The sequence below is a fragment of the Oratosquilla oratoria genome, chromosome 25 (genome assembly GCF_046742065.1).
Source record: "Oratosquilla oratoria isolate Oo_2021 chromosome 25, ASM4674206v1, whole genome shotgun sequence".
Taxonomy (NCBI): Eukaryota; Metazoa; Arthropoda; class Malacostraca; order Stomatopoda; family Squillidae; genus Oratosquilla; species Oratosquilla oratoria.
The window spans coordinates 305,001-797,500 of NC_134801.1; the positions used below are offsets into that span (position 1 = coordinate 305,001).

Genomic DNA, 492,500 nt, shown 5'->3' on the forward strand with positions numbered 1-492,500 from the left:
CTTTTTCCAATCTTCTGGAACTTTTCCTTCTTTCAATGAACTGCTTATTAGACTATGCATTTTGTCTGTTAGTTCATTCCTGCATTTTCTCAAAATCCAGTTTGCCATTTCATCTGGTCCATGCGATTTTCTGACATCGAGATTACTCAAGTGATTCATTATTTCATTCCTTGTTACTTCTATCTCTTTCATAGGAGGGACTTTCTCCTCCCACTCGATATCTCTAGATTGTATGTTCTCCCTTGTAAACACCGATTTAAAATGCTTGTTCATAATATTTGCCATTTCTATTTCCTCTGTGTATTCAACTCCTTCTTGTCGTAGTTTCTCTAATTCTTGTTTGCTTTTCAGTTTGTTGTTTATAAGTCTGTAAAATAGTATTAGTTGATCTTTACATTTTCCTATGACATCTTTTTCGCATTTTCTCTTTTCTTCTCTGCACACTTGTACATATTCATTTCTATAACTAGTACATATTTTCCATTTTTCAGGTCTTTTGTCTTTCTTCCATTTTATCCCTTCTGTTTTTAACTCCCTACATCTTTTGTTGTACCAACACTTTACATATCCTTTTTCTTGTTTTTGTCTTGGAACATACTTTTCCACTCCTTTATCATTTTTTGTCAAAATATTCCATTTCTCTTCTACTGTTGTTTCCTCATTGTGTATCCTTTCCCAGTCTGCTTTTTTTTTTTTTAAAGAATTCTCTTATTTTATAAAAAAAAAAAAAATCCATACAGCAATCTTCCCTTTCTATACTGTTCGTTTTTTTCTTGTATTTTTCCTCATTTAGTTCCAGTTCAACCAATATGTGGTCACTTTTAATTGGTGTCCTATATTCAATCTTGTCCACTATTTCGGGTTCTGGTGTGATTATTAGGTCCGGTCTCGATGGTTCTTCCTCTTTTCTATACCTAGTATTCTCTTGTATCAATTGTATGTTCTATGATCATATCAAGTAGTACATTTTCCCATAGGTCATCTCTACCCTTCACTGTCACCTCTTCCCAGCAGATTTCTTTACAATTAAAGTCACCCATTATAATTATTCTTCCTTCATCTTCCATTATCTTATTTAGTGATATCCTTGTGTCTTCTAACATATTTTTGTGTTCTTTCTCTTCCCACAAAGACGTTTTAGGAGGCACATAATTTACTACAAACATCCTGCTCTTCCCATCCCTGTCCTCCACTCCCATCATAATCATCCATATGTGACATTCCTCACATTTATATCCTTCTTAGTCAGGATCATAACTCCACCCCCTTGTTTTACCTCTCTGTTTCTAATCCAATAATTATATGCACCATGTCCTACACTGTTGGGTGGTAGTGGACCTTTCAATTTTGTCTCTACAATTCCCATTGTGTATGGTTCTTTTTCCTTCAGGTAATCATTCAGTCCGTTCAAGCCTGTTATTAAACCATCTATGTTTGTGTGACACACTTTTAATTTTCTGCTACTTCCATCGTCTTTTCTGTTTCCTTTCCGTTTTTTTTTTCTGCTATGAACCATTTCCTCACTTTCATATCCACTACTCTCCAATAGAATTTCTCTTTTTCTGATTCTGTTCTTTTCTCGTTTTTTTTTTTTTTTAGCTTGTCTTTTTGATTTCTCATCCTCTCTTTCCTCTTTATTCATTTCTCTTTTTATCTATACCTGTTTATATTGATCACTTTTTGCTAGTTTCCCTGTTTTTGCTAAGATATTCTCTGTTGTCGTTTGTGACCTGAAATTAGCCTTAATTGGTCTGGTCTTATCTTTATTGCATTTCCCTATTCTATATATATTTCTTCAATTTATTTCCCTGTTTTTGTTCCTCTTGAACTACTTCCAATATATTGTTTACCTTTTCCTTCTCTTTCAATCTTGTGGTCCTATTTGGATTATGCTTCTCTTCCATCCCTAATATAATTATACATTTCTTTTTGTCCGCTAAGTCTCTTACTATATTCTCCTTCTTTCTCATCACTTTAATAACTGTGTACTTAGTTTGTTCTTTCATCTGTTGTGTCACTATTGCTCTAAATACAATTTTGTTGTTCTCTTGTACTTTTCTCCAACCCTGTGCTTCTTTTGCTATGGACTCTTTATTCTTTTTATTATCTTTCTTTAATTCCTCATCCTCATCTTTTACCTCTTTAAACTGTCTTTTCAATTCTTCTATTTCTTTAGTTTGGTTTTGATTCTCCTTCTTTACTTCTTCCAGTTTATTAACTCTTTGGTTAACTAGTGTTAATTGGTTCCCATGCTTCGTTCATTGTTTTTAGTTTCTCCTCTAGATTTACTAGTCGGGAGAGGTTGTCATCTCCTCCCTCACTAAATCCATAAAAGCAGTTATCTTCTCTTTCCATTCAGCTGCTATTATCTATATTTCTGCCTTTGACACCTCTGCTACCTTGTTGTATCTCGTCTGTGTGTTCTGCACAACTTTTGTTGACACCCTTCTAACGTCCGGGGCCCGTTCGTCCCCTTCCTCATTTCCTTCCATGTTCCTCAGTAATCCCTCCCTTCCTCCTTTTTCTTCACCTTCCCACTACTCCACGAGCTTTTCCCTTCCATACTAATACAACAAAGGTACTCCCTCGTTGTTGAGATCGACAAAATTTGAATTTTTCCTGGAGTTCTAAACTTCGCTGTCACTTCGACCGACGTGTGTGCATTTACCAAGTTGTACTTTACGGGAAGAGGAGCTATGCTCGTGGTGTACCGTCTTCATATCTCATTTTATCTAGACTGTTTTTAAATTCATGTATTGTTTTTGCACACACCACTTTCTCATCTAACTTGTTCTAAATGTCTATTTCTCTGTGGGGAAAGCTGTTCTTTTTCAGATCTCTTCTATAACTGTCTTTCTTGAATTTCTTTCCGTGCCCTCTTTTATTTCTATCCCATTTTATTCGATCCTCTCTATCAATAGTTTCTATGCCTTTCATGATTCTATAAATAGTTATCAAGTCTCCTCTCTCTCTTCTTTGCTCTAATGTCTGTAGCTTAAGTTTTGCTAGCCTCTCTTCATATGATAGTTATGAGAGTGTTGGTAATGATTTTTTTTATGATTTTATGAAATTTTTTGGCTCGAAGGCCAAGCACCGGAGCCGGTAGGCCATTCAGCGCATATTTATCTCATATAGATAAAAATTCAAGTAAAACAGTAAAAACAATGAACATTCACAAAAACACATCACAACATACACTCACAAGCACTCATATGCACAAGCTTAATTTTCATCAAATAAACCGATGTCTCTCAAAAACTTTACAACATTCTTCACATGAGCTTCCTCCCCTAAAATTTGTTTAAAAGATGAATTTGTTAAAAAATTTGCCCTGAATTAAAATGTGTTTTATTGTAAAAACTACTTGGTAAGTGGGACATTGGGGGACCAGCCTTTCTGCTCCACTTGCCATAAAAAAATTATGGATAATGTAGGAATGGCCAATTCTCAATCTTGTTAGAACAATACTTGACCTTCTGTCCAAAGAAGGATTACAAAGGATTACAAAGGCGGAGCATGCCGACAGGAGACCTTTTGATCCATATCTAGGTCGGATGCGAAAAAAAAAATCATATTAATAATAAAATCATAAATAAAAACTATGATAATGTAAATAACAAATAAAATACATAAATAAATGCATAGGTATAGTTAGATAATAAACAAACAGGTAAATAGTAAATAATAATAAATTGACATATAACTAATAATAAATAAAAATCAGACAGACAAATGATAACAAAACAAAAACAAATAATATAAGATAAATTATAATCATTACACTATCTTACTTAGGTATTTATCTAAATGATTCTTAAAGCTTTGAACTGAACTACATTGCACTACCTGTGCAGGAAGTTTATTCCATTCATTAACTACACGGTTGGCAAAGTTGTTTCTACCTACTTCCAAATTGAATCTATTTCCGGACAGTTTGAGACCATTGTTTCTTGTCTGATTCTCATTCAATGTAAAAATTTGGTCACTTTTGATGTTGTCAATTCCCTTTAGAATGTTAAAGACCTGTATCAAGTCACCTCTGAGTCTACGCTTTTTTAGGGAAAACAGATTCATGTTTTAGTCGATTTTCGTATGATTTATTTTTGATATTTGGAATCAGTTTTGTGGATCGCCGTTGTACTCTTTCCAATCTGTCAATGTCTTTAATGAGATTCGGTGACCATACGGAAACAGCATATTCCAAATGTGGACGAACTAACGATTTATATAGCTTGTTAATGAGTGATGGACTTTTGAAATCAAAAGATCGCGCAATCAGTCCTAGAATCTTATTTGCTTTCTCAGAGGCTGAAATACACTGCTTGGATGATTTGAGGTCGTTACTGATAATTACGCCGAGATCTTTTTCACTATCCACTTTTGTTAACGAATTTCCAAATAACTTGTAATCGTACTTACTGTTATTTTTACCTATGTGCATTACCTTGCATTTACTTGTGTTAAATTTCATTAGCCACTTTTCAGACCATTGCTGTAATTTATCTAAATCTTCTTGAATATCTAATTGGTTTGAGTGATCATTTGCCACTCCGCACAGTTTTGTATCATCAGCAAATTTGGAAACAGTAGATTTTAGTCCATGGTCTATATCATTTATATATACTATGAATAGAAGTGGCCCAAGAACGGAACCCTGAGGAACTCCACTTGCAACACTTTTCCATCCAGAAGTTTGTCCATTTAAAACAACTCTCTGTTTTCGATCATTCAACCAATTACTAGTCCAACCTAATAGGCTACCACTTATTCCATGCAAAGCTAATTTAGTAAGTAGTCTTTCGTGTGGGACGGTATCAAAAGCTTTTGCAAAGTCTAGATATACTAAATCTATATTGTTTCTTTTGTCATAATTCGAGATATCTGTGTTGTAGAATTCGAGTAAGTTAGTCACGCAAGAACGTTTCCGTCTGAAACCATGCTGGCTATCATTTATCAAACGGTTACTTTCTAAATGATGTTCCATAGCATCTCTGATGATAGTTTCCATTATTTTTCCTACAATTGAAGTCAAACTTATAGGCCTATAGTTATTTGGTTTCTTTTTGTCACCTTTTTTGAATATGGGAGTAACGTTAGCTAGCTTCCATTCTCTTGGGACATCTCCGGATATGATGGATTTCTTGAAAATAATTTCTAATGGAACAACAATCTCATTTTTCATTTCCTTTAAGATTCTTGGGTGCCAACCGTCAGGCCCTGGTGTTTTATTAACTTTGAGTTTGTCTATACACCTTTTAATTTTTTCTTTTGTTATATTTACCGTACCGAGTAGGTTTACCCTAGACTTTTCACAGGTTTCAGTTTGGAATTCACCTTGAGGTGTTTCGTTTACGAATACCGAGCTAAAATAATTGTTTAAGATATTACACATTCCTTCATTTGAATATTCAAGTTGACCGTCAGCAGATAATAGTGGACCAATGTGATTCCGAACAACCTTTTTATCTCTAATGTAACTATAGAATTCTTTGGGATTCTCTTTGGATTTCTCAGCGATGTTCATTTCGTATTGTCGTTTTCTTTTTCTTATTGTCTTTTTTAAATCTCTCTGTATTGATACATAACTTTCATAGTCATTAGATACACCCGAGCACTTATATTTCTTATAAGCCTGTCTCTTTTTAGCAATACTTTTTTCAGTTTCTTTGTCGAGCCACTTTGGGCGAGCCTGATTTGGGGGACGTCTGTCCTTAAAAGGAATGTAAGTTTTAATCATCTTAGTGAGCGTATTTTGAAATATTTCCCACATCTGATCTACAGGTCTTTCGTTTAATTTTGCCTCCCAATCTGTAAGCTGAAGCTCCTATGAACTGAGCTTTACTGAAATCGGGTATTTTAGAAACACAAGTATCTATTCTAAAATTGTTTAGGAGTTTGAATCTAACTAGGTTGTGATCGCTATTTGCAACAGATTCACCGACTTCTACATCAGTTACCATGCTTTCGCGGCTAGTGATCAAAAGATCGAGTAAGTTTCCATATCTTGTGGGCTCTTTTACATGCTGAATTAAGTAATTGTCACCAAGAAAATCAAACAAGCGACTACCTATATGGCCATGTTCAAGGGTCATCCAATCAATGTCAGTAAAATTGAAATCACCCATTATCAATAAATCCCGGTCGCAGAAACTAGACAGTTCTTGAAATAACAGTTTGTCGTCTGCTAATGATAATGTCTTTGGCCTATATATTGCACCTATATTAATTTTTTGTCCATTTGTTTGGGTTAACTCAACCCACAAACTATCATATGCATCCTGTTTCACTTTCTCTAAAACACAAGCATGAACATTGTTTTTAACGTGCAATAAAACACCCCCACCTTTTTTGTGGTTTCTATCCTGATGAAAGTGTTTAAATCCCGCAATATTAAATTCAGCTTCGAACTCTGTACCATTTAACCATGTCTCAGTTATTCCTATCATATCGAGATTTTCGCTTTTGACATACGCCTGTATTTCTTGAAATTTGTTTCTAATACTACGAGCATTAAAGTACATGGTTTTAAGAAACTCGTGATTATTTCTTTTTGACACATTTTTAATTTCAATATCATATCTTACATTATCATTTTGTTTTTCATTTATACCTTGCTCTATATTATTATTTGGTCCTTCATTGACGTTCAATGCCTCATTAACATTTCTCCTATCAAAATTAACATTTCCCCCATCACGGACATCTGGTCGATCACGGTCATCCGATCTCTTTTGTACATTTTGTCCGCCTACGTCACCGTGATTCACGCCGGCCTCCCGTCGTTCAGAGACATTATGTCCGGCATCCCTTTCTAAAGTTATATTTTGTCCTCCAGTGACATTATATCCTACCGTGATATTTTTTCCTCCATTATAATTACATCCCATCGTGATCTTTTGTCTTCCACTGTCATTACATCCTATCATGATATTTTGGACACTTCCAAGGGTTCACCAAGGGGTGAATCTCTTTTAACTTGTAACTACCGTCCAGCCTTGTCCATTGTTCTTGCCATTTTTCCATTGTATAACGATGAATTACTTGTTTGAAGTCTGCATGTGGGATCTTTTGGTCTGTTATATGGTTGAGCCTAGTGGCGGCTTTGGCTGCAGCATCGGCCTGTTCATTTCCAGTGATACCCACATGGGACGGCACCCAGCAAAAGTTTACTTTTATTTTCTTTCTGTTGTTAATGAGAATCAACCAGTCCTTAATTTCTTGGATTAAAAAGTGACGAGGTAATAATGTATTTAGAGAGGATACAATGCTCATGGAGTCTGTGAAAATAACGACGTTCTTATTACATGGAACAGAATTAAAAACAAATTTGAGGGCGTTGCTGACTGCCAGCAGTTCAGCAGTAAAAACAGAGCTAAAATGAGGCAACTTTCTCTTTAAAACTGTGCTATCAGATATAGCAGCACGACCAACACTATCTTGGGATTTTGATCCATCTGCATAAATGAAAATTGAATCGTGTGTTGGCAAGGTGTGTAGTATAAAATTATCTTATTTTGTATTGTTTTATTATTTATATTAATTGTGTGTACATTATATATTGTTTTATTATTTATTGTGATTGTGTGTGTACATTATATAATTGTAATATTATTAGATATCGCAAATGCGATGCACGTCTTTCCCGCGCAAGCTTGAGCTTGGCGCGTCAGTATTGAAGTCAGCCTTGTAGCGCGTGCACGTATTTGTTGTCAGTGTATAACCAAATATATTAAACGCGGTACAAGTGAACTAGTATTCTTTAGCCACCCGAGTGATTTTTTTTTTTTTTTTTTTTTTTTTTAATGGAACGTCTGCACAGACTAAAATTACAGCGCTGGACTTTCGCCGATCCCATGTGTGCATGTTAGGGTCCGTTCTTTTTTTTTTCATTTTCATTTCACAGGCTACAGGATTTGTTTAGTTGTGAGACGTAATAGTGCTTTCTCACTTTGAACCAGTGACTTTTTATTTACACACACACACACACACACACACACACACACACACACACACACACACACACACACAAAAAAAAAAAAAAAAAAAAAAACGACGTTTCCCCCGAGAATCTTCGTGACCGGCCTTCTTTTGGACTGATATCGCTGCCTGCTTTGGCGGGACGGTCGTCTCAAGTCACTTCGTGACTTGCAGTTTAAATTGCTCCGTGGATGAGGATGGATTCGTGTTTGGAGTCCAAGAAATTCTCGGTCGGCGTCCCAGCCGGTCCTTGTGTATTGCCGGCGTATTGCTCCGCGTCCGCGGACATTGGCTACATTATTACTTACCAGTTTTGTATATATTTTGCCTTCGACATACCTGTATTGTCCTTTTTTTAGATTTTGTGGATATATTGGTCTTGGGCGGCCATTTGTATGACGTCACTCCTTGTTTACCTTTTGAAATGTAACTCCCTTAGTGAAATCTTGTGTACATTTACGTATCAGTGCATATATATATTTTTTACGTAAATTTTCCGTCGGTCATGAAATTCTCTGGTCAAGATCCTCATTATAGGGCGGCTGATTTTATCCGCCAATGTGAGGACGCCATTGTCCATTCAAATGTTTCGACGGGGCCTGAAAAGATCTCCTTTGTGAGGTCCCAGATTGTGCCAAATTCTCTAGCATCGGAGTTACTTTCGGCGTCGTGTTTAGATCCCAAATCTCTGGACAATAATTATGACACCTTTAGGTCTAACTTCCTTAAACTTTTTTCAGATACCCCTGGTGGTGGTTCGTTCCATTGGTGCTTCAAACTGGCTGATACTCTCGTATCCCGACTGGGCACTCTTGATTATAGACGGGCGCAAGCTCAGGCCAATGTACTTGTTGTTGACGCTTTAGAGTCCCTTTCACATTCAGATTGGGTAGATAATGGCAATATCACTTTAGACAGATTTCGTATTATTTTAGAATTTGTCTACATTTTTTTTTTTTTTTTTTGTGCCTTCTGAGAGAAGAGCTGCATCTTCTCTCATGTATAAGCCTGATGAGACTCTATTGTCTTTTGCGACACAGCTTTCCCGTAAACTAGGGGAAGTACCGTCTAGTTCCTTGTGTATTAGCAATGCTCATCAACATGGCCATGTCCCTTGTTCTCCTCAGTCCTCTCAGTCTACAGTTCCTACTCATAGTTCCCCTCAATCTACAGTTACCCCCCCTCCCCTGTTATGTACCTTTTGTAACAGGTCTGGTCATTCGAGCGACTTTTGTTACCGCGGTAGGCGCCAGGTACACAAGACAAGACTGTCCCCTGTTCGCAGGAGTGTACCCGTTTCTTCTAATCTGTCGCATGACCTTTCAAGAGTAGAACCTCCAGGTAGACCCAGTTATTGCCATATCCATGGTCATTGTAAACACTCGACTGATCAATGTTTCAAGGTTTTGAAACTTAGGGATGAGACTTCTCACCAGCCTCGTCAATCCCATTTTCCCCAGCGCGTGTTTCACAACCCAAAGAGTTGACCAGCAATGTTCGGTCTCAAATAATTCCCTTTGTGGCTGTTGAGTCTTCTCAATTACTTACCTTTCAATTTCTTACTAGGGTTACGCCTCTTTCTGTCACTGTAGATACTGGTGCAGAATGTAGTCTCTTAAGTAGAAATACTTATTTTGCTCTACGGGAATTGTATAATCTCCCTTTTGTAATAATTTGCATTCTGTGCAAGGTTCTCCCTTGCTTGTTCTTGGATCTGTTTGTCTTCCCTTACAGTTTCACTCGCATGTTACAGTCTTCAATGTCACTTTTGTTGTTGTCTCTGGCATTGCCCTTAAGTGTGATTGTCTCTTGGGTATTAATGCTCTTACAGCTCATGGCATAGATATTTCTTCTAGTCGCTGTGTAGTGACTTTCTGCAATTTTGATATCTCTGCATCGGATAGGCCAGTTTCTCTTTGTGATTCTCCTGTGCTTGATCAGTCCGCACATGTGCCTGTCCCAATTTCTAAGCGCTCTAACCCTGTTGCTCATTGTGCTGCTGTTGTTATCGGAGAGCATCTTATTGAACCTTCAAGTTGTGTTCGAGTTCCGGTGCGCGTCTCAGGTGCCCCGATAGGGTCTGACGTTCTGTCTTTGCCTGACTCTATTCGTATTCGTCGGCTTGCCCTAGAAGGAACTCTCTCCACTATTCGCGAGGATCATGTTACCACGGCGATGGTAACCAATGTCACGGGTGCTCCTATTCCTCTCTCTCCTGGAAATCACTTAGGCTCCTTAAAGGTGGTACACGTTGCTGCTTTCCAGGATTCGCCTATTATAGCAGCTTCTGTACTACAGTCTCCTCCAACACGTGACCCTGCTCACTTAGCTTCTGAACTTGCCACATTTGTAGGCGAGATTGATTTTCCTGAGGAGACGCCTCGTCTCCTAGACCTGTTAGTTACCCACCGTCAGGCTTTGGCTTTACCAGGTGATCCGTTAGGGGTTACGACCGTGTGGTTCATAGAATTGATCTTCAGCCAGGCACTCGTCCTGTTTACATCCCCTCTTACAGGCTACCTCACTCTCGTCGGCTTATAGCCCAGTCCTTGGTTGACGATTTATTGAGTGATGGTGTTGTACAGGAGTCCCACTCAGAGTGGAACTCGCCTCTTCTCCTGGTGCCTAAGAAAGATGGATCTTTTCGTCCTGTTGTTTACAGGAAAGTCAATGAGGTCACTCTTCCAGATAATTATCCTCTGCCTATCTTAAGCGAGCTTCTTCAGTCCATTGGCACTAGTAATACGGTGCTCACCACCTTAGATTTAAAAGTAGGTTTTTGGCATATAGCCCTGGAGGAGAAGTCTCGTAAAATCACGGCCTTCTCGACTCCCAGTGGGCACTATGAATGGCTTCGTTGCCCCATGGGTTTGCGGGATGCTCCTTTGACTTGTCAGCGTTTAGTTAACTCCATTTTTCATGGCTTAGTTGGGAATAGACTTTTTGTTTACCTGGATGATTTGATTCTAGTTTCCAAAGATGTGGAAAGCCACTTTTCTAATTTGTCCATGGTCTTGCAACGTTTTGCTGAAGCTGGGTTGAAACCCAACTTACCCAAATGTTCCTTTTTCAAGGCTAGTATCCAGTTCCTAGGTCATGTTGTAGACAAACATGGTATCCATACCACAGGTGAAAAGATCAAGGCAGTCAAGGACTTCCCTATACCAAAGTCAGTTGAAAATGTACGTTCCTTCCTTGGACTTGCAGGATATTATCGTGCATTCATTAAAGACTTTGCTTCAATTGCTTCCCCTCTCACTCGCCTTCTCAAGAAGGACTCTTCCTTCCAGTGGCGTGATGTCCACCAGACAAGTTTTGATTCCTTGAAGCTTGCTCTTACTGAAGCACCTGTGTTGGCTTTCCCTGATTATAGTATCCCCTTTACCATTTATACAGATGCTTCTGGTACAGATATTGGAGCTGTACTCATGCAACAAGTAGTTGGATGTAGACCTCATGTTATTGTATATGCTAGTCGTATTCTTAATAAGCCTGAGTCCCGTTACTCTGTTACTCATTTAGAGGACCTGGCAGTGGTGTGGGCTTTAAAGCACTTCCGTGATATAATTTTTGGATATCCTATTACAGTCTAAACGGACAACACTGTTGTCACTCAGCTTTTTAAGGGCAAGAATCTGTCAGGCCGCCTAGCCAGATGGTTACTCACGATCGAGGAATTCAATCCAACCCTTAAGCATATCCCCGGGCGTGCGAACCACGTTGCTGATGCACTTTCACGGAATATCCCTGTTGCTGCTGTTACCGTGATTCATAAATTTTCCCTGCAGGATCTGGCCAAAGCTCAGCGTGAAGACCCTGTTTGGTCTGCTGTCATTTATGCTTTGGAGTCTGGTGATGATTCCACCTTACCAGCTTTACCAGTACCTCTGTCCCAATTTTCCTTGCAGGACAAGGTTCTCCTTCGTAATGTGGAAGTGTTTGAGCAAGATGTGGCACAGCTAGTGATCCCTGAGTCTCTAGTTCTCGTTGTTTTGTCCCTTGCTCATGATGCCCCTCAGGCTGGTCACCCAGGTCGTGACAAAACTCTGGCTATGGCACGGAAGAAGTATTATTAGCCTAAAATGCGACTAGACATTACCTCTCATGTAGCCCGGTGTAGTTCTTGTGCCCAGAACAAAGGTTCTACGAGCACTGCTCCCATCTTAGAGTACCCTACTCCTTCTCGCCCTTTTCAGACTGTGGCTATAGACCTTTTGCAACAGCCTCGTAGCACGCAGGGCTCTGTGTATGTCCTTGTGTGCGTGGATCACTTTAGTCGTTTTGTGGTCTTAGCTCCCTTACGTAACAAATCTGCACCAGTTGTAGCACATGCTTTAGTTTCCCATGTGTTGTGTCCATACACCACTCCTTCGGTGTTCCTTAGTGATAATGGGACTGAATTTAGGAACGAGGTTTTGGCAGGTATTTGCGAACGTTATGGTATCAAACAGACGTTCGTGACTGCTTATCATCCAGCGTCCAATGGTCTTGTTGAGAGGACGAACAGGAAATTTTTAGAGATCCTACGTCACCTTCCTAGTAATTTTCATGAGTCTTGGGAGGCTTCCCCATGTTAGTGCTTGTATCAATAGCACCATTAATGTTTCCACGGGCAAAACGCCTCATTATGTTATCTTTGGAGTTGAGAAACGGCTCCCATATGATGTGCATGACAGCCCTGCTCGTCCCCTCTACAATTTAGATGACTATAGTAAACTACAGAGTCATGTGCTGCATGCCATTTATAATTCTGTTAGAGATAAACTGGATGTTTTAAAGGCCAACATGTTGAAACAACAACATGCTCGTGCAAAACCTGTGACCATCGGTGTTGGTGATCATGTTTTCAAAAGCATGCCTGATCGCCAGTCAAAATTGAATTGTAAATTTGAGGGCCCCCTTTTGGTGACTGAACGCCTATACCCTAACAAGTTCAGGATTTTTTACCCCTCTACAGGCCTTAGCGAGATTTCACACTCTGATAGGCTCAAGAAGACTCAAGTGCCTATCCCTGCCTTTACTCGGCCTCCTCCAGGGCCCCCTGTAAGAACTATGCCTCATTATTATGACCTTAGGTCAAGGGGTCCTGTAATTACCTAAACTTTCATTGTGTAGTGTTATGTATCCTTGTGATGTCTCCCATTTTTTGTGTGTGTGTCCTTTTCTTGGTTAAGTGTACATATTGTTTAGCTCTTTAAGTGTACTATCTTGTATTGTATCTTGTCGTGTTTAGATATTAAGTATCATGTCCCGGACGTCCGGCAATTGCTGTATTTGTATTTTTGTTAACTGGCGCCAGTCTTATGTTCCTTTTTGTGTTTGTATGTATTGTCTTTATGTAATCATTTATGTATGTGTTTAATGTATTGGGTGTGCTATTGTATCCATTTTTCCCACACTTTTGTCTGCCACTGTTGCGTACGTGGTATGTGTGTGGTTTGTCCTTGTATATTTTGGATTCTCCTTGCCTCGGTCGGCTTTTTCTTGTTTGGTCGGTGAGGTCACCGAGTGGTGCGGGCCGAGCGATGTGTTGGCATGGTGTGTAGTTTAAAATTATCTTATGTTGTATGGTTTTATTATTTATTGTGATTGTGTGTGTACATTATATATTGTTTTATTATCTATTGTAATTGTGTGTGTACATTATATAATTGTAATATTATTAGATATTGCAAATGCGATGCACGTCTTTCCTGCGCAAGCTAGAGCTTGGCGCGTCAGTATTGAAGTCAGCCTTGTAGCGCGTGCACGCATTTGTTCAGTGTATAACCAAATATATTAAACGCGGTACAAGTGAACTAGTATTCTTTAGCCACCCGATACAATCAGCATGTACTGATAAATGTTCTAAAAATTCGCTTTTTAGCTCTACAGTAGTTCTATTTTTCTTGTTTTTAAGAGGACATATTACAGTGGGGCATCGGTTCCAAGGAGGGAATTTGGGAGGCGTGATCTCAGCAATTGTAGTAGGAACAAGTCCTACCTTCTCTGTCCCAGCTTCACATCTCACTTCTAAAGGTTTCGGCAGAGTACTTTTCCTTGGAGCTCTGTCTACCGGCTGCTTTACATATTTGAAGTTTAGATTCTGTTTTGATGTCAAGACACGAGATATATATCTAAGGCTTAATTCCTCCCTGCGAATACAGGGAGGAACTCCTGCATCCACATACAAGCTATCCACTAGAGATGTTCTACAGGCTCCCGAACAGATCAGCAAAGCCATATTGTGGACTATATCAAGCTTCTTTAATGAAGTTTTACATGCCGATCCATAAATTTGACATCCATAATCCATTTTGCTAAGGCACAATGTTTGGTAAAGCCTTATTAAAGTTATACGATCTGCTCCCCAGTTGAAACGAGACACTACCTTTAGTATATTAAGTCGCTGTTTAACAGAGTATACAACCTCGTTTATGTGATGAGTGAATGTCAACCTTTTGTCCAAAAACAGACCCAAGTATTTTACTTGATCTTCATATGGTAATATAACACCCTCTAAGAATAGTGTTGGTATCTTTTCCTTGCGTCTTAGTCTGGAAAACCTTATGGTTTTTGTTTTTTCAGCAGAGAATCTGAAGCCCCTGCTATTAGCTCATGCTGTTGCCAAGTTAATAACCTCTTGAATCTTTTGGCCTGTTTCTAATGTTGTCGATTTGCTGCACACAATAGCGAAGTTATCAGCATAAGCCAATCCATGAACTCCTGCGGGAACTTGTTCTAACAAACTATTAATGGCTATGCTGAAGAGTGTAGGACTCAGAACACTTCCTTGGGGAATCCCTTCCTCTTGAAGATATGCAGAAGAGAAAGAAGAGCCCACTCTGACTTTTAGATAACGGTCAGACAAGAAATCCTTTAAACAATTGAACATATTACCCCCCGATACCCCACTCTGCAACTTGCTTCAGAATGCCTCCCCGCCAGGTAGTATCGTAGGCATTTTTCAAGTCAAAAAACACAGCGATGCTCGAGTTCTCAATTGCAAAGTCATTCTGAATCTCACGAGTGATAAAAAGTAGGGGGTCCAGGGTGCACTTATTTCTTCTAAATCCAAACTGTCTCTTGGATAGGAGATTTTTAGATTCCAAAAACCAAACTAAACGCATATTAACCATTCTTTCATAGATCTTACAAATGCAGCTAGTGAGAGCAATAGGTCTGTAACTTTGTGGGTCATGAGAGTCTTTTCCTGCCTTTAAGATTCCTATGATAATTGAAGTCTTCCAAGATTTAGGAAGATCCAGAAGACCAAAATTTGTTCAGCACATTTAAAAGGAATTTCTTCGACGATATGGATAAGTGACCAACCATGGAATAAAGAATGTCATCCTCTCCAGGAGAGGTTGGGGAGGATAAAGATAAAGCATTATCCATTTCATCCAAGGTGAAAAGAAGATTATATGCCTCCGAGTTCGTATTGGTTGGAGGAACAATCGTGATCTTGGCTCTAATTCTTCTGAAATCATGTGAATAATGTAGTGGACTTGAAATATCAGCATAATGTCTTCCAAAAACCTCTGCTACTTCTCTTGTATCTGATATAATAGTCATTTATCTTCAGAATGGGTAAAGGAGATGGAGTAATCTTTCCTTGTAATTTTCGAATCCTATTCCATACTAAGGTAGGGGAAGAGTCATATTTCAATTCGCTAATATATCTAATGAAGGATTCCCTCCTTGCTTTCTTGAAGATTTTCTTCTGCTTTGCTCGAGCTCTTCTGTACCTTATCTTATTGACTAAACAAGGATATCTCCGATATCTCTTATAGCAAGTTCTTGTAATCTTTCTGCTTAAAGCACATTCATCGTTCCACCAGGGGACTACTGGGCGTTGAGGTTTACCAGCTGTCCTAGGAATGGAAGAGAAAGCACCAGAAAGTATGATGTCTACCAGATAATCATATGCATCAGAGTTACTACAAAAATCACTAGTCTTATGATTAATCTCTGTGGATCTCCTAAATAATTCCCAATTAGCCTCTCCTGTCTTCCATTTAGGTAAGCAAGAGGAGGGAGTGTTCTTTAAATATTTGATATGGATAGGCCAGTGGTCGCTACCATGTAGATCTTCATCTATTGACCAACTGTAGTCTAATCTTAAGGATGAACAAATAGTTAGGTCTATTGCAGAACTTGAGTTGTGAAAGACATCAAACCTAGTTTTGGAACAGTCATTCATCAAAATGACATCGTTATTATCAATAAATTCTTCAATTACATTACCCCAGGGGTCACACCTTGATTCACCCCATAGAGGATGCTTGGCGTTTAAGTCACCCATAGAAATAAAAGGCTGAGGAAGCTCGTCAACCAAAGATTGTAGGTCATTTAACTCAAACTGACGGAGGTGCTTATAAATGTCTACGAGTCGATCTTCCAGTTCGGGTTCCAAATATAAAGAACATAAAGTGATCCATTAGTGGTAAAGATTTGTACTGCACAAGCCTGCAACACCGAATGTAGCTGGACACTTCTGTGGTTTACACATTTCTTAACAATGATACCAGTACCTCCATGGGCACTGCCCCCAATCATAGGAGGAGATCTGTAAAATCTATAATTAAGTCCATTAGGGAATAAATCGCCAAGCATAGTTTCTTGGAGACAAATAGCAGACACATCATGTTCTTTAAAGAGAATCCGAACCTGCTCTCGATGAGAATTAAAACCTTGAATATTCCATTGAATTATGGACATTATACTGTTTTTTTTTTCTTTTTCTTTCTTTTTTGGATCTACTGGTCTGGGAAGAGAGGGTCTACAAAATGGGTTCTTTTCTAATTTATTTGCTTTCGCGGGTGGCATCCTCCTCTCTGACAATGGTCCGACCGACGATGTAGAGTCTGGGTTATTAGTTCCTTTCTTAGATTGCTTATCACGACTTGGGGAAGAGGATGGAGATGAGGGTGGACTGTGGAGTCTTTTAATGCGCACAGCTTCAGAATCCATACCTTTGTTTCTGTGCGCCTCAACTGAGTGAGGCACATCAGTCCGTGATCCCTTTATTGGGGACCCCCCCAAGTTTGGAAGGTTGACTGATTGAGAGGAGGCTTTATTAGAGGAACCCTGTGGGGTTTCAGCAATGGGAACTTTAGGTACCCCTCTAGATGGGGCAGGAGACATTCCCTCAACTGGGGATGGGAGAACCTCCGCAGAGGAGGGTTGAGGAGTACTACAATTTCCAAGTTGTGGAGCAGAACGATTAGGTCTAGTAGTGACTCTTTCATGTTGAGGCTTGGGTTCAGCATTTGGTTGATCCTCATTGCTTCTGTGCACCTCTACTGAGTGAGGCACACTAGTCAGCAATCCCTCTACTGGGGAGTCCCCCAGGTCTGGAAGAGAGATTGCCTGAGAGGAGGCTTCATTAGAAGCCTGTGAGGTTTCTACAATAGAAACCTTAGGTGCCCCTCCAGATGGGGCAGGGGACACCCCTTCAACAAGGGGTGAGGAAACCTCCGCACAGGAGGGTTCAGAAGTATTAGAAATTCCTAGTTAAGAAGAAAGGTTAGATTTCATAGTAACAATTTTACACTGAGGCTTGGGTTCAGTGTTAACAGAAGAATTCATATTGGCATTTTTATTTCTATTGGGTTCTACAGTTGGCTGATCCACTTTACTATTTGTTTTAACAACATCACTGTATCTTTTGGAATTACTTAATAGTCTTTTAGCATGTCCTACACTTATATGTTCTGCATGAGCTTTTAGTAGTATTTCCTGTTCCTTCTTATAAATTACACAGTTCTTATCTCTGGCATCATGCTCTTCTTTACAATATATACAAACTGTTGGGCGGGAACAATCCCTATGTTCAGGCTGAGCACATATCAAACATAGTTTGTCCCTTGCACATCTGCGGGAAGGATGGCCAAAACCATAGCAGTTAAAGCACTGAAGGGGACGGGGCTTAAACTGCTTCACATAAACTATCTCTTTTTCTATCTCTACATAATGAGGTAGATCTTCACCAGAAAAACTTAGGATAATCATAGAAGAACGAGGGATTTTAGCAACCTTCCAAACATTAGTTGGGCACATTTCTAAAATTTCTTCTTCCTCAAAGTCATACAGAAAAATTACCCCTTTGGCATAACTAAAGGTATAGTGGGGTTTAAGATCCTTAATGTCGGATTTCTGTTTCAAGTTAAGCACCATGGCAGCTTGTTCATAAGACTTTACATGAATTAAGAAGGAATTTCTTCCAAATCGTGATACCTGCGAGTTAGTCAAATTACCAGAGCCAAGGTGACTCTTCAAGAATCTTCTAAACTCGAACAAGTTAGCACGTTCCTTTGCAAGAGTGATAATAAGCCACTTAGCTGGATTGGGAGGCCTCTGCACACTTTCCTTCCTTTCCTCTACCGGGTTTTCTGGATAAAAGATATCCAAGTTAGGTGGCACTCTAGCAACAAGTTGGGCCGAAGATTCATTTTCATTGCAATTATTATAATCTAAGCAGGCAGCAGCTGTATCCTGATTAGAAAGAAATGAGATCCAGACTAGCCAAGATTAAAGTTGTCAGTTAGTTTAACCCTCTCTTTAATTTGTCCAAATTTAGTGTTTATCTAAATGAGTCTCTTATCAAGAGACATATTTTAGATGTAAGATTCTATGACTATTAGGGGCAGTATTTGAGCTATTTATTGGTTTCTGGGTATCTAAAGATGTTTTCATCACTTCAGAATCCATTCTAATTGTAAGTTTCTGGGCTACAGAATTATCTGTCAATAAAGTCTTAGTATTTTTACCAAAGTCCTTTCTCAAGCCGGAGTCATCAACTGGGGTTTTTACTTTTGCCGAGTCAATAGCGTCAACATTAGGATTGGCAATATTAGGAGAGGGATCGGGGGGTTTAGGAGGATCAGGTAGTGGTGGAGGTTTAGAATATTCAGTTTGAACAGCCGCCATGATCGTGTATATTTATGAGGCCACACCATATATTAGGAAAGAAAGATAAATGCATAGAAGATACTGCAGTTGCCTGATGCCTCAAGCAATAAAAGAAAAGTCTCTGCAGAGTCGGGAAGTTCCAGAAACGACTATTTACACATGCAGGGCCTCGGAGGTGAGTTAGAGACTTTGTCAACCCGGGGTTTGTCCTCTTTTGTTTTGTCCCATTTACAAAGGATTACGAAGAATTACAAAGGCGGAGCATGCCGACAGGAGACCTTTTGGTCCATATCTAGGTCGGATGCGAAAAAAAATCATAATAATAATAGAATAATTATAAAAAAACTATAATAATGTATGCAACAAACAAAATACATAAATGCATAGGTATAGTTGAATAACAAACAAACAGGCAAACAGTAAATAATAATAAATTGACACATAACTAATCATAAATGAAAATCAAACAGACAAATGATAACAAAACAAAAACAAATATAAAATAAATTATAATCATTACAGTATCTTGCTTAGGTGTATATCTAAATGAGTCTTAAAGCTTCGAACTGAACTACATTGTACTACCTGGGTCCGGCGTAGTCACTCTGCATGTGTACTGGATAGGAAGAAAGGAAGTCGGCAGCCTAGTACCTACCTCACAAACATGCATTCCCCAGTCGGTGGCCTTTCGGCCCTCGCAGGAAGTAGTGACCTCGCGGTTTACATCCCCACTTGACTGGGTTCAGACATGTAGCTTGGGAGGCACCAAGATACTACCTTCCTTAATAAGTATTAGAGAAAGATGGTGAAAAAGGAGAGTAGGGTAGCAAATATGAAGGATAGGGATAGAGGAATTCACAAAGGAAAAGGGTGAGGGACCCCCTATCTATTCACTACCCCCCCCCCCCCAAAAAAAAAAAAAAAAATTATTGGCTCAGTTTTCGTCTGGTAGCTTAGGGCTGACCTCTCCAGTATGGTTGCACCTGGCTGGCACAGCTCAGCCCGTCCTTGCTACACGGAAGCCCCCCCCCCCCACTACATCAAAGTACTGGGCCTCGGGGGGGGGGGGTCTGAGAGTGTTGGTGCCAATTTCGTAATTGCTCTGTGTTCTTTCAAGTTTTGTTATACATTTTTTGTACTTGACCACGTCGTCGCTGCATATTCCAATCTCGGTCTTATCAGTGACTAGTATTTTCTTCACCTTTTCATCGTCCAGGTATGTAAATGCCACTTTGATTGTTCTTATTAAATTACAAGTTTCTCCAAAAAGTTTGTTTATATGTTTCTCAAGGGACATACTATTTATAATAACGACTCCCAGATCCTTCTCATTTTTTTTTTATTATTATTATTTCTTCTCCCAATTTATATGATCCCACTATTTTTTTCTTCTTCCAAATTACATACTACAGTTCTTAATACTGAATTCCATCTCCCACTTCCTACTCCATTCCCATACTTTATTGAGATCAATCTGTAGCGACTCACAGTCTTCTACAGTGTTCACTTTTTTCAACAGTTTTGCATCGTCCGCAAAGAAGCTCATATAACTTTCAATTCCTTTATCCATATCATTAATATATATAGCAAACATTATTGGGGCCAGAACTGTTCCTTGTGGAACACCACTTATCACTTCATCCCAATTAGAGTGTTTGTCTCTTTTCACTACTCTCATTTTTCTTTCATGCAAGAAGTCTTCCATCCACTTCATCAGTTTGTCCTGTATTCCTCCTGCAGTTTCTAATTTCTTAAGCAACTTCTTATGTGGCACCTTAAAAGCTTTTTTCAGATCATATGCACAATCAGCCCATCCATCTCTTTCTTGAATAGAAACATATAAAGTTTGTGACGCATGATCGTCCTTGTCTAAATCCAAATCGCCTTGGATTTAGTACGTTGTTTTTTCCAAATTCTTTCACAAATTTTTGCTATCGTACTTGTTAGAGAGACCGGTCTATAGTTAGTAGGGGCTTCTTTGTTTCCCCCTTTATATATTGGTACTATATTTGCTCTTTCCCAATCTTTTGGAACTTTTTCTTCTTTCAAGGAACTGCTTATTAGGCTATGTATTTTGTCTGTTAGTTCATTCCTGCATTCTCTCAAAATCCAGTTTGCTATTTCATCTGGTCCATGCGATTTTCTGACATCGAGATTAGTAAAAGTGTTTCATTATTTCATTCCTTGATACTTTTATCTCTTTTATAGGGAGGACTTTCTCCTCCCATTCGATATCTCTAGGTTGTATGTTCTCCCTTTTAAACACCGATTTAAAATACTTGTTCATAATTTCTGGCCATTTTTATTTCCTCTGTGTATTCAACTCCTTGTCATAGTTTCTCTATTTCTTGTTTGTTTACAAATCTGTAAAATAGTTTTGGTTGATCTTTACATTTTTCTTCGACATCTTTTTCGTATTTTCTCTTTTCTTCTCTGCACACTTGTACATATTCATTTCTATAACTGGTATATATTTTCCATTATTTAGGTCTTTTGTCTTTTTTCCATTTTATCCAAGTTTTATCTCTTTTGTCTTTTAACTCCGTACATCTTTTGTTGTACCAGCACTTTACATATTCTTTTTCTTGCTTTTTTTCTTGGGACATACTTTTCCACTACTTTATAATTTGTTGTCAAAATATCCCATTTCTCTTCTACTGTTTTTCCTCATTTAGTTCCAGTTCAACCAATATGTGGTCACTTTTACTTATTAGTGTCCTATATTCAATCTTATCCACTATTTCAGGTTCTGATATGATTATTATGTCCAATTTCGATGGTTCTTCCTCTTTTCTATACCTAGTATTCTCTTGAATCCATTGCGTCACTGTATGTTCTATAATCATATCAAGTAGTACATTTCCCCATAGGTCGTCCCTACCTTCACTGTCATCTCTTCCCAGCAGATTTCTTTACAATTAAAGTCACCCATTATAACTATTCTTCCTTCATCTTCCATTATCTTATTTAGTGTTATCCTTGTGTCTTCTAACATGTTTTTGTGTTCTTTCTCTTCCCACGAGGCCGTTTTAGGAGACACCTAATTTACTACAAACTTCCTGCTCTTTCCATCCTTGTCTTCCATTTCCATCATAATTCTCTATTCTTTCCATATGTGACATTCCTCACATTTATATCCTTCTTAGTCAGGAACATAACTCCACCCCCTTGTTTTACATGTTTCTATTCCAATAATTATATGCACCATGTCCTACACTGTTGGGTGGTAGTGGACCTTTCAATTTTGTCTCTACAATTCCCATTATGCTTGGCCGTTTTTCCTTCAGGTAGTCATTCAGTTAGCTCAAGCCTGTTATTAAGCCATCTATATTTGTGTAGGACATTTTTAATATTCTACTTCCATTGTGTTTTCTGTTTCCCTTCTGTTTTTCTCTGCTATGAACCATTTCCTCACTTTCATATCCACTACTCTCCAATAGAATTTCTCTCTTTCTGACTCTGTTCTTTTCTCGTTTTTTTCTTAGCTTCGTCTTTTTGTTTTATACTCCTCTCCTGTTTATTCATTTCTCTTTTTATCCATACTTGTTTATATTGTTCACTGTCTGCTAGTTTCCGTTTTTGCCAAAATATTCTCTGTTGTTTGTGACCTGAATTTAACCTCAATTGGTCTGGTCTTATCTGTATTGTATTTCCCTAGCCTATATATTTCTTCTATTTGTTTCCCTGTTTCTTGTTTATCTTCTTGAACTACTTCTAATATCTTATCTTTTTCCTTTTCTTCCTTTATTCTTGTAGTCCTATTTAGATTGTACTTCTCTTCCATCCCTAATTATACATTTCTTTTTACTTCTAATATTTTATTAACTTTTCCTTTTTGTCCTTTATTCTTGTAGTCCTATTTAGATTATACTTCTCTTCCATCCCTAATATAATTTGCATTTCTTTTTATCCGCTAAGTCTCTTACTATATTCTCCTTCTCCCTCATCACTTTAATAACTGTGTCCTTAGTTGGTTCTTTCATCTTCTGTTCCATTATACCTCTAAATTCCATTTTATCGTTCTCTTGTACTTTTTTCCAACCACTTAACTCTTTTGCTATGGACTATTTTCTTTATCATTACTCTTCAATTCTTTATTCTCATCCTTTACTTAACTATCTTTTTAATTCTGTTTCTTTAGTTCGGTTATGATTCTCCTTCTTTAGTTCTTTCAGCTTATCAACTCTTTGAGTAATTGACTTTATTTGGTTAAACTTAGCTTCCCAATTTTCATTCATTTCTTTTAGTTTCTCTAGATTTACTAGTCGGGGAGGTTGTCATTTGCTCCCTCATTAAATCCATGGGAATAGTTATCTTCACCTTCCATTGTACTGCTCTTATCTATATTTCTAATTTTTACTAATCCCATCGACTTCACCACTATCGTCAGGCCGTCTCTTGTTTACATACCCCTTCCTCATTTCCTTCTATTTTCCTCAGTAATCCCTCCCCTTCTTTTTCTTCACCTTCCCACTACAGCACGAGCTTTCCCCTTCCCTATTGATACAACACAGGTACTTCCTTGTTATGATCCTCGAAGTTTAAAGTTATCGCCGCTACATGGGATGTGATTTATCGCATCCCATGTAGCGGCTGTCCCCTAGCATACATCGGTGAATTAGGTCGAGGGATTGAAAAAAAAAAACTAAGCGAACATAAAAATGATTTAAGAGCACACAGGACATCTCAATTTATGTTGCCTGAATTTAATTTGAAATTAGTTATTATTTTACAATGTTATGTATATAATTAATGATTTAGGGGTGTTTTGTAGGATACGGTAATAGAATTTACGGATATATAGTACAGTAACAACTTACGTTCATTTTCAACTTACGTTCGGCCGTTCGGAACGTAACTAAAACGTAAGTTGAGGAGCGTCTGTATATATTATATATATATTATATCATGGCTTGGCTTCGCGAACGAAGATTTAAGAAGTTTGTCCACGTCGTCGACCGCAGGCACGCTCATGGCTGACCAGACCGATGCGGGAAAGGCAGGTACGTGACCAGTGTCTGCATGGGAATGTAGTGTCCGGTGTGGCGGTGAAGGAGGCACGGACCTTCCTCCTCTGGCGCTTGTCTTTGAGTGTATATCTCCTGTCGTCTTCAAATTGGGTGACAGCTTGATGGATCATGTGGCGCCAGGCATCACGGTCTTCAGCTTGGTCTGACCAACACTGGTGGTCAATATGGCATGCGGTGAGGGATTTCTTGAGGCAGTCCTTGTATCGTTTCTTGGGGGCTCCTCTCTCTCGATGACCGGTGGAGAGTTCGCCATACAGGACAATCTTTGGTAGGCGATGGTCTTCCATTCTTGAGACATGCCCAGCCCATCGGAGCTGGTATTTCAGTAGCATGGCTTCGATGCTGGGGGTCTCTGCCCGCTCCAGAACTTCGACATTTGTGACGAAGTCCCTCCAGTGGATGTTGAGGATGGTGCGGAGGCAGCGCTGTTGGAAGCGCTCGAGGAGACGGATATGGCTGCGGTAGGTGACCCAGGTCTCAGAGCCGTAGAGAAGAGTGGTGAGAACAACGGCCCTGTAAACGCGGATCTTTGTCTTGCTCTTCAGGTTTTTGTTGTTCCAGACTCGTTTGTACAGTTTGCCAAAAGAGCTGTTGGCCTTAGAAAGTCTGTTGTCGATTTCTTTATCAATCCTTGCATCGGATGAGATGGTGCAGCCCAGATAAGTAAAGTGCTGTGTTGATTTCAGCTCCGTATCGCCAATGGTTATATGAGGCTGGTGGTAGTTGATTTGTGGGGCAGGCTGATGAAGGACCTCCGTCTTTTTTAGGCTGACCTCGAGGCCGAAGAGCCGCGAGGCGTCTGCAAAGCAAGACGTGATGTGCTGCAGGGCTCGTTCTGTGTGGGCGACGAGGGCAGCATCGTCCGCAAAGAGAAGGTCCTGAATCAGTCTCTCCTGTGTCTTAGTGTGGGCTTGGAGGCGCCGTAGGTTAAAGAGGCTGCCATCCAGGCGGTACCTGACGTACACCCCATCCTCATCATCCAGGTCTTCTGCAGCTTGCTTGAGCATCATACTGAAGATGCTGAAAAGAGTTGGTGCCAAGACGCAACCCTGCTTCACGCCGTTGGAGATGGGAAAGGGCTCCGATAGGTCACCGTTTAGTCTGATCTGGCCGCGCTGATTTTCATGCAGCTGGATCACCATCTGTAGGAATTTGGGGGGACAACCAAGGCGTTCCAAGATGAGCCACAGCCCTGTCCTGCTCACCGTATCGAATGCTTTTGTAAGGTCGACAAAAGTAGCATAGAGTCCCTTGTTTTGTTCACGGCACTTCTCCTGGAGTTGGCGGAGAACAAACACCATGTCCGTCGTGCCTCTCTTGGCTCTGAAGCCGCACTGGCTCTCGGGGAGGTTTTCTTCGGCAATGGATGGGACGAGCCTGTTGAGAACTCTGGCAAGTATTTTGCCAGCGATGGAGAGTAGGGTGATTCCCCGGTAGTTGGAGCAGTCAGACTTTTCACCCTTGTTCTTGTACAGGGTTATGATGATAGCATCGCGAAGGTCTTGTGGCAGCTTGCCCTGCTCCCAGCAGCTAACAAGAAGTTCGTGGAGCTTGTCGTGGAGTGTCGGACCTCCATGCTTCCAGATTTCTGGTGGGATGCCGTCAACTCCTGCTGCTTTGCGACTCTTGAGTTGTTCTATGGCTTCGATTGTCTCCTCTAGGGTGGGTGGTACGTCAAGCTCCTCTTTGGGTGGAAGTTGAGGAACACGTTGGATGGCAGTGTCCTGGACGGTGCGATCTGCACTAAAGAGGGTTTGGAAGTGCTCGGACCATCGAGTAAGGATGAAGGTCTTATCGGTGAGGAGGTCCTGTCCATCTGAACTGCGTAGAGGACTCTGAACCTGGTAGGTGGGACCATACACTGCTTTCAGAGCCTCGTAGAAACCCCCGTAGTCTCCAAGGTCGGCACACAGCTGGGCTCTCCGCGCCAGGCTGTCCCACCACTCATCTTGTATCTCTCTGAGTTTGCGCTGTAGGGTGCTGCATGCGCGTCGAAAGGAGGCCTTCTTCACAGGACAGGTTGGTTGAGCGAGGTGGGCCTGATGAGCTGCCCGCTTCTTTGCTAGTAAGTCCTGGATCTCCTTGTCATTTTCATCAAACCAGTCCTTGTTTTTCTTCTTTGTGTGCCCAAGAACTTCTTCAGATGTCTTCAGGATGGCCGATTTCAGGTTCTCCCACAGGGTGTCTGGAGTGGGGTCAGTGCAGGAAGATACATCGAACTTTTCCTGTAGGTCTGCTTGGAATTTGGCTTTCACCTCCTCCCGGCACAGGCTGTCGATGTTGAGTTTCTTTACGGGGTTGCCTTTCTTCTTGGGTTTGGGCTTGAACTGCAGTTTGAGCTTGCAGCGGACGAGACGATGGTCAGTGTGGCACTCCGCGCTGGGCATCACTCTTGTGTGTAACACATCTTTCAGGTCCCTTTGACGCAAAAGCACATAGTCAAGTAGGTGCCAATGTTTGGACCGAGGATGCATCCAAGTTGTTTTCAAGCGGTCTTTCTGTTGGAAGACTGTGTTGGTAATGGCGAGTTGGTGCTCTGTGCAGAACTCGAGCAGGAGGCGCCCGTTGTCGTTACAGTTGCCAACGCCGTGTCTTCCAAGGACTCCTTTCCAGGCTTCGGAGTCCCTCCCAACTCTAGCGTTGAAGTCGCCAAGGATCAGGACCTTGTCGTCTGCAGGGGTGTTGTTCAAAAGTCTACGCAGATCGGAATAGAAGCTGTCTTTGTCCGCAGGATCTGCCAGTAGAGTTGGGGCGTAGACACTGAAGAGCGTGAGGTGTTGTTTGCTTTCCAGTGGTAGGCGCATGGACATGATGCGGTCTGAGTGGCCGGTGGGTAGTGTTTCCAGTTTGGAGGCGATGGCGTTCCTCACCATAAGCCCAACGCCCGACAGGTGCCTTTCAGTTGATGATGATGGTTTCCCGGACCAGAAGAGGGTGTAGCCAGCGCCGTGTTCTTTGAGGCTGCCCTCGTCAGTGAAGCGGACCTCGCTGAGGGCTGCTATGTCAATATATTATATAATATATATATATATACAATATATATATATTATATATATACTATATATATATCATATATATATACATATATATATGTATATGTGTGTGTGTGCATTAATTCACAACACGTGATTATAATTTGAAGAAAAAAAAGTGAAATAAGAAACTTAGTCCGAACGTTTTCGTCTATTTCAGACATCTTCAAGGAATACAAAGTAACAGAGACATAGATGAATATATATACATAAAGTAATAGACAAGGTAGGGAATATGGGAAGGTCATGCAAGATACTCCATTACCAGGTCGGGAAATGTTTTCATTAATGGACATTAGATCATGTATGACATTACATCTCCTCAGGCCTGGTGACACATGGAGAATATTCTACATTTTTCTTAGTAATAAAGTCATTAAGTTTGTTCAAACCTAAACTAAATTAATATTATGATCAAAGGTGTGCTTAATATGACAGGATTCAATAATATTTCTTTATACGAGTAATAAGAAAATACAAGAAATTATTTTCTTTGAGTTATCCCAGTCAATAGGATGTTTATGATCTCTTACATGTACTAAAATGCCATTAGATATTTGCCCACTTCTTACACTATACTTGTGTTGATTGATCCTTTTAGGTCTTTGCCAGTTTGGCCAATATAAAATTTGTTACACTGAAGGCACGGGATTGAGTAAACACAACCCTTATTTACATTAGGTGAACCTTTAATTAACTTACTTTTTGTGGTATTGTAAGAGACCGGTAGAGGTAGACATTTAGGTAGATCGAGGGGTAGGTGAAACGATATGTAAACTTTATTCAGTTATGATACAATGGCCGACGGCAAGTTGCTGAATTGCTTATTATAGCTTACCGTCTTGTATTTGTAAACATGGGTTGGAGTGGCGATCAAAGGTGCTGATGTGACTAAAATGTAAACACAGAGCTCATTCTGCTTGCGACAAATTGCTTGCGTAAACAATATTGCTTGAGACAGTATAACAGTATTTTTGATTGGAGAAAAAGGTGGAGAAAAATTATTGGTGCATGGAGGTAAAGTCATGCCCTAAAAGGGTGGCATTTATTTGTAACGTTCAAATCGTGACGTCGGAGCAGATTTGGCTTGGTGGGTGTAAATAGATCCCTGGGGGAATCCCTTGGTGTAACTTGAATAACCAAGTGTAACTGATAGTGAAGAAAAGAGAAAAGAAAAATACATTTAATTCACCTTCGAACTGATTAATGGAACTGGACTAAAAATTACACTACGAGAGTGGCATGGGGCCTACAGATGAAAAAGTGACTTACTGAAGTGTTAGTAGCAGTGAATCTAACAGTATTATTGTTTTTGAATACCAAGTTGATATTGAATTGTTTAATTATTTTAGGCAGTCCAACTAATTTCTTACTGTAAGGAAGAATCAGAAGGCTCTTTTTGCAACATACTTTTCTTTCTTGTGAGGAATTATGGAACGATTTGTATGTCTTTTTTTTTCTAAATCTGAGGCTATATTATGTATTTTCCTCACCTCATCATCCAAAAATTCGGGGCTACATATCCTATAAGGTCGGAGAAACATGGAACTGAAAACAGAATTTTCTGTTTTTGATGAGCCGAGTAAAACTGGGCAGGTAATAGGACATTAGTTGGTTTCCTAAAAAACGTCATACTTAAATTGTCTAACACTACAATGAAAAAATATTCAAAAGTGGTAATTTATCCTCTATCAATTTCACTACTGAAAAATTTTCTGTGAGACATTGATGCTGATTTCAGATCAGATGTCTAAAATTCTCCATCACGTCCAGATTTTCTGTAACTGATAGCCATTTTTTACATTTTTTCCCACTAAGCTACTTTTCCATGTGAAGTTTTATTTAGGCATACTTATATAATTATGTTAACATGGGTGTCCTTCCTCCTTTTTTCTGGAAATTTCAAATTTCGTCTTAAAAATTCATTAATAAAATCATACTAATATTAAAGTCCCGAAAACAAAGTATTGCTGCAATAATTAGAAAAATCTATTATTCACAACTGAAATAAGCTATTTCTTGGCGCAAAGATTAAAATCATACTTGTTTTCAGGTGTTAATGAATCTCGTATTATCTTTTCAAATTTGTTATTGTGCATTATATATGCATAAATTTCAGATTTTTATAAATTCTGAGCGATTTCGACCTATTTTGAAGTCCTAGATGTTCCTTTCAACTTCATTACTACTGTGTATAATGTGTATGGTTAATTGCTGTGAGTTGCTCTTGCTGCTGCTGTTTCCTTCCGTTGCCGTGGAAGATATTTTGAACATGCCCAACAGGACACCATCGTACCCTGAACAGTACCACTCTGGTGACCTCATCTGAACCTACACCGTCCTGCCCTGCACCCTTCTAATGATCTCACCTGAATCAAATCAACCAACCGACCTAACAAACCAAATATAGACGTGCTGCGACATTTGCTCATAGGACGGTTTCTCACACCGTCCTACCTTGCACAGTACCCCTCTGGTGACCTCACCTGAACCCACACCGTCCTGCCCTGCACAGCACCTTTCTGATGACCTCACCTAAATCAATTCGAATGACCTTACATACCAAATGCAGACGTGCCGCATCATTTGCTTACACCAATGCAACAAATGCTCACAAATGGGAACAGGAATAATATGATGTAGATGTGGCATGATTTGGTGGGCCAACATTTCTGGCCAACTGGGAATGTTAGTTCATCTGTTGCTGCAGTTGTGATCATTTGTCCTGGAGCATTTGACGTGGAATCGTGTGTCATGTGTGCATATGTATGCATGTCTTTATACGTATGTAGCTTCTGTGAACGCTGTTTGTTTGCCCAAATTGTATATCTGCACCTTGTATCTGTGCGAATTGTGGATGCATGTATGTCTTTATATATCTGATTCTTATATCTATATAAATTGTAAATATTGGCTGCTCCCACTGGATACAATTAATGTTGCTACTGATATCTTTGTGATTAAATTTCCTTTTCTGTGAAACATGTTGTAAATGCTTTAATGCTTGTATATAAACTATTAGGGGAGAGCATTTTATAAGCTATTGCTTCCACTCTCTCCTTTTCAACAAATTTATATTTAAATGTATGTATATATGTACATCTTCAACATGAAAATGTAATGCGATATTTTGTTGAATAAACTGTTAATTGAACTGAATTGAAATTGACAGTGAATTTCCACTAGCGGAGTTACCATCCCTGCACCCAACCATCCACTCACAGCGCATTGTTATGGCAAAAGGATATTCCTGTTCTTAACCCATTAAACTCCCATGACAAGATGTCTTTTCATTTGGTCAAATAAAACAAAAAATTATAAAACACCAAAATGTTTGATCCAACACCAGAAAAATATGACGTCAGTCCTCGCTGCGAGCGAAGCGAGGACTGACGTCATATTTTTCTGGTGTTGGATCAAACATTTTGGTGTTTTATAATTTTTTTTTATTTGACCAAATGACAAGACATCTTGTCATCGGAGCTTAATGGGTTAAGTGAAAATATGGTGTTTTCTCTTCATTCTTCGTTCATAGGATGACGAGTTCTCCTTCTGCAGGAACCAACAGTAATCTCCCATCATATTTGGATTAAAATTACATTGATATCTGCTTTCCATAACAGAGATCTGCTGGCAGAAGCGTTCACCAAACTGGTCACTTACAGCACCAAGATTGGCCGGGAAGAAGTCAAGATGTGAATGTAAATAATGAATTTTCAGACATTCTGCATACCATTTGTTCTTAAGATTTCAGTATGACCTCTATGACTTCACAATGGATTTCAGCTTTATGGTTTCCAAGAAAATTTCTCACAACTTCAACAAACGATGTCCATACATTCGGTTCCATCTCATATTGAGTTTTCAGTCATTCTGCATACCATTTGTTCATAAGATTTCAGCATGTTCTCTATGAGTTCACAATGGTTTTCAGCTTTATGGTTTCCAAGAAAAATCCAGCAAACGATGTCCATGCACTCAGTTCCATCTCATTTAGGCTAGATGAAAACGATGAGTCACGGATGAAAATGTGGATCTGTGGCCCTGTGAAAACTCCAGCTTCTAGCTTAGCATATGTCAATATTCCTCTGAATTTATCCTTTGAATATTGGAAACCACTACCTTGATGATCCATACCCTTTACAAGATTCTTCATAAGGCCAGGTTTAATGTAAAGTGATGGAAGATGTACTTTCTGAGCGTCAATAAGGGCTGGATGCTTCACATTGTGTTTACCAACAACATGCTCAGTTCTAGATGGCCAATCATGTTTTTTTTTTTTGTTTTTTTTTGTAGTGGTTCTTGTCATCTCTACTGTTCCATAGGCACAAAAAGAACATATACTTCGTGTAGCCCAATTGCAACCCAAGAAGTAATTATACAACTTTAAGGTCGCCACAAATATTACATGTGTGCTCCTTATATTTGATAACCCTTAGCAGCAGTTCCATGGATTCATAAGTTTCATTAAGGCCAGTGCCATGTGCTACAGGTATTGAAGATTTTTCATTGCATTGTGTAGTAAGACAGCTTTAATGTTAGCTTTTCACAGGTTTCAGTTTGGAGTTCACTTTTGAGGTGTTTCGTTTAAGAATACTGAGCTAAAATAATTGTTTAAAATATCACACATTCCTTCATTTGAATAATCAAGTTGGCCGTCAGCTGATAATAGTGGACCAATGTGATTTCCAATAAGTTTTATCTCTAATGTAACTGTAGAATTCTTTGGGATTCTCTTTGGATTTATCAGCGATATTCATTTCGTATTGTCGCTTTCATTTTATATTGTCTTTTTTTAATCTCTCTGTATTAATACATAACTTTGATAACCCTTATATGTACCCGAGTACTTGTATTTCTCACAAGCCTGTCTCTTTTTAACAATTCTTTTTTTTTTTTTTTTTGAAACACAAGTATCTATTCTATTTTTTTTGTTTTTTTAGTAGTTTGAATCCAAGTTGCAACCGCTATTTGCAATAATTTCACCGACTTCTACATCGGTTATCATGCTTTCGCAGCTAGTAATCAATAGATCAAGTAAGTTTCTATGTATTGTGGGCTCTTTTACATGCTGAACTAAGTAACTGTCACCGAGAAAATCAATCAAGCGACTACCTATATGGCCATGTTCAAGGCTCATCCAATCAATGTCAGTATAATGGAAATCACCCATTATCAATAAGTCCCGGTTGCAGAAACTGGACAGTTCTTGAAACAACAGTTTGTCGTCTGCTAATCATAAAGTCTTTGTCCTGTATATTACACCTACATTAACTTTTTGTCTATTTGTTTGGGTTAATTCTACCCACGAACTATCATATGAATCCTGTTTCACTTTCTCTAAAAAACAAGCATGGACATTGTTTTTAACGTACAACAGAACACCCCCACCTTTCTTGTGGTTTCTTTCCTGATGAAAGTGTTTAAACCCCGCAATATTAAATTCATCTTCAAACTACCATTTAACCATGTCTCGTTTTTTCCCTATCATATCGAGATTTTCGCTTTTGACATACGCTTGTATTTCTTGGAATTTGTTCCTAATACTACGAGCATTAAATTACATGCCTTACATTATAATTTTGTTCTTTATTGACACCTTGCTTTATATTGATATTTGTTACTTCATTGACATTCAATGCCTCGTTAACATTTCCCCCATCACGGACATCTGGTCGCTCACGGTCATCCGATCTCTTTTGTACACTTTGCCCCCCTACGTCACCGCGTTTCACACCGGCCTCCCGTCGTTCATTGACATTTTGTCCGGCCTCCCTTCCTAAAATTATATTTTGTCCTCCACTGACATTATATCCTATCATGATATTTTGTTATCCACTACCATTACATCTCATCATGATCTTTTGTCCTCCACTGTCATTACATCCCATCGTGGTATTTTGTCCTTCATGGACATTCTGCCTGGCATCCCTTCCTAAAATTATATCCATGATATTTTGTCCACTATCATTACATCCCATTGTGATATTTTGTCCACTATCATTACATCCTATCATGATATTTTGTCCTCCACTATCATTCCATCCCATCATATTTTGTCCTTTGACATTACATCCTAATGTAATATTTCGTCCTCTGCCAACATTATATCCTAAAATTATATTTTGTCCTATACTGGCATATTGTACTACATTATTGCTATACTCTAATCTGTTTTCCCCAGTACACTCTATCGTGGCAGAAACAATGGTTATTCTCCTGTGAGTAAAATGATGAAAACTGCAGATGGCGTTGACTGAAATGAGAAACTTTGGTGTTAGGCTGGAGATTCCATTCTTGAAGTCTGGAATGAAGCAACATTGGTTTTTCTTTTGGTAATTCCAAATCACACACCAAGTCATTTAGTTCCTCGACTTAACAGATGTAGGGAACTATCTGCTCCTAGAATATATACACCATATTTCTCTGTTTCTATATCACTAGTAGAATCTTCAGAAGAACTGCTGTCATTGTTGCTGGTGGAAGTGGTGGCGGGTTTGCTTCATCATGTGGTACTGGTTTCATTGCTGACTCACAGTTTGGGTACTTGATCTTTGATTTATTTTACTTAGAGAAACCAGCAATCTTTGTCAAACAAAAATAACAATCATTGACAAGCTTTTTTTGGTTCACGCTAAACCATGGGGACTTAGAACGGCATAGTTTTTCTTTTACCATCTACCCAAGCTATAAACATTGCATTGCACGGTGCACAGCAAATTTGTGGTGCCTGGTCAATGTCTTGGTCTCCTAATTTACAATCAATATAGTACTTATAGGCAAGTTTAAGTTCTGTTGCTATGTTTCTACATTGTTGCTTAGGTGTATATCGTCCATGGACATAGAAGTTGTTCAGGTGATTTACACAACCATGTCTATTTAATGCCATTTGAGGTACCATGTAATATCTGAAAAAAATAATAAAGCAATTGTTTGAATGTAAAATACACTTCAGTACAAAATAAATGCTACAAAAATACAACTACCCCAGCCTGATTACTTGCTTAACAGCAGAGAGTTTCAACAAACATCCTACTTACCTGTTAGCAACTAGCTAGTGAATGACCAGTGGTCCGTTAGTATTTTTTTGACTCAATGTTGCCAACTAGGAGTAAATTTCATTTTTCAAATTTGTTAGATGGACTTTATCCAGGTCTTTCTGTAGTAATTCAGTCTTCCTCTGTACTTAGTATTTTTGCATCTGCAAAGTAGTTCATATAATATTCTACAGTTTCATTCATGTCATATATATGGCAAACATTATTGAAGCCAATACAGAACCTTGTGGGACTCCACTTATCATTTCCTCCCAGGTTGAGTTTTTGTCTCTTAGTACCACCCTCATTTTTCTCCCGTTCAAGAAATCTTCCATCCATTTCAATAACTTTCCTTGTACTCCACTTATTGTTTCAATTCTTCTTAGTAGCTTTTATGTGTGGTACTTTATCAAATACCTTTTGTAGATCTAGGAAAGCACATCCGTCCCTTTCTTGCATTTTTTTTATTTGGCCTCGAGTAAAAGCAAATCAAGTTTGTGGCACATGATCTTCCTTGTCTAAATCCAAATTGTTTTGGATTAAGTATATTATTTCCTTTCAGATATTTAACCCATTAACTTTTCATAACTTTTCACATATTTTTCCTATTGTGCTTGTAAGGGAGATCGGTCTATAGTTAGTTGGATTTTCTTTGTCCCCTCCTTTATATATTGGTAAAATATTTGCATTTTACCAATCTTGTGGTATCTTTCCTTCATTGAGTGAGTAATCAATCTTATATATTTTGTCCGTTAGTTCATCTATACATTCTTTTAATGTCCAATTTGCAATTCCATATGATTTTCTGACGTCAAGGTTTTTTATTTGGTTCCTTATTTCCTTCTGTGTCACAGTTATTTCTTTTATTGGTGGGATCTTTCTGTATTTCCTCGCAATTTTTTGTACTTTCAATTGTGAATACAGATTTAAAATGTTTGTTCATAATTTCAACCATTTCTACATCTTCTATATATCTACTATTCCCATGGCAGTTTTACTATTTCTTGTTTATCCTTTAGTTTACCATTCACATACCTGTAGAATAATTTAGGTTGGTCTTTGCATTTTTCTATTATATCTTTTTCATAGTTTCTCTTTTCTTCCCTGCATATTTTTACATGTTCATTTCTTAGTTTGGTATACATTTGCCACTTACTCATTTTATTCCATCTTTTCCAAGCTTTGTCTCTATCTTTGGCCTCACATAATTTTTTGTTGTACCAGCACTTAATGTACACCCTTTCTTGCTTTTGCTTTGGTATGTATTTGTCTATTCCCTCATTATAAATTTCTTTTAACATGTTCCATTTCTCTTCCATCTTTGTTCACTTAAGATTTATATTCTGAAAGAATTTTCCAAGTTTCTCAAAATCCATCTTATTGTACACTTGTCTTCCTTTTCTGTTTCTCATTTCTTTTCAAATCAATTAGTTCCTTTAGTTTGAACCCTATTAGTATGTGGTCACTTTTCCTGACTGATGTCTTGTATTCCATTTTATCCATGATTTCAGGCTCTGACATATTAAATCTAGTCTCGACGGTTCCTCATTGTTTCTAAATCTGGTATTTTCCTTTACCCATTGAGTCATTGTGTATTCAATTGTTACATACAGTAGTATATTTCCCCAAAGTTCTTCACCTTTCACTATCATTTCTTCCCAACATATTTCTTTTGAGTTAAAGTCACCCATAATTACTATGTTTCCTCCTTTCAGTAAATCAATTAATGCATTCTTTGTGGTTTCCAACATTTTGGAATGATCACTCTCTGTCCAAGACTGTGTTTTTGGGGGCACATATATTACTTTTTTTCCCCCTTTTCATATCACTTTCAACTTTTATCATATTCAATTCCACATTATTTTTTTCCTTCTGTTATCTTCATCACATTTAAGCCTTAGTCAAAAATATGACTCCTTCACCCTGTTTCTCCTTTAAATTTTTCATCCAATGGTTGTATAGACCTTGTCCCACAGTATTTGGAGGTAATAGACCTTTTCATTTCATCTCCACAATTCCCATTATGTCAGGTTTCTCTTCCAGTTAGTCATTTAATTTGTTTAGTCCTGAAATCATGCTATGTTGGAATATATCTTTAATTTTTTCCTTTCTCCTTTTTTATTATGTTTCCTTTCTTATATACCATTTTATCAGTTTCAGGTACTCTCGTGTTTTTTTTTGTTTTTTTTTTTGCTTCACTTGTCTTTTCTTTTTCCTCATCGCTCATTTTTTTCTATACAATTTTGTAATTTTCACTATTTGCCAGCTTTGCTGTCTTTGATAGTACTTCTATCATTTGAGACCTTAGTTTGATTTTTAGTGGCTTATATTGTTTTTCTTTAGAGTACTGCCCCATCCTATGTACCTCTTCTCTTTGTCCATTACCTATCCCTCCTCTTGTATCTCTTTCAGAATTTATTTTGCAATTTCTCTTCTTTTTCTCTTTGGTATCTAGGTATATTATGTTTTTATTTAATACCATTAACTACAATGCACTTTTTTATCCACCGTCTCTCATCTAATTTTCTTTTTCCTTAATTAATTTAATTACCATTTCTTTAGCATTTTCTTCCACGTGTACTATTTCTTTAAAAGTTATTTTCTTGTTCTACTTTCCATTGATTTTTTTTTTTTTTTCTCTCTCTTGGAGATCTCTCTCTTTGTGGTAAGTTGGTTTTGGTGCGTACTCCTGGGCTCGCCACTGTCCACAAGGCTGCCATTGTCAGGCACCATGCCTTCCGTGGGCCATCCTTTTTGCAGGTTTTCCAAGTGTCATCAAGGGTTAGCTTTGCTCCAGATGAGGTCACGTGATTGTGATTGTGGCCCTAGGAGGTGATTGGACAGTGCCCATAGGCAGGGAGCCCTCTGGCATCCGAGGTGGCCTGGCCCGAGAGAGAGCCACTTAGGTCTATGCAGGTAACGAAGCCAGTCACGGCATGCGTTGCTCCATCAAAATGTAAGCACATCTTGTCACATCTCGCTCTCCCGTAGTCTGCCTCCAAAAACATATCCGCAGTTTACACAATAAAGTAGAGCCAACACGCAACAGTGTTTTTGTCATTCTCACACCTGCTCGTGCTACAGACTACCATATCTTTAATTGTTTCTCTAACTTTCTCAGTCACCGCTTATATTTGTTCTTTCACTTCTTTTTTCAAAGGCTCATTTTTGTTTTATCTTCATTTTTCATTCTTTCATTTTCACTTCTGACAATGCTTAATTCCTCTTTTAGATCCTTAAGCTCCTTGTTAATCTCATCATTAGCTCTTCGTAGTTGGTTTACCTCTCTGTACATTGCCTTGAATTCGGCTTTCAGATCCATTAGTTTCTCTATCAAATCAGCAATATCCCAATTTTTTAGGACATTTTTATACCTAGATTCTCTTTCTAATTCTAAACCTCTACCTAATATTCTACTTTCTTTTATAAACCCTGAAAATGCATTCTTATCAACCTTTGTGTAGACTTGTGTTAAACAAGATTTCTTAGGTATTACCCCCCAGCAGTGATTCCACTCTGCTTATGTCTAAACATCTCTTCGTTGGTTCACTTTTTTATCTTTCTCCATAATCATTCTCCATTTTGTGTATTTATCACTACTGCTGACATTCTACTTTATCCTTTTGGTCAATTGATAAACATAACTCACTTCACCATACATAAATACAACTAGATTGTTTCCTTCGAGCTTATCAAAAAAATGCTGTAATCAGAGCTCTTTTCTAGCTGTCCATTCCCACCTGTGGCTCGTGCTCGTGTGCATGTATCCAAGTATGCATGTATGAATATAGACACTTTTGCATGCAATCTATGTATCCATGCATCCAAGTATGCATATATGTATATATACATGGATGAATGGATATATGTATGCATTTATTCATTTATTTACCAATTCATGTATATGCATGCATTTACCTAGTTGTATCTTATAGGAAGGGGAGCTACGCTTATCATGTCCCATCTCTGTATCTCACCATATCAAATTTGCTCTTAAATTCTTGTATTGTTTTTGCACACACTATTGTTTTGTCTAATATCTTCCATACATTCACCAATCTGTGTTGAAATCTGTTCCGTTTCAGGTCTCTTCTATAACTATCCTTCTTGATCTTCCTTTCATGTCCTCTTGTGTTTCTCTTATCCCAATTTAGTAAGTCTTCTCTATCAAGGATTTCCATACCTCTCATAATTCTGTAGATGGTCAGCAAGTCACTTCTTTCTCTTCTTTGTGATTTGTGATTCATGAAATTTTTGGCTTGAAGGCCAAGCACCGGAGCTGGTAGGCCATTCAACGCATTTTCTCTTCTTTGTTACAGTATTTAATTCTAGTTTTGACAATCTTTCTTCATATAACAGTTTTGATAGTGTTGGGGCCATCTTCATAGTTGTTCTCTGGATTCTCTCAACCTTCCTTATATTCTTTTTAGTATTGGGTAACCATAGTGTCACTGCATACTACAAGTTTGACCTTATCAGTATGACTAGTATTTTCTTTACCATTTCTTCACCCACGTAAGTAAAAGCCACTTTTATTTATTTTAGTAAGTTATAGGTTTCAACAATTTTGTTTATGTGTCAGGGGACATATCTTCTGTGATGATTACTCCAAGGTCTTTTTCAGATTCCACTTTCTTTACTTTTTCATCAATTTTATATTGTCCTGATATCCTTTTTTTTTTTTTTTTTTTTTTTACCTTTTTCCAAATTCCATTATGCTACATTTCTTAATGTTGAAGTCTACTTACCATTTCTGACTCATATCTCATATCTCTCTAGAGTCAGTCTGTTTCAGTACTCACTTTCCTTAACAATTTTGCATCATATGCAAAGAAACTCATGTAACATTCCACACCCTCATCCATGTCATTCACATAAATAGCAAACATTATTGGAGACAATATTGATCCTTGTGAAACTTCACTAATTATCTCTTGCCAAGTAGAACTCTTATCTCTGAGCACTACTCTCATTTTTTTTCTGTGCAAAAAGTCCTCCATCCATTTCAGTAGTTTACCTTGTATTCCTCCTATGGTTTCTAGTTTTCTTAATAGTCTTTTGTGTGGGACTTTCTCAAAAGTTTTTTGTAGATCTAGGAAAGCACAATCAGCCCATCCATCCCTTTCCTGTATGTATATGTGCATGACTGTATGAATGTATGTGCAACTGCCAGAACTTATAACTGGTACAGCATTCATCTTTATGGGCCAGCTCAGACAGGTAATACCAGTCTTGCCTCAAAAAGTGACCTAAACAAAGTAGTGGCTTAAGGGAGCGTCTCCAGTGATCATTCAAAAATTTCTGGTACATGAGCCAATTTTAGGTAAACAGTTCAAAAGATTCTCTATGGTGGTGGCAACACTCATACAAAGTTATACAACTGTATTTCATTTCTATTTTTTAATACAGCATAAAATAGATCAAATATTGGCAACCTCTGGCAACCCCATGCATAAAAAAAACATTCTGTATATTGAAATAGTGTCAACATTTCTATAGTTATTTCGTTTTTTGCTGCAGAATTGTGTTTATGGAGATATTTGGCAACTCCTACCACCAGCATACCCCACAAAGACAGTGGACAACGCATCAGTACTCTTGAAAAGGTCAAAGCAAGGTGATGTCACTCCTGGCACTAACTGTATGCAACAATTTTGATTCCTTGTCCTGTATTGTTGCTGTGATCATGGAAAATTAACAAGAAACAAGAGAGTGAAGCGGCAGAATGTAGAGAGGCCCGTGAGTGCCTGAAGTAGAAACAAGAAGGAAAAAGAAAGAGGAGAAAAGTAAACAGCTGCACCCAGCACTCCACAAGCATCTACTAGCCACGCCCACCTTACACCTCCTCCAGCCACACCACACCCCTCACACCTCATCAGTAAAGAGGAAATAGGAGATTTGCTATACATTACAACCATCAAACAAGTGGTCACAATTTAGTCACAAAAATTTAAAGCCATCCTGTAAAGTTTATGTTTTTCTTTTGTAATATCTTCAGTTGTTCTTTATGGATTTTTGTAATTTTTGTTTCATTTGAAAAAAAAACACCATGCTCTTTATTTTCCACAGAAAAAAAAAAAAAAAAATTATTCTTTTTTATTTATGAAACCTGAATTTTGTAGCATTTTTTAATTAATCAGATAAACAAATTCATAAAAAATCAGAGGGATTAGTTTGATCAAATGTATTCAATAATATTTGTTCCCCAAACTCTAAGCTTCCATTTCATACCAAGTTGAATGATGTGGAAGGATTTTCCATTAAGTAATTAGAGCTTCACTAGAGCTCACTATATCTTATATATATATGGAACACAAAACCCTGAGGAATTATACACTAATGTAAGGGGTAATTATACCCAAGTTCATTAAATACATATTTGATCATTTAATTTCACCTACTCTATAAAGTGATGCAACACTCCCTTAAGGGGGGCTGATCAAAAGATGAAAATCTTTATTAATTGAGTTATTGCACAGAAATGTATGCCAGGAGTTAGGGACACCATATACATCTTTCCTAACCCAAAAAAACTAATCTGCAACCCTTTCATGTTTTGCCCCCCCCATCTCCCTTTCAAAAAAATTGATAATTTTGAAATGGCTACTCCTCCTATAATAATTGCTCTACATGAATGAAATTAATATGGTGGAAGGACCTCATCCACAGAGAAATTTTAGTTAAAATTATTAGTTTGTGGAATTTTAATTTTTATATTTTTTCCACCCCGTCCCCCTTCAATTAGGGGATTTTTTTTTTTTGGCAAAAAAAAAAAAGTTCTATTTCATCAATCAGGCAGATTTAGACATATGTGTGAGTTTTCATTGAAATTGATTAAGATGTTATGGAGGAGTAGAAGTTTGAAGGTATAAAACTTAGATTTTGAGATATGGGCCGTCAAAGTTTTTACTAACTTTGAACCCCTACCTACTAATATAAATAAGGAATATCATGGCATTTCATTGTTTAGTTTTTTTAGGCTTGAATGTTGATAATATTTAGAATAAAATTTATTCATATTCAGTCATACCATATATGTTGATGTCCAGTCATATAATCTTCTGTCTTCTGGCTCCAGGTCCCCACCTGCATTTTAGGCAGGTTATTACATTAGGGTGTCATAGTTGCCAACACTACTCATTGTTGCCAGGTTTTCAGTTGAATGTTTCAGCATATTCTTTTACACTTTTCTTTGTTTTTTTCACAGTTTTGGGTTTCTTCTTCCTCAGACTCATCAACTGTCTTTGATCTTCCTGCATCGTTAGGGAGTGGTCAAGGGATGCAGAGCCTAATTTCAGGGTTTTCAATAAACTTGCCTGCTGATACCCAAAATTGTGATCCATAATTGTTGCTTGGCACAAAAACTGCAGTCTTGATGCCCCAGCAAACTTGGTCTTTTGAGCTCTCTTTGTCACAGTCTCCACTCGTTCCTCATCACGCAGCTTCCTCAGTCTTGTCCCCATCCTCTTCTGTACATGATTGATACATTCTAATTTGTTGACCTTGATGTTTTCGTAGGGGCTACGGTCATTGTTCAGTGCACAAACTGCATTGTAGGTGCTGGAATCCCCATCTCCAACAAAATTGACGTATCGCAATCCTAGAGACTCAGACCGTGCAAACATTCTTGTAGCTCCTTGTTCCATTTCTCCATGCTGGGGTCTATATATAACCTCTGGTACAGAGACAGAGTTGCCAGAAGTCACTAGCAATAGCACTCAATCATTACAAATTATTGTTATTTATTGCAATAATATATATATTGTACTGACCAATACGTATCATAGGGCCGAGATGGGGTCGAGTTGGGGGTTTATTTGCCATAACTATGAAAATAAGGCGAATTTTGATTAAATACTTCGCATACAGACTGTCGATTGCCATACGCAGATGTAGAATTTTTTTTCCCAGTTTTTAATTTTTTCCCCCAATTTTCATCGATTCTTGACCAGCCGGTCCCCTTAAAAGAGGTAATTGACGCCTGCAGTATTTGAAAAATGGGTGAAGATCCATATCAATTATTAACCCAACAGCAACTATAATGTGAACATTAAGTTGTATTATGTATTGTACATTAAATGCATCTTATTTAATTATTCCCTGTGTTCAAAATAAAGACTGGTAAGTGAACTAAGCAATGAAGTAAATACAAACCTCATATTAGAATATGATATTCATAAATTTCTTCTTAGCATAGAATAAAAAAGATTACCTTTGTCTCATAAAAAACACGGTTACGAAAAGTACATCCATACATATACCAGTCTTTTTCTCCCTTACAAGGGAGGTAGCCAAAAAACAAAGATATAAATTTCATTCACACCCATTCCTTCCCCACATACTCCACTCCCATTCTCCCCCCTCTCTCCCTCTTATGTTGGCTCCTGGATGACAGGTCATCCCTGCATCTTACCCACTGCCTTGGGTCAGAAGCAGTGTCACAAGATACAGCACATCCACAGCAAGGCCATTTCATTAAATTGGCAATCTCCCTCTCCGTCCCCTCATGCAGAAAAAGAGAAGACAGGGAGAAATCCCCTCAGGATATTTAACTGCACGGGAATTGTATTTCCTACAAACTATACAATCCTTCAAAATGCTTAAAACAGCTTGTCTGGCCTTAAGGATCCAGAATCCATGTATGCAAAGGAAATTAAGTGTGGCTTGTAGTCCCATGTGCATAACTTGGCAATGTGCAAAGAAAATATTAAGTTTTGTCAAGTGATGAGATTTTGACAAAAAAAGGGGATTGACAACCTCATATTTGAGCTCAATGTTCTAGTCAATTCTGCCCTTGGACCTTATCAAACCATTCTTGTCCAAGAACAAGTTCATTTGACTTACTAAAGGAGGTATGTCATCGATATTGGAGTTTTGAAGATGAGTCAATTCAACAGGGAAGGAATCCCTTTGCATTATTCCCATCAAATAATTAGAAGATGCCTTAACTGGGTCAGCATTAGACTTCTTAAACAAAAAGACAGCCTTAAAAATCAAAGAAGTGTGATGCAAAAGTTTGCTGTAAGAAGAAACCTTTTAACATCAATTAGAGGAGGAGCGTCAACTTGGACAACAGCCGCATTGACAATGTCTCCCTTGATGCTGGAGGGAATACATCCCAAGTGACCCTTCAGCCAAGCATGAGGTGGCAATAATAACCATTCTGGTCCATAAACCCACCAATTGAATTTTTCCTTAAACACCTTAGCACTACAAGGTTTAGTTAGGAAATCAGCCACATTATGTTCAGAAGGAACATAAGTAAAGGAAATTGGAGTATGCTTGTCCTTGAAAATTTCTAAAAGATTGGAAATTTCCTTCAGTCTATTATTGACAAATATATTCTTCCTTGGAGCCTTGTTGGTCAGGATTCAAGAAAGGGCAACTTGACTATCAACAAGGAGCACTACAGATTCAACCAGTGGGGCACACACCAGTCCTTCCTCAAAAATAGTTTTGAGGCACCTTACATTGGCCTGCGAAGTTTCAAAGGTAAAGCATCTGATAACTGATTCTAGGGTAATTTGCTATGCAGAATCTAAAAATCACACATTTTGTTCAATCAGGTCACGTTTTTGAGATACAAGGCGGTAAAAATAATTAAAAACGCCATTTAGTGCTATTTATTCCCTTTAATTTTGGAAAAAAATTCTTGACAAAAGAAATAATGTTTTCTTGCATAGTTCAGAAGATAAAGAGGATATATTACAGAAAATCTAATCATGGATGAAGGGCCTTTTCAGTGACTTTCTCCTGTGTTGGGCAGCCACCACGTCTCGTTTCAAACACCAACAGTAGTCTGCAAGAAAGTTCACATACCACTGGCCTTGGTAGCGTTCTTCCATGACACGAATATCCTGGTGGAAATGTTCTCCCTGTTCCTCACTGAAGTCACCACAGTTCTGAGGGAAATAGTCTAAGTGGGACCGTAGAAAGTGCATTTTGACTGACATGCGAGCCCCTAATTTTTTATAGCTGTTCAAGAGCTCATTGAATTCTTTCTCGTATTCTGCACTTCGGTTATTTCCTAGAAAGTTTCTTATCACTGACTTAAGCGACCACCAAACGGACAGCTCAGCTGCATTCAGTGCATCGTCAAACATTGAGTCCTTCATAAGTTCCCTTATCTGAGGCCCATCAAAGATGCCAGCCTTAAGCTTTTCCAGACTTATCCGAGGAAACTTCTGCTGAAGAAAAGTAAATCCCATGCCGTCCTTGTCCATTGCCTTCACAAAGTTCTTCATCAGTCCCAGTTTGATATGTAAAGGTGGGAGTAAGACCTTGTTTGGTTCAACAAGAGAACGAGCCTGAACATTGTGTGAACCAGGTTCCAAACGTTGTTGTGGTGGCCATTCTTGTCTGACAAAATGTTGATCATCAGCCCGACTATCCCACAAACACAAAAAGCATGGATACTTTGTGTACCCACCCTGTAGTCCCAAAACCAATCCAACTACCTTAAGATCTCCACAGATCAACCAACCATGGTCATTGTAGTTCAGAGCAGACAGTAGCTGATCCATGTTGTCATGAGTTTCTTTCATTTGCACCGAATGACCGATTGGAATTGAAGAGTATTTATTTCCGTTGTGAAGGAGGACTGCCTTGAGACTTCTGCTGGAAGAGTCGATGAACAGTCTCCATTCAGTAGCAACATAGCCCAGCCCCATTGATTGAATCAAACCAGCAATGTTGTTGCAGTAAACTAATGACGAGTCCTTCTGGATTGTGAAGAACTGTCTAAATTCTCTTTCACGCTCTCGGTACCAAAAGAATGTTGTCTCAGGTGCTAGCAAATTTTTCTCACGAAGACGAGAACCCAGAAGCTGTGCTGATTCCTTTGATAGGTTTAGATCCCATGTCAGGTCATTGAGATCTGCTTGTGTTAGAGGCACTGGCCGGTCATTCTCTTCTGGCATGTATTCTCCACCCTCTGCCCTGTCTAGTGCGTTATCAGATTCCGATTCAGAGCTAGATTCCATTGCAACATCTGGCTCGGGAACGGGCAGGCCTGGACCATGAGGGACTGGTCGTATGGCAGACGGAACATTAGGATACTGAATACAATGCTTGTTCTTGCGGTTGACTCCTTTAAGATTAGTCATGCAGAAATAGCAGTCTGACACATGATCTTTACCCTCTCTCCAAACCATTGGAACAGCAAATGGCATACTCTTCCTTTTTTTATTTCTCCAATCACGCAAGTTCTCGACACATGTTTTGCAGCTAACATGGGGTGCAAATGGCTTGTCCTGGTCCCCAAGCTTAACTCCAAAGTAAGCATGATATGCCTTCTTCACAAAATCAGTTATATTTGCTAGTCGACGAGGAAGAATCACATTACCACATATGTAGCAGAACCTATCAGGATGATTTGTGCATTTGCGTTCCATTTTCTGTCAATCTAAGATACGTGTCCAAAATAGAAACACAAGAAGCACAGATTCTTGTAAAAAGCACAGATTCTTATAAAATCAGTCACATTGATTGGAGATTACACTTTTCTAAACCATTTTCAGTTTCAGTGTTGTCAATGCAGTTTCAGTTTCAGTTTCCTGAAAGTAAACAAAAACATCATTAGGTTTCAGTATCAGTTTCGGGGTGCTACAGTATAATTTTTATGCAAAAAGAAATAAGAATAGGCTATACCTGCAGCCTCGTTTTCCTTATACTGTACTTAGTACTATACAAGGCCCAAAAGTCATACTTCTCATATCTCAAAAACTAGACCTGATCCAAGGAAACGGATGGCATTTTTTAATTCAGCGCACCAAAAAACCTATAAATCACTTGAAAAACCTTCGACCTTTAAAAAAACAAAATTAAACGCATGCCAGTGTTATTGATAGTAAAGCCGCCATAAGTTCCAAAGAAGGTAACATTCTTTGTTAAATAGGAACCACCTTGACCTTGGCAAATAGAAGAGCCATAAGACTCCCCTAATTCTCTTCTTCCTTTCCCCACATAGATGGCACATCCATAGGCTTCCTTAGAAGCATCAGCAAAAACAAATAATTTAATGGGAGATTCAGAGCAGAAAGTTTTCCTTTTAAAGGATAAGTCATTAACCTCCTTAAAGTTTTCACATAACTTTTTCCATCTTGCAAGCAACTCACTATCCAATTTCCAATCCCAATCCACCATTTTTAGGCACATCTCTCTAATGAGAATTTTTCCTTGTAACAACACAAGAGAAAAAAGACCTAATGGATCAAATATAGAAGCCAAAACTTTAAGGGAAACATCCTTGATTCTCAAGGTATCATAATTCTTATTATATATCCCAACACCTTTACCTCTTCCTTATTGCAAATGACTTCTTGTTCAAGAGCTTTAAGAACAGAAGTCTTATTGCAAGTCCACTCGCTGAGAGGTATATCTCCATTAAGCATGATCTCATCAATTCTCTCGACCAAGGCAGGGAGGGAACTAAATTCATTAGTAGTGTAGACCAGATTGTCTACATAGAATTTATCTTTAATTAAAGAGGCAGTTGTTGTTGTTGTTGTCGTTCCCTAGACTGTCTGTCCGAGCAGTCCCGTCTCCCCAAGGAAGGCCACAGCCGAAACTGGGTTTTCCCACAAATCCTTTATAGAGTGTATGTTGTGTTGTTTGCGTGCATGATTGTGTATAATGCAGTCTTCCATTATGTGTTGTATGGTATGGGGTGAAGTGTTACATCCTGGGCAGCTGTTCACAACACGGTCGTCCAGCCTCTTCTGGTAGCTTAGAAGTGCTGGGTGGTGACCGCATCGCAGTCTGGCCAAGTGGACTCTGTCCTTACGTGGGAGAGAGGATTCAGAAGGGTGGATATCAGGGGGTCTGGCATGCAGCAGTGTGTTGTCTTTCAGTGTGTTAATGGAGCGGTGAGTGATATGATTATGAATATGTTTCCGGAGGCTGGTATTTGGTGGTTGTGGAGGAAGAGAAGAGAGTATCTGTGTGTAATAAAGGTCTATGGGTGTAGTTTTAATGTTTCTTGGTGTGTGTGGGTGTTCTGCTATGTAGTGTAGCGGGTGTGATGTGTTTGTGGTGGCTGCAGCAAGTGTTTGTGTGCCTCTCATGTCGAGGTGGTCCTTGACTTTGAGGACTTTTGTTTCATGGTGTAAATGGTCTGTAGGTGATGTATTTGTGCAGCCTGTAATTGTTTTTAGGGCTTTGTTTTGTATGATTTGAAGGGTGTTGTGGTGTGTCTCACTGAGATTAGGAGCCCATGCAGGACTCGCATAATTCATCACTGAGCGTATGCATTGTTTGTATATTGTTATATTAGTTTCTTTGTTTTGTCCAAATGTTGTTCCAGTGATTGACTTAAGTGCGTTAAGTCTAGGTGTGCATTTGTTTTTTATGTTTGTGAGGTGTTGTTTGAAAGACATGGATGTATCGTATGTTACACCAAGAATTTTCGGTGTGTTTGTGTGTGGTATTAGAGTGTTGTTGATGTAGAGATGAGGTATGTATTTGTGTTCTTTTGTCCAGTTGGTGAGAAGTGTTGCTGTAGATTTGGTTGGAGCTATTTTGAGTCTGTTTGTGATGAACCATGTGTTGAGTGTGTCAAGGTAAGGCTGGATTATTTCTGCAGCTTTGTCTGTGTTACGATGTGTGCATGTGATTGTTATGTCGTCTGCGTAGGAAGAGATTTGTATTTCTGAGGTGTCTGGCGTGGGTAAGTCATGCATGTATAGATTAAACAATGTGGGGGATAGAACTGAGCCCTGTGGTACTCCGTTCTTAATGTTTCTGATGTGCGATGATTGGCCATTATATGACACATGAGCATTCCTGCCTGCCAGATAATTGGCCAGCCATCTTTTGGTGTTATTGTGCATGTCTGTGTTATATATTTTATTTGTTAGGTTGTGGCGGGGGATAGCATCAAAAGCTTTACCAATGTCCAATGTTATAAGAAGTGTTCTGTGGTGGGGCCTATCTGAATTGATGCCATCTAAAATTCTTTGTGTGAGGTTTGTCAGAAGAGTGTTTGTGGAGTGTAGTGGCCTAAAACCGTGTTGTGAGTCAGCAAGGGGAATATATGGTGTGACAAGTTTAAGTATTAGGCGTTCAATGACTTTAGAGGGGGTGCAGAGAAGTGTGATTGGGCGGTGCGATGTTGGGATTGTTGGGTCTTTGTTCGGTTTTGGAATGGTGATTATTTTACCATGCTTCCAGATGTCGGGTATAGTGTTGTGTGAATAGCTGTAGTTTGCAATGTTTGTGAGTGCGTGTATACCTTGTGGTCCAATGTGTTTTAGGTGGATGTTGCTTATGTTATCAGGGCCACAGGCAGTTAGTTTGTCTGGTTGCATAAAAAGATCATGTTGGATAATGAAGTTCAATATGAAGGGAAAGCAAATGAAACAAAAAATTATAGTATTATATCTGTAAGGAATATACTGGTCGTTAATCCTCCTAGAGAAACAGAACCTATTATGATCACCCTAATCCTTCAAATGGATCTGCAAGAAGGCTTTCATAACATCAGCCAAAATGATATAATTGTTGGTTCTGAAGTACAACAAAGAAAGAGGAGGTTATTCATCAAATCAACTCCCGGGAAAGCAGCTTCATTTATGGAAGGAGTTTTTCCTATTTTGAGTGAACAGTTGAAAACAGGTCTTATTTTAGAGGTGGCAAGATAATCATTCTTGAGCAGTTTATGTGGTATAAAAATTTGGCCAGGGACTCTTTTAGTAACTGGTTCAATAATACCCAAGGCCTCTTGCTGGTCAAACACAGCTTCATACTCCTCCCTAAGACCCTTTTGCTCAAGTTTGTCATAGATCCTTTGTGCCACTGCCAATGCTATCTTAAGATTTGAGGGAACAAGGTCCACCAAATCCCTTTTCCATGGGATCTTTACATAATAGTGTCCATCTTTGAAGGAAATGGACTGTCTAAATTTATCAATTTCTAAAGCATCAATATCAGGGGTTTGTTCTTCTTTACTGCCAATGGATTCTAAAGAATAAAAATTATCAAGACCATATTCTACATTAGAGTTAACAAAGACTTCCTGCAAAGGATCAAATTGTAAACTTACAGGTTTTAGGCAGAAATTAACCTTTTGGGAGAAAAGTATTTAACAGTCCTTTTAGACTGAGTAAAGGAAGTTTCTTTCTCAGGTTTCTTTAGAGAAATTCCATTGGCCTTAAAGGAAGAATCATAAAAAACAAGAGAATCCCCATGATATTCCTCCAAACAATTTAATGAATCTACTCCAAGGTCTGAATCTGGATTTATCCTCAAAGGTTTCTCCTTAGATTTGAAGCTATCAAAATTTTGCACTTCATTAGAGGACAATTCAGGAACCCCCTTTGATCATTCTCTTTAAGTAGAAAGGTTTCTCACTAGGAGGGATATATTGTGCCCCAGTTCCATATGGAATGAAACCAGCAAGTTTAATAACTTTGCAAGATGGGCTACCATACAAGGGGGCTCTCTCAATAAAAAATTCTTGGAAATTTTGCAAAATGTCATTTCCAATGATGCCTAAAACCTTTAGTTGATCTCCCTTCAACTTGGGAAAACTAGGGGAAACATAAAATTCATGATGGTTCATACTTTGGAGTATAGAGGATAATGAAGGAATTTGTATGGATAAGTTGAATCCTTCAATTGCAAAAAACAAATTAAACAGATTCATCCCGGAAGGGAGTTTTAAGTTTGCAGTATAATTAAAACCTCTTTTATTCATTAGAGGTAAACCAAATGAAGAAACCAACTTTTCCATATGAGGACTTAAACAAGGTCCAACTCTGTCCTCTACCAATTCCTTGTTAATGATAGAAAACTTGGCTCCAGTGTCTAATAAAAAGATACATTGGGTAGTTCTCTGGCCTCTGCTTACAGGAAGGGAAACCAAAGGAACAATTGAATCAGATAACAAATGGAAATTATATATTTTCCCTTCGGAAATAGGTAACTTATTAGCCATAGGACACATGGCTCCATGGTGCTTGGGTTTGTTACATACAAAACATTTATAAGGCAGACCGGCCTTTAACCCGGGACATTCCAAAGAACCATGTCCATGATTCAAACATCTGTTACAGAGTCCTAATTGAGCTGCTCTAGTTTTCCTGTTTTCAAGGAAAATATAGGAAGAACACTTTGAACTGGCATGGTTGGAAGCGGTGCAAAATCATCTGTTACCAGACTTCTTAATGGGATCGGGATTGACTTTAAAGGAGTGACCAACTCCCTTGCTAGAATCAGATTTTTTCAAGGAATTTTCCTTGAAAGCAAAGGAGCTGGTAGTATCACTTCGTCTGGGTTTGACACTAAGATCATCAGATCCCATTTTAAGTCTAACTAAAACAGACTGGTAAACTTCTTTGAGTTGATTAAAATTGGGGTTATTAGAATTAATCACCCGAGACAATTCAATTAAGAAAAATTTAGGTAATTTATTTAAAATTAATTTACTGATCAAAAGGAGGCCCTAGGTTCCAGCCTTAGTAAAGTCAAGTCCTATCCCCTTAAGGTCTTGTAGTTTGGAATCCACAGACCTAATGTAACCTTCTAGGTCCTTCAACTTTGAGACCTCAGGTGCATTAATAATTGAAATCAACACCTTGTCCATAATTTCTTCTTTATCAAAGAACTCATCAAGAAGGAACGCAGTGTCATAATTTGAATCATCCACTGATAAATTTTCCATTAAATGAAAGGCCTCCCTTCTGAGATATTCCTTTAAATAAATAAATTTCTGACTATTAGTCAGATTAGGGATGCCAGCAATGGCATTCTGAAAACCCTTTTTGAAATTAAAACAGGCAAAGGGATTGAGTGAATTGTTCTCAAAATGTTGAAGAACAATTGGAGGGAGAGGAAGTTTTACAGAATTAACTTCAGTGGACTTGCTAGATTCAGTAACCTTAGAGTAGGTACGCGCGGCGCCAATGTCGACCATGTACTGTTTACATCGCCATTTTTTGCGGCCCATTTGCTTTTGTTTAGGTTGGTTTGAATGCTTGCCGCGTTCGATGCATGCGCAAGATATTCAAATTACCTTGTTGTTTTGCAAGTGCATGCCCAATTCTTGAAATAGAAACAATTTTTCAGCGATTTAAACAGAAATTTGGTTATCAAACTTGGCAACATAGTTTTTCAAGTAAAAATATTAAGGTATGGCATCAATACAGATTATTTTAATTTACATAAACATGTTTATCAACCTATTTTCTTCTGGCAATGAGAAGCTTAAGATTGTTGATCACTTGATGTTTGAGCTTAGGGTCATCACATGTAGGCATATAGTCATGCGGGAAACCATGCGCGGCGCCCTATTGCCATCTTTTGCGCCCCGTTGGATTTTTTTTTTTTTTTTGCTTAGTTTGAATGCTTGGAGCCTTCAGCACATTCGCAGGGTATTAAAATTATCTTGTTGTTAAACAAGTTTATGCCCAGTTCTTCAAAACTTTACTAATTCTTGCTGATTTCAACGCAATTTTTTATATTAGCCTTGGCAAATAAGTTTTCCGAGTAAAAGTGTAAAGGCAAGAAACTAAATCATATAATATTTAATGTAATAATGTTGTTTATTAGCCTCTATTCTACCGGATATGAGCAACTTTGAAATTGTTAGTAATAGCGCAGTTGTGCAATCTAAGTTTCTTGAATCTTAGATGCCTATTCGACATATCGTTGCCATGGCAACATGATAGGTGTCAGTAAGAACGGTGTAAGAGGAAAGTCCTGCATTGTTTTTGACATGCTCAGGATATTTTTGGACCCATAAAACCTCTATATGCCAAGTTGCATGTCAGTTGGGCCAGGGGTTTGTATTTTATTGATTATTTCTAAATTGACAACAGTTGCCATGGCAACGTGATAGATGTTAGTAGGAATGTGTATCAGAAGAAGGTCCTGCAATGTTATTGACATGCTCAGGTGTTTTATTGACCCATAAAACCTATTTATGCCAAGTTGCATGTCAGTTGGGCCAGGGGTTTGGATTTTAGTTATGATAATCTGAAAATTGACAACTTCATGGTTGCCATGAAAAGGCAAATATGGTATGATGGAGATGTCTTGTATTGTTTTTGACATACTCATGTGATTTGTTGATCCTTAAAACCCAAGTATTCCGAATTTTAATAAAATTGGACCAGTGGTTTAGTTAATGTGTATTTCTTTACCGAAATCTTTACAAACGACCACCCTTAATTCTAACATTTTGCTATGGTGAAGTCCAGCCAAAAATGCGAGCTAAAAAAATAATTAAAAAAAAATCGTATCTCACTTATTTTTCGAGGTATTTCAACAATTTAAAAAGCATTTTGTTTCTAATAAAATTGCCTTTCATGTGCAACAATAATTTAAGAGTTAAAAAAAAAAATAAAAATTTTGTGCCAGTACCTTAGACAGACAGACAGACTTTATTTGGCAATAAATCAATGTACACGAAGTGCAAATAATGACAAGAACACATAGTTCGAAATAATAAATGTAAATTGCCGAGGATAACACAAAAAGCATTAACGCTTATTTCCATTGTGGTCCTCATATCAGGTAATTTTTCTACATTAAGTCACACGGACAAACATACATAGGGGGTTGAGGGGACCAGAGACACTCATGAGTAATACCAGTCAGTACACATATGACACATAAACATTGTTATAGATATGCTAATATTACTGAAATGTTTGTACACATAGGAACATTGAGTCCGAATATTTGAGCACCATCCAAAAGGAACCTTGCATTCAGCAAAGGAACAACAAAATAATGTTAAACTGTAACAAAACAGTATGAGTGAGTACTATATCGGAGTAGTACCATTAATAATATATTGCATTTTTCTACATCTGTATCAACATGTATGAGTGAGTACTATATCAGAGTAGGACCATTACTCATATACTACAATATTCAACATCTGTAACAACATGTAGTTATAGTGAATCCTACACTGCAGCTAGGGTTACCTATTAATTAAATCTAACATTTTACCTGAATCTCAGGACGGAGTGGGCAATTACTATGAGTAGTACATTATAACCTGAAGCACCAGAGGTAGGGTACAGGGGACCAGTACTCGAATGAGTAAAACAACAAGGAGAATGAGGAAAGAGGTCAGATCATAACTGTTCTCGGAACCTACCTGAGGCATATGCCATATTATGACTGGCAAAACAAAGGTGGAAACCAATTTGTAAACATCAATCATTGTTATGCTTAACTAAACTTCTGAAAAAAGGGGGGGAGGGGAGGTCAGAAACAGTTATGAGTGAACGCAGATATGGATGGTATTACTCATGGATTCAGGTATCCCTCACTAAGCTAGTAGTACACAAAATCAAGGCTGTTCTCTGTCCATAGCTGAGACATATAGTAACCCTTGACTTTTTTCTTGAAGGTAACCTTGCTATTTGTCTTCTTAATGGACACAGGTAGTGAGTTCCATAGTTGAGCACCTGTGAAGTGAAAACTGTTTTTGGTGAAGGGACCTGCATGAGGTACGATAAGAGACTCTTGACTGTTCCGGGTTCGGTTCTCAGCCGATAATGTAAAATTACAGCTCACATATGAGGGAGCAGAATTATGAATGACATTGTAAACCTGGTTTAGTTTCAGCTGCTGGACACGATATTTTACTGGTAACATTCCTACCTTGCTAAATTCTTCAATACCAATATCACTACGTTGAGGTAGGTTTAGTATGAATCTAATTATCTTATTCTGTGTAACCTGTAGCCGGTACTGGTTTTTTCTGCTCAGACTACTGTACCAAGAGCTACAAGCGTAATCGAAGTGATGTTGTAACAGGGCTGAGACCAGGAGCTTCTTTGTTTCCAGATCAAAATTTCTGGCTTTTCTGTACAAAAATTTGACTTTATGTGAACACTTGGAAACAATCTTATCTGTTATAGCATTCCCTGAGAGGGACTGATCTAAGGGTATTCCAAGATAGGTTACTTCTTGTTTTGACTCTAAGACATTAACCCCACATCTGACCTGTACATCGCTGCGTTTCCTGAGGTTGGGTTTGGATGCGAAGACAATACTTTCCGTTTTACCGAGGTGTAAGGACAGCCTATTATCTATGAGCCAGTCCTGGACCGATGACAGTTCGACACTCAGTTTCTCCTCTACTTCAACCGGGTCCCTACCTGAGACAATTAGAGCGGAGTCGTCTGCAAATAGCAGTAACTTACAGTTCACCGCACCTGGCATGTCGTTAATATAGATCAGGAACAGCAGCGGTCCTAGAATTGAACCTTGTGGTACACCACAAGTTATCTCTCTGTCATCTGAGCGGGCTTCATTTACCTGTACTAGTTGATTGCGACCTGTAAGGTAGGACTTGAACCAGCCAATATTCGCCACGCCTAATGCCTGAATTTTTTTTAATAGAATATCATGGTCCACTGTATCAAATGCCTTAAACTCAAGTCTCCGTTCCTTATAAGGAGACAATTCTACAAGAATGGACAGGCGGTAAGCCCTGGATCTATCCATATCCTCGTCCTTTTCTTCTTTGAGGAGCAAGTCGCAAAATTAATGTCCTCGTCTAAATCTTGTATTTTTGAGGAAACATTCGATCTGAGACATCATGGTGTCAAGGACGGTAATTGAGAGCGAGTCCAATTGTGAATTTTTTAGAGCCTTTAAATCCTTAGAGATAAGACCCCTTTTATGGGCTCTTTGTCTTTGGAGCCTTTTCAAGTCCTCAGACTCAGAGAAAGGCTTTTCGTTGCTAGTGATCTTGAAACAGCAAACCAAACAAACTTGTCACCAAGTTCACAATTGTATGACTTTCGTACAGAAAACTGTCTTAATGATAAACCAATAAGACGGAAATTTCATGAAGTTAATTTTAACACACCAGTTTTTAAACAGAAAAGAGCAGACAAATCAAGGGAAACCATGATAAGTAACAACAGAGGCCACCAAGATCTGGTAAATTTCCCCCAAAGAAAACAAGGGCCTCAAACGAGGAAATAAGCAGTCCGAATAAATTCAGTACGAAAAAACATCAGGAAACCGGACCTTATAACCACCTATCGTAACTTTAAATAATAAAATTGCATGTTGGGAAAAAGGATTGTGGTACTCCCCAAGGTAGGCGTAGCTCCTCTTGGGGATCGGTGCCACCTGCGTAGAGCCGGTAGCTAGGGGTAGATGCTGCCGTTTGGCCCCCAACTCTTGGGGTTGGGGGGGTGGTCCCACGACGTAGACCACATATTCCCCTTGCTGACTCACAACACGGTTTTAGGCCACTACACTCCACAAACACTCTTCTGACAAACCTCACACAAAGAATTTTAGATGGCATCAATTCAGATAGGCCCCACCAAAGAACACTTCTTATAACATTAGACATTAGTAAAGCTTTTGATGCTATCCCCCGCCACAACCTAACAAATAAAATATATAACACAGACATGCACAATAACACCAAAAGATGGCTGGCCAATTATCTGGCAGGTAGGAATGCTTAAGTGTCATATAATGGCCAATCATCGCACATCAGAAACATTAAGAACGGAGTACCACAGGGCTCAGTTCTATCCCCCACACTATTTAATCTATACATGCATGACTTACCCACGCCAGACACCTCAGAAATACAAATCTCTTCCTACGCAGACGACATAACAATCACATGCACACACCGTAACACAGACAAAGCTGCAGAAATAATCCAGCCATACCTTGACACACTCAACACATGGTTCATCACAAACAGACTCAAAATAGCTCCAACCAAATCTACAGCAACACTTCTCACCAACTGGACAAAAGAACACAAATACATACCTCATCTCTACATCAACAACACTCTAATACCACACACAAACACACCGAAAATTCTTGGTGTAACATACGATACATCCATGTCTTTCAAACAACACATCACAAACATAAAAAACAAAAGCACACCCAGACTTAACGCACTTAAGTCAATCACTGGAACAACATTTGGACAAAACAAAGAAACTAATATAACAATATACAAACAATGCATACGCTCAGTGTTGAATTATGCGAGTCCTGCATGGGCTCCTAATCTCAGTGAGACACACCACAACACCCTTCAAATCATACAAAACAAAGCCCTAAAAACAATTACAGGCTGCACAAATACAACACCTACAGACCATTTACACCATGAAACAAAAGTCCTCAAAGTCAAGGACCACCTCGACATGAGAGGCACACAAACACTTGCCGCAGCCACCACAAACACATTACACCTGCTACACTACATAGCAGAACACCCACACACACCAAGAAACATTAAAACAACACCCAAAGACCTTTATCACGCACAGATACTCTCTTCTCTTCCTCCACCACCAAATACCAGCCTCCAGAAACATATTCATAATCATATCACTCACCGCTCCATTAACACACTGAAAGACAACACACTGCTGCATGCCAGACCCCCTGATATCCACCCTTCTGAATCCTCTCTCCCACGAAAGGACAGAGTCCACTTGGCCAGACTGCGGTGCGGTCACCACCCAGCACTTCTAAGCTACCAGAAGAGGCTGGATGACCGCATTGTGAACAGCTGCCCAGGATGTAACACTTCACCCCATACCATACAACACATAATGGAAGACTGCATTATACACAATCATGCACGCAAACAACACAACATACGCTCTATAAAGGATTTGTGGGAAAACCCAGTTTCGGCTATGGCATTCCTTGGGGAGACGGGACTGCTCGGACAGACAGTCTAGGGAACGACAACAACAACAACTTTAAATAATATGGGGGGAATAATCTAGTCGAAATCAACTGCAAAAAATAATTAAAATTAAAATATTAAATTCTCAAATTTGAGAAATTTGACTCTACAGTAAGTTTGAAAGAATTAATCTCTCACAATTGTCTAAGAAAATTGAACCTATGGTAATTGTGATTCAATAAATACAAGAATGTCCGAGAACTTACTTGGTTGCGTTCTCAGACAATTGGTCTGAACTGATGTAGAATTTAAAGGCTTCTTATGAGAAGACGTAAGAAGGTCCCTTGCCATCAGGTTTCAAGATAGGAGTGTCCGGTTCCAGAGCTCTGGGTCTTCTTGAGTAGACTGACGAAAAGTAGCCATATACGGCGGGACTCTTCTGTGTTTGAAAACTCAAAGCCACGGGTTAACTTTAACCTTAAGTAAATTCTCAAAGCTCCTGATTTTAAACAAAAATTGCCTTAAAGATTCAATAAATATAAGGGAGGGGAGTTTAATTGTATTTTATTCAAAGTTACGATAGGTGTGGTTCGAAGATTCAGAAAAGGTTCCTGAACTGAAAGAAATTACCATAATGCTTTGAGGGAAATCACCGAACCAAGCAGGGAAAAAAATACTCTTTTTCTTTCCGGAGCCGTTTTTAATTTTCTTTTTTTTTATAAATTTCACCAGAGCCATTTTTTTAAATTACCAGAGCCATTTGTTTTTTACTTCCAGAGCCATGTTTTTGCAGGTTCGATTTCCTTCAAACTATTGGAAGGCTAACTCATTACTCATGTCGGAGCGAGTTTGCATATGTACAGTGTACGTATGCATGCGGTGATGTGGGTATGCATGCGGTGATGTGGTTATGGTGCATTGTACATGTAGTCAGCGCGTTGATTGGGCAGCTAGCTGCATGCAACCAATGAACTTCCCTGCATACAGGTACCATGCAATTCAAAACTAGCAACATTATGTAGCACGATAGCCGTGTAGAGTCTAGTCAACATGTACTAGTATACGCGCGCATGCAGCTGATACAAAGCTAGGCTAGGTAAGCCATTGAACTCTAGTAGCTATACCGCGAACACATAATTATGTACGTACATCAACAAATTAAAGTTGATTGATGCGTTGCGTTTATGATATCGATTGATAATACAATGATTGATCACGGGTAAGTTGTGTTGGCTCTGATACTTTCATCAATGGTGATGGGATTCAGGGATTGCCAAATGATGGATAATGCATGAAAAACGTTGAATCTTGCAGCAGGAGCGATTTTTTTTTTTTTTTTTGGGGGGGGATCGTTCCCGCTATTGGATTTGCAAGAGCGACATTGGAACTTTCCCGAGCGAAATCGCTCGTTGCTCCCGTCTATTTTTTTTTTTTTCGCTGGAACCAAGGTAAACATTACGATACCCAAACAACAATTACCACACTGTTCCAGACCCACAGATGATTTCTTATTTAAACCTTTGTAATAAAATTTTAAGCATAAAATACATAAAAACTATACATACATATACCAAGGCTTTTTCCCCCTTACAAGGGAGGTAGCCAAAAAGGAAAAGGCATAAAATCATTTCCACCATTCCATCCCTGAATACACTCCACACCCCTCCACCCTCCCTCTTATCTTAGCACCTCCTGGATGACAGGTCATCCCTACACCTTGTCCACTGTCCTGGGTCAGAAGCAGTGTCGCAAGACACAGTACATCCACAACAAGGCTGCTTCATTAAATCGGCGACCCCCCCTCTCCGTCCCATGCATAAAAGGAGAAGACGGGGAGAAATCCCTTCGGGCTGCGTCAAATTTTGCTCACACATACTACCTCACCCCCCGTCCCCCCGCCCATTTCACCTCATGCAATCACAACATCATCCATATACAACCATTCTCCATTCACCCCTGTCTTCTGTCCTTCCTCAACAGACATTCCCCTCTTCCCCAAAGCCCCCTTCACCCCATCCATCCACCTTATCCTAGGACGTCCCCTCATGTTCACTGTTCACTCCCTCCACATCTGCCTTCCATACCTCCTTTACTAGTCTTTCTTCACTCATTCTTTCCATGTGTCCAAACCATCCTAATACTCTTTCATCAACCCTATCTCCCAACTCCCTTTCCACCCCCATTCTTCTCCTCACCTCCTCATTTCTCACTCTATCTAGCCTAGTAACCTCCATCATACTTCTCAGACACCTCATCTCAAACACATTCAAACTCCTTCTCTCTTCCTCTCTTATGTTCCATGTTTCTGCCCCATACAGCGCTGTTGGCACAATCACTCCTTCAGTCTCCTCTTAGCATCCATTCCCAAATGTCTATTCCTCATTACACTCTTCAATCCACCAAGGCATTTACTCACTTCTCTCAATCTACATTCTACCTCCACCTTCACTCCACCTTTTCCTGCCACATTTGCACCCAAGTTTCTAAAACTATCCACTTCCTCCAGTTGCTCTCCCTTAATGGTCACTTCCAGTCTACTGCCACTTTCACCCCTTGTACATCTCATCACCTTACGATTACCCACATTTATCTTTAGCTTTCTTCTATCACATACTCTCCCAAACTCTGTCACCAACTTCCTCAATCCTTCCTCCGATCCTGCCACAAGCGCAGTGTCGTCAGCAAACAACAGCTGACTCACCTCCCACTTTTCTCCATTTTCTTTAACCATCTCCAATCCCTGACCTATCACCCTTGCATTTACCTCTCGCACTACCCCATCCATGTATAAGTTGAACAGCAAGGGTGACATAACGCATCCTTGATGAAGTCCCACCTTTACCTCGAACCACTCACTCTCTCCATTTCTAATCCTGACACAAGCTCTACTACTCTCATAAAAACTCTTGACAGCTCCTAGAAGCTTTCCTCCTATCCCATATATCTGCATAACCTCCCACAGTGCCTTTCTGTCTACCCTATCGTAAGCCTTTTCCAGATCCATAAAAGCCCAAAAAACATCCTTACCCTCTCCTATAGCTTTCTCACATATCTGTCTTACCACAAAGATCTGATCTACACAACCTCTACCCATCCTAAATCCACACTGTTCCTCACCAATTACTCCCTCTCCTAATCCTCTCAATCAAGATCCTCCCATAAGCCTTCCCAACTACACATAACAAGCTAATCCCTCTGAAACTACTACATTCACACTTGTCCCATTTCCCTTGTAAAGTGGAACTATACAGGCACTCCTCCAGTCCTCTGGCACTCTACCCTCTCTCCAGCAAACATTAAATAACCTCACCAGCCAGTCCACCATCACTGTACCTCCTTTTTTAGACATTCTGCATGGCATCCATCCAGACCAGGTGCCTTACCTGCTTTCATCATCTAACAACTGCCTTCACTTCATCCTTCCTTATTTCTCCTCCATTTTCCTCACTCATCACTCTCATTTTCTTAGCATTTCCCACTGCAACTATCTTTCCCTCCCTATCCTCCTTCACATTTAGCAACTCCCTAAAATATTCTGCCCATCTTCCCCTTACTGCCTTCTCTTCCATTATTATCTCTCCATCTGCACCTTTTACCTTTTCTTCTCTACTTGATTCGCCTCCTCTTCCTCTCTTAATTTCTTTCCAAAACATCTTTTCATTACAGTACTTTCAAAATTTGTTTTATTACTTTCAAAATTTGTTTTTCATAGTTTTTATACTTTTGAAAGTATAAAAACTATGAAAAACAATAAATATACAGTACTGTACATGAAATAAATAAAAATTTAACTGCACTTTACCTGTACTGAGGTGAGCTGATGGCATAAGTGGAATGTGGAGAGGAGGAGTGATGTTGATGTTACTGTTTGGAAGGGGACACCTTCCACATAAACATCAGGTAACATCTCTTCAGGTGTTTTCTCTCTTTCTGGTGTTCTTCCATTTTCTGTCTTTTTGCACTAGAAGAATCTTGGGATTCTTTCTTTAAAAACCTGTCCAATGTTGTCTGCCTTTGACGATTTCTCAGAATTTTTCTAAAATGGTCAATAACATTGTCATTGAACAAATTGATGCTCCTGTTGACCATAGCAGTGTTAGGATGCCATTTTTCCACCACTCTCTGTGTTTTCTCCCAGTGATAACACGGTTCTTTAATTTCTGCAGTGGAAATGCTTCCCTTACTACCGTACTTTCCTCCTCTGAAGAAAGCTCTTCAACCACTTCTTGCTGCTCCCTGTGCAGTTCTTGGAGTTCTTCAGTTGTCAGCTCATTTCTGTGGTCATTGACCAACTCCTCCACATCATCACTATCTACATCCAATCCCATGGACTTCCCCAGGGACACAATATCATCCACCACTACAGGCTCCGTGTGAAAGCCTTCAAAGTCACTGGCTGCCACACAGTCTTGCCACAGATTCTTCCAGGCAGAGTTCAGTGTCCTGAAAGAAATTTCTCCCCAAGCTTTGTCAATTATCCTCAAGCAATGAAGGATATTGAAATGGTTCTTCCAAAAGTCCCTGAGGGTTAGTTCAGTGTCAGAGGTCACTTCAAAGCACCTTTGAAAAAGTGCTTTTGTGTAAAGCTTATTGAGGTTTGAAATGATCTGCTGATCCATGGGTTGGGTTAGAGGAATGGTATTAAAGGGCAAAAACTTCACTTGGATGAAGCTGTATTCACCCACCAGATCTTCCTCCAAGCCTGGAGGGTGAGCAGGAGCATTGTCCATTACCAAAAGGGCCTTGAATGGTAAATTTTTCTGCTCTGGATATTTTTTCACACTCAGGGCAAACACTTCACACATCCACTCAGTGAAGAACTGCCTTGTTACCCAAGCCTTACTATTAGCCCTCCACATTACACTGAGTTTACTTTTTATAACATTACTTTTCTTGAACACTCTTGGGTTTTCTGAGTGGTAGACAAGAAAATGTTTAATTTTGAGGTCCCCACTAGCATTAGCACACAACAAGAGTGTATGCCTGTCTTTCATAGGCTTGTGTCCTGGCAATGATTTCTCCTCTTTTGTGATGTAGGTCCTCTTAGGCATCTTCTTCCAGAAGAGGCCAATTTCGTCACAATTAAAAACTTGGTGAGGAGTAAATCCCTCACTCTCTACAAAGTTGGTAAATTCCCCAACAAACTTTTCAGCAGCATCTTTGTTTGCACTGGCAGCCTCCCCACACCTAACAACACTGTGAATGCCACTTCGCTTCTTAAATCGATCAATCCACCCCCTACTTGCTTTAAATTCATCACTTTGTGCACTGGTTCCAGGGCTGTCTCGCTTAGGTCATCATGCAACTGCTTTGCTTTTTCACAAATTATTGTTTCAGAAATGCTGTAACCCACAAGTCATTTTTTGTTAATCCAAACTAAAAGTTTTTCCACTTCTTCAATTATAATTATAGGTGACCTGTTCACAGCAAGAATGGTCACTCCTTTTGCCACATTAGCCTCTTTTATTATGTCTTCATTTTTCAGTATGACAATATGATTGATTTTGCCATGCCATACTGAGGTGCCAGGTCAGAGATACTAGTTCCACTTTCAAACTTTGCAGAATTCTTTTTTAAATTCAATTGTCGTTCTCACTGCTTTCCTTTTAGGCTTGGTTGAATCAATAATCTTTTTTGGACCCATGGCTGAACTATTTCTAATAAAGATAACAAAAAATAGCAATAAAGTAGCAAAGTTTCACAAAGCTTGTGTGGATGACGCGTAGCGTACAGAAGCTAGCACGAGACTGAGCTGAAGCAACCGCATGGCGTAGCCAGTAACAAGGTGACGTTGTCCGAATCGCGGAGCAAGCATATGAATGACAAGTTGAATTTTACTTGAACAAGTTGGACGAATAACGAGTTGTACGAGTAGAGAGGCAGACGAATGGCAGGGTTCCACTGTAATAAAAGTAAATGACAGGCATTACAGCACCTTGCTTAGGTGTTTATCTAAACGAATCTTAAAGCTTCAAACTGAATTACATTGCACTGCCTCTTCAGGAAGTTTTTTCTATTCATTAACTACATGGTTAGCGAAGTTCTTTCTAACCACTTCCAAATTAAATCTAGTTCCTGACAGTTTGAGACAATTATTTCTTGTCCGATTCTCATTCAGTGTGAAAATTTGGTAATTTCTGATATTGTCAATTCCCTTTAGAATCTAAGACCTGTATCAAGCCACCTCTGAGTCTACTTTTTTATCCATTAGATATGCCCAAGAAAATTCAGCCAAGTTTCAACATGTCAGCAATATAATAATGTACTTTGAAAACTTAAATGTGAAAGAAGGTAAGGAAAATAAAATGTCAATTCTGTGGAAAGGTGGAATGAAAAATTAGTATATATTTATAAAGTACAAGTAATATGAAGCCAAAGAAAAAATGGGAAAGTCCTGTTTCTTTGCTTCTATCTCGAGTGCTTAGCACTGAAATATTTAATTCCATTTTGGTTTGAAGCTCTTGCATACTTTGTCAGGATTGCGCTCACTGGGACCTTATCGCCAGCCAGGTCTCTGTAAAAGAACAATTATAAATAATCAAAATACTTTACCCAAGAGTATGAAATATATACAAGTTATTGTTTACACATACATACCAAAGCCCTTATAACTGACATCAGCCAAGACAAAGGCCCCACCCACTAGATACACATTAAAACTTATTTAATACCCTCCCATCTCAGCACCTTGTTTATTATGTCATATCTGCCCTCTGACACATTGCTTGGGTCAATGAGAATGCAGCAAGACACAGTGCTTCTAGAGAAGGATCCAACAGCTAGAGCCAATTTATTTTGATTGCTTTTTTATATGGCAACATTCCTCTTATCCACTCAAAATTTTATAAAGCAGATAATATGAAAATCACTTTGGCCACATTCTTTCATCCATTCATCACTTTCTTCTGCACTTTCTCTACCTTCCACCATAGATTCCCCGTGCATTCTTGGTTTTTACACTCTTTTCGTTAGCCTTTTCTTGTTCATTTTTTCTATATGCCCAAATCATCTCAGCACTTTCATCTATACCTCCACAGTGTCTCACTTTCCATTCTTGTAATACCTATTTCTCAAATACATTCACTCTTCTTTTCTGCCTCCCTAGTATTCTTTAAAATGTCCAAATATTTTTTATAAATTTTGCAAGCCTTCTCTGAACTACAATTCTCACAAAATGTATACTTTTTCATAAGTACCAATTACCCTCTTGAACGATGAAACACTTCACTCATTTTTGCTGACCATGACCTTTTATATCTCAAGTATCTCCTCAACAGGCAAATCAGCAGACAATGAGGTTCCTCATGGAACACATATTATGGAAGGATTGAAAACCTAAATTTATGTCATGCATGAGGTTAGAACTGTATTGAGGATTTAACAAGGGACCCCAATCATCAACATAATATTCATAAGATTAAATTACATATATTTACCTAACTGTTGTATACAGGGAAGGAGCAATGCTTGTTGGGTCCCATCTCCTATTCTCTAATTTTCTAACATACTTTGACTCAAATTCATGTATGGTTCCCAATTATCATATTTATATTTGAACTCATGTATTATTTTAACTTGGGCTATATCACCTTCAAAGCTATTCCACACATTTATATATCTATATGAAAAACTGTATTTCTTCACGTCCTTTCGATATGTAGTCTTTCTTAATTTACTTCCATGACCTCTTAAAGACCTCCCATCTTTAATTAGATCTCTTCTATTAATGCAATCTATCCCCTTTAGTGACCTGGTCACTGTAATCATGTCACCTCTTTATGAACATAAGAACATAAATTGGCAGTCTTTCCTCATATGGTATATCTACCAGGCTGGAGACCATTTTGGTTGCTGCCGTTCGTATTCTCTCAATCTTTCTTATATTCTTCATGCTGTGTGGGGACCATATTACTGACACATATTGAGGTCTTGGATGTATTTACCTTGTTGTATCTTACAGGAAGGGGAGCTATGCTCATGGTGTCCTGCCTTTGTATCTCACAGTGTCTAGTTTGCTCAAATTCTTGTATGGCTTTTCCACACACTATTGTTTCATCCAGTTTGTTCCAAGTGTCCACTCTGTGTGGAAAACTTTTTTTTTTTGCCAGATCTCTTCTATAACTATCCTTTTTGAGTTTTCTTCTTTGTCCGCTCATGTTTCTCTTGTCCCAATTTAGTAAATCCTCTCTGTTAAGTATTTCTGTGCCATTTGTGATTCTGTAGATTGTCAGTAGGTCACTTATCTATCAAGTATTTCCATACGTTTCATGATTCTGTAGATGGTCAGTAGGTCCCCGCTCTCTCTTCTTTGTTCCAAAGTCAGTAACTTCAATTTAGCCAGTATCTTCATATGACAAGTTTGAAAGTGATGGGGCCATTTTCATAGTTGCTCTCTGGATTCTTTCAATTTTCTTTATATTCTTTTTGGTAATGTGTGACCATAATGTTGCAGCATACTCCAGTCTGGCCTTATTAGTGTGACTAATATTTTTTAAAAATTTCTTCACCTATATAGGTAAATGCCACTTTCATTGATCTTAGCAAGTTATATGACTCTCAAACAATTTTGTTTGTTTATCAGAGGACAAGTCATTTGAGATAATTACTCCCAGGTCTTTTTCAGATCCCACTTTATTTACTTTGTTCCAATTTTAAAGTCCTGATATTTTTTTTTTTTTTTACTTTTTCCAAACTCCACTATTATACATTTCTTAATGTTGAATCCACTTCCCATTTCTGACTCCATTCCCAAACCCTGTTCAGATCTCTCACAATCCATTTCAACACTTTCTTCAACAGTTTAGTGTCATCTGCAAAGAAGCTCATGTAACATTCCACATCATCATACATGTCATTCACATAAATAGCGAACATTATTGGAGCCAATACAGATCCCTGCAGAACTCCACTAATCACCTCCCAACCTGAACACTTTTCTCTGAGTACTACTCTCATCTTCCTACCATGCAGGAAATCCTCCATCCAGTTTAGTTGGTTGCCTTGTATCCCTGTTTTCCATTTTTTTTTTTTTTTTTTTTTTTTTATAATTTTTTGTGTGGCATTTTGTTGAAGGCTTTTTGTAGGTCTAGGAAAGCATAATGAACCCATTCAGCCCTTTCTTATATCTATTAGTCCTGAGTAAAAACAGATTAAAGTTGTGGTACATGATCTTCCCTGTCTAAATACAAAATGTCTCAAGTTTATTATTTTGTTTTCTTCCAGGTGTTTTACCCATCTCTTCATAATTTTCTCACAAATTTTGGCTACAGTGCTTGTTAGAGAGGCCAGTCTGTAATTAGTTGGTTCTTCCTTGTTTCCTCCTATAATATGTACAATGTTGGCATTTTTCCAGTTCTTTGCTATTTTTCCTTCTTTGAGTGAGCAAATTATTATGTTGTATATTTTGTCCATTAGTTCTTCTTTGCATTCTTTTAGTATCCAGTTTGCAATTCCGTCTGGGCTGTTCAATTTCCTAATGTCAAGGTTCGATAATTGACCCATTATTTATTTTTGTGTTATCATTATTTCCCTCATGGGGGGAGATTGCACTTCACTTCATTCGTCCCAATGCTGTACTTTTTCTCTGGTGAAAACAGACTTGAAGTGATCTTCTGTGTATTCTGTATTTCCTTGGCATAGTTTCACCATTTCCTGTTTATTTTTAAGTTTACCATTCACATATCTACAGAATAGTTTGGGTTGATCTTTACATTTTTCTATGATATATATATATATATATTTTTTTTTTCTGTCTGCACACCTTTACATATTCATTTCTATAGTTTATATATATTTGCCACTTTCCACTTTTTTTTTTCATCTTTACCAAGCTTTGTCTCTTCTTTCACCTCACTGCATCTTCAGTGTTTCTATGAGTTTTTTCATCTCTTTATCCCTATAATTGAATACCACTTTAATCTTCTGCAATAGTCCATGTCTCTCTCCCACAATCCTGCTGATATGTCTGTCAGGTGACAGGTTCTCTTTTGTCAACACTCCAGATGCAACCACCACACAGAGGACACAGAACACCTCACACTCCAAGATAAACCAAAGGTGGGAGAACAACAGTTCTTCAGGTTTCCAAAGAAATCCAGGAGAAATAGTTAGATATAACAATGCATTAAGGCATCACGAAGTAAACAAATTATTGGAAGAAATCATAGATTTAAATTGGACTACCGAGCTGTACTTAGGGAATTGATTACTTTGCGTAAGAGTAACGCGCAATTAGAAAAATTAAATCACCTAAGGAGTGAAATTGACATGCTCTAACGAGAAGAATGAAAAAGGACAAAAATAAAAATGAAGAACTGAAAAAGGAGGTCAAAGAGCAATTACAGGTATTGACTGGAAAGGTGGAATAGTTAATTAAAGAAACAGACCTCCTTGAAATAAAAAAAATCAATGGAAACAAGAATAGGAAAATAAAAAAATATCCTTTAGAGAAATAGTACAAAAGCAGATGGAGGAAAATACAAAAGAAACAGTTATGAAAGGAATTAAAAAGGAAAATTGGGTGAGAGATACAGTAGACAAAGGTAAATGCATTATGGTCCATGGTATCCAAGAAAAACATATGTATAAATACCAGAGAAAAGAAGGAAAAGAAAATAGCTAAGGAAATTTTTAAATAAATTCAGGACGAAGGGCAAAATTTTGACAAAGAAATTGACGAGATTCACAGGATAGGCAAATATTCAAAAGAAAAACAACATAGACTTCTGAAAATCAAAATCAAAACTCAAATGATAGCTGAGGAGGTATTATCAAGAGTGGTTAAATTAACAAACAGCAAGAAATTCAAACATATATAGATAAAAAAAGGAAATGAGTGATGAGGAAAAAGAGAAAGACAAGGCTCTCAGAATTGAAGGCAAGGATAGAAATGAGAAAAGAACAGAGATGGAAAAAGAAATAGTTTTTTTTGAAGAATACTGGACCTGAGACTGAAACTTTTTTACATCAGAAAAATGGAAACTTAAACCAAAAGAGAGAAAATATGAAAACAAAAGTGGCATACACAAATATGGATGGTATGATCTCTGGAATTAATTAACTAAAAGACTATCTGGAAATAGAGAAACCTGACATTATGGGAATTGTGGAGATGAAATTGAAAGGCCCTCTACCAACAAGAATGGTGGACAAGGTCTATACAACCACTGGGCAAAAAATAGAACAGATAAACAGGGAGGTGTAATGATATTGACCAAAAAGGGTCTAAATGTGACAAAGATAAATGAAGGTAAATATGTGGAATTAATTATGATAAAAGTTATAAATAAGAATATGAAAAGTAGAAAATTTGTGGCAGTGTATGTGCCACCAAAAAACACAGGCTTGGTCTGATAGTGATTATTCTAAATTACTGGAAGACACAATGAACATGCTAAATGAGTTACTGAAAGAGGGTGGTAACATAGTAATTATAGGTGATTTTAATGCAAAGGATATAATCTGGGAAGAAATGATAGTAAAAGGAGGTGAAGAACTTTGGAGCAACATTCTGCTGGATATGACCATTGAATATACCTTAACACAATGGGTTAAGGAAAATACTAGATATAGAAACAATGAGGAACCATCGAAACTAGACTTAATATTAACTTCTGAACCAGGTATTGTGAAGAAAATGGAGTATAAAACACCAATTGGAAAGAGTGACCATATACTACTAGATTTTGAATTAAAAGAACAAAACAATGTAAGAAGGAATGACAAACATAAAGAAGGAAGATTAATGTACAATAAAATGGATTTTGTAAAACTAAGAACATTTTTCCAAAACACAGACTGGGATAAAGTCTCCACAGAAGAAACAAAGATGGAAGACAAATGGAACATAATTGATAGGTATGTACCAAAGAAGCAAAAAGAGAATTATATGGTGTTGGTACAACAAAAGATGCAGTGAGGCTAAATACAGAAGAGAAAAGGCTGGAAAAGATGGAAAAGATACAAAAAAACATCCAAATGGCAAACATATATAAAACTTAGGAACAAATATGTGAATATACACAGGAAAGAAAAAAACTATGAAAAAGATTTTATAGACAAATGTAAGGATCAAACTAAACTCTTTTACAGATATGTAAATGATCAATTAAAAGACAAACATGAAATTGTAAAACTGCGTGAAGGAGATGAAGAATATATAGACAACACAGAAATGGCTGAAGTTATGATCAGACATTTCAGGTCTGTTTTTACAATTGAGAACTCACAAATTTGGGAAGATGGACAACGAGAAAGATCCCCTAAAATGAAAGAAATAAAGTTAACACAGAAAGAAATAAGAGACCAAATAAAAAAACCTAGATGTTAGGAAATCGCATAGACCAGATGGAATTGCTAACTGGATACTGAAAGAGTGTATAGACGAACTGATGGACAAATTATACAAGATAATAGACTTTTCACTCAAAGAAGGAAAGGTATTGCAAGATTGGAAAGATGCATGCATAGTACCAATATACAAAGGAGGAAACAAAGATCATACAAACTTCAGACCAGTATCCCTTACAAGCACAGTAGCAAAAATATGCGAAAAAGCTATCAGAAACAAATGGATCAAACACTTGGAAGAGAATAAAATATTAAACCCTAAAAAATTTGGCTTTAGAAATGGAAGATCGTGTACCACATTTACTCTAGATTAATTGTGATAATACAAGAAAGAGATGGCTGGGCAGACTGTGCCTTCTTGGATTTGCAGTAGACTTTTGATAAAGTACCACATAAAGTTAATAAGAATAATTTAAATAATAGAAGGAATACAAGGTAAGCTACTGGAATGGATGAAGGATTTCTTAAATGGGAGAAAAATTAGTGGTACTTAGAGACAAAAATTCGAATTGGGAAGATTGAAAAGTGGCGTTCCATAAGTCTCTGTACTGGCTCCTTTAATGTTTGCCATATATATAAATGATATGGATGAGGGAGTGAGGTGTTACATGAACTTCTTTGCTGATGATGTCAAATTACTCAAAAGAGTAAGCACAGAAGATTGCAGATTGCTACAAGAAGACCTGGACAAAATATGGGAATGGAGTCAGAGGTGTGAAGTGAACTTTAACATTAAGAAATGTAGTATAATAGAATTTGGAAAAAGCAAAAATAGAATATCGGGTCAATATGGTAACAAGGAAGTCAAAAAAGCTGACTCAGAAAGGGACCTAGGAGTGATTATCTCAAGTGACTTGACACCTGATAAACATGTCAATAAATTAGTTGGAGAGACTTTTAACTTATTAAGATCAATGAAAGCGGCCTTCAACTACATGAATGAAGAAATACATACATACATACACCAAAGGTTTTTTTCCCCCTTACATGGGGGGCAGCCAAAAAAGAAAAAGGCATAGAAACCACTCCCACCCATTCCATCCCCTACATATTCCACTCCCCTCCACCCTCCTCCCTCCCTCTCATCTTGGTACCTCCTGGATGACGGGACATCCCTGCATCTGGGTCAGAAGCAGTGTCACAAGACACAACAAGGCTGCTTCATTAATTCGGTGACCCCCCTCTCCATCCTCTCATGCAGAAAAGGAGAAGATGGGGAGAAATCCCTTCAGGCTGCATCAAATTATTTCTCATACATACTTCCTCACCCCCCATCCCCCACCCACTCCCCCTCACGCATCATGGCATCATCCATACACAACCCTTCTCCATTCACCCCTATCTTCTGTTCTCTCCCGTCCTTCCTCCACAGACATTCCTCTCTTTTGTAATGCCCCTTTCACCCCATCCATCCATCTCATCCTGAGACACCCCCTCATATTCACTCCTTCCAACTCTGCCTTCCACACCTCTTTTACTAATCTTTCTTCATTCATTCTTTCCATGTGTCCAAACCATCCTAATACTCTTTTATCAACCCTATCTCCCAATTCTCTTTCCACCTCTGTTCTCCTCACCTCCTCATTTCTCACTCTATCCATCCTAGTAACCCCTATCATACTTCTCAGACATTTCATCTCAAACACATTCAAACTCCTTCTCTCTTCCTCTCTTATGTTCCATGTTTCTACCCCATACAGTGCTGTTAGCACAATCACTCCTTCATATAACCTCCTCTTAGCATCCATTCCCAGATGTCTATTTCTCATTACGCTTTTCAATCCACCAAGGCATTTAACCCCTTCCATACGGTGCCGCTCACGTAGGCGTCATGAGGAGCAAGTGGATTCGCGACGCTGCCATATCGGCGTCTTGATTATATTTATTGTAGTCGCCCCTGTGTTTTTACATTCTCCCTAATCTGCTCTTAATCCCATTCTCTGTGGTTTTCAAAATTCACGGGTGAAAGAGAGAACGATCGATATAAGCCGTGACTATATTTTATGATGCAAATATTATTACGACACGTCATACGCCTGGCATTGGCTGCTGCCCATGAGATTTAAGTCCCGTAGTGAAGTGGTTAATCACTTCTCTCAATCTACATTCTACCTCCAACCCCACTCCTCCCTTTCCTCCCACATTCGCACCCAAGTATCTAAACTATCCACTTCCTCCAGTCTCTCTCCCTTAATGCTCACTTCCATCCTGCTGTCACTCCCCTTGTACATCTCATCACCTTACTTTTGCCCACATTTATCTTCTGGTAAAAAAAAATAGTGGTTGCACTAATAAGACCTAAACTAGAGTATGCTGTAACACTATGGGCACCTAGCACAAAAATAAACATAAGAAAATTTGAAAGAATTCAAAGAGCAGCGACAAAAATGGCACCTACACTATCAAATATGACATACCAACAAAGATTGGAGAAATTACATCTATCAACACTGGAACAAAGAAGAGAAAGAGATGATTTACAGAATTATGAAAAGGATGGAAATTCTTGATAGAGACCACTTACTAAAATGGGACAGAAGAGAAACATGAGGACACGAAAAGAAGCTAAAGAAGGACAATTACAGAAGAGATTTGAAGAAAGAAAAAAAAAAAAAAAAAAAAAAAAAAAAAAAAATTCCCACACGGGGAAACAGTGAGTGCCAAAACTATACAAGATTTTAAGAGTAAACTGGATCCAGAGAGATACGAAATCAGGTCACTACGAGCATAGCTCTCGTCCTGTAAAATACAACTACCGTATTTTCCGGCTTAAAATGCGCATCGGGTTATAATGCGCAGCCATGCACTTCGTTATCTCAGTACACAGATAGCGCGCACCGACGTATAACGCGCATGCCTGATCGCATTTGTCTATAACGCAGTTTTACCTCGGTATTTATATAATGTGAACGAGGTTACATGGAGAAGTATTTTTCATTGGCTAGAGCCACCGCTGGGAAATCTGTTGATTTGTCACTAAATTAAGTGTCAGTTTAGGCATCAATCAGGACACAACTAAGAAAAAGTCGGAACTACATGTACCGGTATATGACTTATGTTGTGCGTTGGTCCCTTATTACTTTGTAGCTTAAATAGTTTGTAGGAAATATGATCTAAAAAAAGTTTATTGAAAGTAAAATATACAGAAAAATTTCGGGATTTTTACAGAAAATTTTCATTTTATATCTTGAGGAAATAATTCGTCTTTACCATTTTTTACTTAATACTGAAACAAACTACAGACTGTTTCGTTTTAGCTTTGAACCGGCAATGAGTGGTAAAATAGGACAGTCTCATCGAGGTGACGTTTAGTTAATATAACTCCCGAAAGAGGGTGTTGTAGTCAGGTGTTTGACACGAGTTTATGAACAGCCGCAACGGAATTTGTACCATACCTAAAGTGAAGCAACAAAGCCAACATAAAAATTCAAACTAGGATGCTGTGAACATGGGCAAATATCATGAATATTGATCATGTTTCATGGTGTTTAGGCCTATCTAAACATGAAAAATAAGATTCGATAGATACCTACCTATACCATGTCACCATGGCTGTTCTTCTTGTTCTCACGGAACGTCACGGACAAGTGTGCCGTCCCGACTCTTTGACGGCCAACATCGTCACGTTGTTGTGAAAAAAATTACACACACAGCCGCAGAATTTTTATCGTAGGCCGTAGATAATGTGCACCACCGGATAACGCGCACCCCCCATTTTTAGGCCCTTCCAACGGAAAAAAGTCGCGCACTATACGCCGGAAAATACGGTCAGTAAAATACTACAATGCCCCCACACTATCAATCCCAAGAAAACCACACAATATCTTCCTGAGTGACTTGTGGACCCACTCAGAGGCAGTTACCAATTACCTGAAGGCCACAGGTCTTCTGCAGGGGAGACCAGAGGTAACAAATAGATTGACAGACATGAGTCCAAAGTTTCTTTCCAGAGATTACTGGGAGACCCTGAGGACCTTTCCCAGTCCCTGTGGAGCTGTGGGTTTCCAGTTGGTGAAACTCAAGGCAACAGTTATCATTTAGTGACATCAGACTCATGATAACATAACAAATGACAATGCAGTGTAAGCAGTCAGCCACATGACTGTGATTGCAGATTAATCTAAACTACTAATGACAATAATGAATAAAAGATCAACAACAACAAAATACAGATCCTGACAAAGTCTAAAGCTGAAGACAAAATTGACAAATAAAATTTAAACCTTACACCACAGGTATGTTTGGTGTATATAATAAATTTCTTGCAGGGTTTTCAGCAAAGTGTAGGCAGGCAAGGAAAAAAATCACATTCTACACCACAGGGATGTTTTGTTTACATCATGAGCTCCCGTCTGGGGGTTTCAGCAAAATCTAATACATCCATGCAACAATACATTCAACAATACAGAGACAACTTATTAAAGTGGGACAGAAGAGAAACAAGAGGACATAAAAAGAAACTAAAGAAAGACAGCTACAGAGGAGACCTGAAAAAGAGTAGCTTCCAACATAGAGTGATTGATGTGTAGAACAAACTGAATGGAGAAACAGTGAATGCCAAAACTATACATGATCTTAAGAATAAACTGGATATGGAGAGATATGAAAATGGGTCACTACGAGCATAGCTCTCATCCTGTAAAATACAACTAGGTAAATACTCGCATCACATAACAAGCACTCCAGACACTTTACAAACCATACAAAATAAAACACTGAATAATAATCATTGTTCTTAATGTTATATTTTGAGGTTTTAGTGTTTCACCTTATAAATAGATATACCACTCCAATAGAACACCTCCACAGAAACCAAAATCTTCCCCAAAGAATATCACATAAAAATGATTGGTACACTGTTCTATGCAAGAGCCTTTAACCCTATTCATTTATTATACCACAAAAGCACAATCATCTGAATGCAACATATAAATTATATCAGCAGCATAATCATACATCTACTTTTCATATACATCACACAACACCTCCAAACAAAAAATACATTCATATGTGGATCACAAATCAAGCACTCCAAGACCAATTACCAAACACCCTTCTTCACTGAACCCCTCCAGATGGTGGCCCCACAGAAAAATCCTTCCCAAGAGAAGCAAGAACCAGACTTGCACAGCTGTTCAGGTCACCATCCAGCATTAAGACAATACCAACAGAATAGGGCTGGCCACAGAAACAAATTGTCCAAGATGCAACCATTACACAGAAGACACAGAACATCTCATATTATACTTCCCCACCTTAGCCATACTCAAACAATACTTCTTCCTTGAGTGACTTGTGTGCCAGTTAGGTGGCTGTTGCCATTTTCCTGGAAACTATGGGTCTCCTGTATTTATCTATTTGTATTATATGGGAAGGGAGCTATGCTCGTAGTGACCCATCTTTGTATCTTTCAGCATCAAGTTTGTTCTTAAATTCATGAATAGTATTTGCACACACTGACCTTATCTAATTTATTCCAGAAATCCACCACTCTGTGTGGGAAGCTATTCTTTTTCAGATCTCTTCTATAATTATCCTTTTTGAGTTTCTTTTCATGTCCTCTTGTTTTTCTTTTGTCCAATTTAACAAATCATCTCTATCTAGGATTTCCATCCCTTTCATGATTCTATAGTTAGTAGATCTCCTCTTTCTCTTCTTTCTTCCAGAATTGGTTGTTCCAATTTGGACAATGTTTGTATGTCAATTTGGAGAGTGTTGGTGCCATCTTTGTCGTTGCTCTTTGTATTCTTTCTAATTTCTATATATTCTTTTTATTACTGGGTGTCTATAGTGTCACAGAATACTCCAATTTTGGTCTTATCAAGTAACTAACATTTTCTTTACCATTTCCTCATCCAAATAGTCAAAAGCCACTTTCATTGACCTTAATAAGTTGAAGGATTCTCTATTTTATTGATATGTTTGTCTAGTGACATGTCTTTGCTGATAATTACTACTAGGTCCCTTTCTGAGCTCACTTTTTTGACTTCTTCACCAATTTTATAATTCCTCGATTTTCTACTTTTACTTTTTCCAAATTCCATTATACTACACTTCTTGATATTAAAGTTCACTTTCCACTTTTGACTCCATTTCCAGGGCTGCATCAAAATATTTCTCATAAATACTCCCTCAACCCCCATCCCTCACCCACTCCCCCTCATGCATCACAGCATCATCCATATACAACCATTCTCCATTCACCCCTATCTTTTTACCCCACCCATCCATCTCAACCTAGGTCAACCCCTCATATTCACTCCTTTCACCTCTACCTTCCACACCTCTTTTACTAATCTTTCTTCACTCATTCTTTCCATGTGTCCAAACCATCCTAATACTCTTTCATCAACCCTATCTCCCAACTCCCTTACCACCCCTGTTCTCCTCCTCACCTCCTCATTTCTCACTCTATCTAGCCTAGTGACCCCTATCATACTTCTCAGACACCTCATCTAAAACACATTCAAACTCCTTCTCTCTTCCTCTCTATGTTCCATGTTTCTGCCCCGTAGAGTGCTGTCGGTACAATCACTCCTTCATACAGTCTCCTCTTAGCATCCATTACCAAATGTCTATTTCTCATTGCACTTTTTAATCCACCAAGGCATTTACTCACTTCTCTCAATCTACATTCTACCTCCACCCCCACTCCTCACTTTCCTGCCACATTCACATCCAAGTATCTAAAACTATCCACTTCCTCCAGTCTCTCTCCTATAATACAACCACTCCTCGTTTAACGACAACAATTGGGACCAGCGCGCCGTCGTTAACCAAATTGGTCGTTAAGCGAAAGTGTATACATATACGTACATGTACTGTATGTACAATGTCCAGCAATACATGTATCTTTATTTTCGTGTATTTCTCCTCTTAGCATCCATTACCAAATGTCTATTTCTCATTGCACTTTTTAATCCACCAAGGCATTTACTCACTTCTCTCAATCTACATTCTACCTCCACCCCCACTCCTCACTTTCCTGCCACATTCACATCCAAGTATCTAAAACTATCCACTTCCTCCAGTCTCTCTCCTATAATACAACCACTCCTCGTTTAACAACGACAATTGGGACCAGCGCGCCGTCGTTAACCAAATTGGTCGTTAAGCGAAAGTGTATACATATACGTACATGTACTGTATGTACAATGTCCAGCAATACATGTATCTTTATTTTCGTGTATTTCCCTCTTTTATACAGTACATTAAAGCTTTATTTACTGTTTATTTACGATGGTTATGTTCCCGAAATTACCGTATATGACCAAATCCACGTATGCTGACATTCCATATTGAATACTGGGGTATTTTTTTAGTTTCGACCATGGGCGCAATATAGCAATAGAAAATTATTAATTTTGTAAATTAAAATGTATCAACATAATATGTAATTTTGTGGGCAGAAATGAAAGTAAAAAATATCATGCTACAAGAAAATATGCTAATGAACGAAGTCGGTACCATAGGATTGGGACGCCATCTTGTCGTCTACCAACGGCTCTCACGTCGACAACAACGAGGACGAGCCGGATGACATTTAATTTGCAGGTAATGATTTATCAAACACAGATTAGGTTAGTTTAGTTTAGGTTAGGCGAATTTATCATCCTTTCATTTCCTCGACATCGGCATCTATCATAACAAACATGGTGTACCATTCATCCGACATGATTTCGTTACTTACGAAATTTGTTTTAGCACCTTTTTTTTTTATTTCCGCTCACAAAATTGCATATTACATTGATACATTATAATTTCCAAAATTAATAATTAATTTTCTATTGCTATATTGCGCCCTTGGTCGAAACTAAAAATTTACCACTACCGGTATATATTGTACCCCAGGTAGTTTTTCCAGCTTGCAGGATGGTAATGTAGACCTAAGCTTCAGAACACTTTACCTCACAGCTAATATCCACCGTACAAGTTCATTTATAACATCATACAAATTTGCCTCAGCCAACTTAATTATCGTACACGACGTCGTAACTTCGGGAGATTTAAGTTAAACGAATATTGGTCTGTCATAAAGCCCGTCGTTACTTCGAGTTGTCGTTAACCGAGTAGGTCGTTAAACGAGGAGTGGGTGTACTCACTTCCTATCTGCTGCCACTCTCTCCCCTTGTACATCTTATCACCTTACTTTTACCCACATTTATCTTCAGCTTCCTTCTTTCACACACCTTCTCAAACTCTGTCACTAACTTCCTCAATCCCTCCTCTGATACTGCTACAAGTGCAGTATCGTCAGCAAACAACAACTGGATTATCTCCCACTATTCTCCATCTTCTTTAACCATCTCCAATCTCTCACCCACTACCCTTGCATTCACCTCTCACATCACCCCATCCATGTATAAACTGAACAGGCAGGGCGACATAACACATCCTTGACGAAGTCCTACCTTTACCTCAAACTACCCACTCTTTCCATTTCTAATCCTAACACAAGCTATACTACTCTTATAAAAACTCTTGACTGCTCTTAACAGCTTTCCTCCTATCCCATATATTTGCAATACCTCCCACAGTGCCTTCCTGTCTACCCTGTCATAAGCCTTTTCCAGGTCCATAAAAGCCCAAAAAACATCCTTACCTTTTCCTATAGCTTTCTCACATATCTGTCTTACCACAAAATTCTAATCTACACAACCCCTACCTGTCCTAAATCCACACTGTTCCTCACCAATTAATCCCTCTGTTCCTCTCCTAATCCTCTCAATCAAGATCCTCCCATAAGCTTTCCCAACTACACTTAGCAAACTGATCCCTCTGAAACTACTACACTCACACTTGTCCCCCTTTCCCTTGTAAAGTGGAACTATAAAGGCACCTCCAGTCCTCTTGCACTCTACCCTCTTAAACAAACATTAAATATACTCACCACCATCACTGTAACTCCTTTTTTCAGACATTCTGCTTTGCATCTATCCAGACCAGGTGCCTTACCTGGTTTCATCATCTTAACAGCTGCTTTCACTCTATCTTTCTTTATTTGCCTTCTATTTTCCTCACTCATTATGGTCATTTTCTTAGTGCTTCCCACTGCAACTACCTTTCCCTCCCTATCCTCCTTCACATTTAGCAACTCCCTAAAATACTCTGCCCACCTTTCTCTCACTGTCTTCTCTTCCATTATCATCTCTTGATCTGCATCTTTTACTTTTTCTTCTCTACTTGATTCGCCTCCTCTTCCTCTTTTAATTTCTTTCCAAATTTTTTTTTCTATTACTTCAAAAAATTTATGTCATACCCTTATCCCATTTCACATCTGCTCTCCTCTTTGCCTCCTTTATCTTATGCTTTACTTCTCTTCTCTTTACTTTGTACCTCTTATATGAGTCCCTCATTCTAATTTGTAACTAATCTATGAAAGTCTACTTCTCTTCTACACCCTTCTTTGCTTTCTCATCCCACTACTCACTACCCTTCCTTCAATTTCCTCCAATCCTCTTTGTTCCACACACCATCTTTGCACACCTTATGACTCTCTACTTGAACCATTTCCAGTCCTCCACTCCTAGTTCTACTCTATCCTTCACTCCCACCCACTCCTTTCTCAGCTTCTTTATGTTTGTGATGTGTTGTTTGAATGACATGGATGTATCATATGTTACACCAAGAATGTTTGGTGTATTTACCTAGTTATATTTTACAGGAAGGAGAGCTACACTCATGGTGTCCCGCCTTTGTATTTTGCAGTGTCAAGTTTGCTCTTAAATTCATGAATGGTTTTTAAACACACTATTTTTTCGTCCAGTTTGTTCCAAGTGTCCACCACTCTATGTGGAAAACTGTTCTTCAGATCTCTTCTATAACTATGTTTTTTGAGTTTCTTTACATGTCCTCTTGTGTTTCTCTTGTCCCAATTTAACAAGTTCTCTCTATCAAGTATTTCTGTGCCCTTCATGATTCTATAGATGGTCAGTAGGTCGGCTCTCTCTCTTCTTTGCTCCAGAGTCAGTAACTCCAATTTAGCCAGCTCTCTGGATTCTTTCTTTTCTCTTTATATTCTTTTTGGTACTGGGTGACCACAATGTTGCCATATATTCTAATCTAGGCCTTATCAGTGGGACTAATATTTTTTTAATCCTTTCTTCATCCAAATATGCAAATGCCACTTTTATTGATCTTAGCAAGTTATAGGATTCTCTGACAATTTTGTTTATTTGTTTATCATAGGACAAGTTAAGATAATTACTCCCAGATCTTATTCAGATCCCACTTTCTTTACCTCCTTAGTTCCAATTTTATATTGTCCTGATATTCTATTTTTATTTTTTCCAAACTCCATTATGCTACACTTCTTAATATTGAAGTCCATTTCCCATTTCTGACTCTAGTTCCATACCATATTCAGGTCTTCCTGTAGTGATTCACAATCCATTTCGGTTTTTACTTTCCTTAACAATTTAGTGTCATCTGCAAAGAAGCTCATGTAACATTGCACATCATTATCCATGTCATTCACATAAATAGTACACATTATTGGAGCCAATACAGATCCTTGCGGAACTCTACTGATCACCTCTTTCCAATCTAATGTTTTTCTGAGTACTACTCTCATCTTTCTACCAATCAGGAAGTCCTCCATCCATTTTAGTAGGTTCCCTTGTAACCCTCCTATATGTTCCCGTTTTTTAAATAATTTTTTGTGTAGTATCTTGTCGAAAGCTTTTTAAGTCCAGGAAAGCACAATCAGCCCATCCATCCCTTTCTTGCACTATGTCTATTAGTCTTGAGTAAAAACATTAACTTTGTGGTACATGATCTTCCTTGTCTGAACCCAAATTGTCTTAGGTTTATTATATAATTTTCTTCCAGGTGTTTTACCCATCTATTTTTAATAATTTTCTCACAACTTTTGGCTATCATGCTTGTTAATAAGACCGGTCTATAGTTAGTTAGTTCTTCCTTGTTTCCTCTTTTACATAATGGTAAAATGTTAGCATTTTTCCAGTGTGTGTGTGTGGTATTAATGTTGTTGATATAGAGATGAGGTATGTATTTGTGTTCTTTTGTCCAATTGGTGAGAGGTATTGCTGTAGATTTGGCTGGGGCTATTTTGAGTCTGTTTGTATTGAACCCTGTGCTGAGTGTATCAAGGTATGGCTGTGTTATTTCTGCGGCTTTGTCTGTGTTACGATGTGTACAAGTGATAATGTTGTCTGCATAGGAAGAGATTTGTATTTCTGAGGTGTCTGTTGAGGGAATATCATGCATGTATAGATTAAAGAGTGTGGGGGATAGGACAGAGTCCTGTGGTACTCCATTCTTAATGTTTCTGGTGTGCAATGATTGGCCATTATATGACACATAAGCATTCCTGCCTGCCAGATACTTGGCCAGCCATCTTTTAGTGTTATTAGGCATGTCTGTGTTATATATTTTGTTTGTTAGATTGTGGCAGGGAATAGCATAAAAAGCTTTACTAATGTCTAATGTTATGAGAAGTGTTCTGTGATGGGGCCTATCTGAATTGATGCCATCTAATATTCTTTGCATGAGGTTTATTAGAAGAGTGTTTGTGGAGTGTAGTGGCCTAAAACCGTGTTGTGATTCAGCAAGGGGAATATGTGGTGTGATGAGTTGAAGTATGAGGCATTCAGTGACTTCAGAGGGGGTGCAGAGAAGTGTGATTGGGTGGTGTGATATTGGGATTGTTGGGTCTTTATTGGGTTTTGGGATTGTGATTATTTTCCCATGCTTCCAGATATCTGGTATAGTGTTGTGTATAGCTGTAGTTTGCAATGTTTGTGAGTGCGTGTATACCTTGTGGTCCAATGTGTTTTAGGTGGATGTTACTTATGTTGTCAGTGCCACAGGCAGATGAGTGCTTGAGGTTATGTATCATGTGTTTTGTCTGACTGTCTCTGAAGGGTGTATAGTCTGAGTCTGTGGGAAAGTCTTTCTTGTGGTCCAATGTGTTTTAGGTGGATGTTACTTATGTTGTCAGGGCCACAGGCTGATGAGTGCTTGAGGTTATGTATTATGTGTTTTGTCTGACTGTCTATGAAGGGTGTATAGTCTGAGTCTGTGGGAAAGTCTTTCTTAAGTCAAATGGTGCATCAGTCGTCAAGGTGAGAAGTGAGATGGCTTGTCTGTGCAAAATGATTGAGTGGGTTTGATTGTTGTCTGTTTGAGGGTAAATTATCTGTAGTTGTGGTTATTGCTGCATGAGAGCATGTTGTGTTACTGTTGGATAGTGTAATGCTGTTGAGTGTTTTGTACAATTTGCTGGTGTTTGTTTTGTGATCAAAAGTATTGACAAACTTTTGCCAATTTTAAGTTTTTTGTTCATGTATTTTATTGGTAATCTCTGTGTATAGTGTTTGTATTTGGTCTGCTATGTTTTGAGGGATAGGTGTGGGGGTATTGTGTTTAAGTGTATCTCACTGTCTGATGAGGCCTCGGATTTCTGGTGTGAAATTGGAGTTCTGTGATTTTCTGTTGCCTCTAGGCCTAGGGATATATCTATTGTCTGCATTGTGTATGATTGTATTAAAAGTGTGTACAGCATTGTTTATGTTTGTGATTGGTGTACTATTAAATGTCTCAAAATGTTCTGTCTCTTCAATAAAAGCTTCCCAGTTTAGTCTTGTAATTGGTGTATTTGTGTCTGTGGCCAACTGGGGTGCATCTTGTTTTGGTGGTGATGATAACTGGAAGGTGGTCCGATCCAAGGGATCTGACCACTCTCCATGAAGTTGTTGGGGTTAGGCAGGGGGAGCAGAAGGTGATATCAGGAGAGGAGGGGGTATAGAGGACTCAGTGTGGGATGTAAGATTATGTGTGTTGTTCATGATGGTGAGTCAAGTTGAGTCTACATATCAAGCCCTCTGTCCGTGTCAGGGTTGTTGACATACCAGGCTGACGACTTGGCATTGAAGTCACCACCCATGATAAGGTTAGTGATTGTGGCTATTTGATTAAGATGAAGCCTGAAGGTGTTTGGAACTGTGGGAGATGATTGGGGGGGATGTATATGTTAACTATTGTCAGTGTTGATTTGTTGCCTGAATGGATTTCTGTAGTGTTATCTGTGGTAGGGAGGAGGATTTTGGTTGTGGTGCTTGTGTCCACAAAACAGATGGATTGGTGGATCAGGGTGATGAGTCCACTGCCATTGTGAAATGATAGTGTTTTGTGTGTCTTAGTTTTGTTTCTTGCATGATGGCAATGTGTATGTTGTGTTGTTTGAGGAAGTGTACAAGTTCATGCTTTTTTGTGTTGATGCTATCAATGTTGTGTTGTAATATGCTGATGCTGTGTGTTCTGTATGCATTGTATTTTGCCATCTGGGGTTGGGGTGTTGATAGGGAAGGTATAGGGTCTGGGTTAGGGGGAGGGAGAAGTGTGATTGGGGACAAAGGAGGGGAAGGATTGATTGAGGACAAGGGCAGGGGGAGACTGGGTGTGGGTAAGGGTGCAGGCTGTGGTTGGGAAGATGGGAGTTAGGTTACTGGAGGGCAGGTAGAACATGTCCAAGTGTTTGTGTATTTGTTTGTGTTTGCAAATGTTGTAAAAGTGAAGTGGGCCCAGTTTTTGCATATGTTGCACTGAACTGAGCCTTTTGTCTGTCTGCTCAAGGTGATGGGTTTGGAGCATGTTATTTGGAGCAAGTTGGGCACGTGTATTTTGTGGTGGGCCCAGGATTGCTCTCTGCATCTCCGGCTAACAGTAGAAGAAGAGGCGAGCACCGGAAGAAAACTCCTCAGTGCAGAAAAAATATAACAATGCATGTCATGAAAGGATTATGGTACTCGTCCAGGTGACCAAAGCCCCTCCTGGAGATAGGTGCCACCAGCATAGCACCAGTGGCCAGGGATGTTTGCTGCAGTTTGGCCCCCAAATTCTTGGGATTGGGGGGTGGTCTCACGACGAAGACGCTGCAGCACCAGGACCTCGGCTCCATTGTTGTCTTTCTGTCTGGCCATACAGTATCTACCATCTTGAGTCTAACCTGGACTATCTCACCTACATCATTTCTGAGGAGGATGTCTATTCCTTTCATTGGAAGTTCCATTACTCCTACCTCAACGCTCGCTGTCTTATCACCTATTTCAATTATTACCTTAAATATGGGAGCTAATGTAATCATTCCTCCAGCTAATCCCATGGTGAACTGACTTATGTATTTACCTAGTTGCATTTTACGGGAAGGGGAGCTATGCTCATGGTGACCTGTTTTTGTATCTCGCAAGATCAAGTTTTTTCTTAAATTCTTGTATGGTGTTTCCACACACTATTTTTTTGTCCAATATATCTATCACTGTATGGGAAGCTGTTCTTTTTCAGGTCTCTTCTGTAGCTGTCCTTTTTGAATTTCATTGCATGTCCTCTTGTTTTTAAACCTCTGTCCCACTTTAATAAGTCCTATCAAGGTGTTCCTTTCCTTTCATAATTCTGTAGATGGTTAGTAGGTCCCCTTATTCTCTTCTTTGTTCCAGGGTCAGCAATTCCAGTTCAGCCAGTCTTTGTTCATATGTCAGGTTTGAAAGTGTTGGGGCCATCTTTGTTGTTACTCTTTGTATTTCTAATTTTCTTATATTCTTTTTTGTACTGGGTGACCATATCAGTACTGCATATTCCTGTTTTGGCCTTATCAGTTTGTAATATTTTTCTTTATCATTTCCTTATCCAGGTATTTAAAAGCCACCTTCATTGATCTCAACAAATTGTATGTTTCTCTATTTTATTTATATGTTTATCTGGCAACATGTCCTAGGTCCTTTTCAGGATTTACTTTACTTTTTTTTCATCAACTTTATACTGTCCTGATATTCTATTCTTGCTTTTCCCAAATTCAATTATACTGCATTTCTTGATGTTGAATTCTACTTCCCATCTCTTGCTCCACTCTGAGACTTTGTTCAGATCGCTCTGTAACAACTCACTGTCTATTTTGGAGCTTATTCCCTTTAACAACTTTGCGTCATCCGCAAAGAAGTTCATGTAACATTCAATACTTTTGTCCATGTCATTTACATATATAGCATTATCGGAACTAGTACTAACCCCTGTGGGATGCTACTACTCATTCCTTCCCATCTTGAATATTTGTCTCTGAGTACTACTCTCATTTTTCTTCCATGTAGGAAATCCTCCATCCAATTCAATAGTTTTCCATGAATGCCTCCTATTGTTTCCAGTTTATATAGCAATTTTCTGTGTGGTACCTTATTAAATGCCTTTTGTAAGTCCAGGAAGGCACAGTCTGTCTAGCCATCCCTTTCTTGCAATATATCTATCAATCTTGAATAGAAACAAATCAAATTAGTGGTACATGATCTTCCCTGTCTGAATCCAAATTGCCTCGGGTTCAGTAAATTGTCCTTATTTTCTAATGCTGGTATCACATCTGGCCTCACAATGGTGCAGGATGCCCTTGTGTCTCACAGAGCCTTGATCGCATATTTCCTTTCACTCCCTTCTAATCCTATCTTGGCATTCTTCACATAAGGTAGCCACTCTTGGCTGACTCCTGTTTTTTCTGTCTTGTCTAACCTATTTCCATCTACACAGCAATTGATATCTTCCTTTGTCTTGCTGTCATCCTTTTCTTGTCTCCTCTCTTGTGTGTCCCCTTTGCTTCCATTTCCCTTGGGGCAGTTTTCCACCCCATGACTGTAGGCTCCACAGGTGTAACATCTACTCTGATTCACATCCTTCCTGTTTCCTTCTACACCCATTATTTCCTGCCTAGTTTGCTTGTTTCCCATTTCCTACCTATACCTTTGTTCACCAAGCCTAGCATAACAATCTTGAGTTGTGCCCAAATCCACATCTGAAACATTGGACTGGTTTTCTCCAACTATCCCCTACATCTGGCCTCACATTTCTCTGGCTCAGAATCGCCTCTATTCTTACACCTCTGAGTTTGTATCATGCCTTTCTTCCTACATTTGCTTGTTCTTAGCGCAAAGTAATAACACCTCACATTTCTGCGTGATTACATATAGCATAGTTTCATTGCGCAGTGACTCAAGGAATTGTTCAACTGCTATCACTTCCAATGCCATCTCAAGATTGACCACATTTTCTGCATACATCCATTTGTCTAGGTCACCCCTCACATTCCTTGCTAGATCCATATATCCATGACCAATACCCTTCCTAACTTCCATGAATTTCTTTCTGAAATACTCTGGGGTAATCTCATATGCCTTTAATATTTTGCTCTTAATCTGATCATTATCATATATACCATCTCTATCAAACACTGTATACACACTTAAGGCTTTTGGGGTTAGGCTAGATCTTATCATTGCTGACCAGAGGTCTCTTTTCCATCCTGCTTGTTTTGCTATGTCTTCAAATGTAGAAAAGAACAATTCTGGATCCCTTTCAGCAAATTCGGGGATAAAATGACTCACTTTTATGATACTATCCACTACACTTTCCTCACTATTTACCCCAGTTGACCATTGCACAGGCTGTCCTACTCTAACCCTATTTGTTTCCCTTTGACCCTATTTGTCCCTCATCTAGGACAGACCTCACTGCGTGTTTCAACTCTAGGTTCCCTACTTATTCTAATTCCACTCATATTATCTACTATGTCATAATATCTACCTCTTTCCCATGGAAGTCTTTCATTTTCAATCCTAACTTCCTCCATATATCTCTTATCCTTGGCAATCCTTTATCCTATTTTCTCTCTTGTCATCCTCCCTACTATGATATCTGCCCCTTACCTGTGGGAATTCCTCAAAGTCTTGCAATTCTGCTCCCTGTCTCCAATTTCTTCATCTATTCTGCTCTCACCCCTACCGTCTCTAACTCCTATCATCTCTTACACCACAATATCTCTCACTCCTATTGTCTCTCACATCATACTATTCCTCTCTCCTAGTGTCTCTCACATCACAATATCTCTCACTCCTATCATCTCTTAGATCATTTCTCTCTCCTATCATCTCTCACATCACAATATCTCTCACTCCTATCATCTCTTACATCATAAATATCTCTCTCCTATTCTCACATCACAATACCTCTCACTTCTATCATCTCTTACATCATAATATTTCTCTCTCCTATTGTTTCTAACATCACAATATCTCCCTCCTACCTGTGAGAATCCCTTGAAGTCATAACTATTTTCAGTGCTGCTTGAACTATTTGAACAAGAAATTCGCTATTTTATTTGAAGGCCAATCGTATTTTAAACACAAGTATGGTGGACACTGTATGTAAACAACAAATATGGAGGATGCACCTTTGTTTCTATTATTGATGATGATTTGAATTCACTCAGCAACCTAACTTCTCTACTCCCCACCCCCCCTAAATTTCCTCTCAAGTATTTTGCACACACCAATTATTTCATCCAGTGAAAAAGAAAATTTATCCTAGACAAAAGGCCCCCATTAATATATCATGACTTTTAGAATGATCACCCCTTTTATGGGTTTTTCTTCTTCAACATGGATGTAAATAAGAATATGAGGTGCAAACTAATTCAATTTATATAATATAAAAGTATAAGTTTCTTACAAAAAGATCCAAAGGTGAGAACAGGACACAACCAAGAGTCAGAAAGCCAATGCCCGCATCTTATTTTATACCATGACTGCACAACATCAGTGCCAAGGACAGGTGCCAATGTGTGCCTGTATAAGCCTATTCTATCCCTATTTGCCTGGCTTCACACAATCCTTCTACTTCTTTATTTGTGTGTGAAGAAGGCTTACAAATTTTCAATCATTACCTATCTAGACTAATGGGAGAACATAAACACATACAGGCACTCCTCGTTTAACGACGACAATTGGGACCAGCACGCCGTCGTTAACCGAAAGTGTATACATATACATACATGTACTGTATGTACAATGTCCAGCAATACATGTATCTTTATTTTCGTGTATTTCCCTCTTTTATACAGTACTGTACATTAAAGCTTTATTTACTGTTTATTTACGGTGGTTATGTTCCCGAAATTACCGTATATGACCAAATCCGCGTATGCTGACATTCCATATTGAATACCGGGATATTTTTTTAGTTTCGACCATGGGCGCAATATAGCAATAGAAAATTAATTATTAATTTTGTAAATTAAAATGTATCAACGTAATATGCAATTTTGTGGGCGGAAATGAAAGTAAAAAATACCATGCTACAAGAAAATATGCTAATGAACGAAGTCAGTAGCATAGGATTGGGACGCCATCTTGTCGTCTGCCAACGTCTCTCACGACGACGACAACGAGGACGAGCCGGATGACATTTAATTTGCAGGTAATGATTTATCAAACACAGGTCAGGTTAGTTTAGTTTAGGTTAGACAAATTCATCATCCTTTTATTTCTTCGACATCGGCATCTATCATAACAAACATGGTGTACCATTCGTCCGACATGACTTCGTTACTTACGAAATTAGTTTTAGCACCTTTTTTTCCGCTCACAAAATTGCATATTACTTTGATACATTATAATTTACAAAATTAATAATTAATTTTCTATTGCGCCCTTGGTCGAAACAAAAAATTTACCACTACTGGTATATACTGTACCCCAGGTAGTTTTTGCAGCTTGCAGGATGGTAATGTAGACCTAAGCTTCAGAACACTTTACCTCACAGCTAATATCCACCGTACAAGTTCAATTATAACATCATACAAATTTGCCTCAGCCAACTTAATTATCGTACATGACGTCGTAACTTCGGGAGATTTACGTTAAACGTCTGTCATAAAGCCCGTCGTAACTCCACGTCGTCGCTAACCGAGTAGGTCGTTAAACGAGGAGTACCTGTATGTGAGGATACTACTTCATAACATCAATTTGTTTACATGCCCTCTGACTTCTGAGGAAGGCCTCAATTTTGCACTCCTCCACCATTTGCACAGCAAGGCTCCTTCAACTGCCTTGAGTATTTATATAAGGTACAGACAATTTATATAAAATCTTTTCGAATCTAAGTTAGCCCACTAATTGGTTGAATCCCACATCAATGGTCATCCCATTTAGGACAACAAGCAATATGGCTCTTGCTAGAATGTAGCTTGTGGCACCATTATTGGCATCTCCTTTGTGTCAGTGATGTGTTATGGAACATGACACTATGTACTTGAAAAAGCTATAATAAGGAAAACACCATGCCAATAAAGGCTCTGTCCTCACTTGGTGTTTATTTCCATAGACTTGTCAGCAACTGCAATTTTCATACAACTTAGGTATACAGTAAAATGACTATACTTGTATTTGAAAAATATCCAGGTACTTAGACTTGGACTTAAGTACAATCCCCTGTACTCGGACCCAACTCTGCTTGAAGCTATCAAAAAGGTCATTAACGCTGAGTATACTGTGTAACTACAAATGTATACAGGGAAACCTACTCCCAAAACTCACAACTATATATACATCTATCTGTATACCAAGGGCATCCATCTTACATGGGAGGTAGCCAGCCAAGGCATGCACCCACCCAAGTCCATTCCCATCCTTGTCTTCTGCCCACTGACCAAGTCAGAGACAATGCAGCAAGACCATTATATCCACAGAAAGGCCAGCTGCTTCATTTACATGGCTACAATCCTCCTCATCCATTCTTGCGAAAAGTAGGGAAAACAAGGAGAAATTGCTTTGGGCTCTATCAAATTACTGTCCAGTCAAAAATATTCTTCATTCACACTCAAATTCACTACATTCACCTCTGTTTTACACTCTTTGCTAATCTTTCCTCATTCATTCTTTACATATGGCCAAATTGTCCATATATTGAGCTTCCACACAATGCATACCATGTAACAATTAGGGTAGTCACTTAACAGGCTCAAGGTTGCTAGGACTCAAGTAGTGACTTCACCTATTAAGTGCCAACTGCATTCCAGTTTCAATCAATCAGGTCACTACCTCCATCAATAGAATGCAACCATAACCAAGCAGCCATGATCACATCACAATTAGCACAATGCCTGTACACAACTACGTCTTCAAATATCCTAATATGATTTCCCATTTAGCTCTTTAGTACATCTGTTCTATGGCTACTAATATGAATGGAGTTAAACATACTCAACATAGTACTTAATTTCATCCATGGTCCATTTCTCTCTGGCGTCAAACAGAAATGAAAACCGTTCCTGTATATCCTCTGGTAGATCATAAGCAGGGAAGTAACAGATAACCTCAGGAGTACATAACCTGTCTACCAAGGCTAACCCTCCTAACTGGCTCAAGTTTGTGGTCATTCCTGAAAAACAAAAACATGAACATATGACATTTTAAGAAGACAAGGTTCTAGATACAGGAGGAAATAGAAGGACGGGTAGTGAGTGGTGGGATGAGGAAGCAAAGAAGGTTGTAGAAGAGAAGCAAGCATTCATAGATTGGTTACAAAATAGGACAAGAGAATCATATGAGAGGTACAAAGAAAAGAGACCTTAGCTAGTGAACTCAGCTTGTTCCGAGACCTCAGCTAGTGAACTCAGTCTGACCCAAGACCTCAGCTAGTGAACTCTGTTCTGAGACCTCAGCTAGTGAACTCGTTTTGCTGCCGAGACACCATCTTGTGAATACCTCCTGTGAAGTTTATAACTTCCTGTAAACTTTATTACTTCCTGTTAAGTTTCCATCTTCGAATAGTGACAAGTGACTGTGTTGTCTTTCTTGTAATTGTAAATGTATAGAGTCATACAGTTACAGGTATAAGATACAGTGTAGTGTTCTAGTGATTTAGAATCAAAACAGTAGTCTGTTACTGTACTCCAAAGGTAGGAGTAATATAAGGTAAGCAGAGTAAGCTTTGTGCACTTAAGTTTATTGATTGCTTTTGTTTCTTTTGTTTTATATTTTCTCTTTGCCACTTGTATTGCAGAAGGAGTGAAATGGCTTCTGAAGGTTGTGTGAACCTGGAGGACTGTCTCAGAATGTGTAAGGAGAAAATTCCTCCCCACAACCCATAGAGTGTTCCACCTCTTCCACTGTCGTGAGCGAGTGGCACTCCATGGGGTCCCATTTGTTGAGCCAGTGTTTGGTTAACGGGTGCCCTGTGGAGCAACGCTAGCTCTAGCCAATCGTTTTGCTCTGCTGGAAGATGAGGTGGCTGAAAATCTTGGTGGTAGGGGACTCCATGGTGTGAGGCTATGATGACATCCTGCAGTGGAGGACTAAATGACGTTACAAGCTCGTACATCAACTGGACCATGGGATCGCCAATTGTACCCAGACCATCAGGAAGCAAAGGCTGATGGACATAGTTATGATTGTTCATACAGGTCATAATGATGTGGGTAGGGTCAGATTAGAGGAACTTGTTCAGAATTACAAGGTCCTTCTTCAGGAGATGAAGGAGCGTGGGAACTGCCATGTAGTCTGTGGGATCCTTCTGAGGATCTCCATTTTGTTCATGATATCTGGTTCAGAAGTTAATATTAAGTCTAGTTTCGATGGTTCCTCATTGTTTCTATATCTAGTATTTTCCTTAACCCATTGTGTTAAGATGTAGTCGATGGTCATATCCAGTAGAATGTTGCTCCAAAGTTCTTCTCCCCCTTTTACTATCATTTCTTCCCAGATTATATCCTTCGCATTAAAATCACCCATGATTACTATGTTACTACCCTCTTTCAGTAACTCGTTTAGAACATTCATTGTGTCTTCCAGTAATTTAGAATGATTGCTATCAGACCAAGCCTGTGTTTTTGGTGGTACATACACTGCTACATATTTTCTACTTTACATCTTTTTGTCTACAATTTTAATCATAATTAATTCTACATTACCTTTGCCTTCATTAATCTTTGTCACATTTAGACCCTTTTTGGTCAATATCATGACACCTCCCTACCTGTTCTATTTTTCACCCAGTGGTTGTATTGACCTTGTCCCACTATACTTGTCGATAGAGATCCTTTCAGTTTTGTCTCTACAATTCCCATAATGTAAGGTTTCTCTATTTCTATATAGTCATTTAGTCTATTAACTTCCAGAGATCATACCATTGATATTTGTGTATGCCACTTTTAGTTTCATATTTTCTTCTCCTTTTTGGTTTAAGTTTCCATTTTTTTGATGTACCATTTTTTCAGTCTCAAGTCCAGTACTCTAAAAAAAAACAAAAAAAACCCTATTTTTTTCCATCTCTGTTCTTTTCTCATTTCTATCCTTGGCTTCAATTCTGAGAGCTGTGTCTTTCTCTTTTTCATCACTCATTTCCTTTTTTATCCATGTTTGAATTTCTTGCTGTTTGCCAATTTAATCACTTTTAATACCTCCTCAGCTATCATTTGAGTTCTTAGTTTTATTTTCAGAGGTCTATGTTGTTTATCTTTTGAATATTTGCTTATCCTGTGGATCTCGTCAATTTACTTATCAAAAGTTTGCCCTTCATCCTGTATTTCTTTAAAAATTTCCTTATTTATTTCCTTCTCATTCTTTTCTCTCTGGTATTTATACATATCATGTTTTTCTTGGATACCTTGGACCACAATGCACTTACCTTTGTCAACTGTATCTCTCACCCACTTTTCCTTTTCATTACTTTCATAACTGTTTCTTTTGTATTTTCCTCCATCTAATTTTATACTATTTCTCTAAAAGAATTTTCTTTATTTTCCTGCTCTTGTTTCCATTGATTTTTTTTATTTCAATGAAGTCTGTTTCTTTAATTGACTCTTCCACCTTTCCGGTCACTACCTGTAATTGCTCTTTGACCTTTTTCAGTTCTTCATTTTTATTGTCCTCATTTTTCATTCTTTTGTTTTCTCTTTTGAGAATATCAATTTCGCTCTTTAGGTCACTTAATTCTCTAATCGTTTGCTCCTTACTCTTACGCAAAGTAATCAATTCCCTAAGTACGGCTCGGTAGTCCAATTTTAAATCTACGATTTCTTCCAATAATTCATTTACTTCGCAATTTCTTAATGCATTACTATATCTAACTTCTATATATCTAAGCTTTTACCTATTTCTCCTGTATTTCTTTGAAAACCTGAAAAACTGTTGTTCTCCCACCTTTGGTTTATCCTTGGAGTATCAATCAAACAAGTTTTTTGGGGGATGACACCTTTTGGACTTTCCACTTTACTTATATCTAGGCCTCTCTTCATTGGTTCGTTTAATATCCTTTCATCTTTTCCTTTCTCCATTGTGCCAAACTATACTTATTTCAAGAACTGGATTTTAATTTATTGGTCATACGAGAAACATAGCCTACACATACACACACGCAAGCCGTCAACACCTCTGTTGTCGCAGGGTCAAGAAGATAAACGACAAAAAAGGAAACCTGGTTTGCATTGCAGGGGAGGGGAGTAATCATGAGTGTCCAATATGATATCTCTGCAATGCTAGTCAATTGTATTAAGATGCAATTAAAAAAAATGAAAGATAACAACGAAAAATCTGACTTGAAAGCCAACCACAAACCAGAGCCATCTGCCGTCAGTTTGTTAAACCACGATGTAAACAAACACTGTCCCGCTCCAAGATCCACACGGGAGGACAACAAAGATGATTTTCCAGGATTTAGTAAGTATGAAAGCAAGAGCTTAAGTCGATTATTAGAGATATAGAGGGATATGAGCAAAAATAGGATACAGTGGGAGAAAAAATTAAAAAAAGAGGTGAACAATATATTACAAGAAATGACAGAAAAAATCGAAGTGAACTTAGGTGAGGAAAGCATCCAAAAAATTAAGAAGTTGAAGGAAAACATTGAAAATGAGGAAATTGCTTTCAAAGAAATAATCCAACAACAAATGCAGGATAATGCAAAGACACAATTATCCAAATGATTAATGAAAAAGCTAATTGGGTCAGAGATACAGTAGATAGGAAAAAATATATTGTGGTATATGGACTAAAAGAAAAACAGGGATTGGTGAGGTACATGAGAGAAAATGAAGAAAAAGAGACAGCAGTAGAAATCCTTAATGAAATTCAGGGGGGAAACCAAGTGCAGGCAAAGACCTGGACGAGACATATAGGATCGGTCGCTATTCTAAGGATAGAAATCGACCTCTAAAGATGAAATTAAGGTCACAGATAGAAGACACATTTGAAAAAGCAGGTAACTTGGCAGAGTGAAAAATACAATAAGATATGGATAAAAAGAGAAATGAATACTGAGGAATTAGAAAAAGAAAAGTCACTAAGAGAAGCAAAGGAAAAAAACTCGAAGAGAACGGAGACAGAAAGCAAGGGATTCCATTGGAGAGTAATCGGCATGAGACTGAGGAAATGGTACATCAGAGCGAACAAACCAAAGACAGAAAAAAAAAAAAAAAATGGAGAAAGGAAATTAAAAGTGGTCTATACTAACGTCAATGGATTAATTTAAGGACTGAATGAACTCAATGATTACCTGCTAGAAGAAAAACCAGACATAATGGGAATTGTAGAGACTAAACTAAGAGGTGAAATACCATCCATCGATATTGGATATGGACTATATAATTACTGGATAAAAAACAGGGACAAGAAACAGGGAGGTGGAATCATGTTCTTGGCCAAGAAAGACTTGAACATGACAAAAATTGTGGAGGGCAAAGGTAATGTTGAACTGATCATGATAAAAGTTGAAGACAAGAATATGAAAAGTAGAAAGTTTGTGGTGACCTATGTGCCCCCAAAAACAAACGCTTGGAAGGAGAACGAACATACAAAAATGCTAGAAGATACAAGGCAATTATTAAACGAGATACTAATGGGCAGGGGTAATCTGGTAATTAAGATCGACTTCAATTGCAAAGAAATTTGTTGGGAAAACATGACAGTGAGAGGAGACGACTTGTGGGGTAATGTACTGCTGGACATGACCATGGAATACACAATGACCCAATGGGTCAGTGAAAACACCAGATACAGAAACAATGAAGAGCCGTCGAAACTAGATTTAATATTTACAACAGAACCTGAAATTGTGGATAAAATCCATTACATGACACCAATTGGAAAGAGTGACCATATACTCATTGAAACCGAACTAAAGGAAGAAATAGACATGGAGAGAAATGAGAAGCATAGGAAAGGAAGATTGATGTACAACAAAACGGACTTTGCAAAACTAAAGAAATTCTTCCAGAATGCAAACTGGGAAAAATTCTACATGGAAGAGACAAAAGTGGAAGAGAAATGGAATATATTGATGGAAAATTACAATGAAGGGGTAAACAGGCATGTACCAAGACAGAAGCGAGAGTGTACATTAAATGTTGGTTCAACAAAAGATGCAGTGAGGCAAAAGACAGAAGGGACAGAGCTTGGAAAAGGTGGAGAAAAGATAAAAAACCTAAAAAATGGCATATTTATATAAACTATAGAAATGAGTATGTCAAAGTGAGATGAGATGAGTAAAGGAACCATGAAAAGGATATTATAGATAAATGCAAAGAGCAACCCAAACTATTCTTATCGATATGTGAATGGTAAACTTTAAAACAAACAGGAAATGGTGAAACTACACTAAGGGAATATAGAATACACAGAAGAATTAGAAATGGCCGAAATCATGAACAATCACTTTAAATCTGTCTTCACCAGAAAGTACATAATTGAGACGAAGGTAATAAAAAGCAATCTCCCCCCATGAGTGAGTTTACAACACAAAAAGAAATATCAGAACACCTATCAAACCTTGACATCAGAAAATCACATGGCCTGGATGGAATTGCAAATTGGATCCTAAAAGAATGCAAAGAAGAACTAACGGACAAATACATGACATAAAACATTGTTCACTCAAAGAAGGAAAGATACCTAAAGACTGGAAAAATGCTAACATTGTACCAATATATAAAGGAGGAAACAAAGAAGAACCTACCAACTATAGACCAGTATCACTAACAAGCAATATAGCCAAAACTTGTGAGAAAATCATAAAGAATAGATGGGTAAAACATCTGGAAGACAACATAATAAACCCAAGACAATTTGGGTTCAGACAAGGAAGATCATGCACCACAAACTTAATATGCTTCTACTCAAGAGTAATAGACATAGTGCAAGAAAGGAATGGATGGGCTGAATGTGCCTTCTTGGACTTACAAAAAGCTTTTGACAAAGTACCACACAGAAAACTACTAAAAAAAACTGGAACAAATAGGAGGAATACAAGGGAAACTACTAAAATGGATGGAGGACTTCCTGATTGGTAGAAAGATGAGAGTAGTGCTCAGAGAAAAATATTCAGATTGGAAAGAAGTGATCAGTGGAGTACCACAAGGATCTGTATTGGCACCAATAATGTTTGCTATTTATGTGAAAGATATGGATGAGGATGTGAAATGTTACATGAGCTTCTTTGCAGACGACACCAAACTGTTAAGGAAAGTAGAAACTGATAAGGACTGTGAAGCACTGCAGGAAGACCTAAATAAGGTATGGAACTGGAGTCAGAAATGGGAAGTGGACTTTAATACTAAGAAGTGTAGCATAATGGAGTTTGGAAAAAGCAAAAACAGAATATCAGGACAATATAAAATTGGAACCAAGGAGGTAAAGAAGGAAGGATCCAAAAAAGATTTGGGTGTAATTATCACAAACAACTTGTCCTATGACAAACAGATTAACAAAATTGTCAGGGAGTCTTACAACTTCCTAAGATCAATAAGTGGCATTTGCATACTTGGATGAGGACATGATAAAAAAAAAATATTGGTTACATTGATAATGCCTAGACTAGAATATGCAGCGACATTGTGATCACCCAGTACCAAAAAGAATATAAAGAAAATAGAAAGAATCCAGAGAGCAGCAACAAAAATGGCACCTGCAAACTTATCATATGAAGAGAGATTGGCTAAACTGGAGTTACCGATGCTGGAGCAAAGAAGAGAGATAGGTGACCTACTGACCATCTACAGAATCATGAAAGGCACAGAGATACTCGATAGAGAGGACTTACTAAACTGGGACAAGAGAAACACTAGAGGGCATGGAAAGAAATCAAGAAACATAGCTACAGAAGAGAACTGAAGAAAAACAGTTTTCCACATGGAGTAGTGGACACTTGGACCAAACTGGACAATGAAACAGTATGTGCAAAAACCATTCATGAGTTTAAAAGCAAACTAGACACTGCGAGATACAAAGGTGGGACACCACGAGCATAGCTCCCCTTCCTGCAAAATACAACTAGGTAAATACATCCCGCACAATGTATGCATGTGCCTGTATTCCCTAACACATGTGAGGGTGTATTAGTAAATGTTTGGCTACATTCTAAGTTGCATAGCAATTATATCACAATGTAAGTACTGGTAGAGATTCCTACAATGTGAGAACATGCTTAGATGAAGAGTTACTTGCACAGGAAAAAATGAGGGCATCAGTAAAATGAATATGTAATTTCTCAATTTCAAAACAAATTAAAACTCAGGCCCTAACTATGTGCAACAAAACAGTTATCATGCACTGAGAACATTACCTTCAGGAACACTCTGCTGCCAAATACTCAGGAATTCTTGCAAGTTAAATTTTTCAGCAGGCTTTAGAAGAACTTCAGCATATAGCCGACAAACTTTATTATCTATGAAGTTATAAAGGGCTTCTCCTATAAAAGTAAAAGAAAATATATTTCAATAACATTGTGCACATTCGGGAAAACCAAGGACAATCATCCACGGTGAGCTAAGATGATTTAAAAAAAAAAAAAAAAAAAAAACAGCTGGTGAGTCTAATTGGAATGCAAGTGTGCCTTAGCTAGGTTCCTCCCTTATAAGGGGGAAGGGGCCTTTGGTATATGGCTTGATAGATATGTGTGTGTGTGTGTGTGTGTATTTACCTAGTTGTATTTTACGGGAAGGGGAGCTATGCTCGTAGGGTCCCGTCTTCATATCTCATTTTATCTAAACTATTTTTAAATTCATGTATTGTTTTTGCACACACCACTTTCTCATCTAACTTGTTCCAACTGTCTATTACTCTGTGAGGAAAGCTGTTCTTTTTCAAATCTCTTCTATAGCTGTCTTTTTTTATTTTCTTTCCGTGTCCTCTAGTATTTCTGTCATCCCATTTTATCAGATTCTCTTTATCAGTAATTTCTATGCCATTCATGATTCTGTAAATAGCTATCAAATCTCCTCTCTCTCTTCTTTGCTCTAGTGTCTGTAGTTCAAGTTTTTCTAGTCTCTCTTCATATGATAGTTTCGAGAGTGTTGGTGCCAATTTTGTAATTGCTCTTTGTATTCTTTCAAGTTTTTTTATACATTTTTTTGTACTTGGTGACCATATCGTTGCTGCATATTCCAATTTTGGTCTTATCAGGGTGATTAGGATTTTCTTCACCATTTCTTCATCCAGGTATGTAAATGCAACTTTGATTGTTCTTATTAAATTATAAGTTTCTCCAAAAATCTTATTTATATGTTTCTCAGGTGACATATTATTCATAACAATGACTCCCAGGTCCTTCTCATTTTCTACTTTTTTTATTCCTTCTTCTCCCAATTTATATGCTCTTGTTATTCTGTTTTTGCTTTTTCCAAATTCCATTATACTACACTTTTTTGTATTGAACTCCATCTCCCACTTCCTACTCCATTCCTGTACTTTATTTAGATCTCTCTGTAGTGATTCACAATCTTCTTCAGTTTTCACTCTTTTCAGTAGTTTTGCATCATCTGCAAAGAAGCTCATATAGCTTTCAATTCCTTCATCCATATCATTAATATATATAGCAAACATTATTGGGGCCAGAACTGTTCCTTGCGGAACACCGCTTATTACTTCATCCCATTTTGAGTGCTGGTTTCTTATGACTACTCTCATTTTTCTTTCTTGCAAAAAGTCTTCCATCCAATTTAGTAGTTTTCCCTGTATTCCTCCTTCAGTTTCTAATTTCTTAAGCAACTTCTTATGTGGTACTTTGTCAAAAGCTTTCTTTAGGTCTAGAAATGCACAGTCCGCCCATCCATCTCTTTCTTGTATTATATCTATTAGCCTTGAATAGAAACATATTAAATTGGTGACGCATGATCGTCCTTGTCTGAATCCAAATTGCCTTAGATTTAACACTTTGTTTTTTTTTCTAAATATTTTACCCATCTACTTTTGATAATTCTTTCACAAATTTTTGCTATTGTACTTGTTAGAGAGACTGGTCTATAGTTGGTAGGTTCTTTATTTCCTCCTTTATATATAGGTACTATATTTGCTTTTTTCCAATCTTCTGGAACTTTACCTTCTTTCAAGGAACTATTTAGTATGCTATGTATTTTGTCTGCCAGTTCATTCCTGCATTCTTTCAGTATACAGTTTGCTATTTCATCTGGTCCATGCGATTTTCTGACATCAAGATTACTCAAGTGTGTTAATATTTCATTCTTTGTTACTTCTATTTCTTCCATAGGGGGGGACTTTCTCTTTCCATTCGTTCTCTTCAGGTTGTATGTTCTCCCTTGTAAACACTGATTTAAAATGTTTGTTCATAATTTCCGCCATTTCCATTTCCTCAGTGTATTCAATTCCCTCTTGTCTTAATTTCTCCAAGTCTTGTTTGTTTTTCAGTTTATTGTTTACAAATCTGTAGAATAGTTTTGGTTGATCTTTACACTTTTCTATGATATCTTTTTCATATTTTCTCTTTTCCTCTCTGCACGTTTGTACATATTCATTTCTATAACAGGTATATATTTTCCATTTTTCAGGTTTTCTGTCTTTTTTCCATCTGGTCCAGGCTTTGTCTCTTTTGTCTTTTAACTCCCTACAATTTTTGTTGTACCAGCATTTTACATATTCTTTTTCTTGTTTTTGTCTTGGGACATACTTTTCCACTCCTTTTTTGTAAATTTTTGTCAAAATATTCCATTTCTCTTCTACTGTTGTTTCTTCTTTGTATATTTCTTCCCAGTTTTCCTTTTGAAAGAATTCTCTTATTTTATCAAAGTTTGTTTTTTCATACATCATTCTTCCTTTTCTATATTGTTCATTTCTTTTCATATATTTTTCTTCATTAAGTTCCAGTTCAATCAATATGTGGTCACTTTTACTTATTGGTGTTTTATATTCAATCTTGTCCACTATTCTAGGTTCGGATGTAATTATTAGGTCTAGTCTCGATGGCTCTTCTTCATTTCTATACCAAGTGTTCTCCTGTATCCATTGTGTCATTGTATGGTCAGTAACCATCTCAAGTAGAGCGTTTCCCCATGAACCGTCTCCACCCTTTACTGTCATTTCTTCCCAGCAGATTTCTTTGCAATTAAAGTCGCCCATAACTATTTTTCCTCCCTCTTCCATTATCTTGTTTAATGTTATCTTTGTGTCCTCTAACATACTTTTATGTTCACTCTCTTCCCATGAGGCTGTTTTCGGGGGCACATAATTTATCACAAACTTTCTGCTCTTCTTATCTCTCTCTTCTACTTCCATCATTATCATCTCTACTGTATTCTTTCCATATGTGACACACTTCACGTTTATATCCTTCTTAGTCAGGAACATAACTCCACCCCCTTCCTTTTTCACTCTGTTTCTAATCCAATAATTATATGCATCATGTCCTACACTGTTGGGTGGTAGTGGACCTTTTAATTTTGTTTCTACAATTCCCATTATGTCTGGTTCTTTTTCTTTCAAATAATCATTCAGCTCATTTAATCCTGTTATTAATCCATCTATATTTGTGTAAGACACTCTTAGTTTTCTGCCACTTCCATTGTGTTCTCTGTTTCCCTTTTGTTTTTCTCTTGTATGTTGACTTTCTTTAGTTTCATATTCACTACTCTCCAATAGAATCTCTCTTTTTCTGACTCCGTTCTTATCTCGTTTTTTTCCTTAGCTTCAAGTCTTTTCTGTTTTTCTTCCTCTCTTTCCTCTTTATTCATTTCCCTTTTTATCCATACCTTTTTATATTGTTCACTTGTTGCTAGTTTCCCTGTTTTGGATAAGATATTCTCAGCCGTAGTTTGTGACCTGAATTTAATCTTAATTGGTCTGGTCTTGTCTGTACTATATTTCCTGAGCCTGAATTTCTCTTCGATTTGTTTCATTATTTCTGGTTCATCTTCCTGAACTAATTCTAGTAAATTTCTTACTTTTTCATTTTCCTCTTTGATTCTTGTGGTTCTATCTGGGTTATGTTTCTCTTCCATTCCTAATATAATTATACATTTCTTTCTGTCTGCTAAGTCTCTTACTATATTCTCCTTCTGTCTCATCACTTTAATAACTGAGTTTTCAGTTTGTTCATTCATTTGCTGTCTGATTATGTCAGTGAATGCAACTTTGCTATTTTCTTGGATTTTTTTCCAACCCTCCTTGTTCTCCTTATTATTCTCCTTTAAGACTTTATTCCCTTCTTTTACTTCTTTTAACTGATTTTTTAATTCTTCAATTTCCTTAGTTAAGTTTTTGTTCGCCTTCTCTAGTTCTTCCAATTTTTCAACCCTCCGTATAATGTTGTTAACATGACCGAACCTACGCTCCAAGTCCTCGATCATCTTATCGATCTTCCCTTCTAGTCTTGTTAGTCGGGGTGGGGTGGGGGGTTGTGTCCCCCCCCCCCACCCTCTTTAAATCCCTGGAAAATATTCTCATCACTTTCTACTGTATTGCAGCTATCTATACTTCTAATCTTTACATTTTTATTAGACATTTCATCGTCGCTCAGCTGGTCGGGGGGCCGTTTGTTTACCTTTCGCCTGTCTGCCTGGGCCAAGTCCTCTCCTTCCTCATTTCCTTCCATTTCCCTCAGCAATCCCTCCCCTTCTCTTTCCCTACTTTCCTACTACCCCACGAGCAATTTCCCCCCCACCCTGTAAATACAATAGGCACTTCTCTTTGCGTTGGAATCCACGAAACTTCAATTTTCTTCAGAACGTCTTCTAAGCCGTCCGTTCGTTGAAGTGTGTGTGTGTGTGTGTGTATATATATATATATATATATATATATAATATATATATATACACACGCACGCACACATTCGTCGGATGGACGGTGAAGATTCAAGTTCCAGAGAAAAAGTGAAATTTTCGTGGATCTCAACATCAAGGAAGTACCTTATTGTATTTACAGGGAAGGGGAAAGCTTGTGGTGTAGTGGGAAGGTGATAAAAAAGGAGAGGGATTACTGAGGGAAATGGAAGGAAATGAGGAAGGGGAGGACTTGGTCCAGGAGGCCAGGCGTCTTGTAAACAAGAGAAGGACCGATGATTATTTTGGTGATGAAGGGATTAACAAAAATGTAAAGATTAGAAATATAGATAAGAGCAGCACAATGGAAGGTGAGGATAATAATTTCCAGGGATTTAATGAGGGGGGGATACCAACCTCCCCCGATTAGCAAGACTAGAGGAAAAACTTGAGAAAATGACTAAACATTGGAAGAGTAGGTTCAGTAAAATGGCAGAGATTGCGCAGAGTTGACAAATTGGAAGAATTAGAGAAGGTGAACAAAAACTTAACTAAAGAAATAGAAGAATTAAAAAGACAGTTAAAAGTAAAAGATGAGAATGAGGTATTAAAGAACAAAGAGAATAAAGAGTCCATAGCAAAAGAAGCACAGGGTTGGAAAAAAATCCAAGAGAACAGTAAAGTTGCATTTACTGACATAATAAAACAGTAAATGAAAGAACAAACTCAAGACTCAATTATTGAAGTGATGAGACAGAAGGAGAATATAGTAAGAGACTTAAGAGATAATAAGAAATGTATGATTATATTAGGAATGGAAGAGAAGTATAATCTTAATAGAACCACAAGAATCAATGAGGAAAAAGAAAAAGTAAGCAGTTTACTAGAATTAGTTCAAGAAGATGAACCTGAAATCATGAAATAAATTGAAGAGATGTATAGACTCAGAAAATATAGTACAGATAAGACCAGACCAATTAAGATTAAATTCAGGTCACAACTGACAGCAGAGAATATCTTAGCAAAACCAGGGAAACTAGCAAACAGTGAACAATATAAAAAGGTATGTATAAAAAGAGAAACTAATGGAGAGGAAAGAGAGGAAAAAATGAAAAGACAAGAAGCTAAGGAAAAAAACGAGAACAGAACAGAGACAGAAAAAGAGAAATTCTATTGGAGAGTAGTTAATATGAAAGTGAGGAGATGGACCATACCAGAGAAAAACAAAAGGGAAACAGAAAAAATACAATGGAAGTAGCAGAAAATTAAGAGTGTTTTACACAAATATAGATGGATTAATAACAGGATTGAATGAACTGAATGATTATCTGACGGAAAAAGAACCGGACATAATGGGAATTGTAGAGACAAAATTAAAAGGTCCACTACCACCCAACAGTGTAGGACATGATGCATATAATTATTGGATTAGAAACAGAGAGACAAAACAAGGGGGTGGAGTTATGTTCCTGACTAAGTAAGATATAACTGTGAGGAGTGTCACATATGGAGAGAATAAAGTAGAGATGATTATGATCAAAGTGGAAGACAGAGATAAGAAGAACAGAAAGTTTGTGATAAATTATGTGCCTCCAAAAACAGCCTCGTGGGAAGAGAGTGAACATAAAAGTATGTTAGAACATATAAGGATAACACTGAATAAGATAATGGAAGATGGAAGAAGAATAGTTATGATGGGCGACTTTAATTGCAAAGAAGTCTCCTGGGAAGAGATGAGAGTAAAGGGTGGAGATGACTCATGGGGAAATGTTCTACTCGAGATGATTATTGACCATACAATGACACAATGGATACAAGAGAACACTAGATAAAGAAATGAAGAACCATCAAGACTAGACCTAATAATCACATCTGAACCTAAAATAGTGGAAAAGATTGAATATAAGACACCAATAAGTAAAAGTGACCACATATTGATTGAACTGGAACTGAGGAAAAATACATGAAAAGAAATGAACATTATAGAAAAGGAAGAATGATGTATGAAAAAACAAATTTTGATAACATAAGAGAATTCTTTCAAAAAGAAAACTGGGAAGAATATACAAAGAAGAAACAATGTTGGTCTTGCAATAAGGCCCAACATAGGAGGGTTCGTTTCAATAATGTAGGGAGTTAAAAGACAAAAGAGATAAAGCTTGGACCAAATTGAAGAAAAACAAAAGACCTGAAAAATGGAAAATATATACTTGTTATAGAAATGAATATGTACAAGCGTGCAGAGAGAAAAAGAGAAAATATGAAAAAGATGTCATAGAAAAATGTAAAGATCAACCAAAACTATTCTACAGATTTGTAAACAACAAACTGAAAAGCAAACAAGATTTATAGAAATTAAGACAAGGAGTTGAATACACAGAGGAAATAGAAATGGCAGAAATTATGAACAAGCATTTTAAATCAGTGTTTACAAGGGAGAACATACAACCTGGGAAGATCGAAAGGAAAGAGAAAGTCCCTCCTATGAAAGAAATAGAAATAACAAAGAATGAAATAATGAAACACTTGAGTAATTTTGATGTCAGAAAATCGCATGGACCAGATGAAATAGCAAACTGGATTTTGAAAGAATGCAGGAAGGAACTGGCAGACAAAATACATAGCATAATAAACAGTTCCTTGAAAGAAGGAAAAGTTCCAAAAGATTGGAAAAAAGCAAATATAGTACCCATATATAAAGGGGGAAATAAAGAAGACCCTACCAACTATAGACCAGTCTCTCTAACAAGTACAATAGCAAAAATTTGTGAAAGAATTATCAAAAGTAGATGGGTAAAATATTTTGAAAAAAAAAAAAAAAAAACATGCTAAATCCAAGGCAATTTGGATTCAGGCAAGGACGATCATGCGTCACCAATTTAATATGTTTCTATTCAAGGCTAATAGATATAATACAAGAAAGAGATGGATGGGCTGATTGTGCATTTCTAGACCTAAAAAAAGCTTTTGACAAAGTACCACATAAGAAGTTGCTTAAGAAATTAGAAACTGAAGGAGGAATACAGGGAAAACTACTAAATTGGATGGAAGACTTTTTGCAAGAAAGAAAAATGAGAGTAGTGATAAGAGACAAACACTCAAATTGGGATGAAGTAATAAGCGGTGTTCCACAAGGAACAGTTCTGGCCCCAATAATGTTTGCTATATATATTTATGATATGGATGAAGAAATTGAAAGTTATATGAGCTTCTTTGCAGATGATGCAAAACTATTAAAAAAAGTGAACACGGAAGAAGATTGTGAGTCACTACTGAGAGATCTAAATAAAGTATGGGAATGGAGCAGGAAGTGGGAGATGGAGTTCAACACTAAAAAGTGTAGTATAATGGAATTTGGAAACAGCAAAAACAGAATAACAGGATCATATAAATTGGGAGAAGAAGGAATAAAAAAAGTTGAAAATGAGAAGGACCTGGGAGTCATTGTTATGAATAATATGTCACCTAAGAAACATATAAATAAGATTTTTGGAGAAACTTAAAATTTAATAAGAACAATCAAAGTGGCATTTACATACCTGGATGAAGAAATGGTGAAGAAAATACTAATCACTTTCATAAGACCAAGATTGGAATATGCAGCAACGATGTGGTCACCAAGTACAAAAAAATGTATAACAAAACTTGAAAGAATACAAAGAGCAATTACAAAATTGGCCCCAACACTCTCAAAACTATCATATGAAGAGAGACTAGCAAAACTTGAGCTACAGACACTAGAGCAAAGAAGAGAGAGAGGAGATTTGATAGCTATTTACAGAATCATGAAAGGCATAGAAATTATTGATAGAGAGGATCTAATAAAATGGGATGATAGAAATACAAGAGGACACGGAAAGAAAATCAAGAAAGACAGCTATAGAAGAGATGTGAAAAAGAACAGCTTTCCTCACAGAGTAATAGACAGTTGGAACAAGTTAGATGAGAAAGTGGTGTGTGCAAAAACAATACATGAATTTAAAAATAGTTTAGATAAAATGAGATATGAAGACAGGACACCATGAGCATAGCTCCCCTTTCCGTAAAACACAACTAGGTAAATACATTCAAACCCCTCCCTCTCTTATGTTCCATGTTTCTGCCCATACAGTGCTGGTGGCACAATCACTCTTTCATACAATCTCCTCTTAGCATCCATTCCCAAATCTGATTCTCATTACACTTTTTAATCACCCAATCTATATTCTACCTCCACCTCCACTCCTCCCTTTCCTGCCACATTTGCATCCAAGTATCTAAAGCTATCGACTTCCTCCAGTTTTTCTTCCTTAATATTCACTCCCAATTTGCTGCCCTCCTCTCCCCTTGTATATCTCATCACCTTACTTTTACCCACATTTATCTTCCTTTTTGCACACCTTCCCAAACTCTGTCACTTCTTAATCCCTCCTCTCATCTTGCTTCAAGTGCAGTGTTGTCTGCAAACAACAGCTGGCTTATCTCCCATTTTTCTAGATTTTCTTTAACCATCTCTCATCCCCAGCTTATCACCCTTGCATTACCTCTTGCACCACCCTATGTATAAATTGAACAGCCAAAGCAACATAACACATCCCTGGCTAAGTCCCACCCTTGCCTCAAACCACTTACTCTCTCTATTTCTAATTCTAACAGTCTCTACTACATACACCAAAGGCTTTTTCCCCATTACACGGGAAGTAGCCAAAAAACAGTCTCTACTATGCTTGTAAAAATTCTTGACGAGGCTTAACAGCTTTCCTCCTATCCCATATATCTGCAATACCTTCCTACCTACCCTGTCATAAGTTCTTTTTTACTGTTGCAAAAATTCTTGACTGCCCTTAAAATTTTTCTCTCAATTCCATATAACTGCAATACCTCCCGCTGCTTTCCTGTCTCCTCTTTCATATGACTTCTCCAAATCCATTAAGAACCAAAAAAACATCTTCACCTTTTCTGAAAACCTTTTCAGAAATCTGTCTTATAACAAAAATCTGATTCACGCATCTACCTTTTTTTTTTAAACCCATGCTGCTCTTCACTAATTTTCCCCTCTGTTCCTCCTGTAATCCTCTAAATCAAAACCATTCAATAAGCCACTGCAACTAAACAAATTGATCACTCTAAAACTACAACCACATTTGTCCCCTTTTCCTTTGTAAAGTGGAACTATACTGGCACTCCTCCAGTTCTCCAGCATTCTTCCTACCCTTAGACACACATTAAACAGCCTCACTAGCCCACTATAAGTGCACCTCCCTTTTTCAGACATTCTGCATGGCATCCATCCAACCAAAGTGCCTTACCGGCTCTCATCATTTTTCAAAGTTCCTTGTACCTCATTTTTTCTTATATCTTTTCCACTTTCCTCTCCCATCACTGTCTTTATTTTAGCACCTCCCACTGCCACAATCAATTCCTATTCTCCTCCACATTCAACAGCTCTCTAAAATACTACCTATCCATTGCTACTGTCATGGCCATGTTCACGATACCCCGACCATGACAATATGTTGTAGCGAAGGAGCCCGGATCCAAAAGAAACAATGAGCCCCTTTGTGCGCAGGGACTCTATGGACAAGAAGTGCGCGCGAATGTGCCAGCGGAGGAGTACAAAATCGGTGACCTCGCCGATATCAGGTCAAGGGGCACGCACGCCAAAACCAGGCGGCGACATAGAGCCAACATATCTTTGGTCACATTACATTGTAGAATTAAGGTATCAGGTAGAAATTATTTTGTGAGCCCTCTCCACACAAGAATAAAGGAAATGGTGGAAGTGTGGAGTTGGGTAAATAGAAATAGGATAAATTAATTAAGTACATGTTGGCACCTGTGCTATGACGCTGGTGTCGTGCGGTCTGTGTATATAAGAAGGGGAGCAGTGGTCCTTACCCCACCCCCGCTCCTGCGCCGCACTCTGTTCTTGCTCAACATTGGTAAGAGATATATATATTTATACTTTTATACTGTGCTAGAAAATTTATTCCCGTTGCTTTTTCCATTGCTTTTCTTTATCCCCGTGAAGAGAAAGAATATCCAAAACGAGGCTACGTTTTGAATCTAATATTCTGGATTGAAGGAACTACTCGAATCCTAAGTCTCGATTCGATGTATCAACTCAAACACAGAGCCTAGATTCGTGACATATAAATGGGGGGCTCCTGTCCGGGATACTTTCACTTCACTGGATGAGAGAAACTGGTTCATAAAAGCACGCAGTTACAAAAAGAATACAAATTAATAATCATCAATCAGACCGCCGAGCAACTTGCACTTGTGATCGATCCTAAAAACGCATTTAATCTGGCTTCATTGTTTACATTCAGTTATTGTCTATAAAAATTTTTTATCACGATGTCCTACCCAAACACACCAGCAAGTTCTAGGAGTAGCCCCGGCTTTGAAGGATTCCCACAGGTGAGAGAGGGGGAAAGTGACGTAGAAAGCAGGAGAGGGAGATCTCACACTAGTGATATAGAATTCGAACAAAGTAGGAGCGAAAGAGACTTCGACCTGGGGGAAGATGAAAGTGAAAGCGTTAGATATTATTATAACGCAAGGAGCAGTTTCAGTGAGGGAGAGATAGAAGGCAACATACGTAGGAGACAAGAAACAGAAATTCGTTATTATGGGGAAATTCCCCAAATCAGAAATTATGACATAGAAGATAGAAGGAGTGAAATCAGATTAGGAAGTAGACCAACCAGTAGGGAAAATGAATACACCTATAGACAAAGGCCAGACACACCACAAGAAATAGGCAGACACTATTGTAGAGAGGAAGGTAGAGAGACGCCAAGAATGGGAAGATGTAGTATGGAATCAGATAGGGGTGGATACGATCAGTTCCCACAGGAAAGGGGCCAATACTACGACATGATAGACGACATGGACAGGTTCAGAATAAGTAGGGACCCTAGAGTTGAAGTGGGCAGTGAGCAATACCCTAGAAGACGAACAGAATCAGGGGGAGAAGCAAACAGGTGTCATATAGAACATCCTACTTACCAACAGGCGGGAACGAGTGACACAGGAAACATAATAGACAGCATCATCAAGGCAAATCACATTATTCCCAAATTTAATGAAGAAGACCCAGATCTATTCTTCTCATCATTCGAAGGTTTGGCCAAACAAATAGGATGGACAAGGGATGTCTGGCCGGTAATGATAAGATCTAGCCTACCCCCAAAAGACTTAGATGTGTATATTATGTTTGACTGTGAGGGCATTTATGAGTATGATCAGATTAAATATGAAATACTAAAAGTTTACGAAGTCACCCCAGAGTACTTTAGAAAAAAGTTCAGAGAGGGAGAAAGGGATGTCAGTCGTGGATTCATAAATATGGCTAGGAAGTTAAGGAGTAAATTTTCTAAATGGATGAGGGCAGAAAATGCGATAAGTGCAAAGGAAATTATGGAAGTAATGGTTAGGGAGCAATTTTTAAACTTACTTAGCAATGAAGCCAAATTATATGTGACCCAACAAAAATGTGAGACCCTAATGGAGGCGGCCAGTCGTGCCGAAAACTTCGCCCTGAGGATGGGTGAGACACAAAGTCAAAGAACAAGCACAGTACAAAATCAAAAAGATAAGAACAGAGGTGCGTTCACAGTTCCGGGTCCGGGCCAGAGGTATACAAGACCACAAGTAGGGGATAGCTGGAGAAAACCTCAGAGATGTCTCAGGTGCGGGAGATACGGGCATAGGACTCAAGATTGTTACACCAGACTCAGTGATCGGGCATACAGACAGGATATGGGAAATAGCCAGCCCAAGCAAGGGATAATGTGCGTTGAGAGAGATGAGGACGCATATATGAGGGACTCTTGTGAAAATCTCGGTCATGGGAAGGAAACTTGCTCAGGAAGGAAAGACAAAGGGAAAACACAAGTACAGGAAGACAGGACAGACGAAGTGGGGATCAACCCAAGGTGGTCAATGTATGTGAAGGATGCCAAGATGGGAATCGAGGGGAATAAAAAAAATTTTGCGGTAAAAGCACTGAGGGACACGGGAGCATGTCGCACCATCGTGAGACCAGATCTGATACCGGGTTTAGAACAGAGAAGCACAGGTAAATTCTCCATGATATTGGCAGGGGGAGTAATAGAATCAGCTCCTTTAATCAACATGATTTTGGAAATGGATGGACAGGTAGCAAAGGTCGAGGTAGGCTTAGCAAAGATACCGATAAAAGGAGTAGATGTCCTCTTAGGAAATGACGTAGGCGAAGCGGTTCCCATTAAACTAAAGACAGTCAGCGACCCCATACCCAGACAGACACATACACTTACTGACACAGCTGACATGGCCGATCCTGTGGCATTCATCACTAGAAGCCAGGCCAAGAGAGCACAAGAAGAGGAGGAACAAAGAAAAAGTGACCTAGCCCTCCTGCTTGGTGGAGACTCTGGGGACGAGACCAAAGATGAGGCGAAAGAAGAGACGATAGCGGACAAGAATGAAGAAGAAGACGTCCTTGCAGAGGAAGTCGTCAAGGGGATCGCTGTGGATGCAGAGCGACTCATCATACTCCAGAAAGAGGACCCTGAATTGGAGGCGGTGTGCCGAGCGGCAGAAGAGGAAGAGCAAGAAAAAGAAAAATATGATGAGAGAGAATTCATCATAGAAAAGGGAGTCCTCTTAAGAAGGTACAAGGCACCAGATAAGGTAGGGGGCGACGTTATTCTACAGATAGTCATCCCGCAGGTGATGAGGGAGCGTGTTGTGAAAATGGCACATGAGGCTACTTGTGCCCACCTCGGGACCACTAAGACAAAGCAGGCTATAGCAGCCCATTTCTTCTGGCCCCGAATGTCAGAGGATGTTAAAAAGGTGGTTAGGGAATGCATTGTGTGTCAAGTGACTGGTAAACCAAATGATACACCTAAGAGAGTACCCATGCATCAAGTTCCTATAATTGAGGAACCTTTCTCTAGGGTTGTCGTAGATTGTGTGGGCCCTCTCCCAAAAACTAAGTCAGGGAAACAATTCTTAATAACCATAATGTGTCAAGCTACTCGGTATGCTGAAGCGATACCTCTCTCCAACATTAAGGCCAGGACAATCACCAAGGCCCTAATGTCTTATTTCAGTAAGATGGGCATGCCTCAGGAGGTACAGAGTGACAGGGGCACCAATTTTTTAAGTAGGATATTCAGGGGAGCCCTAGAAGGCTTCAACATAAAACACATAATCGCTTCAGCATATCACCCCCAGAGCCACGGGAGTCTCGAAAGGTTCCACGGAACCTTAAAACGTATGATTAGAGCCTTTGTTTTAGAATTCCAAAAAGATTGGGATGAAGGCATAGACTTGTTACTCTATGCCTCCAGAATAACTGTCCATGATGGTTTAGGTTTTTCTCCATTTTACTTAATGTTTGGCAGGGCACCAAGAGAGCCCCTCGCTTCCCTGTATGACCAGCTATTGTCAAAAACTCCAGAAGGAGGTATCCAATATACTAAATTAGTAGGTAACAACTTCGAAAAGCTAAGAAGAATCAGACAGATAGCAAAGAAAAACCTTGAAGTAGCGCAGGGAAGTTATAAGAACCAATATGATAAGAAATCAGTTAGGAGGGAGTTAAAGGTAGGAGAATATGTGCTTGTACTGTCCCCTCAGAGAAACTCATTGCATCCAAAATATGAGGGACCATTTGAGGTGCTCGAAAGGAAAGGGGGTCACAACTATGTACTGAGAAATCCAATGAGAAGATCTGGGATACAGCAAGCACATATTAACCTCCTAAAGGAATTTAAAGGGGTAGTAGAAAAAGAGGCAATTGGTGCAATTGAGACAGGACAAACTGAGGGAAGTCTTGACTCAGGTATTGAAGATCTAACATTTTCTTATAATTTGGACAGATCAGATAACAATGAGGCATTGGAGGAATCCTTGTCGTCATTGGAGGGAGAGATGCGGGAAGAAGTTAGAGCACTACTCCGCGAGCACATCCAGGTATTTTCCCCATGCCCCAGCGTTACCCAAGCAATCCATCACGACGTCATACTAGAAGATGGTGCCAAACCAGTGAGACAAGCGCCATACAGATTGTCGCCCCAGAAGAAGAAAATCATGGAGGAAGAAGTTAAACAGCTCATGACCCAAGGATTAGTGGAGCCTAGTACTAGCCCCTGGGCCTCACCGGCCATATTGGTACCAAAACCCAGAGGTGAGTGGAGGCTGTGCGTGGATTACAGGCAAGTAAATGCGGTCACCCAGGCCGATCCTTATCCCCTCCCTAGAATTGATGACCTCATTGAGGAAGTTGCTACAGCCCACTTCCTTTCGAAGTTAGATTTGATGAAAGGGTATCACCAGATTCCCCTTACAAGTAGGGCCCGCGTGATACCTGCATTTGTCACACCCCATGGGCATTTCCAGTATACTGTCACCCCCTTCGGAATGAAAAATAGTGGCGCCTCATTCCAGCGCCTTGTGAATTGGCTTGTCGAGGGATTACCAGGTGTCAGAGCCTATTCGGACGACATCATTGTGTTTTCCGACACATGGGTTGATCACCTGTACAGGTTGCAGGGGTTGTTTGACAGATTAGCACAGGCCCACCTCACCGTGAACATGAAGAAGAGCTCATTTGGGAGAAGTTCCATTAAATACCTAGGACATCAAGTGGGCCAAAACAGCATCACACCATTGGAAGCCAAGATCAAGGATATAGTGGAGTTCCAGGTTCCGAAGACACGACGAGGCGTCAGAAGATTCCTTGGCATGCTGGGATTCTACCGCAGGTATTGTCCAAACCTCGCGGATGTGGCTGCTCCTTTAACCCGCATGCTCTCTTGTAATCCTTTCAGGTGGAATGAAGGCGCAAATGCAGCCATTGAGGAGTGCAAGAAACTTCTCTCTAGAGGTCCTGTCTTGATTGCCCCTGACTATGGTAAGACCTTTATTATCTTTTGCGACGCCAGCAAAGTAGCTGTAGGTGCCATGCTTGCGCAAGAGAAGGATGGCATCATGAGGCCCATCTCATTTATGTCTCAGGTTCTCAAGGACTACCAAACATGGTATTCTACCAATGAGAAGGAAGCTCTTGCCCTTGTATTAGCCCTTAAGAAATTCCATGTATTCTTAGATAGAAAAGTAGTTATCCTTAGTGATCATAATCCAATGAAATATATCATAGAAGGTAAAACTAAAAATGATAGGCTGGCTAGATGGGCGCTAGCTCTCCAAGGTTACAATTTAACAGTGAAATATATTCCAGGAAAGTCTAATGTGGTAGCTGATGCCTTATCACGTCCCGACATAAAATGCTCAGACCCCGTTTCACAGGCCTGAAAAAAATTTTCTGGCGAAAGGGGGATATATGTCATGGCCATGTTCACGATACCCCGACCATGACAATATGTTGTAGCGAAGGAGCCCGGATCCAAAAGAAACAATGAGCCCCTTTGTGCGCAGGGACTCTATGGACAAGAAGTGCGCGCGAATGTGCCAGCGGAGGAGTACAAAATCGGTGACCTCGCCGATATCAGGTCAAGGGGCACGCACGCCAAAACCAGGCGGCGACATAGAGCCAACATATCTTTGGTCACATTACATTGTAGAATTAAGGTATCAGGTAGAAATTATTTTGTGAGCCCTCTCCACACAAGAATAAAGGAAATGGTGGAAGTGTGGAGTTGGGTAAATAGAAATAGGATAAATTAATTAAGTACATGTGCTATGATGCTGGTGTCGTGCGGTCTGTGTATATAAGAAGGGGAGCAGTGGTCCTTACCCCCACCCCCGTTCCTGCGCCGCACTCTGTTCTTGCTCAACATTGGTAAGAGATATATATATTTATACTTTTATACTGTGCTAGAAAATCTATTCCCGTTGCTTTTTCCATTGCTTTTCTTTATCCCCGCAAAGAGAAAGAATATCCAAAACGAGGCTACGTTTTGAACCTAATATTCTGGATTGAAGGAACTACTCGAATCCTAAGTCTCGATTCGATGTATCAACTCAAACACAGAGCCTAGATTCGTGACACTACCTTCATTTTCATTAACATTTGTCAATCTTCACATTTACCTTTTCCTCTCTGACTCACCTTCCACCCTCTTTTGACTTCCTTCCAAAACATCTTTTTATTCTTTTCACAATTTTGTTATAATCCTACCCATTGTATACCTGCTCTTCTCTTTGCCTCCTTTATCTTGCATTTTACTTCTTTTACCTTTCATATACTTTCCGAGTCCTATTTTGCAACATATCCATAAATGCTTGCTTATTCTCTTCTACTACCATCACACCACTCGCTAACCTTCTTTTTATTCCCTCCTATCTTCCTTGTTCCACATACCATCTTTGCACACCTGTCACTTACTCTGAAGTAAACCCATTCCTCTTCTACTTCCACCTATAATCTATCCTTCACCACCTCCCACACTTCTCTCAGTTTTTCCTGGTATTTTTTCTCTTTTTCCTTCTCATTTAACTGTTTACTTGAAGTACCTCTCAACCTTCTGCCCCTTTTCCGCTTTCTCCATGTATACTCTACTCTCAACTTCCTTTCTACCAAAAATTCATCTGCCATTCCCCCACTCTCTCCCCTATAAACATGTACATCCAAAACTCTTCCAAGTCATCTTATCCTTCCTTTGGATACCACTACATCATTCATTAATGCCTTATGAACCATCTTTCCTGTATGTACTTACACTTGACTTTCTAAGAGTTTGCTATCATCAGCTCCTTTTCTAGACATATTTACACCAGCAATTCTCCACTATAATTTCTACATAGCACTCAAAACTTCCCTACCACACCATCTACTGGTTCTTCCCATACTCTAGCATTGAGATTTCTCAACACTATTACACTGACATTTCTCCCAAAATTCTCTAAGCACTCATTTTAGTCTATCCAAAAAGCCTTCCTTTCCTCTACACTCTTTTCTCTACCAAGCCCACATGCACTTACAAAAACCAATGTCTCCCGTCCCAGGTTCACTTTCACCCACATTAACCTTGAAGATATTTTCCTCCACTACATCCTTCACTTTCCTATCTCCTCACTAGCAAAGCTACCCTTTCCCTCCTTTGGCCCCTTCTCACTCCCAACACTCTCCACATTAAACTCCCAAATTCAAAATCATCCCTCCTATTCACTTGGTTTCACTTAATGCTAACACATCCATTTCCTTCTCACAAACAGACTACCTATCTCTCTTGCTACACTGTCTCTGACCCAGGGCAGTGGACAAGATGCACGGATAACCCGTCATCCACAAGGTGCCAAGATAAGAGGGAGGGTAGAGGGGAGTGGAGTGTATTAGGGATGGAATGGGTGGGAATGGTTTCTATGCCTTTTTCTTTTTGGCTACCTCCCTTGTAAGGGGGAAAAGCCTTTGGTATATGTATGTATATATATATACATATATGTGCGAAGATCTGGAGTCTGGGTTCCATGTTGAAAGGGGGAGAAGTGTAAACACCAGACTCAAAGTGGGAACTTTAATGCCCAATGTTTCAGTCCTAGTCCTAGGACTGTCTTCAGGGGTGTGAAAATATACAGTGCTCAAATGAGCTTGTTACACTGTCCGTGGTTGGAATTGGGAGAGGTATTCCGCACTGCCGAAGCTGTCCAGATCCCCCTCCTCTTTCAGTCGCTACGAGTACCGGACGACTGGACCACCTTACATACCCAATTGTGCATACATTTAATTTTACAAAGAATAAATACAATACAATAAAGTAAAATAGAATAAAATAAAATGCCACTTGTGCAACAATTGAAAGTACACTACGCACTTGCACACAAAGGAAATAAATTCAATACAATAAAATAAAATACAATAAAGTACAATAAAATGCAATGAAAATAAAATATAAAATCCCACTTGTGCAACAATTGAAAGTGCACTACACACTTGCACGCAAAGGAAATAAATTAAAACTTGCTCACCCACACTGTGACTTTTGTTCACCTTGTCCTCTCTCGCTCACGTACTTTAAAATGAGGCCACTTTATGTTGCATCTGTCTTTGTGTTTCTAGCGCCCAGGTATACTGAATCAAGTCTATGCACCTGTTTACGCTAACTTCTTTTGTCGTCCACGCTTCTAAGAATAATCTCCTTTTCTTTGAGTTGTCTCTATGTACCACTGTGGCTCCTTCCCAATCAATGTTGTGTTGTAATTTGTTCATGTGTTTACAGAGTGCTGAGGCTGCATCTTTCTGTTTAACTGCCCGCTTATGTTCTTCAACTCTAGTGGTGAGTTTTTTCTGTGTTTCTCCTATGTAATCTGCATCACAATCCAAACAGCCAATGTGGCACACTACACCCGCCTGCTGGGTGGGTGCTTCACTGTCCTTGACCCTGGTGAGGTTGTGATGCAGTGTTGTGTTGTTTATGTGCTACCTGTATGTTCTTGTCCCAGAGTATCCTGGCTGTTACCTCTGATGCACCTTTAATGTATGGAATTGTGACCCTGTGTCCTGTGTGAGGGGATTGTGTCCTGGTGCGTTGTGTCCTCCTCCATTTACGCACGGTCCGATTCAGATAACCATTGGCTCGGAAAATGTCACGTAGGTGCCTTTTCTCGGCCCTCACCGCATCTGTCGTGCAGCAGATCTTGTGTGCTCAGTTCCATAACATGCGGATTAGGCTTCACTTGTGGCAGTCCAGGTGGTAACTGTCATAGTCTAGAAGTCTGTGTGTGTGGGCTTTCTGTATATGCTGGTCCTGGAACGGAAGCACCCCATTAATTTCCAATTCCATGGAGAACTGGATGGCTGGTTCTAAGCTTTGTCTTGCATTACAGCAAAAATGTCATCAACATACCTCACCCATAATTTCAGAAGTTCTGACTCAAACTGCTGCATGACAACTTCAGCCACTACAACTGAAATAGGTGAGCCCATGGGAGTGCCTTTTCGTTGGTGGTATATGTGCTCCCTGAAGCAAAAGTAGTTTGAATCGAGGCACATAGAGATAAGCCCCATGAGCTTTGTTGAGGATAGTTTCTCGTTCTCTAGAAAACCTAAAGTATCTTCCATGGTTTTAGATAATGTCCTTTTGGCCAAGTCTTGAGGAATCGAGGTGAACATGGATTGGACATCAAAGGAAACCATGATGTCTACTTGGTCGAGTTTGACCCCTTTTATTCTATTGAGGAAGTCTTCTGAATTCAGCAGCATATGGGGAGAATTTGTCACTAGGGGTCCGAGACATTTGGAAAGATTTGCAGCCAAGTTATAAGTAGGGGATCCTCTGAAGGCTACGATGGTTCATAAAGGGATGTTGTCTTTGTGTATTTTTGGAAGTCCATAGAATTTTGGAATTATGGAATCCCCCGGTCTCATCTTTCTCCAGTCATCTTCGGTGATCAGACGTTATCTTTTAATTCCTTCAGTTCTCACTCTACTTTCATCTGTAATTTCTTTGTAGGGTCATGAAGAATGGTGGTGTACGTTTGGGGAGTCTTGTAGGAGCGACAAGGCTTTATGTTCGTATTCAGCCTTGTCCATCACAACCGTGGATCTGCCCTTGTCACTTGAAAGTATTGCTACAGAATGGTCTCTTTGTAGCCCTTCTAGAGCTTTCTTCTTTCTGGTGGTCAGGATTTGGTGGTTGTGGGTGGAACTCAGAGCGCCTACAATTTTTTATCTAGCTGCCTGTTTCACCTCCTCTGGGCCATCTATCAAGCTGATTCCTAGTTCTGCAGCAGCCAAGAACTCTGCCTTCTCATAATCTACAAAAGCTAAACACAAAGGTATATTGTATTCTGTTGTTTTCTCGATTAATTGGTTCTAATCTTTCTGTTTCATCTCTCCTGCTTTTAATCTGCATGGTCCTTCTTTTAATTAGGTCATTTGTAGCTTTGGAGTATTTGTTTTCAGTAATGTTTTTTGTACTTCCTACTTTCTCTGCTGATTCCCTAATGATATTCACTAAATTCAAATTAATATTTTCCACGCTGTCCTCATTAGTTCTTAGAGTTTCAAATCTATCTTTAATTTCTAACTAAAATTTCTTATTATTATCCTTAACCTTTGCAAGGCTGATTTTCTTTCTTAAAATTAGTTTATTTCTCTTGGCTCTGAAATTAAATTTAGCTGTGCAACCTACCATTCTATGGTCACTACCTATGTTGACTTTATTTATCACTGTAACATTGCTAACGCTTTTGCTCTCATCTCCTAATATGAAGTCTATTTCGTTCTTTGTTGTTCCATTTGGACTTCTCCACATCCATTTACGACCTACATGCTTTTGGAAGAAAGTGTTCATTATCCTCATGTTGTAGTTCTCTGCAAAATTTATTAACATCTCGCCTGTCATTTCTTTCACCTACTCCAAACTTCCCAATGCACTTCTCATCTCCCATCTTCTTCCTCACTTTAGCATTAAAGTCTCCTATTATCAACGTGTCCTTACATTTTCTTGATCCATTACCTGACTTAAATCATCATAGAACAACTCAATTTCATCGTCTGAACTCTGTGAAGTTGTTGTTGTTGTCGTTCCCTAGACTGTCTGTCCGAGCAGTCCCGTCTCCCCAAGGAATGCCACAGCCGAAACTGGGTTTTCCCACAAATTCTTTATAGAGTGTATGTTGTGTTGTTTGCGTGCATGATTGTGTATAATGCAGTCTTCCATTATGTGTTGTATGGTATGGGGTGTATGGGGTGAAGTGTTACATCCTGGGCAGCTGTTCACAATGAGGTCATCCAGCCTCTTCTGGTAGCTTAGAAGTGCTGGGTGGTGACTGCACCGCATGCAAAGTCATGCATGTATAGATTAAAGAGTGTGGGGGATAGAACTGAGCCCTGTGGTACTCCATTCTTAATGTTTCTGATGTGCGATGATTGGCCATTATATGACACATAAGCATTCCTACCTGCCAGATAATTGGCCAGCCATCTTTTGGTGTTATTGTGCATGTCTGTGTTATATATTTTATTTGTTAGGTTGTGGCGGGGGATAGCATCAAAAGCTTTACTAATGTCTAATGTTATAAGAAGTGTCCTGTGGTGGGGCCTATCTGAATTGATGCCATCTAAAATTCTTTGTGTGAGGTTTATCAGAAGTGTTTGTGCAGTGTAGTGGCCTAAAACTGTGTTGTGAGTCAGCAAGGGGAATATGTGGTGTGACAAGTTGAAGTATTAGGTGTTCAATGACTTTAGAGGGGGTGAAGAGAAGTGTGATTGGGAGGTGCAATGTTGGGATTGTTGGGTCTTTGTTTGGTTTTGGAATGGTGATTATTTTACCATGCTTCCAGATGTCGGGTATAGTGTTGTGTGAATAGCTGTAGTTTGCAATGTTTGTGAGTGAGTGTATACCTTGTGGTCCAATGTGTTTTAGGTGGATGTTACTTATGTTATCAGGGCCACAGGCAGATGAGCGCTTGAGATTATGTATTATGTGTTTTGTCTGACTGTCTATGAAGGGTGTATAGTCTGAGTCTGTGGGAAAGTCTTACTTACGTCGAATAGTGCGTCAGTCGTCAAGGTGAGAAGTGAGATGGCTTGTCTGTGCAAAATGATTTATGAGTGTGTTTGCTTGTTGTCTGTTTGAGGGTAGATTGTCTGTTGTTGTGATTATTGCTGCGTGAGAGCGTGTTGTGTTACTGTTGGATAGTGTAATGCTGTTGAGTGTTTTGTACAATTTGCTGGTGTTTGTTTTGTGATCAAGTTTATTGATAAAGTTTTGCCAATTTTGTGTTTTTTGTTCGTGTATTTTATTGGCAATCACAGTGTTTAGTGTTTGTATTTGGTCTGCTATGTTTTGAGGGATAGGTGTGGGGGTATTGTGTTTAAGCGTGTTTCGTTGTCTGATGAGGTCTTGGATTTCTGGTGTGAAGTTGGGGTTGTGTGATTTTCTGTTGTCTGCATTTTGTATGATTGTATTAAAAGTGTGCACAGCATTGTTTATGTTTATGATTGGTGTACTGTTAAGTGTTTCAAAATGTTGTTCTGGCTCCTCAGTAAAAGCTTCCCAGTTAGCTCTCTTGTAATTGGTGTATGTGTGTCTGTGGCCAACTAGGGTGCATCGTGTTTTGGTGGTGATGATGATTGGAAGGTGGTCAGAACCAAGGGTTCCGACCACTCTCCATGATGCTGTTGGGGTTAGGCAGGGGGAGCAGAAGGTGATATCAGGAGAGGAGGGAGTGTAGAGGGCTTGGTGTGGGATATGTGTATGATTATGTGTGTTGTTCATGATAGTCAATGAGTCAAACTGAGTCTGTATATCAAGCCCTCTGTCTGTGTCAGGGTTGTCGACATACCAGGCAGATGACTTGGCGTTGAAGTCACCACCTATGATCAGGTTGGGGATTGAGGCTAGTTGGCTAAATTGAGGCCTGAAGGTGTTTGGAACTGTGGAGGATGATTGGGGGGGAATGTACATGTTAACTATTGTCAGTGTTGATTTGTTGCCTGTGCGGATTCGAATGGATTGGATTTCTGTAGTGCTATCTGTGGTAGGGAGGACAATTTTGGTTGTGGCACTTGTGTCCACAAAACAGATGGAGTGGTGGATCAGAGTGATGAGTCCACCGCCATTGCCCTCGGTCTGGTCTTGTCTGGTGGTGGTGTAATTATGAAATGATGGTGTTTTGTGTGTCTTAGTTTTGTTTCTTGTATAATTGCAATGTGTATGTTGTGTTGTTTTTGAAAGTGTTCGAGTTCATGTTTATTTGTGTTAATACTGTCAATGTTGTCTTGTAATATGTTGATGTTGTGTGTTCTGTATGTGTTGTATGTTGCCGTTTGGGGTTGAGGTTGGGGTGTTAATGGGGAAGATATAGGATCTGGGTTAGAGGGGGGGAAAGGAGAGATTGGGGACAAAGGAAGGGGAGTACTGATTGGGGATAAGGGCAAAAGGAAATTGGGAGTGGGTAAGGGTGCTGGCTGTGGTTGGGGAGGTGGGAGTGGGGTTACTGGAGGGCAGGTAGAACATGTCCAAGTGTTTGTGTATTGGTTTGTGTCAGCAAGTGTTGTACAAGTGAGGTGGGCCCAGTTATTGCACATATTGCACTGAACTGAGCCCTTTGTCTGTCTGCTCGAAGTAATGGGTTTAGAGCATGTTGGGCATGTGTATCTTGTGGTGGGCCCAGGATTACTCTCTACATCTCCGGCTAAAAGTAGAAAAAGAGGGGTGATCACCGGAAAATCACCCCTCGGTGCAGAAAAAAACGTAACATTGCATGTTGAGAAAAAGGATTATGGTACTCCGAAAGGCAGTCGTAGCTCCTCTTGAGGGTCGGTGCCACCTGCGTAGAGCCGGTGGCCAGGGCTGGTTGCCGCCATTTGGCCCCCAACTCTTGGGGTTGGGGGGTGGTCCCACGACGTAGACGCTGCGGCTCCAGGACTCTGTGAAGTTGGTGCATAAACCTGAACTATTTTAAGAGTGCACCTTTGACACAGCCTAATCACAATCCATACTACCCTGTCTGACAAACTACTGAATTTGACTATGTTACCAGCAACCTCTCGGTTGATCAAGAACCCCACTTCACTGGATCTTTCTTTGTCCTTACCTCTATAGTAGAACAGGTGGTGACCATCTTGTGATTGTATCAGCTTTTCTTCCACTCTTTGGACTTCGCTCAATCCTATGATGTCCCACTTGATGTTGTCTAGTTCTTCCATTAAACTCTCCAGCCTGTGATCTTCTGAGAGACTTCTTATGTTGTATGTATAGATCTTCATTTTCTTCATGTTGTTTAATGTCCAAGACTTGGATCTGCTTGGACAGTGCTTACTCACATTCGGTGGCACATTGCTGGTAAGCACACAAGGCAATGTGGTTTGACCTTTAGATGATGATCCAACAGGAATGCCTGGTTTTGTTTTGATTGTGATATTCATATTTGCTATGAAGGGGGGTTGGCAGTAATCTCACCTCCATGCCAACTGGTTTCTGGTGAGATGTTTATCTGGTATCACCTTATTCATTATATTTGGTGAAGCCCTATATCTATAGGGTGCCCAATGGTCCACGCCATCATTATGACAGTACCCCATATATCTATGTAGAATTCCCCCCCATTTGCCATCAGGGATGTGCCAGTTAGCAGTGGGTCCTGCGATTGTGTGTGTGAGCTGCTCTTTGGTCTTTCTTACCAAACCTGTTCGATATGGGTGACCCTGCAATGATTTTCTCTCTATCGACTTAGCTTTTGTAGTCATTAAGATTCTCAAACCTATCCATCATGTCAAGGTGTCAACTCTCAGATAGGAGGACAAGATGCATATATATTCTTGTTTGCATATATATATATATATATATATACTGTATATATATATATATATATATATATATATATATATATATATATATGTATATACAGTAGACCCTCGTTTTACGCGGATTTTTTATGCGCGGTTTTGAATTTACGCGGATTTTTGGGAAGAAGATTTTTGGAGGAAGAAGAGGTTCGGGAACTGGTTCGTGGCCATGCAGTTGAGCTGTCTGAGGAGGAACTGGTGGAACTCGTCCAGTCGGCCAGTGAGGAGGAGGAGGAGGAGAAGGGCAATGTTGAAGAAGAAAGCCAGCCACAGGAAGGATTAACTTTGGACTCATTGGCAGCCTTGATACGACAGGCCTCCGCTCTCAAGGCTGCCATTTATGAGACTGACACATCCATGGTGAGGGCAATTGCGGCGCAGAATGGCATCGACAGTGTTATGGCGCCCTACAAAGCCGTTTTGCAGGACATGAAAAAGCGCCGAGTACAATTGCCCATCACCATGTTTTTACAGAAACGTGGTGGTCCAGCTAATTCTGATGCCAAGTCCGACTAGACTGCTACCTAGACTACTACCCCTTCTACATATATTCATTTCATGCACTGTTTTTTCTTGTTCTTTTGTTTGTATTGTATTGTTTTCCTATTTTTCTATTGTATTATTTTGTTCAATATGGCAATTCATTGTGGAAATAAAATTATTAGGGTTCTAATGATTGTTTTGGTATATCTCCTTCAGTGGTGGAATTTTACGCGGATTTTCGTTTTACGCGGGGGTTCCCAGTCCCTAACCCCCGCGTAAAACGAGGGTCTACTGTATATACATACATACATATACCAAGGTTTTTTCCCCCTTACAAGGGAGGTAGCCAAAAAGGAAAAGGCATAAAATCATTCCCACCCATTCCATCCCTGAATACACTCCACACCCCTCCACCCTCCCTCTTATCTTAGCACCTCCTGGATGACGGGTCATCCCTGCACCTTGTCCACTGCCCTGGGTCAGAAGCAGTGTCACAAGACACAGCACATCCACAGCAAGGCCGCTTCATTAAATCGGCGACCCCCCCTCTCCATCCCCCCATGCATAAAAGGAGAAGACGGGGAGAAATCCCTTCGGACTGCGTCAAATTTTGCTCACACATACTACCTCACCCCCATCCCCGCCCATTCCACCTCATGCATCACAACATCATCCACATACAACCATTTTCCATTCACCCGTCTTCTGTCCCCTCCCGTCCCTCCTCAACAGACACTCCCCTCCTCCCCAAAGTCCCCCTCACCCCAGGATGCCCCCATACTCACCCCCTCCACACCTCTTCCACCAGTCTTTCCCCACTCATCCCCTCCACGTGTCCAAACCATCCCAACACTCCCCCATCAACCCCACCTCCCAACTCCCTCTCCACCCCACTATTCTCCTCACCTCCCCATTTCTCACCCCACCCAGCCCAGCAACCCCCATCACACTTCTCAGACACCTCATCTCAAACACATTCAAACTTCTTCTCCCCTCCCCTCCCATGCTCGATGCTTCTGCCCCACACAATGCTGCCGGCACACCCACTCCCTCATACAGTCTCCCTCCAGCATCCATTCCTCACCACACCCTGCAATCCACCAAGGCACCCCCCCCCCTCCCAATCCACACTCCACCACCCGCCACACTCACACCCAAAAAACTATCCATTTCCTCCAGTCGCTCTCCCACAATGGTCATCCCCAGTCTACCGCCACCCCCACCCCCCATACATCCCATCACCCCACCCCTTCCCACATTTATCTTCAGCTCTCTTCATATATGTATATATATATATATATATATATATTTATATATTAAAGTGGGATAGCAGAAAAACAAGGGGACATGGAAAAAACTCAAAATGGACAGTTATAGAAGAGATCTGAAAAAAAAAAAAGTTTTTGACACTGTTGATGTCTGGAACAAATTGGCTGAAACAATAGTGTGTGCAAACACCATACAAGAATTTAAGAACAAACTAGATGTTGCAAGAAACAAAGACAGGTCACCATGAGCATAGCTACCCTTTCTGTATAATACAACTAGGTAAATACATAAACATATATATGCATATACACATGCATGCATGAACCATCGAACCATCAACAAGTGCTCCAGTAGGCTGCATCCAAAAGACGAAATTTCTCAATAGTGCAAGGAGAGCAGGAGGCCTGGGTTGTATTGAGTGGGAAGTGAAATGCTTGTGGTTGTCTGAGATGATCTAGTGCGGTGTTATTAGTGTCTACCAAGTGAAAATGGAAGGGAATCAGGGTGGAACAAGGAAAAATGGTGACAAGATCAAGCCAAATGTCGACACAAGCTCAGTCCTCTTGCTGCGTAAAACTGAAACTCCAAGGCAGTTCCAGATAATAAATGATGAACCTTTTTCTGGATTTGGTAAGTACATACATACATATACCAAGGCTTTTTCCCCCTTACAAGGGAGGTAGCCAAAAAGGAAAAGGCATAAAATCATTCCCACCCATTCCATCCCTGAATACACTCCACTCCCCTCCACCCTCCCTCTTATCTTAGCACCTCCTGGATGACGGGTCATCCCTGCACCTTGTCCACTGCCCTGGGTCAGAAGCAGTGTCGCAAGACACAGCACATCCACAGCAAGGCCGCTTCATGCAGAAAAGGAGATGGGGAGAAATCCCTTTGGGCTGCGTCAATTTATTTCTCACATACTCCCTCACCCCCCCATTCCCCACCCACTCCCCCTCATGCATAACAGCATCATCCATATACAACCATTCTCCATTCACCCCATCTTCTGTCCTCTTCCATCCTTCCTCAACAGACATTCCCCTTTCCCAATGCCCCTTTTACCCCATCCATCCATCTCATTCTAGGTTGTCCCCTCATGTTCACTCCTTTCACATCTTTTTACTAATCTTTCTACACTCATGCTTTCCATGTGTCCAAACCATCCCAATACTCTTTCATCCACCCTATCTACCAACTCCAATTCCAGCCCCATTCTCCTCTTCACCTCTTTATTTCTCACTCCATCTAGCCTAGTAACCCCCATCATACTTCTCAGGCACCTCATCTCAAACACATTCAAACTCTTCCTCTCTTATGTTCCATGTTTCTGCCCCGTACAGTGCTCTCAACACAATCACTCCTTCATACACTCTTCTCTTAGGATTCATTCCCAAATGTCTATTTCTCATTACACTTTTTAATCCACCAAGGCATTTACTTGCTTCTCTCAATCTACATTCTACCTCCACCTCCACTCTTCCCTTTCTTGCCACATTTGCACCCAAGTATCTAAAACTATCTAATTCCTCCAGTCTCTCTCCCTTAAGGGGGTACGCGACACCTGGGGGGGTGAATTTGGTCAAGATATGGCATTTTTCAAAAATGTGTTCAAAATGTTCGTATACCACTTAGAAATAAATCCCGACAAATAATTTTCCAGCCGCGCGCAATTTAAAGGTCCTGGGTGAGGTTTAAAAGGACAGATTTAAAGGTGCAACCCACACTAGAGGGAGGCGTGCCACTTAGGACCTTCAGGCGCAGCGAATAACGTTGAAATTTGATTGAATTTACACTCGCCCAGTGTATCAACGGCCAATACGATTGTGGAGGGGAAGGGAGAAGGTGGAGGGAGAATATTTCGCCAACTTTGTGCGAAACTAAGCATTAGTTCCCGGCTAGCTCTGAAAAGGGAAGTACGCATGTCTCATGAGCTCCCATTGCAATCTATTACTTTAGCTAGTACATATTACTCTTTAGTACAGTCATCATGGGTAGCAAAAAGAACAAAAGAACATCACAATGACAAAAAACAGCAGTTAAAGATGGCAAGCAGTCAAAGACGACTAAAGATCTCACCACCTCTCACTCCACCACCGGTGGCAGAGGTAAAGGACAACATTAGGCTAAACAATTCAAAGAGGAAGATTAAATCCAAAGAAGAAAGCAAGAGGAAAAAGATCAAGGCTATACAGGAAGAAGAAAGAAGAAGGGACATCATATGATGCTGGAGGGGGTGCCCTACCAACATAGATTGGCGAGGGGAATCTGATGAGGAAAGAGAAGGCGCCCACTACTGGAAAATAAACCTCTTTCCAATGATTTAGATACCCTGAAGACCCCCAGCAGAGAGGTTTCATATGAAGAAACCGCCAAAGGTGCAAAAAAGCAAATTATATGATGTTGTCGTCTGTGCGTCGTCACTACTGTGACATACTTATACTTTAGTTTTTCAATATTTAAAGTACTTATAATTAAAATATGTTGATAATTTTTACTGTACTTACTTATTATATAATAAGAATTAAGCCATGAAAAAATCAGTCAAATTGGTGAAACTATAAGCAAGTTACAGATATATTCATATTTCAAGTTGCCATATCTCCGTTCGATATTTTTCTACTTTTTTTAATCATAAAAAATCTATTATACATCAGATTTAGATGAAACTTACAGGGAATATTACTTTTAGTAACTGCTAGGGCCGATCCTTCCAATATTTTGAATAGGATGAAAGAGTTTGGAGTAATAATGGAAACAAGAGCAAAAAAATTGTATTTTTCACGATTTTTGCCAGACATTAAAATTGAAATGCCTGTATGCAAAAGTATAAAGGAAATTGTTCAATTACTCAATGACCGGCCCTAGGTGTGCCTACTGACTAATCATAGCCAAAAAATAAAACAAATTGGTCCACGAATAATCGTGCTGTGCACTTTTAAATGTCGCTACTGGTATACGTACATGTGTACATACATCATTCTGCTTCACCTAAAATGTAGGCAATATGGATACCTATTTACCTGAGAAGTTTCAGCTCTTTACTCTAAATATTTTAGAAAATGACCTCCAGGTGTCGCGTACCCCCTTAATACTCACTTCCAGTCTGCTGCCACTTTCTCCTCTTGTACATCTCATCACCTTACTTTTACCCAAATTTTCTTCAACTTCCTAATTTCACACACCTTCCCAAACTCTGTCACTAATTTCCTCAATCCCTCCTCTGATCCTGCTACAAGCACAGTGTTTGAGAAGTATGCTGGGGGTTATAAAGATGAACAGAGTGAGAAATAATATATCAGTGTTGGAATATAAAGGCAGCTGGCAGATAAGGTTTAGGGAAAAATACTGGGATGGTTTGGCCACATGGAAAGAATGAGGAGACAAACAAAAAGAGAGGAGTACATGGCTTGGGTGGATGGAGTGAACTTCAAGGGAAGACCGAGAATGAGATGGACGGATGGGAAGGGAGGGACCATTTAATAAAAGTCTGTTGAACAGGGAAAGGAGAGCATAAGATACATGTGTGAGGGGTGGTTGTGACTGGATGATAAACAGATACAGCCTAAAAGAATTTCTCCTTATCTTTTCTAACTAATGAGTGGATGAGGAAGGGTCATCATGCAATAAAGCAGTGATGATTAACCAGCTTCAGCTGCCAGGCACTGTTGAGGTGTTGTGTCTTGCTGCACTGCTTCTAACCCAGGTAGTGGATATGGGGCAGGGATGGCCCTTCATTCACAAGGAGCAAGGATAAATGGGTAAACAATTGAGTGTTGAAAGGTTGGTGAATGCCTTAACTGGCTATCTCCCTTATAAGGGGTAAGAGACCTTTTGGTATATAGGATACATAAAACTTGTGCAGTCAATATCCCATATGGGAACAGAATTGCAAGAAAACTGCAATCTAGTGTGAAAGTAAATAATCAAGATAGGCTATAGCTTCTCTGCTACTATGGGGATGCTGTGCAGCTCAGAATAACCTGACAAGACGGAAAAATAAATAAATAAATAAAAATAAATAAATAAAAAAGACAACCAGTATAGAGGGAATAACTTACCATTATCATTTTCAACATTTGTAGATGAAAGATAAAAATCAAAACACTGTGAAATAATAGTTCTTGGCTCTACATTATTCAAGAGACGTAAAACTGCATCTTTTGAGATGCAATCCAGAGCCCATGACTGTGTATCCACTAAATTGATGATGTGGGAAAAAACTTTGAACTTGTAGTCAAACTCCAAAATCTGCCAGAATCCTGAAATGGTTAAATAAAATCATGAGATCACTAGAATATATATACAATGAAAAATTTCAGCTTAAAAATACACTATACCTGTGTGGTGATCTAAGCTTAACCCCTTCAATACGGGCCAATATCTCATGGGCAGCATTAGCTGCCAGACGTGCGATGTTGTGTCATAATACTGTACTTGCATTATAAAAAATAAAGTTACTGCTGTATTGCTCGTTCTCTTTCACTCGTGAATTTTGATAACCATAGAAAATATGATGAAGCCAGCTTACAGAGTATGGGGGTCACACAGGTACAACTACTATATAATCAAGATGCCGACATCGGCATGCTCACATACCCACTTGCTCCTCATGACGCTTACGTAGGCGTCATCGTATCGAAGGGGTTAATGTAACTTTATATGTATAATTGCCTGATGGATTACACTACATTGTTGTGTCTACTGTTCTGTGCATATTAATCTGGTTAGAATGAGTATGTTTACTTATATTGTTTCTGTTTTGTTTTCAGACTGTATTGATGTTTTGTTAGTTGAATAAAGCCTAGAGAAAGGTTCTGACTCTTCTTTATGAATACCACAAGTTATTCAACTAACAACCTGTGTCTAATCTGAAGATGGATAAATTTCCAAGACCTCAATACCTGGATGTATCTCCCAACTTGCCTACCACTGCACAAGAATGGAATCACTGAAATCCATTGCAAGTCTTAATACTAAGAAGCTGGATACATTGATAAATTTTGTCTCCCCAACTGTATATGGTTACATTGCAGCTATCATTACACCTATTATTCACCTATAGATCTTCTCAAAGACCTCTATATCAAGCCCATAGATTAAGCTACAAAGATGGCCCCAGAACTAACAAAATTATCATAAGAAAGATTGTTAAAATTGGAGTTGCCAACTCTGGAACAAAGAGGAAACAAAGAAGAGAAAGAGGTGACTTGTTGACCATCTACAGAATTATGAAAGGCATGGAAGTTCTTGATAGAGAAGACTTATTAAATTGGGATAAGAAAAACACAAGAGGTCATGGAAAGAAGCTTAACCCCTTCCATACGGTGCCGCACACGTAGGCGTCATGGGGAGCGAGTGTATTCGCGAGGCTGCCATATCGGCGTCTTGATTATATTTATTGTAGTCGCCCCTGTGTTTTTACATTCTCTCAAATGTGCCCTGAATCCCATTCTCTGTGGTATTCAAAATTCGCGGGTGAAAGAGAGAACGATCGATATAAGCGGTGACTATATTTTATGATGCGAGTATCATTACGACACGTCTAAGTCCATGACGCCTACGTGTGCGGCACCGTATGGAAGGGGTTAAAAAGGACAATTATAGAAGAGACCTGAAAAAGAACAGAGTGGTGGTATGGAACAAATTCGATGAAAAACAGTGTGTGCAAAAACAATACTAAAATTTAAGAGCAAACTGGATATGGAGAGATACAAAGATGGGACACCATGAGCTTAGCTCCCCTTCTTGTAAGATACAACTAGGTAAATACTGCTTGGCCACCACCACTCTGGCTCCACTGAGCAAACGAGAAAAACAAATGACTGCAGCAAAACAAAATGGACAATTTACATAGCATGTTCCACACACACAATAGTATGATTACAAAAGGGTGGAAAAGAATTATTACAAAAGCACAACCCAATACATAATCATAACATACATAATTACATGACATAAGAACAATACAAAGGAATACATACACAAAACAAGAATATATATAAGAACTGTATACAACTCTGGGGTATTGGCTGCATGTTATTGTGGCAAAGTAACATGCAGTTGATACTTGGGTTTATATGGGGCTTCCCTACAGACCAGAGCCACACATCATTTTGTCTGTGATAGAGGAAGTCTCTGTTCATAGAGAAATTATGACACTTCTATTATACTGCGACCGTCCCTTCGTTATGCTGTCTCCCCACCCCTTGTTACTGTCCTGTACCATTTCTCTGAATATTCATTTCCATTTTCCACCTACCCTGCAGAGGGGGAAAAGAATGCTGCCACCAATTCTTCCCACCTGAGTCATACAGGGCGACAAAAAACAAGAGGGGATAGGGCTAGGAATCCTGCTACCTGTAGCCCCAAAGGGAACATTCCTAAAAAAAAGTAAAGGCATAAGAAAGTATAAGAGTTTTCCAACCAGTGCCCTAAGGTTTGGGTCTTTTAATGTGTGTGGATATGGTACAGATGAGAGTAAAAGGGAAGAGATAGGCAGTATGTTTGTGAGAAGAAAGATGGGTGTGTTGTCATTGAGTGAAACTAAGTTGAGAGGGAGGGATGAATGTGAGTTTGGGAGTGTAGTTGGGAGGTTCTCAGGAGTGAAGAGGGGATGAGGGAGAGAAGGGGTGGCTATACTAGTAAGTGAAAAAATAGCTAAGCATGTAGTGGAGTGGGAGGAAGTTCCTTTAAGGTTAATGTGGATGAAGGTGAAGCTGAGAAGGGGATATGGGTTTTTGTAAGTGCATATAGGCCTCGTAGTGAGAACAGTGTAGAGGAAAGGGTGGTTTTTTGGAAGGATATACATGAATGGAGGGGTTAGGGAGAAATGTCAATGTCGTGGTATTGGGAGGCCTTAATGCTAGGATAGGAAATGAACCAATAGACGGGGTGATTGGGAAGAATGGTGTTCCAGGAAAACATCGTACTGGAGTGTTGATGGTGGAGATGTCTCGAAAGAGAGCTGATGATAGCAAATTCAGTGTTTAGGAAGAAAATTAAGCATAAGTACATATGGGAGAGGATGGTGGATGGAAGGGTGGTAGAGCATTAATGGACTGTATAGTGATAACCAGGAGTATAGTAGGAAGAGTTAAGGATGTACATGTTCTAAGGGAAGAAACTGGGGGAATATCAGATCATATTTTAGTGGAAGCTAAGTTCAGAGTGGAGAATAGGTGGAGAAGGAGGAAAAGGGCAGAGGGTAGGGAGGTACTTAAAAGTGAACAGCTTAAATGAGAAAGAATAGGAGTACAAGAAGCTGAGAGAGGAGTGGGAAGGAGTGAAGGATACAGTAGAACTAAGAATGGAGGGGGAATGGGGTTGGTTCAAGGAGGGAGTCATAATGTAAGCAAAGATGGTTGTGAAACAAGAAGGATGGGAAGAAATAGAAGGAAGGGTAGTGAGTGGTGGGATGAGGAAGCAAAGAAGGGTGTAGAAGAGAAGAAGCAGGCTTTCATAGATTGGTTACAAATTAGGATGAGGGAATCATATGAGAGGTACAAAGTAAAGAGAAGTAAAGCATAAGATAAAGGAAGCAAAGAGGAGAGATGTGAAATGGGGTAAGAATATGACAGTAAATTTTGAAAGTAATAAAAAGATGTTTTGGAAAGAAATTAAAAGAGGAAGAGGAGGCAAATCAAGTAGAGAAGAAAAAGGTGTAGATGGAGAGATAATAATGGAAGAGAGGGCAGTGAGAGGAAGGTGGGCAGAGTATTTTACGGAGTTGCTAAATATGAAGGATAGGGAGGGAAAAGTAGTTGGAATGGGAAGTGCTAAGAAAATTACCATAATGAGTGAGGAAAATGGAGGAGAAATAAGGAAAGATGAAGTGGAAGCAGCTGTTAAGATGAGGAGAGCAGGTAAGGCACTTGGGTTGGATGTATGTTATGCAGAATGTCTGAAAAAAGGAAGTACAGTGATGGCGGACTGGCTGGTGAGGTTATTTAATGTTTATTTAAGAGAGGGTAGAATGCCAGAGAACTGGAGGAGTGCCTGTATAGTTCCACTTTACAAGTTAAAAGGGGACAAGTGTGAGTGTAGTAGTTTCAGAAAGATCAGTTTGTTAAATATAGTTGGGAAGGCTTATGGGAGGGTCTTGATTGACAGGAATAGGAGAGAAACACAGGGAGTAATCGGGGAGAAAAAGTGTGAGGTTTAGGACAGGCAGGGGTTGTGTAGATCAGATTTTTATGGTAAGACATATGTAAAAAAGCTATACGAAAAGGGCTTTTATGGATCTAGAAAAGGCTTATGACAGGGTAGACAGGAAGGCACTGTGGGAGGTATTGCAGATATATGGAATAGGAGGAAAGTTGTTAAGAGCAGTCAAGAGTTTTTATGATAGTAGAGCTTGTGTTAGGATTAGAAATGGAGAGAGTGAGTGGTTTGAGGTAAAAGTGGGACTTCATCTGGGATGTGTTATGTCACCCTGGCTGTTCAATTTATACATGGATGGGGTGGTGCAAGAGGTGAATGCAAGGGTAGGTCTTGTGGCTACCTCCCATGTAAGGGGGAAAAAGCCTTTGGTATATGTATGTATACAAGTACAAGAAATACACAAAAAACTAGCACCAGTTAAAATGAGAGAAAAAGACAGCAATTTCCGGATGTCTGGGACATGACACTTAAAGTCTAAACAAAAGTTACACATAAATACAAATCAATACATTTAGTAGATAAACAAGATATACACATACAAACAATACACTTACTAACTAAACAAGAGGGACACATATAAATCAATACTAACTATAGACTGGTCTCCCTTATAAGCACAATAGCAAAAATATGTGCAAAAATTATCAAAAGTAGATAGGTTAAACATCTGGAACAAAAAAAATTTACTGAATCCAAAACAATTTGGATTTTGACAAGGAAGATTATGTACAACAAACTTGATATGCTTCTACTTAAGACTAATAGAAATAATACAAGAAAGGGATGGATGGGCTGACTGTGCTTTTCTAGATCTACAAAAAGCATTTGATAAAGTACCACACAAAAAACTAACAAGAAAAATGGAATCAATAAGTGGCATTAAAGGAAACTTATTGGAATAGCTGGAAGACTTCTTGACTGAAAGGAAAATCAAGGTAGTAATTAGAGACAAATACTTGATCTAGGAAGAAATGATAAGTGGTGTCCCACAAGGTTCGGTATTGGCTCCAATCATGTTTGCCATATACAGTAATATTCCTTTTATCTGACCTTCGAACAACCGACTAGTCCAAACATCCAACTTTTTTCTTCAATGTCCCAAGTCGGATAAAAGGTTGAATTTGTCCAAACATCCGACTGTTGACTGTTTAGTTGCTGCTCTCGCTGCTACCAACTCATGATGCTCAGGTCGGCTGTTATTTTCATGTGTCTTTCAGTGTTTGTTTACGTTTGGCCTTTGGTGGTTATTTCTCTTCAACTCTGCTGTATTGTTTATTATGCTTTATTGTACCATAAATAAGTGAAAATGTCTAAAACCTATGAGATTTTTTTTTTTTTTTTTAGTGTATGTCCAAATATCTGACTTTTCCAAACATCCAATCTAGGGTAAGTCCCACCAAGGTTGGATAAAAGGAATTTTGCTGTATATAAATGACATGGATGAAGTGGTGGAATGTTATATGAACTTCTTCACAGATGATGCAAAAATACTCAATCTAGGGATGTGTTATGTCGCCCTGGTTGTTCAGTTTATAAATGGATGGGGTGGTGCGAGAGGTGAATGCAAGGGTAGTGGGTTAGGGAATGGAGATGGTTTAAGAAGTGGTCTTGCTCTGGATGTGCTGTGTCTTGTGGCACTGCTTCTGACCCAGGACAATGGACAAGATGCAGGGGTGACCTGTCATCCAGGAGGTGCCAAGCTAAGATGGAGGGAATAGAGTGGAGGGGAATGGAGTATGTAGGGGATGGAATGGGTGGGAATGATTTCTATGCCTTTGTTTTTTGGCTGCCTCCCATGTAAGGGGGAAAAAAGCCTTGGTATATGTATGTAGAAAGATCAGAAAGAGCAATGACAAAGATGGCACCAACACTCACCAAACTGACATACGAACAAAGATTGTCCAAATTGAAATTATCAACTCTGGAACAAAGAATATAAAGATGGGATCTACTGACTATAGAATCATGAAAGGAATTGAAATCCTAGAGAGGATTTATTAAAGTGGGACAATAGGAAAAGAAGAGGACATGAAAATAAACTCAAAAAGGATAATTTTAGATGAGATCTGAAAAAGAATAGCTTCCCACACAGAGTGGTGGATACTTGGAATAAATTAGATAAGACAACAGTGTGTGCAAACACTATTCAAGAATTTAAGAACAAACTTGATGCTGAAAGATACAAAGATGGGTCACTATGAGCATAGCTCCTTTCCCATATAATACAACTAGGTAAATACTTAATAGAGAAACATGAAACAAAGTACAGGTCAAGACTAACATGAATAATATAAGCAATGCACATATACAATTATGAAGACATAGGACCCCTTGAATGGAGAGTATAACTGTGAGGGGTAGATATAGAAGACATAGTATATATAGTGAGTCTTGGAGGAGGTTGGGTTAATGCACCAATTTGCTTAGTCCCTGGGAAGGATCAAAGACCCTGAATTTATTGAGATGAAACTTCAGTAACTAAAAGGGGACCTGTAAATTTACAATTACATTCAGATTGGTGGTCAGGGATGCTCTTATAAACATGATCACCAATACTGATGTTAACAGGCTTAACCCAGATATGCTGGCTTTTTTAACATTTTGGCTTTGGAGACATCAAGTTGATATCTTACAGAACAGTATACATTATGCAATGTATGATATTGGAGTTGACTAGACTATAGTCCTCAATATTGTAGAGGGGACGAGTAGAACTGTCAAGCACATCATAAGGGAGTCATCTTTCCACTCCATTGATGATGTAATCAGGCATCTTGCCTGTAGAAGCATTAATGTTGTTAATACAATCACTGACATGTGGAAGCTAATCCTCCCAAGAATCATGATGGCTACTAGCATTGTGCCTGAGTACTGTATATCCAAAATCTTCCTATTTGTAATCTTCAAATCCATTGGACGCAGGATGGTAAGCAGTCATGAATTTTTGCGTGATGCCATAACATTCACAAATGCTCACTAAAACCTCATTCCTAAATTCTGACCCACTGTCACTAAGGAGCACCAAAGTAGTGTATGGACAAAAAACATGAGAAAGTAAAGTATGGGCTACTACTGGAGCAGACTTGCTATGTAAGGGAGCCAATATTACAAAGCAACTAAAGTGGTCCACACACATAACCTTGAGTACTATGAGGCAGTTGTAAAAGGTCTATAGCCATAGTCTGAAAAGGGCGAGAAGGAGTAGGGTATTCTAACATGGGAGCATTGTGCATAGAACCTTTGTTCTGGGCACAAGATCTACACTGGGCTACATGAGAGGTAATGTCCAGTTGCATTTTTGGCCAATAATACTTCTTACATGCCATAGCCAGTTTTGTCATGACCTGGGTGACCAGCCTGAGGGGCATCATGAGCAATGGACAGAAAAACAGGAACTAAGGACTCAGGGATCACTAGCTGTACCACATCCTGCTCAAACACTTCCACATTATGAATGAGAACCTTGTCCTGCAAGGAAAATTGGGACAGGGGAACAAGTAGATCTTGTAAGGTGGTATCATCACCAGACTCCAAAGCATAACAGCAGACCAAACAGAGTCCTCACACTGAGCTTTGGCCAGACCCTTCAGAGAGAAGTTGTCAATTACTGTGACAGCAGCAACCAGGATATTACGTGAAAGTGCATCAGTGACATTGTTTGCACGCCCTGAAATATGCAAAAATAGTAGGGTATTCTAACATGGGAGCATTGTGCATAGAACCTTTGTTCTGGGCACAAGATCTACACTGGGCTACATGAGAGGTAATCTCCAGTTGCATTTTTGGCCAATAATACTTCTTACATGCCATAGCCAGTTTTGTCATGACCTGGGTGACCAGCCTGAGGGGCATCATGAGCAATGGACAGAAAAACAGGAACTAAGGACTCAGGGATCACTAGCTGTACCACATCCTGCTCAAACACTTCCACATTATGAATGAGAACCTTGTCCTGCAAGGAAAATTGGGACAGGGGAACAAGTAGATCTTGTAAGGTGGTATCATCACCAGACTCCAAAGCATAACAGCAGACCAAACTGAGTCCTCACACTGAGCTTTGGCCAGACCCTTCAGAGAGAAGTTGTCAATTACTGTGACAGCAGCAACCAGGATATTACGTGAAAGTGCATCAGTGACATTGTTTGTATGCCCTGAAATATGCAAAAATAGTAGGGTATTCTAACATGGGAGCATTGTGCATAGAACCTTTGTTCTGGGCACAAGATCTACACTGGGCTACATGAGAGGTAATGTCCAGTTGCATTTTTGGCCAATAATACTTCTTACATGCCATAGCCAGTTTTGTCATGACCTGGGTGACCAGCCTGAGGGGCATCATGAGCAATGGACAGAAAAACAGGAACTAAGGACTCAGGGATCACTAGCTGTACCACATCCTGCTCAAACACTTCCACATTATGAATGAGAACCTTGTCCTGCAAGGAAAATTGGGACAGGGGAACAAGTAGATCTTGTAAGGTGGTATCATCACCAGACTCCAAAGCATAACAGCAGACCAAACTGAGTCCTCACACTGAGCTTTGGCCAGACCCTTCAGAGAGAAGTTGTCAATTACTGTGACAGCAGCAACCAGGATATTACGAGAAAGTGCATCAGTGACATTGTTTGCATGCCCTGAAATATGCTCTAGGGCTGGGTTAAATTCTTCAATCATGAGAAACAACCTGGCTTGGCAGCCTGAAAGTCTTGCCCTTGAAAAGCTGAATGACAGCAGTGTGGTCCATGAAGACTGTAACAGGATATAAAAAATTATATCATGAAAGTGCTTTAAAGCCAACACCACTGCCAAGGCCTCCAAATGAGTAACAGAGTAATGAGACTCAGGTTTGTTAAGAATGAGACTAGCATATGCAAGACCATAGGGTCTACATCCATCTACTTGCTGCATAAGTGCAGCTCCAATACCTGTACCAGAAGCATCTGTACGAATAGTAAAAGGAAGGCTATAGTCTGGGAATGCCAACACAGGCGCTTCAGTAAGTGCAAGCTTCAAGGAATCAAAACTTTCCTGATGAACATCACACGACTGGAAGGAAGTGTCCTTCTTGAGGAGACATGTTAGAGGGGAAGCAATTGAAGCAAAAATCCTAATAAATACTCAATAGTACCCTGCCAGCCCAAGGAAGGAATGTATATGCTCAACTGACCTAGGTGTAGGGAAGTCCCTAACCACCTTGACCTTATCATCAGTGGTGTTAATACTATGTCTACAACAAGACCTAGGAATTGGATGCTAAACTTACGACAAGGCCTTTTGGGCAAATTGAGTTTCAATTCAGCATCAGCAAACCATTCCAAGACCATGAACAACTTGGCGAAGTGGCTCTCCACATCCTTGGAAACTAAGATTAAATCATCCAGGTAAACAAAAAGTCGGTTGCCTATTAGGCCATGAAAAATGGATTTAATCAAGTGTTGGCAAGTCAAGGGAGCATTCCTCAATCCCAAGGGGGTAACGAATCTGTCAAAACCCTGCTTTTAAGTCTAGGGTGGTGAACACTGTATTACCAGTTCCAATGGACTGGAGGTCACTTAATACAGGCAAAGGGTAATGGTCTGGAACAGTGACCTCATTAACTCACTTATTATCAATAACAGGACAAAAAGATCCATCCTTCTGAAGCACCAGGAGTGGCGAGTTCCACTCCGAGTTAGATTCTTGTACAACGCCTTCACGTAGCATGTCGTCAACCAAGGACTGTGCTATAAATCGATGAGAGGCAACCTGTAAGAGGGAATGTAAACAGGACGAGCACTTGGCTGAAGATCAATTCTATGAACCACACAATCTGTAACTCCTAACAGATCACCAGGCAAAACCAAATCCTGATGGTGGGTCACTAACAGTTCAATGAGATAAGGTGTCTCATCAGTAAAATCAATCTCACCTACAAACATTGCAAATTTGGAGGTCAAGTGAGCTGTGTCACTTGCTTTGGAGACTGTAGCACAGAAGCTGCAATGATAGATGAATCCTGGAAAGCATCAATATCAACTACTTCAAAAGAGCCTAAGTGACTGCCAGGATAGACAGCAATAGGAGCACCCATGATATTGGCTACCATAGCTGTGGTAACATGGTCCTCACAAATAGTGGAGAGAGTCCCTTCCAAATCAAGGTGATGAACACAGAGTCAGGCTGAGATAAAACATCAGACCCAATTGGAGCACCTGAAATGTGCACCAGAACTTGAACTGTATTTAAAGGTACAATACGATGCTCTCCTACAACAACAGCAGCACAAGAAAGAATAGGAGAGTTAAAGTGAGGAGGTCCTTTCAAAGGCAATTGTACAATCTGATCATGCACAGGAGGGGAGTAACAAATGGAAACTGGCCTATCTGGCCTTTTCTGTATTTCTCATTTCTTTCTATATTTCCTCCTTTAGATCTAACTCAAGTAGTATGTAGTCACTTTGCAATTGGTGTCTTGTATTTAATTTTGTCCACAATTTCAGGTTCTGACATAAATAACAAATCTAGTTTCAGTGGTTCTTCATTATTTCTAAATCTAGTGTTTTCTTTTACGCATTGTGTCATTGTATGTATAGTCAAGTAATATGTATCCCCACTGATCCTCTCCACTTATCACTATCATCTCTTCCCAATATATTTCTTTGCAATTAAAATCTCCCATAAGTACCACATTACTTCCATCTTTCAGCATCTTGTTTCATGAAGATCTCATACCATCTAACATTTTGGAATAATCTCTCTCTTCAAGATCCTGTTTTTGGGGCCACATAAATAATTGCAAACTTTCTGTTTTTCATGTCACTATCTTCGGCTCTTTTGTGATCATCACCCTGTTCTCTCCATACATAATTTTTGTCATATTTAAGTTTTTCTTAACCAGGAATATATTACTCCACCCTGTTTCTCCTTTCTATTTCTAAGCCAGTGATTATAAAATCCATGTCCAACACTGGTAATAGTGAACCCCTTAATTTTGTTTCCACAATTCCCATTACATCTGGTTTTTCTTCTGACAGGTAAACATCTAGTTTGCTTAATCCTGCGATTAATCCGTCTATATTGGTATAAACTAGTTTTAATTTTCTACTCCCTCCATCTTGTTCTCTGAACCCTTATTTTTCTTGAAAATACCATTTTTTTCAGTCTCATGTCTAACACACTCCAATAGAACTGTGTTTCTGTCTCCATTTTTTCTTTAGCTTCGCTTCTTAATGTCTTATCTCCTCTTTTCTCATCATTCGTATCTTTTTTTTTATCCATATACTTTTTTAGTGTTCACTTCTTGTTAATTTTCCTGTTTTTGCTAGAATTTCTTCTGCAATTTGTTTTCTTTAGGGGTCGACTTTCTCCTTCTGCATATTTACCCATTCTGTGTACTTCCTCTATTTCCTTTTCAATTTGCTCTTCATCTTGTCTACTTTTAGAACTTTCTTGATAATTCTCTTTTTTACCTCTCAGGGACCAATTCAGGTTATGCTTTTCTTTTAGACCATATACTACTACACATTTTTTTGTCTACTGTCTCTTACTAGATTTTCCTTTTTCTTTGATTACCTTGATGACTGCATCTTCGGCATTCTGCATTTGTTGATGAACTATTTCTTTAAAAATTACCTTATATTTTTCTTGGTCTTTCCTCCATTCATTCCTAAGTTGTTGTAAATCATTCTCTTGTGTTTTTTCCAGTTTTTAGGGCTATTGCCTTTATCTGTTCATTCACCTATTTCTTTATGGTTTCACTAATAGTGTTATCATTATTTTTCAACCTCTCATTTTCACATTTTAACTCTGCCTGTTCTTTTTTTAGTGCAATTGTCTTCTTTTATTTCAGTATTTACTTTTTAAGTCAGTCTGTTTATTTCTTGATTCGTCCTTCATAAATTGTTAGTATCTTGTTTCCATGATTTCTTTATAAGTCTCATCTCCCTCTCTATATCTATAATCCTACTAAAAAAGTCTTCTTTCATATCCACTAAATCCAGAATAATGTCCCTCATTACCACTGTCTAAGAGAAATCTTTTCATACCAACACACTGCCACCCTTGGGCTTCTCTGACCTGTCATTTTTTTCTTCCATTTTGCTTCAATACTCACTATTTATACTGTAATTTAACCATCTTGGGTATCCACTAGCACTCCCCTTCCCATTTAACACAACCTAGGCATCCTGCTAATATGACACTGTTGAGACATTCCACTTTTAACTTGTTTCTCTGGAGCTCAAATTTTACATGTTGTTAGTCTGGAGGTTTCGCTTATGTATGTATTTACCTACCTAGTTGTATCTTAACCCATTCAACTCCGATGACAAGATGTCTTGTCATTTGGTCAAATAAAACAAAAAATCATAATAAAACAACAAAATGTTTGATGATCAAACAGCACCAGAAAAATATGACGTCATCAGTCCTCCTCGAGGAGGACTGATGACGTCATATTTTTCTGGTGCTGTTTGATCATCAAACATTTTGTTGTTTTATTATGATTTTTTGTTTTATTTGACCAAATGACAAGACATCTTGTCATCGGAGTTGAATGGGTTAAGGGAAGCGGAGCTACACTCATGGTGTCCCATCTCTGTATCTTGCCATATCTAATTGCTCTTAAATTCTTGTATGTATGTATTTACCTAGTTATTATTATATGGGAAGGGGAGCTATGCTCGTGGTGACCTGTTCTTGTATCTCGCAAGATCAAGTTTGTTCTTAAATTCTTGTATTGTGTTTGCACACACTATTTCTTCACACAATTTGTGTGGGAAGCTGTTCTTTTTCAGGTCTCTTCTGTAGTTATCCTTCTTGAGTTTCATTGCATGTCCTCTTGTTTTTCCTTTGTCCCACTTTAACAAGTCCTCTCTATCAAGGCATTCTTTTCCTTTCATAATTCTGTAGAGGGTTAGTAGGTCCCCACATTCTCTTCTTTGTTCCAGGGTTGGCAATTCCAGTTCGACCAGTCCTTGTTCATATGTCAGGTTTGAAAGTGTTGGGACCAACTTTGTCGTTGCTCTTTGTATTCTTTCTAATTTTCTCATATTCTTTTTTGTACTGGGTAACCATATCAGAGCTGCATATGTTTTGGCCTTATCAGTGTTAGTAATGTTTTCTTGATCATTTCCTTATCCAGGTATTTAAAGGCCACTTTTATTGATCACAACAAATTGTATGTTTCCCTGACTAATTTATATGTTTATCTGGCGACATGTCTTTGGTGATGATTAGTCCTTGGTCCCTTTCAGAATTTACTTTCTTTACTTCTTTTCCATCAATCTTATACTGTCCTCTTATTCTCTTCTTGCTTTTTCCAAATTCAATTATACTGCACTTCTTGATGTTGAATTCTACCTCCCATCTCTTGCTCTACTCTGAGACTTTGTTCAGATCCCTCTGCAATACGTCACAGTCTGTGTGAAATCGTGATTGTGCAGTACGGATGTGAGAGAGAAAACAAAGAAGCAAACAGACACATCTCATACAGGTTGAGTGGCAGGCAGTGGGCGCATCAGTCAGAAGACAGTGGGGAGAAGCATGTCGCCTGGATGGAGTGTGGTTCCCTGCTAACTCTCCATTGCTTTTGAGTTGCTGAGCCTTTTCTGTAGTTCTTCTGTGCCCCTGCACATATATACACACATAAACAGTGCCCTGTATAGACAGTGTCATGTATTGGTGTTTATTTTCTACCAGCTTCTTTGTTTTTTCTACAGGTTTGTGTGATTCTGCAATGCCGAAGACATGCAAATGGAGTGACGAGTATTTCACACATGACTTCATTGCACTCCTGGAGGATCGTAGAGGACAAGAACACCAGGCGAAGCATTCAACTGCAGAATATGAACAGACTCCAAAGACTCTGCAGGCTAAGAGGGCTAAATATGACCAGAAAGGTACACTACCCCGACTTGTTTTCAAGCCAGTGCAGAAACCACTTCTACAAGCTTCCTATGAGGTGGAATACCAGTGTATTAGGATAAAGGCTTTGCATTCAGCCCCAGAAAACTTGATTAAGCCATGCACCATTCAGATGGTAGAACTGGTCCTGGGAACAGAGGCAGCCAAGAAGTTGAAGGATGTGCCTCTGTCTAATGATGTCATTGCAGAGATGAGCCGCAACATCTTGGACCAGACTGTACAGGAGGTTAAGGAGAGTTCTGTCTGCATTAGTCTGCAGTTGGATAAATCCACTGATGTTTCCAACATGAATCAGCTGATTGTGTATACCTGGTACATCAAGGATGGTGAAATTAAAGATGAATTCCTCTTCTGCGAGGCTTTGCAAACGATGACAAAAGCAGCAGATATATCCCAACTCATGGACGAATTCTTTGAGAAGCATCAGATCAAGTGGGAGAAGGTGGTCTCCGTCTGCACAGATGGTGCCCCAGCCATGATAGGGTATAGGTCTAGATTGTTCTAGACTGGTTCTAGATTGTTCTAGATTGGCTGTTCTGTTAAAGGAGAGGATACCAGATATCACCGTGAAGCACTGTGTCCACTGTCATACTTTGGTGGTAAAGATGTTGCCGCCTCACCTCAAAGAAGTTCTGTCTGTATTCAAGTTGTAAATTTCATCTGGAGTCATCCTTTAACTCATTAAACTCCGATGACAAGATTCTTGTCATTTGGTCAAATAAAACAAAAAATCATAAAACACCAAAATGTTTTATCAAACACCAGAAAAATATGACGTCAGTCCTCGCGCGAAGCGAGGACTGACGTCATATTTTTCTGGTGTTTGATCAAACATTTTGGTGTTTTATGATTTTTTGTTTTATTTGACCAAATGACAAGAATCTTGTCATCGGAGTTTAATGGGTTAAGGGGGTACACTACACCTGGGGGTCATTTTCTAAACTAATTAGAGTAAGGAGCTGAAACTTCTCAGGTAAATAGGTATCCATGTTGCCTACATTTTAGGTGAAACAGAATGATGTATGTACTCATGTATGTATACCAGTAGCAACATTTAAAAGTGCACAGCACCATAATATGAGGACCAATTTGTTTTATATTTTGGCTATGATTAGTCAGTAGGCACACCTTGGGCCGGTCATTGAGTAATTGAACAATTTCCTTTATACTTTTGCATACAGGTGTTTCAATTTTAATGTCTGGCAAAAATCGTGAAAAAAAAAAAAAAAAATTGGTCTTGTTCCCATTATTACTCCTAACTCTTTAATCCTATTCAAAATATTCAAATGACTGGCCCTAGCAGTTACTAAAAGTAATATTTCCTATAAGTTTCATCTAAATCTGATGTATTTTAGATTTTTCATTATAAAAAAAAGTAAAATACATTTATATATATATATATATATATATATATATATATCAAAAGGAAATATGGCGACTTGAAATAAAAATATATCTGTAACTTGCTTATAGTTTCACCAATTTGACTGATTTTTGCATGGCTTAATCCTTATTATATAATGGGTAAGTACAGTAAAAATAAAATATTTCAATTATAAGTACTTTAATGACTGAAAAACTAAAGTATATCCCAGTAGTGATGACGCACAGACGACACCATCATATAATTTGCTTTTCTGCACCTTTGTCGGTTTCTTCATACAAAACCTAACTGCTGGGGGTCTTCTGGGCATCTAAATCATCTTCTCACCACACTGGCATCTAACAAGCGAATTTATCCACTGCAAAAAACTGCTCTTCACAATCATAAATTCATGTTCATTCTCATCTCCCCTCTGTACAATTTCAGAACTAATATATAATTTTCTTGCTGCATTAGAGATGAGTGAAGTACTTCATAGCGTAGAGCTGGCCACAGGTGTCGAAAGAGGTGCAAGTGAGGGCAGTGGTGGAGTGAGAGGTGGTGAAGTCTTGGCTAGTTGTCTTTGACTGTTTGCCATCTTTATCTGTTGTTTTTTTGTCTTTGTGGATATTCTTTTATTCTTTTTGTTACCCATGATGACTGCACTAATGAGTAATATATACTAGCTAAGGTAATAAATTGCCAGGAGAGCTCATGAGACATGCATACTCCCCCTTTCAGAACTAGCAGGTACCTGATGTCTAGCTGAACTCAAGAGTTGCCAAGCAGCCAGCCTGGCTATCCCTCCACCTTCCTCCCTTCCCCTCCACCCTTGTACATGCCTCCCTCTAGTGTGGGTTGCGCCTTTATCTCCGTCCATTTAACCCCCCCCCCCAACCTTTAGATTGTGTGCGGCTGTAAAATTATTTGTCGGGATTTATTTCTAAATGGTATACAAACATTTTGAACCCAGTTTTGAAACATTTTATATCTTGACCAAATTCAACCCCCCCCCCCCAGGTGTTGCATACCCCTTTAAACCACAGTGTTCAAGTTATTTTGTGAGGAGATGGGAGATGAACATCAAGTTCTTCTTTTCCACACAGAAGTGCAGTGGCTCTCCCATGGAAAAATCCGGACTCGTACTGCTTAGCTGAATGATGAGATTGCAATATTTCTCAGAAAGTATCAGAGTAACTTCGCTGAAAAATTAAAATGAAATGTTCATTCTTTCTCTCTCCTATCTGGCAGACATTTTCAGCCATTTGAATGACCTTTACTTGTCCATGCAAGGCATGTTTGCTAGTAACATTCTTTTTTCAGAGAAGGTAGAGGCCTTCAAGAGGAAGCTTTCGCTCTAGAAGCATCGAATCCCAGAAGGGAATATGGGAAGCTTTCCTAGCCCTGAAGAGAAATTGGGGGGATAAGACAATCAGCCCCATGCTTGTAGAAAATGTTGTTGCTCACTTCCCACACCTTGAGACCACCATGGCAAAGTACTTTCCCAAGGATCAAACATTTCTAAAATGGATTCAGCAACCCTTCCTGGCAGACATGAGTGATGCTGACAACCTGAAAGAGCTTATTAATCTGCAGGTGAACCAGGGTTGTCACACAAAATTCTGTATGTTGGCACCGTCTGGTTTTTGGTATGATCAGCTGGTAGCGTACCCTGAACTGACAAAGGCAGCGCTGGAAAAGATCATCCCATTTCCAACAACCTACTTGTGTGAGAAGGCATTCTCCACCATACTTCTGATCAAAACAACCATCAAGAATTGCTTTAAAGGTGGGGTGATGAGATTAGATCTGGCCAACACAAAATCTCAATAAGAGAAACTAGTGTCAAATAAGCAACAGTAAAAGTAACAATAAGTGTATGTTTGATTACCCTATGTTATGGTAGTACTGTATTGTAATCATTGATCTGGCAACACTGTGTGGGGAGCATTTAAATGATAGCCATGTTGTTTTCCAGCTGTCAGTACTCAGCCAGTGTTCTCCCTGTAAAGGTATTAACAATTCTGTGTTTGTAGCATCAGTATTATATTGTTATGAGTTGTGATATGTGTATGTGTATAATATACTGTTGGAACATAAGAGAGGAAGAGAGGAGGAGTTTGAATGTGTTTGAGATGAGGTGTCTGAGAAGTATGATGGGGGTTACTAGGCTAGATAGGGTGAGAAATGAGGAGGTGAGGAGGAGAACAGGGGTGGAAAGGGAGTTGGGAGATAGGGTTGATGAAAGAGTATTAGGATGGTTTGGACACATGGAAAGAATGAGTGAAGAAAGACTAGTAAAAGAGGTATGGAAGGCAGATGTGGAGGGAGTGAACATGAGGGGATGTCCTAGGATGAGGTGGATGGATGGGGGTGAAGGGGGCTTTGGGGAAGAGGGGAATGTCTGTTAAGGAAGGACGGGAGAGGACAGAAGATAGGGGTGAATGGGGAATGGTTGTATATGGATGATGTTGTGATGCATGAGGTGGAATGGGTGGGGAGATGAGGGTGAGGTAGTATGTGTGAGCAAAATTTTGACGCAGCCCAAAGGGATTTCTCCCCATCTTCTCCTTTCATGCATGGGGGGATGGAGAGTGGGGGGGTCGCCGATTTAATGAAGCGGCCTTGCTGTGGATGTGCTGTGTCTTGCGACACTGCTTCTGACCCAGGCCAGTGAAAGGAATGGAAGTTTTAGACAGGAACGACCTATTAATGTGGGACAACGGTAAAACAAGAGGACACGGAAAAAAATTGAAAAAGGATAGTTATAGAAAAAACTTGAAAAGGAACAGTTTCCCACACAGAGCGATAAATACATGGAACAAATTAGACAACAAAACAGTATGTGCTAACACTATACAAGATTTTAAGATAAAACTTGATGCGGAGAGATACAAAGACGGGTCACCACGAGCATAGCTCCCCTCCCGTATATTACAACTAGGTAAATACAAGGTGCTAAGATAAGAGGGAGGGTGGAGGGGTGTGGAGTGTATTCAGGGATGGAATGGGTGGGAATGATTTTATGCCTTTTCCTTTTTGGCTACCTTCCTTGTAAGGGGGAAAAAGCCTTGGTATATGTATGTATGTATGTTTATGTCAGGTTTGTGTTTATATTTATGTTTTGTGCTTGATATTCCTATACAATTTCTTCTCTGTTTTCAGAGAATGGTATAGATTTTATGGTGAATAAAGCCAAGTAATAAGGTCAGTGTATTTTTCACAACAATTTATTCAACATAAAATTCCTATTGTGTAGCACTGGAGTTGATTCAAGGACTACTACACCACTGGTAAACAGAGGCTATAATATGGAACGCCTACCGTATTTTCCGGCTTATAATGCGCATCGGGTTATAATGCGCACCCATGCACTTCGTTATCTCAGTAGATAGCGTGCACCTACGTATAACGCGGATGCCCGAGCGCATTTGTCTGTAACGCAGTTTTACCTCGGTATTTATATCATGTGAACGAGGTTACATGGAGAAGTATTTTTCATTGGCTAGAGCCACCGCTGGGAAATCTGTTGATTTGTCACTAAATTAAGTGTCAGTTTAGGCATCAATCAGGACACAACTAAGAAAAAGTCGGAACTACATCCACTCCTCGTTTAACGACCTACTCGGTTAGCGACGACGCGGAGTTACGACGGGCTTTATGGCAGACCAATATTCGTTTAACGTAAATCTCCCGAAGTTACGACGTCGTGTACGATAATTAAGTTGGCTGAGGCAAATTTGTATGTTATAAAGGAACTTGTACGGTGGATATTAGCTGTGAGGTAAAGTGTTCTGAAGCTTAGGTCTACATTACCATCCTGCAAGCTGCACAAACTACCTGGGGTACAGTATATACTGGTATTGGTAAAATTTTAGTTTCAACCATGAGAGCAATATAGCAATAGAAAATTAATTATTAATTTTGTAAATTATAATGCATCAACGCAATATACAATTTTGTGAGCGGAAATAAAAAAAAGTGCGAAAACAGATTTCGTAAGTAACGAAGTCATGTCGGACGAATGGTACAGCATGTTTGTTATGATAGATGCCGATGTCGAAGAAATGAAAGGATGATAAATTCGTCTAACCTAAACTAAACTAACCTAACCTGTGTTTAATAAATCATCACCTGCAAATTAAATGTCATCCGGCTCGTCCTCGTTGTCGTCGTCGTGAGAGACGTTGGCGGGCTTTTCAACCACTCTCTCAGCTTGCGGGGAATACAAAGTTATTGCAGCTTGAAGGAATGCATGTATCTCCGCACCATACCATTCCTTCAAGAAAATATACCTGGCGAGGTAGTCGGAAGTACCGAAGCCGTCAATTGACAGACGAAAAGATGGCGTCCCGATCCTATGCTACTGACTACTATGCTACTGCTACTATGCTTGTTCTTTACTTCCATTTCCGCCCACAAAATTGCATATTACGTTGATACATTTTAATATACAAAATTAATAATTAGTTTTCTATTGTTATATTGCGCCCATGGTCGAAACTAAAAAAATACCCCGGTATTTAATATGGAATGTCAGCATACACGGATTTGGTCATATACGGTAATTTCAGGAACCTAACCATGGTAAACAAACAGTAAATAAAGCTTTAATGTACTGTATAAAAGAGGGAAAATAAACGAAAATAACGATACATGTATTGTTGGACATTGTACATACATTACATGTACGTATATGTATTCACTTTCGCTTAACGACCAATTCGGTTAACGACGGCGACGCTGGTCCCAATTGTCGCCGTTAAACGAGGAGTGGTTGTACATGTACCGGTATATGACTCATGTTGTGCGTTGGTCCCTTATTACTTTGTAGCTTAAATAGTTTTTTGAAAATATGACCTAAAACAAAATATTGAAAGTAAAATATACAGAAAAATCTCGGGATTTTTACAGAAAATGTTCATTTTATATCTTGAGGAAATATTTCGTCTTTACCATTTTTTTTTAATTTAATACTGAAACAAACTACAGACTGTTTCGTTTTAGCTTTGAACCTGCAATGACAGTGGTGAAATAGGAGTCTCTCATCGAGGTGACGTTTAGTTAATATAACTCCCGAAAGAGGGTGTTGTAGTCAGGTGTTTGACACGAGTTTGTGAACGGCCGCAACGGAATTTGTACCATACCTAAAGTGAAGCAACAAAGCCAACATTAAAATTCAAACAAAGATGCTGTGAACATGGGTAAATATCATGAATAATGATCATGTTTCATGGTGTTTAGGCCTATTTAAAGATGAAAAATAAGATTCGATAGATACCTACCTATACCAAATATTCATATACGGTAGCCCATGCTGGCGTATTCTTTCATGTCACCATGGCTGTTCTTCTTGTTCTCACGGAACGTCACGGAGAAGTGTGCCTCCCGACTTTGTGACGGCCAACATCGTCACGTTGTTGTGAAAAAAAATTACACACACAGCCGCAGAATTTTTATCGTAGGCCGTAGATAATGCGCACCGCCGGATAACGCGCACTCCCCATTTTTAGGCCCTTCCAACGGAAAAAAGTCGCGCACTATACGCCGGAAAATACGGTACGTTAAACCAGCGAGGCTAGATTGTGACCCATCCTTGTCAACAACTGCCTAGGTATGGAAACATTGGTTCAAGACTATTGAAAACTTCTTGAGTGCCCTTCCTCAAAAAAACATTGACAAACTGGGTTTACTTACCAACTTTGTGTCACCAAAAATCTGAGACAATTTCTGAATGCACCACCTATGATAGTGCTATCAAGTCACAGTTTGTCAAGCCCACAAATGAAGTTTTTGCATGCCACCACCTTGGAACTTGCTGCCAGCAGGCTGGTGAATCCTTAGATGAGTACCTTCAAGCTTTGAAAATTTTGAGTAAGGATTGTAATTTCCAGGCTGTAACAGTTGTTCAATATTGTGAAGAGTCCATCTGTGATGCCTTTATAAGTGGGCTGCAGTCACCAGCAATAAGGCAATGCCTCCTGGAGAATAAAACTCTGGATCTATCCACTATGTTTGATCAAGCAAGAGCTTTAGATTCAGCTCAAAGGAATTCTGAAATGTACAGTACTCAGCCATCTCAAGTGTTAAGTACCCTGTACTGCAACTCCTGACCCAAGTACCACCCGAGAAGTTACTGTTGAGCCTGCCCCTGTGGCTGCTGCTGTAGGTGCTAAGTGTTTCTTCTGTGGTCTTTCACGGCATTCCCACTCAAAGTGTCCTGCATGTGAAACAGTGTGCCATAAATGTCAGAAGAAAGGTCACTTTGCCAAAGTGTACAGAGCCAAACCATCAACAACAGCTAGTGCACATACAGACTCCATTAACTATGCAACACTAGCAACATTTACTTCTTGGGGATCGGTGCCACCTGCGTAGAGCTGGTGGCCAGGGCTGGTTGCCACCGTTTGGCCCCCAACTCTTGGGGTTGGGGGGGTGGTCCCACGACGTAGACGCTGCAGCTCCAGGACCTAAGCTACCAGAAGAGGCTGGATGACCGCATTGTGAACAGCTGCCCAGGATGTAACACTTCACCCCGTACCATACAACACATAATGGAAGACTGCATTATACACAATCATGCACGCAAACAACACAACATACACTCTATAAAGGATTTGTGGGAAAACCCAGTTTCGGCTGTGGCATTCCTTGGGGAGACAGGACTGCTCGGACAGACAGTCTAGGGAACGAAAACAACAACAACAACATTTACTTCTGCAGCTACCCCAAGTTCACTCTCAAAAGCAGTTGTAAAAGTCTTTTTCAATGGAGCAGAGGTGGATGGCCTTGTTGACAGTGGCAGCTCTGAAAGTTTCATTCACCCAGACCTAGTTAACCCCTTCATTCCGGGCCAAAATCTCGCGGGTAGCATTAGCTGCCAGACGTGCGATGTTGCGTCATAATACTCACATTATAAAAAATAAAGTTACCGCTGTATATTGCTCGTTCTCTTTCACCCATGAATTTTGATAACCATAGAAAATATGATGAATCCAGTTTACAGAGTATGGGGGTCACACAGGTACAACTACAATATATATAATCATGATGCTGACATCAGCATCCTCGCGTACCCACTTGCTCCTCATGACGCCTACGTAGGCGTCATCGTATCAAAGGGGTTAAGCACCACTCCTTGATTGTCCATCACTCATCAGGTGCAGTGTCTATGGCATCAACATCCCTCTCTACTCAGACATCAGGGTTTTGGCAAGTAGACCTCAGAGTCAATGGCCAGGATTATAAAGGTATGTGTTTAACAGTTTTGCCACAACTGTGCTCAGATGTGATTCTTGGTCAAGACTTCCAGAAGATGCATAATAGTGTTACTCTGAGGTATGGGGGAGATCTAAATCCTCTTGTCATTTATGGACTTAGTACCATAAAGGTGGACCCACCAAAGCTGTTTGCTAACCTTACAGCTGATTGCTGTCCTATATCAGAAAGGTCACGCTGCTATTCATATAAGGACCAATGTTTGTCGAGAAAGAAATTCAGAGATTGCTGAAGGAGGGTATAATTGAACCTAGTAATTCTCCCTGGCGCGCACAATTCATTGTTGTCAAAGATGCTCTCAAAAAGTGGTGACTGGCCATTGACTACTCATACATACATATACCAAAGGCTTTTTCCCCCTTACACGGGAGACCACTCAAGGGAGACTACTCACAGACCAATAAATTCACATTGCTTGATAGCTACCCTCTGTCTCATATCGATGATACAGTGAATAAAATTGCTCGGTACTGTGTTTTCCTTGTTTGTCGAGAAAGAAATTCAGAGATTGCTGAAGGAGGGTATAATTGAACCTAGTAATTCTCCCTGGCGCGCACAATTCATTGTTGTCAAAGATGCTCTCAAAAAGTGGTGACTGGCCATTGACTACTCATACATACATATACCAAAGGCTTTTTTTCCCTTACACGGGAGACCACTCAAGGGAGACTACTCACACACCAATTAATTCACATTGCTTGATAGCTACCCTCTGTCTCATATCGATGATACAGTGAATAAAATTGCTTGGTACCGTGTTTTCAGCACTATTGATTTACAAAGTGCCTATCATCAAGTTTCCATTGGGGAAGAAGATAAACCTTACACAGCATTTGAGGCTGGTGGTCGCCTGTACCAGTTTACTTGTATTCCTTTTGAGGTCACCTATGGGGTAGCCTGCTTCCAGCAGACCATGGATTTCTTTATTCAAGAGGAACAACTCACTGGAACTTATGCATACTCTGATGATGTGACCATTTGTGGCATGACACAGGAGCATGATGCTAACCTCATTAAGGGGACCGGCTGGTCAAGAATCGATGAAAATTGGAAGAAAAAAAATGAAAAACTGGGAAAAAATTTCTACATCTGCGTATGGCAATCGACAGTCTGTATGTGGAGTATTTCATCAAAATTCGCCTTAATTTCATAGTTATGGCAAATTAACCCCCTCCTCCCCCGAACTCGACCCCATCTTGGCCCTATGATACGCATTGGTCACTACAATATATATATTATTGCAATAAATAACAATAATTTGTAATGATTGAGTGCTATTGCTAGTGACTTCTGGCAACTCTGTCTCTGTACCAGAGGTTAAATATAGACCCCAGAATGGGTAGATGCCTCAGAAAGCGATAAACAGTAGACAAAAATTGAGTGATAAGCTCCACTGCAAGCCACCATCAATCCTTTTGTCATTTGACAAGCTGTTATACTATTTTTTAGATGCCACGTCCTCGCAAGCAAACCAAACACCTTCAGGAAGCTAGGAAAAGGCAAGAATTACAAAGTAAGCAAGCTATGACACCCTATTGTAATAACCTGCCTAAAATGCAGGTGGGGACCAGGAGCCAGAAGACAGAAGATTATATGACTGGACATCAACATATATGACTGAATATGAATAAATTTTATTCTAAATATTATCAACATTCAAGCCTAAAAAACTAAAAAAGGAAATGCTATATCCCTTATTTATATTAGTATGTAGGGGTTCAAAGTTAGTGAAAACTTTGATGGCCCGTATCTCAAAACCTAAGTTTTATACCTTCAAACTTCTACTCCTCCATAACATCTTAATCAATTTCAATGAAAATTACCACATAATATGTCTAAATCTGCCTGATTGATGAAATAGAACGTTTTTTTTTATATCTGAAAGGGTTAATTTTTGAAAAAAAAAAAAAATCCCCTATTTGAAGGGGGACGGGGTGGAAAAAAATATAAAAATTAAAATTCCACAAACTAATTACTTTAACTAAAATTTCTCTCTATTAGTTTGAAGGTCTGGATAAGGTCCTTCCACCATATTAATTTCATTCATGTAGAGCAATTATTATAGGAGGAGTAGCCATTTCAACATTATCAATTTTTTTGAAAGGGAGATGGGGGGGCAAAACATGAAAGGGTTGCAGATTAGTTTTTTTTGGGTTAGGAAAGATGTATATGGTGTCCCTAACTCCTGACATAAATTTCTGTGCAATAACCCAATTAATAAAGATTTTCATCTTTTGATCAGCCGGTCCCCTTAAGTTTCTGGAGGCTGCTAAGAAGAATAACATAAGTTACAATAAGGAAAAGTGTACATTTTCAACAAAATGGCTTAGCATTCTTGGTTATGTGGTAGAAGGTGGTGAAAAACATCCAGACCCTGAACAACTTCAACCCCTATGGGAATTGGCAGTGCCTCAAGACAAGAAGTCACTCCATCAAACCCTGGGCCTTTTTGCATACTACTCACAGTGGATATATGACTATTTGAGCAAAATCTACCCCCTGAGCACCACCACTGTATTCCCTGTGACCAAGGAAGCAGAAGCAGCCTTTAACACTCTCAAGCAGGACATTGAAAATTCAGTAGTTCAAGCAACTGATGAGTCACGGCCGTTTGAAGTAGAAACTGATGCTTCAGAAGTTGCCATTGCAGCAGTTCTCTCCCATGATGGACGTCCAGTAGACTTCTTTTCAAGAACACTGCGAGGACCTGAGAAGTGCTATGCTTCTATAGAAAAAGAAGCCCAGGCCATCATTGAAGCAGTTCGCCATTGGAGGCATTACCTGATGGGCAGGTGTTTCACTATAGGGACTGACCAACGATCTGTGAGGTTTATGTTTGACAAGCAGCATAAGAGTAAGATAAAGAATGATAAGACATTAAATTGGCGAATGGAACTATCTTGCTATGACTTTGAGATTATGTATCAACCTGGTCCAGAAAATATTTCCCCTGATATATTCTCTAGGTCCCACTGTGGGGAAGCATGTGATGGACAGGAATCACTAGTAACACTCCATAAGGCTTTGTGTCATCCTGGGGTCTGCTTGTACCATTTTGTTAAGTCTAAGAATATGCCCTACTCAGTGGAAGATGTGTGATGGGTGACCAGATCATGTAAAGTATGTGCAATAGTCAAATAAAAATTTCATCAGCCAGAAAGGACTCTTCTCATAAAAGCTACTCAACCTTTTGAGCGATTGAATATAAATTTCAAAGGACCTTTGCCCAGTACTGACAGAAATTTATATTTCCTTAACAATGTAGATGAATACTCTAGATTTTCTTTTGTGTTCCCTTGTACAAATATGACTACTTCGACTGTAATTAGCTGTCTTTTTCAGTTGTTTTCTATTTTTGGCATGCCTGCCTACATTCACTCAGACAGGGGATCATCTTTCCTGAGCAAAGAACTGCAAGAGTTTTTGATTAGTAAAGGAATTTCCTGGAGCAGAACCACAAGCTACAACCCCCAAGGAAATGGCTAAGTGGAGTGGTTTAATGGTACAATATGGAAAGCAATTACAATGGCTCTCAAGTCTCGTGGTCTACCTACTCAATGTTGGCAATCTGTTCAACCTGATGCTCTTAAATCCATTTGTTTGTTATTATGTACGACTACAAATGCTACCCCACACAAGAGGCTGCTGAACTATTCACATCGCTCCTCTACTGGAGCTTCAGTGCCCTCTTAGTTATGTCATCCTGGACCAGTTCTCCTAAAGTGTTATGTTCAGATGAGCAAGACACACCCTCTTGTTGAAGTGGAGCTCCTTCAGGCAAATCTGCATTATGCCCACATTCACAACCAAAGAGGTGAAGAGATTACAGTATCCAGTCGGCATTTGGCCCCAGTTGAGACCCCTGTTAATGAAGGATCCCAAGATACCCCTGTGGATGCTGCAGAAAATGTCTCTGCTTCTCCAAGGGAGCCAATTGACACTACTCCTACTGAAGCAGGTGACACGACTCCACATACTATTTTAACACCTCCTGGTCCTGCCCAACCTAGTGAGGAGGCTCCTGCGCTACAAAGGTCTGGTCATATATGTCGCCCACCTAACCGCTTGAATTTGTAATGACTGTACTAGATTTTTTTTTTTTTTTTTTTTTTTTTAGGTAGAGGGAGAATGTTATGGTAGTACTGTCTTATAATCATTGATCTGGCATCACTGTGTATTGTAATCATTGATCTGGCAATGCTGTGTATTGTAATCATTGATCTGGCAACACTGTCTGGAAAGCATTTCAATGACAGCCATGTTGTTTTCCAGCTGTCAGTATTCAGCCAGTGTTCTCCCTGTAAATGTGTGTATTAACAAATCTGTATGTTTGTAGCATCAGTATTATATTGTTATGAGTAGTTATATGTATATGGGTTATATATGTATACGTGTATAATACCGTATACTGTTGTGTTTATGTCAGGTTTGTGTGTTTATATTCCTATACCATTTCTTCTCTCTCTGTTTTCAGAGAATGTTATAGATTCTATGTTGAATAAAGCCTTGTAATAAGGTCAGTGTATTTTTCACAACACCCTATGGTGTATGTTTGAGTTTGCCCATGTTCTTTAACTTTTTTCTGTTTTTCTTGTTGCTTTTACCAACAGGACTGGGATCTTTATTGTTTTTGTTTTGGAGAATGAACAAAATAAAGGATCAAGCAGTACTACACTTTATTTTATCCTTGTAGTAACACAATGTTTGCCAAAGTTAGGGTGTGTTGGACTGCCTACACCTCAATACAGGGATGCTGAGGTCAGAAAAGGTTAAAATATGCTGTTGTAAATTGTTGCCATGTCCTTTCTAATAAGGTATTTGAAAAAAGGTACCTATTCCTGGACTCAGACTTTTGTTCAGCGGTCAAGACTATAGGACAAATGTATACATCTATCCTCATTATACAATGAAAATGATGTCTACAAAGGTATCAGTCATTCACAACATTTTTAGAATAAACATTTCTTAACAATCCTTAAGAACTTCTAACTATATGGCTCACAGTATTATCATGAACTTTAATGTGGGCAAAAAATACATCCACCCTGGTTTTGGCAGCACAGCATCTGGCTTGTGGTAGTCGAGAAACTGGGTCACTGAGTATAGCCACACTCCCCTTTAATATTTATTTTTATTTTTTGGCGGAAGCTGTTAAAGATATATCAGTTATACATACATATACCAAGGGCTTTTTCCCCCTTACATGGGGGGGATAGCCAATAAGAAAAAGGCATAGAAATCACTCCCACCCATTTCATTTCCCATATATTCCACTCCCCTCCACCCTCCCTCCTATCTTGGCACCTCCTGGATGACGGGTCATCCCTGCATCCTGTCCACTGCCCTGGGTCAGAAGCAGTGTCGCAAGACACAGCACATCCACAGCAAGGCCGCTTCATAAATTCGGCGACCCTCCCTCTCCGTCCCCTTATGCAGAAAAGGAGAAGACAGGGAGAAATCCCTTCGGGCTGCGTCAAATTTTTTTTCATACATACTTCCTCACTCCCCCTCATGCATCACAGCCTCATCTATATACAACCCTTCTCCATTCACCCCTATCTTCTGTCCTCTCCTGTCCTTCCTCCACAGACATTTCTCCCTTTTGTAAAGCCCCTTTCACACCATCCATCCATCCATCTCATCCTAGGATGCCCCCTCATATTCACTCCTTCCACATTTCTTCTACTAATCTTTCTTCACTCATTCTTTCCATGTTTCCAAACCATCCCAATACTCTTTCATCAACCCTATCTCCCAGCTCCCTTTCCACCCGTTCTCCTCCTCACCTCCTCATTTCTCACTCTATCCAGCCTACTAACCCCTATCATACTTCTCAGACATTTCATCTCAAACACATTCAAACTCCTTCTCTCTTCCTCTCTCATGTTCCATGTTTCTGCCCCATACATTGCTGTTGGAAAAATCACTCCTTCATATAACCTCCTCTTAGCATCCATTCCCAGATGTCTATTTCTCATTACACTTTTTAATCCACCTGTCACATTCGCACCCAAGTATCTAAAACTATCCACTTCCTCCAGTTTCTCACCTTTAATGCTCACTCCAGCCTACTGTCACTCTCTCCCCTTGTACATCTCATCACCTTACTTTTGCCCACATTTATCTTCAGCTTCCTTCTTTCACACACCTTCTCAAACTCTGTCACTAACTTCCTCAATCCCTCCTCTGATCCTGCTACAAGCGCAGTGTCATCAGCAAACAGCAGCTGACTCACCTCCCACTTTTCTCCATTTTCTTTAATCATCTCCAACCCCTGACTCACTACCCTTGCATTCACCTCTCGCACCACCCCATCCATGTAAAGATTGAACAGCCAGGCAGACATAACACATCCCTGACGAAGTCCCACATTTACCTCAAACCATTCACTCTCTCCATTTCTAATCCTAACACAAGCTCTACTACTCTCATAAAAACTCTTGACTGCTCTTAGCAGCTTTCCTCCTATCCCATATATCTGCAGTATCTCCCACAGTGCCTTCCTGTCTACCCTGTCATAAGCCTTTTCCAGATCCATAAAAGCCCCAAAAACATCCTTACCTTTTCCTATAGCTTTCTCACATATCTGCCTTACCACAAAAATCTGATCTACACATCCCCTACCTGTCCTAAAACCACACTGTTCCTCACCAATTACTCTTTTCCTCTCCTAATCCTCTCATCCAAGACCCTCCCATAAGCCTTCCCAAGTACACTCAACAAGCAGATCCCTCTGTAACTACTACACTTGTCGTGAGACGATGCTTGGTGTCTTTGTTTGTGCCGAGGGTGGGACGCGCCGAACTCGGGTCGCACGTCCTGCGCAGCTGGCCACGCCCTCAAGCCAGGTCGTGTCGCCGGGTCGGTGTGTGATTGGCGCCGGTCAATTTGCACACGACCCGTAGCGACTGCGATTGGCTGCGGATTTGCACACGGCCTTTGGGCATAGCGCTCAGACCTCACGACCCAAGCGGCGACACACTTCTTGGGCATCGCCTTCACAATGAGTACCATCTCCTTACCTTGCTCTCGCTAACAAGTGTATTATAGTTAGATATTTTGCCTCCGTGCACACGCACATAATAAAAGCACAGAAACAACAAGTGTTTTTGTCAGCCTACACACCCACGCTCGGCTAACATACCATAGTGGTGGCGACGGTGTGTTGCAGTTGGCAATATTACACGCACCCATTCCTCAACTCAGTGAACATATTTTCACATACCACTTCACACTGTTAGGACTACTCAGTGAACACAAAGGAGTGCTAGATAGAGCTAGGCCTGCCGGGTTTCTCCCAATGTCTCGCTGTAATACCAACACCCACGTGGTGGGACCTGTGAGTCAGCAGGCCAGAGCGCTGCAGGCGACTGCGGATGTCCCATTCTTTCTTTCCTCCGGCATTAACCACCACCCCATGAGTGGCCTCCCTGCCTGTACTGACGCGACCTCTTGGCTTTCCTTATTAGAGGAAAGGTGGTCTCCAGAGGTCCCTGACGCAGACAAAATTGCAGTTACTCAGCAGAAAACTGCCGGTGATGCCGCGATAGCTGCTCGCCTAGCAAAGGGTAGGCATCCCAATGATTGGGAAGCATTCAAACTCGCGTTCCGCGACTTTTTTTATGCGCCCGCGTCGGCGGATGCTATGGCCGACCGCCTCGCTGAGGCAGTCATGAAACCTTCTGAGACGCTCACATCTTTCGCCCTCCGGTTGGCTGATATGGTCTCGTCCTATGCGGTGTACCACCCAGAGCGGGAGGATTGGGCCACATTTTCGGCTGTGACCCGAATTAAGCGGGCTATGCCGCCGCAGTTCGCAGGCACCCTCACTCGCGAACAGCAATCTTCTATTATTGGTGTCCTCCATGCGGCCATTGACTATGCCCAGAGGCATAGTTGCGATGTGAAGACGGTGTATGCGGGCGGTGCAGACTCGCCCATTGACTTATATCCAGCCACAGCCGCTGTGTCGCACCAATACCCGGCCGCGGACGCAATTTCCCAACCGCCCTCACAATCATATCCCATATCCACATTACACAGAGTCCCAGACTCTTCCTCACCTCGCACTTCGCGGGAGACAGAGCCCAATCCTCGCAATTTGTGAGAGATGGAGGCGCGCCCTCGCCATGAGCGAGAGACCGGGGCGCGGCCTCGCGAGGTACGCACATACTCTTCTCACAGGGCAGGGGGACACAGGAACACGTGGAAGCGTAACCGGGGCCGTGGTAGTCACAAGCGTCCATATTGCACCCATTGTAAGAAAGTGGACCACGAGACCGATGCGTGCTATTTTAGGGCACGCGGTCGGGCAAGCACGTGTTGTCTCACTTGTGGGGGCGCAGGGCGGATTTGGAAGGCTGATACGGCTGATACGAGTGTCGGTCAGGAGGCCCAGATGGGTCTCGCGGAGAGTGGCTCGTCAAAAAACGGCCAGCGCAGGGGAAGGCACACTCCAAGGTGACGATAGAGCGGCAGTCGAGCGTGGAAATTGTTCACGTCCATTTGGCCAGCTCCCAGGGCGCTAGTGGTGGTTTGGCTATGGTGGCGGTTACTTTGTTAGAGCCTCACGCTACTCGGTCCGTTTGTGCTCTCCTAGACACAGGGGCGGCGGTGTCTCTTATTCATAAGAGCATTTTGCCTGCCACCATGGAAGGCTCCCAGGCTGGTACCACTAGAATCATAGTAGCCGACGGTTCCGAGATGCCCAATCTTGGCAAAGTCGCTGTTCGGTTTGATCTCGCAGGGTTTCCGTTCCACCATTCTTTCTTCATCATCCCTGCTGAGGGTCTTCCTTCTAAGCTCATCCTCGGGTTCGATTTCCTCGCTGCGCATAAGGTGACTTTGACATTCCGTCCTTTAACGTTCACGGTTAAAGGCAAGGATGTTCCAGTAATCCTTGCAGGGACGATCCAGCATTCCCCACCGCTCATCGCCGTGTGCGAGGAGCGCCACAGTTATCAGGGGGTAAGTGAAGCAGCCACGTTTCCGGTTAAGACCAGTGAGGCTCATTGGGTACCGGGTTTCTCAGGCGGAACCATAACGTTAACACTTGAGAGAGCAGACAAGCTCGCTCCCGCAGGTCAGGCCGTCTCGGCGCTGTTTACGGCACGCCCATACGCCGAGGGCGCCAGCCTACTCGGCCAGGGAGTAGTAGAGCTGCTCAGGATGGAAAATGGAAAGGCTTGGTGCAAAGTTCCATTCCTGAATTTGGGCCCGGATACCCGTGAGATCCACAAAGACACCAAGCAGCGTCTCACGACATCCCAAAATATCTAACTATAATACACTTTTTAGCGAGAGCAAGGTAAGGAGATGGTACTCACTGTGAGGGAGATGCCCAAGAAGTGTGTCGCCGCTTGGGTCGCGAGGTCTGAGCGCTATGCCCAAAGGCCGTGTGCAAATCCGCAGCCCTCGAGCAACGGGATCGTTGAGAGGGTAAATGGGACCATTATAAAAATCTTACGGTCCCCCGTCCAGGACAATCAAACAGGCTGGGATCAGATGCTCCCTTTGGTGGTCTTAGCCTACAATTCTGCGTTTTATAGAGTCCTGCGGGATTCCCCGCATTTCCTCCTGTTCCACAGAGACCCTGTCCTCCCTATAGCTGAGTTCACCAGGCCCAATGCCCCGTGGTATAATACGGATAATCTAGCAGCCGAAACAATGGCTTTAGCTAACTCATGTTTTGACAGGTGCCAAAAGTTCATCGAGGCTGCCACAATTGAGAGGCACACAAAACGGCCGAGGGCAAGGATAAAGCAGCTCGCCCTTGGTGACAGAGTTTACGTAACCGCCAAACCTAGGCAAGGGGTGACAAAGAAGCTCCAGCCATTGTTCCAAGGCCCCTATAGGGTGATCAAACAGGTGAGTGATGTAATCTATTGCATCAAACACCTCCGGTCAGGACGTGAGTTCTGTGTTCACACAGACAGGATAAAGCAGGAGGGCAACCTCTCTGTGCGCGAGAATAAGAACGTCAGGAGAGCGTTTCCCATACATGAGAAGGAACCCCTGGACCTCCAGGAGGATAGTGCCGGCGATTCCAAAGTCATGTAACTTCTCCGTGAGCGACACACAAACGCCAGACGAGCGTTCACCACACGTGAGACGGATTTTGAAGTTCTGTTCTTTGTCTTTTTTTTTTCAGACCTTTTGTCACATTGCCCTCCTGTAGATATGGTTGAGATGGTGATCACATTTTTCGTTATTGAAATAAACAACTTCCTTTTGTATGACGGCGACCCCCCAACCCCCCTCTTGGACAAAGATTCTGCCGCTTTTGGTTTTCCACAGTTTTCCCCATTCGGCCCGAGCCAGCGCAGCGCCTTTCTGCCGGTCGTGAGGACTACCGCGGGTCATCCTACCAGCTGCAGGATCCCAGGCGAGGGGCGTGGAGCAGCTCCCCTATGACGAGGGAGCAAGTCGCCGCGGTGTGCAGGGCAGCAGCCCCTCTTATTTCTCCGCCCCTATTTTTATATCAGCTTAGGCGGTGTTTTTTTCATCGAGTTGAATGCCGTCTCTAGGGGATTCACCAAGGTGGATAACCTCCCGACGCATACATCTCGATTTTTTCCCTCACGCCAAGTTTAGGTCCATACTTGTTTAGCGGGGGGAGGGATGTCGTGAGACGATGCTTGGTGTCTTTCTGGAATCCAAGGAAAGACCACCTCGCTTGCGCGGGATCGGGTTTTGTGGGAGGGGAAGAATGTCTGTAGGAAAATGAAAAGATAGTAGCGTATAAAAGAGGGCTATTGCCACCGGGCGAATTGCGAGCGATTAGGGGTTTATTGGTGGTCGTGGCTCGGGAGAAATGGACCGGGAGCTTGGAGGGCAGCGCTTGACGCCGGGGTTAGGATTAGGATCGCCAACGAAAGTTTAGAAAATGGTAGGAGGCGTAGTAATAAAGATGGAAAAACGGAAAAATCTTTAGTGGGAGGTAAACTGAAATGAGAAGATGTAGAAGAGAAAGTTAGAAAGGAGGCGAATTTTAGTCGAAGAAAAAGTAAGTGTAGATGTTTGTGCGTGTGTTGTGGCACTGTTCGTGAGAGGTGTATGTGTGTATCTTACGGGAAGTGAGTTGAGTTCACTTCCCGCGTGTAAAGGGCGGTCCTGATAAGCCACAGGCGGGGCGAGCGTTGCCTGTTTTTCCCCAGGGTTTGGGTTTGAAGTCCTGTAGAGTTGATCCAGTGGCGGTGCAAGGGGGGGCAGACGGGCTGTGTAAACCCGCCTGCCGACGTCAACGAAGAGATCGGTCCGTAACCAGACCGGCAGCGGCAAAGGAGATAACTCCTCGCCACCACCGCTGGCGAGCGCGTTCCTGATGAGCCACAGGTGGGGCGAGCGTTGCCTGTTTATCCCCAGGTTGTGTTTGGGTTCCAGAAGAGTTGATTCAGTGGCGGTGCGAGGGAGGGGCAGACGGGCGGGTGTTGTATGATCTCTTTCCTTCCAATCACAACTCTGAAAACAGAGAATTACGCGATTGGGAATTGTGTGTAAATGTTAGAAGTGTAAACTCGCTCACCAGCGTCAGCGAAGAGGCCAGCGTTAGGTTGCGGGCCGGTTGGACAGAGAGGTGTCCCAAGTCTCTCCGTCGACCAGCCTGCGATCAGATTAAGGGTTCTGAGTGAGACGGTTTGGGCCTCTGCTTTTGCCAGCGAGCAAGTGTGCGTGTGCCTCTTTTCTTCCAAGCACTACTCTGAAAACAGAGATTTACGTGACTTGGGAAATGTGTGTATTTGTCTTGGTGTAAACCCGCCTGCCGACGTCAACGTAGAGGTCGGCCATGCCAGACCGGCAGCAGCAAGGAGATATCTCTCCTCGCTACCACCGGCCGGCGAAGATTCCTGGGCGTTTGTTGAGAGAGCTGGTTTGAAGAGACGTCCGACCTCTACGAGCGCTGTGTTGATTCTATTTTGATTTTGGCTCCATGCACTTGCCCATAATAAAAGCACAGAAACAACAACAGTGTTTTTGTCAACCTACACACCCACGCTCGGCTAACCTACCATACACTCACACTTGTCCCCCTTTCCTTTGTAAAGCGGAACTATACAGGAACTTTTCCAGTCCTCTGGCACTCTACCCTCTCTTAAATAAACATTAAATACCCTCACCAGTCAGTCCACCATAACTGTACCTCCTTTCTTCAGACATTCTGCATGGCATCCATCCAGACCAGGTGCCTTACCTGCTCTCATCATCTTAACAGCTGCTTTCACTTCATCCTTCTCTATTTCTCCTCCATTTTCCTCACTCATCACTCTCATTTTCTTAGAGCTTCCCACTGCAACTACCTTTCCCTCCCTATCCTCCTTCACATTTAGCAACTCCCTAAAATACTCCGCCCACCTTCCTCTCACTGCCTTCTCTTCCATTATCATCTCTCCATCTGCACCTTTTACCTTTTCTTCTCTACTTGATTCGCCTCTTCTTCCTCTTTTAATTTCCTTCCAAAACATCTTTTTATTACTTTCAAAATTTTCTGTAATACTCTTTCCCCATTTCACATCTGCTCTCCTCTTTGCTTCCTTTATCTTATGCTTAACTTCCTTTCTCTTTACTTTGTATCTCTCATATGATTCCCTCGTCCTAATTTGTAGCCACTCTATGAATGCCTGCTTCTCTTTTACACCCTTCTTTGCTTCCTTATCCCACCACTCACTACCCTTCCTTCTATTTCCTCCCGCCCTCCTTGTTCCACACACCATCTTTGCACACCTTATGACTCCCTCCTTGAACCATCCCCATTCCTCCTCCATTCCTAGTTCTACTCTATCCATTACTCTCTCCCACTCCTCTCTCAACTTCTTAAACTCATTCTCCTTTTTTTCCTCATTTAAGCAGTTCACTATAAGTGCCTCCCTACCTTCTGCCCCTTTCCTCTTTCTCCACCTGTTCTCCACTCTCAATTTACCTTCCACCAGGAAATGATCTGATATTCCCCAACTCTCTCCCCTTAGAACATGTACATCCTTAACTCTTCCTACCATACTCCTGGTCACCACTATATAGTCCATTAATACTCTATCTGCCACCCTTCCATCCACCACCCTCTCCCATGTGTACTTATGCTTGACTTTCTTCTTAAACACTGTATTTGCTATCATCAACTCTCTTTCAAGACACATCTCCACCATCAATTCTCCACTACGATTTTTACCTCGAACTCCATACTTCCCAACCACTCCGTCAATTGGTTCATTTCCCCCCCCCTAGCATTTAGGTCTCCCAATGCAACTACATTGACATTTCTCCCTAATCCCTCTATGCACTCATTTATATCTTCCCAAAAAGCCTCCCTTTCCTCTACGCTCTTTTCACTACCAGGCCCATATGCACTTACAAAAACCCACATCTCCCTTCCCGGCTTCTCCTTCATCCACATCAACCTTGATGACACCTTCCACTCCACTACCCGCTTACTTATCTCTTCACTTATTAGTATAGCCACCCCTTCTCTCCCTCATCCACTCTTCACTCCTGAGTACCTCCCAGCTACACTCAATCTCACAGTTGCCCTTTCCTTTCATTTTAGTTTCACTCAAAGCCAGTACATCCATCTTTCTTCTCACAAACATACTACCTATCTCTTCTCTTTTACATCTGTACCACATCCACGCACATTAAAAGACCCAAACCTTAGGGTACTGGTTGGAAAACTCCCAGACCCTCTTATGCCATTACTTTCTTTTTTAGGAATATCCCCTTTTGGGGCTACAGGTAGTAGGACTCCTAATCCCATCCCCCATCCCTTTTTTGTCGCCTTTTACGACTCAAGTGGAAATACTTGGGGGCAGTATTCTTTTGCCCCCACCACAGGGTAGGTAGGCGAAAAAAGGAAATGAATATTCAGAGAAATGGTATAGGACAGTAACAAGGTCTTGGGGGGACAGCATAACGGAGGGACAGTCGTAGTATAAAAGTGTCATCATTTCTCTATGAACAGAGTTTTCCTCTATCATAGACAAAATGATGTGTGGCTCTGGTCCATAGGGGCACCTCATATAGACCCTAAAGTATCAACTGCATGCTACTCTGCCACAATAACATGCAGCCAATACCCCAGACTTCATGTTAAATCTATTTCTGTTCGTTGCAATTTTTTTTTTTTTTTTTTTGTGCCATTTGGCTTCAGGTCCGTTCAGCTTTAAGTCCATTTGGTTTTGTATCTGTTCGGAATCTTTTGGCAAAAGTGCATTCAACATCCCATCCAAGCACAAAAAATATCAAACCAATACACAAGAATTAGAAAGGAAGAAAAAAGGAATTTCAAAATGGGTGTACTTGACAGACTTCCTCTTGCATCACATGCCTTCAACATGTCCATCTACATCATTCTTGGTCTTCCCCTCTGGTTCCCTCCATCCACTTCTGTTTTCCATACATTCTACAACCTAAATATCACTTTATCTATCCTTGTCTTTATCCTTCCTGTCTGGGGTATTGGCTGCATGTTATTGTGGGGATAAAAGCTGCTCAGCAGCATACAGCTGATACTTTAGGGTCTATATGGGGCACCCCTACAGACCAGAGCCACACATCATTTTGTCTGTGGTGGAGGAAATCTCTATTCATACAGAAATGCTGCTGCTTTAAACTGCGACTCTCCCTCCGTTATACTGTCCCCCCATCTTCATACTGTCCTGTACCAATTCTCTCAATATTATTATTATAATTTTTTTTTTTTTTTTTTTGCCGAACCCTGTGGTGGGGGAGAAGTATGTTGCCACCAAGTCTTCCCACTTGAGTTGTAAAAGGAGACAAAAAGGGATGGGGATAGGGCTAGGCATTCTTCTGCCTGTAGCCCCAAAGGGAACATTCCTAAAAAAAGCAAAGGGATAAGAGGATCTGGTAGGAGTTTTCCAACCAAAACCCTAAGGGTTGGGTCTTTTAATGTGCATGGATGAGGTATGGATGAGAGTAAATGAGAAAAGATAGGCAGTATGTTTGTGAGAAGATGGATGTATTGGCATTGAATGAAACTAATTTGAAAGGGAGGGGGAGTTTGAGGTTGGGTGTCAGGAGTGAAGAAAGGAAAAGGGAGGGAAGGGGTGACTATACTAGTATTAGCAAGTATTTACCTAGTTGTATTTTGCGGGAAGGGGAGCTACACTCGTGATGTCCTGCCTTTGTATCTCGCAGTGTATAGTTTGCTCTTAAACTCATGAATGGTTTTTGTGCACACTATTTTTTTTTTTTTTTGTCCAGTTTGTTCCAAGTGTTCACCACTCTATGTGGAAAACCGTTTTTCTTCAGATCTCTTCTGTAGCTATGTTTTTTTATTTTCTTTCCATGTCCTCTTGTGTTTATCTAGTCCTAGTTTAACAAGTCCTCTCTATCGAGTGTTTCTGTGCCTTTCATGATACTGTAGATGGTCAGTAGGTCACCATTCTCTCTTCTTTACTCCAGAGTCTGTAACTCGACCAGTTAACTGAAATCTGCGACCAGTAAACTGAAATATTCAATAAATCGGTAGACACTGGTTCTGTTCCAACTGCTTGGAGGCAGGCAAACGTTGTTCCTGTTTTTAAGAAGGGAGATAGATTGTCTATATGCAACTACAGGCCAATCAGTTTGACATCGGTTATAGGAAAAATGCTTGAATCAATAATAGTAAATAGACTCAGAGAACACATTGAAGGGCATAATTTAATTCAAGTTTCACAGCATGGTTTCTCCAAGGGTAAGTCATGTGTGACTAATCTTCTATCCTTTTACACTAAGGTATATAAGGCGTCAGACAACAATGAAAATTACGATGTTATTTACCTTGACTTTAGCAAAGCGTTCGACAAAGTGCCACACCAGAGACTACTAAATAAAATCAAAGCCCATGGCATAGGAGGAAAAGTGTTAGAATGGATTAGAGCTTGGATTAGTAACAGAAAACAGCAGGTCACCATAAATGGAATAAAATCTAGGTGGGGCAATGTTACTGGCGGGGTCCCCCAGGGCTCGGTTTTGGGTCCCTTGTTGTTCATTATGTATATAAACGACTTAGACGAAGGGTTAAATAGTGATGTTAGTAAGTTTGCAGATGACACTAAAATAGGACGCCTAATTAGGTCAGGAGACGACGCCCAGATTCTGCAGGATGACCTTAATAAGCTGTTAACATGGTCGGTGAAATGGCAAATGAACTTCAATATCTCTAAGTGTAGCGTGTTAAACGTAGGGCTACACAACCCCGAAAATAGATACAACTTAGATAACACATTTTTAGAAAAATCTGAGTGCGAGAGGGACTTGGGAGTTCTGGTGAGTCCGGACCTTAAAACCAGGAAGCAGTGTATTAGTGCCAGAAATAAAACTAACAGAGCATTAGGCTTCATTGCTAGGACGGTAACGAATAGAAGTGCAGAGGTAATTATTAAACTCTATCTAGCAATAGTTAGACCCATCCTTGACTATGCGGTACAGTTTTGGTCTCCGTCCTACAGAATGGACGTAAATTCACTAGAATCAGTACAGAGAAGAATGACCAAAATGATACAAGGACTCGGAAATTTGCCTTATGAAGAGAGGCTTAGGCACCTAAACTTACACTCTCTGGAAAGACGCAGTGTGCGGGGTGATCTAATAGAAGTGTTCAAGTGGATCAAAGGCTATAACAAGGGTGATGCAAACAAGGTCATCATAATAAAACAACAGGGCAGGACTCGCAGTGATGGGTATAAACTGGACAAATTTAGATTTAAGAAGGAAATAGGCAAGAATTGGTTTACTAATAGGGTGGTCGATGAATGGAATAAACTTAGTAACCATGTAGTAAGCGCTGAAACTATCAGTTGTTTTAAAAAACGATTAGACAACTTTATGGATGGGGATGACAGGTGGTGATGGATACGGAGCTGCCTAGTGTAGGCCTTATGGTCTTTTGCAGTCTCCTTTATTTCTTATGTTCTTCTTATGTTCTTAACTCCTGTTTAGCCAATCTCTCCTCATATGACAAGTTTGCAAGTGCAGGTGCCATTTTTGTGGCTGCTCTCTGGATTCTCTCCATTTTCTTTATATTCTTTTTGGTACTGAGTGACCACAATGTCACCGCATATTCTAGTCCCTCATCAGTGTGACCAATATTTTTTTAATCATTTCTTCGTCCAAATATGTAAATACCACTTTTATTGATCTTAGCAAGTTGTAGGATTCTCTGACAATTTTGTTTATCTGTCTATCATAGGACGAGTCGTTTGAGATAATTGGACCCAGATCTTTTTTGGATCTCTTCTTCTTTACCTCCTTGGTTCCAATTTTATATTGTCCTGATATTCTATTTTTGCTTTTTCCAAACTCCATTATGCTACACTTCTTAATATTGAAGTCCACTTCCCATTTCTGACTTCAGCTCTATACCTTCCTGCAGTGATAAGCATTCCTTATCAGTTTTTACTTTCCTTAACAGTTTGGCATCATCTGCAAAGAAGCTCATGTAACATTTCACATCATCATTCATGACTTTCACATAAATAGCAAACATTATTGGGGCCAATACAGATCCTTGCGATACTCTACTGATCACCTCTTTCCAACCTGAAAATTTTCTCTGATCACTACTCTCATCTTTCTACCAATCAGGAAGTCCTCCATCCATTTTAGTAGGTTCCCTTGTATCCCTCCTATATGTTCCATTTTTTTCTTAAATAATTATTTGTGTGGTACTTTGTCAAAAGCTTTTTGTAAGTCCAGGAAGGCACAATCGGCCCATCTATTCCCTTCTTGCACTATGTCTATTAATCTTGAGTAGAAACATATTAAGGGGGTACGCGACACCTGGAGGTCATTTTCTAAACTATTTAGTGTAAAGAGCTGAAACTTCTCAGGTAAATAGGTATCCATGTTGCCTACATTTTAGGTGAAACAGAATTATGTATGTACACATGTACGTATACCAGTAGCGACATTTAAAAAAGCACAGCACCATAATACGTGGACCAATTTGTTTTATATTTTGGCTATGTTTAGTCAGTAGGCACACCTAGGACCGGTCATTGAGTAATTGAACAATTTCCTTTATACTTTTGCATACAGGCATTTCAATTTTAATGTCCGGCAATAATCGTGAAAAATAATATTTTTTTTGGTCTTGTTTCCATTATTACTCCGAACTCTTTCATCCTATTCAAAATATTCGAACGATCGGCCCTAGCAGTTACTAAAAGTAATATTCCCTGTAAGTTTCATCTAAATCTGATGTATTTTAGATTTTTTATGATTAAAAAAAAAAAGTAAAAAAATATCGAACGGAGATATGGCAACTTGAAATATAGATATATCTGTACCTTGCTTATAGTTTCACCAATTTGACTGATTTTTTCATGGCTTCATTCTTATTATATAATGAGTAAGTACAGTAAAAATCATCAACATATTTTAATTATAAGTACTTTAAATACTGAAAAACTAAAGTATAAGTATATCACAGTAGTGACGACGCACAGACGACACCATCATATAATTAGCTTTTTTGCACCTTTGGCGGTTTCTTCATATGAAACCTCACTGCTGGGGGTCTTCAGGGTATCTAAATCATTGGAAAGAGGTTTATTTTCCAGCAGTGGGCGCCTTCTCTTTCCTCATCAGATTCCCCTCACCAATCTATGTTGGTAGGGCACCCCCTCCAGCATCATATGATGTCCCTTCTTCTCTCTTCTTCCTGTATAGCCTTGATCTTTTTCCTCTTGCTTTCTTCTTTGGATTTAATCTTCCTCTTTGAATTTAAACAATTCTAATGTTGTCCTTTACCTCTGTCACTGTCACAGAGGTGCAGGTGAGGGCAGTGGTGGAGTGAGAGGTGGTGAGGTCTTGGCTAGTCGTCTTTGACTGCTTGGCATCTTTAACTGCTGTTTTTTGTCATTGTGGATGTTCTTTTGTTCTTTTTGCTACCCATGATGACTGTACTAAAGAGTAATATGTACTAGCTAAAGTAATAGATTGCAATAAGAGCTCATGAGACATGCGCACTTTTCCTTTCAGAGCTAGCCGGTAACTGACACTTAGCTTCACTCAAAGTTGGCAAAACTTCTCCCTCCACCTTCCTACCTTCCCCTCCACCATCGTACTGGCCATTGAAGCACTGGGCGAGCGTAAATTCAATCAAATTTCAACGTTATTCGATGCGCCTGAAGGTCCTAAATGGCACGCCTCTGTCTAGTGTGGGTTGCGCCTTTAACTCTGTCCCTTTAAACCTCACCAAGACCTTTAAATTGCGCGCGGCTGGAAAATTATTTGTCGGGATTTATTTCTAAATGGTATACGAACATTTTGAACACATTTTTGAAAAATGCCATATCTTGACCAAATTCACCCCCCCAGGTGTCGCGTACCCCCTTAAGTTTGTGGTACATGATCCTTGTCTGACCCCAAATTGTCTTGGGTTTATTATATTGTTGTCTTCCAGGTGTTTTACCCATCTATTCTTGATCATTTTCTCACAAATTTTGGCTATATTGCTTGTTTGTGAGACTGGCCTGTAGTTAGTTGGTTCTTCCTTGTTTCCTCCTTTATATATTGGTACAATGTTAGCATTTTTCCAGTCTTTTGGTATTTTTCCTTCTTTAAGTGAACAACTTATTATGTTATGTATTTTGTCCATTAGTTCTTTGCATTCTTTTAGAATCCAATTTGCAATTCCATCCAGGCCATGTGATTTGATATATGTTCCATTATTTCTTTTTGTGTTATTAATATCTCGCTCATGGGGGGAATTTGCCTTTCATTTCCTTCATCCCAATATTGTGCTTTCTCTCTAGTGAAAAGAAATTTGAAGTGATTATTCATGACTTCGGCCATTTCTAGTTCTTCTGTGTATTCTATATTCCCTTGGCGTAGTTTCACCATTTCCTGTTTGTTTTTAAGTTTACCATTCACGTTTCGCTAGAATAGCTTGCGTTGCCCATTGCATTTATCTATAATATCCTTTTCATGGTTCCTTTTTTCCTCTCTTCTCACTTTAACATACTCATTTCTATAATATATACTTGCCATTTTCCATTTTTTTTTCTTTTCTCCATCTTTTCCAAGCTCTGTCCCTTCTATCTTTTGTATCACTGCATCATTTGTTGAACCAGCATTTAATGTACACTCTCTCTAGCTACTGTCTTGGTACGTGCCTATTCACCCCTTCATTGTAATTATCCATCAAGATATCCCATTTCTCTTCCACTTTTGTCTCTTCCATGTAAAAATTTTCCCAGTTTGCATTCTGGAAGAATTTCTTTAGTTTTGCAAAGTCTGTTTTGTTGTACATCAATCTTCCTTTCCTATTCTTTTCATTTCTCTCCATGTATATTTCTTCCTTTAGTTCAGTCTCGATGAGTATATGGTCACTCTTTCCAATTGGTGTCTTGTATTGGATTTTATCCACAATCTCAGGTTCTGTTGTAAATATCAAATCTAGTTTCGACAGCTCCCCGTTATTTCTGTATCTGGTGTTTTCACTGACCCACTGAGTCATTGCATATCCCATGGTCATGTCCAGTAGTACATTACCCCACAAGTCTTCTCTCACTGTCATGTTCTCCCAACAAATTTCTTTGCAATTGAAGTCCTCCATAATTACCAGATTACCCCTGCCTATTAGTATCTCATTTAATGATTGCCTTGTATCTTCTAGCATATTTGTATGCTCGTTCTCTTTCCAAGCATTCGTTTTTGGGGGCACATAAGTCACCACAAACTTTCTACTTTTCATGTTCTTGTCTTCAACTTTTATCATGATCAGTTCTACATTACCTTTGCCCTCCTCAATTTTTGTCACATTCAAGTTTTTCTTGGCCAATAACATGATTCCTCCTCCCTGTTTTTTGTCTGTTTTTAATCCAGTGATTGTATAGTCCATATCCAACATCGATGGATAGTATTTTACCCCTTAGTTTAGTCTCCACAATTCCCCTTATTTATGTTTTTTCTTCTAACAGGTAATCATTAAGTTCATTTAGTCCTGAAATTAATCTGTCGATGTTGGTATAGGCCACTTTAATTTTTTTCTCTCCATTTTTTTTTGGTCTTTAGCTCACCCATTCTGATGTACCATTTTCTCAGTCTCATGTCGATTACTCTCCAATAAAATTCCTTGCTTTCAGTCTCCGTTCTCTTAGCGTTTGTTTCCTTTGTTTCATCTCTTTGTGTCTTCTCTTTTTCTAATTCCTCAATACTCATTTCTCTTTTTATCCATATCTTATTGTGCTTTTCACTCCATGCCAAATTACCTACTTTTTCAAATATGTCTCCTACTACCATTGGTGATCTTAATTTTATCTTGGGGTTGATTTCTATCCTTTGAATAGTGACCAATCCTATATGCATCATCTATGTCTTTCCCTGCTTCTTGGGCTCCATCCTGAATTTCTTTTAGGATTGCTATTGCTGTCTCTTTTTCTCTCATGTACCTTGCCAGACCATGTTTTTCTTTTTGTCCATATCCATTTTTTCCTATCCACAGTGTCTCTGACCCAATTTTCTTTTTCATTAATTAATGTGAAGGAGGATAGGGAGGGAAAGATAGTTGCAATGAGAAGTGCTAAGAAAATGACCGTGATGAGCGAGGAAAATGGAGGAGAAATAAGGAAGGATGAAGTGAAGGCAGTCAAGATGATGAAAGCAGGTAAGGCACCTGGTCTGGATGGATGCCATGCAGAATGTCTAAAAAAAGGAGGTACAGTGATGGTGGAATGGCTGGTGAGGTTATTTAATGTTTGCTGAAGAGAGGGTAGAGTGCCGGAGGACTGGAGGAGTGCCTGTATAGTTCCACTTTACAAGGGAAAGGGGACAAGTGTGAATATAGTAGTTTCAGAGGGATTAGCGTGTTAAGTGTAGTTGGGAAGGCTTATGGGAGGATCTTGATTGAGAGGATTAGGAGAGGAACAGAGGGAGTAATTGGTGAGGAACAGTGTGGATTTAGGATGGCTAGAGGTTGTGTAGATCAGATTTTTGTGGTAAGACAGATATGTGAGAAAGCTATAGGGAAGGGGAAGGATATTTTTTGGGCTTTTATGGATCTGGAAAAGGCTTACGACAGGGTAAACAGAAAGACACTGTAGGAGGTTTTGCAGATATACGGGATAGGAGGAAAGCTTCTAGGAGCTGTCAAGAGTTTTTATGAGAGTAGTAGAGCATGTGTCAGGATTAGAAATGGAGAGAGTGAGTGGTTCGAGGTAAAGGTGGGACTGGATGGATGCCATGCAGAATGTCTAAAAAAAGGAGGTACAGTGATGGTGGACTGGCTGGTGAGGTTATTTAATGTTTGTTGGAGAGAGGGTAGAGTGCCGGAGGACTGGAGGAATACCTGTACAGTTCCACTTTACAAGGGAAAAGGGGACAAGTGTGAATGTAGTAGTTTCAGAGGGATTAGCTTGTTAAATAAAGTTGGGAAGGCTTATGGGAGGATGTTTTTTGGTCTTTTTTGGGGGGGCTTTTATGGATCTGGAAAAGGTTTACAACAGGGTAGACAGGAAGGCACTGTGGGAGGTTTTGTGGATATACGGGATAGGAGGAAAGCTTCTAGGAGCTGTCAAGAGTTTTTATGAGAGTAGTAGAGCATGTGTCAGGATTAGAAATGGAGAGAGTGAGTGGTTCAAGGTAAAGGTGGGACTTTGTCAAGGATGTGTTATGTTGCCCTGGCTGTTCAACTTGTACATGGATGGGGTGGTGCGAGAGGAAAATGCAAGGGTGGGGTCAGGGATTGGAGATGGTTAAAGAAAGTGGAGAAAAGTGGGAGGTGAGCCAGCTGTTGTTTGCGGACGACACTGCGCTTGTGGCAGGATCAGAGGAGGGATTGATGAAGTTGGTGACAGAGTTTGGGAGAGTGTGTGATAGAAGAAAGCTGAAGATAAATGTGGGTAAAAGTAAGGTGATGAGATGTACAAGGGGTGAAAGTGGTAGCAGACTGGAAGTGAGCATTAAGGGAGAGTGACTGGAGGAAGTGGATAGTTTTAGATATTTGGGTGCAAATGTGGCAGTAAGAGGTGGAGTGGAGGTAGAATGTAGATTGAGAGAAGCGAGTAAATGCCTTGGTGGATTAAAAAGTGTAATGAGGAATAGACATTTGGGAATGGATGCTAAGAGGAGACTATATGAAGTAGTGATTGTGCCAACAGCACTGTATGTGGCAGAAACATGGAATATAAGAGAAGAAGAGAGAAGGAGTTTGAATGTGTTTGAGATGAGGTGTCTGAGAAGTATGATGGGGGTTACTAGGCTAGAGTGAGAAATGAGGAGAACAGGGGTGGAAAGGGAGTTGGGAGATAGGGTTGATGAAAGAGTATTAGGATGGTTTGGACACATGGAAAGAATGAGTGAAGAAAGACTAGTAAATGAGGTATGTAAGGCAGATGTGGAGGGGGTGAACATAAGGGGACGTCCTAGGATGAGGTGGATGGATGGGGTGAAGTGGGCTTTGGGGAAGAGAAGAATGTCTGTTGAGGAAGGATGGGAAAGGACAGAAGATAGGGGTGAATGGAGAATGGTTGTATATGGATGATGTTGTGATGCATGAAGTGGAATGGGTGGGGGGATGGGGGGTGAGGTAGTATGTGTGAGCAAAATTTGACGCAGCCCGAGGGGATTTCTCCCCGTCTTCTCCTTTTATGCATGGGGGAACGGGGGGTGGGGGGTTATGGAGCGTCGCCGATTTAATGAAGCGGCCTTGCTGTGGATGTGCTGTCTTGCGACACTGCCTCTGACCCAGGGCAGTGGACAAGTTGCAGGGATGACCTGTCATCCTGGAGGTGCTAAGATGAGAGGGAGGGTGGAGGGGAATTGAGTGTATTCAGGGATGGAATGGGTGGGAAATATTGTATGCCTTTTTCTTTTTGGCTACCTCCCTTGTAAGAGGGAAAAAGCCTTGGTATATGTATGTATTAATTACTTGGATACTTGTGTCTTTTGCATTTTCCTGCATTTGTTGTTGGACTATTTCCTTGAAAAAAAATTCTTTATTTTCAATGTTTTCCTTCCATTTCTTAATCTTTTGGATACTTTCCTTGCCTAAGTTCTCTTTGATTTTTTCAGTCATTTCTTGTATTTGTTGTCTACCTCTTTTTTTTAAGTTTTCGCTATTGGTAGTATAATTCTCTTCTTTTCATTTTCACTCTCCAGCTCTCTTATATCATTTGTCATTTCCTTAATCTCGTTTCTTAGATCTAGGTTAGTTTTCCTTAGGTCGGAAATTAGTCCAACAATTTTGTTCCTTAAGTCTTTAATTTCATTCTCCCACCATATCCTATTTATGCTCATTTCCCTCCCTATCTCTAAGATTTGACTTAAAATATTGTCGTGACATTCCCTCGTGGTCACAGGAGTCACACAAAGATTGTTTACATCATGGTTCGACATGGCGTCACTAGATGGCTCTGGTTTGAAGTTGTCGTTTGACTTTTCATTATTTTCCTTCATTTTTTTTTTGCTAAGTACGTCTTAATACCTTTAAATGAGTGCATAGGGGGCTTAGGGAGAAATCTCAATGTAGTGGTATTGGGAGACCATAATACTAGGGTGGGAAATGAACCAGTAAGGGTGGTTGGAAAGTGTGGAATTCCAGGAAAAATTTGTTGTGGAGAGTTGATGGTGATGTGTCTTGAGAGCTGGTAGCAAATACAGTGTTAAGGAAGAAAGTCAAACACAAGTACACATGGGAGAGGGTGGTGGATGGAAGGGTGGTAGATAGGGTGTCGATAGACTACATAGTAGTAACCAGGAGAATAGTAGGAAGAGTTTTGGATGTACATGTTCTAAGGTGAGAGAGTGGGGGAATATCAGATAATTATTTTTTGGTTAAAGGTAAGTTGAGAGTAGATAGATGGAGAAAGGGGAAATGGACAGAAGGTAGGGAGGTGTTTAGAGAAAACTGCTTAAATGAGAAAGAAAAGGGGTACAAAAAGAAACTGAGAGAGGAGTGGGAGTGAAGGAGAGTAGAACTAGGAGTGGTGGAGTAAGGGGTATGGTTCAAGGAGGGAGTCACAAGGTGTGCACAGATGGTATGTGGAACAAGGAGGATGGTAAGGAAATAGAAGGATGGGTAGTGAGTGGTGGGATGAGGAAGCAAAGAACACTGAAGAGAAGCAAGCACAGATTGGTTACAAAATAGGACTAGAAACTCATATGAGAAGTATAAAGAAAAGAGAAGTAAAGCACAAGATAAAAGAGGCAAAGAGGAGAGCAGATGTGAAATGGGGTAAGAGTATGACAGAATTTTTTGAAAATAATAAAAAGATATTTTGGAAAGAAATTAAAAGGGGAAGAGGAGATGAATCAAGTAGAGAAAAAAAGGTAAAAGGTGTAGATGGAGAGATGATAATGGAAGATATGGCAGTAAGAGGAAGATGGGCAGAGTATTTTAGGGAGTTCCTAAACGTGATTTTTGTGGTAAGATAGATATGTGAGAAAGCTATAGGAAAAGGTAAGGATGTTTTCTGGGCCTTTATGGATTTGGAAAAGGCTTATCACAGGGTAGAGAGGAAGGCATTGTGGGAGGTATTGCAGATATATGGGATAGGAGGAAAGCTGTTAAGAGCAGACAAGAGCTTTTACAATAGTAGAACTTGTGATAGAATCAGAAATATTCATATGTATGTATATATGTGTATGTTCATATGTATGTGTTCTTATGTATGTATGTATTTTCTTGTGTATGTATGTCTATGATGACACTATAAACAATAGTTGCCGCCATCACGTGGCTCGTGTGTACTTTACCAACAACTTATCGTTGCAACAATTTTTCTATTGTGACAACTAGCAATAAAATGTTGCTCGTGTGCGGGCAGCCTAAGAAAGGGGGACCAGATGCCTTATCAATTCTGAGGTCAATCAGCAAGGTTTACTCAATCATTTGTGAAAATTTCATGCCAACCAGATAAATATGAATGACAAGACAGGGGTTAATGCAAAAAAAATCTTTAGGAGCCAATTTCTTGAGAATTGGTTTTTACAACTTCAAAAAAATTAAAAAAAAAAAAAAATCAGAAAATCATCTTACAATTGTTACGAATCAATAAAAACTACAATCAAAGGCCGATTTTTTGTTGGAAATAGATTTTTTAATATGGTCATAGAAAACAGGATACAGAGCGGCGAAAATTAAGTGTGAAAAAAATCTATAATTTTTTTCCTTCAAAGATAAAAACAAAAATAAAAGATCTGTTCCCAACAAAATGTAGATTCCATATATTTCCGTGTATAAGACGACCTTTGTATAAGACGAGGTACAAAACTAGAGCAAATTTTTATGAATTTATCTCATATCGGTAGTATAAGACGACTGCTAACTTACAAAAGCATCAGTGTATCAAACCTACCGTACAAAAAGAATTGTTTTGTTTACATTTATCAGCTGTTTTTTCTGCTTTTTCTCTTTTCTTTCTCATTACTTAACTGTATCCTTATACCAGATAAATTACTTACTGTATCCTTATAAATTCAAAATAAATGAAATAACAAAGCAAATCATGTATCATGATTTTCTGAGAACACACGTCAACTAACAAAAATGATTTGCGTAGTGCATCACTTGATGTTCTCTGCGAGTTTGTTATTAAAGCTTGGGAAAGTGTTAAGGTCGAAAGTATCGTAAAATCTTTTTAAAAATGTGGAATCTCTAATGCCATGGATGGCACTGAAGATGATTTATTGTATGAAAGTGATGACGAAGCCGAAGTCGACTCACCGGAACCCGACTGGGATCCCTACAATGACGGCATATTTGAGGAATCTTGTGATATGTTCGAACAACTTTTCAAAACAGAGAGTGATGATTGTGACGAGTTTGAACTGTTTTATATAAAGAAATAAAGTTTTATAATGTTTTAAGCTTTAAATGTAATGTAATGTAATTTTATTGAAAATAAAGGTTTTAGAAATACGTTTGATGTGTAATATTGACGATGATTAGAAATTAAGTTTTATAATTTTTAAATTTTCTATGTTTTAAATGCAACTACTGTAATATTTTCTATTGATAAAATTACTGAAAAGTTAGCGAAAGAAAAAGGTTGCTCTGAACGCAACCAGTGCTCGATGTTTACATTTTTTAAGAGAGGTTAAAAGTACCGTAATTTCATTAATATATAATTATTCCTCGAATTTATTAATAATTGCCATTTACTATAAAGATATGCCAATAATATATAAGGTAAATATGGTTTAATTACCTTTATTACCAGTTCTTATCATAATGTGAATAATTTCCTGTGTATCGGTGGTTATCGGCAGGCTAGCCTACCAAGTCATCTCACGTAGAATTCAAGGTCTGATTTTTATAATGGTAGTATAAGACGACCCCCAATTTTAAGGGGTGAATTTTTGGATTTTAGGGTCGTCTTATACATGGAAATATACGGTATGTATTCAAATGATTAATTATTGTTAATTTTTTCAAAATGATTGACTTAAAAATAAAGTCTGTGAAACAAAATAAATTAAAAAACACTTTGCTTCAGTCTCCCCTATTATTCACCCAATTTCAATGAAATTCACCATTCTTTATTTACACCAACAAACAACATACTATAATTTCAAGGCTATTGGACCTACCATAAGAGCTGTAGGACCCCCCTTATGTGCTCAGCTAGATGTTCAAATTGCCTAAAGAAGTATTCTGGGTCTGACTCATTAAAGTTAGGGATAGAGGCAACTTGGTTATTCAATAGGAGGGCAGATTTATTATTCCTATCTATGTCAACTAATATTGGTTTATGCTGGCATTCTAATTCTAGTTCTTTTTCACGCTCAAATTGTCTTTGTCACATTCCTCCTTTCTCAGCTCAAGCTCACGGTCTTTCTGTCTTCTTCTTTCTCTCTATCCTCTCATTCTTTCTCACGTTCTTTTACTTTCATTAATTCAAGCTCCCAATCATTCTCTCATTCCTCATTTTCTCGTCTCATTCTTTCTCTCTCTAGTTTAATTTTATCTAACTCTAAAGATACAACTGATTTATTTAAGGGAGAGTGGGGGGGGAGTGTGGGCTTAAGGCTGAAAGGGGGGGTCACTGTTGCTTATATTCGGGTCTCTTTCAGTTACGTCACGAGCACTCTCCTGATGAATTAATTTGAATGCGTCTGAATCCCGTTCAAATGAAGCTACCAGGTGTTCAATAACCACTCTTTTAAGTTCATCCTTTCTTAGGGTAGAAGGGGCATTAATTTGGTAGGTTTGAGCCAACAGCCTCCAATCTTTTTTCTTGAGATCACACTTTAACTGATCCACTGAAGGATTATTAACAAGTGTCTACAGACGCTCCTCTACTTACGTTCATTCGTTTTACGTTTTTTCGATTTTACGTTTGAACTGACTGTAAAAAAAAAATTGTAAAAAAAAAAAAAAAAAAAAAAAAAAAAAAATTGAGTGAATTTTTTAGTTTAGCGCGCTCTCCGTAGTTCAAACGATACTTACGCATGACGCTGCGTCCATTGTTTACATTGCACAAACGACAGACTGAAAGTGCCTTGCCTCATCCATCTCAATTTATGTTGCTTGAATTTAATTTATTTGAAATTAATGTTATTATTTTACAATGTTGTGTGTATAATTAATGATTTAGGGGTGTTTTGTAAGATACGGTAATAGAATTTACGGATGTATAGTACAGTAACAACTTACGTTCATTTTCAACTTACGTTCGGCCGTTCGGAATGTAACTAAAACGTAAGTTGAGGAGCGTCTGTATATTGAAAATAATTTTAATGGTAAGAAGGGGCTAAGTTACTCTTAACCCTTTCAGCGGTTGCGGCACAGCATCTGTGCCAGTACAAAAACCCATCTCTGGTGGGTATGGCTCACGTTCTGTGCCAGAAAGATTTTTTTTTTTTTTTTTTTAGTACTGATTATTCCCATCACGTCTCTAAGGGGATAATCATATTTTCCATCCATACCTACTTTATCTAGTAATTTTTACACAGTGTTCCAGTCATAATCAATCACGAAATTAGTAAAAAGGAGTAATTTATGTTGGCAACTACAACTGCGGCTGTATGGCAGTATCTGGCATCTTACCCTGTCACTGAGTCGAGGCCACGCCCACCACGTTATTTGCAATCAAGATGTCAAAGGGGTACTGTTACGAATTTGATGAGCAGGACAATGCTATGCTTCTCAGCGACAATGACTCCTTATATGGTTCTGATGGCTCTCATCAGTCCGATCGTCTATATATAAACGAAGAATTAGTTTATGAAAGCGGTAACGCCTAATTTTTGTAATAAATTGACGTGTTAATAAAAAATTTTCAGTTGACGTTTATCATTGTCTAATAAGCCATAAAATTACTTTATGTGCAATGCTGTACGACTTCCGAATCATACACATTTCCAGACCATGCCAGTGAGGATTCCATAAATGGCACAATAACACCAGGGTCAAAGCATGCTAGAGTTAGGAGCGAAGAATCAGGTGAGTTTAGTAATTTAGGTAAACGGGAGTTAGATTATTCATTTAGAAATACTGTTCATTCATTGAGAAATAGAATAGTTTCCTAGCTTTTATACGTCTAGATTATCAGCATAGGACAAAGGACATATGCATCAAATTACGAGTTCAGAATATGAAATTTATGATTTCGAAAATTTAGCTTTAGTAATAAAGTATAGAGGACTTACACGGGAGGTGAGGACTCCGCTTTACAAATATAAGAATTTTGATGAGATTTACATTTTTATTTATTAGATTATTTATTAGATTATTTATTTCTAACACCATATTAACTCATTCATACAGATGACATGTATCAATATACATACAATATACCCGTCAACATGAACCCACGAAAAACAGCTTAGGCAAAAGGGAAGCGACATTATGTCACTGCTAACCGTTGTTGCTGTCTTGCCTGTAAGAAAGTGTAACGGTTGACGTTCTGGTCCATGGCATTATTCTGACCAAGCTAAATAATTTCCTTTGCTCATTTCGTTTTAATTTTCTTCGTAGGGAAAACTTTTTTTTTTTTTTTTTTTTTTCTTTAATAAGATATTCTTACCTAATTAAGAGTATTTCCTTGAATTTTTTTTATAACAACCTTGTGGAAAAAATTGTACAAGAAACCAATAGTTACAATGATTTCCTAATGCAGACTAAAACATTTCCATTATATAGTAGAATACGCAAGTGGGTTCCTACTAACATAGATGAGATGTACGTTTTTCTCGTTGTGTTAATGGCTATGGCTCATGTAAAGAAGAACAGACTGAAAGATTACTGGGCAAAAGATTCCCTGTTTTCAACTCCAGGATACAATTTATGACCTATGACAGATTTTTACTTATGCTGAAGCATTTACATTTCTGTGATAACAGGTCACAAATGGAGGGTGACAAGTTAGCAAAAATTAGAATTGTATTAGAAGATAATAGAGAAAAAATTTCCTCCAAATTCAAACCATTCCGTGATCTTTGCGTTGATGAAAGTCTTGTTCTGTGGAGGGGTAGACTATCATTTCGTCAGTTCATGCCTCTAAAACGTCATAAGTTTGGGATGAAACTTTTCACTCTCTGTGATGTAGAGAGTGGCTACATTTTGGATTTCATACTGTACACTGGTGGTGGCACAGATCTGAATTTTGACAGTGAACTAGGCTGTTTGGGATCAGTGGTAAAAACAATGATGATGCCTTATTTGGATAAGGGACACAATTTGTACATGGATAATTTGGTACGCTAGTCCTACATTGTTTCTTTTTCTTCATGGCCACCAGACTGGTGCATGTGGAACGGTGCAGGCCAGAAGGAAAAAAAATGCCAACGTTTCCAAATGTAAGGCGTGGTGAAATGATGTCACTTCACAATAACGGAGTAATGTGTATAAAATGGTGTGACAAGCGTGTTGTACATATACTAACATCAATACATCAATACAGGTAAACGAAATCATGCTACTGGAGATCTAATCCAGAAACCTGCTGCTGTACTTGAATATACACATAAAGCCAGAAGCGTTGATATGGTTGACACGATGATCAGCAATGTTGATTGCATGAGAAAGTCTCAAAAGTGGTACAAATAACTATTTTTTCATATTCTTGACATGACTGTCCTAAATTCATATTATATGTTTCTAGTAAGAACAGGAAATAAGCCATCATTTGCAGATTTCAGTAAATCAATTATAAGGCAAATCATTGTAAGATTCAGTCACCATACATATACTAGGAGACCAGGCAGAAGTCCAAATGTTCTTTCAAACCCAACAAGACTAGTGGCACGGCACTTCCCTTCGGAAGTCCCTGCTTCAAATGCCAGCTCTAAGCCGTGCAGGCGTTGCCATGTATGTGCACACAGTGTCAGACGCAATAGAAAACGCCAAACTACACACTGGATGTGTAGCGAGTGTGGTGTTGGTCTTTGTCTCCCAGAATGTTTCCGAGAATACCATACTTTGGCCAACTTTTGAGGAGAGAATAAATGGTGACAAAGGCAAGACTTATGTAGGGGAACTGTGATATAATGTGATATACAGTTTATGTTTTGTATCTAAAAATGACACATCCACATAGTACTGACATCCTTTTCATGTAATATGATATATAGTTTATGTTCTGTATCTATAAATAATACATCCACATAGTACTGCATTACCTTATTTTTGTTTCCTCACATTTGCTTGACTTCCTTATCATCTATAGAAGATACACAGGAGTTATGTATCCAGATATAATGTGTATTAATTTTGTATTTGTATATATATTTGTATTTGTATATTTGTCTTGCGACACTGCTTCTGACCCAGGGCAGTGGACAAGGTGCAGGGATGACCCGTCATTCAGGAGGTGCTAAGATAAGAGGGAGGGTGGAGGGGTGTGGAGTGTATTCAGGGATGGAATGGGTGGGAATGATTTTATGCCTTTATCTTTTTGGCTACCCCCCTTGTAAGGGGGAAAAAGCCTTGGTATATGTATGTATGTATGTATTTGTATATTCAGTGGAATTTACAGTCACACACATATGGTAGTTGAGGGTCATCGAACATCTGCCGCGTTTGTAGGGTGTGCTGGCACGAGCCGATGCTTAGAATTGGAATAAAACCTTCCGTAAGGTGACATCCTTTATACTGTTTACGCCAGGATGGTTAACCATATAGCAATTGAGAGGATGATATGCATTGAGAATTTAGAAAGTTCAAAGAAAAAAAAAACTACAGTTTGCGTTTGAACTTAAAAAAAAAAGAGACTATACGTGGTAAGTTCGAATCTTTCTCATAAAACTCATCTAATAAATACATTTAGTAAATACACTTACATGCATACGCCCTTACACTCATCAGTACTTGTGCTTGATAGCCAACTTATCTATAAGTCATGCCTTTAAAATCGCCTACATTTTTTCTCAACTAAATACGAGACAAGTGCATGCTCTCTCTCTTTATATATATATATATATATATATATAGCCATACATACATGAATAATGACAGTGTGTACTTCTTGTAGTTGACGAATCTGATGGGGTAACACCACATCGAAATTGCCACTAGTGTTTTGAGTTACTGTATGCTACTGACGATTCTGTTACTTGTGGCAAGAGAAAGATGACCATCTATTTTTTCATATGGTTAGTCATGACTGCATATTTGCATTAGTCTGACGAAGTAAAATGTACCTGTGTATATGTAATAAAGCACAATATTATACATATTTTCATTAGGGTGACGAAGTAAAAGTATCTATGTATATGCTCAGATATTCATTTTGTCTCATAAAGAACGCACAATTTGATTGAGTTAGTTGTACGGCATTCCACCAGAGAGGAAGGGCAGGCTACATTCACCATGTTACCGTTTACAAATTCTCATACATCTGGCAGCGCCGGTAAATCAAACCAGCAAACCACTGGGGGGTGCGAACGGACTTTCGAATTATCACGCTGAAAGGGTTAACCCCTTCGTTACCGACCCGTCAACCTTAAGTAAACGAACGTTTCAAACCGTCCCATGAATGGCTGGAGCCTTATGTTTGTAAACACAGACACTTGCCACCAGGTGGGTAGAAATAACCCAGAAGCCAAGGCCTTGAGAGCCCTCAATACACACAGCTTATACCTGTGACACATGCGTGTCACGGGGAGCACACTCGGTTCCTGGTGGGTGCACTCAGCCGTGACATGCGGGTGTCACAAAACACACATCCGGTACTCAAGGGGTTAAGGTGGTTGAGGAAGAGTAGTGAATGGTGGGATGAGGAGACAAAGAAGGTTGTAGAAAAGAAGAAGCGAGCTTTCACAGATTGGTTACAAAATAGGATGAAGGAGTCATATGAAAGGTACAAAGAAAAGAGAAGAGAAGTAAAGCACAAGGTAAAGGAGGCAAAGAGGAGAGCAGATGTGAAATAAGGTAAGAGTATGACAGAATATTTTGAATGTAATAAAAAGATGTTTTGGAAAGAAATTAAGAGAGGAAGAGGAGGCGAATCAAGTAGAGAAGAAAAGGAAAAAGGTGCAGATGGAGAGATGATAATGGAAGAGAAGGCAGTGAGAAGAAGATGGGCAGAGTATTTTAAGGAGTTGCTAAATGTGAAGGAGGATAGGGAGGGAAAGATAGTTGCAGTGAGAAGTGCTAAGAAAATGACCATGATAAGTGAGGAAAATGGAGGAGAAATAAGGAAGAATGAAGTGAAGGCAGTTGTTAAGATGATGAGAGCAGGTAAGGCACCTGGTCTGGATGGATGCCATGAAAAATGTCTAAAAAAAGAAGGTACAGTGATGGTGGACTGGCTGGTGAGGTTATTTAATGATTGGTAGAGTCCTGGAGGACTGGAGGAGTGCCTGTATTGTTCCACTTTACAAGCAAAAAGGGGACAAGTGTGAGTGTAGTAGTTTTAGAGGGATTAGCTTGTTAAATGTAGTTGGGAAGGCTTATGGAAGGATCTTGATTGAGAGGATTAGGAGAGGAACAGAGGGAGTAATTGGTCAGGAACAGTGTGGATTTAAGACATGTAGAGGTTGCATAGATCACATTTTTGCGGTAAGACAGATATGTGAGAAAGCTATAGGAAGAGGTAAGGATGTTTTTTGGGCTTTCATGGATCTGGAAAAGGCTTATCACAGGGTCGACAGGAAGGCACTATGGGAGGTTTTGCACATATACGGGATAGGAGGAAAGCTTCTAGGAGCTGTCAAGAGTTTTTACGAGAGTAGTAGAGCATACTAATCTTTCTTCACTCATTCTTTCCATGTGTCCAAACCATCCTAATATCCTTTCATCAACCCTATCTCCCAGTTCCCTTTCCACCACTGTTCTCCTACTCACCTCCTCATTTCCTAATCTATCCAGCCTAGTAACCCCTATCATACTTCTCAGACATTTCATCTCAAGCACCTTCAAACTCCTCTCTTCCTCTCTCATGTTCCATGTTTCTGCCCCATACAATGCTGTTGGTACAATCACTCCTTCATATAACCTCCTCTTAGCATCCATTCCCAGATGTCTATTTCTCATTACACTTTTCAATCCACCAAGGCATACTCACTTCTCTCAATCTACATTCCACCACCACCCCCACTCCCTCCTTTCCTGCCACATTCGCACCCAAATATCTAAAACTATCCACTTCCTCCACTCTTTCACCCTTAATGCTCACCTCCAGCCTGCTGTCACTCTCTCCCCTTGTACATCTCATCACCTTACTTTTACCCACATTTATCTTCAGCTTCCTTCTTTCACACCTCCTCAAACTCTGTCACTAACTTCCTCAATCCCTCCTCTGATACTGCTACAAGCGCAGTGTCGTCAGCATACAACAACTGGCTCACCTCCCACTTTTCTCCATTTTCTTTAACCATCTCCAACTCCTGACCCACTACCCTTGCATTCACCTCTCGCACCACCCCATCCATGTAAAGATTGAACAGCCAGGGTGACATAACACATCCCTGACGAAGTCCCACCTTTACCTCAAACCATTCACTCTCTCCATTTCTAATCCTAACACAAGCTCTAGTACTCTCGTAAAAACTCTTGTCTGCTCTTAACAGCTTTCCTCCTATTCCATATATTTGCAGTACCTCCCACAGTGCCTTCCTATCTACCCTGTCATAAGCCTTTTCCAGATCCATAAAAGCCCAGAAAACATCCTTACCTTTTCCTATAGCTTTCTCACATATCTGTGTTACCACAAAGACCAGATCGACACAACCCCTACCTGTCCTAAACCCGCACTGTTCCTCACCAATTACTCCCTCTGTTCCTCTCCTAATCCTCTCAATCAAGACTCTCCCATATGCCTTCCCAACTACACTCAACAAGCTGATCCCTCTGAAACTACTACAGTAACACTTGTCCCCCTTTCCCTTGTAAAGTGGAACTATCCAGGCACTCCTCCAGTCCTCCGGCATTCTACCCTCTCTCAAACAAACATTAAACAACCTCACCAGTCAGTCCACCATAACTGTACCTCCTTTCTTCAGACATTCTGCATGGCATCCATCCAGACCAGGTGCCTTACCTGCTCTCATCAACAGCTGCTTTCACTTCATCCTTCCTTATTTCTCCTCCATTTTCCTCACTCATCACTCTCATTTTCTTAGCACTTCCCACTGCAACTACCTTTCCCTCCCTATCCTCCTTCACATTTAGCAACTCCCTAAAATACTCTGCCCACCTTCCTCTCACTGGCTTCTCTTCCATTATCATCTCTCCATCTGCACCTTTTACCTTTTCCTCTCTACTTGATTCACCTCCTTTTTCCCTTTTAATTTCCTTCCAGAACTTCTTTTTGTTGCTTTCAAAATTTTCTGTAATACTCTTACCCCATTTCACATCTGCTCTCCTCTTTGCTTCCTTTATCTTATGCTTAACTTCCTTTGGAAGACAGAGGTGGAAGGAGTGAATATGAGGGGGCATCCTAGGATGAGATGGATGGATGGGGTGAAAGGGGCATTACAAAAGAGAGGAATGTCTGTGGAGGAAGGACAGGAGAGGACAGAAGATAGGGGTGAATGGAGAGGGGTTGTGTATAGATGATGCTATGATGCATGAGGGGGAGTGGGTGGGGGATGGGGGGTGAGGAAGTATGTATGGAAAAAAATTGACGCAGCCCGAAGGGATTTCTCCCTGTCTTCTCCTTTTCTGCATGAGGGGACGGAGAGGGGGGTCGCCGAATTTATAAAGCGGCCTTGCTGTGGATGTGCTGTGTCTTGCGACACTGCTTCTGACCCAGGGCAGTGGACAGGATGCAGGGATGACCCGTCATGCAGGAGGTGCCAAGATAAGAGGGAGGGAGGAGGGTTGAGGGGAGTGGAATATATAGGAAATGGAATGGGTGGGAGTGGTTTCTATGCCTTTTTCTTTGTGGCTATCCCCCATGTAGGGGGAAAAAGCCTTGGTATATGTATCTAGTAGAGCATGTGTCAGGATAAGAAATAGAGTGAGTGGTTAAAGGTAAAGTTGGGACTTTATCAGGGATGTGTTATGTCACCCTAGCTGTTCAACTTATACATGGATTGGGTGGTCCAAGAGGTAAATGCAAGGGTGGTGGGTCAGGGATTAGAGATAGCAGGAGAAAATGGAGACAAGTGGGAGGTGAGTTAGCTGTTGTTTGCGGACAACACTGCACTTGTAGCACAATCAGAGGAAGGATTGAGGAAGTTGGTGACAGAGTTTGGGAGAGTGTGTGAAAGAAGATAGTTGAAGATAAATGTGGGTAAAAGTAAGGTGATGAGATGTACTAGGGGTGAAAGTGGCAGCAGACTGGAAGTGAGCATTAAGGGAGAGTGACTGGAGGAAGTGGATAGTTTTAGATACTTGGGTGCGAATGTGGCAGGCATGGGTTGAGGTGGAGGTAGAATGTAGATTGAGAGAAGTGAGTAAATGCCTTGATGGATTAAAAAGTGTAATGAGGAATAGACATTTGGGAATGGATGCTAGTAGATTGTATGAAGGAGTGATTGTGCCAACAGCACTGTATGGGGCAGAAACATGAAACATAAGAGAGGAAAAGAGAAGGGTTTGTGTTTGAGATGAGGTGTCTGAGAAGTATGATGGGGGTTACTAGGCTAGATAGAGTGAGAAATGAGGAGGTGAGAAGGAGAACAGGGGTGGAAAGGAAGTTGGGAGATAGGGTTGATGAAAGAGTATTAGGATGGTTTGGACACATGAAAAGAATTAGTGAAGAAAGACTAGTAAAAGAGGTATGGAAGGCAGATGTGGAGGGAGTGAATGTGAGGAGGCGACCTAGGATGAGATGGATGGATGGGGTAAAAGGGGCTTTGGGGAAGAGGGGAATGTCTGTTGAGGAAGGACGGGAGAGGACAGAAGACAGGGGTGAATGGAGAATAATTGTATATGGATGATGTTGTGATGTATGAGGTGGAATGGGTGGGGGGATGGGGGGGTGTGGTAGTATGTGTGAGAAAAATTTGATGCACCCCAAAGGGATTTCTCACCATCTTCTCCTTTTCTACATGAGAGGACGGAAAGGGGGGGTCACCGAATTAATGAAGAAGCCTTGCTGTGGATGTGCTGTGTTATGCAACACTGCCTCTGACCCAGGGCATTGGACAAGATGCAGGGATGACCCGTCATCCAGGAGATGCCAAGATAAGAGGGAGGGTAGAGGGTGGAGAGGGGAGTGCAGTGTATTAGGGATGGAATGGGTGGGAATGGTTTTTATGCCTTTGTTTTTTGGCTACCTGCCTTATAAGGGGGGAAAAAGCCTTTGGTATATGTATGTACCTTTTCTTCTCTACTTGATTTGCCTCCTCATCCTCTCTTGTTTCCAAAACATTTTTTATTACTTTCAAAATTTTCTGTCATACTCTTATCCCATTTCACATGTGCTCTCCTCTTTGCCTCCTATATCTTATGCTTTACTTCTTTGTACCTCACATATGATTCTCTCTTCCTCCTTGTTCCACACACTATCTTTTCACACATTGTGACTCCCTCTTTAAACTATCCCCATTCCTCCTCCATTCACTCTAAGCACCTACCTACTGCCCTTTTCCTCTTTCTCCATCTATTCTCCACTCTCAACTTACCTTCCATCAAAAAATTCAACCACATCTCTCACCTTGAACATGTACATCCTTAACACTTCCTACTATACTAATGGTTACCACTATATAGTCCATTAATGCCCATATCTACCACTCTTTCATCCACAACCCTCTCCCATGTGTGCTTATGCTTGACTTTCTTCCTAAACACTATTTGCTATCATCAACTCTCTTTTGAGACACATCAACTCTCAACTATGATTTTTTCCTGGAACTCCACATTTACCAACTACTCCATCTATTGGTTCATTTCCTACCCTAGCATTATGGTTTCCCAATACAACTACATTAACATTTCTCCCTAATCCCTCTATGCACTCATTTAAATCTATCCAAAAAGCCTCCCTTTCCTCTACACTCTTCTCACTACCAGGTCCATATACACTTACTACACTTACAAAAACCCACACCTCCCTTCCCAGTTTCACCTTCATCCACATTAACCTTGAAGAAACCTCCTTCCACTCCACCACACATTTACCTATCCATTCACTTACTAGTATAGCCACCCCTTCTCTCCCTCATCCTCTCTTTACTCCTGACACCCTCCCAAATTCAAACTTGCCCCTCCTTTTCAGCTTAGTTTCACTCAATGCCAACACATCCATCTTTCTTCTCACAAACATACTGCCTATCTCTTCCCTTTTACTTTCATCTGTACCACATCCAAGTACATTAAAAGACCCAAACCTTATGATTCTGGTTGGAAAACTCACAGCTCCTCTTATGCCTTTGCTTTTTTTAGGAATGTCCCCTTTGGGAGCTACAGGGAGTATGCCTAGTTCTATCCCCATCCCATTTTTGTCACCTTTTACAACTCAAGTGGGAACACTTGGTGAAAAAATATTTACCTAGATGTATTTTACGGGACACAAGCTATGTTCGTAGTGGCCCATTCTCGTATCTCTTCACATCCAGTTTATTCTTAAAATTGTGTATAGTTTTGGCACTCACTGTTTCTCCATTTAGTTTGTTCCAGATATCAATCACTCTATGTGGAAAGCTATCTTTTTTTTCAGGTCTCTTCTGTAACTGTCCTTCTTTAGTTTCTTTTCGTGTCCTCTTGTTTCTCTTCTGTCCCATTTTAATAAGTTGTCTCTATCAAGAACTTCCATCCCTTTCATAATTCTGTAAATGGTCAACAAATCACCTCTTTCTCTTCTCTGTTCCAGTGTTGATAGATATAATTTCTCCAATCTTTGTTCATATGTCAAATTTGAGAGTGTAGGTGCCATTTTTGTTGCTGCTCTTTGAATTCTTTCTAATTTTCTTATGTTTTTTGTGCTAGGTGCCCATAGCATTGCAGCATAAGTTTAGGTCTTATTAGTGTAACCACTATTTTCTTTACCATTTCCTCATCCATGTAGTCGAAGGCCACTTTCATTGATCTTAATAAGTTAAAAGTGTCTCCAAATAATTTATTGACATGTTTATCAGGTCCCTTTCTGAATTGACTTTTTTGGCTTCCTTGTTTCCAATTTTATATTGACCCAATATTCTATTTTTGCTTTTTCCAAATACCATTATGCTACATTTCAATGTAATAGTACTGGGAGACCTTAATGATAGGGTGGGAAATGGTCCAATCGATGGAGTGGTTGGGAAGTGTGGAGTTCCAGGAAAGAATCGTAGTGGAGAGTTGATGGTGGAAATGTGTCTAGAAAGAGAGTTGATGATAGCAAATACAGTGTTTCAGAAGAAAGTCAAGCATAAGTACACATGGGAGAGGGTGGTGGAGGGAAGGGTGGTAGATAGAGCGCTAATGGATTATGTAGTGGTAAATAGGATTATGATAGGAAGAGTTAAGGATGTACATGTGCTAAGGGGAGAGGGTGGGGGAATATCAGATCATTTTTTGGTGGAAGGTAAGCTGAGAGTGGAGGATAGATGGAGAAAGAGGAAAGGGACAAAAGGTAGGGAGGTTCTTAGAGTGAACTCCTTGAATGAAAAGGAAAAGGAGAAGGAGTACGAAAAGAAGCTGAAGGAGGAGTGGGAGGGAGTAAAGGATAGAGCAGAGATGGGTGTGGAGGAGGAATGGGGATGGTTCAAGGAGGGAGTCTTAAAGTGTGCAAGGATGGTGTGTGGAACAAGAAGGGCAGGGGGAAATAGAAGAAAGGGTAGTGAATGGTGGGATGAGGAAACGAAGAAGGTTGTAGAAGAGAAGAAGCGAGCATTCACAGATTGGTTACAAAAGAGGACGGGGGAGTCGTATGAGATGTACAAAGAAAAGAAAAGAGAAGTAAAGCAAAAGGTAAAGGAGGCAAAGAGGAGAGCAGATGTGAAATGGGGTAGGAGTATGACAGAAAATTTTGAAAGTAATAAAAAGATGGTTTGGAAAGAAATTAAGAGAGGAAGAGGAGGCGAATCAAGTAGGGAAGAAAAGGTAAAAGGTACAGATGGAGAGATGATAATGGAAGAGATGGCAGTAAGGGGAAGATGGGCAGAATATTTTAGGGAGTTGCTAAATGTGAAGGAGGATAGGGAAGGAAAGATAGTTGCAGTGGGAAATGCGAAGAAAATGAGAGTGATGAGTGAGGAGAATGGAGGAGAAATAGGGAAGGATGAGGTGAAGGCAGTTGTAAAGATGATGAAAGTAGGTAAGGCACCTGGTCTGGATGGATGCCATGCAGAATGTCTGAAAAAGGGAGGTTCAGTGATGGTGGACTGGTTGGTGAGGTTATTTAATGTTTGCTGGAGAGAGGGTAGAGTACCGGAGGACTGGAGAAGTGCCTGTATAGTTCCTCTTTACAAGGGAAAAGGGGACAAGTGTGAATGTAGTAGTTTCAGAGGGATTAGCCTGTTAAGTGTAGTAGGAAAGGCTTATGGGAGGATCTTAATTAAGAGGATTAGGAAAGGAACAGAAGGAGTAATTGGTGAGGAACAGTGTGGATTTAGGACAGGTAGAGGTTGTGTAGATCAGATCTTTGTGGTAAGACAGATATGTGAGAAAGCTATAGGAAAGGGGAAGGATGTTTTTTTGGGCTTTTATGGATCTGGAAAAGGCTTATGATAGGGTAGACAGAAAGGCACTGTGGGAGGTTATGCAGATTTATGGGATAGGAGGAAAGCTTCTGGGAGCTGTCAAGAGTTTTTATGAGAGTAGTAGAGCATGTGTCAGGATTAGAAATGGAGAGAGTGAGTGGTTTGAAGTAAAGGTGGGACTTCGTCAAGGATGCGTTATGTCGCCCTGGCTGTTCAACTTATACATGGATGGGGTGGTGCGAGAGGTGAATGCTAGGGTAGTGGGTCAGGGATTGGAGATGGTTAAAGAAAATGGAGAAAAGTGGGAGGTGAGCCAGCTGTTGTTTGCGGACGACACTGCGCTTGTGGCAGGGTCAGAGGAGGGATTGAGGAAGCTGGTGGCAGAGTTTGGGAGAGTATGTGATAGAAGAAAGCTAAAGATAAATGTGGGTAAAAGTAAGGTGATGAGATGTACAAGGGGTGAAAGTGGCAGTAGACTGGAAGTGAACATTAAGGGAGAGCGACTGGAGGAAGTGGATAGTTTTAGATACTTGGGTGCAAGTGTAGCAGGAAAAGGTGGAGTGAAGGTGGAGGTAGAATGTAGATTGAGAGAAGCGAGTAAATGCCTTGGTGGTTTAAAGAGTGTAATGAGGAATAGACATTTGGGAATGGATGCGAAGAGGAGACTGTATGAAGGAGTGATTGTGCCAACAGCACTGTATGGGGCAGAAACGTGGAATATAAGAGAAGAAGAGAGAAGGAGTTTGAATGTGTTTGAGATGAGGTGTCTGAGAAGTATGGTGGGGGTTACTAGGCTGGATAGAGTGAGAAATGAGGAGGTGAGGAGGAGAACAGGGGTGAAAAAGGATTTGGGAGATAGGGTTGATGAAAGAATATTAGGATGGTTTGGACACATGGAAAGAATGAGTGAAGAAAGACTAGTAAAAGAGGTATGGAAGGCAGATGTGGAGGGAGTGAACATGAGGGGACGTCCTAGGATGAGATGGATGGATGGGGTGAAGGGGGCTTTGGGGAAGAGGGGAATGTCTGTTGAGGAAGGAAGGGAGAGGACGGAAGACAGAGGTGAGTGGAGAATGGTTGTATATGGATGATGTTGTGACTGCATGAGGAGGAATAGGCGGGGGGGGGGGGGGCCGGGGTAGTATGTGTGAGTAAATTTTGACGCAGCCCGAAGGGATTTCTCCCCGTCCTCGCCTTATATGCAGAGGGGGACGGAGAGGGGGGGTCGCCGATTAAATGAAGCGGCCTTGCTGTGGATGTACTGTGTCTTGCGACACTGCTTCTGACCCAGGGCGGTGGGCAGGGTGCAGGGATGACCCGTCATCCAGGAGGTGCTCAGATGAGAGGGAGGGTGGGAGGGGTGTGGAGTGTATCTAGGGATGAAATGGGTGGGAGTGTTTTTATGCCTTTCCCTTTTTGGCTACCTCCCTTGGAAGGGGGAAAAAGCCTTGGTATATGTATGTATGTACATTTCTTAATGTTGAAGTTCATTTCACATTTCTGGCTCCATTCCCATATTTTGTCTAGGTCTTCTTGTAGCGATCTGCAATCTTCTGTGCTTTCTTGAGTAATTTGGCATCATCAGCAAAGAAGTTCATGTAACAATTCACTCCCTCATCCATATCATTTATATATATACAGTCACTATCCGAGTTACGACCACCCGTACTTACGACCACATCTAGCAGATGCCTATTATGAGTTTACTGTACATGTCTGGCAGCACAGCGCATAAGATAGTTGTGGCAACCAGCATCGCGTGCGGCAGTTATGGCAGAGATGGAAAAGTTGCTATACACGTGGTTGGAAGATAATAGGCAAAGAAATGTGAGAGTGACGTTGCAAGCAGTGCAAAGGAAGGCTACAAGTTAATTTCACATGTTGAAAGAATGTGCAGGTGAAGAATATGCTTCACATGAGTTCATAGTGAGTGCTGGATGGTTTCGTTGCTTTCGAGAGTGTTACCAGGTTCACCACATGTTGTTCAAAGGTGAGGCTGCTAGCAGTGATGCACCTGCAACTAAGGCATTTGTGGAAGAGTTTGGTAAATTATGGATGAAGGATATTTACGTACTTACGACCACGTCTAGCTGATGCCTATTATGAGTTTACGAATACGAATACACTATAATAAGTATTTTCTTTCTTTAACTTACCATATTATATTAACAACTTAGCAACTGAAAACAATACTGTATACAACTGTAGGAGAGAAGCCAAACACAGAGTATGGGATCCAATGTATTGAACGTTTTGCCCACCAGGGCTTCTTCAGAAATAACATAGTGGACAAACATCTGACTCCTCATATAACCCGAGCTTGCGGGGAGAAACAAACATGAAACTGGTGTTTAAAAAAAAAAAAAAGTAGAGACTGAACAACTTCACACCAGGCTTAATGACCCCCTTATGGGTCGATAGCCTTAAAAATGTCCACTATGTTATTTCGGGAGAAGCCCTGCTGGGCGCAACGTTAAATACATTGGATCCCATACTCTGCATTTGGCTTCTCTCCTACAGTGCTGTTGCACTTGTTGCTGCTTTTACTCAATGCTGTATACAAAGATAAATGTACTGTACCTATATCTCACACTTAGAATGGATTGAAATGGATGAGAAAAACAGATCTTAAAATTCACATATATTTAGAGTACATACAAAAATTGAAGAATTAAGAAAAAATTATTAAAAGGAAACTACAATTTAAAAAACTTAAAAATGGTAAGCAAGGTTATATTTAATACGTGTGTATTTACCTAGTTGTATTTACCTAGTTGTATTTTACGGGAAGGGGAGCTATGCTCGTGGGGTCCCGTCTTCATATCTCATTTTATCTAAACTATTTTTAAATTCATGTATTGTTTTTGCACACACCACTTTCTCATCTAACTTGTTCCAACTGTCTATTGCTCTGTGTGTGTGTGTGTGTGTGTGTGTGTGTGTATACAGGTATAGTATATACATACAGTACCTGCATATGTATATATACTGAAATACATTACAGTATTAAACCATTAAAAAAAGAAATAGAAAAAATTATAAAAATGAGACTAAAAAGCATTGATAAATTGTACCGTTACGAGAGGTAACGGGGCTTTTTTATATGTCCGTGTATCCCCATGTTTACATATCTTTTTGTCGTAAGGCTCGTTTCCCCTCGGAAGAGGTTTCCAAGTTTGTTTTTCGTAATGTTTAATTTAAGTATGCTGCGAGCAGAAGCTTCGTCTGCTTAAGAATACTATCGTTGTAAGTTGTCTGCAAGCTGTGCTGCAAGATAGCATCTCATTATTTGTACGATGTTCACTTAAAGAATTAGACTTAAGAAGGTGTGTAAGAACCGGTTACTGTGGGTCACCTCTAGGCGCCAGTCTTGGTCCGATCTAGAAAGATGTACACACCCCACGCCTAACCAAACCATGTAAGTCTTAAAACTCTTTGTATTTGAGGTTTAGAGTATTCTAGTGCATCCTTTGTAATACCCTCTTCTTGGGTAGCCTTTAGCCTATAGTAATTATAGTACTTTTTACAGTTTTTCATCAATACCAACGTATTATCGAACGATGGATCAGATCTGCATTAAATACGCATCAAATATCCCCGTGATTCTATAACCTTCAGTCCCAAGTCTGTCTACGTCACGGACGCTATGATGTTGAATACCTATTTCATCTGCGGAGTCCCAGTCGATTCCGGCAAAATGAAAAAATGGTTCGATAGAAACGAACAGATGAAGAAAGCATAGGAATGAGGTGTCGGCCAGACCACGCCCTGCACGCCGTTGCCACGTCTAGATTCCCCTCGTCGTCACCACATGAACTTGATGTGTCGCCTTCCTGGCATAAGTTTGCGTGTGTGCGCTTGGTTTTGTAGCGCAAGTAAAAGTGTAGTGTAGCGCAAGCCAAAGTGTAGTGATCGTATCGGCGCGCGAGTGTGATGTGGCAGTCTTAGTGATCGTATCGGCGCGCGAGTGTGATGTGGCAACAACGTATGGTTGCCAAGCCCCAACAGTGTTTACATAACACCACGTCGCAGTTAAGCATGTGTTTTTCCTTTGAAGGCAAGCTACCTTGCCTAAATCCTGTCATATGTTAATATAAGCATGCGACTAATGTGCATTTTTAGATTGAACCAAATGTAGGGTTTAATCTGTTGTTGTCTACCTCAATAGTCGTATAGTTAGGAGTGTGGTAACGTACTCCGTGGTTTTCGATTAAGTTCGAGTTTTCCTTGTCTTCTTTATCATATTACTGTCTTGTCTCTCACTGTTTCTCTCGCTTGGCAATATGTCTTCCAACCACAGTATAGATGAAGGACCCGTCTCTGGTAGGGTCAGAGTCCTCACGGCTGAAGGGCAAGAGGCTTTTCAGAGAGCGTCTGATCAGCATGAAGAGAGGGTAAAGGCGAGTAGAGAAGGAGTACAAGCCTTATTGGAAGAACCGAATCATGGTCCTTGGTTGTATGAGGCCCACGCTGTGTACCAGGATACTGTAAAAAGGTACCTGGAATTCTTAATGCGTGAACGTACTCCAGAAAGTCTGGCTCGTGCTGAATCAGTGAAGCACGAAGACAGGGATTTTCAGGCATCTTTTCGTCAGGTAATCAGTAATTATGCTTCCTCTTCCCCAGTTGATGTCACGGAAGAGGAACACCACACTGAACCGTTTTTACAAGATGACCCGAAGTCCAGTCAAGTTCCTTTATCCCTCGTCGACCACTCTGAGTGTTGTATGCCCCCTTCCATGAAGGGCAGTTCAAGAAGGTCGGTTAGGTCAGGTCGTTCCAGTAGCACCAGTGTTAGTGTTGCAAGGAAGCAACGAGCCAAGGTGGAGACCGCTCGTATCAGAGTCAAGTTTGCCGAACAGGAGGGTCAGCTTATGAAAGAGCAGGCTGAAATGCAGGCCAAGTTCAAAGTTATGACACAGCAAAAGGAGTTGGAAGAAGCCGAAGCCGAACTTAGGCACTTAGGACCCGACGATGATTGGGAAACATGCAGTGACTGGGACCAATTAAAAGGTACAGTCGCTACCCGCACCCAACTATATGTGGAGCAACAGGGTGGTATAGTCGATGTTTCCGCTAGTCAGAAGGAGCTGGTAGGCTTGAATCCTGAAAGCCCTGTTTTCAAGCCCTGTTCTGATTTCAGAGTTAACTCACAGCCTGCTAACAATGTTCCATTCAGTTTTGAACCTCGTATCGAAAAGGTAAAGGTGAGGTCTCTGCAACCTGCGCAGCAACCTGTTGCTAACCATGTTTCTTATGTGTCACCACCTGTAGTAAAACCTCCTCGGAGTGCATCTCCTAGATTGGGGACAACCTCCAATTCTGCCGATTTGAGCAAGTTCTTCTTGCGGAAGGATTTACTTCTTAGCAGGCTGTCTACGTTTGATGATACTGCGGAAGACTATGCTGTTTGGAAAGAGAGTTTCAAGGAAGTCGTGCAAGAGTTAGGCACCTCATGTAAGGAGGAAATAGACCTGTTAGTTAAGTACCTAGGTCCTGAGTCTAAAGAATGGGCCCGTACAACCAGAAACTCAAATGCCAAGAATCCAAACCTGGCGTGCAGTAGAATTTGGGAGCGCTTGGATGACAGGTTTGCTGCCCCTTCGATCATTGAGACTTCAATTAAAAAGAAGCTCGCCAACTTCTCTAGGATTTCACCTAGAGACACCTTAAGGTTATACGACCTGTGTGACATTCTGTATCAGATAGAAGCCTTGAAGGCTAACCCTGTATACAGTACACTGTTTGCATATTATGACGCCTCGTCAGGCATCAATCCCATTGTCGCAAAACTTCCACCCTGTATACAGAAAGCGTGGACTGGCAGAGCCATGAACTACAAGACTGCTCACGGTGTGCCGTACCCACCTTTCTCCTTCTTCATTGAGTTTGTGAAGGAGATGGCAAGGGTCGAGAATGATCCATGTTTCTCTTATCAAAGCCTTGGAGCCGATGGTTTTGTGAAACCAGAGAAGCCACCTCCCTCTAAGTTTCCTCAAGTACGTGTGAAGAAGACTGACACCATGTTGTCCAGTGGCAGTAAGTCGACCATGGGCGCTGACAGGTCTGTTGGCGCCGCTAGTCCTACCGAGCAAAGAAAGGCAGAAAAGGGAGATTTTTGCGTCTACCATGATGCCTACGTACACCATTTGGATTTCTGCAGGGCTTTTCGCACCATGTCAGTGAGCGAGAGGAAGGTTTTCTTAAACGATAAAGGAGTGTGCAACAGATGTTGCAAAGGTAACCATCCTCCTTCCAGCTGCAAAGAGAGAACTTTCTGCAAACTCTGTAAGGCCCATACTCATGTGACTGCCTTACATCACGATGAACCCAGGTCGAAGAGGAGTTCGACTCAAGCGGTTACACAGCATGGAAGGGAGGTTGCTCAAGATAAAACACCTCGCTCCCCTGTAGTCAATCAAGTGCCGCTTCCAAATGTTCTTACCCCCATAGTAAAGACTCAGGGAGGGGAGGATGCTGCGGTCAATTCCAAATGTACCTTGATATGCAGTAACCCCACTTCCACGAGTAAGTCCTGCGCCAAGACCTTCTTGGTAAAGGTCTATCCTGAAAGTAAGCCAGAGCTCGGAGTGTGGTGTTATGCCATCCTAGACGATCAGTGCAATTGCTCTTTAGCAAGGTCTGAGTTTTTCGATTTGTTTGACAAGCTGAGCAAACGGGTTTCATATCGTCTAGCTACCTGTGCAGGTGTAACGGGCGCTTCTGGGCGCACCACCAAAAATTACACCATCGTGTCTTGGCATAACTCACAAGAGGTGCATATCCCTAAGTTAGTGGAATGCGACAGCATTCCCAGTGTAAGAGAAGAGATACCCACCCCCGCCATAGCTCGTGGTTATCCCCATCTGTCCGATCTGGCCGAATGTATTCCACCTCTGGTTCCTGAAGCTGAGATTCTACTCATCATTGGTCGAGATGTGCCTTCAGCTCATTACATTTTTGACCAGAGAATTGGACCTGTCAATGCCCCTCTAGCTCAACAGACCAGTCTGGGTTGGGCAATCATTGGGGAAGTGTGTCTCCATGGCACTTGTAGGCCTCCTGTCATTAGCAGTTTCAAAACATCCTTTGTACATGATAGACGTCCCTCTATAGTCGCACCATGTGGTAACCAGATTCATGTTTCTGAAGTAAAGGATGATTTGTTCAAGGTAACCAAAGATGATGACAAGGCCGCCCTGTCGATTGAAGACAGGAAGTTCTTGGATGTTATGAACTCAGAGTTCCGCAAGGATCAAAGTGGTCATTGGGTCGCGCCACTGCCTTTCCGTCCCAATGTTGTAGCCACCAGTAATAATAGAGACTTTGTGTGGCACCGCACACTGTCTCTCCATCGTAGTCTCAGCACAAAGCCGGAAAAACGTCAGCATATGATGGCCTTCATGCAAAAGATGTTAGATCGTGGGCATGCTGAGGTTGCACCACCATTGAAGTCTGATCAGAAGTGCTGGTATCTTCCACTGTTTGGGGTGTACCACCCTAAGAAACCTGACAAGATCAGGGTTGTGTTCGACTCTTCTGCCAAATCCAGAGAGTTCTCCCTAAATGATATGCTGATGTCAGGTCCTGATATGACAAACAGTATTCTCGGGATTCTTCTACGTTTCCGTCAGGAAGCTGTAGCAGTGGCAGCTGATGTAGAACAGATGTTCTACAATTTCAAAGTGAAGACTGAGCAAAGAGATTATCTCAGATTCTTCTGGTACAAGAATAATGACCCTGATGAAAGGTTGATTGAGTATAGAATGACTGTTCACGTTTTTGGGAACACGCCATCTCCCGCCATTGCCACCTATGGCTTGCGTAAGTCTGTAGAAGATGCCTCTCCTGAAGTTCGCTATTTCATAGAGAACAATTTCTACGTGGATGATGGGTTAGCATCTCTGCCAGATGCGGAGACTGCTTACAAGTTAATCCAAGACTCTAAGTCAGCACTTCAAGAAGGAGGACGCCTGCGCTTGCACAAGATCACTTCCAACAGTAAGGAAGTGCTGGAAAAGTTTGCCACCAGTGAGCTGGCTGATAACCTTCAGGAGCTGAACCTAACTTCTGACTCTATGCCTATACAGTCTAGCCTGGGCCTCTTATGGGACATCCAAAGAGACGTTTTCGTCTATAAGTTCATGGATTCAGACAAGCCTTCGACAAAAAGAGGGATACTGTCTGTTGTAAATAGTCTGTTTGACCCCATGGGATTCTTAGCTCCAGTAATAATAGTGGGAAAACTACTCCTAAGAGAGATAACCAATCTAAAGTGTGGTTGGGATGAACCCATACCAGCTAAGATCCATACCAAATGGTCCAGATGGCTAACGTCCTTAAGGGACCTCAAGGACATAAGCATCAATCGTCAGTTTGCTAGTATTTCTTTGTCTCAAGCTCACAGGATAGAGCTTCATACCTTTTCAGATGCTTCCAGAGTAGCAGTAGGAGCTGTATCATATCTTAAGGTTTTCAGTGATACCAAAAGCTACCAGGTGTGTTTTGTGAGGGGACAAGCTAAAGTAGCTCCCAACCATGGTCATACTATTCCCAGGTTAGAGTTGTGTGCTGCAGTGATGGCAGTTAATCTCAGCAATTCCATCTCGGATTGCTTGGACAAACCCTTAGACGCAAGGCATTTCTATTCTGACAGCATGATTGTCTTGGGCTATATTCATAATGAAAGGCGTAGATTTCAGGTCTACGTGAGTAACAGAGTAGACCACATTAGGTCGTCCACCGAACCTAACCAATGGCATTATGTACCTACAGATTGTAATCCAGCAGACCTGGCTACCCGTGGTCTTGAAATAACCAACCTAAATCAGAGTGATTGGTTGTCAGGTCCCTCAAGCTTATTTGAGGATGTTGTATCCACCAGTGGAAGTTTTCCTCTTGTAAGCCCTGAGACAGATAAAGAAGTAAAGGTATCAGACTACACAATTGAGTCTGAACCCCTTGTTAGTGCAAACAAAAGCAATGTAGAGCCTGCAATTGCGTCATTAGCTCAGAGGTTCTCTAATTTCTCCTGTTGGAGGAGACTTGTAAGAGCGGTAGCTCTCCTTAAGCATATAGCCCGTTCTTTCAAACAAGGTAACAAGTGTTGTTCAGGTTGGCATATATGCAACAAACATAAGTCACCCGATCAACTAGAAGATGCAGCTGATTTCATTGTTCAAACATACCAAAAGGATTATTTCTCGTCTGCCATGACTAAATTGCAAGGTGAAGTTTGTTTACCTCCTTCCAGTCCCATTGCATCTCTGTCTCCTTATTTAGACCAGAAGGGCCTACTTCGTGTAGGAGGCAGGTTGAGTCAAGGCAGTGATGTACTTGGTATGCTTGCAAGGCCTATTATTATTCCAAAGGAATCCCACTTAGGCTTGTTGTTGATCCGTCACTACCATGAGACAGTGCACCACCAAGGGAGAGTGATTACAGAAGGAGCCGTCCGTACAGGTGGTTTCTGGATTTTGGGAGGGAAACGTACCATTTCTAAGGTCATTTCCAAATGCGTCACCTGTAAAAGGGTAAGAGGTAAGGTGTGTGTTCAGAAGATGGGAGACTTACCCGTCGATAGACTTACTCCCAATCCGCCATTTTCCTATGTAGGAGTTGACCTTTTTGGCCCCTGGCATATAAAAACTCGGCGCACTAGAAGTTCCTTCCTCGAAAGTAAAAGATGGGGCGTTCTGTTCACCTGTCTTGTTTCCAGAGCTATCCACATAGAGACTGTAGAAGAATTGAGTACTTCTTCCTTCATTAATGCCTTAAAGAGATTCATTTGTATTCGTGGCCCAGTTAAGATGATGCGTTCTGACAGAGGCACGAACTTTGTAGGTGCTGTCAAAGCACTGAACTTGCTTGCCATTACCGATGAAGGTGGTGATGTCAATAGTTTCTTGTCAAGTCAAGGTTGCACTTGGTTGTTTAACCCTCCTCATGCTTCTCACATGGGTGGAGCATGGGAGCGTATGGTGGGGATAGTCCGCAACATCATGAATGTGATACTGACTAACCATCACCCCAAGGCATTAACACATGAGGTGTTAGTAACCTTCTTTGCAGAAGTATGTAAGATCGTGAATTCCAGACCTTTAGTTCCTGTTTCCTCGGACCCTAGTAGTCCTTTCATTTTGTCTCCGTCCATCCTTCTCACTCAGAAAACTGATATTCCTGTAACTCTTCCTGAAGAGATAGATATTAAGGCAGTATACAAATCTCAATGGAAGCATGTCCATCACCTTGCTGAGGAATTCTGGAAGAGATGGAAGAAAGAGTATCTTTCCTCTTTACAACCCAGAAGAAAGTGGGTCAATTCCTCTCCAAATGTAAAGGTGGATGATGTAGTGTTGGTAAAAAATCAAGAGTGTCCCCAAGGACAGTGGCCCTTGGGTATTGTAAACAGAGTATTCCCTGGCAAGGATGATTTAGTCAGGAAGGTCCAAGTAAGAGTTGTGGTAAACAACAAAGCCCATGAATATGTAAGACCCATTTCTGAGCTTGTGTTGCTAGGTCAATAGTTTTGGTAATTTTTCCCCCTAGAAAATTAGGAAGGGAGTGTGCCGTTACGAGAGGTAACGGGGCTTTTTTATATGTCCGTGTATCCCCATGTTTACATATCTTTTTGTCGTAAGGCTCGTTTCCCCTCGGAAGAGGTTTCCAAGTTTGTTTTTCGTAATGTTTAATTTAAGTATGCTGCGAGCAGAAGCTTCGTCTGCTTAAGAATACTATCGTTGTAAGTTGTCTGCAAGCTGTGCTGCAAGATAGCATCTCATTATTTGTACGATGTTCACTTAAAGAATTAGACTTAAGAAGGTGTGTAAGAACCGGTTACTGTGGGTCACCTCTAGGCGCCAGTCTTGGTCCGATCTAGAAAGATGTACACACCCCATGCCTAACCAAACCATGTAAGTCTTAAAACTCTTTGTATTTGAGGTTTAGAGTATTCTAGTGCATCCTTTGTAATACCCTCTTCTTGGGTAGCCTTTAGCCTATAGTAATTATAGTACTTTTTACAGTTTTTCATCAATACCAACGTATTATCGAACGATGGATCAGATCTGCATTAAATACGCATCAAATATCCCCGTGATTCTATAACCTTCAGTCCCAAGTCTGTCTACGTCACGGACGCTATGATGTTGAATACCTATTTCATCTGCGGAGTCCCAGTCGATTCCGGCAAATAAATAAACAGTAAACAGCTTGTATCTAATAGTATTCAATAGAAAAAGTCACTTAAAAATGCAACAGATTGATATCATGTATCCTAGAATAGAACCCTCGTGTCGGCCATTTTGAATAGGATCCGACTTATGACCAATCCGACTTACGACTGGTTGGTCGGAACCTATCTAGGTCGTAACTCGGATAGTGGCTGTATATGGCAAACATTAAAGGAGCCAATACAGAGCCTTGAGGGATGCCACTCTTTACATTTTCCCAGTTTGAATTTTTGTCTCTTAAGTACCACTCTCATTTTTCTCTCATTTAAGAAATTCTTCATCTATTCCAGTAGCTTACTTTGTATTTCTATTATTTCAATTTTTCCTATTAATTTTTTATGTGGTACTTTATCAAATGCCTTCTGCAAGTCCAAGAAGGCACAATCTGCCCAGCCATCTCTTTCTGGTATTATCTCAATTAATCTTTTCCCCAACCACAGGGTTCAGCATAATAAGAAAATGAATATTCAGAGAAGTGGTACAGGACAGTAACAAGAATGGGGGGACTGCAGAACAGAGGGACAATTGCAGTATAACAAAGTATCATTTCTCTATGAATAGATTTCCTCTTCCACAAAATGATGTGTGGCTCTGGTCTGTAGGGGCACCCCATATAGACCTTAAAGTATCAGCTGCATGCTACTGAGCAGCTTTTAACCCCAAAATAACATGCAGCCAATACCCGAAACAGGGAGTAATATTAAACACAGAAAATGTAATCAAACAAATTCACAGAATCCAGGGGTAACTTATGTACTACAAAAAATATACAATCAAGATGCTGATGCTGATGTATTTACCTAGTTGTGTCTTATGGGAAGGGGAGCTACGCTTGTGGTGTCCTGTCTCTGTATCTCACCGTATCTAATTTGTTCTTAAATTCTTATATTGTTTTTGCATACACTATTGTTTCCTTTAGTATGTTCCATACATCCACCACTCTGTGGGGATTTTTTTTTTTTTTTTTTAATGTCTCTTTTATAACTGTCCTTTTTGAGTTTCTTTCCATGTGCTTTTGGGTTTCTTTTATCCCAATTAGTAAGTCATCTCTAACAAGGGCTTCTACACCTTTCATAATTCTGTAGATGGTCAACAAGTCACCTCTTTCTCTTCTTTGTTCCATAGTTGGTAGTTCTAGTTTTGCAATCTTTCTTCTTATGACATTTTTGATAGTGTTCTGGCCATTTTCATAGTTGCTCTCTGGATTCTCTCAATTTTCTTAATATTCTTTTTGGTACTGGATAACCAGTGTCACTCCATACTCCAGTTTAGGCCTTATCAGTGTGACTAATATTTTCTTTACTATTTCTTCATCCAAGTAAAAGCCACTTTTATTGATCTTAGATAGTTATAGGTTTTGCTAACAATTTTGTTTATATGTTTGTCAGGGGACATAACTTTTGTGATGATCACCCCCAGGTCTTTTTCAGATCCCATTTTCGTTACTTCTTTTTCACCAATTTCATATTATCCTGATATCCTTTTTTACTTTTCCAAATTCCATTATGCTACATTTATGTTAAAGTCCACTTCCCAGTTCTGACTCCATTCCGTTACACAGTCTCATTTTCACTTTTTAACTCAGCCAATTCTTTTTTAGTGCACTTAACTCTTCTTCTATTTCTGTATTTACTTTCTTAAATCACTCAGTTCCTTGTTTAGGTCTTTGTTCACATTCCGTAGATCGTCAATTTCCCACCACAAATCATTCATATTTCTCATGTCCCTCTCCATGTCTATAACTCTACTAAAGAGCCTTCTTTCATACCCACTAAATCCAGAGAAATGACCCTCATCGCCATTATCAAGTAGAAACGCTTTCATCCTTCTTGGTGATCTAAAACCTGTTAGTATTTTGCTTTGCCCTTGTGCTGCTAGATGGCTTTAGGTACATGTTTACATTGTAACTCAATGAACAGCCATCTTATAGTTTCTCTGCCCCATCTTATGTTTTCTATGGCCCGGCATTGTTTTCTTCCAGTTTACTTTAATTATACACTATTTATGTTGTAAATTAATCATTTCAGGTATCCACGAGCACTCCTTTTCCCATATATCACACCCTAGGTATTGTATCACTGGATTTTATTTATTATTATTTTTTTTTTTTAAGTATTTCAGGAGCATGTGTGTATTTACCTAGTTGTAGTTGTATTACATGGGAAGGGGAGCTATGCTTGTAGTGACCCGTCTTTGTATCTCGCAACATCTAGTTTGTTCTTAAATTCATGTATGGTGTTTCCACACACTATTGTTTAATCTAATTTGTTCCAGACATCCACCACTCTGTGTGGAAAACTGTTTTTTTTTTCCAGATATCTTCTATAATTATCCTTTTTGAGTTTCTTTTCATCTCCCCTTGTTTTTCTTCTATCCCACTTAAATAAGTCTTCTCTGTCAAGAACTTCCATGCCTTTCATGATTCTGTAAATGGCCAATAGATTGCCTCTTTCTTTGTTCCAGGGTTGGTAGTTCCAGTTTAGACAATCTTTGCTCATATATCAATTTTGAAAGTGTTGGGGCCATCTCTGTCATTGATCTTCGGATTCTTTTTATTTTCCTTATATTCTTCTTTGTAGTGGGTGACCATAGTGTCACAGCATACTCCAATCTTACTCTTATCAGTGTGACTAGTATTCATTTACCATTATTTCATCCAAGTACTTAAAAGCCACCTTTATTGATCTTAGTAAATTGTAGGTTTCTCCGACTATTTTGTTGATATGCTTGTCTGGGGACATGTCTTTGGTGAAAATTACTATGAAGTCCTTTTCAGAACCAACTTTCTTTATTTCCTTTGCACCAATTTTATATTGTCCTGATATTTTTTTCTTTTTACTTTTTCCAAATTCAATTCCATTATACATTTCTTAATGTTGAAGTTCACTTCCCACTTTTGACTCCAGTCCCAGACATTGTCCTCATCTCTCTGTAGTAAGTCACAATCTTTTTCCGTATTTACTTTCTTTAGTAGTTTTGCATCCTCTATAAAGAAGTTCATGTAACATTCTACACCTTCATCCATGTCATATACATATATAGCAAACATTATGTATGTATGCATGTATTGCAGTGATTAATATCTTTGGACAAGAGAATAATATACATCTCACCATTACCTCATCCAAGTAATTAAAACCCACCTTTATTGATCTTAGTAAATTGTAGGTTTCTCTGACTATTTTGTTGATATGCTTGTCTGGGGACATGTCTTTGGTGAAAATTACATCTAGGTTCTTTTCAGAAACAACTTTCTTTACTTCCTTTGCATCTACTTTATATTGTCCTGATATTCTTTTTTTACTTTTTCCAAATTCCATTATACTACATTTCTTAATGTTGAAATTCGCTTCCCACTTTTGACTCCATTCCCAGACCTTGTCTGCATCTCTCTGTAGTGATTCACAATCTTTTTCTGAATTTACTTTCTTTAGAAGTTTTGCATCATCTACAAAGAAGTTCATGTAACATTCTACACCTTCATCCATGTCATTTATATACAGTATATAGCAAACATTATGTATGCATGCATTGCAGTGATTAATATCTTTGGACAAGAGAACAATATATATCTTACCATAAATGTGATATGCTTCCATATCCACCAAAGCTTGATTAAGCTCATCTTCACTTGCTTGCACCTTTTCTAGTAGGTCATCATAAGTATACCTGAAATTTGTAATAACCACTCATAACTCTGATTCAGTGCTATACATAAAGATGTGTACAAAGGTCTCAACTTCTCTTATAAGAAGGTGGCCAAGTCCAAGTACACTTAAGGGGGTACGCGACACCTGGGGGGTGAATTTGGTCAAGATATGGCATTTTTCAAAACTGTGTTCAAAATGTTCGTATACCACTTAGAAATAAATCCCGACAAATAATTTTCCAGCCACGCGCAATTTAAAGGTCCTGGGTGAGGATTAAAGGGACAGATTTAAAGGCGCAACCCACACTAGAAGGAGGCGTGCCACTTAGGACCTTCAGGCGCAGCGAATAACGTTGAAATTTGATTGAATTTACGCTCGCCCAGTGTATCAACGGCCAATACGATTGTGGAGGGGAAGGGAGGAAGGTGGAGGGAGAATATTTCGCCAACTTTGTGCGAAACTAAGCGTTAGTTACCGGCTAACTCTGAAAAGGGAAGTACGCATGTCTCATGAGCTCTCATTGCAATCTATTACTTTAGCTAGTACATATTACTCTTTAGTACAGTCATCATGGGTAGCAAAAAGAACAAAAGAACATCACAATGACAAAAAACAGCAGTTAAAGATGGCAAGCAGTCAAAGACGACTAAAGATCTCACCACCTCTCACTCCACCACCGCCCTCACCTGCACCTCTGTGACAGTGACAGAGGTAAAGGACAACATTAGACTAAACAATTCAAAGAGGAAGATTAAATCCAAAGAAGAAAGCAAGAGGAAAAAGATCAAGGCTATACAGGAAGAAGAAAGAAGAAGGGACATCATATGATGCTGGAGGGGGTGCCCTACCAACATAGATTGGCGAGGGGAATCTGATGAGGAAAGAGAAGGCGCCCACTACTGGAAAATAAACCTCTTTCCAATGATTTAGATACCCTGAAGACCCCCAGCAGAGAGGTTTCATATGAAGAAACCGCCAAAGGTGCAAAAAAGCAAATTATATGATGTCGTCAGTGCGTCGTCACTACTGTGACATACTTATACTTTAGTTTTTCAGTATTTAAAGTACTTATAATTAAAATATGTTGATAATTTTTACTGTACTTACTTATTATATAATAAGAATTAAGCCATGAAAAAATCAGTCAAATTGGTGAAACTATAAGCAAGTTACAGATATATTCATATTTCAAGTTGCCATATCTCCGTTCGATATTTTTCTACTTTTTTTTAATCATAAAAAATCTAATATACATTAGATTTAAATGAAACTTACAGGGAATATTACTTTTAGTAACTGCTAGGGCCGATCGTTCGAATATTTTGAATAGGATGAAAGTGTTCGGAGTAATAATGGAAACAAGAGCAAAAAAATTGTATTTTTCACGATTTTTGCCAGCCATTAAAATTGAAATGCCTGTATGCAAAAGTATAAAGGAAATTGTTCAATTACTCAATGACCGGCCCTAGGTGTGCCTACTGACTAATCATAGCCAAAATATAAAACAAATTGGTCCACGTATTATGGTGCTGTGCACTTTTAAATGTCGCTCCTGGTATACGTACATGTGTACATGTGTACATATGTACATGTGTACATACATCATTCTGCTTCACCTAAAATGTAAGCAATATGGATACCTATTTACCTGAGAAGTTTCAGCTCTTTACTATAAATATTTTAGAAAATGACCTCCAGGTGTCGCGTACCCCCTTAAGCCTTGACTATTCTAGGAGAAAATATATGAAACAAAGGAGTCTCTAGTCCCTTGCTCCACCCTTTTATGACAAACTATGAACAAATGGTAGAAGGGGCAACAGAAGTTAAAAATAGAGTGGAATTTTGGTTCACAAATCTAATTCATTTTTGACAAATTTTTGTGCCCCCAAAAAAGTGAAACTATTTTTTCCATACGAATAAATGTAAAATGGATTCGTTTCCAATATGACTACCTACCTAAACTTATATAACAGCACTTTCTGCACAAGTTCACATACAAAATCATATATATAGCTGCTCTGAGTAAACTGCTTAAATGAAAAAAAAAAAAAAGGATAAGGAGTACAAGAGGCTGAGAGAAGAGTGAAGGATTTAGTAGAACTAGGAGTGGAGGAGGAATGAGGATGGTTGAAGGAGGGAGTCACAAGGTGTGGAAAGATGGTGTGTGGAAGAAGGAGGACAGGAGGAAATAGAAGGAAGGGTGGTGAGTGGTGGGATGAGGAAGCAAAGACATTGTAAAAAAGATGTGAGCATTTACAGATTGGTTACAAAAGAGGATGAGAGAATCATCCAACTTAGGTATGTACCAAAAGGTCTCCTGTCAGCATGCTCCATTGTAATCCTTTGGAGGAAAAAAAAAAAAAAAAAAAAGGAGAGAGAAGTATAAAGAATAGGATAAAGGAGACAAAATTTTTTGAAAGTAATAAAAATATTTTTGGAAAAAAATTAAGAGAGGAAGAGAAGCAAGCAAATTAAGTAGAGAAGAAAAAGTAAAAGGTCCAGATGGAGAAATTATAATGAAAGAGATGGCAGTAAGAGGAAGATGGGCAGATTATTTTAGGGATCTGCTAAATGTGAAAGAGAATAGTGAGGGAAAGGTAGTTGCATTGGGAAGTGCTAAGAAAATGATAGTGATGATTGAGGAACATGGAGGAGAAATAAGGAGAGATGAAGTGAAGGCAGCTATTAACATGATGAGAGCAGGTAAGGCACCTGGGTTGGATGGGTGTCATGCAGTGTCTAAAAAAGGGAGGTACAGTGATGGACTGGCAGGTGACGTTTAATGTTTAACTAAAATAGGGTAGAGTACCAGAGTACTGGAGGAGTACCTATATATTTCCACTTTACAAGGGAAAAGGGGACAAGTGTGAGTGTAGTAGTTTCAGAGGGATCAGTTTGTTAAGTGTAGTTGGGAAGGCTTATGGGAGGGTTTTAGTCGAGAGGATTAGGAGAGGAACAGAGGGATTAATTGGTAAAGAACAGTGTGGGAATTAAGAAAGTTAATGATAGAGTTTGGGAAGGTTTACGAAAGAAGGAAGTTGAAGATAAATGTGGGTAAAAGGTGATGAGATGTACAAGAGGAGAATGTGGCATCGAAGTGGAAGTGAGTATTAAGGTTGAGAGACTGGAGGAAATGGATAGCTTTAGATAATTGGATGTGAATGTGGTAGGAGTAGGAGGATTAGGGGTGGAGGTGGAATCTAGATTGAAAGAAGCAAGTAAATGCCTTGTGGGATTGAAAAGTGTAATGAGAAATAGACATTTGGGAATGGATGCTAAGAGGACATTGTATTTGGCTAGTTGTATTTTGCGGGATGAGAGATATGCTCATAGTGACCCACTATTGTATCTTTCTGCATCCAGTTTCTTTTTAAAGTCATGTATAGTTTTAGGACTCACTGTTTCCTCATTCAGTTTGTTCCAGATATCTATCACTCTGTGTGGGAAGCTGTTCTTTTTCAGATCTCTTCTGTAACTGTCTTTCTGAAGTTTCTTCTCGTGTCCTCTTGTATTTTTTCTGTCCCATTTTAGTAGGTCATCCCTATCAAGAATTTCCATTCCTTTCATAATTCTGTAAATGGTTATCAAATAACCTCTTTCTCTTCTTTGTTCTAGGGTTGAGAAATTTAGTTTATCCAATCTTTGTTCATATGTCAAATTGCAAAGTGTTGGTACCATCTTTGTTGTTGCTCTTTGAATTCTTTCTAGTTTACATTTTTTGGTACTAGGTGTCCATAGTGATGCTGCGTATTCCAAGTTTGGTTTTATCAGTACAACTAGTATTTTCTCCACTTATCATATTTTCCCAATTTGAGTTCTTGTCTCTATGTACCATCCTCATTTTTCTTCTGTTCAAAAAATTTTTCATCCATTCCAATAATTTTCCTTGTATTCCACCCATTGTTTCAATTTTTCTTAGTAGCTTTTTGTGTGGTACTCTGTCAAAAGCACCTGGTCTGGATAGATGTCTTGCAGAATGTCCAAAAAAAGGAGGTACAGTGATGGTGGACTGGGTGGTGAGGTTATTTAATGTTTGTTGGAGAGAGGGTAGAATGCTGGAGGACTGGAGGAGTGCCTGTATAGTTCCACTTTACAAGCAAAAAGGGGACAAGTGTGAGTGTAGTAGTTTCAGAGGGATTAGCTAGTTAAGTGTAGTTAGGAAGGTTTATGGGAGGGTCTTGATTGAGAGGATTAGGAGAGGAACAGAGGGAGTAATTGGTGAGGAACAGTGTGGGTTTAGGACAGGTAGAAGTTGCATAGATCAGATTTTTGTGGTAAGACAGATATGTGAGAAAGCTATAGGAAAAGGTGAGGATGTTTTTTTTTTTTTGGGTTTTATGAATTTGGAAAAGGCTTATGATAGGGTAGACAGGAAGGCACTGCAGGAGGTATTGCAGATATATGGGATAGGAGGAAAGCTCTTAGGAGCTGTCAAGAGTTTTTACGACAGAAATAGAGCATGTGTCAGGATTGGAAGTGGAGAGAGTGGTTTGAGGTAAAGGTTGGACTTCATCAGGAATGTGTTATGTCACCCTGGCTGTTCAACTTATACATGGATGGGGTGGTGTGAGAGGTAAATGTAAGGGTGGTGGGTCAGGGTTTGGAGATAGTTAAAGAAAATGGAGAAAAGTGGGAGGTGAGCCAGCTGTTGTTTGCGGATGACACTGCGCTTGTAGCAGGATCCGAGGGAATGAGGAAGTTAGTTGCAGTTTGGGAAAGTGTGCGAAAGAAGGTAGTTTTAGATAAATGTGGGTAAATGTAAGGTGATGAGATGTACAAGGGGTGAAAGTGACAGCACACTGGAAGTGAGTATTAAGGGAGACTGGAGGAAGTGGATAGTTTTAGATACTTGGGTGCAAATGTGGCAGGAATGGGTGGAGTGAAGGTGGAGGTAGAATGTAGATTGAGAGAAGCAAGTAAATGCCTTGGTGAATTAAAAAGTGTAATGAGAAATAGACATTTGGGAATGGATGCTAAGAGGAGGTTACATGAAGGAGTGATTTTGCTGACAGCACTGTACGGGGCAGAAACATGGAATATAAGAGAGGAAGTGAGAAGGAGTTTAAATGTGTTTGAGATGAGGTGTCTGAGAAGTATGATAGGGGTTAGTAGGCTAGATAAAGTGAGAAATGAGGAGGTGAGGAGGAGAATGGGGGTAGTAAGGGAGCTGGGAGATAGGGTGGGTGAAAGAGTATTGGGATGGTTTGGATACATGGAAAGAATGAGTGAAGAAAGACTAGTAAAAGAGGTGTGAAAGGCAGATGTGGAAGGAGGGGGCGACCTAGGATGAGATGGATGGATGGGGTAAAAGGGGTTTTGGGGAAGAGGGGAATGTCCGTTGAGGAAGGATGGGAGAGGACAGAAGACAGGGGTGAATGGAGAATGGTTGTGTATGGATGATGTGATCCATGAGGTGGAATGGGTGGGGTGGAGAGGGAGTATGTGTAAGAAAAATTTGACAGAGCCCAAAGGGATTTGTCCCCATCTTCTCTGCATGAGGGGACAGAGAGAGAGGGGGTCACCAACTTGATGAAATGGCCTTGCTGTGGATGTGCTGTGTCTTGCAACACTTCTTCTGACCCAGGGCAGTGGACAAGATGCAGGGATGTCCCATCCAGGAGGTGCTAAGGTAAGAGGGAAGCAGAGGGGTGGAGTGTATTTACCTTGTTGTATTATACGGGAAGGGGAGCTATGCTAGTGGTGCTCTGTTTTTGTATCTCACATGATTAAGTGTCACGTCACAACGGGTTCATACTCGTGATGTGACATATTCATTCCTGGAGCATGATTATACTGTGTTGTGCAACCCCTCGGTGTGACCTATAACATGGACCAAATATGGAGCGGCGTAAGTCCGACGGTGGTGAAGACGGCGTCCCCTCTCTTGACCACCTTAGCCCTATGGGGTGAGAATGAACAATGACTCCTTGTCCGCTAAGACTGTTCACCTAGAACACGCGCGAAAGCTCTCGTAGGCAAGCGGCGGAGTGGTACGAAATCAACGCCGCCCGCTAGCTGAGGTCAAGGGGCACATTAACCAAGAAGAAGGAGGCGAATTAGCGCCTCCCCTTTTCTACCTCACTGTCTTGTAGGTTAAGGTATAAGCTAGGGAATTATTGTGAACCCTTTCCATGCATAAATAAAGGAAGTAATGGATGTGTGGAGTTGGGTGGATAGGGATAGGAAAATGTGTATTAAGATAAGTTGGCATTTGGGCAGTAGCACCTGTGTTGTTGTTGTTGTTGTTGTCGTTCCCTAGACTGTCTGTCCGAGCAGTCCCGTCTCCCCAAGGAATGCTACTGCCGAAACTGGGTTTTCCCACAAATCCTTTATAGAGTGTATTTTGTGTTGTTTGCGTGCATGATTGTGTATAATGCAGTCTTCCATTATGTGTTGTATGGTATGGGGTGAAGTGTTACATCCTGGGCAGCTGTCCACAATGCGGTCACCCAGCCTCTTCTGGTAGCTTAGAAGTGCTGGGTGGTGGCCGCACCGCAGTCTGGCCAAGTGGACTCTGTCCTTTCGTGGGAGAGAGGATTCAGAAGGGTGGATATCAGGGGGTCTGGCATGCAGCAGTGTGTTGTCTTTCAGTGTGTTAATGGAGCGGTGAGTGATATGATTATGAATATGTTTCCGGAGGCTGGTATTTGGTGGTTGTGGAGGAAGAGAAGAGAGTATTTGTGCGTAATATAGGTCTTTGGGTGTTGTTTTAATGTTTCTTGGTGTGTGTGGGTGTTCTGCTATGTAGTGTAGCAGGTGTGATGTGTTTGTGGTGGCTGCGGCAAGTGTTTGTGTGCCTCTCATGTCGAGGTGGTCCTTGACTTTGAGGACTTTTGTTTCATGGTGTAAATGGTCTGTTGTGTTGTATTTGTGCAGCCTGTAATTGTTTTTAGGGCTTTGTTTTGTATGATTTGAAGGCTGTTGTGGTGTGTCTCACTGAGATTAGGAGCCCATGCGGGACTCGCATAATTCAACACTGAGCATATGCATTGTTTGTATATTGTTATATTAGTTTCTTTGCTTTGTCCAAATGTCGTTCCAGTGATTGACTTAAGTGCGTTAAGTCTAGGTGTGCATTTGTTTTTTATGTTTGTGATGTGTTGTTTGAAAGACATGGATGTATCATATGTTACACCAAGAATTTTCGGTGTGTTTGTGTGTGGTATTAGAGTGTTGTTGATGTAGAGATGAGGTATGTATTTGTGTTCTATTGTCCAGTTGGTGAGAAGTGTTGCTGTAGATTTGGTTGGAGCTATTTTGAGTCTGTTTGTGATGAACCATGTGTTGAGTGTATCAAGGTATGGCTGGATTATTTCTGCAGCTTTGTCTGTGTTACGATGTGTGCATGTGATTGTTATGTCGTCTGCGTAGGAAGAGATTTGAATTTCTGAGGTGTCTGGTGTGGGTAAGTCATGCATGTATAGATTAAATAGTGTGGGGGATAGAACTGAGCCCTGTGGTACTCCATTCTTAATGTTTCTGATGTGCGATGATTGGCCATTATATGACCTGTGTTGTGCAGCTGGGGTATAAATCGGGGGGTGCAGACACCCACGCTGCTCTCTCCACACTCGACCTCTGCACATTGTCGGTACTTTGTAAGTAAGAGATATTCTCATTTGTTGTGTTAGTAAATATTTCAGTGATTTTGTATATCTTCTTTCTTTATCCTGGCGTGTTGGATGTATCTATAAAGAGGCGATTCTTCTCTGAGACTCTGGATTGTAGGAATTACTCAGACTCTGTCTTAGAGTTTGATGTAATACACAAAAACAGAGCTTAGGGCATGACATTAAGTTTGTTCTTAAATTCTTGTACTGTGTTTGCACACACTATTTCTTCATTCAATTTGTTCCATATTACTGGAAGACACAATGAATGTGCTAAACAAGTTACTGAAAGAGGGTGGTAACATAGTAATCATAGGCGATTTTAATGCAAAGGATATAATCTGGGAAGAAATGATAGTAAAAGGGGGAGAAGAACCTTGGAGCAACATTCTACTGGATATGACCTTAACTAACACAATGGGTTAAGGAAAATACTAGATATAGAAACAATGAGGAACCTTCAAAACTAGACTTAATATTAACTTCTGAACCAGATATTGTGAACAAAATGGAGTATAAAACACCCATTGGAAGAGTGACCATATACTAATAGAGTTTGAATTGAAAGAACAAAACAATGTAGGTAGGAATGATAAACATAGAGAAGGAAGATTAATGTACAACAAAACAGATTTTGTAAAACTAAGAAAAAAAATCAAAACACAAACTGGGATAAATTCTCCACAGAGAAAACAAAGATGGAAGACAAATGGAACATATTCAAAGAAAAGTACAAGGATGGAATTGATAAATATGTACCAAAGAAGAAACAAAAAGAGATTTATATAAAGTGTTGGCATAACAAAAGGTGCAGTGAGACTAAAGACAGAAGAGACAAAGCCCGGAAAAAATGAAAAAAAGACAAAAAATCATCCAAATGGCAAACATATATAAAACTTAGGAATGAATATGTGAATATATGCAGGAAAGAAAAAAAGGAACTATGAAAAAGATATTATAGACATATGTAAGGATCAACTTAAACTATTTTACATATATGTCAATGATAAACTAAAAGAGAAACATGAAAGAGTGAAACTGTGTGAAGGAAACAAAGAATATATAGATGTAGAAATGGCTGAAGTAATGAGAAGGCATTTTAGATCTGTATTTACAATTGAAAGCTCACAAATTTGGGATGAAGAACAGTGAGAAAGATCCCCCAAAATGAAAGAAATAATGGTGACACAGAAAGAAATAAGGAACAAAATAAAGAACCTTGACATCAGAAAGTCATACAGGCCTGATGGGATTGTGAACTGGATATTGAAAGAACGTATAGATGAACTAACAGACAAAATACTCAAGATAATTGACTTCTCACTCGAGGATGGAAAAGTACCACAAGATTGGAAAATGCAAATATTGTACCAATACACAAAGGAAGGGACAAAGAAAATCCAACAAACTAGACATCCCTTGCAAGAACATTAGTAAAATTATGCATTTTTTTTTTTTTTATTAAAAATAAATGGATTAAACACTTGGAAGAGAGCAATATACTAAACACCTAAACAATTTGGTTTTAGAAGTGGAAGATCATGTACTACAAACTTAATATGCTTTTACATATGTACATACATATACCAAAGGCTTTTTCCCCCTTACAAGGGAGGTAGCCAAAAAACAAAGGCATAAACCACTTCCACCCATTCCATCCCCACAGAAGGAGAGAACAATGCAGAATTGATTATGATAAGAGTTGAGGATAGATATGAAAAATAGAAAGTATGCATTGATTTATGTCCCACCTAAAACTCACACATGGAATGAAAGTGAACACTCCAAAATGCTGGAAGACACAAGAAAAACACTAAATGATATACTAAAGAAGGAAATCTGATAATTATGGGTGATTTTAACTTGAAAGAAATATGTTGGGAAGGGATGACTGTGAAAGGTGGAGATCACCAGGGAAACATTACTAGAAAAGACCATTGATTACACATTGACACAATAGGTCAAGGAAAACACTAGACATAGAAATAACAATGAACCCTCAAGATTGGATTTGATATTCACATCAGAACCCGAAATTGTGGATAAAATTGAATACAAGACACCAATTGGAAAAAGTGATCACATACTAATAGAAGTAGAATTACATGAAGAAACAAATATAGAAATTAACGAAAAACACAGAAAATTAAGACTAATGTATAACAAAACAGATTCTGAGAAACTTTGAAAATTCTTTTGAGAAGCAAAATGGAAAAAATTTAATAATGAAGAAACAAAGGTGGATGAGAAATGGACAATTTGGAAGGAAATCTATTATGAAGGTGTGGATAAGTATGTACCTAGACAAAAACAGGAAAGGGTGTATATAAAATCCTGGTATAGTAAAAAGTGCAGTGACGCAAAATACACAATACACGCCTGGAAAAGGTGGAAAAAGGAAAAAAAATCCTTTTCATAATTTCTCTTTTCTTCTCTATGTATTTTTACATATTCATTTCTTAGTTTGATGTATATTTCCCATTTCTCAGTTTTTTTTTCCACCTTTTATAGGTGGAGAAAGGAAAAAAATTCCTTTTCATAATTTCTCTTTTCTTCTCTATGTATCCTTACATATTCATTTCTTAGTTTGATGTATATTTTCTATTTCTCAGTTGTTTTTTTCCACCTTTTACAGGCTTTATCTCTTGTGTATTTTGCCTCACTGCACTTTTTATTATACCAGGATTTTATATATACCCTTTCCTGTTTTTGTCTAGGAAAAAGGGAAAAAACAAGAAATGGAAAATGTACATCAACCTAAGAAATGAATATGTAAAAATACATAGAGAAGAAAAGAGAAATTATGAAAAGGAAATTCTTTTCCTTTTTCCATCTCTATGTCCAAAGCTCTAGTCTATTTCTAAATCAATTAATTCATCCATAAAGTTGTTGATGTCTTGATTCCTTAGTGCCCTGCTAACCCTACTTTCTCTTTCTGTATCCATAACTTTTTTATTGCTCCTCTTTCCCTCTGAAATCCCGAAAAAACATTGCTTACATACCTTTGAGTCATCTTTGGAGTGACACCTATACACATCCTCTTTGGAATTACTCCTAGTGGCAATTCCACTCTACTCATATCTAATCCTCTCTTCGCTGGTTCATTAATTCTTTTTTCTTTTTTACTTTCCTCCATTTCATGCTAAAACTATAATTTTCCAAAAACTGGATTTGCTACCTTACTGGTCACCTGAAAACACAGCCCTACATCTCGAAAAACAAGGCATTTTTCCTAATCCAATCGACAAAGCACTGGCATTTTTTTCTGATCCAATCGACAAAGCACTGGCATTTTTCCTGATCCAATCGACAAAGCACTAAGTCAGAGCTCAATCGCTGGATTTCCTCTCCAAAGACGTGTGTTTGTATGTATGAAGGAGTGATTGTGCAGACAACACTGTATGTGGCAGAAATATGGAACATAAGAGAGGAAGAGTTTAAATGTGTTTGAGATGAAATGCCTGAGAAGTAAGGTAGGGGTTACAAGGTTGGATAGAGTGAGAAATGAGGTGAAGAGGAGAGTCGGGATGGAAAGGGAGTTGGGAGATGGGGTTAATGAAAGAGTATTGGGATGATTTGGATATATGGAGAGAACGAGTGAAGAAAGATTAGTAAAAGAGGTGTGGAGGCAGAGGTGGAAGGAGTGAAAATGAGGGAGCAACCATGAATAAGATGGATGGGGTAAAAGGGGCATTGAGAGAGAAGGGTATGTCTGTTGAGGAAGGGAGAAGACAAAAGATAGAGGTGAGTGAAGAATGGTTGTATATGGATGATGCTGATGCAAGGAAGGGAGCGGGTGGGGGATAGGGGTGAAAGAGTATGTGTGAATATTTTGACACAGCCCAAAGGGATTTCTCGCCCAAAGGGATTTCTCCCCATCTTCTCTTTTTTTCTACATGAGGGGACAAAGGGGGGGGGGGGGTTGTGATTAAATGCAGCAGCTTTGCCATGGATGTGCTGTGTATTGCTACATTGCTTCTGACCCAAGGCAGTGGGTGAGATTCAGGGATGACCTTTCACCCAGGAGGAGCCAAGATAAAAGGGAGGGGGTTAAATGGGAGTGGAATATGTGAGGAAGTAATAGGTGGGAGTGGATTTTATGCCTTTGTTTTTGGCTACTTCCCTTCTAAGGGGGAAAAAGCTGTTGGAAGGTGTATAGAGACTATGTGTTGATTACAGGAAAGTGAATGCTGTCAAGCAGTGGGCGAGATTCAGCCAGTCCACCATCACTGTACCTCCTTTTTTCAGAAATTCTGCATGGCATCCATCCAACCCAGGTGCCTTACTTGCTCTCATCATCTTGACAGCTGCCTTCATCTTGCTCTCATCATTTTGACAGCTGCCTTCATCTTTCCTTATTTCTCCTCCATTTTCCTCATCAGTCATTTTCTTAGCGCTTCCCACTGCAACTACCTTTCCCTCCCTATCCTCATTCACATTTAGCAACTCCCTAAAATACTCTGCCCACCTTCATCCCACTACCTTCTCTTCCATTATCATCTCTCCATCTGCACCTTTTACCTTTTGTTCTCTACTTGATTTGCCTCCTCTTCCTCTTTTAATTTCTTTCCCAAACATTTTTTTATTACCTCAAAAATTTTCTGTCATATCCTTAACCCATTTCACATCTGCTCTCCTCTTTACCTCCTGTATCTTATGCTTTACTTCTCTTCTCTTTACTTTGTACCTCTCATATAATTCCCTCGTCATAATTTGTAACCAATCTATGAAAGCCTGCTCCTCTTCTACACCCTTCTTCGCTTCCTCATCCCACCACTCACTACCCTTCCTTCTATTTGCTCCCATCTTCCTTGTTCCACACCATCTTTGCACACATTATGACTCCCTCCTTGAACCATCCCTATTCCTCCTCCACTCCTAGTTCTACTCTATCCTTCATTCCCTCCCACTCCTCTCTTAGCTTCTTATACTCCTTCTCCTTTTCTTTCTCATTTAAGCAGTTCACTCTAAGTACCTCCCTACCTTCTGCCCTTTTCCTCTTTCTCTACCTATTCTCCACTCTCAACTTACCTTCCACCAAAAAATTTTGTGATATTCTCCAACTCTCTCCCCTTAGAACATGTACATCCTTAACTCTTCCTACTATACTCCTGGTTACCACTATATAGTCTATTAACACTGTCTGCCACCCTTCCATCCACCACCCTCTCCACCATCAACTCTCCACTACAAATTTTTCCTGGAACTCCATACTTCCCAATAACTCCATCTATTTCTTCATTTTCTACCCTAGCATTAAGGTCTCCCAATACAACTACATTGTCATTTCTCCCTAATCCCTCTATGCACTCATTTAAATCTATCCAAAAATCCTTCCTTTCCTCTATGCTCTTCTCACTACCAGGTCCATACACACTTACAAAAACCTACATCTCCCTTCCTAGTTTCACCTTCATCCACATTAACTTTGAAGAAACCTCCTTTCACTCCATTACACGCTTACTTATCTCTTCACTTACTAGTATAGACACCCCTTCTCTCCCTTGTCCCCTCTTCACTCCTGAGAACCTCCCAACTACACTCCCAAACTCACACTCGCCCCTCCTGAAAACTTAGTTTTACTCAATGCCAACACATCCATCTTTCTCACAAACATACTGCCTATCTCTTCCCTTTTACTCTCATCTGTACCACAACCATGCACATTAAAAGACCCAAACCTTAGGGTACTGGTTGGAAAACTCCTAGACCCTCTTTTGGCTTTACTTACAAAGGACTATAAAGACGGAGCATGACAACAGGAGACCTTTTGATCCATATCTATGTCGGATGCAAAAAAATCATAATAATAAATAAATAAATGAATAAAAACTATAATACTATAAATAATAAATAAAATATATAAATAATTGCATAAGTATAGTTAGATAATAAACAGGTAAATAGTAAATAATAATAAATTGACATATAACTAAAAATAAATGAGAATCAAGCAAATAGTGATAAACAGACAAATGATAACTAAACAAATAATATTAAATAAATGATAATCATCACAGCATCTTGCTTAGGTGTTTATCTAAATGATTCTTAAAGCTTCGAACTGAACTACATTACACTGCCTCTACAGGAAGTTTATTCCATTCATTAACTACACGGTTAACAAAGTTATTTCTACCCACTTCCAAATTAAATCTATTTCCAGCCAGTTTGAGACTATTGTTTCTTGTCTGATTCTCATTCAGTGTGAAAAATTTGTCACTTTTAATGTCAATTCCCTTTAGAATCTTAAAGACCTGTATCAAGTCACCTCGGGGTCTACTCTTTTTTAGGAAAAACAGATTCATATGTTTTAGTAGATTTTCGTATGATTTATTTCTTATATTTGGAATCAGTTTTGTGGCTCGCTGTTGTACTTTTTCCAATCTGTTATTGTCTTTAATGAGATTCGGTGACCATATGGATTTAACATATTCCAAATGTGGATGAACTAACAATTTATATACAGGTACTCCTCGTTTAACGACCTACTTGGTTAACGATAACTCGGAGTAACGACGGGCTTTATGATGTCGTTTAACGTAAATCTCCCGAGTTACGACGTCGTGTACGATAATTAAGTTGGCTGAGGCAAATTTGTATGATGTTATAAATGAACTTGTACGGTGGATATTAGCTGTGAGGTAAAGTGTTCTGAAGCTTAGGTCTACATTACCATCCTGCAAGCTGCAAAAACTACCTGGGGTACAATATATACCCGTAGTGGTAAATTTTTAGTTTCGACCATGGGCGCAATATAACAATAGAAAATTAATTATTAATTTTGTAAATTATAATGTATCATCGTAATATGCAATTTTGTGAGCGGAAATGAAAAAAAAAATGCTAAAACAGATTTTGTAAGTAACGAAGTCATGTCGGATGAATGGTACACCATGTTTGTTATGATAGATGCCGATGTCGAAGAAATGAAAGGATGATAAATTAATTTGTCTAACCTAAACTAAACTAACCTAACCTGTGTTTAATAAATCATTACCTGCAAATTAAATGTCATCCGGCTCGTCCTCTTTGTCGTCGTCGTGAGAGACGTTGGCAGACGACAAGATGGCGTCCCGAGCCTATGCTACCGACTTCATTCATTAGCATATTTTCTTGTAGCAAGGTATTTTTTACTTTCATTTCCGCCCACAAAATTGCATATTACGTTGACACATTTTAATTTACAAAATTAATAATTAATTTTCTATTGCTATATTGCGCCCATGGTCGAAACTAAAAAATACCCCGGTATTCAATATGGAATGTCAGCATACGTGGATTTGGTCATATACGGTAATTTTAGGAACCTAACCACCGTAAATAAACAGTAAATAAAGCTTTAATGTACTGTATAAAAGAGGGAAAATACACGAAAATAAAGATACATGTATTGCTGGACATTGTACATACAGTACATGTACGTATATGTATACACTTTCGCTTAACGACCAATTCGGTTAATGACAGCGCGCTGGTCCCAATTGTCGTCGTTAAACGAGGAGTACCTGTAGCTTGTTAATGAGTGATAGACTTTTGAGGTCAAAAGATCGTGCAATCATTCCTAGAATCTTATTTGCTTTCTCAAAGGCTGAAATACACTGCTTGGATGATTTGAGATCATTACTGATAATTAGGCCGAGATCCTTTTCACTATCCACTTTTGTTAACGAATTTCCAAATAACTTGTAATCGTACTTACTGTTATTTTTACCTATGTGCATAACTTTGCATTTACTTGCGTTTAATTTCATTAGCCACTTTTCAGACCATTGCTGTAATTCATCTAAATCTTCTTGAATTGAATTGGTTTAAGTGATCATTTGCCATTCCGCACAGTTTTGTATCATCAGCAAATTTGGAAATAGTAAATTTTAGTCCAAGGTCTATATCATTTATATATATTATGAATAGAAGTGGCCCAAGAATGGAACCTTGAGGAACTCCACTTGTAACATTTTTCCATCCAGAAGTTTTTCCATTTAGAACAACTCTCTGTTTTCGATCATTCAACCAATTACTAGTCCAACTTAATTGACTACCACTTATTCCGTGTGAAGCTAATTTAGTAAGTAGTCTTTCATGGGGGACAGTATCAAAAGCTTAAGTCTAGATTTATTAAATCTATATTGTTTCATTTGCCATAATTCAAGATAACTGTGTTGTAGAATTCAAGTAAGTTAGTCATGCAAGAATATTTTCGTTTAAAATCATGCTGGCTATCATTTATCAAACAGTTACTTTCTAAATGATGTTCTATAGCATCTCTGATGATAGTTTCCATCATTTTTCCCATGATTGAAGTCAAACTTATAGGCCTGTAGTTATTTGGTTTCTTTTTGTCACCTTTTTTGAATATGGGAGTAACATTAGCTGGCTTCCACTGTCTTAGGACATCTCTGGATATGATGGATTCTTTTTTAAATAATCTCCAATGGAACAACAATCTCATTTTTCATTTCCTTTAAGATTCTTGGATGCCAACCGTCAGGCGCTGGAGTTTTATTAACTTTGAGTTTCTCTATACACCTTTTAATTTTTTCTTTTGTTATATTTACTGTAGTAAGTTTACCCTGCTTCTGACACAGGGCAGTGGACAGGATGCAGGGATGACCTGTCATCCAGGAGGTGCCAAGAGGGAGGGAGGAGGGTGGAGGGGAGTGGAATATATAGGAAATGGAATGGGTGGGAGTGGTTTCTATGCCTTTTTCTTTTTGGCTACCCCCTGTGTAGGCAGAAAAAGCCTTTGGTATATGTATGATGTAAGTTTACCCTAGACCAGGGGTTCCTAAAGTGGTCAATATCGACCCCCAGGGGTTGATGAGACCATCCAAGGGGTCGAAAGTGGGCCAGTAGATTGGCAGGGGGTTGATGAGACCATCCAAGGGATCGAAAGGGGGTCAGTAAATTGCTAGGGGGACAAAAGGGGTCAGTAAATTACTATGGGGTCGAAAGGCAGTCTTTGAAATTAAATGGTTAGCATGAAATGATCCTGTTCTCTTCCCGTACTGAAAGAGTGAGAATAATCTACCAACCAATATCTAAACTTAAAGAAAAACCATGTCAGTTCACTCTGAGTCGAAAATCCTCCCCATTCTGTGAATGTGGGGAGAATCTTTCATACACACAACCACACTGTGAATAAACATCAAGATGATGAGCTTGTTTAATATCATTGGTTTGAATATTACTTATAGTAATATACATACATACATATACCAAGGCTTTTTCCCCCTTCCAAGGGAGGTAGCCAAAAAGGGAAAGGCACAAAAACACTCCCACCCATTTCATCCCTAAATACACTCCACACCCCTCCCACCCTTCCTCTCATCTGAGCACCTCCTGGATGACGGGTCATCCCTGCACCCTGCCCACAGCCCCGGGTCAGAAGCAGTGTCGCAAGACACAGCACATCCACAGCGAGGCCGCTTCATTTAATCGGCGACCCCCCCTCTCCATCCCCCTTTGCATATAAGGCGAGGACGGGGAGAAATCCCTTCGGGCTGCGTCAAAATCCACTCACACATACTACCCCACCCCCCACTTCCCCGCCCATTCCTCCTCATGCAGTCACAACATCATCCATATACAACCATTCTCCACTCACCTCTGTCTTCCGTCCTCTCCCTTCCTTCCTCAACAGACATTCCCCTCTTCCCCAAAGCCCCCTTCACCCCATCCATCCACCTCATCCTAGGACGTCACCTCATGTTCACTCCCTCCACATCTGCCTTGAGGGATTGAGGAAGCTGGTGGCAGAGTTTGGGAGAGTATGTGATAGAAGAAAGCTAAAGATAAATGTGGGTAAAAGTAAGGTGATGAGATGTACAAGGGGTGAAAGTGGCAGTAGACTGGAAGTGAACATTAAGGGAGAGCGACTGGAGGAAGTGGATAGTTTTAGATACTTGGGTGCAAGTGTAGCAGGAAAAGGTGGAGTGAAGGTGGAGGTAGAATGTAGATTGAGAGAAGCGAGTAAATGCCTTGGTGGTTTAAAGAGTGTAATGAGGAATAGACATTTGGGAATGGATGCTAAGAGGAGACTGTATGAAGGAGTGATTGTGCCAACAGCACTGTATGGGGCAGAAACGTGGAACATAAGAGAAGAAGAGAGAAGGAGTTTGAATGTGTTTGAGATGAGGTGTCTGAGAAGTATGGTGGGGGTTACTAGGCTAGATAGAGTGAGAAATGAGGAGGTGAGGAGGAGAACAGGGGTGAAAAAGGATTTGGGAGATAGGGTTGATGAAAGAATATTAGGATGGTTTGGACACATGGAAAGAATGAGTGAAGAAAGACTAGTAAAAGAGGTATGGAAGGCAGATGTGGAGGGAGTGAACATGAGGGGACGTCCTAGGATGAGGTGGATAGTAATATAACAAAGAATATATAATATCACTCTTAAAGCTATTGGTAAATTATACTTATCTTAAAACACTTATGTTTATGTACATATGAAAACATCTGTATCATTATTGGAATGCCATCGCCTTAATGAATGTTGCCATTTGGCACTTTTATAACATAAAAATAAAAATAAATAAATAGAAATAAATTACTAGAATAAGTAAAATCCACAAACACGAAAACTGTGACTATGGTACTTTAGAATTACCATAAGTAATTTATGACACCAAACAAGAACAACAGTAAAGAATTAAAACAATAATATCAACAACAAAAATTATAACAATCATAATGATTATAACAACACTATTGATAACTAAAATTATAATAATAATAATAATAATAAAATAATAATAACAACTATAATAATGATAATAATATTAGCATTAATAACAATAACAACACCAATAATAATAATAATAATAATAAACTGACATAATTTGTGAATTAATAATTTTGGGGTCACACACAAAAACTATCAAGAAAACTGGAAACCATTGGAGGGATACAAGGTAAACTACTGAAATGGATAAGAGGGCTTTTTGTATGGAAGAAAAATAAGAGTAGTGCTCAAAGTGGTGGATGTATGGAACATACTTCATGAAACGATAGTGTGTGCAAAAACAATACATGAATTAAGAGCAAATTAGACATGGTGAGATACAGACACAGGACACCACAAGCATAGCTCCACTTACTGTAAGATACAACTAGGTAAATTACATACCAGTTTCCCTTATAAGCACAGTTGAAATTTGTGAAATAGTTGTCAAAAATTGATGAAAAAACATCGGAAAGAGAACCACATAATAAACCTGTAATAGTTTGAATTCAGACAGGGAAGATCATGTGCCACAAATTTTATGTTTTTATTCACAACTGTTAGATATATTACAGGAAAGGAATGGATGGGCTGACTGTGCTTTCCTAGATCTACAAAAAGCTTTTCACAAAATCCATTACAAAAATCTATTAAGAAAACTGGAAACCATAGGAGGGATACAAGGTAAACTACTGAAATGGATGGAGGACTTTTTGCATGGAAGAAAAATGAGAGTAATGCTTAGAGATAAGAGTTCTACTTGGGAAGACATGATTAGTGGAGTTCAACAAGGATCAGTACTGGCTCTAATAATGTTTGCTATTTATGTGAATGACATGGACAATGTAGAATGTTACATGAGCTTCTTTGTACATGATACAAAACTGTTACAGAAAGTGAGTACTGAAACGGACTGTGATTCACTGCAAGGAGATCTGAACAGGGTTTAGGGATGGAGTCAGAAGTGGGAAGTGGACTTCAACATTAAGAAATATAGCATGATGGAATTTAGAAATACACACACACACACACACACACACACTTTCAACGAACGGACGGCTTGACGAACGCTCTGAAGAAAAGTGCAGATTGTGGATACCAACGCAAAGAGAAGTGCCTTTTTGTATTTGCAGGGGGGGGGGGGGAATTGCTCGTGAGGTAGTGGGAAAGTAAGGAAAGAGGAGAGGGGGAGGGATTACTGGGGAAATGGAAGGTAATGAGGAGGTGGAGGAAATGGCCCTGACGGGCCGCCGGGTAGACAAAAGACCCCAAGACGAGTTGGATGATAACATGTCTAATAGGAATGTGAAGATTAGAGGTATAGATAGGAGCAATATAGCAGAAAGTGATGAGAATATTTTCAAGGGATTTAAAGAGAGTGGGGGGGACTCAAACCCCCCCCGACTGACAAGACTAGAGATGAAGGTTGATAAGGTGATCGAGGACTTGGAGAGTAGGTTAGGTCATATGAACACCATTTTAAAAAGGGTTGAAAGATTGGAAGAACTGGAAAAGGCGAATAAAAACTTAACTGATGAAATAGAAGAACTAAAAAGACAGTTAAGAGAGGTAAAGGGGGAGAATGAGGAATTGAAGAATAGTAAAGAAAACAGAGAAACAATAGCTAAAGAAAGTAAAAATTGGAAGCAAACCCAAGAAGGAAATAAGATTTCATTCACTGACATAGTCAAACAGCAATTGAAAGAACATACTGAAGACTCAGTTATTAAAGTGATGAGACAAAAGGAGAATATAGTAAGGGATTTAGCAGACAAGAAGAAATGTATAATTATATTAGGAATGGAAGAGAAACACAACACAGATAGAACCACAAGAATCAAAGAGGAAAATGAAAAAGTAAGCCAATTACTAGAATCAGTTCAGGAAGATGAACCAGGAATTATGAAACAAATCGAAGAGAAATTTAGACTCGGAAAGTATAGCACAGACAAGACCAGACCAATTAAGATTAAATTCAAGTCACAAACAATGGCAGAGAATATCTTATCCAAAACAGGGAAACTAGCAACAAGTGAACAACACAAAAAGATATGGATAAAAAGAGAAATGAATAAAGAGGAAAGAGAGGAAGAAAAGCAGAAAAGACTGGAAGCTAAGACAAAAAACGAGAACAGAACGGAGTCAGAGAAAGAGAGATTCTATTGGAGAGTAGTGAACATGAAACTAAGGAAGTTCGACATACAAAAGAAAAACATAAGGGAAACAGAGAACACAATGGAAGTGGCAGAAAACTAAGAGTGTCTTACACAAATATAGATGGATTAATAACAGGATTGAATGAGCTGAATGATTATTTGAAAGAAAAAGAACCGGACATAATGGGAATTGTAGAAACAAAATTAAAAGGCCCACTACCACCCAACAGTGTAGGACATGATGCATACAATTATTGGATTAGAAACAGAGAGAAAAAGCAAGGGGGTGGAGTTATGTTCCTGACTAAGAAGGATATAAACGTGAAAGGTGTCATATATGGAAAGAATACAGTAGAGATGATTATGATAGAAGTGGAAGACAGAGATAAGAAGAGCAGAAAATTTGTGATCAATTATGTGCCTCCGAAAACAGCCTCATGGGAGGAGAGTGAATATAAAAGTATGTTAGAGGACACAAAGATAGCATTAACTAAAATAATGGAAGACGGAGGAAGAATAGTTATGATGGGTGACTTTAATTGCAAAGAAATCTGCTGGGAAGAAATGACAGCAAAGAGTGGTGATGACTCATGGGGAAATGCTCTACTTGAGATGATTACTGACCATTCAATGACACAATGGATACAAGAGAACACTAGGTATAGAAATGAAGAAGAACCATCGAGGCTAGACTTAATAATTACATCTGAACCTAGAATAGTGGACAAGATTGAATATAAAACACCAATAGGTAAAAGTGACCACATATTGATTGAACTGGAACTTAATGAAGAAAAATATATGAAAAGAAATGAACAATATAGAAAAGGAAGAATGATGTATGAAAAAACAAACTTTGATAAAATAAGAGAATTCTTCCAACAAGAAAACTGGGAAGAAATATACAAAGAAGAAACATCAGTGGAAGAGAAATGGAATATTTTGACAAAAATTTACAAAAAAAAGGAGTGGAAAAGTATGTCCCAAGACAAAAACAAGAAAAAGAATATGTAAAATGCTGGTACAACAAAAGTTGTAGGGAGTTAAAAGACAAAAGAGACAAAGCCTGGACCAGATGGAAAAAAGACAGAAGACCTGAAAAATGGAAAATATATACTGGTTATAGAAATGAATATGTACAAAAGTGCAGAGAGAAAAAAAGAAAATATGAAAAAGATGTTATAGAAAAGTGTAAAGATCAACCAAAACTATTCTACAGATTTGTAAACAATAAACTGAAAAACAAACAAGACTTGGAGAAATTGAGACAAGGAGGAGTTGAATACACTGAGGAAATGGAAATGGCAGAAATTATGAACAAACATTTTAAATCAGTGTTTACAAGGGAAAATATACAACCTGAAGAGATTGAGTGGAAAGAAAAAGTCCCCCCTATGGAAGAAATAGAAGTAACAAAGAATGAAATATTGACACACTTGGGTAATTTTGATGTCAGAAAATCGCATGGGCCAGATGAAATAGCAAACTGGATTCTGAAAGAATGCAGGAATGAACTGGCAGACAAAATACATAGCATAATAAGCAGTTCCTTAAAAGAAGGAAAAGTTCCAGAAGATTGGAAAAAAGCAAATATAGTACCTATATATAAAGGAGGAAATAAAGAAGAACCTACCAATTATAGACCAGTCTCTCTAACAAGTACAATAGCAAAAATTTGTGAAAGAATTATCAAAAGTAGATGGGTAAAATACTTGGAAAAAAACAACGTACTAAATCCAAGGCAATTTGGATTCAGACAAGGACGGTCATGCGTCACCAATTTAATATGTTTCTATTCAAGGCTAATAGATATAATACAAGAAAGAGATGGATGGGCTGATTGTGCATTTCTAGACCTAAAAAAAGCTTTTGACAAAGTACCACATAAGAAGTTGCTTAAGAAATTAGAATATGAAGGAGGAATACAAGGTAAATTGCTAAATTGGATGGAAGACTTTTTGCAAGAAAGAAAAATGAGAGTAGTGATAAGAGATCAGCACTCAAAATGGAATGAAGTAATAAGCGGTGTCCCGCAGGGAACAGTTCTGGCCCCAATAATGTTTGCTATATATATTAATGATATGGATGAAGGAATTGAAAGCTATATGAGCTTCTTTGCAGATGATGCAAAACTACTGAAAAGAGTGAAAACTGAAGAAGATTGTGAATCACTACAGAGGGATCTAAATAAAGTACAAGAATGGAGTAGGAAGTGGGAGATGGAGTTCAATACAAAAAAGTGTAGTATAATGGAATTTGGAAAAAGCAAAAACAGAATAGCAGGATCATATAATTTGGGAGAAGAAGGAATAAAAAAAGTAGAAAATGAGAAGGACCTGGGAGTCATTGTTATGAATAATATGTCACCTGAGAAACATATAAATAAGATTTTTGGAGAAACTTATAATTTAATAAGAACAATCAAAGTGGCATTTACATACCTGGATGAAGAAATGGTGAGGAAAATCCTAATCACCCTGATAAGACCAAGATTGGAATATGCAGCAACGATATGGTCACCAAGTACAAAAAAATGTATAAAAAAACTTGAAAGGATACAAAGAGCAATTACAAAACTGGCACCAACACTCTCAAAACTATCATATGAAGAGAGACTACAAAAACTTAAACTACAGACACTAGAGCAAAGAAGAGAGAGAGGAGATTTGATAGCTATTTACAGAATCATGAAAGGCATAGAAATTACTGATAGAGAGAATCTGATAAAATGGGATGACAGAAATACAAGAGGACACGGAAAGAAAATAAAAAAAGACAGCTATAGAAGAGATTTTAAAAAGAACAGCTTTCCTCACAGAGCAATAGACAGTTGGAACAAGTTAGATGAGAAAGTGGTGTGTGCAAAAACAATACATGAATTTAAAAATAGTTTAGATAAAATGAGATATGAAGACGGGACCCCACGAGCATAGCTCCCCTTCCCGTAAAATACAACTAGGTAAATACAACTAGGTAAATACACACACATATGTATATATATATATATGCAAAGTAGACCACTTGGAAAAAGAAACTAACGAAGCAGAGCGCTTTCGTATATTACATCTTCAGTGCAACAAGTACATAGTGATAGGAATACATAGACAATATATACATGATACAAAGGAACCAGGACAGTTTGAATAAGCGTACCGACCAATTACCCCCTAGAGAGCGGAGGGTCATTGTCAATTATCTTGCGATGGTCGGGCGACATCAGGTCACAGTCGCCAAGGAGAGCGGAAGGTCATTGTCAATTATCTTACGATGGTCGGGCGACATCAGGTCACAGTCGCCAAAGAGAGCGGAAGGTCATTGTCAATTATCTTACGATGGTCGGGCGACATCAGGTCACAGTCGCCAAGGGTCACTGTTTCTACTACTTATATAGGGCGACATTAAGTCAATTTGTTGGATTACATTTTACCTGATATTATCTTACTAATTTCTTGACAAATGAAATTATCAAGTTTGTACAAGCCTTTATGTAGGTTGGTATTTTGATTACTAGTGGTATGAATCAAACTGCACTCTATTAAATTTCTTGCTATTATGTTGTTGGTATAATAGATTGCCTGGGCATTACCCCAATCAACTGGATGATTATTTAATTCAATATGCTTGAATATACCACTAGAATGATTGCCATCCCTAACATTTTTCTTGTGTTGTTCAATTCTAATGTTTAAGGGTTTGGCAGTTTGACCTATGTAAAATTGATTACACATTTTGCAAGGAATTTTATAAATGCATCCTTTTTTTTATTTCAATACTATTGTTGATAAGTTTATGTTTTACTGTACTATCATGTTTAAAAACTACCTTTACGTTAAATCTTTTTAATAATTCTGTGATACTTAACAAATTTTCTTGAAATGGTAAAATTAAAACATTATGATAATTGAAAGGTGATTTAGGCTGAGGAGTTAAAAATGATTTCCTTGCAAAATTGTAAGTAATATCAAGGAATTGCTTAGGGTATTTTAATTCTAGCCCAATGTTAAAAACATTTCTGATTTCTTCATCAATAAATTCAGGACTACAAATACGAAAAGCTCTTAAATATATTGAGGCAAATACTGTACGTTTAATATTATTTGGATGAGAAGAATAATAATGAATATAATATTAAACGTACAGTATTTGCCTCAATGTATTTAAGAGCTTTTCGTATTTGTAGTCCTGAATTTATTGATGAAGAAATCAGAAATGTTTTTAACATTGGGCTAGAATTAAAATACCCTAAGCAATTCCTTGATATTGCTTACAATTTTGCAAGGAAATCATTTTTAACTCCTCAGCCTAAATCACCTTTCAATTATCATAATGTTTTAATTTTACCATTTCAAGAAAATTTGTTAAGTATCACAGAATTATTAAAAAGATTTAACATAAAGGTAGTTTTTAAACATGATAGTACAGTAAAACATAAACTTATCAACAATAGTATTGAAATAAAAAAAGGATGCATTTATAAAATTCCTTGCAAAATGTGTAATCAATTTTACATAGGTCAAACTGCCAAACCCTTAAACATTAGAATTGAACAACACAAGAAAAATGTTAGGGATGGCAATCATTCTAGTGGTATATTCAAACATATTGAATTAAATAATCATCCAGTTGATTGGGGTAATGCCCAGGCAATCTATTATACCAACAACATAATAGCAAGAAATTTAATAGAGTGCAGTTTGATTCATACCACTAGTAATCAAAATACCAACCTACATAAAGGCTTGTACAAACTTGATAATTTCATTTGTCAAGAAATTAGTAAGATAATATCAGGTAAAATGTAATCCAACAAATTGACTTAATGTCGCCCTATATAAGTAGTAGAAACAGTGACCCTTGGCGACTGTGACCTGATGTCGCCCGACCATCATAAGATAATTGACAATGACCTTCCGCTCTCTTTGGCAACTGTGACCTGATGTCGCCCGACCATCGTAAGATAATTGACAATGACCTTCCGCTCTCCTTGGCGACTGTGACCTGATGTCGCCCGACCATCGTAAGATAATTGACAATGACCTTCCACTCTCTAGGGGGTAATTGGTCAGTACGCTTATTCAAACTGTCCTGGTTCCTTTGTATCATGTATATATTGTCTATGTATTCCTATCACTATGTACTTGTTGCACTGAAGATGTAATATACGAAAGCGCTCTGCTTCGTTAGTTTCTTTTTCCAAGTGGTCTACTTTGCATAAGTGAACACACGTACCCGTGTTCTTATTAGCATATATATATATATATATATATTGATGAAGGTGGAAAAAGAAGTCACGGGTCTAGTTCCGAGTTACTGAGTTTATTCCTGACCGGTTTCGCTCTATGCTTCTTCAGAGGAATGTGACTCTGGAGTGAAGCTGGCGGTATACATAGTCTGAGTAAGACCGCGTTCCCTCCTTGGAGGTGGGTTACGTTTGGTTGTACAATGGTTTTTAATACAATGAATAATAGTGATAATAAAGTATACAATAAATTGTTGTGATGTTATTACAAAACAGCTCCGGTGTGTGTGGAATGTTGATCGAGGGTGTAACATTGTAAGTGAAGTGAGTGGTGTAGAAATGTGTGAATCCTAAAAAGTGTCATATGATAACTTATAGTATTAAATAATATAATAATATAAAGATAAATATCCAGATAAATAAAATGAAATAAAATGAAAATACAAATACAAATATAAATAAAAATCAAGGAGGGAACGCGGTCTTACTCAGACTATGTATACCGCCAGCTTCACTCCAGAGTCACATTCCTCTGAAGAAGCATAGAGCGAAACCGGTCAGGAATAAACTCAGTAACTCGGAACTAGACCCGTGACTTCTTTTTCCACCTTCATCAACTTGTCACAATGTACCAACATATATATATATATATATATATACAGTCGAACCTCGAAAGCCCAGACTAATTGGGGGGAAGGGCGGTCCGGTCATGCCAAAAGTCCGTTAATCGAAAATGTCGCCCTGACACCCGTAGATTTTTGTAGCGGTATACGTATAGGTAATGTATGATATGGCATAGAAACACATAAGAATAATACTCTAACACTGTAATAATAACAATACTGTAATAATACTAATAATTCTGTAATAATAACTGTAATACAGGCATGCAAATGTACTGTACATACAGTGTACTGTACTATATTTCTTATTACATACACTGTAAATATCGGAAGGTATGCACACGGGACAGTGGTGGCGGCCAGGGTTGCCACATTTTCTACACTGGCGTGTACAATGGGAGTGTTGCCATACCAGGGCATACATTTTTCTCGGGCGTGTGCAGACTTTCATTGCAAGATGTATACTTGTCAAACTTTGACAAAATGTTGGTTCTAGCTTTTTTTATTCTTTAATGTATATAAGGCCCCCCATGCCCTAACATATTCAGTAAGATATAATTTTTTTTTATATCATTATCGCTAAAAGAAAGCTGAAACTTTAGCATAGAATTTTTTTCTACACCGTAAAAATGTATCTTTTGGGGTATAATATTTTATAAGTAACACAATTACCAATAAAAGTCATATTTTGATGTACCATTTATTATTTGATAACTAGTTCTATGATTTTTAAACAAAAGTTTAAGTTTTTGAATGTTTTTAATAGCCAGCTGATATGTAGAAAAAAATTCCTCATGTCCTTGTGCAGTTGCCACATGCCACTATTTTACTACATTTTGGTACAAAATTCTACGAAACAGCAGCCCTGGTGCTAAAAGAAAGCTGAAACTTTAGCGTAGAATTTTTTTCTACACGGTAAAAATGTATCTTTTGGGGTACAATATTTTATAAGTAACACAATTACCAATAAAAGTCATATTTTGATGTACCATTTATTATTTGATAACTAGTTCTATGCTTTTTAAACAAAAGTTTGAGTTTTTCAATGTTTTTAACAGCCCGCTATGTAGAAAAAAATTTCCTCATGTCCTTGTGCAGTTGCCACATGTTGCTATTTTACTACGTTTTGGTACAAAATTCTACGAAACGGCAGCCCTGGTAGCGGCTTGACTGGGCCGGGTTTGAGTACACGTGTACGGCCATCGCTGCCACCTACCGGACAAATAGGAAACTTTGCTTGAAAAGTCCGCCCCTTGTTCATTTCAACCGGTCATGCGAGGGTCCGGGCTTTCGAGGTTCGACTGTGTATATATATATATATATATTTTATATATATAAGGACAATATGAAATTTGTGCAAAGGAAGTTAAGAAAGTGTGATCAAAGACCTCAGAGTGATCATCACAAAGGATATATCCCCTGAAAAACAGATAAAATGTGGTAATTGTTATTGGGAATCAGTGTTTACCTTACTTCGGCATACTTTCCCTCAAAGCATTATTTTCTTCAATTCAGGAGCCTTTCCTGAAACTTCGAACCATGCCTATTGTAACTAAATAAGATATGATTAAACTCCCCTCCTCTTTATTTTGTTTATTAAATCTATGTAACAATTTTGGTTTAATAAATCGGGAATTACTTTGAGAAATTACTTAAGGTAAAAATTAACCCGTGGCCTTCTGAGCTCTTTTCGAACTCGTATGAGTCCCTTGGAACACGGTGCGTACTAATGTCGGAACAGTCAGATTACCCTGAGCTCAGGACGAAGAGGGACCTCTTTTTTGGAAACCTCTAACCAAGGGATCACGGCATTGGTTCAGAAGGCCTTCTAGATCTACTTAATTCAAACTTACCAATGTTTGAGAACCCAACCTGGCAGAAAATTGTGACCAGTAAGTTCTCAAACTTTCCCTGTATTAGTTAAACCTCAATTTCCACAGGTTTAATCTTCTCAAACATTGAATTAATCTTCTCTAAATTTAGTTAATTTAATCTTCTCTAATTTGAGAATTTAATCTTCAATTAACTTTTTTTTTTTTGCAGTCGATTTTGACTTTAACTTAATTCCTCCCTCTGTCATAAGCTACAATCTAGCGCTTTATTATGAGTTACGTTAGGTGGTTATGAAGGCCGGCTTCCTGATGTTCTCTCGTTTCGAGTTTGTTTGGATTTTGGTCATTTCCTCATTTGAGGACCTTATTTTTCCTTTGATGGAAAGTAACTGGCAGTGAGGGGGCGCTTATTTCCCATTTACTTTTACCAAATTTATCATTTGTTCTATTGAACTTGGTGGCCCCTATTGTTTCTAATCATGGTTTCCCTTGCGTTGTCGGTTCTTTTCAGTTTAATTTCGGTTGTCTATATTATATCTTGATGTAATTTCTCTAAGATCTGTCTTATTGGTTGGTCTATAAGACAGTTTTCAGTATGACAGTTGTGCACTTTTGATTTGGGGACGAGTCTTTGTTGGGTTGTTTCAAAATGACTAGCGACGAAAAGTCATTTTCTGAGTCTGAGGACTTAAAAAAAGTCCGAAGACAACGAGCCCATAAGAAGCGCTTAATCACTAAGGACAAAAAGGCTCTAAAAAAATCTCAACTTGATACTTTATCACTCTCTGTCCTTGACTCCATGTAAACCCAGATTGAAGATTTCCTCTCAGAAATACAAAAATTTGAAGAAGATGAGTATTTGTTACTCCCTGAAGAAAGAAGGGACAAGGATATGGAAAAATCCAGGGCTTACTGCCTGTCTATCCTCCTAGAATTGTCTCCTTTTAAGGAACGGAGACAAGGATTAAGGGGAGTCCAAGGTTCTAAAGTTGGTGATTCTAGCAAATCCACAGGAGTTGATTCTGTAAAACTTTCCCTCCCTCCTATTGTTCTTCAACACTTTGAGAGCAATTCTCACAATCCCTTTGCCTACTTTAATTTTAAAAAGGGTTTTCAAAATGCCATTGCTGGTATTCCCAATCTGACTAATAGTCAGAAATTAATTTATTTAAGAGGGTATCTCAGAGGAGAGGCTTTCACTTAGTGGAGAATTTATCTGTAGGTGATTCTAATTATGACACTGCATTCCTTCTTCTTGATGATTTGTTTTTTAATAAGGAAGAGATCCTAGACAAGGTGTTAAATTCTATTATTAATGAACCTGAGGTCTCCAAGTTGAAGGACCTAGAAAGTTACATTAGGTCTGTAGATTCTAAACTACAAGACCTTAAGGGGATTGGATTTGACTTTACTAAGGCTGGGAGCAAGGGCCTCCTTTTGATTAGTAAGTTAATTTTAAATAAATTACCTAAATTTTGCTTGATTGAATTGTCTTGGGTGATTAATTCAAATTACCCCAATTTTAATCAACTTAAAAGATCTGACGACCTTAACGTCAATCCCAGACGAAATGATACTACCAGCTCCCTTGCATTCAAGGAAAATTCCTTGAAAAAACCTTGATTCTAGCAAGGGAGTTAGTCACTCCTTTAAGGTCAATCCAGATTCCGCTAAGAAGTCTATCTTCAGATGTAGATTCTGCACCGCTTCTGACCATGCAAGTTCAAAGTGTTCTTCCTATATTTCCCTTGAACACAGAAAAGCTAGAGCAGCTCAATTAGGACTGTGTAACCAACGTTTGAATCATGGACATGGCTCTTTGGAATGCCCCGGGTTAAAGGCTGTTCTGCCTTATAAATGTTTTGTGTGTAACATTTCCGAGCACCTCTTTCCGAAGGGAAAATGTTTGATTTCCACAGTTTATCAGATCTGATTGTTCCTTTGGCTTCCCATCTTGTTAGCAGAGGCAAGAGAACTGCCCAATGTCTCTTCCTATTAGACACTGGGTCTAATGGCTCTCTTCTATTTGCCAAGGTCAAGGTGGCTCCTTTTAAACAAAGAACATTACCTTCTTTGGAATTTATGGCAGCTTTACCATCTTTGAAATGCCTCAAAAATATTTTTGAGGAAGGGCTTGTGTCTGCCTCACTGGTTGATTCTGTGGTACTCCTTGTTGATAGTCAAGTTGCTCTTTCTTGGATCCTGACCAACAAAGCTCCTAAGAAGAATATATTTGTTAATAATAGATTGAATTAAATTTCCAATCTTTTGGAAATTTTCAAGGCCAAGCATACTCCTATTTCTTTTACTTATGTTCCTTCTGAACATAATATGGCCGATTTTAAAACCAAACCTTGTAGTACTAAGGTGTTCAAGGAAAAATTCAATTGGTGGGTTTATGGACGAGAATGGTTGTTGTTGCCACCTCATACATGGCCGAAGGGTCATGGGAGACATTGTCAATGTGGCTGTTGTCCAAGTTGACACTCCTCCTCTAATTGACATCTTAAAGTTTTCTTCTTACAGCAAACTTTTACATCACACTTCTTTGATTTAGGCTGTCTTTTTGTTTAAGAAGTCTAATGCTGACCCTGTTAAGGCCGCTTCTAATTATTTGATGAGTAAAATGCAAAGGGATTCCTTCCCTGCTGAATTGGCTTATTTAAAGAACTCCAATACTAAAGACATACCTCCTTTAGTAAGTCAAATGAACTTGTTCTTGGACAAGAATGGTTTGATAAGGTCCAAGGGCAGAATTGACAAGAACATTGACCTCAAATATGAGGTTGTGAATCCCCTTTTTTTGTCCAAATTTTATCACTTGACTAAACTCTTGATATTCTTTGCTCATTGCCAAGGTATGCACATGGGACTGCAAGCTACACTTAATTTCCTTCGCATGCATGGATTCTGGATCTTTAAAGCCAGACAAGCTGTTTTAACCACTTCACTCTGGGCCAAAATCTAGCGGGCAGCATTAACTGCCATACAATGTTGCGTCATAATACTCACATTATAAAAATAGTCACGGCTGTATCAATCGTTCTCTCTTTCACCCGTGAATTTTGATAACCATAGAAAATGTGATGATGCCAGTTTACAGAGTATGGGGGTCACACAGGTACAACTACAATAAATATACCGTATTTTCCGGCGTATAGTGCGCGACTTTTTTCCGTTGGAAGGGCCTAAAAATGGGGGGTGCGCGATATCCAGTGGTGCGCATTATCTACGGCCTACGATAAAAATTCTGCGGCTGTGTGTGTAATTTTTTTTCACAACAAGGTGACAATGTTGGCCGTCACAAAGTTGGGAGGCACACTTCTCCGTGACGTTCCGTGAGAACAAGAAGAACAGCCATGGTGACATGAAAGAATACGCCAGCATGGGCTACCGTATATAAATATTTGGTATAGGTAGGTATCTATCGAATCTTATTTTTCATGTTTAAATAGGCCTAAACACCATGAAACATGATCAATATTCATGATATTTGCCCATGTTCACAGCATCTTAGTTTGAATTTTTATGTTGGCTTTGTTGCTTCACTTTAGGTATGGTACAAATTCCGCTGCGGCCGTTCATAAAATCGTGTCAAACACCTGACTACAACACCCTCTTTCGGGAGTTATATTAACTAAACGTCACCTCGATGAGAGACTGTCCTATTTCACCATTGTCATTGCAGGTTCAAAGCTAAAACGAAACAGTCTGTAGTTTGTTTCAGTATTAAATAAAAAAAATGGTAAAGACGAATTATTTCCTCAAGATATAAAATGAACATTTTCTGTAAAAATCCCAAAATTTTTCTGTATATTTTACTTTCAATAAACTTTTTTAGATCATATTTCCAAACTATTTAAGCTACAAAGTAATAAGGGACCAACGCACAACATGAGTCACATACCGGTACATGTAGTTCTGACTTTTTCTTAGTTGTTTCCTGATTGATGCCTAAACTGACACTTAATTTAGTGACAAATCAACAGATTTCCCAGCGGTGGCTCTAGCCAATGAAAAATACTTCTCCATGTAACCTCGTTCACATGATATAAATACCGAGGTAAAACTGCGTTATAGACAAATGCGATCGGGCATGCGTGTTATACGTCGGTGCGCGCTATCTGTGTACCGAGATAACGAAGTGCATGGGTGCGTATTATAACCCGATGCGCATTTTAAGCCGGAAAATACGGTAATCAAGACACCGACATCAGCATCCTCGCATACCCATTTCAGGGTTCCCACAGAAAATTGAAAACTAAATTCCAGGACTTTTCCAGGATATTCCAGGATAAAAATCATCAAATTTCCAGGACTTTGAGCGGAATATCTGAAACAATTTTCAAATACAAACTGATCTTTCTGGCCTCCTCCACCCCTTACAGCCAGCCGATTCCACCCACTTTATTACACTATGCAGTCTTCCTCTGTTAGATTACAATATATATATATATATATCAGAGTATCAGGTATAATTCATTCTTTGCTCTTTCTTGAAAATAGTCACTCCATTGATTTCAGTTTCTGCTTGAGGTCTTGTAGTTTCTTTTCCAGTTTGAGATTTTCATCCGCCTTCTCAGAAACTTTCAGTCTGAAAGCATTGGACTTAGCCAGCAAAGTGAAGTCATGCTCTGTTTCTGCCTTCTTTGCCAGCTGGTCTGCTTCCTTGGTCATTGACTCCATACTATCTTTCAAGAGCTTCCTCTTTTTCTCTGCTGACTGGATATCCTCTTGTAGTGCCTTTCTCTTTGAGGATTTCTCATTATCTGTCTGTGACTTCTTCTGATCCGCGAGGTACTGTTGGTATCTCATCCTCAATGCCCTGACATGCCTTTTCAGTCTGGGAGTGAAGGGTAACTCAGTGAAGTGCTGGCCCGTGGCTTGGATACTGTCATAGACTGTACGAAGAGTTACAATAGTCTTCTCCTGCATGTTCATGTTCTGAACCAGGAGGTCCTTGTTCACAGAATAACCCCTTTCTACTGATGCCTGACCATGGGAGACTGTGAGAAGCATCTTGAAAACAGACCAGAGCTTGCTGTACTTGTGGTCTTTAAAGTACTGGCCCAGAAATATGTCCAGCCTCTCACTATCTGGGGTGAAGTTCTTGAAATCTGCTGCATGTTCCTGCCTCATCTCACTGCCAAACGCCTTGTACTGAGCAAGGAGCTCATCGCACTCTTCCCCGGACAGCCTGTTGGCATTCAGAAGCATCTGGAGGATTTTCTGGAGCTTCGTCGCCGCATCTGTAGAAGGAGCAACTAGTTTATCTGGAGCCAATGCAGAGAGATATCGAACCAGGGACAGTTTCAAGGGACTCTTGTCCAACATCTTGGATGTGAGCTCTGATAGCAGTGTCACACACTCATTCTTGAATGCCAGGACCTTCAAATCACTGACCAGTTTCTTCTCAGCAGCTTTCTTCACAGACTCTCGAGCAGCAAATCCCAGATCTACAAGTTTTGGCAGCATCTGGTTCTTCTGGTCCTTGGGGTCCAGGTTGGCCAGTTTCTGCATGGTGTCTGCTTTGTCCAGAACTTCTTTTTTGATGAAACGTCCCATGAGCGCAACAACCACTTCCTTTAGCTTCTGTCCCAAGAACGGTGCCATGGGTGCATCTGTTTGAAACCTCTGAAGGAATGGCTGGAGTTGTTTAGCTACATAGATGAAGAATTGTAGCTTTGCGACAGAGAGTGGGTCCTCACAGGCAGTTTTCACTGATGCAAATGAGGCAGTGCTAGGGGCCTTCTTGGGGTCTTTGAAGGATGCCACAAATTTCTCCACGTTGGGCCACATCTGCAATGCACGCTCTGCAACCTTTGCATCCTCAACCCATCTGTGCTGGCAAAATTGCAATGGGTACAGCTTGCTCCCTGTGATAGTGGTGAAATCATCTCTTCTTGCGGGGGTATCATGGAAGAGCTGCCACAGAGACCTTAGCAGGTTTCCAATCTTCCATCCAGTCTCGTTGGCTCCTTTCTGCAAGCTTCCGTGGACAGTGTGGAGTCCACAGCTTCCGATGTTCAGAAGTTCTGGGAGATCCTGTGTTTTGCGCTCCTGTTGCAAGTTATTGAAAAATTTCCAATTGACGTTAGGTCCATCCATTGACACCTGAAGCAGACGCTTGGGATCTAGTTGTTGTGTCCCTTCCTTGAAGTTGTTGAGTAGGTCGCTTGCTCGAGCATGCCCCAAGAACTGTGACCCAAAGTACCTTACACTGACCTGACCAGAATCACTGTCCCAGTAACGGACTATGAAGTCCATTTGTTCATTCTGTGAAACAGGGTTCATGCACTCATCAAAGGATATGGTATAGCACTCCGTACTTCTGACTTTCTCCACTAGCAGATCATGGAAATATGGAGACAGGCCAAAACAAACTAGAAAAGCACACTTTGTAGCACCACATGAGAAAGTTTTAGCAATTTGGCTGTCCGGAAACATTCTTGGGAACAACATGCCCAGATCAGATGATGAATTGAATGAGTAGTTGCTCATAACAAGCTTCAGAGCCCAGAGAACCTCTGTGTGGAGGGCAGCATCTGACACAACAGCTGCAACCTCTGATCTTTGTGGAGCTGTACTTGTACTAGCAACTGGTGCACTGGAGGTGACATTGGCTGCAGCATCATCTGCCTTTTCGTCTTGCTTCTTTCCAAAGAAGTTGCGGATTGCTGATGGGTTTTGCCTTGACTGGCTGATCCTGTTATGCAAGTTGCTTTTCATGTGACTTCTCAGAGCGGAAACTCCCATGTTTGCTATGTCAGACACTGCACACTGTAGAACATTGAGCACAACCAACATCCATGCAACACTGAATTCAAGGACTTTCAATGACTTTTTTAGCTGGTAGTCCTAATTCCAGGACCACTTGATTTTTGGCAGAATTTCAGGACTTTTCCATGACTTTCCAGGATCACTTTTTTTTCTAGGACTTTCCAGAATTTTCAAGGACCGTGGGAACCCTGCCACTTGCTCCTCATGACGCCTATGTAGGTGTCACGGTATGGAAGGGGTTAAACATTTTGAAGGGTTGTATAGTTAGTAAGAAATATAATTCCCCATGCTGTTAATTATCCTTCTCCTTCCTCTTTACCAGCCTCTAGAGTAAATTTAAGTGTGAAAACCCTTTGCCATTCCTGTGTGGATTACACAGGGTATTTATGGGTTAGAGACAGAAATGGAGATAAGGTTAAGGCTTACATTTTGATATTTACTTGTTTTAATACTAGAGCCGTCCATTTGGAAGTTGTGGATTCTATGTTCACTGCCGAGTTCATTTTGGCTTTCGTTAGATTTGCTAACAGATATGGAATTCCTTCAGTAGTTTATTCGGATAATGCCAAATCCTTTGTACAAGCGGAAAGTATCATTGGACAAGTGCAACTACCTTTCCCTCCCTATCCTCCTTCACATTTAGCAACTCCCTAAAATACTCTGCCCACCTTCCTCTCACTGCCTTCTCTTCCATTATCATCTTTCCACCTGCACCTTTTACCTTTTCTTCTCTACTTGATTCACCTCCTCTTTCTCTTTTAATTTCCTTCCAAAGCATCTTTGTATTGCTTTCAAAATTTTCTGTCATACTCTTACCCCATTTCACATCTGCTCTCCTCTTTGTTTCCTTTATCTTATGCTTAACTTCCCTTCTCTTCACTTTGTACCTCTCATACGATTCCCTCGTCCTAATTTGTAGCCAATCTACGAATGCCTGCTTCTTCTCTTCTACACTTTTCTTTGCTTCCGCATCCCACCACTTGCTGCAGTAGTAAAGATATGCAAAAAGATTATCAGGAACAGATGGACCAAACACTTGGAAGAAAACAAAATAATAAATACCAAACAATTTGGTTTTAGAAGTGTAAGATCGTGCACCATAAATCTAATCTGTTTTTACTCGAGACTAATTGAGATAACACAAGAAAGAGATGGATGGGCAGACTGTGCCTTCTTGGATTTACAGAAAGCATTTGATAAGGTACCACACAAAAAATTAATAAGTAAAATTGAAAAAATAGGAGGAATTCAAGGCAAATTGTTGGATTGGGTGAAGGATTTCTTAACTGGGAGAAAAATGAGTGGTACTTAAGGGGGTACGCGACACCTGGGGGGGTGAATTTGGTCAAGATATGGCATTTTTCAAAACTGTGTTCAAAATGTTCGTATACCACTTAGAAATAAATCCCGACAAATAATTTTCCAGCCGCACGCAATTTAAAGGTCCTGGGTGAGGATTAAAGGGGCAGATTTAAAGGCGCAACCCACACTAGAAGGAGGCGTGCCACTTAGGACCTTCAGGCGCAGCGAATAACGTTGAAATTTGATTGAATTTACACTCGCCCAGTGTATCAACGGCCAATACGATTGTGGAGGGGAAGGGAGGAAGGTGGAGGGAGAATATTTCGTCAACTTTGTGCGAAACTAAGCGTTAGTTACCGGCTAACTCTGAAAAGGGAAGTACGCATGTCTCATGAGCTCTCATTGCAATCTATTACTTTAGCTAGTACATATTACTCTTTAGTACAGTCATCACGGGTAGCAAAAAGAACAAAAGAACATCACAATGACAAAAAACAGCAGTTAAAGATGGCAAGCAGTCAAAGACGACTAAAGATCTCACCACCTCTCACTCCACCACCGCCCTCACCTGCACCTCTGTGACGGTGACAGAGGTAAAGGACAACATTAGACTAAACAATTCAAAGAGGAAGATTAAATCCAAAGAAGAAAGCAAGAGGAAAAAGATCAAGGCTATACAGGAAGAAGAAAGAAGAAGGGACATCATATGATGCTGGAGGGGGTGCCCTACCAACATAGATTGGCGAGGGGAATCTGATGAGGAAAGAGAAGGTGCCCACTACTGGAAAATAAACCTCTTTCCAATGACTTAGATACCCTGAAGACCCCCAGCAGAGAGGTTTCATATGAAGAAACCGCCAAAGGTGCAAAAAAGCAAATTATATGATGTTGTCGTCTGTGCGTCGTCACTACTGTGACATACTTATACTTTAGTTTTTCAGTATTTAAAGTACTTATAATTAAAATATGTTGATAATTTTTACTGTACTTACTTATTATATAATAAGAATTAAGCCATGAAAAAATCAGTCAAATTGGTGAAACTATAAGCAAGTTACAGATATATTCATATTTCAAGTTGCCATATCTCCGTTCGATATTTTTCTACTTTTTTTTAATCATAAAAAATCTAATATACATTAGATTTAAATGAAACTTACAGGGAATATTACTTTTAGTAACTGCTAGGGCCGATCGTTCGAATATTTTGAATAGGATGAAAGAGTTCGGAGTAATAATGGAAACAAGAGCAAATAAATTGTATTTTTCAAGATTTTTGCCAGCCATTAAAATTGAAATGCCTGTATGCAAAAGTATAAAGGAAATTGTTCAATTACTCAATGACCGGCCCTAGGTGTGCCTACTGACTAATCATAGCCAAAATATAAAACAAATTGGTCCATGTATTATGGTGCTGTGCACTTTTAAATGTCGCTACTGGTATACGTACATGTGTACATATGTACATACATCATTCTGCTTCACCTAAAATGTAAGCAATATGGATACCTATTTACCTGAGAAGTTTCAGCTCTTTACTCTAAATATTTTAGAAAATGACCTCCAGGTGTCGCGTACCCCCTTAAGAGACAAAAATTCAAAATGGGAAAATGGGATAAGTGGTGTCCCACAAGGCTCTGTTTTGGCTCCTTTAATGTTTGCCATATACATAAATGATATGGAGAAAGGAGCAAATTGTTACATGAACTTTTTTGCTGACGATGCCAAATTACTCGAGAGAGTGAAAACAGAAGATTGTAGATCGCTACAAGATGACCTGGATAAAGTATGGGAATGGAGAAGGAAATATGAAATGAACTTCAACATCAAGAAATGTAGCATAATAGAAATTGGAAGAGGCAAATATAGAGTTTCGGGAAAGTATACAAATGGAAACAAAATAGTCAAAAAAGTAAACTCAGAGGGACCTAGGGGTAATCATCTCAAGTGATTTGTCACCTGACAAACATGTAAATAAGTTATTTAGAGAGACCTAAAACCTATTAAGATCAATGAAAGTGGCCTTCGACTACAGGAGTCCCTCAAATAACGCTGATTCGAATAACACGGATTCAATCATATGCGGATTTTATTTCAAAACCATCTCAAATGTAGAGAACCGTTTTAAAATTCGCGCCGCGTCGGGCATGCATACGCACACACGCAGCAACATCGCAAACATTTGTGGTGACTGCTTTCTATTTTACCATATACAGTCGATCCTCATATAATGCGGTCATTATGTACACTGGGAACTGCTCAAACAAGGGTGTGGGGCGAGGGGATAGCCGTGGGTGGCTGCCTGCGGTTATGTGTCAACCTCCGGGTACTGATGCAGGAGGGAGGGAGGGAGGGGAGGAGAGGGGGAGTAGGGGGTGGTAGGGGGTTAGCCAACAAGCTTTAGCTTGTCGCTTTCACCACCTGCGCCGTGCTATCGTGAAATTTTACCGCCCTAACCTGTTGAAGTGTAATGTTTCTTTTGTTTGGAACACAACTACTGTAATAAGTCTGATAATGACTGCGCTTGTCGTGTCTTAATTTCTCTTATGAGGTTCTTGTTGTTACTGGCGGTGCTGGTTTGGGAGATCAAAAACAGACATATACACGCTTACACACGTGTAGACACGCACACGTAGACAGGTGTTAGACAACCAGTGTATGTTGTGAACGTGCGTGCGTGTACACACAAATACGAACACAGACACACGCACGTACATGCTTACTTGTACACGTGAACACAGACACATACACGCACGCACACACACATACATACACACACATACATATGCCACATACACACACGTGTATACGCCACATACACACATATATGTATATACGCCACATACACATATGCATATATGCCACATACACACACATGTATATACACAAACACATACATACACCACATACACACACACACACACACACACTTTCACCGAATGGACGGCGAGAATTGGTATTCCAAAGAAAAAGGAAAAACTACGTGGATCTCAACATCCAGGAAGTGCCTTTTTGTATTTATAGGGAAGGGGAGTGCTTGTGGAATAGTGGGGAAGTGATAGGGAAGGAGAAGGGAAGGGATATTGAGGGAAATGGAAGGAAATGAGGAAGAGAATGACATGGTCCAGGAAGCTAGGAGAAATGTAAACAAGAGACGAACTGAAGACGATGACTTTGGAGAGGACGGAATCAACAAAAATGTAAAGATTAGAAGTATAGATAAGAGCAATACAGTAGAAGGTGATGAGAATATTTTCCAGGGATTTAAGGAGGGTGGGGGGGGGACACAACTCCCCCCCCAATTGACAAGACTAGAAGAGAAGCTCGATAAGATGATCGAGCACTGGGAGCTTAGGCTCGGTCACGTTAACAACATTGTGCAGAGGGTTGAAAAATTGGAAGAACTGGAGAAGGCGAACAAAAACTTAACTAAGGAAATTGAAGAATTAAAAAAACAGTTAAAAGAAGTAAAAGAGGAGAATAAAGTCTTAAAGGAGAATAGTAAGGACAACAAAGAGGGTTGGGAAAAAATCCAAGAAAACAGCAAAGTTGCATTTACTGACATAATCAAACAACAAATGAAAGAACAAACTGAAGACTCAGTTATTAAAGTGATGAGACAGAAGGAGAATATAGTAAGAGACTTAGCAGATAGAAAGAAAAGTATAATTATATTAGGAATGGAAGAGAAACATAACCCAGATAGAACCACAAGAATCAAAGAGGAAAATGAAAAAGTAAGAAATTTACTAGAATTAGTTCAGGAAGATGAGCCAGAAATAATGAAACAAATCGAAGAGAAATTCAGGCTCGGGAAATATAGTACAGACAAGACCAGACCAATTAAGATTAAATTCACGTCACAAACGACGGCAGAGAATATCTTATCCAAAACAGGGAAACTAGCAACAAGTGAACAATATAAAAAGGTATGGATAAAAAGGGAAATGAATAAAGAGGAAAGAGAGGAGGAAATAAGGAAAAGACATGAAGCTAAGAAAAAAAACGAGACCAGAACTTAGACAGAAAAACAAGAATTCTACTGGAGAGTAGTGAATATGAAATTGAAGAAATGGAAAATAACAGAGAGAAACACAAAAGAAACAGAGAATACAATGGAAATAACAGAAAGTTAAGAGTATCCTACACAAATATAGATGGATTAATAACAGGACTGAATGAACTGAACAAATATCTGAAAGAAAAAGATCCGGACATAATGGGAATTGTTGAGACAAAATTAAAAGGTCCACTACCACCCAACAGCATAGGACACAATGCATATAATTATTGGATTAGAAACAGAGAGATAAAACAAGGGGGTGGAGTTATGTTCCTGACTAAGGATATAAACGTGAAGAGTGTCACATATGGGAAGAATAGAGTAGAGATGATTATGATAGAAGTAGAAGATAGAGATAAGAAGAGCAGAAAGTTTGTAATAAACTACGTGCCCCCAAAAACAGCCTCGTGGGAAGAGAATGAACATAAAAGCATGTTAGAAGACACAAGAATAACACTAAATGAGATAATGGAAGATGGAGGAAGAAAAGTTATGATGGGCGACTATAATTGCAAAGAAATATGCTGGGAACAGATGACCGTAAAGGGTGGAGAAGACTCATGGGGAAGTTTTCTACTTGAGATGATTATTGACCACACAATGACACAATGGATCCAAGAGAACACTAGGTATAGAAATGAAGAAGAACCATCGAGACTAGACCTAATAATCACATCAGAACCTATAGTGGAAAAGATAGAATACCAGGCACCAATAAGCAAAAGTGACCACATATTGATAGAACTAGAACTAAATGAGAAAAAAATACATGAAAAGAAATGAACAATATAGAAAAGGAAGACTGATGTACGATTTTTTTTTTTTTTTTTTTAATAAAATAAGAGAATTCTTCCAAAATGAAAACTGGGAAAGGATACACAAAGAAGATACAACAGTAGAAGAGAAATGGAATATTTTGACAAAAATCTATAAAAAAGGAGTAGAAAAGTATGTCCTAAGACAAAAACAAGAAAAAGAATATGTAAAGTGCTGGTACAATAAAAGTTGTAGGGAGATAAAAGACAAAAGAGACAAAGCTTGGACCAAATGGAAGAAAAACAAAAGACCTGAAAAATGGAAAATATATACTTGTTATAGAAATGAATATGTACAAGCGTGCAGAGAGGAAAAGAGAAAATATGAAAAAGATGTCATAGAAAAATGTAAAGATCAACCAAAACTATTCTACAGATTTGTAAACAACAAACTGAAAAACAAACAAGATTTGGAGAAATTAAGACAAGGAGTTGAATACACAGAGGAAATTCAAATGGCGGAAATTATGAACAAACATTTTAAATCAGTATTTACAAGGGAGAACATACAACCTGAAGAGATCGAATGGAAAGAGAAAGACCCTCCTATGAAACAAATAGAAGTAACAAAGAATTAAATATTGAAACACTTGAGTAATCTTGATGTCAGAAAATGGCATGGACCAGATGAAATAGCAAACTGGATTTTGAAAGAATGCAGGAATGAACTGGCAGACATAATACATAGCATAATAAACTGTTCCTTGAAAGAAGGTAAAGTTCCAGAAGATTGGAAAAAAGCAAATATAGTACCTATATATAAAGGGGGAAATAAAGAAAACCCTACCAACTATAGGCCAGTCTCTCTAACAAGTACAATAGCAAAGATTTGTGAAAGATTTGTCAAAAATAGATGGGTAAAATATTTAGAAAAAAAAAAAATGTGCTAAATCCAAGGCAATTTGGATTCAGGCAAGGACGATCATGCGTCACAAATTTAATATGTTTCTATTCAAGGCTAATAGATATAATACAAGAGATGGATGGGCGGACTGTGCATTTCTAGACCTAAAAAAAGCTTTTGACAAAGTACCACATAAGAAGTTGCTTAAGAAATTAGAAACTGGAGAAATACAGGGCAAACTGCTAAATTGGATGGAAAACTTTTTGCAAGAAAGAAAAATGAGAGTAGTGATAAGAGACCAACACTCAAAATGGGATGAAGTAATAAGCGGTGTTCCACAAGGAACAGTTCTGGCCCCAATAATGTTTGCTATATATATTAATGATATGGATGAAGGAATTGAAAGCTATATGAGCTTCTTTGCAGATGATGCAAAACTATTGAAAAAAGTGAACACGGAAGAAGATTGTGAATCACTACAGAGAGATCTAAATAAAGTACAGGAATGGAGTAGGAAGTGGGAGATGGAGTTCAATACAAAGAAGTGTAGTATAATGGAATTTGGAAAAAGTAAAAACAGAATAACAGGATCATATAAATTGGGAGAAGGAATAAAAAAAGTAGAAAATGAAAAGGACCTGGGAGTCATTGTTATGAATAATATGTCACCTGACAAACATATACTGTATATTTCCACGTATAAGACGACCCTAAAATCCAAAAATTCACCCTTTAAAATTGGGGGTCGTCTTATACTACCATTATAAAAATCAGACCTTGAATTCTACGTGAGATGACTTGGTAGGCTAGCCTGCCGATAACCACAGATACACATTAAATGATTCACATTATGATAAGAACTGGTAATAAAGGTAATTAAACTATATTTATCTTATATATTATTGGCATATCTTTATAGTAAATTGCAATTGTTAATAAATTCGAGGAATAATTATATATTAATGAAATTACGGTACTTTTAACGGTCTCACTAAACGTCGACCAAAGCCGACCAAGCCCAAACAATGACAGCTTTTGCTCAAATGCATAATTTCATATAGAAATTAGGATATGGTTGCATTATTTGACCAATTTTCTTTAAAATGTGTGATTTTCATGTAATTTGATCAAAGAAGAGTTACGTTTTTATCCTCTGCAAAATTACCAAAGTCGACCAAACACAAACAATGACGGCTTTTGCTCAAATGCATAACTTGGTCGGCTTTGGTCGCCGTTGGTCGACTTTGGTAATTTTGCAGGTGAAAAAAACGTAACTTCTCATTGTTTGTGTTTGGTCGGCGTTGGGCGACTTGGGTAATTTTGCAGAGGATAAAAGCGTAACTTCTCTTTGATCAAATTACATGAAAATCACACATTTTAAAGAAAATATATCATATAATGCAACCATATGCTAATTTTAATATATAATTATATGCATTTGAGCAAAAGCTGTTATTGTTTGGGTTTGGTCGGCATTGGTCAACTTTGGTCGACGTTTAATGAGACCGCAACCTTTTTCTTTTGCTAACTTTTCAGTAATTTTTAAGACTGAAAATAACAATTTTGGATTACAGTACATAAAACGTTTATCAATAAAAAATATATTACAGTAGTTGCATTTAAAACAGAAAATTTAAAAATTATAAAATTATAACACTTATTTTCTAATCATCATCAATATTACACATCAAACGTATTTCTAAAACCTTTATTTTCCATAAAAATTACATTACATTTAAAACTTAAAAATTTATAAAAATTTATTTCTTTATTTATTTATACAAATCCCTTCAAACTCGTCACAATCATCACTCTCTGTTTCGAAAAGTTGTTCGAACATATCACAAGATTCTTCAAATATGCCCTCATCGTAGGGATCCCAGTCCGGTTCCGGTGAGTCGACTTCGGCTTCGTCATCACTTTCATACAATAAATCATCTTCAGTGCCATCCATGGCATTAGAGATTCCAAATTTTTTAAAAGATTTTACGATACTTTCGACCTTAACACTTTCCCAAGCTTTAATAACAAACTCGCAGAGAACATCAAGTGATGCACTACGCATAGCTCCACCTTTTGTAAATGACTTCTCTCCATTCGTCATCCACTCGTTCCATTGATACCTAACGTTATCTTTAAATGTCGAACCAGGAACGTAAACAAATCGTTTTTGTTAGTTGACGTGTGTTCTCAGAAAATCATGATACATGATTTGCTTTGTTATTTCATTTATTTTCAATTTATAAGGACACAGTAAGTAATTTATCTGGTATAAGGATACAGTTAAGTAATGAGAAAGAAAAGAGAAAAAGCGGGAAAAAACAGCTGATAAACGTAATCAAAACCATTCTCTTTGTACGGTAGGTTTGATACACTGATGCTTTTGTAATTTAGCAGTCGTCTTATACTACCGATATGAGATAAATTCATAAAAATTTGCTCTAATTTTGTACCTCGTCTTATACAAAGGTCGTCTTATGCACGGAAATATACGGTAAATAAGATTTTTGGAGAAACCTATAATTTAATAAGAACAATCAAAGTTGCATTTACACATCTGGATGAAGAAATGGTGAAGAAAATTCTAATCACTCTGATAAGACCAAGATTGGAATATGCTACAACGATATGGTCACCAAGTGCAAAAAAATGTATAAAAAAACTTGAAAGAATACAAAGAGCAATTACAAAATTGGCACCAACACTCTCAAAACTATCATATGAAGAGAGACTAGCAGAACTTGAACTACAGACACTAAAGCAAAGAAGAGAGGAGATTTGATAGCTATTTACAGAATCATGAAAGGCATAGAAATTACTGATAGAGAAAATCTGATAAAATGGGATGACAGAAATACAAGAGGACATGGAAAGAAAATAAAAAAAGACAGCTATAGAAGAGACCTGATAAGGAACAGCTTTCCTCACAGAGTAATTGACAGTTTGAACAAGTTAGATGAGAAAGTGGTGTGTGCAAAAACAATACATGAATTTAAAAATAGTTTAGATAAAATGAGATACGAAAATGGGACACCACGAGCATAGCTCCCCTTCCCGTAAAATACAACTAGGTAAATACACGTACACATACATACGGTTCTCGGTATCTAATATGGAAAGTCAGCATATGCGGATTTGGTCATACGCGGTAATTTCAGGAACCTAACCCCCGCATTATTTGAGGGACTCCTGTACACGGATGAGGAGATGGTTGTGAAAATAATTATCACATTGATAAGACCGAAATTAGAATATGCTATATCAATGTGGGCACCTAGCACAAAGAAAAACAAGAAAATCAGAAAGAATCTAAAGAGCAGTGACAAAAATGGCACCCACACTATCAAACTTGACATATGAACAAAGATTGGAGAAATTACAGTCGTCAACATTGGAGCAGAAGGGAAAGAGGTGATTTGTAGACCATTTTCAGAATTATGAAAGGGATGGAAGTTCTCGATATAGATGACCTATTAAAATGGGACAAGAAGGAAACAGAGGACAGGAAAAGAAACTAAAGAAAGACAGTTACAGAAGAGACCTGAAAAAGAAAAGTTTCCCACACAGAGTGATCGATGTCTGGAACAAATTGAACCGTGAATGCCAGAACTATACATGATTTCAAGAAAAAACTGGATGTGGAGAGATACAAAAACGGGTCACAACAAGCATAGCTCCTGTCCCATAAAATACAACTAGGTAAATAAAACTTATGTATTCAATATGTCACATGGAACATATGTTATAAGCACAGTAAAATGTTTTCGTTATATTGTACCCAATATCAGGCCACCATTCAGCATTAAACCAGTACCAACACAAATAGATCTGGCCAGATTAAATGCCCCAGATGCAACCAGTACACAGAATACCTCATACTACTCTGTCCCACACTAACAATACTATGACAAGAACAGAATATGTATTCCTTGATTGATTTATGGTGATGCCCAAAAGCTGTTGCTGATTACTTGCAGGCTGCAGGTCTTCTGCAAGAGACCAAGAACTATAGATTGATTGATTGCATCCAATATGAGAGGGTCTTTGAAAAAGACTAACAAGAATGTAGTGACTAGGTCATTAAATGTGCATGGTTATGGTATGATTGAGAGTAAAAGGGAGGAGACGAGTGTTATGTTTGTGAGAAGGATGATGGATGTGTGAGCATTCTGTGAAACTAAGTTGAAAGGGAGGGAGAGTTAAGGGTGTGATGTAGGTGATGTGTGCAGTTTGTGTAAAAATGGAAATGATAGTAAATTAGGATTATTAGTCACAGGTCCTGAAAGGAAGGAGACACTAGAATTCCTGCCAAAACACAACAAGATTGTTAAGGAAGGAGACTCACAGATTTTCACTACAGCCCAGATTGGACATGCGGAATGAAGAAACATGAGAATTAGCTCCAACATTCATACATATACCAAAGGCTCTTTCCCCCTTGCAAGGAAGGAAAAAAAAAAAAAAGGCATAAAATCCACTCCCACCCATTCCATCCCACTTACTCCACTCTCATCCACCCTTCCCCCCTCTTGGCTCATCCTGGATGGTGGGTCATCCCTGCATTTCGGCCACTGCCCTGGGTCAGAAGCAGTGTTGCAGGATACAGCACATCCACATCCACAGCAAGGCCACTTCATTAAACTGGCTACCCCCCCTCTCCATCCACTCATGCAGAAATGGAGTGGAGAAATAACTTCGGGCTGCGTCAATTTATTTTTCATGCATACTTCCTCACCCCCCCATCCTCCACCCACTCCCCATCATGCATCACAGCATCATCCATACACAACCATTCTCCACTCTCCCCTATCTTCTGTCTTCTCCCGTCCTTCCTCAACAGACATTCCCCTCTTTCCCAATGCCCCTTTAACCACATCCCTCCATCTCATACTTGATCACCCCCTTATGTTCACTCCTTCTACCTCTGCCTTCCACACCTCTTTTACTAATATTTTGTCACTCTTTCTTTCCATGTGTCCAAACCATCCCAATACTCTTTCATCAACCCTATCTCCCAACTCCCTTTCCACCGCTGTTCTCCTCCTCACCTCCTTGTTTCTCACTCTATCCAGCCAAGCAACTCCTATTGTACCTCAGACACCTGATCTTAAATGCAAACTCCTCTCTTATGTTCCATGTTTCTACCCCATATAGAGCTGTCAGCACAATCAATCCTTCATATAACCTCCTCTTAGCATCAATTTTCAAATGTCTATTTCTCATTGCACATTTTAATACTCCAAAGCATTTACTTGCTTCTCTCAATCTACATTCTACCTCCACTCCTCCCTTTCCTGCCACATTCACATCCAAGTATCTAAAACTATCCACTTCCTCCAGTCTATCTCCCTTAACCCCTTCCATACGGTGCCGCACACGTAGGCGTCATGGGGAGCGAGTGTATTCGCGAGGCTGCCATATCGGCGTCTTGATTATATTTATTGTAGTCGCCCCTCCATAATGACATTCTTTCTAATTCTTTTGTAATCGCATTTTCTATGGTTATCAAAATTCACGGGTGAAGAGAGAACGATCGATATAAGCGGTGACTATATTTTATGATGCGAGTATTATTACGACACGTCGTACGGCTGGCATTGGCTGCTGCCACCGAGATCTAAGTCCATGACGCCTACGTGTGCGGCACCGTATGGAAGGGGTTAACCACTTCCATACGGTGACGCCTACGTAGGTGGCATGAGAAGCAAGTGGGTACTCGATGATGCCGACGTCAACATCTTGATTATATTTATTGTAGTCATACCTACGTAATTTCCATTCTCTCTAAACTGGCTTCATCAATTTTCTGTGGTTATCAAAATACACGGGTGAAAGAGAACGAACGATTGAGCACTGACTTTATTTTTTATAATGCGATTATTATGACGCAACATCGCACGTCGGGCAGCTAATGCTGCCAGACGTGCAATGTGCCCCGGAGTGAAGAGGTTAAGAAACCTTAATGCTAGGGTAGGAAATTAACCAATAGATGGAGTGGTTGGGAAGTGTGGAGTTTCTGGAAAAAATTGTAATGAAGAGTTGATGGTGATGTGTCTAGAGAGTTGATGACAGCAAATACAGTGTTTAAGGAAGTCAAGCATAAGTATGCCTGGGAGAGGGTGGTGGATGGAAGGGTGGTAGATAGGGCATTAATGGAGTGCATAGTGTTAACCATGAGAATAGTAGGAAGAGTTTTGTACATCTCATCACCTTACTTTTACCCACATTTATCTTCAACTTCCTTCTTAAGCACACCTTCCCAAACTCTGTCACTAGCTTCCTCAATCCCTCCTCTGATCCTGCCACAAGAGCAGTGTTGTCAACAAACAATAACACGCTTAGCTCCCACTTTTCTCCATTTTCTTTAACCATCTCCAATCTCCAACCCATTACCCTTGCATTTACCTCTTGCACCACCCCATCCATATATAACTTGAACAGCCAAGGTGACATTACACGTCCCTGATGAAGTCTCACCTTTACCTCAAACCACTCTCTCCATTTCCTATTCTAACATAAGCTCTACTACTTTCATAAAAACTCTTGACTGCTCTTAAAAGCTTTCTTCCTATCCCATACATCTGTAATACCTCCAACAGTGCCTTCCTGTCTACCCTGTGATAAGCCTTTTCCAAATCCATAAAGGCCTAAAAAATATCCTTACCTTTTCCTAAAGATTTCTCGCATATCTGTCTTACCACAAAAATCTGCTCCACACAACATTTAAGACAGAAGAAAAATCTGATCCACACAACATTAAAGACAACAGAAAACTATGAAGAAACTGTAGATAGGTTAGCAGTGGCTTTTTGTAAGCAGTACTTGCAATGAGCTTATGTGTGAGTTCAAGCAAATAGGAAAACTTAAGAAGTATAATTAGGATATAGATGCCACATAGCACCCATGCATGGCACCTGCACATGCCCTATTTAAACAGAATAAGAGTCAAAAACACTTTCACTCTCTCACCCTACATACCCCAAAGTAGTATGTGTAATAACACACATACCAAAGGGTTTTTCCCCCCTTACATGGGAGGTAGCAAAAAAAATAAATGAATAAATAAATCAATGAATAAATAAATAAATAAATAAAATAAACATACATATACCAAGGCTTTTTCCCCCTTACAAGGGAGGTAGCCAAAAAGGGAAAGGCATAAAATCGTTCCCACCCATTCCATCCCTGAATACACTCCACACCCCTCCACCCTCCCTCTTAGCTTAGCACCTCCTGGATGATGGGTCATCCCTGCACCTTGTCCACTGTCCTGGGTCAGAAGCAGTGTTGCAAGACACAGCACATCCACAGCAAGGCCGCTTCATTAAATCGGCAACCCCCCCCCTCTCCGCTACCCCCATGCATAAAAGGAGAAGACAGGGAAAAATCCCTTCGGGCTACGTCAAATTTTGCTCACACATACTACCTCACCCCCCATCCCCCTGCCCATTCCACCTCATGCATCACATCATCCATATACAACCATTCTCCATTCACCCCTGTCTTCTCTCCCCTCCCATCCTTCCTCAACAGACATTCCCTTCTTCCCCAAAGCCCCCTTCACCCCATCCATCTACCTCATCCTAGGATGTCCCTTCACATTCACTCCCTCCACATCTGCCTTCCATACCTCTTTTACTAGTCTTTCTTCACTCATTCTTTCCATGTGTCCAAACCATCCTAATACTCTTTCATCAACCCTATCTCCCAGCTCCCTTTCCACCCCTGTTCTCCTCCTCACCTCCTCATTTCTCACTCTATCTAGCCTAGTAACCCCCATCATACTTCTCAGACACCTCATCTCAATCACATTCAAACTCCTCACTTCCTCTCTCATGTTCCATGTTTATGCCCCATACAGTGCTGTTGGCACAATCACTCCTTCATACAGTCTCCTCTTAGCATCCATTCCCAAATGTCTATCCATCATTACACTTTTTAATCCACCAAGGCATTTACTCGCTTCTCTCAATCTACATTCTACCTCCACCTTTTCCTCCCACATTTGCACCCAAGTATCTAAAACTATCCACTTCCTCCAGTAGAAGGAAGTGTAGTGAATGATGGGATGAGGAAACAAAGAAGGCTGTAGAAGAGAAGAAGCGAGCTTTCTCAGATTGGTTACAAAATAGGATGAGGGAGTCATATGAGAGGTACAAAGAAAAGAAAAGAGATGTAAAGCACAAGGTAAAGGAGGCAAAGAGGAGAGCAGATGTGAAATGGGGTAAGAGTAGTACAGAAAATTTTGAAATTAATAAAAAGATGTTTTGGAAAGAAATTAAGAGAGGAAGAGGAGGCGAATCAAGTAGAAAAGAAAAGGTAAAAGGTGCAGATGGAGAGATGATAATGGAAGAGAAGGCAGTAAGGGGAAGATGGGCAGAATATTTTAGGGAGTTGCTAAATGTGAAGGAGGATAGGGAGGGAAAGATAGCTGCAGTGGGAAATGCTAAGAAAAAAAAAATAAAAAAATAAACAAATATACAAATAAATAATAGTAATAATAAAAAAAAAAATAATCCACTCCCACTCATTCCATCCCCACAAATTCCACTCCCATTCACCCCCCTCCCTCCCTCTTATCTTGGCTCCTCCTGGATGACAGATCATCCCTACATCTCACCCACTGCTCTGGGTCAGAAGCAGTATAACAAGACACAGTACATCCACAGCAAGGCCACTTTATTTAATTGGCAATCCCCCCTCTCTGTCCCCTCATGCAGAAAAATAGAGGAGAGGACACGGAGAAATCCCTTCGGGCTGCATCAAATTATCATTCACACCGACTCCCTCACCCCCATCCCCCACCCACTCCCTTCCATACATCACACCATCATCCATACACAACCATTCTCCATTCACCCCTATCTTCTGTCCTCTCCCATCCTTCCTAAACAGAGATTCCCCTCTTTCCCAATGCCCCTTTTATCCCACCCATCCATCTTATACTTGGCTGCCTACTTATGTTCACTATTTCCATCTCTGTCTTCCACACCTCGTTTACTCTTTCTTCATTTTTTCCATGTGTCCAAACCATCCTAATACTCTTTCATCAACCCTATCTCCCAACTCCCTTTCCTAATCTCAGTGAGACACACCACAACACCCTTCAAATCATACAAAACAAAGCCCTAAAAACAATTACAGGCTGCACAAATACAACACCTACAGACCATTTACACCATGAAACAAAAGTCCTCAAAGTCAAGGACCACCTCGACATGAGAGGCACACAAACACTTGCCGCAGCCACCACAAACACATCACACCCGCTACACTACATAGCAGAACACCCACACACACCAAGAAACATTAAAACAACACCCAAAGACCTTTATTACGCACAGATACTCTCTTCTCTTCCTCCACAACCACCAAATACCAGCCTCCGGAAACATATTCATAATCATATCACTCACCGCTCCATTAACACACTGAAAGACAACACACTGCTGCATGCCAGACCCCCTGATATCCACCCTTCTGAATCCTCTCTCCCACGAAAGGACAGAGTCCACTTGGCCAGACTGTGGTGCGGCCACCACCCAGCACTTCTAAGCTACCAGAAGAGGCTGGATGACCGCATTGTAAACAGCTGCCCAGGATGTAACACTTCACCCCATAACATACAACACATAATGGAAGACTGCATTATACACAATCATGCACGCAAACAACACAACATACACTCTATAAAGGATTTGTGGGAAAACCCAGTTTCGGCTGTAGCATTCCTTGGGGAGACGGGACTGCTCGGACAGACAGTCTAGGGAATGACAACAACAACAACAACAACTCCCTTTCCACCCCCGTTCTCCTCCTCACCTCCTCATTCCTCACTCTATCCAGCCAAGCCCCTATCATACCTCTCTGGAACCTGATCTCAAACACATTCAAACTCCTCTCTTCTCTTATGCTCCATGTTTCTGCCCCATATAGTGCTGTTGGCACAATCACTCCTTCATACAATCTCCTCTTAGCATCAATTTCCAAATGTCTATTTCTCATTAAACTTTTTAATCTTTCAAGGCATTTACTTGCTTCTCTCAATTTACATTCTACCTCCACCTCCACTCTTTCCTTTCCAACCACATTGGTGCCCAAGTATCTAAAATTATCCACTTCCTCTAGTCTCTCTCCCTTAATACTTCCAATTTGCTACCACATTCTCCCCTTGTACATCTCATCACCTTACTTTTACCCACATTTTTCTTCAATTTCCTTCTTTTGCACACCTTCCCAAACTCTGTCACCAACTTCCTTAACCCCTTCCATACGGTGCCGCCTATGTAGGCGGCATGAGGAGCAAGTGGATACGCGAGGCTGCCATATCGGCGTCTTGATCATATTTATTGTAGTTGCCCCTGCATAATGACATACTCTTTAAACTATCTTCATCACATTTTCTATGGTTATCAAAATTCACGGGTGAAAGTGAGAACGATCGATATGAGCGGTGACTATTTTTTATGATGCGAGTATTATTACGAAACATCGTACGTCTGGCAGCTAATGCTGCCCGCGAGATTTTGCCCCGTAGTGAAGTGGTTAATCCTTCCTCTGATCCTGACACCAGCACAGTGTTGTCAGCAAACAACAACTGGTTTATCTCCCACTTTTCTCCATTTTCTTCAACCATCTTCAATCCCTGACCCATTACCCTTGCATTTACCTCTTGCACCACCCCATCCATGTATAAATTGAACAGCCAAGGCAACATAACAAATCCCTGGCAAAGTCCCACCTTTACCTCAAACCTCTCCATTTCTATTTCCAACAGAGGCTTTACTACTCTCATAAAAACTCTTGACTGCTCTTAACAGCTTTCCTCCTACCCTATATATCTGCAATATCTCCCATAGTGCCTTCCTGTCTACTCTGTCATAAGCCTTTTCCAGATCCATAAAGGCCCAAAAAACATACTTTTTCCTAAAGCTTTCTCACATATCTGTCTTACCACAGAAATCTGATCCACACAACCCCTACCTGTTCTAAACCCACTGTTCCTCACCAATTACTCTCTCTGTTCCACTCCTAATCCTCTCAATCAAAACCCTCCCATAAGCCTTCCCAATTACACTAAACAAACTGATCCCTCTGAAACTACTACACTTACACTTGTCCCACTTTCCTTTGTAAAATGGAACTATACAGGCCAGTCCTCAACACTATACCCACTTTTAAACAAACGTTTAATAACCTCGCCAGTCAGTCCACCATCACTGTACCTACCTTTTTTAGACATTCCACATGACACCCATCCACCCCAGGTGCCCTACCTGCTCTCATCATCTTAACAACTGTCTTCACCTAATCTTTCCTTATTTCTCCTCCATTTTCTTCACTCATCATTTTCTTAGTGCTTCCCACTACAACTACCTTTCCTTCCCTATCCTCCTTCACACTTACCAACTCCCTAAAATACTCAGCCCATCTTCCTCTTACTGTTGTCTCTTCCATCATCATCTCTCCATCTGCACCTTTTACCTTTTCTTCTCTACTTGATTTGCCTCCTTTTTCTCTTTTAATTTCCTTCCAAAACATCTTTTTATCACTTTCAAAATTTTCTGTCATACTCTTACCCCATTTCACATCTGGTCTCCTCTTTGCCTCCTTTATCTTATGTTTTATTTCTCTTTTCTTTTATTTGTACCTCTCATGATTCTCTTGTCCTATTTTGTAACCAATCTATGAATGCTTGTTTCTCTTCTATAACCTTCTTTCCTTCCCCATCCCACCACTCACTACCCTTCCTTCTATTTCCTCCCATCCTACCTGTTCCACACACCATCTTTGCATACCTTGTGACTTCCTCCTTGTTCCATCCCCATTCCTCCTCCACTCCTAGTTCTAATCTATCCCTCACTCACTCCCACTCCTCTCTCAGCTTCTTCTTGTATTCCTTCTCCTTTTCTTTCTCATTTAAGCAGTTTAATTTAAGCACCTCCCTACCTTCTGCCCTTTTCCTATTTCTCCATCTATCCTCACTCTCAACTTACCTTCCACCATTATTTGATATTCCCCCACTTTCTCCCCTTAGAACATGTATATCCAAAACTCTTCCTACTATTCTCATGGTTAACACTATGCACTCCATTAATGCCCTATCTACCACCCTTCCATCCACCACCCTCTCCCAGGCGTACTTATGCTTGACTTCCTTAAACACTGTATTTGCTGTCATCAACTCTCTAGACACATCACCATCAACTCTTCATTACAATTTTTTCCAGGAACTCCACACTTCCCAACCACTCCATCTATTGGTTAATTTCCTACCCTAGCATTAAGGTTTCTTAATAACACTACATTCACAATTCTCCCTAAACCCTCTATGCACTCATTTAAATCTATCCAAAATGCCTCCCTTTCCTCTACACTCTTCTCACTACAAGGCCCATATGCACTTACAAAAAACCCTCTCTTCCTTCCCAGTTTTACCTTCATCCACATTAACTTTGAAGAAACCTCCTCCCACTCCAGCACACATTTACCTATCTCTTCACTTTACTAGTATACCCACCCTTTATCCCCATCCTCTCTTCACTTCTGACACCCTCCCAACAGGTACACTCCCAAACTCAAACTCACCCCTCCTTTTCAACTTAAGTTTCACTCAATGCCAACACATCTATCTTTTTACTCACAAACATACTGCCTATCTCTTTCCTTTTACTCTCATCTGTACCACATCCACACACATTATGCGCCTTAAACCTTAGGGTTCTGGTTGGAAAACTCCTCCCAGACCCTCTTATGATTTTGCTTATTTTAGGAATGTCCCCTGTGAGAGAAGGGAGAAGGATGCAAAGTCCTGTCCCCATCCCATTTTTGTTACCTTTAACGACTCAAGCAGGAATACTTGGTGGCAGTATTCTTTTCCCCCACCACAGGGTTCATCAAAAAAGAAAATTAATATTAAGAGAAATGGTACAGGACAGTATCAAGAGTGGGGGGGGGGGCAGCATAACGGAGGGACAGTTACAGTATAATAAAGTATCATCATTTCTCTATGAACAGAGATTTCCTCTATCACAGACAAAATTATGTGTGGCTCTAGTCTGTAGGGGCTGCCTCCATATAGACCATAAAGTATCAGCTGCATGCTACTGAGCAGCTTTTAACCCCACAGTAACATGCATCCAATACCCCCAACAGGTAATAAAAATATCTTTTTTGTACATTGCATTATTTCTCCCTGTGGAGAAGTGAAATCCATAACAGGGTTAACTGAACAAACTTTGTGTGATTTCTATAAATCTTCTACACAGCATAATAGGAGCCCTTTATAGGAACAGACATGACAAAAAACTGGGGCTCTGACCATCCTGGATTTTCCTCTCTTCATCAGTGAAATATTGTGTACAAAAATAATCAAAACAAGTAAAAAGTGGATAGGAAAAAATTTAGGTGCATTTTAAAAGTATTGTGTATTGAGTGAAAATATACTATGATCGATCATAAGAGAATTACTACAATGGCATGTTATGTCATTGGTTTTGATTTTTAACACATTATTAGCCAGCATGGATAGGTACAATTTCAAGGGTTTGAGCTGCCTGAAACATGTGGTACACCACAGGTAAGATAAAGGGGTCCCAAGACAAAAGAAAATAACAGAAGAGAATAGGTTAGATAATGAAAATAGGGACTGATCAGAAAGTGCAGAGAGTAGTGGAGAAGATAGGTTTGGTGGGTTTGAAAATGAGTCAGAGGGAGGCAATATGGATAATTTGTCAAAGAAACATTATGCTATTAATGGTTCAATTGAATTACAAAAGTGTACAACTTCAAAGCACAACATGATCATTAATCCGCTAAAATGAGTAGGGAAGTAATTGTAGGTGAAAAGATGGTCAAAGCCTAAAAAAATTGTCCCTAAATTTGATGAGAATGAACCTGAACTATTCTTCTTGACATTTGAAAGAATAGCAAAGCAAATGAAGTGGGATGCTGACCTGTGGTCATCTACAGTGGCCGCGAAAAGTTTGGGCGCAAAATTATAGGCGCCCTAACTTTCCCCTAAACTCAAAACATGCGAAAAATACAACTTTCCACCCAAACTTTTCGCTATTTTTCAATGCTAGCGTTTGTACCCATATTTAGCCGAGACAATACACACTATTTGGCAACTCTGTTTAGGCGCACTCGATGTCACATGGAGTCAGTTTCTAAACATCTCTCACGGAGAGTAGTCTTTTTTTTTGCGGTGGTCTCTGTTTTTGTGCCTTGATATCTCCGTAATGGGAAGTGGTAAAGTGCTGGAAAGAGACACAGTTGTTACAATCATAACCCTCTATAAGGAGGGTTATAAGTGTAAAGATATTGCTACTCGTGTGGGAATTGGAGTGCATCAAGTGCAAAAGTAGACCAAGAAATTTCGAGACGAAGGAAGTGACATCATTCGTACTCCAAAGCATCGCTCTGGTCGGCCAAGGAAGATATCAAATCGTACTTCTACGGTTCTAACTGCCTCCTAATAACCGTAGGAGGCAGTTAGAACCGTAGAAGTACGATTTGATATCTTCCTTGGCCGACCAGAGCAATGCTTTGGAGTACGAATGATGTCACTTCCTTCGTCTCGAAATTTCTTGGTCTACTTTTGCACTTGACGCACTCCAATTCCCACACGAGTAGCAATATCTTTACACTTATAACCCTCCTTATAGAGGGTTATGATTGTAACAACTGTGTCTCTTTCCAGCTCTTTACCACTTCCCATTACGGAGATATCAAGGCACAAAAACAGAGACCACCACAAAAAAAAGACTACTCTCCGTGAGAGATGTTTAGAAACTGACTCCATGTGACATCGAGTGCGCCTAAACAGAGTTGCCAAATAGTGTGTATTGTCTCGGCTAAATACGGGTACAAACGCTAGCATTGAAAAATAGCGAAAAGTTTGGGTGGAAAGTTGTATTTTTTGCATGTTTTGAGTTTAGGGGAAAGTTGGGGCGCCTATAATTTTGCGCCCAAACTTTTTGCGGCTTTTATAATCAAACCTAACCTACCCACTAAGGCATTAAGTGTATACCCTGTGCTTTTGGGGGTATAAAAAAAAAAGGCAGGATTATGAAAAAATAAAAGAAAAAATAGTAAAAGTGTATAAGATTACCCCAGAGTATAAGGTTCTGGTGCCACAGCATCTTCATCATGAGACCACCCCCCAACCCCAAGAGTTGGGGGCCAAACAGCTGCAAACATCCTTGTCCACCTGGGGATAGGTGGCACCTATCCCCAGGAGGGGCTTCGGTCGCCTGGGCGAATACCACATTCCCTTCACAACATGCACCGTTACATTTTTTCTGCACTGAGAAGTGTTTTTCCGGCATTCACCCCTCTTCTTCTATTTGCTGGAGATGTAGAGAGCAATCCTGGGCCTACCACAACATATACATGCCCAACATGCTCCAAACCCATCACTTCGAGCAGACAAAGGGCTCAGTTCAATGCAACATATACAAAAATTGGGCCCACTTCACTTATACAACACTTGCAAACACAAACGAATATACAAATACTTGGACATGTTCTACCTGCCCTCCAATAACCTCACTCCCATTATTGACAAGTGACATAGAAACTACCTCATACTAACAAAACACAAACAACAGTTCACTGTTTCTTCCCAGAGAGATCTATGGGCAGGTCTGAAGACCTTTGCCAGTCAATGAAACTTGAAGCAATAATTACCAATAGTAAATCACAGGATAAATTCTCTTACTTTCTGCCGTCTTCTGTTCTTTCTTCAGTCTCCATGTCAGTAGTACCACTGTATGGCTGTTCAGCCAATAGCTCCTGTAACTTCTTGAGGCGAGGCTTGCAAGGACGCAACTCAAAGTAGGTGAAATGGATGTTTGTCACCTAAAATGAGAATATCATACAATAAGTATGAAGAATCATATAATCACACATTGCTTACAAGAAAATTATTTCTAAGTTTACTATCTTATTTGTAATCCAGTAATCCCTAGATATAAATCAATCTATTGTCTTTCTTGCAGGAGACCCATAGCTCCTAGATAAATGACAACAATCATTAGATTGACTCCAACTTGTTCATTTACCTAATTGTATTTTATGGGAAGGGGAGCTATGCTCGTGGTGACCCATTTTTGTATCTCACAAGATAAGTTTGTTCTTAAATTCATTTTGTGTTTGCACACACTAATTTTTCATCCAATTTGTTCCAGATATCAATCACTCTGTGTGGGAAGCCATTCTTTTTCAGTTCTCTTCGGTAGCTGTCCTTTTTTAATTTCCTTACACGTCCCACTTTAATAAATCCTCTTTATCAAGGTGTTACCTTTCATAATTCTGTTGATGATTAATAGGTCCCCTCGTTCTTTGTTCCAGGGTTGGCAATTCCAGTTTGGCCAGTCTTTGTTCATATGTCAAGTTTGAAAGTGTTGGGGACATCTTTGTCATTGCTCTTTGTATTCTTTCTAATTTTCTAATATTCTTTTTTGTACTGGGTGACCATATCAGTGTTGCATATTCCAGTTTTGGCCTTATCAGTGTTTGTAATATTTCTTTTTTATCATTTCCTTATCCAGGTATGTAAAAGCCATATTTATTGATTTCAACAAATTGTATGTTTCTCCAACTATTTTATCTATATGTTTATCTGGCAACATGTCTTTGGTGATGATTATTCCTACGTCCCTTTCAGAATTTACTTTCTTTACTTCTTTTTCATCAATTTTATACTGTCCTGATATTCTATTCTTGCTTTTCCCAAGTTTGATTATACTGCACTTCTTGATGTTGAATTCTACTTCCCATCTCTTGCTCCACTCTGAGACTTTGTTCAGATCACTCTGTAATGAGTCACAGTCTATTTCAGAGTTTATTCTCTTTAATAAGTTTGTGTCATCCGCAAAGCAGTTCCTGTAACAATCAATACTTTCATCCATGTCAATTTACATATATAGCAAACATTATCGGAGCTAGTACTGACCCCTGTGGGATGCCACTACTCATTTCTTCCCATTTTGAATATTTGTTTCTGAGCACTACTCTCATTTTTCTTCCATGTAGGAAATCCTCCATCCAATTCAATAGTTTTCAATGTATGCCTCCTATTGTTTCCAGTTTATATAGCAATTTTCTGTGTGGTACCTTATCAAATGCCTTTTGTAAGTCCATGAAGGCACCGTCTGCCTAGTCATCCTTTTCTTGCAATATATCTATCAATCTTGAATAGAAACAAATCAAATTAGTGGTACATGATCTTCCCTTTCTGAATCCAAATTGCCTCGGGTTCAGTATATTGTTTTCCTCCATCTATTTTTGATGATTCACAAATTTTAACTATTGTACTCGTTAGGGACACCTGTCTATAATTTGTTGTGTCTTCCTTATTTCCCCCTTATATACTGGCATTATATTGGCATTTTTCCAGTCTCCTGGTAATTTTCCTTCTTTGAGTGAGCATTCAACTATTCTATATATTTTTCCTGTTAGTTCATCTATACATTCCTTTAGTATCCAGTTTGCAACTCCATCCAGGCCATGTAATTTGTTAACATCAAGCTTTAATATTTGATTCTTTATTTCATTCTGAGTAATATTTAATTCCTTCATTAGAAGAAATCTTACTTCATTTCTTTGATCACTGTAAGAGGCTGGTAGATTAAGGTAGACAAGTGGTAGACAAGTAGGTAGATAGAGGGGTAGGTGGTAAGAAATTCATTTTATGAGTTAGATGTTTTGAAAACAATAGCCACAATGGAGTTGCAGATTTGCATAATCTCGCTCACCGCCTAAAGTTTGTAAGAACCAGCTAGAATATCTATATTGGTGCTGATGTGACAAAATGTAAACATTAAGCCACTCAAGCTTTGTGACTAAGATTGCTTGTGTAAGCAGTATTGCTTTAGACAGTGTAACAGTCTTTCTGATTGGAGAAAAGGGTGGAGAGAAATTATTGGTGCACGTAGGAAAAGTCACACCCTTAAGGGGATCGTCCATCAGAAAATCACGAAAAAAAAAAAAAATCTGAAAATATTTCCTCTATAAGTGTTGCTCATAAGCTATCTTGTGGCTGAGTATGGAAGCTGTATCTTGAATTTTACTATCTAAAAAATATATAATACAGTACCCCCAACCCTACTGTGGCTGGGTTGTGTGCGCTGCGTACTGCATATTACGTTTTCTGTTGTTACATATATTTGCTAACAAAAGAAGCTGTGTATTTTGCATAATATTTATCCTTTTGTATGATAAATAATAGCATATGATATGGCAACAGGGACCTGACTGCATACCGTACAGTATGAATCGTCCATCAGAAAAAAAAAAAAAAAAAAAAAAAAAAAAAAAAAAAAAAAAAAAAAAAAAAAAAAAAAAAAATAAACTGAAAATATTTCCTCTAAAACAACCAGTGATGCCATAAAACAGCTTAGGATGGCAGATAAAGATCGTCTGTCACCAAAGATGCATCGCGCCAAGAAAAGGAAAAGTGCACGCTTGGAACCTGAGCAATATAACCCTGGTGGATACTAACTGGATTCATCATATAAACCTGTAATTAATCAAAAGCATGCAACAAAGAGTAGGGTGGTGCCTATGATACCCTTTCAACACCATAACATCCTAAATAATGAAAGGGGACCAGTAACCATGAACAAAAAAAACTATGACGCTCATTCCTGAAAAACTTGATTTTTGCACATTTAACTTGATTCATATCCAAAACGCCTTCACTGATTTTCAACTGCAAATCCTTTTCGGATTCAGCATAATTGGGAGAACATTTGGAGGCAGATTTATGTTCTGTCAAGGACTAGTAGGATTTTTTCATATATAATTTTTTTTTGTTTTGTTTTTTCAACTTGCTTTGGATTTTTTTCTCATAACAGACTGATCAGAACATCATAATTCTGCCTCTATTTCTTCATCTATCTTAGCCCATTACAAAGACAAAAAATAATAAATATCCAGTCAAAGGTCTATCCTCTGAATCAATTTCAAAATTTTCAAAAATTACCCCTCGAAAATAGAAAATCACAATAAAAAAGTATAAGCATAAATGACTTGAAAACTCGGTGGTATGTTCTCTGAGACAAGACAATTACAAGGAAAAAATCTCAGCCACTTTCACCCCAACCTAAAAAAGTTCGATTTTCTAATGGACGATCCCCTTAAGGGAAGGCACTTATCTGTAACAAAGTTATTGGATGAATTAAGTAGTGACGTCAGAGCACACTTGGCTTGGTGAGTGAATTGGGGATCCCAGGTGGGAGTCCTCTGGTGTTGTGGTAATTGTTGTTACGAGACTTACATTGTTTACCTTGAGTTACGGTGATTTCCCAAAGGCTTGTTATTTTCGAATCAGGAACTTTTCCTGAAACTCCGTACCACACTATCGTAACTTTATTGAAGATACTATTAAACTCCCCTCCCTCTTTATTTTTTATTAAACCTATGTTGCTGTGCCGTTACGAGCAGTAACGGGGCCTTTTTATAATTCCGTGTATCTCCATGTTTACATATTTTTTGTCGTAAGGCTTGTTTCCCCTCGGAAAGGGTTTTCAATTTTGTTTTTTGTAATGCTTTAATTTTAAGTGTATTTCGAGCAGAGACCTCCTCTGTTCGAAATCCCACCTTTGTAAGTTGTCTGCAAGCTGTGTCGCAAGATAACATTGCATTATTTGTACAATGTTCACTTTAAGAATTAGAATTAAGAAGGTGTGTAAAGACCGGTTGCCGTTTGTGATGTCACGTCACGCATCTAGGCGCCAGTCTGGTTCGAAACTCGAAAGGTGTACACACCCCTCTTGTAGCCAACTCAGTAAGTCGTAAAACCCTTTATATTTTAGGTTTAGAGTGTACTAGTGCATCCTTTGCAATCTTTTATATCATGTGTAGCTTTTAGCCTTTAGTAACTAAAGTCCCATTTCCAGTTTTCATCATTTCACCGTAACTATCGAAATTCCCTTGGGTCCATCCTGCATGATGGATCGGATCTGCAATAAAGTGGCATCAAAACATCCCCGTGAATCTATAACCTTTCCGTCCCAAGTCTGTCTACGTCACGGATGCTAAGATGCTGAGTGTCCATTTGATCTGCGCAGTCCCCAGTTCGCTGCGCCATAGTTGCAATTTTGAGAATTTACTTAAAGTATAAGTTGTTCCATGGCTTCGAAGCCTTTTTACGAACTCGTAAGAATCCCAGCCGAACGAGACTATATTTCGTGTACTGAACGCCAGATCACCTTCAGCGCTGGTACCAGACGCTTCTAATAAAAACCTCGGCAAAGGAATTCTTACTGTTTGCACGAAGCCTCAAGATTTACTTCAAATTCAGACATAAAGTCTGAGAACTCAACCATGTAAGTTCTGAGACGTTCTTGAAATATAAGATCATAATTACAATAGGATCTTAATTCTCAGATTTTATAGAATTCTCAGATTTAGTGTAATCTTCTCTGAATTTGAGAATTTAATCTTAATATTTAAATTTAACTTTTGTAGTCGATTTCGACGTCAAATTATTTCCCCTTTGTGTCGTAAGCCCAGTGGCGTAGCTAAGGGGGGGGCGGTAGGAGCGGTCCGCCCCGGGCAGCACTTTTTGTCCTTGTATGGTGAAATAAAGATCTTAATGAATAATCATTAGTATTAAATCATTCCTTTTAAAGGATATATTAACATCAACTGTCAATCAAACACACACACATATATATATATATCCTTTAAGAAGTTAATGTGCATTTGTAATACTGAATTATTGAATTCCTTGTGAGAAGGGGCGGCAAACATGAGGGCAGCCCCGGGCAGCAAAAGCACTAGCTACGCCACTGCGTAAGCCGTTATGTAAGTGCTTTATTAAAGTTACGATAGGTTGGTTACGAAGTCCGGTTTCCTGTTCGTTATACCGAGTTTGTTCGGTTTTAGTAATTTCCTTGTTTGAGGACCTCTTTTTCTATTGGGAAATTTTTTGCCGGCTTTGGGTACCTTGTCATTCTCATGAACATTCGAAATTTATCGAATTGTTCTATATTCTTGGTGGCCTCTATTGTTATATTGTCGTGGTTTCTTTTGATCTGTTTGCTTTTTTCCCATTTAAACTTGTACAGTATTTAAATCAAATTGATGATTTTTTCTTAATTTGTATTAGTCGTTGCTTAGTCTGTAAGACTGTTTTCAGCACGACTGTTTTACTTGTATATTTAGTGACAAGTTTGTTGGGTTGCCGTCGTTATGACTAGCTACAATAAGATAGTGTCCGATTCTGAAGTTTTGAAAAAACTTCGAAGACAGAGACCCCATAAAAAGGGTCTTATCTCGAAGGACTTAAGGGGACCGGCTGGTCAAGAATCGATGAAAATTGGGAAAAAAATGAAAAACTGGAAAAAAAATTCTACATCTGCGTATGGCAATTGACAGTCTGTATATGGAGTATTTAATCAAAATTCGCCTTATTTTCATAGTTATGGCAAATAAACCCCCTCCTCCCCCCAACTCAACCCCATCTCGGCCCTATGATACGTATTGGTCACTACAATATATATATTATTGCAATAAATAACAATAATTTGTAATGATTGAGTGCTATTCCTAGTGACTTCTGGCAACTCTGTCTCTGTACCAGAGGTTATATATAGACCCCAGAATGGGTAGATGCCTCAGAAAGCGATAAACAGTAGACCAAAATTGAGTGCTACGCTCCACTGCAAGCCACTTTCAATCCTTTTGTCATTTGACAAGCTGTTATACTATTTTTGAGATGCCATGTCCTCGCAAGCAAACCAAACACCTTCAGGAAGCTAGGAAAAGGCAAGAATTACAAAGTAAGCAAGCTATGACACCCTAATGTAATAACCTGCCTAAAATGCAGGTGGGGACCAGGAGCCAGAAGACAGAGGATTATATGACTGGACATCAACATATATGACTGAATATGAATAAATTTTATTCTAAATATCATCAACATTCAAGCCTAAAAAGCTAAATAAGGAAATGCCATGATATCCCTTATTTATATTAGTATGTAGGGGTTCAAAGTTAGTGAAAACTTTGACGGCCCGTATCTCAAAACCTAAGTTTTATACCTTCAAACTTCTACTCCTCCATAACTTCTTAATCAATTTCAATGAAAATTCACACATAATATGTCTAAATCTGCTTGATTGATGAAATAGAACGTTTTTTTTAATATCCGAAAGGGTTAATTTTTGCCAAAAAAAAAATTCCCTATTTGAAGGGGGACGGGTGTGGGAAAAGATATAAAAATTAAAATTCCACAAACTAATTACTTTAACTAAAATTTCTCTCTATTAGTTTAAAGGTCTGGATAAGGTCCTTCCACCATATTAATTTCATTTATGTAGAGCAATTATTATAGGAGTAGTAGTCATTTCAAAATCATCAATTTTTTTGAAAGGGAGATGGGGGGGGCAAAACATGAAAGGGTTGCAGATTAGTTTTTTTGGGTTAGGAAAGATGTATATGGTGTCCTTAACTCCTGGCATAAATTTCTGTGCAATAACCCAATTAATAAAGATTTTCATCTTTTGATCAGCCGGTCCCCTTAAAGGCCATAAAGGGTTCTAACTTCGATGAACTTTCTCTTACTGTACTCGAGATCATGATGTCTCAATTTGACGATTTCCTTACGGAAATCCAAAATTTTGACGAGCAAATTTTCGAAATACTTCCCGAAGAAGAAAAGGACGAGGATATGGAGAAATCCAGAGCTTACCGCCTGTCCATTCTTCTTGAATTGTCTCCATATAAGGAACGGAGATGAGAGTTAAGGAGAGTTCTTGACTCTAAAATAAGTGAAAAATCTAGCAAGTCCACTGATGTTAATTCTGTAAAACTTCCTCTTCCTCCTATTGTTCTTCAACATTTCGAGAAAAATTCCAACAATCCTTTTGCTTATTTCAACTTTAAAAAGGGTTTTCTGAATGCCTTAGCTGGTATCCCCAATCTGACTAATAGTCAGAAGTTAATTTATTTGAAGGGTTATCTCAGAGGGGAGGCTTTCCATTTAGTGGAGAATGTAGCAGTGGATGATTCAAATTATGACTCTGCTTTCCTTCTTCTTGATGAGTTGTATTTGAACAAAGAAGAAATTTTAGATAAGGTGTTGATTTCCATTACTAATGCACCGGAGGTCTCACTCTTGAGAGACCTTGAAAGTTACATTAGGTCTGTATATTCCAAGCTACAAGAACCTTAAGGGAATTGGAGTGGATTTCACTAGGCCAGGAAGTGAGGGCCTCCTCTTGATAAGTAAATTAATCTTAAATAAGTTACCTAATTTTTTTTTAATTCAATTGTCTCAGGTGATTAATTCTAATTACCCCAATTTCAATCAACTCAAAGAAGTTTACCAGTCAGTTTTAGTCAGACTTAAAATGGGATCAGATGATCTTGATGCCAAACCTAATCGAAGTCTTACTATCAGCTCCCTTGCTTTCAAGGAAATTTCCTTGAAAAAAACCTATTGATTCCAGTAAGGAAGTTGATGGTTCCTTTAAGGTCAATTCTAATCCCATTAAGAAGTCTATCAGTAGATGTAAATTTTGCTCCACTTCCAACCATGCTAGTTCGAAGTGTACTTCATATAAATCCCTTGAGCATAGGAAAGCTAGAGCAGCTCAATTAGGACTGTGCAATAGATGTCTAAATCATGAACATGGTTCTTTGGAATGCCCTGGGTTAAAGGCTGCTCTACCTTACAAATGTTTTGTTTGCAACAAACCCGAGCACCATGGAGCCATGTGTCCTATGTCTTATAAGTCACCACTTTCTGAAGGGAAAGTGTTTAATTTTCATAATTCAAAAGATTCCATTGTTCCTTTGGTTTCCCTTCCTATTAGTAGAGGCAAGAGAACTGCCCAATATCTCTTTTTGTTGGACACTGGAGCCCATTTTTCTATCATTAACAAGGAATTTGTAGAGGACAAAGTTGGACCTTGTTTAAGTCCTCCTATGGATAAGTTAGTTTCTTCCTTTGGTTTACCTCTAATGAGTAAAAGAGGTTTTAACTACACTGCTAACTTAAAACCCCTCTGGGATGAATTTGTTTAGTTTGTTCTTTGCTATTCCAGGATTCAACTTGTCCTTTCAAATTCCTTCCTTATCCTCTATACTACTTAGTATGAATTATCACAAATTTTTTGTTTCACCAAGTTTTCCCAAAGTGAAGGGAGACCAACTGAACGTTTTAGGGATCATAGGAAATGATATTCTTCAAAACTTTAAACACTTTTCAATTGAAAGTGCCCCCTTGTATGGTAGCCCGTCATGCAAGATTATCAAACTTGCTGATGGTTACATTCCATACGGGACTGGGGTTCAATATATCCCTCCTAGTGAGAAGCCTTTCTACTTAAAGAGAATGATAAGGGGGATTCCTGAAATGCCCTCTAATGAAATGCAAAATGTTGATAGTTTCAAATGCAAGGAGAGGCCTTTGAGGATAAAACCAGACTCTGACCTTGGAGTGGATTCATTTAATTGTATAGAGGAATATCATGGAGATGCACATGTTTTTTATAATTCTTCGTTCAAGACCAATGGAGTTTCTCTAAAAAAAAACTGAGAAAGGCACTTCCCTTACTCAGTCTAATAGGACAGTTAAATACTTTCCTCTCAAAAGGTTAGGCAAGGAAAAGTTTCTTGTCAACTTCTGTTTAGAGCCTGTAAGTTCTCAATTTGATCCTTTGCAGGAAGTCTTTATTAATTCTAATGTTGAATATGGTTTTGACAATTTCTATTCTTTAGAGTCCATTGGTATTAAAGAAGAACAGACCCCGGATATCAATAATTTAGAAGTCAATAGATTTAAACAGTCCATTTCCTTCAAGAATGGACACTACTATGTGAAGATCCCGTGGAAAAAGGATTTGGCGGATCTTGTTCCCTCTAACCTAAAGATTGCACTAGCTGTGGCTCAAAGGGTTTATGACAAACTTGGGCAAAAGGGGCTTAGAGAGGAATATGAAGCTGTGTTTGACCAGCAAGAGGCCTTGGGTATTATTGAGCCAGTAACTATAAGAGTCCTAGGACAAATTTTTATACCCCATAAATATGTGTTGAAGGATGATGATCTTGCCACTTCTAGAATAAGGCCAGTTTTCAATTGCTCTCTTAAAGTTGTTGTTGTTGTTGTCGTTCCCTAGACTGTCTGTCCGAGCAGTCCCGTCTCCCCAAGGAATGCCACAGCCAAAACTGGGTTTTCCCACAAATCCTTTATAGAGTGTATGTTGTGTTGTTTGCATGCATGATTGTGTATAATGCAGTCTTCCAATATGTGTTGTATGGTATGGGGTGAAGTGTTACATCCTGGGCAGCTGTTCACAATGCGTTCATCCAGCCTCTTCTGGTAGCTTAGAAGTGCTGGGTGGTGGCCGCACCGCAGTCTGGCCAGGTGGACTCTGTCCTTTCGTGGGAGAGAGTATTCAGAAGGGTGGATATCAGGGGGTCTGGCATGCAAGTGTTTGTGTGCCTCTCATGTCGAGGTGGTCCTTGACTTTGAGGACTTTTGTTTCATGGTGTAAATGGTCTGTAGGTGTTGTATTTGTGCAGCCTGTAATTGTTTTTAGGGCTTTGTTTTGTATGATTTGAAGGCTGTTGTGGTGTGTCTCACTGAGATTAGGAGCCCATGCAGGACTCGCATAATTCATCACTGAGCGTATGCATTGTTTGTATATTGTTGTATTAGTTTCTTTGTTTTGTCCAAATGTTGTTCCAGTGATTGACTTAACCCATTCAACTCCGATGACAAGATGTCTTGTCATTTGGTCAAATAAAACAAAAAATCATAAAACACCAAAATGTTTGATCAAACACCAGAAAAATATGACGTCAATCCTCGCTTCGCTCGCAGCGAAGCGAGGACTGATGTCATATTTTTCTGGTGTTTGATCAAACATTTTGGTGTTTTATGATTTTTTGTTTTATTTGACCAAATGACAAGACATCTTGTCATCGGAGTTGAATGGGTTAAGTCTAGGTGTGCATTTGTTTTTTATGTTTGTGATGTGTTGTTTGAAAGACATGGATGTATCGTATGTTACACCAAGAATTTTCAGTGTGTTTGTGTGTGGTATTAGAGTGTTGTTGATGTAGAGATGAGGTATGTATTTGTGTTCTTTTGTCCAGTTGGTGAGAAGTGTTGCTGTAGATTTGGTTGGAGCTATTTCGAGTCTGTTTGTGATGAACCATGTGTTGAGTGTATCAAGGTATGGCTGGATTATTTCTGCAGCTTTGTCTGTATTACGATGAGTGCATGTGATTGTTATGTCATCTGCGTAGGAAGAGATTTGTATTTCTGAGGTGTCTGGTGTGGGTAAGTCATGCATGTATAGATTAAAGAGTGTGGGGGATAGAACAGAGCCCTGTGGTACTCCATTCTTAATGTTTCTGATGTGCGATGATTGGCCATTATATGACACATAAGCATTCCTACCTGCCAGATAATTGGCCAGCCATCTTTTGGTGTTATTGTGCATGTCTGTGTTATATATTTTATTTGTTAGGTTGTGGCGGGGGATAGCATCAAAAGCTTTACTAATGTCTAATGTTATAAGAAGTGTTCTGTGGTGGGGCCTATCTGAATTGATGCCATCTAAAATTCTTTGTGTGAGGTTTATCAGAAGAGTTTTGTGGAGTGTAGTGGCCTAAAACCGTGTTGTGAGTCAGCAAGGGGAATGTGTGGTGTGACAAGTTGAAGTATTAGGCGTTCAATGAGTTTAGAGGGGGTGAAGAGAAGTGTGATTGGGCGGTGAGATGTTGGGATTGTTGGGTCTTTGTTCGGTTTTGGAATGGTGATTATTTTACCATGCTTCTAGATGTCGGGTATAGTGTTGTGTGAATAGCTGTAGTTTGCAATGTTTGTGAGTGCGTGTATACCTTGTGGTCCAATGTGTTTTAGGTGGATGTTACTTATGCTATCAGGGCCACAGGCAGATGAGTGCTTGAGATTATGTATTATGTGTTTTGTCTGACTGTCTATGAAGGGTGTATAGTCTGAGTCTGTGGGAAAGTCTTTCTTACGTCGAATAGTGCGTTGGTCGTCAGGGTGAGAAGTGAGATGGCTTGTCTGTGCAAAATGATTTATGAGTGTGTTTGCTTGTTGTCTGTTTGAGGGTAGATTGTCTGTTGTTGTGATTATTGCTGCGTGAGAGCGTGTTGTGTTACTGTTGGATAGTGTAATGCTGTTGAGTATTTTGTACAATTTGCTGGTGTTTGTTTTGTGATCAAGTGTATTGATAAAGTTTTGCCAATTTTGTGTTTTTTGTTCGTGTATTTTAATGGCAATCACAGTGTTTAGTGTTTGTATTTGGTCTGCTATGTTTTGAGGGATAGGTGTGGGGGTATTGTGTTTAAGTGTGTCTCGTTGTCTGATGAGGCCTTGGATTTCTGGTGTGAAGTTGGGGTTGTGTGATTTTCTGTTGCCTCTGGGGATGTATCTCTTGTCTGCGTTTTGTATGATTGTATTAAAAGTGTGCATGGCATTGTTTATGTTTGTGATTGGTGTACTGTTAAGTGTTTCAAAATGTTGTTCTGTCTCTTCAGTAAAAGCTTCCCAGTTAGCTCTCTTGTAATTGGTGTATGTGTGTCTGTGGCCAACTGGGGTGCATCTTGTTTTGGTGGTGATGATGATTGGAAGGTGGTCAGAACCAAGGGTTCTGACCACTCTCCATGATGTAGTTGGGGTTAGGTGGTGGTGGTGGTGATGACGAGTCACGACAAGTCAATGGCCCTGGGCATGGTGCATCCTCACGAGATGATGATGTTGTTACCCTGAAGGTGTCCAGCTTGGTCTGCCTCATTGGCCACTTGCTGTGTTTTCTGATCAGCATTTCTCAAATCATCCGTAATGATGAGGTGTAACTGCGCATTTCTTCGTCAGCAGCAGGATGTTCAATAAAATCCAGGAGCACTTCAAGGCTTACCCTGGCCTCAGAAAACTTAGGTCTTGCCTCAACAACAACCTCATCATTATAATCATCATCACTATCAGAGTGAGGCTCGTTCGGGTGCATCACCTCTACAGCAATTTCTTCTTCGGTTTGTAAGTGCATCCCAGGGTCTCCTTCGTCACACTCTAGCCAGTCTTGCACGTCCTCTTCTGTGGCCGCTTCACCTGGAATGGGGCGTAGGGGAGGAAGGGGGTGGGACGCGCGGGCTGTTTGAATCACTCCAGATATATCCGCCAGATCCCGGTCACCATTCAGATACTGGAGGGAACTCCGGTAATTACAGGGCATCCGGAGAGTGGCGAGTTCCGAATAATGGCAAACCAGATAAGGGAGGGATTACTATAATAATAAACAATGAAAACTTGATCAAGCCAGTTCACAGATTTTGGGGGTCACTCAGCTATACATGCATATACCAAAGGCTTCTTCCCCCTTGCAAGGGAGGTAGCCAAAAAACAAAGGCATAAAATCCACTCCCACCCATTCCATCCCAACATACTCCACTTCCATTCACCCCCTCCCTTCCTCTTGGCTCCTCCTGGATGTCAGGTCATCCCCACATCTCACTCATTGCCCTGGGTCAGAAGCAGTGTCACAAGACACAGCACATCCACAACAATGTTGCTTCATTAAATCAGCAACCCCCACTCTGTCCCCTCATGCAGAAAAAGAGAAGACAGGGAGAAATTCCTTTGGGCTGCGTCAAATTATTTTCCAGCCATACTCCCTCACCCCCCATCTCCCACCCACTCCCTTTCCTGCATCACAGCATTACCCATACACAACCATTCTCCATTCACCCCTGCCATCTGTCCTTCCTCAACAAACATTCCTCTCTTTCCCTATGCCCCTTTACCCTATCCATCCATCTCATCCTTGGTCACCCCCTCATGTTCACTCTTTCTACCTCTGCCTTTCACACCTCCTTTACTAATATTTCTTCACTCATTCTTTCCATGTGTCCAACCCATCCTATTGCTCTTTCATCAAACCCTTCCAACTCCGTTTCTAACCCCATTCTCCTCCTCACCTTGTTTTTCACTCTATCCAGTGTAGTAACCCCTATCATACTTCTCAGGCACTTATCTCAAACACATTTAAACTCCTCTCTTCCTCTCATATGTTCCATGTTTCTGCACCGTACAGTGCTGTCAGCACAATCAATCCTTCATTAAATCTCCTCTTAGCATCCATTCCCAAATGTCTATTTCTCATTAAACTTTTAATCCCCAAGGCATTTATTGCTTCTCTCAATCTACAGTCTACCTCCACCCCCACTCCTCCCTTTCCCACCACATTTGCACCCAAGTATCTAAAACTATCCACTTCCTCCAGTCTCTCTCCCTTAATACTCACTTCCAATCTGCTGCCACTTTCTCCCTTTGTGCATCTCATCACTGTACTTTTATCCACATTTATCTGTAACTTCCTTCTCTTGTACACCTTCCCAAACTCTGTCACTAACTTCATCAATCCCTCCTCTGATCCTGCTACAAGCGCAGTGTCATCAGCAAACAACAACTGGCTTATCTCCCACTTTTCTCCATTTTCTTTAACCATCTCCAATCCCCAACCCATTACCCTTGCGTTTACTTCTCATGCCACCCCATCCATGTATAACTTGAACAGCCAAAGTTAAATAACACATCCCTGGCAAAGTCCCACCTTTACCTCAAACCACTCACTCTCTCCATTTCTGATTCTAACACAGGCTCTACTACTTTCGTAAAACTCTTGACTGCCTTTAACAGCTTTCCTCCTATCCCATATATCTGCAATGTCTCCCACAGTGCCTTCCTGTCTACCCTGTCATAAGCTTTTTTTCATTGTGGTAATTGTTGTTTGGGAATCACAATGTTTACCTTGGTTCAGTGATTTCCCTCAAAGCATTACAGTAATTTCTTTCGATTCAGGAATCTTTTCCGAATCTTCGAACACACGCCTATAACTTTAAATAAGATACGATTAAACTCCCCTCCCTTTTATTTATTGAATCTATAAAGTAATTTTGGTTTAAAAATCAGGAAACTTTGAGAATTTCTATATAAGTAAAAAATAAACTGACCCTTCGCGTTTGGTGGTAAATCGGTTACACCGCCAACTACGGTGAAGAAGAACTCGAAGAAGAAGAACTCGAAGAAATCGAAGAAGAGGAAGAACTCGAAGAAGAAGAAGAAGAACTCGAAGAAGAACTCGAAGAAGAAGTAGAACTCGAAGAAATCGAAAAACTCGAAGAACTCGAAAAAGAAGAACTCGAAGAACTCGAAAAAGAAGAACTCGAAGAACTCGAAAAAGAACTCGAAAGAGAAGAACTCGAAAGAGAAGAACTCGAAGAAGGAGAACTCGAAGAAGAACTCGAAGAACTCGAAGAACTCGAACTCGAAAAAGAACTCGAAGAACTCGAAGAAGAAGAACTCGAAGAAGAAGAACTCGAAGAAGAACTCAAAGAAGAAAAAGAAGAACTCGAAGAACTAGAAGAAGAGGAAGAAGAAGAATTCGAAGAACTCAAAGAAGAAGTAGAACTCGAAGAACTCGAAAAAGAACTCGAAGAACTCGAAAAAGAAGAACTCGAAGAACTCGAAAGAGAAGAACTCGAAGAACTTGAAGAAGAACTCGAAGAAGAACTCGAAGAAGAAGAATTCGAAGAAGAAGAAGAACTCGAAGAAGAACTCGAAGAACTCGAAGAAGAACTCTAAGAAGAAGAAGAACTCAAAGAAGAAGAAGAACTCGAAGAAGAACTCGAAGAACTCGAAGAATAACTCGAAGAAGAAGAAGAACAACAACAACAACAACTCGAAGGACTCGAAGAAGAAGTTCTCAAAGAAGAAATCGAAGAAGAATTCGAAGAAGAACAACAACTCGAAGAACTCGAAGAAGAAGAAGAACTTGAAGAAGAACTCGAAGAACTCGAAGAAGAAGAAGAACTCGAAGAAGAACTTGAAGAAGAACTCAAAGAAGAAGAACTCGAAGAAGAAGAACACGAAGAGGAAGAAGAACGAATGAAGAAGAAGGAGGCTAGAAAGGAACGGAGAGAGGCCAATGCAAAAGATTTAAAAATTCGCAAAGTTTTGAAACAAGAAAAGCAAGTAAAAAAAAGTTATTACTTAAAGGAAAAAAATAATTTAAAAAATATAAAAAGGGTATTTTGAACGGAAATTTAACACCAGCACAAATCGCCTATATAGATGACTTGCGAGAACAGCTAGATGTTGACAAGAAATAAAAAGCAATATGATTTTGATATTTTATTTTCCAAAAAAGGGGCGTAGCCCAGGGCGCGCAGCTCCCGCGCCTAAGGCGCAGCGCCGCAGGCTAAGGCCCCCGGCGCAGCCGGTGGGCTTGTCTTATGGTAAAAGTTAACCCGTGGCTTCGAGCTTTTCGAACACGTAAGAGTCCCGCCGAATACGGCTACTTTTGCCGGCCTACTCAGATCACCCAGAGCTCTGGAGCCTGATACACCTATCTTGAAACCTGACGGCAAGGGACCTTTTTACGTCTTCTCAACAGAAGCCTTCTACTTCTAATTAATTTCAGACTAGTCTGAGAATGCTAACAAGTAAGTTCTCAGATTTTCCCACTGTATTTGTTGATCCACAATTACCATAAGTTCAATTTTCTCAGATTATTGTTTTAATTCTTTCAAACTTAGAGTCAATTTTCTCTAATTTGAGAATCTAATATTTAATATTTTAATTTAACTTCCTTTTTTGCAGTCAATTTCGACTTTAAACTATTTCCCCCTTATGTCGTAGGCTGCATCTAGCGCTTTATTATTTAAAGTTACAATAGGTGGTTACGAGGTCCGGTATCCTGTTCTTTCATATCGAGTTTGTTCGGATTTTGGTAATATCCTCGTTTGAGGCCCTTATTTTCTCTTTGAGGGAAAGTTACCAGCAAGAGGGGCTCTATCATACCCATATTCTTTCAAAGTTTATCGAATTCTACTTTGAACTTGGTGGTCTCTATTGTTTAAAATCGGGGTTTCCCTAGCTTTGTCTGCTCTTTTCTGTTTAAATACTGTTATATTTAAATTAACTAGATGAAATTTCTGTCTTATTGGTTGATCATTAAGACAGTTTTCTGTATGACAGCCATACACTTGTGAGTTTGTTGACAAGTTTGGGTTGCTGTTTCAAGATGACTAGCAACAAAAAGGCATTCTCTGAGTCTGAGGACTTGAAAAAACTCCGAAGACAAAGAGCCCATAAAAGGGGTCTTATCTCTGAGGATTTAAAGGCTTTAAAAAATTCACAACTAGACTCATTCACTATTACCGTCCTTGACACCATGGTGTCACAAATAGAATGTTTCCTCTCGAAAATATAAGATTTAGACGAGGACATTTACAACTTGTTCCTCGAAGAAGAAAAGGACGAGGATATGGATAAATCCAGGGCTTACTGCCTGTCCATTCTTCTAGAACTGTCTCCTAAGGAACAGAAACAAGAGTTAAAGGGAGTTCTTGACTCTAAAGTTGGTGAATCTAGCAAGTCCACTGAACTTAATTCTGTAAAATTTCCTCTCCCTCCAATTGTTCTTCAACATTTTGAGAACAATTCACTCAATCCCTTTGTTTATTTTAATTTTAAAAGAGTTTTCAGAATGCCATTGCTGGCATCCCTAATCTGACTAATAGTCAGAAATTTATTTATTCAAAGGGATATCTCAGAAGGGAGGCCTTTCATTTAGTGGAGAATTTATCAGTGGATGATTCGAATTATGACACTGCGTTCCTTCTTCTTGATGAGTTCTTCTTTGATAAAGAAGAAATTATGGACGTGTTGATTTCAATTATTAATGCACCTGAGGTCTCAAGGTTGAAGGACCTAGGTTTTATTAGGTCTGTAGATTCCAAACTACAAGACCTTAAGGGGACAGGAGTTGACTTTACTAAGGCTGGAAGCGAGGGCTTCCTTTTGATCAGTAAATTGATATTAAATAAATTACCTAAATTTTTCTTAATTGAATTGTCTCAGGTGATTAATTCAAATTACCCCAATTTTAATCAACTCAAAGAAGTTTACCAGTCTGTTTTAGTTAGACTTAAAATGGGATCTGATGATCTTAGTGTCAAACCCAGACGAAGTGATACAACCTGCTCCTTTGTCTTCAAGGAAATTTCCTTGAAAAAATCTGTTGATTCTAGCAAGGGAGTTAGTCACTCCTTTAAGGTCAATCCAGATTGCATTAAGAAGTCTTATTTACAGATGTAGATTTTGCCCCGCTTCCAACCATGCAAGTTCAAAGTGTTCTTCCTTTATTTCCTTTGAAAACAGAAAAGCTAGTGCAGCTCAATTAGGACTCTGCAACAGATGTCTGAATCATGGACATGGCTCTTTGGAATGCCCCAGGTTAAAGGCCGCTCTACCTTATAAATGTTTTGTGTGTAACAAATCTGAGCACCATGGAGCCATATGTCCTATGGCTAATAAGTTACCTATTTCTGAAGGGAAAATGTATAATTTCCATTCGTTATCAGATTCGATTGTTCCTTTGGTTTCCCTTCCTGTCAGCAGAGGCAAGAGAACTACCCAATGTCTCTTTTTATTAGACACTGGAGCCCAGTTTTCTATCATTAACAAGGAATTGGTGGAGGACAGAGTTGGACCTTGTTTAAGTCCTCCTATGGAAAAGTTGGTTTCTTCATTTGGTTTACCTCTAATGAATAAAAGAGGTTTTAATTACACTGCAAACTTAAAACTCCCCTCCAGGATGAATCTGTTTAGTTTGTTTTTTGCAATTGAAGGATTCAACTTATCCATACAAATTCCTTCATTATCCTCTATACTCCAAAGTATGAACGATCATGAATTTTATGTTTCCCCTAGTTTTCCCAAGTTGAAGGGAGATCAATTGAAAGTTTTAGGCATCATTGGAAATGACATTCTTCAAAACTTTCAACTATTCTCATTAGAGAGTGCCCCCTTATATGGCAGCCCATCTTGCAAGGTTAAACTTGCTGATGGTTTCATTCCATATGGGACTGGGGTTCAATATATCCCTCCTAGTGAGAAACCTTTCTACTTAAAGAAAATGATAAAAGGGGTTTCTGAAATGCCCTCTAATGAAGTACTAAATTTTGATAGCTTCAAATATATGGAGAAACCTTTGAGAATAAATCCCGAATCTGATCTTAGAGTTGATCCGTTAAATTGTATAGAGAACTACTATGGAGATTCTCTTATTTTTTATAATTCTTCTTTCAAGGCCAATGGAATCTCTCTAAAGAAACCTGAGAGAGAAACTTCCTTTACTCAGTCTAAAAGGACTGTTAAATACTTTCCTCCCAAAAGGTTAGGCAAGGATAAGTTACTAATTAATTTCTGCCTAGAACCTGTAAGTTTACAATTTGATCCTCTGCAGGAAGTCTTTGTTAACTCTAATGTATATGGTCTTGATCATTTTTATTCTTTAGAATCCATTGGCATTAAAGAAGAACAAACCCCTGATATTGATGCTTTAGAAATTGATAAATTTAAACAGTCCATTTTCTTCAAAGATGGACACTATTATGTGAAGATCCCGTGGAAAAGGGATTTGGTGGACCTGTTCCCTCTAATCTTAAGATTGCATTGGCAGTGGCACAAAGGGTCTATGACAAACTTGAGCAAAAGGGTCTTAGGGAGGAGCATGAAGCTGTGTTTGACCAGCAAGAGGCCTTGGGTATTATTGAACCAGTTACTAAAAGTCCCAGGGTCAAATTTTTATACCACATAGACATGTGCTCAAGAATGATCTTGCCACCTCTAAAATAAGACCTGTTTTCAACTGTTCACTCAAAATAGGAAAAACTCCTTCTTTAAATGAAGCTGCTTTACCGGGAGTTGATTTGATGAATAACCTCGAGTTAAACATCATAAGAGGACGGAGCCTTTATTTGTACGACGTTTCGCTTATTACAGCTTTTTCAAGTACAAGTTGAGATACATATGCTTGAGATGAAATAAGGGGAAAGGAGGTAACGGGGAGAGAAAAGAAGAAGGGGGGAAGGAAGAGGAGGAGGAGGGGGAGGAGAGGAGGAGGAGAAGGGGGGATTGAACACTGGGAAAGGTTGAGAATGATGGCCCAAACATCCGTGGGCAAAATGTTCACAAAGGGTTTAAATATTTTAAATATTTAAACCACCCTTTGTGAACATTTCGCCCACGGACATTTGGGCCATCATTCTCAACCTTTTCTAGTGTTCAATCCCCCATTCTCCTCCTCCTCTTCCTTCCCCCCTTCTTCTTTTCTCTCCCTGTTCCCTCCTTTCCCCTTATTTAATCTCAAGCATATGTATCTCAACTTGTACTTGAAAAAGCTGTAATAAGCAAAATGTCGTACAAATAAAGGCTCCATCCTCATATGGTGTTTAACTCGTCAGTCTTGTCGGCAACTGCCACTTTCATGAAAAAAAATGAATAACCTCCTCTCTCTTTTGTTGTACTTCAGAACCAACGATCATGTCATTTTGGCTGATGTTATGAAAGCCTTCTTGCAGATCCATTTGAAGGATTAGGGTGATCGTAATAGGTTCTGTTTCTCTAGGAGGATTAATGACCAGTATATTCCTTACAGATATAATACTATCATTTTTGGTTTCATCTGCTCTCCCTTCATATTGAACTTCATTATCCAACATCATCTTTCTATGCAACTTGACAAACTAATTGCCTCTTTAATCAAAGATAAATTCTATGAAGACAATCTGGTCTACACTACTAATGAATTTAGTTCCCTCCCTGCCTTGGTCGAGGAGGTTTACCTCTCAGGGAGTGGACTTGCAATAAGACTTCTGTTCTTCAAGTTCTTGAACAAGAAGTCGTTTGCAATAAGGAAGAGGTAAAGGTGTTGGGATATATTCATAACAAGAATTATGATACCTTGAGAATCAAAGATGCCTCGACCAAAAGGCATGTTATGTCTTCTTTGGCTTCTACATTTGATCCATTAGGTCTTTTTTCTCTTGTGGAAAAATTCTCATTAGAGATGTGCCAAAAAATGGTGGATTGGGATTGGAAATTGGATAGTGAGTTGCTTGCAAGATGGAAAAAGTTGTGTGGAAACTTTAGGGAGGTTAATGACTTATCCATTAAAAGGAAAACTTTCTGCTCTGAATCTCCCATTAAGTTATTTATTTTTGCTGATGCTTCTAAGGAAGCCTATGGATGTGCCATCTATGTAGGGCAAGAAAGAAGAGAGTTAAGGGAGTCTAATTGTTCTCTTCTATTTGCCAAGGTCAAGGTAGCTCCTATTAAACAAAGAACATTACCTTCCTTGGAATTTATGGCAGCTTTACTATCAAAAAGATGCCTCAAAACTATTTTTGAGGAAGGACTGGTGTGTGTCCCACTGGTTGAATCTGTAGTGGTCCTTGTTGATGGTCAAGTTGCCCTTTCTTGGATCCTGACCAACAAGGCTCCAAGGAAGAATATATTTGTCAATAATAGACTGAAGGAAATTTCCAATCTTTTGGAAATTTTCAAGGCCAAGTATACTCCTATTTCTTTTATTTACGTTCCTTCTGAACTTAATATGGCTGATTTCCTAACTAAACCTTGCAGTGCTAAGGTGTTCAAGGAAAAATTCAATTGGTGGGTTTATGGACCAGAATGGTTGTTATTGCCACCTCATACTTGGCCAAAGGGTCACTTGGGATGTATTCCCTCCAGCATCATGGGAGACATTGTCAATGCGGCTGTTGTCCAAGTTGACGCTCCTCCTCTAATTGATGTTAAAAGGTTTTCTTTTTACAGCAAACTTTTGCATCACACTTCTTTGATTTTTAAAGCTGTCCTTTTGTTTAGGAAGTCTAATGCTGACCCAGTTAAGGCATCTTCTAATTATTTGATGGGAATAATGCAAAGGGATTCCTTCCCTGCTGAATTGACTTATCTACAAAACTCCAATACCAATGACGTACCTCCTTTAGTAAGTCAAATGAACTTGTTCTTGGACAAGAATGGTTTGATAAGGTCCAAGGGCAGAATTGACAAGAAAATTGACCTCAAATATGAGGTTGTCAATCCCCCCTTTTTTTGTCCAAATCTCATCACTTGACTAAAATTTTGATATTCAATGCACATTGCCAAGTTATGCACATGGGACTACAAGCTACACTTAATTTTCTTCGCTTGCATGGATTCTGGATCTTTAAGGCCCAACAAGCTGTTTTAAATATTTTGAAGGGTTGTATATTTTGTAGGAAATACAATTCCCGTGCGGTTAATTATCCTTCTCCTTCCTCTTTACCTGCCTCTAGAGTGAATCTAAGTATGCCCTTTGCCCATACTGGTGTGGATTACACGGGGCATTTATGGGTTAGAGACAGGAATGGAGATAAGGTAAAGGCTTTTATTTTTATATTGTTTTAATACTAGAGCTGTTCATTTGGAAGTTGTGGATATTATGTCCACTTCTGAGTTCATTTTGGCTTTTGTTAGGTTTGCTAACAGATATGGAATTCCTTCTGCTGTTTATTCTGATAATGCTAAATCCTTCATACAAGCAGGAAGTGTTATTGAACAACTTTTGTCATCTTCTGAATTTGAAGTTTAAAACTTCCCATGTTCAGCATAGAACCATCCCTGTTTATGCTGCATGGTATGGTGCCATTTGGGAAAGGTTAATTCAGACAGTGAAACAATGTCTCTATAAGGTATTAGGTAGGTCTGTTCCTTCCCTGGCTGAGATTACCACTCTTTTGTCAGATGTTCAAAATTTTTTGAACAACAGACCTCTTACATATCATTCCTGTGAAAATGAGGTAGATGTCATTACCCCAAATCATTTCCTTATTGGAAGGACCATTCCTTCCTTGATATTTGGAGATTTGGAACAAGTCCCTGAATGGGAATCAGGAGAAAACTATCCTTCTCTTCTTAACTTAGTCATGGACTGTAGGGATTATTTTTATGAAGAGTTTAAGAAATGATGGCTGACAGAGTACTTGTTCAGCTTAAGGGAAAGGGATAGAGCTGCCTACCACAGTTCTAGAAGCTGGGAGAAGGGTGACATTGCCTTTTTGAAACTCCCTTTTAAGACCAGACCCTTCTGGCCCTTAGTTCGGGTTATTGAGACCTTTCCTGACCAAGACCATGTGATACATACTGTCTCTGTCATTAAGCCCGATGGAAACTCTATCAAAGTCAATGTTAGACTTTTAATCCCTCTAGAACTCCATGCTGAGTTACATTCCCGTCATGAGAATGAATCCCCTGAGGATTCTATTTTGCAGGCTAGCGAGTCAGAGCCTTTTGAAGAGGCCTCTAACTTGGAGGCTATTTCTTTGGAAAATGACTGTGTCGCTCCAGAACCTACTTCTTTGAGACCAACTCGTAAGACTCCGCTAGCCTCCAGAGACCAAGTAAGGTCCCTAGCACTTAAGAAGTTGTAAATTTTCCTTGAAAGTGTTATATTCATTAAACACTTTCTTTTTGTTGTGGGGGAGGTTGTGGTAATTGTTGTTTGGGAATCGTAATGTTTACCTTGGTTCAGTGATTTCCTTCAAAGCATTACAGTACCGTATTTTCCGGCTTATAATGCGCATCGGGTTATAATGCGCACCCATGCACTTCGTTATCTCAGTACACAGATAGCGCGCACCGACGTATAACGCGGACGCCCGAGCGCATTTGTCTGTAACGCAGTTTTACCTCGGTATTTATATCATGTGAACGAGGTTACATGGAGAAGTATTTTTCATTGGCTAGAGCCACCGCTGGGAAATCTGTTGATTTGTCACTAAATTAAGTGTCAGTTTAGGCATCAATCAGGACACAACTAAGAAAAAGTCGGAACTACATCCACTCCTCGTTTAACGACCTACTCGGTTAGCGACGACGCGGAGTTACGACGGGCTTTATGACAGACCAATATTCGTTTAACGTAAATCTCCCGAAGTTACGACGTCGTGTACGATAATTAAGTTGGCTGAGGCAAATTTGTATGATGTTATAAATGAACTTGTACGGTGGATATTAGCTGTGAGGTAAAGTGTTCTGAAGCTTAGGTCTACATTACCATCCTGCAAGCTGCACAAACTACCTGGGGTACCAGTATATACTGGTATTGGTAAATTTTTAGTTTCAACCATGAGAGCAACATAGCAATAGAATATTAATTATTAATTTTGTAAATTATAATGCATCAACGCAATATACAATTTTGTGAGCGGAAATTAAAAAAAAGTGCGAAAACAGATTTCGTAAGTAACGAAGTCATGTCGGACGAATGGTACAGCATGTTTGTTATGATAGATGCCGATGTCGAAGAAAAGAAAGGATGATAAATTCGTCTAACCTAACCTGTGTTTAATAAATCATCACCTGCAAATTAAATGTCATCCGGCTCGTCCTCGTTGTCGTCGTCGTGAGAGACGTTGGCGGGCTTTTCAACCACTCTCTCAGCTTGCGGGGAATACAAAGTTATTGCAGCTTGAAGGAATGCATGTATCTCCGCACCATACCATTCCTTCAAGAAAATATACCTGGCGAGGTAGTCGGAAGTACCGAAGCCGTCAATTGACAGACGAAAAGATGGCGTCCCGATCCTATGCTACTGACTACTATGCTACTGCTACTATGCTTGTTCTTTACTTCCATTTCCGCCCACAAAATTGCATATTACGTTGATACATTTTAATATACAAAATTAATAATTAGTTTTCTATTGTTATACTGCGCCCATGGTCGAAACTAAAAAAATACCCCGGTATTTAATATGGAATGTCAGCATACACGGATTTGGTCATATACGGTAATTTCAGGAACCTAACCATGGTAAATAAACAGTAAATAAAGCTTTAATGTACTGTATAAAAGAGGGAAAATAAACGAAAATAAAGATACATGTATTGCTGGACATTGTACATACATTACATGTACGTATATGTATTCACTTTCGCTTAACGACCAATTCGGTTAACGACGGCGACGCTGGTCCCAATTGTCGCCGTTAAACGAGGAGTGGTTGTACATGTACCGGTATATGACTCATGTTGTGCGTTGGTCCCTTATTACTTTGTAGCTTAAATAGTTTTTTGGAAATATGACCTAAAACAAAATATTGAAAGTAAAATATACAGAAAAATCTCGGGATTTTTACAGAAAATGTTCATTTTATATCTTGAGGAAATATTTCGTCTTTACAAATTTTTTTTTTATTTAATACTGAAACAAACTACAGACTGTTTCGTTTTAGCTTTGAACCTGCAATGACAGTGGTGAAATAGGACAGTCTCTCATCGAGGTGACATTTGGTTAATAATATAACTCCCGAAAGAGGGTGTTGTAGTCAGGTGTTTGCAAGATTTTGTGAACGGCCGCAACGGAATTTGTACCATACCTAAAGTGAAGCAACAAAGCCAACATAAAAATTCAAACAAAGATGCTGTGAACATGGGTAAATATCATGAATAATGATCATGTTTCATGGTGTTTAGGCCTATTTAAAGATGAAAAATAAGATTCGATAGATACCTACCTATACCAAATATTCATATACGGTAGCCCATGCTGGCGTATTCTTTCATGTCACCATGGCTGTTCTTCTTGTTCTCACGGAACGTCACGGAGAAGTGTGCCTCCCGACTTTGTGACGGCCAACATCGTCACGTTGTTGTGAAAAAAAATTACACACACAGCCGCAGAATTTTTATCGTAGGCCGTAGATAATGCGCACCGCCGGATAACGCGCACTCCCCATTTTTAGGCCCTTCCAACGGAAGAAAGTCGCGCACTATACGCCGGAAAATACGGTAATTTCTTTTGATTCAGGAACCTTTTCCGAATCTTTGAACCACACCTATCATAACTTTAAATAAGATACGATTAAACTCTCCTCCCTTTTATTTATTAAATCTATAAAGTAATTTTGGTTTAAAAATCAGGAAACTTTGAGAATTTCCTTAAGGTAAAAGTTACCCGTGGCTTCGAGCTTTTCGAACACGTAAGAGTCCTGCCGAATACGGCTACTTTTGTCAGCCTACTCAGATCACCCAGAGCTCTGGAACCTGATACACCTATCTTGAAACCTGACGGCAAGGGACCTTTTTACGTCTTCTCAACAGAAGCCTTCTACTTCTAATCAATTTCAGACCACTAGTCTGAGAACACTACCAAGTAAGTTATCAGATTTTCCCACTGTATTTGTTGATCCACAATTACCATACGGTATCCATAAAGGCCCAAAAATCATCCTTACCACAAAAATCTGATCCACACAACCCCTACCTGTCCTAAACCCACACTGTTCCACCCATTTACTGTACTCCCTGTTCCTCTCCTAATCCTCTCAAAACCATCCCACAAGACTTCCCAAATACACTTAACCACTTCAGTATGAGTCATATTCTTGTGCACAGTATTGACTGCCATATGTATTTACCTAGTTTACTTAGTTGTATTTTGCAGGAAGAGAGCTATGCTCGTAGTGACCCATAGTTGTATCTTTATGGATCCAGTTCTTTCTTAACATCATGTTTAGTTTTAGCACTCATTGTTTCTTCTTTCAATTTGTTCCATGTATCTATTACTCTGTGTGGAAAGCTGTTTTTTTCAGATCTCTTTTGTAACTATTTTTCTTAAGTTTCTTCTTGTGTCCTCTTGTATTTCTTGTCCCATTTTAGTAGGTCATTCTAGAGTTGATAAGTTTGTCCAATCTTTGTTCATATGTCAACTTGCAAAGTGTTAGTGCTATCTTTGTTATTACTCTTTGAATTCTTTCTAGTTTATGCTTTTTTTTTGTACTAGGTGTCCATAGAGATGCTGCCTATTCCAATTTTGGTCTTACCAGTGTCACTAGTATCTTCTTTACCATTTCCTCATCTATGTAACCAAAGGCCACTTTCATTGATCTTATTAAGACGTAAGTTTCTCCAACTATTTTGTTTACATATTTGTCTGGTGTCTTGTTGTTGTTGTTGTTGTCGTTCCCTAGACTGTCTGTCCGAGCAGTCCCGTCTCCCCAAGGAATGCTACAGCCGAAACTGGGTTTTCCCACAAATCCTTTATAGAGTGTATGTTGTGTTGTTTGCGTGCATGATTGTGTATAATGCAGTCTTCCATTATGTGTTGTATGGTATGGGGTGAAGTGTTACATCCTGGGCAGCTGTTCACAATGCGGTCATCCAGCCTCTTCTGGTAGCTTAGAAGTGCTGGGTGGTGACCGCATCGCAGTCTGGCCAAGTGGACTCTGTCCTTTCGTGGGAGAGAGGATTCAGAAGGGTGGATATCAGGGGGTCTGGCATGCAGCAGTGTGTTGTCTTTCAGTGTGTTAATGGAGCGGTGAGTGATATGATTATGAATATGTTTCCGGAGGCTGGTATTTGGTGGTTGTGGAGGAAGAGAAGAGAGTATTTGTGCGTAATAAAGGTCTTTGGGTGTTGTTTTAATGTTTCTTGGTGTGTGTGGGTGTTCTGCTATGTAGTGAAGCGGGTGTGATGTGTTTGTGGTGGCTGCGGCAAGTGTTTGTGTGCCTCTCATGTCGAGGTGGTCCTTGACTTTGAGGACTTTTGTTTCATGGTGTAAATGGTCTGTAGGTGTTGTATTTGTGCAGCCTGTAATTGTTTTTAGGGCTTTGTTTTGTATGATTTGAAGGCTGTTGTGGTGTGTCTCACTGAGATTAGGAGCCCATGCAGGACTCGCATAATTCAACACTGAGCGTATGCATTGTTTGTATATTGTTGTATTAGTTTCTTTGTTTTGTCCAAATGTCGTTCCAGTGATTGACTTAAGTGCGTTAAGTCTAGGAGTGCATTTGTTTTTTATGTTTGTGATGTGCTGTTTGAAAGACATGGATGTATTGTATGTTACACCAAGAATTTTCGGTGTGTTTGTGTGTGGTATTAGAGTGTTGTTGATGTAGAGATGAGGTATGTATTTGTGTTCTATTGTCCAGTTGGTGAGAAGTGTTGCTGTAGATTTGGTTGGAGTTATTTCGAGTCTGTGATGAACCATGTGTTGAGTGTATCAAGGTATGGCTGGATTATTTCTGCAGCTTTGTCTGTGTTACGATGTGTGCATGTGATTGTTATGTCGTCTGCGTAGGAAGAGATTTGTATTTCTGAGGTGTCTGGTGTGGGTAAGTCATGCATGTATAGATTAAATAATGTGGGGGATAGAACTGAGCCCTGTGGTACTCCATTCTTAATGTTTCTGATGTGTGATGATTGGCCATTATATGACACGTAAGCATTCCTACCTGCCAGATAATTGGCCAGCCATCTTTTGGTGTTATTGTGCATGTCTGTGTTATATATTTTATTTGTTAGGTTGTGGCGGGGGAGAGCATCAAAAGCTTTACTAATGTCTAATGTTATGAGAAGTGTTCTGTGGTGGGGCCTGAATTGATGCCATCTAAAATTCTTTGTGTGAGGTTTATCAGAAGTGTGTTTGTGGAGTGTAGTGGCCTAAAACCATATTGTGAGTCAGCAAGGGGAATGTGTGGTGTGACAAGTTTAAGTATTAGGCGTTCAATGATTTTAGAGGGGGTGCAGAGAAGTGTGATTGGGCGGTGCGATGTTGGGATTGTTGGGTCTTTGTTCGGTTTTGGAATGGTGATTATTTTACCATGCTTCCAGATGTCGGGTATAGTGTTGTGTGAATAGCTGTAGTTTGCAATGTTTGTGAGTGCGTGTATACCTTGTGGTCCAATGTGTTTTAGGTGGATGTTACTTATGTTATCAGGGCCACAGGCAGATGAGTGCTTGAGATTATGTATTATGAGTTTTGTCTGACTGTCTATGAAGGGTGTATAGTCCGAGTCTGTGGGAAAGTCTTTCTTACGTCGAATGGTGCGCCGGTCGTCAGGGTGAGAAGTGAGATGGCTTGTCTGTGCAAAATGACCTATGAGTGAGTTTCCTTGTTGTTTGTTTGAGGGTAGATTATCTGTTGTTGTGATTATTGCTGCGTGAGAGCGTGTAGTGTTACTGTTGGATAGTGTAATGCTGTTGAGTGTTTTGTACAATTTGCTGGTGTTTGTTTTGTGATCAAGTGTATTGATAAAGTTTTGCCAATTTTGTGTTTTTTGTTCATGTATTTTATTAGCAATCACAGAGTTTAGTGTTTGTATTTGGTCTGCTATGTTTTGAGGGATAGGTGTGGGGGTATCGTGTTTAAGTGTGTCACGTTGTCTGATGAAGTCTTGGAATTCTGGTGTGAAGTTGGGGTTGTGTGATTTTCTGTTGCCTCTAGGGATGTATCTCTTGTCTGCGTTTTGTATGATTGTATTAAAAGTGTGCACAGCATTGTTTATGTTTGTGATTGGTGTACTGTTAAGTGTTTCAAAATGTTGTTTTGTCTCTTCAGTAAAAGCCATATGGGCTTGTTGTTTGAGATGATTACTCCTACGTCCCTTTCTGAGTTTACTTTAGTTCCTTTGTACCAATTTTGTATTGACCCAATATTCAATTTTTGCTTTTTCCAAATTCCATTATACATTTATTCATGTCTGAATTCACTTTGTTCTTTTTACTCCATTTCCAGACATTGTCCAGTTCTTCTTTAAAAGATTTGCAATCTTCTTCTGTACTTACTCTCTTCAATAGTTTTGCATCATCTGCAAAGAAGTTCATGTAACATTCCACACTTTTATTCACTTCGTTTATATAAACAGCAAACATTACTGGAGCCAATACAGAGCGTTGGGGGACTCTGCTTATCATAGCTACCCATTTTGAGTTCTTTTCTCTAAGCACCACCTTAATTTTTCTTTCGTTCAAGAAGTCTTTTGTATATATTTTCAATTGTGCTTGTAAGGGATACTGGTCTATAGTTTGTTGGATTTTTTTTATCTCCTCACTTGTATATTGGTACAATATTTGCATTTTTCCAATCTTGTGATACTTTTCCTTCTTTGAGTGAGAAGTCAATTATCTTGTGTATTTTACCTGCAAGTTTATTTATACATTCTTTCAATATCCAGTTCACTATTCCGTTGGGCCCATATGACTTTCTGATGTCAAAGTTCTTTATTTGGTCCCTCGTTTCTTTCTGTGTCACCATTATTTCTTTCATTTTGGGGGATCCTTCTCGCTGCCTTTCAGCCCACATTTGTGAGCTTTCAATTGTAAATACAGTGGAATCTCGCTATTCATACACAATTCGTTCCAGGAGGCTGTTTGAATGGCGATTTGTATGAATGGCAAATAATTTTTTCCCATAAGATATAATGTAAATTGGATTAATCCGTTCCAAACCCACAGATTATTGCTTATTGTAATTATATTTTAAGCATAGAATACATAAAAACTATGAAAAACAATAAATATACAGTGCTGTACAGTACATGAAATATAAAAAAATCTAACTGGACTTTACCTGTACTGAGGTGAGCCGATGGCATAAGTGGAAGGTGTAGAGGAGGAGGAAGGATGTTGATGTTACTGTTTGGAAGGGGAATCACCTTCTTTATAAACATCAGGTAACATCCCTTCAGGTGTTTTCTCTCTTTCTGGTGTTCTTTTTTTTTTTGTCTGTTTGCACTAAAAGATTCTTGGGATTCTTTCTTTAAAAACCTGTCCAATGTTGTCTGCCTTTGACGATTTCTCAGAATTTTTCTAAAATGGTCAATAACATTGTCATTGAACAAATTGATGCTCCTGTTGACCACAGCAGTGTTAGGATGCCATTTTTCTACCACTCTGTGTTTTCTCCCAGTGATAACACAGTTCTTTAATTTCTGCAGTGGAAATGCTTCCCTTACTACTTTCCTCCTCTGAAGAAGAAAGTTCTTCAACCACTTCTTCTTGCTGCTCCCTGTGCAGTTCTTGGAGTTCTTCAGTTGTCACCTCATTTCTATGGTCTTCGACCAACTCCTCCACATCATCACTGTCTAAATCCAATCCCATGGACTTCCCCAGGGACACAATATCATCCACCACTACAGCCTCCATATGAAAGCCTTCAAAGTCTCTGGCTGCCACACAGTCTTGTCACAGATTCTTCCAGGCAGAGTTCAGTGTCCTGAAAGAAACTTCCCCCTAGGCTTTGTCTATTATTCTCAAACAATGAAGAATATTGAAATGGTTCTTCCAAAAGTCCCTGAGGATTAGTTCTGTGTCAGAGGTCACTTCAAAGCACCTTTGAAAAAGTGCTTTTGTGTAAAGCTTTTTGAAGTTGGAAATGACCTGCTGATCCATGGGCTGGATTAGAGGAGTGGTATTAGGGGGCAAAAACCTCACTTGGATGAAGCTGTATTCACCCACCAGATCTTCCTCCAAGCCTGGAGGGTGAGCAGGAGCATTGTCCATTACCAGAAGGGCCCCGAGTGGTAAATTTATCTGCTCTAGATATTTTTTCACACTCGGGGCAAACACTTCATATATCCACTCGGTGAAGAACTGCCTTGTTACCCAAGCCTTACTATTAGCCCTCCACATTACAATGAGTTTACTTTTTATAACACTATTTTTCTTGAACACTCTTGGGTTTTCTGAGTGGTAGACAAGCAAAGGTTTAATTTTGAGGTCCCCACTAGCATTAGCACACAACAAGAGTGTAAGCCTGTCTTTCATAGGCTTGTGTCCTGGCAATGATTTCTCCTCTTTTGTGATGTAGGTCCTCTTAGGCATCTTCTTCCAGAAGAGGCCAGTTTCGTCACTATTAAAAACTTGGTGAGGAGTAAATCCCTCACTCTCTACAAAGTTGGTAAATTCCCCAACAAACTTTTCAGCAGCATCTTTGTTTGCACTGCACTGGCAGCCTCCCCACACCTAACAACACTGTGAATGCCACTTCGTTTCTTAAATCGATCAAACCACCCCCTACTTGCTTTAAATTCATCACTTTGTGCACTGGTTACAGAGCTGTCTTGCTTAAGGTCATCATGCAACTGCTTTGCTTTTTCACAAATTATTGTTTCGGAAATGCTGTCACCAGCAAGTTTTTTTTGTTAATCCAAACTAACAAAAGTTTTTCCACTTGTTCAATTATAGGTGACCTGTTCACAGCAAGAACGGTCATTCCTTTTGCTACATTAGCTTCTTTTATTATGTCTTTATTTTTCAGCATAGACATTATGATTGATTTTGCCATGCCATACTGAGTTGCCAGGTCAGAGATACGAGTTCCACTTTCCAACTTCGCAATGAGTTCTTTTTTCAATTCAATTGTTGTTCTCACTGCTTTCCTTTTAGGCTTGGTTGAATCACTAATCTTTATTGTACCCATGGCTACACTATTTTTAATAAAGATAACAAAAAATAGCAATAAAGTAGCAAAGTTTCACGAAGCTTGCGTGGATGATGTGTAGTTTACAGAAGCTAGCATGAGACTAAGCTGAAGCGATCGCATGGCACGACCAGTAACAAGGTGACGCTGTCCAAATTGTGGGGCAAGTATGAATGACAAGTTGAGTTTTACCTTGAACAAGTTGGACGAATAACGAGTTGTATGAATAGAGAGGCGGACGAATGGCGGGGTTCCACTGTACAGCCTTAAAGTGTCTGGTCATTACTTCAGCCATTTCTACATCTTCTATATATTCTTCATTTCCTTCACGCAGTTTCACTATTTCATGTTTGTCTTTTAGTTTATCATTTACATATCTGTAAAATAGTTACTTTTTTCCTCTCTGCATATATCTACATATTCATTTCTCAGTTTGATGTTTGCCATTTAGTCACTTCTTTTTTTTTTCATTTTTTCTAAGCTTTGTCTCTTCTATCTTTAGCATTGCGACACTTTTTATTATACCAACACTTTATGTAAACCCTTTTTTGTTTCTGCTTGGGTACATGTTTATCTATTCCCTCCTGATATTTTTCTTTAAAAATGTTCCATTTCTCTTCCATCTTTGTTTCATCATTTGAAAAAATTTCCAACTAGCATTTTGATTTTTTTTTCTTCTAAGTTTTACAAGCTCTATGTTTCTCATTTCTTCTTAAATATAAAAAATAAATCATACAAAAATTGACTAATACATATTAATTTGTTTTCCATAAAAAAGCATAGACTCAGTGGTGAATTGATGGTCTTTAAGATTCTTAAAGGGAATTGACATCAAAAGTGACACAATTTTCACATTGAATGAAAATCAGACAAGAAATAATGAACTCAAACTGTCAGGAAATAGATTTAATTTGGAAGTGGGTAGAAACAACTTCGCCAAATGTGTAGGTAATGGAATAACCTTACTGCAGAGCCAGTGCAATGTAGTTCAGTTTGAAGCTTTAAGAATTATTTAGACAAGCACCTAAGCAAGATGCTGTAATGACTGTCATTTATTTTGTATTATTTGTTTGTTTTATCATCATTTGTCTATTCATTATTTGCTTCTCATTATTTGTTATATGTAAATTTATTATTATTTACTATTTACCGGTTTATTATTTAACTATACCTATACATTTATTATCATTTACATTACTATATCTTTTTAATTATTCATTTATCTATTTATTATATATATTTTTTCGCATCCGACCTAGATATGGACCAAAAGGTCTCCTGTTGGCATGCTCTGTCTTTGTAATTGTTGTAGTATGTGGTCATTCTTCCCAATTGGTGTCTTATAATTTATTTCGTCTACAATTTCAGGCTCCGAAGTGAATATCAAGTCTAGTCTCAATGGTTCTTCATTATGTCTATATCTAGTGTTTTCTTTGACCCATTGAGTCAATGTATAATCAGTGGTCAGATCCAGTAGGATGTTGCCCCAGAGTTCCTTTCCATCTTTTATTGCCAATTCTTCCCAATTTACTTCCATTGCGTTAAAGTCACCCATAATTACTATGTTTTCTCCATATTTCAGTGTCTCAGTTAATTCATTCTTTGTGTCTTCCAGTAATTTTGAGTGTTCACTGTCAGCCCAAGTCTTAGTTTTTGGGGGCACATATACAACTATGAACTTTCTGCTTTTCATACTATTTCTGACTTCAATTGTAATCAATTCCACATTTTCTTTACCTTCTGCTATCTTTATTACATTTAAGCCCTTTCTAGTCAATAACATGACTCCCCCCTGTTTATCCATTCTATTTTTTGACCAAAGGTTGTATTAACTTTGTCCCACCGTACTTGATTGTAAGGACCTTTCAGTTTTGTCTCCACACTTCCCATTATGTCTGGTTTCTCTATTGACAAATAGTCAATTAATTCATTACAGAAATCATACCATCCATGTTTGTATATGCCATTTTTAATTTTTTCCTTTCTTTTCTGTTTTGGTTTATGTTTCCATTTTTCTGATGTACCATTTTCTGTCTCAGATCCAGTACTCAAAAAACTAATTTTTTTCAGTCTCCGATTTTTTTTCCCCTTAACTTCAATTCTCAGTGCCCTGTCTTTCTCTATTTCCTCTTCACTTATTTCCTTTTTTTTTATCCACACATTTTTGTAGTTTTCACTGTTGACTAGTTTTGCCGCTTTTGATAGTATTTCTTCTGCTATCATTTGAGTTCTTAGTTTGATTTTCATTAGCTTGTATTTTTTTTTCTTATGAGTATGTACCCATTCTATGCACGTGATCAATTTCCTTTTCCAAATTCTGCATCCTCGTTCTGGACCACTTTCAGTATCTCCTTTGCAATTTCTCTTCTTTTTCACTTTGGTATTTGTGTACATTGTGTTTTTCTTTGATAACCACAATATATTTTTTTTTTGTCAACTGTGTCTCTCACTCAATTTTACTTTTTTCGGTCACTTTAATCACTGTTTCCTTTGTATTCTCTTCTACCAGCTGCTGTACTATTTCTTTGAATGCGAGTTTTCGATTTTCATATCCTGTTTCCACTGATTTTTTATTTCATTAAGATTGGTCTCTTTGATTGATTCTTCCATCATTCGGTTACAGCTTGTAATTGTTCTCTGACCTCTTCAGTTTTTCCTTTTTGTTTCTAACCTCATTTTCTTTTTTTTTTCTTTTAACCTCTTCAATCCGGGGCACATCGCACGTCTGGCAGCATTAGCTGCCCGATGTGCAATGTTTCGTCATAATAATCGCATTATAAAAAATAAAGTCAGTGCTCAATCGTTCATTCTCTTTCACCCTTGAATTTTTATAACCATAGAAAATATGATGAAGCCAGTTTAGAGAGAATGAAGGTTACTTAGGTACGACTACAATTAATATAATCAAGACGCCGACGTCGGCATCATCGCGTACCCACTTGCTCCTCATGACGCCTACGTAGGCGTTACTGTATGGAAGTGGTTAATCAAACTCAGTTCACTTTTTAGATTGTCTTATAATCTCATCATTAATTCTGCATAAGTTTGATACCTCTAACTGTAAAGCTTTATGGTCTAATTTTAAATCAATCAATTCTTCTGCCAAGTTGTTGATGTCTCGATTCCTTATTGCTCTCCTAATCCTAGTATCTCTTTCCGTGTCCATAGTTTTATCCATTGCTACCCCTTCCCTCCTAAATCCTGAAAATAAATCAGTATCTTACCTGTAAGTCATCTTCAGAGTTACACTAATACATGTCTTCTTTGGGATCACTCCCAGTGGTGACTCCACTCTAGTAATATCCCATTCCCTCTTAGTTGTTTCATTGATTTTTTTTCATCATTGCTACCCTCCATTCTGTGCTTAAAAACTGTTTTCCAAGAACTTAATTGGATACGTTATCAGTCACACAAAAACACGATCGGAGCAACACGTAAAGTCGGAACGCTAGTGAACAGCAACAAGATTGGAAATGGCCGAAACCAGACCTAATTGTTTACATATGGTGAAGTAGAGCTGTGTATTCGTGGCGATCGGAATGTAGTTTCGTCTATATATCTCCTCTACCTTTTTTTTTAATCAAATTGGTTACACCAAGATTCAAAGAGACAACAAAAAGAAGTCTAGAAGAAACCAGAATTGAGACTCCACTCGGTGTAGTAAAAAAAAGTCTTGTCTAGAGAATACGCCAAAGGAATACCAAAGGTTAGATTTATGCCGTTTTTCGGGGTTTGAAAGGGAAAGAAATAGTATATATAGAGAGATAGAAATGGATAGAGAACCACGGTATAGGAATACAATGAGAAACAGAGATACTAAAGACATTGTAGATGAATTATTTGAACTTAAAAGTGAGTACAAGGGCAAAAATGAATAGAGGAACTAGAAATGGCGGAAATTATGAACAACCACTTCAAATCAGTGTTCACATTAGAAGGTTCACCTGACTGTGAAGAAATTGAGGGAGAATTATCCCCCGCAATGAAAGAAATAATCATAACACAAAAAGAAATCAGCGACCAAATTAAAACCCTTGATGGTAGAAAATCACATGGCCCAGATGGAATTGCAAACTGGATACTGAAAGAATGTATGGAAGAATTAACTGACAAAATATACATTATAATTAAAGTATCACTTAAAGAAGGAAAAATGCCACTGGACTGGAAAAAGGCAAACATTTTACCAATCTATAAGGGAGGTAATAAAGAAGACCCATCTAATTACAGACCGGTATCACTGACAAGCACAATAGCAAAAATTTGTGAAAGAATTGTCAAAAATAGATGGGTAAAGCACCTGGAAGAAAAATCTATACTAAATCCAAATCAATTTGTATTCAGACAAGGAAGATCATGCACAACAAATTTGATCTGCTTCTACTCAAGATTAATAGGCATAATACAAGAAAGAGATGGGTGGGCAGACTGCGCCTTTCTTGACCTACAAAAGGCATTCGCCAAGGTACCACATAAAAAACTTATAAAGAAGATCGAGTCAAAAGGTGGCATCAGAGGAAAATTATTGGAATGGATGAGACTTCCTGATTGGGAGGAAAATGAGAGTTGTAGAGAAAAAATTCTCAAACTGGGAAGAAGTGAAAAGCGGTGTCCCGCAGGGATCAGTACTGGCCCCGATCATGTTTGCCATATACATTAACCACTTCCCTATGGTGACGCCTACATAGGTGGCATGAGGAGCAAGTGGGTACTCGATGATGCCAACGTCGGCATCTTGATTATATTTATTGTAGTCGTACCTACGTAATCTCCATTCTCTCTAAACTGGCTTCATCAATTTTCTATGGTTATCAAAATACACGGGTGAAAGAGAACAAATGATTGAGCACTGACTTTATTTTTTATGATGCGATTATTATGACGCAACATCGCACGTCAGGCAGCTCATGCTGCCAGACGTGCGATGTGCCCTAGAGTGAAGAGGTTAATGACATGGATGAAGGTGTAGAGTGTTATATGAATTTCTTTGCAGATGATGCAAAGATACTAAAGAAGGTAAAAATGGAGGAAGATTGCAACTCATTGCAAAAACTTCTGGATGGAAAAGTGTTGCAAGTGGAGTTCCTCAGGGTTCCGTTCTTGGGCCACTTCTATTCATAGTATATATAAATGATATAGACCATGGACTAAAATCTACTGTTTCCAAATTTGCTGATGATACAAAACTGTGCGGAGTGGCAAATGATCACTCAAACCAATTAGATATTCAAGAAGATTTAGATCAATTACAGCAATGGTCTGAAAAGTGGCTAATGAAATTTAACACAAGTAAATGCAAGGTAATGCACATAGGTAAAAATAACAGTAAGTACGATTACAAGTTATTTGGAAATTCGTTAACAAAAGTGGATAGTGAAAAAGATCTCGGCGTAATTATCAGTAACGACCTCAAATCATCCAAGCAGTGTATTTCAGCCTCTGAGAAAGCAAATAAGATTCTGGGATTGATTGCACGATCTTTTGATTTCAAAAGTCCATCACTCATTAACAAGCTATATAAATCGTTAGTTCGTCCACATTTGGAATATGCTGTTTCCGTATGGTCACCGAATCTCATTAAAGACATTGACAGACTGGAAAAAGTACAACGGCGAGCCACAAAACTGATTCCAAATATCAAAAATAAATCATACGAAAATCGACTTAAGCACATGAATCTGTTTTCCCTAAAAAAGCGTAGACTCAGAGGTGACTTGATACAGGTCTTTAAGATTTTAAAGGGAACTGACAACATCAAAAGTGACCAAATTTTCACATTGAATGAGAATCAGACAAGAAACAATGGTCTCAAACTGTCCGGAAATAGATTCAATTTGGAAGTAGGTAGAAACAACTTTGCCAACCGTGTAGTTAATGAATGGAATAAACTTCCTGCACAGGTAGTGCAATGTAGTTCAGTTCAAAGCTTTAAGAATCATTTAGATAAATACCTAAGTAAGATGCTGTAATGATTATAATTTATGTTATATTATTTGTTTTTGTTTTGTTATAATTTGTCTGTCTGATTTTCATTTATTATTACTTATATGTCAATTTATAATCATTTACTATTTACCTGTTTGTTATTCAACTATACCTATGCATTTATTTATGTATTTTATTTGTTATTTTTACATTATTATAGTTTTAATTTATTATTAATATGATATATGTATGTATATGTGTGTGTATATATATGTATATATGTATATATATATATGGTTTTTTTTGTTTTTTTTTTTTTTCATCCGACCTAGATATGGATCAAAAGGTCTCCTGTCGGCATGCTCCGCCTTTGTAATCCTTTGTAATCCTTTGATTTGGACAAGATCTGGAATTAGACCCAAAAGTGGGAAGTAAAATTCAATATAAAGAAATGTAGTATAATGGAATTTGTAAAGAGTAAAAACAGAATATCAAAAGATTACAAAATTGGTGAAGAAAAGGTGAAAAAGGTAAACTCAGAGAAAGATCTTGAGTGATGATTGGCAAGGACATGACACCAGATAAGCATATTAACAAAATATTTGGAGAAACCTACAATTTATTGAGATCTATCAAAGTGACGTTTGCCTATTTGGGCAAAGAAATGTTAAAGAAAATCCTAACTACACCAATAAGACCAAAACTTGAGTACGCAGCAGCACTCTATACATCCAGTACCAAAAAGAACATTAAAAAACTAGAAAGGTTACAAAGAGCAACAACCAAACTAGCACCAACTCTTTCCAAACTAACATACGGGCAAAGACTGTCCAAATTAGAACTACCAACTTTGGAACAGAGAAGAGAAAGAGGTGACCTGCTGACTATCTACAGAATAATGAAAGGAATGGAAGTTTTAGATAGGGATGACTTGTTAATATGGGACAACGGTAAAATGAGAGGACACGAAAAGAAACTAAAAAAAGATAGTTACAGAAGAAATTTAAAAAGGAACAGCTTCCCACACAGAGTGATAGATACATGGAATAAATTAGACAACAAAACAGTGTGTGCAAACACTATACAAGATTTTAAGAATAAACTTGATGCTGAGAGATACAAAGTCGGGTCACCACGAGCATAGCTCCCTTCCTGAATAATACAACTAGGTAAATAAATCTCGAAAATTATATGGCATTTTTCCTGATTCAGCAGGAAAGTGCTAGGTTGGAGCTTAATGTTTGTACCTCCTTCCTCTACGATGGCATACGAAGGCAGTGTATATCACACTATTTGCATTATAAAATATGTCACTATACAGATTGACCTCTCATTAACGGACTAAAAGGGGGGTAACAGTGTCCGTTGATGTGAATAATCCGTTGATTTGGAGTGGTTTTTGGGCAGCATAGTGATTGCACAGCACTAAACAACAGCAGCAAAAACACCGAAAACACAGCTAATTAACGTCCGTTAATGAGAGGTCAATCTGTATTACTTGTTCTCTTTTACTCTGAGTAATAATAAACACAGAAAACGTGATCAAACCAGTTCACAGAATCTGAGGGTACCAACGTGGTTAACAAACTAATCCCTCTCAAACTACTACACTCACACTTGTCCCCTTTTCCCTTGTAAAGTGGAACTATACAGGCACTCCTCCAGTCCTCTGGAACTCTACCCTCTCTAAAACAAACATTAAATAACCTCACCAGCCACTCCATCAGTGCACCTCCTTTTTTAAACATTCTGCATGACCATCCATATCAAGTGTCTTACATGCTCTCATCTTAACAACTGTATTCACCTCATCTTTCCTTATTTCTCCTCCATTTTCCTCTCTCATCATGGTCATTTTCTTAGCACTTCCCACTACAACTACTTTTCCCTCCCTCTCATCCTTCACATTCAGCAACTCTCTTCCATTCATCTCTCCATCTGCACCTTTTACCTTTTCTTCTCTACTTGATTCACCTCCTCTTCCTCTTAATTTCTTTCCAAAGCATCTTTTTATTACTTTCAAAATTTTCTGTCATACTCTTGCTCTATTTCACATCTGCTCTCCTCTTTGGCTCCTTTATCTTATGCTTTATGTCTCTTTTCTTTGTACCTCCCATATGTCTCTCATCCTATTTTCCAACCAATCTGTGAATGCTCTCTTCTCTTCTACAACCTTCTTTGCTTCCTCATCCCACCATTCACTACCCTTCATTCTATTTCTTCCTATCCTCCTTGCTCCAGACACCATCACTGCACACCTTATGACTCCCTCCTTGATCCATCCCCATTCATCCTCCACTCCTATTTCTACTCTATCCTTCATTCCCTCCCACTCCTCTCTCAGCTTCTTGTACTACTTTTCTTTCTCATTTAAGCAATTTACTTTAAGCATCTCTCTACCTTCTGTTCTTTTCCTCTATCTCCATCTATCCTCCACTCTCAACTTACCTTCCACCAAAAAATTATCTGATTTCCCCCAATCTCTCCCCTTAGAACATGTACGAGTATATCCTTAACTCTTCCGACTATTCTGGTTACTACTATATAGTTCATTAATGCCCTATCTATGACCCTTCCATCCACCATCCTCTCCCAGGTGTACTTATGCTTGACTTTCTTCCTAAACACTGTATTTGCTATCAATAGCTTTTTTCTAGCCACATCTCCACCATCAACTTTCCACTATAATTTTTTCCTGAAACTCCACCCTTCCCAACCACTCTGTCTATTGGTTCATTTCCTACCCTATCATTAAGGTCTCCCAATAACACTACATTGACATTTCTCTCTAAACCTTCTATGTACTTATTTAAATCTATCCAAAAAGCCTCCCTTTCCTCTACACTCTTCTCACTACCAGGTGGCCCATAAGCACTTACAAAAACATACATCTCCCTTCCCACTTTCACCTTCATCCACAATAACCTTGAAGAAACCTCCTTCCATGCCATCACATGTTTACCCATCTCTTCACTTACTAGTATAGCCACACCTTGTTTCATTTAATGCCAACACATCCATCTTTCTTCTCACAAACATACTGCCTATCTTTTCCCTTTTATTCTCTGTATTGAATTAAAAAAAAAAAAAAAAAAATTGAAAATATTTTATATTTATGCAATAAGTAGCAATAAGTAAGTATTAAATGTACTATGTTGTACTGGGTAATACTGGGTATCCCAGCATGGTATTGATAACTTCTGTTTGGTTGGGGGTCCTCGGCTGGGACTCATTGTGTCTGGGGGTCCTTGGTATGGTTAATTTTGGAAACCTATTTAGGTTATACCTGTTAGCTGGGGGGGGGGGAGTATACTTGTCGTTGCCAGGGAAGTGGTTAAATTGCCTAAGCCTGTCTTCCTATGGTAAATTTCTAGCCCTTTGATTAATTTTGGTCATCCTCCACTGATTCTATTGAATCAATAACCACATCATATAGTCAAGGGTGGATCTAACTGAAAGGCAGAGCTTAATGATTACCTCTGCCCTTTAGTTTGTAACTGCCCAAACAATAAATCCTAATGCCCTATTAGTTCTATTCCTGACACTGATGCAATGTTTCCTGGAATCACTAACATTCCTGTCTTTTTCACATTCTATTTTCATATAATGTAGCATTATCTAGGTTATACCTGTCAGCTGGGTTCTGTAATTCTACATTTAACACACTGCACTTTGAAATATTTAAGTCCACTTGCCATAATATCTCTTCACTTTGAACTTTTGTGTTGAACATTACTTTGGTTTTACTCTTATTCATTTTTGACCATTATGTTGCCAGGAGAATGTTGCATATACTCCCCCCCTATTTGCCTATTCTTGGCAAATTTTTGAAATTGTGGCTTATGATGTATGCTGCTGACGCTTAATCCATAAAACAATTGCAGCATACGATGTATGCTGCTGACATTGTAGGAGTAATACCTACTTTGAGACTTTCTTTGTTCAGATCACTCAGCATATCCTGCAAGTCTTCTGCTCTTCCTGAAATAAGAATAATGTAATCCACAAATCTTAGGTGGTTCAAATATTCGCCATTATTCTTCAAATTCTCTTGCCAACTCATCCTTCTAAAAATCACTTCCAAATAAGCTGTAAATAATTTGGGTAAATGGTATCACCTTGCTGTACTCCTTTCTCGATCTTGACCTTTTCTGTATCTTTATATAATCGAATTATAACTGTACCTTTCACATATATCTTTTCTAAAACCCTTATGATCTGTTCATTTGTACCCTGCTTGTGTAGCGAGTCAAGTATTGCTATTTCTTCTTCCAAGTCAAAGGCTTTCTCATAACCTACAAAAGCTAAACAGAGAGGTATATTGTATTCTGTAATTTTCTTGATTATTTGGTTCATTGCCTGTAAATGGTTTAGAGTCCAATATCCACTCCTAAAGCCTGCCTGTTGTTATTGTTGTTGTTGTTGTCGTTCCCTAGACTGTCTGTCCGAGCAGTCCCGTCTCCCCAAGGAATGCCATAGCCGAAACTGGGTTTTCCCACAAATCCTTTATAGAGTGTATGTTGTGTTGTTTGCGTGCATGATTGTGTACAATGCAGTCTTCCATTATGTGTTGTATGGTATGGGGTGAAGTGTTACATCCTGGGCAGCTGTTCACAATGCGGTCATCCAGCCTCTTCTGGTAGCTTAGAAGTGCTGGGTGGTGACCGCACCGCAGTCTGGCCAAGTGGACTCTGTCCTTTCGTGGGAGAGAGGATTCAGAAGGGTGGATATCAGGGGGTCTGGCATGCAGCAGTGTGTTGTCTTTCAGTGTGTTAATGGAGCGGTGAGTGATATGATTATGAATATGTTTCCGGAGGCTGGTATTTGGTGGTTGTGGAGGAAGAGAAGAGAGTATCTGTGCGTAATAAAGGTCTTTGGGTGTTGTTTTAATGTTTCTTGGTGTGTGTGGGTGTTCTGCTATGTAGTGTAGCGGGTGAGATGTGTTTGTGGTGGCTGCGGCAAGTGTTTGTGTGCCTCTCATGTCAAGGTGGTCCTTGACTTTGAGGACTTTTGTTTCAGGGTGTAAATGGTCTGTAGGTGTTGTATTTGTGCAGCCTGTAATTGTTTTTAGGGCTTCGTTTTGTATGATTTGAAGGCTGTTGTGGTGTGTCTCACTGAGATTAGGAGCCCATGCAGGACTCGCATAATTCATCACTGAGCGTATGCATTGTTTGTATATTGTTATATTAGTTTCTTTGTTTTGTCCAAATGTTGTTCCAGTGATTGACTTAAGTGCATTAAGTCTGGGTGTGCATTTGTTTTTTATGTTTGTGATGTGTTGTTTGAAAGACATGGATGTATCGTATGTTACACCAAGAATTTTCGGTGTGTTTGTGTGTGGTATTAGAGTGTTGTTGATGTAGAGATGAGGTATGTATTTGTGTTCTATTGTCCAGTTGGTGAGAAGTGTTGCTGTAGATTTGGTTGGAGCTATTTTGAGTCTGTTTGTGATGAACCATGTGTCGAGTGTATCAAGGTATGGGTGGATTATTTCTGCAGCTTTGTCTGTGTTACGATGTGTGCATGTGATTGTTATGTCGTCTGCGTAGGAAGAGATTTGTATTTCTGAGGTGTCTGGTGTGGGTAAGTCATGCATGTATAGATTAAATAGTGTGGGGGATAGAACTGAACCCTGTGGTACTCCGTTCTTAATGTTTCTGATGTGCGATGATTGGCTATTATATGACACGTAAGCATTCCTACCTGCCAGATAATTGGCCAGCCATATTTTGGTGTTATTGTGCATGTCTGTGTTATATATATTATTTGTTAGGTTGTGGCAGGGGATAGCATCAAAAGCTTTACTAATGTCTAATGTTATAAGAAGTGTTCTTTGGTGGGGCCTATCTGAATTGATGCCATCTAAAATTCTTTGTGTGAGGTTTGTCAGAAGAGTGTTTGTGGAGTGTAGTGGCCTAAAACCGTGTTGTGAGTCAGCAAGGGGAATATGTGGTGTGACAAGGTTAAGTATTAGGCGTTCAATGACTTTAGAGGGGGTGCAGAGAAGTGTGATTGGGCGGTGCGATGTTGGGATTGTTGGGTCTTTGTTCGGTTTTGGAATGGTGATTATTTTACCATGCTTCCAGATGTCGGGTATAGTGTTGTGTGAACAGCTGTAGTTTGCAATGTTTGTGAGTGCGTGTATACCTTGTGGTCCAATGTGTTTTAGGTGGATGTTGCTTATGTTATCAGGGCCACAGGCAGATGAGTGCTTGAGATTATGTATTATGAGTTTTGTCTGACTGTCTATGAAGGGTGTATAGTCTGAGTCTGTGGGAAAGTCTTTCTTACGTCGAATGGTGCGTCAGTCATCAGGGTGAGAAGTGAGATGGCTTGTCTGTGCAAAATGACGTATGAGTGCGTTTGCTTGTTGTCTGTTTGAGGGTAGATTATCTGTTGTTGTGATTATTGCTGCGTGAGAGCGTGTAGTGTTACTGTTGGATAGTGTAATGCTGTTGAGTGTTTTGTACAATTTGCTGGTGTTTGTTTTGTGATCAAGTGTATTGATAAAGTTTTGCCAATTTTGTGTTTTTTGTTCGTGTATTTTATTGGCAATCACAGTGTTTAGTGTTTGTATTTGGTCTGCTATGTTTTGAGAGATAGGTGTGGGGGTATCGTGTTTAAGTGTGTCACGTTGTCTGATGAGGCCTTGGATTTCTGGTGTGATGTTGGGGTTGTGTGATTTTCTGTTGCCTCTAGGGATGTATCTCTTGTCTGCATTTTGTATGATTGTATTAAAAGTGTGCATGGCACTGTTTATGTTTGTGATTGGTGTACTGTTAAGTGTTTCAAAATGTTGTTCTGTCTCTTCAGTAAAAGCTTCCCAGTTAGCTCTCTTGTAATTGGTGTAAGTGTGTCTGTGGCCAACTGGGGTGCATCTTGTTTTGGTGGTGATGATGATTGGAGGGTGGTCAGAGCCAAGGGTTCCGACCACTCTCCATGATGTTGTTGGGGTTAGGCAGGGGGAGCAAAAGGTGATATCAGGAGAGGAGGGAGTGTAGAGGGCTTGGTGTGGGATATGTGTATGATTATGTGTGTTGTTCATGATAGTCAATGAGTCAAACTGAGTCTGTATATCAAGCCCTCTGTCTGTGTCAGGGTTGTCGACATACCAGGCAGACGACTTGGCGTTGAAGTCTCCGACCATGATCAGGTTGGGGATTGAGGCTAGTTAGCTAAAATGAGGCCTGAAGGTGTCTGGAACTGTGGGGGATGATTGGGGGGGAATGTACATGTTAACTATTGTCAGTGTTGATTTGTTGCCTGTGCGGATTCGAATGGATTGGATTTCTGTTGTGTTATCTGTGGTAGGGAGGAGAATTTTGGTTGTGGCACTTGTGTCCACAAAACAGATGGAGTGGTGGATCAGGGTGATGAGTCCACCCAGTGCCTGTTCTCTCAGTTGCTTTCCACCTAAAACTTGACTTGGTCTATTTGTAAGGATCTTGGAGAATACTTTATATACATTTGATAGCAAGCTAATCGGTCAATAATTACTAAAGTCCTTCTGGTCTCCCTTTTTATGAAGCAAAATAACTATAGCATTGCACCACGGTTCAGGAAAGCTTTCTTGACATAAGCACTGGGTGTACAACTGAGCCAACCTAATATGAACTTCTTTCCCGGCATCTTTCAACAGATATATCGATATACCATCTTACCCAGTTGCATTTCCTTGTTTCATATTTTTAGAGCAAATTCTATGTCTTCCTTTGTAATCTCTGATACACTACTAATGTCTACAGATGAATCTATTAACTCAACTATGGTCTTCAATGAGTAAAGTTCTTTGTTAAATTCTACTCTTTTTACCATTCTGTCACTATATTTAATGATTTCTCCATTCCTATCTTTCAAGCATATTATATCATCCTAAAGCATGTCTGTGCTCAATCCCTTTAATACTTTTACCTTTCCAAATAGTTTCCTCTATTTCATTCATGTTTCTCTTTCTTTTCTCTGATCTCTGCCTTTTGTTGATAAGCTTGTTTAGTTCTACTCTTTCTATTTTGTCTCTCCTGCTTTTGGTCTATATGGTCATTCTTCTTTTAATTAGGTCATTTGTAGCTTTGGAGTATTTGTTTTCTCTAATACATTTTGTACTTTCTACTTTCTCTGCTGATTCCCTAATGATATTCAGTAAATTCAAATTCATATCTTTAATAGTGTCCTCATTAGTTTTTAGAGCTTTGAATCAATTTTTCATTTCTAACTGAAATTTCTTCTTATCCTTAACCCTACAGCGTCAATGGCATACATTGTATGCTGCAATTGTTTTATGGATTGAATGTCAGTGACATACATTGTATGCCACACTTTAAAAAATTGTCCAAAAATAGACATTAAGTAGAGGGTCAAATCTGTGGTAATGACCAAGTAACCCATTTGCTATAAAAGGCAGCAATTTATGCCTTTAGGAAATGTGATAGTACATACATACATACATATACCAAGGCTTTTTCCCCCTTCCAAGGGAGGTAGCCAAAAAGGGAAAGGCATAAAAACACTCCCACCCATTTCATCCCTAAATACACTCCACACCCCTCCCACCCTCCCTCTCATCTGAGCACCTCCTGGATGACGGGTCATCCCTGCACCCTGCCCACCGCCCTGGGTCAGAAGCAGTGTTGCAAGACACAGCACATCCACAGCAAGGCCGCTTCATTTAATCGGCGACCCCCCCTCTCCGTCCCCCCTTGCATATAAGGAGAGGACGGGGAGAAATCCCTTCGGGCTGCATCAAAATTTACTCACACAAGGGGGGACGGAGAGGGGGGGTCGCCGATTAAATGTGATAGTGATATGGTTTAACATCACCCCCCCCCCCTATTGGGAGGCTGGGATGGTGCCCCTCACAGAGGGCTTTGTAGTGTGGAATTTAATGAACCATGCCCTTGGTTCAACTTCGCTGGTGGCAAGATTCGAACCGCCCTCAATTCAACCTTTGCCGCAAGTAATGACGCCCTGACTCACTCAGCCGGTGAGCTTCCATAGGACATAATTTAGGCAATTCTGGTGAACAAGACGAAGTGAGAAGGTGAAGTTGTGCTTCAACAGTTAGGCAGGTGCTATTTGGTACTCAGATGTACAGAACTGGCAATTTCGTACTGCCATTTTTTGTAATAAATGCATAATACAAAATGTGGCCAGGCAATAATTGTGTGATGGATGCTTACTAAAACATTTACCAAAACAATAAGAAACACCACAATCACCTATCCTCCATGAAAAAAAAAAAAAAAAAAAAAAAAAAAAAAAAAAAAAAAAAAATTTACCACAAAATATTTGAAAAAAAAAAAAACTATAAACACATTTTCCGTAAGTGTCAGACTATTATGGGCAACTGTACATTGATTTGAAACATCATAAATGTCAAATTCCTTCACTCTGAAATTCTAACAAAGTTTTCCCAAAAAAATACGACCTCGTTCAACCCGCATGAGGAGCGAAATAAAGTCTATGGATGTTCTACCAAACTTTTGCATGCATATCTTGACAAAATCGACCCCGTTTCTTCATTTCTAGGCAAAGGTTAAGAAAAATAAGCAAGATTTGTTAGTTTTACATCATTTTGAGTTGATTTAGGCAATAAAAAAAAAATTATTTTGGCTCCGACTGTGGAGGGGGGAGTATATACATTCGCCTGGCAACATACAGGTTAATCTTTGCAAGGCTGATTTTCTTTTTTAAAACTAATTTATTTCTCTTGGCTCTGAAACTGAATTTAGCTGTGCAACCTACCATTCTATGGTCACTATGTTTACTTTATTTATCACAATAACATTACTAATGCTCTTGCTCTCATCTCCTAATATGAAGTCTACTTTATTCTTTGTTGTTCCATTTGGACTTCTTTAGGTCCATTTGCAACCTACATGCTTTTGGAAGAAAGTGTTCATTATCCTCATGTTGTAGTTCTCTGCACCTACTCCAAACTTCCCAATGCACAACTCTTCTCCCATCTTCCCCAATTTAGCACTGAAGTCACCTATTACTATGTACTTACTTTTTTCTTGATCCATTACCCAACTTAAATCATCATAGAAAGACTCAATTTCATCATCTGAATTCTGTGAAGTAGGTGCATAAACTTGAACTATATTTAGAGTGTACCTTTTACACAGCCTAATCACAGTCCAAGCTACCCTGTCTGATAAACTACTGAACTTGACTATGTTACCAGCAACTAATCAGATTATCAAGAATCCTACTCCACTAGATCTTTCTTTGTCCTTACCTTTATAGTAGAACAGGTGACCATCTTGTAATTGCATTAACTTTTCTTCAGTTCTTTGGATTTTGCTCAGTCTTACAATGTCCCACCTTATGTTGTCTATTTCTTCCATTAAACTCTCCAACCTGTGGTCTTCTGAGAGAGTTCTTATGTTGTAGGTAAAGATCTTCATTTTCTTCATGTTATTTAATGTCCAAGACTTAAATCTGCTTGGACAGTGATTCCATTCAGTGGGACACTGCCTATAAGCACACGAGACAATGCAGTTGAACCTTTAGATGATGACATTTTTGTAATTTTCACTATTTGCCAGTTTTATTGCTTTTGATCGTATTTCTTCAGCTATCATTTGAGACCTTAGTTTGACTTTTAGTGGCCTATACTGTTTTTCTCTAGAGTACTGTCCCATTCTATGTTCTTCTATCTCTTTGCCATTACCTGTCCCTCCTCTTGTATCTCTTTCAGAATTGCTTTTGCAATTTCTTTTTTATCTTTTTCTCTTTGGTATCTGTGTATCCGTCTGGGGTATTGGCTGCATGTTATTGTGGCAAAGTGGCATGCAGTTGATACTTTAGGGTCTATATGGGGCGCCCCTACAGACCAGAGCCACACATCATTTTGGCTGATAGAGGAGAACTCTGTTCATAGAGAAATGATGACACTTTTATACTACGACTGTCCCTCCGTTATGCTGTCCCCAACCCCTTGTGAAAAAAAAAAGTGCAAGGAATTGATAAATATGTACCAAAGAAGAAGTAAAAAGAGATCTATATGAGGTGCTGGTATAACAAAAGTGCAGTGAGGCTAAAGACAGAAGAGACAAAGCTTGAAAAGATGGAGAAGAGACAAAAAACATCCAAATGGCAAAGATATATAAAACTTAGGAACAAATATGTGAATATACGCAGGAAAGAAAAAAGAAATTATGAAAAAGATATTATAGACAAATGTAAGGATCAACCTAAACTCTTTTACAGATATGTAAATGACAAATTAAAGGATAAACACAAATTGTAAAACTGCGTAGAGATAAAGAATATATGGACGACACAGAAATGGCAGAATTTATAATCAGGCATTTCAGATCTGTTTTTATAATTGAGAGCTCACAAATTTGGGAAGATGAACAACAAGAAAGACCCCCCTAAAATGAAAGAAATAAAGGTAACGGAGAAACAAGAGACCAAATAAAAAACCTAGATGTTAGTAAATTGCATGGACTGGATGGAATTGCAAATTGGATACTGAAAGAGTGTATAGACAAACTGACAAATTATACAAGATAATAGACATTTCACTCAAAGAAAGGTACCGCAAGATTGGAATGATGCAAACATAGTACCAATATGTTAAGGAGGAAACAAAGAAGATCCTACAAAATTCAGACCAGTATCCCTTACAAGCACAGTAGTAAAATTATGCGAAAAAGTTATCAGAATCAAATGGATCAAACACTTGGAAGAAAATAAAACATTAAACCCTAAACAATTTGGCTTTAGAAGTGAAAGATCGTGTAACACAAACTTAATATGCTTTTACTCTAGATTAATTGAGATATTACAAGAAAGAGATGGCTGGGCAGATTTCGCCTTCTTGGACTTGCAGAAGGCTTTTGACAAAGTACCTCATAAAAAGTTAATAAGAAAAATTTAAATAATAGGAGGAATACAAGGTAAGCTACTGGAATGAATGAATGATTTCTTAACCCCTTCCATATGGTGACGCCTACGTAGGCGTCATGAGGAGCAAGTGGGTACGCAAGGATGCCGACGTTGGCGTCTTGATTATATTTATTGTAGTTGTACCTGCGTGACCCTCACTCTGTAAACTGGCTTCATCACATTTTCTATGGTTATCAAAATTCACGGGTGAAAGAGAGAACGATCGATACAGCTGTGACTTTATCTTATATAATGCGAGTATTATGACGCAACATCGTACGTCTGGCAGCTAATGCTGCCCGCGAGATTTTGGCCCGGAGTGAAGTAGTTAATTAGGAGAAAAATGAGAGTGGTACTTAGAGACAAAAATCCGAACTAGGAAGATGTGAAGAGTGGCATCCTGCAAGGCTCTGTATTGGCTCCTTTAATGTTTGCCATATATAAAAACAATATGGTTGAGGGAGTGAATTGTTACATGAGCTTCTTTGCTGACGATCCCAAATCACTCAAGAGAGTACGCACAGAAGAAGATTGCAGATCACTACAAGAAGACCTAGACAAAATATGGGAATGGAGTCAGAGATGTGAAATGAACTTTAACATTAAGAAATGTAGCATAATGGAATTTGGAAAAAGCAAAAATAGAATATTGGGTCAATATAAAATTGGAAACAAGGAAGTGAAAAAAGTCAATTCCGAAAGGGACCTGGAAGTGATTATCTCAGGTGACTTGACACCTGATAAACATGTCAATAAATTATTTGGAGATATTTTCAACTTAACCTCTTCACTCTGAGGCACATCGCACGTCTGGCAGCATTAGCTGCCCGACGTGCGATGTTTCGTCATAATAATCGCATTATAAAAAATAAAGTCAGTGCTCAATCGTTCATTCTCTTTCACCCATGTATTTTGATGATAGAAAATTGATGAAGCCAGTTTAGAGAGAATGAAAATTACGTAGGTACGACTACAATAAATATAATCAAGATGGCGACGTCGGCATCATTGAGTACCCACTTGCTCCTCATGCCGCCTACGTAGGCATCACCGTATGGAAGTGGTTAAGATCAATGAAAGTTGCCTTCAACTACATGGATGAAGAAATGGTAAAGAAAATAGTGGTTACACTAATAAGACCTAAAATAGAGTATGCTGCAACACTATGGGCACCTAGCACAAAAAAGAACACAAGATTAGAAAGAATTCAAAGAGCAGTGACAAAAATGGCACCTACATTATCAAACTTGACATACGAACAAAGATTGGAGAAATTACATCTATCAACACAGAACATAGAAGAGAAAGAGGTGATTTGTTGACCATTTACAGAATTATGAAAGGGATAGAAATTCTTGATAGAGATGACTTATTAAAATGGGACAGAAGAGAAACAAGAGGACACGAAAAGAAGCTAAAGAAGGACAGTTACAGAAGATATTTGAAAAAGAATAGCTTCCCTCATAGAGTGATTGATGTCTGGAACAAACTAAATGGAAAAACAGTGAGTGCCAAAACTATACAAGATTCTAAGAATAAACTGGATGTGGAGAGATACGAGAATGTGTCACTACAAGCATAGCTCTCATCCCATAAAATACAACTAGGTAAATACTTCTGACCATATTTAATTAGTTTTTTAGATCATTAAGCTCTTTGCTCATCTTGTCATTAGCTCTTCATATTCGTTTATCTCTCTGTACACTGCCCTACATTCATCTTTCAAATCTATTAATTCCTCCATCAAATCAGCAATATGCCTAATAATCCTCTTTCTTTTGGAAATCCTGAAAAAAAACTTTGGTGTCCCACCTTTGAGTTGATTTCGGGGTATCAATCATGCATGATTTATTTGGTATTAACCCCAGTGGTGACAAGACTCTGCTCATGTCCAAACCTCTCTTTGTTGGTTCACTTTTTCTTCTTTCTTATTTTACCATTTCAGTCACTCGATAAACACAACTGCTTCTCTAATTAGATTAGGAGATGCCGAGATTCTGCAGGAAGATTTTAACAAATTGTTCACATGGTCAGTGAAATGGCAAATGGACTCCAATAACTCAAAGTTCAGCATGTTAAATGTAGGGCTAACAGATATCACTTAGATAACACACTTTTAGAGAAAACAGAGTGCAAGAAAGACTTAGGAGTTCTAGCGAGTCCTGACCTTAAATCCAGGAAACAATGCATTAGCACCATGAATAAAGCTAACAGAGCATTAGGTTTCATTGCTAGGATGGTTATGAATAGAATTGCAGAGGTGATTATCAATCTCCATTTAGCGTTACACCCATCCTTGACTATGTGGTACAGTTTTGGTCTCCGCTCTACAGAATGGACAGCATTTCACTAGAATCAGTACAGAGGAGAATGACCAAAATGGTACATGGGCTCAGAAATTTACCTTACAAGGAGAGGCTTAGGCACCTTAACTTACACTCTTTGTATTTACCTAGTTGTATTATACGTGAAGGGAGCTATGCTCATGGTGACCCATCTTTGCATCTTTCAGTATCAAGTTTTTTCTTAAAATGTTGAATAGTATTTGCACACACTGTGTCTTTATCTAAATTATTCCAGGTATCCAGTACTCTATGCGGGAAGCTATTTTTCAGACATCTTCTATAGTTATCCTTTTTGAGTTTCTTTTCATGTCCTCTTGTTTTTCCATTGTCCCATTTTAGTAAATCATTCCTATCTAGGATTTCCATTCCTTTCATGATTCTATAGTCAGCAGATCTCCTCTTTCTCTTCTTTGTTCCAGAGTTGGTATTTCTAATTTGGACAATCTTTGTTTGTATGTTAATTTGGAGCGAGTTGATGTCAACTTTGTTGTTGCTCTTTGTATTTTTTCTAATTTCTTTATTTTCCTTTTGGTACTGGGTGTCCATAGTGTTGCTGCATACTCCAGTTTTGGTCTTATTAGTGTAACTATTTTTTTTTAATAATTTCCTCATCCAAGTAGTCAAATGCCACTTTCATTGACCTCAATAGGTTTAAGGTTTCTCAGACTATTTTATTGATATTGGAAAGACGCAAAGTGCGGGGTGATCTAATAGAGATGTTGAAGTGAATCAAAAGGCTTCAACAAGGGTAACACAAATCAGGTCATCATATTAAGATAACAGGGCAGGACTTGCAGTAATGGATTTAAATTGGACAAATGTAATTTAAGAAGGAAATAGGCAAGAACTGGTTTACTAATAGGATGGTCAATGAACAGAATAGACTTAGTAACCATGTTGTTTTATGAAATGGTTAGACAACTTTATAGATTGGGATGACAGGTGGTAACAGATGTGGAACTACCTAGTATAGGCTTTATGGTCTCTTGCATTCTCTTTCATTCTTATGTTATGTTCTACAATTATACAGGCACTTCTCCAGTCCTCCAGCACAGGATCTCTTTACTGAGTGATTTATTACCTAAATCGGTGGATGCAGTTGGTTTCCTGGGGGATGTGATTCTCTTGCAAGAGAAAACTGAAGCAATGGATGGACAGATTGAATGATCAACCTTAATTTTAAAGAGAATTTGAAATATTCCAAATCCTATCATCTAGTCTTGAAGATGAGACTACAATGGTGAGCCTAAATTCTATTATAGTAATTACATACTTACCTCTAAGTGATTCAATACTCTTTCACCTTCATCTGGCAGTTCATCTGGAAACTTTAAGCCAGGAAGTATGGCCAGTGTATTTGAAGTCTCTGCCTCTCGTAACTGTTAGGAATAATAAAAATGCTCTTGAACTATATAGAGTAAAGAATAAACCTAAATATACCTAATATAATGTTTTTTACCAAAGTCAACATCTTCATAAAACTTGTTCAAAACTTCCACAAAGTTTACATGATTTTTCTATCACTTGCTTTTTATGCAATTTCTCTTTGTTTTGCTGATTGTGTGTGTAGCCATATGGGGTGGTGTATTTACAGGAAGGGGAGCTATGCTCGTGAGGACCCATTTTTGTATCTTGCAAGATTGAGTTTGTTCTTAAATTTTTGTACAGTGTTTTGCACACACTATTTTTTCCTCCAGTTTGTTCCAGATACCTATCACTCTGTGTGGGAAGCTGTTCTTTTTCAGGTTTCTTCTGTAGCTGTCTTTTTTGAGTTTCATTGCATGTCCTCTTGTTTTTCCTCTGTCCCACTTATTAAAGTCCTTTCTATCAAGGTGTTCCTTGCCTTTCTTAATCCTGTAGATGGCGAGGAGGTTCCCTCGTTTTCTTCTTTGTTCCAGGGTCGACAATCTCTGTTCATATGTCAAGTTTGAAAGTGTTGGGGCCATCTTTGTCATTGCTCTTTGTATTCTTTCTAATTTTCTTATATTCTTTTTCGTACTGGGTGACTATATCAGTGCTGCATATTCCAGTTTTGGCCTTATGTGTTTGTAATATATATTTTTTATCATTTCCTTATTCCAGTATTTAAAAGCCACCTTTATTGATCTCAACAAATTGTATGTTTCTTTGACTATTTTATATGTTTATCTGGCAACATGTCTTTGGTGATGATTACTCCTAGGTCCTTTTCAGAATTTACTTTCTTTACTTCTTTTTCATCAGTTTCATACTGTCCAGATATTCTATTCTTGCTTTTCCCAAATTCAATTATACTGCACTTGTTGATGTTGAACTCTACTTCCCATCTCTTGCTCCACTCTAAGACTTTGTTCAAATCACTCTGTAACAACTCGGTCTTTATCAGAGCTTATTTTCTTTAATAACTTTGTGTCATCCACAAAGTTCATGTAACATTCAATAATTTTGTCCATGTCATTCATATATATAGCAAACATTATAGGAGCTAGCACTGGCCCCTATGGGATGCCACTACTCATTTCTTCCCACTTTGAATATTTGTTTCTGAGCATTACTCTCATTTTTCTTCCATGTAGGAAATCTTCCATCCAATTCAATAGTTTTTCATGTATGCCTCCTATTGTTTCCAGTTTATTTAGCAATTTTCTGTGTGGTACATACATATACCAAGGCTTTTTCCCCCTTACAGGGGGGGGTAGCCAAAAAGAAAAAGGCATAAAATCATTCCCACCCATTCCATCCCTCCACACCCCTCCACCCTTCCTCTTATCTTAGCATCTTAGCACCTCCTGAATGACGGGTCATCCCTGCACCTTGTCCACTGCCCTAGGTCAGAAGCAGTGTCACAAGACACAGCACATCCACAGCAAGGCCACTTCATTAAATCGGCGACCCCCCTCTCCGTCCCCCCATTGCATAAAATGAGAGGACAGGGAGAAATCCCTTCGGGCTGCGTCAAATTTTGCTCACATATACTACCTCACCCCACCATCCACCCGCCCATTCCACCTCATGCTATCACAACATCATCCATATACAACCATTCTCCATTCACCCGTCTTCTGTCCTCTCCCATCCTTCCTCAACAGACATTCCCCTCTTCCCCAAAGCCCCCTTCACCCCATCCATCCACCTCATCCTAGGACGTCCCCTCATGTTCACTCCCTCCACATCTGCCTTCCACACCTCTTTTACTAGTCTTTCTTCACTCATTCTTTCCATGTGTCCAAACCATCCTAATATTCTTTCATCAACCCTATCTCCCAGCTCCTTTTCCACCTCTGTTCTCCTCCTCACCTCCTCATTTCTCACTCTATCTAGCCTAGTAACCCCCAACATACTTCTCAGACACCTCATCTCAAACACATTCAAACTCCTTCTCTCTTCTTCTCTTATGTTCCATGTTTCTGCCCCATACAGTGCTGTTGGCACAATCACTCCTTCATACAGTCTCCTCTTAGCATCCATTCCCAAATGTCTATTCCTCATTACACACTTTAATCCACCAAGGCATTTACTTGCTTCTCTCAATCTACATTCTACCTCCACCTTCACTCCACCTTTCCCTGCCACATTTGCACCCAAGTATCTAAAACTATCCACTTCCTCCAGTCGCTCTCCCTTAATGCTCACTTCCAGTCTACTGCCACTTTCATCCCTTGTACATCTCATCACCTTACTTTTACCCACATTTATCTTTAGCTTTCTTCTATCACATACTCTCCCAAACTCTGCCACCAACTTCCTCAATCCCTCCTCCGATCCTGCCACAAGCGCAGTGTCGTCCGCAAACAACAGCTGGCTCACCTCCCACTTTTCTCCATTTTCTTTAACCATCTCCAATCCCTTGCCCACTACCCTTGCATTTACCTCTCGCACCACCCCATCCATGTATAAGTTGAACAGCCAGGGCGACATAACGCATCCTTGACGAAGTCCCACCTTTACGTCAAACCACTCACTCTCTCCATTCCCAATCCTGACACAAGCTCTACTATTCTCATAAAAACTCTTGACAGCTCCCAGAACCTTTCCTCCTATCCCGTATATCTGCATAACCTCCCACAGTGCCTTCCTGTCTACCCTATCATAAGCCTTTTCCAGATCCATAAAAGCCCAAAATATATCCTTCCCTTTTCCTATAGCTTTCTCACATATCTGTCTTACCACAAAGATCTGATCTACACAACCTCTACCTGTCCTAAATCCACACTGTTCCTCACCAATTACTCCTGTTCCTCTCCTAATCCTCTCAACCAAGATCCTCCCATAAGCCTTCCCAACTACACTCAACAAGCTAATCCCTCTGAAACTACTACATTCACACTTGTCCCCTTTTCCCTTGTAAAGAGGAACTATACAGGCACTCCTCCAGTCCTCCAGCACTCTACCCTCACTCCAACAAACATTAAATAACCTCACCAACCAGTCCACCATCACTGTACCTCCCTTTTTCAGACATTCCCCATGGCATCCATCCAGACCAGGTGCCTTACCTGCTTTCATCATCTTAACAACTGCCTTCACCTCATCCTTCCTTATTTCTCCTCCATTCTCCTCATCACTCTCATTTTCTTCGCACTTCCCACTGCAGCAATCTTTCCCTCCCTATCCTCCTTCACATTTAGCAACTCCCTAAAATATTCTGCCCATCTTCCCCTTACTGCCTTCTCTTCCATTATCATCTCTCCATCTGCACCTTTTACCTATTCTTCTCTACTTGATTCGCCTCCTCTTCCTCTCTTAATTTCTTTCCAAAACATCTTTTTATTACTTTCAAAATTTTCTGTCAAACTCTTACCCCATTTCACATCTGCTCTCCTCTTTGCCTCCTTTACCTTTTGCTTTACTTCTCTTTTCTTTTCTTTGTACCTCTCATATGACTCCCTCGTCCTATTTTGTAACCAATCTGTGAAAGCTCGCTTCTTCTCTTCTACAACCTTTTTTGTTTCCTCATCCCACCATTCACTACCCTTTCTTCTATTTCCTCCTGTCCTTCTTGTTCCACACACCATCCTTGCACACTTTATGACTCCCTCCTTGAACCATCCCCATTCCTCCTCCACACCCAGCTCTACTCTACCCTTTACTCCCTCCCACTCCTCCTTCAGCTTCTTTCAGTACCCCTTCTCCTTTTCCTTCTCATTTAAAGAGTTCACTCTAAGAACCTCCGTATCTTTTGTCCCTTTCCTCTTCCTCCATCTATCCTCCACTTTCAACTTACCTTCCACCAAAAAATGATCTGATATTCCCCCACCCTCTCCCCTTAGCACATGTACATCCTTAACTCTTCCCATCATAATCCTATTTACCACTACATAATCCATTAGCGCTCTATCTACCACCCTTCCCTCCACCACCCTCTCCCATGTGTACTTATGCTTGACTTTCTTCCAAAACACTGTATTTGCTATCATCAACTCTCTTTCTAGACACATTTCCACCATCAACTCTCCACTATGATTCTTTCCTGGAACTCCACATTTCCCAACCACTCCATCGATTGGACCATTTCCCACCCTAGCATTAAGGACTCCCAGTACTATCACATTGACATTTCTTCCTAAATCCTCTATGCACTCATTTAGATCTATCCAAAAGGCCTCCCTTTCTTCTACACTCTTCTCACTGCCAGGCCCATATGCACTTACAAAGTCCCACATCTCCTTCCCCAGTTTCACCTTCATCCACATTATCCTTGAGGAAACCTCCTTCCACTCCACTACCTGTGTGGTACCTTATCAAATGCTTTTTGTAAGTCCAAGAAGGCACAGTCTGTCCAGCCATCCCTTTCTTGTAATATATCGCACGATCACAATCACGAATCCCTTAACCCCCCGGGGTCGTAGGGGCACTGCATCGATGAACAATTCACCAGTGACCTCCATCTTTCACGGTCGTGGGCAAGGGTCTGGGTCTCTGCAAAGTTCTTCCCTGTCCATTCTGTGATATTGTCTACCCACTTCTTCCTCTGCCTGCCTCGTCTCCTCTTCCCCTGAACTGTCCCTTGGAGGATGGTTTTTGATAGTCCACTGGACCGTGTCACATGTCCATACCACTTCAGCTTTCTCTTCTTCACTGTGGTCAGGAGGTCTTCATATTGCTTCACATGCTGTGAGATCGTCTTAATATATCTATCAATCTTGAATAGAAACAAATCAAATTAGTGGTACATGATCTTCCCTATCTGAATCCAAACTGCCTATTATTGTTCTCTTCTAGATATTTTGTACATGTATCTTTGATGACTCACAAATTTTAACTATTGTACTCATTAGGGACACTGGTCTATAATTTGTTGCGTCTTCCTTATTTCCCCCTTGTATACTGGCATTTTTCCAGCCTCTTGGTAATTTTCCTTCTTTGAGTGAGCATTCAGATCTCTGCCCAAAACAGTTTCTTTGGTCAATGAGTGATTGGAAATGGGGATTGTATCCTTCAGATATTGATATGGTTGATGATATATGTTTGTGATGTATGTTGTTTTCTTTATGTTTATATGGTTACTTTTTTTTCTAGTTTGTATGGATGATTGTTTAGTTTCTTTTATGTTAGAGAATAATAAGATTCTATAATGTTACAACTCCACTTTTGTGCTGTGTCCTGTCTCCTTGGATCAATGGCAGGTATCTGCAAGTGGTGGTCTAATACATCAAATCCCAGACATCTCCCTACTGCTTGTCATCAAAACCTACCAATATTTTCACTTCCATACAGAAGTGCTGACCCAAGTCTTTGGATTGGGCCAAGGATATATCCTTATTATATTTGTAATCCCTCTAACTTATATCAAAAGAACAAACTGGTGACTGATCTATTATAAGCTGGTGAGACAGAAACACTCCCACAATGACACAACACATTTCTTCCCAGATCTATTTGAGAGCCATGTCGTCTGTGTGCTGTGCATCTGGAGGAGTTTAATTAATTCTATATACTCTACCTCATTCTGCTCTTGCCTGTGGCATATTGATTTGATGTGGGGTACTGTAATATGAGGTGTTTGTATTTATTTACCTAGTTGTATTATACGGGAAGGGAGCTATGCTCATGGTGACTGTCACGTCACACTGGGTTCATACTAGTGATGTGACATATTCATTCCTGGAGCATGACTACACTGTGTTTTGCAACCCCTCAGCGTGACCTATAACACGGACCAAATATGGAGCGGCGTAAGTCCGACGGTTGTGAAGACGGCGTCCCCTCTCTTGACCACCTTAGCCCTATGGGGTGAGCATGAACAATGACTCCTTGTCCGCTAAGACTATTGACCTAGAACGCAGGCAATATGCTATTAAGGCATACAATAGGGGCTTGGATTTGTCTCTATGTTGGTAGTCTGCAAAAGATGAAGGAGGCTAGATGTTGGTACACTGCTCCCATTACCAGAAAATATTGAGAAGAAGGTGGTATGTGAAAGGGTGAAGGGTATAGAAAAGGTGATAGAGTGAAGAAACAATAAGAGAGGTGGTAGATAAAAATTATGTTATTAGATGGAAAGAGGATTATATCCCAGAGAAATTGTACAATGACAACTGTTTAGAAAAAAAAAGTTCTGGTGTTTGGCATGGCCAATGAAAATTAAAGTTAAAATCACTAAGGTACACACACGACTCGGTGGCGTGGTTGGTAGACCACTGGACTGCCAGTGCGGTGGTGCCCGCTGTATCTGGTTCGAATCCTGCCCAGGGCCAGAATTATTTTGGTATCGCTGCGCTTTGGGTCGCTACTCTGACTCTCGTGGGCGGGGAGTTGGGTGTGTGTGTGTGTGTGTAAGGTCATAGCATTACCCATTGATCGGTCATACGAGCTCTGAGCTCTCTTCTGGGAGGGAAATAGCTATCGATCATGGGTCCAACACGTGATCCAAAGTCCAAGGTGAATACACATACCAAGGCTCCCCCTTACAAGGGAGGTAGCCAAAAAGGAAAAGGCATAAAATCATTCCCACCCATTCCATCCCTTAATACACTCCACACCCCTCCACCTTTTATCTCAGCACCTCCTGGATGACGGGTCATCCCTGCACCTTGTCCACTGCCCTGGGTCAGAAGCAGTGTCACAAGACACAGCACATCCACAGCAAGGCCACTTGTTTAAATCGGCGACCCCCCTCTCCGTCCCCCCATTGCATAAAAGGAGAAGACGGGGAGAAATTCCTTCGGGCTGCGTCGAATTTTGCTCACATATACTACCTCACCCCCCATCCCCCCGCCCATTCCACCTCATGCATCACAACATCATCCATATACAATCATTCTCCAAAATCACTAAGGTGAATGAGATAATAGCATATGGAAACTAAAGAGGCAAGAATATTTGGGTAAGGAGATGAGCATTATAAGAAGAGAGAAAATAAGAAGTGGTAGATCATGAAGAGAGAGAGAGAGAAAAAATTTAACCTCTTCAATACCTGTCAAACTCTTGCATGCAACATCGGATGCCTTAGGTACAATGACTGATGCATCACAATATTCACATTACAAAATATAGTCACTACTATATTAGTCATTCTCTTTCACTGAATAATAAACCCAGAAAATGTGATCAAGCCAATTTACAAAATTCAGGGGTCACTCAGCTACAACTAAATAAATATAATCAAGACACTGACACTGGCATCCTTGTATACCCACTTACGCCACATGATGCCTATGTAGGTGTCAATGTATGGAAGAGGTTAATGGAGAATTACAGATCAGAGAATGAGCTTAAGCTCAATGATACTTCAGAAGAGATCCAGAATTGAAGGAAGATGTAATAAATTAAAGACTGGTAGTAGCTTACGATAATATAGGCAGGTAATTTCAGTAAGATTAGATATATGACTACAGTGAAGTAACCAGATATAATGTATTTTGACTATAGATGCAAAATATATATATACAGTCGAACCTTGAAAGCCCGGACTAATTGGGGGGAAGGGTGGTCCGGTCATCGAAAATATCGCCCTAACACCCGTAGATTTTCGTAGCGGTATATGTATATGTAATGTATGATATGGCATAGAAACACATAAGAATAATACTCTGTTACTGTAATAATAACAATACTGTAATAATAATACTATAATACTAATAATTCTGTAATAATAACTGTAATACAGGCATGTAAATGTACTGTATATACAGTGTACTGTACAGTATTTTTTATTATGTACACTGTAAATATCGGAAGGTATGCACGCGGGACAGTGGTGGCGGCCAGGGTTGCCGCGTTTTCTACACTGCAGTGTAGAATGGGAGTGTTGCCATACCAGGGCATACATTTTTCTCGGGCGTGTGCAGACTTTCATAGCAAGATATACTTGTCAAACTTTGACAAAATGTTGGTTATAGTTTTTTTATTCTTGAATGTATATAAGGCCCCCATGCCCTAACATATTCAGTAAGATATAATTTTTTTTTTTTTTATATTATCGCTAAAAGAAAGCTGAAACTTTAGCATAGAATTTTTTTCTACACGGTAAAAACGTATCTTTTGGGGTATAATATTTCATAAGTAACACAGTTACCAATAAAAGTCATATTTTGATGTACCATTTATTATTTGATAACTAGTTCTATGATTTTTAAACAAAAGTTTGAGTTTTTGAATGTTTTTAACAGCCCACTGATATGTAGAAAAAATTTCCTCATGTCCTTGTGCAGTTGCCACATGCTGCTATTTTACTACGTTTTGGTACAAAATTCTACGAAAGGGCAGCCCTGGTGGCGGCTTGACTGGGCCGGGTTTGAGTACGCGTATACGGCTGTTGCTGCCACCTACCGGACAAATAGGGAACTTTGCTTGAAAAGTCCGCCCTTTGTTCATTTCAACCGGTCATACGAGGGTCCGGGCATTCGGGGTCCGGGCTTTCGAGGTTCGACTGTATATATATATATATATATATATACATTATATATTTATTATATATATATATATAAATAATAACATCTTAGTACTACTAAAAAATTAATTGGATGGGTTCTCTGACTTTTGGGTGGTTTTGCAAAACGCCTCGCGCCCCTGTGTTGACGTGGTGATTTTGTAACGCTTCTCAAGCCAGAGCCAGTAAGCCATGGACGATCATCGTTGAGTTGAGCCATGGACGATCATCGTTGAGTCAAGAACGATCATCGTTGAGCCATGGACGATCATCGTTGAGCCATGGACGATCATCGTTGAGCCATGGACGATCATCGTTGGGCCGTGGACGATCATCGTTGAGCCGTGGATGATGATCGTTGAGCCGTGAACGATCATCGTTGAACAATGGACGATCATCGTTGAGCCATGGACTATCATCGTTTAATCAAGAACGATCATCGTTGAGCCATGGACGATCATCGTTGAGCCGTGGACGATCATTGTTGAGCCATGGACGATCATCGTTGAGCCGTGGACGATCATCGTTGAGCCGTGGACGATCATCATTGAGCCGTGGACGATCATCGTTGAGCCGTGGGTGATGATCGTTGAATCGTGAACGATCATTGATGAGCAATGGACGATCATCGTTGAGTCAAGAACGATCATCGTTGAGCCATGGACGTTGTTGAGTCAAGAATGATCATCGTTTAGCCGTGGACGATCATAGTTGAGCCGTGGACGATCATCGTTGAGCCGTGGACGATCATCGTTAGGCAATAGACGATCATCATTGAGCCGTGGACGATCATCGTTGAGCCGTGGACGATCATCGTTAAGCAGTGGACGATCATCGTTGAGTCAAGAATGATCATCGTTGAGCCGTGGACGTTCATCGTTGAGCCATGGACGATCATCGTTGGGCCGTGGACGATCATCGTTGAGCCGTGGATGATGATCGTTGAGCCGTGAACGATCATCGTTGAGCAATGGACGATCATCGTTGAGTCAAGAACAAACATTGTTGAGTCAAGAACGATCATCGTTGAGCCGTGGACGATCATCGTTGAGCCATGGACGATCATCATCACCAATAATAAATTAGATTAAACCATTTCAAAGGTGACACATTTTAAAAATGTTACATGTCTTGGAGAGGAAGGTCTGTAAGTCCTCCGAGGTCGTAAGTTCTCCGAGGCAGTAAGCCTTTCGAGGCTGTAAATTCTCCGAGGGTACAAGTTCTCCGAGGGTGCAAGTCCTCCGAGGGTGCAAGTTCTCCGAGGGTGCAAGTCCTCTGAGGGTGCAAGTCCTCCGAGGGTGCAAGTCCTCCGAGGGTGCAAGTCCTCCGAGGTTGCCAGTCCTCTGAGGGTGCAAGTCCTCAGAAGTTTTTGACGATTATACGACTAGGGGGTCGACGAAATGCCAGGGGAACCCGACGCCGTGCAGAAGAAGCGACAACGCCACTTTTGGAAATGGGTGACATGTCAGAAAAAAAAATCAAAAAGCCGACCTACAATCCAATAAACGGTACCTTTGCCAGCTAAGGGCAGAACACAGCAAAACATTCCCCGCTCTATATACTACAGTCAAACATTTCTCGACAAAAGAGTCGGTAAGACAGTTTCACCGAAAAGTCCTTAAGCCGAAAACTCCATGCAGGACAAAATTAATTTCCCTGCAGGAATTCGGAGAAGAACCCCACCAGCTGGAGCCTGGGTCACAGCAATATGATTGCTGCGCCTTTTAAAGGCTCCTCACGTTGTTGCATCGGCCATTGATATTGGCTCAGGCGAGAAACCCGCCAGCTAACAACGGACCCTCAAGTGAGGGAAATTCTTCTGGCCCCAAGCCCCAAAAGTAGTGATCGAAGAAACTAACAACGTATATCAATTTCCATCTGTACACGCAACCCAGATATGTTCAATATTGGGTGTCATGACATATATATATATATATATTATATATATAAATATGTATATATATATATATATATAAATATGTATATATATATACATATATATATATATAATATATATATATATATATATATATATAATATATAGTGTTTGTGTGCATGCATGTTTGTGTGTATATATATTTATATATATACATATATATATATATATATTATATACATATATTGTGCGTGTGCGTGCATGTGTGTGTGAGTGCGTGCGTGTATTTACCTAGTTGTATTTTACGGGAAGGGGAGCTATGCTCGTGGGGTCCCGTCTTCATATCTCATTTTATCTAAACTATTTTTAAATTCATGTATTGTTTTTGCACACACCACTTTCTCATCTAACTTGTTCCAACTATTTATTACTCTGTGAGGAAAGCTGTTCTTTTTCAAGTCTCTTCTATAGCTGTCTTTTTTTATTTTCTTTCCGTGTCCTCTTGTATTTCTGTTATCCCATTTTAACAGATTCTCTCTATCAGTAATTTCTATGCCTTTCATGATTCTGTAAATAGCTATCAAATCTCCTCTCTCTCTTCTTTGCTCTAGTGTCTGTAGCTCAAGTTTTTCTAGTCTCTCTTCATATGATAGTTTTGAGAGCGTTGGTGCCAGTTTTGTAATTGCTCTTTGTATTCTTTCAAGTTTTGTTATACATTTTTTTGTACTTGGTGACCATATCGTTGCTGCATATTCCAATCTTGGTCTTATCAGGGTGATTAGGATTTTCTTCACCATTTCATCCAGGTATGTAAATGCAACTTTGATTGTTCTTATTAAATTATAAGTTTCTCCAAAAATCTTATTTATATGTTTCTCAGGTGACATATTATTCATAACAATGACTCCCAGGTCCTTCTCATTTTCTACTTTTTTTATTACTTCTTCTCCCAATTTATATGCTCCTGTTATTCTGTTTTTGCTTTTTCCAAATTCCATTATACTACACTTTTTTGTATTGAACTCCATCTCCCACTTCCTACTCCATTCCTGTACTATATTTAGATCTCTCTGTAGTGATTCACAATCTTCTTCAGTTTCCACTCTTTTCAGTAGTTTTGCATCATCTGCAAAGAAGCTCATATAGCTTTCTATTCCTTCATCCATATCATTAATATATATAGCAAACATTATTGGGGCCAGTACTGTTCCCTGCGGAACACCGCTTATTACTTCATCCCATTTTGAGTGCTGGTTTCTTATCACTACTCTCATTTTTCTTTCTTGCAAAAAGTCTTCCATCCAATTTAGTAGTTTTCCCTGTATTCCTCCTTCAGTTTCTAATTTCTTAAGCAACTTCTTATGTGGTACTTTGTCAAAAGCTTTCTTTAGGTCTAGAAATGCACAGTCCGCCCATCCATCTCTTTCTTGTATTATATCTATTAGCCTTGAATAGAAACATATTAAATTGGTGACGCATGATCGTCCTTGTCTGAATCCAAATTGCCTTGGATTTAACACTGTTTTTTTCAAAATATTTTACCCATCTACTTTTGATAATTCTTTCACAAATTTTTGCTATTGTACTTGTTAGAGAGACTGGTCTATAGTTTGTAGGTTCTTCTTTATTTCCTCCTTTATATATAGGTACTATATTTGCTTTTTTCCAATCTTCTGGAACTTTTCCTTCTTTCAAGGAACTGTTTAGTATGCTATGTATTTTGTCTGCCAGTTCATTCCTGCATTCTTTCAGTATCCAGTTTGCTATATCATCTGGTCCATGCGATTTTCTGACATCAAGATTACTCAAGTGTGTCAATATTTCATTCTTTGTTACTTCTATTTCTTCCATAGGGGGGACTTTCTCTTTCCATTCAATCTCTTCAGGTTGTATGTTCTCCCTTGTAAACACTGATTTAAAATGTTTGTTCATAATTTCCACCATTTCCATTTCCTCAGTGTATTCAACTCCCTCTTGTCTTAATTTCTCCAAGTCTTGTTTGTTTTTCAGTTTGTTTACAAATCTGTAGAATAGTTTTGGTTGATCTTTACACTTTTCTATGACATCTTTTTCATATTTTCTCTTTTCCTCTCTGCACGTTTGTACATATTCATTTCTATAACCGGTATATATTTTCCATTTTTCAGGTCTTCTGTCTTTTTTCCATCTGGTCCAGGCTTTGTCTCTTTTGTCTTTTAGCTCCCTACAACTTTTGTTGTACCAGCATTTTACATATTCTTTTTCTTGTTTTTGTCTTGGGACATACTTTTCCACTCCTTTTTGGTAAATTTTTGTCAAAATATTCCATTTCTCTTCCACTGTTGTTTCTTCTTCGTATATTTCTTCCCAGTTTTCTTGTTGAAAGAACTCTTATTTTATCAAAGTTTGTTTTTTCATACATCATTCTTCCTTTTCTATATTGCTCATTTCTTTTCCTATATTTTTCTTCATTAAGTTCCAGTTCAATCAATATGTGGTCACTTTTACTTATTGGTGTTTTATATTCAATCTTGTCCACTATTCTAGGTTCAGATGTAATTATTAAGTCTAGTCTCGATGGTTCTTCTTCATTTCTATACCTGGTGTTCTCCTGTATCCATTGTGTCATTGTATGGTCAGTAATCATCTCAAGTAGAGCGTTTCCCCATGAGCCGTCTCCACCCTTTACTGTCATTTCTTCCCAGCAGATTTCTTTGCAATTAAAGTCGCCCATTATAACTATTCTTCCTCCATCTTCCATTATTTTATTTAATGTTATCTTTGTGTCCTCTAACATACTTTTATGTTCACTCTCCTCCCATGAGGCTGTTTTCGGAGGCACATAATTCATCACAAATTTTCTGCTCTTCTTATCTCTGTCTTCCACTTCTATCATAATCATCTCTACTGTATTCTTTCCATATATGACACCCTTCACGTTTATATCCTTCTTAGTCAGGAACATAACTCCACCCCCTTCCTTTTTCTCTCTGTTTTTAATCCAATAATTATATGCATCATGTCCTACACTGTTGGGTGGTAGTGGGCCTTTTAATTTTGTTTCTACAATTCCCATTATGTCCGGTTCTTTTTCTTTCAAATAATCATTCAGCTCATTCAATCCTGTTATTAATCCATCTATATTTGTGTAAGACACTCTTAGTTTTCTGTCACTTCCATTGTGTTCTCTGTTTCCCTTTTGTTTTTCTCTTGTATGTCGAACTGCCTTAGTTTCATATTCACTACTCTCCAATAGAATCTCTCTTTCTCTGACTCTGTTCTGTTCTCGTTTTTTGTCTTAGCTTCAAGTCTTTTCTGCTTTTCTTCCTCTCTTTCCTCTTTATTCATTTCCCTTTTTATCCATACCTTTTTATATTGTTCACTTGTTGCTAGTTTCCCTGTTTTGGATAAGATATTCTCTGCCGTCGTTTGTGACCTGAATTTAATCTTAATTGGTCTGGTCTTATCTTTACTATACTTTCCGAGCCTGAATTTTTCCTCAATTTCCTTCATAATTTCTGGTTCATCTTCCTGAACTAATTTTAGTAAACTGCTTACTTTTTCATTTTCCTCATTGGTTCTTGAGGTTCTATCTGGGTTATGTTTCTCTTCCATTCCTAATATAATTATACATTTCTTTTTGTCAGCTAAGTCTCTTACTATATTCTCCTTCTGTCTCATCACTTTAATAACTGAGTCTTCAGTTTGTTCTCTCATTTGCTGTTTAATTATATCAGTAAATGCAACTTTACTGTTTTCTTTTATCGACTTCCATCCCTCTCTGTTTTCTTTACTATTCCTCTTCAATTCCTCATTCTCCACCTTTACTTCTTTTAACTGTCTTTTCAGGTTTTCTATTTCATCAGTTAAGTTTTTGTTCGCCTTCTCTAGTTCTTCCAATTTTTCAACCCTCCGTATAATATTGTTAACATGACCGAACCTACGCTCCAAGTCCTCGATCATCTTATCGACCTTCTCTTCTAGTCTTGTCAGTCGGGGGTGGGGGGGTGGGGGGGTTTGTGTCCCCCCCCACCCTCTTTAAATCCCTGGAAAATATTCTCATCACTTTCTACTGTATTGCTCTTATCTATACTTCTAATCTTTACATTTTTATTAGACATTTCATCGTCGTCGGGGGGCCGTTTGTTTACCTTTTGCCTGTCTGCCTGGGCCAAGTTTACTCCCTCATTTCCTTCCATTTCCCTCAGTAATCCCTCCCCTTCTCCTCTTTCCCTACTTTCCTACTACTCCACAAGCAATTTCCCCCCCACCCTGTAAATACAATAGGCACTTCTCTTTGCGTTGGGATCCACAAAACTTCAATTTTCTTCAGAACGTCTTCTAAGCCGTCTGTTCGTTGAAGTGTGTATGTATGTGTGAGTCTATTGGCGAATACCATAAAATTGAATATTAGGATTTAGAGGAATTATTAGAAAAAATTAAAGAAGAAATGAAGAAGGTGAAGAAGGGGCAAGAAGGAATGAAATACTTCATCGTGAAGGCGGTAAAGAGATGGAGTGACGATGACGACAATGATGATTCGGAAGACGAAGTTAGGACTCCACCACGTAAACGACCTAAAGCGTCCAAAGATGTTGTTATTACCGGTACTGAATAAAAAAAAAAGCCTGTATGGGTTCCTCTCTTTTAATATCTAAACCAAACCGAACAAATCATACATTAAAACAATGAGGGCGGAGCCCTGGGGCGCGAAGCACCCCGAGAGCGAAACGAGCAGTGCCGCAGGCCAAGCAACCATGGCGGAGCCATGGCCGGCATCAGCCGGGTGCTTGTTTATAGAAAAAAAAAATGGATATTTTTTTTTTTTTTTTTAATATTTTGCTTTATGCAGCTCCTGCCACTTATCCACCACTACTACAACCACAGCCATCAACCAGCAGGGATACTACTGTTTCAAGCAACATCCATACTTTCCAGCTTGAGTCAGATGATTCAGAAACAGAATATTCTGAGGGCTCAATTGATGAACCACTCAGCCCCGGCAGCCAGCCCCAGATTTCCCCATCTGATATAGAGGAGCCTGAAGAGGAACAGCAGGAACCGCAAGACTTGGATTGATGGAGTCAGAAGTTCAGAGCCTATTATATCTACAATGTCTGAGTCTGATGCAAAGGTCATTGACACAGATGTCGTATAAAGAAAGTCAATAATAACTATGAATAAAATAAAAGGGTAATTTAAAACATATCTTTTTTAAAGTAATAATTAAAAACAGAACTTCATTTACAACTTTAGAAGAAGGGCAGCTTTTTCGATGAATCTAAAAATACCACTAGCATTATACACAACTTCCTTTCCAAGGATCTTGGCAAGGATGTATCTGCTATCCCCATCAAGAGCCTCGGAGAGGTATCGGTGTCTAAGATCCTCAAGACTGGGGCATTCAACCAGCAAATGTCGCACAGTCAGGGGGACCAAACATTCCTCACAATTTGGCTGATAATTTCCTTCCATCAAATATTTGTGAGTGAGACGAGTATGTCCAATCCTGAGTCTGCATAGTGCTGTTTCCCATCTCCTAGGCATTCTACCATATTCCTAAGGAGATATCACACTTGTAATCTCCTTCATCTTGTTAGGATTAACCAAGTTCCAACGTTCCTGTCAGGTACTGCGAGTGAAAGTTTTAATTTTGGAAAGTAATCGCTGAATAACAGTGGGTACCTCCTTGGAAATGGCTCTGCCCTTTTTGGTTTGTAGTAACATCTCTCCATAGTGGGTGTCTGCCATTTAGGTCACCCATAATGAGAAACGGTCGTGGGAGTTGATTAATCAAAGTTATTATTTCCTCCTGGGTAACCATGGTGTTTGGGGGCAGGTAAAGAGAGCATAAGGTGTATTTTCTTTTTAATTGTATTTGAACTGCTATGGCTTGTAATGTTGTATTTATACTAACTGGAAAATGGGGAATATCTCTTCGTATATAAACGAGACATCCTCCATGACTTCCCGTTTCTATATTATATGGAGTTCTAAAAGATATATATTCTCTTGGACAGGGTGTATGTTCATCCAACATTGTTTCTTGTAAGCATACACCTACTGGAGAATATTCATAAATTAAGATTTTAAGCTCTTCATAGAATGGAGAGGGGTTGTGTATAGATGATGCTGTGATGCATGAGGGGGAGTGGGTGGGGGATAGGGGGTGAGGAAGTATGTACGAGAAATAAATTTGATGAAGCCTGAAGGGATTTCTCCCCATCTTCTCCTTTTCTGCATGAGGGGACGGAGAGGGGGGGGTCACCGAATTTATGAAGTGGCCTTGCTGTGGATGTGCTGTGTCTTGTGACACTGCTTCTGACCCAGGGCAGTGGACAGAATGCAGGGATGACCTGTCATCCAGGAGGTACCAAGATAAGAGGGAGGGAGGAGGGTGGAGGGGAGTGGTATAGATAGGAAATGGAATGAGTGGGAGTGGTTTCTATGCCTTTTTCTTTTTGGCTACCACCCATGTAGGGGGAAAAAGCCTTTGGTATATGTATGTATACTTTGCTCGAAGTCCCTGACAGTTCCACTGTATTAGTGATGTGAATGTATCTATTTTCTGGGGGAGGTCCTTTATTCAAGGTCGTTTTTGAGTGTTTTTTGTCTTTATGAGCTTTTTGTGAAGATGGTGGTTTTCCTCAGTAGCTATTTTGGTAGTTTTGGCTTTTGCTCCTTTATCTTTTTCTTGTAATATATATATGCTAGGGTTACATTTCTTTGGAGTTGATGGACAGGGTGAGGGTATTCTTGTTCTTTTGTTTTGTTTTTTTGTTTCAATCTCCATTGAGTCTGGTAGTGATTCTGCCCGAGACACTACCCTGGAAGATGGAGGAGGATTGGAGGGTTGCCCCTCTTTTCTATATGGAATGTTTTTATGATCAGGGGGTAGGATATCTGCCTTAGTGTTTTGTGTTCTTGCTGAGGTATGTTGATCATCTGGCCCTGGATGTTGGGCTGCTACCCCAGAGGTTGAGGTTTCATTCATAGAGAAGGGATTTGTTGTATGGGGTGGATTTCTTGGAGTAGTATGAGTATTTGCGGATTCTGCCTGAGATATTTCACTAGAAAGTGGTTTATGATCTGGAGGTAGTATATCTGTCTTAGTGTTTAGTGTTTTCATCGAAGTATGTTGATCACCTGGCCATGAGTGTTGCGTTTCTGTAGAACAAGGTGGATTTCTTGGGGTGGTAAGAGCGTTTGCAGATTCTGCCTGAAACACTACGCTGGAAGGTGGAGGGGGATTTGAGGATTGCACCTCTTTACTATGTGAGGTGTTTTTGTGATCTGGAGGTAGAACATCTGTATTTGTGTTTGGAGTTCTCACCATAGTATGTTGATTATTTGGCCTTGAATGTTGGGTTGCTACCCTAGAGGTTAAAGTTTCATTTGTAGTGGGGAGATTTGTAGAATGAGTTGGATTTCTTGGGGTAGTAAGAGCGTTTGCATAGCTCTTTCTTCCTAAGAGTCGCTTTGCATGTCCTATCGTGATATCAGGGCTGCGGAGTCGGATGGTATAAGGTCCGACTCCGACTCCGACTCCCAACTCCTTGACCCCTATGTGGAAATCTATTCTGCAGATCCATATACCAGCCTCCCACACCAATTCAGCAAGCATTTTATATTTTTCATGTATATTATTTTTTACGTGGAACATTCACTTGTATGATAAATATGCTCACATATACACTCAACCAGCTTTATATATGTATATGCACACAAGCACATATATTCGTATAAACATATATATATTAAATATATAATGGTATTATTTATGCTCATGATCATCTACCAGCTTATTAGCACTTTCAGATCTGTCATGGCAGAGTTGCCACTTCAAGCTAGATATTTTCTTTTTCCTTTGTGCCCCTCCCCTCCCCCCCCCAAAAAAAAAATCATCTGTTACTTCATTTTCTGCGCTTGTGGCAGGATCGGAGGAGGGATTGAGGAAGCTGGTGACAGAGTTTGGAAGAGTGTGTGATAGAAGAAAGCTAAAGATAAATGTGGGTAAAAGTAAGGTGATGAGATGTACAAGGAGTGAAAGTGGCAGTAATCTGGAAGCGAGCATTAAGGGAGAGCAACTGGAGGAAGTGGATAGTTTTAGATATTTGGGTGCAAATGTGGCAGGAAAAGGTGGAGGTAGAATGTAGATTGAGAGAAGTGAGTAAATGCCTTGGTGGTTTAAAAAGTGTAATGAGGAATAGGAATCTGGGAATGGATGCTAAGAGGAGACTGTATGAAGGAGTGATTGTGCCAACAGCACTGTATGGAGCAGAAACATGGAACATGAGAGAGGAAGAGAGAAGGAACTTGAATGTGTTTGAGATGAAGTGTCTGAGAAGTATGATAGGGGTTACTAGGCTAGATAGAGTGAGAAATGAGGAGGTGAGGAGGAGAACAGGGGTGGAAAGGGAGCTGGGAGATAGGGTTGATGAAAGAGTAGTAGGATGGTTTGGACACATGGAAAGAATGTGTGAAGAAAGACTAGTAAAGGAGGTATGGAAGGCAGATGTGGAGGGAGTGAACATGAGGGGACGTCCTAGGATGAGATGGATGGATGGGGTGAAGGGGGCTTTGAGGAAGAGGGGAATGTCGGTTGAGGAAGGACGGGAGAGGACAGAAGACAGGGGTGAATGGAGAATGGTTGTATATGGAAAATGTTGTGATGCATGAGGTGGATTGGACGGGGGAATGGGGGTGAGGTAGTGTTTGTGTGAGCAAAAATTTTTGACGCAGCCCGAAGGGATTTCTCCCCGTCCTCTCCTTTATATGGGGGGACGGAGAGGAGGGGTCGCCAATTTAATGAAGCGGCCTTGCTGTGGATGTGCTGTGTCCTGCGACACTGCTTCTGACCCAGGGCAGTGGACAGGGTGCAGGGATGACCCGTCATCTAGGAGGTGCTAAGATGGGAGGGAGGGTGGAGGGGTGTGGAGTGCTTTCGGGGATGAAATGGGTGGGAATGTTTTTGTGCCTTGTCCTTTTTGGCTACCCCCCTGGTAAGGAGGAAAAAAGCCTTGGTATATGTATATATGTATTTCATTTGTCCAATCTCATAAACCTTCTATCACAATATTAGGAAAAAAATGTGACAAATCATGATGAGGAAAGGTTAATGGAGGATGCCCTACCTAGTACTTACTGCAGAATTTTCACCATGTTATCATAAAAACCAGGAATCAGTTCAGGAAAGAGAGAGACAACCTTCCCCTGTGCACACTGTTCATATTTGCTGTTGTTCCTCCCCTTTTCAGTCATCATCAAATGCTGTGACATATGCTCTAATGTCATTCGTATCTGGCCTCTGAGAGTGGTCAAAGTTTATCTCAGGGCACTTCCGTTGATCTTTTACATACATGAAGACGTACGTGCATAGTGCATACGTAGTGGATATATACTATTGTCTACACTGTCATGTACATGTGTACATGATGGAGTTCTAGATGTTAACATAAATTGAATTAATTAGACTGTCAACAAAGGTAAAGTAGCTAGTTTAAATTATTTAAAGATAAAAATCATCTCTGTCACTTGACAGTTGACAAATTATTCAGGAATTTGAATTAATAATTATATATATTGAGTATTTATTAAATATAGAAATACATTCCACTGGCTATAACTCCCATAGTATAGAATGAATGAAATATTAATACAAACTACATTCTGGAAACTTCTATAAATGGTACATATCCTGTAACTAGCTATAAAACTATTCTATACTGGACGGTTATTAAATTTTCCCAACACAAAACGTATAAAAAGATTTAGATTTTTTAAACTTGGAATAATGAGACCTACTGCTTTCTATTTGCACAATAGCAACAAATTATTTCACAGTGCACATCTATAGACAATATTTTACAGCTATTGTTGGCTTGACAATTACTGTAATGGTAAAAATTCAGACAAAGCTTTCAAGAATATAACAAAATATATGTACTGTACCTTGAATACACCCGTATTGTTACGTTAATAACTAGGTTAAAATTTCAATCTATAAAAATTTCTTATAATAAAATATTTGATATGTTCCTTGAATCTACCAGTATTATTACATTAATAACGAGGTTAAAGCTAAAATCCATACAAATTTCTTATTTGTAAACATTAAAAAATAGGCTTTATTCATAATTATAGAACTTATAGACTACTCAATTGATGAAATGGTTGGTTAGATTAGCCTATGAGAAATATAGATTAGAGTCCTAGACTACCCTATGAATAGAGGCAGCCTATAGTCTAGGAAAAACAAATTCGACCCTACAATTTATGGTAAAAAGAAATGTAAATGTGGATTATAGGGTTATTTTGGGATTTTTTTTTTCTTTTTTTTTTAAATAAAGAAATGAAATACATACATACATACATATACCAAGGCTTTTTCCCCCTTACAAGGGGGGTAGCCAAAAAGAAAAAGGCATAAAATCATTCCCACCCATTCCATCCCTGAATACACTCCACACCCCTCCACCCTCCCTCTTATCTTAGCACCTCCTGAATGACGGGTCATCCCTGCACCTTGTCCACTGCCCTGGGTCAGAAGCAGTGTCACAAGACACAGCACATCCACAGCAAGGCCGCTTCATTAAATCGGCGACCCCCCCTCTCCGCCCCCCCATTGCATAAAATGAGAGGACGGGGAGAAATCCCTTCGGGCTGTGTCAAATTTTGCTCACACATACTACCTCACCCCCCATCCACCCGCCCATTCAACCTCATGCAATCACATCATCATCCATAAACAACCATTCTCCATTCACCCCTGTCTTCTGTCCTCTCCCGTCCTTCCTCAACAGACATTCCCCTCTTCCCCAAAGCCCCCTTCACCCCATCCATCCACCTCATCCTAGGACGTCCCCTCATGTTCACTCCTTCCACACCTCTTTTACTAGTCTTTCTTCACTCATTCTTTCCATGTGTCTAAACCATCCTAATATTCTTTCATCAACCCTATCTCCCAGCTCCTTTTCCACCCCTGTTCTCCTCCTCACCTCCTCATTTCTCAATCTATCTAGCCTAGTAACCCCCATCATACTTCTCACACACCTCACCTCAAACACATTCAAACTCCTCTCTTCTTCTCTTATGTTCCACGTTTCTGCCCCATACAGGGCTGTTGGCACAATCACTCCTTCATACAGTCTCCTCTTAGCATCCATTCCCAAATGTCTATTCCTCATTACACTCTTTAATCCACCAAGGCATTTACTCGCTTCTCTCAATCTACATTCTACCTCCACTTTCACTCCACCTTTCCCTGCCACATTTGCACCCAAGTATCTAAAACTATCCACTTCCTCCAGTCGCTCTCCCTTAATGCTCACTTCCAGTCTACTGCCACTTTCACCCCTTGTACATCTCATCACCTTACTTTTACCCACATTTATCTTTAGCTTTCTTCTATCACATACTCTCCCAAACTCTGCCACCAACTTCCTCAATCCCTCCTTCGATCCTGCCACAAGCGCAGTGTCGTCCGCAAACAACAGCTGGCTCACCTCCCACTTTTCTCCATTTTCTTTAACCATCTCCAATCCCTTGCCCACTACCCTTGCATTTACCTCTCGCACCACCCCATCCATGTATAAGTTGAACAGCCAGGGCGACATTAAATAAAAATAAAACAATAAAAATAATTACATACACATACATATACCAAGACTTTTTCCCCCTTACAAGGGGGGTAGCCAAAAAGAAAAAGGCATAAAATCATTCCCACCCATTCCATCCCTGAATACACTCCACACCCCTCCACCCTCCCTCTCATCTCAGCACCTCCTGAATGACGGGTCATCCCTGCACCTTGTCCACTGTTTTATTTTTTTATTTTCTTTATTTTTATCTATTTTTTTTTTAAAGAACCCCAATAAACAACATGTACCAAAAGAAATAGGTTTTACCTGTATATATATATATATATATATATATATATATATATATATATATATATATATATCGCTTGTTTGCGAAAACATTGTCATAATTCAAAAAACTGAATTTTTGAGTTATCTATACAGACATATTCATCTTCAAACACGGATTTTTTTGGTAACAGTGTCATATCTGTAGCTCAAAAATTGACCGCTAGGGAGTGCTAAATGTCCCAACGACATAACCTTACATGTTCCAACTTGTTCCAACAAATATTTTAGACTTAGTAAAGATTATGATTGTTTCAACTTCTATAAACTTTAGAGGCGTATTTGATGCTCCAAAAAATGTTCCAACTATGGTGTTTGAGGGCTTTTTGTAATATTGAGAGCGTTTTGAAACTTTAAAATGCCTCTCCTGAAAAATTTGATATTTTGAGTTATGACTGTATACGCCACCATATACATGATGAGTAACGTCACTCGCTCACACTCCCTCACTCACTCCCTCACTCACTCACCCACTCAATGTCAGGCCCTTCTAGCTGACTAAGAACTTAGTCAGCAACCTTCGGGTCGGCAACAACAACTCGACCACCAAACAGACATACGAACGCACATGAACATCCGAGTAACCAAACAAACACAAAACACAAATTACGTATACTAACGATCCTCCCCTGGATATATAATTAACATGTATGATAATAGACAACAATACATAATCAATGCAGTTGCACCACCCATGTGAGACAACGGACCTTCTCGAAATTAATGTAAAGACTAAAGACTAAACCCAACACACCAAAGTGCTGAGATGTCACTTCCGGGCAATGACCACGAGGGTAGCGTGGCCGAGACGAGGAGTTGGGACGATGACAGGTGTTGTGCAACAAGAAGTGGTGTGATAAACAGTTATATTAATGTATCGTTCTATTTAACAGTTGACAGTGTATATACCATAACTGCAAAACCTGAAAGCTTTGAATAAAATGGTATAAACTTAATACGAATCTACATATACCAGTACCCGTACCTAGTGAACGATACATTATTACTGGTGGCAAGCGGTGACCGCGCCCACGTCTCTAAAGAAACAAACTAACTACCAGAAAAAAAAGACTATCGAGGACTCATCCTGCGCACCCCTCTGCACCAATTGTGTTCCTCCAAAAGAAGCGGTGGTGAAAATTTCTCACCACCTGGTGGCAGCAAAACCACACCATGCACAACACCTACGTTATCGCCGACTCAACAATAATTACCAGCCTCTAAATAAGGTAACCCAACCAACACCCTTTTCAAATACGTAATAGTATCATTACTACTATTACCTTACCTATCCATTTCTGAATCCCTGATACTGCTTTCCTTTTTTTTTACGAGAACATCAACGAGACACTACCCTCATCAAGAGATATTTCCACACACTGCTCATCTCTCCCCAGTACCCTATTTCTATGGTGATGTTACGCCCCTCTCAACGCGTAACTACAAACAAGTCTACGGACCGCCACAGCCACACCTGACGGACCGGAAGCACATCGATATAATTATCGATAACCGGGAATATACCCATAAAGGTACCCTATGATTACATATATATAACATATGTAACTTTTAGTGATTTAATATTTCAACAACATTATCTTATTATAAAACTAAGCTACTTAATTAAGTTACACAACTAAGTTAAAATCATTTTTGCATACTTCCATCTTATACTGTACCAATTTATTATTTAAAAATACTGTATTTTAAATATATCTCTCAATAACTATTATAATCACATAATTATTTGCCAATGTCAAATAATTCTTCTTCACAATATTTTATATAACCTTTTACACTGTATATCCTGTATATATATATATATATATGTGTGAATCAAATACCAATTTCACATATTCCTAATACCATTTCATATTTATAGATATGCAATAACCTTACTAGATTTGACTATTACATAATATCACATTCATATGTATTCTTACAGTTAAGTAATTCTTGTTTAAACAAATAGCTCTTATATGTTTAAAATTCAATATTTACATAGAACTTATACATTTTTATCAATGTAACCTACTTTACTGCTGTAAATTTTTTTTTATGAACCATAATTAATTCTATTATAAGAATAATATCACAATAATTAACTCCTTATTATATAATATTAATTCCACATTTTATTACTATTTTATATATACACATATATTTTTATGATTTTTGTAATCCCATTACTATATCCCCCTTCCCATATCTAAGCATAACATAATACCCTTAGTTACTATATACCTATTATTCATATTTTAACAGCTCCCTTTTTCTTAGATTACAAATCAAAACTAACTATTAACTAATACATGATTTAACAACATGGCCTTTGCCACCAGATCAAAACTAAAAAGTTTACATAGCGTCTTCTCAAAGTCTAGAGAAGAAAAACACCAAAATGACATATCCAGTGACAAAGAGGAAATACACACAGAAGACTTAATTGGCAATGACAATACCTCTGACCAGTTAAATAAACCTGACAAAACTAATCCTAATGCAGATACCCCTATAACTCCCCTTTATGAGAACGATGTCTTACCTTTTTTCAACCAGCTTCCTCAAGTAGACCCCTTTCACCCCTCACAATCACAACCACCCATTCCTCCCATCCAACCAAATATGCAAACAAAACCTCCTATAAACCATAATCCATCCAACCCCCATATCCCAACACATAATAACCCCCCTCCCATTCAGCAACAGTACCAAACCTTCCCCTTTCCTTCCCCCCATACCCCACCTGTTCAAACCCACTCCACACCATACCACCAACCACCACCTAACCTTCCTCCAAACCCACAATATTATCCTTACCCACAACCTCAACCAACAATAATTAACAATTATCAAACCATAACCCCCCTCACAGAAATCCCAACCTTTTCCCAAGATAGCGGACTATCCATTACAGATTTCTTGACAGCATGTGACCTGTTTTTCTCCAAGAATCAATATTCAGAGACAGATAAAATAAATTTGTGCCGTCAGAAAATAAACCCATCTGACATTTGCCGTTCAAAGGCAAGGATGCTAGACACCCTAGTTGCATCTGGAATCACTTATCAGGAATATAAACGCCACCTCCTTAAGGTCTTTCATAACAAACAACCTAACAACATTTCCTTCCTCATCACCTTCCTCAATAACACTAGAGTCCCACCACATTCCATTACTAACATAATGGATTTTGTTGCAAACGGAATGAAAGAGGTCAGAGAAGACCTAGAAAATAACTCTCCTTGGACTCACACTGATCAATTTGGTCAAAATGTAATGCCAACAAAACACTTACTAACATTCCTTGAAATAGCTTCCTATCTCTCCCAACTCCCTCCAAAGTGTTTAAAGGAAGCCTCCAAAAAGGAACTAGACACTAGAAATCCTCTAGCTTATACCTATATTTTAGATATCATGAATGCTTGCAATGTATCCTTAGATACCCCCAACCATCTCCCCAGACTAAATAGCCTTCACTCACAGCACCCCCCTCCCACCAATCAAGGACAACCTTCTAAGTGGTGCTCCTACCATTCATCAAACAGTCACAACACGAAAGACTGCATACAGCAAAAACAATACCCGCAGGTACAACACCACTCTATCCCTTGCTCAGTTCATGGAACCTTTTCCCACACCGATGCCCAGTGTTGGACACAGCAAAAGCAACACACGCAGGTACAACACCACCCTATCCCTTGCTCAGTTCATGGAACCATTTCCCACACAGATGCCCAGTGTTGGACACAGCAAAAACAACACCCACGCTCAGTGCATACTACTACCTCACACCAGAATCAAAACAAACAAGTTCCACCCCCCTTTAAACACCCACTCCTATCTACACCAACACATCCAATCAAATACTGCAACCTACACCAAACATCATCTCACTCCAACGAAGAGTGTTACCTACAGAAAACACAACAACAACCGCATCAGAGAACTAACAACCCATTCACCACCCATCGACAAACACCCCCCTCCAACACGACAACCAATACTAAACAACGATTGGGGGAACGTGTACCAGCCTCACGCACCAAACCACCATAGGAATATCTCATACACAACACAAATACCTCACCCTAGAAGTAAGCTTAGACCAACTTAAAGTTGACATGATGGTTGATACAGGAACAAACCTGAACATCATCCCAAGAGCTCTGTATGAAGCATTAAATGACCCACCCCAAATTCAATTTTCCAATATGGAAGGACTCTTAACCCCTTCCATACGGTGCCGCACACGTAGGCGTCATGGACTTAGATCTCGGTGGCAGCAGCCAATGCCAGCCGTACGACGTGTCGTAATAATACTCGCATCATAAAATATAGTCACCGCTTATATCAATCGTTCTCTCTTCACCCGTGAATTGTGATAACCATAGAAAATGCGATTACAAAAGAATTAGAAAGAATGTCATTATGGAGGGGCGACTACAATAAATATAATCAAGACGCCGATATGGCAGTCTCGCGAATACACTCGCTCCCCATGACGCCTACGTGTGCGGCACCGTATGGAAGGGGTTAATAGAAGGGAGCACAATTCCTCTACACGACACCATAGACTTAAATATTGAAGTCAACAATCACAAAGTAGGTTTCACAACTTTCCACATAGCAGATGAATGGAGCCTTGACCAACAAGGTATAATAGGACTACACTCATTAAAGATTTGGAAAACTAAGATAGATTTTGAGACTAACAAAATCTCCTTCCGAGATGTAAATAATGAATCAACAGTTCCTGAGACACCCAACTCAGACACACAACATCTCTCATGTCTACCTTCCTTTAATACTCCCAATCCCACTAACAACTATTCCTTCCGACCACCCCCTTATGTCACCTCAAAGGCACTGATGTCTAACACAGTCATCATACCCCCTAGACATTCAATAACAGTCCCACTATACATACCCGGTGCAATAGACCATCAGGACGTCATAATCGACTCAGACACGTCCAGGATTAACAACATAACCATTGAGTCCTCCTGGGACACAATATCAGAAAATAAACATACACTAGCTATGTTAACAAACACCTCAGAACAACACCGTAAAATCAGGAAGAATACAAACATCTGCGCAGTCCATCTCCATAATTCCCCTATCCAGGAACCACTGCCGCAACACATCAACCAAGTAAGACCAACACAACCCCTCCCCCCTATTCCCCCAGACCAAATCACGACATCAGCTGACGGAGAAAGTCATAACGAGCTATTAGCTCTCCTACAGAGGAATAGATCAGCTGTCGCCTTAGAAGGCGAATCACTAGGCAAATGTGATATAATCAAACATCACATCCAAATTCCCCCAAACACCCCCCCTTCATACACCCCCGCTTACCGCATACCCCACAGTAGGAAATCCCAAGTCAATGACAGTGTACATGAGATGATACACCAAGGCGTAATTTCCCATTCAGACTCCCCATGGAACAGTCCCCTCTTTTTGGTCCCTAAGAAAGACGGAACCTTACGCCCTGTTGTTGACTTCAGAAAAATAAACAACCTAACTCAATCTGACCCACACCCCCTCCCCGCCATGCAAGATGTACTACAATGCATTGGCAACGGGAACTCTGTTTTTTCCACAATAGACCTCAAGTCAGCCTTCTGGCAGGTCGAACTAACAGAGGAATCAAAACCCGTAACTGCATTTTCCACGGACAAAGGACACTTTCAGTTTGAACGTATGCCCTTTGGCCTTAAGAATGCCCCCTCAACCCAACAAAGGTTGATGACCCGCATTTTCAGTGACATGATAGGAATCTCATTATTCGTCTATTTAGACGACCTCATTATATATAGTCCCACAGAAAGAGACCACCTTAACACTTTAGAGATTGTCATCAAACGTCTCAAACATACGGGATTAAAGATTCAATTAAAGAAATGTAGATTCCTCATGAAGGAACTCACCTTCCTAGGCCATAAAGTGGATGCAAAAGGGATTCACACAACCACTGATAAAATAGATACAATAAACAATTTCCCAACCCCCAGAAACGCAAATGAAACACGAAGTTTCATAGGGTTAGCCTCCTACTACAGACACTTTATCCGAAACTTTGCTGATATTGCTTCCCCTCTGACCAAATTCACAAGGAAAGGCGAGCCATTTCAATGGTCAGAAGCAGAACAGCAAAGTTTCGACACTCTCAAACACGCACTCACCACAGCCCCTGTACTAGTTTTCCCTGATATGAAGAAAGAATTCTTTCTTTACACAGACGCCTCCTCTAAAGGAATAGGCGCAGTCCTACAACAGAAAGATGACAATGGCAAAGAACACGCCATAGCCTACGCAAGTAGAGTCCTCAACAAAACTGAAAATAACTACTCAACTACACACAAAGAAGGACTTGCAATCATATGGGCACTAAAACACTTTAAATACCTCATTTTAGGCTACAAGATTACCATACTAACAGACCACCAACCACTAGTCTATCTTTTTAACTCCAAAGACTTACATGGGAGAGTTGCTAGATGGAAAACAACTCTCCTTGATTACGATCCCATGATCGTATACTTAGCTGGGAAAGCTAACGTAGTGGCAGACTGCTTGAGCAGACAAACTCACATCACCCCCATAACCCAAACCACATGCATACCTATGCAAGAACTCAGGGATGAAACTGACGGAGACCCAATATGGTCTCCAATAAAACAGCATCTCATCTCACAAACCCCCTTACACTCCCGACCACCTGTCCCTATTGAGGAACTCAATCTGGTCGACGGAGTCATAAGGAGAACCATTAATACAAGAGAGGTTACTGTTATCCCCAGAGCCCTAGTCCCCAAGGTCCTACACATATTGCACGACAGTGCAATGGGAGGCCACTCGGGCAGAGATAAGACACTAAACACTGCTAGGCACACATATTATTGGCCTTACATGAAAAGAGATATAACCACACACATAGATTCTTGTGTAACTTGCAAACAATTCAGAGGCCCTAACCTGAAGCAAATCAACATAAAAGATATCCCACTCCCTGCTGAACCATGGGAAACACTTGGCATTGACCTACTGAAAATGCCAACGAGCCATCAAGGTTCCAATTATGTACTCACAGCAGTTGAGTATTTATCTAAATACACAATCTTAATACCACTCCAGGACAAAACAGCAGAGACTGTAGCCAAAACCCTGGTCAACAATATCTTTTGTAAATACAACATACCACACACAATGTTATCTGACAATGGCTCAGAATTCAAAAATGAAGTGATGCGCGAAATAGCACACCTCTACAACATTGACCAAACATTTGCCACTGCATACCACCCCCAGGGAAACGGTCTGACTGAGCGAACAAATCGCAAGGTCCTAGAAATTCTCAGACCATTGGTCAATGACCTCATGGACACTTGGGAAGATTGGCTACCACAGGTACAAGCCAGTATCAATAGCACAGTCAATTCCGCAACAAAGATGTCCCCACATGAAATCATTTTCGGCCAACCAATGCGCCTACCCTACCAAATATTCAACCAACCCCCCCCACCCTTATACAACCTAGATAACCTCGCACACTGCATCAAAAGAGGAATGCAAACAATTTACAAAAAAGTTAGAGCAAACCTGAAAGAAGCCCAGGAAAAGACAAAGACAAAACAACACAAACGGTCAATTCCACTTGACATAGCACCTGACGACACAGTCATGGTAAAAGACTCAGGTCGAACAAACAAACTCAAACCCAAATTCCTAGGCCCCTTCATAGTCACAAGTTCACTCCCTAACAATGTTTTCCTACTAACAGATCCTTCTGATCACTCCACCTTCACCATACATGGAGAGAAGTTGAGAAAGGTCAAACTGAACCTCGACCCAATCTCACCTCCCATCCACAACCCACCTATCACAGACACACACCAATCACCAATACGCAAGTCTCATCCCATGACTCTGCGTCGACGCAACTAAACATGCACTCTAGCTCTCGCCCCTGAAGATGCAGGACGTCATGTATCTATCAGTGGAGGTTAAAATGGCCCATTTCCAATAAGAACTCTTTTCCACATATCTATAAAACTTCTCTACTTCCTTCCGACCAATATAATCTTAGCGAGAGTCAGATAAACATATCCTCATACACTGAGACATAACCTTCATCCTCCAAAAGTAAATACATCATTAATTACCCACCTTAAACATCGACTACTTTTGACATGGACTCATTCGACTTACATCATAGGATTCTTCCATATAACTCCACAGCCCTTTCCCTCTTAATCATGCTCTTTATACTAATAATAATAATCATATTCTGTTGCATGAAGTAACACCTTCCAAAACCTTTCCACCTCCATACCCAAATTGTTGTAAACCTAGATTAAGTTTATTCTTGTGTCTCACCCAATATCTTAAATACTATAAAAATTCATACAGAAACTATATATCCATACTATGAAATAAAACAAGTGCAATGTGACACACAAAACTGACCATAGAACAGTGTCTAGAAAAACAACACTCCCAACAGTGATAGTGTTAAACCATAAAAACAATAACATTTAAAAAGTGAATTAAACAGTGTATGTGAAATCCAATAGAACATGTAATCTGGTGAGACACAACGTTACACTTCTGAGACACAACATCGCTACCCCTTAATTACAGTTCATGATCCCCCTTGGGACCTCAGATTCACTTCAACAACACCCCCCCATCTGCACATTTTTAACCCCACAGGATTTTGTGTCTCTGAATTTTTTTTCTCGATGTATTATCCATATAAATACTTTTGTAAACCATGTACCCTAGGTGCCGGGAGCCACCTAACCCCAGGGGGAGAGCGATATGTATACGCCACCATATACATGATGAGTAACGTCACTCGCTCACACTCCCTCACTCACTCCCTCACTCACTCACCCACTCAATGTCAGGCCCTTCTAGCTGACTAAGAACTTAGTCAGCAACCTTCGGGTCGGCAACAACAACTCGACCACCAAACAGACATACGAACGCACATGAACATCCGAGTAACCAAACAAACACAAAACACAAATTACGTATACTAACGATCCTCCCCTGGATATATAATTAACATGTATGATAATAGACAACAATACATAATCAATGCAGTTGCACCACCCATGTGAGACAACGGACCTTCTCGAAATTAATGTAAAGACTAAAGACTAAACCCAACACACCAAAGTGCTGAGATGTCACTTCCGGGCAATGACCACGAGGGTAGCGTGGCCGAGACGAGGAGTTGGGACGATGACAGGTGTTGTGCAACAAGAAGTGGTGTGATAAACAGTTATATTAATGTATCGTTCTATTTAACAGTTGACAGTGTATATACCATAACTGCAAAACCTGAAAGCTTTGAATAAAATGGTATAAACTTAATACGAATCTACATATACCAGTACCCGTACCTAGTGAACGATACAATGACGACTTTTTCGCAAACAAGCGATATATACAGTATATACACTCTCTTCATCACAGTTTTATCAATAATACAAACTTCTAATGATTCGCTAGGTTAGCCTATCTCATAATCAGCACTTATCATACAACAGGTAGGACCTTACAATTGGCCTAGGCTACATCACTGGGAAAAGTATGAAACTTTGGCAAAGTAATCTAAATTGTTCTTGCATCCAATGCTTATTGTTTACCAATTCCTACAAAAAGAAACATAGCCAAATCATGCAAACTGTATATCTTGTAGGTAATATTTAAGGTCTAGTAGTCACTCAATAGGCTACTATCAATAGTAGGGTTTCACAGACTATTCCGTATACCAGTATATCAATATTTGTCTTTACCAAGGTCACATTACACAATGTACAAGATTTGGCCTAAATATTTTCTTTTTACTATTATTAAGAGATTAAGAGAGGAAGGGAAGTTGATTCAAGTAGGGAAGAAAAGGTAAAAGGCAAAGATGAAAAGATGATAGTGGAAGAGGAAGCGATAAGGGGAAGATGGGCAGAATATTTTAGGGAACTGTTGAATGTAGAGGAGGATAGGGAGGGAATGGTGATAGCAGTGGGAGGCGCAAAGAAAATGAGGGAAAAATAAGACAAGATGAGGTGGAAGTAGCGATTAAAATGATGAGAGCAGGTAAGGCACCTGGGTTAGATGGGTGTCATGCGGAGTGTCTGAAGAAGGGAGGTAAAGTAATAGTAGACTGGTTAGTGAGATTGTTTAATGTGTGTCTAAGGGAGGGTAGAATACCAGAGGACTGGAGGAGTGCATGTATTGTTCCGCTTTTCAAAGGAAAAGGGAACAAGTGTGAATGTAGTAGTTTCAGAGGGATCAGTTTGTTGAGTGTAGTTGGGAAGGCGTATGGGAGGGTTATAACTGAGAGAATTAGGAGAGGACCAGAGGAAGTAATTGATGCGGAGCAGTGTGGGTTTAGGAGAGGTAGGGGCTGTGTGGATCAGATTTTTGTGATAAGACAGATTTGTGAGAAAGCTTTAGGAAAAGGTAAGGATGTCTTTTGGGCCTTTATGGATTTGTAAAAGGCTTATGATAGGGTAAACTGGTATTGGGGGAAAGCTGTTAAGAGCAGTCAAGAGTTTTTATGAGAGTAGTAGAGCCTGTGTTAGAATCAGAAATGGAGAGTGAATGGTTTGAGGTAAAGGAGGGACTACGTCAGGGATGTGTCATGTCGCCATGGCTGTTCAATGTGTATATGGATGGGGTGGTACGGGAGATAAATGCAAGAGAAATGGGCAGGGGAATGGAGTTGGTTGCGGAAAATGGAGAAAAGTGTGAGGTAAGTCAGTTGTTGTTTGCTGATGACACTGCACTTGTGGCAGGGTCAGAGGAGGCACTGGGAGAGTTAGTGACTGAGTTTGGGAGGGTGTGTGATAGGAGAAAGTTGAAGGTGAATGTGGGTAAAAGTAAAGTGATGAGGTGTACAAGAGGAGATGGTGGAGAGTTGGAAGTAAATCTTAAAGGGGAGAGGCTGGAGGAAGTGGATAGTTTTAGGTACTTGGGGTCATATGTGGCTGCAAAGGGAGGAGTAGAGGTAGAGGTAAGCTGTAGATTGAGAGAAGCAAACAAATGCCTTGGGGGATTTAAAAAAGTAATGAGAAATAGACATTTGGGAATTAATGCAAAGAGGAGATTGTATGAAGGGGTGATTGTGCCGACAGTGCTGTGTGGGGCAGAGACATGGAATTTGAGAGAGGCAGAGAGGAAGAGTTTAAATGTGTTTGAGATGAAATGTCTGAGAAGTATGGTGAGGGTTACAAGGCTGGATAGAGTGAGAAACGAGGAAGTGAAAAGGAGAGCTGGGGTGGAAAAGGAGTTGGCTGAGAGGGCTGATGAAAGACTATTAGGATGGTTTGGACACATGGAAAGAATGGATGAAGGAAGACTGGTGAAAGGGGTATGGAAGGCAGAGATGGAAGGAGTGAATTTGAGAGGACGACCGAGGATGAGATGGATGGATGGGGTGACAGGGGCAATGAGCAAGAGGGGAATGTCTGTGGAGCAGGGAAGGGAGGTGGCAGAAGATAAGGATGAGTGGAGAGGGGCTGTGTATAGATGATACTGTGATGAAAAGAAAGGGGAGGGATGGGAGGATGGGGGGGTTTGTGGAGTGGGAAAGTGTGAATGATACTTTGATGCAGCCCGAAGGGACTTCTCCCCGTCCTCCGTTTTCTATGTGAGGGGACGGAGAGAGGGGGGTCGCTAATTAAGTGAGGCGGCCTTGCTGTGGATGTGCTGTGTCCTGCATTGCTTCTGACCCAGGGTGGTGGGCGGGATGCAGGGATGACCCGTCGTCCACGAGGAGCTAAGATGTGAGGGTGGAAGGGATGATGGGTGGGAGTGGGTTTATGCCTTTTGACTTGGCTACCTCCCTGATAAGGGGGAAAAAGCCTTTTGTATATAGATAGATAGAATTATGGTTATGAGTTAAAGCATAAATATCTGGTAAACTTAGGCCTAATTTGCAATTGTCTTTATAGCATAATCAGTTTTGAATTAGATTAAAATGGTTTGTGATTTTCTTTACTCTGATTTCTATTTTTCATTGCTTCACTTGTAGGCCTATTGTATTCACTAGTAACCATGATCAGTAGCCTGTTTCTATTTCGTATATTTCAAACCACTAAATTTCTTTGATAAATGTATGATTTTTATATTTTGAAGTAGCTTTATCATAATCTAGCATATTTCTATTAAAGGAAAATGTGATAAAACTACCGAAAATGAAGGAAAAGAAAATTCACTGGGAGACACTGCTTCAGGCAGAATCTGCAGCTGTTTGTTTACATTAGTTAGTACTAGTAGCACACAATGCCGTCACATGGTGGCAGCACGAATTGATGTTTATGTTGAAGTAAAAGCATTGCAGTATAGTACAAAATATTATATATATATATATATATATATATATATATATATATATATATATATATATATATAGTTTCACTCTCCTTACAGGAAACAACTACAAATACATGACCACAAACACTTTTACCCAGACTGACAACGATAGCTTGTCAGTATTGTGTATTTTTCTTTTTTTTTTATTATTGATGGATTGTTTTTTGTTTCCATCTGGAGAGACCATTTAGTGTACATATACACTGCACACACTCACTATTGCCTCCAAAAATAAAAGCAAAACCATACGACAACTGCTAAATTGTGCAACTGGTAAAACCAAACAGGGAAACCATGTAAAAAAAAAAAAAAAAAAATTATTGGACTTAAGGAGTCGGAGTCGGATAAAAAATTCCGACTCCGACTCCCAATACTCTTAGAAATCCGACTCCGACTCCAGCTAAAACCTCCGACTCCGCAGCCCTGCGTGATATGCTCAGTATAAGCTTTATAGCTGCCCTTTCAAATTTGTATTCTTCACATACTCTGTCAACTGGTTTGTGATCCAATTAACAATTGATACATTTGGAAGTATCTAAGCATTGGTTGTATGTTGGGCCAGAGCAATTACCACATACCTCATTATTCTTATATATCTTTGACGGATGGCCAAAATTAAAACAGTTATAGCACTGTAGAGCTTTGGGATGGAAAGGTCTAATTCTCACTCTTTCATTTTCAATTGCTATATGAGTCAGTATATTGCTATCCTCAATAGTAAGTATAATCACATTACTGTTTGGGATATTTTTCACTTTCCAAGTTGAAAGTGGAGGATAGATGGAGAAAGAGGAAAGGGACAAAAGGTAGGGAGGTTTTTAGAGTGAACTCTTTGAATGAGAAGGAAAAGGAGGAGTACAGAAAGAAGCTGAAGGAGGAGTGGAAGGGAGTAAAGGGTAGAGTAGAGCTGGGTGTGGAGGAGGAATGGGGATGGTTCAAGGAGGGAGTCATAAAGTGTGCAAGGATGGTGTGTGGAACAAGAAGGACAGGGGGAAATAGAAGAAAGGGTAGTGAATGGTGGGATGAGGAAACAAAAAAGGTTGTAGAAGAGAAGAAGCGAGCTTTCACAGATTGGTTACAAAATAGGACGAGGGAGTCATATGAGAGGTACAAAGAAAAGAAAAGAGAAGTAAAGCAAAAGGTAAAGGTTGCAAAGAGGAGAGCAGATGTGAAATGGGGTATGAGTATGACAGAAAATTTTGAAAGTAATAAAAAGATGTTTTGGAAAGAAATTAAGAGAGGAAGAGGAGGCGAATCAAGTAGAGAAGGAAAGGTAAAAGGTGCAGATGGAGAGATGATAATGGAAGAGAAGGCAGTAAGGGGAAGATGGGCAGAATATTATAGGGAGTTGCTTAATGTGAAGGAGGATAGGCAAGGAAAGATTGCTGCAGTGGGAAGTGTGAAGAAAATGAGAGTGATGAATGAGGAGAATGGAGGAGAAATAAGGAAGGATGAGGTGAAGGCAGTTGTTAAGATGATGAAAGCAGGTAAGGCACCTGGTCTGGATGGATGCCATGCGGAATGTCTGAAAAAGGGAGGTACAGTGATGGTGGACTGGTTGGTGAGGTTATTTAATGTTTGTTGGAGAGAGGGTAGAGTGCCAGAGGACTGGAGGAGTGCCTGTATAGTTCCTCTTTACAAGGGAAAAGGGGACAAGTGTGAATGTAGTAGTTTCAGAGGGATTAGCTTGTTGAGTGTAGTTGGGAAGGCTTATGAGAGGATCTTGGTTGAGAGGATTGGGAGAGGAACAGGAGTAATTGGTGAGGAACAGTGTGGATTTAGGACAGGTAGAGGTTGTGTAGATCAGATCTTTGTGGTAAGACAGATATGTGAGAAAGCTATAGGAAAGGGGAAGGATGTTTTTTGGGCTTTTATGGATCTGGAAAAGGCTTATGATAGGGTAGACAGAAAGGCACTGTGGGAGGTTATGAAGATATACGGGATAGGAGGAAAGCTTCTAGGAGCTCTCAAGAGTTTTTATGAGAATAGTAGAGCTTGTGTCAGGATAGGAAATGGAGAGAGTGAGTGGTTTGAAGTAAAGGTGGGACTTCGTCAAGGATGCGTTATGTCACCCTGGCTGTTCAACTTATACATGGATGGGGTGGTGCGAGAGGTAAATGCAAGGGTAGTGGGCAAGGGATTGGAGATGGTTAAAGAAAATGGAGAAAAGTGGGAGGTGAGCCAGTTGTTGTTTGCGGACGACACTGCGCTTGTGGCAGGATCGGAGGAGGGATTGAGGAAGTTGGTGGCAGAGTTTGGGAGAGAATGTGATAGAAGAAAGCTAAAGATAAATGTGGGTAAAAGTAAGGTGATGAGATGTACAAGGGGTGAAAGTGGCAGTAGACTGGAAGTGAGCATTAAGGGAGAGCGACTGGAGGAAGTGGATAGTTTTAGATACTTGGATGCAAATGTGGTAGGGAAAGGTGGAGTGAAAGTGGAGGTAGAATGTAGATTGAGAGAAGCGAGTAAATGCCTTGGTGGATTAAAGAGTGTAATGAGGAATAGACATTTGGGAATGGATTGCTAAGAGGAGACTGTATGAAGGAGTGATTGTGCCAACAGCACTGTATGGGGCAGAAACATGGAACATAGAGAGGAAGAGAGAAGGAGTTTGAATGTGTTTGAGATGAGGTGTCTGAGAAGTATGATGGGGGTTACTACGCTAAATAGAGTGAGAAATGAGGAGGTGAGGAGGAGAACGGGGGTGGAAAGGGAGCTGGGAGATAGGGTTGATGAAAGAATATTAGGATGGTTTGGACACATGGAAAGAATGAGTGAAGAAAGACTAGTAAAAGAGGTGTGGAAGGAGTGAACATGAGGGGACGTCCTAGGATGAGGTGGATGGATGGGGTGAAGGGGGCTTTGGGGAAGAGGGGAATGTCTGTTGAGGAAGGACGGGAGAGGACAGAAGACGGGTGAATGGAGAATGGTTGTATATGGATGATGTTGTGATAGCATGAGGTGGAATGGGCGGGTGGATGGGGGGTGAGGTAGTATGTGAGTAAAATTTGACGCAGCCCGATCTCCCCGTCCTCTCATTTTATGCAATGGGGGGACGGAGAGGGGGGGGTCGCCGATTTAATGAAGCGGCCTTGCTGTGGATGTGCTGTGTCTTGCGACACTGCTTCTGACCCAGGGCAGTGGACAAGGTGCAGGGATGACCCGTCATTCAGGAGGTGCTAAGATAAGAGGGTGGGTGGAGGGGTGTGGAGTGCATTCAGGGATGGAATGGGTGAGAATGATTTAATGCCTTTTTCTTTTTGGCTACCCCCCTTGTAAGGGGGAAAAAGCCTTGGTATATGTATGTATGTAAATAGATGTGGGGCACGTTTCTAATATTTCTAGTTCAGTCAATTCATACAACTCTTTATCATGGATAACACCTCTTCCATAACTAAAATTTTGGTGAGGACTAATCTTTTCTATTATATCACTATTTTCAACATTCATCATACAGAGCATCTTGGATTGTGTCTTCGATTTGGCATGAACAAGTATTGAATTATTACCAAATCTTGTTATATCTCCATTTTTAATGTCACCTACCCTCTGTTGAAAGTACCTATTAAATTTATAGTAATTAAATTTTTCTTCCTTAGCCGTAATTACTATCCACATAGGATGTTGGGGGATTCTTTCTTTTATAGTATTATCTTGATGGTTATCTAAATTCCATTCTGTAGGTTTATATACATCTAGATTTCTAGAAACCATATCTGTTGAGGCTTCTTTGACTAAAGAATTGTAAATTTTCAGGGTATTGAAGTTTCTGCTCATGTTAAAGGCATCTTCATGCTTATCAAATGTTACCCAAGCTTCACATTTTATGTCAAGAAATTTCATGCGAATTTCTACTGTAATTTCAAACTTGCTCAGTGGAGTAGGTATATCATCATAGTTACACTGCATTGGAATATCTTCTATGTGCACAACTTTCAGTTGTTTTATATTACTATCAGTATTTGGTGGTGTCAAAGAAGTCTTTTTCGTGCCTGAGGTCGTCATCTGTGCTTGGGATTTTTCTGCATCTTGACTGCAATGAGGGTGATATTACTGGGGGCAGTTCCCCATTTAGGTGGATGCGAGGCAAACTATTTTTAGGGCACCTTTTCTAGCCCCCTCCCCATGTGGGGTGAGCAGAGTGGATCCTGAACAGGGCTGCTCAGTCATGTGGGTAGCTGTCAAGCTGTGATGTTGCCTCCATCCCATCACAGAATGACTATCTTGCCCACACTGCCTATGTGCAGTTCGTGATTAGAGGCTCCCAGAGATCACCTCCTGCTCCAATCATCACTAGCCATCACCATATGACTTTTTTTTTTATAGTGATTATGAATGAAAAGTTTGACTTATAATGATCGTACATGAAAGTTTGTTACTGAGAGGTTTCAAAATTTGGCCATGTCATCAGGAGGGTCAATCATGATAGAATAAAAGGGGTAGAAAGTTGGCCAAGGGGAAGAGAAGGTAATGAGTGGTAAGAAATGCACGTATAAAAGTCTATACAGCAACAGTCGAGGCTATGTTGTACTGAGGGTCATGAGTAGTTGGCCCCCAGTATGCTACTGTCATCGGCCATTCCCACCCCCTCTACGTGGAGGCAAGAGCCTGGGATCGCTCCCCCGCAGAATAGAGTGGCTCCAGGGGGGGCTTTTCAAAGATAAATTTACACAGCTCTTGGAGGATGAAGGATGTTGTTCTCCGCAGTTAACACATGATGGAGCTTCATTACAATTGCCATGCATTTCTTTACCACAGTTTAAGCATATTGTAGATTTTTCATTAATTCTACTTTTACATATTTGTTTGGAGTGTCCAAACATCTGACATTGGTAACATCTTAATACATACATACATATACCAAGGCTTTTTCCCCCTTATAAGGGATGTAGCCAAAAAGGAAAAGGCATAAAATCATTCCTACCCATTCCATCCCTGAATACACTCCACACCCCTCCATCCTCCCTCTTATTTTAGCACCTCCTGGATGACGGGTCATCCCTGCACCTTGTCCACTGCCCTGGGTCAGAAGCAGTGTCACAAGACACAGCACATCCACAGCAAGGCTGCTTCATAAATCGGCAACCCCCCCTCTCCGTCCCCCCATACAGAAAAGGAGAAAACAGGGAGAAATCCCTTCGGGCTGCATAAAATTTTGCTCACACATACTACCTCACCCCCCATCCCCCCACCCATTCCACATCATGCATAACAACATCATCCATATACAACCATTCTCCATTCACCCCTGTCTTCTGTCCTCTCCCGTCCTTCCTCAACAGACATTCCCCTCTTCCCCAAAGCCCCCTTCATCCCATCCATCCACCTCATCCTAGGACGTCCCCTCATTTTCACTCCCTCCACATCTGCCTTCCATACCTCTTTTACTAGTCTTCACTCATTCTTTCTGTGTCCAAACCATCCTAATACTCTTTCATCAACCCTATCTCCCAGCTCCCTTTCCAACCCTGTTCTCCTCCTCACCTCCTCATTTCTCACTCTAGCCTAGTAACCCCCATCATACTTCTCAGACACCTCATCTCAAACACATTCAAACTCCTCTCTTCCTCTCTTATGTTCCATGTTTCTACCCCATTCAGTGCTGTTGGCACAATCACTCCTTCATATAACCTCCTCTTAGCATCCATTCCCAAATGTCTATTCCTCATTACACTTTTTAATCCACCAAGGCATTTACTCGCTTCTCTCAATCTACATTCTACCTCCACCTTCACTCCACCTTTTCCTACCACATTTGCACCCAAGTATCTAAAACTATCCACTTCCTCCAGTTACTCTCTCTTAATGCTCACTTCCAGACTACTGCCACTTTCACCCCTTGTACATCTCATCACCTTACTTTTACCCACATTTATCTTCAGCTTTCTTCTATCACACACTCTCCCAAACTCTGTCACCAACTTCCTCAATCCCTCCTCCGATCCTGCCACAAGCACAGTGTCGTCCGCAAACAACAGCTGGCTCAACTCACACTTTCCTCCATTTTCTTTAACCATCTCCAATCCTTGACCCACTACCCTTGCATTTACCTCTCACACTACCCCATCTATGAAGTTGAACAGCCAGGGTGACATAACGCATCCTTGACGAAGTCCCACCTTTACCTTGAACCACTCACTCTCTCAATTTCTAATCCTGTCACAAGCTCTACTACTCTCATAAACACTCTTGACTGCTCCTAGAAGCTTTCCTCCTATCCCATATATCCGCAAAACCTCCCACAGTGCCTTTCTTTCTACCCTGTCGTAAGCCTTTTCCAGGTCTATAAAGGCCCAAAAAACATCCTTCCCCTTTCCTATAGCTTTCTCACATATCTGTTTTACCACAAAAATCTGATCTACACAACCTCTACCCGTCCTAAATCCACACTGTTCCTCACCAATCTTAATGGGGATGGTATATAGGGCTTTACTTTAAGAGACAACCAACCAGCTGATATAACATTTGGTAATTAATCTACATTGATTGAAGGTTAAAATTATTGTTCCTAGAGGTACTAGCTGTTCGCTACTCTTCTTTCACATTCTTACAACTTTTATTTCTCCTTGATTTTTTAACTCTTTTTCTATTTCATTTTCTTCAATGTGTAATAATTCTGGTGCATATACTACACCTCTGCTTTGGTTAAAAACTGGATGGGAGAAGCATTTAACATTAAGACCATCTAAACTTGAGATAGTTTTGAGTTTTTCACTTTGTTCAGGCAATGAGGTTTTGATCAATAGACTTCCATTTCCTTGTGGGCAAATTTTGGGCTGACTGCCACAGATATTAACAATTTCTCTATTTGCTCTGAAAACATTTAGACTCATATTTTCCTTCTTCAAATTCAAGTATTAAGTATTTTTCATAATTTACTGTTTCATATACTCCTGGTATTATTTCCATCTTTCTAAACTTTTCATTCCTAACATTTGTTTCTCTGTCTTTCTTTCTGTCCTGAGGATTCTTAGCTTTATTATCAGGAAAGGAATAAGGTTCTAGGGTTATTATACTTCAACCCGATGTGCTGGTACCATTGTTCACTTCCATGTCAGTAGAGTCATCAACAGGAGGTCTAGGGTTGTTTTGTAATGAAGTTGAGAGTCCTAGGGAATCCACCCCTTATCGGAGGATGTTAGTCCTCCTATCCCATGTGGTTCAACATGGGAAGGGGTTTTAGCAGGGACCAGTCTTCTATTGAAGAGGGGCTGCCTCTCTTAAGGCGGGCGCTCACTGGTCAGTGGGGGTAAAAACCCCTCCCACCGTTGTCTCCATTGCCTGGCACCTGCCATTACCCGCAAATACAGGGGGTCACCGCAATTTGACAGGGATGGGGCGGTCTATCATCGGTCGAACCTGGGTTTTGTCAAATCATGATGCAGTTTTTCCCATAGGAATACATTACACTCACTATCCGAGTTACGACCTGTGCGACTTACGTCCACCCGTACTTACGACCTCATTCAGCAGATGCGTATATGCACATATTATGAGTTTACTGGTTTACTGTACGTTTGCACGTGGCGTCCAGCATCCCGCACGACAGTTACGGCAGCACAGCACAGCATCTCACCAATGTTGCGCTGTCTGCCATAATTATGGTATTTCTACCATAATTTAGTGTGTGTCTACCATCTACCATACGATGTCTACCATATACCATAATTTTACTGGAATTGATATTATACCGTATTTCGATTCCCAGTTCCCAACGATAATCAGGGCAGGTGGGAATGGTCAGAAAGGGCAGTTTTGCCAGATCGGTGATACACGCTTTCCCGAAAGCCAAGACAGAGAGTCGGTTTACAGTAGTCCTGAATTCGAACTTTTCATTCTGGTTCGAGTTCTCTATTGGTCGAAAGTCGAAAGCTGTAGTGTACGAACATGGATACAAATAGCTTTAACCCAAGTCTATGATATTCCTGGAGTTCTGAAGTATAATATCTTATATTCAATATGACAATATATCTCACTGTACTATTCCATGCATAGAATATTTATTTGATGAAATAACGTTATGCTATGATTATCCTTCTTTTCTTGCGAAGAGAGACCGAACGTTTTCGCATGGGAGGCGACGACTGAGCCCAGCCAGTGCATAGAAGCGAATCTTGTAATTGTTTTCATGTACATTTGAGGGAATTATTTTAAATGTTATTAAGCTTTTATTACTTCAACCTCTTTTTATTAATTATGCCTCGACCAGCGGATACCAACGGATTCCCCATGGTGCCTTGTAACGTAATATTAGATATTACGACATATGTGTAATTATGTTATAGAATTGTGTTCCTTTGTATTACATAACTATGTTCATATTTCTTGTCTATGTATGTATTGTAATGTATGTATTGTAACAATGTTAAGCAGTAACGCCCGTCCACTATATGTAATCTTGTCTACGTGCGGGGAGAGGTGCGCACTCTTGTAGAACAAACAGACAAGCGAAATCCTGAATAGTTCGGAGCGCACAGATTTGACAGTTACTAAATAAATAGATTGTTCAAGCGAGTCGAGGGTCCTAAAACTACCCATGTTGACGTGTTAACTTACCCTCCTCCTCACCCGCACCCTTAACCGGAAGTATCCGGCTTCCGGTCCAATGGTATATAAGCGGTGGAACTCGCTGACTCCTTGTCATATTCCCACATATTGATCTCTTGATAAAAACTAGAAGGTTTAGATTCATGAGACGATTGGTGTGAAGTGATCACCCTTTTTGCCTACATTACGTGTCTGATATACATTGCATTACTTTACTTATATTTGTACTTATTACTTATTCTGATGCATGTTCCTGATCTCTTTGTACTTAGATAGTACCATATTGCATACTTATCTTGTGTTTCTTATTTGAACGATAATTTCCATAATCGTGTAACGGTCCCATTGACCCTACTGCCCATTCTCTTTTGTGTTGATTGCCTGTAAATATTTTCCATTAATAATTTCGTTTACTAGTTTTATCGCTAGTTTAATATTCCTTTCCTGGAATCTTCTTTGTTACCTTTACTTCTAGTCTTACGAATTATCTAGGCCCTGACCAGATAGTTCAGTCCTACAGTGGCTTCTAGAAGTGCGCTGGTTCTTAAGCACTTAGACGTTATACGTAACGTCTCTTCACGTACCAGCCGCACGTAACAAAGTGGCGACCCTTGCCAAGGATATTGGATCAGGTATTTAACACATTCTTATAGAGATGGATGATATAGTTCAAGAATTCGTTCAAAATCCCAAGGTAAGTTTCTTAAAGAAACAAACTAAAGACACTTTGATAGAAATAGGCAAGCACTTTGGAGTAGACATTGATACAAGTTTGCGAAAGAAAAAAATACTTCAGGAACTCGTTGAAAATCTGATCGAAGATGAGATCTTATCTCCAGAAGAGATTACAGCTATACAAATTCCTTCAAATAGGTTAGAAATAGAGGCACGACTAACCGAACTTAAGATTAAGGAGATTGAATTAAAGGTCAGGAGAGTAGAAATTGAGGAGGAAGCTAAACTGAAACAAATGCAAATTGAGGCAGAATTTAAAGCTAAAGAGGAGGAAACTAAACTGAAACAAATGCAAATTGAGGCAGAATTTAGAGCTAGAGAAGAGGAAGCTAAGGTGAAACAAGTAGCTAAAGAGGAGGAAACTAAACTGAAACAAATGCAAATTGAGGCAGAATTTAGAGCTAGAGAAGAGGAAGCTAAGGTGAAACAAGTAGCTAAAGAGGAGGAAACTAAACTGAAACAAATGCAAATTGAGGCAGAATTTAAAGCTAGAGAAGAGGAAACTAAAATCAAATTGGCAGAATTTAAAGCTAGAGAAGAGGAAGCTAAAGTGAAACAAGTAGAGTTAGAATTAAAGAAGACAGAAGTAGAAGCTAGGATTGTTGATAGACAACCCGTAGTTCAGGAAGGTCATATAGATATTTCCAAGTATGTAAAACTTTTACCCAAATTTTCAGAAGGAGAGCCAGAAATTTTCTTTCTTCAGTGGGAAAAATTGGCGCAACAATTACAAATCCCTAAAGAAAATTGGCCATTAATCATTCAAACACAATTTAAGGGTAAGGCTCAGCAAATTTATACTTCTCTTTCAGAAGCAGAAAGCGAGTATGATAATATGAAAGCTTGTATTTTAAAAGCTTATGAACTAATACCAGAGGCCTATAGACAGAAATTCCGTAATTATAGGAAGACACCTCAGTTAACATACGTAGAATATGCGGCTCAACAAGAGAGGTTATTCAATAGGTGGTGTTTGGCTAGTGAAACGGACACCTTAGATAGACTTAAACAGTTGATTTTGTTAGAGCAGTTTAAGAATACCTTAGAGACAGATCTTAGGATTTTTATAGATGATCATGTTCCCGAAACTTTAACTAAAGCTGCTGTATTGGCTGATGAGTTCACACTAAATCATAAACCTAAGTCAAGACAAATGGAATCCCAAAAGTCAAAGTCATATATTCCAGATTCAACAAAATACTCTGATCCTTGGGCCCCAAAGAAACACTTTGAAAATCAGTCTAGCCCATCACATTTCAGTTACAGGTCTGATTTCAATCAATATCCTCCAAACCAACCTTGGCAAAGAATGGAAAGGTTTAAGACTAATCCCCCTGTAACTTGTTCATATTGTAAACAGGTTGGCCATCACATTTCTAATTGCAGAAAGAGACTGACACCCTCATTCTCCAATAAGACACCAACTCTTGTAAGTAATATAAAATCAGATGATTCAAAATCCTCTATTCAGGATACACTACCAAAGAAGCCGGTATTGTCAAGTAATGTAGAACCCCCCTCATCAGATCATGATCCTTGTTTCAAACCATTTGTATCTTCAGGAACTATATCTCATAGTAGTAGTTCACAACAATATCCTATTTCCATACTCCGAGACACAGGAGCAAAGCAAAGTCTGATTTTAAATTCTGTCTTGCAGAATCTGGGTGAGTCATATACAGGTTATGATATATTGATAGAAGGAGTTGGAGGAATTGTAAAATGTCCATTACATAATGTTTTCTTGCGGTCTGATTTAACAACCGGAATGGTTAAAGTAGCAGTAGTAGACTCTCTTCCCATAGTAGGAATATCCTTATTGTTGGCCAATGACATCGCTGGAAGCAAAGTCATTTCTCCCTTAATAACAAATAACCCTAAGACCTCAGTAGAACCTTCAGATAACTTACAGTTGTTTCCCGCTTGTGCTGTAACCAGATCTCAGTACAAGAAATCTGAAGAGGAGACCTATAATTTAGAATCCCTATTCTCCCAAACTGACCCATCTTCTTCTTCACCAGTTTCTCTATCTAGAGCAGAATTAATCAAAGAACAGAAGTCAGATCATTCTCTTAAAAATTTGTACGAGATTCTTTCATCTCCAGAAGAAGTTGAAAATATGTCACGAGGTTTCTATATAGAAAACGGAGTCCTAATGCGAAAATGGAGAGCATCCACCGCAACCGCTGACCAGCCATGGCAAGTAAGGAATCAAATAGTCCTCCCTCTTGGTTTCAGGAATAATGTTCTAAGATTGGCTCATGATACTCCCTTAGCAGGTCACTTAGGGGTAAGAAAGACCTTGTTCAACATAATCCAACATTTCCATTGGCCCACGGTTGTCAAAGATGTTGCCCAATATTGTAAAACATGTCATACATGTCAACTTGTAGGTAAGCCCAACCAGAAAATTGTAGAAGCTCCACTCCATCCCATTCCTGTAATGGAAGAGCCATTTAAAAAAGTTCTTATTGACTGTGTAGGACCTTTACCTCCTTCAAGTAAAGGAAATCAGTACATTCTCACAATCATGTGTATGAGCACTCGTTTTCCAGAAGCCATTCCTTTGAAAAATATTAAAGCTCAAAACATAATCAGAGAAATGTTGAAATATTTCACTATGGTAGGATTTCCTAAGAACATTCAAAGTGATCAAGGAAGTAATTTTCTTTCCAACAAGTTTAGAGAAACTCTTGTAACACTAGGTATAAATCATGTAACTTCCTCCGCCTATCATCCTCAATCACAAGGTGCTCTAGAGCGCTTTCACCAAACGCTCAAGACAATGTTAAGAATCTTCTGTGCTGAGAACACTCGAAATTGGGAAGACGGACTCCCCTTTTTGTTGTTCGCCACCCGAACAACAATTCATGAAGTCCGTGGTCCCCTAAAGATACTTCATGAACAATGGATGAAAGAAGAACCACCAGTTCCTTCTTTGAAATACGTGTCCCAGGTCACCGAGAAGTTGTTAGAAGCTTGGAAGTTGGCAAAAGAGAACTTGGCGAATGCTCAACGAGAAATGAAAGGTCGGTATGATAAAAATTCTAAACTTAGAACTTTCTCTCCAGGAGATCAAGTGTTACTTTATCTTCCCATACCAGGAGATCCATTGCAGGCTAAATACAAAGGACCCTATGAAGTCTTGTCCAGAGCCAGTGATCTCAACTACATAATCAAAACTCCAGACAGAAGAAAGAGTTCCCGTCTCTGTCACATAAATACCTTAAAACCTTATCATTCCCGAGATCCAATTCCAGCTTGCAGCTCTACCACAATAGAATCGGGAGAGCCTCCTGAGAACCTGCCTAATCCTCCTGAGATTCCCTTGGAAAACTCTCAGATACTACAAAATCTTCAGATAAAAGTAGGACACTTATCTGAGAAACAAGATGTAGCAGAACCATTGACTGACCTGTTGAGAAAAGACCACGACTTCGTGTGGACACCTACCTGTGAGACGGCCTTCAAAAACCTGAAGTCCCTTCTCACTAACGCACCAGTTCTAGGGGCACCCGACTTCCAACGACCCTTTCTTCTGCAAGTCGACGCCAACGACACCTGTATCGGTGCCGCCCTCTTGCAAGAACACAATGAAGTTCTTCACGCTATCACCTACTACAGCAAGAAGCTGTCCCCTGCGCAGAAGAACTACTGCGTACTTTCTAGAACATAGCTTTTCAACAGAAAGTGAAAAGCTTTCCCAAACGGTGGAGGTGTAACGTAATATTAGATATTACGACATATGTGTAATTATGTTATAGAATTGTGTTCCTTTGTATTACATAACTATGTTCATATTTCTTGTCTATGTATGTATTGTAATGTATGTATTGTAACAATGTTAAGCAGTAACGCCCGTCCACTATATGTAATCTTGTCTACGTGCGGGGAGAGGTGCGCACTCTTGTAGAACAAACAGACAAGCGAAATCCTGAATAGTTCGGAGCGCACAGATTTGACAGTTACTAAATAAATAGATTGTTCAAGCGAGTCGAGGGTCCTAAAACTACCCATGTTGACGTGTTAACTTACCCTCCTCCTCACCCGCACCCTTAACCGGAAGTATCCGGCTTCCGGTCCAATGGTATATAAGACTCCTTGTCATATTCCCACATATTGATCTCTTGATAAAAACTAGAAGGTTTAGATTCATGAGACGATTGGTGTGAAGTGATCACCCTTTTTGCCTACATTACGTGTCTGATATACATTGCATTACTTTACTTATATTTGTACTTATTACTTATTCTGATGCATGTTCCTGATCTCTTTGTACTTAGATAGTACCATATTGCATACTTATCTTGTGTTTCTTATTTGAACGATAATTTCCATAATCGTGTAACGGTCCCATTGACCCTACTGCCCATTCTCTTTTGTGTTGATTGCCTGTAAATATTTTCCATTAATAATTTCGTTTACTAGTTTTATCACTAGTTTAATATTCCTTTCCTGGAATCTTCTTTGTTACCTTTACTTCTAGTCTTACGAATTATCTAGGCCCTGACCAGATAGTTCAGTCCTACAGTGGCTTCTAGAAGTGCGCTGGTTCTTAAGCACTTAGACGTTATACGTAACGTCTCTTCACGTACCAGCCGCACGTAACAGCCTCGCCAGACCTACTGCCTGATCTTTCCCTCGACCGTACGCACGAAGAAAGTGTAGATGACGTGCAACCAAAAAGTGGATTTTAATTTTTTTGTTTTTTACATGCATATTTTCTATTTTTTATATTTTGTATCTTTGTGTTAATTTGTATTTTCGGTCTCTAATAAGAATCCTGTGTAATATATTTTCTTTCTTTACCCTATCCTATTAATTTATTATTATTAATTTATTATTTAGTATAACAATCAAAGAGTATTGGATATTTTGCATACACTGAGAATGTTCTACAGTGAGGCCACAAACGAAACATTTGAGCTGGATTTACGCTCTGCATCATATGTCCTTGAGTATACACCTCGAATGTATACGGTCCGAGTTACGACCGTTTCGACTTACGACCGGTTGGTCAGAACCGATCTAGGTCGTAACTCGGATAGTGAGTGTATAATTAGGGGGGATAGGGACCGACCTCCAGCCCAGACCCCCCAAAATATCACTATGACCTCTAAAAAACATAAACTTAGACTAAATCTGTAATATTAAAGGCTTCATTCATATCTAATTCTGTTTATTAAACACATTAAGCTGCTGTACAGTACATTTTTGGTGGTGGATGTTGTGGCCTGCAAGTCCTCCCACAGTGACAAGGCACGCTCCTGCACGAGCCCCATGCTGATCTGCATCTTGCATTGTGTCCTATCCTCTATCCACTTGATCAACATGTCCTCCATTGTGTAGAGACGGGAGTCCCTTGAGCCACAGAGAAAAAGGGATGTCGTGGAAGATGTTGATGCAGCGGCCTGGCAGTACTTGTCCCTGTTCTTCCAAATCGTTGATACTGTTGATCTCGGGACACCCATTTCCACTGCTACGGCAGAATGAGCCATACCTGCCTCACACTTTCTTATAAGCTCAAGCATATCTTTGAAAGGCAGGAAAGTGTGTTTCTTAGGGGTGGGGCCGGAGGTGGATTTGCGCGGCATGGTGGAGGTGGAACAGTGGAGCGTGGCTTGCCTCGACGATGGCTGGGGCGAGAGTGAGATAGTGGCGCATCAGGAGTGGCGGCAAATTTGACCGGGTGGGTGGCGCGCGAGATTTGAATGTCGAATTGTCGAGTCTGGCTGTCGAACCTTGAGGGTTGGGTATGAATTAGCTACTGTCGAATTTGCGATAATTCAAATTGTGGTGACCCCCTGTATAAGGGGTTTATAACCGGATCGATGGACACGGACTCTTAACAGACAGTGTCTGCACCCCATGGGGTCTGCCAGAGGGTAATGGCATCAATTCCAATCATTATCTAAAACGTGATCGTATTTCCTGCAATATTCATCACCGATGTTCCTGATAGCCCAAGGAGAGAAGAAATAAAATGAGCAGGAGGGTAAATAGTGGTTTAGTTTTGGTCTGCAAGCTCAGACCTGGCCTTGGCGGTATGGTTGGACCTGCCGGGATGTACACCATCCCACCGCCATCATCCCGTTCATCATTACGACACTCAAGCCCCACCACCACAACAAGGTACTGAGCCGTCGGTGGGGTGCCATAGCAATAGGGTCATGACTGAAACTTGTCCTCATCTCTACATTTCTAAAGTAAAAATTGTAATACTTTAATAGACAGCAATACAAACCTCAAAAGTCTTATTTCTTGTGCAAAGTACAGCCATATCCTCTTCATCTCCACGAATGACAACTCTGGAAAAAAAAAAAATAATAAAAAAAAATAAAAAAAATAATAATAATAATACATACATACATATACCAAGGCTTTTTCCCCCTTACAAATGTTACTGACGACAGCAGTCATGGTGTTACTGCTTTGATCTAACTTGTTCAACTTACAACCCAGCAATCTACTATTAAAAGCTACCAAGGGTGGAAGTATAATACATACATACATACATATACCAAGGCTTTTTCCCCCTTACAAGGGAGGTAGCCAAAAAGAAAAAGGCATAAATTCATTCCCACCCATTCCATTCCTAAATACACTCCACTCCCCCTCTTATCTTAGCACCTCCTGGATGATGGGTCATCCCTGCACCTTGTCCACTGTCCTGGGTCAGAGGCAATGTCGCAAGGCACAGCACATCCACAGCAAGGCCGTTTCATTAAATCGGCGACCTCCCCTCTCCGTCCCCCCATGCATAAAAGGAGAAGACAGGGAGAAATCCTTTTGGGCTGCATCAAATTTTGCTCACACATACTACCTCACCCCCCATCCCCCCACCCATTCCACCTCATGCATCACATCATCCATTTACAACCATTCTCCATTCACCCCTGTCTTCTGTCCTTCTTCAACAGACATTCCCTTCTTCCCCAAAGCCCCCTTCACCCCATCTATCCATCATCTCATCCTAGGACGTCCCCTCATGTTCCCTCCCTCCACATCTACCTTCCATACCTCTTTTACTAGTCTTTCTTCACTCATTCTTTCCATGTGTCCAAACCATCCTAATACTCTTTCATCAACCCTATCTCCTCTTCGCAAGCATGTTGCAAGGGCAGCAGTGAAACAGGTTGTGTGGTTTGTGGGTTTATTAATCAGTAGGTTATGCATACAGTGGGGGCACATCAAGTACCCAAGGAATCTAAAGAGCAACTGGGGCATGGGCGAAGGCGCTAGGTGCTGTAGGCACACATACATAAAGGAAGGCTTGTTCTAAGTATGAAAGGGGTCCTTGTAGTGGGAGGCGTCTGCGGGTCGGGCACGCAGTACACCACCTTTGCACTAGTTCACCTTAGTCCTATGCCCAGTACACTATACCACACCTCCCCCCACCACCGCGCTCGTAGAGGCGACGCGGGGGGCAAGAGCGACCGCGAGCCGAGGCGAGCGGCGAGGGGAGGGGCGTGACGGTGGCGGAGGCGTCAGGGGGCGGGGCCACCAGACGGAGGTGTCGCCGATTGCGCCACCAGATTCTCCCACTCGGTAGCCGAAGTTCGTATTCCCTGGACCTGCCGCGGCCCATGATCACGCCGACCTTGTCCTACCGAAGGGACGTGCGGTCCTGAATCCGCACGTACTGGCTGACGCCCAAGGCAGGGAGGGGCCGGGCGTGCTCGTCGTATCTCTGGGTCGTCTAGGCGGCGTGAGCTGCGGCCTTGCGATCGCATTCTTCCGAGCGAGCCTGCCATTCGGGCGAGAAGGATTTCGGGTGGGCCGGGACGCATGGCCGGAGGGGGCGCCCGAAGAGGACCTGGGCAGGTGAGTGGCCGGCCAGGGACGGGGTGTTCCGTAGTTCGAGGAGACCGCGGTCGAACTCCTCGCAGTCGATGTTGCCATTGGGCGCGGTCTTAAGGATGAGGTGCTTAGCTGCCTCGACTGCGGCTTCGGCGTGTCCATTAGACTGGGGCTAGTTCGGGGAGGTGACCAAATGATGGACGCCCCAGCGTTCCGTGAAGCGGTTGAACTCAGCGCTGGTAAATGGAGGACCACCGTCGGTGCGAAGGCGGAGGGGGACGCCGACCTCCCGGAAGTAGCAGCAGAACTTCCGGATGACTCTGGTAGCCGTCGTGTCCTGGCCGTAGGGCACGATGACTGGCCAACCCGAGAGCCTGTCCGCTATAACCAGAAACGACTTTCCTGCGACGTGAAAGAAGTCGGCAGACACGGATTCGAAGGGCCGTGTGGGGCGGTCGTCGCACAGCAGGGGTTCTTGCTGCTGGCTGGTGCGAAGCACCTGGCAAGGCTCGCAGGCTTCCACCGTGCTCTTGATGTCGGAGTCAATGCCGGGCCAGAAGACGGTTTGTCAAGCCCAGCGCTTGGTGGCTTCCGCGCCACGGTGGCTATCGTGGAGGCGAGCCAGCGTACGCTTCCGTAGAGTGGCGGGGACCACGATACGCTGGCCGTAGAGCACCAGATCCTCGTTGGCGGAGAGGGCGTCGCGGAGCTTCCAATACGGGAGGACGGAGCTGCGTAGGGCGAGGTGATTGGACGGGAACCCGGAGGACACGCAGGTAAGCAGGTGACCGTAGGCGGGGTCCGCTTGTGCCGCGGCCCGGAGTTCCTGGAGTGCCCTGTCGGCGTTGGGCGACGGGCCGTTCTCGCGGGCGCCGGCGCTGCTGGCGACAACGCTCCTGACATGCGCGGCGTCCTTGTCGCAGTCTGTCTCGTCCTCCGGCGTGGGGAGGGAGACCGGGGCTCGTGAGAGGGCGTTGGGTATGCAGAGCTGCTTCCCTGCGCACCATTTCGCCGTGAAGACGAAGGGTGAGAGCCTCTCCTTGAGCCGCTGTAGGCGGGGGTTCTCGACGGCGTCGAGGGTGTATAAGTTGAGGATGGGGATGAGCGGACGATGGTCCGTCAGCAACGTGAAGTGGGGCACTCCAAACAGGTACAGTTTGCATTTGGACGCGGCCCACGTGACAGCAAGCACCTCCAGTTCAATCGTGGCGAAGCGGGTTTCAGCGTCCGTCAGGAACCGCGAGCCACACAGGACGAGACGCAGGTGTCCCTGGCCGTGATCCTGGAGGAGAGCGTACCCGATGCCGTAAAGGCGCGAGGCATCTGTCTGCAGTATCACCGGCAAGGCGGGGTCGAAGGGCGCCAGCACGGGCGGTGACGACAGAGCTCGCTCAACGTCGGCGAAAGCCTTGTCGTGATCCGGGGTCCAGGTGAATGAGCGCTTAGGACTCAACAGAGGCCGTAGGGGTTGAGCCACTGCCGTTATGGCCGGAGTGAAGTCCGCCAGCTGGTTCACCAAGCCCATGAATGACCGTAGGTCGGTCAGGTTGGCGGGCGTGGGAAAGTCCCGTATGGCCCTGACCTTGTCCTCGTCGGCGGAGAGGCGGTACCCACAGAAGCTGACACTGGGGGCGGCGACTGTGAATTTCTCCTTGCCAAGGGTGATGCCGTGGTCGCGGCACCTGGTAAGCATGTGGTGGATCCTCTGGAAGTGGGAGGGGAGGTCGTCGTCGAACAGAAGTACATCATCCACCACCTTAACACAGTTGGCCACGCCTTGCAGAGCCGCGTCTCCCCGGAGACAGTAGGCGTCGCCGGTGGCTGCGAAGCCCATCGGTCCCCAGCAGTGCTTCTACCGCCCATACGGGGTGATGAACGTAGTCAGGTGCTGGTCCTCTTCTGCGAGGTCTATCTGCCAGTTACCGTGGAGGGCGTCCGCCGTCGTGAAAAACCTCGCGGAGGGGGTGACGCTGCAGACCGCGGCAAACGGCGTGGGCGAGGGGTGAGTGAGGCGCGTTACCTGAGAGTTGAGTTTCGTCAGGTCGACCGTGATGCGTACGCCCTTATTCTTGGCCACGAGGACCATTGGGTGGCATCATTCCGAAAGTTCGTCGCCAACAGGTGTGATGATACCTTGTTGCACCATTGAGTGAAGTTCTTCCTTCACTTGATCCCAGAACGCGAACGGTATCGGCCTGGGCGTGTGGATGGCGAAGGGCACCGCGTCGGCTTTCAGGTGGATTCGCATAGGGGAACCCACCATCTTCCTTAAGGGTTTGGAGCGGAGGTCATCCTTGGAGACCAGCACATCGCTGAATTCCCGTAGGAAGTAGTCGCGGGCGGCGGCTGGCGAGCTGTCAGGGGAAAGTGTTAGCGCGGCGCACCTGTTTGCGTATGTCACTTCGAGGATAGGCTTCGGGAAGTCGGGCGGGATTATAGCCAACTCCCGACAGTGGTCGAGGGAGAGGAGCAGGGTTTTGACCCCTTTGTGAACCCGTATGTCGGCGGTGCAGCTTCTGTCGCCGAGCGTCAAAGTGGCCTGGAAGCGTCCCACGGCGGGGGGCATCTTGGATCCGTCGGCCATGTACATCGGCGCTGAGGTTGGCGGTTGCAAGCTAGCTTTAGATATCCCCATTGTGCCTAGGTACCGTGCACCTATCACTGTGACGTCTGCGCCCGTGTCCGGCAGCATAAGCAAGCTCGAGGACACCTTCCCGAAGCGGATGCGAATGTTGACAGGTGTCGGGGAGCGCCCGGAGCCGTCGGACACCTTTCAGCATGCGCTAGCTTTCCTAGGGGCGCCGGGGCTTAGCGACCCGTGGTGATTCTCGTCCCGATCCTTGGACGACTTGCAATATTTCTCCCAATGACCCTTCGTGCCGCAGACGCGGCATCGGGCGTTCCTGGTAGGGCACTGGCGAGTGCGAGGGCGGTGTCCCGGACGCCCATTTTCATCTGGGCCCCCGCGCAAGCGGCGGCGCCTACGGCACACAGGTCTACCTCTCGGGCCTTGTCTTTGACACGGCCGTAGAAGTCATCGAAGGACTCGCCATGCTCTTGTCTGCATCGGAACAGGTCACGGCGGCGGAGGGCCTCGACTCGCGAGTCTAGGTGGGATTGCAGCCGGTCGAGCACTTCGTCGGCCGAGAGAGGGGTATCGTGGGGGATGTCCAGCGAGTTCCGCAGAAGCGCCTGTACGCCGAGAGATAAGCACGATCTGAGTTGTTATAGCTGTATGTCGTGCGGTATCCTATTGACGCCAGCCATGGCGGCGTAGTCGGCCCAGCCACGGCGCCACGACAGGAACGACTGGAATTGGGCGTCGGCCTGCAACGGTGGCGGGCGTGGAACCGTCAGGTTGCCCGGCGGCATGAGGGCGGGCGGCGTTCCGGCGCCAGGAGGGGCTGGGACGGGCGAAGTCGGCGGAGGGCTCGACGGAGGGGGCGGCGTGCAGGCGACGAGGGTTAGGAGTTGTTGAAGGGTCTCCGCCATTGCGTCCATTTTCGCGCGGTCTACCCTCCGTTCCTCTCGGACCACCGCCATCCCGCGGAAGCGTCACATTAGGTGTGAGCACGGGCGGGGCGTGTAATTCGACGTCACTGTCTTGTGACGAGGGTGAATCGCTCCTCTGTGCCATTGGCCGGGTTTGGGGGTACGGTCTACGCGAGTCAGCTGGGGCGTGGCGTGACGTAAGCGCGTTCACTAAGTGGGTCACGGTCGCGTCGGGGGAGGGGGCGCTCTACTAAAGCGCTGTATCTAAGGGGTTGGAATGAAGGACCCCTTTGTTCGGTCCTCCACGGGTCCGCCGAAGTGCGTCGCACGATGGGGCTCCACTGCTGAACTGAACTGCACGATACTGCACGGTTCGACATGCACACTAATACAGGATCCCTGCAACACCACGTTCACGTAAGTACCACCGGATCGTGTATTGTCACGTATTGGCACTCGTTCACTTGTACGCCACCGATTACCGAACCGCACTCGTGTTCCACCGCTGCACGGTGCAAGGATGCTTGCAATTGCAATATCCTGCTCACTGCGCCATCTTCGCAAGCATGTTGCAAGGGCGGCAGTGAAACAGGTTGTGTGGTTTGTGGGTTTATTAATTGGTAGGTTATGCGTACAGAGGGGGCACGTCAAGTACCCAAGGAATCTAAAGAGCAACTGGGGCGTGGGCGAAGGCGCAAGGTGCTGTAGGAACACATACATAAAGGAAGGTTTGTTCTAAGTATGAAAGGGGTCCTTGTAGTGGGAGGCGTCTGCGGGTCGGGCACGCAGTACACCACCCTTGCACTAGTTCACCTTAGTCCTATGCCCAGTACACTATACCACATCTCCCAGCTACCTTTCCAACCCTGTTGTCCTCCTCACCTCCTCATTTCTCACTCTATCAAGCCTTAGTAACCCCCTTTATACTTCTCAGACACCTCATCTCAAACACATTCAAACTCCTCTCTTCCTCTCTTATGTTCCATGTTTCTACCCCATTCAGTGCTGTTGGCACAATCACTCCTTCATATAACCTCCTCTTAGCATCCATTCCCAAATGTCTATTCCTCATTACACTTTTTAATCCACCAAGGCATTTACTCACTTCTCTCAATCTACATTCTACCTCCACCTTCACTCCACCTTTTCCTACCACATTTGCACCCAAGTATCTAAAACTATCCACTTCCTCCAGTTACTCTCTCTTAATGCTCACTTCCAGACTACTGCCACTTTCACCCCTTGTACATCTCAATACCTCACTTTTACCCACATTTATCTTCAGCTTTCTTTCACACACTCTCCCAAACTCTGTCACCAACTTCCTCAATCCCTCCTCTGATCCTGCCACAAGTGCAGTGTCGTCCGCAAACAACAGCTGGCTCACCTCACACTTTCCTCCATTTTCTTTAACCATCTCCAATCCTTGACCCACTATCCTTGCATTTATCTCTTGCACCACCCCATCCATGTATAAGTTGAACAGCCAGGGAGACATAACGCATCCTTGACGAAGTCCCACCTTTACCTCGAACCACTCACTCTCTCCATTTCTAATCCGGACACATGCTCTACTACTCTCGTAAAAACTCTTGACAGCTCCCAGAAGCTTTCCTCCTATCCCGTATATCCACAAAACCTCCCACAGTGCCTTCCTGTCTACCCTGTCATAAGCCTTTTCCAGATCCATTAAAACCCAAAAAACATCATTCCCCTTTCCTATAGCTTTCTCACATATCTGTTTTACCACAAAAATCGGATCTACACCTCTACCCGTCCTAAATCCACACTGTTTCTCACCAATTACTCCCTCTCCTAATCCTCTCAATCAAGATCCTCCCATAAGCCTTCCCAACTACACTTAACAAGCTAATCCCTCTGAAACTACTACATTCACACTTGTCCCCTTTTCCCTTGTAAAGTGGAACTATACAGGCATTCCTCCAGCACTCTACCCTCTCTCCAGCAAACAATAAATAACCTCACCAGCCAGTCCACCATCACTGTACCTCCTTTTTTTTTTAGATATTCTGCATGGCATCCATCCAGACCAGGTGCCTTACCTGCTTTCATCATCTTAACAAGTGCCTTCACTTCATCCTTCCTTATTTCTCCTATATTTTCCTCACTCATCACAGTCATTTTCTTAGCATCTCCCACTGCAGCTATCTTTCCCTCCCTATCCTCCTTCACTTTTGAAACACAAACTGGGATAAATTCCTAAAAGAAGAAATAAAGCTGGAAGAGAAATGGAATATACTAAAAGAAATTTATAATGAGTGAACAAATATGTACCACAACAAAAGCAAAAACGGGTATACATAAAAAGCTGCTACAACAAAAAATGTGGAGGCTAAGAATAAGAGACAAAGCTTGAAAAAAAAAAAAGTAAATGGCAAACATATATCAAACTAAGAAATGATTATGTAAAAATACACAGAGATGAAAAGAGAAACTATTAAAAAGATATAATGGAAAAATGCAAGGAACAACCTAAACTATTTTACAGGTATGTAAATGGTAAATTAAAAATAAACAAGAAATAGAAAAGCTGCGCCAAGGAAATTATGAACATAGAAGTAGAAATGGCTGAAATTACGAACATTTTAAATCGGTATTCACAACTGAAAGTTCACAGAACTGTAAGGGAATAGCGAGATCTCTCACGATGAAGGAAATAACTGTAACACAGAAGGAAATTAGAGACCAAATTAAAAACCTTGATGTCAGAAAATCACACATTCCAGATGGAATTGCAAATTGAATATTGAAAGAATGCATAGAGTTGACGGACAAAATATACAATATAATTAAATACTCGAAGAAGGAAAGGTACCACAAGACTGGATAAATGCAAATATTGTACCAATATGCAAAGGAGAAAACAAGGAAAATCCAACCAACTGGTCTCCCTAACAAGAAGAGTAGCAAAAATATGTGAAAAAGTTATCAAAAGTAGGTGGGTTAAACATCTGGAAGAAAAAAATATACCGAATCCAAATCAATTCGGATTTTGACAAGGAAGATCATGTAGAACAAACCTGATCTGCTTCTATTCGAGACTAATAGAAATAATACAAGAAAGGGATGGATGGGCAGACTGTGCTTTTCTAGACCTACAAAAAGCATTTGATAAAGTACCACACAAAAAACTAATAAGAAAAGTAGAATCAATAGGTGGCATCAATGGAAAATTATTGGAATGGATTGAAGACTTCCTGACTGGGAGAAAAATGAGGGTAGTAATTAGAGACAAATACTCAAATTGGGAAGAAATGATAAGTGGTGTCCCACAAGGTTCAGTATTGGCTTCAATCATGTTTGCCATATATATAAATAACTTGGATGAAGGAGTAGAGTGTTATGTGAATTTCTTCTCAGATGACACAAAAATACTAAAGTAGGAACAGAAGAGGATTGTGAATCATTACAGTTAGACCTGGACAAAATCTGGAAATGGACTCAAAAGTGGGAAGTGAACTTCAATATCAAGAAGTGTAGTATAATGGAGTTTGGAAAAGTAAAAATAGAATATTGAGAGAGAGGAGAGAAGAAAAAAAAAAATCTGAAACAGACTTTGGAGTAATAATCAGCAAAGACATGACACCAGACAAACATATCAATAAAATAGAGAAACCCTCAGCCTATTAACCCCTTCAATACGGGCCACATCGAACGTCTGGCAGCTAATGCTGCCAGACGTGCGATGTTGCGTCATAATACTAGCATTATAAAAAATAAAGCCACTGCTCTATCGCTCGTTTTCTTTCACCCGTGAATTTTGATAACCATAGAAAATATGATGAAGCTAGTTCACAGAGTATGGGGGGTCATGCAGGTATGACTACAATAAATATAATCAAGACGCCAACGTCGGCATCCGCGCGTACCCACTTGCCTCCTCATGACGCCTATGTAGGGGTCACCGTAAGGGGTTAAGGTCAATGGAAGTGGCATTTGACTACTTGGATGAGGAAATTATTAAAAAAAAATAATAATAATTAGTTACACTAATAAGACTAAAACTGGAGTATGCAGCAACACTATGGGCACCCAGTACTAAAAAGAATATAAAGAAATTAAAAAGAATACAAAGACCAACAGCAAAGTTAGCACCAACTTTCTCCAAATTAACATATGAACAAAGATTTTGCAAATTGGAACTACCAACTCTGGAACAAAGAAGAGAAAGAGGAGATCTGCTGACTATAGAATCGTGAAAGGAATGGAAATCCTAGATAGGAATTATTTATTAAAATGGGACAATGGGAAAACAAGGGGACACAAAAAAGAAACTCAAAAAGGATAACTAGATCTGAAAAAAATAAAATAAATAAAATAAAATAAATAAAAAATAAATAAATATAAATATACATACAGACGCTCCTCTACTTACGTTCATTCGTTTTACGTTTTTTCGATTTTACATTTGGACTACAAAAAAAAAAAAAAAAAAAAAAAAAAAAAAAAAAAAAAAAAAAAAAAAAGAGTGAATTTTTTAGTTTAGCTCTCCATAGTTCAAACGATACTTACGCATGACGCTGTGTCCATTGTTTACATGGCACAGGCGACAGACTGAACGTGCTTTGCCTCCTCCTCCCACTCCTCCTTCTCCTCCACCATCTCAATTTATGTTGCTTGAATCTAATTTATTTGAAATTATTGTTATTATTTTACAATGTTATGTTTATAATTAATGATTTAGGGGTGTTTTATAAGATATGGTAATAGAATTTATGGATGTATAGTACAGTAACAGCTTACGTTCATTTTCACGTTACGTTCGGCCGTTCGGAACCTAACTAAAACGTAAGTTGAGGAGCGTCTGTATATATAATAGTACTGGATACCTGGAATAAATTATATAAAGAAAGTGTATACAAACACTATTCAAGATTTTAAGAAAAAAATTAATGCTGAAAGATACTAAAATGTGTCACCACAAGCATAGCTCCCTTCTTGTATAATACAACAAGGTAAATACATCCACCACTCTATAGGGAAAGCTGTTTTTTTTTTTAAGTCTCTTCTATAACTGTCCTTTTTGAGCTTCCTTCCAGGTCCCCTTGTATTTCTCTTAACTCAATTTAGTGAGGCTTCTCTATCAAGGACTTCCATACCTCTCATGATTCTATAGTCAACAAGTCACTTCTTCCTCTTTGTTCCAGAGGCAGTTTTGACAATCTGTCTTCATATGACAGTTTTGAAAGTGTTAGGGCCATCTTTGTCGTTGCTCTCTGGATTCTCTCAATTTTCCTTATATTCTTTTTGGTACAGGGTAACCATAGTGCTGCTGCGTACTCCAATTTTGGTCTTATCAGTGTGATTAGTATTTCTTTTACCATTTCTTCATCCAAGTATAAACTACCTTTAGTGATCTTAGCAAGTGTAAATTTCTCTGAAAATTTTGGTTATCTGTTTATCAGGGTTGGTTGGTTGGTTTATGAGTTTTAGGCTCAAAAGCCAAGCACTGGAGCATCAACGGCTATTCAGCGCTATGAAAGCTAAAAGGCAGATAAAAGCTAAAAGTTCAGAGATTTCATAGAAAAATAAAAAATAAAAAACAATAATAATAAAATTGAAAAATACAGTGAATTATAATAGGAGATAAAACTTAATAAGCTTTAAAAATCTGACCACACGTGCTACTTCACAGTTATCATCAAGCAAGTCCGTCATGGAATTGCCTATGATTGAACATGCTTGTCGCTCATGTTCAAAACATATGCACTCCATTAAAAAATGCTGTACAGTGAGACCTCTCATTAACGGACATTAATTAGCTGCATTTGCAGTGTTTTCGCTGTGTTTTCGGTGTTTTGGAGTGGTTTTTGGGTGGCATAGTGATTGCATGCAGTAAACAACAGCACCAAAAACACAGCTAATTAACGTCTGTTAATGAGAGGTCTCACTGTACAGTAATGTGAGCCTGACATGTACAACAGAATGGTACCTGCCACTCGTCGTCACCTGTCATTAAAAAACTGTGCGTCAGATGTGTATGTCCGATTCGCAATCTGGTCAAGATGATGCTGTTCCTTCTATTTGGGCAACTGGATGATTCCCATTTCTTTATAAAGGGATGGATCTTTTTTAGCTTCAAGTTATCAGTTAACCACTTCAGTACGGGACTTAAATCTCGTGGGCAGCAGCCAATGCCAGCCGTATGACGTAACGTAATAATATTCGCATCATAAAATATAGTCACCGCTTATATCGATCGTTCTCTCTTTCACCCGCGAATTTTGAAAACCACAGAGAATAGGATTCAGGGCGCATTTGGGAGAATGTAAAAACACAGGGGCGACTACAATAAATATAATCAAGACGCCGATATGGCAGCGTCGCGAATCCACTTGCTCCTCATGACGCCTACGTGTGCGGAACTGTATGGAAGGGGTTAAGGTGCTTCATCTATGCTGCCACTTATTTTGTATATGAGTGTGTAAAATCTCCTTAAGGTTGCCATGGGGTATATGGACAGCAGTAGGGGGCTGTAGATCAGCTACTGCCGACTTTGAAGCTTTATCTGCTGTTTCATTCCCCATGACGCCGGTGTGACCAGGTACCCAACAAAAGTTCACCTTGGTACGTTTTCGTGAGTGCAGGAGGACCAGCCAATCTTGCACTTCTTGCACCAGTGGGTGAGTGGGCAAAAGTTGCCGAAGAGAAGCTAAAACACTGTTGGAATCTGTATAAATAATGAAACTTTGCTCTTTTGAGCAACTGTAGTAGATCTCTTTCACTGCCAGGAGTATTGCATAAGCTTCTGCAGTGAAATTTGAGCAAAGAGAGGGTAATTTACGTTTAATAATTTTTCCGTTAAAAATGCAGCAAAGCCTACACCTTGCTTAGACTTAGAGCCATCTGTATGGACAGGGATAGAAGTGTTGTGTTTAGAGGAGTGTTCTAAGAATTGCGCCTTGACAGCCTGAGGGTCGTGGTGTTGTTTACCACCGGTACAAATGCAAATCTCAACAGGGGGTTTACACCAAGGAGGATACTTTGTTGGGCCTAATTTGTCTATAGTAGAGTCATAAAGACCGATCTCTCTAGATTCCTTCTCCAATCAAACCTCCAGTGGCTTAGGGGTACGGGGCCTATTTGGAGAGACGTCATAAGGGTTCATAACAAATTTAAAGTTGGAGTTATCCTTTGATGTCAAACATTTGGCCAAAAATCATAGTCCCAGCTCCTCTCTGCATAAGGAAAGAGGTAGTACACCTGAGTCCACATATAGGCCTGTCAAATTGTGCACAACATCTAATTTTTCAAGGGTGGTTCTGTATGAAGGAGTGATTGTGCCAACAGCACTGTATGGGGCAGAAACGTGGAACATAAGAGAAGAAGAGAGAAGGAGTTTGAATGTGTTTGAGATGAGGTGTCTGAGAAGTATGGTGGGGGTTACTAGGCTGGATAGAGTGAGAAATGAGGAGGTGAGGAGGAGAACAGGGGTGAAAAAGGAGTTGGGAGCTAGGGTTGATGAAAGAGTATTAGGATGGTTTGGACACATGGAAAGAATGAGTGAAGAAAGACTAGTAAAAGAGGTATGGAAGGCAGATGTGGAGGAAGTGAACATGAGGGGACGTCCTAGGATGAGGTGGATGGATGGGGTGAAGGGGGCTTTGGGGAAGAGGGGAATGTCTGTTGAGGAAGGAAGGGAGAGGACGGAAGACAGAGGTGAGTGGAGAATGGTTGTATATGGATGATGTTGTGATTGCATGAGGAGGAATGGGCAGGGGGGTGGGGTAGTATGTGTGAGTAAATTTTGACGCAGCCCGAAGGGATTTCTCCCCGTCCTCTCCTTATATGCAAGGGGGGACGGAGAGGGGGGGTCGCCGATTAAATGAAGCGGCCTTGCTGTGGATGTGCTGTGTCTTGCGACACTGCTTCTGACCCAGGGCGGTGGGCAGGGTGCAGGGATGACCCGTCATCCAGGAGGTGCTCAGGTGAGAGGGAGGGTGGGAGGGGTGTGGAGTGTATGTAGGGATGAAATGGGTGGGAGTGTTTTTATGCCTTTCCCTTTTTGGCTACCTCCCTTGTAAGGGGGAAAAAGCCTTGGTATATGTATGTATGTATGGTTCTAGCAGCAGAGCCATATATCTGGCAAGCATAATCTATTTTGCTGAGGCAGAGAGTTTTATAGAGCCTCAATAAAATAGTATGATCAGCTCCCCAATCATAATGTGAGACAACTTTCAGAATGTTGGTGGACTGTCGTACTCTAACGCATATGTCGTTAACATGGGAAACAAATGTGAGGCCCTTGTCAAAAATCACACCAAGGAACTTTACCTCACTCTCATATGGGAGGATAACTCCCTTCAAAAACAGAGTTGGTATCTCTTCTCGCTTCTTACACCTTGTAAATCTGATGGCCTTAGTTTTTTGAGGTGAGAACTTGAAACCTCTCCTGTCAGCCCATTTAGTGACTGCATTTATCATAGCTTGTATTTTTCTACCAGCTTCAAGGGCCGTTGGGGCACTACAGTAAATAGCATGGTCATCAACAAATAGGGTACCCTGAACTGTCAGTGGTATTTGGTCCATGAGGCTATTAATGGCCACTGCAAATAGTGCAACACTTAACACGCTACCCTGGGGGACCCCCTCCTCCTGCAGATAAGATGATGAAAATACAGATCTAACTCGGACTTTTAGTCGTTGGTTTGATAAGAAGTTCTGTACAAATGCAAACATGTGGTCTCCAATGCCCCATGATAACTAGCTGTTCCAAAATGCCACCCCGCCAGGTTGTGTCATAGGCCTTCTCTAAATCAAAGAACACACCAATGGTTTGATGTCTTCTAGCAAAGGGATTTTGGATTTCTCTTGAGAGTATTAGCAAAGGGTCAAGTGTCCTGCGATTCTTCCGGAATCCAAACTGCCTGTTTGACAGTAACTCTCTGGATTCTAGACACCAGACAAGTCTGTTATTAACCATTCTATCAAAGAGTTTACAAAGACAGCTAGTGAGGGCAATAGGTCTATAGCTTCCTGGAAGTTCTGGGTTTTTCCCTGGCTTATGACAGGGGATTAGTACCGACAGATCTCAGGTATCAGGTGAAGAGTGTGTGGTCCATAGATCGTTATATACCGTAAGCAGGAACATCTGTGAACACTGGGGAAGGTTGACAATCATCTCATATCTAATGTCATCATTGCCAGGGGAAGTGAGGGCTGAGCTTGATAAAGCATGTTTCATTTCATCGAAGGTGAAAGGTAGATTAAATGACTCTGTATTGTTTGAAGGCGGAGGGAGAACTGTTGCCGAGTCACGATGCATTTGAAATTCAGGAGCATAATTAGCTGCACTTGAAACACTAGCGAAGTGGGCACCCAAGATGTCAGCAACCCTCTTCGGGTCACAAACTTGAGTACTGTTAAATTCTAAAACGGGCAAGGCAGTCGGTACAAATTTACCTTGTAATTTACGGATTTTATTCCAAATCTGACTCGTAGGGGTAACGATGGTTAATTCTGAAACATATTTCTTCCAGGATTCACGCTTGACTTCTTTAAATATTTTCTTCTGTCTTGCACGGGCTCTAAAATAAGCAAGTCAGTTAGCCTCACACGGTGACCTGAGCAATCTACAAAGGCATGTCCTGGTAATTTTCCTAGCAACCTCACACTGTTTATTCCACCAAGGGACTACAGGGTGCCTGGGTAGGTGGGCATAAGCAGCAACAGGGGATAGAAAATTGGTGTGCGATTCATTAATGGCTGATGATTTAGATAACTCTTTCCAATCAGCTTCCTTGGTCTTCCATTTTGGCAGGCAGGGTGATGGGATACTCTTAATATATTGTAGTATTGGCCAGTGGTCACTGCCATGCAGATCTCTATCAACAACCCAATTGTACTCCAACAGGAGGGATGCTGTGCATATAGTTAAGTCGATGGCTGAGGTGGTGTTATGAAAAATATCATATCGAGTGGGAGAGCCATCGTTCAGCAGCACTAAATCATTATTGGCATCAAGTAGCTGCTCAATGATGTAACCCCATCTATCAGTGTACATCACCCCATAAGGTGTGCTTGGCATTGAAGTCACCCATTAAAATAAATGGTGGAGGGAGCTGGTTCACTAAGTCTTGGATATCCGAGACATCCAGCTGTCTATTTCGCCCAAGGCCGTCGAAAAGGTGGTCTTCAAGTTTAGGGTCTAAATAAGGGAGCACAAAGTGATCTTTCTCTCGAGCTGAACCTGTACAGCACAGGCTTGAAGGTCTGTATTGAGCTGGATTGTAGAAAATCTAATAGACTTGTGAATTATGAAAGCAGTGCCACTCTGTGCCCTCTCCTCAATAATAGGGGGTGATCTATGAAAATTATAATTGAGTCCAGGATTATAACTTGTATCTCCTAGTTTTGTTTCTTGAAGGCACAAAATCATGGTGTTGTAGTCTCTAAACAGTGTTCGGATGTGTTTCAGAGCTACTGTTGAGAACTCAGCAGTTCCATTGTATGATGGACATTTTTATTTGGGGAGCTTTCCACTTCCGACTTTAAGAGACTTTTTCTTTTCTGCCTGATCAGTGTTTTGTCTAGAGATGGTAGGCCTGCTAGCAATTCCGGCTGGAGGCTTTCCACCTCTAGATCTCTCATCTTTGAATTACCCTGAGAGGAATTAATACGGCCAGGATTGTGGCCCTCAATCTTGATCTTCTTTGATGCGTTTGCGGTCGATGTATTAGTTTTTTGAGGACCAGTAGCCTCCGATGAAAGCACCTTATATTTGTTTGAGGTAGGGATGCTCAGGGTAGGAGAGGGAGGGGTAGGGGATGTTCCTCCCCTTTTCTTACCACGTGTTGGGGATCTCTCCACCATAACACCCTTTGCTGGCCGTGCATCATCTTGCGAATGCACATTCGCTGGTGAGGGAGTGTCCTTTGAGCCCTCAATAACGGGCACAGATGATGCCTGAGTTAGCTCCTGAGAAGGAGGGGTGGGGGAGCTGGGAGGTGCTACCTCAGCAATGGTCGAAGCCTGCTTCAGGCGGGTATCTGTTACCTCAGGGGTTCTATCATGTGAAGCGGAAGGCTGAGGCACCTTAGAGACAATAGCTCGTCTCTTTGTGACCTGGGCATATGTTCTAGTTTGGCCTAGAAGCTTCTTTGCGTACTGGATACTGATATGCTCTGCTTTGGATTTTTGAAGTGCTGCTTCTTCATCCTTATAGGACTGACAAGTCCTGTCATGGGCCTGGTGACCCTGGCTGCAATTCACACACTTGGGTGGTGTTGTGCATTCACCATGAATGGGGTAGGAGCATATAGCACACATTTGCTCTCCACTGCAAGCAGTCGACGTATGGCCAATTTTAAGCATTTGAAATACTGTAATGGCTTTCGCTTAAAAGGGCACACAGCAATCGTTTCATTTTCAATTATGATATACATAGGCAGGTCAGGGCTAGTAAAGGTTAGTACAATCATTTTGGTGCCCCGTAGTTTCTGGATATGGAAGATGTCATCAGGGCACATGTCCAGAATCTCTTCCTCTTCAAGATCATATAGGTCTTTGTCATACAGTGCTCGACAAAAGTTCGCGGCGCCTCAGCGAATCTAAACAAAAATGCACAAAAATGTAATTAATCATTATATTTATTGGATTTTTACTCACCTAATACTTGGTTGGGAGTCCTTTGCACTTTAACACAGCCTCAAGACGACGTGGAAGTGAAGCAGCTAGGTTGTGGAGGGTTGTAGGCTCAAAATTATCCCAGATTTCCTGAATGGCTGCCTCGAGCTTGGGTATAGAGCTGACGTCTTTGCCTTGTAACCTCTTCTTTATAATGTGCCACAAATTTTCAATTGGGTTCAAATCAGGGCTATTACCTGGCCAGTCCTTTATAAAGTTCACTTCACAGTCATTGAGCCAAGTAGTGATGGATTTAGCAGTGTGGCAGGGGGCACCGTCCTGCTGAAAAACTGTGGCACCTGTTTTTTCAAATGATTCAGGTAAATTTTCACACAGAAGCTCCAAGTACACGTTTTGGTTCACTTTTAAGTTCTTGGGTAACACTACTAATGACCCCAAGCCCTTGCCGCTGAAACAGCCCCACACCATTAAAGTATCAGGGAATTTGACAGTACCCTTGACGTACCGAGGGTCAAGCGGGTCACTTCCATATCACCGGTACACCTTTGCACCACGGTTACAGGTGACACTGAAGGTGGCCTCGTCAGACCACAAAACGTCAAGCCAGTCGTCCTCAGTCCAGTGAGAGTATTTCTTGGCAAATTCAATCCTTCTGGCTTTCTGCTTCTTGGTGACAAGTGGCTTAGCAACAGGCTGGTGACTCACGTACCCAAGCTCATGCACCCTTCGTGACACTGTCCTCACATACACCTCACCAAACACCCCAGGGTTCTGTTCCTTCACTACCCTTGCTGTCTTACGATGAGATGCCTCTAGAGTTCGTTTTATGATGGTATCTGCCCTTGTAGAAGTCTTTCTAGGGCGTCCTGAGCATGGTTTGTGAGCAGGCAAAATGTCATCTGGCAAATCTCTTGCACGTGCACACCACTTCCTCACTGTAGACTTTGCACAGCTTGACTGTTCACTTATTTCCTTCGTTTTCTTGCCTGATTCACGTAGAGCAATGATCTGGGCTATTAACTGCTTGCTTCTATAAGCTGCATCGGCCATGGTAAGGTTACAGGCAATGGTAAGGTCACAGGATTGGAGCTACCAAAAAAAATGTACCGCAGACACTCTCTCACAATGACAGCCACGTGGCAACTGAGTGGTGTTGTCTGGCAGCAGCAAGGGCTTGGGGTCATTAGTAGTGTTACCCAAGAACTTAAAAGTGAACCAAAACGTGTACTTGGAGCTTCTGTGTGAAAATTTACCTGAATCATTTGAAAAAACAGGTGCCACAGTTTTTCAGCAGGATGGTGCCCCCTGCCACACTGCTAAATCCATCACTACTTGGCTCAACGACTGTGAAGTGAACTTTATAAAGGACTGGCCAGGTAATAGCCCTGATTTGAACCCAATTGAAAATTTGTGGCACATTATAAAGAAGAGGTTACAAGGCAAAGACGTCAGCTCTATACCCAAGCTCGAGGCAGCCATTCAGGAAATCTGGGATAATTTTGAGCCTACAACCCTCCACAACCTAGCTGCTTCACTTCCACTTCGTATTGAGGCTGTGTTAACCCGCTAAGACCGACAGGCCTTAAATAGGGCTGCATCGCAAACGTCCGACAGGCCTTAAATGGGGCAGCTACTTTCAGCGCTAATAAAAACCGCGCTAAAATTGGTAGCACTGCTATATTTGGCCATGACGTAGTCCTATGGTAGTACTGTAGGCTAGCAGGAAGTAAACTGCTCTCGCCAGCCAGTGTGCCGCAAAATTTTGTGAGAGGCGTGCGCATCGTGTCACGGCGAGAATTTTTACGTATTTACGTATTTACTTATTTACGAAACTATTATTTACAACTATGCATCTGGTGGTGACCATAAACGTGCCAAAAACGGCATCAACAACCCCTGTTGTTAGTGCACGAGGTCGGGCAAAGCGGGATTCTGTGAAGCCAATCGTGTCCACCCAGCACTGCGTGCCGCCGCCAGAGGCGGAGAGTTGCAGCTACCACAATCTTCTCCAATTCTCGGTAATTATTCCGAGACAACTATGGTGAGTAGAGTAATAAAAACTTGTAGGATGATGCATTGTCATGTCTACTAACAGCAGATTTTTTTCCAGAGTAATTCATAAGAGTTGATTTTTTTATGATAATTGCGGTACTGGGAGATTGCTAAATTTTCGGACGTCGGTCTTAGCGGGTTAAAGCGCAAAGGACTCCCAACCAAGTATTAGGTGAGTAAAAATCCAATAAATATAATGATTAATTACATTTTTGTGCATTTTTGTTTAGATTCGCTGAGGCGCCGCGAACTTTTGTCGAGCACTGTATATGACACCTCTACCATAGCTGAAGTCTATGTGTGGCTTAATTTCCTTCAGCATCTCACCACTTTCAGCTTTTAAGTGACTCAGCATACAAGACTGAGTTTTGGACTTTGCATGTATTAGAACTTTGTTCTTGCCAAATCTGGTGATAACACCACTACAAATTCCACCAACTTTCCTCTGCAAATATTTACGGAACTTAAAGTAATTATAGTTTTTTTTCCCGGGCAGTGGCCACCAACCACATTGGGGGACTCGGTAGTCTCTCCTTGTGGGAAGTATTTAAGCCGTTTTCCTTCCCAGAAGGAGCATACAAAGAAGGTACATAAACATCTAGGGCATTAGGGGCACTGGCACATAAAGCCCCAGTGACGCCTGCTCCACAAACCTTCAAATTAGGAATATCGCTACTAGCTTTCAGAGCAGTATTGTGGTTAGTATATGACAGCCAGGCTTCTCAAGAATTTCCAGGTTCAGCATAACACATACGGATTTCTGTAATTTTACCATAGCAACCAAAGCACTTCGTAAGAATCTCATAGTTACAGGACTTAGGAAGCTGGAGGATATGGACCAAAGACAAATTTTTCACATTCTTGATTTCCAAAGCTCTGGAGGAGGGAGAACCCAACTCAGTAGTAACTTTTACCACATTATCTTTACTAGTGGAATCATAATGCTGTCCTTCATTAGGAGTTATAGTCTCCTTTGAAGGACACAAAGAGTGAGAATTATCCAAATCGGGATTTGAAACGGCGGAAGGGTCAGCATCGGTTCCTTCCTAGTCAATGGGTTTTGGAGGAGGAGGGGCCTCCAAAACCTGGGAGGATGATTCAACCATAATTGGATGGAATCAAAGTTTTATGGTATAGCCTACTACTTAAAGAGCACTTTCGGTAAGTTGCAGGGCCACACCATAAGCAACATGAGTTTTAAAGTGCATGGAAAGAGATACTGCAGGTGCCTGGCTCCCCAGTCACTTAACCTTTTCACTCCGGGGCACATCGCACGTCTGGCAGCATTAGCTGCCCGACGTGCGATGTTGCGTCATAATAATCGCATTATAAAAAATAAAGTCAGTGCTCAATCGTTCGTTCTCTTTCACCCATGAATTTTGATAACCATAGAAAATATGATGAAGCCAGTTTAGAGAGAATGGAGATTACATAGGTACGACTACAATAAATATAATCAAGACGCCGACATCGGCATCATCGCGTACCCACTTGCTCCTCATGACGCCTACGTAGGCGTCACCATATGGAAGTGGTTAAGGAAAGTCCCTGCAGAGCCAGAAAAGGGTCCAGAAATGGCTATTTACAGGTAAAGGGCCTCGGCGTCGAGTTTTTTGGCTTTGACAACCCGTTTGTCCTCTGTAGTTTTGTCCCATGTAGTATGAGGCTGGCGTAGCCACCCTTTTACTTGTACTGGAAGGGAGAATGGTATCAAGCTCAGGAGTCCTCCTTCCCATGTGCATCCACTGACCACCGAACCTTGCGAGCCCTCGCCGGTGGCACCTGTTGCCAGGTGAGCCCCCACCAACTCGGTCAGCTACCAGCACACAGGTCAGAGAGAAACCGGGAACTTAGAACTACATTAAGAAGGAGCAAGAGTCGAGGGTGCTTCTCAGGGAAGGCAATCTGGAGCTTTTCAGAGAACCTACCCCGAGATAATAGCCTGTTCAGAAAGAGGAGAAAGAGTGCAGTAACTAATAAGGGTAGGGATAAACGAGCCATCAAATGAAAGAGGGGTGGGGGTCGTTTACCAGTTACACTCCAGTCTGTGAGTCTTGGTCTGATAGCTCTAGTATGGTCTGTGCAGCATGATTGAATCTGCCAGGGAGGAAAACTCTCCCCGCTGCCATAGCCCATACCTTCATCACTATGCACAAGCCCCTTCAGGACCGCAACCTGCTCACAGGGCAGAGGGGCTGTTTATCAGGGGACAAGTCCTTTGTGATGATTAATACCAGGTCTTTTTCAGATTACACTTTCTATTGTTCCTTTTCACCAATTCTATATTGTCCTGATATCCTGTTTTTACCATTTCCAAATTCCATTATGCTAAATTTCTTAATGCTGAAATCCACTTCCCACTTCTGACTCCATTCCCACATCCTTTTCACATCTCTCATGAATAGCAAACATTATTGGAGCCAATATTGATCTTTGTGGAACTCCACTAATCACTTCTTCACAAGTAGAACTCTTATCTCTCAGCAATACTTTCATTTTTCTCCCATGCAAGAAATCCTCCATTTCAGTAGTTTACATTCTATCCCTCCTATGGTTTCCAGTTTTCTTAATAGCCTTTTGTGTGGCACTTTGTCAAAATAGATCTTCCCTGTCTAAATCCAAATTGTCTCAGATTTAGTATATTGTATTTACTAGTTGTATCTTATGGGAAGGGGAGCTACATTTGTGTTGTCCCATCTCTGTACCTCACCACATCTAATTTGCTCTTATATTTTTATACTGTCTTTGCACACACCATTGTTTCACCTGGTATGTTCCATACATCCACCACTCTGTGGGAAAAGCTGTTCTTTTTCATGTCTCTTCTAAAACTGTCCTTTTTAAGTTTCCATGTCCTCTTGTGTTTCTCTTATCCCAATTTACTAAGTCATCTCTATCAAGGACTTCCACACCTCTCATAATTATGTAGTCAACAAGTCACCACTTTCCCTTCTCTGTTCCAGAGTCAGTAGTTCTAGTTTTGACAATCTTTCTTCATATGACAGTTTTGATAGTGTTGGGGGCCTTCTTCATAGCTGCTCTCTGGATTCTCTCAATCTTATATTCTTTTTAGTACTGGGTGACCATAGTGTCGCTGCATACTCATTTTAGGTCTTATCTGTGTGACTAGTATTTTCATTATCATTTCTTCATCTAAGTAAAGGCTATTTTTATTGATCTTAGCAAGTTATAGGTTTCGCCAACAGTTTTGTTTGTTTGTCAGGGGACATATCTTTTGTGATGATCACCCCCAGGTCTTTTTCAGATCCCACTTACTTTACAATTTTATATTGTCCTAATATACTTTTTTTTTCTTCCAAATTCCATTATACACTTATGTTGTAGTCCACTTCCCACTTCTGACTCCATTCCCAGACCCTGTTCAGATCTCTCTGTAGCAAGTCACAGTACAGTTCAGCCCTCACTTTAACAATTTTGCATCATCTGCAAATAAGCTCATGAAACATTCCACACCCTCATCCATGTCATTCACATAGATAACATTATTGGAGCCAATACTGATCCTTGTGGAACTCCACTAATTACCTCTTCCCAAGTAGAATTCTGAGCACTACCCTCATTTTTCTTCCATGCAAAAAGTCCTCCATCTATTCTAATAGTTTACCTTGTATCTCTCCTATGGTTTCCAGTTATCTTGATAATTTTTGTGAGGCACTTTATCAAAAGCTTTTTGTAGACCTAGGAATGCACAATCAGCCCATCTGTCCCTTTCTTGTGTTGTTTGGTAATCTTGAGTAAATACAGATCAAATTTGTGGTACATGATCTTCCCTGTCTAAATTTGAATTGTCTCTTATTTAGTATATTGTTCTCCAGATGTTTTATCCATCCCTTTTTTTTTTTTTTTTTTTTTTACTTTTTCACAAATTTTAGCTACTGCACTTCTAAGGGAAACAGGTCTGTAATTTGTTGTGTCTTCCTTATTTCCTCCATTATAAATTGCTACAATATCAGTATTTTTCCAGTCTTCTGGTATTTTTCCTTCTTAGAGCGAGCAACTTATTATGTTATATATATTGTCTGTTAGTTCTTCTTTACATTCTCTTAATATCCAATTTGCTATTCCATCTGGGCCGTGTGATTTCTTGATACCAAGGTTATTTGAACCATTGTTTCTTTCTGGGTTACTATCATCTCCATTCATACCAATGTTGCATTTTTTCTCTGGTGAAAACTGACTAGAAGTGTTTGCTTATGACTTCACCCATCTGTATCTTCTGTATTCCCTTGGCATAGTTTCACTATTTTTTTTTTTTTTTTTTTCAGTTTACCATTTACATACCTGTAGAATAGTTTAGGCTGATCCTTACATTTCTCTATTATGTCTTTTTATGAAGTTTCTTTTCTGTGTATTTTTACATATTTATTCCTTTAATGAATAAATATATATTTCCCAATTTCTAGTTTTTTGTTTTGTTTTTTCTCATCTTTTCCAAGCTTTATCTTTGTCTTTCACTTCACTGGACCTTCTATTAAACCAGCACTTATTATACACCTTTTCCTGTTTTTGCCTTAGGTTTCATTGCTAGGACAGCAACGAATAGATGTGCAGAGGTACGAGTAATTATCAAACTCTATCTAGCAATAGACCAACCATAATAATAACAATAAATACTTAATTTAGTCAATTTGTAATGATACATACAAACTGAAACTCTTTGTGGATCCAGATCATTCAAAATTACAGTTACAACACACATACAGTACAACCCACAATAAAAATATCTGTGACAGGGTAAGGTCCAAGATTAAAACTACACACACTACACTTTTAAAAACACCATGCTGTAGATTTATCATGCATCAGAATCAAAAACACAATGGAAGCAATAACTTTACCTTTTTGCATGGACAGAATTATACAATTAAACCATGTAGTGAGTGCTGAAACTATCAGTTGTTTTAAGAAACGGTTAGACAACTTTATGGATGGGGATGACAGGTGATGGATATGGAGCTGCCTAGTGTAGGCCTTATGGTCTCTTACAGTCTCCTTCATTCTTATGTTCTTTGGGACATATCCACTCCTTCTTTGTAGATTTTCCTTGTAGAATTTTTCCCTGCTCGCATTAAGAGAAAATTTCCTACATTTCTCTCAAAGTCTGTTTTACTATATATCATTATTCCTTTTCTGTGTTTCTCATTTATCTTTATATATATTTTCTCCTTTAGTTCTAACTCGACTGGTGTCTTGTATTCAAATTTGTTTATTATTTCATGTTCTGCTGTAAATAATAAACCTATTCTCAACAGTTCTTCATTATTTCTAAGTCTAGTTTTTTTTTTAACCCACTGTGTCATTGTTCATTGTATGTTCTGTAGTCATGTCAAGTAATATATTTCCAGGTCTTTTTCAGATCCCATTTTCTTTACTTCCTTTGCACCAATTCTATATTGTCCTACCCTGTTTTTACTAGTTCCAAATTCCATTGTGCTACATTTCTTAATGCTACAGTCCACTTCCCACTCCATTCCCAAACCCAGTTCACATCTCTCTGTAGTGACTCACAATCCATTTCAGTATTTTCTTCAACAGTTTTGTGTCATCTGCAAAGCTCATGTAATATTCCACACCATCATCCATGTCAGTCATATAAATAGCAAACATTATTAGAGCCAATACTGATCCTTGTGGAACTCCACTAATCACTTCTTTACAATTAGAACTCTTATCTCTGAGCACTACTTTCATTTTTCTTCTATGCAAGAAATCCTCCATCCATTTAGTTTACCTTGTATCTCTCTTATGGTTTCCAGTTTTCTTGATAGTTTTTTGTGTGGTGCTTTGTCAAAATATTTTTGTAGGTAGGAAAGCACAATCAGCTCATCTGTCCCTTTCCTGCATTACATCTAACAGTCTTGAGTAGAAACAAATCAAATTTGTGGCCCATGATCTTCCCCTGTCTAAATCCAAATTGTCTTGGATTTAGTATATTGTATTTACCTAGTTGTAAACTATGAGAAGGGGAGCCATGCTCATGGTGTCCTGTCTTTTGTATCTTGCAGTGTCTAATTTGCTCTTAAATTCATGTACAGTTTTTTGCAAATATTTTCGTTTTACTCAGTTTGTTCCAGAACCACCACTCTGTGTGGAAAACTTTTTTTTCAGGTCTCTTCTATAACTAGCCTTTTTGAGTTTCTTTTCATGACCCCTTGTATTTATCTTATCCCAATTTAATAAGTCCTCCCTATCAAGGGCTTCTGTGCCTTTTATGATTCTGTAAGTGGTTAGCAGGTTGCCTTTCTCTTCTTTGTCCCAAAGTTGGTTGTTTCAATTAAGCTAGTCTCTCCTCATATGACAGGTTTGAAAGTGCTGGGGCCATTCTCATGGTTGCTCTCTAGATTCATTCAATTTTCTTTATATTCTTTTTGGTACTGGGTGACCATTGTCACAGTATACTCTACTTAAGGCCTCATTGGTGTGACTAGTATTTTTTTCAACAATTTCTTTGTCTAAATAGGTAAAAGCTACCTTTATTGATATTAGCAAGTTGTAACGTTCTCCTACAATTCTGTTTATCAAGGGATATGTCATTTGAAATAATTACTCCCAGGTCTTTTTCAGATCCCACTTTCTTTGTTCCAATTTTATGTATGTATATATATATATATATATATAAATACTGTATATATATATATATATAAATACTGTATATATATATATATATATATATATATATGTATATATATATATAAAAATATATATTTGTTGAGGCATTGTGACAGGTTGTTGTTGTTGTTGTCGTTCCCTAGACTGTCTGTCCGAGCAGTCCCGTCTCCCCAAGGAAGGCCACAGCCGAAACTGGGTTTTCCCACAAATCCCTTATAGAGTGTATGTTGTGTTGTTTGCGTGCATGATTGTGTATAATGCAGTCTTCCATTATGTGTTGTATGGTATGGGGTGAAGTGTTACATCCTGGGCAGCTGTTCACAACACGGTCGTCCAGCCTCTTCTGGTAGCTTAGAAGTGCTGGGTGGTGACCGCATCGCAGTCTGACCAAGTGGACTCTGTCCTTTCGTGGGAGAGAGGATTCAGAAGGGTGGATATCAGGGGGTCTGGCATGCAGCAGTGTGTTGTCTTTCAGTGTGTTAATGGAGCGGTGAGTGATATGATTATGAATATGTTTCCGGAGGCTGGTATTTGGTGGTTGTGGAGGAAGAGAAGAGAGTATCTGTGCGTAATAAAGGTCTTTGGGTGTAGTTTTAATGTTTCTTGGTGTGTGTGGGTGTTCTGCTATGTAGTGTAGCGGGTGTGATGTGTTTGTGGTGGCTGCGGCAAGTGTTTGTGTGCCTCTCATGTCGAGGTGGTCCTTGACTTTGAGGACTTTTGTTTCATGGTGTAAATGGTCTGTAGGTGTTGTATTTGTGCAGCCTGTAATTGTTTTTAGGGCTTTGTTTTGTATGATTTGAAGGGTGTTGTGGTGTGTCTCACTGAGATTAGGAGCCCTTGCAGGACTCGCATAATTCATCACTGCGTGTATGCATTGTTTGTATATTGTTATATTAGTTTCTTTGTTTTGTCCAAATGTTGGTCCAGTGATTGACTTAAGTGCGTTAAGTCTAGGTGTGCATTTGTTTTTTATGTTTGTGAGGTGTTGTTTGAAAGACATGGATGTATCGTATGTTACACCAAGAATTTTCGGTGTGTTTGTGTGTGGTATTAGAGTGTTGTTGATGTAGAGATGAGGTATGTATTTGTGTTCTTTTGTCCAGTTGGTGAGAAGTGTTGCTGTAGATTTGGTTGGAGCTGTTTTGAGTCTGTTTGTGATGAACCATGTGTTGAGTGTGTCAAGGTAAGGCTGGATTATTTCTGCAGCTTTGTCTGTGTTACGATGTGTGCATGTGATTGTTATGTCATCTGCGTAGGAAGAGATTTGTATTTCTGAGGTGTCTGGTGTGGGTAAGTCATGCATGTATAGATTAAATAATGTGGGGGATAGAACTGAGCCCTGTGGTACTCCGTTCTTAATGTTTCTGATGTGCGATGATTGGCCATTATATGACACATGAGCATTCCTGCCTGCCAGATAATTGGCCAGCCATCTTTTGGTGTTATTGTGCATGTCTGTGTTATATATTTTATTTGTTAGGTTGTGGCGGGGGATAGCATCAAAAGCTTTACTAATGTCCAATGTTATAAGAAGTGTTCTGTGGTGGGGCCTATCTGAATTGATGCCATCTAAAATTCTTTGTGTGAGGTTTGTCAGAAGAGTGTTTGTGGAGTGTAGTGGGGCTGCCAAGCTGAGTGAGGAATCTCCTCTACCTGGTCTATCCAGTCTTAAACCCGCATTGCCAGCGAAACGACCGAAGAATCTGCTGTCTCCCCGTCTCTCCTCTGCCTTGGATCAGACGAACATATCCTCTCGGAATGATGCGTACATCATGGCTGAAACGGTTGGGAGTATGGGTGAAAACATACAGGAGTACAACATCAACCCAAGCTCCATTCACTGGCAATGGGCTCGCCAACGATCCAGCACTGCAAGCAGTTTAAAGGCTTCCTTTACGACTGATTCGTCACTCACCGTACACTGGGACGGCAAGTTGGCAAGTGATGAACAGATTGGATGGCCAGAAGATGATGGAGCGTCTCCCAATCCTCGTCACGGGAAAAGGGGTGGTTCAGCTTAGCCCCTCAAAAGCCCCACAGAACAGGTCCAGCTCAATCAGATGCGGTTGAGACCTGCTTGAAGGACTGGGGCCTGGAAACCAAGGTCCAGGGGCTCTGCTTTGACACCATCACCTCCAACACTGGCATCAGAGGTGGTGCGCGCAAACTCCTGGAAGTGAGACTGGGCCAACACCTTCCCCACTTCACCTGCCGCCACCACATCCACGAAGTTGTCCTTGGAGGGGTCTACAATGCTCTTCTTGGTCCGTCGTCTGGCCCCAACAGTCTTCTGTTCAAAAGCTTCAGAGCAACATGGCCATACATTGTCCAAGACGACTTCAAACCAGCTTCATCTGATCCGGATGTTGAAGCGGTCATTGCCCCGGTACGTGAGAACCTCATCGCTTTCTACGTCCATCACTCTACCAGCACTCAACCCGGCCATGACTATAAGGAACTCATCGAACTGGCCCTGATCTTCCTCGGACATGACATTGCACAGAAACGTGATGTGCTGTTCCGCCAACCCGGACCCATGAACCGTGCACGCTGGATGGCCACCCTGCTGTATGCTATCAAGATCTGGCTCTTCAGGGACCAAGTTCCTCTGAGACTGAAAGATCATTGAGCAGTCACAGACATTGCTGTCTATGGCGACATCCTCTACATCAAGTGCTGGATCGTCGCTTCCAATGCCTCCGCCACTCCGAGGAACGATCTGGACATGATGAAGGACCTCCTGGCCTTCAAGAACAAGACGCTTGTGGGTCCAGCCATCAAGAAATTGAATGGACATCTCTGGTACCTCGGTGACAAACTTATGGCCCTCGCTTTCTTCGATCAAGAAGTTTCGGCGGACACCAAACGAGCCATGGTCCATTGTCTTGAACATCAACATGGTCCTCATCAAGTCCACCCTCAACTACCACCTATGGCCTTCGACGGCGGTTTGGAGCAGTTCGTGACCCAGACGACGCTACAGTTCTTCGACCGGCTCCAGTTCGGGAAAGAATTCCTGACCGTCAACCCCATTGAATGGCCGAACTGTGAGGATTACAAAGCCAGGTTGGAGGTCGTCGAGGAGCAGGCTATGGTTAATGACTTTGCCGAGCGCGCAGTTGCACTGGTGCAGTCATTCAACCAGAAGCTGACAAAGAAAGAGGACGGACTCCAGGACCTGCTCCGAGTGGTTCAAGACCACCGGCTGAAATACCTGGACCCAAACAAGAAGACTCTCTTGAAGGAGTAAATGAAGAGTGGCTGGGCGAGTGGTTATTATTGGCTTAAAGGTTTCATTTTTTTTCTGTTCCTTTATAATTCCAAATAAACCGATTTCAGAGGGTGAGAGAAAAAATTCAAAGTCGCTAGGGACGTTCTAGGATGAGGTGGATGGATGGGGTGAAGGGGGCTTTGGGGAAGAGGGGAATGTCTGTTGAGGAAGGACGGGAGAGGACAGAAGACAGGGGTGAATGGAGAATGGTTGTATATGGATGATGCCTTTTCCTTTTTGGCTACCTCCAGTGTAAGGGGGAAAAAGCCTTGGTATATGTATGTATGTATATATATATATATATATATGATAATGGAAGAGAAGGCAGTAAGAGGAAAATGGGCAGAGTATTTTAGGGAACTGCTGAAATGTGAAGGAGGACTGGGAGGGAAAGGCAGTTACAGTAGCACAAAGATAATGATGGTTATGAGTGAGGAAAATGGAGAAATAAGGAAATATGTGGTGAAGGCAGTTGTTAACCTCTTCACTCCGGGGGCACATCGCACGTCTGGCAGCATTAGCTGCCCAACGTGCGATGTTGCGTCATAATAATCGCATTATCAAAAATAAAGTCAGTGCTCAATCGTTCGTTCTCTTTCACCCATGAATTTTGATAACCATAGAAAATATGATGAAGTCAGTTTAGAGAGAATGGAGGTTACGTAGGTACGACTACAATAAATATAATCAAGACGCCGACGTCGGCATCATCGCGTACCCACTTGTTCCTCATGACGCCTACGTAGGCGTCACCGTATGGAAGTGGTTGAGATGATGAGAGCAGGTAATGCACCTGGGTTTGATGGGTGTCGTGCAGAATATCAAAAAAGAAAAAAAGAAAATATATATATATATATATATATGATGGACTGGCTGGTGAGATTATTAAGTATTTGTTTAAGAGAGAGTAGAGTGCCGGAAGACTGGAGGAGTGCCTGTATAGTTCTACTTTACAAGGGAAAGGGGACAAGTGCAAGTGTAGTAGTTTCAGAGGGATCAGTTTGTTAAATGTAGCTGGAAAGGCTTATGGGAGTGTCTTGATTGAGAGGATTAGGAGAGGAATAGAGGGAGTAATTGGTGAGGAACAGTGTGGGTTTAGGACAGGTAGGGGTTGTGAGGATCAGATTTTTGTGGTAAGACAGATATGTGAGAAAGGATGTTTTTTGGGGTTTTATGGATCTGGAAAAGGCTTATGACGGGGTAGACAGGAAGGCAATGTGGGAGGTACTGCAGATATATGGGATAGGAGGAAAGCTTTTAAGAGCAGTCAAGTTTTTACAAGAGTAGTAGAGCTTGTGTTAGGATTGGAAATAGAGAGAGTGGTTTGAGGTAAAGGTGATGTGTTATGTCGCCTTGGCTGTTCAACTTATACATGGATGGGGTGGTACATACATATAACAAAGGCTCTTCCCCCCTTACATGGGGGGTAGCCAAAAAGAAAAAGGCATAGAAACTACTTCCACCCATTCCATTCCCTACATATTCCACTCCCCTCCACCCTCCTCCCTCCCTCTTATCTTGGCACCTCCTGCATGATGGGTCATCCCTGCATCCTGTCCACTGTCCTGGGTCAGAAGCAGTGTCGCAAGACACAGCACATCCACAGCAAGGCCGCTTCATAAATTCGGCGACCCCCCTCTACATCCCCTCATGCAGAAAAGAAGACGGGGAGAAATCCCTTTGGGCTGCATCAAATCCTTCTCACACACTTCCTCATCCCCCACCCACTCCCCCTCATGCATCACAGCATCATCCATACACAACCGTTCTCCATTCACCTCTATCTTCTGTCCTCTCCCATCCTTCCTAAACAGACATTCCTCTCTTTTGTAATGCCCCTTTCACCCCATCCATCCATCTCATCCTAGGACGCCCCCTCATATTCACTCCCTCCACGTCTGCCTTCCACACCTCTTTTACTAATCTTTCTTCATTCATTCTTTCCATGTGTCCAAACCATCCTAGTACTCTTTCATCAACCCTATCTCCCAACTCCCTTTCCACCCCTGTTCTCCCGACCTCCTCATTTCTCACTCGATCCAGCCTAGTAACCCCTATCATACTTCTCAGACATTTCATCTCAAACACATTCAAACTCCTTCTCTCTTATGTTCCATGTTTCTGCCCCGTACAGTGTTGTTGGCACAATAACTCCTTCATATGCAAACCTATCATATGAGGAGAGATTGGCTAAACTGGAGTTACCGATGCTGGAGCAAAGAAGAGAGAGAGGTGACCTACTGACCATCTACAGAATCATGAAAGGCACAGAGATACTCGATAGAGAGGACTTGCTAAACTGGGACAAGAGAAACACAAGAGGACATGGAAAGAAAATAAAAAAACATAGCTACAGAAGAGAACTGAAGAAAAACAGTTTTCCACATAGAGTAGTAAACACTTGGAACAAACTGGATAATGAAATAGTATGTGCAAAAACCATTCATGAGTTTAAAAGCAAACTAGACACTGCGAGATACAAAGGTGGGACACCAAAAGCAAAATACTAGTAGGTAAATATAACCTCTTAGCATCCTTTCCTAGATGTCTATTTCTCATTACACTTTTTAATCCACCAAGGCATTTACTCGCTTCTCTCAATCTTCAGTATGCGTGGAAAGTAATGACGCTTTACGCTAAGCGTCATTACTTTTCACGGAAAGTCTTTGGCCCTCAAAAGTACCACCAAATGAAGCGTAGTATGAGCTGATGTTTTCTATGCGGCAACTAGCAACATTGTATGAGTGTGTGGCAGCGGTTTGTTTATCTCAATAACACATGGTTCGTTGTGACGAGTGTTTGTATTTTTTTGGTCTCCCGCTTTTTTTCCTTTTTTGGGCTTGTGTTACCACCCGATTGTGCCTCCTATATACCCCTTACCATGCCCAAACAAACCCTGGATAAGGACAAACATGTTGAAATAGTTGCATTATTCAAGGCGTACCATAAATTACCCAAAATATCGAGACTCACAGGTGTTAAGCTACGTACAGTGCAGCGGTTGCTCAAGCGGTTCCGTGACTCTGCGGAGGTCTATGTTCCTGCCCCTTTGCCGAAGCCTGGTAGACCTCACAAGACTACATTTAGGACCAGAAAACTCATTGATAGGCAAGTAAGGAAGGATCCTCGCTTAACTGGAAGACTTCTGAAAGAGAAGAACTCGAATCTCCTTGGTGATGTCTCTATCAGGTCGATCCAGCAGGTACTACACGATGACCTGAATTATAAAAGTTACTGTGCCCGCACTACTCCTTGGGTTACTCGTCGGCAAGTTGTTAAACGTCTAAAATTTGCCAAGAAATATTCAACATGGACAGATGAACAGTGGAAAACAGTCTTCTGGAGTGACTTTCACAGTGACTGGCACCCCAGCAGCCAAGGTCTACCGCAAGCCTGGTGATGACCCTTTGAAACCTCGCTTCACAAACAAGGTCATCAAGCACCCTGCCTCACTTATGGTTTGGGCAAGATTTACGTATTATGGTGTTGGCAAGCTGGTTGTACTCCCTGCTAATGAAAAAGAAAATCAGTATAACTATCTGGAGTTATTGGCTGACTATCTTCCTGACTGTTTTGAGGAGACCAAGGCTGAGGTTTTTATGCAGGATGGAGCACCTGCTCACACGGCCAAACTTGTGACATACTGGCTAAGAGACTGTGAAGTGAGTTATATTAAAGACTGGCCAGGTAACAGTCCCGATATTAACCCGATGGAAAACCTTTGGGGTTTAATGAAAAGAAAATTACATGACATGGACACCTCATCAGTGCCACGGTTGGAATCCGCTATTCGCCAGCTCTGGGCCTCCATTCCTGAAACAACCCTCCAGAACCTTGCACTATCAGTTCCAGGACGTCTCCAGAAGGTGATACAGAGGAAGGGATATTCATTTTAACCAATTTCTATATGGAAGTACCATAATTTGTATTATTTCATATATTTTCACATGCAAACTAACCTTCACCTTCAGTTTACAGGTTTCATTAAGGGCGGCGTCATTACTTTCCGCGCATACTGTACATTCTACCTCCACCCCTACTCCCTTTCCTGCCACATTCGCACCCAATTATCTAAAACTATCCACTTCCTCCAGGCTCTCACCCTTAATGCTCACCTCCAGCCTGCTGTCACTCTCTCCCCTTGTACATCTCATCACCTTACTTTTGCCCACATTTATCTTCAGCTTCCTTCTTTCACACACCTTCTCAAACTCTGTCACTAACTTCCTCAATCCCTCTTCTGATCCTGCTACAAGTGCAGTGTCGTAAGCAAACAACAACTGGCTTATTTCCCACTTCTCTCCATTTTCTTTAACCATCTCCAACCCCTGACCCACTACCCTTGCATTCACCTCTCGCACCACCCCATCCATGTAAAGATTGTACAGCCAGGGTGACATAACACATCCCTGATGAAGTCCCATCTTTACCTCAAACCATTTCTAATCCTAACACAAGCTCTACTACTCTCGTAAAAACTCTTGACTGCTCTTAACCTCTTCAGTACAGGCCAAAATCTCGTGGGCAGCATTAGCTGCCAGACGTACGATGTGTCGTAATAATACTCGCATCATAAAATATAGTCACCGCTTATATCGATCGTTCTCTCTTTCACCCGTGAATTTTGATAACCATAGAAAATGTGATGAAGACAGTTTAGAGAATATGTCATTACGCAGGGGCAACTACAATAAATATAATCAAGATGCCGATATGGCAGCCTCGCGTATCCACTTGCTCCTCATGCCGCCTACGTATGTGGCACCGTATGGAAGGGGTTAACAGCTTTCCTCCTATCCCATATATCTGCAGTACCTCCCACAGTGCCTTCCTGTCTACCCTGTTATAAGTCTTTTCCAGATCCATAAAAGCCCAAAAAACTTCCTTACCTTTTCCTATAGCTTTTTCACATATCTGTCTTACCATAAAAATCTGATCTACACAACCCCTACCTGTCCTACAACCACACTGTTCCTCACCAATTAGTCCCTCTGTTCCTCTCCTGATCCTCTCAATCAAGACCCTCCCATAAGCCTTCCCAACTACACTCAACAAGCTGATCCCTCTGAAACTAATACACTCACACTTGTCCCCCTTTCCCTTGTAAAGCAGAACTATACAGGCACTCCTCCAGTCCTCCGTCACTCTACCCTCTCTTAAACAAACATTAAATAACCTCACCAGCCAGTCTACCATAACTGTACCTCCTTTCTTCAGACATTCTGCATGGCATCCATCCAGAACAGGTGCCTTACCTGCTCTCATCATCTTAACAGCTGCTTTCACTTCATCCTTCCCTATTTCTCTTCCATTTTCCTCACTCATCACTCTCATTTTCTTAGCACTTTCCACTGCAACTACCTTTCCCTCCCTATCCTCCTTCACATTTAGCAACTCCCTAAAATACTCTGCCCACCTTCCTCTCACTGCCTTCTCTTCCATTATCATCTCTCCATCTGCACCTTCCACCTCTTCTCCACTCGATTTGCTTCCTCTTTCTCTTTCAATTTCTTTCCAAAACATCCCTTTACCACTTTCAAAATCTTCCGTCACACTCCCACCCCACTTCACATCTGCTCTCCCCCTCAGCCTCCTTTATCCTATGCTCAACTTCCCCTCTCTTCACCTTGCACCTCTCATACAACTCCCTTGCCCCAATTTGCCGCCAATCTATGAACGCCCGCTTCCCCTCCTCCACACCCTTCCTTGCTTCCTCATCCCACTACCCACCACCCCTCCTATTTCCTCCCGCCCTCCTTGTTCCACACATCATTTTTGCACACCTTATGACTCCCTCCTTAAACCATCCCCATTCCTCCTCCACTCCTAGTTCTACTCTATCCTTCACTCCCTCCCACTCCTCTCTCAGCTTCTTATATGCATTCTCCTTTTCTTTCTCATTTAAGCAGTTCACTCTAAGTACCTCCCTACCTTCTGCCCTTTTCCTCTTTCTCCACCTATTCTCCACTCTCAATTTACCTTCCACCAAAAATTATCTGATATTACAAAGGATTACAAAGGCAGAGCATGCCGACAGGAGACCTTTTGGTCCATATCGAGGATCACAATAATAATGAATAAATAAAAACTATAATGTAAATAACAAATAAAATACAGAAATAAATGCATAGGTATAGTTAAATAATAAACAAACAGGTAAATAGTAAATAATAAATTGACATATAACTAACAATAAATGAGAATCAAATAGACAAATGATAACAAAACAAAAACAAATAATATAAATGATAATCATTACAGTATCTTGCTTAGGTATTTATCTAAATGATTTTTAACCACTTCACTACGGGACTTAAATCTCGCGGGCAGCAGCCAATGCCAGCCGTACGTGTCATAATAATACTCGCATCATAAAATATAGTCACCGCTTATATCGATCGTTCTCTCTTTCACCCGTGAATTTTGAAAACCACAGAGAATGGGATTAAGAGCAGATTAGGGAGAATGTAAAAACACAGGGGCGACTACAATAAATATAATCAAGACGCCGATATGGCAGCGTCGCGAATCCACTTGCTCCTCATGACGCCTACGTGTGCGGCACCGTATGGAAGGGGTTAAAGCTTCGAACTGAACTACATTGCACTGCCTCTGCAGGAAGTTTATTCCATTCATTAACTACATGGTTGGCAAAGTTGTTTCTACCCATTTCCAAATTGAATCTATTTCCAGACAGTTTGAGACCATTGTTTCTTGTCTAATTCTCATTCAGTGTGAAAATTTTGTCCCTTTTGATGTTGTCAATTCCCCTTAGAACATGTATATCCTTAACTCTTCCTACCATACTCTTGGTCACCACTATATAGTCCATTAATGCTCTGCCACCCTTCCATCCACCACCCTCTCCCATGTGTACTTATGCTTGACTTTCTTCTGAAACACTGTATTTGCTATCATCAACTCTCTTTCAAGACACATCTCCACCATCAACTCTCCACTACGATTTTTACCTGGAGCTCCATACTTCCCAATCACTCTGCTATTGGTTCGTTTCCTACCCTAGCATTAAGGTCTCCCAAAACAACTACATTGACATTTCTCCCCAATCCCTCTATGCAATCATATATATATCCAAAATGCTTCCCATTCCTCTACGCTCTTCTCACGAACAGGCCCATACACACTTACAAAAACTCACATCTCCCTTCCCAGCTTCACCTTCATCCACATCAACCTTGATGAAACCTTCCACTCCACTACATGCTTACTTATCTCTTCACTTACTAGTATAGCCACCCCTTCTCTCCCTCGTCCACTCTTCACTCCTGAGTACCTCCCAGCTACACTCCCAAACTCACACTCGCCCTTCCCTTTCATTTTAGTTTCACTCAAAGCCAGCACATCCATCTTCTCACAAACATATTGCCTATCTCTTCCCTTTTACTCTCATCTGTACCACATCCAAGCACATTAAAAGACCCAAACCTTAGAGTACTGGTTGGAAAACTCCCAGACCCTCTTATGCCTTTACTTTTTTTTTTTTTAGGAATTTCCCCTTTGGGGGTACAGGTAGCAGGACTCCTAATCCCATCCCCCTTCCCGTTTTTTGTCACCTCTTACGACTCAAGTGGAAGACTTGGTGGTAGCATTCTCTTCCCCCACCGCAGAGTAGGCAAAAAAAGGAAATGAATATTCAGAGAAATGGTTCAGGACAGTAACATGGGGTTGGGGCAGCATAATGGAGGGACAGTCTTAGTATAAAAGTGTCATCATTTTTCTATGTACAGAGTTTTCCTCTATCACAGACAAAATGATGTGTGACTCTGGTCCATAGGGGCACTCCATATAGACCCTAAAGTATCAACTGCATGCTACTTTGCCACAATAACATGCAGCCAATACCCCAGACGAGATATTGGTTGATGGAAGACATTAGGAATGTTTCGAAATCAAGAATAGCTTGAGGCAAGGATGCGTGTTATCTTGTAACCTGTTTAACTTGGTGATGGAGAAAATAACTAGGACAATGATAGATAGAGAGGGTGGATGTAAACTGGACAACATTAAGGTCAATAATTAACATACGCTGATGATGTGGACCTAATTACCAAGAGTAGAGATGATTTGAAAGGTCTAATCACTCCACTAAGAGAGAGAGCAGAGAGAGTTGGGCTGCAAATAAATTTCGATAAAAACAAACTAATGTGTATGAGCAGAGAGGAGAGGAACGTAGAGGATGTGTTTTTCGAAGACAAGAGAATAGAGGAGGTAGAGAGTTTCAGATATCTAGGTGCAAGAGTAACAAATAGAAACAAGATGAAGACAGAAATAAATACAAGAATTGCTCCAGCAAACAGATATTATTTTAGCCTTGTACCAATATTAAAGAAGGAAAGTATATCAAGAAATACAAAATTAAGAATCTACAAAACAATCCTACGACCTATAGTTTTATATGCCAGTAAGACATGGAGCTTCACAAAACAAATGGAACAAACACTACTGGTGTTTGAGAATACAATATTGAGGCGAATTACTGGACCAGTTTTTTATGAAAATGAGAATACCTGGAGAGGGCGACACAATAATGAGCTGAGAGAAATAACTAAACATGAGAAAATAACCGATGTTATAAGTAGAACAAAATTGAGATGGGCTGGGCATGCGGTGCGTATGGAGGAGCATAGAATTCCAAAACGAGTTATGATGCCTGGAAGAAGACCCAGAGGGAGACCTCGAATGAGATGGATGGATGGTGTGGATGCGGAGATGGACAGAAGAGGAATAAATAAAGCAACCTGGATGGAAGTAGCACAGGACCGAAGGACATGGAGAGGCTTACTGTTGGCGGACCAGAATCTACATGAGGTTCAAGATCCAGCGGAGTGAGTGATATATATATATATATATATATATATATATATATATATATATGATGTAAGCGGAATAGGAAACACAGGAGTCTTAGTCTTGAGTTTATTCCTGACTAGTTTCGCAGGTATGCTTTTTTGAAAAAGCATACCTGCGAAACTAGTCAGGAATAAACTCAAGACTGAGACTCCTGTGTTTCCTATTCCGCTTACATCAACCTGTCAGAATGTCTCAACATATATATATATAATGATTTTCAAGGAAAATATACTCTTCCCCATTAAATAAAGGCAAAATACTTACTGGTCCTCTTGAATTGTTTCTAACACCTTCTCATCAAGTTCAATCAAAATTTGGTTTGTGTCCTCTCCAAAATTGTGTGGAAATTCTAAAGTCTGCGTAATACTCTTCAACTCATCTTCTGTTAGCTTTGCATGGTTAATTAAGATCTTGCTGTCTTCAGGTTTTCTGTAATAGTTTTTTTTATTAGTCAGGAGTCCCAATATTCACAATTAACAATGAACACAATATAATTTGTGTGTATTTCCCTGCACATAAGACATTCCCCTCGTACCCAACACAAAGAATACTAAGATCACCAAACAAGCCCTTCAAGATAGACCATCAAGCTCAATACTCCACCAACTCCCAAACAAGGCACAACAGAAAAGCCCTCCCCCACCCAATATAAGAGCCAATATTCACATTTAACAATAAGCACAATTTAATTTGTGTGTATTTATCTCCCCTGCACATAAGACATTCCCCTCGTACCCAAAGCCGCAAAGATTACTAAGATCACCAAACAAGCCCTTCAAAATAGACCATCAAGCTCAATACTCCACCAACTCCCAAACATAGGCACTACAGAAAAGCCCTCCCCTGTCCAATATAAGAGCCACTCTGGCATATCTGCATTGAAAACACTATCCAGTATTAATACAGTACCAACACAAAATAGGCCTGGCTATACTGTAGATTCAAACTGCCCCATATGCAACCACCACACATAGGACACAGAGCCCAACACTATCAATCCCTATACAAGAAAATATTTCTTCCCTGAGTGATTTATGGTCTCAGCTAGAGGCTGTTACTGGTTACTTGAAGAATGCAGGCCTTCTGCAAAAGAGACCAGGAACAATGGACTGACTGACCAAAACTCTATCCTATTCTTAATCTTCCTCTCAAGTTCACTCTATCTACCTATCCCATCCACACTCTTTATGCTATTTTTTTTTTTTTCATATGCCCAAACCATTCCAGTATTCTTTGATCAACCCTATTTACCAGCTCCGTTTCCATCACCACTCTCCATCTCACCTTATTACTCAATCTATCCATCCTCATAACTCTGCACCATACTTAAAACATTTCAATTCTTCATTTCTGCATCCCTTCAATTCAGTCCCATACAGTGTTATAGGCATAATCACACTCTTACACTTTTCTCTGTATATACCTGGTTGTATTTTGCGGGAAAGGTGAGCTATGCTCGTGGTGTCCCGCCTTTGTATCTTGCAGTGTCTAGTTTGCTCTTAAACTCATGGTTTTTTCACACACTATTTCATTGTCCAGTTTGTTCCAAGTGCCCACCACTCTATGTGGAAAACTGTTTTTCTTCAGATCTCTTCTGTAGCTATGTTTTTTATTTTCTTTCCATGTCCTCTTGTGCTTCTCTTGTCCCAGTTTAACAAGTCCTTTCTATTGAGTATTTCTGTGCCTTTCATGATTCTGTAGATGGTCAGTGGGTCATCTCTCTCTCTTCTTTGTTCCAGTCGATAACTCCAGTTTAGCCAATCTCTCCTAATATGACAAGTTTACAAGTGCAGGTGCCATTTTTGAGGCTGCTCTCTGGATTCTTTCTATTTTATATTATTTTTGATACTTGGTGACCACAATGTCACCGTGTGGCGCAGCGGACTGGCTTTGTATACTAAACGTGGCACTGGTTGCCCTCTTACTAGGTTACGTAAGGTCACTCACACGGGAGGGCAGGAAACTGTTTACTTGTGGTGCCACATTTATTTTGACGATAGAAAAGAGAGGGGGGTTGCCCCTTTACAAGAGGCATGTTCCTCTTAGAGGCGCTGCCATTGAAACTTTAGGGGTAGAGGGGTAGTAGGAGGAGGAGAAAAACTGCAAAACATGGAATGGCACTAGTTAGTTTTAAACTAATGCAGCTACAAGCCAAAACATAAAAATATAAAAAATTACAAAGAATCTGAACATAAAATATACGCAGCTTAAGACTAAAAAATATAACAGATTTTCTAAAACATAAATTTGGCTCAAAACAACTTACTGAGTTGGCCGCGAAAAGAGGGTGTTAACACTGAGTTTTAGACCCAGCTGAAGGCCTAGTTGTGAGTAGTGACATCACAACAGGCAACAGGTCTTTACACAACTTAATCTTATTCTAAATTAAAGGCAAACATCGTAAAATAATGGGACGTTATCTCGCAACACAGCTTGCAGACAATTTACAAAATTTTGGAAAAATGAACAGAAATGGTCTCTGTTCGAATACACTTAAAAAATAAAACATTACAGAAAACGAAACTAATACCCCTTCCAGGGGGAAACGGGCTTAAGACAAAATATATGTAAAAAATGGAGATACATAGAATTATAGGAAAAAGCCCCGTTACTGCTCGTAACAGCACACACCGCATATTCTAGTCTAGGCCTTATCAGTGTGACCAATATTTTTTTAATAATTTCTTCGTCCAAATATGTAAATGCCACTTTTATTGATCTTAACAAGTTGTAGGATTCTCCAACAATTTTGTTTATCTGTTTATCATAGGCCAAGTCGTTTGAGATAATTACACCAAAATCTTTTTCAGATCTCTCCTTCTTTACCTCCTTGGTTTCTTCCAATTTTATATTATCCTGATATTCTATTTTTGCTTTTTCCAAACTACATTATGCTACACTTGTCCACTTCCCATTTCTGACTCCAGTTCCATATCTTATTCAGGTCTTCCTGCAGTGATTCACAATCCTTTTCAGTTTTTACTTTCCTTAACAGTTTGGCATCGTCTGCAAAGAAGCTCATTAACATTTCACAACATCATCCATGTCATTCACATAAATAGCAAACATTATTGGAGCCAATACAGATCCTTGCGGTACTCCACTGATCACCTCTTTCCAACCTAAATATTTTTCTCTGAGCACTACTCTCATCTTTCTACTATTCAGGAAGTCCTCCATCCATTTTAGTAGGTTCCCTTGTATCCCTCCTATATGTTCCTTTTTTTTTTCTTTTCTTTTTTTTTAATAATTTTTGGTGTGGTACTTTGTCAAAAGCTTTTTGTAAGTCCAGGAAGGCACAATCAGCCCATCCATTCCTTTCTTGCACTATGTCTATTAATCTTGAGTACCGTATTTTCCGGCATATAGTGCGCGACTTTTTTCCGTTGGAAGGGCCTAAAAATGGGGTGTGCGTGTTATCCGGTGGTGCGCATTATCTACAGCCTACGATAAAAATTCTGCGGCTGTGTAATTTTTTCACAACGTGATGATGTTGGCCATCACAAAGTCAGGAGGCACACTTCTCCGTGACGTTCCGTGAGAACAAGAAGAACAGCCATGGTGACATGAAAGAATACGCCAGCATGGGCTACCGTATATAAATATTTGGTATAGGTATCTAACGAATCTTATTTTTCATCTTTAAATAGGCCTAAACACCATGAAACATGATCAATATTCATGATATTTGCCCATGTTCACAGCATCTTAGTTTGAATTTTTATGTTGGCTTTGTTGCTTCACTTTAGGTATGGTACAAATTCCGTTGCGGCCGTTCATAAACTCATGTCAAACACCTGACTACAACACCCTCTTTCGGGAGTTATATTAACTAAACGTCACCTCGATGAGAGACTGTCCTATTTCACCACTGTCATTGCAGGTTCAAAGCTAAGACGAAACAGTCTGTAGTTTGTTTCAGTATTTAAAAAAAAAAAAAAAAAAAAAAAAAAAAAAAAAAAAAAAAAAAAAGGTAAAGACGCATCATTTCCTCAAGATATAAAATGAACATTTTCTGTAAAAATCCCGAAATTTTTCTGTATTTTTACTTTCAATAAACTTTTTTAGATCATATTTCCAACAAACTATTTAAGCTACAAAGTAATAAGGGACCAACGCACAACATGAGTCATATACCGGTACATGTAGTTCCGACTTTTTCTTAGTTGTGTCCTGATTGATGCCTAAACTGACACTTAATTTAGTGACAAATCAACAGATTTCCCAGCGGTGGCTCTAGCCAATGAAAAATACTTCTCCATGTAACCTCGTTCACATGATATAAATACTAGTGATGTACCGAAGCTTCGGTATCGGTATCGGTAAATATCGGTTTATTTTCAAGCTATCGGTATCGGTATATATCGGTATCGGTAAAATATAAGGTATCAGTATATCGGTATCGGTATTGAAAAATAAATACCGATACCGATACCTTGAGAGAAAATTTAAGTTAAATTACTTTCATTCATGAAACAAATAAATAATTATATAAATATATAAAGTAAAGGGTGTCTTTCACGCCATGTGGTTGTGGAATCATTTGCGTCTTATGTAAGAAGAGAAGAGAGCTAGCTGATGGCTATTATCCTATTACCCTTTTCGATCTCATTCTTAATATTTATTTATTGTAATTATTTATTTATATTTAATATTTGAACTTGCATTTTTCAGATAGTCAATATTGTGATAAATTTATTAAATTACAATTAGAATTGCCAGAATTAGCAATAATGCCTAAGTCAAAGCAAAGTGTTATATGGAATCTAGTGACAGTATGCAAAGATGATTCTTCAAAAGTATCCTGTAATTTCTGTAATACAATATTAAGCAAAGGGAATAAACAGGCAAACCCAAACAACAACAAATATTAGAAAGCATCTTCAACATAAACATCCTGATGAGTTTGGAAATGCCGAATTGGAGCAGAAAAAAGCAGCTGAATCAAACCCAACACTTGCCTCATTCTTAAATGTTCCACCTACCAAAAAGCTAAAAATTTCAACTTCAACTTCTAGTCAAAATCAAACAGGCTGTTCAAGTGCAAAACAGGTATCTCAACAGCCAACTCTTGAAGCTACTCTCCAGTACAAAAAGATTTGGGACATCAACAGTGCTCCAGCAAAAGAGGTACACAAATATATTGCTGAAATGATCACAATAGATTGTCAACCTATATCTATTGTAGAAGATCTGGGATTTGCTAGGCTCCTTAATCACTTAAAACCAAACTATAAGATCCCAAGCAGGAAATACATCTCTAACACAACTATCCCAGAGCTTTATGAAAAAGTGCACAATAAAGTACAAGGCATTGTGAGCAATGCGCAAAATATCAGTTTGACGACAGATATATGGACCAGTTTGTCCAATGATTGCTTTATGAGTGTAACTGGGCATACTCTCACCAAAGACTTTGTCAAGGACACCATTGCATTGTCTATTAAACCATTCCCTGAAAAACACTCTGCCAAAAACATTGCAGATTTGATTGATGAAGTAATAGAAAACTTCAAAATACCCTGTCATAAGATACATTTCATATCTCATGATAATGCATCTAATGTAACAAAAGCTGTCAATGATTCACAGTATCTGAGCCTACCTTGTTTCTTGCATACATTGCAGCTTGTTATCAATGATGCAGTTTTTGAACAACGTGTTGTAATAGATATTATTGGAATGTGCAAGTCTATTGTAACCCATTTCCATCATTCACCTCAAGCTTCTCAGAAACTACTAGAGCTACAAAAAAGACACAATTGCCCTCAACATAAGCTAAAACAAGACGTTGCGACAAGATGGAACAGCAAGTATCACATGCTCAAAAGAATATATGAACAAAAAGCAGCACTTGTCAATTACTGCATGGATGTACCTGGTCTTCCATCAATTGATGCAAATAAATGGAGCATCATAGGAAAATTACAAGCACTCCTGAAAAGCTTTGATGATATAACTGTTAGGTAAGTACAATTTTTAGTTATTTGATTCACTTTGAAATAGCTATAGGTCTGATAACGTTGTGAAAAACCTGAAAAAAAAAAACCTGAAAAAAAAAAACTTTTTTCGGAAAAAACTTTTTCATGAAAATAACAGACCTTTAAACATGTTTGTAAAGATAAATAGAATAAGAATAAGCCCAAAGTTCAATGAATCAATAGGCTCATTAGCTAACTTTTATTTCAGAAAGTGTAGAATATACTTCTTGAATCTTGAGCAGGTATCACAGTCTACTCATTGTCTCATTCTAATGATCATTCATTTGTGCATTCATTCATACTTTAAAAAATGCTCAACAAGCAAACCAGTAGGCAATAAATAGCCTTACAAAAAGATGCACAAGATGAGTTGCTATTGCTAAAGCCTAGAAATTAAATAGGGCCTAGTAATAAAATAATATCTTCGCAGTTACCGGTAGAACAAAGTAGTGATCTCATCTAGTTACACATAGGGTATTTTATTCCACGTTACTATTTTCCAGGTTCATAATATAAGTACAACAAAAAGCATGCCAAGGGTCAAAAGTTTTGACCCTTGGCATGCTTTTTGTAAATTAAAAATAATGATGTAACAGGGGTTTTGACTCAAAACCCCTGTTACATCATTATTTAAAGAAGTAGATATTTCATTTGTTTTCATGATATTTCAGACTTAACAAACTTATTTGTTATTTCATTAACATTTACCTTTATTCTAAACATCTAAATTATTTTTAATTTACAGATTGAGTTCACGTGAAGCAAATTCTTCAGACATAATTCCCATTGTTAAAATCATGGAACGCAACATTCAAAAGGCTTCAAATGCTCCAAACTTTTCTGGACTAGGTATGTATAATATTAATATACCGTAAACTGGGGCTACTTTGACACATTTTTCATTTTAAAACTCTGCGACGCCAAGCAGCTTCGTTTAAATAATTAATAATTCAATTCATTTTAAACTGCTGGCATATTTCAATGGATTAACCTAAAAGAAATATTAAGCATTTAAATTAAAATTATGATCTATATGAGTACTTTTCTTATCTGAAATGGAGTGCCCCCCAGCTTCGTTCGTATGGCGGCCATCTTGAAAAAACCTACCTGCCAAAGTTACCCCAAAGTTACCCCCATACTGGGGGAAACTTTGACACCCCTAAGAAAGTTGTTTTTTACAGTTGTGGATGAATAAAACAAGCAGTTTATAACACAAAGGCGAACTTGCAGTTATCCTTTTCCTTCTGTGTTATACTTATTTACTTGAACTAAAATTTTCCAAATTAAAAAAAAAAATTGTGGGTTCTTACTATTTCAGTTTCCTCCTGAGTATCTTAAACTAGATTGAACTAGAACAAAGTTAAATAGTTGAATAGATCAGGAATTTAGTCTAGTTTCATAATGAATAAAGAAATAAAAATTTGCAAAAAAAAAAAAAAAAAAAAAAAAAAACTAACAGTCAACTTAAGAATTCTGAAATAAATAGAAATGTAGACCTATACAAAGTACAAAAAATTACTTAGATTTTTAAATTTACAGCTACTTTATAGTGCTCATAAATTAAAATTATAATAAAAATTGTTACTGCCATTACAAATTCACAATGTTTTGTTTTTCCCTTAGGATCAACAATAACTGCCTTGCAAAACGCAATGAAAGAGAGGTTCAAGAAATACAAGGAAAATGAGAATCTTATAATTGCAACCTTCTGTGACCCCCGCTATAAAGATATTATTCTAAATGATGATGAAGAGGCTGCTGTGGAACGAATGATAATTTCAGCCTATTTGAAACACAAAGCTAACATAGATGAAGCAGTGGCAGGTACATGTACGTCATCAAGTGAAGAAGAACTAGAAGCAGAAGGCAGTAAGGGAGATGATGGGAGTGGTGAGACTGGTGACATAGACATGACGCACTTTGAGTTTAGCTTCTCTAGTACACTAGATGAAATTCGGAATGAAGAAAGGAGTAAGAAAAAAGAAGAAAAAGGAAAATGTCTCACAAGAAAGAACTCCAGGATGAAGCTTTTGGAAGACACTGTCCGAGTTGAGCTTCTTCAATACAAATCAAGTAGTATGAGTATGAAGGATGATGAAGACCCTGTTAATTGGTGGAAGGCAAACCATTCTAAATATAATGTGTTAGCTACAATAGCTAACAAGTATTTGTCTTCCCCCCCTTCTTCAGTGGAGAGTGAAAGAGTTTTTAGCGTTGGGGGGAATGTCTACACACCCCACAGGAACAGACTAAAACCTGAGATGGGGGAAATTTTAATGTTCTGCAATTTTAATTTGAAAGTTTTTCAGTTTAATGTGTAAATCGTTTGAATTTTATTTTTCAGTTTTTTTTTTCCACTTAATTTTCTACTTTCTATAAATATCATATAGCTATGGATTATGGAATTAAAACTTTGAAAGCCAATAGATTGTTTTCAATTGTTTCCAAATTGGAAAAAATTAATTAGTGATGTGCCAGAACCAAAATTTTTACCGATACCGATATTTTTTTTTAGCATTTTAAGCATTTTATTTTTTACCAAAGTAGGGACTACTTGGATATTGGAATGGAAAATTTCCATTCCAATATCCAAGTAGTCCCTACTTTACTCCTAGCTCCTACTTTACTGTCCTTCCCTGCAAATTAAAATCATAAATTTAAAGAAAAAAAAAAATTAAAATTGAATTTGATATATAAAATTAAGAAGTATATATCGGTATCGGTAACCCATTAAATTCCTGTATCGGTATCGGTAAAATGCTAAAAAAAAAAAAAAAAAAAAAATATCGGTATCGGTATCGGTAAAAATTTTTGGTTCTGGCACATCACTAATAAATACCGAGGTAAAACTGCGTTATAGACAAATGCGATCGGGCATGCGTGTTATACGTCGGTGCGCGCTATCTGTGTACTGAGATAATGAAGTGCATGGGTGCGCATTATAACCCGATGCGCATTTTAAGCTGGAAAATACGGTAGAAACATATCAAGTCACTAGCTGCCTTTGACCCTCCTTTGACCCAGCCAAATATGTGGTGTCACCTGCAGACAATCGGCTCACCTCTCACCATTTCTAAAAACCCATTCATCACCCTTCCATTCACTTCCCATACCACCACACTCATGCCCATGATGAATAATAATAGTGACATTACACAACCCTGGTGCAGCCCTACCTTTACCTCAAACCATTCACTCTTTCTACCCTAACACAAGCCCTACTACTCACAAAAAATTTTAACTACCCTCTACAGCCTTCCCCCTATTCCATATATCTGCAACACATGCCACAATGCCTTCCTGTCAACTGTCATATGCCTTCTCCTGATCCTTAAAAGCCCACAAGACATCCTTACCCACTGCCAAAAAAATTCTCATATATCTACCTTACTACAAAAACTTGATCCATATATCCTCTTCCTTTCCTAAACACACACAAGCTTTGGAATTGTAAAAATCTCTTCATCTGTGCTCCGTAGAAGAGGAAAATTCTAGATTATACAATGAAAGGAAGCCTGGTTTGTATTGAATGGGAGGGGGAGTAATTGTGGGTGTCCACAATGAAGTCTCTGCAGTGCTAGTTTGATGCAATAAGAGAAAATGCAGGAAAACAACGATAAGTTTGAATCGAAAGATGACTCAATAGCAGAGACATCTAGAGCCACCATGCCGAAGTACAATGTAAACAGGCATTTTAAAGCACCAACAAAATGGTGAATATATGAAGAATCATTTTCAGGCTTTGGTAAGTATGAGAGAAGAAATTCAAGTTGAATCTTAAACATAGAAATGGAAATGAGTAAAAATAGAAAATGGTGGGAGAATGAAGTCATGGAACTAAGGAAAGGAATTGTAGAATTAATGGAATGCTTAGCCCAAGTTAACATCAAGATTTCCAACCTAAGAAAAACAAACTCAGAACTAAGAACCGAACTTAAGGTAATGAAAAATCATTTAATTGAGGTTAAGCGTCAAGATGAAAAGAGGAAAATTAATACTACCAATAATGAAAACTTAGAGAGGCAAATAAGAAATACAAGAAATAACAAAGAATTGAAGAAAACTTAGGTGAGGAAAGTATGCAAAAGATTAAGAAATGGAAGGAAAACAGAGAAAATGAAGAAATTGCCTTTAAAGAAATAGTCCAACAACAGATAAAGGAAAATGCAAAAGATACAATCATTCATGTAATTAATGAATAAGCAAATTGGGTTAGAGATGCAATGGATAGAAAAAAAATGCATTGTTGTATATGGACTAAGGGAAAAACATGGTCTGGCAAGGTACATGAGAGAAAAAGAAACAGCAATCTTAAAAGAAATATAGGTTGGTGATCAGGAAGTAAAGAAAGATATACCGTATATTTCCGTGTATAAGACGACCTTTATATAAGATGAGGTACAAAATTAGAGCAAATTTTTATGAATATATCTCATATCGGTAGTATAAGACGACTGCTAAATTACAAAAGCATCAGTGTATCAAACCTACAGTACAAAAAGAATTGTTTTGATTACGTTTATCAGCTGTTTTTTCCGCTTTTTCTCTTTTCTTTCTCATTACTTAACTGTATCCTTATACCAGATAAATAACTTACTGTATCCTTATAAATTCAAAATAAATGAAATAAGGATAACGTTAGGTATCAATGGAACGAGTGGATGACGAATGGAGAGAAGTCATTTACATAAGGTGGAGGTATGCGTAGTGCATCACTTGATGTTCTCTACGAGTTTGTTATTAAAGCTTGGGAAAGTGTTAAGGTCGAAAGTATCGTAAAATCTTTTTAAATATGTGGAATCTCTAATGCCATGGATGGCACTGAGGATGATTTATTGTATGAAAGTGATGACGAAGCCGAAGTCGACTCACCGGAATCGGACTGGGATCCCTACGATGACGGCATATTTGAGGAATCTTGTGATATGTTCGAACAACTTTTCGAAACAGTGATGATTGTGACGAGTTTGAAGGGTTTTATATAAATAAAGAAATAAAGTTTTATAATGTTTTAAGTTTTAAATGTAATGTAATGTAATTTTATTGAAAATAAAGGTTTTAGAAATACGTTTGATGTGTAATATTGATTACAAAGGATTACAAAGGCGGAGCATGCCGACAGGAGACCTTTTGATCCATATCTAGGTCGGATGAAAAAAAAAAAAAAAAAAAAAAAAAAAAAAAAAAAATTATATATATATATATCATATTAATAATAAATTAAAACTATAATGTAAAAATAACAAATAAAATACATAAATAAATGCATAGGTATAGTTGAATAACAAACAAACAGGTAAATAGTAAATGATTATAAATTGACATATAACTAATAATAAATGAAAATCAGACAGACAAATGATAACAAAAAACAAAACAAATAATATAACAAATTATAATCATTACAGCATCTTACTTAGGTATTTATCTAAATGATTCTTAAAGCTTTGAACTGAACTACATTGCACTACCTGTGCAGGAAGTTTATTCCATTCATTAACCACACGGTTGGCAAAGTTGTTTCTACCTACTTCCAAATTGAATCTATTTCCGGACAGTTTGAGACCATTGTTTCTTGTCTGATTCTCATTCAATGTGAAAATTTGGTCACTTTTGATGTTGTCAATTCCCTTTAAATCTTAAAGACCTGTATCAAGTCACCTCTGAGTCTACGCTTTTTTAGGGAAAACAGATTCATGTGCTTAAGTCGATTTTCGTATGATTTATTTTTGATATTTGGAATCAGTTTTGTGGCTCGCCGTTGTACTTTTTCCAGTCTGTCAATGTCTTTAATGAGATTCGGTGACCATACGGAAACAGCATATTCCAAATGTGGACGAACTAACAATTTATATAGCTTGTTAATGAGTGATGGACTTTTGAAATCAAAAGATCGCGCAATCAATCCCAGAATCTTATTTGCTTTCTCAGAGGCTGAAATACACTGCTTGGATGATTTGAGGTCGTTACTGATAATTACGCCGAGATCTTTTTCACTATCCACTTTTGTTAACGAATTTCCAAATAACTTGTAATCGTACTTACTGTTATTTTTACCTATGTGCATTACCTTGCATTTACTTGTGTTAAATTTCATTAGCCACTTTTCAGACCATTGCTGTAATTGATCTAAATCTTCTTGAATATCTAATTGGTTTGAGTGATCATTTGCCACTCCGCACAGTTTTGTATCATCAGCAAATTTGGAAACAGTAGATTTTAGTCCATGGTCTATATCATTTATATATACTATGAAAAGAAGTGGCCCAAGAACGGAACCCTGAGGAACTCCACTTGCAACACTTTTCCATCCAGAAGTTTTTCCATTTAAAACAACTCTCTGTTTTCGACCTTTCAACCAATTACTAGTCCAACCTAATAGGCTACCACTTATTCCATGCAAAGCTAATTTAGTAAGTAGTCTTTCGTGTGGGACGGTATCAAAAGCTTTTGCAAAGTCTAGATATATTAAATCTATATTGTTTCTTTTGTCATAATTCGAGATAACTGTGTTGTAGAATTCGAGTAAGTTACGCAAGAACGTTTCCGTCTGAAACCATGCTGGCTATCATTTATCAAACGGTTACTTTCTAAATGATATTCGATAGCATCTCTGATGATAGTTTCCATTATTTTTCCTACGATCGAAGTCAAACTTATAGGCCTATAGTTATTTGGTTTCTTTTTGTCACCTTTTTTGAATATGGGAGTAACGTTAGCTAGCTTCCATTCTCTTGGGACATCTCCGGATATGATGGATTTCTTGAAAATAATTTCTAATGGAACAACAATCTCATTTTTCATTTCCTTTAAGATTCTTGGATGCCAACCATCAGGCCCTGGTGTTTTATTAACTTTGAGTTTGTCTATACACCTTTTAATTTTTTCTTTTGTTATATTTACCGTAGTGAGTAAGTTTACCCCAGACTTTTCACAGGTTTCAGTTTGGAATTCACTTTGAGGTGTTTCGTTTAGAAATTAAGTTTTATGATTTTATCATTTTTAAATTTTCTGTTTTAAATGCAACTACAGTACTGTAATATGTTTTTTTTATTGATACATAAACGTTTTATGTACTGTAATCAAAATTTTTTATTTTCAGTCTTAAAAATTACTGAAAAGTTAGCGAAAGAAAAAGGTTGCTATGAACGCAACCAGTGCTCGATGTTTACATTTTTTTCAGCTGTTAAATGTGTTTACATAGAGTAGTTAAAAGTACCGTAATTTCATTAATATAGAATTTTTCCTCGAATTTATTAACAATTGCCATTTACTATAAAGATATGCCAATAATATATAAGGTAAATATGGTTTAATTACCTTTATTACCAGTTCTTATCATAATGTGAATCATTTCCCGTGTATTGGTGGTTATCGGCAGGCTAGCCTACCAAGTCATCTCACGTAGAATTCAAGGTCTGATTTTTATAATGGTAGTATAGGACGACCCTCCATTTTAAGGGGTGAATTTTTGGATTTTACGGTTGTCTTATACGTGGAAATATACGGTAGATGATGTGTATAGGATGGGACATTATTCCAAGGACAGAAATTGACCCCAAAAGATCACAAATGGTAGTAGAAGACATATAAGAAAAAGCAAGTTGGCAAGGAGTGAACATTACAATAAGATACAGATAAAAAGAGAAAGGAGTGTTGAGGAATTAGAAAAAGAGAAGACACTAAAAGATGAAGCTAAGGCAAAAAATGCAAAGAGAATGAAGACTGAAAGCAAGAAATTCTATTGGAGGGTAATCGACATGAGACTGAGAAAATGGTACATCAGAATGGGTGAAACAAAAACAGAAAAAAGATGGAAAAAAATAAATAAATAAATAAATAGTAATATTAAATAAATAAATAAATAAAAGTGGCCTATACTAACATTGACTGATTAATTTTAGGACTGAATGAACTAAATGATTACCTGTTAGATGAAAAACCAGACATAATGGGAATTGTGGAGATGAAATTAAGGGGTTCAATACCACCCATTAATGTTGGACAAGGGTTATACAATTATTGGATTAAAAACAGAAATGAGAAACAGGGAGGAGGAATCATGTTCTTGGCGAAGAAAAACCTGAATGTGACAAAGATTACAGAGGGTAAGAACAATGTAGAATTGATCATGATAATAGCTGAAGACAAGGACATGAAAAGTAGAAAGTTTGTGGTGATTTATGTGCCCCCAAAAACAAGGTATTGGAAAGAGAATGAGCACGTGAAAATGCTAGAAGATACAAGGCATTCATTAAATGAGATATTAATGGGATGAGGTAATCTGGTAATTATGGGGGACTTTAACTGCAAAGAAATTTGTTGGGAGGAAATGACAGTGAAAGGCAGAAAGGATCTATGTGGTAATGTATTACTGGACATGACCATGGAATATACAATGACACAGTGGGTCAATGAAAATACCAGATATAGAAATAATGAGGAACCGTCAAAACCTGAAATTGTGGATAAAATTGAATACAAGACAACACTTGGAAAGAGTGATCATATACTTATAGAGACTGAACTAAAAGAAATAAATATGGAGAAAAATGAAAAGTATAGAAAAGGAAGACTTATGTACAACAAAACAGACTTTGGAAAACTAAAGAAATTCTTTCAAAATGTAAATTAGGAAAAATTCAACATTGAAGAGGCAAAAGTGGAAGAGAAATGGGAGATGTTGATGCTTAACTATAATGGAGTGAATAGGTACATACCAAGACAGAAACAAGAGTGTACATTAAAGGCTGTTTCAACAGAAGATGCAGTGAGGCAAAAGATAGAAGAAACAAAGCTTGGAAAAGATGGAGAAAAGATATATATATATATATATATATTATGGGAAAGGTGGAGGGGGAAACACGGGTCTTTATCTGAATATCGAGTTTATTCCTGACCGGTTTCGCTTACAATAGCTTCTTCAGAGGAGTGTTTGTAAGGATAAGGTGTAAGTGAAACTGGTCAGGAATAAACTCGTTATTCAGATAAAGACCTGTGTTTCCCCCTCCACCTTTCCCATAATTTGTCCCAATGTCTCTACATATATATATATATATATATATACATATATATAAAAATGGAAAATGGCAAATACAACCACTCCTCGTTTAACGACGACAATTGGGACCAGCGTCGCCGTCGTTAACCGAATTGGTCGTTAAGCAAAAGTGTATACATATACGTACATGTACAATGTCTAGCAATACATGTATCTTTATTTTTGTGTATTTTCCCTCTTTTATACAGTGGTTAGGTTCCTGAAATTACCGTGTATGACCAAATCCGCGTATGCTGACATTCTATATTAAATACCGGGGTATTTTTTTAGTTTCGACCATGGGCGCAATATAGCAATAGAAAATTAATTTTTAATTTTGTAAATTAAAATGTATCAACGTAATATGCAATTTTGTGGGCGGAAATGAAAATATAAAATACCTTGGTACAAGCAAATATGCTAATGAACGAAGTCGGTAGCATAGGATCGGGACGCCATCTTGTCGTCTGTCGATTGACGGCCTCGGTACTTCCGACAGTACCTCACCAGGTTTATTTTCTCGAAGGAATGTTATGGAGCGGAGATACATGCATTCCTTGAAGCTGCAAGAATTTTGTATACCCCGCAAGCTGAAAGAGTGGTTTAAAAGCCCACCATCTCTCAAGACGATGACAACGAGGAGAATCCGGATGACATTTAATTTGCAGGTAATGATTTATCAAACACAGGTTAGGTTAGGTTAGTTTAGTTTAGGTTAGACGAATTTATCCTTTCATTTCTTCGACGTCGGCATCTATCATAACAAATATGGCGTACCATTCGTCCGACACGACTTCGTTACTTACGAAATCTGTTTTAGTACTTTTTTTCCGCTCACAAAATTGCATATTACGTTGATACATTATAACTTACAAAATTAATAATTAATTTCCTATTGCAATATTGCGCCCATGGTGGAAACTAAAAATTTACCATTACCGGTATATACAGTACCCCAGGTAATTATTGCAGCTTGCAGGATGGTAATATAGACCTAAGCTTTAGAACACTTTACCTCACAGCTAATATCCACCGTACAAGTTCATTTATAACATCATACAAATTTGCCTCAGCCAACTTATCGTACACGAAATCGTAACTTCGGGAGATTTACGTTAAAAGAATATTGGTCTGTCATAAAGCCCGTCGTTACTCCGCGTTGTCGTTAACCAAGTAGGTCGTTAAACGAGGAGTGGTTGTATATATAAACTATAGAAATGAGTATGTAAAAGTGTGAAGACAGGAAAAAAGAAACTATGAAAAAGGCATTATAGAAAAATGCAAAGAGCAACCCAAATTATTCTATACATATGTGAATGGTAAACTTAAAAATAAAACAGGAAATGGTGAAATGCCAAGGAAATACAGAATACACACAAGATCTTGAAATGGCCGAAGTCATGAATAATCACTTCAAGTCTTTTCACTAGAGAGAAGGTAAAGTATTGGGACAAAGGAAGTGAAGTGTGATCTCCCCCCAATGAGGGAAATAATAACACAGAAAGAAATAATGGAGCATTTAACAAACCTTGATGTTAAGAAATCACACAGCTCGGACGGAACTGCAAACTGGATACTAATAGAATGCAAAGAACTAATGGACAAAATATATAACTTAATAAGTTGCTCACTTAAAGAAGGAAAAATACCAAAAGACTGGAAAAATGCCAACATTGTACCGATATATAAAGGAGGAAACAAGGAAGAACCACCTAAATACAGACCAGTCTCACTAACAAGCACTGTAGTCAAAATTTGTGAGAAAATTATCAAGAATAGATGGATAAAACACCTGGAAGAAAATAATATAATAAACCCAAGACAATTTGGGTTCAGACAGGGAAGATCATGTACCACAAATTTAATCTGTTTTTACTTAAGACTAATAGATGTAATACAAGGGATGGATGGGCTAATTGTGCTTTCTTGGACTTACAAAAAGCTTTTGACAAGGTACCACACCAAAATTATAAAAAAAATAAAAAAAAAAAGGTGGAGGACTTCCTGAATGGTAGAAAGATGAGTAGTATTCAGAGAAAAATATTCAGGTTGGAAAGTGATTAGTAGAGTTCCACAAGGATCTGTATTGGCTCCAATAATTTTTGCTATTTATGTGAATGACATGGATGATGATGTGGAATGTTACACAAGTTTCTTTGCAGATGACCCCAAATTGTTGAGGAAAGTAAAAACTGAAATGGATTGCGAATCACTACAGGAAGACCTGAATAAAGTTTGGAAGTGGAGTCAGAAATGGGAAATGGACTTCAACATTAAGAAGTGTAGCATAATGGAGTTTGGAAAAAGTAAAAAAAAAAAAAATATATATAAGGACAATAATATTGGAACTAAGGCGGTAAAGAAAGTGGGATCTGAACAAATATTTGGGAGTAATTATCTCAAAACAACTAGTCCTCTGATAAACAAATAAACAAAAATGTTGGAGAATTCTATAACCTACTATGATCAATAAAAGTGGCATTTACCTATTTGGATGAAGAAATTATTAAAAAAAAATATTAGTCACAATGATAAGGCCCAGACTAGAATATGTGGCAACATTGTGGTCACCCAGTACCAAAAAGAATATAAAGAAAATTGAAAGAATCCACAGAGCAACCACAAAAATGGCTCCAGCACTTTCAAACTTGTCACACGAAGAGAGACTGGCTAAATTGGAGTTACTGACTTTGGAGCAAAGAAGAGAGGCGACCTACTGACCATCTATGGAATCATGAAAGACACAGAAATACTCGATAGAGGACTTGTTAAATTGGGACAAGAGAAACACAAGAGGACATGGAAAGGAACTCAAAAGAGATAGTTATAGAAGAAATCTGAAGAAGAAGTTTTCCACACAGTGGAGGACACTTGGAACAAACTGGACAAAACAATAGTGTGTGCAGAAACCATTCACGAATTTAACCCCTCGAGTACTGGATGTGTGTTTTGTGACACCTGCATGTCACGGCTGAGGGCACCCACCAGGAACTAAGCATGCTCCCCGTGACAAGCATGTGTCACAGTTATAAGCTGTATGTATTGAGGGCTCTCAAGGCCTTGGTTTCTGGGTTATTTCTACCCATGTGGTGGCAAGTGTCTGTGTTTACAAACATAAGGCTCTAGCCATTCGTGGGACGGTTTGAAACATTTGTTTACGTAAGGTTGATGGGTCGGTAATGAAGGGGTTATTAAGAGCAAACTAGACCCTGAGATACATAGGCAGGACACCACAAGCATAGCTCTCCTTCCCATAAAATACAACTTGGTAAATACACACTGTTCTTCCCTAACTGATCCTTTTAAAGCTACTTATATTTTGGCTACCTCCCTTGGAAGGGGGAAAAATCCTTGGTATATGTATGTATGTATGTATATTTGTATAATTTTATTTGTCCCTTTTTCCTTTGTAAAGTAAAAGTATACAGGCACCTCCAGTCCTCTGGCACACTCCTTTCCTTTCAGTACACATTAAACAACCTCACTGAATACAGGTAAATGTCTTTGTGGTTGCACTTTACGATGATACAAAGACCAGCTGAAGCAGATTCTAAAGGCAACACACATTGACCCAGAGACCTGAGATATGGGAATGAATTAATAGACTGAGTGGAGGCAGACATTTCAAACTAGGATAGAGCTCTTCAAAGCCAAAATAAGAGCAGACCTTTAGGCCAAGTGCCAAGGGAGAAAAGATAAGGCTGCACAACCTCTACCACCACCAATCACCTTATGTGACAAATGCCCCCAAGGATTGAGCTAATTAGCCACCAATTAGCCAACCACTAAACAGGAGGTCCTAAGGAAGATACTACTCACATATGAGGACTTGCCAATGATGATGTTAGTGAGGGATACTGTAGGATAAGGGCTCTGTAGAATGAGTCTTCTGTGTGGTGGTTACATCTAGCACAGTTTGATTATGCAGTTGTCCCTATTTTGTGTTGATACTATTCTAATACTGGATCAATCAGTCTGTTTCCCTTGCTCTCTTACAGAAAACCTGCAGCCTACAGGTAATTCGTAACAGCTGGATGGTGTCCTGAATGCAAGTGTGTCAGTGTGGTTCTTACTTCTCTTGCCAGGAATTTTTCTGTGAGGCTGATGTCTGAGAGTTGTTTTATCAAGTTTGGTGGTCCATCTTGGGGAGCTATGAAATAATAGAATGGGGGCCTCCTCTCCAAAACCACCAACCATAAATCAAATAACATCCAAAAGTACAAATGAATGACCTAGTCTTTCTTCTGGAGAGTCTCTTAATATATTATATAGGCCTGCATTTTTTTCTGTTGTCATGTCTTTTAACAGAAGTTAAGTAATCTGATTATGCTGAATTAAAAAATTATATGGTTTTGGTCAATCTGCTCAGATTATTTAATTATATTGAAGATTGTTAAAGCAATGTTTTCATTCAAAATGTTTATTTTCTTTTAATAATGACTTAGTAAGTATCAAAGTTATAAGGTTAATAATGACTTATATATTTTTCATTAACATTGAAAATATGAAGGAATATATCAGTGTGGAAGAAAAGATTCTTTGTTATTTTCTTATGTTTTTCACCAGGTAAGTCATGTTTCAGACACCAATAGAAATCTGGTAACATGTTTATGTCCCATCATCCCTGATACCTATTTTCCAAAGTGTGAATGTCTTGGTGGAACCTTTCACTTTGTTCTTCACTATATTCTCCACAGTTATCAACAAAATAATCCAGATGCAATCTTAGATGAAAAATGAGAGTATTGCTCAGAGATAAGAGTCCTACTTGGGAAGAGGTAATTAGTGGAGATCCACAAGGATCAGTATTGGCTCTAATAATGTTTGCTATCTATGTGAATGACATGGCTGAAGGTGTGGAATGTTACATGAGCTTTTTTGCAGATGATCCAAAATTGTTAAAGAAAGTGAGTACTGAAATGGACTGCGACTCACTGCAGAGAGATCTGAACAGGGTTTGGGAATGGAGTCAGAAGTGGGAAGTGGACTTTTACATTCAGAAATGTAGCATAATGGAATTTGGAAAAAGCGTATACATATATTGTGATGGCCCACCATCCTCTGTGTATTCAAAATGTCTGTTTATGTATAATATTCTGTATAACTATGTATGTACCATAAATTGTTAATATACGTGTGGTTTTCCTACTCTTCTCCCCTTTGATCCCCTCCTAACTACTCGTCTGACAGACCCAGACTAGTTCTGTCCAGTTCATCCTTCTCCTTCCTCCCGTCCTCGCCAACACTATATATACGGCGTCTGCCGGCTTCCAGATCAAATTACACGAAGATCACACATTTTAAAGAAAATAGGTCAAATAATGCAACCATATGCTAATTTTTTACATAAAATTATGCATTTGAGCAAAAACCGTCCTTGGTCGGATTTGGTTGATAGTGAGATCCGTATTCATAACCGTGGTTGGTAATTTTGCAGAGGATAAATACTTAACTTCTCTTTCATCAAATTACATGAAAATCACACATTTTAAAGAAAATTTGTAAAATAATGCAACCATATGCTAATTTTTTATATACAATTGCATATTTGAGCAAAAACCATCCTTGGTCGCTAATTAACGAGACCCAAATATTGGATAGAGACTGAGTTAGGTTTAGGTTTTACTATTAAGTTAGGATTAAGAAATTGATTGAGAAATTTTACACTCTGCACATGTATTTAAAAAAAAAACATGCATTAAACGTTTCAAGTTACTTGAAGTTAGTAGTCACATCAAAATCTATGAAATAGGTCATTTCTAACCTCTTTTTCTACTGATAGAAAATAATACAATCATAATTCATAATCATAAAATGGTCAATCAATAAGCACTTCATTAAGTTCATTCAATCATTATCATCCAACAGCTCAACAACTAGGGTGTATAAATCTACATATATTATAAAGCAAGTAAAAATCATAGTTTAACTACTTTATATTGAAAACTGATATACCATAATTATATAAAATGGAACTGACATTGGCATCAGCAACTAAGAGTGAATAGAAATCAGCACTGACAAATATATATATATATAATATATATATATATATATACAGTGGTAGCAGAAAATCTGAGTGCTAATCATTGAGAGATGAATTTAAACAATTGTGACATTTAAAGACATTTAAATGGATTTCTCCAAACATGCTGGTATACAAGTTGCCAGTTTTTCTATGTGTTGAGGAATGTTATTCCAAATATCCTTAATTTCTATTTTTAGCTTCGCTGCAGTCGAAATGTCACAATCCTGAAGCATTTTTTTAATGATATGCCACATGTGCTCTATAAGATTTAGGTCTGGTGAATTTCCAGGTCACTTTTGGAAGTAATCTACACCACAGTCCTCTAACCACTGGGTTAGACTGAGCTGTGTGAGCAGGTGCTCCATCATGCATAAACCATCTTGCATTACACTTTTCAAAACTTTCAGGTATGTTATCAAACAACTAACTCAAAATAACTCTGCTGATTCATATTCTCATTATGTTCAAGAAAATTTAAATACCAACTCCACCAAATGCAAAGCACCCCCACACCATAACACTTGGTGCATGTTTCACCACTTCAGCTGTATAGTGTGGGTCATTAGGGTCTGACCCCCTGGGATACCTCACACTTTGACCTACAGCCTGACAACACCACAAATGCTGACTCGTCACTTCCCAGTCTTCTAGGGTACAATCCTTATATTTCTTGTAAAAAGCTATGTGATCACATGTTTTTTGTACTTAAGAGGGGAAGAACCTGAGCACAACAACTATGATATTGTAAATCTTTGGCTACATGATCAGAAATACATCTTACAGGCACATCCTCCAGCAGTGCAGGGCTATTTTCCTTCAGTTTTCGAGCTGTGAGTGGTGGATCTTTATCCAACTGCCTCTTAATAACCTTTGAAGTACGATTTGATATCTTCCATGGCTGACCAGAGCAAGGCTATGGGGTGGGAATGGCATAACAATTTCTTGGTCCACTTTTGCATTTGCTGCACTCCAATTCCTAACAAGTTATATTTTTACACTTATAACCCTCCTTATAGAGGGATATTATAGCAACAATTGTGTCTCTTCCCAGCTCTTTACCACTTCCCATTATGGAGATATCAAGGCACAAAAATAGAGACCATAGCAAAAAATTTACTAGTCCACATCATGAGAGATGTTTATAAACTGACATCATGTGGTCCTGAGAGTGAATAAACAGAGTTGCCAAGTGGTTTGTATCATCTCATCTAAATAACAGTACAGACACTAGCATTGAAAAATAGCAAAAAGTTTTATAGGAAATGGGTATTTTTTGTGCGTTTTGAGTTTAGGAAAACATTTGGGTGCTTGTAATTCTGTGCCCAAGCTTTCCACTACCACTGTATTTACCTAGTTGTATTTTACGGAATGAGAGCTATGCTAGTAGTGACCCATTTTTGTATCTCTCCGCATCCAGTTTGTTCTTAAAATCTAGTATAGTTTTGGCACTCACTGCTTCCCCATTTAGTTTGTTACAGATATCAATCACTCTGTGTGGGCCATGCCAAAGTTCAATAGTGCCTCTCAAAGCAGCTGATGGCCATACCATCAAAGATCAGCAAGGCGTGTTGGACCAATGGTCCAAATACCTAAGCCAACTCCTAAACCAAGTGAGCCCAATAGATGCACAATTTGCTGACCACCTTCCATGTCTACCCCTTCTTGACCACTTAGATGCTGCACCCACCTTTACCGAAGTCCATGCAGCCTGCAAAAGCTTGAGAAACAACAAAGCTGCAGGACCTGATGGCATACCAGCTGAAATATTCAAGTTAGGGGGCCATGCTGTGACTCGGCAACTCCACAAGTGGACTAAGGTATTTTGGGAAGCTGGCTACTTACCACAATCACTCAAAGATCCAATCATGGTAATGATATACAAGAAGAAGGGGAACGCAGCTGAATGTGCTAACTATCGCGCAATCTCTCTCCTAGATACTGCAGGAAAAGTTATAGCCCGTGTCCTGCTGACCAGACTACTTGGCTACGTTTCAGAGTTAGTTCTACCTGAGACACAGTGCAGATTTAGAAAGGAAAGATGCACCTCCGACATGATTTTTGTTGCCAGACAACTACTGGAAAAAGCACAAGAACAGAGACAGGACCTCTACTTTGCCTTTGTTGATCTGGCAAAAGCGTTTGACACCGTGAACTGAGAGATGCTCTGGAAGATCATGACAAAGTGCGGATGCCCACCCAAGTTTATGGCCATCATTAGAGCATTCCATCAAGGTATGTCCACAAGAGTATGTGCAGGGGGCCTGCTATTGGACCCTTTTGAGGTATCAATTGGTGTTAAACAAGGCTGCGTCCTTGCACCCACCATATTCAACTTGTACCTTTCTGCCATTACCCTTCTAGCACGCTATAACACCCGAGCTGAAGACGGCATTGCCATAAACTACAGATTAGACGGAAACCTATTCAATCTTCAGCGGCTGAAATCTAAAACCAAAGTCCGCACAACCTACATATTTGATCTTCAGTATGCTGATGATGCAGCATACCCAGCCCCAACACAGCAAGCACTCCAGAGAAATGCACCAATGATGCATACCGAGCAGGAGGTATGCTGGTCAATGCGGACAAGACTGAGGTACTTCAGTACCTATTCGAACCCCAACGGTGTAACCCCAACATACTCTCCAGGTTTACTGTGGAAGGGGAAGAACTAAAAAACGCGGATGTCTTCAAGTATCTTGGTAGCATTCTCTCTTCTACCTGCGAGCTTGAACCAGAGATTCAGAACCACATTCGCCAGGCCACAATAAGCTTCGGCAAGCTCAGGGAGAGGGTATATACAAACCGAGATCTGACTGTTAAAACCAGTCAAAGTGTATGTTGCCATCTGTCTTTCCATTCTACTGTACGGCAGTGAGTCCTGGACGCTTTACAGTAAACAAGTCCGCAGACTGGAGGCCTTCCACATCCGCTGTCTACAGTGCATTTTAGGCATCACTTGGCATAATCGTGTACCACACGTTGACATTCTTCAAACTGCTAACACCACCAGCATAAAGTCAATGATAATCACCCGCCAGTTGTGCTGGGTTGGACATGTCATACGAATGCCAGAAAACCGTCTCCCTCGACAGGTTCTCTATGGTGAACTGAGAGATGGGACCCGTGCGACTGGTGGACAGAAGAAGAGGTTCAAAGACCAGCTGAAACAAAATCTTAAAAAATGCGATATAGAACCAATCCAACTGGAAACCCTTGTCTTGGACCGATGTACATGGCGCTTAACCATCAAGCAAGCAGCTGAGACTTTTGAGGAAAAACGCACAGCTACCAGAAACCTCCAGCGAACCCGCAGGCATGAGTACCAGGCCCAAAACCCTCTTCCACCTGGGGACGGTATCCCATGTCCAACATGTGGAAAGCGCTGCGCCTCATAGTTTGGGTTGAGGAGCCATCGGCGCATACATCAGTGACATTGATAATGATCTTACCAACGTTTTACTTTATAAACTTTCAAGAGAGAGAGAGGACGTCTTCGTCATCAACGACGGACTGCCTTAACTAACTAATTCTTCTGTAAATGTCCTTCTTTAGCTTCTTGTGTCCTCTTGTTTCTCTTCTGTCTCATTTTAATAAGTCATCTCTATTAAGAACTTCCATCCCTTTCATAATTCTGTAAATAGAAAATCACCTCTTTCTCTTATCTGTTCCAGTGTTGATAGATGTAATTTATCCAATCTTTGTTCATATGTCAAATTTGAGAGTGTAAGTGCCATTTTTGTCATTGCTCTTTGAATTTTCTAATTTCCTAATGCTTTTTTTTTTGTACTAGGTGCCCATAGTGTCCCAGCATAATCCAATTTAGGTCTTATCAGTGTAATTACTATTTTCTTTACCATTTCTTCATCCATGTAGTCGAAGGCCACTTTCATTGATCTTAATAAGTTAAAAGTCTCTCCAACTAGTTTATTGACATGTTTATCAGGTGTCAAATCACTTGAGATAATTACTCCTAGATCCCTTTCTGAGTCGACTTTTTTGACTTCCTTGGTACCAATTTTATATTGACCTGATATTCTATTTTTGCTTTTTCCAAATTCCATTATACTGCATTTCTTAATGTTAGAGTTCACTTCACACTTATGACTCCATTATCATATTTTTTCTAGGTCTTGTAGCGACCTGCAGTCTTCTGTGCTTACTCTCGAGTAATTTGGCATCATTAGCAAAGAAGTTCATGTAACACTTCACTCCCTCATCCATATCATTTATATATATGGCAAACATTAAAGGAGCCAATACAGAGCCCTGTGGGATGCCACTTATCATATCTTCCCAGTTTGAGTTTTTGTCTCTAAGTACCACTCATTTTTCTCCCACTTAAGAATTCTTTCATCCATTCCAGTAGCTTACCTTGTATTCCTCCTATTATTTCAATTTTTCTTGTTAACTTGTTATGTGGTACTTTGTCAAAAGCCTTCTGCAAGTCCAAGAAGACACAATCTGCCCAGCCATCTCTTTCTTGTATTGTTTCTATTAATCTCATTGTCCATCTTCCCAAATTTGTGAGCTCTCAATGGGAGTAAGTACACATTACCTCACCAGATGGCAGCACTGTGTGAGGAGTCGTGAAGCTCACTTCCTGCTGTAAAACTAACTTTAAAATGCTGCATCATTTCTCTGTTCCACTGTGTTCAGCACATAAGGGTGGACATAAGTTTCCGTCAGATGAGAAGATGAATATGAAATGGAGAATAGCGATAAAACGCCTTGAACCAGGTACAAATAAGCCATGGATCCCAAGGAAATACAGTGTTGTCTGTGAAAAACATTTTACAGCAGATGACTACATGACTGCTGGTCTTTTAGGCAAGTGATATTCAACTTTGTTGTCATCTATATATAAAGAAAAATAACAGGCACTATTCTTTTTTAACAATTCAGCAAGATAACCCGTTCCCCATGCTGTGTCATCATGTCAAGTGTGTGTAGTAGTAAGAATTTTATTATGGGGAGCAGACATTATTTTTTAACCCATGTGCCTGTCATTGTATATATTCTCAGGAAGGTAATTATGATTTTAAAGGTTTACTATTTAAATTAGGATATGTCTACAGTTACGTAGGTTTTTTAACACATTTTCATTGTGATGTCACTTACGTAAAAAATTAATAGAGCTACGTTTTTTTTTTCAAAGTTCTTTTGTGACTCCCAAACTCAAACCCTGACCTTACCACTCACCCTAACCTTACTCTATTGCTTCCTAAGATAAGCAAAGCACTAAATTTTTCTTTGCTTTAATTTCAGGTTCTCGTAAGAGGCTGAAACCTGGTGTGGTTCCATCTATTTTTTATTTCAATACAACACCATCCACTTTCACCTCAACACTAAATGCAGAAAGAGCAGAAAGGGTAGCTAAGAGGAGACGTTTATTTCAAAATGAACCAGATATTCAAGATGTTGGCAACAAAGAGGTAGTGTCAGCTGAAAGGGAAAATGAGATTCTACAAAGTGACGCTGAAGGAGAGAAATCGATCCAGGACCACGGTATCCAGTATGAGATAATAAGTTCTATGAATGCAAGATTCTCTATCTTCCGGTTTAAAAATGACAATAAGGCCATTCAGTATTATACAGGATTTAATGACTTCGCACATTTTTTCTTAATATTCTCTGTGCTTGGTCCAGCTGTCAATAATCTTGATGGAATGGACTATGATTTATTATTAGCGGAAGATCAGTTGTTTTTAATTATAATCAAGTTGAGACAGGCCAAAGATGATTCTGAATTATCTATTTTGTTCAGAATCAGTCAAACTTATGCATCAAAAGTTGTGAATGTATGGATTAATTTTATGTTCTTCCAACTCCAAGAAATCAATTTTTGGTCAGGTCAGAAAGAGACACAGTGCAGGACTTAATGCCAGCGAACTTCAAAAAACAATTTCCATCAACAAGAGTAATTTTGGATGCAACAGAGGTGCCAATTCAAAAACCCAGTAATGTTAATTCACAAAGTGCAACTTTATCAACTTATAAAAATCGCAACACATTGAAGACAATGATCGGCTGCACTCCAGGCAGACACATTTTTTGTGAGTGATAGCTATAGTGGCAGCACATCCAACAGACAGATAATCGAAAGATCTTGTTTAATACAAGGACATATTTTTGAATCTGGGGACAGTATTATGGCAGACCGTGGTATTAGAGTACATGATTTGTTTGCTTTGTTAGACGTTAAGGTGAACACTCCAACCAATAAAATGGATATTCACACAATAACAAAGGACTATTGTTACTTGAAATCGTGTTGAAAGTAAGTACGATATCTTACCTTTCTATCAAATTCTCTTTCCTCCCTGAGACAAGTGCTCCTCTTGTTGCCAATTCAACTTTTAAACACTGAACTGTCCAATTTTCATAGGACGCCATTGTTTTGTGTGTTTACTACGACTGATGGTGCTGTGGAGCCATCTACTGGGATAAATTGTGATGCTTACTCCAATTGTAAAAACCGCCCTGAAATGTCAAGTACAATCTGGGTACCTTCCCCCTGAACACCCTCCTCCTTTCCGGTGGTCAATGTGCCAACAATGACACGACACCAGACAAACATATCAACAAATTATTTGGAGAAACTTTCAATTTAATAATATCAATAAAAATGGCTTTTGACTACATCAATGAAGAAATGGTAAAGGAAATATTAGTTACATTGATAGGACCAAAATTGGAGCACTGCGACACTATGGACACCTAGTACAGGTACTCCTCGTTTAACGACCTACTCGGTTAGCGACGACGCGGAGTTATGACGTTTCGTTTAACGTAAATCTCCCGAAGTTACGACGTCGTGTACGATAATTAAGTTGGCTGAGGCAAATTTGTATGATGTTATAATTGAACTTGTACGGTGGATATTAGCTGTGAGGTAAAGTGTTCTGAAGCTTAGGTCTACATTACCATCCTGCAAGCTGCAAAAACTACCTGGGGTACAGTATATACCGGTAATGGTAAATTTTTAGTTTCGACCATGGGCGCAATATAGCAATAGAAAATTAATTATTAATTTTGTAAATTATAATGTATCAAAGTAATATGCAATTTTGTGAGCGGAAAAAAAAAAAAGGTGCTAAAACAAATTTCGTAAGTAACGAAGTCATGTCGGACGAATGGTACACCATGTTTGTTATGATAGATGCCGATGTCGAAGAAATAAAAGGATGATGAATTCGTCTAACCTAAACTAAACTGACCTGCAAATTAAATGTCATCCGGCTCGTCCTCGTTGTTGTCGGCGTGAGAGACGTTGGCAGACGACAAGATGCATATTTTCTTGTAGCATGGTATTTTTTACTTTCATTTCCGCCCACAAAATTGCATATTACATTGATACATTTTAATTTACAAAATTAATAATTAATTTTGTATTGCTATATTGCGCCCATGGTCGAAACTAAAAAAATACCCCGGTATTCAATATGGAATGTCAGCATACGCGGATTTGGTCATATACGGTAATTTCAGGAACCTAACCACCGTAAATAAACAGTAAATAAAGCTTTAATGTACTGTATAAAAGAGGGAAAATACACGAAAATAAAGATACATGTATTGCTGGACATTGTACATACAGTACATGTACGTATATGTATACACTTTCGCTTAATGACCAATTCGGTTAACAACGGCGCGCTGGTCCCAATTGTCGTCGTTAAACGAGGAGTGGTTGTACTAAAAAGAACATAACTTAGAAAAAATTCAAAGAGCAACAACAAAGATGGTACCAACACTCTCCAATTTGACATATGAACAAAGATTGGATAAACTTAAACTACCTACCCTGGAACAAAGAAGAGAAAGAGGAGACCTGCTACCAATATACAGAATTATGAAAGAGTTGGAAGTCCTTGATAGAGGCAACTTATTAAAGTGGGATAAAAGAAAAACCAGAGGACACAAAAAGAAACTTAAAAATGATATTTACAGAAGAGATCTGAAAAAGAATAGCTTCCCACACAGAGTGATAGATATTTGGAACAAACTGAATGAAGAAACAGTGAGTGCAAAAACTATACAATAATTTAAGATCAAACTGGATACTGAAAGACACAAAAGCAGGTTACCATGAGCATAGCTCTCTTCCCGTAAAATACAACTAGGTAAATACAATTTATTAGCATCCATTCCCAGATGTCTATTTCTAATAAAAAAATTTAATCCCTCAAGACATTTACTCACTTCTCTCAGTCTACATTCTATTTCCACTCCTCCCTTTCCCACCACATTTGCACCCAAGTATCTAAAACTATCCACTTCCTCCAGTCTCTCTCCCTTAATACTCACTTCCAGTCTGCTGCAACTTTCTCCCCTTGTACATCTCATCACATTTATCTTCAATTACCTTGTTTTGCACACTGTCCAAAACTATGTCACTAACTTCCTCAATCCCTCCTCTGATCTGGCTACAATTGTAGTGTCGTCAGCATAAAACAACTGGCTTATCTCCCACTTTTCTCCATTTTCTTTAACCATCTCCAATTCCTGACCCACTACCCTTGTATTCACTCACACCACCCCCATCCATGTATAAATTGAACAGCCGGGGCGATATAACACATCCCTGACGAAGTCCCACCTTTACCTCAAACCACTCACTCTCTTCATTTCTAATCCTAATACAAGCTCTACAACTCTCGTAAAAACTTGACTGCTCTTAACAGCTTTCCTCCTATACCATATATTTGCAATACCTCCCACAATGCCTTCCTGTCTACCCTGTAACATGCCTTTTTTCAGACCTATAAAAGCCCAAAATACATCCTTACTTTTTCCTATAGCTTTCTCACATATCTGTCTTACCACAAAAATCTGATCTGCACAGCCCCTTCCTGTCCTAAACCCACATGGTTACTCACCAATTACTCCCTCTATTCCTCTCAATCAAGACCCTCCCATAAGCCTTCCCAACTACAGTTAACAAGATGATCCCTCTGAAACTACTGCACTCACATTGGTCCCTTTTCCCTTTTAAAGTGGAACTATATAGACACTCCTCCAGCACTCTACCTCTCTTAATCATTAAATTACCTCACCAGCCAGTCCACCATAACTGTACCTCCTTTTTTCAGACATTTTGCATGACATCCATCCAACCCAGGTGCCTTACCTACTCTCATCATCTTAACAACTAAAGAAAATAAATTCCAAACTAAATAATGAGCTAAGGAAAAGAAAAATCTAATGGAGGTTAAATGGATAAATGAAAAGATGAAAATAAATTATACTACCAATAATGAGAGGAGGGAAAAAAGCGACTCTTTCCCCCTTACATGGGAGGTAGCCACAAGACATAAAAACAACTCCCACCCATTCCATCCCCTACATACTCCACTCTCCCTCTTACCTTGGCACTTCCTGGATGACAGGTCATCCCTGCATCTTGTCCACTGCCCTGGGTCAGAAGCAGTGTTGCAAGACCGCACATCCACAGCAAGGCTGCTTCATTAATTTGGTGACCCCCACCCCCCCTCTCCGTCCCCTCATGCAGAAAGGAGAAGATAGAAAAAATCCCTTCAGGCTGCATCAATTTATTTCTCATACATACTCCCTTGCCCTCCCCACCCACTCCACCTCATGCATCACAGCATCATCCATAATCAACCATTCTCCCCTATCTTCTGTCCTCTCCCATCCTTCCTCAACAGACATTCCCCTCTTTCCCAATGCCCCTTTTACTCCATCCATCTCATCCTAGGACACCCCCTCATGTTCACTCCTTCCACACCTCTTTTACTAATATTTCTTCACTCATTCTTTCCATGTGTCCAAACCATTCCAATATTCTTTTATCATCCCTATCTCCCAATTCCCTTTCCACCCCCGTTCCCCTCACCTTCTCATTTCTCACTCTATCCAGCCGAGTAATCCCTATCATACTTCTCAGGCATTTCATCTCAAACACATTCAAACTCCTTCTCTCTTCCTCTCTTATGCTCCATGTTTCTGCCCCATACAGGGCTGTTGGTACATCCACTCCTTCATTCAGTCTCCTCTTAGCATCCATTCCAAAATGCTATTTCTCATTCCACTTTTTAATCCCTCAAGTCATTTACTTGCTTCTCTCAATCTACATTCTACCTCATCAGCACTCCTTTTCCTGCCACATTCACACCCAAGTATCTAAATCTATCCACTTCCTCCAGTCTCTCTCTCTTAATACTCACTTCCAGCCTGCTGCCACTCTCTTCCCTTGTACATCTCATCACTTCCTTCTTTCACAGACCTTCCCAATCTGTCACTAATTTCCTCAATCCCTCCTCTGATACTGCTACAAGTGCAGTGCCATCAGCAAACAAAAACTGGCTTATCTCTCCCTTTTCTCCATTTTCTTTAACCATCTCCAATCCATGACCCACTACCCTTGCATTCACCTCTCGCATCACCCCATCCATGTATAAATTTTACAACCAGGGCGACATAACACATCCCTGACAAAGTCCCACCTTTACCTCAAACCACTCACTCTCTCCATTTCTAATCCTGACACAAGCTCTACTATCATAAAAACTCTTGACTGCTCATAACAGCTTTCCTCCTATCCCATATATCTGCAATACATTCCACAGTGCCTTCCTGTCTACCCTGTCATAAGCCTTTTCTAGATCCATAAAAGTCCAAAAAAACATCCTTACCTTTTCCTATAGCTTTCTCACATACTGTCTTACCACAAAAATCTGATCTACACAACCCCTACCTGTCCTAAACCCACACTGTTCCTCACCAATTACTCCCTCTGTTCCTCTCCTAATCCTCTCAATCAAGACCCTCCCATAAGCCTTCCCAACTACATTTAACAAGCTGATCCCTCTGAAACTACTACACTCACACTTGTCCCCATTTCCCTTGTAAAGCGGAACTACACAGTCACTCCTCCAGTCCTCCGGCATTACCCTACCTTGGAGTGTTCAGCACATGCGCATATTCAAATTGTCTTGTTCTGCAAGTGTATGCCCAATTCTACAAAAGCAAACAAATTTTCACCAATTTAAATGCAAATTTGGTAATTAAACTTGGCAAATTAGTTTTCAGAGTAAAAATCTAAAGGTAAGGCACCTATATTTAAATATTTTAATGTTATATTCATGTTTTCTAGCCTTTTTCTCTCTTGGAAATGAGAAACTTAAGATTGTTGGAAATTTGCACAGCTGAGCCCAATAATTCTCTGATACTTATTCATGTTTGTTTACACATGACATGTCGGAGATAGTCTAGTTAGTCATGGAGGGTGTTGTTCACAATAATACATTGTTCTGGTATGAATTTTAAGGTGTTGGACAGGCTATGCTATGCCCATTAGTATCACATAGCCTATGGCTATGATAGCAAATATATGAAATAACTATCAAATAATATGGTCAGTATTCCATGTCATGGTCCATGTCCATGAGAAGTACAAGTAGAGGTCTAGAGACAAGACTTAAAGCTATAGATATCTTCTGACTTCTGGGTTTCATGATAATAGATTATTAAATAGACATGTATCACATCAGCTGTTGAAATAAGGCATGTTTACTCAGATTATCATGGTTAATTATAGATAACATGATTAAACAAAATAACTCCTTTGAAAGTAAAAATACTTTAATCATTTTTCTATTTCAGTAAATTAGTGTTAAAATTAATTCACCAATTTCAACATAGATTTAGGTTAGGTCTTAGGATAGTTGCATTACTGCCTGGTTTATGGTTAGTGTACCTTGAGGCAATCTAAAGGTAAGGGCTAAGGCACATATATATGCACTTTAATGTGATAGTAGTTCTTTTAGCTTTTTTTTTGTGGAAATAAGTGATTTCAAGATTGTTGTTAATGACACGGCTGTGCATTAGCTCCTGGAAAATGCATTTTGTATTGTCAGGTCTTGCCGCTAGGAAAATTATATTTTTCAGATGGCTTCAAGTCATGAAGAGCCACAAGAAATGGTCAAGGGATCATTATCATGATTATAGATAACATGATTAAACAAAATAACTTCTTTATAATAATAATAGATTTATTTGGCAAAGAATCAATATACATGAAGTGCAGATAATGACAAGAACACATAGTTCGAAATAATAACTGCAATTGCCAAGGATAACACAAAAAAGCATGTACACTTATTTCCATTGTGGTCCTCATTAGATTGTTATTCTACACTAAGTTACACAGACAACATCCGTAGGGGGTTAAGGGGACCAGGGACAGTCATGAGTAATACCAGTCAGTACACATATGACACATAAACATTGTTATAGTTATGCTAATATTACTAAAATTTTCGTAACACATAGGATATTGAGACCAAAAATTTAGCACCATCACAATAGGGAACATTGCATTAAGCTAAGGAACAGCAAAATAATGCTAAAAGATAACAAAATAGTACGAGTGAATACCATATCAGAGTAATACCATTAATGACATACTATATTATTCTACAGCTGTATCAACATGTTATAGTGAATGCTACATTGCAGCTAGGGTCACTTATTAATTAATTCTACAATTTTACCTGTATCTCAGGATAGAGTGGTCAATTAGTATGAGCACTAGGAAGTAGTACATTATAACTTGAAGTACCAGAAGTAGGGTGCAGGGGACCAGTACTCGTATGAGAAAAACAACAAGGGGAACGAGGAAAAAGTCCAGTTACCTTGTTGCCTGGTGCCCTGATTGACCAGGCTTGTATTATGGTCAGATCATAACGGTTCTCAGACCCTACCCCACATATGACTAGCAAAATAAAGGCAGAAACCAATTTGTAACATCTTGTTATACTAAACCAAACTAAACTTCTGAAGGACAAAAAAGGGGGAGGTCAGACCAGTTATGAGTGAACGCAGATTTGGATGGTATTACTCATGGAGTCAGGTATCCCTCACTAAGCTAGTAGTGCATAAAATCATGTCTGTTCTCTATCCATAGCTGGGACATATAGTAGCCCTTGACTTTTTTCTTAAAAGTAACCTTGCTATTTGACTTTTTAATGGACACAGGTAGTGAGTTCCATAGTTGAGCACCTGTGAAGTGAAAGCTGTTTTTGGTGAAGGGACCTGCATGAGATACAATAAAGGACCCTTGACTGTTTCGGGTTCAGTTTTCAGCAGATAATGTAAAATTACAGCTCACGTATAAGGGAGCAGAATTATGAACGACATTGTAAACATGGTTTAGTTTCAGCTGCTGAACACAATATTTTACAGGTAACATTCCTAGTTTGTTAAATTCTTCTATACCAATGTGACTACGTTGAGGTAAATTTAGCATGAATCTAATGATCTATTTTGTGCAACTTGTAGCCATGACTGTTTCTTTCTGTCCAGACTACTGTACCAAGAGCTACAAGCGTAATCAAAGTGATGCTATAACAAGGCTGAGACCAGAAGCTTGTTTCCAAATAAAATTTTCTGGCTTTTCTGTACAAAAATTTGACTATATGTGAACACTTGGATACAATCTTATCCGTTATAGCATTCCCTGAGAGGGACTGATCTAAGGGTATTCCAAGATAGGTTACCTCTTGTTTTGACTCCAAGACATTATCCCCACATCTGACCTGTATATCGTGGTGTTTCCTGAAGTTTGGTTTTGATGCGAAGACAATACTTTCTGTTTTACCAAGGTGTAAAGACAGACTGTTATCTAAGAGCCAGTCCTGGACTGATGACAATTCAACACTCAGTGCCTCCTCTACTTCAACTGGGTCCCTATCTGAGACAATTAGTGCGGAGTCATCTGCATATAGCAGTAACTTAGAGTTCACCGCACCTGGCATGTTAATATAGGCCAGATACAGTAGCAGTCCTAGAATTTAACCTTGTGATACACCACAAGTTATCTCTCTTTCACCTAAGCAGGCTCCATTTACTTGTACAAGTTGTTTGCGACCTGTAAGGTAGGACTTGAACCAGCCAATATTAGCCACTCCTAATGCCTAAAGTTTTTTTTAATAAAATATCATGGTCCACTGTGTCAAATGCCTTTTGTAGATCCAACAAGACTAAACCCATGTAGTTACCTCTGTCGCATTCCTGTTTTATCAGATAGTAAAGGTATATTAAGCTGGTGTCTGTTGAGTAATTCGATCTAAAACCAGATTGCATGGCATATATAGATTACGTTCCCTGAGGTAGGTATCTGATTGTAAACAATACGTTCAAAAACCTTGGAAATAATACCTAGAATTGAAACAGGCCTGTAGTTACCTGCCTCAGTTTTTGCGTTTTTCTTATAAAGAGGTGTTACCTGAGCCCTTTTCATGTCGCTTGGGATAAATCCTGAACTGATAGACAAATTTATTATGTGGGTTATTGGAGGAGTTATAATTGTGGCTTGCAGGCATGTCGTCTAACCCTGTAGCCTTATTGGCACTTATGCTAACCAGTAATTTAAACACTTCTTCTTGAGTGGACTTATGTAGTTGGAAACACTTTGTGGACTTATCTTTATAGTACTCCTGAACGTACCCCAGCCCAAACTTCCCAGAATCCGTTGGGAGGGATTTTACTAGTTTAGTGGCTATGGTTGTGAAAAAGGAGTTGAATTGGTTGGCTATGGTGTTCCTATGAGAGTTAAGCTGGCCGTTTATCATGAGTCCTATCCTGTCTGTTTTGTTACTGGGCTTAGTGTGAGCTTCTAGGGTCTTCAGAGTTTCCCAAGGCTTCCTTGGATTGTGTTTGTTCTGGTTCACCATGTTAGTACAATAATCAGCTTTGGCTTTTTCCTTCCAATATTTCACCTGATTCCTATAGTACAGAAAGCCATTATGGTCCTCCTGCTTTCTACTTTTCCTAAATCTAGCAATAATTCTTTGAAAGTAAAAATACCTTATTCATTTTTCTATTTCAGTATATTGGTGTTAAAACTAATTCACCAATTTCAACATAAATTGAGGTCTTAGGATAGTTGTAGTACTGCCTGGTTAGTGTACAGAGAGGCAATCTAAGGGTAAGGGCTAAGGCACCTATACAATGGGGTGCCTTAGCCCTTACCCTTAGTTAATTATGATTTTATTCAACATATTCCCCTCTCAGATTCACAAATTTATTACAACGGTTCTTCAGTTTTTCTACATACATATACCAAGGCTTTTTCCCCCTTACAAGGGAGGTAGCCAAAAAGGGAAAGGCATAAAATAATTTCCACCCATTCCATCCCTGAATACACTCCACACCCCTCCACCCTCCCTCTCATCTGAGCACCTCCTGGATGATTGGTCATCCCTGCACCTTGTTCACTGCCCTGGGTCAGAAGCAGTGTCGCAAGACACAGCACCCTTCAGTTTTTCTAAGCCCTGAAAAAAGAACTCAGAAGGTTGAGCCTTCAACAAGGCCTCTGTAGCAGCGATCACTTGTGAATTGGAGTGAAATTTCGTTCCCTTGAGATGTTTCTTCAGTTGTGGAAAGAGGTGATAGTCGGAGAGGGACAGATCTGGGGAGTAAGGCGGGTGGCCTACCAATTCGAAGCCAAAGTCGCGTATTTTCTGTAGAGGTTCATATGCTGTGTGTGCTGGTGAATTGTCCTGCAAAAAGAGGGCACCATGGCTCAGCTTTCCACTGCGTTTCCGCTTTAAAGCTTAACGCAATTCATCCAACATAGTCATGTAGTATTCTGCATTGATGGTGCAACCCTTTGGCAGGTATTTTATGAGGAGTACTCCGTCTGGGGTATTGGCTGCATGTTATTGTGGCAAAGTAGCATGCAGTTGATAGTTTACGGTCTATATGGGGCACCCCTACGGACCAGAGCCACACATCATTTTGTCTGTGATAGAGGAAAACTCTGTTCATAGAGAAATTATGACACTTTCATACTACGACTGTCCCTCCGTTATGCTGTCCCCCAACCCCTTGTTACTGTCCTGAACCATTTCTCTGAATATTCATTTCCTTTTTTCGCCTACTCTGTGGTGGGGGAAGAGAATGCTACCACCAAGTCTTTCCACTTGAGTCGTAAAAGGCGACAAAAAATGGTATGGGGGATGGGATTAGGTGTCCTGCTACCTGTAGCCCCAAAAGGGGACATTCCTAAAAAAAAAGTAAAGGCATAAGAGAATCTGGGAGTTTTCCAACCAGTAACCTAAGGTTTGGGTCTATTAATGAGCTGGATGTGGTACAGATGAGAGTAAAAGGGAAGAGATAGGCAGTATGTTTGTGAGAAGAAAGATGGATGTGCTGGCTTTGAGTGAAACTAAAATAAAAGGGAAGGGCGAGTGTGAGTTTGGGGGTGTAGCTGGGAGGTACTCAGGAGTGAAGAGTGAACTAGGGAGAGAAGGGGTGGCTATATCAGTAAGTGAAGAGATAAGTAAGCGTGTAGTGGAGTGGAAGGAGGTTTCATCAAGGTTGATGTGGATGAAGGTGAAGCTGGGAAGGGAGATGTGGGTTTTTGTAAGTGCGTATGGGCCTGGTAGCAAGAAGAGCGTAGAGGAAAGGGAGGCTTTTTGGATATAAATGAGTGCATAGGGGGATTAGGAAGAAATGTCAATGTAGTTGTATTGGGAGACCTTAATGCTAGGGTAGGAAGTGAATCAATAGACAAAGTGATTGGGAAGTATGGAGTTCCAGGTAAAAATCGTAGTGGAGAATTGATGGAGATGTGTCTTGAAAGAGTTGATGATAGCAAATACAGTGTTTAGGAAGAAAGTCAAGCATAAGTACACATGGGAGAGGGTGGTGGATAGAAGGGTGGTAGATAGTGTTAATGGACTATATAGTGGTGACCAAGAGTATGGTAGGAAGAGTTAAGGATGTACATGTCCTAAGGGGAGAGAGTGGGGGAATATCTGATCATTTTCTGGTGGAAGGTAAACTGAGAGTGGAGAATAGGCGGAGAAAGGGAAAAAGGGCAGAAGGTAGGGAGGTACTTAGAGTGAACTGCTTAACCTCTTCAGTACGGGCCAAAATCTCGTGGGCAGATGTGTCGTAATAATACTCGCATCATAAAATATAGTCACCGCTTATATTGATCGTTCTCTCTTTCACCTGTGAATTTTGATAACCACAGAAAACGTGATGAAGACAGTTTAGAGAGTATGTCATTACGCCTATGTATGCGGCACCATATGGAAGGGATTAAATGAGAAAAGAAAAAAAAAAAGTAGAACTAGGAGTGGAGGAGGAATGGGGATGGTTCAAGGAGGGAGTCATAAGGTGTGAAAAGATGGTGTGTGGAACAAGGAGGGCAGGAGGAAATAGAAGGAAGGGTAGTGAGTGGTGGGATGAGGAAGCAAAGAAGGGTGTAGAAGAGAAGAAGCAGGCATTCATAGATTGGCTACAAATTAGAATGGGGGAATCGCACGAGAGGTACAAAGTAAAGAGAAGGGAAGTTAAGCATAAGATAAAGGAAGCAAAGGGGAGAGCAGATGTGAAATGGGGTAAGAGTAATAAAAAGATGTTTTGGAAGGAAATTAAAAGAGGAAGAGGAGACAAATCAAGTAGAGAAGAAAAGGTAAAAGGTGCAGATGGAGAGATGATAATGGAAGAGAAGGCAGTGAGAGGAAGGTGGGCAGAGTATTTTAGGGAGTTGCTAAATGTGAAGGAGGATAGGGAGGGAAAGGTAGTTGCAGTGGGAAGCACTAAGAAAATGAGAGTGATGGGTGAGGAAAATGAAGGAGAAATAGGGAGGGATGAAGTGAGAGTAGCTCTTAACCCCTTCCATACGGTGCCGCACACGTAGGTGTCATGGGGAGCGAGTGTATTCGCGAGGCTGCCATATCGGCGTCTTGATTATATTTATTGTAGTCGCCCCTGTGTTTTTACATTCTCTCAAATGTGCCCTGAATCCCATTCTCTGTGGAATTCAAAATTCGCAGGTGAAAGAGAGAACGATCGATATAAGCGGTGACTATATTTTATGATGCGAGTATTATTACGACACGTCGTACGGCTGGCATTGGCTGCTGCCACTGAGATCTAAGTCCATGACGCCTACGTGTGCGGCACCGTATGGAAGGGGTTAAGATGATGAGAGCAGGTAAGGCACCCGGGTTGGATGGATGCCATGCAGAATGTCAGAAGAAAGGAGGTACAGTTATGGTGGACTGGCTGGTGAGGGTATTTAATGTTTGTTTGAGAGAGGGTAGAGTGTCAGAGGTCTGGAGGAGTGCCTGAATAGTTCCGCTTTACAAGGGAAAGGGGGACAAGTGTGAGTGTAGTAGTTTCAGAGGGACCAGCTTGTTGAGTGTAGTTGGGAAGGCTTATGGTTATGGGAGGGTCTTGATTGAGAGGATTAGGAGAGGAACAGAGGGAGTAATTGGTGAGGAACAGTGTGGGTTTAGGACAGGTAGGGGTTGTGTAGATCAGATTTTTGTGGTAAGACAGATATGTGAGAAAGTTATAGGAAAAAGTAAGGATGTTTTTTGGGCTTTTATGGATCTGGAAAAGGCTTATGACAGGGTAGACAGGAAGGCACTGTGGGAGGTACTGCAGATATATGGGATAGGAGGAAAGCTGTTAAGAGCAGCCAAGAGTTTTTACTAGAGTAGTAGAGCTTGTGTTAGGATTAGAAATGGAGAGGGTGAATGGGTTTGAGGTAAAGGTGGGACTTCGTCAGGGATGTGTTATGTCGCCCTGGCTGTTCAATCTTTACATGGATGGGGTGGTGTGAGAGGTGAATGCAAGGGTAGTGGGTCAGGGGTTAGAGATGGTTAAAGAAAATGGAGAAAAGTGGGAGGTGAGCCAGTTGTTGTTTGCTGATGACACTGCGCTTGTAGAAGGATCAGAGGAGGGATTGAGGAAATTAGAGACAGAGTTTGAGAAGTGTGAAAGAAGGAAACTGAAGATAAATGTGGGCAAAAGTAAGGTGATGAGATGTACAAGGGGAGAGAGTGACAGCAGGCTGGAAGTGAGCATAAAGGGTGAAAGACTGGAGGAAGTGGATAGTTTTAGATACTTGGGTGCAAATGTGGCAGGAAAGGGAGGAGTGGGAGTGGAGGTAGAATGTAGATTGAGAGAAGTGAGTAAATGCCTAGGTGGATTGAAGAGTGTAATGAGAAATAGACATCTGGGAATGGATGCTAAGAGGAGGTTATATGAAGGAGTGATTGTGCCAACAGCACTGTACAGGGCAGAAATGTGGAACATAAGAGAGGAAGAGAGGAGTTTGAATGTGTTTGAGATGAAATGTCTGAGAAGTATGATATGGGTTACTAGGCTAGATAGGGTAAGAAATGAGGAGGTGAGGAGAACTGGGGTGGAAAGGGAACTGGGAGATTGGGTTGATGAAAGAGTATTGGGATGGTTTGGACACATGGAAAGAATGAGTGAAGAAAGATTAGTAAAAGAAGTGTGGAAGGCAGAGGTGGAAAGAGTGATTATGAGGGGGCGTCTCAGGATGAGATGGATGGATGTGGTGAAAGGGGCATTACAAAAGAGAGGAATGTCTGTGGAGGAAGGACGGGAGAGGATGAAAGATAGGGGTGAATGGAGAAGGGATGATGCTGTGATGCATGAGGGGGAGTGGTTGGGAGATGAGGGGTGAAGAAGTATGTATGAGAAAAAATTTGACGCAGCCCGAAGGGATTTCTCCCCGTCTTCTCCTTTTCTGCATGAGGGGACGGAGAGGGGGGGTCAGTGAATTTATGAAGCAGCCTTGCTGTGGATGTGCTGTGTCTTGCGACTGCTTCTGACCAGGGCAGTAGACAGGATGCAGGAGGTGCCAAGATAAGAGGGAGGGAGGAGGGTGGAGGGGAGTGGAAATATAGGAAATGGAATGGGTGGGAGTGGTTTCTATGCCTTTTGCTTTTTGGCTACCCCCCGTGTAAGGGGGAAAAAGCCTTTGATATATGTATACGTATGTACTCCATCTCTTTCCCAGAACACTGAAGCCAGTACCTTTGCAGCTGACTTCTGGGTCCAAACCTTCTTGGGACGTGGTGAACTGCTGTGTCACCACTCCATTGATTGCTGCTTGGTCAGGGGATGATAGTGATTAAGCCAAGTTTCATCCATTGTGACTAAACGAGCCATAAAATTGGCCATCCCCGCTGCAAATTGGTCCAAAATTGCCTTTGATGTTGTCACTCTGATGCGTTTCTGATCTGCGTTCAGGCATTTCGGCACCCATTTTGTGGAAAGCTTTCTCATGTCCAGAATGCTGTGGATGATGTGGCCAACTCTTTCACAGGAAATCCCTATATTCTCAGCAATGACTTTAGCTTAAATCCGGCGGTCCTCAAGAATCATGATGTGCACAGTGTCGGCTTTCTCCTCTGTGGTTCTGGAAGTTAGCCGTCCTGACTGGGGTTCATCTGTGACCTCTTAAATGACCAGTCTAAACCTTGACACCCACATTTTCATTGTAGAGTATAATGGGCAGTCATCCTTCAAGATGTCCTTCATCTTGCCATGGATTTCCGCCACCCCTTTGTCTTGCAAGAAGAGGTACTTCATCACCATCCATGCTTCAATTTTACCAAAATCTAATGTAGGTGCTGGTATCATGCGTTGAACCTGCAAAAAGGAAAAAGATGTATTGTATACCATCATGCTTTTTTTTTTGCCTATCTTCTCCTAAATAGTTGTCCTACCTCCCTTGTAAAAGTAACAGTTTTACCCTTTCGCTATACCCTTAACCCCTTCACTCCGGGACACATTGCATGTCTGGCAGCATTAGCTGCCAGATGTGCGATGTTGCGTCATAATACTCGCATTATAAAAAAGTCACTGCTCAATTGCTCGTTCTCTTTCACCCGTGAATTTTGATAACCATAGAAAATATGATGAAGCCAGTTCAGAGAGTATGGGGGTCATGCAGGTACGACTACAATAAACATAATCAAGACACCGATGTTGGCATCATCGCGTACCCGTTTGCTCCTCATGATGCCTAAGTAGGCGTCACTGTATGGAAGTGGTTAAAGCCAGGAACTTTTCAGCACCCCCTTGTACATGCACTTTTTAATGTGATAGTAGAGCTCTTTTAGCTGCGTATACATTACATTGTGCATACATTACATTAGGTAGGTCAAACACCACCAGAGGCGCCACCGTCGATGACGAGCACAATAGCGCGTCATTTTATGCGCACGCCATGCAAACAGCCAAATTTACATACCGCCGGAAATTTCATTCATACAAATGTTATGCAAGTGTATTTACTATGATCGTAGTAAATTTCAAACAATTACATCATCAGTTACATGTCGGTACGTAAAAACAAAAAGATAAACATGGCGGCTTGCATTCAGCAGTAAATTGAAAATTGGTTTATGTTTCAGCGTAAAAAATGAGCAAAATAAATTCAGAGTTGTGGCAACTAACCAAAATAAAGGAAAACTACTAGTCTCGCGGATTATTCTAATACCAAAATAAAGGCAGCGTGTTATGGTAGAGCTGAGAAATCGGGGGTTTTAATTAGGTTTTTTTCTATCGGGTTGGATTATCAGATGGCAACATCAACATCCATCCCCCCATCTTATCTATCACTGGTGGTATGGATCAAACTTCACTCTATTTAGTTTCTTAGTATTATGTTATTAGTGTAATAGACTTATAGTTGAATTATTTGAACTACTTTCTTTAAAATGTGTGATTTTCATGTAATTTGATCAAAGAGTGTACATGAAGTGTACACACTTTTTGGCAAAATCTTGGCACTAGGTCATCGATTTTGATAATTTTTTGCAAGCAGGTCGAGTCTGATGAGAAAACATTAAATACCAATTTTTATGGCTCTGGGTCACCTATGACCATTTTTATGGTAAGGTGAATTTTGGGTCAAACTGGTTGACCCTAAACCTTTGAGAGGTCATAACTTTGGCCATAATTGACCGACCTAAATGATTTTGGTACCAAAATGCTCAGGAAAGAGAGGTCTATCAAATGAGTGGAAGAACGACATTCCTGGGACAATTTTGCCATGATGACCTTGTTTTGAACTCTTTGACCTTTGACCCCGGCCAAACTGCAGCTTCAATCTGGCTAAAAAGTTTCTAATGTTAGCTCCATTATATCTTTCATAACTTCAGGAAAAATTAAAATGGGATCTCCAAAGACTTAATTCATGGGCATTTAAGTACCACCAGGTGGGTGGTATTTTCAGTTATGTCACTACTGGGGTCATTTATAACATCAGATAGTGTTTGCAAATAGTCGTTTTCAGAGTGTATGATTTATCTTGACACACTTATCATATTTCAGTCTTTCCAAATACGACCTCTCCCCCTTTCTAGGTTGCCACTTCTTGGAAACAAAGCACTTGTAACACCTATACCAAAAGAATAAAGAAGCTGTAATTGGATATATTTGATTCAATTTTAGAAATTTGGCACATGTCGAAAACATTAAATCAGTTATATACACATTTTGGTTAATACTGAAAAATAAAATAGAGGCAAAACAAAATTATTGGAAGCATTCAAAAGCAAAAAAAAAAAAAAGTAGGTATTCATTTGAGAAGAGTCATCACTTTGTTTGTTGCATCAGACTCCTTCTTGCTAATCATGTAGGTTCTTCCAGTTGCAGTTTTCGGTTCTACTGACAACAAAATGTCAGAGATATCCATCAAACAAGAATCTTCCATTTCAGGGAAGCAAAAACTGGGAGAGGGTCCATGCGGGTGAAGAAATTTCACGTTCACTTCTTGTGATTCTGGAAAAGCTTCAGAAATGTAATCACAGTGACATAGCCTGCAAGTTTTCCATTGAACACTGGACAAGAAATATTTTTTGTTATTGATTCTAATCTAAAAGTGTCACAGAAACTAAATGGGCGAACTTGGAGAGTCTCCTTTGATATTGGAATAAATGAATGAAGTTTTTGTGTGCCTGGAATTGTTCTGGTTGGTGGTCTGCTTTTCAATCGTTCTTCCTCTTTTTCATGTTCCTCTTGAGTTTCATATTCCCAAGAGTTTCAGCAAATACAAACAAATCTCTTGGTGATACAATCTGCTTGTCATAGGGTCTTCTCAAGCTCTCTTTAGCTGCCTCCCTTTTGATAGTTCCCCCTACGCCATTTGATGGGCCTTTCCCATGACTTGTGGCAAAAAAATGCCACTCTGCTTCTATGCCATATTCCTCTTTATGCCAGCAAAGATTCTGGAAAAATTTACAGTTTTTATACTGTGCAGCACATCCGTCTGAAAAGTAGTAAATTTTCTTTACTGTTTTGAAAGCTGATTTCAGATACTCTATCAGCATTCACTGAAATAGATGCACTGACACATTATCATGGATGTTACACTCTGAAATTATGGTGTATGAGTCATGACAGAGTTTTCCATCTGTCATGTGATAAAACACCCAAGGATGTATTGTTGCCTGTGCGCAATTCCAATGATATCCCTGGGCTGCATCTTGTATTACAAATGAATAGTTCTCTGAAAAATCACCAATTACTACAAATTCACCATCTGCAATATTGTTTTTCACAGTTTCCAAGTACTGTGCTTGTGATTTTGCAACAAAATCATGTTGCACCAAAGTTTCGACACGATCACAAAATCTATCCATGAAATCATGAAGGGATAATACCATGGTTACTAGCTCAGATCTATCAGTTGACGTCCACTGTTTGAATTCAATAGTATCCACATTCTCCTGTTCATAAAATTCCAATAGTTTTGCCATTAAGTGATCTACAGGTGGACAGTACTCGCACGATCTCATGTAGCATGCTGGACGGGCTGGATTACATACAACAGAGGCAAGTAGGTGATGGTAAGAAGGTACATCGGTGATATCAGACATCTTGGATCCAACCACCATCAATTTTACATTTTGATGCAAGAACACACTCACGTGGCTGTAGCATAGCAAATTTTGAGAATGATACTTTTGCCTCAGGGTACTGCGATGAAGTTCCTTCAAATTGTTGAAAACAAGTCGTTTCTGTAATACCTGCTTTTCTCCTTCAGTTCGCACGACTAGACAATCCTTCTTTCCTGATAAAACTCGACTTGTGTCATCACTGCGATAATATTCAAGGACTAAAGATTTTACTTCCTCAGAAAGCACTCTGCCCAGCTTAGGGTTAGGTGAAGCTAACATTCCTTTCTCCTTTAGTATATGGTGTGCTTGTACGGCCATTCTCTGAGAGCAATCGAACTCATTCATCGGTTTTCTAATACTCATACTGGTTGCAAATATGGTTAGAATTCTGATTTGATCAGTACGGCTTGATTGTTGATACTTATCCTTTAAAGACAGGATGATTTCTGGCATACAGTTGACATTACACCTTTGTGGCACATCTTGTTTTCCTGAACTACTACCAGCTACCAAATCCAGCTTTCTCTTAAAAGATTCTTCAACTTTCAACCTTTTCTCATCCATGTAAGTCGGATGCTTTTATAAAAGGGGCTCTCACCGATATAAGACAATGACTTGTTCAGTAATTAAACTTCAACTTCTCCTTCCACAACGTCTGAATCCTCTTCTTGGTTATTCATCACATTCAGCTCCACTTCAAATACTGGACTTTGAGACTCCTCTGAAGTGATTTCCTCAATTGATAACTGTGCAAGCCTCTTCCTACAAACAGAACAAAGCTTATCACCCTTGCTAAGAAAAGATGAGAACTTGTGCAAAAGCTGAGAAGAAACATTTCTTAGATCTTTCTTTTGCAGGGATTTATGGATCTTTAGTGGATCTCTGCAGTACTTTTGATTTGCCATCTTATGAAGATGAGTCTGAAAAGATCCAAAAAGCAAAAATTGACGGTTTATAAATAATATAAAGAATATTATTTGAAATTACCTTATACAAATTTAAGACAGAAGCAACTTGTAGTATGCTTCTGTAATGTTATAAATTCAAACAGAATCTGACAAACGCTTGATAACACAAAAACTGTAAAACAAGCACCAAAACGCTCATACTGAATAAACAACTCACATGTGCCGTTACGAGAGGTAACGGGGCTTTTTTATATGTCCGTGTATCCCCATGTTTACATATTTTTTGTCGTAAGGCTCGTTTCCCCTCGGAAGAGGTTTTCAATTTTGTTTTTTGTAATGCTTTAATTTTAAGTATATTTCGAGCAGAGGCCTCTTCTGTTCGAAAAATCCCACCTTGTAAGTTGTCTGCAAGCTGTGTTGCAAGATAACATCGCATTATTTGTACAATGTTCACTTTAAGAATTAGAATTAAGAAGGTGTGTGAGACCGGTTGCCGTTGTGATGTCACGTCACACATCTAGGCGCCAGTCTGGTTCTAAACTCGAAAGTTGTACACACCCCTCTCCGTATTCAACTCAGTAAGTAGTAAAACCCTTTATATATTAGGTTAGAGTGTACTAGTGGATCCTTGGAAATACTTTTATATCATGTGTAGCTTTTAGCCTTTAGTAACTACAGTCCCATTTCCAGTTTTCATCATTCCACCGTAACTATCGAAATTCCTTTGGGTCCATCCTGCGTGATGGATCGGATCTGCAATAAAGACGCATCAAACATTCCCGTGAATAAATAACCTTCCGTCCCAAGTCTGTCTACGTCACGGACGCTATGATGCTGATTGTCCATTTGATCTGCGCAGTCCCCAGTTGGCTGCGCCACAATGAAAATGAGTGGTAGCAGAGCGTAGTTAGAGATGAAAGGAGCATAAAAGAAGAGGATATAACCAGACCACGCCCTGCACGCCGTTGCCAAGTCTAGATTCGCCTCGTCGTCACCACAACAAGCGACAATCAAGTGTCGCTAGTGTTCCGCGTAGCAAAATTGCAAGTGTTTGCGTAGTTTTGTGAAGTTGCTGATGCGGGAAATTAAGTGTAGTGGCCGATGCGGGAAATTAAGTGTAGTGGCCGATGCGGGAAATTAAGTGTAGTGATTTTGTGTAGTCTTGGTAATCGTATCGGCCCAAAGGTCGATGTGGCAGCAATGTACGGGCGTCGAGTTCACCAGTGTTGTTTACGTAACACCATTTTTCCATCGTATTTATGTAAGCATGTTTTTTCCTTTTGAAGGCAAAGCTACCTTGCCTAAAATCCTGTCATATGTTAATATAAGCATGCGATTAATGTGCATTTTTAGATTGAACCAAATGTAGGGTTTAATCTGTTGTTGTCTACCCAAATAGTCGTATAGTTAGGAGTGTGGTAATGTACTCCGTGGTTCTCGTTCAAGTTGAGTTTTTTCCTTGCCTTCCTTATCGTTTACTTTGTCTGTCACTGTTTCTCTCGCTAGGCAATATGTCTTCCACCCACAGTATAGATGAAGGACCTGTCTCTGGTAGACTCAGGACCCTAACTGCCGAAGGGCAAGAGGGTTTTCAGAGAGCGTCTGACCAATATGAAAAAAGGGTAAAGGCGAGTAGAGATGGAGTACAGGCCTTATTAGAGGACCCGAATCGTAGTCCTTGGTTGTACCAAGCCCACGCTGTGTACCAGGATACTGTAAAAAAGTATCTGGAATATTTAACGCGTGAACGTACTTCAGAAAGTCTGGCTCGTGCTGAATTAGTAAAGAATGAAGACAGGGATTTTCAGGCATCTTTTCGTCAGGCAATCAGTACTTATGCATCCTCTTCCTCAGTTGAAGTCACGGAAGAGGAACACCACACTGAACCGTTTTTACAAGATGACCCGAAGTCCAGTCAAGTTCCTTTATCCCTCGCCGACCACTCTGAGTTTAGTGTACCCCCTTCCATGAAGGGCAGTTCGAGAAAGTCGGTTAGGTCAGGTCGTTCCAGTAGCACCAGTGTTAGTGTTGCGAGGAGGCAACGAGCCAAGGTGGAGGCCGCTCGTATTAGAGTCAAGTTTGCCGAGCAAGGTCAGCTTATGAAGGAAAGGGCTGAAAAGGAAGCTCAAAGGGCAAAAGAAAAGGCTGACAAGGAAGCTCAAAGGTCAAGAGAAGAGGCTGAAATGCTGGCCAAGTTCAAAGTTATGGCACAGCAAAAGGAGTTGGAAGTAGCCTAAGCCGAACTTAGGCACTTAGGAGCCGACAATGATTGGGAAACATGCAGTGAATGGGACCAACTAAAAGAAACAGTTGCTACCCGCACCCAGCTATATGTGGAACAGCAGGGTGGTATAGTTGATGTTTCCGCTAGTCAGAAAGATCCGGTAGGCTTGAACCCTGAAAGTCCTGTTTTCAAGCCCTGTTCTGATCCCAGAGTTGCCTCACAGCCTGTGAACAGTATTCCATCCAGTGTTGAACCTCGCAGTGAGGAAGCCAACGTGAAGCCTGTGCAACTTGCACAGCAACCCATTGCTAATCATAGCTTTTCTGTGTCCCAACCTGTAGTTTCTGTGTCCCAACCTGTAGTAAAACCTCCTTGTAGTACGTGTCATGGGTCGGGAACACCCTCTAATTGTGTTGATGTAACTAAGTTCCTCATGCGGAAGGAATTACTTCTTGGCAGACTGTCTAATTTTGATGACACTCCTGAAAATTATGCTGTCTGGAGAGAGAGTTTCAGCGAAGTCGTGCGAGAGTTGAATATCTCACGCAAGGAGGAAATGGATCTGTTAGTTAAGCACCTAGGGCCTGAATCGAAAAGATGGGCCCGTGCGACCAGAGCCTCCAACGCAAATGATCCAAACAGGGCGTGCAATAGAATCTGGGAACGCTTAAATGATAGGTTTGCTGCCCCTGGGATCATTGAGACTTCGATTAAAAAGAAGTTAGCCGTCTTTCCTCGGCTAGCACCTAAAGATACCTCCAAGTTATTTGACCTGTGTGACATCCTGTTCCATATAGAAGCTTTGAAGGCAGACCCGGTCTACAGTACTCCCTTTGCCTATTATGATACCTATTCAGGCATCAATCTTATTGTCAATAAACTCCCATCCTGTTTACAAGAGAAGTGGGTTGGCAAGGCCTCGAATTACATGACCACCTACAATGTACCGTATCCACCCTTCACATTCTTTGTAGAGTTTGTGAAGGAGATGGCAAAGGTCAAGAATAATCCATGTTTCGCCTTTCATGACCCGGGTGACAGGTTTATGAAAGTAGAGAAGCCACATTCCTCTAAGTTTCCCCAAGTACACGTGAGGAAGACCGACACCACACTGTCCAGTGGTAGTAAGACGATCGCGGTTGCTGACAGGTCAGTTAACACTGCTAGTTCCACCGATCAAGGAAAGGCAGAAAAAGAGAGGTTCTGTATTTTCCATAATGCCGAGGTGCATGATTTGAATTTCTGCAGGGCCTTCCGTACCCTGTCTGTCAGCGAAATGAAAGATTTCTTAAGTGATAAAGGTATATGCTTTAAGTGTTGTAAGCATAACCATCCTTCCTCCAGCTGCAAGGAAAGACTGTTCTGCAAGCTCTGTAAGGCCTCCAGTCACGTGGCTGCCTTACACTACGATGGACCCAGACAAAAAGGAAATTCCATTCAAGCTGTAACACAGCAAGGAAGGGAGGCTGCTCAAGATAAGACACCTCGCGCCCATGTAGTCAACCAAGTGTCGCTTCCCAATGTTCTTACTCCTGTAGTAAAGACTCATGGAAGGGAGGACGCTGCTGTCAATTCAAAGTGTACCTTGATATGCAGTAACCCCACCTCCATGAGTAAGTCCTGTGCCAAGACCTTCTTGGTGAAAGTTTATCCTCAAAGTAAGCCAGAGCTCGGGGTGTGGTGTTATGCCATCCTAGACGATCAGTGCAATTGCTCTTTAGCAAGGTCTGAGTTTTTCAATTTGTTTGACAAGCAGAGCAAACGGGTTTCATATCGTCTAGCTACCTGTGCAGGTGTAACGGGCGCTTCTGGGCGCACCACCAAAAATTACACCATCGTGTCGTGGCATAACTCACATGAGGTACATGTCCCTCTGCTAGTGGAGTGTGACAGCATTCCGAATGTGAGAGAAGAGATACCCACTCCTGCCATAGCTCGCGGCTATCCCCATCTGTCCGACCTGGCTGAATGTATTCCGCCTCTAGTCCCTGAGGCTGAGATTCTTCTCATCATTGGTCGAGATGTACCTTCAGCCCATTACATTTTTGACCAGAGAATCGGACCTGTCAATGCCCCTCTAGCTCAACAGACCAGTCTGGGATGGGCAATCATAGGGGAAGTGTGTCTCCATGGCACTTGTATGCCTTCTGTCATTAGCAGTTTCAAAACATCCTTTGTACATGATAGACGTCCCTCTATAGTCGCACCATGTGGTAACCAGATTCATGTCTCTGAAGTAAAGGATGATTTGTTCAAAGTAACCAAAGATGATGACAAGACTGCCCTGTCGATTGAAGACAGGAAGTTCTTAGATGTCATGAACTCAGAGTTCCGCAAGGATCAAAGTAGCCATTGGGTCGTGCCACTGCCTTTCCGTCCTAATGTTGTAGCCACCAGTAATAATAGAGACTTTGTGTGGCACCGCACACTGTCTCTCCATCGTAGCCTCAGCACAAAGCCGGAAAAACGTCAGCATATGATGGCCTTCATGCAAAAGATGTTAGATCGTGGGCACGCTGAGGTTGCACCACCATTAAAGTCTGATCAGAAGTGCTGGTATCTTCCCTTGTTTGGGGTATACCACCCTAAGAAACCTGACAAGATCAGGGTTGTGTTCGACTCTTCTGCCAAATCCAGAGAGTTCTCCCTAAATGATATGCTGATGTCAGGTCCTGATATGACAAACAGCATTCTCGGGATTCTTCTGCGTTTCCGTCAGGAAGCTGTAGCAGTGGCAGCTGATGTAGAACAGATGTTCTACAATTTCAAAGTGAAGACTGAGCAGAGATTACCTCAGATTCTTCTGGTACAAGGATAACGACCCTGATCAAAAGTTGATTGAGTATAGGATGACTGTTCATGTCTTTGGAAACACTCCATCTCCCGCCATTGCCACCTATGGCTTGCGTAAGTCGGTAGAAAATGCCTCTCCTGAAGTTCGTTATTTCATAGAGAACAATTTCTACGTGGATGATGGGTTAGCATCTCTGCTAGATGCAGAGACTGCTTACAAGTTAATCCAAGACTCTAAGTCAGCACTCCAAGAAGGAGGACGCTTGCGCTTGCACAAGATCACTTCCAACAGTAAGGAAGTGCTGGAAAAGTTTGCCACCAGTGAGCTGGCTGATAACCTCCAGGAGCTGAACCTAACTTCTGACTATGCCTATGCAGTCTAGCCTAGGCCTCTTATGGGATATCCAAAAAGATGTTTTTGCATACAGATTCATGGATTCAGACAAGCCTTCGACAAAAAGAGGAATACTGTCTGTTGTAAACAGTCTGTTTGACCCCATGGGGTTCTTAGCTCCAGTAATAATAGTGGGAAAACTACTCCTGAGAGAGATAACCAATCTAAAGTGTGGTTGGGATGAACCCATACCAGTTAAGATCCACACCAAATGGTCCAGATGGCTAACGTCCTTAAGGAACCTCAAGGAAATAAGCATCAATCGTCAGTTCGCTAGTATTTCTTTGTCTCAAGCTCACAGGATAGAGCTTCATACCTTTTCAGATGCCTCCAGAGTAGCAGTAGGAGCTGTATCATATCTTAAAGTTTTTAGTGATACCAAAAGCTACCAGGTGTGTTTTGTGAGGGGACAGGCTAAAGTAGCTCCCAACCATGGTCATACTATTCCCAGGTTAGAGTTGTGTGCTGCAGTGATGGCAGTTAATCTCAGTAATTCCATCACAGATTGCTTAGACAAAACCTTAGACGCAAGGCATTTCTATTCTGACAGCATGATTGTCTTAGGATATATTCATAATGAAAGGCGTAGATTTCATGTCTACGTAAGTAACAGAGTAGACCACATTAGGTCGTCCACCGAACCTACCCAATGGCATTATGTACCTACGGATTGTAATCCAGCAGACCTGGCTACCCGTGGTCTCGAAATAACCGACCTAAATCAGAGTGAATGGTTGTCAGGTCCCTCATGCTTATTTGAGGATGTTGTATCCACCCGTGGAAGTTTTCCTCTTGTAAGCCCTGAGACAGATAAAGAAGTGAAGGTATCAGACTACACAATTGAGTCTGAACCCCTTGTTAGTGTAAACAAGAGCAATGTAGAACCTGCAGTTGTGTCATTAGCTCAGAGGTTCTCTAATTTCTCCTGTTGGAGGAGACTTGTAAGAGCGGTAGCTCTCCTTAAGCATATAGCCCGTTCTTTCAAACAAGGTAACAAGTGTTGTTCAGGTTGGCATATGTGCAACAAACATAAGTCGCCCGATCAACTAGAAGATGCAGCTGATCTCATTGTTCAGATATACCAAAAGGATTATTTCTCGTCTGCCACGACTAAATTGCAAAGTGAAGTTTGTTTATCTCCTTCCAGTCCCATTGCATCTCTGTCTCCTTATTTAGAACAGAAGGGCCTACTTCGTGTAGGAGGCAGGTTGAGTCAAGGCAGCGATGTACTTGGTATGCTTGCAAGGCCTATTATTATTCCAAAGGAATCCCACTTAGGCTTATTGTTGATCCGTCACTACCATGAGACAGTGCACCACCAAGGTAGAGTGATTACAGAGGGAGCCATCCGTACAGGTGGTTTCTGGATTTTGGGAGGGAAACGTACCATCTCTAAGGTCATTTCTAAATGCGTCACCTGTAAAAGGGTAAGAGGTAGGGTATGTGTTCAGAAGATGGGAGACTTGCCCATTGACAGACTTACTCCCAATCTGCCATTTTCTTATGTAGGAGTTGACCTCTTTGGCCCCTGGCATATAAAAACATGGCACACTAGAAGTTCCTTCCTCGAAAGTAAAAGATGGGGCGTTTGTTAACCTGTCTTGTTTCCAGAGCTATCCATATAGAGACTGTAGAAGAATTGAGTACTTCTTCTTTCATTAATGCCTTAAAGAGATTCATCTGTATTCGTGGCCCAGTTAAACTGATGCGTTCTGACAGAGGCACGAACTTTGTAGGTGCCGTCAAAGCACTGAACTTGCTTGCCATTACCGATGAAGGTGGTGATGTCAATAGTTTCTTGTCAAGTCAAGGCTGCACTTGGTTGTTTAACCCTCCTCATGCTTCTCACATGGGTGGAGCATGGGAGCGTATGGTTGGGATAGTCCGCAACATCATGAATGTAATACTGACTAACCATCACCCCAAGGCATTAACACATGAGGTGTTAGTAACCTTCTTTGCGGAGGTATGTAAGATCGTGAATTCCAGACCTTTAGTTCCTGTTTCATCGGACCCTAGTAGTCCTTTCGTTTTGTCTCCATCTATCCTTCTCACTCAGAAAACTGATATTCCTGTAACTCTTCCTGAAGAGATAGATATTAAGGCAGTATACAAAACACAATGGAAGCATGTACATCACCTTGCTGAGGAATTCTGGAAGAGATGGAAGAAAGAGTATCTTTCCTCCTTGCAACCTAGAAGAAAGTGGGTTAATTCCTCTCCAAATGTAAAGGGGGATGATGTAGTGTTGGTGAAAATTCAAGAGTGTCCCCAAGGACAGTGGCCCTTGGGTATTGTAATTAAAGTATTCCCTAGCAAGGATGGTTTAGTCAGGAAAGTCCAAGTAAGAGTTTTGGTAAACAACAAGGCTCATGAATATGTAAGACCCATTTCTGAGCTTGTACTGTTATGTCAATAGATTTTGTAATTTCCCCCTAGAAAATTAGGAAGGGAGTGTGCCGTTACGAGAGGTAACGGGGCTTTTTTATATGTCCGTGTATCCCCATGTTTACATATTTTTTGTCGTAAGGCTCGTTTCCCCTCGGAAGAGGTTTTCAATTTTGTTTTTTGTAATGCTTTAATTTTAAGTATATTTCGAGCAGAGGCCTCTTCTGTTCGAAAAATCCCACCTTGTAAGTTGTCTGCAAGCTGTGTTGCAAGATAACATCGCATTATTTGTACAATGTTCACTTTAAGAATTAGAATTAAGAAGGTGTGTGAGACCGGTTGCCGTTGTGATGTCACGTCACACATCTAGGCGCCAGTCTGGTTCTAAACTCGAAAGTTGTACACACCCCTCTCCGTATTCAACTCAGTAAGTAGTAAAACCCTTTATATATTAGGTTAGAGTGTACTAGTGGATCCTTGGAAATACTTTTATATCATGTGTAGCTTTTAGCCTTTAGTAACTACAGTCCCATTTCCAGTTTTCATCATTCCACCGTAACTATCGAAATTCCTTTGGGTCCATCCTGCGTGATGGATCGGATCTGCAATAAAGACGCATCAAACATTCCCGTGAATAAATAACCTTCCGTCCCAAGTCTGTCTACGTCACGGACGCTATGATGCTGATTGTCCATTTGATCTGCGCAGTCCCCAGTTGGCTGCGCCACATCACAAATACACCGTCCGGGATTTTGCACCTTCACCAAACACTGCAACACGACTCCCAGTTTACCAATCCTTTGCACCAGCCTGCAGTAGCAGCACACACAAATGCATTTTCTCTCTCTGCAACTTCACTGCTCTCCAGTCATTAGCACATCACAATTATAATGTTGCAATTGCAACTGCAAGTCCATACAACTGAACGCATCATACACTCAACAATCACAATAGCATATGTAATTTCAGTTATACAGCTATATTTAAAAGTGCCAATCAGGGTGGATTGGTTTAAACCAAGTGAAACCAATGGTTTAAACCATTTTTTTTTCTAATAAACCACTATTTTTTTGTTGTCTTTTATCTTTGGATCAATATATCAATATAGCTGTTTCTTAATACCAAAATGCAACACAATATCATGTTCTTTCCTTTATTTCACACAACACAAAATTTTGTAGGCTAGCATTAGCGGTAATAGTCTGTAAATAAGTATGATGATAAGTTATACACTGTACCTCTTGATTGAGTCTTGGCTGGCTTCAATGGCTTGTGCAGCATGCTGTCCAAGCTAAATGTTTATGTCGGTAGACCGACAATAGCACTGCAGGTGTATCACCGACAATGGCGCTGCAGGTGTAAAAGTTCTGGGCTGCGACTCCCGCACCCATAACATTTATGTTGGTACATAAATACCCATATTTTCAAAACCCATGGAGATCCCATTTTTATTTCTTCTGGGGCTACAGAGGATAAACAGAGCTAATTCAAGAAAAAAAATTAGGCTGATCAAAGTTGAAATTTGGCTAGGGTCAAAGGTCAGAGTTCAAAATAAGGTCATCATGGCAAAATTGTCCCAAGAACGTTGTGCTTTCACTCATTTGAAAGATCTCTCTTTCCTGAACATTTTGGTACCAAAATCGTTCAGATTAGTTCATTCTGGCCAAAGTTATGACTTATCAAATGTTTAGGGTCAATCAGTTTGACTCCAAATTGACCTGGCCATAGATATGACCTCAATGACCTGGTAGGCCTCATACTTGGTATGTGAACTTTATTCATCATAACCAACAAATGATATCAATTTCCTAAGATTGTGTGACCGAGCTGTCAGGAGGGTGTGTACACTTCACGTAGAATGCCCCTATTTACGTTTTTATCCTCCGTAATATTACGGACCACAGCTACAATTCGTCCTGCCTGCTATCTATGATCACTGGTGGTATGGATCAAACTACACTATTAAGTTTGTTACTATTGTGTTATTAGTGTAATAGCTTGCATATAGTTGAATTATTCAAACTATTTTCTTTAAAATGTGTGATTTTTATGTAATTTGACAGTATTCGTAGCTGTGGTGGGTAATTTTGCAGAGGATAAAAATGTAATTCTACGATCAAATTACATGGAAATCACACATCTTAAAGAAAATAGGTCAAATAATGCAACCATATGCTAAATTTTTATATAAAATTGTGCCTGTCAGTAAAAACCGTCATTGTTTACGTTTGATCGGCGATTAGTCAGACCGCACATTTCGGCCCGATTTCCTGGGACAAAATAGGCCCGATTTAATTCCATTCAAAATGCAATATCTCGAGAACTAGGACAGCTAGATGGATAATTCAAATTGCATTATACTCATAGCGACTTATTGCATCCCATGAGAACTACTTCAGCTCAAATATCAGGAATTCCATTTTCATGTTGACCTAGCTAATTACATTGATGGAACATGTTACATGATAGGTGTTAGTAAGACTAGTATAAAAGGAAAGTCATACATTGTTTTTGACATGCTCAGGTGATTTGTTGACCAATAAAACGTTCACATGCAAAGTTGCATGTCAATTGGGCCAGGGGTTTGGATTTTACAGATTATCTCTAAATTAACAATAGTTGCCATGGCAACATGAAAGGTGTTAGTAAGAATAGCACAAAAGGAATGTCCTACATTGATTTTGACATGCTCAGGTGATTTGTTGAATAAAACCTTCATATGCCAAGTTGCATGTCGATTGGGCCAGGGGTTGGGATTTTATGGATGATTATCTCTAAATTGACAATAATTGCCATGGCAGAATTATTGGTGTTAGTAAGAATAGTATAAAAGGAAGGACCTACATTGTTTTTGACATGCTCAGGTGATTTGCTGACCCATAATAGCTTCACATGCCAAGTTGTATGTCAATTGGGCCAGGGGTTTAGTAAGAATTGTATAAAAGAAAGGTCCTACATTGTTTTTGACATGCTCAGGTGATTTGTTGACCCATAAAACATTCATATGCCAAGTTGCATGATAATTGGGCCAGGGGTTTGGATTTTATGGATGATTATCTCTCAATTGACAATAGTTGCCATGGCAACATGATAGGTGTTAGTAATAATAGTAAAAAAGAAAGGTCCTGCATTGTTTTTGACATGCTCAGATGATTTGTTGTCATATGTCAAGTTGCATGTCAACTGGGCCAGGTGTTTGGATTTTACGGATTATAAATTGACAATAGCTGCCATGGCAACATGATAGGTATTAGTAAGAATAGTATAAAAGGAAGGTTCTACATTATTTTTGACATGCTCAGGTGATCTCTTGATCCATAAAACCTTCATATGCTAAGTTGTATGTCAATTGTGCCAGGGGTTTGGATTTATGGATGATTATCTCTAAATTTACAATAGTTGACATGGCAACATGATAGGTGTTAGTAAGAATAGTATAAAAGGAAGGTCCTGCATTGTTTTTGACAAGCTCAGATGATTTGCAGACCCATAAAACCTTCACATGCCAAGTTGTATGTCAATTGGGCCAGGGGTTTGGATTTTATGGATTATTATCTCTAAATTGACAATATTTGCCATGGCAACATGATATCTGTATCTGTAGTGATGTTTTCAGGCCTCACTCAGCCGCTTGAGAAGCAGCTCTCTGCAAGGCCGCCAGTGTTAATGAATTGCTAGCATTGAAATTCATCCTGTATGCTCTTGTTTGTCATGTCGTAGGATAGAGTGAACAAGTAATTAAGTTTTAGTAATTAAGAATAGTATAAAAGGAAGGTCCTGCATTGTTTTTGACATGCTCAGATGATTTGTTGACCCATAAAACCTTCACATGCCAAGTTGCATGACAATTGGGCCAGGGGTTTGGATTGTACTGATGATGATCATCATCTCTAAATTGACAACTTAATAGTTGCCATGAAAAGGCAAATTTGTTATGACGGAGATGTTCCACATTGTTTTTGACATGCTCAGGGAATTTGTTAATCCATAAAGCCCATGTAATCCAAATTCTATTAAAACTGGAAAGCCCAAGTATTCAAAATCTTAATAAAACTGGACCAGTCCAGTGGTTTAGAGTTTGTGTATTTACCAAAATCTTTACTCCCTCAACAATCAAGCCATACCACAGTGTAAGGCATGGGCATAAGTATGAGAGACAAACTCTCCCATCAAGAGCCCCGGAAAGGATTAAGACACTACTGGCACAGCTTAGGCCATGAAGGTCCAAAAATCTTCAACGACCTCCCCTCCCAAAAGAGGTGAGAGAAAACTAAATGCTCAGTGGACAGCTTCAAACACGAACTGGACAGGTTCCTGCGGAAGGTGCCAGACGATTACATGTATGATGTTCTTTCCCGAATTTGGGTGATTTTGCATGATTATCATGCAAAATCACCCAATAAAGAACAATATTGAATATTCAGTATTGTTAGCAATTATGGCCTACCAGAATATAATTACCAAAAATATATCGGTTATATCCTACATCAATTCATCAGTCTGAAGATTATTATTTACCTGTTAATGCAAGCCATTGCACATCAAGATCCGAAGATAATCTCTTAGGCCGTTTTTAGAATGTAAACAATATTTGGCGGGAAATTATTTCGACGACAAAAGCGCTAGAGTATCTGACTACCAAGAAGGGTAATTAAATGCTAATTACAACGGAGAGCAAAAGAAAAAGAAATCATGTCTGTTTTCCATTACAATAATTTGATAAGTTATTAAATATTATTACTTAGGTGAATACTGGGCACAGGCTGTATAGCCTCTCTGTCCAGATCTTGTAATTTTTATGTAGTAGTAGTAGTAGTAGTAGTAGTAGTAGTAGTAGATAGACTTTATTTGGCAAAGGATCAATATACATGAAGTGCGGATAATAACAAGAACACAGTTCGAAATGATAATTGTAAATTGCCGAGGACAACACAAAAAAACATGCACGCTTATTTCCATTGTGGTCCTCATTAGATTGTTATTCTACACTGTCACACAAACAACATACGTAGGGAGGGGGGGAGAGACAATCATGAGTAATACCAGTCAGTACACATATGACACATAAGCATTGTTATAGTTTTGCTAATATTACTAAAATCTTTGTAACACATAGGATGATGAGACAAAAATTGAGCACCATCACAATTGTGGAGAACATTATGACTTCCAACAGATTTCCCATCTCTTTTAATACGAATGTTGACGGTATAAGTTAATCTAGGTGACCGTCCCACCGAGATACTGGGATACTCTGCGTGAACTTTGTATACAACTTTCAACACTACAAAACTACGTACCTGTGAACAGCAGGGAACTCATCGAACCCTGAAACGTATAATGGCATCACAAAGCATCATGTATCTTTATGAATATGTAATTATTTCCATTATTCATATTGGTTTGAATATTTCATTGAACTAAATTTGTGACTAACCGTGGCCTTGGGGCCACTTGGAAATCTTCTTCGTCTTTGTTCTGGTTAATGACGGTGATGTGCGTAACGAACTTCGGGCGTGGCATGGAGGGTGAGTATGGGGATGGGAAAGGATATAGGTCTGCTGAGGGGAATGGTTCTCTCACAGAATTCCCTCACTGGTTTAAGACACGCTTCGTCGTATATGCACTTCACACATGATTTATATGAGGTCTGTGATTGGGGTGAATTCATATCATCCCCTAGTCACTAATCACTAACACTTTGGTCAATTACATTTCTTGTCTCGGACTTGTCTTGTCCTCAACTTGTACTCAACCACGCAAACACAGCCTGTTTTGGCGCCAGAGGGGCCTCTCTTCGTGCCGAACGCCTAGTGACCTTTGGCCTCTCGTTGCCAAGGGTCTATGGGAAGTACAACTTCACCTTAACTGAAGTGAAAATGTTGCACGATACATGTATTATATGATCCCCATGCATAGGAACTATAGCTGGGTAATGCACCAGAACCAATACTCAAGAAGGAGAATACCAAGTGGTAAATAAAATGATAAATAATGAAAATGACATATCGGTAACTCGACATTCCTGTGGTAACTAAGGGGTGTCGAGTCCTTACAAAATGCTTTATATAATATTTTCGTATATAGAAACAAAAATGATAGGCCACTCTATCTAAATGGAAAAAGTAATACTGTATAATCTGTTATGCATGTTTTCATATACTAAGTTTCTAGAATACAAATTTCATACAGCTTGATTAAGCTTAATTGCTGTATTTCAATCTTAATCCTAATTCTACAGCTATCAATTCACTAAATTAACTGAGGCCGTAACCACAGATGTCTATATTGATATGTAATAATAGTCTATTTACTCAAAAAAATGCCTCTGTCGGGATTTATTCCCGACACCCTCCGGGCGGCAAAGGAGCACATCTAATTACAATTGCGCATTGTCAATCAGGGATTGCCTTAATCTAATTGCCCTTCGAGCTGCTTGTCTCATAGGACGTGCTGAAGGTGTCTCATCCTCACCAATGGATTCTCCACCTGTTAAGGGTGTTAGCTCTTGAGAATGAATTTCCAAGGGAACTAGTTTGTCCAGGGTTCTTCTACTAATAATCCCGTTGCACAACACATCTACAATGCGTACATTATCTTCTTCATCTGGGTATAGTTTAACAATACGTCCTAATGGCCACTCATGTTGTGGTCCAAGTCTCTCCACTATCACCACTTCTCCCACCTTGGGTGATTTAATTTGTATTGGTTTCGAGGAGCCATAACGTTTTTCTCTCAGGGAAGTCAAATAATCCTTTTTCCAAATTCTTTCAAAATGTTTGATAATTGATGATAGACAGCTGTCTTGCAATTAATTCTGTATGTCCCAAGAAATGGGGGTCAGATGTGTCTGACGTTACCAATGGTGGATAGGGGTTTATGGTTCTTCCATACAAAAGGTGATTAGGAGTTAAGGATTCTACGGGTCCTTCTTCGTTGAGGTAGGTTAAGGGGCGATTGTTCAACCGCGTTTGTACTTCCCGCAGAATTGTTTCCAACTCCTCCCGAGTCACTCTCTTCTTATACAAGACCTTCTTCAGACATGACTTGGTTAAACTGATCATGCGTTCATAAAAGCCTCCCATCCACGGTGCTCTGGGGGCTATGAATTTCCATGTTATGCTATTTCCTGTCATATATTCAGAGACGTTAGTATGGTCTAACATCTCCTTGAAGAACTTGGCTCCAGCAACAAAATTGGACCCATTGTCCGAAATTACTGTTCTCGGGAATGAATACATTGCACAAAATCTTCGAAAGAGGTTCAGAAATGTCAGAGCCGACATATCTGAGGCTAACTCTAAGTGCACCAGTCTAGTTGCTGTGCATGTGAATAAACATATGTAATATTTGTGGGGGGTTCCATCCTCCGTCCTTGTGAGTGTTATAGGTCCTGAATAATCTATTCCTATGTGAAGGAAAGGACGCTCAATAGTCACACGCTCAACAGGCAATGGAGGTGGACCAGGGTATTCAAATTTCCTACCCTCAACCCTCTTACAAGTCACACAACGACCCAGTATGATCTTGATGGTTTGGCGGCACTTTGGCATCAAATAATACATTCTAACATATAACATTGTTTCTTGAATGCATCCATGGAGGCATCTTTCATGTGTATGGGTGATATACAAATATGCTAAGTGACTTTTAGTTGGGATGGGAATAGGGAACTTGGTATCATGATCAATAGAAGCATAATTCAAACAGCCTCTGGAGCGAATAAGACCAGAAGACTCCTCTTTGTACAGACCTAAGTCTTTGATAAACTGTCTGTTATTCTTATCGAGAGTATCACTCCCATTCATCAGAAAATTATGAATACTAGGATAATGAGTCTTCTGAGCTACTTGCATCCAATACACACTAGCCGTTGGTAATGAAATATTGGGATTACACTTTCTTATAAACCTAAATATATGATTAGTTATGCTAAGCATCTTATTAAGAGATGAGTATTTTGTATAGTCAAATAAGGGTGTAACCTTCGGTAATTCTTGGGTTATCTCTGAGATTATTTCACACACCAACACATTTGGTTTCTGTGTAAGCCAGTGTTCTCTGAAGGGTAGCCATTCCGGGCCTCCAGTCCATATCTTGGCTTTCTTAAATTGTCTGATGCTAATTCCTCTGGTAACTAAATCCGCTGGGTTTTCCTTGGAGGGTACATGCCGATATCCGAAGGATGACCCTAGATTGCGGATGTCCGCCACTCTGTTTTGCACATATGGGATGTTGCTTTTGTCATTCCTGATCCATTGCAAGGCTGCTTCTGAATCAGACCAGATAATCACCTCTTTAATACGTTCTCCTAAGAGAATCTGTAGGTTATATGCAAGTTGTGTGCCCAGTTGTAGGGCTGTCAATTCTAGTTGTGGTAAAGTAATTGTGGTTTTGTTCTTCAATGGAGCAACCCTGGCATTTGAGGTTAAAATAACCGATTGGTTGTCATCAGTAAGATAACTGACTGCACCATAGGCTAAGGTGCTAGCATCAACAAATACATGTAATATCACTTTATAAATGTTACTACAGGATATGCGTGGGAACTTGAAAGAGGGTAGCTCCTTAATTTCCTTGGCCAATTCATTCCACCTTTCCAGATATGAAGTAGGTAAACATGAATCCCATCCCACCTTTTCTGTCCATACTTCTTGATTAAGTAATTTTCCTTTGATAAGAATGGGGGAACAAAGTCCTAAGGGATCAAAACAAGTGGATACCAGTGAAAGAAGTTGGCGTTTGGTCACATATGACAATGACATAAATCTACATTCCTTTAAGGATAGAGTGTCATTAATAATGTCCCATTCTAGACCCAATACTGTGACTAGGTTAGTAGGGGGAGAGACCAAGTATTGTCCTTTTGGATTAATTCTCTCAATATTTCTGAGTTGCTATTCCATTGGGCCAGAGACATGCCAGCAATAGTTAGCTCGTTGTTAGCTGCTTCATATATCTTTACTATTTTCGTCTCACTATTCGTTGTCCCCATCAAGTTGTCTACATAGAAGGAAGAGGACAATAATTCTGCAAATGGTGATTTGGAAAGTTTGAAGTGATGTTTCAAGGTCATCTGTAACAGAAAAGGGCTGTATGTGGCTCCAAATAACACAGATGCGAAACGATAAGTTCTAATTTCGCTACTATCATCCTGAGGGTTTGCTGGCCATAAAAACCTTGTGAAATCTCTATGATGAGGTTGCAGACCTATACGTAGAAAGGCCTTTTCAATATCTGCAACAAATGCAAACTGGTTGATCCTAAACTTGATTAGGGCATCACCTAATTTTTCTGTAAGTGAGGGACCAGTTAACAAACAATCGTTCAACGAGGCATTTGTCCTTGAACTTTTGGCACTGCAATTGTACACAATCCGTAAAGGGGTGGTTGCAGATTCCTTGCGTACCGCATGATGAGGTAGATAATGAGTATTAGTGGTCACTATTGGATCAACTACTTCTTCAATAACTCCCGCTTTTAATTGTTCCATGATAATGTTGTGATAACATTGTAGTAGCTCCGGTTGATTTTTAAATCGTTTCCTTTGATGATGCATTTGCCCTAAGGCAAGTCCATAGTTATGGGGGAGGAATGGATGGTTCGTCTTAAAGGGAAGTTCCATCCAGTATTTTCCTTTCATATACTTTACAGTTCCTTCATAATGTTTGAATGCCTTTACATCATTTGGGGATTCTTGGTTCGGGTTAATACCCATGACATCTAAATCCCACAATTTATGTATGGGATTATAATCATTCACTACTGCCTCGCATATATTGCGTGGTTCAATCAGTAATGATGGTTCACTCACCTGCGGGGTCAACAGGTTGACCGAACAGGATGCAGGAGTTTCATCGCTGTGATCAGGTATGATACCATAGATCAAGTGTCCACCTGGGGACTGCATAAGATCCACTTTGTTCACAGTAGTCGTTCCATACAAGAAACGTCCGATGAAATCTGCACCTATCAATAGTTGGATATTATCTATTACATCGGAGTGTATATCCTTATCTGCCAATTGAATGCCTAATTGCTCTAACTTATTGGCAGTTGTCAGTAAGCCGGGAGTGGTTATCTGTCTGGGCATTTCCTCCACTACAGCCATCGTGACTTTCTTCCTACGTCTGCCTAAGACAATGTCGAGTTTCACTATTTCATAACTCTTCTGTCTTCCTTGCCTATCAAAGCAATCTAAAGTCATGTTCACGTTGGTTACAGATTTAAGCTCTAATTTACTAGCCAAATCTCTGAGTATAAAGGATCTTTGAGAACCTTGGTCAAAAAATGCTCGTGTTCTTTCTACCTTTCCGGCTCTTGAACACACTGTCACTGTTGCTGTTGGCAAGGCTACACTATAATTGGCTCCCTGTCTTTTGTCAGAGATGACCGACATAACCTGCGTGGCAGATTTTGGACCTCGTGAGTTACCAGAATCTGACGAGTCATCATTTGTTTCAGGCTGGGGTTTAGACTTTCCAGTCAGTTCAACGGAATCACTGTACTGATCATTCAGATTGCCGCTATTAGCTTTAGAACCATTAACTACATTAGAGAGTTTTTGTTTGCTTGATAGGTTGCTTACGCACAGAAAGGAGTGATGTTTTCCCTTTTGACAGTGAGGGCATACTCCAAGTACGGTAGTGCATTCATTTGTGTCATGTGCCTTGACGCACCTTTGACATCTATTTATTTCCTTGAGTTTATCCTTTCTGGCCGGCAGTGTGTTGTATTGTGTACAATCATAACTTTTATGATCTTGCTTGCAAAAGAAGCATGACCTCCAGCCTACTGTAGTTGAATAAGTTCCTATTGATGCTGCTGTGTTGACGCGTTTCGGAACTTGGTTACTGTTATCAGGACGTTTAGCTATCGTTTTGGTTTTTCTTTTGACTTACCTCCGGAATCATTATTCCTAGAATTTGGTCTACACCCATAAATTCTACTAGGGTTTTAAGTCCCTCTTTAATCTGGTCTATAGTATAGTACATTGACTTGTAAAAATCGCAGAACCACTTGCTTATGTCACCTGGGAATTTCAGCAGGAGTAATTCCTCAATCACCCAACTCCCACCTTGTATATCTACACGTGGATGATGTTCCAACTGCTTTAATGTATTATCTATTTCCAATTTGAAGCGTAACATGTCTTGCTTGTGATTGTGTCTTGCTTGTGTCTTGCTTGTGTCTTGCTTGTGTCTTCTTGCTTGTGTCTTCGGTGATTCAAGTTGGATGAGTTTCCTTATCAGGGTTCGAGTAACTTTCTTCTCGTCCCCGTAATGTTGCTTAAGGGATGTGACCGCTGTGTCATAGTCGACGCTTGTCCCTTAAGTCCTGTGAGGTATTGCCTAGCTGAGCCCTTTATACATTGATTGAGGTAGGTAAATTTCGTACTCTCATCAATGTCGGACCTTTCATGTACCATGGAATTGAACTGGTTCCAGAATTGGGTCCATTCTAAATGATTTCCATGGAATTCCGTTAATTTGATATCAGGGAGTTTTGCTCTAAAACCTAGATGGCTGGGACTTGCAGATCGAGAGGGAGTTGGTTGCGCCCCCTGGCATGTGACGTATTTGGCAAGATCTAAGATTTGGCTGCCTGCACTCGTAAGTCCTGGATCTCTTCTACAAATTTTAAATGGCTAGCTAATTTCTCATCGTAGTCATTTTCCTCCGAATGGATTAGAGAGAATTCTAACCATTTATCTACATAGGTCTCCAATTTAATTTCTAATTTATTGTTGGCCTTTTCTATAAATCCAACACCAACAATATCATTAACCCCCTTCATCAGTTCATTTTTCGCGCACGTTACGTGGCCGCGATAGCTTGTAATACTATTCCATCTGACTTCGTTAGCCATGATGATGGTACTAAATGGTAAATATGATTGACCTGTAAACTATGAAGCTTCTTCTTGAAGCGTAAATGACTGGCAAATAACCAATATATATTATTTATTATTATGAATGCAATGTTTGTTTATAGGTCAATTGAAATGGTAATAAAAAGTATGTAGTTTTGCGTAATGAACGTTGTAATGTTCACAATCCACAGGGCATCCGGTTTGAAGAATTAAAAGAAAATTGGGCTATGCAATCTGTGGAGAATATTATGACTTCCAACAGATTTCCCATCTCTTTTAATACGAATGTTGCCGGTATAAGTTAATCTAGGTGACCGTCCCACCGAGTTAATACTGGGATACTCTGCGTGAACTTTGTATACAACTTTCAACACTACAAAACTACGTACCTGTGAACAGCAGGGAACTCATCGAACCCTGAAACGTATAATGGCATCACAAAGCATCATGTATCTTTATGAATATGTAATTATTTCCATTATTCATATTGGTTTGAATATTTCATTGAACTAAATTTGTGACTTACCGTGGCCTTGGGGCCACTTGGAAATCTTCTTCGTCTTTGTTCTGGTTAATGACGGTGATGTGCGTAACGAACTTCGGGCGTGGCATGGAGGGTGAGTATGGGGATGGGAAAGGATATAGGTCTGCTGAGGGGAATGGTTCTCTCACAGAATTCCCTCACTGGTTTAAGACACGCTTCGTCGTATATGCACTTCACACATGATTTATATGAGGTCTGTGATTGGGGTGAATTCATATCATCCCCTAGTCACTAATCACTAACACTTTGGTCAATTACATTTCTTGTCTCGGACTTGTCTTGTCCTCAACTTGAACTCAACCACGCAAACACAGCCTGTTTTGGCGCCAGAGGGGCCTCTCTTCGTGCCGAACGCCTAGTGACCTTTGGCCTCTCGTTGCCAAGGGTCTATGGGAAGTACAACTTCACCTTAACTGAAGTGAAAATGTTGCACGATACATATATTATATGATCCCCATGCATAGGAACTATAGATGGGTAATACACCAGAACCAATACTCAAGACGGAGAAGACACCAAGTGGTAAATAAAATGATTAATAATGAAAATGACATATCGGTAACTCGACATTCCTGAGAGGGGTTAGAACAACCGGCTTGTGGTAACTAAGGGGTGTCGAGTCCTTACAAAATGCTTTATATAATATTTTCGTATATAGAAACAAAAATGATAGGCCACTCTATCTAAATGGAAAAAGTAATACTGTATAATCTGTTATGCATGTTTTCATATACTAAGTTTCTAGAATACAAATTTCATACAGCTTGATATGCTTAATTGCCGTATTTCAATCTTAATCCTAATTCTACAGCTATCAATTCACTAAATTAACTGAGGCCGTAACCACAGATGTCTATATTAATATGTAATAATAGTCTATTTACTCTAAAAAATGCCTCTGTCGGGATTTATTCCCGACAACAATAAGGAACATTGCATTAAGCAAAGGAACAACAAAATAATGTTAAATTGTAACAAAACAGTATGAGTGAGTACTATATCAGAGTAGTACCTTTAATGATATATGACAAAAGAAACAATATAGATTTAATATATCTAGACTTTGCAAAAGCTTTTGATACCGTCCCACACGAAAGACTACTTACTAAATTAGCTTTGCATGGAATAAGTGGTAGCCTATTAGGTTGGACTAGTAATTGGTTGAAAGGTCGAAAACAGAGAGTTGTTTTAAATGGAAAAACTTCTGGATGGAAAAATGTTGCAAGTGGAGTTCCTCAGGGTTCCGTTCTTGGGCCACTTCTATTCATAGTATATATAAATGATATAGACAATGGACTAAAATCTACTGTTTCCAAATTTGCTGATGATACAAAACTGTGCGGAGTGGCAAATGATCACTCAAACCAATTAGATATTCAAGAAGATTTAGATCAATTACAGCAATGGTCTGAAAAGTGGCTAATGAAATTTAACACAAGTAAATGCAAGGTAATGCACATAGGTAAAAATAACAGTAAGTACGATTACAAGTTATTTGGAAATTCGTTAACAAAAGTGGATAGTGAAAAAGATCTCGGCGTAATTATCAGTAACGACCTCAAATCATCCAAGCAGTGTATTTCAGCCTCTGAGAAAGCAAATAAGATTCTGGGATTGATTGCACGATCTTTTGATTTCAAAAGTCCATCACTCATTAACAAGCTATATAAATCGTTAGTTCGTCCACATTTGGAATATGCTGTTTCCGTATGGTCACCGAATCTCATTAAAGACATTGACAGACTGGAAAAAGTACAACGGCGAGCCACAAAACTGATTCCAAATATCAAAAATAAATCATACGAAAATCGACTTAAGCACATGAATCTGTTTTCCCTAAAAAAGCGTAGACTCAGAGGTGACTTGATACAGGTCTTTAAGATTTTAAAGGGAATTGACAACATCAAAAGTGACCAAATTTTCACATTGAATGAGAATCAGACAAGAAACAATGGTCTCAAACTGTCCGGAAATAGATTCAATTTGGAAGTAGGTAGAAACAACTTTGCCAACCGTGTAGTTAATGAATGGAATAAACTTCCTGCACAGGTAGTGCAATGTAGTTCAGTTCGAAGCTTTAAGAATCATTTAGATAAATACCTAAGTAAGATGCTGTAATGATTATAATTTATGTTATATTATTTGTTTTTGTTTTGTTATAATTTGTCTGTCTGATTTTCATTTATTATTGGTTATATGTCAATTTATAATCATTTACTATTTACCTTTTTGTTTGTTATTCAACTATACCTATGCATTTATTTATGTATTTTATTTGTTATTTTTACATTATTATAGTTTTAATTTATTATTATAATTTTTTTTTTTTTTTTTTTTTTTGCATCCGACCTAGATATGGATCAAAAGGTCTCCTGTCGGCATGCTCCGCCTTTGTAATCCTTTGTTACATTATTCTACAGCTGTATCAACATGTTGTTATAATGAATGCTACATTGCAGCTAGGGTTACCTATTAATTAATTCTAAAATTTAACCTGAATCTCAGGATGGAATGGGCAATTAGTATGAGCACTAGGAAGTAGTACATTATAACCTGAAGTACCATAAGGAGGGTACAGGAGACCAGTACTCGTATGAGTAAAACAACAAGGAGAACGAGGAAAAAGTCCAGTTGCCTTGTTGCCTGGTGCCCTGATTCACAAGGCTTGTATTATGGTCAGATCATAACTGTTCTCGGACCCTACTTGAGACATACGCCATACTATGACTAGCAAAACAAAGGTGGAAACCAATTTGTAACATCAAACATAGTTATACTAAACTAAACTTCTGAAGGACAAAAAAAAAGGGGGGGGGGAGGTCAGAACAGTTATGAGTGAACGCAGATTTGGATGGTATTACTCATGGAGTCAGGTATCCCTCACTAAGCTAGTAGTACATATAATCATGTCTGTTCTCTATCCATAGATGAGACATATAGTAACCCTTGACTTTTTTCTTGAAGGTGACCTCGCTATTTGACTTTTTAATGGACACAGGTAGTGAGTTCCATAGTTGAGCACCTGTGAAGTGAAAGCTTGTTTTGGTGGAGGGACCTGAATGAGATACAATAAAAGACCCTTGATTGTTCCGGGTTCGGTTCTCAGCAGATAATGTAAAATTACAGCTCATATATGTGGGAGCAGAATTATGAACGACATTGTAAACATGGTTTAGTTTCAGCTGCGGGACACGATATTTTACAGGTAACATTCCTACCTTGCTAAATTCTTCTATACCAATATGACTACGTTGAGGTATATTTAGCATGAATCTAATTATCTTATTTTGTGCAACCTGTAGCCGAGACTGTTTTTTTCTGTTCAGACTACTGTACCAAGAGCCACAAGCGTAATCAAAGTGATGCTATAACAAGGCTGAGACCAGAAGCTTCTTTGTTTCCAAATAAAAATTTCTGGCTTTTCTGTACAAAAATTTGACTTTATGTGAACACTTGGATAAATCTTATCCGTGATGGCATTCCCTGAGAGGGACTGATCTAAGTGTATTCCAAGATAGGTTACCTCTTGTTTTGACTCCAAGACATTAACCCCACATCTCACCAGTACACCGCGGTGTTTCCTGAAGTTTGGTTTTGATGCGAAGACAATACTTTCCGTTTTACCAAGGTGTAAAGACAGCCTGTTATCTATGAGCCAGTCCTGGACTGATGACAGGTCGACACTCAGTGCCTCCTCTACTTCAACTGGGTCCCTATCTGAGACAATTAGTGCGGAGTCGTCTGTATACAGCAGTAACTTACAGTTCACCGCACCTGGCATGTCGTTAATATAGACCAGGAACAGTAGCGGTCCTAGAACTGAACCTTGTAGTACACCACAAGTTATCTCTGTCACCTGAGCAGGCTCCCCTTACCTGTACAAGTTGTTTGGAACCTGTAAGGTAGTTACCTCTGTCGCATTCCTGTTTTATCAGATCGTAAAGGTATGTAGTAGTAGTAGTAGTAGTAGTAGTAGTAGTAGTGGCGTCCTGCCGAGAGGACGTGCTCTCTCTCTCTCTCTCGAGATAATTATATATATATGGTGGGGGGGAGTCTTAGAAATGGACAAAACTAGTGCAAGGTGTTGAGGTCGGCCGTATCTAGGCCTCATGTGAAAGTGAAGTGCGTGGGTGCCCGGAAAGTGCGCTGAAATTAGTGAAAAAATTGAAAATACAGCGAACGAACGAGAGCCAAGTGGCCAGAGGTGCCAAGGCTAGGGGCACTGGTAAGAATCCCCCCCCCCATTCCCCGAGAGTGACTGCCTCGAGGCACGGATACAAGCCACTTGGGTTGTGAGCATAACGGTGAATATGGTGTTAGTCACCTAAAACAGAAATATTAAGATATTGTAAGCTCTTGTAAGGTAACTTACTGCCTTCCATAATTACTACTTTATTCTGATTATATTTTAATTTTAATTTTATTTTGTTTATTTTTTATTTTTCTAATTCTATGTTATTTCTTATTCATTTATTATTATTGTTGCTTATACATCTATTCAGCTAAATCATTCCTTACCTATCTGTTTTATTCATTTATTTATTAATTTATTTACTTATAAGTATCAAACATAAAGCAGGAATTCACACAGTTATGCTCAACACCCTCTCCACACCACCATAAGCCTGGATGCATCGATTAAAAAACAAACATACAAACAAACAAACTATAGATCATATTTTGTATCTATCTAGCTTTGGCCAGATCTCCCTTATCATATCTCTCGCTCCCCCATCTCTCTCTCTCTTTTCTCCACTCTCTCCTCATGTCGCCCCTCCTCTATCCCTCTACTTATAAATGATATTAAAGAGCAAAAAGTCAGTGCCAATTATGAGGGCAGATCCAGAGCAAGGTGAGGTGGAGATAGATAGGAAATAGGAGACTAGACTATTTACACAAGCCTGATATTAAGGTATACTTGGTAGATGATTGTAGAGATAGATGTAAGTTCATATATGTATATGATAAGATTTGCCACTGAACGAGGGATAGGCAGCTGTTGTTGAAACAGGTGTATTTACTCATTCGTCTGTATACGTATTATTAGTTAGTGAGCAGTGTGTGAGGCGGCAGACGATTTCTTTCGCCGTCGGATGATTTCTTTCCCTCCACCATGAAGAGACAACGAGGCCTTTCAGACATAACGAATCCTCCCAGCTAAGCTCGAGCGTCTCTAGGACAAAGGCCTCGTCGTCAGTTTTGACAAATGTAGTTTCAGGAAAAAGTCCGTCCCATTTTTGGGACACATTATCTCTCCTGATGGCGTTCGTCCCTGCAGGATAAAGTCGCCTCAGTCGACAAATTTCCAAAACCCACTACCATCTAAGGCCTGCAAGAATTTATTGGGATGGTCAACTTCTACCACCGTTTCCTCCCCAACATCGCTGAAACACTGCACCCATTCTGTAACGCCCTTCACGGAAAACCGAAGGACCTCCTGTGGAATCCCGCCATACAAGCTGCTTTTGTTAAGGAAAAAAAAAAAAAAAAAAAAAAAAAAAAAAAAAAAAAAAAAAAAAAAAAAAAAAAAAAAAAAAAAAAAAAAAAAAAAAAAAAAAAAGCCCGTACCACTAACCACTCCTTCCCTGGACTAGGTGTCCAGTTACAACTGTCAACGGACGTCAGCAATGTCGCCATAAGGGGTGCGCTCAAACAAATCCTTCATGACACATCTATACCCCTCGGTTTCTTCAGCAGCAAACTCTCCAAGGCCGAGTTCAACTACAGTACCTTGGACAGAGAGCTCCTCGCCATCCACCACGCCGTCCGCCACTTTCGCTATTTCCTCTAAGGCTCCTCGTTTATCATCAACATCATTAACCTCTGGTGCACACCTTCACGAAACAGGACGCTTTGTTTGCCAGACAACGTCGCCACCTCTCCGCAATCGCCGAGTTCAATTGCACCATCATGGACGCCCCCGGTACAAAGAACCTAGACGCAGACGCTTTCTACCGAATAGCCATCGATGCAGTTCAACTCGGCCTCGACTACGAAGCCATCGCCATAGAGCAACGGGAGGATCCTGAAACACTCGCCTACAGGACATCCATCACATCTCTTAAGTGGCAGGACGTTCCTTTCCATGACAACCACACCATCCTCTGCGACATCAGTACCAGCCGCCCACGACCCCTTATCCCAGCCGCCTTCCGACATCAAGTGTTCAATTTAATACACGGCCTGTCTCACCCTTCAGGGCACGTCACTGCGAAGCTCCTGAAGCAGAAATTCATCTGGCACAGCATCTCCAAGGACGCGAAAGAGTGTGCCAGATCCTGCATCGCCTGCCAGCAAGGCAAAATTCATCGTCACACTGAATCAGGCATCGAATCATACCATCAGCCCCGACGACGCTTCGCACATATTCATGTCGATGTCGTCAGCCCACTCCCCCCGTCGGAAGGCCATCGCTAGCTCTTCACCGCCACTGATAGAGCGACCCGCTGGTTGGAGGCCATCCCCATGAAGGATAGTACCACCTCGACCTGCACTACACCCTTCCTTACCCTCCCGGAGCACGTCACCTCCGACCGAGGAACTTGCTTCAGGTCGCAGCTGTGGCCCTCCCTCGCTGAACTCCTGGGTACTACAGCCCACCACACTACCTCCTACAACCCTGCAGCCAACGGCATGGTCGAACGAACCCACCGCTCACTCAAAGCATCTCTTATGGCACGTTGCAACAACGGCTCCTGGCTACCCCAACTACCATGGATACTCCTTGGCCTCCGGACAGCCATCAAGGACGACCTCAACGTGTCTCCAGCAGAGATGGTCCTCGGCCAAACCCTCGTAGTGCCCGCAGAATTCTTCCCTCCACAGGATTCTCCCGAGAGCCTGCAGCAGTTGCGACGCACTGTCGGCGAATTCACTCCATGCGTGCCGACACATCACCGGGAGGTCAAGGAATACCTCCCAAAACACCTCCACGCCTCGACCCACGTCTTCCTGAGGACAAACACTCACACACCACCACTCACCCGTCCCTACACTGGCCCCCATCTTGTCCTTGAACGCAAGGACAATAACTTCTTCATCTCTATCTCTGGCAGACCAGAATGGGTCACCATCGATCGCGCAAAACCGGAACACCTCGATATTCCGCCCACCAAATTCTCATGTGCAGGACGCCCTTTGAGGCCAAGACAATTTTGAGAGGGGAATATTGTACACACCACGATAACCACGTGACATGGAACGCGTGTTATATCGTCCACAAGAGTAGACCTGACGCGACTTTGACAGTACGACTCTGCTTGACCCGACCTAACCTAATCCAGTCCAATTATGTAATTACGCACCACTGGTGACTATCCACGTGGTATGTATAACGGATCCTGCCGCATATAAAATCAGTTTAGCCTTACCTTACAATAATGGAGACGAACTCACCAAAACCTCTTTCTCTTCTCACAATAGCATCGCTACGGGGTTATATTCCGAATGCAAAGAAGTCTGTCCTTATAGTGAAGCTTGATTACTTTGAAGAAGCCAAAAATATCTTTAAGATAGTAGAGTGAAGGTAACTAAAGAGGGGGAAAGACATCTCGGTGCAGTGATTGGTTCAGAATAATTAAAAAAGTGTCATGGGCTTGCTAGGTTTGGCCTAAGTTGATGGAATGTATGTAACTAATTTCGAGTCTAGGGGTAAGTCGAATTCCAGTTCGGGAGCAAGCCCGTAACAAACAAAATGGAACGTATAGAGATTACAGATAGATTACGGTACGTTCCGATTAGCAGCTCATATAAGACTGGGATATACGGAAGGTTGATTAATATGGAAGTGTGCACGAAACTTACTGTTTTTACTGTTTTATACATTTACAAACATACGCTCAGAGTATTCTGAGGAATCTAACGTAAATATACATTTCTAGTGAAATACACACAACACATAAAAAACAACTAAGGCCCAAGACAATGGTTTACACTAATACTTGCGAAGTCACACGTGGTGTAACGATCAACAGCGTCGAAGGGGTGAGACCAGGAAGGTGAAGTCCGGGGGGGGGGGGTTTAGTAGATAAGAGAGAGGGTCGGCTGGGGGCCGGTGACCTTTATCTAGTCGAGGGGTTTGTGGCTTAGCCATTCATGGTCATGCTTCGAAGCCTAAGGTATGGCATACGTTGTCATACGTCTGAGCAACGTTGGGTTGATAAGGCGGCTTCAAAACTTCGATCGAAGCAGGCGGGAAATTTGAAAGTCTCATTCGATTCACGGTTGGCTATAACACCGTCCAGCGTAACGGGGGGGAGGGAGGCAGCTGGACTAGGGAGTCCTTAGTCACCGTGAATCGTCTAGGAGGCTGGTCGCTCCACTAGACAGGGTGTTAACAATGATGTTATCTTCTCCTTTTATGTGGACCATGCGAACATTTAAGGCTTGGAGGAAAAAGACCCACCGGAGGACTCGTTGATTGAAGAGACGAGACCTCTCGATGAAGGTAAGAGGGTTGTGGTCGGAGTAGACGAGCGTTACATGTTTGAATGCAGAGACGAGGGCTAAAGCATATTATCGCTGGTAGGGTAGCAGTTTAGCAGAGTAGTAACACACGGGATGCAAATCCCGGGTGTTGTCGTCTGCCTGTAGCAAGACTCATATCCCTTCTCCCGATGCGTCTACGTGGAGAGCAAAGGGTTGGGAGTAGTCAGGGGTCTTCAGCACCGGTTCGCTACTCAGGAACTGCCGAAGGGTCTCGCAAGAGCGTTGGTAGGATGGAAACCAGACGAATTTCTCCTTGGAACTGGTGAGGGCTGTGAGAGGGGCCGCAATGGAGGAAAAGTTGCAGCAGAAACGGCGATAGAATCACGCCATCCCCAAGAACCGTTGGAGAGATTCCTGGTTGGAGGTACGGATAAGTTCAGGATAGCCTTCACGTTCACCTGCTTAGGTCGGTACTGTCCGTTTCCCACCTCATGCCCCAGGTATGATATTGTCGCACTGCCAAAGATGGACTTAGACAGGTTGACGACAAATCCAGTGGTGGCGAGTCGATCAAGAAGGGCGTCCAACTTGCGGAGGTGTTCTCCCCAGGTATCTGCTAAAATAAGGATATCGTCTAGATAAGCAAAAGTGTCAGGGAGGCCAGCGATAGTATAATTAATAGCACGTTGGAAGGTGGCAGGGGCATTGCAAAGCCCAAAAGGTAGAACAAGGAAGTTAAAAAGGCCGAAAGGGGTGATAAATAAGGATAAGGTTTGGGCTCTGGGGGTTAATCTGATTTGGTGGTAGCCTGTGATCAGATCCACCTTAGAGACGAAAGGAGCTCTTCCCACTTGATCCACGAGGGCGTCAATGCGGGGTAACGGGTATCAGTCCTTGACCGTCACCGCTTTGAGCTTCCGGTAGTCGACACAGAGCTTCCACTCGTCATCACCTTTCTTTGGGACTAAGAGTGCCGGCGATGCCCAGGGGGAGCAGATGGGTTCAGCTAGTCCATTCTCCAACAGGTAGGACACTTCTTTCTGCATCTTCTCTGCCTTGTGGGGGTTGAGGCGATAAGGGGTCTGGCGGATAGGAAGGGTATTAGGGTGCAATTCTATATCATGGGTAATGGTGGTGCACAGTCCTGGTTTATCCGAGAAGACGGTGGGGTGTTTCTCGAATAACCGAATTATGCTTTCCCGTTTCGTTTCATCTGTGTGCCTAAGGGTCTTCAAGGAGGGCAGAGTTGGACTTGAGAGCAGTCGTATCGATCTCTCAAAAGTTAGGATCATCGGTAAGGGGAGATTTTACAAGGAATGATACTGGTCTCACAAGCACATCAGTAGGCTTTCTACGGGGGTACTCTTTCATTAGATTGATGAGAACAAGTCTAGAGTCTTTACTACAGCCGATGAGAAACTACATATGGGCCCTGGAATTTGAGAGAAAGAGTGATCCCTGGGACTGGTAAGAGAAGAAGTACCTTATCACCTGTATTGAATTTCCTAACTTTAACTTTTCTATCAAAATGAGCCTCCATTTTTCGTTAAGAGGTCTTTAAATTTTTCAAGGCAATGCTTCTTACTATGTGCAGTTGACTTTTTAATTTATCCAAGAACTGATTCACTGTCTGGCTAGGATATTGAGGAGTTTCCTGGTACTACTGTTCTTTTAGAACCTTGAGGGGCCCTCTTATCTGACGCCCATAGAGCAGTTCAAAGGGAGAGTATCCCAATGACTGTTGAACCGTCTCTCTGACCGAGAACAGCATTAATGGTAACCCCTCATCCCAATCCGAAGAGGATTGATTGCAATATTTTTTGAGCATTGACTTGAGAGATTGATGAAAACGTTCCAATACCCCTTGTGGTTCCGGATGATAAGCAGAGGACAGGATTTGGGAAATACCTAGCTTGACGAGATAAACACCATATGCATTTGTATCTCAACTTGTACTTGAAAAAGCTGCAATAAGCGAAACGTCGTACAAATAAAGGCTCCGTCCTCATATGGTGTTTATCTCGTCAATCTTGTCGGCAAACTGCCACTTTTAAGGAAATACCTAGCTCTTTTAGGATACTGGCAAAGAGGTCGCTCGTGAAGTTAGTTCCTCGATCGGATTTAATTTCTTTTGACAGTCCTACTTGAGTAAAAAAATTCAACAAGGTGTTAACTATAACTTTGGCATTTATTTTCTTAAGAGGAAAAGCTTCAGGATACATCGTTACCGGGCACATGATACTAAGAATAAATTTATTTTCCTTTTTGGTCTTAGGCAGGGGTCCAACACAGTCTATAATAATTCTGTCAAAGGACTCATCTGGAACTGGAATGGAGTTTAAGGGAGCCTGAGGAATTTTCTGGTTCGGCTAGCCCACCATTTGGCAAATGTGGCAAGACCTCTCATATTCTGAGATTGTCTTTTTTTAAACTAGTCCAGAAGAAATGGTTATTAATTTTTTTTTTATAAGTTTTACTGACTCCCATATGTCCTCCAGCTCCATCATGGGCTATTTAAATCACTTGATTTCTGATGGATAAAGGGATAACTATCTGATGGACCTCTTCCCTGGAATCGACCGAAAGTCTATGGAAATTATTTAAGGTAAGATCATCGTGTTGAGCTTTGATTAAGTTCTCTCGGGAAATTATTTGGTTGGGGATATCAAATTTATAAGACACATTACTATCAGAGAGGGGAGTTTGAGATCTGTTGACTGCGCACAGGGAAAAGATGTCAGGGTGAAGATGATCTTCCACAACAGTAGGGGTCTTGCCACTAGGGAACTTTAGAATATCTGAAGGAGGAACAACCATAGATCCAGCTAGATCATTTCCTAGGATGATATCAGCCCCGGGGACAGGCATAGAGTTTTTCCAGACGCCAACTTCTACTTCTCTCTGAAACAATTTACACGTTAAAAAATACTCGAGCTAGCTTGATGGACTGGATAGAGGATAAATCATTGACAGTTACTTTCCTTCCTGTCATCCTCTTATTTATCTCACTATGGACTGAACTGCTCCATTGTCTCGTAATATGGTAATAGGAAAAAGGGGGCTTTTCTCATCAGTAGAAATTTTACCATGGGACTTGAAATCTTTAAAGGCATCTTCACAGGGGGGAAAGGTACCTTACACTACATGGGTCACTGGTTTAGGAGGACCGTAATATTTTGGTCCAGTATACTGGTTAGGCGCTTTCGACCCACTAGGGCACTTTGAAATTCTGCAACCTGGCTCTTGGCATCGAGTGATGTGATGGCCAGCTTTTTTACAGTAGTTGCAGGGAGAGGAGAGAGGGGATAGGGATAGAGGTCTTTCCTGCCTGCTTATCATCGGGAGTGGCAAGGGAACCTATTGATGCCTTTACATAATTGCTTCCCCCCTGTACATTCAACCTATTCAATACTGAAAATTGATCGACAAGTAGGGCTGCTTCAGTCAAACCAAGAGCATCTTTCCCATTGAAATAAAGCATGACTTGGAATGGAATTCTACGTTTAAATTCCTCGGGGACCATCAAGTTAATGAGTTGATCATACGTTTTTACTTTGGTGGCAGAGAGCCGTTGTTTAAAGATTCTGAGCTCTTCAGAGGCAAATTCGACAAAGGTCAAGTTAGGTGATTTCATCAAATTTCGGAACTTTTGACGGTAAGACTTAGGGGTAACTTGATAGACATTGAGGATACTAGATTTGACTAATTCATAGGAAGAGTACTCCTCAAGACTGTTGAAGACTTTGGTGGCTGTTCCTACCAATTTGCTTTGAATAATCCATACCCATTCTTCTACGGGCCAGTTTAAGTGCTCAGCTAGACGTTCAAATTGCCTAAAGAAGTATTCTGGGTCTGACTCATTAAAGTTGGGGATAGAGGCAACTTGGTTATTCAATAGGAGGGCAGATTTATTATTCCTATCTATGTCAGCTAACGTTAGTTTACGCTGGTATTCTAATTCTAGTTCTTTTTCACGCTCACGTTGTCTTCATCACGTTCCTCCTTTCTCAGCTCAACCTCACGGTCTTTCTCTCTGTCCTCTCGTTCTTTCTCACGTTCTTTTAATTTCATTAATTCAAGCTCCCGATCTTTCTCTCGTTCCTCACTTTCTCGTCTCATTCTTTCTCTCTCTAGTTTAATTTTCTCTAATTCTAAAGATACAACTGATCTATTTAAGGGAGAGTGGGGGGAGCGTGGGCTTCAGGCTGAAAGGGGGGTCACTGTTGCTTACATTCGGGTCTCTTTCAGTTACGTCACGAGCACTCTCCTGGTGAATTAATTTGAATGCGTCTGCATCCAGTTCAAATGAAGCTACGAGGTGTTCAATAACCACTCTTTTAAGTTCATCCTTTCTTAAGGTAGAAGGGGCATTAATTTGGTAGGTTTGAGCCAACAGCCTCCAATATTTTTTCTTGAGATCACACTCTAACTGATCCACTGAAGGATTATTAACAAAAGTATCTATATTGAAAACCATTTTAACGGTAAGAAGGGGCTAAGTTTGACTTAAGGTGGTTGAGTATGTCTTTACTCGTAGAATTCCACTCCAGAGAATTAGTGTTAACCAAATCTTGGACTTCACATACGGAAATGGTTTTAATTCACTGTTCGGGTGGAGTGAAATTGATGATGGGTCTCTGTAAGTACCCGGTCTATGAACATTTATTCTATAGACGGTATGTAGACTAAGGTATCAGCGCTCAGAACTATACGCCCGAAACTACGGATAGTCTGCTAAGAGGTTCCCGATAGGAAAGAGGAAAGTTCACACATAGACTGTCGCTGTAACAGAATATGGCTAACTAATGGTCTGAATCTTAGAATACATGGCTTACTGTGCAGGTATAGTGAACTTTAGAAGCTGTGTGTGTGTGGGGGGGGGGTAGTATGAATCTCCTAAGCGCAGATACTGAGGAAAAGGTCACTATAACGGGGACGTAACAAAGGTTTGACGGAAGGCTACATCAAGTGAGTAGTTTGAAAGGTCGCGAGTTAACTCGGGAGGGATTGGTAGTTGAATACTGGAAATTATTTGGGTGAGTTACTGCGAACTTGATAAATAGAAGTTCTCTTTTGGAACCAATTGAAAATATTGGACATATGAATGTCAGGGTCTCACACTTCGAATAATCGACACCTTAATGTTTTACATCCTATCATCTAACCTAACGTAATATTGGTATTTTAAACATAAATAGAACATATATAAATAGTTCAGTGACAGGGAGTGTATGGGATTAATGAACCAAAATGGCAATCGTACGTGTTACTGACAATTGACGTTAAGTGGTTAGCAGACTTCGATATTACCTACGGGTCGCTAACTTATTTCACGTAAATATAAATTACCATCCCCTGGCAGGCCCCGATTGTCATGGGCTTGCTAGGTTTGGCCTAAGTTGATGGAATGTATGTAACTAATTTCGAGTCTAGGGGTAAGTCGAATTCCAGTTCGGGAGCAAGCCCGTAACAAACAAAGTGGAACGTATAGAGATTACAGGTAGATTACGGTACGTTCCGATTAGCAGCTCATATAAGACTGGGACATACGGAAGGTTGGTTAATATGAAGTCTGCACGAAACTTAAATAATCTATATTTATGACAAAAGAAAAATAAAGATTTACTGTTTTTACATTTACAAACATACACTCACAGTATTCTGAGGAATCTAACATAAATATACATTTCTAGTGAAATACATACAACAAATAAAAAACTTAAGTCCAAGACAATGGTTTACACTAATACTTGCGAAATCACACGTGGTGTAACGATCAACAGCGTCGAAGGGGTGAGACCAGGAAGGTGAAGTCCACAGGGGGGATAGTAGATAAGAGAGAGGGTCGGCTGGGGGCCGGTGACCTTTATATAGTCGAGGGGGGCGTGGCTTAGCAATTCATGGTCATGCTTCGAAGCCTAAGGTATGGCATACGTTGTCATACGTCTGAGCAACATTGGGATGATGAGACGGCTTCAAAACTTCGATCGAAGCAGGCGGGAGATTTGAAAGTCTCATTCGATTCACGGTTGGCTATAACAAAAGCAATATATAAAAACAGTTAACGAATGGGTAGGGGAAGTTAGGCTACTAGCCAACTTTGTAAACATTGAACCGTAAACGGCATATGCCGCATTCATATATGATATTAAACACAAGTGGAATTACTTTCTAAGGACGGTACCGAATATCACCGAATTATTAATTCCTCTTGAAGAAACTATCAGAAGTGAGCTAATTCCGGCCATCACCAACGGATACCAAACAAAAAGGAAAGAAAACTTATTGAACTTCCACCAATAATGAGAGGGTTGGGCATCTCAAATCCGCTAAACCTTGCCAACATAGAACATCAAAACTCCCTGAAACTCACGTCTTCCCTGACAATCAACATCGTGTCACACGACCAACGGAAGGAGACTAACTACCAATCAGGGCAAAGGGATTCAACTTAAACAAGAGAGAATTCACGTATACCATTGTCTTGAGGTATGGATGGCCATTGGAAAGGATGCCCAACGGAAGGAGACTAACTACCAATCAGGGCAAAGGGATTCAACTGAAACAAGAGAGAATTCACGTATGCCATTGCCTTGAGGTATAGATGGCCATTGGAAAGGCTACCTAACAGATGTTCTTGTGATACACAGTTTCTTCCAAACCATGCGATGATATGCAAGCAGGGTGGATTCATCTGTATGATGCATGACGAGATAGGGGATCTCACTGCCCAAATGCGAAGGATGCAAGGATGTGACCATCGAACCTACATTACTCTCACTAGGAAGGGAGAACTTCAGGCACCGCGCGTCCAACACATTAGATGAAGCAAGACTGGATGTCAGCGCAAGAGGTTTCTGGACATGGGGACAACTGGCCTTCTTTGACATGCGAATATTTGATACAATGGCCCCCTGTTACAACAACCTAACTACTGAGGCGTCCCACTCCCGGAACGAGAATGAGAAAATCAGGATGTACGAGGAGCGTATACAGAATGTGGACTAGGGCTCATTCACACCGATAACCTTAACTTCAGCCCTCCTATGTCTGAGAGGTACCAGGTCCCCACTGTCTAAATCAGCACATGTACAAAACCTCGATTTTGATCATACTGTAGTAGAAAGTAGGATAAATGAACTTTTGTATTAGACTTCATTAAAGTGCAATAACACAAAATACAAAAGGGTAGTCGACTACAGTCATTGGCGAGAGAGGAGCCAATTAACTGTGTAGGAGACAGACCCTGACCGCTTTCACTACACAGTTCCACGAGGATGGAGGTCGTTATAAAAAAAGTAGTGGTAGTAGTAGTAGTAGTAGTAATAGTAGTAGAAGTAGTAGTAGTAGTGTAGTAGTGGTTGTGGTGAATGCCTTGGCTTCGGCACCCCTAGTCCGTTTTAGGTTTCGCTTCATTTAATTTCGGGCTATGGTTTCTTTGTATTTCCAGAAGCTATATATTGTTTGACGGTTCGCTTCCAGGTTTTCTATTTCAGCATCCAACAGTAACAGTTTCTTAAGGATCTCGTCTTTGTCTTCCGGGTAGGGTTGTTGGAGCAGTTTATTTCGAACTCAGATCGATGATAGCTCGCTGTACTCTCGTAAGAAATGTCCGAGGTTTTCTTCGCTCCGACGGCACAGAGGACAATTTGTGTCTTGGTTGGTGTTTGTCCTGGCACGGAATAGAATGGCGGAGTCTAAGTTATTTTTATACATTTCTCCTTCCGTTTTTATTTCTTTCTTTTTTCATCGCCTGTAGTGTGGTAAGGAGGGTTTACTTGCCAGTTCAGCTTTCCATATGTCTGTGTCAATATCGTTTATCCGGGCTTTGAGATGTTTTGTTGTTTTGAGACCAGTGGTGGACGACAATGTGAAATGTGAGGACTCAACCGCCGTCTAATTTCGACCACGCTTGATTCAGCGTTGTCGGACCAGCTTGTAGCCCTGGAAAGAGGATTACTCACCGTCATGTATCGATGCCATCCCGTTCGTCTGAGAGTGTCCCCTTATCCAAGGGCACCACAATCTAAGGGCGTTGTTGGACAAGCGTGTAGTCCTGGGCAGAGGATTACCCATCGTCGTGTATCAACACCATCCCATTCGTCTGAGAGTGCGCCCTTATCCAAGGACGCCACAGACTAAGTGCAGTACTGCTGGGATGAACTGAAAATGTGTACCGATAAGTATCAACATAATTTTAGCTAGGTATTAGAGTGCGTAGGGTCAGTCATGAAGTATGTCTCCAACCATGTACATGTGCTGGAAAAAGTACAACGACGAGCCACAAAATTTATTCCAAATGTAAAAAATAAATCATACGAAAATCGACTAAAGCATATGAATCTGTTTTCTCTAAAAAAAAAAAGCGTAGACTCAGAGGTGACTTGATACAGGTCTTTAAAATTTTAAAGGGAATTAACAACATCAAAAGTGATAAAATTTTCACACTGAATGAGAATCAGACAAGAAACAATGGTCTCAAACTGTCCGGAAATAGATTAAATTTGGAAGTGGGTAGAAGTTTGTCTGATTTGTCAACACTGCCCAGAGAAAGCTACGATGGCAGTTTGTGCTTTCATACACGCGGTAGAGCGTTGATACACGTGGTGAATCGGGAGTGCTTTTTGCATCTTATTTATCAGGATTATCCACCTCAATCAGTGTGATATTAGTGTAAACATGCCTCAAGGAACTAAGAGGAAGCTTTTGTATGCGAGTGACAGTGATCCATACGATCGAGAACCAAAAACAGAGGAAAGTAATTGTGATAGTGACACTCGTAGGCCATGCAGGGCTAGTGGTGCTTCACAGCCACAACTTCGACCACAATCACCAAATATTTTTTTCTGCACGTTTATGGTGCCCCTAAGAACTTGCTCTATCTATCTGGTGCAAAAGGTGCTTGAAACCAAACTGCGCTGATACCAACCATCGTGCAGGATCGTCTTAGCACGCCGCCCGAGACTGGTAGTAAAAGTTGCCGCTACTGATTCTCGCACCAGATCTACAACTTCCGACCTTTCTCAGGCCATCCTAGTATTCCAAAGAAGTTAAGCATAATTTTATTCAATTTGGCAAGACTCGATTTTTCGGTCATAAATTCGTCATCAGAGACGAATTGATTTGAGGGGTCGTCGGATTTTACGGGTTAAGTCGAATCTTAGAGATAGAGAGGGAAATGAGCAAAAATAGGATACGATTGTGGAATGAAATTATGGACTCAAGGAACGAAATCGTTGGACTAATGGATTGCTTAGCGCAAGCAAACTTTGAGATTTCCGACCTGAGGAAAACTAACTTGGATCTAAGAAACGAGATTAAGGAAATGAAAAAGGACATAAGAAAGCTGAGGAGTGATAATAAAAAGAAGAGAATTAATTATACTACCAATAGCGAAAACTTAAAAAAGAGTTAAACAAAAAATACAAGAAATAACTGAAAAAGTCGAAGAGAACTTAGGTGAGGAAAGTATTCACAAGATTAAGAAATGGAAGGAAAATGTTGAAAATAAAGAAATTGTTTTCAAAGAAATAGTCCAACAACAAATGCAGGAAAATGCAAAAGACACAATTATCCAAGTAATTAATGAAAAAGCAAATTGGGTCAGAGACACAGTAGATAGGAAAAATGTATTGTGGTACATGGACTAAAAGAATAACATGGTCTGGCGAGGTACATGAGAGAAAAAGAAGAAAAAGAGACAACAATAGCAATTCTAAAAGAAATTCAGGATGGAGACCAAGAGCAGGGAAAGAAGTAGACGATGCATATAGGGTTGACTATTCTAAGGATATAACTAAGATCACATATGGTAGTAGAAGACATATTTGAAAAAGTAGGTAACTTGGCAAGGAGTGAAAAGTACAATAAGATATGGATAAAAAGAGATATGAGTATTGAGGAATTAGAAAAAGAGAAGACACTAAGAGATGAAACTTAAGAAAAAAAAAAAAAAACGCGAAGAGAACGGAGACCGAAAGCAAGGAATTCTATTGGAGAGTAATTGACATAAGACTGAGGAAATGGTACATCAGAATGGGCGAACGAAAAAAAAAAAAAAAAAAAAAAAAAGGATAAAGAAGAAAATTGAAAGTGGCCTATACCAACATCGACGGATTATTTTCATGACTGAATGAACTTAATGATTGCCTGCTAGAAGAAAAACCAGACATAATGGGAATTGTGGAAACTAAACTAAGGGGTGAAATAACATCCATCGATGTTGGACATGGACTATACAATTACTGGATTAAAAACAGAGACAGAAACAGGGAGGAGGAATCATGTTCTTGGGCAAGAAAAACTTGAATGTGACAAAAATTGCGGAGGGTAAAGGTAATATAGAACTGATCATGATAAAAGTCGAAGACAAGAACACGAAAAGTAGAAAGTTTGTGGTGACTTATGTGCCCCCCAAAAAAACGAACGCTTGCAAAGAGAACGAGTATATGTAAATGCTAGAAGATACGAGGCAATCATTAAAGGAGATACTAATGGGTGGGGGTAATCTGGTAATTATGGGGGACTTCAAATGGAAAGAAATTTGTTGGGAGAACATGACAGTGAGAGGAGGAGAAGACTTGTGGGGTAATGTACTACTAGGGATGACCATGGAATACACAATGACTAAGTGGGTCAATGAAAACACCAGATACAGAAATAACGAGGAGCCGTCGAAACTAGTTATAATATTTACAACAGAACCTGAAATTGTGGATAAAATCCAATACAAGACACCAATTGGAAAGAGTGACCATATACCTATTGAGACTGAACTAAAGGAAGAAATATACATGGAGAGAAATGAAAAGCATAGGAAAGGAAGATTGATGTACAACGGACTTTGCAAAACTAATGAAATTCTTCCAGAATGCAAACTGGGAAAATCTTTACATGGAAGAGACAAAAGTGGAAGAGAAATGGGATATCTTGATGGATAATTACAATGAAGGGGTGAATAGGCACGTACCAAGACAGAAACGAGAGAGAGTGTACATTAAATGCTGGTTCAACAAAATATGCAGTAAAGCAAAAGATAGAAGGGATAGAGCTTGGAAAAGATGGAGAAAAAAGCCTGGAAAATGGCATGAGTATGTTAAAGTGAGAAGAGAGAAAAAAAGGAACCATAAAAAGGATATTGTAGATAAATGCAAAGAGTAACCCAAGCTATTCTATCGATACGTGAATGGTAAGCTTAAAAACAAACAGGAAATGGTGAAACTACGCCAAAGGAATATAGAATACACAGAAGAATTAGAAATGGCCGAAGTCATGAATAATCACTTCAAATCTGTCTTCACTAGAGAGAAAGCACAATATTGGGACGAAGGTAATGAAAGGCGATCTCCCCCCATGAGCGAGATAACAATAACACAAAAAGAAATATTGGAACATCTATCAAACCTTGACGTCAGGAAATCACATGGCCCGGATGGAATTGCAAATTGGATTCTAAAAGAATGCAAAGAAGAACTAACGGACAAAATACATAACATAATAAGTTGCTCACTTAAAGAAGGAAAAACACCAAAAGACTGAAAAAATGGTAACAATGTACTATTATATAAAGGAGGAAACAAGGAAGAACCAAATAACTACAGGCCAGTCTCACTAACAAACACTATAGCCAAAATTTGTGAGAAAATGATCAAGAATAGATGGGTAAAACACCTGGAAGACAACATTATAATAAACCCAAGACAATTTGGGTTCAGACAAGGAAGATCATGTACTACAAACCTAATATGTTTTTATTCAAGATTAATAGACATAGTGCAAGAAAGGAATGGAGGGGCTGATTGTGCCTTCCTGGACTTACAAAATGCTTTTGACAAAGTACCGCACAAAAAATTCTTAAAAAAAAACTGGAACATATAGGAGGGATACAAGGGAACCTACTAAAATGGATGGAGGACTTCCTGATTGGTAGAAAGATGAGAGTGGGGCTCAGAGAAGAATATTTAGATTAAAAAGAGGTGATCAGTGGAGTACCGCAAGGGTCTGTATTGGCTCCAATAATTTTTGCTATTTATGTAAATGACATGGATGATGATGTGAAATGTTACATGAGCTTCTTTGCAGACGACGCCAAACTGTTAAGGAAAGTAAAAACTGAAAAGTATTGCGAATCACTGCAGGAAGACCTGAATAAGGTATGGAACTGGAACAAGAAATGGGAAGTGGACTTCAATATTAACAAGTGTAGCATAATGGAGTTTGGAAAAAGCAAAAATAAAATATCAGGACAATATAAAATTGGAACCAAGGAGGTAAAGAAGGAGATATCCGAAAAAGATTTTGGTGTAATTATCTCAAACGACTTGTCCTATGATAAACAGATAAACAAAATTGTCGGAGAATCCTACAACTTGCTAAGATCAATAAAAGTGGCATTTACATATTTGGACGAAGAAATTATTGAAAAAATATTAGTCACACTGATAAGGCCTAGACTAGAATATGCGGCGACATTGTGGTCACCCAGTAACCTACAAGAATATAAAGAAAATAGAAAGAATCCAGAGAGCAGCCACAAAAATGGCACCTGCATTTGCAAACTTGTCATATGAGGAGAGATTGGCTAAACTGGAGTTACCGACTCTGGAGCAAAGAAGAGAGAGAAGTGACCTACTGAACATCTACAGAATCATGAAGGTCACATAAATACTCGATAGAGAGGACTTGTTAAATTGGGACAAGAGAAGCACAATAGGACGTGGAAAGAAAAAAAAACATAGCTACAAAAGAGATATGAAGAAAAACAGTTTTCCACATAGAGTGGTGGGTATTTGGAACAAACTGGACAATGAAATAGTGTGCGCAAAAACCATTCATGAATTTAAGAGGAAACTAGACACTACGAGATACAAAGGCGGGACACCACGAGCGTAGCTCCTCTTCCTGCAAAATACACACACACACACACATACACACACGCACGCACACACACACACACACGCACGCACGCACGCACGCACGCACCCACCCACCCACACACACACACACACACACACACACACACACACACACACACACACACACACACACACACACACACACACACACACACACACACACACACACTCGTGGCACGATGGTTAGAGTGAGTTCTCGTCTGCCACAACGGCGGTCCGGGTTCGAATCCCGCCCAGGGCTGAAATAATTTCAGTATCGCTGCGTTGCGGGTTGTTACTCCAACTCTCGTGGGTGTGTGTGCGTGTAAAATCACATTATTACCCATAGATCGGTCATACGAGCTCTGATCTCACATCCGGCAGGATGATAACTGTCGATCACAACTCCAACACGTAATCCACGACCATGGTGATTCACACACACACAAAACACACACACACACACACACACACACACACACACACACACACACACACACACACACACACACACACACACACACACACACACACACACACACACACGCGCGCGCGCGCGCGCGCGCGATAGCAAAAATTTGTGAAAGAATTATCAAAAGTAGATGGGTAAGGCATTTAGAAAAAAACAACGTACTAAATCCAAGGCAATTTGGATTCAGACAAGGACGATCATGCGTCACAAACTTAATATGTTTCTATTCAAGGCTAATAGATATAGTACAAGAAAGAGATGGATGAGCTGATTGTGCATTTCTAGACCTGAAAAAAGCTTTTGACAAAGTGCCACATAAGAAGTTGCTTAAGAAATTAGAAACTACAGGAGGAATACAGGGCAAACTGCTGAAATGGATGGAAGACTTTTTGCAAGAAAGAAAAATGAGAGTGGTGATAAGAGACAACACTCTAATTGGGATGAAGTGATAAGTGGTGTTCCACAAGGAACAGTTCTGGCCCCAGTAAGTTGTGTTTGCTCTGATCCTTTCATCAATGGTGATGGGATTTGGGGATTGCCAAATGATGGATAATGCATGAAAAACGTTGAATCTTGCCGCGTGAGCGATTTTTTTTTGTGGGGTATCGCTCCCGCTATTGGATTTGCGAGAGCGACATTGGAACTTTCCCGAGCGAAATCGCTCGTCGCTCCCGTTTTTTTGTTTTTTTTTGTTGGTGACCTCAATAAAGTAGGGGAATGGAGCAGGAAGTGGGAGATGGAGTTGTAGTAAGTGTAGTATAAGTGTAGTATATGGAATTTGGAAGAAAAAAAGAAAAAAGAAAAGAAAAAAGGATCATATAAATTGGGAGAAGACGAAATAAAAAAGTAGAAAATGAGAAGGACCTGGGAGTCATGTTTATGAATAATATGTCACCTGAGAAACATATAAACAAAATTTTTGGAGAAACTTATAATTCAATAAGAACAATCAAAATGGCGTTTACATATCTGGATGAAGAAATGGTGAAGAAAATACTAATCACTTTGATAAGACCAATATTGGAATATGCAGCAACGATGTGGTCACCAAGTACAAAAAAATGTATAACAAAACTTGAAAGAATACAAAGAGCAATTACGAAATTGGCACCAACACTCTCAAAACTATCATATGAAGAGAGACTAGCAAAACTTGAGCTACAGACATTAGAGCAAAGAAGAGAGAGAGGAGATTTGATAATTATTTATAGAATCATGAAAGGCATAGAAACTATTGATAGAGAG

General features: G+C 39.9%; 3 protein-coding genes, 1 long non-coding RNA gene and 1 pseudogene across 7 annotated transcripts; 4 read left to right on the forward strand and 1 right to left on the reverse strand.

Annotated features, from left to right (window-relative positions):
- Nucleotides 1–62,916: 62,916 nt before the first annotated feature.
- On the reverse strand, nt 62,917–461,647 carry LOC143038802 (sister chromatid cohesion protein DCC1). 4 transcript variants are annotated; one of them, XM_076208340.1, is made up of 11 exons: nt 461,567–461,625; nt 430,929–431,113; nt 403,846–404,010; nt 366,103–366,166; nt 315,826–315,927; nt 263,019–263,158; nt 205,238–205,329; nt 126,831–127,031; nt 96,359–96,484; nt 89,005–89,182; nt 62,918–63,134 (listed from the first exon to the last, which is right to left on the reverse strand). In XM_076208340.1, the coding sequence occupies exons 2-11, from the start codon at nt 431,024–431,026 to the stop codon at nt 63,029–63,031; spliced, it is 1,272 nt and encodes a 423-aa protein (XP_076064455.1). In that variant the 5' UTR covers nt 431,027–431,113; nt 461,567–461,625; the 3' UTR covers nt 62,918–63,028. The 4 variants fall into 4 exon arrangements, with proteins under 4 accessions (XP_076064458.1, XP_076064459.1, XP_076064455.1 ...); XM_076208343.1 differs by lacking the exon at nt 315,826–315,927 and having other exon boundaries at nt 62,917–63,134; XM_076208344.1 differs by lacking the exon at nt 96,359–96,484 and having other exon boundaries at nt 62,917–63,134.
- Nucleotides 91,891–141,506, forward strand: LOC143038803 (protein FAM200C-like). Its single transcript, XM_076208345.1, has 2 exons — nt 91,891–92,460; nt 140,631–141,506. The coding sequence occupies exons 1-2, from the start codon at nt 92,250–92,252 to the stop codon at nt 141,338–141,340; spliced, it is 921 nt and encodes a 306-aa protein (XP_076064460.1). The 5' UTR covers nt 91,891–92,249; the 3' UTR covers nt 141,341–141,506.
- On the forward strand, nt 144,163–148,311 carry LOC143039159 (uncharacterized; annotated as a pseudogene).
- Nucleotides 193,523–201,320, forward strand: LOC143038801 (uncharacterized). Its single transcript, XM_076208339.1, has 2 exons — nt 193,523–193,847; nt 193,959–201,320. Exon 2 carries the CDS (start codon nt 194,713–194,715, stop codon nt 200,953–200,955), a length of 6,243 nt encoding a protein of 2,080 aa, XP_076064454.1. The 5' UTR covers nt 193,523–193,847; nt 193,959–194,712; the 3' UTR covers nt 200,956–201,320.
- On the forward strand, nt 339,606–347,573 carry LOC143038800 (uncharacterized). The gene is made up of 2 exons (XR_012967610.1): nt 339,606–339,712; nt 345,973–347,573. It is a non-coding gene; the product is annotated as an uncharacterized LOC143038800 (long non-coding RNA).
- Nucleotides 461,648–492,500: the final 30,853 nt, after the last annotated feature.

Excerpts from the sequence above, each read along its gene's own strand:
- LOC143038803 (XM_076208345.1), top strand. The coding sequence starts at position 92,250 with ATGAGTGTCCAATATGATATCTCTGCAATGCTAGTCAATTGTATTAAG. Across the intron at positions 92,461-140,630 it reads AGATGATTTTCCAGGATTTA|GTTTGTGTGATTCTGCAATG; the intron begins GTAAGTATGAAA and ends TTTTTTCTACAG.
- LOC143038801 (XM_076208339.1), top strand. The coding sequence starts at position 194,713 with ATGTCTTCCAACCACAGTATAGATGAAGGACCCGTCTCTGGTAGGGTC.
- LOC143038802 (XM_076208340.1), bottom strand. The coding sequence starts at position 431,026 with ATGGCGTCCTATGAAAATTGGACAGTTCAGTGTTTAAAAGTTGAATTG. Across the intron at positions 127,032-205,237 it reads GGAAGCATATCACATTTATG|GATTCTGGCAGATTTTGGAG; the intron begins GTAAGATATATA and ends TAACCATTTCAG. Across the intron at positions 96,485-126,830 it reads AAATGTTGAAAATGATAATG|GAGAAGCCCTTTATAACTTC; the intron begins GTAAGTTATTCC and ends TTACTTTTATAG.